This window comes from Staurois parvus, unplaced genomic scaffold, assembly GCF_062004578.1.
Source record: "Staurois parvus isolate SC_StPar_1 unplaced genomic scaffold, SC_StPar_1.0 ptg000085l, whole genome shotgun sequence".
NCBI classification, from domain to species: domain Eukaryota; kingdom Metazoa; phylum Chordata; class Amphibia; order Anura; family Ranidae; genus Staurois; species Staurois parvus.
Window position 1 is genome coordinate 529070 of NW_028317881.1, and position 576716 is coordinate 1105785.

General features: G+C 41.5%; 1 protein-coding gene across 2 annotated transcripts; it reads right to left on the reverse strand.

Moving 5' to 3' along the window:
- Positions 1-3268: 3268 nt before the first annotated feature.
- JADE2 (jade family PHD finger 2) lies at positions 3269-482509 on the reverse strand. 2 transcript variants are annotated; one of them, XM_089669945.1, is made up of 13 exons: positions 481755-482509; positions 367171-367228; positions 353508-353593; positions 338851-338939; positions 305892-306049; positions 204038-204207; positions 180749-180960; positions 148772-148939; positions 147636-147752; positions 74304-74792; positions 44565-44682; positions 11960-12088; positions 3269-11467 (listed from the first exon to the last, which is right to left on the reverse strand). In XM_089669945.1, exons 3-13 carry the CDS (start codon positions 353578-353580, stop codon positions 10602-10604), a joined length of 2589 nt encoding a protein of 862 aa, XP_089526071.1. In that variant the 5' UTR covers positions 353581-353593; positions 367171-367228; positions 481755-482509; the 3' UTR covers positions 3269-10601. The 2 variants fall into 2 exon arrangements, with proteins under 2 accessions (XP_089526071.1, XP_089526072.1); XM_089669946.1 differs by lacking the exon at positions 338851-338939.
- Positions 482510-576716: the final 94207 nt, after the last annotated feature.

Sequence of the window (576716 nt, forward strand, 5' to 3'; positions counted from 1 at the left end):
TCATATTATAAGTGGCTGTACTATACTCAAGCTAGTAGGGTGTGTCCTATTTTGTATTATCCAATTTTTTATGGAACCAGGCCTCCCAAACATATATTAATACTTCAAGGCAGTACAAATGACTCTGACAAGTCTGCACTCCTTTCAAGCATCTCCATGGGTAGAACTGGAAGCTCAATATTGTTCCCAACCAAAGTTCAATACTTGCCCAGGCTCCCATCCAATACATCCCTTTCTTTCCCACACCTCTAACCTCTGTGATCGCACAAAATATAAAAAAATATGTTTTCTCTGCATTTACCAATGCATCCTCTGCTGCAGAACCCTTGTTTCTTTCTGTGGATTCCCTGAAATGTTCCACTGGAGGACCTCCCAAAATTAAATTTTTGGATATTTTTTTTTTTTAAGATAATGGAACTATCCTCAGTTGTCTCAAAGCACAAATTACATTTTTCAGATACCTAAAAATTAGACATTGGTTCCCATTGTTGATATATAACAAAACTTTGGATATCCAGATGACCGTATTTGAATACATTTGCTTTTGCCCCCTCTATTCCCTAAACTATTTTCTATTGATTACTAGCAGTTCAATTCCTTATCTAATCCCTGAGATCAGTGTTTTTCCCATGTGGAATAGGGATTTGAATACCTCTAGTCCTAAAGAATGGTTACAAATTTGGCCCATAGTGACTACCATTTCCATCAATATTACCTCCTTGGAATCTGCTTTTAAGTTCTTACCTGTTGATTTATGGCACATCTTCATCCTGTGCAATTAGATACGTTGTAAATGCTTCTGAGGCTGTATTAACAGTGGGGATGTTATGCGTATATGGTGGATCTGTCCATTGCTTAGGTAGATTTTGGGCAAAAATACAAATACATGGCTTGTTTGTATCCATGTCCTCAAAGACCTTTGGTTTGTGCACCTCTAATTCCAATATCCCTCGCTCACCAAATATCATCATAAACTGATAACTTTGCAAATACAATAAATTAGTTTCGTGCTCCACTGATGAACATATATACAGTATATATAATCTCCAAATTTATAAGTGTTTTCAAAGATTTATAAATATCTCTTCCAAAATTTTAAGCAAAGTGTCCATAGTACATCTGTGATCATACACTCCTTTCAGTGATGTGGACAAACCAACTTATACTTGATTCATCTTTAATGTGTTGTCATGACAACTATGTGTGCACCTTCACCAGTTGTGCTCTCACCTGGTAAATATGACCAAACCATTAAGTGAGGTCATAAATAGCTTGTGTCCCTTAAGTAGACTGTGGCTGGATGGGATTGTTTTCCTAAAGGGTTTGGATCCTCACTTCCTCCATTGGTCCGTGTGCCATAAGAAATAATCATAACGTACTTATCCTCTTTTTTAAAACATTTATTAATACATTATATTGCACTCACATGTACATGCTGTAAAAATTGCTGTTATAATATTCAAATACTCGCTAGCAATTCTATGTTGGCTACTTGCTGTTAGCTGTCTATCTCCTTCCGCATGAGCGTCATGACATCATAGCCCCTCCCCTACGTGGAATATTCCCCCTGATGAAGCCACGTGACCCGGTGGCATAACGCATAGGGGAGGGGCTCTGACGTCACGATGCTCATGCGGAAGGAGATAGACAGCTAACAGCAAGTACACAACATAGGATTGCTAGCGAGTATTTGAATATTATAACAGTGATTTTTACAGCATGTACATGTGAGTGTAATATAGTGTATTAATAAATGTTTTAAATAGAGGATAAGGCAGTACATTATGATTATTTCTTATGGCACACGGACCAATGGAGGAAGACCTCTAAGGAAGTGAGAGGATTCAAACCCTTTAGGAAAACAATCCCATCCAGCCACAGTCCACTTAAGGGACACAAGCTATTTATGACCTCTTTACGGTTTGCTCATATTTACCAGGTGAGAGCACAACTGGTGAAGGTGCCTGCATGGTTGTCACGACAACACATTAAAAATGAATCAAGTATAGGTTGGTTTGTCCACATCACTGAAAGGAGTGTATGATCATGGATGTACTATGGACACTTTGCCTAAACGTTTGGAAGAGATATTTATAAATCTTTGAAAACACTTATAAGTTTGGAGATTATATATACTGTATTATGTTCATCAGTGGAGCGTCACACTAATTTATTGTATTTGCATATTGATTTGTATGGGTATGTGTATGGTGTAGGCGATCTACTGTTTCCACTTAATATTTTTGGCATTCATTTTGGCACTAATAATCATATAGGTAACATAGCAGCTCGAAATACTACATTTATTATAAACTGATCACTTACTGTACATTTTGTTGGCAGCTAAGCAAACCATAGTAGCTCATGCCTAGAATACTACCTGGATTCAATATGATCACACTTCAATTTTGGTGAACAGTTTAACGGCTCATTTACACTTGTTGCTTGGGGGGGTAAAAAAAAGAACATGGTTGAGCCTTGTTTTTGCCACCTTCCAACTGCTCTCCCTTAAGCTGGGAAGACTGGGTCCATGGGTGTGTACACATGCTGTGATTTTGACACTTAGCAGCAGGATTAAACCCCTAGTCACCTTCAGCAGGCACTATAGCCACTGAATATTGTACTTTTAGGTCAAGGGGCTGCTGTGCTGCAACAGCGTGCAATGTAAATGGTCACGGTGCAGTACTGCGGTATCTTAGGGGTTTAAAACAGGCGGTGAGGAGGCCCTCTTCATAGCTTGATATCAGGCTTGAGAAGGGGGTTAAAAGCTTGGAAACATGTGGCCTGTGCTCCCTGTATCCCAAGCTGACAGATCAGGGTGTGCTGGGCATCCTGTATGCATTTCCTCTGTAGCTCCTTAGCTCCAGTCCAGGGATGCCCTGCACATTGCATCGCCGGCTGCTCACAACTACTGGCTTTTGTTGAGACTGCACTCCTGTGCTGTGTGTGGATCCTGGCTGTATCTGTTGCTGTGACACCCTGTTAGCTGGTGACTGCCCCTCCACCAGTCTGGATGTTTCAGTTTTTACATCTAAGTGGATGCTTTCTTTATTCTTAATAAGGTAAACAAAATTGCTGACATTGCTCTGGGATTTTTTTTTCTACTTGATCCTGTTTTAAGGACTAGAAGATACTACACTGGCTGTCATTCTTGGTCCGATATTTACCTCTTAGAGTCAGACTATGGGGCAGGATTAAATGGGCTGAGTTGCCACAGCTGGCACAGAACTTTAGAAAGTTTGGACTTTTAACAGAAACCACACTAGCATACACATAAAACATTGCTTTATTAACTGTTTTTGCAATCACATTGAAAGAACGCAAAAGATTTTTTTTTTTGTCATGAGCAGTGGGTTGTGGTCCCATGTGTCTTAAAGCAAATGCTGAACTCTAAAGAAGAGTAAAACAATGGCAGACAAAACTAGTCCAAGCAACACAAATTGCATGCATATACAGTAACACTGAACAATTCCCATATATAATATTGCTGTAAGGAACGCCTAACATGGAAAATGTACAAAAAGGAGAAATAGGTCTTTGCATTAATGAAAAATACAATTTTTTCCGTCTACAAAGGAATTTCTAATACAAGAAAATAAATATTGCAACATAAGCCAAAAATAATTTATAATTGCTCTTTTCAATATATTTCAATATTTCTCTTTATATTAACAAATGGCACATCAATTTTATTTTTTCTTAAAAAACAAAGACAGGAGTGTTCCCCCTGTGACATTCATATAGTTTTCTGCATCTGATGTGATTTCATACTGTTTCATTTGCTGAATGGAGAGACAAAGAATAATCTACTTTAAAGAACAACCAGCAATACTTGGGTAGTTACAGAAGCAAGGAATGTTGTAAAAATATTTCCCTTTAATGCATAACCAATATAAACTGTTCTGGAATATTACATTTTACTCATGAAAAAATGTAAAACTTTTCCATAAAACATTCAACACTTTTCTTTTCACCTGGTTAAAGTACATGCATATTGTGTTTGCACGTATTTTCTTTATGTTCATAACTAAAAAATTGAATTTGTAAAAATATCTCATCTCTATGAATGTGGAATATTTCCTGCCAGAAAGGGGCACTCTAGGCTGATGTTCACATGTTTTTAAGGCTAACCTTACCTACTTTACTAATCAAAGACAGTGCTTTATAGTGCAAAATCTGACACCAGTATCACAGGGCACCCTGTATTAAAAAAAATACTTGGGAAAAAAAAATGTAATCATCATGTAGATGACCTACATGAAGATCATGTAGATGGGCAAATGCTGCATGCTTTCAGGTGTGATCAGCTTACATTTGAGGTTTGTTTAAGATGCTTGCGTTTTGAGCTCCTTTTAAGCTCCTGAGCAGTTTTGATCTGCTTCTGTATTCTCATTGATTTGTATAGGAAGAAAAGCAGTTCTGATTCAAACAAATGCCAGGGTACACTAACCCTAACATCAATTGAATTTTATAAGTTGATGTTAGGGTTGGTGCAACTGTGTATTTGTTTGAATAAGAACTGCTTAGGTTAGTCTCATTAAAACATTCATTTAAACAGAACTTGTCAAAAAGCATTCTTGATTATCAAGATTCCCCCTCAGGTTTTTTTTTTTCTCTTTCATCCTCTTGCCCTCACTACCCATTGGGTTAAAACCCAATGGGTAGGAACCCAGTTCCTTTTGTAAACTAAAGGAAAATATAAAATAAGGTTCTGGAACGTAGTAGTTGTTTGTATGTATGATAATTGGGATGCAACTAGTGCAAAGGGGATTCATGATTTATACTTATGGTAACATGTACCTATGCTTTGTTAACTCTTTATGGCCATTACGATGTGTCATTATTGGATTCATGATCTGCATCTTGCAATGGGTTTTTTATATTGATTAATCCACCCCATATTCATTGTACTGATGTTTCTCCAAATAAAAAAAAATAAAAAACCCCCAAACATTCTTGTTTCCCTTTACAGTGGGCCTATGCTCAAATGTTAACAGAAAACTGTTAAGAGGTGAGGTCATATACATGTCAGTTTATGTCCCAACACTGAATGAAGCCTTGACCAGCATTTTCTCAATGCAAAATAACCTGCTCTATTGCTCCATTATCTAACAAAGCAAGGCTGTTGACAGAATTAGGAACCAACCACTTTAAAAAAATCTCCATGAAAAAATAACCAGATTACATCACTGGACCAGGAGTAGGTAAATGTACATAAATACTTTATGGAGATTACGCTCACCCTTGTCCCTGTTTCGCATCCTTGTCAATCTCCCCCTTTGTTGTAAACATTTCAGGTCATTGTGGCAAGGGTGGCTGATGTCTTCATTGGCACCACACACTACTTCCATTTACAGGAATTACCACATTTTTTTGTTCTCTTTTATTATATGCTTTGTTTTTTCTGGTGCCTTTTCATGGATACGTGAACCAGGGTTAACACCATGGACATTACCGACAGATTTTATCTTATAGAGAATCATTCAGAGACTACTTCACATGTGTTAATGTACTTCCTAGATGTTATTTACAAATTAATTTTATGCTTACAATGATGTTTATCATCATATTTTTATAGATGGACTATAGGTTGCATCATCTTGAAGACAGCTATCTTGCTTCCCAGTCTTTAAGAAGCAATGAATATGTGGAACATATCGACTTTAGAGGATGTATGCTAAAATAGTCCATACATGTTGTGATATGCATTTTAACAATCACTTTTGTATTCAAGCCCTTTATTTATAAGCAATTTTAACATTTGTTGTTTAATAAAATATAATTTTTATTAGAAGTATTTGTATTTTCCTGGTAGCACACTTAAAGTCCTATATTGTGTTGTTCAATATATGCCTGTTCTTTTAGGATGGTGTTCAGAGGGAAAAGTGATGCAATGGCTTATAGGATTCTACTAATTATAGAGTATATGGTACCCTTTTAAAATGTTTATGTAAAACTTGAAGTATAACTAAAGTCTTAACTTTTTAAGTTTTGGCTAGAGTGGAGAGGGATTAGAACACCCATCAGGTTTTTATTGCTATCTTTGCTGTTAGGGAGATTCACCCTCTCTATTTGTCATGTTCACCATTTTTATCGAAAGTGAAAGTAAAAGAAAATCCCACATTTTGAGTTGTCCACAGAATAGGAATAGTAAGGATCCAATTGAGATTCTAGTTCTGGTAAACCTGGTGACAACCAGGGATTCCCTCACTTTAGATGGATTTCCCCTCACTTTCTGTTTGGGCTTATCACCATTCCCTATTGTTTCAGTGTGTTTTTGGTTTTAGAATTTGACATGTTTATAATGATCTGTGTGTGCAGGAAGATAAGTGAATTATAACATTTGTGTAGGAAGCAGCATTCTTTCACATAAAAAGTATTTTAGAGCACTGCTTCCCTCCAAAGTGTTGTGCTGTGTTAGACACTCATACAAACAGCAACTTGTAAATACATGATACTTTTCATTTGCATTCAAGAACAATTTGTTCTTTTTTGTCTAACCACATAGTTGTAACATTTCAGTTTTGGTTAGATACCGATGAATTGAAAAGCCTATGAATGATTCAGCTGCCATGCATCCACCCAGAGCGAAAATATGAGCGTTTAGTGGACTTGAACTTCCAGAATGATTTTTGTAAATTTTCCTAACTTTATGAACAGTGCCATAACAAGTTTTCCCTCCAAAAACTCTTTTTTAAAATTTTTACTTAAAAATTACAGTCAGAAAATAATTGTTATGTCAATAATCGTTACGTTGGAAGCTACTATATACATAGAGGACACAGCCTTTGTAATAAATTAATATTTAACAGCTGGGCACAAAGGAAACTGGTTGTTCTTTAAAGAAAATTGTCAATTTGTTTTCTGTACTGATCAGGCAAATAACACTAAAAGCAGGTCATGAAGCAATGGTTTGTGGGTAATTTTGTATCCATAGTTTAACTGAAGCACACAGAAGCGATAACAGTAAATGCAGCATATTACTTATTGGTATGAAACCAATACTAGTAATTGTATCTAAATTCTACCAAGCATGTAAAGTTGAACTAGTCCTAACCTGTATTTAACATTGTTTAACACAAAAACCCTTCATTGGCTCCACTATAGTAAAAGTAGGAGCTCTGTAATCCAAACTGATTGGATTCTGCTAATTATTTTTAACAGCCACCTGAACTGTCTGGTTTAGTTTGCTTACCGGCAACATAGCCAACTACGAAACGTGTTGTAACCGTGCAAGATTATTTCATAACGTGCACAACACTCGACCTTATTTATCAAAGTGTTTGAAGAATCCTTTGTTTCAGTCTCACATTCTGCACATGAAAACAGAAGAAAGTCTCATTCTTTGCTATGGGCATGAAGTTTTTTCTTCAGACACTTTACTAAATAACAAAGGGTATATTTATAGTATAATCCTTGATGTGTTTATTTTTGTGTAGTTGTATGAAACAAACTACAGGAGTGAAACATTATACAAAAGTATAACAGTGACCCTTTAAGCTGCTGGTACGGCTGTTCCTGAAAGGCATTTGACAAGATAATCTTTACTGATGATGTAATGTGAGTTGTAAATTAAAACAGTAGGGGGCGCAGTAAACGCAGACATTAAGCTGTGTATACAGACATTTTTGGATTTTTACTGTTGAATGTTGTGAGCTCTTATGATCGAAGTTTCAAACAACTGCAGTTTATGTTTATTTTAACCCCCAATAGTTTGCTTAAGGTACGTATCTGAACTATCTGAGTGACTTTTAGTCATGCACAAGCATTCTTTGGCATCTGCTGAATGGTTTTTGTCTGATGTACAGTAGTCTTGGAGTATATTTGCTTTGCTGGAAAAGCTACAGGTTTGTAGGCCGCAGAAATGCCCCATGTTTGTGTTTTTGCTTTTTTTTTTTTTGCTTTTTTTTTTTTTTTCAATTATATGACCTGTGGTTTTCCCTGAGCTCACCCTGGGGTCACACAAACTGCAAAATATCAAATACATATTTAAAGAATGCTGAAAGTTAAAATGAGATGTTCTGACGCATGCACGATTTCACTGACAGAAGCACAAAGCATTTTTTAAGGCTTAAAGGGACTTGTATCACTGTGTGTTGGCTAATGTGCTGATCGTCTCAAATGTCAACAGTGCTTAGTTTCTGTCATGTCCCTGTAAAACAAAGGAATTCGTTTTTTTGCGCCATTATCGGCAACAGTAGGTTTTTGCTGCATCAAAGCATCATGGGCCTTCTGACAACTGAGTTCACCTATACATGTTAGCGAAGGCAAAATGACTCCATCCTCATAGGGAAGGATTTTAAACCATGTCACACACGGTAAATTAAACAATATTATTATAACGCTATAAATGAGTGATCATTTTTACATTTTCATCGAATTTTCAGAACACAAATTGGCTACACAAAAACCTTGACTTGAAATTTACAGATCTCTCAAAAAATTGAAGTGCAAACGAGGTAAAGACCTGAGACATGTACATCTATACAATTTGAAGCCAACATAGGTACAACAAAAAACAATGGTTGAAGCTGGTAGTTGGTACTAGCCCTGTGAAATGAGTTCGGACACTTCACCTGTAATGACATGACCCTGAATGGACATCATTAGAAAGGGTTCTCAAAATTGGAAGCGCTGTATTAGCTCTCAGCTTCATTGTTTGGTAAAAAGATGTTGTTGTATGTTAGCAAAAAAGGGGTCCATTATCTCTTAAATAAATACAGCACACTGATAGTATTTATTGAGTAATGTGAACAGTGTGGAACATAAGTTTAGCTACCCATATATAGGATTATTGGCCAAACGACTTAATTTTCAACCTAATTTCATGAAAAACATATACGGTCATTGCACAACCTGTTCTGTTGCCTAGAACTAAGAGATTGCTCCATATATGTATGACCAAAAGCTTTGAAGATTAGGCCACCTGTGTCTCAGGTCTGGCTCAGTAACTCAATCACTATGTGTATGGCCAGTCTCCTAGACTGATAGAAGGGCTTAGCTTTACCCGGAGTAGGAACTCCTATGTTCCTTGAAGTAACTAGGAAGCGCTGTTGACAGTCATTATTGTGGAAAAGATTAAGATGCCACAGGTTATGTACAGTGCAATTCAAAGTCAGTATCCACCCTTACTAGGAAAGTTTCCGACAAAAATTGTCATTGGAAATTTTGGAGGAACCTATTCTGTCCCACTGAAGTCAGCACATGGATTAGTTACCAGATCTTTGCATAATTTCCTTAGAGTACCAGTGCATTGCCATAAGCAGGTCATTGTAACAAGTGATCTGCACAAAATGTTTAACTGTCTTTTTTCCTGTTCTCTTGACATTAGATGCCATGCTATCTATGTGTGGTTGTCGTAAGGATCCTCTTTAAACATAAGACTGTGGATAATCCACAAAAGTGCATTTATATACATGTTTTCCATTTGGAACCCCTGCGCTAAATAGATGATCCTGATATTTTTGTCATCATCTCTGTTGACAAAACAGGATGAAAGCATTCTCTTCTGGAACCAAACATGTTATGTCAGGAAATCTGAAATTATGTCACTTTAGTTGAGATACATCTTTCATGATGCCAAGTCGGCCATATTTTTTAGGTGTGTTGGTACTTGAGCAATATAGATCATCAACAACGGAAGTGTTAGAGGCAGCCCATTCTCACAATATGGCATTTACAGTTGTAAATATCTTCATAGTGCTGTTACAAAGGAATGAAACACGCATGAGAACTTAACTGTAACTCAATCACGAGTGCTGATGGAACAGGATATCCCTTATATTGATGAATGGGTGGTTTAAAATGTCTTGTTACAAAACAATTACCTACGTTGTCCCCTCTTGGCTCAACCACAGGGGTGAAGCCTAGTTTATCCACCTGAGCAAGTAAATCCAACTAGCTTTTAATGGGCTTAGCTATAATTGTTTTCCAATAGATGTTTGCACATTCCATTAACAGACGTAGCAGATGTATTGATAAGAAGAGCCTTGCTTGGCTCATAGTGCCACACACTTCTGCTATGTACACGTCTGCTTTTGGCCAACAAAAAAGTCCCGGACGGAAGAGAATGAGTTGGAGAAGAACACCGATTAAACTTTTAAACAGCTCGAGTTGCCTTTCCCTACTTTTAAGTGCTTTCTTCAAATAAGCAATTATTTTGTGCTTTTTAATCCTTTTGCTTATTTTACTATGTGTTGTTTATTTTTAATGAAGGGAGGACATTTCAGTGTGTGTTTTCATCACGGTCTTTACATAAAATAATGCCCATTTAACTTTATCCCATCATCCTTTAACAGCTTTCTTTGGGGTAACAAGCACAAGTCCTTGATTTATGTGCTTGCATTAAATGGCATATGCATTGTGATCTACCATGAAAAATTTACAGTAGAACAACCTGTGTCTGTGAGGCGTAATGTGTAAATCGCAGAGAAAGACAACTGTGCTGAACCTGCATATGTGTTACATATATGTGACTATATGTAAGACATATTACAAATACATGTTACAGACTCTTCTGTAAAGAGCAGGTATGTTGGAAATGGCAGTCATCTCTTGATTTAGGCATCACTGAGCTGTCCAGTTTATTTGCAGCTAGAAAATTAAGATGCCAAAATGCTCATTCGAACAATATCATCATTTGATGGGTCAAACTGGCTAAGTTGCATCCTTGCTTTACTTGACTCCTCCTCTGAATCTGTCATTTCAGCATCTGAATAGTAGCCATCAGTTTCATTGTCTAAATGGGGGTTTTCTTTGGGCATTTCCTTGACTCGAAGTCCATTTGCCCTTTCTGGATCTACACACTTTGTCTCCAGATTTGCTTTTCCACCCTTTGGTAACTTAAACCTCACCCCAGTTTTTGCACAACCCAATGACTCAGGCACTTTGACAAGAGAATCAGACTGGGTTTGTGTGTATCTTACTGTCATTTCACTGTTATTTACTTGACTCTGATCTGAGTAGCCATGCACGCCATCAGCCTTCAACACAGAGCCCTTTCTCAATGTCTTTTTCTCAACAGGGCCTTTGTGGTCTGCTTGTACCTTGGCAGCTCCTTTGCCAGTTTTGTTTGATTTGGAGTTGTAGCCAGGAGGTATTTCACTCTCAGCTGATAAATAATTTGCATTATTCCATTGGGCAGAGTCATCCTGTGGATTCCTATAAACAGTTTCAGGACTGTTTCTTGGTAGTTTTTTCCTACCATTCATTCTTGTTTTGCTTTTAACCTTCTTTACAGTCTCCATCTGTTTGAAAGGGGATTTGAGTGAGTTATCCATCATGATGCTTAACAATGTCTCTTCATCCTGTAACAGTTCTTCTGACAGAAGACCAGAAGTGTCATTCTCTTTGTGACCATTGTTTAAGGCCCACTCGCTCATTGTCATGTTCTCAGTGGTGATCTGAACTGACTGAGCAAGCCAGCTGTTAAAAAACGTGCCATCTATAGGGAGTGTTGATGACAAACCTAGAAAGACATACAAACCACACATAAAAACATATTTCAAAATATTAAAATTCAGTTTCACACAACAATGCAAAATTCAGTGATAAAATAAACTGTCAAGCGGGATATACTTGGCTGCTGACCTTCTTCTAAAATGCTAGTTGACGGACAGTTATGCCGACTCACTAGTTTCTATATTCTTTAAAGCACCTATCTCAAATAAATACATAGAACAAGAAACTAGTAAGAAAAAGTCAAAACTTATTATATGCACACATGTTCCAGGTAAGTGGCTCAAGCACCAGTGTCAACAAGACAGCATGGACAGCTCAGCAATAGCACAGCCCCATTTTTCTGTTATGGCAGGTCTCCTTTAAAGGGAATGTAACTCTGCCTATTCAGAATAGCTAGAGAAAGAGGGGATGCCATTAAACTATGCATAAGCACATAAACAACTATAGCATTCCCTTCGTTTTATTAATATTTTTTGAAATTTCTCAAAACTATATTTACCCAGTTGTCCTAAAACAGAACCACTTCCTCTTCTCGTTCTTTCCTTTTTCTCTGGACTTCCTCTGAGACCATCTCTGCTTTTTCGTTTGGGATCAGCTTTTTTCCCTTTTATTTTCTTCTTTGCTTTTTCTGGTAAAAAAAGACAGTTGGTTTAGAAAAATAAAAATGACAATGTGAAATTGCCAATTGTCACTGAAATACCACGAAGCATAGACAGGTTAAACAGTGAGGCTCCATGCACACTAGCGTTTTTAATAAGCTCAAAAAATGCTAGAAAAGATGCTGGATGAAAAAAGCTGACATTTTTGTGCCTGCTCGTAGTAGTGTTTTAGTAGTGTTTAAAAGCGTTTGAGTTTTATTAGCATTTTTACAGTACATGAAGAAAGAAAATGCTTATAAAAAGCTGTTGGGAGCATTTTTATAGTGTTTAGGAGCGTTCAGTGTTTTTTTTTGCCGGGCAAAATCAAGCACATACAGGAAAAATAAAAACACTCAACTTTAAGAGAGCTAATTTTCCAAGGCTAAGAGCTGCTCTCCAAGACTTAGACTGGGAAGGAATATTGACACCAATGAGAACAATACAAAATTGGAGTTCTTCAAAAAGACTGTATGTGAAATTCCCATGAGCAACAAGTTTTAAAGGCTAAAAATCAACCCTATATGGCTTACGGCCAAACGTAAAAAAGATATAGATAATAAGAAAAGAGATTTTATTAAATATAACAATGAAGGAACACTATCATCGTTTAAACATTACAAAGAATATAACAAAATATGCAAAAAGGAAATAAAGGCCGCAAAAATTGAAAATGAACGAGATTGCAAAAGATAGCAGGACAAACCCCCAAACATTCTTCAAATATATTAATAGTAAAAAGGTCAGGTCCAAGCATGTAGGCCCTTTAGAAAATAATCTAGAGTGGTTGACTGGGGACAAAGAGAAGGCAAATTTACTAAATACCTTCTTCAGCTCTGTGTATACAAAGGAGCATGGGGGAACTCTTGTCCATAATGGGCATGGTATTGAAACTCCAGATGATCCATATTGGCTCACAACTGATATGATCCAGAAATATTTAGACAGAATAAAGGTGAATAAAGCACCTGGACTGATTGGCATACACCCACGGGTCCATAAAGAAATGGGCTCTGTCATTTCAAAGACATGGTTTCTAATTTTTAGGGACTCTATAATGACTGGCACAGTACCACTGGATTGGCAAAAGGCCAATGTGGTGGCAATATTTAAAAATGGGTCAAAATCTTTACCAAGTAATTATAGTCCTGTTAGTTTAACTTTCATAGTTGGGAAGATACTGGAGAGTTTAACAAAAGACCACATAGATGAGTTCTTGCTGGAAAAAAAATATTTTAAGCAACAGACAGCATGGATTCATGAAAGACAAAAGTTTTCAAACAAATCTGATTTCTTTTTATGAGGGGGTGGTGGTGGATGTGGTATACTTGGATTTTGCAAAAGCATTTGACACAGTTCCCCACACAAGGCTAATGTGTAAGGTAAAGTCTACAGGCTTGGAAAAATCCATATGTAAATGGATACAAAACTGGCTAAAAGATCGTATTCTGAGAGTAGTGGTTAGTGATTCATACTCTGAATGGTCCAGGGTGGATAGTGGTGTACCCCAAGGTTCAGTATTGGGACCCTTACTTTTTAACGTATTTATAAACGATTTAGAGTCTGGGATTAAAAATACCATTTCAGTCTTTGCAGATGACACCAAGCTGTGCAGTGGAATAACATCCTTACAGGATGTCTCCAATTTATAAGCCAACCTCAATGCACTGTTTAATTGGGCAACTATGTGGTAAATGAGGTTTAATGTTGATACATGTAAGGTTATGCACTTGGGGGCTACGAATATGCATGCATCATACATACTAGGGGGGGTACAACTGGGGGAAACAATGGTGGAGAACGATCTGGGAGTTCTCGTAGATCACAAGCTTAATAATGGCATGTAATGCTAAGCTGAGGTTTCTAAAGAAAGCTAAATCCTCTCTTGTATTAAAAGAGGTACAGAATCCAGAGCGAGAGATATCATTTTACCCCTGTACAAATCATTAGTAAGACCTCATCTGGAATATGCAGTTAAATTTAAATTTGTGCAAAATGAATGTCTCAAAATGCTTTTGTTGCAAAAGCACCCGATACTGATGCTTTTTTTGTATTCTGTTATTTTTGTATGTGCCACTTCCTCAGAACAGGTGTGCAGACTGTATCTGAATCTTATGTCAAAACACGTTATATGCTGTTTGACCATAACTGTGACAATAAAATTCACTAAAAGGAGGCACCTGCATTTGCATTTGCACAACTGCTATTTACTTTATCTAGGACTTCTAGTTTCTGAAAGGTATTAGTGCAATTCCATGGATCAGCTGTGTATATGGCTGACCATATACAACCCAATTTTTTCCCAGTCTGACTGTCACATTTGACTGGCTATCTGGGGGCAGTCTGGCTATCTGGGGGCACATCAAGGAAAGTATACCAAGCACTTATGGAGTCACAAGGCCATAGGCATTTTCTAGCTGGTTGGAAGATCTCAGTGCTACCTGGCTGATCCATTTATTTTATAAATAAGAAGAGAGGAGGAAGGTGTTGACCCTGCTGTTATCAGGGAAGTCAAACCAAATAGGCTGGTGTCTCAAGTGCTATTATTCTTCGGGGGGGTATTGAAAAGAAAAAACATTCATCTTTCGTCTGGTTGTCCCCTTGCACTAAGTGTGACCATCCAAATAAAGAAAGATCTGCATGGAGACAGACTCTACATGCTTGATAGGTTACTCACCATTTCAACAGTACACGTTTAGTGGAATGGTATTACTTACATCAGTGCAAAGAAATGGAACGATATAGGTCCCATCAGATGCATGATATGTTGGGCATATGACGCGTCGTCACGGTGGTCACATGATCGGGAAAGGTCCCGATCGAAAGAGCAGACCGGGACCTTTCCGTGAGTAGCGGACATGTGTGCTGGGAGTGCGCAGGGTGCGCGCTTTCAGCATGTTTTTCCTTACCTGAACGCAAATGTGCGGCCGCAACAAGCTCAAATGGCAAACCATAAACAACATTCCTTTATGGGTATCACTGGAGGCATATTTGCACTGCCTGATTTTGATAGTTAACCTGCCCTGGCTACCTCCCAAGAGTCAGGGTAAGGTTACTTGCCCTGTTACCAAGCACACAATGATGTTACGGGACTGTCTAAAGTTAATCAGCATTTCATCCTTCCAGACCCTTTGTGATACTCAAACTTGAAGCAGGTGATGTATGCTAAGTATTTAAACTAGCTCCAGACTTAGGGTGTGCTACACATGCCCAAAAAAGGTCATCATTTTGACACGTAGGGGGATTGGTCTTTATCCATTACCAAAAGAAAAAGTACACAAATGAAATCAGACTGGGACCTTGAGTGTTATCTGACAGGAATACACTGGAAACAGCTACAAACATTACAAAGAAAAACATTTAATTGCAGTTTCCTGTAGTTGCAACATAAAAGGCTGTACCCTCTTATATTTTATATATTTTATATATTTATGCAAATATGTTTTAGCCCTGAAGAAAAGTAAACAGAAAACTGCCATCTTCTAATCTAGTAAAACACAAATTCTACTTAAACATATTTCACAGAAAATATTAATTGTGTTTTGCTTTTGTATCAGTTGCCAGTGCTGATAATTACCTTTAAGCAAAGATAACAAAAAAAAAAAAAATCAGTCTTCAAAGATGTTCAAGAAAAAGTGATGTGATAAAGCCACCAAATATGTACAGTATGTATGTATTTTACAGGACGGGTCTTGGACAGCACGTATATTTTCCCACTATATGTGTTGTTGTCCCCTTAAGGGGGATGGTTAGAAGGCAATGTTGAGTACTCAGGGGTTCTCACCCATGAAGGATAAGGGGTTTGGGGGTAGTCCAGCTAGAGAGGAGCAGACTGATTTTCAGTACTCTCTGGACTGCCAGGTCTATATTGGGGACACAGAATTTTGGAGGTTCTACAAATTTTAAGGGGGAAAATCTCCAGTTTCCACGGAGCATAACAGGTAGAAGAAGATAGGACAAAAACAGTTGAGGCTGGAATTCAGACTGAAAGCGATTTTTCTAAAACAACCTCATTGCTCCAGAGGTACAGGGGCTGGAGTTGCAGACAAATGCAACTTTTTGCACCTGATAGACCAAAGCATTTTTACATCTTAGGTGCTTGATTTTCTTTTGGGTCTACTAACTTGGCACTAACCTTCAAAAAAACTTTATTAAACTAAAAACATGTTTTACTGTAGTGTACCACAATGCACACCAAAGCGGAAGCTGGTGTAAAATAAGCCCAATCATTTGTGTCAGTGCCAGTAACAGTAACCCCCAGCATTAGTATCAGTGGCCACAATCAAAACACCCAGCATTGGTGTCAGTGGATGCATTAGAACCTGCAATACCCCCAGAATTGGTATCAGTGACATCAATATTAAGCCCCAGCACTGGTGTCAGTGGGCACAATAACAACCTCCTGAATTGGCATCAATAAACTCAATAATAACCCCCCAGCATTAGCCCTACTTGTGGGAGGTTTTGGCACGTTTTGATCTAGGCTCTGTTTTAAGTGGATTCAGCCTCATCTGCCAGACTTTGGGTTAATGGGGAGCTGTAGGATGTGTTTTCACTTCATTGGGGAACTCAGCAGGGGTGTTCACTGTCACCTCTCCTGTTTGCTCTGACCTTAGAGCCATTGGCTACTCCTGTCCGTACATCCACAATTATTATTTGGTTTGTGAGAGGCCCACGGGCAGATGTTATATCATTATGCTTGGATGATTTATTTAGGAGATATCCAAGGATCATTACAAAATGTTATGACTCTTACTGACGATTCTGGAGCCATGTCTGGGTTTTCCATCAACTGGAACAAAGCAGTCCTTATGCCGCTTGATTCGCTCACTGCTCCTTTACCTAAATGCGATAACTCAGTACAGATTGTATCCTTCTTCCGTTATCTAAGTATACAGATTACTCAAGACTCTACTCAATATATAAAGCTGAATTTGCTGCCTTTGTAATGCAAGTTCCATTCTAAATGCACGGCTCGGACAAAACTTCCCTTGTCAGTTGTGGGGAGTGTAAGTCTCATTAAAATGGTGTGGGCCCCTCAACTCTTATATATCTTCCATAACTTTCCCATCTAGATTCCACACAAATGGTTCTATTGAATAGGCTCCCAGTTTAGAGCTTTAATTTGGCGTAACAAAACAGCCAGAATTAGCTTTTCCACCATGCCATTTGGAAAAGGAAGGCCTCACTGTCCCTCAGTCCAAGTTCTATTATGTTGCATTTCAAATTCAACATTTAGGGTGCTGGGGCCATAGGGAACCAGTGGATCCTATTCATAGCTTATTGGTACTGTGGGGATCTCATAATCCTGCCCTCTCCTTTTTGGAAGCGGGGATTACACATCTAGATCCTTTACTTTCAACAATAACTTTACTAAGGACCCTGTGGTCCTATGTTAGAACTACTCTAGGCATGCATGGGTTTTGCTCCTATACCCCAATATGGTATAGCTCTAATTACAAACAGCTGCTTAAACTAGAAGGATTCCAGGCCTGGGATAGAGTGGGCATCTGATATATGACACAGCTGTATACTGGCTCAGTGCTTAAATCCTTTTCAGATTTGCAAGGGAATTTTCTCTTTCCAGAAGTCAGTTCTATAAAAGGCACGCCCTCCAGGCACAGGCTTGCATCTTCAGGCTTTGCCTAATTAACCACCTTTTAATGCTAGGGGTATTGATGGAAAGAGACAAGCAGGGTATAATTTCCAAGGTGTATTACATTTTTTCTCTATTCTACCCATGATGCTTCTAGGCTAGGAAAAAGATCTAGGTCTTACAGACGGTGATGTATGGGAACCGTGCCTAACCTCCTACTTTGGTGTCTTTATCAGCTTCTGAAAAACTCTATTAGTTATATATACTGGACAGAGTATACAGGACACCTGCCCAACTACATAGATGGGGGAGTAGAGCTACCCATCTGTGCCAGAACATTTTTTTGTGTATTAGGTGCTCTGGAGGAATCACTCACACTACAAACTCATACAGCGATTTTACGTTTATTATATCTTGCCCGTAAATTGATAGATCGATACTGGATATCTCCCCAAGTACCAACTAAAAAAGGGAGTAGAGCAGGTGAACAATATATGCTTATACGTGAAAAGCTCACATACCAACACAGAAATGTCCCTAAATTTTTTTATTCATTATGGCAACCTTGCTTAGATATACCAGACCTTGCACCGCATCAGTTGGTATAAGACAGGCTTCTGCAGGGTTAAGCCCTGGTAGGGGTCTAAATAGCTTCCCTGTTTATTTTGCCAGATAATAAGTTCTTTCACGCGGAGTTCCACTCACCCTCTCAAAAAAATAAAAGTCAGCAGCTACAAAAAGTGCAGCTGCTGACTTTTAAAAAACAGCCACTTACCTGTCCCTCGTTGTGTCCCCCGCAGCTTGTTTCAATGGCCGTCCTGTATTCCAGGAGGCTGGCATCTACAGTGTGGGCACCCGGCTGTGATAGCTTACGGCTACCCACTGCGCATGCACGAGTAGCGCTGCGCTTCATGAATGTAGTCTTCTGGGACCTGTCACATCTCCCAAGAGTTGGTTCTGGCCAGCAGAGTGGATTGCTTTAAAAAAGGCCTGGATTCTTTCTTGTTGGATATATAGAATATAACTGGTTACTAACATTTATAGATAAAGTTGATCCAGGGAATATCCGATTGCCTCTCAGGTCATCAGGAAATAATTTTTCCCCCTGCCTGAGAAAATTGGTTCATGCTTTGCTGGGTTTTTTGCCTTCCTCTGGATCAACTGTGGGTATAGGATTATAACTTGTTTTTTTTATTTTTGGTTGAACTGGATAGACTTTTGTCTTTTTTCAGCCAGAATAACTATGTAAATGTTCCCTCTACTTTTGTTCTGGTGGCAGCCCAATATGGTATTTTAGATTTTCCCTTACTTTAACTATCAGCGAATAAGGTCACCAGGTCAAATAGAGAGAGTATTTCTCCCTAATACAGACAGCAATAAGGCCCTGACAGATGTTCCAATTCCTCAACACTCTATCCAAAACTACAGAAAATGTTTTGGCTTTAGATGTATTTTAGGATTTATCTATGAGGATAGTTTAACCTTAAATAGTACCCAGTTACAAGGTTGCTCTCTCACAACTGAAAACAGTGACAAGTGATAACAACATGGGCAGCACAATGGCTAAGTGGTTAGCACTTCCGCCTAGCAGCACTAGAGTCCTCGGTTCGAATCGCAACCATGGCACTACCTGCCTGGAGTCTGCATGTTCGCCCTGTGCCTGCATAGGTTTCCTCTGGGTACACTGGTTTACTCCCACACTCCAAAGACATGCAGGTAGGTTAATTGGATCCTGTCTAATTTGGTCCTAGTATGTGTATGTATGAATGTGAATTAGAGACCTTAGATTGTAAGTTCCTTGAGCGTAAACTGATGCATAGATTTCACTATATAAGTACCTGTAATAAATTAATTAACATTAATTAATAAGATATGCTGTCATAAGATAAAAAACAGGGAATTTCATGGTTTGGCCTGTTTCTTTGTCTAGTTCTAATAGAACACTGTGGGGTTGATGTACAAAAGGAATAGCGCATGTTCTACATCTTAGCTGTGTATTTGTTGTGTAGCACTGCTTATACTGTTCTGGATATTATTTCTGCAGTTGCACAAAATATGGAAATAAATAATTATGTATGATGACACAACAAACAACCAAGAAGTGCTGGTTACATATCAACTGTCTAGCTAGAATTCTACATGATAAAAATCATTAAGTCAGACCCAAATCTTTTCCAAATCTACGGTTTATGGTCCCAGCGTGAAAAGCTGATACATCCAATGCTTCCCTTGATATACTCAATTTGAGTACTAATAACTGCTGGCAATATGTGGCAGATAATAGAAAGAACATGCCATACATGCATTCTAGAGCCAAATAGTTGACTTGTTTTGGCCCAAGTTTTTATTTCTGGGCAAGTAACTGGCTTTGATTCAATTTTCTGTGAATATGTTTTCTTATTGCCAGTGAAACCAGAAACCATATTTAAGTTAACGGGGATTCATGTGAATAGTGCTTCAGGCTTCCTGGGGAAAAGATGTCATCTTTACAGTGTGCTGAAGTACAACAATTATTGGAAGATGTATAAATTAGATTGGAATTATAAACACTGAAAATGCCGTGACTTTGAAGAATAAAGTATAAAGTAAAATATACAGAACATAAAAGAGAGCCTTGTGCAAATTAATAGTGGTGACTTTTAGAGATGAGCGAATTATTCAAAAATTTGATTCGGCTGATTCGCCGAATTTGCGGAATAAATTCGATTCGATGCGAATTTATTTGCTGCGAATTTAACTTATTAAAAGGGTTTCTAGGCTTCAGAGAGCCTTTATATTAGTGCAGAACACTGTACCTTTAATTTAAATGCCCTTGGAGTCTGCTGGGGAAGAGAAATAATACTGTCAGTCAGTATGACATGCAGATGAGTGCCGTCGATCTTCGATGAGATGAGAATCACCGCACACTTCACTTATTTGGGCAGTCACGGGGCCAAAACCAGAGTGTGGAGCCACAGTGTGGCGGTGGAGGCAGCAGCAATGGGAGGCCATACAGCACCCTATGACAAAATGGAACCCACCAGCAGTGTGAGGAGACCTGAAAGTGGCACATGGCAGAGTGTGGCGATGGAGACAGCAGCAATGGGAGGCCGTACAGGGACCCATGACACACTCTGGACCTGGCAGCAGCATGAGGAGGCGGTACAGGGGCCCATGGCAGAGTGGCGAAGCGTAAGCAGCCTAAATTGAAGGCCATACAGAGGCCTATGTTAAAAAGTCCCCCCAGCAGCAGTGTGGGGAGATGACTATCAAGAGTCCAATGGCAGAGTGGCGGAGCAGAAGCAGCTTCAATTGAAGGCCATACACAGGCCTAGGTTAAAAAGTCCCCCCAGCAGCAGCGTGGGGAGACGACTATCAAGAGTCCAATGGCAGAGTGGCGGAGCGGAAGCAGCTTCAATTGAAGGCCAATAGTGGTTGTGAAGCAGAAAGTCAGTTTATTTAGCACAATCGGTCAATTGCAGCTTGCCGTTGGCTGGAAACTGTACGTTTGTGTCACTGGAATGCACTAATCACCCAAAAAATATTACCGCCACCCGGCGTGTAAATGGATCTAACTCTTTGAACGTACAATAGTGGTTGTGAAGCAGAAAGTCAGTTTATTTTGCACAATCGGCAAACTGCAGCACCAACTGTGCACGACAGCCACCAAAAAAAAAAAGGGTGTATGTCACTTTAAATTTTCGATTCTTTGATAGCTGTGGCCCTAAGTAACGATTCTGTGTCCCTGAGTAACGATTCTGTGTCCCTGAGTAACGATTCTGTGTCCATGAGTAACAATTCTGTGTCCCTGAGTAACATTCTGTGTCCCTGAGTAACAATTCTGTGTCCCTGAGTAACGATTCTGTGTCCCTGAGTAACGATTCTGTGGCCCTAAAGTCTCTGTGGCCCTAATGCAGGCCATAGATGGGTCGAAAATCGGCCGATTTTTCGGCCGAAAATAAAATCGGCCGATTTTCGGATTGTTAGTGGGCTATTTGGTCGGCCGTTTTTCGGTATTTTGGCCGTTTTTTTTTCCTGTAAAGTTGGAAAAAAATCGGCCGATTTTGCCGATCGGCCGATTTTAGCGGCAATAGTGGGCAAATCGATTTTGCCCATAAAAAATCTGCGCATGAGCAGTGACCTGCAAGAGGAAGACAAAAAGAAGAAAAAGAAGAAGAGGAAGAGGATGAAGAAGAGGATGAAGAAGAAGAAGAGGAAGAAGAGGATGAAAAAGAAGAGGATGAGGAAGAGGAAGAAGAAGAAGAAGAAGAAGAAGAAGAGGATGAGGATGAAGAAGAAGAATAAGAAGAAGAGGATGAGGATGAAGAAGAAGAAGAAGAAGAAGAAGAAGAGGAGGATGGGGATGAAGAAGAAGAGGATGAGGATGAGGAAGAAGAAGAGGATGAGGATGAAGAAGAAGAAGAAGAGGATGATGATGAAGAAGAGGATGAGGATGAAGAAGAGGATGATGGTGAGGAAGAAGAAGAAGAAGAGGATGATGGTGAGGAAGAAGAAGAAGAAGAGGATGAAGAAGAAGAAGAAGAGGAGGAGGATGAGGATGAAGAAGAAGAAGAAGAGGATGAGGATGAAGAAGAAGAGGATGAGGATGATGAAGAAGAAGAGGATGAGGATGATGAAGAAGAAGAAGAAGAGGATGAGGATGAAGAAGAAGATGAGGATGAAGAAGAAGAAGAGGATGAGGATGAAGAAGAAGAGGATGAGGAAGAAGAAGAGGATGATGAAGAAGAAGAGGATGTTGAAACATTGTATCTATTTGTTTCCGAATAAAAACATCTGTATCCTAAATGGAAACAAATAGATACAATGTTTCAACCGCTGTAAATGTGAAGGAACTGTCAGAGAACTGTCAGAAATAGCGGAGCTCTCTGCAGGGACACTTTTTGCCGGCTGTAGAAGGGATGAAAATCGGCCGATCGGGGAAAATTCGATTCGTGCATCCGAAATTTGCTAATTTTCGGATTCGGCGCGAATCGAATTTTTCCTAATATTCGAAACGAATTCCACTTCGTCATGTTCGATTCGCTCATCTCTAGTGACTTTGTTAATTTTGAGCAAAAAGTGCAGTTGTAGTTTTTTTTTTTTTTTAGATAATTTATAAAATAATACAAATTAATTATACTAATGCATCTGACATTATCAAAAAATTACTCACCACAAGTTAATGTCACTTTCACTGCTTTATATCTGGGGTGCTTGTAGATCGCACTTAGCAATAGCATGCAAAGCTAAGCTGCAGCTAACAAAACTAGCAAAATACTGTCATGCTTTAAAAAGGGAATACATTCAAAAATACAATAATAAATATACCCCTTTATAAAACATTGGTTTGACTTCATCTTGAATATGCAGTTCAGGTTTGGTCACCAATCCTCGTGTAAGATGATGAATTAGAAAGAGTTCAGTGAAGGGCAACAAAAGAAATAAGGGGAATAAACGACCTCAGCTACTAGGACCAAATACTGTACATATATTACAGTTATTCACTTTAAGTGCCTGAGAAGAGGCACTAAAAGAGGAACTATACTCACCTCCGATCCCATGATGCGCTTGAACTCCTACCTGGCCTCCGACGGCTTCCAAGGTCTCGAATGCTGACTGCTGTCATTGGTCGGATGGGGATGATGTCACTCCCATCAACTGTATAAACTATGTAAATTACGTAACTATGCAAGTCTTTTTGAAGAAGATACAAATGTGTGCAATAGGAATGATATTCCTAGAGGTGTCTGTAATACAGAACATGACTGGCATTACTAGATTGGTCAAAGCAGTGGAAACTTCAGTTCAGTGTTTCTAAATGTAAAATAGTGCACTTAAAGAAAAAAAAAATGAATCTCTAACAGAGCACAATATAGGGGATACAGCGTTGGCCAGAACTGCAGAGGAAAACAGATGTGGAGGTTCTTATTTCAGATGATTGCAAATTAATGTGGCAAGGCAATGAGAAAAGTGAATAGAATTCTAGAATAGAAGGGTTCACCAGCAGGAGGAAGGAGGTCCTAATTCCCCTATATAGATCTTTAATTAAACCCCATTTAGAATCCAGTCCAGTTCTCGAGACCTCACTTACAAAAAACAATATTGATTAGATAGAGTGAGTCCAGATGGGCAACAAAAATGGTGAAAGGTCTGGGGAATAAAACTTATTAGCAAAGAGTCTAAAAAGATGCTTGGAAGAGACTTACAGAAGAGGTAATCAGTCAATAGTAAGTAAATTCAAATATGCTTGGGACATACACAGATATATACTCAGACAAAGTTAAAAAAAAAAAAAAAAAGTAAATAAAAAAAAGGGGCAGACCCAATGGACCACCTAACCTTTGTTCTGCTATCACTTTTGTATGCTTTGTTTCTCTTCTATAAATATGCCCTTTACTAACTTTTTTAATCCTTTCCCAGCCCCAACAGGAAAATCCTATGCTCTGCAGTATGTTGTACAGAAAAATCAATAGGCGCTGTTGAGCGCAGGGTTCCCTCTACAGTGGTCTAACATGTCCCCTGCTGAGAGTGGTAGGTCTGACTCAGCCTGGGGTTGTCAGACTACTACTGTCACAAAGAGCACCGCGGTCTCTCTCTACAGCACATTGCTGGGCAAAGGAAATGAAACTTATCACTTGCTATTTTCAACCTCTCTGATATTGTTTGTAAAATTTTCTAAATCACTACAACTGGGATTTAAAAGCTACTTACTTCTAAAAGTACAAAGTTTAAAAAAATAATAAATTAAATGGTTAATTAACAAAACAGGAAAGAGCAGACAAACCATCAACTATTCACAACTTTTAAAAAAAACATAGCAGTAAAGTTTCTGTATAAACAGCCAATGATTTTTGCCTTGGGAGAACCATATAACTGAAACGTTTTACATTTTGGCAGGGCTGTGATATTTTTTAAGGTCTTTGCTTGGAATAAGTATTTTTAGTTCTTTATGGGATCTGATTGGACAGTTAAAAAATTACCATAACCACGTACCTCTATAAAGCTTATGACAAGGTTCAGTCAGTGTATATTCCATTTAAAGCAGGGCTTGACAAATCCCAGGTGCTAGGTCGCCATGGCAACTAGAAATTGCATCCTGACGCCTGGGCTTTTGTCAGCCATCCGCTGATAGGCACCGGGACGGTGCTTCACTGATCCAGGGATTTGAAATCTTCCGAGGCATAATCCCCTATCCATACCTCTCAGCGTATGGACAAGAGGCTGCTTTACAGATCCTGGGAAATCCCTGTGGCTAAATCCCCTAGGCTCTTCTCCCTCTCCAGCTAATCACAGCTCAGGGATAACACAGATCAGTGTGAACAGCTGCCTCCTCCCCTACATCCAAATCAGTGTTGTGTGCGACATGTTTTGGCCCCGCCCTCTCTCTCTCCCATAGATGGTGATGGCAACTGTGAGGATGTGTTCCAGGGCTCCGGCAGCTCTTAACAGTCCAGTGGTGAAGGTTCACCTGGTGGTCCTGGCTTCCATAGTGGATAGCTATGACTGGAGGAATGAGGGGGCGGCCCGGGTGATCAGGACTCTGCTGTGTGTGTGTGGGGGGGCCATTGTCTGATCACGTGTCTGGAAGAGGGCCACATTGAGCATGTGTGGGGCCCGGTGTTGTGATAATCATATGGAGGGGCCCCTGTAATGTGCTAATCATATGTGGGGCCCCTGCAATGATCATATGTACTGTGTGATATGGAGAGGGGGGCTCTATTGTATGATATAGGAGGGCTGTACTGTGTGATATGGAGGGGCTGTATTGTATGATATGTTGGGGTTGTGCTGTGTAATATGGGAGGGGAGGGGCTGTGCTGTGTGATATGGAGGGGCTGCACTGTGTGATATGGGGTACTGTGCTGTATGATATGGGGGCTGTACTGCAGGGCTCAACAAATTCCAGGTCGCCATGGTGACTAGAAATTGCAACCTGGCGCCTGGGCTTTTGTCAGCTGTCTGCTGTCAGGCACTGGGACAGCGCTGCACTGATCCAGCGATTTGAAATCTTTGCGGCTTACTCTCCTATCTGTACCTCAACGTATGGACAAGAGGCATTCTAAAACTGGCTCCTAACTTTTTTAGCTGTCTCTGAGATTCAAAGCAAATTTGTCAAGCCCTGATTTAAAGAGGGAGCTGACATTAGCAAAAATTTTCAAACAGGGAGGAAAAGGGAGGACAATGGGGATATACATTTCGTAGACAAAAAAATTGCAAACATAGGTAACAATGACAACAATGACAATGAGTCTATACACGAAAGGGGAGTGGGAGGGTATGGTGGTTTTGACAAAAAAAAAACAGATTTAGGGAATAGAAGGTGAGAGAAGCTATTAACTTAGATGTATACAAAGTTTTAACAAATAGATAGGCACGCTCCCCAGTGTAGCATAGGGGAGTCATAACATAGGAGTGTAGAATAATACAAAATGGTCAGCGGGAGAAAATAATTAAAAAAAGGAGGGGAAAAAAGGAGAAAAAAAAGGAGAAAAAAAAAGGAGAAAAAAAAAGGGTGGGGGGGGGGGGGGGGGGGATGGGAATGTCAGAGGGAGAGTGGGTAGATGACTCCACAATTAGCAGCAATAGGTGAAGGAGTATGTGTGATTGATAGGGAATGATACCAGAGTAGCATGGAATAGTCGTTATCGGTAGAGAAGTGAGTCATCAAAGTTTGGCGGGAGGAAGTGCTCTACACAGGGGTTCCAAACATTCCTGAATTTAGGGATGGTGTCTAGAATTGTAACTTCTATTTTGGCGTGAATCATAGCCTGGGTATCTTTATTTTTAACTACTGCAATGCCTAATGAGGGAGATTTCCAAGATTTAGCTATGACCTGCTTGGCAGCCATGGTAACTTGTAGGATAAGTTTGAATTGTGAGTTTGAGATATCAGGGGGGGCGTAGGTTGAGCAGCGCAGTGGCCGGGTTCGGTTGGAGTGTTTTTGCGCTAAGCTTAGATAGTATACTAAAGACGTCCACCCAGAAGACTTGGGCGATTGGGCAATCCCACCATATGTGGAAATGTGTACCCAGGTCTACACAGCCTCTAAAGCAAGTGGAAGGGTACTTAGGGGTATACTTCGCAATTCTTGCTGGGACCAGGTACCAACGAGTCACGACTTTGTAATTGGTTTCTAGGGCTACAATATTTTGCGATGATGATTTAGTATTGGACCAGATATGATCCCAATCAGAAGGGTCTAGTTGCCGGCCAAGGTCCGTTTCCCATTTGCCTATGTATGAGGGAGGTGACGTAGTGGTCGAGGTTGTAAGGAGGGAATACAAATATGATATGAGGCCTCGTCTGTGGGGGTCTTTGTGACAAGCCCGTTCAAAAGGGGTCATGGTGTTCATTTGGCTGGATGTTGTGGTATATGGTGCGTAAAAATGTTTCAATTGTAAGTATCAAAAAATTTCGGAAGCCGGGATTTCATAGGTTTCACGTAGTGAAGTAAAGGGTTTAAATTTGTTCCTAAGCATAAAGTGATGGGCCCGGAGAAGGTTAGCTGAGGTCCAGTGTTTGAATACGTGTGGTGAAGACCAAGCCGGGGGAAAGGCTGTGTTTCAGAGGTATGAGAGCAGGGGATTATGTGGCGATTGTAGATGATATCGGGATTTTAGTTTATCCCAAAGCACCAAAAAGTGAGAAGTGATGGGGTTTGTAACCAAACGGCGGTCAATAGGTCTTAGCCATAGAAGGTTAGCAGAAGATAAGGGGTCGCACTCTATAGATTCGAGAATAACCCATTGTGGGATTTCATGAGTAGCATGGCATTTTGGTAGCTGTGCTATGTGTGCCGCTTGGTAGTATGTGGTAATATCTGGGAGACCTAGTCCACCATTGAGTTTGGGGTGATATAAGGTGGAGCGAGGTACACGGGGGTGGACTTTGCCCCAGATGTAGGAAAAAAATGCAGTGCTGTAAGGTACGAAGATAATGGGCGGGTACTGAGATTGGGAGAACTCTGAAGAGGTATACAATTTTGGGGAGGATCGACATCTTAATGACTGCTATTCTGCCTAGCCATGCTAGTGGTAGAGCGGACCATTTGGTCATAAGAGCAGTTAGATGGGCTAACATAGGGGAGTAGTTGGCAGAGTAGTGGGGTCAATTTTATACCCAGGAAGGGAACAGAACATTGTGACCAGGAGAACGGAAGTATCAGTTTCAAATGGGCCAGATCTGTAGGGGTGAGGGAGATATTGAGTGCTAATGGTTTCTGGGGGTTAATTTGAAAGTCGGAGAGTGAGCCAAACCTATCGAGGAGCTGGAGGAGAGTAGGAGAAGAGGTCAAAGGTGAAGTGAGAAAGAGTAAACCGCCGTCCGCGAATATACACAATTTATTGAGGGTGCCTCCTATCTCGAGTCCATGGACATCCGGGTTGGTCCTAATCAGAAGGGCCAGCGGTTCAATGGCCAAGGCAAAGAGTAGAGGGGTCAAGGGGCAGCCCTGTCTGGTGCCACGTGAAATTGGGAATTGAGCAGACCGATGTTCAAGATACCTAATTCTGGGCGAGGGTTCGCGGTAAAGAGAGAAGATCCAGGCTAAACAGTGAGGGCCAAAGCCCCATCGGCGCAGAATATTGTGTAAGTATGGCCATGAGACTGTGTCAAATGCCTTCCGGATGTCTAAGGAAAGGAAACAGGTGGGAATATTGCGGGATTTGCTAGGAGAGTTGCGCATCGGATGTAGTCTGCGGCTTGTCGGGTTGGAATGAAGCCCACTTAGTCATTATGAATAAAGGATCCTATACACAAGTTAAGGCGCGTGGATAGGATTTTAGCTAGTAATTTGATATCTATGTTGAGGAGGAAGACTGGCCTATAATTGGACCATTTTGTGTCGTCCGAGTTTGGTTTTGGGATCATGGAGATGTTGGCTTGCACCGTTTCTGGGTTAAAGGTTTGGCCAGAATGCATATCTTTACAACACATCCAGGTGTCTACTGCTCTGTTTAGGATTTGTGTATGTCAGGGTAGAACAAACATTTAGGCCTCATGTACACAGGACACTTCTGAACTATGAAAACTGATTGCTGGAAAATGTAGGTTAAAAAAAGTCTGTTTAGCCGCGTTTGTATAACGTGTTTATGCGCGTTTGCAAACGTTTTTTAAAGATAAGCACAGGAGAACCTCCCATATGCCCAGAATGCACTGAAAAGTGGTAAATTATTAACTATTTCAGACTGTTTCAGAGAAATACACAGAGTAGAAGCAGACACAGCAGTATGTGTTGAGATTAGCTTAGGTGTGAGTTGCTCATTAACATTTCTTTTGTTTCCAAGGGTGGGAAAGGTGTCTGGTGGAGTTAGTCATTAAGGCCACCTGGCAAGGGGTCTACATGAGGAATTTGAGGTGTGAATGGTCATTAATATATCTTTTGTTTCCAAAGGTGGAAGAGGTCTGAGGTGTGAATTGGTCATTACAATGTGTGACAAGCTTGTTGGGAACATCCTGTGTGTAGTGTTTTGTCCATTTGAGCACCTTGAAAATGCTTTGCATGCATTTTTCATGATGAGAAGAGGCTCTGGACAGCAGTGGAAACCGGAAGAGTTAAAAAAAAATTCAAACGCAAAAGCTTATAAACGCGATTTGCTGCGTTTACAGCGTTTTGCGTTTCAAACGCTGATACAATCGACTGCTGAACGAACGTTTTCTGCATTAAAAAAAAACGACTGTAAACTCAAATGCCTGTAAACGAGGATGTGTACATGGACACATAGGAAAATATTAGGGTGAGTTCAGGGGTTGCTGAAAAAAACGCTGAACAACTGCAGTGTACATGAGCCCTTAGAATGTTAAACGTATCAAATCAGACTGTGTGTGGGTATACAGCTTGCTTGCATAAACTTGGGCACATGCACTGGCATAAAACCCTGGACACACAAAAGCCACATACAGGGATTTATGCCTGTATATATGTGCATGACTTGATTGAAGCACAGCATATACTTTCATGCAGCTAACATACAGCCATTCATTACTATGGGTGGCTGAACGCTTCAGCTGTCTCTCTCTGGTTAAAAATATGCCTGCAATTTATGTCGGATGCCTGAAAACATCCATGCGCATGAGCTTAACCAACTTAAATCTGAATGTAGGGGAACATGAAAGTCCTCTCTTGCAGTGGGCTACCCCCCACACTGCAAGGGTTAAATTCTCATTCACATCTAGGACAGAGAAAAGCAGTTTTACTTACCTAATGCTCTTGAAGGCTCCTCAGCTATGCAAGACACAGCCACCTCTCGCTTATCTCTAGCAGTCGAGTGCCCTCTGATTTCATCCGATGCATATTCATGCACTGGATGTAAGGATGCCAAGGATCAATCCACTGCTGGAGCAGAGGGAATTGCAATCTTGCAGAGAAGTGGAGGATTAGATAAAACTGCTTTCAGTTTTATTCTGCTCGGTGCACTTGGGACATGCTTACTGTACAACTGTATTCTACTAAACTAATCTAATCTATTGAAAGGACAGTAGTCAACAAATATTTGATGTTAGCTGTCTGAAAACTATTTAGTTTATCTTTGAAGACTATTTTTGTCATGGGTAGTCCTACTGATAGCTATGTTACTCTGCTTACATAACTTTCAGTATCTTCTGAACACACATACCCAACACTATATAAATCTAAGGATAACTTCAGGGGTAGGTACAAAAAAAAAAGTTCTGTGTATCATGTGGTCATCTGGTGTTTGACTCCTGTCTAGTTGCTGTTATGATTCTAATTCTGGTTTGTCTTGATCTGTCTGGCTGCTTTCTGTCCTGTTGATTGTGACCGTTTGCCTACCAACACTGCATTTGATAGGATCAACTTTATTGCATTTGGCCCTAAAGTAGAACTATAGGCAAAACTTGTTTTCATTTTGGATAGGATAAGGTCAAGGTAATACTCCCTGTTACACAGCCTAAACAGGAAGTGAGAGGAAATCCCTGCAAATTAAGGGAATCCCTTGGAAGATATCCCTACTATTCCCGTTCTGGGGACAACCCAAAATTTGTGATTTTCTTTTACTTTTAACAATAATGGTAATAAAACAAATAGAGAGGGTGAATCTCCCTAACTGGGTCACAGACAACAATAAAAACCTGACAGGTGTACAAATTCATCTCTACCCTATCCCCCCCCCCCCCCCGAAAAAAAAGGTTTTGCCTTTAGTTATACTTTAACCTCTGCATGAGTCATGGATGGATGTGGATCCTTTAGGTTGACTGTTGTGGGCTCTGCTCAGGAAGTGCACAGTCATCACCATGGACCCCTGCAATTTATTTGTAGTTGGGTAACAGCCCTATATTTGGTCCCAATGGAAACTGCTACTGAAAGGCACTTTTAAAGTACCAAACTATGGGCCAGAAATAATTTTTTCATTGTGTGTGTTTGAATACACAGGTTTACATATATTGAACAGTTTTCGTGTGTGCAATAAACACCTCATACTATACTACTATATCACTAATACACTACTTATCCATAAAGGTTCCAAGATCAATGCGAAAAAAAATGTTTTCTCAGCAAACACAAGTGAAGCAAACAGTTGTATCAGTTGAAAGTAATACACTGAACTGCTTCCAAACCAGACAGTCTGCTGAGGAAACCAAAAATGTGACAATTTCAGAATGTGCTCCAAACCCACAAGCATTAAGTCTGAACAGACATTGAAACAGTCAGATGAGCCCCTGGAAAAACTAGGTTCACATTTGGACTTACTCTACTTACTCCTTATTTTGCCATCCTCTGTGGGAAAAGAGAACTTTGTAGAGTTGGCCATGCAACTTACTTTTTTTCACCTCTGCCTCCTATGTTACCTGAAAAAAAGTAGAACTCTACGCTCTAAATGTGGCCAAACAATGGACAGGAATCTGTCTCTAGAAATCATTTTATAAGAAAACCAGCAGTATAATCTTTTTAAAAACTAAATAGAAGAAGCAGCACAGAAACTCTCCAGACTGCCAATAACTTTTGCCAGCATGCCAGATGTAGCTTTCAGGGAAATAAAAAATAAAACCTTGGCGTATGATATCCATAATTACCATTCAAACACAGGGAGGAGATGCAGGAATGCAGAAATGAGAGCAAGAAAATAACATGCAATTACATTTTTTTATATTTCTGAACAATCATGGCATTTTTTTTTAATCCCAACTAAGTTCTTAAAATGACAGATGATATGAATAGGTCTGTGATCATTCTCCTATCTAGCTAGCTTGGCCTGTGATAAATTACTCATGGGAAATCATAAATGAGCAGAGACTGTGCAGACTAGTGCTCCTTGCTTGAATGCCACAGGGAAAAGACTGTTAACAGCACAATTTATATCACTACCTGCTCTGTCCCCTGACCAAGAAGACATGCATGTGATATGCTTGGAAAAGTCAACAATAAATTACTTCCACTGCTAATCTATTCAGTATTAGTGAATTTTTTTTTCACTCTTTCACATAAAAGGCTTTTCACCAACAGCATTTGACTCAGTAAATATGTAGTGTTAAAGAAAGTGAAGAAATGTAAACAGGTCAAGAGAGTTCAAAGACAGAAGTGCAATATACTGCATGTTATGATCAGAGAGAAAGTGTGTCATGTCATGGGACTCTGCACTGAGACTGAGGCTCTGCAGTCACTATTACAGCAGTTGTTCCAGTCCAGACCTTATTCCAGGTCACAATCCTGCACATTTCCATTTGTCTCTGTTGGTCAGATGACCATGTTGACCACGCTAATAATTATCAGACGACGTTTTCCTGGAAACTGTATATACCTTTGATAATGTACCTCGCGACATGGCAAAAGAATTGGCAACTTCAGTTACAGAGGCACAAGCTAAGTGGGCACCAACAATTTGACCTCTTTGAAACTCAGTAAGCTCTGACACGACTCCGTATTACTAGCAGCGCACATAGTGAACAATGAAAGCGAGGCCTCCCACCTGATCGCTAGTTGTCTCAACACACAGTAGAAGCAAAAGAATGTTATGGCATTTCCGCTTTCAACGCGAAGCATGTAATCACTTTCACACCAGCAAATCATGTATTATTTCCATTTTGTGTCTAACCCCTGTACACCTGAACATAACTCTTGTTTTCAGCCAAAAAAGGGCCTGATATTTAAAAAAGATATTTCAAAGAAGCAAGCTGGCTACTGCAGGAATATCCATGCCATTCATTATGACTAAGGGACAACCCCTGACACTCATTATCAGTACAGGACAAACCCTACCATTCAGTAAAGGTAGAAGACAACCCCTGCCATTTAGAATGAGTAGAGAATAACTCCTGCCACTCGGGATCAGTAGAAGACAGCCAATGCTATTCATTATGAGTACAGAACAACCTCTGCCATTTAGCGTCAGTAGAAGATAGCCACTGCCATTCAGCATAAGTGTAAGCCAACTCCTGCCATTCAGAATGAATAGAAAACAACCACTGCCATTCAGCATGAGTAGAACACACCCCTTTCCATTAGGCATGAGTAGAAGACAACAGCTGCCATTCAGCATGAGTAGAAGACAACCCTTGCCACTCGGCATGGGAAGAGGACAACCCTTGCCATTCTGCATGAGTAGAGGACAACCTCATACGCTCAGCATGAGTAGAAGACAATCCCTGCCATTCAGCATGAGTAAAGGACAACCCCTTCCACTCAGCATGAGTAGAAGACAACTCTTGCCATTCGGCACAAGTAGAAGACAACCCATGCCATTCAGCATGAGTAGAAGACAACACATGCTATCCAGCATGACTAAAGGACAACCTCAGGAATTCAATATAAGTAAAGGATAACCCCAGCCATTTAATATGGGTAAAGCATAACTCCAGTCATGTGTAGTCAAGAACCGGTTCTTTCTCTGAAGATGTGCTCGGCACGTAACGCGTAAGGAGGAGCCTACGCACGCCTTGACGTCACGCTGTTGGAGCATGGTGGAGCTCCGGCGGCCACTACATCTGACAGGACGGTTAGTCCTGTCTGTTCTTTATGTGCTAGCTTTTGCCATTTTAATGGATGCATCCTGCCTTATCTGATTGAATAAATACTTTTTAACTATACTTCACTATGGGCATTTTTTCTTGATCCCTTGTGGGGAGCATCTTTTTTCTTAGATATCGTTGATGTGCAGTGGAGGAGCAGTGTTTTCTTTGGTGGAGCCGTCATTATTTTCTGCCATCTAGTGGATTTCTTCTGCCTAGCTCTGTATCATTGTGTGGACCTTCATTGATCAACAGAATACATCTACCCTCTCCATGCTGATGACTACTTTTTGAACTCTATCCTTACTACACTGCACTATTTATGTGCACTTCTGGTTAGTGTGCATTGTTACCCTAGGTCACCACAATTGGGACTTTTTTATGATCACTTTTTATTATGTCACATTTAAATTTCTAGCGCTGCACTTTTAATTTTATTTTCATGTGAGGACTTTTTGGTTATCCTGTGTGCTTCAGCTGCTTGTCTATTGAAAGCGCTCACTTTTTTGCTCTCTGTTTTATGCTTTTTACATACCGGCACAGGGTCAACGCTTGTGCACACAGTTGTGCGTGCATGGGAGGGGCAAGTTTGTTTTTTTTTAAGTTATTTTGATTTTTTAAATTATTTTTACACTGTACCTTTCATTTATTTTGTTGATCACTTTTAATGCTATCACAGGGAATGCAAATATCCCCTATAACTTCAATGGGCATTGTCATATATTCTTTTTTGAGAAATCTGGGGTCTATCAGGCTCTAGATATCTCCTCTGCCCTTACATTATCTAATCAAACCAAAATCGGTGTGATCAGATGCTTTCTCAATTTACAAATGGCGCTGTTTATATCCTGCGAAACTGAAGTGATGAAATGCTCGTAGCTTCCGAATTCTTAGACTATAGAGATGATTGGCACCACTCTGGTCTCCAATCAGCTCCATGGTCAGCTGGCAGAAACATCGGGTGCATTCTCAGGTTCCCCTGATGGCACGGAACTGCCCGAGAAGGCCGGGGAATGCAGCGAGGGAGGGGGGGCATCATATCCCGCTGTTTGTAAAAGTAACCCTGCAGCTAATTAGCCACTAGGATTTCTTTTACATGAAAGTCGATCGCTGGCTGAAAAGAACGATACCAGGATGATGCCTGCAGTTGTAGGCATCATCCTGGTATAACCATTCAAAGTCCAGTGATGTACCAGTACATCGCTGGTCCTTGTTGGGTGTATATGCTATGTTCTTTTTTTTTTGTATGCAGCCTGTGGACTGAATGAAAAAAAGAGAAGAAATCTCTGCCAGAAAGTGTGTGGTATTGCCCACCATTAGAATATACCGCCCTGCATCCACCCACTTCTAATGGTGGGCACATATTAGGTCACACTTTGCCACATGCGCCAGTTCCAAGATTGTACAAATGTCTAAATAGTGGCACGCTGGAATAAAAATTGTCCACGTATAAGTGGTACCCCATATGGAAAAAGGATGACACAAAGTCCCAAACTATCTTGCCACTGCTCCCCATGTAGTCTGGGCATCCGGGGGGCTCCACGTGACTATCTCTTCCCTCGGAAATCCGAAACTTATAAGTATACCCTGTTGTCCTCTCACAGGTCTTCTACATCTTGACCCCATATCTGGCACGCTTCCTGGGGAGAAATTGTTTGAATGCAAGGCGGCCAGAAAAATTAATCAGGGACTCATCAACGCAGATTTTTTTGCTGGGGAGTATAGACATCTGCAAATTTTTGGTTAAGGTGATTTGCAAGGGGCTGAATTTTGTGGAGCCGGTCAAATTCAGGGTCACCCCGAGGATGACAGAGTGTATTGTCATTGAAATGCATAAAACACATTGTACTCTCATATCTATGCCTGGCCATGGCAGCAGAGAACATGGGCATATGATAAATTGGGTCTGCGGACCAATACAACCGCAATTCATTTCTTTTAGTAATGCCCATGTTGAGGGTTAGGCCCAAAAAAATGTAAATTAGGAAACCGTAATGAGTTTCCATGCGACTGGACTGGCAAGGTTTGAATTTGGGTTGGTGGCGATAAATTGTTGTGCATATAAATTGCTTTGATCCGCAATCAACGCATACAGATATTCCGTGAAAAACAGCTCCAAAAATCAAGGAGGTATGTGAAAGACCAAGATGTATTAGACCACTGGTACTCGCCAGTTCACAAAAAGGTAGAGCGGCACTAGTACTGGCACTCTGCTGCATATGAGAGTCATCAAAATTTACCCGCAAGTGCTAAAAGAGATCAGGCCTGATTCTGCGAACACTGCAGTTGTGTGTGCAATGTATCAAGTGACAGTGACCTACTGACACTGCACTTGCTGGGGGAGAAGGGGGGGTAAGCGTAGGGGCTAAACGCAGGTGTTGGCAAGTGCCGGGGCTGATCCCGCTAATGCTGCGTTTTTGGGGATGCTATACTAATGTGAACGCTGGTATAGTGCTGATCTGATCAAAGATATTGATCCGTTCAGACACTATACTAGCAATGGAGGTTTATTGTGCATGAGCGTGCTCCTGGCAATCAAGGGGTTAAATGTGATGACTGGTGTACTGATAGGCAATCTGACGCTATCTGGGTGTGAAAACCCAAGGAGCGCAAATCATATATATATATATATATATATATATATATATATATATATATATATATATATGTGTGTGATTTTGCGCACCCATGCCGCCCTGTAGCAGTATTTCTGCTATAAGCAGAACTTTAACTGACAATTGCGCGGTCATGCAACACTGCACGCAAATTAAATTTACATCCTTTTTTCCCACAAATTGAGTTTTCTTTCGGTGGTATTTGATCGCCTGTGCGTTTTTTATTTTTTGCGCTATAAAAAAAAAAAGGCTGACAATTTTGAGAAAAAAAAACAATATTTTGGACTTTTTGCGATGAGTCATTTTAACCGTTTATCTTGTAAGTGCAAATTTTCCATTGTCTACTAATAAATTGTTAATACTGCACTTAGAGGCGCCTTCCTCTCTCTTTCTTATTTCTAAAACATAGCATGTGCATACCAAGAATTACACCCCAAATACATGCTTGTCCTGAGTATTGCGATACAACGTGTGACACTTTTCCAGAGCCTTGCCACATATAGAAGCCCAGCATCCAAGTAGCACCTTCAGGCATTCTAGGGGCATAAATTACTGTATAAATTTAAGTTCCTGACTGCCTATCACATTTTTGAAGGCCCTGGATCACCAGGACAGTGGAAACACCCAAAAATGACCCAATTTTGGAAAGCAAACACGTCAATGTATATTCTATGAGGCATAATGTGTCTTTTGAACATTTCATTTTTTTGCCACAAGTTTTTGAAAAACCTGGAAAGAAAATGAAAATGACAACACAAAGTTGTCAATCTATATTTCTAACTAACAGCATGGAGATACCAAGAATTACACCTCAAAATACATTCTGCTACTCCTCCTGATAATGGGGATACCACAGATTATGTACCCAACATTGCAACCTGTATAACACAAAAATCAACAAACACTGCCTTGCCGGATACTCAGAAGTATTACCAGCCTATTTAGGTAGATTGATAGATAGGTGCCGCCATAAGAGCAGCAAACTCTGGATTAGGGTTGAACAAGCCCAAAGTAACATACAGTTATGCAGGGCCCCTTGGTGCTATAGTGCACTGCCCTCTCACCCCCTTATAGGCACAGCGCTAAATATCTGTTCCAGGCATCCTGGGTAACCTGTGTTTCTCACCAGGCCTTCAGGAGAGTGCATTCCAATCATTACTGGCTGAAGGTCAATTTCATGCCTCTCACTTTCTAGGAACAGCTGCTTGGCCTACCATAAAGGACATTGATGAACTCTGTGGGTCCCTTTCGTTTGGACTTTTGGAAGGAGGTGCAACTGAACCACTTCCTCCATTCTCTGGTCCCTCCCAGTCAGTTTGACTGAACCATTACGACTCTGGAGGACTACTGCTCACGGCAGGGACCTCTCCCTCATGCTTTTTTAAAAATGTACACTTTACTAGTCACACCACCAGATGATCATCGACTACCCTTCCTTGAGAAATGGGAGTCAGATTTGGGCAAGATATTTATGAAGACTCAATATAATCAAATTCACCTTACAATCCTTAAATGCTCCAGGATACAGGAAACTAACTATAAGATCCTCTCTCGGTGGTACTACACCCCCAACTCTTCTATATAACTTCTTTCCACATACATCTGACCAATGCTGGCAAAGCCAGGAGAAATGGGGTATGTTACTTCACATTTTTTGGTCATGTCCTAAACTCTTTAGTTTCTCGAAAGAGGTCCCGAGGATTGCACAGAAATTCACGGATTATAAGGTACCTAGCTTTCTTCCTCCTTCATGCTTCTAATATACCAGCTAAAATATATAAGAAATCATTACTCCGCCACCTCCTAAATGCCGCCAAGTCATGTATACCCCTTACTTGGAAGAGCACATAGCCACTGTCCATTGGACTCTGGCTCAGTAAAGAAGACATGGTTGATAAACAATCCAGACAGCAGGCAGAGACATAGTCGATAAACAGGCCAGGGTCAGTTAAGGTGGAAAGGAGTGAAATGGTTGGTCAAGGCAGCAGGCCAATGATCTGAACAGATACTGAAAATGGGGAAATGGCAGGCTGTTAGAAATATGGGCTAATATTCCAGTCACGTGTGATAAGAAGTTATGTGGATTTGTGGTACAGTTGCAAGAAAAAATATGTGAACCCGTTGGGATTACGTGGAGTTTTGCATGAATTGGGCATAAAATGTGCTCTGAACGTCATCTAAGTCACAACAATAGAAGAACACAGTCTGCTGAACATAATACTACACAAACATTAGATGTTGCCATGGTTTAATTGCACATAACATGTAAACATTCAAAGTGCAGGGAGGAAAAAGTATGTGAACCTTTGGACTTAATAACTGGTTGACCCTCCTTTGGCAGCAATAACCTCAACCAAACGTTTCCTGTAGTTGCAGATCAGACCTGCACAACGATCTGGAGTAATTTTGGACCACTCCTCTTCACAAAACTGTTTCAGTGTAGCAATATTCTTGGGATGTCTGGTGTGAATCGCTCTCTTAAGGTCATGCCACTACATTTCAATCGGGTTGAGGCCAGGACTCTGACTGGGCCACTCCAGAAGGCGTATTCTGTGCTGTTGCAGCCATTGTTTTGTTGAATTACTTGTATGCTTTGGGTCATTATCCTGTTGCATCACCCATCCTCTGCGGAGCTTCAGTTGGCGTACGTTTTCCTGCAAAATGTCTTGATCAACTCTGGAATTCATTTTCCCATCAATGACAAAAATCCATCCAGGCCCTGAGGCAGCAAAGCAGCCTCAAACCATGACGCTCCCTCCGCCATGTTTTACAGTGGGGATGAGGTTTTGATGTTGGTGTGCTGTGCCTTTTTTTCTCCACACATAGTGTTGTGTGTTCTTCCCAAACAACTCAATCTTGGTTTCATCTGTCCACAGTATATTTTGCCAGTAGTGCTGTGGAACATCCAGATGCTCTTTTGCAAACTTCAAACGTGCTGCAATATTCTTTTTGGACAGCAATGGCTTCCTCCGTGGTGTCCTCCCATGTACTCCATTCTTGTTTAATGTTTTCCTTATTGTAGATGTGTCAACAAAAATGTTAGCATGTGCCAGAGATTTCTGTAGGTCTTTAGCTGACACTCTGGGATTCTTCTTTACCTCATGCAGCATTCTGCACTGTGCTCTTGCAGTCATTTTTACAGGACGACCACGCCTAGGGAGAGTAGCAACAGTGCTAAACTTTCTCCATTTGTAGACAGTCTGTCTTACCGTGGACACATGAACATCAAGGCTTTTGGAGATACTTTTGTAACCCTTTCCAGCTTCATGCAAGTCAACAATTCTTGATCGTAGGTCTTCTGAGAGCTCTTTTCTGCGAGGCATGGTTCACATCAGACAGTGCTTCTTGAAACCAGTAAACCCAAAACAGGTGTGTGTTTTTTAAGGGCAGGACAGCTGTCAGCAACACATTCAATTTCATCACACTGATTGGAGTCAAGGTTGGCGCACTCCTGGCTCCAATTAGCTCAGGGAGAAATCATTAAGCTAGGGCCTCACATACTTTTTCCTCCCTGCACTGTGAATGTTTACATGTTATGTGCAATTAAACCATGGCAACATCTAATGTTTGTGTAGTATTATGTTCAGCAGACTGTGTTCTTCTATCGTTGTGACTTAGATGACGTTCAGAGCACATTTTATGCCCAATTCATGCAAAACTCCACGTAATCCCAAGGGGTTCACATACTTTTTCTTGCAACTGTAAGTAACCTACGCATAAATATTATAAATGGCCAAATGAATAAAATTATTAATGGTCGAATGAATAAAATAAATTCCAAATTTTTTATACCAGATACAGGACCTTCTTGTTGCTAAACAGGGTTGTAGCATCTGATCGTTGAAATCCAGCCCCCTCATGTAGAGATTATAATCTTGGAAGCACGCAGGCATTTGGATGGGACTATGTTTTATGGTAATTTCCTCCAAAGTGCCATTATGGATATGGACAGGATGTACACATCTCTCTTATCCTTCCCTTTCACGGCCAACACTTCGTCGTTCCTCAGACTTACTGATTCTCCCCTTTGTAGCCTTGTGGTCACTAAACTTTATGCGAAGCCCTTGTATAGAAGTATGTATCTAGGTAGATGTGATAACCTTTTTTGAATAGCAGAACGCATACAAATATCCAGTGGCTCTTTCACAAAGCTTGTAGAGCTATACTCCATTTGACTTGGAACCGATTGCTTGGTTCCCAGCCAGCTAGTGAAGTGGTAAGAAATTTGTCCATACAGATGTTTTGGTCAGGGAAATAAACTTCAGCAAATATCTAAGAAAAAAAAATCAAGTAGTGGTCGAATTTTCTATAATTTGTCATAGCCAGGATGACCTCGGGGAGGGCACTGGATATTGTCATTGAATTGAAGGACTCACATGATCATCTCATAGCGTGACCTGGGCATTACAGCAGAATAAATAGGTATGTGGTGGATGGGGTAAGTGCACCAGTAGGCATGTCCTTAATTTTTTTGTAAGCTGCATGTTAAAGGTGTGATCCAAAAATAACTTGAACTCCTCCACTGTGAGACGTCTCCATTAAAAAGGAATTACATAGGGTGAACTGGGGTTGTTTGCAATGTATTATAAAACATAAGGAATGCTGCGCTACATTCAAATCAAACAAAATGTGAATGTGGGATCCCAAAATATTAAATAAAAAAATGTGACAATGTTATCAAAACAGGTCTATACGTGCTCACTGATAATAACATAAATCAAATAAATAGCTCAAAAACATGTGGAAACACAAAAAAACAATATCTATATATATGTGCATAAACCAAAAAAAACACACATATATAATATAATCACACGTGCCTATTGTGAAGTGAAAAATAACCATAATAATGGTACACACAAACTTATATCTCAAAGTCCAAAATATAAATATTGTTGGTGAACCAAACAGTAAACGGTGCTTCCAAATTGTACTGTTAGTGACCACAGGTGAAAACTCGTGCAGGTTTCTGGGTGTATACAGATCTGCGAATCCAACCACCATCTGAATTAGCCTCTCACCTTATCCCTTCGACCCTTGCGGATCAAAGAGCAGTAGTGGATCCCTCTCACAGATCCTCCAGGCATCAAAACACTCCAAAGACAGTTTTCTCAAGAGTATAATATTCCCACTATGGCTCTTCTCCAGGAAGACACATGACACTGTGACGCAACGCGTCGGCTTAACGCGGTGACGTATTTCCGGCGTGGTGGCCATCTTGGTACACCTGTGCATGCAGCTGTACACCCAACAGATATATCCTCATCTGAAAGCATGAGGTTTGTTCTTGGACTGGCTGCTACGTAAGTTTCAATGTAAATATGCTACATGTTCCTATGGTATAATTAAATATACTACACTATGGGAGGATTCCTTTGTCTCATTTTGAGAGATTGATATTACAACTTTTCCTGGAGAAGAGCCATAGTGGGAATATTATACTCTGAGAAAACTGTCTTTGGAGTGTTTTGATGCCTGGAGGATCTGTGAGAGGGATCCACTACTGCTCTTTGATCCGCAAGGGTCGAAGGGATAAGGTGAGAGGCTAATTCAGATGGTGGTTGGATTCGCAGATCTGTATACACCCAGAAACCTGCACGAGTTTTCACCTGTGGTCACTAACAGTACAATTTGGAAGCACCGTTTACTGTTTGGTTCACCAACAATATTTATATTTTGGACTTTGAGATATAAGTTTGTGTGTACCATTATTATGGTTATTTTTCACTTGACAATAGGCACGTGTGATTATATTATATATGTGTGTTTTTTTGGTTTATGCACATATATATAGATATTGTTTTTTTGTGTTTCCACATGTTTTTGAGCTATTTATTTGATTTATGTTATTATCAGTGAGCACGTATAGACCTGTTTTGATAACATTGTCACATTTTTTTATTTAATATTTTGGGATCCCACATTCACATTTTGTTTGATTTGAATGTAGCGCAGCATTCCTTATGTTTTATATTTACTTAATCACTGGTATATGATTTAATGCTAGCAGCTCTCTTTGGGATTTACACACATATTTAATTGATTTATTTAATTTTTTAAATATACACTTGGAGCGCAGGAGGGTCACACCATCACGTTTGCAATGTATTGTTAGGCAAAAAATATTGGTCAGGTGCACAATAAACTGTCGGAGAAAAGAATTAATCAAAAAAAAAAAGTTTTCAGTGTTGGCCTGCATACCTGGCTGTGTGGGAAAAGGGGGAATATTTGTTGATCGATAATTGGAGCCATACTGGGTTTGCAATAGCATCTGGGAGATATATTTCGGCCCTGATTCTTGGGGTCTGGTGTGATATTCCAGGGCTGGTACTGGGCCTTTCATCCTGGGGTCTAGTGCCATTGGTGTTTGCCGATTGACCATTGGGGTGAATGGCACTGCTGGTGGCTGCCTAGTTTTCGGAGCACCTTATTCTTTTAGGAGGAGCCCTTTCTTTCTCTGATTCTATTGCTGATCCACTACTTTTGCCGAATCGGAATCAGATGGTGAGCGCTCCGCACTGCTCTCATCTGTCATACTGAGGATTTGAAATGCTTCCTCACTAGTGCAATTTTTGTTTTACATGGCTAGCTCTTTTGACACTGGGACAGGAAGACTGCTGATGGTGGCTGTGCGATGGATACTCTGCAGATGGGTGGCCCTGTGACGGGTACCCTGCTGACGGGCGGCTGTAGGACAGGTATTCTGCTGATGGGCGACTGTGTGGCAAGTACACTGCTGATGGCGGCACTGATGGGTGATGTGTGACAGGTGCACTGCTGATGGGCACTGATGGGTGACGGGTGTACTGCTGATGGACACTGATGGGCGACAGGTACGCTAACGGGCACCAGTAACACTGCTGATGGGTGACAGGTGCACTGATGGGTGACAGTAACACTGCTGATGGGTAACAGGTACACTGATAGGCAAATTGACAGGGGTTGTGCAGTCACTGTACTGTATTCAGATCGGTAGCTCACTGTTAGCTGACTCTCCTCACACATGAAAAAGGAGGCAAAAACACACATTAAAAAATGCATGAGTCTCACATTCAAGTGGATGGGCTGCCCTATGCTGTTGCACGTCAAGCGTGCAAAAAAGGATGAAAAAAATGTGATACGGCACAAGTGTGAAAGCAGCCCTCAGAACAGTCAAGGTTTCTGTTATTATGTAATCTCTCAGCTTGTATTAATCACAAATGTCTGAAGGTTACAGAAGCACACAAAAAACTGCTAGAACAGATATTCCAGTTTATAACCAGTTACACCACAACCCTGCCCATTTTCCATTGAAGTTACCTCCTGCTAATACCTGGTGAGGTCCAAAAAGAAACACACCCATTTAAAAGTCATTGAAAAATATACTTAACTTCTGGGAACAGGAAAGCTAAATGTAAACTTTATAATTTCATAGATTCTTTCATAAAGAGGAATTTAAAAGCTATATCAAATTGTCAAGTATAAATTATACCCGAATAGACTGACATTCTCTCAAGTTTAACTGTTATGACAGCATGTTATATTTACTTATATTTTGTTTTTTGGATAAAATTTGTATAGTTTTAAGGTTTGTCTATGTGCCATATTAGCTGTAAAAAACATTTTTAACCAAGGTATAATATGTCAAAATCAGAAATATCCACCTTTCAGTCCCTGGTCCTCTGAGGCTTTGTATTTTGACAGAATGAGATTTTTAAGGGACTTTAAAATGTAAAAAAAAAAACAAAGCAAGTTGAAAGTAGCAGAGACATATCACTCGTTCAGAGGACATCCCTGGGGTACTAGGACCAGAGAAACAGGATATGTAAAAAAATCTGTAAAAAGTTCTTGATGCTGGTGGCTCGTCATCATGTCCCCTGATTTCTCTGGTGCCCATAGGATTTCGATGACAGTCAAATCAGGGAACTGCCTTTATAAGGAAAGTTATACCGACAGCAAAGCATCTTTAAATAAAAATATCAACATCAGCTCAAGAACTAAATATATATTACTCTAAAATATACTTTTGAACCTGTTTTCCTAATAGATGTGTTTTAAATCTTCACCCCACAGTTACAATTTTTTCACTTTTTTTTAAGAGCATCAGAAAATATTTTCTCAGCTCTGGAAATGAAGTATATAAGTGGATGATTGCAGTGAATGGAGCAAATATAAAGCTGTTTTCTTAAAATGAATACATAAAAATGACGTGGTGATTTATGGCTCAGCCACATTACTGCAGGCAAACAGTAGAGCCTTTCAATGAGTTTATACATCTCTGAAAGTAAAATAAACACAATATTACAAACTTAATGTTTTTGGCTTCAGTTTCTTACCGTGGTGAAGATCTTTTTCGACAAGCTTCATCTGCAGCTGGAAAATTTGCTCTTCAAGTTTGCATATGGAGTGTTTCATTCTTTCCCTCCTGGTAATCATGTAACATAGATTTCTCACCTGTGAACAAACCAGGCTTGTTATATGTGACATTCAAAAGTGATCATTTAAAATAACAGCATGATCCTTACAGACACTAAGGGGTCTATTTATCTTTAAAAAAAATAGCAATTTGCCTAGTGAAAGTGCATTTCTATTAATTCTTTACAAAAACAAATGTTATTGGGCTATTGCATGTGCTATGTGAATGTTTTCAATTGATTTAAAAAAGAAAGTAGTGCATTTGGCTACTAGGTGGCACTAAGTATCATAGTGTAGGTAAATCCAATGATACTTTGCACCATCTGGTGGCCATTTACAAGGAAAAATGGAAACTACAGACTGACCAGTAGATACCACTAAGTATTGCAGGACATTCAGAGTTCTTTTTTTCATTTTAACTGTTTTCCGACAGCCCTATAGCAAAACTACAGATACAGGGCTGCAGGACTGGGCAAAATCACGTATACATATGTGATTTTGTATTTCCGGGTAGGGGGTGCGCGCGCTGCCCTACCCATGCTGCCATTGGCGGCTACAGCTGTCGATCACCGGGTCCTGGCTGGTGATTCCCCAACGACACCCGGTGATTGCCGAGGAACACTGACATAGGAGAGTATTTACACATATTGGGATTTTTTTAGTTAAAGACATGTAGCAGAATACATTTTGGCCTAAATTTATGATGAAATTAGATTTTTTTATTTTTTTTACTGGATATGTTTTAAAGCAAAAAGTCAAAAATATTGTTTTTTTTTCAAAATTGTTGGTCTTTTTTTGTTTCTAGTGCAAAAAAAAAAACAGCAGAGGCGATCAAATACCGCCAAAAGAAAGCTCCATTTGTGGAAAAAAGGGCATAAACTTCATTTGGGTGTAGCGTTGCATAACTGCGCAATTGTCAGTTAAAGCAACTCAGCGCCATATCACAAAAAATGGCCTGGTCAGGTAGGGGGGTATATCCTCTGGAGGGCAAGTGGTTAACTCAATGAAAAATGTTCAACCAGCACAGGAAATAGCCAGAAACCATTCAGTTTGTGTTCTTTTCGCACAGAATGAAAATGGTTAAAACACACCCCTAAGCTTCAAGCATATTAGTAACGGAGGATCTATGGTGTAATAGTTAATTACTATTTTATAAAACAAAGATCAAAATATGTCTTTAACGGTATAATATAGGTATTAAATGATCCATAGGCAGTTTTAGGTGGAATTTATTATTTACATGTTTTGATCCTAAACATATTCTGCAAGGCTGCAGTTTCTTTTCTGAGAGTATAACAACACAGATATTTCAGCTGTGTTCAGGATCTGCCAAATCAAAGCTGAACTCAAACAACTTATCTTTATTGCAAACTTTTAGTCTAATTTGGCTAGATGTAAGTATTCATATCTGATATCTATGGGGACACTGGGGATGCTGAAACTCCCTGTAGAAGTCTGTGTTACTACAATATTCCTGTTCTTCTGGGTGTTACTCAGGTAGAAAGGAGAAGTTGGAGAAGTCCCAATCTATCTCCTACACAGATTGTCTTGTAACAATTGAAAAAATACAAGGTGTTCTCCGAACTGGTGTGATAGCACTGTATACTACAGTGATTTTTAACATCCCTAATGGCCTTGATATTAGATATGGATACTTACGTTGAATCAAAATGGAACAAAAATTGAATATATATTTCATTAGTTTTCATGGATAGTTGTCAAGATAAAAACATTTTCAGCAAGCACACAAAATACCAGTTGATCTTGCCAGAAATGCAGTCACTGTGTGACTTCCTGTGAGCTGAACTGAAAATAAAAACAAACAATATTATCTTCCTTCTGTAAAACTACAAATCTCTCCATTCACCAAGTAATGTAGATGATCAAAGACAGGCATGTTTGAAGCCCAGCTTGAGTGACAACCATGGCCTTCTTACTTAGACACAGGAATAGAAAGTGTGTTATTCAGAGCAGAGTTGGACACAAGTACCTTCAATAATCACCTTTCAGTGAGGCTCCATTCACATCTGAGAGTAGCGGGTTTTCAGTGCATATTTTACCGCAATTTTTGCGTGTTTTCATATAGCGTTTTTGAGCTTTGGCATTATTTTATTAGCCAATAGAGAAAAATATCATCTGTTGCATCATTTGTTGCTAGGTTTTTCTGCTTCAGCTTTTCCATCAGTTTTTATTTCTTCTTCTTATTATTATTAATAATTTAATATTTTATTATTATTAAATAATTATTTTATTAATTTATTATTTATTATTTTTGTTGATGATGATGATAATAAATGAATAAATAAATGTTAAATACACAAGTAAATAAAAGTAATCATAAATAAATGCTATGCAATAATAAAAAAAATAATAATTAACCCCTAACCTTAACCTCCTATCCCTTAAAAAATATATTTCATTATTATTATTACTATTATTAATAATAATAAAATTAACCACTTGACCTCCTGAGGATTTACCCTCCTTCCTGACCAGGCCATTTTTTGCATTATGGCACTGCATTACTTTAACTGACAATTGTGTGGTCCTGCAACGCTGCAACCATGAATGGAGCTTTCTTTTGGTGGTATTTAATCGCCTGTGCGTGTTTTATCTTTTCCTCAAAAACAAAAAAACAAAAAAAAAGCAACAATTTTGAGAAAAAAAACAATATTTTTTACTTTTTGCTATTAAACATGTCCAGTAAAAAAAAATTAATCAGTTCCCAACCGCGCAATAGCCGAAGGACGGCTACAGCGCGGTTGTATGGTTCTGGGCCGATGTCCATGGACGTATCATGAACACAGAGATGGACGCTGTCACGGATCACAAGATCGCCGCCACCAACATGCGACAATCCCACAACCGCTGCCACCAATATGTCACGATCGCGGTGTCAGACCCCAGACCTTCTCATCAAACTCGTGACGAAAGGACTGGCCAATCTAAAACCGCTATGTGACGTGCGTAACAATACCACGCCCAGCTGTACCCTGCACAAAGATTTTCCAGCTAATGGACTACAATCTATGTACCTGCAACCTGAGCGATTGTTACTGGGTCGGGTTAATTACGCAACTAACCCTCCACACTGCCACCACCTCCTTTTTGTACAGAGAAAGAGGAAACTCGCGTTATCAGTTATAACGCTATAATGATTGAAATAATCGTCTGTAAAAAATGGTCCGCAGGCCGGTTATACAGAGGTTTAAACAAACAGTAGCGTCTCTTCAAAGGCAGGGATTCGTAAATTGCAATTAAGAACTATAGAAACAGTTCAACACTTTCAGAAAGAGAGATTTATTACTAAAAGGGTCAAACAGGTGCAATAAAATATTTACAGATGTAACTAAGATATATATATAAATATACAGAGAACCATAAAGAAATAAATCCTCCTGCGCTCTTATGTAAACAGATAAGACTAAATATCGATACTAAAAAGCAGCTCACATCCAATCCTATACGATAAGGTCTAAATCACATATATATAATATAATATTGATGCAGCGCTAATATAGCAAAAAACATGTATAATAATACATGTGAGTGCATTTATGGCTTATTTTATCTTTATGCCATTAAACAGTATTACACTATGGAGATTTGCTCTCTTTCTGTTATATGAGCATATGATTTATGGGAGTGCTAAGCTGCCTACAAACCAGTCCAGTGGAATGGTGAATAGTCATCACCTGTTGGTGGCTACTCTGAGGATCTAGAGGAACTTTTTTGCTTCGTGGCCCTGCAGGGTCATGAAGTGGAGTTGAGAGGCCATTCTAGCCATTCTGTTGGGGATCACATCGAGGGTGTTTTTGACATCCACAATGTGTATGAATGGGATGATCACCACACTTATTTATGGACTTATTAGTCACTTTATGTGTAATGTGTGTTTCACATAGTGTGCTGTTCTGATCCCTATTTAGGGATTCACAGCATCTTTTTATTACCGTGTCCCATCAGGAATTTGGGGGTCACGTTTTAATATATCTACTATTGGATTGGGGTCACTCTTGTTGTGTTATCACTTTTATGTTTGGCTTCTAGATTATATTTTGAATATCTTATCTGTGTGTATTATTAAGTCCTGTGTTTAGCAGATCCAAGTCAGAGCAGGAGGGTGCTTTGATCTCCCTATGTTACGATGGAAAAATAGGAGAATTCTTCAACTCAACTTCTCTTAGGCTTGACAGCCTGCTTTAAAGTTTCCCAGCAGGGGGTGGTTCTGAGTAACTGACCAATACTCTGTTTAGGGAGGGATCGGCAGGCGGAACCCAAAATTGGAACCAACATCTTTCATAATTCATATTCTGGTCTATAACTTCCCAGCTGCACACGTGACAATTTACCCACGGGTATATTATTATGCAGACAAGTCTGGGGATTGTCTAGATATGAATTATGAAATTATATGCTGCATGGTTCACGAGTTCTATGTTTCGGCTCCCCTGATGGTCCGAGATAATTCAAATGACCCATCAAACTGTTCGCCTGGTCCTAGCCAATATGACTGGATGTCTGGATTTTAGGTAAGTCTCTCATATTCCAAGATATGAGACATAGTGGAAAAACGGAGTTTAACAGATTTTTATCTGATTCTGTCACCTCCACTAGGTTAGGTTCATCAGGTCAGCATTTCTTTCAACTTCTGGGAAGGCTGGTTATCTGTTTTACGAGGTGTGAAACTACACAGGCACGTTGGTCAGTGAGGCTCCAATTCTCTTGGGAACGCTGGCCTTATCCTGGCCTAGGTGAGAAAGGCTACACTTTTGCAGATCGCTCGGCACGGAACTAGAGATGCCTTGCCCTGCCAGTTACCCATACACAGTACACACACACTGGCCACAGGTATCCTCTCAGTGAGAGGGAGGGGTGGAAAGATGAGGGTAGAAAATGGAAATGCCTAACAAAATGGTTGAACCGCATCCAATGTTTGCAACAGACGCAGTCATTCATTTTGCTCCAAACCCCTCAATCTTGTATCTCTCTCTCCCAAATCAGATTCCTCCGATATCCCCCCCTCCCTCTTTGTTGAGTGACATGTGGCCTGGATGATGACAGAGACCACAGGCAGCAAACTCATTGGGAGGGCGTCATGGCTATAAACCCCACTAGCTGGTGCCCCTATGTCTGCGAGACTCTTGCTGGAGAAGGGATCGTAAAACCATAAACCAAGCCCTCACTGAGCTTCAAAGATATTCCAGGTAGTCGTAAAAGCAGACTTACATTTAAAAACTCACTTTTCCATATAATTTTATATCTTCAAATAGGACATAATTACATAAACATGGAGCACATATTCGGATGGCTCACTTTAATACAAGTCACCTGATATATTACACCCCCTAGCTGGCATATACAGGAGAGCAGAAAATTATATCTACTTAACCATCCAAGCAGGTATGTCATATTTCATATCTAACCGTTCAGCAGATGTGTCTGCATATTACTCTACTACTGGCCAGGCTGCTAAATGCACCGAGAATAAGTTATGAACCATGACATCAACTGGGAGAGTTTTTGGTTCTAGCTTGGGTCTCCGCCCCAACACCCTTCCCCAAATGAGGCGATTGGATCTCTGCTTTAAGGAGACACCCTGCTGAGTTCCTAGAAAAAGCTAAGCTGAGTTGAGAAAAGTTGAAGATTCTCCCTTTTAACATTGGAACTAACTTTGGGAGATAAGGCATCCTTTTGGCTCTGAAACCTGATCTGCTTAAAACCAAGGCTGAGGGCAAGTACTTTATCCCTCTAAACTTCTTTCTGTTATCTCTTTGCTGTGCTATTTGTATATATATATATACATATATATATATATATATATATATATATATATATATATATAGGCTACATCTTTTTCTGTAATTATTTTTATTGCACCCTTTTGACCCTTTAGTAATAAATCTTACTTTCTGAAAGTGCTGAACTGTTTCTAAAGCTCTTTAATGCAAACTAAGAATCCCTGCCTCTGAAAAGCGCTACTGTGTGTGTTTTAAACTTTGGTATATCTATGCCTGCGGTGACAGTGGTATACCAACGCTTATGCTCTCAGGCTGCAGGTACATCGATTGTGGTCCATTAGCTGGAAAATCTTTGTGCAGGGTACAGCTGGGCATGGCATTGTTATGCACGTGACAGCGCAGTTTTAGATTGGCTAGTCCTTCGGTCACGAGTTTGGTGATAAGGGCTGGGGTCTGAAGCCACGATCATCACACCGAGAACCGGCAATTGTCAGCGAAGGGATCGGCGCTGATGATCAGTGCCCATCAGTGCTGCCCACCTGTGCCCATCAGTGCCACCCACCTGTGCCCTGCACTGCCACCCACCTGTGCCCAGCATTGACACCCACCTCTGTCCTGCAGTGCCACCCACCTGTGCCCTGCAGTGCCACTTACCTGTGCCCAGCGGTGCCACCCATCAGTGCTGCCCAGCAGTGCCGCCTAACAGTGCAACATTATCAGTGCCGTCAATCAATGCTGCCTCATCAGTGCTGCCTATCAGTGCAGCCATATCAATGCACATCAGTAAAGGAGAAAAATGTCCTGTTTGCTTAATTTTATAATAGAAACAAAGAAAAACGTTTTTTTTTCCCTAATTTTTTGCTCTTTTCTTGTTTATAGCACAAAAAGTAAAACACTCAGTGGTGATTAAAAACCACCTAAAGAAAGCTCCATTTGTGTGGAAAAAAGATACAAATTTCATATGGGTACAATGTGGAATGACCGCACAATTGTCATTCAAAATGCGACAGCGCTGAAAGCTGAAAATTGGCCTGGGCAGGAATGGGGTAGAAGTGCCCAGTAAAGAAGTGGTTAAAAATCACATTTTGTCATAAATTTAGGCCAAAATGTATTCTGCTGCATGTCTCTGCTAAAAAAAAAAAAAAACAATTTGTGTAAACTAAATGGTTATCGTGAAAGTTTTAGTGTTTACAAATGGCGGTATAGATACTGGATTTTTTTTACTAGTAATGGCAGCGATCAGTGACTTATTGCGGGACTGCGGTGGGCATTCTGACACTGGGAGGAACTGACTTGGTGTCACTGACATCTCCAGTGGCACCAATACAGTGATCAGTGCTAAACAAAAGCACTCACATTGTACTAATAGCACTGGGCAGGAAGCCATCCAGAGCAGTGTGCACGAGCTGACAGGGAGAACTGTATTTTTACATACAGTTCTTCTCCCCGTCGGAGATGCTTGCCAATCACCGGGCGCCAGCGAGTAATCACCAGACCGGGACCCGGTGACTGACAGCTGCGGCCGCGAATGGTGGCAGGGGTAGGGCACGTGCGCCCCCTACCCACAGATGCAAAATCACACACATATATACACGCATGATTTTGCGCACCCGTGCCGCCTTGTAGCAGTATATCTGCTATAGGGTGGTCGGGTAGCGGTTAATTACAAAAATGCACAAATAAATAAAAGTAATCATAAATAAATACTTGTAATAATAAATTAATAATGATTAACCCATAACCTTAACTCCCTGAAACCTAAAAAAAGTTAAAAAAACAACAACCACCCAACAACCAAACAAACCAACAACCATACAAACAACAACCAACCAAATAAACTAACAACTAACTAACCAAACAAACAAGCCAACAAGAAAAAAACAACCAAATAAGAACAACAGCCCTAACCCTTTTTTTAAGGTTAGGGGTTAATTATTATTTATTTTACATTTATTTATTCATATATAATTACTATTTTTTTTAACATATTTTCATTTGAGCAAAAAAATCATGCAAAACGCGTGTTAAAAAATGCACAAAACCATGCCAATTGTACGTTTCTATTCTTTTCTATGAGAATAAAAATGCACCAAAAACATGCAAATCTGAGCTACAAAAGTAGCTCCAAAACAATTTTGAGCTTCAGGTGACTTGGAGTGGAGATGTGAACCATCTCTATAGAGTAATATTGATTTTTTCCCCCTGAGCGTTTTGGAGCTTTGCGCTACAAAATGCTCAGGTGTGAATGGGGACTGACAGAACTGCTCTGACCCTCCCTTCTGCTTCAATGCATGTCTGCGTAAGCATACTTGTGCAGAGGGGTGGCTATGACACATCTATGAAAGCACAAAGCACTTGAGTGTGGGAGCAGGAAGCAGAATTTTCACTGGGAGAAAACTTGTTTTTTGTGGTGGCTTCACCACCTTGTGATGACCTGCTACAAGAATGCAGACAGTGAAATCTGAAAAGTCTTCTATACAGGGAAGACTGCAATGGTGAAAAGGCTGAATTTTTTAATACTTCCTTTAAGCTGCGTGTATATATCGTATATTGCTTAACTAGTTGCCGACCGCAGATAGCCGAATGATGGCTGCACTGCGGCCGGCCAGTTCTGGGTGGACGTCATATGACGTCCTCCCAGAACGCGCTCTCCTGCGCGCCCCAGGGGGCGCGCACCCGGCGATCTCTGTGATCGCTGTGTCCTACAGACACAGCTGATCACGTGATGTGGTAAAAGGCCAATCACAGCGGCCTTTTACCACGTGATCAGCCGTGTCCAATGACACGCTGATCACCGGGAAATTCAATTGCCAGTTCTCGGCTGCACTTTCCTCACACTGTCAGATCGTGAGGAAAGTACTGCCGAGAACCGGCAGTTGTCCGAGCAGGGATCGGCACCGATCATCAGGGCACTGATGATCGGTGCCCAGCAGTTCCGCCCACCTGTGCCCAGCAGTGCGCCCACTAGCTCCGCCCACCTGTGCCCAGCAGGGCACCCACCTGTGCCCATCAGATCACCCACCTGTGCCCAGCAGTGCACCCACCTGTGCCACTCTGCAGTGTCACACACCTGTGCCCAGAAGTGCCACCTACCTGTGCCCAGCAGTGCCACCCACCTGTGCCCACCAGTGCCACCCACCAGTGCTGCCCACCAGTGCCACCCACCAGTGCAGCCCAGCAGTGCCACCAGTCAGTGCCCAGCGGTTGTGCCAGTCAGTGCCGCCAGTCAGTGTCCAGTAGTGATGCCAGTCAGTGCCGTCTATCAGTACCCATCATCAGTGTCACCTATCAGTGCCGCCTATCAGTGCTGCATATTAGTGCCGTCTATCCGTGACACCTCATTAGTGCTGTGTATCAGTGCCGCCTATCCGTGCCACCTCATTAGTACTGCCTATCAGTGCCCTTTAGTGCTGCCTATCAGTGCCCATCAGTGCCGCCTATCAGTGCCCATCAGTGCTGCCTCATCAACGCACATCAGTGAAGGAGAAAAATTACCTGTTTGAAAAATGTTATAATAGAAACAAAGAAACTTTTTATTTTTTCCAATTTTTTTGTTTATAGCACAAAAAGTAAAGCGCCCAGTGGCGATTAAATACCACCACTATTTGTGAGAAAAAAATGATCAAAATTTCATATGGGTACAAAGTTGCATGACCGCGCAATTGTCAATCAAAGTGCGGCAGCGCTGAAAGCTGAAAATTGGCCTGGTAAATAAGGGGGTATAAGTGCCCGGTAGGCAAGTGGTTAACAAGCAGGGCTCTCTGATTCTTCTTGTATAGAATTGTACTGTCTGCCCTCATTTTGTAAAGTGCTGCGCAAGCTGTTGGTGCTATATAAATCCTGTATAAGAATAATAATAATATTAAAGCCGTTCCTCACATGCTTCACGTATCATGCTCCTCACATGCTTCTGGAAGGTGTGTAACTTCCTGTCATATGATTCTGTACTAAGCAACCTTTTTTTAAGTTACCGTTGTCTGTGGAGGTAACTGAAGTAGGCTTATAAAATTGAGTGTTTGAGCCAATAGGCACACCAACATTCCTCACATTCAGATTCACAGTCATTTCAAAGGTAAGCATATCTTGAGTCAACGCTCCCTCAACAAAGAATGAAGGCTGTGAAAAAAAGACACCTAAATTCTATAAACTACTCATTTTTTAAATGACTCATATTATTAGAAATGCTTTTCAAGCTATTAACCAAGGCCTGGTTTACTATTTATCATCATCCTTTGTCCAGTCATTGCTCCCATATCCATAAGGCCTACTTTTTACGACAAACATGAGTGGTGGTTCAACTTCACAAATCAGGTGTCCTTCTGGTTTAAGACAATGTTTTAAGGGGAAGGGAATAGACCATGATGGGAAATTACATTAAAATGAATAGGTTACATTTAATTACTATTTACAATGGAGGCTGGATCAGAGGCACGGATGATGGTTAAACTTTCAGCCTACTTTAACCACTTTACTTCCAGAGGATTTACCCCCCCATTCCTGACCAGGCCATGTTTTGAGATACGGCACTGCGTTACTTTAACTGACAACTGCGCGGTCATGCAATGTTGCACCCAAATTAAATGTATGCCCTTTTTTTCCCACAAATTGAGCTTTCTTTTGGTGGTATTTGATCGCCTGTGCGGTTTAAATTTTTTGCGCTATATAATAAAAAAAAAAAGATAATTTAGAGAAAAAAAAAATATTTTTTACTTTTTGCTATTAAACATGTCCAGTAAAATCTTTTTTAAAAAATCAAATGACGTCATAAATTTAGGCCAACATGTGTTCTGTTACAGATCTTTGCTTAAAAAAAAACCCAATACGTGTAAATTAATTGGTTTACGTGAAAGTTATAGCATCTACAAATGGCGGTAAATATACTGGAATTTTTTTTATACTAGTAATGGTGGCGATCAGCGACTTATAGTGGGACTACGGCGGTCATTCTGACACTGGGGGGGGAACTGACTAACTCTCACAGATATCCCCAGTGACACTAATATAGTGACCAGTGCTAATAAAAAGCACCGACACTGTACTAATGACACTGGGCAGGAAGGGGTTAACACCTGGGGCGATCAAAGGGGTAACTGTGTGCCTTTTACTAAGTGCTGTGCTTTACTATGTAAGCATGTTGCTTTGTATGGTTCTGCTATGCAGAGCTATATAAAGCAGTGTGCTGGAGCTGACAGGGGAGAGATCTGTATTGTTTACATACACACCTCTACCCCATCAGTGATACTGGGCAATCACTGGGTGTCGGTGGGGAATCACGGGCAGGGACCCGGTGATCGACAGCTGAAGCCGCCAATGGCGGCGCAGGTAGGGCGTGTGCGCCCCCTACCCAGAAATACAAAATCATGTATATATAGTGGGGCAAAAAAGTATTTAGTCAGCCACGAATTGTGCAAGTTCTCCCACTTAAAAAGATGAGAGAGGCCTGTAATTGGCATCATAGGTAGACCTCAACTATGAGAGACAAAATGAGAAAAAGAAATCCAGACAATCACATTGGCTGATTTGGAAAGAATTTATTTGCAAATTATGGTGGAAAATAAGTATTTGGTCACCTACAAACAAGCAAGATTTCTGGCTCTCACAGACCTGTACCTTCTTCTTTAAGAGGCTCCTCTGTCCTGCACTCATTACCTGTATCAATGGCACCTGTTTGAACTTGTTATCAGTATAAAAGACACCTGTCCACAACCTCAAACAGTCACACTCCAAACTCCACTATGGTGAAGACCAAAGAGCTGTCGAAGGACACCAGAAACAAAATTGTAGACCTGCACCAGGCTGGGAAGACTGAATCTGCAATAGGCAAGCAACTTGGTGTGAACAAATCAACTGTGGGAGCAATAATTAGAAAATGGAAGACATACAAGACCACTGATAATCTCCCTCGATCTGGGGCTTCACGCAAGAGCTCACCCCGTGGGGTCAAAATGATCACAAGAACAGCGAGCAAAAATCCCAGGACCACATGGGGGGACCTAGTGAATGACCTGTAGAGAGCTGGGATCAACGTAACAAAGGCTACCATCAGTAACACACTACGCCACCAGGGACTCAGATCCTGCAGTGCCAGACGTGTCCCCCTGCTTAAGCCAGTACATGTCCGGGCCCGTCTGAAGTTTGTTAGAGAGCATTTGGATGATCCAGAAGAGGATTGGGAGAATGTCATATGGTCAGATGAAACCAAAATAGAACTGTTTGGTAGAAACACAACTCGTCGTGTTTGGAGGAGAGAGAATGCTGAGTTGCATCCAAAGAACACCATACCTACTGTGAAGCATGGGGGTGGCAACATCATGCTTTGGGGCTGTTTCTCCGCAAAGGCACCAGGACGACTGATCCATGTACAGGACCGAATGAATGGGGCCATGTATCGTGAGATTTTGAGCGCAAATCTCCTTCCATCAGCAAGGGCATTGAAGATGAAACGTGGCTGGGTCTTCCAACATGACAATGATCCCAAACATACCGCCCGGGCAACGAAGGAGTGGCTTTGTAAGAAGCATTTCAAGGTTCTGGAGTGGCCTAGCCAGTCTCCAGATCTCAACCCCATAGAAAACCTTTGGATGGAGCTGAAAGTCCGTGTTGCCCAGCGACAGCCCCAAAACATCACTGCTCTAGAGGAGATCTGCATGGAGGAATGGGCCAACATACCAGCAACAGTGTGTGCCAACCTTGTGAAGATTTACAGGAAACGTTTGACCTCTGTCATTGCCAACAAAGGATATATAACAAAGTATTGATGAACTTTTGATATTGACCAAATACTTATTTTCCACCATAATTTGCAAATAAATTCTTTCCAAATCAGCCAATGTGATTGTCTGGATTTCTTTTTCTCATTTTGTCCCTCATAGTTGAGATCTACCTATTGTGCCAATTACAGGCCTCTCTCATCTTTTTAAGTGGGAGAACTTGCACAATTGGTGGCTGACTAAATACTTTTTTGCCCCACTGTGTATATATATATATATATATATATATATATATATATATATATATATATATATGTGTGATTTTGTTCAGCCCTGCCACCCTGTAGCAGTATTTCTGCTATAGGGCGGTTGGTAAGCGGTTAATATAGTCACTACGACCCTGTCTTCCTTTATATAGATTTAGCTAATGGGGGAAGCCAGATGTACAGATGAATGCCAAGGTAAAATTGGAAGGTTGTGTCCCCTGAGTAAAACTAAATGGAAAAATATTTTTCTACATAAAACACGATTATGTACTATGACCCTGTTAAATTGTTTTGTAACCATACGTGTGTATTTGAATGGAATTGCAGATAATATAGTTTTGTAATATTAACCTCTATGCTATGTATATCACTGTAGTATGCATACGATCATAGCAACTTTACTTACAGATATTCATGTGTTGTTCATGGCTTATGCTCTGTGTTGTATATCACAGAGCATAAATATTATATAAAATGAAATGGGGGGAAAAAAATAAAAAATACCGTGTAAGAGTTTTTTCAATACTGGTAATACATGTTTGTTAATGCCCCTTCTGTGTTATCAAAGCCTTAAAAACAGGGCCATGACTGTATTTACCATAAGGTACATATTGATACACTCTCATGGCTTCAACTACCACCTCTATGCCGACGACACGCAAATCTATCTCTCGACCCCTCGCCTCACCCCTTCAGTCTCCGCCCGAATCACTAGCCTACTGAACGTCATATAAAATTGGATGTCGCTCCACTTCCTCAAAATGAACCTCTCCAAAACCGAACTCCTAGTCTTCCCCCCAGCCCGCGCACCCCCCCCCCCCCACGACTTCTCCATCACGTCCAACAATGCCACCATCAGGCCCACCCTGCAAGCCAGAGTACTAGGTGTCATTCTTGACTCCAATCTATCCTTCCGGCCCCAAGTCCAATCGCTAACAAAATAATGCAGACTCCACCCTCCGCAGCATCTCCAAAATACGCACGTTCCTAACTCAAGAAACTACTAAGCAACTCATCCACTCCCTCATCATATCATGACTCGATTACTGCAACTCCCTCCTCACTGGCCTGACTCACCACAGGCTATCCCCGCTTCAGTTGATCCTGAATACGGCAGCCAGACTCATTCACCTTACCAACCGCTCAGTTTCCGCCACCCCCCTCTGCCAATCCCTCCACTGGCTTCCGATTGCCCAACGGATCAAATTCAAAATGCTAACACTGACGTACAAAGCTGTCCATAACTCTGCCCCAAACTATATCACTGACCTAATATCCAAATACCACCCAAAATGCACTCTCCGCTCCTCACAAGATCTCCTTCTCTCTAGTTCCCTGGTCTCCTCCTCCCATGCCCGCCTCCAGGACTTCTCCAGGGCATCACCCATCCTCTGGAACGCCCTACCCCAATCCATCAGACTATCACCTACTCCTCTCCTTTAGGTGCACCCTGAAAACCCACCTTTTCAGGGAAGCCTACCCTGCCCTCTGCTAATTTCCGATCTCCTCCACTCTTCCTACCACTACATCCCCCACAGCTTTTCCTCCTGTACCACTATCCCCTCCCTCCTGGATTGTAAGCTCCAAGGAGCAGGGCCCTCGTGTATCGCATTGTATTGTTATCGTACTGTCTCATGTATTGTCTCCCATTGTAATGTACAGCGCTGAGCGAACTGTTGGCACTATATAGATACTGTGTAATAATAATAATAATACTGGCCAGTGCCATGGGCAGCAGGTTTAGAGGGACAGCACCAGAGATCAAAATTTGATTGTCATCTTCAAACGATTGTGGCTAAATTCAGCAAAAGTACTGAAATGTTGACCGGAGCCAAGAGACCTTTAGGCTTCAGGAAACATTATATCATCTTATCCTGTCGCTTTTTGGTGGTATATACAGTTAAAAGTCTGACATATAGAGCAGAGTGCATACTGACTTTAAAACCCTGGTTCTCAGCCTGTGGCCTGTTATTTGATATGCAGCCGTCGGACCTCAGCAGTCTGTAGTGGGAACATTGATTAGGTTTCATATTGGTTCTGTAGCACATCTCCAATCACAAATGTAGCATGACCACAGTTTCTGACCCTCATTTCTTCTATGTGGTCTGCAGTCTGACAGTCCCATCAAGCCTTACATACAGTGGATATAAAAAGTCTACACACCCCTGTTAAAATGTCAGGTTTCTGTGATGTAAAAAAATGAGAAAGATAAATAATTTCAGAACTTTTTCCACCTTTAATTTGACCTATAAACTGTACAACTCAATTGAAAAACCAAGCTGAAATCTTTTATGAGGGTGGGGGGGAAGTAAACAAAAATAATGTGGTTGCATAAGTGTGCACACCCTCTTATAACTGGGGATGTAGCCGTGTTCAGAATTAAGCAATCACATTCAAAATCATGTTAAAGAGTCAGTACACACCTGCCATTATTTAAAGTGCCTCTGATTAACCCCAGATAAAGTTCAGCTGTTCTAGTAGGTCTTTCCTGACATTTTATTAGTCACATCCTACAACAAAAGCCATGTTCCTCAGGGAGCTTCCAAAGCATCAAAGGGATCTCAATATTAAAAGGTCAGTCAGGAGAAGGGCACAAAATAATTTCCAATGCAAGTCAACATGAAGTGGAGAAAATATGGTGCAACAGTGGCATTACCAAGAACTGGACATCCCTCCAAAACTGATGAAAAGACGAGAAGAAAACTGGTCTTGGAGGCTGCCAAGAGGCCTACAGCAACATTAAATGAGTTGCAGGAAAATCTGGCAAGTACTGGCTGTGTGGTACATGTGACAATCTCCCGTATTTTTCATGTCTGGGCTATGGGGTAGAGTGGCAAGATGGAAGCCTTGTCTTATGAAGAAAAACACCCAAGCCCGGCTAAATTTTGCAAAAACACATCTGAAGTCTCCCAAAAGCATGTGGGAAAATGAAACCAAGATTGAACTTTTTGGCCATAATTTCAAAAGGTACTACAACACAGTATTAGTTTAATGGTGTGCACATTTATGCAACCATATTATTTTAGTTTTTTTAAATTTGTACTTCCCTCCACCTAACAGATTTCAGTTTGTTGTTCAACTGAGTTGTACAGTTTATACGTTACATTAAAGGTGGAAAAAGTTCTGAAATCATTTATCTTTGTCTCATTTTTTTACATCACAGTAACCTGACATTTTAACAGGGATGTGTAGACTTTTTATATCCACTGTATATTGAACATTATGTGCAGCCCTTTGGGGATGTCAGGAGCCACATTTGAGACCCCTTTTAGCTCATAGGTTGACAACCACTGCCCTAAAATCACTAATTAGTAGCAGTAAAATAATTAAAACACAAGGGACATTGCTTGTAAAAATGCTATCATCATTCATGCATTTCCAGGGCAACATTGTATCTAAATACAATTGGTTGGTTGAACTAGATATACTTGTGTCTTTTTTTCAACCAGACTAACTGTAATACTGCTCTTCTTGGAACAACAGCAAAATTAGCATTATGTACATCACATTTTGAAAGAGAAAACCTCTGTGTGATAGTGACAAGCTGTAGAAAGTTATTGTGCATATAAAACAGTTGAACCCATGCAGAATATACTGTACATTAAAGCATTAGTTTATCCTCTTGTAGTATGAAATACCCCAAACATGAAAACATTTCAGATTAAATAGGATCATCCCCAAAACATTCTGAGCAAATGTGCTGTTCCCTACATCTTAGACTGCGCTGATTTATCACTTTACAATGAGGATGGCACTGTCTTAATCCATATGAAAACCAATATTGTCCCCCAACACCCATTCAGTTCACAGTAATAGAGTATGTTTGCTTTCCTGACGCCAGTAAATTCAGTGTCTGAAAGCCACACAGTAGATGCTAAATGTGGCGAATAAATACTGCCCTGAATCTGATTTGAATCTAAGCTACTGGGAGGAAATCTTAAATAACACATATTGACATTACACTAAATAAGTAGTTTGGAGTGCCCTTCTTTCTTCAGCTCATTTTCCCATCAGATAATAAACCTTATATCTGCAACATTAGCTGACAGTCAAACCACTTAGCTGCAGTATTATTATTTTTTTTTTTTTTTCGAATTTTATGAAGCTAAGAGTACTCAGGCTGAAAATCCGCGGACTGTACTTTAATAGCAAAAAAGAAAGCATGGTCCTGTATAATGTAATGTATATATCCTAATGTGTATTATTAACATAATATAGATCATTGAATGGTACATTGTGTGGAAAGCAGTGAAAATAAAATACATTCACTTAGTTTTTCCTTGACAGATGTATGCAGATACCAAGAATAAAATAGTACTAGTGCAAAAATACTAGGAGCATCTTGAATTTCTGACAGAAAAAGATCTATTATAGCAGACCTTTTCGAAATGGAATATCGGTGCCATATTTGGGCAGCACAGTGGCTAAATGGTTGGCACTTCCGCCTGGCAGTACTAGGGTTGTTGGTTCGAATCCCAACCACGGCACCACTTGCCTGTAGTTTGCATGTTCTCCCTGTGCCTGCGTGGCTTTCCTCTGGGTACTCCGGTTTCCTCCCACACTCCAAAGACATGCTGGTAGGTTAATTGGCTCCTGTCTAAATTGGCCCTAGTATGTATGAATGTGAGTTAGGGACCTTAGATTGTACACCCATTGAGGGTTAGGGACTGATAAGAATGTATAATATATATGTAAAGCGCTGCGTAAATTGACAGTGCTATATAAGTACCCAAAATAAATAAAAAAAATATTTAATTGGGCAGAATATCCAGTCTTCTGCCATTCCATTATACAAACAGAAATTAGATTAACCACTTACCCTCCAGAAGATTTACCCCCCTTCCTGACCAGTCCATTTTTTGCGATATGGCGCTGTGTTACTTTAACTGACAATTGCACAGTCATGCAATGTTGTACCCAAATTAATTATGTCTTTTTTTACCGGCAAATAGAGCTTTATTTTGGTGGTATTTTATCACCTCTGCGGTTTTTACTTTTTGTGCTATAAACAAAAAAAGACTGACAATTTTGAAAAAAAGAAAAAAAACTATATTTTTTATTTTCTTCTATAAAACACATCCAATTAAGAAAATGTAAAAATCAAATTTCTTCATAAATTTAGAACAAAATGTATTCTGCTACATATTTTTGGTAAAAAAATCCCAAAAACTGTATATTGATTAGTTTGCACAAAAGTTATAGGGTCTACAAACTATGATACATATACTGGAATTTTTTTAATTTTTTTTTTTATACTAGTAATAGTGGCTATAAACGACTTGTAGCGGGACTGTGATATTGCGGCAGACATTTTTACACTGACACTTTGTTGGAACCAGTGACACTAATACAGTGATCAGTGCTAAAAATATATACTGACGTACTAATGACACTGGCTTGAAAGGGGATAACATCTAGGGTGATCAAAGGGTTAAGTGTGTGCCTAGCTTTGTACTTGGTGTACACTAGGTGGTGCTTTTACTAGGGGAAGTGATGGATCGTGTTCTAGGCTCTACAGAGGGAAAAGATTCATGACTTTCCCCTGCCACAACAGTGCTATGGCTATGTAAACATAGCTATAGCTCTGTTCTTCCTCCCTGACTGGCGATCTGCAAGTGCCGGCGAGTAAAGGGCTTTCAGATCGTTATGTGCTATGACAGTTTATAGCTGAAGATTTTCTCTGGCAGCGCACTCGCCCCCGTGTGGTGGAAGTACAAAATTAACTTTATTAACGTGATTTTGCACAGGAATTCCGCCCTGTAGCAGTAAAATTGCTATAGGGAGGAGGGAAAGTGGTTAAACTAGGCCAAAGGTAATATCCTAAAACAAAAATGACACTGTTCTTGCTTTTTGCAATGCAAAGGTTTACATCAATGGGACTGGGTATATGAATGAGCAAAAAAAACTGTTGGGTTTGCTGCTTATTTACAGTGGGTATAGAAAAGAATCACCCCTTTTAAATAATCACATTTTGTTGCTTTGCAGTCTGAAATGAAGTCAGACACAGTTTTTGTTTTATCCAGCTGTATTTAGTGCAACTTGTAACATCCAAGTGAAAGATATAAAACCAACATCTCAGAAAAAATAAAAACATTTCAAAAACAGAATCACTGAGTTGGAAAAAGGATCACCCCTTGTGCCAGTATTTTGTTGAACCACTTTTTGCTTTAATTACAGCCTTTAGTCTGTTGGGATATGTCTCTACTAACTTTGCACATCTAGACTTTGCAATATTTGTCCACTCTTTTTTGCAGAACTGCTCAAGTTCAGTTATATTTGATGGTGACCGTTTGTGGACTGCAGCCTTCAAGTCGTTCCACAGATTTTCAATGGGATTTAAGTTCGAGCTCTGACTAGACCATTCATATTTTACTGTAGGAATGGTTTTATTTGGATCGTGAGGTGTATTGAATTTCTGCCAGGCATATCGTTTAGTCTAAGCCAATGAAGAGGGAGACACTCTGGAGAACCAAGGCTCTCGTGCACACCGTTGGATCGTGATGGGGTCAGGTACTGCTCAGACTGGGGGGTTGCTGCACACAGGTTTTTTACCTTCATGCATTCACACCTTTACAACCACTTAGGAGGGAAAGTTAATAGCGCATGTGGCAGCGCTGCCAGAAGGTCTGAATGCTCCAATTTGGAGATAGCACAAAAATTAAAAAAAAAAATTAAATTATGTGCATTAGTAAACTAGGCTTTGTGTCGGTGCCTATACAGTTTATTAACTACCAAAGTCTACGGTTTTTCTGTTGTTTACTATAGCTTCACTGCAAGCACTATAGAGAATGAACCATCAAATACACACTAAATATTCAACTGGCTAGATCACATATGCTAGAGGCAGGAAATTGTAAGTCTGCCTTTACTATCCAACGTCACTACTGCTGTCACCTATACTACTCTAAAAGAGGTATAGAAGATGAATCAGCAATAAAATGTGAAAAACACATTGAATAGCAAAATAGAGAAAGTAACACGTTTCAGATCTAAGCACAGCTTTAGGCAAGTCTAACAGATGCTGTAGTAATATAAACATAATTTCAGAATGGTTTTGTTTAAACAAATAACGAGAGACACGGCACTTACGGGGAAAATATGCAGGCTGTGCAGAGTGTGCATGATCCTGCAATGTGGGGGGATTCTGCTGTGTTGAAAAATGAGTATGTACAATCCAAAAACAAAACTAAGCACAATCAATTTAGCTGTTTCTCAAAATAGTTAATTGCAAGGCATGCCATGAATATAAACTTTCACAGTTGCTTGTGCTTTTGACCGAACTGTCAAGCAATCAAATAGCTGGTGTCATAACTGATCACATGTGCAGTATCACAGCTGCAGATCAAACAGAGACTACGATAGCAGCTTCCTTTCCTAGGAGGGTGTAGTTCTAGTTTAAATTATAGTCTCACTATCACCTGCTTACAGAACATCAGAAGCAGTTTACAAGAGTATTTTATTGTTGTGCAACAGCATTGAATAAAGATTGGGGAATATACTTTAACATTTATAGCCACATATGTAACTCACGTGTGCATAATACACACGATGAGAAATTGGACAAAAATGTTTTTGGGGGAGCGATCGCCCGATAATCTGATTATTAATACACAGTGTTTGAGAGCCGTTCACAACAGTTCATGCTAAATTGTCTGAAGGGGTAAGTACAAAAAATGTTCTCATAAGATAGCAGAACAAACATTTTTGAGTAATAAGTACAGTATTTGTACGGAAAAAAAATCAAGTGACCAAGACCGTACATGATTGGAAAAGAAAGAATACATTACATAATTTCCAAACTTGTATCCTGTCTTACGAGAATTTTCGTAGCTTTCGTAACCTATTCGTTTTTGATATGAGATTACCATGCAAAAAAAAAAAAAAAAAATGGATGATCATTCGTCCGATATTCTCATCATGTGTACTAGGCTTAAGTCAGGTTCATCCAGTTGCCATGGAATGTGTCAAATCAAATGCTGACTCCCCAAATACATGATGGTAAAAGTGAAAGTCTGTGAAATCGCCCTGTTCTAATTACATATTCCAATCCTATAATCATTTGAGTTATTTGGCTACAGGTCAGGACTCAGCAGTCTTCCAACAGCTAAAGGAAATTCACATTCTTTAGAAGACAGTGATGTATTTTGGACCCAGAGAACAACTAGATCAGAAGAAGGCAGCCTTTGACACCACCTGTGACCCATTTTAACATATCTACCTTTGCAATTTGACAATTCCTGGTTTCTACAATGTATCAGAGCAATTAACACTTGTCAAAGCACCAATGAACTGGATAAATAAAAGCATGACTGAAGGCAAAACTTATTTTAGTTTTAAATAGAGTGGTGAGGTTTTAGAACACCTGTCAGGTTTTTACTACTGTCTGTGTCCCCTTTATGGAGATTCACCCTTTGTATTTTTCCTGGTGATTATCATCGCAAGTGTAAGAAAATCCCGAATTCTGAGTGGTCACCAGAGCAGGAATAGAGGGAGAAACGTCCAACGGGGACACCAGTTCTGGTGACCTTTTTGACTACAAGGGATGTTCCTCACTTTGGTGGAATTTCCTATGTTGTGTTGTGGATAATTGAGAGAAAGTGAAGGAAAATCTTCTCAAAGGCAATTCAAATCTTAAAGGTGTTAGAAAGCTCTACTTTAATTAGAACAGGCCATTTCACTGGCAGTCCTGTGTACCGTAAAATACCGGATTGTCTCAATATTTTGTTAACTTGTATTGGTGCGAAAAGTCCAAAATAGAAAGTCCTTCCAGCTCTTGCATAAACTCAAAAATGGATTTAATAATATTACATAAAATTAGAAATAAAATATTGGAACACAGAATGTTAGATAATGTCCAAAAAATATAGTTATGTTCTTGTGTGTGTGTGTGGTGCTCCTTAGCCCAGCTTGTAAATGTCCCACTAAAAAGTCTTTGTTCTGCTCTATAAAAGGAGCAATTGAACCCCCACATTCTCCTAAAATTGGGCTGGTTTTCCTCTCTGGTTCTTATAGTCCTACAATGATATCTGGTGACAGATGTATTGAACAAACCTTCAGTCTTACTCCCCTCCCCTCGGAGAGATTCTAAAATTTAATCCTTGGGACCTCTAGTCAGAACTTCACTGACATTCCATCAGTCAGGGGGGATGGGATGTGTTACAAATATATACTATATATACACAAACACACACAATCTCCCAAAAGTAATCTTAATATAAAGTTATAGCATATATAAATATCCTACTCAAGAAATATTACAGTATAAAATTTGTATGCTTAACATGTATGAAATAGATTCTTACAATTCTCTTATTAGTGAAACTTTAGCTCCAACCCACAGAGATGGGGGGAGGAAAGCTAGCTAACCAATTCATGACTAATTACTACCACATGTTGCTTCAATGTAGAGAAAAAAGACCAAGATTTATATTCATATATATATGTATTCACATAGACTATAAAAGTCTGTTTATCTTACTTTTCCCAATCTAGAACAAATATAAATATAACAATTCAATTATTCTATTAAGATCCAACACATTCATCCGTATGTTAATAACTGTTAATAAGCATATTAGATATTAGGTTATGGAAGGTTTCTAACATTCTAACATACCAGCTTCTTCAGTGTGTCGCAGAAGACTACGGGGAGGGGGGGACAACTTCCAATCGTCTAGGCAATTGCAGCAGAATTGGGAGCAGGGAGTTTCATGGCACCTTCCACCTCCCATCAATGCAACATATGTATTAATACATTAACACATTGAGACGCATGGCCAGAAATGTTGCAATATGTTCTTGACACTCATTAGAACCAAAAAAGCTTCTTGGAAAAGCAGTGAAATGTCTTCAGTATTACAGAACAAGTGCACCCTAGATAGGACTTTAGAACTGCAGTATACTGTAAAGCCATTGCATCCAACATAGTGATAGTCTGAATTCTGTGTTAAAGTAGAGTTCAGGTGAAACTAGAAAAATAAAAGTCAGCAGCTACAAAAATTGTAGCTGCTGACTTTTAAAAAACAGCCACTCACCTGTCCCTTGATCCCGCGGTATCCTCCCCGCAGTCCGTTTCACTGGCCGTCCTGTGTACCGGCGTCTTCAGTGTGGGAACTGGGCTGTGATAGTTTGCGGCTATCCGGGTGCCCACTGCACATGAGTGAGTAGCGCTGTGCTTTCTGAATGGTCCCTGTCACATGTCCCAGAAGACTACAGGGAGGGGGGACAACTTCCACTTCCGACCGCCTAGGCAATTGCAGCAGAAGTGGGAACGGGTACTTGTCAATTTTGCAGCTGTTCCTACCATGCTGAGCACATTGATGTACTTGCTGATTGGTATTGGTAAAGTTGTCCATATTGTTTATAGCTGCCTTAGTTGTGTTTGAGGCTACATTTTTTGGATTCAAAGATTGCAAAATCTCTTTAAAAAAAAGTTACTTAAAAATTAAATGGAATGAGTGTTTAACTGACAAGCTAGAAAGCTCTCTAATGTTCACATAATTCAACATGAAACAACTGGAAATCTCAAAAAGTAAGCTCTCTCATGTATTAGTAAAGCTATTTTCAGCAATGGTGTTTTTACTAAGGCCTGGAGTTATCCTTCAAAGCACATACTCCTCTTTTAGATTTATCTGATGTTGTAAAGCCAGACAATTAGAAAATAAACTTTGTAGGTAGCATTCATTGCCTCTCTTCCTCTTTTCTATCTTTTTAACAAATTTAAAATATACAGTGTGCAGACTTTTAGCTTAAGCAGTGTTTATAGTTTGCTCATTGCCATTAGATTATTTTACATATATCTGCAGGTGACCAGTGAAAGAAACAGTGCAAGGCAAAGTAAGTTAGTAATGAGAAAACGTTTTGCTGCAATAAGCTTATGCACCTAAGCCACTGGCTAGTCATTTGCCTTCTGCATTCCATTTCACAGTTCAGGGGCTCTTTAAGACAAGAAAACATGACAGCTATTTTTACAAGCAACATTGATCTTTAATTCGATGATCACAGGGGCCTATTTGTAAAAAAAAGCATCAAGATAATTTCAGAAAGTCTTGCTTTGCTATTTATCTGACATTCCCATCAGGTTTTCTTGTATATTTATTAGGCTGTATCCTACAGACATGTGAACTAGAAAAATGGCAAACTTAGCTTTGGAAAGTTGCAAGCAAAAGTAACAATTGAGTACTGTCTGTGATACTTTTTTTATTTGCACTAACATACAATTTTGAGGACAAGCTTTTGGGGTATGTCCCCTTCTTCAAAGTCCAAGCAGTACTGTAGAAATCACAAAGTTTAGCAGAATGTTAGAAGAGATGAAGAGAAAAAAAAAAGAGAAGAGGCTAGAGATAAGATACAGCCAAAGCGAGGGGGGAGGGGGGGGATACTATACTCACACAGAGGGAGTCAAGCTTCAGCTAATAGTCAAAAAACTGTTGGATAATGAGTGAGGAATCCTATGTCCAAATTAAGGCCGTTATCTCTTGTGTCAAATAGAATTATCATTCTTAGTTCAAAAGTTTCTCTTTCCTGGATGGATTTGAAATTTCCTTTAAGAACTAAAATATTGAAGCAAAAGTAACAAATTCAAGCAAAACTTGGGAACTCTAACTAGGTTTAGAAACCAAACTGGTACATTCAAAATGGGCAACTAAGATCAGAGAATAATAGCTCCAATAACTAGGGGTTCTTTTTATACGTTTAAAATAGTTGGTTTGTGTGCTTTTTTTTTTTCTTTACAGAAAAATATTTATTTTACATAAAAAATGTGCACAGAGCCAACCAAGATGCAAGATGGATGATCAGACATACTTTCTTAACTGCTTGCCGCCTGCCCGCAATGTACTGTGGACAGGCAGCAGCTACAGGCAAGGCAACGTATGAGTACATTGCTCTGGCTTTGCTAACATGGGAGGAACTGCGCAAATTGTTTTTAAGGAGTTTTTTGTTTTTTTTTAACTACTTGCCGACTGCCTGCCTGCATTGTGCAGGTGAGCAGCGGCTCTGGGCAAAGCGACGTAACCTTATGTCGTTTTCTATTTCGGATTGTGAACACGCCTGCGCCCCCCACTGCCCCCCCTGTCGGTCTAGAAAGAGAAGAGAGAACACCGCACTGTGAGTAAAAGCACTACATTTTACACACACATTTGATTAGCACATTTAACCCTTTGATTGCCCCTATTAACCCTTTAATCACCCCGCCAGTTCCATTAGTACAGTGTCAGTATATAGAATTTTTAACTGATCACTATATTACTGCCAATAGTGACATCAGATAACGTTAAGGTCTCTAAGCTGCCCTCCCAGCCAAGGTCAGCTAGCGTTAGATTGACCGCGCACTATCAATATGTTGATCATGAACAGAACTATACTAGTGCCTCCATAGTATAGTGTTCCCAAAAACAGAGTGTTAGCAGGATCAGCCCTGTTGACTGCCAGCACTAGCGTTTAGCCCCTCCACTGTTTTTCACTGAAGATTTGTATCAATTGATTGTGGGCCAAAGCAAAACAATACATCACTGCTCACCAAAATTCAGCTTTTGCTAGACAATTCACATGGAATTCTATCACGGTTTCTGAATTTAAACTTTTTCGGCCTAACCTTTAACATGGGAATTACAAAAAAAATGAATTGCGGTCATATTGGTCCACAATGCAAGTATACAATCCAAACGCACACGTTCCTGCATAAAAAATGGCTGTGTATATAATTGGGTGCTGCAGCGACCGTCGGCTGGAACCGAACAGAATCAGAAAAGGAGAATGTCACCAGCACACCAAGAATCACCAATATGGGTCCAAAACATCAGGCATGTCACATGCCTGATGAAGGGGTCTTGCGAGACTCCGAAACGTTGCCTTGCTGTAACTATGTGATCGTTCATTAAAACTTTTGGACCCATATTGGTGATCCTCGGTGTACTGTTGACATTCTCCCTTGCATATTGGTCCACAGACCCCATTCATCATATGCCTATATTCTCTGTTGTTACATATATGCCCAACATGGACCAACAACATACTGGTACATTGCTGGAATTTGAGTAGTTATTTCGGGATGATTCCAGCAGCTATAGGCATCACCCTGGTATCGTTTTTATCAGCTGGTGGTCAGCTTTCATGCCCGAGCAATCCTAGAGGCTAATTAGCTGCTGGATCATTTTAACAAGCAGCGGGCCGGCCTCCCATCTCCCACCCCCACCACGGCTTTCTTGGGCTCTCCCGTCCCACAGGGGAATTCAAGAATGCAGCCAGAAGTCCCGCCGGCTGACCTTAGAGCTGATTAGAGACCAGAATGGCTCAGATCATCTCTATGTCTAAGAAACTGGAAGCTACCAACATTTCACCGTTTCCGTTTTGCTGGACATTATAAACGCCATATTTAAATAGGGAAAACATCTGATCACACCGATCTTGGTGTAATCAGATGCTTTAAAGGCAGAGGCAAGATCTAGAGTCTAATAGACCCCAGATTTCTCAGAAAAGAGTACCTGTCACTGCCTATTGCTATCACAGGGGAATTTTACATTCCCTGTGATAACAATAAAAGTGATAAAAAAAAAGAAAGAGACAGTGTAAAATAATAAATAAATAAATAAATAAAAAAATCACCCCTGCCCCACCCTCCCCTTCCCATGTGCAAAGGTGAACTCAAGTGTCACTCCAGTGAAGTATCACAGCGAACGTCATATCAAGGGCAGTAATTCTAGCACTAGACCTCCTGTGTAAACATAAAGTGGTGACCTGTAAAGGCTTTTAACCACTTGCCTACTGGGCACTTATACCCCCCTTTGTGACCAGGCTAATTTTCAGCTTTCAATGCTATCGCACTTTGAATGACAATTGCGCAGTCATGCAACTTGTTATTTTGAAATTGTTATTTTTTTCACACAAATAGAGCTTTCTTTTGGTGGTATTTAATCACCACTGGGTTTTTTATTTTTTGCACTGTAAACAAAAAAGAGCACAAAATTAAAAAAAAAAAGAAATGTTTTTGATTTGTTTCTATTATAAAATTTTGCAAACAGGTAATTATTCTCCTTCACTGATGTGCATTGTTGAGGCTGCACGGATAGGCTGCACTGATGAGGCGGCACTGGTGGGCATTGATGAGGAGGCACTGATATGCAGCAATGATGGTCACTGATAGGAGGCACTGACGGGTGGTGTTGAATGACAGCACTGACTGATGGCACTGATCATCAGTGCCGATCTGCTCTGTGACAGCTGCTGGTTATCGACAGTACTTTCCTCACGCTGTGACAGCGTGAGGAAAGTGCTGCCGATAACAGGCAACTGTATTTACATTGGACACAGCTGATCACGTGGTAAAAGCTCACTATGATTGGTCTTTTACTTCATCACATGATCAGCTAAGTCACAACTTTGTGTAAAAAAAAGAACAAAAACAAATGTGTCATTTATCAAAAATTTGTGGCAAAAAATAAAGTCTTCCATGGACTCAACATGCCTCCCAGCAAACTCCTTCGGGTGTCTACTTTCCAAAAAGGAGTCTTTGTACTGCCCTTGGGGGGTCTCTGTACTGCCCTGGCATTTTAACACCTCAGAAAGTAAAAGCTGCATAAATCCCAGTAGATATACTATTTGTAGACCGTATAAATCAATCCAAATAACATGTATTGGGATTTTGTTTTACCAAAGGCATGTAGCAGAATACATTTTTGCCTAAATTTATGACTAACTGAGTTTATTGGATATTTTTTGTAACCGAAAGTAGAAAATATCTTTTCTTTTCAAAATTTTTTATTCATATCACAAAAAAACAAAACAAACAGTGGTGATCAAATACCACCAAAAGAAAGCTCTAGTTGTGTGAAAAAAGGATATAAATTTCGTTTGGGTACAGTGTTGCATGACCGCGCAATTACCAGTCGAAACAGCACAGAGCTGAATAGAAAATAATGGCCTGGTCAGGAAGGGGGATAAAATTTCCGGAGGGCAAGTGGTTAAAGAAGTAGTAAACTCACAATCCAGACTTTTCCCCATAATAATCCATGTGCTATTACTCATCACTACCCTTTATTATATCCTCGCGTATGCCGTTTTGCTTATCTAGCTCGATTTTTACTACAGTGATGTCATCAGCGCATGTGCCATTTGTCTGTCATCCACGGCATGCTCTGTGTCATCAGTGAAGACATCCTCCAGCCGTGCCTTTGTCATTGGCACTCAGACACTATATTGCAATTGCGAGAGTGCTGACCTTTGGTTATTTACCAAAATATCCCATGTGACTTGCCACTTCACAGGGGACGTTGACATACTGTAGGCCCAGATCATCCTCGGAGCAAGCAAGGCTAACTCCTACTAGAGAGAGGACGGAAGTATTATCAAGTTGGAAGTAAAAGAGAATAGATAATATGGAGCAGGCTTCTGCTGGAAAAGCAACAAATAAAACAAGGCAAAAAACCTTATTATAAACTTTTCTTGGGAAAATTATGAGTATTTGACCAATTGACCTTATGTCTGCTTATGGTGGCTGAGTTTACTAACGCTTTAAAATACACTAAATGACTCTAATAACTTAATGAGGTTCTAAAGGTTTTTTCTGCCTTAAAGTGGAACTGCACTGCATCTCAGCACCACAAACCAAAAACTCTATTTGACTCTATTTGCAAACTAACCATCCGTCCATGTCCCCAAGATTTATTTTGCTGAGAAATCAATTTGAAAAACACCCCCCTAGCATTTCTGGCCATGGCCTTCTTGAGTAAGGACAGATGATTCATGTAGCATTTACTTTCTGAAATCCATCTGCCCTTAGCTAAGATATGCATGCAGGAGAGTGTGCTTAGCGGAAAAAGCCCCTCCTTAAGAATCCTGGGATGTATAACATCATTTGCCAAGGCCTGGAAACCAGGATGTAATTAAAAAAAAATATTTAAAACATGTAATTATGATATACTTTCCTATCTATTTACTAATGCTAGCAGCATAATGATTAAAAATAGTGAATGTTGATTTACAAAGTGAAGTTCCGCTTTAATGCATTCTCTGCATTAAGATGAAAAACCTTTCAAATGTTGCTCCCCCCCAGCCCCTCTAAATACTTACCTGAGCCCAATCTCAAACCTGTGCTGTGCCCGAGAACAGCAGCAATCTCCTCTCTCTCTGCTCACTTGACACTGAGGCAGCAGCGGAAGCCATTGGCTCCCACTGCTGTCAATCAAACCCAGTGAGGAGGCAGTGGGGTGGGGCGGGCTATGTGTGTTTAGAGACACGCACAGCTCGGCTCAGGAGTGAGCCCAGCGTCTGCCCCCATACTTGCTATGGGGGCAGACACTGAATAAGAGGAGGGGACAGTGCCGATGGGGGAACCCCAAGAGAAGAGGTTTGGGGCCACTCTGTGTAATATCATTGCACAGAGCAAGAATAACATGTTTGTTATTTTAATTTAGAAAGTTAGCTTTAGTAACAGTTAAAAAATCCAGTGCATCAAATATACCTACCGCTTTCCTAGGAATTATTCTCCCTTCTAATGCTAGTAGTGTGACCAGTGCTGAGGTCTCAGGACAGGGGCTTAAGGAAGTGATGTTCAGTCAGAGCCACTAACTGACCAGCTTAGCCTGAACATCCTCCACTTCGGCAGAGATCATGTGACCAATGCATTAGTCCCTTTGTCAGCATGAAATGGGAGAAGAATTTCAAGGATTCCAGAAGAATAGTATTTCTGACTAAAAGGAAAAAAAAAAATTAAACATTTATTCGTTGACAAAGAATCAAGAAAGCGTCTTATGATACACAGAATTGCAATATGTGGGTTTTTGGTTACCAGAGATGTTTTTCTTTGTTTCCTTGTGTCCCTTCTTTGGAGATAGGGATAGATCACAGAGATTTGCTAACATCTTGAAAAAAGTACATAGTACTGCTTGAATCATCTGCAAAAGCCAGCACATAAGCACACCTAATGTGTAGTGTTACAGACTTACCCTTTCCAAATCCTGCCTTAAGTGTGTGAAGAGCTTTAGCCTTCGGTATAATATATCTTGCTCTTGCTGAGCCAAATCATCCACTTCATCCGTTTTGGGAGTTAGAAGAGGCTTATTAAAGTTTGACTTCCTCTTCAGTTTCCAGTACTGATAAATAAAGTCAATCGCATTCTTGTTCACATTAAGATTTTCTGCCACCTCATCTGGCTTAACAAGTTCATAGAAATCCTCCTCCAGCTGCTGTAGCTTTTGTTTCCTCAAAGTTACCTTTTCTAGGTCCTGCTTGGTTTGGTCAGTATCTGTTTGGGAGACAGATGACGAAGGTCTTTGGCTGCACTGATCCTCTGGTTTGGTGGCTCCACTGCTGTGCTCAAGACAGAAGGATTTAAATTTTACCTCATCGTTTTCCGCCAACGTAGTGTGCATTTCCAGGTTGTGATCAAAGGCGCAAGTAACATGGAAAGCGGTGACACACGATGGCATAGAACACTGCAAATAAAACACAATTATATCAGAAAGACAAAAAGCAATATAAAGGTGGGCTAATATTCTAACTAATAAAAATGACAGAATAAAAACAACTAGACTGGACAGTATGTCATAAAGCTTCTACACACAGGAATATTAACATAAATTCATGCTGCATCAGTATTCATGTTAGACAGTATCAGTATTATGTGGCTTATTTTCATCTATTTTATAAACATTTAAGTACAGAATGATCCTCAAAATGAAACGTTGCATGTTGTCCACATGTCTGATGAGCACTTAGTCTTACGTCTACTTGTAGCCTAATAGTCACCATGGCTTTCTAAGCCATCTAGATGGAAGAAATAAATTACTAAAAAAAATAAATCAGTAGAACTCATTAGTAGTATTTCTTGTATGTTTAAAATCTCTATTTCTGTAGTAGGGTACCAGACGTGATCTATTCTAATTAAAGAGAAACTAAGCCAAACCTTTAGTGTGTTTTGGATGGAGTGAGTACACATTTTTACTGCTGTCTTTATCCCCACTGGGGAAGATTTTCCCCCAATCCATGTCCCAGTGATGGTGGTTACTGAGGCAGGAAGTAAGAGAAAACCTCTGCACTGGGGGTACATACAACAAGAAAAACATTTTTAGTAGTATGGGGAAATTGTTAAAACCTCATTCAGCTTTTTTATTGCTATCTGAATCCTAATGGATAGATTCCCCATTCACAGTTTAAAGTGGTTCCAAAGGGTAATGGTTCTACAAGTATATTTTAAATGCATTATTTGCATTAGCGTACAAAAAAATTTCATAATTATCTCCCACCAGCCCCCTCTAAATACTTACCTGAGCCTGATATAGATTCAGTGCTGTGCCCTCACTGGATATGGAGGCAGAAGCGGAAGCCACTGGCTCCTTCTGTCATCAATCAAATCCAGTGCGGAGGGTGTGGGGGCGGGGCTGAGCTTTACTGTGCATGTCACCTGCACGTCTGCCCCAAAACAAGCAGCTTGCTAAGGGAGGAAAACGCAGAAGAGGAGGTTCGGTGCCGCTCTGTGTACTACCACTGCACAGTGCAGGCAAGTAGAACATGTTTGTTATTTTAAGAAAAAAAAAATTAGCCTTTAGTAACACTTTAAGAAAATTGTATTGCTTTACAGAAGCTCAAAAGAGAAACTGTGCTTCAGATGACAAAAGTATAGAAGGAAACTGGTTAAGAATGCATTGCTTGCGGTTATGTTTATCCCCAGAAAGTGCATGTTTCTGTTTGAATTTTCACATTTTATTTATCTGGACAATAGAGTTCCTTTAAGGGCCCATTCTTTCAGGCTCGTTAGTCTCATGACAAAAGTAATATGATAACCATCTTATAGTCACATTTATTCAGCAGCATTTTCACCTGCATCATGGTATAAATTACCAGCTTAAAGTGAACATAAACAGCCCAATAACTGCAAATATCAAAATCAAATCAATTTCAAATCAATGATTGTTTTCAACTGCAGTCATGAGAAACTTCAGAGGAGAAGCATGGTAATTTTTTCATGAATAAATTAAATTTCAATTGTATAAGTGGTTTTGTTCAGGGAAAATTGTACTTATTGTAATGCGTATGTTCTAGTCACAAAAGAAAGCTGTTTGATGCTGTTGGAATTCTATTTAAAGAAGAACTACATTGCATTTGAGCAGCATAATCCAAAAACACTACCTAATTAATTTTTAATATGCAAAGCAAACTCTCCCATCCATCCATGTCTCCATGCTTTATTTTGCTGAAAAATCACTTTGCAAAACAGCTCTCTAGCATTTCTGGTCACGACCATCTTCAGTAAGGACAGATAAAATTTCTTCCTCGAATGTGCAATCCATCTGCCTTAGCTGAGAAAGCCCCACCTCCCCTCCTGAAGACTCCTGGGATGTATGACATCATTTGCCTAGGCATGGCGACCAGGAAGTCACTGAAAAAATGTAAAAAAAAGTTGAAAACAAATAAATACAATATACTTTCCTATCTATTTACTAATGGTAGCAGCATAAGGATTAAAAAAAATAAATAAAGCATAAGGATTAAAAAAATGAATAAATTAGTTGACTCAACGATGACAAGTTTGAATGTTCTGATGAGCGATTTTTCAGATTTTTTTTCAGAAGTTTCTTCTAATTAAAAAATAAGGTCTTTAACCTGTTGTTAACAATTTGTTTACACTAATAAGCCCTAATAAACTCCTTTTTCCCAATAACAGTTATTTTCTGTTGACTTTTTCATTTTTGTTTGTTAGTGTTACTAAACCCAGGACCCTGCATTCACTATATCTGGCCTCCTACAGTACACAGAACATGGAAATGCAATTATTTTAGTAAATATACCTTTTTTCATTATTTTCTCATTCTCATTGTGCCTTTTTCTATGGATAGAATAAAAAAACTTTTTGCAAGACAATATCACCAAATGAAGCCTTGTTTGCTCTAAAAATATTATATAAACAATATATATTATTTCAGTCTTGGGATACATAGTAACATAATTAACGACGCTAAAGAGGCTTTAGGATAAAATAGGAAAAAAAAAAAAAAAAAAGAGTACATCACATCTGCATAGGCGACCACTTTGAGGGCCAGGGCATGTATATTTCTGTTTCTCATAACTGAGTTTAATAAGGCTTCTAGTATTAGAAGAAACAATATGGCAGAGAGGTGGCAGCCTTGTCTTCTGTCATTTTTAAGCTCAAAGGATTCTGGAAGGCAGCCCTAAGTGCAAACTTTTGCAGTTGAAGATGCTTATCAGGTGGAGATTCACATTATGAGCTTAGGATTCAAGGTGAATAGTTTTTGTGTATCTATGGACATAAGCAACATCCTTGTACGATACCAGGCTGGTCTGAATAACCCAAACAGGCAGAAGTGGTTTTAGAGTATTTGAAATTTTATGTCCACAATTACCAGGGAGGCCAGCTTTACAGCTTAGGTACGATGCAGGGTCTTTCCCCATAGGTATAACATATATATGGCCATTAATGTTTCTAGGTGTGCATGGGTATCATACCATAACTTAAAGTGTTACTAAACCCACAACAGTAAAATCAGTCTGTATATGCAGTAAAGCATGCTTGTTATGCTCACTGTGGAACCTAAGGGGTTAATCCTTTGCATTGTGTAAAAAGGCCGTTTGATCCTGATTGCTCTGTTCTTCCCCTTGTTTAAGTGACCTCCTCTCCTGATCAGACAGACTGAACTATAGGCATTTTGCACATGCTCAGTTTGTTGTGTATTGCTAGAGAGGCTTTTTTTTTTTTTTTTTGGGAAAGTGCATGTGATCAGCACGCGGCCAATCAGCACTGTCCAGACAGAGGTCAGGGGTTTTGCATCCTCCTAGAGAAGAAAACTCCTCCTACAACTTTAGCTACTGCTTGGCTGAACACTGATAGAAGCCACAAGACTGCTCTAACTTCTGATGAGAAAAGGTATTTAACAGTTTATAATTACTACAATAATTGCATTTCCATGTTCTGTGTACTGTGGGAGACCAGATATAGTGAATTCAGGGTCCTGGGTTTAGTAACACCTTAACAAATGTGTTAGCAATATGTTAGAAAACGTTTCTTATCATTTTAAAGAGTAACTGTCATGGGTAGGGGAGACCCACAGCTCCCAAAGAATCCTACTGAAATCAGCATCTAACACAGAGCAGACACCCTCTAACAGGTGACCTGCTGCACAATACACTGGGATCAATCTATGGATCAGTTACTGGCTAAATCTCAGACCCGCTCTCACTCTGTGCCTCTGACACTCCAAGACATTGATGCTGCCCTCAGCCACTCATACCACCACGGGACACTGTAGCGCCAGCTATCTCTCTCCTCCTGAAACATCTTATGAGAGGATTGGATTGCTCAAATGGTGGATGTACTACACACTCCCACAATTACAAGAGCAGTGGCTACAGCTGTGGAAAGAAGTTGAGGATCAGTCGCAACATCTGACACAGGCTGAGCTGTGGGTCTCACCATTGGAAGATGAATTATATCAGGCCAATACAGCCTAACAGCAGCAATTAAAGGTACAACAAGAACTGTCAGATAAAGTGGGGGACCTTGAAAATAGTTCTAGAAGTAATAATCTTTGCATAATTGGCCTCTCAGAATCCTTTAAAATGAGTTCACCGAGTTGTATTCTATCTGCTTACCTGCAGAACTGGGACTTCCCCCCTCATGCACAATTGAAAGGGCTCATTGCTTGGGCATACAAACACAGCAGGGATTTGCCCAAGCCAGTGATTGTCAAATATTTCAACTATGCGGAAAGATTGGCTACACTGCAACACTATCACGAGCAGCATATACTCACAGATTACTCCGTAGAAGTGCAATGTAGACACAAAGGGGTTGATTTATTAAAACTGGTGAGTGCAAAATTTAGTGCAGCTCTGCACAGAAACCAATCAGCTTCCAGGTTTTATTGTCAAAGCTTAATTGAACAGGCTGAAGTTAGAAGCTGATTGGCTACCATGTTCAGCTGCACCAGATGTACCACTCTTCAGCTTTAGTAAATCTCCCCCATAGTCTTCTCAGAAATTAGTTCAACCTTGTTCCAAAGGTGTATTAAATTTACCCTCACTTATCTAGCTGTTTTTTATGTTTAATCACCAAATGGCGAGCAACTGAGTTTCAAATTCCACTCGTTGCCGAAAAATTCTTACAGTCTCTTAACTCCAACAGCCATGTGCATGGGCGCAAGAACCTTCAAAGCAGACCAGATACTCCTAAAAACATGGTGCAACAGAAAATCCACTGACGGGGCAAGTTCCTTTATCAAACATTTGATAGCGCATATGCCACCACACCGTTCAATAGTATACTGTGCCTTCAGAGGTTATTACCTTTGCCCTGTAATATGCATGGCCCTTACCTTTAGTGTCATCCTACTCGTATCTTCACTATGGGAAGGTTTTCAACCTATAGTTTCCTTTCTTTTGGAGATTTTTAGTTAGAAGGATTCACTACCTAGCTGCCTTCTGAATAGTGAACAAAAGTGCAGGGTACTGCCATAGTTTTACAAAGACATTTTATCCGGAAAAAGACATTTTTATTATTACAGTTACATGTTTTCTGTTTGTTGTTAGGTTTGCTGGTTTTGTTACTGGGATACTCCGTTTAGGTTTCAAGGGCTGTTTTAACATAGGAACACATGCCTTACTCTTATATCCATTGTCACAGGTTATACTGACACATCTATGCCCTACTCTATTGTGTTTTGTCATCTCATATAAAATCCTCCAACCCCCACATTTTTTATAAGAGTGACGTTGAATGTCAAGAGACTGAGCTCCTCAAAGAAAAGAAATGAAAATTCTTAGGCGTTTGTAACATTTAAAATCAGATATTACATATTGCAGGAATCTCATCTCTTTGGAGATGACTTCAGATGTGTGAAAAATCTTTGGTTGGAGAAGTGGTGGGTTCCCCTCCTATGAGCTTCAATCTGTTGAGTACGACTCTGTGGGGTACCATACATTTGCGTATTGCATCTCAAGCTCTGAGAATCACCAATATCTTTGCCCAAAATTCACCTGGCTAATCCTTTTTTCTAGGAAACCTCTGACTAGCTACTCTGGTCTCCATAAATACCCGATTTGGAGGGGGGTGATTTCATTACTGTTATAAACAATAGTGATGACAGAACTTCTCGTAGGAATAGGTGGCAAGGCTTTCGCTAGAGGTAGCATTATTTGTTACATGGCCTCCTATAAGGACGACCCAATAATTATAAGGTAGCTAGCAAAAAATCTTTGTCTAGCCCAGAGTGCCCTTCTTCAGACCAACTCCTCAGCACACAAAACGGCATGGCCTGCGGCCAAACTCCAATTTGATATTTGGGCAGACCAACAGGAGCACATTAAAAATTCCTATCCTGACCTACAGGACCATAAATATGGCAACAAGACCAGAAAGCTTTAGGCTATACTGATGCGAAGATCCTATCTAAAATCATTGTTTCCGGCTTAGCAGGTATATTACCATACCTTATACACCCACTACCGATGGATTTTGGCAAAGGCAGAAGAGCATCTTCCAACATCTGAAAGGTAATAAGTGTTCTTGAACATGCTAAGTCTCACCCTGTAGAGGATCTGGCTATTATTATACTAGATGCTATAAAAGTCTTCGACAATGTCAGTTTTCAATTGCTTTTCCTAGTACTCCACAGATTGGTCTTTTCTGGACATTTTACACACGTTTTAGAAATATGTACTAATCGCTTACAGCTAAACTTGTTGCTGTGGCTCATATTTCAGAAACTATTAATCTATATAAAAAGGAACTAAATGTGATTGCCCACTCTCCCTCCTATTTAACCACACACTGGAACCTTTATCTAGATTTCTGAATTACCTTGTCCCACTTCATGGGATTAAGATAGGATGCGAGGAACTTTGTACAGCATTATTTGCAGAAAATATGTAAGTATTCACACTTGACCCTCTCCCTTGATATGCAAGCACTTCAGCAGATATTCAACACCTTTTGCTAATGTTCAAGAGTTTGCATAATTTTTAGCTAAGGTGAGGTACTCCCTCTGACTACTTCTTCACATTTCCTCATAGCAAAACAGCACATCACAGACCTGGGAATTAAAAATCGGTAAATACCCTTTATATTTATATTGATTGAACTATACTGCATTGATCACAAAAATAGAGGGAGAATTGGAGGCATACCCCTATCACTATTTGGGAGATGTCATCTACTCCAAATGGCTAGTTTTACCTGCCTCTTATATCCCCTTCAGACTATGCCAATTTTAATTAAACACAAAGATATACAACATACAAAATCTTCAAAATGCTTTGCTATTCTTTCTGTGGCTTTGGGGGGGTGAGCTTACCAAACATCAAAATATACAACATTGCTTGCCTTTTTTGTAATGGCCTGGACTGGATACTGCAAGCCTCATGTTATACCTACGGTGCCCTAGAATCAGACATGGTGTACCCCTTTGACTTATCAGCTATATCACCCCACCTGAATTAAGTTGTTACCTAGGAGTTTATAAAGCAGTCTATTAATCCATGATCCCCCTTATAGAGTGGAGGGAAATGTGGAAAAAGTTGAGTCTATCAACTTTTATGTACAGACATCGCCCTAGTCACGATAATCTCATGATTCCACAAAACATTGAATATGAGGCCTTCTTTATCTGCTGATCCAAAGGCTTTAAAGAATATTTTCTCTCTGTTTTCTTTGTTAGACCAAAATCTTTCAAGGTTAGCTCTACCAAATATGAATTACAGAGTCACCACCTATTTTGCTACTTCCAAGTTGTGGACTACAGTAGGTTGTGCTATTTGGAAAGGGATAAAACCTTCCAACTCTCTCTGATAGACCTTATGCTACAAAATTGTGTTTTTTCAATTTCTGATATTTATCAGACCAGTCAGGTTTGAGGTTCCTCTAACTACTCTTAATAGACCTCTCTTTGCCTGATGACAGCTTGGAGACTGATCTTAAAAAAATGGATCTCCCCAGCTGTCTCAACCACTGCAGATGTTAAAAAGAAATTCAAAATGTATACAGAAAAGTTAGAGGAGGAGATAGAAAATTCTGTTCCAACTAAACATTTCTTTGCCAGATGGCAAACCTTTATGTAAATGTCTCTATAAAATTAAAAAAATAAGCTCCCTCATGACTACCTTTACATACACAGAATGGTGAGCTAAAGCTAGCCTCAGCAATACCCTAGGCAAACTGTGTCTGACCTCCCCCCTGCCATGACTTCGGAGAGGGGAACTTCTCTCTGCTGCAAAAAATGTGGACAACTGCTAGAATGCAGTCTCAGTTTCTCTCTTTTTTTTATTCTTATAGGTTACTTGTTTTTATTTTAAGTTGACACTGGTCTTCTACCTCCATTCTACCTTTATTCAGTCAAGACACCTTTAAAGTTCAAGGCACCACATTCTAAAATGTAAAAAACTAATTTAATAGTTTCACATATTGCAGCAGCATTCACATACACAGGGAACACTCAACATTAGAGGTGATTTATTCTTGCAAAGCAAATATACTTATACATTCCTATGAAATCTATTAGCTATTGCTGCCATTTTACTCATTTTAGAGTTGCTGAAAAAACTCTTTGGAAATTTCTTAAACAGTTTTGTAATATTGCATGACATTTAGTAGGGAAACCTAGTGCCTTCAAATTTGGAAAATCTGCTGATCTATCTCACTGTTGTAGATTTTGTTTTCACCTACAAAAACAAAGAAAAAAGAAAAGAAATATATGTTGTTAAAGTATAACTAAAGGCAGAGGGATTACAACACGTGTCCGTTTTTATTGGTGCCTGTGCTCCCGTTAGGGAGATTCACCTTCTCTATTTGTCCTGTTTACCATTAGCATTGAAAATGAAAGTAAAAAGAAAATCAAAAATTTTGGGTTGCCTCCACAAAAGTAATAGAAAAGAAATCTTCAATGGGAATCCCCAAGAAATTACCTTCTTTTGCAGGGATTTCCTGTCATTTCCTGTTTGGCTATGGGACAGAAAGTTAAGGAAAATCTCCACAGACACAGATGACGAGAAAAATTTGACGGGTTATGACCTTTCCTTGCTTAATCCAAAATAAAAAAATGCCTATAGTTGTACTTTAACAGGATTGCAGACTTAACAGTTATTCTATGCACACATTCAGCCTAATCATAATGCAAAAACAACGCATTTCTAGTTTTGTTTGAGTGTTGTTAAGCACTCAGGCAGTCATTGTAGCAGATATAGTGTACCCTGACTCTGGTAATAATTCATAAATATCTGCATTTAATACAAAGGAAGAATGTACATGTAAAAATATGAAATTCACATACAAATTTGGTTAGGTTAGAATTACATCAGCTAGGAATGGCAAATGAAAGGAAATCGTTTAATCTACCACACCCTTTAAAAAACACATGGAAAATAATCAGAAAAAGTTCAGCCTGCCCAAAGTGATCAAAGAGAATTCAGCATAAAGGCTGATTTATCTAAGATCCGACTATTCAATGGATGAATTATTGTAAATATGTGGCTACCTTGCTACCTTATTATACACAATTTATAGCAAGAAAGTTTTTTTTAATCACTAAAAGCAACTGGACTTTATTATCTTTGCAAGACCTATACTTTCCTACATGGTTCTATCTTACATCTTAGAACACACTCATATCACAAGCTGGTGGAGGACAACTACAATGTGCAAACAGATAACAACCATATTTCAGATACGATCTCAACTGAATCAGCTTTACCCAAGAAACAGTATTTCAGTTATTAAATGCAGCTCACATCTGTAAATGAAGTGCAGTCTTCTGTTTTCATAATTCTAATTAAATCGCCCAGAAAAGCAGATTTTGCTGCACTTCATATAATGACTGTGCAATTCAAACATCATATTGTTTCCAGGGACATTATGATGGATTTGACAGGACAGTTTAAAACACGATAGGTCAGCCAAAGGTTACACAAAGTACAGATGTACAAAATATCAGATTGCTTGCATACTGTGCCATGTTGTCCTCTGCACACACTAATTGGGTGGGTTACAGTACTTGGCTGCATAGTAAAGTAGCAATGTATTAACAGCTGAAAGCAATAATGTGCGACACAGATTCTCGTTCCAAATTCATAGAATGAAAAATAAAAGTTTTCTTGCTTTACCTCTAGAAGCAGCGAACAACATAAAGGGGGTTTGAAGTGTAAAAAAAAAAAATTGCATTGCCCTGTTAGCAGTTGCTGTGGTATTATATATACATTCAGCAGCATTAATCTTTTCCCTAGTCAATGAGTCTAGCAGTTGTAAAATCAATCATGGCCTAACCCCCTGACCCTCAGGTTCTTAGACTGGCAGCCCTGGTACAAGCTCAGGATCACTCAGTATTTTTGGCAGCTGACAAGCAGTTCTACTATCCCCAGGAAATAAACAGGAAGCTGAACAATCTTTAACTCAGAGTTCCGAACAAGCCCTGACCAGCATCTCGTAAAAGCATATTTAAAGCAATATTGTTATACTCAACGGAACTCTGAGAAGGCATATGTGGAATCTGTTGTGGCGGTGCCAAACACAGCACAGGGAACCACACTGACTAGTTTGCCTGCCACCCAAAGCTAATACCCACCCTTCTTGGGCAGTCCACACAAAAGATTAATTTCCATCCATCACCTTGCACAGAGAGGAACAACCATTCACATTACTCCAACCATGGATACGGTTTCTTTGCACAAATTTACAAGCTTGTCCCAACAACATGCCTATGTTTGGGGGCTTTTGAGCTCTACTCACAGCAACAAGGTAAAATTACAGAAATTCACTCAAGCTAAACTCCTGGATGGATGCATTCAAATCAAGTTCAACTTTTAATAAACACTTGTAGCCCCTTTTACATAAAACAGCTAGTCCCTGATCCTGTAAAAAAGTGGCCAACTATTTGTCACAAGTTAGGGAGACAGTTAAATGTTTGACAAACGTTGAGCTAGGTGAGGACCCCACCAGGTACCTACTGCTTCTGACTTCTCGAGAAAATGGTATAAAAATTCCCTGCTGGTGCACTCGCTTAATGCTAATCGGGCTTGCATTCACCACTCTGGAAACGGAAGACTCCCCCCTTCTCTCTCCAGGTGGTTGAGTAGAATTGAGGAAATTCATTCAATGGAAAGTATCGTGGGTGCACTTTGCAGCCAGGAAGAAAGGTTCCATTGGTCTCTCTTTACCTGCTCTAGTGATTATGAGTCCATGATGCATTAAAGGGACTAAGGTAACCTACCCCTCCTTGGCTCCTCCCTCCACTTTCTTTTCCTTCTCTAACACTCTTCTGCTTCTTTTACTCTTTAATTTTTCCCTTTGTAATCTTTTTTTTTTTTGGTTGAGTATCTTAACTACTTGCCCTCCAGAGGATTTACCCCCCTTCCTGACCAGGCCATTTTTTTAGTTACGGCGCTGCGTTAATTAAACTAACAATTGAGCGGTAATGCAATGCTGTACCCAGATGGAATTTACGTTCTTTTTTCCCAAGAATTTAGCTTTTTTCCGGTGGTATTTGATCACCTCTGCGGTTTTTATTTTTTGCACCTTTCAAAAAAAAAAAGATTGGTAATTTTGAGAAAAAAAACCAATATTTTTGACTTTTTTCTATTAAACAAGTCCAGTAAAAAAATAAAAAAAATCAAATTTCATCATAACTTTAGGCTAAAATGTATTCTGCTACATGTCTTTGCTAAAAAAGATCCCAATACGTGTAAATTAATTGGTTTACGTGAAAGTTATAGCGTTTACAAATGGCGGTATATATACTGGGATTTTTAATTTTTATTAGTAATGGCGGCGATCAGCGACTTATAGCGGGACTGCAGTGGGCATTATGACACTGGGAGGAACTGACTTGGTGTCACTGACATCCCCAGTGACACCAATACAGTGATCAGTGCTAAACAAAAGCACTGACACTGTACTAATGGCACTGGGCAGGAAGGGGTTAACATGAGGGGTGATCAAAGAGTTAACTGTGTGCTGTTTTATATAGTGCTGTGTCCATGTGCTTCACTGTAAGCACACTGCTTTGGACGGCTGTGCTATGCACAGCCGTCCAAAGCAGTGTGCACGAGCTGACAGGGAGGAGAACTGTTTTGTTTACAAACAGTTCTCCTCCCCATCAGAGATGCTCGGCAATCACCATGCGCAGGCGAGTAATCACCGGCCGGGACCTGGTGATTGACAGTCGCGGCCGAGAAATGCAAAATCTCACACACACACACACATATATATCCCAACCACGGCACCACCTGCCTGGAGTTTGCATGTTCTCCCTGTGACTGCGTGGGTTTCCTCCGGGTACTCCGGTTTCCTCCTACACTCCAAAGACATGCTGGTAGTTTAATTGGCTCCTGTCTAAATTGGCCCTAGTATGTATATGTATGAATGTGAGAGTTGGGGACTTTAGATTGTACGCCCCTTGAGGGTTAGGGACTGATGTGAATGTACAATAAATATGTAAAAGCGCTGCGTAAATTGACGGCGCTATATAAGTACCTGAAATAAATAAATATATACGCACATGATTTTGCGCACCCATGCCGCCTTGTAGCAGTAGACCTGCTATAGGGCGGTCGGGAAATGGTTAATGAACATACAGATGGGATGTCTATTTAAAATGTTTTATTGTGAAGCTTGACTACGTTTAAGTTGGTGCCTGTTTTGTAGGCATTCCTATTTGTATGTACATGAAAAGTTTCAATAAATAAAGAATGTTTAAAACAAAACAAACAAGAAAAAAACAGATAGTCCCTGTGTTGCTGTTCTTTCTCTCAGTGGATGATAACGGAGTGTCATTATATCTAAAGGGCTCAATATCAGATTCAGTTACAGCACTGGTGGTGCTATAAAGAAATTCGGTTATAATGACTCCTGGCACAGGGGAAATTGAAGATCTGCAGCAGCAGAGATCACTTATTGTTTCTATTTCTTGGACTTTTCAGGGTTATTAGAAACATCTTGTTAATGGTCAGTCTACACACAACTACTACTGAATTTACAAGTTGATGTGTTATCTCCTGGGCACTCCTTGCTTACGTTTTTGGCTCTGCAACTCCATTACACGCAGTCACCATCCTGTAACTGCAGCAAGAGGGTTCTGTAATTTCTTACTGTATTCCTAAAGGAGAAGTACAGCCATAGCTCTTTTGGCTGTACTTCTCCTGTGGATCACAGGAGTACAGTTCATTCTGCACTCCTGTGACCCATTTTCAACTGACAGCGGGCTGAAGCCCAATGTCTGCTGACGTCATTCAGCCGGTCCAGGCTGGGGAAAGATCCCAAGTTTAAAGTTGAGATCCAGCTCAGAGTCCAGAGCGGCACCTGGCTCAGCCTGTCAGCGATCAATTGAGAATCTGAGCCAGCCACTATCTTCCCCTCCACAGCCCAGTGAACCCAGTGAGCATGGGAGGAGGGGGGGGGGGGGTGTTGGACAGAGCAGACAGCGGTGACTGATAGTTATCACTGTCTGCTCAGAGCAGCTGTGAGAACTCACCGATCTGCGGTCATGTGATCACTGAGTTCTCACACTTAGAGCTGGCGGGGGACAGATGCAGCATCAGATCAATGCTGCATCCACCTAGGTAAGTATGGGGGGGGGGGGGGAGGGAAGAAACACTTACTTCTCTTTTAACAGTATGAAACAAGTGAGATAAAATCAACATTGGGGGTAGAGAAAATAAAAACTACTTTTGGTAGAAAAAGTAAAATTTTAAGCAATAACATCTTCAAGTAGCATAATTTATAAAAATATGTCTCTATACCAAAGACATATACTCCTTCGAATGTTTGAGTTCTGTGTCAGCTCACCAACTGTATAGTCACCCAATATGTGACAGAAACCCACATGTCTGAACTGAAGCCCAAGGAACAATGGACACTTTTGGAAAGGTACAGGAGTGCCACATAGGGACAGTTGTTCAAGAAGGAGAATATCCTTCTTTTTCACTTCTAATCTGCACCCCCCCTATATATCACACTCTCAAAAAGATTCTTGTAAATTTAATCCTAACCACATTAATAACATTCAGGATAGAATGCAGAAAAATAAAGCATTTCAAAATGTTTTTAATTTTCCTCTGGTCAATTTCCCTTCACTTCCTATTCTAATGACCAGCAACAAGAAAAATTCTTCTCACTAAAAAGAGAACGTCAGCTTTCTTTTTCCCTCTAGTAGATTGTGCAATTGCATAGCAACTTAAAGCAAACCAGAAAAAGTCCAAAGGATTCCTCGAGCAAGTCAATGAGCTAAATGTAAATCCAAGCAACTCAAAAGCACCTAACAGCATACAGCCAAGGACCATTTTAACACATGGGCCCCAGATGAATGGGGGGCTCCTGCAGTCCACCCCCCCCCCCTGCACCTTCTGGTGATCTTATGGCACTTCGCAGGAGTTAAGGGTGAACCCCTGAGTTGGAGCATCAAACTACTGTCGCTTGCTTGTGTGGTTGAGATGTGTACTGCTCTGATCCCAGCCAGCCCTCCTCTCCTAGTAATCCCATGTGATCAGAGCAGTACACATTCTGCCCACACAAGCAGCAGCAAAACAATACTCCACCTCGGGGTTCTTCCTGAACCAAAGCAAAGTGCCGGAGTTCTGGAAACTATGGGGGAGTGAGGGGTGAGGAAGGTTGAGGGGAAGAAGTAATTCTGATTGTACATTTGGCCCAGTGACAGACTGCCAGAACAGGTAAGAACTGTGACAGCAGCTTCCCTGCACTGCTCTGCTTAAGGAGACAATCTCTGTATTATATAATACTGCAACTATACTCTACCCTCCTGCCCCCTGTACTGTACCCTCTGGCCTCATACTGTGCACTCTCCCCCCCCCCAGTACTGTACCCTCCTGACCCCCCACCCCTGTACTGTGCCCTCCTGCCCCTCCCCCCATGTACTGTGCCCTCCTGCCCCTCCCCCCATGTACTGTGCCCTCCTGCCCTCATTGCTTTGCTGACCCCTGTATTCTGCCCTTCTAATGCCCTGTCCTGTGCGCTACTGACTTTTTATATTGTTTGGATACTTGTACTGATTAGTCTTTGATTTATGGCATGTTTTCTTATCGTTTAAAATAAATTTTATTGAAAGTACTAATAAATATGTGTTTAATTCGATCAACTATTTATACTCTAATTCTTGAGAGTAGGTGCGTAAATTGGGGTAAGCTGGCAGGGGGCCCAATTCATTACTTTACCTAGGGGCTCATGATGCTATTAAGATATCCCTGATACAACCTTTACATTTTTCAGACTAATGCGTAGTGTCATGGCATGGGATGCAATCGATAGAACCTGGTGATACCAGTAATATACTGGTGGAGTGAATAGTGACATGTGGAAAGGAATGGAAATTCAAACTGATCTTCCATGAATAACAAACCGCATGTGTTCTGTTTCTGATGGCTAAGTAGCACCAACATGAAATAGCAATGATGCACTCTTCGAGGATATTCCTCTACTTATGGGCCCTCTGCAGTCTATCTCTCCATTGCAGCTATACACTTATAAATCTCACATATTAGACCCAAGCAACACAATTACAAATAGTGCTTTTTAGTTTTACAGTAAATGTAAACCCTAACTGGATGGTATTTAGTTTGCTAATGCACCCTGTATCATAATCAATTACCTAAATTACTTGTTTTCTCCTTTTTTAAAACCTTTGTTGCATCTCAGTGCTGAAGATCCCCTCCAATCATTTTCAGTCACTTCTTGACAATATGTATGTACTCCAGAAATGACTGCCTGCTGACAAAACATCTGGGCTCTCATAGAGAACCACTGTATCTTAACTACTTAATACCGGTTTTCCCAGCAGATTGCACTGCAAGGCAACTAGCAGGTCCTGTTCCTGGTAAAACCTTAAAGCCACTGGAGGCATTAACTGCTTTCAGAACTCCCTATAGCAGAACTACTGCTACAGGGCGGCAGGGCTCTGCAAAATCATGTGTATATATATGTGATTTTGTATTTCCGGGTAGGGGGCGTGCGTGTGCCCCCCTACCAGCACCGCCAATGGAGGCTACAGCTGTCGATCACCAGGTCCCGGCCGGAGATTCGCAATCGCCGAGGAACACTGACGGGGAGAGGATCGTATGTAAACAATACAGATCTCTCCCCTGTCAACTACAACATGCTGCTTTGTATTGCTCTGCATAGCAGAGCAATGCAAAGCAGTGTGCTTACACAATAAAACACAGCACACAGTAAAAACACACACAGCACACAGTTAACCCTTTGATTGCCCCAAATGTTAACCCCTTCCTGCCCAGTGTCATTAGTACAGTGTCAGTGCTTTTTATTAGCACTGATCACTGTATTAGTGTCACTGGGGATGTTAGTGACAGTTAGTCAGCTCCCCCCAGTGTTAGAATGCCCGCCGCAGTCCAGCTATAAGTCGCTGATCATTATATCCAGGATATATACCGCCAATTGTGGACGCTATAACTTTCACATAAACCAAATAATTTACATGTATTGGGATTTTTTTTTGCAAAGACATGTAGCAGAATACATTTTGGCCTGAAATTTTTAAATTTTTTACCAGATATGTTTTTTAGCAAAAAGTAAAAAATATTGTTTTTTTTTTCAAAATTGTCAGAGTTTTATGTTTATAGTGCAAAAAAAGAAAACTGCAGAGGTGATCAAATACCACCGAAAGAAAGCTCCATTTGTGGGAAAAAAAAGAACATAAATTTCTTTTGGGTGCAACATTGCATGACTGCGCAATTGTAAGTTAAAGTAACGCAACGCTGTATTACACAAAATGGCCTGGTCAGGAAGGGGGGTAAATCCTGTGGAGAGCAAGTGGTTAAGTATTCCTTGTGCCAGGAACGTTATGGTTGTTTTTTTTTTTTCTTTAAACAGAAAGAAACCTAAAAGCTTTGGGGGGGGGGGGGAAGAACCTTTTGTGTCACCACAGTATTTGGATGAGTCACCAGCAGAATATACATTTTAACTGGATTTTTAAAATATTAAACTGGAGATAAACACAAAAATATACATAAAAATATTACCCAAACACTTAAACAAAATAGTATCAGACATGAATGCATAATTTAAAAGGTTGAATTTTGTGCTTCTTAAGTGGTATTTTGGGAAATGTACAAGAACAGCATGAACTGCTAAAAGTACATTAGGGATCGACGTCAACACTGAAGAAACCATCTGGTGCAGTTGTTGTTAACAATGAACATTTACCTGTACTATACCAAAAGGAAACATTAAATAAATAAAATATCTTTAAAAAGGCAAATGAAAAATCCTCAGCTACAAAATGTAATGTTTACTTACACTTTAAAGACCGAGTCTACATGGGGTATCATCATTTATAATTTTACATTCAATGGTATGATTTCACCCAAGAAGCCACTTTTTTAATAGCTTAAAGGTAAACTAAGATGAAATTTATTTTTTAATGGTTCATTCATAACTAGCATACAGTCTGTGAAGACTGACCAATTTTTGTATGGATTTCCCCCATGCCCTTCAGTATTAGCCACAGGCCAAAATCTACAGTGGAATTCAGAGGGAATGTAGGATCAGTGAATTTGAGGGGACAAATGAGGAAACAGAAATCATACACTCCACCAAACAGCCTATCAAAGTGTACCACTTAGCATTATTTTGAACCATCTACATCACGGGTGTCAAACTGGCAGCCCTCCAGCTGTTGCAAAACTACAAATCCCATCATACCTCTACCTTTGGGAGTCATGCTTGTAACTGTCAATCTTGCAATGCCTTGTGGTTTGGTAACAGTTGGAGGGCCACCAGTTTGACACCCCTGATTTACATGTACTGTACTTGCCTTCAAAGTAGGTAATTTTTTCCTTAGGCAAGCACTTGCATATGCCCAAATTGTATAGAGGGAATTCCTTTTTCTCAATGTCTGTAAAATGCTAAAAGATCAATAGTCCTCAGAGACTCTGCCATTTTAAAGATGAAAGACAGTGGTGAGGCTCTGTCTTGAAGGACAGGGATTTCCAACAAAGCGGGTAGGTACTTGAGCACACCACAGAAGGTCTGCACTTTACCAGTAATGTTACTGTGTAAACGTAGTGGGAGCTTAGCAGGAAACAGAACAGCAATGGTGAAAAGTAACAGTCAACATGACAGATTCATCTTAGCGTTTCTAGTTACCACTTTTCTTCATTAAAGCAATTTGTACTGCACACTTTGAATGCAAGGGTATTTTCATTATCAACAAGAAAGCTACTGTAACTATGCATTTGTAAGCGTCACAGTCCAGCTGCTACATGTACCATGCCATCTTCTAAAACAGGATGTTTCTGATTAAGAACCATCCATCATTTTTTCCCCAGCCTGGTAACACACTGACATGGAGTGGTTTAGAGTTCTCTGTTCTATCATCCACTTTATAAATTAGACATTCAGTTTGAAAAATGAACATATACTTTGCAAATTAAACAAAATTTTTTTGTTTACTAAATCCACTGCTCTGTCTAATGAGAAGGCAAGTGATACAGTAAAAAATAAAGCAGGTAATAGTGCAGTTATCTTCCTAGACAGGCTGTGTGGCATAGGTGTATGAATGTAAAGTTTAACCAAAACAGAATTAGAAATTCTTTGGTCATGTACAGTATTATCTTGCAAAAAAATTTTTCAGCTGTTATTGTGAGGAGGTCTGCTTCAAATTCTTCAACATCACACATAGAAAAATATATTATAATATATAATGGCAGAAAAATCTACAAATCTATCTATAAATACAAGCATGAAAATTATAAGTTAGGCCTCATTGAAAACTTTTAGCAAAAAAATACATTTTGTGATACAAAACTACGTTTAAGGTTAACAACTTCCTACACCATAATTAAAATACATATGTATGTCATCAAAAACTCTGGGTTTAAAGTAACTGCTACAGTACTTATTAGAGATACAGGGCACTATACTATAATGGATGTTCAACAAAATTGCAATGTCACACAGAACAGGTACAAACAAATCACTAGATGTGGGGGAGATATTGTATTTTGACAGAGGGGGGACTTTCTTACTGTCAGAACACACTGATCAGCGCTGCAGGCTACAACTGTTCATATCTGTTTATAAAGAAAACTCCTAAAATCCGAATAATTTAGGAAATAAGCCCCTCTGTTGGGGATACTTGTGGACAGGATTTTTAAACACAACCTAATACAAATAATAATGCAGTCACATAAATAGATGCATTTATTAACCACTTGCCCTCCTGAGGATTTACCCCCCTTCCTGAACAGGCCATTTTTTGCGTTATGGCGCTGCGTTACTTTAATTGACAATTGTGCGGTCATGTAATATTGCACCCAAATGAAATGTAGGTCCTTTTTTCCCACTAATTGACCGTTTTTTTGGTGGTATTTGATTGCCTGTGCATAAAAAAAAAAAAAGACCAACAATTTTGAGAAAAAACAGTATTTTTACTTTTTGTTATTAAACATGTCCAGTAAAAAAAAAATTTTAATTAAATTTCACCATAAATTTAGGCCAAAATGTATTCTGCTACATGTCTATGCTGAAAAAAAAATCACAGTACATGTAAATGAATTTGTTTACGTGAAAGGTGTAGCGTTTACAAGTAGAAAAAATCCAGTATATATACCGCCATTTGTAAGTAGAAAAAATCCAGTATATATACCGCCATTTGTAAACTAGCAATGGCGGCGACTTACAGTGGGACTGCAGCGGGCATTCTGACACTGGGGGGAACGAACTTGATGTCACTGACAACCCCAGTGACACCAATACAGTGATCAGTGCTAAAAAAAAAGCACTGACACTGTACTAATGGCACTGGGCAGGAAGGGGTTAACATGAGGGGCGATCAAAGGGTTAACTGTGTGCTGGGAGTGTTGTGTGTTGGTGCTTCACTGTATTGAGTTAACCAATTCAAGTCTGGACACTTTCACCCCCTTCCTGTCCAGGCCAATTTTCAGCGTTGTCACACTTTGAATGACAATTGTGTGGTCATGCAACACTGTACCCATATGAATTTTATTTGCATTTTTTTTTTTTGAGACAGATAAAACTTTATTTTGGTGGTATTTATTCACCACTGGGATTTATATATTTTTTGCAATACAAATGAAAAAGTCCAAAAATTTTGAAAAAAAGTTTTTCTTATAAAATTTTGCAAATAAATAATCTTTCTTCTTAACCGTTTCAATACCGTGCAATTTTACACCTTCCTGCCCAGGCCATTTTTCAGAATTCAGCGCTCTCACACTTTGAATGACAATTGTGCGGTCATACAACACTGTACCCAAACTAAAATTTTATCATTTTCTTCACACAACTAGAGCTTTCTTTTGGTGGTATTTAATCACCACTGGGGTTTTTATTTTTTGCTAAATTAAAAAAAGACCAAAAATTTTGAAAAAAAAACACATTTTTCTTTGTTTCTGTTATAAAAGTTTACAAATAAATAATTGTTCTTCATAAATTTAGGCCAAGATGTATTCTGCTACATGTCTTTGGTGAAAATAACCCAAATTGGGATGTATTTTTTAGTTTTTAGGAAAGTTATAGAGTTCACAAACTATGGTATAGATCTGAATATTGATCAATCCTGAAGTACTGACGGCCAATCTAATTTCTTGAGGTCCAAGAATGTCAGAATAGTACAGATATCCCCAAATGACCCCTTTTTGCAGAGTAGACAGTCCGACGTACTTCATAAGAGGCATGGCGAGTTTTTTGAAGTTGTATTTTTTTGTCATAATTTTTCGGAAAATGAAAAAAATTATTTTCACTATTTTTTTTTTTACATACTGTCACCAGTGCAGTACAGCGTCATCATATAACTGGCATGGCGGTGAACAGGGACACTGACTGGTGACAGTATGAAAAAAAAATATATATATATATATTTTTTTTATTATATTTAATTTTTTATTACATTTTTTTTTAATTTTTTTTAAGATTTTTTTTTCATATTTTACTATGACCAAAATAGTACAATGTTACCATAGTAACATTGTACTACTTTGGGGAAGTGATCAGTATTTTTTTTTTTTTTACACAATTTGCTTATAGCAAATAATTACTTTGCTATAAGCAAGCATTTACCTGAATGAAATCGATTCATTCAGCTTTTTTTTTTTTTTGTGCTTAGCTGTGATTTGGTCACAGCTAATCACATGACATGTGCATGTGATTAGCTGTGACCATTCACAGCTAGGCACTAGTATACAATGGATGGCATCATGAATGAAGCCATCCATTGTATACAACTGTCATGTGACCTGCTGTGATTGGTCACAGCAGGTCACATGGTACCAGCAATGGGAGCCGGTACTCGGATCTGTCATTGGCCGTGTCCGAGGTGCACGGCCGATGACAGATCGCACTGCTGCGCCGCTCTGCACTAGCGCAAACGGCGCATGTGCGGGAGCATGCCAAATGGCGTGCACCCGGAATGCAGATACACATCTGAAGCCGCCAAACGGCCATTGGCCGGGCGGCTAATGGTTAAATCTTGGCCAAAATGTATTCAACTATCTTTTTAGTGAAAAAAAAAAAAAAAAAAGTATTTTCCGGCGTATAAGACGACTGGGCGTATAAGACGACCCCCTACTTTTCCTGTTAAAATATAGGGTTTGGGCTATACTCGCCATATAAGACTACCCCTCTTCCAACGCACACCAAATAAAAATTAAAAAACATCAGATTTGATTTCAATATGGTATGGTATTCCAATGATGGGGCACGATTCCTCGCTCTGACACCAATGATGGGGCACGATTCCTCCGACTGACACCAATGATGGGGCACTATTCCTCCCCCTGATACCAATGATGGGGCACTATTCCTCCCCGATACCAATGATGGGGCACTATTCCTCCCACTGACACCAACGATGGGGCACTATTCCTCTCCCCACTGACGGGGTACTATTCCTCCCACTGACACCAATGTTGGGACACTATTCCTCCCACTGAAACCAATGATGGGGCACTATTCCTCCCACTGAAACCAATGATGGGGCACTATGGTGCCCCATCATTAGTGTCAGTGTGTGAGGAATAGTGTCCCATCATTAGTGTCAGTGGGAGGAATAGTGCCCCATCATTGGTATCAGGGGGAGGAATAGTGCCCCATCATTGGTGTCAGTGGGAGGAATAGCGCCCCATCATTGGTGTCAGTGGGAAGAATCGTGCCCCATCATTGGTGTCAGTGGGAGGAATAGCACCCCATCATTGGTGTCAGTGGGAGGAATAGCGCCCCATCATTGGTGTCAGTGGGAGGAATAGCGCCCCATCATTGGTGTCAGTGGGAGGAATAACGCCCCACCATTGGTGTCAGTGGGAGGAATAGTGCCCCATCATTGGTTTCAGTGGGAGGAATAGTGCTCCATCATTGGTTTCAGTGGGAGGAATAGTGTCCCAACATTGGTGTCAGTGGGAGGAATAGTACCCCGTCAGTGGGGAGAGGAATAGTGCCCCATCGTTGGTGTCAGTGGGAGGAATAGTGCCCCATTGTTGGTGTCAGTGGGAGGAATAGTGCCCCATCGTTGATGTCAGTGGGAGGAATAGTGCCCCATCATTGGTGTCAGTGGGAGGAATAGTGCCCCATCATTGGTGTCAGTGGGAGGAATAATGCCCCATCATTAGTATCAGTGACACCAATGATGGGGCACTATTCCTCCCACTGACACCAATGACACTTGCTGACTCTTGTTTCAGTATGGTACTGCTGCAGCCAGCATATGTGGTTGCAGCAGCACCTCTGCACTGCACACTTACCGGCTTCTCCCTCACTCCATTTTCGTGGGTCCACTCAGCTCCGCCTTCTCGCCCGTGATTGGCCGCCTGTGTGCCTTTCCTGAGCTACAGCTCTGGCGGCCAATCACCGGTGAGGAGGCGGAGCCGAGTGGCAGGAGTGAGGGAGTGGCCGGAGTGACTGAAGGAGCAGCGCTTCCTGGACTGGATCGTTGTGGGAGCCAGGTAAGAGACAGCAACCCTCTGCCCACCCCTGTACTTAGTGTCCCTTCCGTCGGAAGGGGGGAACGGCGGCGGCACCGCGCCACCCCCCTAAAAAGTGCCGCCCTGACGTATACCGGCGTATAAGACGACCCCCAACTTTTGAGAAGATTTTCAAGGGTCAAAAAGTCGTCTTATACGCCAGAAAATACGGTAACCCAAAGTTCATAACCATAAATTATAATCTTTCACATTTTTTATTCTATTTTTTTATATTATTATTATTTTTTTTTTAACATACTGTCACTCTACCAGTACAGTGTCATCATAGTGACACTGTACTACTTGTAGGGGGTGAAGATTTTTTTTTTTTTTACACTGATTGCTTTTACAACCATAAAGGCTGTAAAAGCAATCATTTCTCTTTCTCTCTGGCTGCATTCTTGCAGCCATTGAGAAATACTGTGAGAACTGTGATTGGTCACAGCTTGTTACATGGTACAAGGCTGTTGTGAATAGCCCTGTACCATGTGACCTCTGTGGTCATTCACATATTTCACATGTAGTAAGCAATGATGTCAGAAGTGACATCTTGCTTACTACTATTCATGTGATCACTGATTGGCCATGATCGGGACCTCACACAGAGGTCCCATACAGCGATCGGTGTTCTGATGAGTCCTCCTGACACCGGATCGTGGTGCCGCGTGCTCCCAGCGAGCGTGCACAGGCTAAAATGATGGGTGTAGCAATCGTGCACACAGAGATGGACGCGGTCATCCATTTTGCTCCAAACCCTCCATCTTGTATCTCTCTCTCCCTCTTCTCCCCTCCCTCTCTGTTAAGTGACACGTGGTCCCTGGATGCTGAGTTCAAAAAGGCATCAAAGCAGGGGAGCTCCTGGCTATAAACCCCAATTAGCCTTGCAGTCGTAAACCAGACATCACATTCAACATCCATTTTTCCTATGATTTCTTATCTTGGAATATGCAAGACTTACATAAAAACCAGGCACATATTCAGACCGGTCACTTTAATACAAGTCGTCTGATATATTACACCCCCTATCTGACATCAACAGGAGAGCAGAAACTGATATCACCTTAACCACCCCAGCAGTAATGTCATATTTCATATCTAGACATTCAGCAGATGATTCTGTGTGTAATCTACCCGTGAATAGAATGTTACATGTACCTAGGAAAAGTTATTCACCATAGTATAATTTGAGAGGGATTTGGTCATAGCCTGAGCTCCCTGCCTACAACACCCCTCCCCAATTGAGGCGATTGGTTCTCTGCTTTAAGGAGACACCCTGCTGAGTTCCTAGAAAAAGGCTGTTATGCTTGGAGTTAAGCAAAGTTGAGTTGAGTTGAAGTTGAAGAAGCTCCCTTTTAACATCAGAACTTTGGGAGATGAGGCCCTTTTGTTCGGACACTTGAAAGCTGCTTAAACCAAGACTGATGGCAGTACTTTATCCCTCTAAACTTCTTTCTGTTATCTCTTTGCTGTGTTATTGCTCTCTGTATATTTATATATATATATATATATATATATATATATATTGGCTACAACTTTTTCTGTAAATATTTTTATTGCACCCTTTTGACCTTTTAGTAATAAATCTTACTCTCTGAAAGTGTTGAATTGTTTCTAAAGCTCTTTAATGCAAACTAAGAACCCCTGTCTCTGAAGAGCGCTACTGTGTGTTTAACCCTCTGTATACCCTGCCTGCGGTGACAGTGGTATACAGACGATTATTCAACCATCATAGTGTTATTGCTAATATTGCAGAGTTTCCTCTTTCTCTGTACAAAAAGGAGGTGGTGGCAGTGTGAAGGGTTAATTGCATAATTACCCTGACCCAGTAACAATCGCTTCCAGGCTGCAAGTACACAGATTGTGGTCCATTAGCTGTAAAATCTTTGTGCAGGATGCAGCTGGGCGTGGCATTGTTACACACGTGACAGCACGGTTTTAGATTGGCTAGTCCTTGGTTACGAGTTTGGTGAGAAGGGCTGGTGTCTGATGCCGCGATTGTCACAACGGGTGCCGTTTATGAACGGCAACCCGCCCCTGCACTGCTCCCGTCCAGCCGTTTATATACATGGGCTGGACGGGAAGAGGTTAATAAAAAACAAATATTTGTCATTTTTAAATTGCGCCTTTTTGCAAAATGGTGAATATTCGAACAAACACAAAAATGTAAATAACCAAATCTCTCTAAAAATCTGGAGGTTTTCATATTTCACTTACAGCTTTCAGAGTTTGTAAAAGACCCCGTAAAATGTATTTTCTGAAAGCACATAACCAGTAGAATACAAAAAAGTGCTACAAGGCCCTACAATATTTGTGCAAATGTTTATCAAACTGATATTTTCGCTAAAAATACACTAAAATCCCAATTAGCAGACACCAATACAGCAAATTTTACAAGATTCCTGCTAGATTCCTATTAACCACTTGAGCTCCTGAGGATTTACCCCCCTTAATGACCAGGCCTCTTTTTGCTACTCGGCGCTGCACTAATTCAACTGATAATTGCGCGGTCATGCAATGCTGCACCCAAACGAAATTTACGTCCTTTTTTTCACACAAATAGAGCTTTCTTTCGGTGTAATTTGATCACCTGTGCGCTTTTTATTTTTCACGCTATAAACAAAAAAAGGCCAAAAATTTTGAAGAAAAACAATATTTTTTACTTTCAGCTATAAAAAAATATATAGTAAACTCAAAGTTGGTTATAAATTTAGGCCAAAATGTATTCTGCTACATGTTTTTGGTAAAAAAAAATCCCAATAAGTGTATATTGATTGCTTTGTGTGGAAGTTATAGCGTCTACAAACTATGGTATAAATACTGCAACTTACGCCATTTTTCTGCTATACAGCGCTGCGCTAGTTTAACGGACAATTGCGCGGTCATGCAATACGGTACATAAATTAAATTTACATCCTTTTTTTCCCCACAAATTGAGCTTTCTTTCGGTGGTATTTGATCGCCTGTGCGGTTTTTATTTTTTGCGCTATAAAAAAAGGCTAACAATTTTGAGGAAAAAAAAAACAATATTTTGGACTTTTTGCTATAAAACATGTCCAGTAAAAAAAAAAAAGCAAAAATCAAATTTAGTCATAAATTTCTGCCAAAACGCATTCTGCGACATGTCTTTGCTAACAAAAAATCCCAATACGTGTAAATTAATTGGTTTACGTGAAAGTTATAGCGTTTACAAATGGCGGGAAAGATACTGGAATTTTTAATTTTTATTTATACTAATAATGGCGCCGATCAGCGACATATGGCGGCAATTAGCGACATATGGTGACGACCAGCGACTTATGGCAGGACTGCGGCGGACATTTTGACACTGGGGGGGGGAACTGACTTGGGGTCACTGACATCCCCAGTGACACCAATACAGTGATCAGTGAAAAAAAACCACTGAAACTGTACTAATGTCACTGGGGAGGAAGGGGTTAACATTTTTAGAATTTGCTGTGTAAGGGGAGTGTTTTACTAGGGGGCGGGGGTGTGTACTGGACGGGGGGGAGGGAGGGGGGAGCTGATCGAGGGAGAGAAACTCTGCAGCTTCTCACAAGCTGTCAGAGAACTGACACAGAACAGGGCTGTGTGTAAACAATGCAGCCCTGCTCTGTGTCAGCGATCACCGTCAATCGCGGGAAAACGGCCCGTAAAAACCGTCCGTGACCCGGCGGCTGACACCGCGGGACAGGTAGGGCGGGCGCGTGCCCCCTACCTGTTTTGAAGGCAGCCGTTTTAAAACGTGCTTTTGCCTACGAGTGCCGCCCTGCCGCCGTTTATATGCGGTGGCTGGGCGGCAAGTGGTTAAATATAAAAGCTTAACCTGTATTGATTTAATAAATAACAAATATCAACTTTAAATTGCGACTTTTTGCAAAATGATGAAAATTGAGCGTACACAAAAATTTCTCTAAACATCTAGAGCAGTGGTTCTCAACCTTTCTAATGCCGCGACCCCTTAATACAGTTCCTCATGTTGTGGTGACCCCCAACCATAAAATTATTTTTCGTTGCTACTTCATAACTGTAATTTTGCAGTGGGAGGACTAGCGCCCCATCACTGATGTCAGTGGGATGAATAGTGTCCCATCGTTGGTATCAGTGGGAGGAATAGTGCCCCAACGTTGGTGTCTGTGGGAGGAATAGTGTCCCATCATTGGTGTCATTGGGAGGAATAGTGCCCCATCATTGGTGTCAGTGGGAGGAATAGTGTCCCATCATTGGTATCAGTGGAAGGAATAGTGCCCCATCATTGGTATCAGTGGGAGGAATAGTGCCCCATCATTGGTGTCAGTGGGAGGAATAGTGCCCCATCATTGGTGTCAGTGGGAGGAATAGTGCCCCATCATTGGTATCAGTGGGAGGAATAGTGCCCCATCATTGGCATTAGTGGGAGGAATAGTGTCCCATCATTGGTATCAGTGGGAGGAATAGTGCTCCATCATTGGTGTCAGTGGGGGGAATAGTGCCCCATCATTGGTGTCAGTGGGAGGAATAGTGCCCCATCATTGGTGTCAGTGGGAGGAATAGTGTACAATCATTGGCATCAGTGGGAGGAATAGTGCCCAATCATTGGCGTCAGTGGGAGGAATAGTGCGCCTACCCCTCCAAATGTCACACTACTACCAGCCGTAACCTCCGCAACCTTAACCCTGCCCCCCTCCACTCTGCAGCTGATCAACTCCACGACCGCATCCTCCCCCTGTCCTGCCCCGACTTGGCTTTGACCGCCTACAACAATGCGCTCTCAACAGCCCTTGACTCACTAGCGCCTTTAACCACACGCAACATCAGACCCCGACCGCTCCAGCCCTGGCAAACTGATCACACCAAAACCCTCAAACGACAAAGTCGTGCCCTGGAACGACTATGGCGCAAAACCAAATCCCAACAAGCCTTCACCCGCTATAAATCTGCCTTCCGCACCTACACCTCCTCCCTCCATGCTGCCAAACAGGCCTACTTCTTGACCCTCATCAAGGCCCTCTCCTCCAATCCTCGCCGACTCTTCTCTGCCTTCAACTCTCTACTCTCTACTCTCTCCACCTCCACCCAGCACCTCACTCACTGCCCTTGAGATTGCCAATCACTTCAAAAACAAGATTGACACAATTCGCAAGGACATTGCCGCAACTCACACGCCCTCTCAACCCGTCCCCTCTCACACAGCTACCCCCTTATCCCCCCTCCCCCTCGACATAACCCGCAGGGACTTCGTCGCTGCTCAAACTCTCTCCAACCCCCTTCACCCTCACTCAGCTACCCCCTCATCACCCCTCTCCCACGGCCCCACCACTGCTCTGACCTCCTCTTCCACCCCACCCTACATTCCTCATACTGAAGCTCCCCCCACACTCCGCACCTTTGACCTTACTACCATCGAGGAAGTCTCCAAGATCCTCTCTGATGCCCACCTCACCACCTGCCCCCTCGACCCTATCCCCTCACAACTCCTACGACCTTCCTCCTCCTCCATCCTACGCTCCCTCACCCACATCTTCAATCTCTCCCTCTCCTCAGGCACTTTCCCCTCCCCTCTGAAACATGCACACATCACCCCCATACTTAAAAAGCCCTCCCTGGACCCCAATGACCCGAACAACCTCAGACCTCCCTGCTCCCATTTACATCTAAACTCCTCGAGCGCCTAGTCTACACCCGCCTATGCTCTCACCTCAACGACAACAACCTCCTCGATCCCCTACAGTCCGGCTTCCGTCCCCTACACTCCACCGAAACTGCCTTACTCAAACTCTCCAACGACCTGCTAACCGCCAAAGCTAATGGCCACTATTCAGTGCTCCTACTCCTTGACCTCTCTGCGGCCTTCGACACAGTCGACCACCCCCTCCTCCTCAAAAAACTACACTCCCTCGGCCTCAGAGATTCTGCTCTCTCCTGGCTCTCATCTTACCTGTCACAACGCTCATTCAGCGTTACCTATAATGCTACCACCTCCCCCTCACTCCCCCTCTCTGTTGGGGTCCCTCAAGGCTCTGTCCTCGGGCCCCTTCTCTTCTCCATCTATACCTCCTCCCTTGGCCAACTCATACACTCTCACGGCTTCAACTACCACCTCTATGCCGACGACACACAAATCTATCTCTCAACCCCCCACCTCACCCCCTTGGTCTCAGCCCGAATCACACACCTACTGAGCGACATATCAGACTGGATGTCGCTCCACTTCCTTAAATTGAACCTCTCCAAAACCGAGTTTCTTGTCTTCCCCCCAGCCCGGACCCCACCCCCCATTGACTTCTCCATCACATCCAACAATGCTACCATCAAACCCGCCCTGCAGGCCAGAGTACTGGGTGTCATTCTGGACTCCAACCTATCCTTCCAGCCCCAAGTCCAATCTTTAACAAACTCGTGCAGACTCCACCTCCGCAACATCGCCAAAATCCGCACGTTCCTAACCCCAGAAACCACTAAACAGCTCATCCACTCCCTCATCATATCACGACTCGACTACTGCAGCTCCCTCCTCACTGGCCTGCCTCGCCGCTGGCTATCCCCGCTTCAGTCGATCCTGAATACGGCTGCCAGACTCATTCACCTTTCCAACCGCTCTGTCTCCGCCACCCCCCTCTGCCAATCCCTCCACTGGCTTCCGATTGCGCAACGGATCAAATTCAAAATCCTAACGCTGACGTACAAAGCTGTCCACCATACTGTCCCGAACTACATCACTGACCTAATATCCAAGTACCGCCCAGCATGCACACTCCGCTCCTCACAAGACCTCCTTCTCTCTAGTTCCCTGGTCTCCTCCTCCCATGCCCGCCTCCAGGACTTCTCCAGGGTGTCACCCATCCTCTGGAACTCCCTGCCCCAACCCATCAGATTATCACCTACTCTCCTCTCCTTTAGGCGCACCCTGAAAACCCATCTCTTCAGGGAAGCCTACCCCACCCCCTGCTAACTTGCCGACTTCCTCCACTCTTCCTACCACTCCATCCCCCACAGCTATCTCCTCCTGTGCCACCACCCCCTCCCTTCTAGATTATAAGCTCGAAAGAGCAGGGCCCTCGATCCCCTCATGTTTTGCATTGTATTGGTATTGTTCTGTCACATGTTCTGTCCCCCTTTGTAATGTACAGCGCTGAGGGAACTATTGGCGCTTTATAAATACTGTATAATAATAATAATAATAATAGTGCCCCATTGTGGGTGTCAGTGGGAGGAATAGTGCCCCACTGTGGGTGTCAGTGGGAGGAATAGTGCCCCATTGTGGGTGTCAGTGGGAGGAATAGTGCCCCATTGTGGGTGTCAGTGGGAGGAATAGTGCCCCATTGTGGGTGTCAGTGGGAGGAATAGTGCCCCATTGTGGGTGTCAGTGGGAGGAATAGTGCCCCATTGTGGGTGTCATTGGGAGGAATAGTGCCCCATTGTGGGTGTCATTGGGAGGAATAGTGCCCCATTGTGGGTGTCATTGGGAGGAATAGTGCCTCATCATTGGTGTCAGTGGGAGGAATAGTGCCCCATCATTGGTGTCAGTGTGAGGAATAGTGCCCCATCATTGGTGTCAGTGGGAGGAATAGTGCCCCATCATTGGTATCAGTGGGAGGAATAGTGCCCCATCATTGGTATCAGTGGGAGGAATAGTGCCCCATCATTGGTGTCAGTGGGAGGAATAGTGCCCCATCATTGATGTCAGTGTGGTGGAGGGGGGAATAGTGCCCCATCATTGGGGTCAGGGGGGGGAATAGTGACCCATCATTGGTGTCAGTGGGGGGGGGAGAAATAGTGTCCCATCGTTGGTGTCAGTGGGGGGAGGAATAGTGCCCCATCGTTGGTGTCAGTGGGGGGAGGAATAGTGCCCCATCGTTGGTGTCAGTAGGGGGAGGAATAGTGCCCCATCGTTGGTATTAGTGACACAAATGATGGGGCACTATCCCTCCCACTGACACCAATGATACTTACCTTGCTGACCCCTGCTCCAGCCTGGGCTCGCTCGCTCTCTCCCTCTCCCATCTACAGCCTGCATACCTGGCTGCAGCAGGAAAATTTGCACTTACCTGTCAGCTGTCTTCCTTCTCTGGCCTCTCTCTTCACTCGCTCCTGCAGCTCCCTCGATCTTCTTTGATCTACGCGCGCTGCCGCTCGGCTCCTCCTCCCCAAGCTCCACCTCCTCACCGGTGATTGGCCGCCTGTGTGCCTCTCCTGAGCTACAGTTCCGGTGGCCAATCAGCGGCGAGGAGGCGGAGCTGTTGAGCGATCCCTGAGGTGTGGCCAGGTGACAGGGGCAGCATATCATCCCGCCCACACATCGCCTGAGACAGGAGCGGTGTCTCGGTTCCTAAGACCATCGGAAATATGTGTTTTCCGATGGTCTTAGGAGACCCCTGTGAAATGGTCGTTCGACCCCGAGGTTGAGTACCGCTGATCTAGAGGTTTTCATATTTCACTTACAGCTTTCAAAATTTGTAAAACTTCCCTTTCTCTGCAGCCTGAGCTGCACTGTAGATGAATGGATAGAAATCTGTATGAATTCCTATTAATTCAAAAAAGGAAACATAGTACTCAGTGTTTCATTCACAAAATGACATGTAGTAAACATAGTTTACTATGTGTCAGTGATGAAAGAATACAGAAGGAAACTATACTGTCTCCATGCTGACAGCGATCTGTCAGTGGCTGAGTCGCTGGGAGGGGGAGGAAGAAGAGATGGCTAGCAGCTGAAGGAAGGGGGCGCCCGGCCATCAGGGAGGTGAGGGGCACTGAAGGTGTCAGGGGAGTGCGAAGGGAAGATCTATTATGACAAGTAGATCCCTCTGTGGCTGCCCTGCAGCACCCAAGGGAGTGGGAGGGCAGAGGACGAAAACCAACAGCTGCCGGGTAGCCACAAGGGGATTGGTTTAGCGAGGGGTGGGAAAATCAGCTCTGAGGGGATCAGAGTAAAGGGGGAGAAGGGAAAGGAAGTCAGTGTGAGGAGCATTTTAGTGATTAGGAAAGCCAAGTGGAGAGGTAGGTGACACAGTGCAGTAATGCAGTGGCAGGGGTGGAGGTTGGGTCACATTTAAGGTAAGTAGCTCTGATTATTGGCTTATTGGCCACTGATCACCGCTATCAGTTTGTTCATCAGCGTCTGCTGAACAATTCTGCTATAAGTTCATGTTCAAAACTAGAGCAGAAACAGAACACACGCCACTATGCATACATGATACCACCGTGGCCATCTTGGATTCTATAACATGAGTTGTTTATATGATATGAAGTGTCTGATTGTCATATTTTCTTGATACACAAGTGCTGGTTGACCACTCTTAACTGGGGGGTCCTATGATTTTGGTAAGCCTTCTTTTGTTTGTAGACAAAGGTGCTCTGTGGTTAATCGTTAAGAAGTTTGGTGGCATTTGGTATCCACATCTGTCATTTCCCTCATAATCGAAGAACAACTGAATTCACAGTTTTTGGCTTCATAATTGGATTCCTTTGTTTTATTTTTTCAATTTGTGGTGACACAAGAGTTTGATTCATTTGCATTGCACTATTGTATTGTACATATATTTTTTTTTATATGTTTATTATGCTATGTATTATGGTATTGTGCTAGCTGCTATGTTTTTTTGACATTCAACAGAGTCCTAGCACGGTTTTTCTCATTCTCATAAGTTCATGATCACTGAAGTGACCATGAGCTTATAGCAGAGGAGTACAGAACTGGCAAGCTAGAAGCAGTGCTGTAGGTCCATACACTATACGGAAATCAATGGGGATCCATAGCTAATGATAATACTACCCTATTAACTACAAATGCCAGAGGTGGTTGCTACAAAGTGGCATTGTAAATCAATAGCCAGCAAATAAACACTTAGTATACATAATGTCACTTTCCTTGTGAGATGCCAGAGCATTTAAGCTGTAATTCATGTGGGGTACCTCACCCAGAATATGGAACTTGGACTTTGGCAAGCTCCTTCTTCAGAATAAGGCAAGATGGACCTATGACTTGGATACTTTGACCCATACAGAGTTAAAAAAAACTATTTAAAATAGCAAGTATTTCAATTGTAAGTTTTTAATTTTTAAGACTTGCTGTGCTGTATTCCCTAACAGGGGAAGGTGTTTGGCCTGTCCTAGACCTCTCCTACTGTATGCCTGTATGCCTCCTTATGTGTGAAAAAAAAGGATTTATTTTTCTTAGTATAAAAGGGATAATGTTTATGAATGGACTTTTGTTAGAAAGAATGCCAGGGGACTACTGGGTTATTTGAATCCTAGGACAGAGTAAAGAAAAGATAAAAGGAAGTAGATATGTGTCCTTTCCACCCACCATAATCAAGTCCATGGGCTAGTGGATGAAAACATCAGTATCTTACTAGCTTCCAGATAGTAACATTGAATACTGAACGGTATTGTCTATACTCCAAAGTATAACCAATCTGTCTTCCCAGGGTGACCAAACCTTAGTATGTCAGACACAAATGCTACACTGTGCAAAGCATGAGCATGCCCTCAGTCTAATAATGATAGTAATAACTGCGACACAGAACCTACAGCTCTACTTCAGTGTTGGCTCATGTCTGTGGGTATTTATGTGCAGGTAGTATTAAGTACACATTGAGTGAGAAATCCATCTGTGTAAGTTAGTTGTATTACTAAAATTGTATTGCTAATTGCAACTGTCAGATGCCATATGGTTGACAAAGACGAATGACGGTGCATTACCTGAAGAGTGTTGCAAATGTTGGTCATTATCAGCACAGCACTATGGGGATATCTGGAAATGGTACAGGAATACTTTGGAAACAGTATACTGAAAACCAAGTTGCTAAGTTACAATAACAAAAAAAACCCAGCATTATATACAAAGTGTTTAAAGGCTAACATGGTACACAGCTGACTGTTATTTATGACTTCTAAAGACTGATTTGTTTGCACCTGTTCTTTGGAACACTGCAATTTTGTAATACATCTATGTTAATAGTATAGTATAACTCAGTATCACTGTGAACACAGCCTGGAGTTTTGATAATGCTGACAATTTTAATGATGTTTAGAAGGGTAGTCTTAAATGTTTTTGCATTGATAAAGCATGTCCTTTTTATGCTGTAAGTTTTCATTGATCCCTAGTGTCTCACAGTTTTTCCATTTGTTTTGCATTTATGCATACATTTCTGATTAAAGTAGTATTAAACATTTCCCTGTTAAAAAAAAGGTTTACTCTTTGCAAGCTGTTAAAGATTCCTCATTATATTAGTGAGCCCACATGTCAAGCCAAACGCTTTACATGGTTTGCTTTCACTACCGTCCGCTTCAGGTCACACAGCGTTGCTTCCCCGAAATTCTGGGTGGGGAAACAAACATCCAGGTGCCCTTCATGTGCACAGAAAACCAAGGACAGCAAAGGATCTAGTGGTAAATCATTCAAGTAAAGAAGGGAGGAACAGGGGAGTAACTTGCGGCCAGGGCTATATTTTTGTATGGACACAAGAAGAATCCTTTGTATTGAGAGCAAGGGTTGTAAGGTGACTCTATGGAACCCTGTAAGGAGACAGAGCCACCTGGAAACAGCAAGTAAGGAAGGAGCAAAGAATTAAAGGCAACCTAACACAGAAAAAAAGTTTGAGGTCACAGGTTGCAGAAAAAGTTATATAGTTTAATAATACTTTAAAGTGTTACTAAACCCATGACCCTCAACTCTCAAATCAAATCAGCTCTCAGAACTCAGTGAGTAGAGCTCTGAGAGTTGATTGGAGGGAAGAGACACCCCCACCCCCTCACCCCCCTTCACACAGCTGACAGGAACAGAGCTGAGGCTGTCAATCTGCTGGAGCTCCCTCTCCTGTCACTATTTTTCTCTTGGTGTCAAGTAAACGTGTCAGAAGCAACTCATGCTGATAGCAGAGGAACACAGCAGCACACAGAAATGACACTTAGTGCTCTGAATTGAGACAAGTACTCACTACTGTATATAGGGATATGCTTTGTTCACATTTCATATCTGAGGTTTACAACCACTTTAATTATCTTCAGGCATCAAGGAGCCTGCTACTATTTTTTAGATTCTGGCAGATAGCCCCCAATGACATGCATCAGATCCATTCCCCAACCATTGTGAGCTCCTGCAGCCTCTTGGGAAAAACAATGTAGATATCCTAGGAGGCTGCAGGAGCACATACACATCATAGTCACCTTGGTGAAAATGGCGTCGGGGAAAAAAAGTAAAAAAAAAAAAAAGGATTTTTTTACTTGTGGTGTGGTAGTGCAGGAAGGTAAAGTAGGGCAGTTAAGGCAGCATTTGATATTAAAGTGTATCTGTAGCCATAATTTTTTTAGTTTTAGATACATTAAGATGGGATTAAAACATATGTTGATTTATTTTTTGCTGTTTACTGTGTCCCATTGGGGACATTTCCCTTCACCTCCTGGCCCGGGGAGATACAACAAGAAGAGATTTCCACTAAGTGAGGGGAACCTTCCTCTTAGAGAGATGTCAATAAAACAGCTGTTTGAGTTAGAGAATTAACCCTCACCTTTTTTTCAGTGACAGATGTAAAATGATATATATATCACAATTTTTTGTTAACAGTGGCCCCCAAGAAAATGCATAGCTTATGAAGGGCAAAGCAACAGGTAACTTAAAGCAGAACTAAACTGCATCGGAGCACCACAAACCAAGAGATATTTCATTAATGTTTTATATTCAAAGTAAACTCACCCATCCATCCATGTTGCCATGCTTTATTGTGCTCAGAAATCACATCACACCCAACTAGCATTTCTGCCTTAAGTAAGGACAGATGATTCATGTAGCAATTACTTCATGAAACCCATCTGCCCTTAGCTCAGGCATGCAGGCAGGAGGGGTGTGCTTAGCTGAGTAAACCCCTCCTCCCCTCCTGAATGTATGAAATCATTTGCCTAGGCATAGAAACTAGGAAGTAACTAAAGAAATGTAAAAAGAAAACTGTTTAAAACAAGTATATATGATATACATTTCTATCTATTTACTAATGATAGCAGTATAAGGATTCCATATAGTCAATTGATTGAAAAGATTGAAATTGATTGAAAGATTAAAGTTCCACCTTAACTGATACCATACCCAATTGCACATACTTGCCTTCAGTTTGATTCTCAGCCACTGACTATTAAGCAGACATGCTACCTTGTTAACTGGAAGGATTCACTTTCAGCATTACCCAGAGCCATCAGCTGCTGCTGACAGTAATCCTTCTGGGTTGTCTCCACTCTAGCGATATATTTACAGCTTCATTAATGTATTCTGACAAACTGATCCAATGTGCTAGGCTATTGCTGATCTTCAATGACTAACATACTAGATTTGGTTTTGCTTCCATAGGAAACGTACAGGTGCACTTTAAACTGACCGCAAAGTGATCTCAGAGAAAACCATTTTTTGCATTTTATCTGCTTATGAGTCCCTAACCTTACATTAACCCTTATACTGCTTAATCAACAATAGTGAAGACAGACTCAGAGATCCCAATTGAACATCTGCAGTTTCCTGAAATTGATAACTGTGATTTGATGGACTTTTATTACAATTGTCTCAACAAGCGCCAAGTCCTTTTCTTGACTTCCCGCAAGAATATGAATACAGTGTCAAAAGCTAGAGACTGCAGATGTTACCATTTATATTTAACCCATGGGACGAAGTCTAGTCATTTGGGAGTTTACATAATTTTATTTGAATAGATGAATGTTGGATTCACTTTTTTATGGTTTGATACTTCTCAGTTACTGTAAGTGGAGTTGAATATCAAGGGAGATATACAGGTGCTAACTAATGGGGACTGTTCCTGCTTTCATATTGTTTTAATTTCTGCTCATTTAAATATGATTTTGAGCAATTTTTTTCTGTATGTACAGTACTTACAGGACTTGGAATGCAAAAGCTAACTGTAAGGATACACACACACACACGTTATGCTTATTCTGGGCCCATCTAAAGGATACTAGCCAAGCCTTGTTACAATGAAGATAGGAAAATCCAAAAGTACTGCAATCAAAAGCTTGTCTTGTACTTATCAGAAAAGAGTGGCTGTAACTGTGGATGTGTATTCAAACTGACCATAGGCGATGCTTAAAACATTTACGGGTTATTAGCTGAGAGTTAACTGTTAATTATGGCCCTAGAGTAGAGCGGTTACTCATTCATGGCGATACCTCGCATGTGTGGTGCAATCACCATTTACATATGCGCGCTGGATGTAGGAGCATTTGCGTGCGTGCACGGGGTGCATTTAAATATTTATTTTATTTAAATGTATTTTTTTACATTTTCACAACAGTTTTTCCATATAACTTTATTGCTATCATAGGAAGTACTGCTGACAAATGGCTGACATGTTTTGAGGGGCAATCCCCTCTTGAAGAGGGGATCGCCCCTCGAAATGCATCAGTCCATTTGTGGGTCTTCTCATGCTTTGGGAGCTGACCTGGTGACGTGATTGCTTTGGATACCGATATGCCAATGTCAACAAAGTCGTTTGTGAGTATATATCTCCTTTTAACTCAATAAAGTTAACTCTCAGGTAATGCACTAGGCTGGTTCCTTGTTTTTGCAGTAAGTTCTTTGGGTTTTCCCTGACCCTTAGAGGGCAGCAAGGAGTGTGCTGATATTTTCAAGGACCTGAGATATTTCAATTATTTCACCACTCTTGAGTGCAGGAGGCGGTTCTCTTGTTCTTTGGTATAAAATCAAGCACCTAGGCATGCAGACTGCTTCTAAAAATATTTGTGAAAGAATTGGTCGCTCTCAGCTCAGTGAATTCAAAAGTGATACAGTGATAGGTTGCCACCTATGCAATACGTCCATCCATGAAATTTCCTTGCTACTAAATATTCCACGGTCAACTGTTAGTGGAATTAAAACAAAGTGGAAGCAACTGGGAACAACAGCAACTCAGTCACAAAGTGGTAGGCCACATAAAATGAGAGAGGAGTCAGCACATGCTGGAGCGCAAAGTGTGCAAAAGTCCCCAACTGTCTTCAGAGTCAATAGCTAAAGACCTCCAAACTTTGTGTGGTCTTCTGATTATCACAATAACAGTGCATAGAAAGCTTCATGGAGTGGGTTTCCATGGCCGAGCAGCTGCATCCAAACCTTACATCACCAACTGCAATGCAAAACATTGGACACAATGGTGTAAAGCACGCCGCCACTGGTCTCTAGAGCATTGGAGATGTATTCTCTGGACTGACGAATCACATTTCTCTGTCTGGCAATCCGATGGACGTGTCTGGGTTTGGTGGTTGTCAGGAGAACAGTACTTGTCTGACTGCATTGTGCCAAGTGTAATGGTTGGTGGACGGGGGATTATGGTGTGGTGTTGTTTTTCAGGGGTTGGGTTTGGTCCCTTAGTTCCAGTGAAGGGAACTCTTAAGGCATCAGCATACTAGGACATTGTGGACAATTTCATACTCCCAACTTTGTGGGAACAGTTTGGGGGTGGCCCCTTCCTGTTCCAACACGACTGCGCACCAGTGCACAAAGAATGATCCATAAAGACGTGGATGAGCGTGTTTGGGGTGGAGGAACTTGACTGGCGGAGACTGCGAGCCAGGCCTTCTCGTCCGACATTAGTGCCTGACCTCACAAATGCGCTTTTGGAAGAATGGTCAAACATTCCCATAGACACACTCCTAAACCTTGTGGACAGCCTTCCCAGAAGAGTTGAAGCTGTTACAGCTGTGAAGGGTGGGCTAACTCAATATTGAACCCTATGGACTAAGACTGGGATGCAATCAAAGTTCATGTGCGTGTAAAGGCAGGCGTCCCAATACTTTTGGCAATATAGTGTAGATGCCATCCCTGGATAAATAATGAACAACAATGGCACTGTCCTCTTGAAAAGAAAAGCAGCCCAAGGCTTTGTCCGAGAAAGTGCTGTGATCTCTGGAAGAGGTAATAAATACCGGTAAGTGTTACAATTACGCACAACCATTAAAATATATCTGATGCTAGGTCTGTTTTACATTTAGTGGTATGCTCTCTCATTATCATAAGTGGATTTTTAGCAGGGAATGTCTGGAGCAGTGTCTCATATTTCAGGTATGAATAAAAAAGCCACACAATGAAGAGATGGGTTGATAGCTCAATGTATCTGGATGCTACAGGAATCAGATACTTGTGTGTTCTAAAACAAACAGCGGAACCTCATTATCTATGAAAAGAAAGGGGGCAAAAAATGGACAGCTATTGTTACTGAGCACCTGTGAAGGAAAATGACATTCAATAGCCTCTATGACGCAGGTAGAGACAGCCAAAAGAATAAATGGTACATATGTATTTGTAGCTGAAATTGTTGGTTGCTGACTTTTCCCACTGTCTTCTATTGTTGCAGTGCAAAATGTTTTATTCTAATAACAGCACTGAGCAGTTCTCTGAGGAATTCGTGTTAAAGACTCCCAGATGTCGTGAAGGCCTACTCTATTGACTAAATAGAGGCAGTAGAGTGTCTGTTTGGAGAAATCAACCTATGTGTTTCACTTTTAACAATTATCAATCCAGAAAAACTTGCGGCTCCAATGCAGCCTGTGTTTTAGTACTTAGTGACGTGTATGAACATCATGTGGACACATAGGAGATTTGCACAGCTGCAGCCGATTCTAACTTAAGAAAATCCTGTTCAGTGCTGGCAGGAGTGCTATTCCATTGGGGCTGCTTCACAGGATATCATTAAAATTCTGTCTGCAATTCTGCCTGGCCCCATGGACAATTTAAAGTCAGAATCTGCTCACATATCCCAAAGCAGCTGATGTACTAAAACAGAAGTCACTGAGTTCACTATAATGACAATAAGCTATATAAGTATGTCTTAGAGACAGTAATTTATTTTTTGTTGAGGATATGAAGTGCAGGAAAATTTAAGGGTATTAAAGTACAATATTCTTGGACTTGATCTATAAAAGTATATTGTCACATTCCAGCCCCAGGATTTTTTTTTTAACAGTTTGCTTAAGGGCCAGCTCACGCCAGAAATGCACAGGAACACAGTCTGTGTTCCTGTGCGATTCCTTCACACTCCCCTGCGGCGTGATTTTGCAGCCCCTTAATTTGAATAGGCTGCAAATCTCCCTGGAACGTATAAAAAGTAGGGCATGCACTAGGTTTCAAAAGAGCAATGCACTAAAATCACATGGTACTGTGGTAGCATGCGATCTGGCATCCGCAAACACACTGCATATGGGGTGTCATTAACATGTATTGGCATGTGCAACAGATCGCAAATACTGTGTATTGTGAACACGGTGCAGGAAATGCGCACGGAAGACGTATTTCCCGAACTGCGTTCTGGTGTGAACTGGCCCTACAGGAACTTGCACTGCTACTGCTGACCTGTCCTTTAGCTGGCTGTCATACTGATTCAACAGGTTCCGCACTGCAATCACTGACCAGCAGCTGAAATGACTACATTTTCAGACAGTCGGGTAAACCACTTTCAAAAAGAGTCCAGCAATGTCAGCCTACGTGTTTCTCTCACAGCAGAGAAAACTGTATACTCACGCACAGGTAATTTTTCCTTTCCTGGCACTGAAGCATGGCAGCATAAACATGGGTAAGTTCCACTTCCCCTTATCCCATTGGACCAACTACCCTATAAGTTTAAGCCCCACCTAAGTGGCAGCAATCTAGTCATAATACAAGGTGTGAACAAGGGTGAGAACTCACAGGAGAAGAAAAGTACTAATACGTAAGTATACAATTTTCCAGTATTCCTAGTACAATAATCGTAGAGTACTTGTTGAATGTACTAATGAAAACAAGGGAGAGTGATGCAGAAAACATTTATCAGGCAATAACGGAACTGAAGACTGGAGAATCGTTCACTTGATAGAACTACTCTCAGTGACACGAAGTCCACTGTTAATCGGACAAGAAGGTGCGGTATGTTGCCAACTTGATGCCCTTTCTATGACTACTGGTGAAACATCTTTGCAAGCTGTGCATGGAAAAGACACCATTTTAGGAGAGTTCTCTGAAAATCCCACTGGAAGATTGACCCCTAGTCTTCTCAATCCATATCATCCTTACAGAAATATGAGACGGGATATAGGTCAGGAAGATAATGTGGATGGGGGAAAAGTGGATAGGGGGGAAGGGTGTGTATGTGTGTGTGTGTGTGGGGGGGGGGTATTATGGAATGGGTTTATGTGAATTATTTTTGTAAATATGTTGTTCTTTTTCTATTGGAAAATCAAATAAAAGTTAAAAAAAAAAAAGACAAAAAACACTGTTATGCCGAAGCCCTCAGAATTGTTAATGACCAAAGCTATTACACTAATTTATCACAAGATCCTACATTACTGTTTCAAAGTGAGCTTAGATAACTTCTAGACCTGGCATGCAATGATTATCTGCACACAAAAGATGAATGTAATTTTAAAGAATAACTAACCCTAGTATTGCACACCTCTATCACTTACCCAAAATATGCTAAACTCAAATATCACTCCCAGGACATCCTATTATTTCCGGTATCATCACTTTTACATGTAAGCTTTCACAGTACATTGATATTCGTTTACAGAAATATGTTTACAATGTGCCTTCATTTCTAAAACATTCAACAGTTGTAATAAAAATAATTATGAATAGAAAGTGGAGTGAATCATACCAATGGGTTACGTTAGATGTTACAGCTTGTATTCCAACATTCCCCATGATAAAGGGTTACGTGCAGTTAGATATTACCTGGACCAAGATATATATATCAGCCAAACAACTGCAATTTCTGTTAGATGCTATTGCATTCATGCTAACTAAAAATCTCATCACATTTGATGACAAATTTTACTTGTAAATTAAAGGTACAGCTATGGGGAAGAGGTTTGCACCTAGATATGTAAACCTAGTTATGGGGGTGGTTAAAGAAAAAAAGTGTGTTTACACACTTGCAAACCTCATCACCCACAAGAGGTATATAGATGATATTATATACACTTGGCAAGAAGAATCAATGCTGATAGAGTATGCTGCGTACCTTAATTCAATTAAAATACAGGTCTCCAAATTACATCACATATAAACTCCAAAGAGGTAGAATTATTGGATTTAATTTTAACAGGTAATGCTGGTGAGTGTTTCACCACCAAAACCTATTTTAAAATGGTTGATACAGTTGCCTCCATTTTACCAGTTCCATGACCATGACCATGGCTTTATACTATTCCATTTAGCCAATTTAAGGGAATCAGATGGAAATATACAATTGATGAAGTATTTATAAAACAAATCATTGTATCAAAGATTTATAGATAAAACGTACCCCAGAAATATCAGGAGTATTTGATTGTTCAAAAAAAGATAAACTGATTATATATATATATATATATATATATATATATATATATATATATACATATACATACACAGGAAATGTTTGACCTCTGTCATTGCCAACAAAGGATATATAACAAAGTATTGAGATGAACTTTTGATATTGACCAAATACTTATTTTTCACCATAATTTGCAAATAAATTCTTTCCAAATCAGCCAATGTGATTGTCTGGATTTGTTTTCTCATTTTGTCTCTCATAGTTGAGGTCTACCTATGATGCCAATTACAGGCCTCTCTCATCTTTTTAAGTGGGAGAATTTGCACAATTGGTGGCTGACTAAATACTTTTTTGCCCCACTGTATATAGACAATCAAAAAAGAAAAAAACAACAGATACATTAGGATACACTACTAACTACAGCAAACAACACAAATAAATTGTGTTATAAGAGTTAAAACATTAGCAAATATAATAGCCCCTTGTAAATTAATTAATAAAACCAATATCAAGGGCACCGCTTTATTGCCAACCAAAAAGAGGGGAAGTTATAGATGTAGTTACAGTAGATGTTTACGCTGTTCATCATTTAGGCACTGCAAAGCTTCGTTTACATCAACAGTTAATAATAACAGATGGGAGACCATATCATACATGTACTGCAGCACTCAATATGTTGTTGGCTTAGTCTTAATAAACGCAGGTTTAATATACATAAATATTTCCAAAAACATAGCTTATCTAGATTAGGGCTGAAACAAGTAGCCTCCCTGGCGGTATTCCCGAGTGTAGCTCGGGGTAAAGTTTCAGTACCACAAGCGGTAACCCCAAGCTACACTCGGGCTTACCATGCGGCGCTGCTCCGGGATCTGTTCTTCTCTTAACTTGTCCTGCGCTCCCGCGATGTCCCTCCTGCAGTGTCCCCTGTAATGTCCTGCGGCGGATGCCGGCATCTCTGGGTTCCGTCCCCTGCGGCGTCGAGACGTACGGGGACGGAACGGCAGGAAATTTGAAAATGACAAAAAGTGACATTCACTAAATTCACCAAAATAACATAGTAAAACATTACTGTATCAAACCATTTCACATACATTTTGTCCCTAGTGCTTTGGCCTATGCCCTGCCTACATTTTTACTGTTCTTTCTGCCTGGAAACTGAGAAACGTCCATGGCGTCCAAAAAGCGTCCCTTTAGGTCAAAATTGGTTTTAGACCAGCTAGAGAACAGTGATAGTAAATTTGAACTACTTGCAGAATTGAGTGATGATTCGTGGGGAAATTCGTCATCAGACACTGAAAACAATTTTGCGACTAAGCTCAGTGATGTGCGAACTTGGCGCTATATTTCAAATTTCAGTGTTTTTGGTTTGATTATATTATTGAATTAAAATTATTATATTATTATTTTTATGATTATTTATTAAATTATAATTTATGATTTCGTGTTTCAAATTTTAACATACCCGGGATGTTTACTAGACTTTTGTTCGGACAGATTTCAATGAGTTATTCCTAAGAATTACAGAAGAAGAATAAAAAAATTATATTTCCATGCAAAAAAATGTACCGCTTTGAGCACAGAAATATGGACATAATCAGACTGCTAGGGAGGTTAATAAATGAAATCGATAATGAAAATAGTTGTCAACTATTTTCATAATCTATTAGTTGGTCAGCCGATTAGTTGGTCCGCATACAGAATGCATGATATGTATGTCTACATATCAGAAAGTAGAGTAAAGCATATATACACCATTCATACATGTCAGTATACACAGTGCAGCACACATACAACTCACTACACTAGTGAATGTGTGAGGAGAACTTGTGAATGTGTGAGGAGCAATGCATCATGGGACATGTAGTAGTGGGCAGGAGAAGGAAGTGAGCAGTTCTAAAGGCATAAGTTTTTTTACATTGCTACAGGAGCACTCTATACTATACTTTGCAGCTTGCTATAGGTGCACTTGGAAGGCAGGAGGAGTCAGAAGTGTCGATGAGGGACCCCAGAAGAGAAGAATCAGGGCTGCTCTGTGCAAAACCATTGCACAGAGCAAGTAAGTATGACATGTGTGTTTAAAAAAAATATGAGGCAGGTAGAGCTTTCTTTTGGTGGTACCATTGGATTTTTTATTTTTTGCTAAACAAATGAAAAAAAGGCAGAACATTTTGAGAAAAAAACCCCACTTTTTCTTTGTTCTGTTATACATTTTTCTTATTCACTGACGTGCGTGGACAGGCTGCACTGATGGGCACTGATGAGGCTGCACTGGTGGGCCTGCACTGATTATCAGAGCACTGATGATCAGTGCCCTGAATAACTCTGTGTACCTGCCCCTGTCACACTTGCTGGTTACTGACTCTCCTCTGCTCACACTGTGACAGCTCGTGAGGAAAGTACTGCCGATTAGCAGCAAGTGTGCTTACACTGTGATCAGCTGTGATTGGACACAACTGATCACATGGCAAAGGGCCGCTGTTATTTGCCCTTTACTGTGATATGTGGTCAGCTGTGTCCAAAGGACACAGCGATCACAGAATGCACCAGGAGTGTGCAACAAGGGGAGCGGTTCCGGGAGGATGTCCATGGACACCCTCCCAGAACAAAAGAGCCGTGCTGTAGCCGTCTTTTGGCTATAGCACGTGAAGGAAGTAGTTAATATTAACTATAAGCAGTTATTCTTCTCATAGAAATTAGATTATGTTTTCTAAAATTTAGATTTTTAGAGTAAAATTTAAACTAAAACATAGTACATTAATAACGTAAAATAATATATATGCTAGATATAAATATTTCTTCCAATAATACTTTTATAGAAAAGAATAGGTTTTATATAAATTACAATGCTAGATATAATAACAATTCATGACTGTAATCTTGTGATTGTATGTGTGTGGTGAACAAGACTTCCTGAAGTTCAACCCAAGCATCAGAATGGAGAAGAAATGGGATATACGTGACTTGAACGTGGCATGGTTGCTGGTGCCAGACGGGCTGCTCTGAGTATTTCAAAAACTGCTGATCTACTGGGATTTTCATGCACAACCATCTCTAGGGTTTACAGAGAATGGTCTGAAAAAGAGAAAATATCCAGGGAGCGACAAAAACGCCTTGTTGATATCATAGGTCAGGTGAGAATGGGCAAACTAGTTCAACATGATAGAAAGGCAACAGTAACTCAAATAACCACTTGTTACAACCAAGGTATGCAGAATGCCATCTCTGAATGCACAACACGTCGAACCTTCAAGCAGATGGGCTACAGCAGCAGAAGACCACACCAGGTGCCACTCCTGCCAGTTAAGAACAGGAAATGGAGGCTACAATTCACACAGGCTCACCAAAATTAGGCAATAGAAGACTGTAAAAACATTGCCTGTCTGAGTCTCGGTTTCAGCTGAAACATTCAGATGGTAGGGTCAGACAAAACAAAAGCATGGATCCATCTTGCCTTGTATCAAGGATTCAGGTTGCTGGTGGTAGTGGTGTAATGGTGTGGGGGATATTTTCTTGGCACACTTTGGGCCCCCTAGTACCAATTGAGCATTGTTTAAACACCACGGTCTACCTGAGTGTTGTTGCTGACCATGTCGATCCCTTTATGTCTACAGTGTACCCATCTTCTGATGGCTACTTCCAGCAAGATAATGCACCATGTCACAAAGCCGAAATCACCTCAAACTGGTATCTAGAACACAACAATGAGTTCACTGTACACCAATGGCCTCCACTGTCACCAGATCTCAGTCCAATAGAGAACTTTTGGGATGTGGTGGAACAGGAGAGTCACATCATGGATGTGCAACTGACAAATTTGCAGTAGCTGAGTAATACTATCATGTTAATATGGACCAAAATCTCTGAGGAACGTTTCAAACACTTGTTGAATCTATGTCACAAAGAATTAAGGCAGTTCTGAAAGCAAAAGGGGGTCCAACCTGGAACTAGGAACTTGTAATTGCACTGTTATTTTTGATGCCGCTTTGTATTTCAAACACTCAAATTAAATTGTTTACAGCTGGTTTGACAGACCCCGATTCGAGTGCACTCCTTTTTCTGAGTCCTGCGCTTGTCACAACCTTCGGTCCAACTGGCACTTGCTATTATATCCCAACAAGAGAAGAAATGTGCTCATAGCAGCTCAGGAGCCAACAGTTTTATATGTTTAACCACTTGAGCTCCAGAGGATTTACTCCCCTTAATGACCAGGCCTCTTTTTGCTACTCGGCGCTACACTAATTCAACTGATAATTGCGCGGTCATCCAATGCTGCACCCAAACAAAATTTACGTCCTTTTTTTCACACAAATAGAGCTTTCTTTTGGTGTAATTTGATCACCTGTGCACTTTTTATTTTTCACGCTATAAACAAAAAAAGGCCAAAAATTTTGAAGAAAAACAATATTTTTTATTTTCAGCTATAACAAATATATAGTAAACTCAAAGTTGGTTATAAATTTAGGCCAAAATGTATTCTGCTCCATGTTTTTGGTAAAAAAAAATCCCAATAAGTGTATATTGATTGCTTTTTGTGGAAGTTATAGCGTCTACAAACTATGGTATGAATACTGCAATTTACGCCATTTTTTTGCTATACAGCGCTGCGCTAGTTTAACGGACAATTGCGCGGTCATTCAATATGGTACATAAATGAAATATATAATCCTTTTTTCCCCACAATTGGGCTTTCTTTCGGTGGTATTTGATTGCCTGTGCGGCTTTTATTTTTTGCGCTATAAAAAAAAAGGCTGACAATTTTGAGGAAAAAAAAACAATATTTTGGACTTTTTGCTATAAAACATGTCCAGTAAAAAAAAAATGCAAAAATCAAATTTAGTCATAAATTTCTGCCAAAATGCATTCTGCGGCATGTCTTTGCTAAAAAAAACCCCCAATACGTGTAAATTAATTGGTTTACGTGAAAGTTATAGCGTTTACAAATGGCGGGAAAGATACTGGGATTTTTAGGTTTTTTTCTATACTAATAATGGCGGCGATCAGCGAATTATGGCGGCAATCAGGGACTTATGGCAGCAACCAGAGACTTATGGCGGGACTGCGGCGGACATTTTGACATTGGGGGGTACTGACTTGGGGTCACTGACATCCCCAAAAACACTAATACAGTGATCAGTGCAAAAAAAAAAAAAACTGACACTGTACTAATTGCAATGGGGAGGAAGGGGTTAACTTTATTTTGCAGGGAAGGGTTATAGGAGTGAGGGGAGTGTTTTACTAGGGGGCGGGGGTGTGTACTGGGCGGGACAAGGCTGATCGAGAAAGAGAAACTGTTCTTTCTCGATCAGCTCATCCTCGAGCTGAGAAGGAAGTGACAGACAGCACAGCTACTGCAGCTGTGCTTTCTGTCACCGTTCGCCGCCGATCGCTAAGGAGCGGCTGTGACCCGGCGACTGACATCTGCGGCGGTGATCTGCAGGACAAATAGGGAGGCGGAGCGCCTCTTGCGTGCCCCCTATTTGTTTACAAAACACACGTCTTAAAACGTGGTTTTGCCTGTGAGTGCCGCCCTGCCGCCGTATATGTACAGTGGCTGGGCGGCATGCGGTTAACAGACTTCCCTTAGTGCTACCCATAGTGATTTGACACTGCCCTGAAGCTGAAGAGAGAGCAGCCACTTACAACTTATGCAACATGAGTCCACAGAACACAGCACACTACACACAATGCCTATATGACAGGTAGATTGGAGACTCAGAGAGTGGAGAAAGATTACTTGTGTATCGGACAAGGGGACTGTGACTGTTTTCTTTGCTCTCTAAATAATACAGCTACTTTTAGAAGTGATCCCCTTTTCACTATACCCACTGAGTTTGAGGAACTAAGATTAGACTGGACAGTGCCACCTATGTTTTCACCTTCAATATTTTCATTTTGTCTGGTTGCTGCTCAGATCACTTTCTGAGAAAGGGCTAGTTGGCTCCTCTTTCAGTTGATTCTTCAAGATTGAAATCAACTTGGGCTCGTTCACACATGACTTTATTTCTAACTCTTGCCAAACGCCCCTATAGCATTTGATAAGCGTTAGACAGGCATTTGTGAAGCGTTTTTAATGCTCCGCAAACGCTCCCAAAACACCCTATGTGTGGTTTTGAGGTGGTTGATAGGCGTTTGCCAAGCGTTAAAACCACACCACAAACGCCTATCATGAAGTTTAAATGGTATTAACGCTCTGCAAACGCCTTGCAACCGCGTCGCAACCACACACGTCGGCCAGGCGTTTTCGGAGCGGCACCATAGACTTGAATGGGAGGCTTCAACTCCTCCTGACTCAACCAGCGGCGTCCTTTTTTCCGCGACGTGACGATAACGCTTCCGTGTGAACAGCACTGTGTGCTGACATGTGCAGAATTTTCAGAGGCGTTTGAGAAGCAGTAAAAACTCTTCCCAAACGCCTGTCTGACACCTGCTGACAGAGCTAGTGTGAACGTAGCCTAAGTGGCTAGAATAATGCTGTGCAGATAGTGCTTATCCTGTAACTCATTTTAGGAGACCCATCAGTGGAAGGTGTTTCTTTGAGAATATCCTTGGAGATGCTGACAGGCTGAACATGTTGAAGACAGAAATACCAAGGAACTTGTAAATTTGCTTTTGGATGTTTGACAGTGCCACCTGTCAAACTCCGCAAGCTGGGTTACAACTGCCACATTGTGGCCACAAAATATGTAGAGCCCCATCTGGATGCTATAGAAGAATTTAGCTGGGTGGTACAATCATGGCTCAAAGGCATGGAAAAGGGGGGGGGGGTGCAGAGGTAAACAAAGAAGGGATTGCAGTTTGAGGTGCATACGTTTGCAAAGAGGGGGTACGGGAGGTTGGGGTGCAAAGATGAGCAGAGGAGGCATGTAGGGTTAAGCACACAGAAAGGGATTTGGTGTGCAGAGGTTAGCAAGGGGATTTAGAATGCAAAGGTATACTGAGAGGAGGTGGATAAAGATTAGCAGAGAGGCAGGGAAGTCACAGTAAATACCCCTCGTTATACCTCCGGTAAGTGTAAGGGTCCGGTCACACCATTCAGATGTGACGGAGCGCACGCGAATTCTCATGCATTGCGTGTAGGGCAGTACATTCAAAAGCGCAGGAAAAAAGTCCCTGACCCTTTTTCAAAATCGTGATGCACCAAACTGCAGGTTGCTGTGGAAATGTGCACATCAGCAGATGCGTAAGGGTGCCATTAACAATCAATGGCACTGCCGCACATCCTCTAATGCAAGCACATTTGTGTGTGTGTAGGAAATCACAGAGTTTAGCACACATTCTATTCCTGGCATGCACAAATGTGAACATAGGCTAAATATCTCAATTATCTCAATCGGTGGTCAGTTTAAATCTTCTCATTACATAGGGGCTCAGTGTATAATCCTTTCATTATGCTAGTGGTCACGGTAAACCCCCCTTATATAGGTGGTCAGTGTAACCCTCCCCCCCTTACATTGATGGCCAGAGTAGAGATCCCCCCTTATATTGGCTGTCGGTACAAACTGTCCACTAAAATTCCTGGTCAATGTCAAATCCTCTCTTACATTGGTGGTCTGTGTAAAGTTCCCATTACATTGGTGATGAGTGTAAATTCCTCATCACGTTGTTGGACACTGTAAATGCTTCTATTACATTGATGGTCAGTGTAAATCCCCCTTACTTTAGTGGGCAGTGTAGAAATCCCACTTGGTTGTTTATGTAGAATCCCCAATTACATTGTGGTCAGCATAAATTCCCCATCTACATTGGTGGTTAGTATAGGGTCTCCCATTAGATTTTTGGTCAGTGTAAATTCCCCCTTACTGTGGTGGTAAGTATAGAGTTACCCTTACATTGGTGGTCAGTGTAGAAATTCCCCATTACATGGTGCGCATTGTAAATTCCCCCTTACATTGCTGGTTGGTTTAAATGCACCTATTACATTGGTGGTCAATGTAAATCCCCCTTACATTGGTGGTCAGTGTAAATGCTCCTATTACAATGATTATCAGTATAATGACTCACTTACATTGGTGACCCCTTTATATTGGTGGTTAGTGTAACCCCCCCCTTATAGAGGTGGTCAGTGTAAATTACCCATTACATTGGTGGTCAGTATAGAAATCCCCTGCTAAATTGGTGGTCAGTGTAAAATCCCCCACTACATAAAGTACAAGTCTAGATGACTCAGAATTTGCCACAGTGTAATGCCTCTTAACTAGCTGTATTACCCAGGATTTTTACCGCCATCAAAAACCTACAACCATCAGCAATTATAACAGGCGTTGGAGTGCACAGAAAAAAGGTCAGTGGTCAGATAATCTTTTCTAAATATTTTATGCTGAATGTGTTTGCAGTGCAGTTAATTTTGATCACTGTAGCCTCTGGAAGAACTGTTGGATTGCACAGATTTTACAGACTTATGCAGGCCATAGATGGGTCGAAAATTGGCCGATTTTTCGGCCGAAAATAAAATCGGCCGATTTTCGGATCGTTAGTGGGCTATTTGTTCGGCCATTTTTCGGGATTTTGGCCTTTTTTTTTTTTGGTAAAGTTGGAAAAAATTTTCACGGCAATAATGGGCTAATCGGCTGATTTTTTACCGATAAAAAATCTGCGCATGAGCAGTGACCTGCAAGAGGAAGACAAAAAGAAGAAAAAGAAGAAGAGGATGAAGAAGAAGAAGAGGAAGAAGAAGAGGATGAAGAAGAAGAAGAGGATGAGGAAGAAGAAGAAGAAGAGGATGAAGAAGAAGAAGAGGATGAGGATGAATAATAAGAAGAAGAGGATGAAGAAGAAGAGGATGAGGATGAAGAAGAAGAGGATGAGGATGAAGAAGAAGATGAGGATGAAGAAGAGGATGAGGAGGAAGAAGAAGAGGATGAGGATGAAGAAGAAGAAGAAGAGGATGAGGATGAAGAAGAAGAGGATGAGGGTGAAGAAGAAGAGGGTGAAGAAGAAGAAGAAGAGGATGAAGAAGAGGATGAGGATGAATAATAATAAGAGGATGAGGATGAAGAAGATGAGGATGAAGAAGAAGAGGATGAGGATGAAAAGGATGAAGAAGAAGAAGAAGAGGATAAGGAAGAAGAAGAAGAAGAGGATGAGGATGATGAAGAAGAAGAGGATGAAGAAGGAGAGGACGAGGATGAAGAAGAGGATGAGGATGATGAAGAAGAGGACGAAGAAGAAGAGGATGAGGATGATGAAGAAGAAGAGGATGAGGATGAAGGTGAAGAAGAGGATGCGGAGGAAGAAGAAGAGGATGAGGATGATGAAGAAGAGGATGAGGATGATGAAGAAGAAGAGGATGCGGATGAAGAATAAGAAGAGTATGAATAATAAAAAGAGGACGAGGATGAAGAAGAAGAGGATGAGGATGAAGAAGAGGATGAGGAAGAAGAAGAAGAAGAAGAAGAGGATGATGATGAAGAAGAAGAGGATGAGGATGAGAAGAAGAAGAGGATGAAGAAGAAGAGGATGAAAAAGAAGAAGAAGACGAGGATGAAGAAGAGGATGAGGAAGAAGAAGAAGAAGAAGAGGATGAGGATGATGAAGAAGAAGAAGAGGATGAGGATGAAGAAGAAGAAAAAGAAGAGGATGAGGATGAAAAAGAAGAAGAAGTAGGATGAAAATAAGAGGAATTCCAGTCCAGCAAAAAGTGTCTCTGCAGAGAGCTCTGCTATTTCTGACAGTTCTCTGACAGTTCCTTGACATTTACAGCGGTTGCAACATTGTATCTATTTGTTTCCGAATAAAAACATCTGTATCCTAAATGGAAACAAATAGATACAATGTTGCAACCGCTGTAAATGTCAAGGAACTGTCAGAGAACTGTCAGAAATAGCAGAGCTCTCTGCAGGGACACTTTTTGCTGGCTGTAGACGGGATGAAAATCGGCCGATTTTTTTTACCATTGGTGGTAACGTCGGCCACTTGAATGACCGATTGTTCGTTTTTTTAAAAGAAAAATCGGCCGATTTTCGACCCATCTATGGCCTGCATAAGGCTAGCCATACATGTGAAAATTTCTCTTGTTCTGCCCCAAGTGAGAGAAATCACTCGATTTCCCTAGCCACACTAAATAGTGTGAAAGGAGGACTCTCCTTTGGCAGCTATGGTATTTAGACAACTACAGCATCCACATCTGTTGGAACAACAGTGGCTGCATCTGACTGGATGATACATCTTATAGGATGCAATCACTTTTTGGACGACAGTTTTTCACCTGGCTCCCTCAATTTCGAAGCCAACTTTTGTGAAGTTGGGTGGTGTCGACAGGGCCACATATGGATCAAATTGTGTCAGTTTTGGCAGGAGCTGTGTATATGTATATCTAGGTTGCTAAATAAATACATTATTAATTTTTAGTATTGAAGAGTAACTTCTTGGTTATGCTTCTGTCTGTATGATAAAGAAATAGTTCAGTAGGCAAATTATATGCCTTTTGTAGAAACACACCTATTTTAAATGAATTTCCCACCCCTAAATAAGTACTTTGCCTACAAGGGCTTGCTGGACACACAACAAAAAAAGGTGTCCTTGGAAATTTTGTTGAAATGTTGGCAGCTATGAAAGCACCAATTAAAAAAGAAGGCTTTTAATGTAAAATATATCTCACTGCATATTTATTTATGTGCTTTAAACTGTCAAGCTTATGTATTTTTTTTCCTCTCCCTCAGCTGGTTGTGAGAAATTGGGAATACAGTAATGCGGGGGTAATCCCTGACACAGTTTTACATCATAGATTATGCAACTTCATGAATGTCTTTGAGTGCACTGCAAATTTAGAGACCAACAAGACTTTTATTAGTTTCTGCAGCCTAGCAACTGTCCTATAAAAAAGCAGGGGTTATTTAAATATGGGTGTCTTGAAACTCCAGAAGCAGTAGTTTAAATGATCAGGGAAAAAATTATATGCATAGGCACTTCAGATTTCCTTAGTTTATTGAAAGAGATTTGTTAATAACATTGTTAAAGCCCAAGTGTACTCTCATATCATCCTGAAAGGGAAAGTGGAATACAGTATGTTGTGATGTAAAAACTGCTAATTAATTCTTCCTGGTACCCCTGTCTTGAAGTAATGAAGATTTGTAGATTCATCTCAATTTCCTAAGAGTGCCTCTTCATTATCTTAGAGCAAAAGTCCTCAAAAATACATGAAGGGCTACACAGCTAAAGGCTCACTGGAAAGAAAGTGAAATCATAAAGGGAACATTTATTATCATATTGGGATGAGTACCAGACCCAAGCAGATATGAAAGATAAATCCAGAATTTTTTGCTTCTAAAGATAGTGAGTGTAGCTGTTGCTTGGTGGAGGGTAGACAATAAGAATAGGGCTTTAGCTAGTTACATAATAGGTAACTAGCGCCAAAGCATAACAAAAAATATATTCATCCCAATAAATTTGTATTTATTTGCCCCTATATTGAATTAACTAAAATAAATGTATAGCAAGAAAATTAAACCTAAAAAAACAACCAAAAGGATCATTTTTATATATATATATATATATATACACATACACACATGCACGCATGCATACACACACGCATACACGCACACTATATCGCCAAAAGTATGGGGATGCCTGCCTTTAAACACACATGAATTTAGTGGCATCCCAGTCTTAGTCCGTAGGGTTTAATATTGTGTTGGCCCACCCTTTGCAGTTAAAACAGCTTCAATTCTTCTGGGAAGGCTGTCCATAAGGTTTAGGAGTGTGTCTAGGGGGATGTTTGACCATTCTTCTAGAAGCGCATTTGTGAGGTCGGGTACTGATGTTGGACGAGAAGGCCTGGCTCGCAGTCTCCGCTCTAATTCTATCGGGTTGAGGTCAGGACTCTGCAGGCTAGTCATCTTCCTCCACCCCAGACTCGCTAATCCATGTCTTTATGGACATTGCTTTGTGCACTGCTGCACAGTCATGTTGGAAAGCGAAGGGGCCATTCCCAAACTGTTCCCACAAAGTTGGGAGCATGAAATTGTTCAAAATGTCTAGGTTTGCTGACGCCTTAAGAGTTCTCTTCACTGGAACTAAGGGGTCAAGACCAAGCCCTGAAAAACAACCCCATACCATAATCCCCCCTCCACCAAACTTTACACTTGGTACAATGCAGTCAGGCAAGTACTGTTCTGGCAACCTCCAAACCCAGACATGTCCATCGGATTGCCAGACAGAGAAGCGTTATTGGTCACTCCAGAGAACACGTCTTTACTGCTCCAGAGCCCAGTGGCGGCTTGCTTTACACCACTGCATCCAACACTTTGCATTGCACTTGGTGATGTAATGCTTGGATGCAACTGCTTGGCCATGTAAACCCATTCCATAAAGCTCGCTATGCAGGGCTGTTGTGCTAATCTGAAGGCCACACGAAGTTTAATAATAAGATAATAATAATAAGATATAAGACTTGTAAGAAAGAATGTAGCAACCGAATGCATGTGCTCCTGCACTGAACTGTGGACTCCCCGCTATTGGTATCCCCACATAGATTAGAGAAATGCAGGCCTTGCTGCCCTCGACGGACCAGGGAAATCCACATATAAGACTTGTAACTTTGGAGGTCTTTAGCTATTAACTGCAGACAGTTGGTGACTCCTGCACACCGTGTGCTGCAGCATGCACTGACCCCACTCTGTCATGTTTTGTGGCCTACCACTTTGTGGCTGAGTGGCCATTGTTCCCAGTTGCTTCCACTTTGTTATAATACCACTAACAGTTAACCGCGGAATATTTAGTAGCAGGGAAATTTCACGGATGGACTTAGTGCACAGGTGGCAACCTATTACAGTACCACGCTTGAATTCACTGAGCTCCTGAGAGTGACCCATTCATTCACAAATGTTTGTAAAAGCAGTCTGCATGCCTAGGTATTTGATTTTACATACTTGTGGCCATGGAGGTGATTGGAACACCTGAATCCAATGATTTGGAAGGTCCCAATACTTTTTGCAATATAGAGTACAGTGGATATAAAAAGTCTACACACCCCTGTTAAAATGCCAGGTTTCTGTGATGTAAAAAAATTAGACAAAGATAAATCATTTCAGAACTTTTTCCACCTTTAATGTGACCTATAAACTGTACAACTCAGTTGAACAACAAACTGAAATCTTTTAAGTGGGGGGATGTAAAAATAAAAAGCTAAAATAATATGGTTGCATAAGTGTGCACATCCTTAAACTAATACTTTGTTAAATCACCTTTTTATTTTATTACAGCACTCAGTCTTTTTGGGTATGAGTCTATCAGCATAGCACATCTTGACTTGGCAAGATTTGCCCACTCTTCCTTGCAAAAACACTCCAAATCCTTCAGATTGCAAGGGCATCTCCTGTGCACAGCCCTCTTCAGATCACCCCACAGATTTTTGATCGGATTCAAGTCTGGGCTAAGGTTGGGCCATTCCAGAACTTCTTCTAGTGAAGTAATTCCTTTGTTGATTTGGATATATGCTTTGGGTCGTTGCCATGCTGAAAGATGAAGTTTCTCTTCTTGTTCAGCTTTCAAGCAGAAGCCTGAAGGTTTTGTGCCAATTTTGACTGGTATTTGGAACTGTTCATAGTCCCCTCTACCTTGACTAAGGCCCCAGTTCCAGCTTTGCGCCAAACATATCTTTTGAAATTATGGCCAAAAAGTTCAACCTTGGTTTCATCCGACCAGAACACATTTTCCCACATGCTTTTGGAAGACTTCAGATGTGTTTTTGCAAAATTTAGTCAGGCTTGGATGTTTTTCTTTGCAAGAAAAGGCTTCCGTATTGCCACTGTACCCCATAGCCCAGACATGAAGAATACGGGAGATTGTTGTCACATGTACCACACAGCCAGTACTTGCCAGATATTCCTGCAACTCGTTTAATGTTGCTGTAGGCCTCTTGGCAGCCTCCAAGGCCAGTTTTCTTCTCGTGTTTTCATAATTTTTGGAGGGACGTCCAGTTCCTGGTAATGTCGCTCTTGCGCCATATTTTCTCCACTTGATGATGACTGTCTTCACTGTGTTCCATGGTATATCGAATGCCTTGGAAATTATTTTGTACCCTTCTGCTGACTGGTACCTTTTAACAATGAGATCCCTCCGATGCTTTGGAAGCTCTCTGCGGACCAAGGCTTTTGCTGTAGGATGCGACTAAGGAAATGCCAGGAAAGACCTAGTAGAACAGCTGAACATTATTTGGGGTTAATCAGAGGCACTTTAAATGATGACAGGTGTGTAGTGACTCCTATTTAACATGATTTTGAATGTGACTGGTCAATTCTGAACACAGCTACATCCTCCCAGTTATAAGAGGGTGTGCACACTTATGCAATCACATTATTTAATTTTTTTATGTTTACTTCCCCCCTTAAAGATTTCAGCTTGTTTTTCAATTGGGTTGTACAATTTATAGGTACCATTAAAGGTGGAAAAAGTTCTGAAATGATTTATCTTTGTCTCATTTTTTTACATCACAGAAACCTGACATTTTAACAGGGGTGTGTAGACTTTTTATATCCACTGTATATTGTGTTAATATACTGGAATACAATAAAGTTATAGAGTTAATGGAAAAGAGGGAGAAAATTGTATATAAAGATGAGAAGGAGGCTGCCTACTATCTCCTGAAGAAGTCTATCTCAGATGAAACAGATTCAGTGTCATGATGGTTGTTGGGCATTGCTTTTATGGTCCTTCTAGTGATTATATTAACTTGAAATAAACAGATATTTGCATTAGAAAAAGCCTATCTGTATTTTTTCTTTTATCTCCCTGCTTTACCACTTGAAGTACACCTGAACCAAGTTGCAGGTGTGATCTACAAGCCAGGAGGATGCCAAGATGCAGGGAACATCCAACAATGTGGTTAGTCTGGCAGAGACCAGCTGGAATAACAGAGTCTTGGTGGCAGAGCAGGTGAGTGGAATTGGGAAGCTGTTGGGACCCTTTTGAAGAAGTCGAAAGTGATGAAACGTCTCAAGAGACGTGACGTCGGATGTGGACATAAACCGGAAGTCGCGGAGTGGCCATCTTGAGAGAGGTTCTGTATACCAAACGCTGTTACTGAATGGATGCAATACTACTACAATGAGGATATATATATGCGTTTTTAAGGAGTTCTACCTGTAAGCACATTTTTAATAAATATACCCATTTATAATACATACAGTGAAGGAAATAAGTATTTGATCCCCTGCTCATTTTGAATGTTTGCCCACTCCCAAAGAAATTATCAGTCTAAAAATCTAATGGTAGGTGTATTGTAACACTGAGAGACAGAATAGCAACAAAAAATTCAAAAGAAATGCATGTCTAACAAATTATGCACTGATTTGCATGTTCATGAGGGAAATAAGTATTTGATTCCCTATCATTCAGCAGGATTTCTGGTTACCAAGTGTCTTTCATACAGGTAACAAGCTGAGATTAGAAGCAGTCTCTTAAAAGGAGTGCTACTAATCTCATTTTGTTACCTGTATAAAAGACACCTGTCCACAGGAGCAATCAAACAATCAGATTCCAAACTCTCCACCATGGCAAAGACCAAAGAGCTGTCCAAGGATGTCAGGTTCAAGATTGTAGACCTACACAAGGCTGGACTGGGCTACCAAACTATTGCCAAGCAGCTTGGTGAGAAGGTAACAACAGTTGGTGCAATCATTCGCAAATGGAAGAAACACAAAACAACTGTCAGTCTCCCTAGGTCTGGTGCACCATGCAAGAGTGGAGTGTTAATGATCATGAGAACAGTGGGGAATCATCCCAGAACTACACGTGAGAATCTTGTCAATGATCTCCAAGCAGCTGGGACCACAGTCACCAAGAAAACAATTGGTAACACACTACTCTGACAAGGATTGAAATCCTTCAGTGCCCGCAAGGTCCCTATGCTCAAGAAAGCACATGTCCAAGCCCGTCTGAAGTTTGCCACTGAACATTGGAATGATGCAGAGGAGGAATGGTTGAAAGTGTTGTGGTCAGATGAGACCAAAATTGAGTTCTTTGGCATTAATTCAATTCGCTGTGTTTGGAGGAGGAGGAATGCTGCCTATGACCCCAAGAACACCATCCCAAATGTCAAACATGGTGGTGGAAACATTCTGCTTTGGGGGTGTTTTTCTGCTAAGGGGACAGGACAACTGCACCGCATAAAAGGGATGATGGACAGGGCAATGTACCGTCAAATCTTGGGTGAGAACCTTCTTCCGTCAGCCAGGGCATTGAAAATGGGTCGTGGATGGGTGTTCCAGCATGACAAGGACCCAAAACACATGGCCAAGGCAACAAAGGAGTGGTTCAAGAAGAAGCACATTAAGGTACTAGAGTGGCCTAGCCAGTCTCCAGACCTTAATCTGATTGAAAATCTGTGGCAGGAGCTGAAAGTTCGAGTTGCCAAATGTCAGCCACCAAACCTTAAAGACTTGGAAAGGATCTGCGAAGAGGAGTGGGCCAAAATCCCTCCTGAGATGTGTGCAAACCTGGTGGCCAACTACAGGAAACGTCTGACCTCTGTCATTGCCAACAAGGGATTTGCCACCAAGTACTAAGTCATGTTTTGTGAAGGGGATCAAATACTTATTTCCCTCATGAACATGCAAATCAGTGCATAATTTGTTAGACATGCATTTCTTTTGATTTTTTTGTTGCTATTCTGTCTCTCAGTGTTATAATACACCTACCATTCAATTTTTAGACTGATCATTTCTTTGTGAGTGGGTAAACATTCAAAATCAGCAGGGGATCAAATACTTATTTCCTTCACTGTACTACATTATATGGTCTTTCTTTTTGACCTATGATATGATGTCTTAATGAGACTGGAAGCTGGATCGGTGTTGAACGAGAGGAGCCATTTCTCATCTATGCTAGTGGATATTTAAGTCCAGTAAGGTGCATGTTTTGGAAGGTGGCGGTGAGTGGATTTTGTTGCACTAGTGGTGTTGAAGGGGAGCACATATTATTATATGTTTAAGGATACAACACTATTATACATTAACTCCGGCGGTACTCTTTACGAAGATAAGGATGTATCCGAAGGATCAGTTTTTGAGTGGATTTTTACTATGGAATGAGATTTGAAGTCATGTACAAGTATATTTAGGGTACGAGTATTTTATTCAGCCACATAGAAGTGGACACTGAGCAAATTAATATAAATTTTGAACACAATACACACTGAGATTTGGACTTTGAGTTTTATTTGATGTTTATGCAATAGGGATAATTCACTATATGTAGCTTTTGTTTTTTTTTGAGGCATACACGGATATTGAAAGAGTGATTCCATGGAGATGGATCAATTAGGAGTATGAATTCTGAATAATATTTCACAGATGCCAAGAAGGTTTTATTTGACTTTGGACTTTCGGGGGAGAAAGTGTGACTTTTTGTGCGTCTAGAGTGTTTATAATGATATTTTTGTGGGTGTACTAATTTTTGCTATTCAGCGTTCTAGAAAGCGACATATTTTTGGAATCAGATCTTACATTTTGCTTTGGATATAAAGTTGTTGCTCTATTATACCTGTGTCTTCAGCAGAGTCCATTCCATTAAAAAAAAAAAACAACAACTTTTCAGCTTGTGAGAAACAAATATATTTCGCATTATCCACAATGTTTATCTTTTAATGAACGTTTAGATAAAAGAAAGTCTATGCTTATCTATTTATATTTTATTCTGGGATTTATTCTGAGCTAAGTTACCACCATAAATTCAAGGTGTGTGTTGACTGCATACCATTTAAAAAAAAAAAAAAACAGATTATGTGATGTCTGTTCATTATTCATGTAACCTGCACATTGTGCTGTACCACTGTGCACAATCCTAAGCCTGCTTCCCAAAAGCATCTTGGAACTGAAGGGCACTCCAGACAACAGTAACAATGTATATTTATGAATGCTGCCATATATTCCTGAGAGAATAAATTATTCCTGCTAATTTGGTTATTCTTAATGAGTTCCCTACTGGATGAGAAAGCCACTTTTCAGACTCCATTCTCTTAGAACACATTATTCAGTTACTGCTCAGAACACCATAAATCGGTTCTTAAGGTTTCACATTGTCTCATAATTGTTCAAAATGTCCCAAGGTAAAGATGTGTTAAAATCACAGTCAAACTTATCAATATAAACCAATCAGTCACCCAAAGGTTCATTGACATTAAAAGGCTATATATATATTTAAAAAAAAAAAGATGCGAAAATTATGAGATATTAGTTATCCAAGTTAAGAAAAAGCAGGCTACGTTTGACCTCTCCTGGAAATCTCCAGCCGGGAACCGGTGATTGACATCCCTAGCCGCCAATGGTGGCACGGGTAGGGTGGCGCGCTCCGCCTAACTGGAAATACAAATCTCCTGTATCACAGAGGTAATAAGCATGCACTTAAAGTGTCACTAAACCCACAACAGTAAAATCAGTCTGTATATGCAGTAAATCATGCTATACTCACTGTGGAACTTAAGGGCTTAATCCTCTGCATTGTGTAAAAAAGATGTATGATCCAGTCTTCCCTGATCCTCCCCTTCTTTCACATTCCCCATTTTATCTCCTGATATAACAGAGCCTCGGGGACACTCTGCACATGCTCAGTTTGGTGTGTACTGCTAGAGTTTTTTCTTTTTCTTGGGAGGGTACATGTGATCAGTACAGGGCCAATAAGCACTGTCCAGACAGAGGGTCAGGGGTTATACAATCTCATAGGGCAGTGAGAGAGGAATGAAAACTCCTCCTACAAACTTTAACCAGTGCTCCGCTGGACACTGACAGAAGTCACAAGACTGCTCTAACTGCTCATGAGAAAAGGTATTTAGCGGTTTATATTTACTAAAATAATTGCATTTTGCATGTTCTGTGTACTGTGGGAGACCAGATATAATGAATGCAGGGCCCTGGGTTTAGTAACACTTTAAAGGATAAGTTCACCTTTCATAACATGTTATGAATAGACTGACACCTCCCCCCCCCCCCGGCTTGCTGTCAAAGTAAAAAAATAAAAAAAACGCAGCCATGAGTGGCCATGTCACTCATTCACACTCCTCTGTGAATGAGAAACTACAAGTCCTGAAAGCCTTCACGGCTGTTGGCTTTTAGTTCTCAATGAATGGCACTGTTGGAAGATCAATGATTCTTCCTGTCAGTATATCGGCTTGCTCATACATCCTGTAAAAACACACAATTTGCTGGACCCAAAGCAGCATGGCTTTGCTGAGGGCAGATTACGTCAGACTAATCTAATTGGATTTTTTGACTATATTACCTATGTTTTGGACCAGGGTGGTGCTGTGGACATAGTATATATTGATTTCAGCAAGGCATTTGATACTGTTCCACATAATGATCTAATACAAAATCTGCACAACCTAGGAGTTAGCTCTTGGGTGGTAGTAGATATGCAGCTGGTTAAAGGACAGATACCAGAGTATGGTTGTAAATGGGGTTCTCTCGGAAAAGAGACCAGTCACTAGTTGTGTACCACAAGGCTCTGCACTAGGTCCTGTTCTATTTAATCTATATGTAAGTGATATTACTAAAGGTTTGTTGGGTAAGGTATGTCTTTTTGCTGATGATACAAAGGTTTGCAATAGGGCCAATATCCCTGAATGGGTTTGTAATATGGAACCTGATTTGGCATTGCTGGAAGATTCGTCTAAAAAGTGGAAATTGCAGTTTGATGTTTCTAAATGTAAAATAATGCACATAGGGATAAAGAATCCCTTGAGAGAGTACAACATTGGGGGTACAGGGCTGGCCAGCACTACAAAGGAAAAACTGGGGGTACTTATTTCATGACCTTTAACAGGAAAAAAGTTCAAAAGTAATCTCAGAAAGTATTATTTTACTGAAAGAGTAGTTGATTCTTGAAATAAACTTCCACCAGAGGTAGTGAGCCAGTCAACAATAAATAGCTTCAAACATGCTTGGGACAAGCACAGATTTATACTAAGACAAAACAAGCTAACGGAAAACAAAACAAAACAAAAAAAAATAATGGGTGGACATGATGGACCACTCAGTCTTTTTCTGCCGCCACTTTTCTATGTTAGGTCTGCAGGAGACCTTTATGGCACCAGCAATTCGCAGTGAACAGTAAGTGTGGCCAAATTGTGTTATTAATATTATACAGGATTTATATAGCGCCAACGGTTTGCTCAGCGCTTTACATTATAGTGGGAGACAATACAGTAACAATACAGTTCAATACAAGAGGGATTTGAGGGCCCTACTCCTTGGAGCTTAAAATCTAGGAGGGAGGGGTGAATGGTACAATAGGTAATAACTGTGGGGGATGGAGTGGTTGGAAGAGTAGAGGATTACAGTATTAGCAGAGGGTGGGATAGGCTTCCCTGAAGAGAAAGGTTTTCAGTGATCACCTAAAAGTAAGTAGAGTAGGCGATAGACTGATAGATTGGGGAATGGAGTTCCAGAGGATGGGTGATACCCTGGAGAAGTCCTGGAGACGAGCATGGGAGGAGGAGATAAGGGAGCTAGAGAGAAGGAGGTCTTGCGAGGAGCGAAGAGTACGGTTTGGGTGATATTTAGGGACAAGATCGGTTATGTAAATTGGGGCAGTGTTGTGGACGGCTTTATATGTCATTGTTAGTGTTTTGAATTTTATCCGTTGTGCAACTGGGAGCCAGTGGAGGGATTGGCAGAGAGGGGTGGCAGATACAGAACGGTTAGTAAGGTGGATGAGTCTGGCAGGCAGCGTTCATGATAGACTGGAGTGGGGATAGCCTGCGAACAGGTAGGCCAATAAGGAGGGAGTTACAGTAGTCGAGGCGTGATATGACAAGGGAGAGAATAAGTTGCTTAATGGTTTCCGGGGTTAGGAATGGTCGTATCTTGGAGATGTTGCGGAGGTGAAGTCTACATGATTTTGTCAGCGATTGGATCTGGGGCTGGAAGGACAGATGGGAGTCTAGGATTACATCTAGTACCCTGGCATGAGGGGATGGACTGATGATTGTGTTATCGATATTTATGGTGAAGTCAGTGGAGATGGCACGGGCAGGGGGGAATACGAAGAGCTCAGTTTTGGAAAGGTTGAGTTTGAGGGAACGGAGTGACATCCAAGCCGATATGTCACTTAGTAGGCTAGCGATGCGAGTGGAGACTGAAGGGGTGAGGTGAGGGTTAGACAGATAGATTTGCGTGTCATCAGCATAGAGATAGTAACAGAAGCTGTGGGAGTTTATCAAGTGACCAAGGGAGGAGGTGTAGATGGAGAAGAGAAGGGGTCCAAGGACAGAACCTTGAGGGACATCTACAGAGAGAGGGAGTGAAAAGGAGGTGGCAGCGTTATAGGTAACATTGAAGGAGCGCTGCGATAGATAGGAGGAGAACCAGGAGAGAGTGGAGTCTCTGAGGCCAAGAGTGTCGTTTTTTGAGGAGGAGGGAGTGGTCAACCGTGTCAAAAGCCACGGAGAGGTCGAGTAGTAGGAGTATTGAATAGTGGCCGTTGGTTTTAGCAGTTAGTAGATCATAAGAGTTTTAGTAGGGCAGTTTCAGTGGAGTGTAGAGGGCGAAAGCCAGACTGTAAAGGGTCAAGAAGGTTGTTGTCGGTGAGGTGGGAGCTCAGACGATTGTAGACTAAGCATTCTAGGAGTTTAGAGGTAAATGGCAGCAGGGAGATGGGTCTTAGGTTGTTCATGTTGCTGGGGTCCAGGGAGGGTTTTTTAAGTATGGGAGTGATATGCGCGTGCTTTAGAGGGGAGGGGAAGGCACCTGTAGAGAGGGAAAGATTGAAGATGTGAGTGAGGGAGCATAGGATGGAAGAGGAGGGTGACCGAAGGAGTTGTGAGGGTCCAGGGGGCAGGTGGTGAGGCAGGCTTCTGAGAAGACCTTAGTGACCTCTTCGGTGGTAGTAAGGTCAAAGGAGGAAAGTGTTGAGGGAGGTTTGGTATGAGGAATGCTAAGTGGGGTGGGTGTCTATGTAGTGGCGATGTCCCTACGAAGTGCGTCAATCCTGTTTTTGAAGTGGTTTGGAATCTCGTGGGCAGTGAGTGAGGCGCTAGGTGGCGGTGCAGGTGGAGAAAGTAGAGGGTTAAGAGTAGCGAAGAGCCGACGTGGACTGGAAGAGAAGGTATTAATGAGAGTGACAAAGTAGGCTTGTTTAGCAGCGTGAAGGGAAGAAGTGTATGTTAAAAAGGCAGATTTAAAATGGGTGAACGCTTGGTGGGATTTGGTTTTACGCCATAATCGCTCCAGCGCCGACTGTGTCGTTTGAGGTGGTCAGTCTGCCAAGGTTGTAGCGGTCGGGGCCTGATGCTTCGTGTTAGGGGAGCAAGTGAGTCTAGAGCGGATGAAAGCGAGTTGTTTTAGACAGCAGTGGCCAGGTCAGAGCAGGACAGGGGATTGTTAACAGTAAGAGAGGCTTAAAAGGGGCATGGTTAAATAAAACAAAAGCCCTCTTGTACTCATAAAATATGCTTAGATTAATAAAACAAATTTCACTTTAAAAATATGAACTTAGCCTACCTCAAAAGTGGACAGTGTCAGTCAGTAGAGAAGTGGACAGTGTCAGTAGGGCAGTAGACGGTGTGTGAACAGTGTCAGTAGGGCAGTAGATGGCGTGTGGACAGTGTCAGTAGGGCAATGGGCAGTGTTTGGACAGAGTCAGTAGGGCAGTGGACAGTAGGGCATCGGACGGTATCAGTAGAGCAGTGAACAGTGTCAGTAAGGCAGTGGATGGTAACAGTAGAGCAGTGTATGGCGTCAATAGAACAGTGGAAGGTTTCAATGGGGTAGAGGTTATTGTCTGCATGGCAGAGGTTGGTGTCAGAAGGGTAGTGGACGGTACCAGCTGAGCAGAGCTTGGTGTCAGTAGGGTATCGGATGATATCGGTAGAGCAGTGGACAGTGTCACTAGGGCAGTGGATGGTATCATTAGAGCAGTTCATGGTGTCAATATAACAGTGGAAGGTGCCAGTACGGCAGAGGTTGGTGTCAGAGTGGAAGCTGGTGTCTGTAGGGCAGTGGACAGTATCAGTATGACAGAGGCTGGTGTCTGTAGGGCAGTGGACAGTGTCAGTAGTTTTTTATTTGTAATATTTTATTTCTGTATTATTTTCTTACAATTTTTTTAAAAACCCTGTTGGGGGGCTTTGGTGAAATATCAGGGGTCTACACAAACCCCAGATGTCTCACTTTTGGGAATTAAGATTTCCCAGTCCCTTTCTCTACAGCCTCAGCTGCACTGAATCACACTGCATCTCATCAAAGTTGTGCATGTTAGTTTGGAACCTCACTGCGATCCATTGATGGCAAATGCACTATGTTTGCAATCTGCATTTGGGGTGTTGTTAAGATTGCACGGACACCCACTGCAGATCGCAAGGGCAATGTGAATTGAATACGATGCGAGAAAACTGCATGCATCGTGGGTTTCCTGCACCACATTCTGTGAACTGAGGTTTAATGAACAAAGTGAGTGCTCGGTACACCCCAGCACACTTCTGTAACCCCCCAGAAAACCTCTGTATCCCCCCAGCACACCTCTGTAACCCCCCAGCAAACTTATGTGTCCCCCATAGCACATCTGTACCCCCAAAACTTCTGTTTCCCAGAGTACAATTCTACACCCCTCTGCACATTTCTGTACCCCCAGCAATGCTCAGTACTCCATCACATTTCTGTCCACCTAGTATACTTTTGTATTCCCCCGGACCCTTGCACACCCTTCACGCCTTTTTACCCCTCGGCACACTTCTCTACCTCCTAGTATGCCTCAGTACTTGCTAAGCACACTTCTATACCTCCCCGGCACACTTCTGTACCATTCCCTCATCAAATCTTGTCCCATCGCCACCCACGTCTGCCGCTTCCTATTGTATGTTGCTGCAGGTCCTCTGGTGCTGGCAGGCAAGGAGGGAAAACACACTGTGTGTAGCCTGATGAGGGCAGATCCCACATAGAAGGTCATCTGCTCAGGAAAGATGCCCTGTCCCTTCCTCGAATCTGAGTCTGTGAGGCAATACCTACAACCCGAAGGTCCTGAGCAACACAGCTGGGAGTGTACTATCAGTATGTCAACATCCCCCATAGTACTGCCTCTCCTGCTGGCTGGTGCAAGGCAGCAGAAGGAAAAGGAACATGGGGAGGAGGGGAGATGGGGGCAGCATTTGTTTGAACCGATGGGCTGTATTTTCTTCCTGCAGCCGCTGAAAGCAGATGGTAGGGAGAGGAGGAGAAGATGGCTTTTAGCAGCTGCAGGAGGATTCAACACTGCCGATCGGTTCTAGCAAATGCTGCCCTGCTGCCCCTCCTGTCCAGGTGTGACAGGCAGGCCACACGGCCCCCAGGAACACGGGGATGGTGGCGCCCCTCTTAATGTGGCACATGCCCCCCTCCCCAGTTTTGGCTCTAGCTGAAAGTATCTAGTAATTTTTCAAATGTCTCTGGTTAGTAACAATATAAAATTATTGATGTAAACAAATTAATGTAATGTGTTTTCTTTGCACAATATGCATTTAGACCTGTTTTTGTCACATTTAACCTCCAAGACTACATTGATGTGTATAGCTTTTCCAACTGAAGCTCAAAGACAGATGCAGTCAACCTCCAGCAAACTTGCAACACAGTGCACAGTAGGTGCATGGAACGCATAGTATGTAGCTAGTCATTCACACTCATGCTAAACTGGCATTAGGTTTATCAGCAACAAAAAATTAACAGATGCTGTGATTTTCAGTCAAGGAAATTGAACCGTAAAACCATTCATCTAAGTTTACGCTGAGAGTATGTTTAGGAAGTGTCAATCTGCCTGTGGTTTGGTTAATTGATAATTATGCTTTCAGGTAACAGCTAATTAAAGGCTAACTCCACCCAGCTGGGAATATCCCTGCATACCATTTTACAACAGCAGATTGATGATAAGGCGGACAGAAGTGTGCAAGCACTTCACAGCAGCAAATATTGAGAAATATAAATGTGTGTCAATTAACAAGAATTTTGACCCTCTACACCTCACCAAAATATCTTGGGCATACTTTATCAACCTGTCTTTATCAAAACATTTGCAGTTCCATTACAACTAATGAGTCTTAGAACTATAAAAGAAATTAACATTTGGAGAAAGAAGTCCAACTGTTTACAGCCAAACAATGAAGACAGTTCTTATTAGACACTTTAATGAACTACATTTTTGTTGCTGAGTGGCAAAGGTTGACCATCTGAGTCAGACTTCAGATGATAGCTAAATTTCTAGCCAAGTCATTGCTGGTGCTGGATTTGACTGTTAAAGGTACACATTTCCAATTATCAAATATATAACCACATCTACACATTAATATATTGTTCTGTGGTTTGAGCATGAATGCAAGGCAAAATACAAACATGTGTTATCCCTTAGGAGTGTGATTCATGTCATACAAACTGACAGATGTGAATCAGAATGGGATATATTCACCTTCATGTGTTCACATACAGCTGCTGTCAAGTTAAGGGGCTTGTTCAAGGATGTTATAATTCAGTTTGCAGACTGTTGAGTAGATTTTTTGATACTTTCAATTCTGTTGATTTAAATTAGATCTAGAAGCACATCTGCAAACTGAATAAGCCTGAAAAAGACCAAGCAGCCGCCAGTGACTCATGTATGAATTAATCATGTGCTGCCATATCACAAACCCCTTTGTCAGACTCCTGGAAAAAATGTTTATTCATTGTATTGTTACTATCATTTTGCATTGAGATATGAAAATAGACCTATCACTGAGAAAAAAGTTTGTTATGGCACAATATATGAGCTGAGGAAAAACTAAAATCTACCTGTTAAAACGTTTTTGTTAAAACATTTTCTTTTCTTTATCCAGTTAGTCCCATGTAAGCAAAACAAACCAGTTTTATGAATGACCTAAAACAAAGCTCTTGCTCAAAACTTAACAAAAGACCATATCACAGGGATTCTATACCTATTTCAATACTATGACTGAACCTACAACCCTGTATATATATATATATATATATATATATATATATAAAATATATTTTATATGATTTGTGACAAACCAATACAACTTATTTTTTTTCAATATTTAAGTATCCATCTTTGATGATTATGAGAACTACATTCAAAAAGGAATGATTAATATTTAAAAATTGTGATCAAGATGTCTGAATCACCAAATCCAGGTTCTCATATATTTTACATTATATACAGCATACTTGATCTCAAGGATATGGAAACTGGTTTTCTCAGCTTTTCTACACATAACAAAAGGATACTTAACATTTTGACCCTTTTGTTCAATGTCTGCCTTTTTTGGAGACTGGTTAAAGTGGAACTTCACTCTTTCAATCAACATTTCCAGACCTAGGCAAATGATGTCATACATCCCAAGAGTCTTGAGGGGAGGAGAGGTTTTCTCAGCTAAGCACACCCTCCTGCCTGCATGCCTATGCGAACGACAGATGGATTCTAGGAAGTAAATGCTACATAAATTATCTACCCTTACTCAAGATGGCCATGGCCAGAATTGCTAGGGGGTGTTTTTCTCAGAAAAATAAAGCATGGAGACATGGATGGATGGGCAAGTTTGCTTTGAATTGTAAAAATGAATTAAACAGAATTTTTGGTTTGTGGTGCTCAGAGGCCGTGTAGTTCCACTTAAAGGCCAATTTTTATCATATTAAATTAAATTGATCATTCATTGTTTAAAAATTAAAAACACATTTTCTGTCTATTAAAAAACATGAATTCTGATATTAAATTCCAGTTTTCCTCCATCAACACATCATATGATCAAAAAAAGCAATGCCTGGCTTTTCTTAGAACCCAAAGGAATGGTTCAGAAGAACAAAGAATTTAAGTAGCACTAAGACATGTACCTGTTGCAGAAAATTATACAACATAACACAAGATAAGGGGGCATCTGCTTTTCTAAAGGAAAAACATTTCTAAAGTTCAAAAAAGTCTTCTGCACTTTGAAGAGAATGCATGAGGAAATGTGCAATATGTAAAACAATTCACCTAGACAGCAGCATCAATCTTTTCAAGCTATTGCTTATACAAAACAACAAATATGCATATTTTGGCTTCACATTTTAGTAGAGATTTCAATTTGTTCGACACATGAAGCTTAAAATGTAGAGCACAGCCATCCATAGTACACAACCACAAATATTCTCTTAGAGACCTACCTTCAATAATATGTATTAGGCTGGTTTGCTATGAGCAACTGTGCATCATCATTACTATGTTGGAAAAAGCCCCTCCAAGGGGTCCCATACCAAATCCAATACCACCTGTACCTTTGGATATTTCTGTTATTTCAGTGAGAAGACATCTCCAGCACTGCAATATATACACCAGTCTGTCCTCACTCTATCCACAAACACAATTTTTTTAACATTAAAAATTAAAGTGAAAACAGAAAGTGTGATCAGTACACATGAAATACAGTACATGGGGTGAACTGCTATTAGTTCCCATATTTCCTTCTTTCCCAGGCTCAATAGTAGCAAAATAAGATGCCATGACACGGTTTTTTCACTGGCTCCTTCTAATCTGTAATGTTTTCCCAAAATAAGATTGGTCGCGTTCCTTTTCAGTGAAATTACTGATAGGAAGTCAGGCATGTGTAAATATTTTCAATACACTCCAATTAAAAGTTGAACTGTACCCACTTTGCTGAATTAAGTTATCCATTGCCAGTCGGAGTCCATCTGCCAGCACTACTATCCTTTCCTCATTGTTTCCTGGGTACCACTCTGAGAACTGGGTGTCTGCTTTTGATGTAACTCATGCATGTAGGAGTTGCATTGTTCTTAAGAATCAGCTGCATCCCTGGGATTGTACAGATGCTGGGGATGAGCCAGAGTGTAAACTGCTCTGCACATATGCAACAAGAACTGCACACTGCTAAAAACTGCTAGGAGAGGGGGGTAAAAAGGTTTTTTTTTCAAATTATTTATTTAACAAAAAGGCAGTTTCAGTAACAGAGAGACTTCAATAGATAGTAGAATTTTATGCTTCAAGTGAGAAATAATTATGATGGTGAGGAAAAAAAAATATAGGGATGTGTTGATGTGTCCTACTGGTGAGCATCACCAAGCACTCTCAATCAGCAGACTGTACATCAAAGAGGGCTTTGTAAGCTTCAGAGTAGACAAACATGTTCTACAATGTCCAGGTTTTTGAATACCTCTCATGTTTATGCTGTGTGGTAAGCACCAGATCTTCCATTTGATGTAGTTCTTCTACCCTGCAGAGCCAGAGGCCTATGGTCGGTGGCTGCGGGCATTTCCAAGTAAGGGAAATGCATGATGAGGAGATGGTGAATTATAGATTGCTTATAAATTTTAGCTGGGATCTTTGAGACATGAAGGAGAAAGGCGGCTGGCTCTTCCGAGACCACATGGTCTGTGAATCTTTGGACAATCTTCTGAACCTCTTTCCAAGAATGGTCAAGCTTGGGATAGGACCACAAGATGTGCAACAGTGCCCCCCATTCCTCCTGGCATTGAAAGCAACAATCAGTAGAATTTGGAAAGAATTTATGTAGAAGAGATGGTGTATGATACCGTGTCACAATTAGTTGGTCTCCTGGACTCCTGTATAGATCGTGGAATTTAGAGCAAACAGGATAATATTGTTCTGTTGTTCCAAAGTAAAAGTACGGTGCAGGTCTGCTTCCAATTTCGCAATACAAGGCAGTCGGTAGTTCTCTGGTGGTGCTGCCAATACAGCATACACTTTCACAAGCACGTGGACTAGAGCCCCTTGGTCGAAGCAATATTTTTGAAAGTAGTGGATGGAAGTTAAAGTTATGTGGAGACGGCAAGGAGTTTAAAAAGTGGTGTAACTGTAAGGCCTTTCAAAAGTCTAGAAATTAACCCTTAGGGCTCATTAATGAATGCAGGGATGGCCAACTGTCCCCCATCAAAAGGGTTTTTTTTTTTAAACATAAGAAACATGTTTTATCCCCTAGCAATTAAAGAAAAAGAGACAAAGTGTTGATGGACTTTTATTTGCCTCAGAACCACTTCACTCCCCATAAAAATCTATAGAAATGCAAAGTTCACTGAAATTCCAATACAACTGCACCTGCTATGAATTCTGTATGATTTCAGAAGCATCTCAAATGATGTCAAAGAATGTTGCATTTGTCAATCGAAGTTCATTGGCTTAGGCCTGGTCTTAAATTAATATGTTTCATAGGCTTTTCATAGTCATTCATGGGCTGGATACCGTAGTGCTTGCCCTTCCAGGAAGCATACCCACATAGACTGAAAGAATTCCAGTAACACCCTGATTGGCTTCGAGTTTTGGCTTTCTTTCACCTAGTCCCACTGTCCTACTGTGTAGGGGATTATAGGATGATGATATGAAGATAAATTCATATACACACACCAGTGAAATAAAAAAAAATCATGTTATGTATTGGTTTTAATGTATATTTAACTGCATTATTATTTTTTATGTGTTTAACATACAGAATCAACCTTTAAATCCCAACACTAGCTAAGTCTGTTAGGGAAGGGTTAGAACCTATGTTGTTTCCTAAATGGAAAAATAGTGGAATAAAAGACTTGTCTAGAGATAACAACAGAAGCATTTCAGTAGTAAAGGGAAACCTCTGTGAGATTTAATTGCTGTGTCCTGACTTGGAAAACTTCTCCACATATCTGACTTCTGATTACAGAAGCTCAGAAGGTGAACAAATGGCAAATATCTCTAATTGGAACAGAGATAGTAATGAAAACCATTTTTAGTAGTGAGCACAAAGGTTAGAACCTATGTGAGTTTTTTTTTCTTATGCAATCTCTGCCTTCCTGTCCAGTTGAACCATGCTTCCATAATTTCTTGTACTGCTGTCACATGCATAAAAAAATATGGAGAAAGTCTCCTCAATGGAATCAAGCTTTAATGACTTCAGTAGGCTGAAGAGATGTTATAATTACATTTCTAAATATTAACAATGATTCTCTAACATCCATTAAACTTTAAGGAGGTAAAGGCTCGGTTTTGCACAGAACAGCCCCATTCCTTCTCTTCTCTGGTCTCTCCCGCTTCTGGCCCCTCCCCCTTGCACTTGTGTCTGCTCGCTTTCGAGCCACCTCTGTGCGGCTATGAGACACACAGAGCATGGCTCAGACCCGCTTTTCCCCACTGTGATTGTCTCAGCCAATGAGGAAAGAGAGACCCGAGAGAGCCGCTGCTCTTGTGCACATCATTGGATTGAGATGGGACTCAAGTAAGTATTAGGGGGGCTGTGGGGGGGATCAGCACACTGAAGATTTTTATTGTCATGCATAGAATTAAAAAGGTAAAAAACCTTCAGCCTTTGGAACCACTTTAAATTACATTTCATTAGACCCCCTCAGATAAGATCCATAAAATATTCAGAAGGTAACCAAAACTGGCAGAAGCTTTAGAAATCAAAATATTTAATTGATAAGTGGAATATAGGTCTCCTTAACCCCCTGCACTTTAGAAACAACCTGTACTAAGTCTGGTCTGGAGTTAGGGCTTATTCCCTCTTCTTTGGTCATGAGGCTACAAAACAATCTCATAAAACATATTATAGTATCTACCAGACCAGAAATTGCACAGCTTTCTGAAAAGTTCATACACAAGACTTTTACACAATTATTGAAAGTCTTTCAAAATTTCTGTTCCCAGTACCATAGAACCTAGCAGGTAAGAGGATGCAGCCTTCAAGGACAATTTTATTTTGTCTAAAGAAAAATGGTTAGACCTATTTTTCTGTCGTGTACTTGTGATTAAAATCAGAGCAACAACCTACATCTGTTCCTTTTTATCTGTCAAAAAAGACAAGTCACCTGTCACCCACCTTTCCATTTTCCTTAAGTATTTATTTATAAACTTACTCCTAGACAAAGCTGACTTCTTTTTGTGTTCACAAAATGTTTATGTAATTCCTAATGACAAGGCTGGTGAAACTACCAGCCAGGTTTAAATGGTGGCATACAGCCATATAATGAGTATGTGTTATGTTACATTAATCTTCCCATTGTCATACTCTGTGTAAAATATGTCAAACAGATATATAGCAATGCCTGAATTGTATTGACTTTACCAATAATTACAAGTTATATCAATCACTATAAACTGTGTGTAACAGATGAGCGTATGTTAACAGTAACAAGGAAATGGATGACATACCTGGATACAAGTTCCAGTGCAATCTTTGCACAGGCTACATGACAAAGCCCATCTGCTTGGAGGGATGTGTGAAATCTTCGTAATAGGCTCCATCTTTTCTGGACATCCAATGCTTACCTGAATAAGGGCAAATAAATGTTTGTCACTTGAAATGGTCTTATTAATACACATTGCCCTACACATTGATTTAGTCATGTCAGCATTAACAAATCACATTGTTATTTACAGCAAAAAAAAACACATTTCTTCCAGAAAAAAAATCTCCTAAATGTAAGCAGTTTCACAAGTCTGGAGTACATGGACTTTGGCTACCTATAAACATAGTCGAAGTTGCTTGTCAATAGGCACTGCTTTTATTTAGATAGACTCAATGAGCTAACAGGACCAGCAAAGCAAAAATGTCAGCATTGCCTCTTCACCTATTGAATGCCTCAGTCTATATAAAATGCCTAGTGATTCAATATAAGCTGGCAGAGCAGGAGTTGGGGGTGTTCCTCCACTGATAGATTCCTGGATTGCCCTCCTGGTCTAAAGGGCTTAGTTCCAAAAGGGGTGGGCTTTAGTGTCGATTTGGACCAGACTTACAATTGTGTACAGAACAAGCCTAGAATTCGGGGATGTTACATATACATGAACAATTTTTTCTCTGTTCACTGAATAGGTTGAAGAGTAAATGTAAGGAAATAATTCAAGTAGAAGCACAGCCAGAGCTTTGCTGGCTGTATTTCTCCTGTAGATCACAGGAGTGCAATTCATTCTGCACTCCTGTGACCCATTTTCAGTTGAAGGTGTGCTAAAGCCTGCTGATGTTACTCAGTCGGTCCAGGCTAAGGAAAGATTCTGACTTTGAAGTCAAGATCCACCCCAGAGTCTGTAGTGGCACCTGGCTCAGCATCTCAGCGATCCGCTGTGAGCCTGAGCCAGCCGCACCCTCCGCCTCCACAGGCCAGGTCATGTGATCATTGAGTTTTCACCCTTAGAGCCAGCGTGGGACAGAAGCAGCATAGGACCAATGCTGCATCCACCTAGGTAGGTATGATGTTAAAAACAAAAAAAAACCAAAAACATACTTTTAATGCATGCACACATTTAAAACAACTATCATTCCAGTAAACACATACTATATTTTGTCTTACTTCAGGTATCCATAAGGCACAGCTGACATGGACCCACTTAGTCCCACTTCTTGTAGGTTTCAAAGCTCCTCCTCTCTTTGGGCATAGTAAACATTTAGCTTGAGCGCCCAGGGCACAAGATCGGCACAGCCAATTTCCTGTGGGAACTTTTAAGATTCCATAACAAGCCTGAAGAAAAAAATAAAAAAATAAACACCACCATTTTAACTGGAGCTATGATATAAACCAAAATGAATGTAACCACTGACAACAATAGTACACCAAGCTAAACATGTTTAATAATACCATTGTTGTTTTGTAATAATTACATTTCTTAATTCTTAATAATTAAAATTCTTCAGCAATATTGATGACATTTTAATCACTAGGGTAACTTTTATATATATTTATGGTATTGTACATTCCCTTCTGCTATTTTTAAATAGGTCACTTTAGGTTAATAAACCTAAAATGTATGGGTAATCTTAACAACATTCTTTATGTTATGCCATGAAATCTTTCATTTAGAAACATAAATATCTAATACATATGGAATTTTCAGTTTTTCACTTAAATGGATACTTAACTGTAAAAAGCGAATATTTATCATGAATTATTATAAGGCATACTCCAGTTATATTTTAAAAAAATACTAACTTATGTGAAATTCATATGTGAAATGTCAGTTGGCCTTGACATCTATTTTTATGGTATAAATTGTAAAAATGCTACATAAATTGGTAAAATACTGCAAGAATAACTGCATTGATCATATGAGGTAATCACTTTTGTGAACTAACAAAACTTGTATTTCTTCATCAGTTTTTTCCTGGATATGTATGTACCATCGCTGCTATAAGAAACATAGTTTAAGTGATCAGGAGGTACAGTACATTTACAGTCTCTGGGACTAAAAAGGAGTTGCCATGTTACATTAATCTGTGGTTTTTGACCATACTTATAAAGTAGTTGTGTATTACCCTGTCACTCTTCACAGCAATGGATATATGATGTATAATCAAAACTCCAACTGAAGAGTTGGCCACATATACTAAATCCTCGGGGGGCATTGCTAGGTATTAGAATTGTGACAGCTCCCGAGGGCATCTGGAAGAGGGGGAGCAGGCATAGAGTGCATTTCATCTTATGGTGGGTGTGGTCAAATTGTGATAACAGTAGGAAGGACTTAAAGGGGCATGGTTAAATAAAACCTGAGCCTACTCACTGCATATACAGCATAAAGTTGCCACAATCCTTGTGCTAAAAAATGCCTTAACCATTTCCAGTCCGGACGCTTTTACCCCCTTCCTGTCCAGGCCAATTTTCAGCTTTCAGTGCTATCACACTTTGAATGACAATTGCGCGGTCATGAAACACTGTACCCATATGAATTTTTTAGCATTTTTTGAAACAGATAAAGCTTTATTTTGGTGGTATTTATTCATCACTGGGATTTTTATTTTTTTTTGTATGTAAATGAAAAAGTCCAAAAATTTAGAAAAAAAGTGTTTTTCTTATAACATTTTTCAAATAAATAGTATTTCATCATAAATCTTGGCCAAAATTTATTCCATTATCTTTTTAGTAAAACAAAAAAAAAACAAAAACCCAAATTAGTTTATAACCAAAAATTATAATTTTTAAACATTTTTTTTTACATTTTTTAAAATTTTATATTATTTATGTTTTTTTTTTTTAACATACTGTCACCCTACAGTGACAGTATGTTAAAACTGTGTAAAAAACTTTTTTTTTTACACTGATTGCTTTTACACCCATAAAGGCTGTAAAAGCAATAATTTCTCCTCTCTAGCTTTCTTGCAGCCATTGAGAACTACTGTGTGAGTTGTGATTGGTCACAGCTTGTCACATGGTACAAGGCTGTTGTGAATAGCCTTGTACCATGTGACCTCTGTGATTATTCACAGATTTCACACGTAGTAAGCAATGATGTCAGAAGTGACATCTTGCTTACAACTCTGCATGTGATCACTGATTGGCCAATCAGTGATCACATGATTGGGACCTCGCACAGAGGTCCCGTCCGACGATTAGTATTCCACTGTGTCCGGAGGACACAGCGGGCACCGGATCATGGTGCTGCGCGCTCACAGGGAGCATGCACAAGCAGGGTGCAGGGAGGCCATTTATAAAGGGCCACTCGACTCTGCAATGCCACTGTCCGGCCGTTTATATACAACGGCCAGACGGGAAGTGGTTAATTACTGTGCCTCAAGCAAAATCCTTACAGACTTGCATAAACATCAGCATACTCAAGATTATGGAAACTATGGAGGTCAAGAGCTTGTAAAGGCACAAATTGTACTAGTCAGGAGTAAGTAACAAGCAGTGCAGGAATCAAGCATACGTAACACACAAAGTGCAGGGGACAGTAGGTAACGCACAGAGTGCAGGCATCACAAGTACTGTATGTAATGGGAAGAGTAGGGGTTAAGAATGCAGAATGCACACAATGCAGGAATCAGGAGTGTTAACCACAGGCAGTATAGGGATCCGGAGTATGTAACACACAAAATTCTGTGGTCAGAAGTGTGTATCATAGAGTGTAGTGATCGGGAGTATATAACACACATAACAAAGTGAATTGCATAGCGTGTAGGGGTCATATCCACCTCAGAACGCATCTCACCCCCCCCCTTCCAGTGCACATCATTCCCCTCTACCCCCACAGTAAACTTCTCTCCTCCCCAAGCCCAAGTCCACTCACCAAGCCTCAGACACTGCAGCCCTTACTTTAAAGGTGAAAGGAACTGTTCACTTTCCAGTACCTCTTATGGACTAACCATAATTTATCCCTTCTTGATGAATTAAAAAAACTCTGATTACAGCAAAATAAAATCTGATTTGTTAAATGGTTAGTGTATTTGCAGTCACTCAAGAGACTGTATTTACTAAATATTGGATGCCACAAGGTTCTAATTACCGTAGTTTTCGTTCCATAAGACGCACCTGACTATAAGACGCACCCTAGGTTTTAGAGGCAGAAAACAGGAAAAAAAAAATTCTGAACTAATGGACTGCAAACATAGTAGAGGAGATGACCAGAGACTGCGGACACAGTACAGGGGATGACCAGAGACTGCGGACAGTACAGGAGATGACCAGAGACTGCGGACAGTACAGGGATGACCAGAGACTGCGGACACAGTACAGGAGATGACCAGAGACTGCAGACAGCACAGGGATGACCAGAGACTGCGGACAGCACAGGGATGACCAGAGACTGCGGACAATACAGGAGATGACTGCTGACCTTTGGGGAGGGAGGGGGAGCGGGTACCTGAATTTGACAGGTACCCGCTCTTACTTCCGCAGAGTTTTTTTTTTATCTTACCTGTTCCTCTACCCAGCCGTGCGCTGTCTTCCCGGCTTCTGTAGTGTGGGCGCTCGGCGGACAGCCGGATGCCCAGTGCGCATGTGCGAGAAGCGCTGCGCTTTGTGATTGGTCCGGCGGCTTCTGGGATCTGTCGTGTCCCAGGTACCGCCTTACCATTCACAAAGAGCACTGCTTCTTGCGCATGCGCACTGTGGACCCGGCTGTCACGCACACTACAGAAGCCGGGAAGACAGCGCGCCGCTGGATAGAGGGACAGGTAAGGTCCCACTGCAGAGCTGAGCGGGCCGGTCCGGTATTCTGACACGGCGTCGGTGGAAATACCGGACCGGCCACTCTATATTCGCTCCATAAGACGCACTGACATTTTCCCCCCTTTTTTGGGGGAAAAAAAGTGCGTCTTATGGAGCGAAAAATACGGTACCATTCTGCTGATGATGTCACAGCGGCTAAGAGGCCTTTTGCATACCCTGCACACTTTCATTTGCCATCCCTTGACAGAAGCAATAAGGAGGTCTCACAGCTATCAAGTGGCCATAACCACAAGCAGCAGCTGTTAAACTTCCCTACACTAAAGCCACAAGCCTTCAACATTTACAGCATCCTATAATTAAGTTCCCAACTATTTAGGCCCCCTAAACTAAAGTCCCTAACCGTTAAAATCCCCTAAACCTGCTCAAACTAAAGTTCTCAAAACAAAACCTTTGGCAATTAAAAACCCCAGCCCCTAAAGCCTCTTAAAACTATAGCTCCCAACCCTTACACCCGACCTAAAACTATAGCTCATAACCATCCTTTAAAGAGTAACTCCACTTTCTTTGAGAAAAAAAAAAAAAACATTCCCCTCTGGGTGATCGATGTACATGACAAGGATTTTAACACACTTTGTTGCAGATTCCTACCTTTTATAATTTTGAAGAAAGAGCTGTTTGTCTGTGTTCATGTGGAAAGTGAATCTAATAGCAATGGTTTCATAGCTATCAATCAGCTGCTGCACTTGCAGGGCTCTAATGAGGAAATTGCAGGCTCTGCATCCCTTTAGACATGATTTCCTACTGGGAGTATCTCACCAAAAATGACATTTTTGTTGCAGGAGATGCAAAAATTAGACTTGTGTCTCAGTGCAGACTTTTGGGAAAATCAGTAAGCCAATTACTGAAGCAGGAATTTTCAGGGGGCATTCTGTACACCATCTGTGTACAGACCACCTTCGGGTAGTCATATTGCAGTGCATTTTACCGAAAATTACAGCACTGCAGATAGAAAAAGCAACGTAATTTTTAATAACATTCAATTACAATATGACTTGAGTCGTAATTGTATACACTACATGATTTATTTTTGTTTGCAATTTTTTTTTCCCCAGGAGAGTGGAGTTACCCTTTAACTAAAGACACCTATATTAAATCTAATACACAAAGTTCCCAACCCTTAAATCAACCTTTCCTAACTTAAAAGCACATACTTTTTTACTAGAGTAACTAAAGTTGCTGGAGTTAAAGTGTCGCTTAAGGCAAAGCTCTTTTTTTCATTTTGGATAGAGTAAGGGAGGGTTATAAATCCTGACAGGCAGTGTTTTTTTTTTTGCCATCTATATCCCATTAGGGAGAATTCCCATCACCTCCTGTCCCATTGCCAAAACAGGAAGTCAGAGGAAATCCCTCCAAAGTGAGGGAATACCAGGTGGTACCAAGGTCACAAGAACTAGTATTCCCATTGGAAAAGTTTCCCTCCACTCCGATGTCAACCCAAAATTTGGGATTTTCTTTTACTTTCACTTTTTATTAAAATGGTAAACAAGACAAACAGAGAGAGTGAATCTCCCTAATGGGAATAAAGACAGCAATACAGCCCGACAAAAGTTCTAATCCCTCTCCACTCTATCCAAAACATAAAAAAAAGGATTTGCCTTTAGTGACACTTTAATACGTTCTAAAAATACAAAGCATGTACAGAAAAAAAAAAAAAAAGAGGATTTTGCCTTTCATCATCCTATGGGGTCTTCTCTATCCATTGTTACAAGTGGTTAAGAAAAAATACAAAGGCAAGTGTAGAGAGGACAGTAAGGGAAAAAAAAAGAGAAGTAGAAAAGAAGAAGAAAGCAAATACAATCATGTGTGTGTGATTATATGTTTATTTTAGTAGGTGTCATACTATCCTGTTTTACTTATATTCAAAGGTTATCCAAAATAGATCTAAACTACATTTCCAGTGACTCAATCACACCTATCATTACTACATTTTGTGAATAATCGCTGGATGGAAAAAAACAGCTCCCGAAATCGTATGCTGCAGAAGTAGTATATAGAAGCAATTAATTACAAATGACTGCACAATGCTCCAGTTGTATATGATTGATCGCTACTACATGTTACTTGTGTAGGTTACTCATTAAGAAACCATTTGTTCCATCTGTTAAATGGGGGTTATTATTAACAATTAAAATGAAACTATAATCATTTTTAGTTCATTTTATGCTACCTTTTTGGGTATATACTGTTTAAATTGATGTATTTTACTGTATACTTTTATATGCATATAATTTCTGTTTTGTAAATAAATAATTAAAGCAGATGTTTACAAATAGCTAATTTTACATAGATACATTGGTCCAGCTTTGGGCAATGTAAGTAGGTATGTGGAATCACCGTGGAAGCTGAAAATCATTGTAGAAGGCATTGCTACTAAAGTGATTGCTGCTGGCTTCTGGGTCCTGTGCCAGGCAGCTGCCCTGCTGCATTGTGAACACAGGAGGTTGCCCGCTCGGCAAGGCTACATATCAGAGAACACTGTCTTTTCCTTACTGAATGCAAAGTGTCCCCTGACTGGAAGATGTGGTCAGTATACATTCTCTTTAATCCATAGTTATTTGAGTAGCATGATTGATCTACTAAAATCACCAGTGTTGCTTATGCGTAAGAAGGATGCTATCAGGAAGAGGAAGAGATGTGTCAATTCCTCACTGCTGAAAAGGGATTCTGACCCATGTGAAAGGGGTCTAACAGCTTGCTGCCTTTTATACATGTGTACACATGGACAATGAATAAAAAGTAAAAACACTAGGAAACACACCTAAAAAAAGGAAGGGGCTATCTACTATGTCTCACATTAACAGATTAATTTGCATGAAAAAAGTTGATAAAGGGTCTATTTATAAAACATTTGTTGGATACACCATTTCCTGGAAGCTGATGGTAATAGATGAATTCCTATGATCATCTGTTCCAGTGGCCAAAAATAGATGTTTCAGAAAACTATACTGCATTTAGGCCACTGGATGGAGCTGACAATCATAGGAATTCATCTATTACAGAAAATATGGGGAAAATGTGTCCAGCCTACATCAATGTGCGTGCCATTCCTTCTATGAATGTTTTATAAACAGACCCTTTGTCGTGCCTGCATATTTGTAGCTTTAAACAAAATCTGCAAGATTACTTGATAAAGTACAGCAGAAAAAGCTTTGACGGTGTGCAGCAATGCACTCAATCAGAATATCAAACTAGAGAGCAAACCTAGGCAACAAATGAAACTAATAAGTAAACTATGAATTCTATTAAGTAACACTGTAGCTATACTAAAATCAGAACCCTCACTAAATCTACCTTCACACAATTCCCTTTCGCTAGAATTAAGAAAAGCTTTAGAGAATCACAATGGGTTACTTCTTGGAGTCTGTGCAGTGTAACTTCCCCTCCTGCTCTGCCTCCTGCTCTGACAATCACAGTCAAACCTTCAATGCATGTTAAATGTGATCATGTTATTTCACTTATTTTTTTTTAAATAAATTTTTTTTTTGCATGTCAGAGAGCAATGAAGCAGCATGCATTCTTTTACACATCATTTTACCACTTAAGGATGATTAGTGCAATATAGTATAAAAAGCTCCCTGTAGGCAGGTCAAAGTTTAATTTTTGGTTCTCACTGGAGGTAATCTTTTTTGATACTCATTTGGTTTCTAGGTTACTGTACTGCCTTCTGGACTTTGTACATGTATGTCTGTAAAAGCCATACATTTTCCCTTGCTTAAAAGTAATAAATAGGATGTCCAGGCTTAAATTTCATAATCTGCTATACATCTCAAACAACATTTCAAGCAGTAATACTAGAAAACTATTAATACAATAAATGACATTAACTGAAACCAGCAAGTTTTAAAATAAATTATTTACCAGTGCATTTTGTGTTGCCATTCATATTTAATGGCGAAGGCCATTTTCACCTCATTTTTTATTTTCGCACATGATTTATTTGGTTTATTTATGCAATCATATTAGACTGCTGCTTTCACCACAACAGCAGCACCTGCCACCGCTTTTAAAACATTAATCACTTTAATGGGTAAGGCATTACAGATCCTAATAAATTTGGAGGTTTTTAATTTGTGATATTGCACCTTAAATACATATGTACAACTACAACCCAATGAAAGACCAGTGTCTCACCACTGATCTGATGAGTAAATTATGGGTGATTAGATGATTTTATTGCAGTCCCAACACTAGGAAAATCACACTCCAGAAGATGGTCAGAGAATGGCACATATATGACTTTAACATCCCAGTCAATGTTCACACCTCTGCCACCTCCCAACTACTCAACCTAACCCTTCCTCTTTTAACCTAACACAATGGTCACAATCCACCACCCACTCCAATGGCAACACCCTTGACCTTGTATTCACCCACCTATGCACTCCCTGTAACCTCTCTAACACCCCTTTTCCTCTCTCTGATCACAACTTTATCAGCTTCACACTCTCCCTGCCCCCTACCTCCCATGCCTCCAACCAGCAAACCGTTACCTGTAGAAACCTCCACCACCTCAGCCCTGACCTTCTTCACTCTACTACTGAGTGCCTCTATGATAACATTGCACCCCTGTCCTGCCCAGACCTGGCCACAAATGCCTACAACAACTATCAATCATCCTCCCTGGATGCTCTTGCTCCTCTCTCTACACGTAGAACCAAGCCTCGCCTGTCACAACCCTGGCAAACAGATGACACCAGAAGTCTCAAGAGACGCAGCAGCACTCTTAAGCGAGCATGGCGTAAAACTAAATCCCTGAAAGACTTTACCCTCTACAAATCCGCTCTTCTCAAATACAACTCCAGCCTCCACGCTGCTAATCAAACCTACTACAACACTCTCATCAAAACCCTCTCATCCAATCCTCGTCAACTCTTCTCTATCCTTAATTCCTTACTCCACCCCCCACTGCCTCCACCCACCAACTTACTTACTGCACAGGAGATTGCCAGTCATTTCAAGAAGATCAACACAATTCATGATGAGATCCCCAGTGTCAAGCTTCCTCCTCTAACCAACATACCAGGCCCAACACCACACTCAACACTCTCCTCCTTCGACCCTGTTACCACTGAGGAAGTTACCGAACTCATTTCCAAGGCCCACTTTACCACCTGTCCCCTGGATCCTGTCCCGTCACGACAGTTGCAGCCTCCTTCCTGCTCTATCCTAAACTCTCTAACCCACATCTTCAACCTCTCACTCTCCATGGGCACCTTTCCCTCCCCGCTCAAACATGCACTGGTTACCCCTATTCTCAAAAAACCTTCACTGGACCCCACCGGTTTGAATAACTTAAGACCCATCTCCCTGCTCCCATTTGCCTCCAAGCTTCTCGAGCGCCTTGTTCACAACCGTATAAACTGCTACCTCACCGACAACAATCTTCTTGATCCCCTGCAGTCTGGCTTCCGCCCACAACATTCCACAGAAACTGCTCTACTAAAACTCACTAACGACCTACTAACTCCTAAAACCAATGGCCATTACTCCATACTCATACTCCTTGACCTTTCCGCTGCCTTTGACACAGTCGACCACCTGCTCCTCCTCAGTAAACTCCACTCCATTGGCCTCCGTGACTCTGCTCTCTCCTGGTTCTCCTCTTACCTTTCTCAGCTCACTTTCAGTGTCACATACAACTCCTCCTCCTCCGCTTCTCTTCCTCTTTCTGTTGGGGTACCCCAAGGTTCCATCCTTGGGCCTCTTCTTTTCTCTCTCTACACCTTCTCCCTGGGCCAACTGATCACCTCCCACGGCTCACAATATCACCTCTATGCTGATGACACCCAGATCTATCTCTCCACTCCCCAGTTCACCCCCTCAATCTCTTCACATATCACAAATCTACTAAGTGACATATCAGCATGGATGTCACACCACTACCTTAAACTCAATCTTTCCAAAACCGAGCTTGTATTATTTCCTCCTCCCCGATCCCCCACTCATAACTTTACCATTAAGATCAACAGCACAATCATTGGTCCTTCCCCTCATGCCAAGGTGCTAGGCGTAATCCTAGACTCTGACCTCTTCTTTGGGCCTCACATCCAATCACTGGCTAAATCCTGCCGCCTCAACCTCCGGAACATCTCCAAAATCTGCCCCTTTCTGACCAATGACACCACAAAACAACTTATCCATGCCCTGGTTTTATCCCACCTTGACTACTGCAACTCCCTCCTCACTGGTCTACCGTTACACAAGCTATCCCCTCTTCAGTCTAATATGAATGCTGCTGCTAGACTCATACACCTTACCAACCGATCAGCGACTGCTGCCCCTCTCTGCCAATCCCTTCACTGGCTTCCACTAACCGAACGTATAAAATTCAAAATACTAACCACAGCTTACAAAGCCATCCACAACACTGCCCCTAGCTACATCGCCAACCTCATCCGCAGATACCGCCCAAATCGCCCACTCCGCTCCTCCCAAGATATCTTCCTCTCTAGCTCCCTCATCACCTCCTCCCACGCTAGCCTCCAGGACTACTCCAGAGCCTCCCCCATCTTCTGGAACTCCCTACCACACTCTGTCTGGTCAGCCCCCACCCTGTCTGCCTTTAGGCGATCTTTGAAAACTCAATTATTCAGGGAAGCCTACCCCACCTCCACCTAAGAACTGTACTTGAATCACCTCCACCAGATCATCCCCTGCAGTTATCACCTTTTGTATCACCGCCCCTTTCTTTAGATTGTAAGCTCTGTGAGCAGGGCCCTCATATTCTTTCTGTACTGAAATGTATTTTAATTGTACTGTCTCCCTTATATTGTAAAGCGCTGCGCAAACTGTTGGCGCTATATAAATCCTGTATAATAATAATATTATATCACAAGGTGGTGAATTTCCTATCCTCCCTCACAATTCTGCTACAAGATTATGTAATGAAGGGGTTCATTTCCTTTTCTAAATATGAAAGGGAAAGCTTGGTATATGCTTGCAGAAATTTTCCAACAAGTTGTAAAGTCTCAGTGTTTATAGCACTTGTAATGCTATCCTCTATTGATGTTCCACTTCACTAGCATCACAAAGTATTCTTAACTCATTGGCACCGACAATATGCAAACATGCAGCCTCTCAGCAGCTGGGTCATGACACCGAGAGGACACATATTTGCGCACCCAATGTACACAAACGTGCCAAGAGTGCGCACTGCATGTTTCCGGCACATTTATTAGCGCCTCACGGAAAGGTCCTGATCGCTACTTGTGATTGAGAGCTTTCCAATCATTTGACCACTGTAACAGCCAATCACATTGGTCACATGACCCTAAACCCCACCCGCCTCCCAGCGTCACAAACCTCTTAAAGGGCACGGAAGCGCTGGCGCCAAGGGGGTAAATAAAACATTTATAAGTTAAAATATTTGTTTTGCGTAGCGTAAAGAATAGTTAGAACCTCCATCATTTCTTTTTTGCTGTGTCCAATTGGGGAGGTTTCCCTTCACTTCATGTCCCCAAGATACAACCAGAAATAAAGGGAAATCTCCCTAAAGTGGGAGAAATCCCATCTTAAGTAGGAGTTTACTTGAAGATGTCCACTCTACTACTCTAGTGACAACTGATGCAAGAAAAGAAGGCCAGGTAGTGGTGGTCATACAAATCTTAGAAACAGATTGTAAGCTCGAAAGAGCAGGGCCCTCGAACCTCTCTTTTACTGTTTTGTTACTGTATTGTCTCATGTACTGCCTCCCACTTTATTGTACAGCGCTGAGCAAACATTTTGCCGCTATATAAATACTGTATAATAATAATAATCTCTCACTGACTTAGTAGAGTGAGCTTTAACAGGAAAACATGGAGCTTTGTCCTTAAAGTGTTACTAAACCCAGGACCCTGAATTCACTATATATGGTCTCTCACAGTACACACAACATGGAAGTACAATTATTTTAGTAAATATAAACTGCTAAATACCTTTTCTCATCAGCAGTTAGAGCAGTCCTGTGACTTCTATCAGTGTCCAGCAGAGCACATGGTAAAGCTTGTTGGAGGAGTTTTCATTTTGCGCTAGGAGGATGCAGAACCCCTGACCTCTGTCTGGACAGTGCTGATTGGCCCTGTGCTGATTACATGCACTCTCCCAATAAAAGAAAACAACTCCCTAGCAATACACACCAAACTGAGTATGTGCAGAGTGACTTCACTCAATATGTCTTATCAGGAGAAAAGAGGTGGACACTGGAAAAAGGTGAGGATCAGAGAAGTCAGGATTAAGCAGCCTTTTTACACAATGCAGAGGATTAAACCCTTAAGTTCCACCGTGAGTATAACAAGCATGCTTTACTGCATGTACAGACTGATTTTACTTTTGAGGGTTTAGTAACACTTTAAGTCCATAAGCCTAAACAATGATCTGTCTGAACCATTAAAAAAATGGTTACAGGGACCTTCAGGAATGAAAAAAAGAGAGCCGGTCTTTCTAAAAGAATCAGTGGTCGAGAGGCAAATTTATACAGCATGAAATCCACCCAGGCAGTGCCCAGAATTTTTTTTCTGATGTACTGTAGCCAGACAGAAGGATGGAGATATCCTGGTTCAGGTGAAAAACTTAAACCACCTTATAAAGAAAAAGGCTCAAAGGCTCCAATACTAACTTACCAAAAAATGTTCTTTACAAGATAACTTGGGTGATTGGAGAGGAGTGCCCGATGTCCAAAAAAAGTCTCACTATATTCATTTTATAGTTGTTGATTGAAGATAAAAGTATGCAAGTAGAGTCAACATGTTTCATGGGGAATTGCTTCCCCCTTCTTCGGGGCTATATTTTGTGGAGACTGGTTTGACTCTGAGAGGGTTAAATATATTTGATAAGCAGCTCTACAGTATGCCTGCCTTGTGGAGCAGAGACAGCAGCACCAGTCTAGCGCGGTCTTCCACTCAAACTTCTTTACGGGATAAGGCCACCAATTCAGACACACAGCTTGCAGAGTTGCACCACATTTAGATCTCACGGAAATGTAGGAGGTTGTACAGGAGAAGCCACAGAAGGGACAATCTGTACAAAAGTTTGGTCAAAGAATAAGAGGCTAGCGGCCTTTGGAAAAAGGACTGCAAGGGCTGACATTTGTCCCTTGATGATATTCAAGGCCAGATGCTTATCCAGACTTAACTGCAAAAAGTCAGGATTCATTCAACTATTAGGATGAAACTTTCTTAGCTTGGGCCAAGTGATGTAAGCCTAATATGTGCGATGGAAGACCTTATGGGAGGCAGATTTCCTAGCTTTTAATAGCATGAGATTTACTGAATCAGAATGACCCCCGTCCCTTAGGACCTGGGGTTAAACAGCCATGGGATAATAGATGAGAGGTAGGGGATCTGGCCAGTTTAGAACAGTCCAAAGGGTTTCCACCACAAGTTGTCTATTGCAATCCTGTGAAGTAGATGGAAAAGAAATTTCAGAAGGAAAAGTGTAAATCATCTGTACAGAGCCCACTAAGCTATAAGAGCATTCAGGATCTTTGCAACTGAAGATGAACCTGTCTAGTTTGTTGGCGATCCTGGAGGTTCACATCCAGCATCCCCCACGTGACACATCCTGAAACACCTCTGGGTGTAGGGGCCAAACCCCTGGGTCCAGATGCTGTTGACTCAAGTAGCCTACCTGCCAATTGTTCCTGTGAATGAAGGCAGACATATTTGAAGTCCTATAACAGATAATCAGCACCCTGAACTGATGAAATAGATAATGGAATTTACCGAAATCCTATCAGCAACATAACACAAACATTTTGAGAGAGCAATGGGTCTATACTAGATCGTCAGATCAGAGTGCAGGCTTTCTGTCATTACTGGATTTATACAGTGCCACCCTTCAGCTGCACACTCACCTATTCAACAAGGGGTAAGTAAAACTAAAGTACATTATGGTATGATGTGTTTATATTTGAAGTCCAGCCTGGGTGGCAACCATGGCTCCCTCCATAGATAGAGTATGTTATCCACAGGATAGCCAGGTGAAAAAGGAAAGCTTGAAAAAAGAACCCTAAACCAGACACCTCATCTAAGAGCTGATAGCTGAAATATATTTAATTCTTTATTTTTGAGTTTAGATATCCTATAAATACTCTGAGCAACCAATCACCATTTACCTGGCACTGGTGTGAATTCAGTTAAGTTCTCATTAGTTTCCACAGGTTACTTTACTTTGAACTTAGCTGTTTGCTTTGTTTACTGGGTAACAATGACAGCTGGTTTCTTCTTTGTGATTTTTTTTTTACATCCCACATCAGCACAAATAAAAAAAATATAGTATAATATATACACTATATTGCCAAAAGTATAGGGACGCCTGCCTTCATAAACACATAAACTTTAATGGCATCCCAGTTTTAGTCCATAGGGTTCAATATTGAGTTGGCCCACCCTTTGCAGCTATAACAGTTTCAACTCTTCTGAGAAGGCTGTCCACAAGGTTTAGAAGTGTGTCTATGGGAATGTTTGACCATTCCTCCAGAAACACATTTGTGAGGTCAGGCACTGATGACGGACAAGAAGGCCTGGCTAGCAGTCTCTGCTCTAATTCATCCCAAAGGTGTTCTATCGGGTTGAGGTCAGGGCTCTGTGCAGGCCAGTCAGGTTCCTCCACCCCAAACTCGCTCATCCATGTCTTTATGGACCTTGCTTTGTGCACTGGTGCGCAGTCATGTTGGAACAGGAAGGGGCCATCCTCATACTGTTCCCACAAAGTTGGGAGCATGACATTACTCAAAATGTCTTGGCATACTGATACCTTAAGAGTTCCCTTCACTGGAACCAAGGGCCCAAGCCCAACCCCTGAAAAACAACCCCACACCATAATCCCCCCTCCACTAAACTTTACACATAGCACAATGCAGTCAGGCAAGTACCGTTCTCCTGGCAACCGTCAAACCCAGACACGTCCATCGGATTGCCAGACAGAGAAACATGATTGGTTACTCCAGAGAACACGTCTCTACTGCTTTAGAGTCCAGGGGCGGCGTGCTTTACACCACTGCATCTGATGCTTTGCATTGCACTTGGTGATGTAAAGCTTGAATGCAGCTGCTTGGCCATGGAAACCCATTCCATGAAGCTCTCTATGCACTGTTGTGCTAATCTGAAGGCAACACGACGTTTGAAGGTCTTTAGCTATTGACTCTGCAGACAGTTGGCGACTTCTGCGCACTGTGCGCTTCAGCATACGCTGACCCCGCTTTGTCATTTTACGTGGCCTACCACATCGTGGCTGAGTTGCTGTTGCTTTCACTTCATTATAATATCACTAACAGTTGACCGTGTAATATTTAGTATCAAGGAAATTTCACGGAGGGACTTATTGCACAGGTGGCAGCCTATCACGGTACCACGCTTGAATTCACTGAGCTCCTGAGAGGGACCCATTCTTTCAAAAATATTTGTAGAAGCAGTCTGCATGCCTTGGTGCTTGATTTTATACACCTGTGGCCGCGAAGGTGACACATGAAACTAATGGTTTCGAGGGGGGGTGTCCCAATACTTTTGGCAATATAGTGTGTGTATATATATATATATATATATATATATATATATATATATTTATTTTTTACATTCTACTGCCTAGAGTTTCAAATAACAGACAAAGATTTTTACGTGTATTTTCTAACATAATGCTTTAGAAATAAAAACTGCTGCATCGATAAAAATGGTGCTTTGTGAATAAGTGATACTTGACATATCTGTGCCATTTTGTTATCCACAGAATATCAGCTAAGGTCTTTTAGGTCTACATTAATGCTTATTTCACGCATTTTGAAACATATTACTGAATTATTTTCTATCATTCCAGTAGGAAGCCACTTTATATGTACACTAAAATGGTTGGAAAGAGATATTCAACAGTTCTCACAAGCTGACACATTAAACTTTATAATGTGACCTTGTGCTCCAGATTTGTTCTTATTTAAAACAAGCACCATCTAAACAAAATGTTCATTGATGCTTCTCTTTACATGCTTTACACTTGCATTTACATTTATACTGCTGACACAGGTATTATTTATATGGTTTAAAGCACATTACTGTACACACTAGAACTGGTTTGGACAGCTTGTCCAGTAGTGTAGAGCATCTTCAAGAAATAGCCATTAGTTGCTGGTTTCATTAAAACAGGAAAAAATATTACAGCAATTTTAACCAATTATTTAAATTAGTATCTAGTCCAAAATTATTGGTTTGGGAAGTTTTATTTTTATGGTCTGTGCTGGAGTAAACAGGAATTGTAAAGCATATAAATAATTTCAGAATAATTATGAACATAAATTAATTTTGAGTTCTGCATTTTCATCTATTCATCAATGACTTTTGCATCTTTTAATGCATTATACATAATATTCAGTTGAAGTATGTATTGATTATACTGAAGTGTTTCAAAGTTTACTTGACAGAACCATGTAGTAAACTAAAATAGAGAGAAAATAATTACAAATTCTACATTAACAAGTGTGATAGTTCTAGAGGGACCACATTGTTAGCATGTCTGAGACTGGTGGGTTGTACAAAAAAAGCCCAAAAGAACAAAAGAGAACTACTGAGAGAAACACATAGACCACTCATAGGAAAGTCAACTAATCAGCAGATGAGAGCAGACATGCCAGTACACAGGTCTGACCAGAAGCTGGCAATAATATGAAGATTACAGGATTCGGGATAAATGGTGAGAACTATAATTCCAGCCAGATCAAATCTGGGATCACAACACAAGTACATGTATTTAAAAAAATTAAAAATTGTTAAAAAGTGTCTGTTTGGAGAAAGGTTTAATTTCACTTCCTAACTCTGTGTTTATAATTAATCCCAAACAACTACTGAAAAAAATTACCTGGTGTAAGGTGCGCACAAGCTGCAAAATTCAGTAGCAATGAACTACACTCAATGGTATGTCATAAGTTCATCTTGGACAGTTTGTCCAAATGCAACATGTCTGGAGAAATGGCTAACCTGTCAGTGATTTGAGAATGCCAAATGGCAGCTTACAAAGCGGTGATCCAGTATCCACTGGATGGGAGACATTGTCACAAACATTTGTATTTGAGGGCAGCCTCACAATATAAATCAACAAAATTAACAACAACCCCATTTATCAACAAACTTGAGATTGTAACTAAAAGTGGAATTTTTCACTAAGGTCATGCCCAACCAAAATATACAGCCATCACTAGACAAGCGATGAATATAATTGAACAAGGGGGTCGATTAACCGTTTCAATACCGTGCAATTTTACACCTTCCTACCCAGGCCATTTTTCAAGTTTCAGCGCTCTCACACTTTGAATGACAATTGCGCGGTCATACAACACTGTACCCAAACTAAAATTTTAGCATTTTCTTCACACAACTAGAGCTTTCATTTGGTGGTGTTTAAACACCGCTGGGGTTTTTATTTTTTGCTAAATTAACAAAAAAAGACCAAAAATTTTGAAAAAAAAACACATTTTTCTTTGTTTCTGTTATAAAAGTTTACAAATAAATAATTGTTCTTCATAAATTTAGGCCGAGATGTATTCTGCTACATGTCTTTGGTGAAAATAACCCAAATTAGGATTTATTTTTTAGTTTGTAGGAAAGTTATAGAGTTCACAAACTATGGTATAGATCTGAATATTGATCAATCCTGAAGTACTGACAGCCAATCTAATTTCTTGAGGTCCAAGAATGTCAGAATAGTACAGATATCCCCAAATGACCCCTTTTTGCAGAGTAGACAGTCCGACGTACTTCCTAAGAGGCATGGCGAGTTTTTTGAAGTTGTATTTTTTTGTCATAATTTTTCGGAAAATGAAAAAATGAAAAAAATTATTTTCACAATTTTTTTTTACATACTGTCACCAGTGCAGTACAGCGTCATCATATAACTGGCATGGCGGTGAACAGGGACACTGACTGGTGACAGTATGAAAAAAAAATACATATATATATTTTTTTTAATTTTTTTTAATTTTTTTTATTATATTTAATTTTTTATTACATTTTTTTTTTATTTTTTTAAAGATTTTTTTTCATATTTTACTATGACCAAAATAGTACAATGTTACCATAGTAACATTGTACTACTTTGGGGAAGTGATCAGTATTTTTTTTTTTTTTACACAATTTGCTTATAGCAAAGAATTACTTTGCTATAAGCAAGCATTTACCTAAATGAAATCGATTCATTCAGCTTTTTTTTTTTTTTTTTTTGTGCTTAACTGTGATTTGGCCACAGCTAATCACATGACATGTGCATGTGATTAGCTGTGACCATTCACAGCTAGGCACTAGTATACAATGGATGGCATCATGAATGAAGCCATCCATTGTATACAACTGTCATGTGACGTGCTGTGATTGGTCACAGCAGGTCACATGGTACCAGCAACGGGAGCCGGTACTCGGATCTGTCATCGGCCGTGTCCGGGTGCACGGCCGGTGACAGATCGCACTGCTGCGCCGCTCTGCACTAGCGCAAACGGCGCATGTGCGGGAGCACGCCAAATGGCGTGCACCCGGAATGCAGAGACACATCTGAAGCCGCCAAACGGCCATTGGCCGGGCGGCTAATGGTTAAGTAAAAGCAAACAGACGTGTTCCCTTTGCAAGGGAACTCTGCAAAGGCATTTTCCCCCAGAGCTTTATTTTCCTTATGGGTTGGGTTATTAGTTATTTTTTCCAAAGTGAAATTTCACCACATTCACTAAGTTTTGGGGAACATTTACTTACAAAGTCTATTTGTTCTTAGTTAATCAACCCTGATGCCTTGGCTCACTAGGATAACTCACCTGTCGCTAACTAATACTAACAGCAGAACCATAATTATGAGTGAAAACTAGGCACTGATCAGACAATAAGAATATATATATCAAACTTGTTTAAAAGAAGATTCTAGAAGATCCAGTAATGAATACAGCAGGTCACACACCATGAGATTTCAATTCATCATTTGATCCAATTTTACCAACTATGTCATATGAGGCACATACTAATGCATTTAACTAAAAACAAGTTTATTGCATCCACTATGAAAATGAACAGTAGGCAACCTTGTGTTCATACATTAATGGTCCATATGGTAACAATCGCTTTAAGGTCACCACAGAGAACAAACTGAATGGGCTGTAATCGCACCACACAACTGCATGTGAATCGCACAGCTCTATGTTCTTACATACGGTGGGACCACAGAGAACAAATGTAGCTATCCTCTAACAAGAAGTCAGGTGAATACAGAAAAAAACTAAGAATGAAGCTGAGAGCAATAAAAGGTTCTTATTTGCTTTACTCCTCATGCACAATTGACGTTTCCTCACACTACTGATAACAGACACGTTAAAAACACTAGTTTTTCAGAGTTTTTCAATAGCGTTTATCCGCTTTTTTTGCGTTTTTCCACGTTAGCGGCTTTTTTTTTTTTTTAAGAGTTTTCAGCTGAAACATCTCACTTTGCTATTTGTTGCCTCCCACTTTGACAGACTGCAAAGGACAATGGGAAACGACTCAGCAGGAATCCATGTCACTTCCTGTTTTCCACACAGTGCTGTAATCTGAGACAATAGGACTGCAAAGGACAATGGGAAATGAATCTGTGGAAGAATGCAGTATGTCAACAAAGCCTAACAAAGCCAATAGAGCTGCAAATTGGTATGATGTGGTTACATGTAGGACATGTAGACGCAAGAGCATCCAAAACACAAACTGGAAAAGCAGTAATAATTTTCCTTTTCCATAAAATCTAATATTTAAAAAAAAATGTCACTTTAAAAATGCTAAAATGGCAGTTTTCACGTTACCGCGTTTTCCAGCGCTTCAGCATTTTTACAGCTGAAAAACCCACTAGTTTTGTTTTTCTTTCCAGCCAAAAAATGTTGATTACAGCCTATGTGTGCATGGACACTAAGAATGCATACTTGAACAGATTTTTTTAAAACTGGAGTTTAGTGTCACTTTAAGACAAATATACCTTCTTTCTTTTTTTTTAAAAAAAGCAATATCACTATGCGGAACTGCAGCAGTATTATAAACTTATGACATCATGCCACCATGTGCTATTAACAAAACTAACTAGATTTACACAATGAAATATGATCTTGCAATGGGTCTAACCACATGCACATATGTTGTGAATATAAACATATTCCAGCTTGCCGCAGATAAATTTTTTAACCTTTGCATGCAGATAACTGTTCTTCTCATGCAGCTGAAATGATTAGTTTAAGTTATTAGGCAACCTTTTTACTGGCCGGAGTCTTCCTTCAAATATAGAGACACATAGGCTATGCCACCTGCCATGCTAATGGAGAAGGTTCTCCAACATAGAGCAGTGTTTGCAACTGACAAAGACGTGCTTAATAAAGAAAATGATTATGTGATGTATTTGCATTGGTGTTTGCTCATCTAAACTGCATGTAGATTTGTTCTGTGCAACTGGAGCAAAATTGAATGTTCCAAGGCTATATTCTCTATACAGATCAAATATAAAAATCATGAAAATACAGTGCGTTTCAAAAAGAATGACCCAATTTCAATAGTTATATTTAATAATAAAAATGTGTTACAGTTACATAACAAATTACAAACTATTAAGTAAGTCCTCAAGTTTCACTCACCATGTTATAAATGCTTTATGTGCCCTCCACCTGCTGCATGGATAACATTAAGACGATAGTTGAATTTGTCTCCAACATGTCTGGGAGTGTCTTCTTCCACAGTTACTGGAGCCGTGTGTCTGTTTTTGAGCTCATCCAAGTCAGCGGATAATGGTGGAATATAAACACATTGTTTTACATATCCCCACAAGAAAAAGTCAAAGGGTGCAATGTCTGGAGATCCTGGGGGCCAAGAGTGTAGTGCCAAGTCTTGGGGTCCCACGCAACCCATCCAACATTGAGGCAAGGTTTCATTATTTAGAAACTGACGAACTTGGTTGTGACAATGTGACGGTGCTCTGTCTTGCTGAAAAATTAAATCTTCACAGTCTTCATTCAGTTGTGGGAAAAGCCAGCCCATCAGCATTTCAAAATAGGAATGTCCCGTTACAGCGTTTCCCTCAAAAAAGAAAGGGCCATAAATCTTTGTAAACTAAACCACACAAAACACATAATTTTTTGGGGAATCTCATGCTGTACAAGTTCATGTGGCTTCTCAAGTCCCCATATATGAACCTTATGACGCAAAACTTTACCGCTTAGATGAAATGTTATTTCATTACTAAAAATCAGCCGCGGTAAGAATCTAAGAGCATATGACAGAAATCTTAACATTTTCTTCTGTCAATTACACAAAGAGCTTGCACCAGTTGAAACTGGTATGGTGTCAGAAGCAAGATCAGCTTAACACATGACAAATTGTTGTATGAGGGATCACATGTTCTCAGCTAGCAAGTCGCTATATAGTGTTAACTAGCATAGGAAATAAGTACAGTATGCTCCCCCATTTGCACAGAACAAATTTACATGCAGTTTCGATGGACAAACAGCTATGCGATGTACACTCCTAAGTGTTAGGGGCTGTGATGCCATACAAAACGTTAGAAATGCAAAAGTACTAGAAGCAAGTTGATGCAGCTTAGAAGGAGATTAAATGTAAGTCAGAAGGAGGTCAAATGCAAGCCAAATGCATCTGTCATTGAAGTCTGAATGATCGCAGAAGTGTCTTAAACTGATCTTAAATATATGTACAGTGCAGCTGAAAGAAAGCTGCAATTGCCTAAAGCCTGCCAAAACATGCCTTTAATCAAGGTATTATTTAATCAAGGTATTAGAAGTTTTATGCAACTAGTCCCATTCATTCCTAGAGGTAAGCTGTACTCATGGCTGCCTCCAGAGGTCCAGTAGAGAAAGAAGAGGGTGGTTTAGCTGGAAAGGTTGTAAGGTAAGCATTTGTGCAAGTGATCGGCGGGGGGGGGGGGGGGGGGGGTTAAAAAAAACAATTGTTTGGTTTGTTGTCCTTTAAAAGGCGCACTGTAAGTGAAAGTAAATTCACAGATTTTCAGATTTACAAAGACGGAATAGCAGCACTACATCTATTTCACATCTGATTTTACACTTGTTAAACTTATACATCCATGCAAGTTTTAGAAAATATTGAGTCCAACGTAGCTGAGAAGCAAGCAAAGCAGATGGTAATTTGCTCAGCAGAAAAAAAAGATCATTAGCAGAACAAAAATGAATGTGGATAAATAAAAATGTATGAATATTCACAGACATATCTTTCATTACACCAAAGTCCTAAACTGAACATTTTATTTAAATACATTATTAATAAAAAATTAATAGATTTAGCCACTGTTCCTAAGCCCTCAAGCTACTGTACAATGGGTTTGCCAGTAGCTGCAGACAGGGCTGTTTCTGAAAGTATACAGGAGTGATGCTTAACCAGTTGCCGCCCGGCCTATAGCCAGATGGCGGCTGGGCGAACAGCTCGTCCCTCCGGGTGGACACCATATGGCGTCCTTTCCAGAGCGCACATTGTGCATGCCCGCTGGGCCACACTGCGGCGTGATCTATCACCGGCCGTGTACCTCAGTCAATGGCAGCTCTGTGTACCGGCCCCGTTGCCAGTACCATGTGACCTGCTGTCACCAATCACAGCAAGTCACATGACAGTTGTATACAATGGATGGCTTCCTTTCATGCCATCCATTGTATACAAGTGTGTCTAGCTGTGAATGGTCACAGCGATCACATGCACAAGCTGGGCCAATCATATTATATTGTAAAGCGCTGAGCAAACGGTTATATATAAATCCTGTATAATAATAATAATCATAGCCCAGCTGTGTCATGTGATTAGCCATGGCCAAATCACAGCTAATCACAAAAAAAAAACCCTGAATCAATTGATTTCATTCAGGTAAATGCTTGCTTATAGCAAAGTAATTCTTTGTTATAAGCAAATTGTGTAAAGAAAAAAAAAATTCTGATCACTTCCCCAAAGTAGTACAATGTTACTATGGTAACATTATACTACTTTGGTCATAGTGAAATATGAAAAAAAAAATATTAAAGAGAAAAAAAGTAATTAAAAATAATAATAATAAAAAAAAAATTAATTTTTTTTTCGTACTGTCACTAGTCAGTGTCCCTGATCACCGCCATGCCAGTTATATGATGATGCTGTACTGCACTGGCGACAGTAAAAACGACAAAAAAAATTACAACTTCAAAAAACTCGCCATGCCTGTTATGAAATACGTCACACTGTCTACTTTGCAAAAAGAGGTCATTTGGGGGATATCTGTACTGTTCTGACATTCTTGGACCTCAACAAAGTAGATTGGCTTTCAGTACTTCAGGATTGATCAATTTTCATATATATATCATAGCTTGTGAATTCTATAACTTTCCTACAGACTAAATAATAAATACTAATTTGGGTTATTTTCCCCAAAGAAATGTAGCAGAATACATCTTGGCCTAAATTTATGAAGAACAATTATTTATTTGCAAACTTTTATAACAGAAACAAAGAAAAACGTGTTTTTTTTTCAAAATTTTCTGTCTTTTTTTGTTAATTTAGAAAAAAAAAAACCCCAGTGGTGATTAAATACCACCAAAAGAAAGCTCTAGTTGTGTGAAGAAAATGATAAAATTTTAGTTTGGGTAAAGTGTTGCATGACCGTGCAATTGTCATTCAAAGTGTGACTATGCTGAAACGTGAAAATTGGCCTGGGCAGGAAGGAGGTACAAGTGCCCTGTATGGAAGTGGTTAGAGCGGAACTTTCTCCATAAAATGTGATAAAAGAAATATTTTTTTAGAAAGGGACATACATTTCACATTAATACTTATGCTACCAAAATTAGTGTGTGCTGTAAATGAATAATTATTAATTAATTTAGCAAATGTTGCTGTTACTTCTTGCTGGAGGCTCCAATTTTGCTGAAGCCCAGAGGCCCTGGGAAGCAGTAAATCTTTACGCAGTCAACAGATTGGCCTCAACATTTTTGGCATAGTATCGAACATTAGAGAGCAATTGAGCATTTGCAGAGCAGGGTGAGACAGTGTATTACTATATTTTAAACTGTATAGGCACTTATTTTGAATGTTTCACATAGTTGCACCTGCAAAAGGTACCAGTCTGAAGTGATCTAGCAGGACTTAATTTTTTAACTAATGTTGCACTTTAAAAAGCACAACTATACACAAATTTAAACATAAATCTATGTTAATCCTCTTGCTTGATTGGACAAATAACTCTGGACAATTTTTATCAAAACAGAAACCAAAAGGAACAGCAAGCGCTTAAGAGATGAGAGCAGCTGGCACTAAAGGTGAACAAGCCTAATAGATAAATATAATGGAAATTGTGCAGCGCTTACAATAAAGTGTATCATAAAAAGAACCTTTGTTTACATAAATAAATATACAACAAAAACGTGAGTGAATACTTACATAAAATAATCCACCACATTAAAAATAAAAAAAAAATAATAATCACCGCTTAACCATTAGCCGCCCGGCCTAAAGCCGTTTGGCAGCCGCAAAAATGGTTTAGCTTTCCAGGGTGTACGCCATTTGGCATCATCCCGCACATGCGCAGTTCGCGCGGTGGCAGAGCCGCGCAGCGGCGCGATCTGTCACTGGCCGTGTACCTCGGACACGGCCGATGACAGATCTGAGCACCGGCCCCCGTTGCCGGTACCATGTGACCTGCTGTGACCAATCACAGCAGGTCACATGACAGTTGTATACAATGGATGGCTTCATTCATGCCATCCATTGTATACTAGTGCCTAGCTGTGAATGGTCACAGCAGGTCACATGCACATGTCATGTGATTAGCTGTGGCCAAATCACAGCTAAGCACAAAAAACAAAAAAACAAAAAAAAAAACCTGAATGAATCGATGTCATTCAGGTAAATGCTTGCTTATAGCAAAGTAATTCTTTGCTATAAGCAAATTGTGTAAAAAAAAAAAAAAAATACTGATCACTTCCCCAAAGTAGTACAATGTTACTATGGTAACATTGTACTACTTTGGTCATAGTAAAATATGAAAAAAAAATCTTAAAAAAAAAATGTAATAAAAAATTTAAAATAATAAAAAAAATAAAAAAAATATATATATATTTTTTTCATACTGTCACCAGTCAGTGTCCCTGTTCATAGCCATGCCAGTTATATGATGACGCTGTACTGCACTGGTGACAGTATGGAAAAAAAAATTGTGAAAATAATTTTTTGAATTTTTTAATTTTCCGAAAAATGACAAAAAAAATACAACTTCAAAAAACTCGCCATTCCTCTTATGAAGTACGTCGGACTGTCTACTCTGCAAAAAGGGGTCATTTGGGGATATCTGTACTATTCTGACATTCTTGGACTTCAAGAAATTAGATTGGCTGTCAGTACTTCAGGATTGATCAATTTTCAGATCTATACCATAGTTTGTAAACTCTATAACTTTCCTACAAACTAAATAATACATCCTAATTTGGGTTATTTTCACCAAAGACATGTAGCAGAATACATCTTGGCCTAAATTTATGAAGAACAATTATTTATTTGTAAACGTTTATAACAGAAACAAAGAAAAACGTGTTTTGTTTTCAAAATTTTTGGTCTTTTTTTGTTCATTTAGCAAAAAATAAAAACCCCAGTGGTGATTAAATACCACCAAAAGAAAGCTCTAGTTGTGTGAAGAAAATGATAAAATTTTAGTTTGGGTACAATGTTGTATGACCGCGCAATTGTCATTCAAAGTGTGAGAGCTCTGAAACGTGAAAAATGGCCTGGGCAGGAAGGTGTAAAATTGCCCGGTATTGAAATGGTTAAGGTGAACTAAAAGTGGCTGTGCAGTTGTATATAACAGTTCATATACAGTCCAAATAAATGAGGAGAAAACCAATCAGAAGACTCCACTGTAAGTGCTCCACAAGCGTAAGAGATCTTCAGTGCAGATCCTCTAACAAAATGCACTCGCTAAATTGTATAAAGCCTAGAAAGACACTCCAGCTACCACGGGCCTCCGCAGATCGCTCTTCAGCGTAGATGGAATCACTGCCTGAAGTGAGTTCTGTTACAAAATTGCTTACCACGTGGAGCCCAAAATAAGGTATATAGTGTATTTTATTACCATATCAGTAAAAACTATTAAAAACAAGACCATAAAACCAAGTGGAATACACTGAATAAAGATGCGGCCGGACCTACAAAGATGGCCACCGATCTGAGTCCCGAACTCTGTGGTGTGACTTCAGCACGTAAGGCCCCTTCCGATGCATTTCATGTGCACACACGTCTTCAGGGAAAGCTGACGTCATGCTTGCCCTCTTTAAGTGGATAGCGTGAACTGATGCGCAACATTTTGTTGTGGACTAATAAGCCAGCACCATTTTATTGTGGTCAGAAAGAGAGGCCATTATACTCTGGGCCAAAAGGTGCCTTTTTTTCTTGGGTCAAGAAGGGAAACACCAGGAAAACACACTCACTCTATTTAATGGTAAAGCCCCACATAGCCAATAAAGGAGTAATTGAGCATTTGCAGAGCAGGGTGAGACAGTGTATTACTAGATTTTAAACCATCCTCTCCACCCCCACGTTGTCTCAGCATTTGGCAGCAGAGAGGAGAATAGAACTCCTCTGCCAAATCCTGCACCTCTCAGTGCAGCTGCAGCACCCTTTCATCTCTGCCTCCCCTGGTCTCAGCATTCAGCAGACTCTGGTAACTGACTGCACTCCTCCTCTGGTCCTCCTCCAGACCCTACACTTTCTACTTTCCAGCTTTGCACCCAATGGGGGTGCACGGTGATGTTAGGGAGGGTGTGGGATTCTTGACATCTGATGTAATGAGGGGTGGGGTGCTCTGGACATCTAGTCTAACAGATACAAACGGCTCTTTGAGGGCAACCATAATGCTGATACGACCCATGATTAAAATGGAGTTTGACACCCCTGTAGTAAATATACAACATATCTACTATTACATGTAAAGGAATAGGCTCTTTCTGTAGAATTTGACATAAAAGAGCTGATCCTATTATGCTTAGTGCCATCGAATTTACACAACATGCATCTATTACAGGTGTGAAAACCTTTAAATCCAGCAAATAGTCTCACCACTTGGGGGGAATTAACCACACTAGGGGCTATCCTGCCCCTCATAGTGGGTGCTCTATGAAACACAACTTCAGGTCTCTAAGGTAACATATTTGCCAGAACAGGCTCACCTCTCAGGATCCCCCAATGCTTCCTAATAATGTTCCTGACTTGTGTATGGAAAAATTGGTGATGGAGGGACACGCCATTTCAGATCGCACCCTATCCCTCTGAACAGTTAACAGAATCTCTCTATCTATGTTAACTACCTGTTTTATAACATTATCCAGAAACATCATGTCATATCCTTTTTCCAAAAATATGTCCCTCATTGCCCATTATAGCATAATAGTCATCTAAATTGTTACAATTTTGTCTCATCCTCATAAACTGGCCCTTCGGCATGTTCTTAAGCCAAAGAGGATGGTGGCAGCTGTCAGCTGGAATAACAGGATTTTTTTTGTTACGAACTGTAAAATCCCATTTTATGAGTTCATTGACAGACACAGCTTCCTGCAAATCTTGACCATGGGGTTATATGGCCACCTACAGGAGTAGGACACTAGGCAGAAAAAAACTCAGCACCACCTATGGGCAGTCCTAGCTGGTATAAACCCCCTATCTGCTACAGGCAATCCAGTTCATCACAAGCAGTGTCAGAAGTATAAAATCAAACAGAGGGGTGGGTGCTGTGTCTGTCAATGAACTCATAGAAGGGGATTTTACAGTGAGTAAAAAAAAAAAATCCTGTTTTCTCTCTTGTTCATTCAAAGACACAGCTTCCTGCAAATCCTGAACAGAGGGATATCCCAAAGCAATGCCTCAATGAGGGTGGGCAAACCAAAAAGTAACTGGAACAAACAGGCAAACGAGCCAACCACCCAAACAACCCCTAAAGGGGCAAACAAGAAGCCACACGCATCAGACTGCAAATGCTTGCAGCCCAAACAAGCAGCCAAAAAATGCATGGAATATGTTTGCAAACGTGCACACAGACCATCACAGAGTCACCATACAAATCTGAGACACAGGTGCCAGACACCAAACGCAGGATGCATTAACATCATTAGCGGAGTGCGCTGTCACGACAAAGGGTGAAGCCTACCCCTTAAGAGCGCACGCCTGAACAGGTGTCTGCCAGATCAAACGGGAGTTTGTGGCACAGGAGGCAGGCACAAAAGAAGAATGTGACCTCCAGTAAGAGGTAACAGTGGACAGGCACACAAACTGCCTGCACCGCAGCCAAGCATTGCAACACAACCCCTTCAGAATGCAATGGCCGTGGGCACAAGGAAGAAAGGACAATGTCCGCAGTTAGGTGAAGCCTGGCACCATCTTTGGTAGATGGAGGGGGCACCAACCAAAAACCATCCTATCCAAGTGTAGGAAAAGCTAGGGGGGCATACAAGAGAAGACCACCAGCGCAGACACCTGCTTCACAGAAACACCAAGTTCAAGATCCACAAAGGTAACAGGGAAAGCACAGGGCATGCCAGATGACAAACCCCTACAAAAAATGCAAAGCAGAAAGTACGCAACCCAGGGACCCTGAAGCAAGACAGCAAGTGCAGAAAACTGGACTTTTAATGATACTTAAGGCAAGAATTCAGTCAATGCGGCGTCAAGAAGGGCCAGAACCCAAGCCCCGAGCAGGGGTATGAAAGGACACTCAGAGCCTTGCACTAAATCATATAATCCTTTCAGGCATGATGATATATCTTCCAAAATACATACACGCGAGACACCAATGATATGGGGAAAACAAAAGGTGGCCTGGAAAAAAACAAGCCCCCAAGGCTAAAGACGGTAACACAGAGTGGGAGCCTAATACCTGAGACTGGCGCTTCTCCTAACGAGGCAATCTCCAGGGGGTGACTGTGACCAGCTGCTCCAATACTGTGTCCCACATACCAGTCTGGAATCACCAGATTGGCTGTAATCCCATCAGTCTCTATCCTGCGCTATGGAGCAGCCATAGAGGAGGAAGGATTGAAATGAAACGCCACTGGCCCCACAACACCACCAGTGCAGCCTTTGCATCTGCATGGGGTTCCACAACCAAGCCACAACCACAGCATCTGCCTGGCAAGGCAGGACTCCAGAAGAGCTACTGTATGTCCGGGGTTCCCAGCAAAAGCAGACCTGATGAAACACTCCTGGGTGCAGGAATAATGCCCCTGGAGCCAGCGACTGAAGACTGAGGTAATCGGCCTGCCAATTCTCGATGCCAGGATTGTGCATGGCAGTGAAAGCCAGAACATTCCGCACAGCTGACTGCAAGAAGTGTCACAGTTCTCGTGCCACCCTGGTGAATGACACCTGGGGAGTCAAAGACAACCCGAAGGATAGTAGTACCAATAGATAACGTGTATCCACAACCACAAGTGTAGGAACCGCTGATGTCCCTTGCACATGGAAAATGAGCAGGCATTCATTCATGATGTCTATGGATGCTAGAAAAAAAAAACCCTGAAGAAGGAAAGCCACAACCTAAATCGTTTTGATTCCAGCCTGAACCTTCGGACCCGCACAAGGTAACGCAGGGACTACAGGGCCAGGATCAGAGGAGTCCTGTCCTATTCCAGAACCATGAACAGAGTTGAGTAAAAACATCAGAAGCGGTCGTTTGTCTCACTCCCTGACGAAGCAGGGCCTTTACTGTACCACACCACACGGGGACCGAAGGCTTAGCAGCAGGAGCCGAAAGTTGGAGAGAAGGAATAGCTCTAGTGGATAAGAAGCTATTCCCGTTCGTGGTCGGACACAACCAGTTTACAGTCCTACTCGTTCCATAGTGGCTCATCAACCCCAAGATGGAGACTACAGTTATTTAAGAAGATGAGAAAACCCAATGCCCATTTTTCCTCATGCTATGTCGCAGAGTAGGAGCCACCAAAGGCGGGCGAGACACCACAAACTGCATCTGCATCAAAAAGGCAGTTATGCAAACCAAGGCAAGAATAGGAGGAGGACATCCCACCATGGACCAGACCAGGAGCCCACTGCCCTGCACCGTGACTGAGGGAACCCCCATTCACCTGGCATATCAGGGGAGCTGTCTCCTGGATCAGCATGTGCTATGCAGGGTCTCTGCAGCACCCTGGGATTGGGGCGGTGGCTACCGGTATATGTTTTAAATCCAGGTACTACCCCTAGCCCTGTTTACAGCAGCTGCCCAGCCACATGCAGACCACCGGCCCCCACAGGAATTCTGCCGGCATGCAGTGCCACAGGGGCGCTGGGGGGTGTTCTCCCCTATACCACAACTCAGTCCCGCCATCGGATGGACGGACGTCAAATGCCCTAAGGCAAAATGGGGCATCCGTGCCCCACAGGGCCCACCACCCACTGGGGGGAGTGCCCCCCACACTGGCCTGCAGGTAGTGTGACTGCCCACAACTAAAATGGTGGTGTGGCTGCCCAGTCCTAGTGGCCTCAAAAGCTGCGGCCTAAAGTAGCAGGGAGGCCCGGCCGCGTGGTGTACACACCTGCACTATGGCCCCAAACACAAGTCCCCAAGCACTGCGGGGAGCCAGGGCATTCCCCCAACCCTCCCACCATCAATCAATCCAAGCTCACTATCTCTCCCATGCTAACCAAAGCAGGGGTCAATACCCACCCCACATGGCTTCCACAGCCTCTATCCACAAACAGCCCGGAAAGGTGGGGAAAGGGGAGGCTATGCAGCATTGACCCAACAGCCCCCTATCTGTCTGGGGAACAGATATGTCCCCCCTGGACACTGGGAGCATGGAAGCGTGGGTTAAGGGGAACAGGGTACCAAACCACACGCCAATTCACCTCAGGGGTATAGGGGGAAGATACAGACATTAGCGGGGAGGAGGAGAGCCCCGAAGGGACCAACCACCCTGGGGAGTACCCGCGTCCCACGTGCACCCGTGGAAGGGGCATCTACTTACCGATCCACGAAGGTTGCGGGTCACACTCCCGAGACAGAGCCACCGAAGTAGGGGGGCTGTTGGCCATTGGTAGCACTGTGACGCAGAATCTGACGCCCAGTCATATGTGTCCCCGTGAGACATTTTGCCTCGCTGGCCTGCCCCGGTCCAGGATGGGCCATGTCGTGGCCGACCAAGCACTTAGCTAAAGTCTGCACGCGCTCGTTGGCCAGGCTGGGGTGACTACAAGGATCAAGATTATCAAGCCTGCCCATAGGCGGTGCTGAGTTTTTTTTCTGCCTAGTGTCCGACTCCTGTAGGTGGTGGTACAACCCTATGGTCAAGATTTGCAGGAAGCTGTGTCCATCAATGAATGAAAGAAAAAGACCTATTTTGATCAGTGGACTTAAGAAAAGACTTGGTGAAAATCTTAGTACCATCATTTACTAATTTTAAATCAAGAAAATTAACTTTACTGCGGCTATAGGTATGTGCTAAGCTAATATTCAAGGTCCCAAAGAAATTATTAAGGGATTCCTCGCTCCCCTGCCATAGGAGCAGGACATCGTCTATATAATGCTGGTAGAGGGTCCATTTTGGCCAATCTCTAGAGTAGATGGTGTCTTCCACCCACCTAGCCTTATAAACATTTGCAGGTCTGGGAGCAGATTTAACTCCCATGGCTACACCCTTGGTTTGTAGATAGAACATCTTATCAAACCAAAAATAATTATGGGTCATAGTGAAATCAAATAATTCTAAAATAAATAATTTTTGAACACTAGGGATATATTCAGCCTCACTCAAATAGTAATCAACAGCCTCCATACCATGCTCATGTCCTATGGGGCAGCACAGTGGCTACATGGTTAGTACTTCTGCTTGGCAGTACTAGGGTCGTTGGTTTGAATCCCAACCACCTAACCACTTGCTTGGAGTTTGCATGTTCTCCCTGTGCCTGCGTGGGTTTCCTTCGGGTACTCTGGTTTCCTCCCACACTCCACAGACATGCTGGTATGTTAATTGGATCCTGTCTAAATTAGCTCTAGTATGTGTATGTATAAGTGTAAGCTAGAGACTTGAGGTTTAGGGACTGATGTGAATGTACAATATATATATACTGTATGTAAAGCGCTGCGTAAATTGACCGCACAATATAAGTACCTGTAATAATTAATAAAATAAATACTACTATATAGGGAGGCTACATCTGCTGTCACCAAAAGGGAATGATTAGCCAATCTAAACTTTGATCCTGCCTTTCAGCAGACATTTTCCATTCCATAACATACAATGAGGAAAGAATAGGGACAGATAAAGGAAGCTAATTATATCTAAGTGTTGTAATCCGATGCTTCATCATAGATACAGTATTCATAGACATAATGTAATTGCTATGCATGAACACAATACTTCACCTGGTGCACACAGACGTTGCACTTATCACAAAAAACCATCTCATTCCCATCCTCCCCTTCTGGTGACCGGCAAACATCACAGACAACATCTTCATCATATTCAATCCCCAGTCCTTCCTCCTTTTCAATGGCAAGGTTCATGTTTTCATGGCAGAGTATTTCTAACTCTTCCAAAACCTTTTCAAAGGTGAGTTCTTCCAGAAGTGGCATGTCTGTGAATACAGAAGCAATAGTCAATATTTAGCAATTTACTAAACCTGACTAGAAATCAGATGTCTTAGAACACCATATTTTCCTCACACCGCTCATATTTTTCTGAGAACAGCAGACAGCATTGGATGCCATGAGAAAATGACCATTTGCAACTTTAAAGCAAAGCATTTACAAAATCAGTTTCTACCAAGCAATAGTATATATGCTTACAATGTATGTATCTACCTTGTCATTTATTAAATTGGTATACAGCATGCTGACTGTGGTACAATACTGACTATGGCAAAATGGGGGAAATAGGCACTTTCTGTGGGGCATGATTGTTTCCCTGTCCCTCTGCTGTTTTCACTGCAGAGCCTCCTTTATTTAAGGGATACCTCTGAGCAGGCATGTGAGATTTAAGAATAAGCATACTATTGACAAAGCTGGACTTCACTATTGGAAAAGAATATATGAGCAGCCATGGTCACGGTTGCCAGTTCCTCCACTCTTCATGAATGGTAGTGCCTACAGCTCAAAACAGCTAAACTCCCAATTATTATTAAGAAAATGCTCTTTCAAGGGTGCCACATCCATCATTATAAAGTGCTAAAGTAAAAAAAAAATGTGCAGGAGGCAGGACTTCTGAGGACCATGATGGATACTTCTTTGTGAGAAAGAGTTATATTTTGAGTAAATTTGGGGGGCTTGCCCTGTGGTGCACCAGCGGTTGGAGTGGTGTCCTCTCCTTTACCCGTTATGCATTTACCTCATCCCACACCTCAGGGGAGAACTGATACCCTTTGCATATTTAATTTCAGGTGAGGGGGTTGTTGGGGTACCGTATAGCGAGAGAGATATGCACTATATGTCTTTTTCAAATTGTTGTTGTTATATTGATTACATTTGTAAATAATTATTTTAGAGCAAAATTACCTTCTAAGTTCTTGATGAAGTGGAATGTTCAGAATTTGGGAAACGAGTTGAGCTGATAACATCTGTCACAACCACTATAGCAGTGTATCAGTGTTGATTATTAGGGGGTTTGGGGGTCTTTGTCTTCACCCTTTCCTCTTTCTTTATGTATATATTATCACTCCAGTCTGGTGGGTGATAGAAATATATGTATTTTAGGGTCTTAATTTGCTCTTATTTTGTATGTGGGATTGTTTTAAACTAATTGTTTTTATGATGGAAGTATGTTGTAGAATTTGTGGTGCCCCAAAATCCTGCCTCTTGCCCATTGTTTTGACTTTAGCTCTGCTAAACTCCAATCTAACAACATACTAATTAGTGGTGCACCGAAATTAAAATTCTGGTGCCGAAACCGAACATTCAGGATACACTTGGCCGAAAAACCGAAACCAAAATGGACAGTTTTTAAAAAATTTTTGGACAAAAATACACTTTAATATTAAAAAATAAGCACAATATATACCCCGATTTGTTTTGTAAAATCTGAAATATGATGTTACGCAGAGTAAATAGATACCCAACCTGTCATGATTTAAAATTGTGCACGCACGCTAGTGGAATGGGGTCGGACTACGGTACTTAAAAATCTCCATGGGTAATGCTTTAAAATTTTCTACAGGGTACCAGTTTAAAGTTACAGAGGTGGTCTAGTGCTGGAATTATTGCTCTTGCTCTGACGTTCGTGGCAATACCTCACATGTGTGGTTTGCACACTGTTTACATATGTGGGTGTGGCCTATGAGCGAGCGTGGGGCACTGTAAACCTTATTTATTTTACACTGTCCATTTAATTTTTTCTTTTTAATCACTTTTAATCCTATCACAAGAAATGCATACATCCCTTGTGATAGAAATAAGCAGTGACAGGTCCTCTTTATGGAGAAATATGGGGTCAATAAGACTCCACATCTCTCCTCTACAATGTAAAGCATTAGATCAACAAAAGCATTGAGCCAGTGCTTTAAAAAAAATTGCCTTGGTTACAAGGCGCTGGAACAAGAAGTGACGTTGTGAAATCGCTCCGGTCCTCCAAGGGCATAGAGATGAGTGGAGGCCATCTTTTCTTCACTTATCTCTATGCCCAGCACCGGAATCGTTCAATGGTTTCTCAGGTAAGACTGAGAACCACTGAGCAGCGGCAGCAAGGGGCGGGGTTACTTTCCGCACCAGTATCGATGCTTACTTTCATATCGGCGCTTATTTTCATATCGGCCAAATGCTGATAGGGGTGTTTTCGGCTGAAATGTTCCGGCCACTGAAATTTCCATGCATCCCTAATACTAATATATAGAATTTATACTGCCTATAAGCTGACTGAGTAAAACATTTTTCATGCAATGCTCTTGACATGAAATAAATTATCTGACCATAGCTTTGTGCACACCATTGTTTGTTGTACTGCCTCATTAAAGTGTTGCTAAACCCAGGACCCTGCATTTACTATATCTGGTCTCCCACAGTACACACAACATAGAAATGCAATTATTTTAGTAAATATAAACTGCTAAATATCTTTTCTCATCAGCAGTATATAGCAGTCTTGTGACTTCTATTGGTGTCCAGTTGAGCACTGGTTAAAGCTTGTAGGAGGAGTGTTCATTCTCCGCTGACTGTCCTATGAGGCTGCATAACTCCTAAACATCTGTCTGTATAGTGTTGACCACATGCTCCCTCTCAAAGAAAAAACACTCTCTAGCCATACATAGTAAACTGAGCATATGTAGAGTGCCTCCTAGGGCTCTGTACTTATAAGGAGATGAACTGAGGACAATAGAAGAAGTGGAGGATCAGAGAAGACAGATTAACCCCTTAGGTCCTACAATGAGTATAACAAGTATGCTCAGCTGCATATACAAACTTATGGCAATTCACTGCAAAAATCTCTGAACAGCAGGGAAACCAGAGTAAACTGTGTGTCCTTTACTGGAATTACATTGCACCTGCATGCAACACATTATTCCACTGGTAAATTAAAGCATCACCTTTCTGCCAATATATTTCAGCAGGGAGACAGGGAACATGTGATCACTGTGTCTGTTAAAGACAGCAATAGGATGAACTGTCTTATATAGCAATACCTTCACTGAAGGCTCCCAAAATGGACTACAGGTGAAACTCGAAAAATTAGAATATTGTGCAAACGGTCATTTATTTCAGTAATGCAACTTAAAAGGTGAAACTAATATATGAGATAGAAACATTACATGTAAAGCAAGATAGTTCAAGCCGTGATTTGTCATAATTGTGATGATGATGGCGTATAGCTCATGAAAACCCCAAATCCACAATCTCAGAAAAATAGAATATTGTGAAAAGGTGCAATATTCTAGGCTCAAAGTGTCCCACTCTAATCAGCAGCTAATTAAGCCATAACACCTGCAAAGGGTTCCTGAGCCTTTAAATGGTCTCTCAGTCTGGTTCAGTAGGAATCACAATCTTGGGAAAGACTGCTGACCTGACAGTTGTGCAGAAAATCATCACTGACACCCTCCACAAGGAGAGAAAGCCTCAAAAGGTAATTGCAAAAGAAGTTGGATGTTCCCAAAGTGCTGTATCAAAGCACATTAATAGAATAGAAGAAAAAGGTGCACAAGCAGCAGGGACGACTGCAGCCTGGAGAGGATTGGCACGAAAGGCCATTCAAAAGTGTTGGGGACTTTCACAAGGAGTGGACTGAGGCTGGAGTCAGTGCATCAAGAGCCACCACACACAGACGGATCCTGGACATGGACTTCAAATGTCGTATTCCTCTTGTCAAGCCGCTCCTGAACAACAAACAATGTCAGAAGCATCTTACCTGGGCTAAAGAAATACAGACCTGGTCTGTTGCTCAGTGGTCCAAAGTCCTCTTTTCTGATGAGAGCAACTTTTGCATCTCATTTGGAAACCAAGGACCCAGAGTATGGAGGAAGAATGGAGAGGCACACACTGCAAGATGCTTGAAGTCCAGTGGGAAGTTTTGGAGCACTTCATGCTTCCTTCCGCAGACGAGCTTTATGGGGATGCTGACTTCATTTTCCAGCAGGACTTGGCACCTGCCCACACTGCCAAAAGCACCAAAACCTGGTTCAATGACCATGGGATTACTGTGCTTGATTGGCCAGCAAACTCGCCTGACCTGAACCCCATAGACAATCTATGGAGCATTGCCAAGAGAAAGATGAGAGACATGAGACCGAACAATGCAGAAGAGTACATATGCATGCTTATACTTTTCAGAGGTCCGATATTGTTCTATGTACAATCCTTGTTTTATTGATTGCATGTAATATTCTAATTTTCTGAGATTGTGGATTTGGGGTTTTCATGAGATGTCAGCCATAATCATCACAATTATGACAAATCATGGCTTGAACTATCTGGCTTTACATGTAATGAGTCTATCTCATATATTAGTTTCACCTTTTAAGTTGCATTACTGAAATATATGAACTTTTGCACGATATTCTAATTTTTTGAGTTTCACTTGTACTTGCTCAGTGCTTGTTCCAGCAGTTAGTTGAGGGCGATATAGTGACAGATGTTCACTGGTTAACAGTCCTGTACGGTGTGTAATGGCTAGATGAGGTCATAACTACAGAAGAAGTAGCATCATGACAATAGCAGATTTGTCACTTCTTGGTAAAGGGTCAAAACGTTATGTAACATTATTTCCAAACACAAAAAGGCAGCACAGCTTCAGATATATAATAATGTTTTTTCTTGTCTGCAGGTCTAATATCTACAGTTCTGACAGCCGAATCTTTTCACTGGCTGTGGGCAGCACAGATGCTTCTTTGCTATGATCAATCAATCAATATTCCACCACCCTCCCCATCATAGCAATAAAGGGGAAAGGAAGAAAACTTCAGTTTCATATCAGATCCTCTTCTACTGTGCACATGCAACTGCAGCTTCCCTAGAGGATGTTTGACACAGGTGGACAAGCAGGAGTCTGCCCTCTGTGGCTGGCACAGGCTGACAAGCAGGAATTTACCCTCTGTGAGTGGCACAGGCTGACAAGCAGGTGTCTGCCCTCTGTGGTTGGCACAGGCTGACAAGGTGTCTGCCCTCTGTGAGTGGAACAGGTTGACAAGCAGGCGTCTGCCCTCTGTGGGTAGCACAGGCTGACAAGCAGGCGTCTGCCCTCTGTGGGTGGCACAGGTTGACAAGCAGCTGTCTGCCCTCTGTGCGTGGCACAGGTTGACAAGCAGGTGTCTGCCCTCCGAGAGTGGCACAGGCTGACAAGCAAGCAGGCAACTGCCCTCTGTGGGTGGCAGAGGTTGACAAGCAGGCGTCTGCCCTATGTGGGTGGCACAGGTTGACAAGCATGCCACTGCCCTATGTGGGTGGCACAGGTTGACAAGCATGCCACTGCCCTATGTGGGTGGCACAGGCTGACAAGCAGGCCACTGCCCTCCAAGGGTGGCACAGGTTGATAATCAGGCGTCTGCCCTCTGTGGGTGGCACAGGTTGACAAACAGGTGTTTGCTTTCTGTGGGTGGCAGAGGCTGATAAGCAGGTGTCTGCCCTCTGTGGGTGGCACAGGCTGATAAGCAGGCATCTGCCCTCTGTGGGTAGCACAGGTTGACAAGCAGGTGTGTGCTTTCTGTGGGTGGCACAGGTTGACAAGCAGGCCACTGCCCCTAGTGGGAGCTGTGGGCAAATATGCAGAATATGGTTGCAAGAACCATTCCTGGCTTGTGAAGCCTAATTTTCCTTTGCTGCAATAAAGAGTGCCAGGTGTCATAATGACACACGTATACTTAAAGCAAACTAGTTAATAAACTCAAAACTCTTACCCTACTTCCATTACTCATTACTAGTAATGCCTATAGGCTGTTTTTAGATTATGCACCCACAACTTAAAATGATACATTTCACATAATTATTTGATTTGGTAAAAAAACACATTTAAAAATATATAAAAGAAAAAAACATGAGATGAGGCTTCTTGCAAAATCAAATGTTTATTTAATCTGCACTTTAATAAAAATTGATTGAATTTTGTTGGTTGCTATAAGCAACACTCACATCTTCTTTCTCCTTATTTTCATTAATCAGCCCCACTTTATCATTACAGAAGTTGGAGAGATTCCCAGCATCAACATGTCCCCCATGGTATTTGTCAGCAGCTATATTTACATTCCACATTTTCTCCATGTAAATCATAGGTCTACAGAGAGAATCACAGATTGTTGGAACTCCTCATGCAGTCTTACAACAGACCGCATATGGGACAGAGTCACAAAATATTGCTGCCAGAGAGGGAGAAGAAAAAGCCTTTCAGCTCAACTAATGCGGATAATTAGGTATGACAGATTAAATGTTCAAGGAGGCAACTCCTGCAAGGGATGCTTTCACAAGCGGAATAATGGGCTTGTCAATAGGGATATTTTACTTTTTTTTTTTAGTTTTAGGACAAAGCGTTCACAAAAACATAACATTTTTACTCTGTGATATCTACAGTTTTCACTACAATAAATATTAAATAAGAACAACACAAATTATATATTAAAGTAATTGTAGAGTCATTTTTTTCTCTTTAATAGCAAATATTATATACTTACCTTACCTGATCAATGCAAAGCCCTGCAGGCCTGATCCCGCTCCCTCGATGCAGGATTTGACTGACAGCAGAGGAAGCCAATGGCTCCCGCTGCCTCAGCAAAACCTGTGAGACCATGGAGACCAGCTACAGACAAGCACACAACACTGGATCGAGTACGTTTAAGGGGAGGTGTGGAGGTGATAGTGTTACCTAATTTTTTTTTTACCTTACTGCAGAGAATGCATTAAGGTAAAAAATGTTTAGGTTTTAGAAACACTTTAAGAATAGAGGAAAGATGAGTGCACAGGCTACAGCATAGCTTACAATAATATTGGCTATGGTAGTCCTGTCCTGTCTGATTTCAATGCTGCAAAAGGGGCAGCTTTGTCAAAATTGAGAGAGGCATGGAGGAGCTCAGCTATGATTAGAGAAACTGAATTTATTCTCTTGAGAAGAGGAGATTAAGGGGGGATATGATCAACATATATAAATACATCAGTGGTTCATATAGTGAACTCGGTGTACTCACCCTGAGGTCATCACAGAGGACTCCTGCTCTAGAAGAATATTCAATCTGCCATCCTACTCTACAATCAGTTTAGATCTAGGAGTGCAGACTAAGCGTCTGTTCATAGATGCGCCTTTAAGTGACACTAAAGCTGTTTTTTTTAAATAACAAACATGACATACTTACCTGCTCTGTGCAGTGGTTTTGCACAGAGCAGCAAAGAGCCTTTTCTTTTCAGGTCCCTGCCGGTGCTCCTGGCTCCTCCCCCTCGAGCAGTGCCTCCAGGGAAAGCCATCTGCCCTGGAGGCACCACTATGTGCTTGTTCCCGAGCTGCTGTTCTATCCATCCATAAGACACATACAGCCATAGCTCGGCCTCTCAAACTACTCTCTCCTTATTGGCTCACTAGCTGTGATTGACAGCAGTGGGAGCCAATGGGCTTCAGTTGCTGTCTCAGTCAATGAGGAGAAAGTGTCACCAGACAGCAGAGGCTGCCCAGAACATCGCTGGATCAAAGGGTGCTCATGTAAGGATTGGGGGGGGGGGGGGGGGGCGTTGAACATAAAGTTTTTAACCTTCATGCATGAATACATGAAGGTAAAAAACCTTGAGCCTTTATAACAACTCTATGTTGCACAGAATCGCTTGACATTGGAAATCACATTGTTTTCTATGGTGCCTGTCTGTTCACAGGCAACTCAGCATGGCACAATTCTAAAAAAGATTTCTGTACTACTCTGGTGTGATTCCAGCACAATTTTGGCCCCATAGAATATGCAAACCACTTAAAAGTAGCATCAAAGTAGCATCCAAGTTGCACTACATAATCACAGTGGAAGTCAGATCAAAATTGCATAGCAGCAGTGTGAACCTAGCCTAAGTGTAGATAAACAAATACAGGATACAATACTCCATACACCAACATATATGCACACGCTGTACAAATAAAACAAACTGGAGAACAGGGCAAAAATATGCATCATGTTATTATATATTTATTGCTGACAGATTATTTTTCCCAAATATCTTCCAGTTTTGGTCTCATTACTTTAAATGATTTTGTTCCAGTCGTGAGGCTTCTCTAGGTGCTGTTTTGCAATCTTGTACTGTTGGTGCACTCATGAAAGTCTTTTGTTGCAGTGTTTGTCCCCATTGGAGAGATATACCTACAAAAAGTGAGAGTAAAATCTCCTCAATTGGGAGACCGCAACACAGACTGCAGTAAAAAACTGACAGTTGTTGTGTATCTTCCCGACTCTCCAAAATGTCAATAAAGTAATGCCAGTTTTAACCACTTCCTGTATAGCCACTGTACATATACGGCTGGGTGGGATAAGCAGCAGTCTGGGAGGACATACACTTCAGGGGTGCACAGAGGCACAATCTATGATTGCTGTGTCCACTGGACACAACAGATCACAGATCGAAGTACAGGGCTGCTGTGATTGGCCCTGGTACCATGTGATCACTGTGACCAATCACATTACACACAAACAACAGCTGTCATTCATGTTGCCATTGTTTACTACTGTGATCTCTGTGATTGCGCATTTAACAGGCAATGAGAAGCCACCGTGTCACCTCTTCATCCACTGTTTTTTGTTTATTTTTTTTATAATCAAACTTTATTAAAGTTTTAAGGTGATATAAAAGGGCAGAAAGAAAACATCTAAAACGTGCACAAAGTACATACAATGTACAGCAGTGTACACAAATACAATATGTTAGAAACAAAATAAACAAGGTCCAGATGTAAAATGATTATCAGGAGGTAGGCGGGACCACACCCACACCAAAGCCTGAAGGCCAAATCAAGCGTATGTGGATTGAGGAAGTCAGATAAGAATACAACAAAATACAACAATTAGTGTCAACACATTTGGACAGACCATATAAAGCATGTGCATTGTAAAATATACTATTGTTCAAATAAATAAACAAAAAGAGCATTATAAAAGGAAAAAAAAAAGCAAAAGAAAGGAACTACCTATCAAATACCCGAGTAGGGAGATACAGGGGTTAAGCAATGATACTGATCCATTTGGATATAAGTCAAAGAGCTGCTATACATTATGAGGGGAAATAGTCATATGAGATCTTGGCAGAGTATTACATCCAACCCATCCCTAAATTTCTCTTGTTGGTTTTTAACCGTATGCACCCTTTTTCCAGTCTGAAAATGTGAGGCAGGTGGTTTGTTTCCAGAATCTAGGAAATAATTATTTTGCCGCATTCAGCAGATGGGGTATAACACTCTTTTTATAGGACTTCATAGAGGAGGGGAACCCATGGAAAAGGAATTGAAAGGAGGAGCTATTGGTTTAAGAGTCGTTTTCTTAATCCGAGGGGTGATGGCATCCCAGAAAGTTCTAATCTTGGGACAGGACCACCAGAGGTGTAGAAGAATAGGTTTTGCACCACCTGGTGAAAAATATGTAAGATGATTCCTGGATATTGGAACTAATGAAGGAGGTATGTGTCAATTTAATGATCCTCTGAATCTGGGGGGGTTGGGGGGGGGTATTTGGGTAAATTCCAATTCAAGTTCCTTCTCTCATTCCCTTATACAGTACGGAACAGACACAGAATGGATGCTTAAAATGAATTTGTACATTTGAGACAGCAAGTGCCTTGAATCCAGAAGTTGTTTACATGGGGATTAAAACAGCGCACACATATTTTGGGGTCATGCCTTAGGCTCCAGCTTAGTTAGGAAGTCTGTCAGTTGGTGGTACATCCAGTCCATGAGTGGAAATGCCCCATAGGAAGACAGTCTGACGTAAAGGGGTAATGGGTTACCCTAGAGGGCAAATTTCACCCAGGAAGTATGTCTGCCTGCACCCCAGGAACAAAAGAACCAAAGATCCTCTCCAAGTAGGAACCAGAGATACCCTCCTAAAGGTGCTAATTGGGACGTCTTGGGAGCATACTGACCATTCAGTCTATCCCAAACTGTCAATGTGGCCTGAGTAAGGGGGGACATCCAATCTGAGAGTCCTCCAATAACAGTCCGAATCCATGGAGAGCCTGCCAAATTCCTGCCCGCTATCTATTTCTCTAATGACTCGTAAATCCATAAATTAGTTGAGGTATCATGACACCAGTATAGGATGCGTACGAGAGCCATGGCCTTATAATAAAGAGCTATGTATGGGACTTGTAGGATATCATATGCCAGTCTGGGATGCTTGTCATGCCAAAAAAGGGTAAAAAATTCTCTACACAAACGTTTAAAGAAATATATGGGAAATGGGAAATATGTACTGCATGTAAGATGTACATGATCCTTGGAAGGATCATCATTTTGAGGACATTTGCTCTCCCAAACCAAGTCAAAGGATGGACCCTCCAAAGCTGCAAGTCCTGCAACACTCCAGTCAACAAAGTACTGTAATTAAGGTCATAAAGGAATTTCGGGTCAGGAGAGATGAGTGCCAATGTGGGGGGGACATGGATTGGTAGAAGCTCAGACTTATTATACCGGTAATTTATTCTGAAATTCGACAATAGGTTAAACCTGTGTAGTTCTGTCATAAGGACTGGGAAAGAAATGTGGAGTTTTGAAAGGTAAAAGAGGAGATCATTAGCGTAAGCCGATAATTTATGTTCTGTGGAACCAATACAGATCCCGTTACATCTGCATGACTCCGGACTATCCTCAAGAAGGGGTCTAAGACTAGGGCAAACAGTAAGGGAGATGATGGGAAACCTTGACTAGTCCCTTTGTGGCTATCAAAGTGGTCAGATAACATGCCATTAACCTTTACACAGGCCTTAGGGTCTCGACACAGGTCTAAAATACAGCCCAGCATCCGTTCCACAAGGCCCAATACTCAAAATAATTCCGCCATATAGGCCCAATTCATCCTATCGAGGCATTCTCAGTGGTCACTGTTCGCATCACACAAGGCATGCGAGTAGGACTGTGTTGGGCCCAGTGGAGAATATGTAAACCGCAAATAGTATTGTCCCTGGCCTCACAGCCCACCATGAAACCAGTCTGATCTGCTTGGACTAAAGCAGCAACATAGTCCTGAAGGCAAAACGCCAAAATCTTGGCCAACAATTTAGTCTCAGAATTCAGTAAGGAAATGGCCCCATAATTGGAACATTACTGAGGGTCATTGCCTGACTTTGGTAGAACCGTTTTGTGACCTAGGAGAGCCTTTTGAGGCAGTGGGTTATTGGTGGTAATGGAAAGTAACAACAAAGCGGGGCAGCAAGGATGGCATAGAATTTCTTATAGCATTGGTTAGTAAAGCCATCCAGCCCCGGGCTCTTGGCCAATGGGAGGTCAGCAACTGCGGTCCTTAATTCATCAGTGGTGATTAGAAGTTCCAGTTCCTCATCTTTAGCACCTATTTTAATCCCTGGTACCCACATAAGCACCCCTATTTACTTGAATGGATTGCGATTGGTGGGCTTACAGGGGGTAAAGTTCCTGCCAAAGCTGCAAAGCATAGCATTGGAGCTGCAGCATGTGTAAACCTCAGGCCACAACCTCTGCAGATAAAGGGGGTAGCTGTCGAGGGGTGGAAAAAACGCTGCTAAACTACATGATTTTACCACACCCCAACTTCATGTGTAAATGAGCCCTAATGATCCCAGCAGTCACAGTTCTTTAATCACCACACCAGCCACAGTGTTGCCAGGCCAGTGTACCTATAATCAGTGTTTCTAATTGCCACCACACCAGATCAGTGCAGCAAGTTAGTTTTCCTGATCCCTGCCATACCAGTCCCAGTGACATCAGACAAGTGTATTACAACAACAATGTTCCTTATCACTCCCAGACCAGTCCTAGATCACCCGTGTAATCCAGCAGAGGTGTCCTTAATTGTTGCCACACTAGTCCCAGTTTCACCAGGCCAGCGTACGCCAGTAGCTGTGTTCCTGATTGCTGCCACACTAGTCCCAGTGTCACCAGACCAGTGTAAGCCAGCAATGATGTTTCTGATCACTGCTACACAAGTCCCACTGTCACCAGACCATTACAGTCAGCAACAGTGTTCCTAATAACTGGCACACCACTGCAGTGTTACCTCTACATGTCACCTGTACTAACCCTGGCTTTTTTCTTGACCACATTTCTGCTTGCGGCCTGGACCAATCCTTTGCTTGTTTGCTGACCACGTCTCTGATTGCCACTCGGACTGACCCATCTGCATGTTTTATGACTATGTTCCTGCGAGACACCAGTCCCAGCCAACCCCTGCACACAGCTGCACTCCTGGATCCACAGGAACTCTTCCTTTCTTCAGCCTCTTGTACTTCCTGGCCAATGAACATGGCATTCTGTAGGGAAGCCACATACCAGTGAGCTACGCTTGTTTGGCGTATAGGAACTGGGACTGCTGTAGATGACACTACAGTTCGCTATATTCCCTGACCACTCGTACAGAGGCGACCATTACAGTACATTGGTTTGACACAATTGGTTGATTTATGTAATAAACAAGATACAATGTCTGTTACATAATCAGTCCAGACACCAAAAAGCCTCACACATGTGCTATCGCCATAGTCAGAGGAGTAGTAGAATGGGTATTGTACTGTATGTTGTAATTCTTAGTATGCCCATGCTGTGAGTGAGAAATTAAATTGACAAGTTTGAGTGAAAAAAAATTAATTTTCTTTCCACATTTTCCAAAAAGCTGCTGGCAAAAAATTAAGTCTTCAAAAGACTCATACTGCCTCCTAGAAAATATCCTAGGGTGTTTGCTTTCCAAAATGTGGACATTTTGTGGGTGTTTCCAACGTCCTGGTTATCCAGGGCCTCCAAAAATATGATAGTTAGCCAGGCAATAAAATGTGATTTAGGTAATTAGATGTGTAATTTATGCCCCTGGAATGCCTGAAAGTGCACTATATTTCGGTCCTCTCTGTGGCTGAACTGTGAAAAAGTATCATGCATGTGGTAGTACCATACTCAGGAGGAATAGCAGAATGTGTTTTGGGGTGTAATTCGAAGTTTGCCTATGATGTGTGTTAGAAATACAGTATCTTATTACTTGACATTTTTTTGTATGCCCCAAAAAGTGAAGTCTCACTATGCCTTTCAGAAAATACATTGGAGTGTTTGCTTTCCAAAATCGTGTCATTTTATAGGTGTTTCCACTGTGCTGGAGCTCCAGGGCCTTTGGTGCTAGTCAGGAAATTAGATGTGTAATTTATGCCACTGGAACACGTGAAGGTGCTCCTTGCATTTTGGGCCCCTCTATGCATCTAAGCTGTGAAAAGGTTTCACACATTTTTTAACCCCATACTTGGGAGGCATACCAGAATGTGTTTTGGGGTGTAATTGTAAGTATGCCTATGCTGTGCATGAGAAATAACTGGCTAAAAATGACAACTTAGTAGAAACAAAAAATCTAATTTCTTCATTTTCCAAAAAATCGTGACAAAAAAATTACAACTTTGAAAAACTCAAAAATGCCTCATACTAAATACCTTGGACGGTCTACTTTCCAAAAAGTGGTAATTTGGGGGGTCTTTGTACTGTCCTGCCATTTTAGGGTCTCAAGTAATGAGACAGTCAGTACATTAGGACTGATTATTTTTAAGATATATATACCATAAATTTGTAGCTTCCATAACTTTCACACAGAGTAAATAGTATACACCGATTTGGGTTATTTTTACCAAAGAAATGAAGCAGAATGCATATGGACCTAAATTTATGAAGAAAGATTATTTATTTGCAAAATGTTATAACAGACACTGGGAAAAATGTTTTTTTTCCCACCAAAAGTATGTCTCCGTGCAACATAAATAACCGCAACATCCAGCATTTTACTCTCCAGAGCCTCTGATTTCAGAAAATATAAATGTTTTGGGGGAAATTTTCTAGCAAAAAATGCAGATTTTTACATACTTGTGAAAATCAACCCCAATAAAAACAAAGTACTTCGGCATCCAAAAATGATTAAGGATTATAACATAGCAGAAAGATGTATGCTATGATTATGTCGCATGTCAGAATATTCTCATGGATGTTGTAGAGATTCATGCACCTTTCTATTTTTACATCAATGCATTTTGTTTACTGCAATCTACAGTGATTCTACAATGTTCTCTACAGTTTTTATTTTAAAATCTATAAAATGGATTAGGCAAAAAAAACAAAACAAAAAAACAATGAACTGACAGCTAAAATAGTCCAAATATATTAAATAACAGAAAAAGACTCAAATGTATATACAATTCTGAATCGATGTCAAAATTGTAGTATTTCATCAATTTATCCCACGAGACAGTAGTGTGTCTGTAGCTATAAAAATCCTCTGTACGGCTGTCAAGTAATCCTTCATACAGCATGTTATCAAGAGCACTGGAAGAAAAAGTGTCATATTTCAGTGCCCTACGATATGAAGTATATCAAGGTTTCACAGGCCACAAAAAGTATGCAAGCTGCTAGTAATTCCATATATAGTGGCAAAAATAATTATTTGATCCCCTGCAGATCTTGTAAGTTTGCCCACTGACAAAGAAATTAAGGGTCTATCATTTTTATCATCGGTGTATTTTAAATGATAGAGACATCAATATCAACCAAAAATCCAGAAAAAACACATGATACAAATATTATAAACGAAGTTACAGTTCAGTAAGTAAAATAATTAATTGATCCTCTACCAACCAACAATAATTCTGGCTCCCAGACTGGTTATGTGCTCATGTAGTACACAGATTTGCTAATTTAAGAAGGTGCTCCTAACAACTTGTTATGTGTATAAAAGACACCTGTCCACAGAATCACTTTTGTCCATTCAAGCCTCACCATCATGGGCAAGAGCAAAGAGCTGTCAAAGGACATCAGGGACAAGACTGTAGACCTGCACAAGGCTGGAATGGGCTACAACACCATCGGGCAATAAGCTTGGTGAGAAGGAGACAACTGTTGGAGTGATTATTCACAAACTGAAGAAATACAAAATAACCAATCCTCCTCGGTCTGGATCCTGCTCCATGCAGGATTTTGCATCATGGAGTAAGGATGATCATGAGAAAAGTGAGGGATCAGCCCTGAAGTACACAGGAGGAGCTTGTGAATGGTCTCAAGGCAGTTGGGATCACAGTCACCAAACAAACCATTGGTAACACAATACACCACAATGGACTGAAATCCTGCAGCGCCCGCAAAGTCCCCCTCATCAAGAAGACACATGTACAGGTCCGTCTGAAGTTTACCAGTGAACATCTAAATTATTCAAAGAAGGATTGTGAGAAAGTGCTGTTGTCAAATGAGACCAAAATTAAGCTCTTTGGCATTAACTCGACTCGTCATGTTTTGGAGGAAGAAAAGTGCTAACCCTAAGAACACCATTCCTGCAGTCAAGCACTAAGGTGGAAACATTATGCTTTGGGGCTGTTTCTATGCTAAAGGTACAGGCCGACTTTGCAGGGGCCAATGAACGGGGCCATGTATTGTAAAATCTTGGATGAGCTTTCTTCCCTCAGCCAGAACACTGAAGATGGGTTGTGGATGGGTCTTCCAGCATGACTGCTAAGCGCCGGTTTCCAGCGTTCTTTATTTCTTAGCAGCCAGCGTCCTTAACAACTAGCGAATAGCTAGTTGTTAATGAGCAAAGCTGCAAGCCGGCTAGCACATCCGTAACAACGGAGGACTCATGAGCGGTCAGAGGGGTTCCCAGCTGACAGCTGAATGTAAACAAAATAACTGCTGGCAATTGAAACTTGAGGAAAAAAAACTGCGTAAGGGTTCTCCTTCCTCAATCCATAGCAAGACTTTAAGTCTGGTATGGATTTTAAGGGAACCCCATGACAAAATTTTAAAAGAGGCATGCCCCCCCAAAACAAAATCTTTACCAGACCCTGATCGGGGCTACACACTTGTTGATGGGAACAAGGGCTTCTTCCCCACAACCTCCTTGGGTGGTGGTCTGCGGGGGAAGGGGCTTATTGGCCCCCAAATCCGACCGCCATGTGATTGAGTATGGGGTACAATATGGGGTTCCCCTCAAAATCCATACCAGACCTGAGGATCTGGTATGGATTCTGGGGGGGTCCCACGCTATTTAAAAAAATAAAAATGTTTGGTGTGGGGTTCCCTTTAAAACCCATACCAGTCCCGAAGGGCCTGGTATGGATTAGGAGGGGGGACCCACACGTTTTTTTTTTCTTTTTTAATGCAGCTGACTGCAGCCCTCCTTTGGTAATCCTCCAGACCCTGGACTTTATGATTCCCAGTTCTACCCCCCAGCTCCTTCTCAGCAGCAGCACAAGGTAACGGGATGCCCTGTGATGTAAGGAAGGGTGGGGGACTCGATTTCAGATGGTGGGGGGCTCTTGACGTCAGATGTAAGGAGGTGGAGTGCTGTGGACATCTGTTAATAATTATTATGAGGATAATAAAATTCTATGCCAGTTGAAAAGAAAAACCACACACAGCTGGTATCATTCACAAGAACCTTTATCGGAGACTGCTCAGAAAGAACACCATGGCACAACCATGTTCTGTCTGAGAAGTTTCCAATAAATTTCTTGTGGTGATACCAGCAATGTGCAACTCTCCTTTTCAGACTTACATTATCTGCTATAGGTGTGGGCTCCATGTCAGTCTGCACCTGTCCTTCACAGCTTAAGTCTTAAGTTAATACTAAAATCATTAATAATAAAATGCAGAGGCAGTTATTTAATATGATAAAGAGTGGACACATTTATATAGTCTTATAGATACAACCGGCCCTTTGAGGGCAACCAGAATACTGATGCAGCCCACGATGAAATTGAATTTGACATCCCTGCTCTAGGGTGTCTGCTTTCAGAAAATATATAATATTTTGGGGGTTTTATGCAATCTTCAGGCCTAAAATGATTTATTAAACCTCTTTTATTTTTATATATATATATATATATATATATATATAAATAAAACAAAAAACTACCTCTGGCAGTGAAATGATTCATGCACAACAGTATTTTGCTAGTTTTGCTAGCTGCGGCTTGTCACTGCATCACTGATTCTTCCAGGGAAACCCCTCCTAATATGTATTTTGCATGTTTATTTTTGGCAGCCAATGCTTTGAACCTCATCTACCATGTAGCTGCCCATCCCCCTATTTTGTCAAGGTCATCCTGTAATGATGCTATATCCCTGCTTAATTTGGTATCATCAGAGAACACTGAAACTGAGCTCTTAATTCCAACCTTTATATCATTAATAAACAAAATTCTTTTAGCTAAAGCTCAGGTCCTCTTTTACTTCAATGAGGAGATTGTTTTACCATCCTTTTGTCTGTCTCTATCACATACTAAGGCACCTGAGTCCTCATGCACACTGGACGTTTTTACAGTTGCTGTTTTTGGCTTTCGACAGGTTTTTTTTTTATAATCAGTAAACTCCCCAGCATGTTATCCTATGTGTCTATGCACACATAGACTGTAATCAATTATTTTTGGCAGGGACATTTTTTTGGCTGGAAAAAAACCCCAGAACTAGTGGGTTTCTAGAGGAGTTTTTTAGCTGTAAAAACGCTCTAACGCTGTGGCAAAATGTGGTAAATCATGGCAAACCAGTGTTTTTGAACTTTTTTTGACTAAAAAAACCTTTAAAAAAATGCTAAAAACCGCAAACGCGGAAAAACACAGCTAATTCAAAATCTCTGAGAAAACTCATGTTTTTAACGTGACTTTACACAGCTAATGTTACAAGCGTTATTACAACGCCCAGTGTGCATGGAGCCTAATACATGCTATCAGGGTTTATCTGACCGTCACAGCATCCTTTTGGAAGAACTCTGCTTGCCACCCTTCTGTGGATTTGCCAGATCAATTTGCAGGTGTATTCTCTCAAGGTAGAAGATCCCTTATTCCCTATCACTGTTCACTCAACCAGAGCAAAGGAGCACATCCTGGGCATTTCAGAACCAGGAATCTGTTTTTGATCTATGCAAGACAGGTACCTTGTCTTTTTTATCGGATCACCAAGAATTTGATGTTAAAGCATCAGTTGATGTTGGTTTTGGACTCAAGGTCTTACAATCACCAGTGTGCTTTTCTTTACACCAGGATTCTTAAGGGTTGCCTATGGAATATAATTTCCACCCCTCTTTTTGGGACTGCTTTTAAATGTCCCAGTTAGAAGGGTGCCCGTCCAATAAGTGCTGAGAGAAAAAAAAAAAAAGACATTTTTGTATGCAACATAAAATAATTTTCTTAGGTAGTTCATCAGGAGATACAGATCTCTCTCATCATGTTGGTTGTTTTCCCATGTTGGCCTATTTTCACAGTTATGATGTTTGCTCTGATGGGTTACCCTTCTGGTACTGCTGTTTCTTCACTGCTTTCTACTTATGAGGTTTTTTTAGTACATGCAAGCATATAGCCTCTAGATGGGCCTGTGCTTTTTGGTTTTGCCCAGTGTTCAACATTCCAGAGGTAGAAGCTAAACCAACCAGCAGAAGACATCCCCAAATGAACTGCTGGAGAAAAGGATTTTACATTAAGTGTAAAAATCCATTTTACTCTCTTTTATATACAGAGGTCTGAAAAAATTCATAGCTTGCTGCAGTTTATTACTGTTGGTGTCATTGCATTTATAAAACCAATCATAAGAAAATTTGATTGTGAGTTAAACAAACCTAATGTGTATACAACATCAGTCCAACAACCCACTCTTCATATTGATATATAAGCATGCTTCTAAATGCTATATCATTTTGCCAGGAAAACCTGAAGACGTTTCCCTCAGCTCTCCCCACTGTCAGCTATGCAAAGGACTGTCATCAGATTTGCTCAGATTAGAACTTTTCTTGCAAATGAAAAGAAAGAGACCTATTCTGTATAGAATCGATAAAGTGGGGGGGAAGGGTGCTGGACTTTGCAGAATTCTCATTTTTTTAGGTCATACATACTACCGCGCAGCATTTTAGCGCTGCTTTTGCAAACCTCTTAGTGAAGAGCAGAAAAAAAGTCTGCTATGCAAAATTATTTAAAGTGTTATTCCAGGCAAAAATGAAAAGAAAAATACATTTTTCGCAAAGTTCACATACTATATGCTCATTCATAATTACCTGGTGATTCTTATGAGTTCCATTGGGTAACAATCATAAAAAAACAAAATTAAAACCTAATGTTGCCAAACATGAAATAAACTGGCCTTTAAAAAGTACTAAGTAGAAGGGACATCTTCGGCATTCCACATTTACAAGGAATGCAAGGGAGCAATCAGGGCGGCTAAAATAGAATATGAGAAACATATTGCTACAGCAAGTAAAACAAATCTCAATTTTCTTTTTCAAATATATCAATAGTAAAAAGGTTATGAAAGAACAGACAAACCCCAATGGATGAACACAGGAAGCTGGTCACAACTGACAGGGAAAAGGCAGACATATTAAATTATTTTTTTTTTTCTCTTTAGTTTTGACAGATGAAAAAGACAGGTTTGAAAGTCTTAACAGTAATATGATGTTTCACCAAAGATACCTCTGTGGATGACTGAAAACAAAGACTAGATACATTTAATGCAAAAAAGTCACCAGGTCCAGATGGCTTACGCTTGTGAGCCTTTAGAGAACTTAGCTCAGTTATAGCCAAGCCGCTATTTCTCATTTTTAAAGACATCTTACTGACTGGAATGATCCTACCTGATTGGCGCATGGCAAATGTGGTAGCAATTTACAAAAAAAAAAAAAAAAAGAGGACCGAGATGCATACCAGGAAACTACAGACCAGTCAGCCTAACATACAGTTGCAAGAAAAAGTATGTGAACCCCTTGGGATTACGTGGAGTTTTGCATGAATTGGGGGCCTAAAATGTGCTCTGAACGTCATCTAAGTCACAACAATAGAAGAACACAGTCTGCTGAACATAATACTACACAAACATTAGATGGTGCCATGGTTTAATTGCACATAACAAGTAAACATTCACAGTGCAGGGAGGAAAAAGTATGTGAGGCCCTAGCTTAATGACTTCTCCCTGAGCTAATTGGAGCCAGGAGTGAGCCAACCTTGACTCCAATCAGTGTGATGATATTGGATGTGTTGCTGACAGCTGTCCTGCCCTTAAAAAAACACATACCTGTTTTGGGTTTACTGGTTTCAAGAAGCACTGTCTGATGTGAACCATGCCTCGCAGAAAAGAGCTCTCAGAAGAATCAAGAATTGTTGACTTGCATGAAGCTGGAAAGGGATACAAAAGTATCTCCAAAAGCCTTGATGTTCATGTGTCCACGGTAAGACAGACTGTCTACAAATGGCGAAAGTTTAGCACTGTTGCTACTCTCCCTAGGCTTGGTCGTCCTGTAAAAATGACTGTAAGAGCACAGCGCAGAATGCTGCATGAGGTAAACAAGAATCCCAGAGTGTCAGCTAAAGACCTACAGAAATCTCTGGCACATGCTAACATTTTTGTTGACACATCTACAATAAGGAAAACATTAAACAAGAATGGAGTACATGTGAGGACACCATGGAGGAAGCCATTGCTGTCCAAAAAGAATATTGCAGCACGTTTGAAGTTTGCAAAAGAGCACCTGGATGTTCCACAGCACTACTGGCAAAATACACTGTGGACAGATGAAACCAAGATTGAGTTGTTTGGGAAGAACACACAACACTATGTGTGGAGAAAAAAAGGCACAGCACACCAACATCAAAACCTCATCCCCACTGTAAAACATGGCGGAGGGAGCATCATGGTTTGGGGCTGCTTTGCTGCCTCAGGGCCTGGACGGATTGTTGTCATTGATGGGAAAATGAATTCCAGAGTTTATCAAGACATTTTGCAGGAAAACGTACGACCATCTGTCCGCCAACTGAAGCCTCGTAGAGGATGGGTGATGCAACAGGACAATGACCCAAAGCATACAAGTAAATCAACAAAACAATGGCTGCAACAGCACAGAATACGCCTGCTGGAGTGGCCCAGTCAGAGTCCTGACCTCAACCCGATTGAAATGCTGTGGCATGACCTTAAGAGAGCGATTCACACCAGACATCCCAAGAATATTGCTACACTGAAACAGTTTTGTGAAGAGGAGTGGTCCAAAATTACTCCAGATCGTTGTGTAGGTCTGATCTGCAACTACACGAAACATTTGGTTGAGGTTATTGCTGCCAAAGGAGGGTCAACCAGTTATTAAGTCCAAAGGTTCACAAACTTTTTCCTCCCTGCACGGTGAATGTTTACATGTTATGTGCAATTAAGCCATGGCAACATCTAATGTTTGTGTAGTATTATGCTCAGCAGACTGTGTTCTTCTATTGTTGTGACTTAGATGACGTTCAGAGCACATTTTATGCCCAATTCATGCAAAACTCCATGTAATCCCAAGGGGTTCACATACTTTTTCTTGCAACTGTACATAGTATGTAAGGTATTTGAGGGAAGGGAAGTTTGCCTGTGATAAAGGTAACATAAGTGACAACCAGCATAAATTTATGAAACACTGTTTCTGTCAAACCAACCTGTTATTATATATAGGGAAGGAACTGAGAAATTGGATGGTGTAAGTCCAGTGAACGTAGGTCATTTAAATTTTGCAAAAGCATTTATAAAATAAGTTCTGTTGGAGTTGATAACATTTTATGTACATGGATGGGAAAGTGGTTACGTGAACAGGTCCATGACTCCCTGATTTTCTGAATGAACTAAAGTTGTGAGTGGTGTGCCCCAGGGTTCTGTCTTGAAGCCAATGCTCTTCAATTTGTTTATTCATGATATAGAGGTTGGAATCAGGAGCTCACTTTCAAATTTTGCTGATGATACAAAATTATACAGAGAAATAACTTCGGAACAAAATATGGCATCATTACAGGAAGACATTGACATACTAGGGGGTTGGGCAGCTACATGGCAGATGAGGTTCAATGTTGAGATATGTAGAGTTATGCACTTGGGTGCCAAACATACACATGAAAACTACTCATTAGGAAGGACTCCTCTTGGGGCAGCAGTTATGGAAAAGCAGGTGCTTGTAGATCACAGACTTAGCGATAGAATGCAATGCCAAATTGCAGCCGGTAAAGCTAGTAAAATATAGTCATGCATTCAAAAGGGCATACATTCAAATCGATAATTCTTCCCCTTTAAAAAACACTGGTTCCGCCTCACCTGGAATATGCAGTTCTGTTTTGATCACCAATCCTCAGGAACGTTATTGTTGAATTAGAAAGAGTTTAGTGATGGTAAACAAAATGAATAAGAGGGGTGGAGGACCTATGAGGATATGATTACAGTGTACAAATATACCAAAGGAGACTTCAGTAACTGTATTACGGTTTACTCTAAGGGCCCATAAGATGGAGTGATGTTTTTGTTTAACCTTATAAACTATGTAACATTACTTTCAGTGCTGGGCTGACATTGTTATTCAAATGGATGATCCCCTAAGCATTGTCAGTGCCGGAAAGCTGTGCCGCATCATTATGTGTGCAAAATAATTTGGCATTGCGTATGCACTGTAATTGATTGACATTGGTTGCCCTGGAAACTGAAGTTCCATGCAGGCATACATCCAGGAATATCCAGTGAATATAAGCTGATCTAGGAAATATCTGCGGTTTACCTAGATGGACTTGTGTCCAGACTAACTATGTAACTTCTTGCAGTAGTATTATAGTGAAAACTTTGGTTTGTTTGTGTTGTGCAAAAGTTCATCTAGGTGCACCTTACTTTTAAAGATAGTTATAAATTGGGGTGGTCTCCATTTCTGTGTACATCACTTCCAGCAGTGTTGCAACAGGTGAGCAGTATAACACCCAACCACTGCACAGCTTTGGATACTGAGGATTTGCAGTCACATGACCAAGGCTAAGAGGCTAAACAAAATTGAGAGTATTTTTTACATTTGCACGATTAGAAACTGTTAAACAATACTTCAAATCACATTGGCCTTTTGGGGAAGGTGAGAATTTATAACTACTTTAACTAATGTTACAGGTATAATTTATTTATATTATTTTAAATAAAAATTACTTTTCTTTTAAATACAGTGATAATCACATACTTTTATATTTTTTTAAATAGGCATGTTGAATGTGGGCTCAGTATCAGTATTGTTTAAGGATTACAGTACACAGCACATAAATAGTGCAGTCTTGATCTATACATACCCATCTTTTTGAACTCTTTGTTAACAAGTTCCAACCAGCATGTATCCACTTCATCCAGGTCATATCTGCAGGTTGCTTGCTGTGTGGTCTGTAAGCCCCCTGGACACTCTGAATCAGGAGAAGAGTTGTTTGTTGGCTGTGAATAATAATCCTCTAGCTCTTCAAACAACCTAAGGAAAAAGAAAGCAGTTTTAAATGTTACAAGCTCCAGAAGATTACATTAAGGCAATACAACACCCTCTAAGATCTACTGACTTATGGCAGCAAGAAAATCCCATTAGTACTATTGTGTTAATGTGCATATTAATACACGTGTTGCAGCAACCCATGCTATATGTGTTTGCTTGGTTCTTTCTGAATAGCATCCCAACTTACCAACAGATGTCTGTTGCAGCACAGTGCAATACTTGCCAGCGCACTGATGTGTAAAATTAATTGGGTGTCTTAGTGCAACGCATGTTAATATGTGGAAACACGCGTGCACATGTGCAATAAAAGCATTGCTATAGTGTGCATGGGCCCTTAAACTGTTTTGACAAATTAAAATGGTTACTAAATTTACTGTGTAGAATGCATACAATGTAAAACTAGTTGCATCAATGAGCAGTGCAAAACACAATAAAACACATTAATAAATCAAACTTAGTACAGGTTGTAAGAAATTTAGTTCTGTCCAGCTGTAATTAGCACTGTATTTTTAAAACGTCTCCATCGCTACTTATATTTTTCAGTCTGCCACTTCTCCAGGATAGGCCTCATGTATGATAAAGACAAAGTACATTTGCTATGGAAACTTCATATAGAAACTTACAGTGCTGTGAAAAAGTATTTGCCCCCTTCCTGATTTTTTTTTTTGTCACGCTTAAAGAAGTACAGCCTAAGCTTGTTTGGCTGTACCTCTCCTGTGGATCACAGGACTGCACTCCTGTGACCCGTTTTCAGCCGACAGAGGCGACAGATGCAGCATCTGGCTGATGCTGCATCCACTTAGGCAAGTATGACCCAACATACTTCTCTTTTAAATGATTCAGATCATCAAACAAATTTTAATATCACACAAAGATAAACCGAGTAAATACGAGCTAAGGGAAAAAAGCTGTCTAAACCTGCCTGCCTGTGAAAAAGGACTGTAGTTGCCCCCTAAACATAATAACTGGTTATGCCATCCTAGTAAGCAAAAACTGCAAACTGTTTGCAATAACTGGCAATGAGTCTTTCACATCACTGTGAAAGAATTTTGTTCCACTCTTCTTTGCAGAATTGTTTTAATTCAGCCACATTAGAGGGTTTTGGAGCATGAACGGCCTGTTTAAGGTCATGCTACAGCATTTCAATTGGATTTAAGTTCAGACTTTGACTAAGCCACTCCAAAACCTTAATTTGGGGTTTTTTTTGTAGCCATTCAGAGGTGGACTTGCTGGTGTGTTTTGGATCATAGCCCTGCTGCATTCTCCTTCGGCATTTTGTGGTAGAGTGCAGAATTCATGGTTCCATCAATTATGGCAAGTCTTCCAGGTCCTGAAGCAATGCAGCCCCAGACCATCACACTACCACCACCATGTTTGACTGCTGGTATGATGTTCTTTTTATGAAATACTTTGTTAGTTTTATGCCAGATGTAACGGGAGGCACACTTTCCAAAATGTTCAACTTTTGTCTCATCAATCCACAGATTATTTGCCCTAAATTCTTGGGGATAATCAAGATATTGTTTGGCAAATGTGAAACATGTCTTTGGGTTCTTTTTGGTTAGCAGTGGCTTTTACCTTGGAACTCTCCCATTTTTGCCCAGTCTCTTTTTTATTGTTGAATCATGAACACTGACCTTAACTGAGGCAAATGTGGCCTGCAGTTCTTTAGATGTAGTTCTGGGTTCCTTTATGACCTCCTAGATGGGTTGTTGTTATGCTTTTGGAGTCATTTTAGTAGGCTGGCCATTCCTGGGAAGGTTCACCACTTTTCCAAGTTTGCTCTCATCTGACCCCGGGCTCTTTTGTTTGATTGCTCCAGAGCCGCTGCTCTGCATGTCCCTTCACTCCTCATTGGCTGTCATTGACAATGCCAATGGCTCCCACTGCTGTCTCAGCCTGTGAGAAGGAAAAGTCCCCAGAGAACCAGCTCTTGTCCACATTGCTGGATCGCGAAGGGGCTCAGGTGAGTATTTGGGGGCTGATGCACACAGGTTTTTTACCTTCATACATAGAATGCACTTTGGTAGAAAAAAAAAAACTTGAGCCTTTACGACCATTTTAACACCCTTGTAGAATAAAGGAAGGTAGTTGTACATTTTTATATTTTGGAGCTGTTTATCAAATGTTTAGCAAACAATACAGTTAGATTTATTTTAGTACACACAAACACAACATAATCAGTACAATTTGTGTACCTTACGTACGCATATGTGTGTGTAAGTGCATTGCAGGGGGACACTTACATTCTTAAAAAAAATTTATATGTTCTTTTCTTTAAACACATTTCTTTTTCATTTAACTTTATTACTATCAAAGTGAAAGGACTAAAAGTACAAAATGTAAATAAACTCATAACTGCCAATTCGACATTGAGGTTGTTTACAAAGGGTTTATGCTATCTGAAAAACAGTGCAACAGAGCTAAAATCAGAATGCACATTATTCTGAACTATCTGAATCCATTGTAGACACAATCAAGGGAGCACATCACAGAGTTCCTGGGAGTACACTTCCTGAAGCCTGTGCTTTGTAACTTTCTCTATTTAACTGATTTCTGCATTAGCAATTATATCCATACATCCATCTAAAAAAAAACAGTGGGTAAGTTTGGGAATAACGCCAATGAATATCAAGCAGTGGCTCTCAGAGCAAAGACAAAAAGAAGTTAGAAATCACAGGACCCCATAATAAAGCTTTTAATGGATTTCCATCAGCATACTGTATCTTCATGGTACAGAACCCAGCACTCAAAGTTCGCAGTTGTAAACCAAAAGGTAAGGCAAAAAAGCAATGGTCAGTAGGTGGAAAATACTCCAGTGTCAGTGGTCAGCAGAATGAACAAATTCCCAGTGGTCAGCGGTCAGTATAAAAGAAAAAAAAGCTGTCAAACAGTGGGAGGAAAGAAAAACAGACCCTACATTGGTGTTCATTAGGTGGAAAAATACCCTGGTGTTGTTTAAAGGGAACAAAAAATGCCTCTTCAGTGGTTAGTAAGGAATTAGAAACAAATATTCTGACGAATGTGGTCAGTAGGATAAAAAAAATGCTTCAGCAGTCATCAAAAGGAGGAAAAAATGCCACAGCTACAGTGGTCAGTAAAAGGGGAAAACATTCTCCTGCGTCAGTGGTCAGTAAAAAGAAAATATGCCTCATGTCAGTGATTAACAAAAGAAAAAAATGCACCAGCATTGGTGGTCAGCAGAAGGAAAAAAATGCCCAGTAGGTCGAGGGGCACTATATGGGTGCTTAGGGACTTTGTGGGTAGGTAGGGGGTTGTAGGCTCTATAGGGGGATTCTGCAGGAGCTAAGGAGGCACTAGGCTGTAGTGCTCTGTGGTTGGAGGCGAGCCCTGAGTCAGGATTAGGGGACTATGGAGGGCTGGGGTTTCAGAGGGCTCTGGAGCTTTGTGGGTAGAATGACTCACTGGGGCATCCTTAGGGGCTCTACAGAGGGCTAGAGTGGTACTGTGCAGGGCTGAGGGGTTCTTTATGGAGGCACATTGAAGGGCTGAGAGGGTTTGCAGGAAGGAACTGTGAGAAGGGGGGTTACTATGGCTAGTAGGGGAAATCGTGAGAGAAAGGAGGACTGGAATACACTGAGGTGGCATGGGAGAGCTATACTGTTGGGGGTTTCCACCATGCCCTGGATCCTAGAATACACAAAAGGGATCTAATTTCAGCCTACCACTTCTCATCTCTGGGGCCATAGTGTGCTGCTATCTGCTATAGCTGTAGTTCTGCCACTGATGGTAATTAAAGCATTGCATAGTTGAAAAATGAACTTCTGAGCAGGTAGCCAGTGTTCCCTGAATTATCTAAATACTTATTTTTAAATTTTGACAACAGTGTACGTTCAATGATGCCCTTTTACAATTCCTCAAACCCTCAAAATTACAAAAAAAAAACCCCCAAAAAACTCGTTGACACAATACCACACAAGTACACGTACAGAATTGAATGTAGTCAAGATATTTAGAAGCACCATAGAATAATGACAAAGATACAGCAGGGTCATATCTAAATGGCTGAGAAAACAGTGCCAAACTGTTACTTATTAAATATTAATCATTATACTAACGAGAGGGATAAAGTCAGTAAAGAAAAGTCATCTATTGTTAATAAATGTCTGTATGAAAAGTCATTAATTCTTAATGGATGTCTGTTTATGATTCATCCAGTCATAGAAAGTAGGCTTCTCCAGAGAACTATCATTTCTATAATATCCATCATGATAAAACACAACTAGTCTTGTTTTAATAAAAACAAAACACGTATTGTAACTTATGGCAACCTAGAATAAGTTTGCTGTAAAATACATAAGCTACTGGAAATATATACTGTGTGTATGTATCACACATACATACTGTATACAGTATAATGTGCTTAGCATAAATGAGTACACCCCTTTTGATCAATATCTCAATGAACAAAAGAACAATTTCCAAAATGTTTACAAAACTGAAGGACCTCTTTTAGAGCCTGGATGCTGTATGGAAAGTGATGCTCAACTTGTGTCTTCAGATTTCTCCATAGATGTTCGATTGGGTTCAGATCAGGAGACATACTTGGCCGCTGAATCACTTTCACCCTCTTCTTCTTCAGAAATGCAACAGTGGCCTTAGATGTGTGTTTTGGACCATTGTCATGTTGGAAAAGTGCATGACGACTAAGGGCATGGAGTGATGGTAGCATCTTCTCTTTCAATATAGAGCAATACATCTGTGAATTCATGATACCATCAATGAAATGCAACTCCAACACCAGCAGCACTCGTGCAGCCCCACAGAAGGACACTGCCACTACCATGTTCAATTGAAGGCACCATGCATTTTTCTTTGTACTCCTCAACTTTGCGACACCATACATATTTGAAGCCATCAGTTCCAAAAACATTTATCTTGGTCTCATCACTCCAGAGTCCCTGTAGTCTTCTTCTTTTTCAGCATGGGCCCTGGCAAACTCTAGGTGGGCTTTTTTGTGCATGGGCTTTAGGAGAGGCTTCCTTTGTGGACGACACCCATGCATGCCATTCCAGTGTATGCTGTATTGTGTCACGGAGAACAATCACCCCAGTTTGGCTTTCTACTTATTTAGCTAACTGCAGTCAACTTGCATGGCGATTTTCATAAACCCTTCTCATCAGAAAATGCTGTTGAGGTGTTAACTTCCATGGACAGCCTGGACATCTCTGTGAGATGGTTGCAGATTTATCTTTTTTAAATTTTTGTATCACTTTTGCTACAGTATTCTGACTGATAAGTAAAGCTTTGCTATCTTCTTGTAGCCTTCACCTTTCTTGTGCAAAGAAATGATGTTCTTTTTTAGGCCTTGTGAAATTTCTCTTCCATGTGGTGGCATTGCTGACAGCATGAACTGGGAAGGGGTTTTCTTTGTTAAGTAATGCCCTTTTAAAATCAACTGTCTGCTGGACACCTGTTTTATGAATAATTAGACTCACCTGTAGTTTAATTCTTGTTAATTAGGATTTTGTCGTCTAAAATTTAGCATTGCTCCTAAGACTTTCATTGGAGGGTATTCATTTTTGCAACATGGTCTTGAATTCATTTGTTAGGAAAAATACTATGTGTGCATAAATTAACAAATCTTGTTTGCAATCAATGGTCCACATTTGTGGGAGTATTTTGTAGTATAATGCCCATAAATAAATGTTGATTCTGAAAGAAAAGTAAAGGTTTTCTGACAAATCTGTTGGGGTGTACTCATTTATGCTGAGCACTTTATATAATATATATAACACACATATAGTATATACATACACACACACACAGTAACAGCCAAATGGTTGGTCACTGTATGGAAAAGCAGTTGGGGATTTTTCTTACTGTGAAAGAGTCACTGACCTTGTATGCAATTGGTTGGAAGGCACGTGTCCCCCCACAAAAGGCAGTCGCACTGTCCGGTCAGGGCTCCTCCTACACTTGGAAAGTCCTGCTGCAGGAGGCAGCAGTGTGTGTACAAATATGTTAGCAGTGTGTTCAGTCTGTGTTCTTGCAAAGTGGGAATATATTGTAAAGATCTAGGTCTTGTTCATGCAGAGTGTACTAAAGCAAATGTATGCCCATGGAAGGCCGTGTTTACCTGCATAGGTATGCACAGATGTTCCTGCAGTTCCATGCAGGTAGTTTCACTGATACAAATGGGGGCGGAGCGGCTGCACGGACCCAGCCGCTGCCCACAGTTTGACATCTGTGTAGGTGTGGGAGCATGTCCCTGAAATCACACTGTGAATCAGACTCGAGTGCTAAGTGAAGGGATACAACTATTAGGGTAGTCCTCCCAGGGTGAGAAAAAGGGAATACCACTTCCCAGACTACAGACTGGCAAAATAGTGTCTGGGACTTCTTGGTCCAAAGAGACCATCTTGATGTCTTGCCCAGATTACAGACGCTCTAACCCAGATAGAGGCTGAAAAGAACTGAAAGACGGCATGTAAAGGGGGACAATGCTAAATTAGGATTATCCAACAGTTCTACAAACCCCAAAGGGAGGGGAAAGAGGAAAAGTCCATTACAAATATGGAAGACGTTCAAGGGTCACAAGGAGAGGACTTTCTTAGCAAGGACTTGAGTTGATGAACTCCACTCAAAGGTGATCAAAGGTTACTAGTGCTAGATAGCTGGCAATTCATATATAGTAAAAGTCTTCAGTTGCTAGAACTGCACAATCTAGAAAACCTTTCAGCGTAGATTCCTAAGCTTTCCACAATACAAAGAAAAGGCACTAAAGTGGACATAAAGGACAGTGCTATGAAAAAGGTCCAGAGCTGTTGGAAGGACACAGAGGGGTCAGCTCCTTGCTAGGAAAGGGAGCCAAGGGGACTAACCTAGTTGACCTTGTAGATCAACAGGTCCCTCAGAAAAGGGATAGAGCTGAAGGGATCCAAGCACATCAAATAATCCAACCACCCACAAGGGAAAATAACTCTCCTGTGAGGAGTTGTGCAAGTTCAAGTGGAATACCTTTCCAAAGGTTAGGCTCCTACTATAGTACTATAAGCAGTCGAATGCGGGGAGTCCAAACACACCTGGAAAGATACACATGGTGGTGCAGTCATACCAGAAAGGTGAAGAGGGTACCCAAAGGCCAAACAGCACAGGATGTCCCATTAATTCAAATTGAGATATAAATAAGGAATGTAATTGCCGATCAGTAAAATCTCTCTAATCTAATCTCTCTCTAACAGTGAGAACACCATTAACTTGCTGAGTTTTATGCTTGGTAAGGTGAACCACTGGAGTCTCTACAGTGGGCAGCGACTACTTTAGAAATAAATTATCATTCAAAGGGAAATTCTCCATCAAACTCTCAGGAGAGGCTCAGGATCCTACAGCTTGTTTCCAGTTCTCATAGGGGAAAGAATAACAGGTGTAGCAAGAATGTTTTTGCAGTTGTAGAAGCTCCAAAACACCCAGCAGGGTTCCTCTAAATGCAGGGTAGTAGGTACTGCATCAATCCGTTTAGAAACAATCCCTTGCAGATCTGAGTCATCTGCAGTTTACTCAAAAACAGGCTCTGCAGATGTCTCTGAGGACTCTGGTCCAGAAGGGTCAGGGATATCAAAAGACTGCTCCACTAATGGGGTGCAAACCAACAAAAAGTCCAAAGTGACATAATAATAATAGGGGTCCCAGGATCTAGGTTACAGGTGCCAGTTCCTTCCAGAAATACTGAGAAACTACCCCTATAACCAGTAGATAGTATGGTCTGAGGTCACCCATTGCAGTGGGACTTTGGGACTGTATATCTTTAAGAAGACATATTGCACCATGAAGCCAAAAACATTTAGGTCCAAACTGAAGCAAGGCCTCATGTACTCAAGCAACTGGTGCTGACGATGACAACAAGCAGTAAACAGATGGTGCTTAATCCAGAGTGAATGGAGGGAGAAAGGGCACAAAATGTGTGTGCAACACTCATCCTAACTGATGACATACAGTAAGAACTTCAGTCCCTCAGGCCTAGCCCTTACAGCAGTGAAACCAGTCGTGGTGAAAACGCTTTAAAAAGTGTGCAACTGCAAAGTAGTGGTAGCTTCTGTTGCTTCAGCCCATTTGTCCTTTACTAACAAAGTGAGTCTTCAGAGACTGGATAACATTATTGGATGTGTACCCCAGATAGCACGCTGTGGCTAACTAACACAGTACACTAGGGTCTAGAAAGTGCCACCATGGAGAGCTCAGTACCCAAAGGTCACATTCTGGGCTAGTGCCACAAACTTCCCATTTACCAGGGTCCAGGTGCAGCCTCTAAAGCTGTTGTTGAGGATGCACCTATCTGGATAGCCGCTGTGTACATATTAGCTCAAGCAGCAATTTTGAAGTCTTGATTGAACTCACTGAAGAAACATCCACAGTGTACTGAGCCATCATGACTAAAGTAAATCGCAAACAATGAAAGGAATAAATAAGAATAAAACCGTAAGCAAATTTATAGCTCCATTTTTAGCAGAGCTGACTAGAAGGCATCCAAGCTCCTCAAAAAAGACATTCTCCTTGAAGAAACATGACAGTTGAAAGCAGGATTATACGGGAGCTCATTTCAACATTTTTTGTTTGCCAGTGTCCCAACCTATTGTAAGCAGCAGTAAAACTCAAATATTTAAGAATTTCTCTCTCTCTAAATGGATGATAAAGGATATTGGCAATATTTCCTTATCGCAGAATTCAGATTTAAATCAGATTTCATGGATAATGTAGAAAACAAGTGAGGACCCAGGAGACATTTTAGGACAACTAAATGGAGCCATGGTAAAAAAAAAATCCGAGCTACAGGACCCCACCTGCTGAAGGAGGTACTGAGCATGTGTTTCTATTTTTTTGTCTACTGCATGTATAAAAAATGTAGTTACCTCCAGCAGAAAATTGGCAGATAGTAAGAATCTACAAATGGGAATCACAATGGCTTTGCTGCATGGATCTCGGATATACCACTTTATATAAGACATTACATAACTCTTACCAGCATGTCATTAGCCAGCTGGAACTTGGCAGTACATACACTCAGCCAGCAGTCAATAGGGAAGTCGTTAGCCTCCCCCTGTGGCATGACATTGAAGACTGATTCTTAGCTGGGCCCTAGAAACCTAGACTTGACCTCAGATCGTCAGTAACTGCTCTGTTTTGCGGGCACATTTTCAGCAGGCCTCAAGCACTTACCAAGAAATGCCAGCAGAGCAATTTAAAAGTACAATGCAATACTGTTCACATCAAAAGCTCTCAGCCTGACACTATTTGTTTCAAATCAAGCCAGATAATGAAAGTGAAGTCCCTCACCCCCACCTTTACAGCTTTAGGATACTTTGCCTTCACTTGTCAACTTTCTAGTGCCTGTTCCAATATCTCACCTCTGTATATCACTGCATTTTTAGAAAGCATAGCAGGGAATTCAGCCAAAACAGGGCAGCTACATTATAAATCAAGTTAAACAATGCAGATAATTGCATTCTAATTTACATTCAAAGATTATAACAATTCCAGTGATTATGAACTCTGTCTGAACCAAGCTAAATCACGCTTTCCTAATTTCCTCACAAAATTCACATCAAATCTGGAGACCTAAAAGAGAATTCCTGTTTTCTATAAATGTTCATTTTATTCACTCCTTCATCCCAGCTCTTCCAATCAGGATTGTGGTCCTGATGACCCAAGAGAATTTAAAGAAATCAACATAACAAAATAAAATGCATGAGTTACTGACGAGAGCTGGGGGACTAGCTTTGTATTCATAAATCCCAACCTTTAAACTTAACTTTATTAAAAAAAAAACAAAAAAAAACCCTGAAGCTTTATTCACATCACTTAGGGCTCTTTCACACGAACGCTCCGATCGGGTCCACCTGCCCGTTTTTCAGGTGAACCCATTCGGAAACCTCCATTCTCTTCTTTGGAGCAGTAGGTGTAATGGACATGTGTCCGTTTACACCTGCCGACATCTGATACGATCCAACTCACAAAAAAGGGATGGATTGGGATCCAACTCCCCTTCCGTCCGATCGGGCCAGATGAAAACAGACAGGCGGTCCATTTCATCCGACCGCCCATTGAGGAGAGCAAGCATCTCTGTGTCGGCTCTACAGCAGCGGAGTGGACACAGAGCTGTCATCCGCTTGCTCAGCAGGGATCAGCAGAAAGGTCCCCCGCTGAGCAAGCAGATCTGCTAAATGGTTCCGCCCCGTGTGAAAGGACCCTTACTTGTAATGAGGTATGTCCCACTTTGTACAGGCAACCATTGCAATGCCAGACATTTAGAGATAAGGTAGAGGACTGGACATCCCTCCTTTCTATTGAAAAGTGGGCTTCTCTTGCCTTTGGTAACTCACCCATCTTGCCTGTTTTCGGTCTTATTGCTGGCTTTTATTATGAGGATAATGAGTAGGAATATTGGTGAACATGAAGTGAACAGAGCCTTTCACCAGAATGTCACAGATTTCCACATTAACAATTACTCTAGCATTTAACTGCCCAAAATGTATGTGTAAATGGGTCCAAATAAATGTAAGGCTGGTCATATATGTTTGAAATTGCAATTTTATAATTATTAGCAAATATCTGGAAACACAGAACAAAGGACCATAAAGGCGGTGTTTTAATGGCAATTTATTGCAGCTCTATGGGTGAAACATTTTATAATTTGTGAGAAAATGAATCAGTCCTTTAAAAGGTATCCAAACTCAGGCTTCTGTTGCTTTAAAGTGGTTCCAAAGTTAAAATGTTTTTACCTTAATGCATTTCCTGCATTAAGTTAAAAAAAGTTTTGGCACTTGCTGTGCCTGTCAACATAAAACACCCAACTCTTGTATCGATCCAGCACTGTGCCTGGTTGCAGCTTTTCTCCCTGGTCTTTCCCTTCTCACAGGATGTTCGTGCAACAGCTTGAGCCATTGGCTCCTGCTGCTCTTGATCAAATCCTGTGAACAGAGAATGGGGGACAGGGCTAAGCCAGGCTGTGTGCCTATAGACAGTGGCTTATTATGGAGGCAGTCATAAAAGAGGAGGAGTCAAGATAGCCAGCGGGGGACCCCAGCAGATGAGGTTTGGGGCCGATCTGCGCAATACCATTGCAGGTGAGTATAATATGTTATTTTAATTTTAAAAAATGCCTTTACAAATGCTTTAATTTCACCTGGTAATCCTGCAAATAATACACTTTCTGTCACCGCCTCCACTATATTTCTGAAGGGATCCATGGTTGTCACCCTAGGCTGCTCTCTTGATATGGACTACCAACATGTCCATATCTCTTCATCTCCACTACACTGGGGGGCAGAGAAATTAGTAGCTTACTGAAGATAGTTCGAAATAAAAATATTTGCTGTAGCTCACAGGAAGTGACAAGGACACATTTCTGGCAAAACCAACAGGTATTTTCTGCATTTGCTGAAAATATTCCTATATTGAAAAAAAAACTAAAGCAGCCACTTTTTCTATGAACTGTAAACTGCCTATAAACAGCAAAATCATGCATTTTTGTTATTGGGTTTAGTTATCCTTTAAAAGTGCATGTAAAAAGTGAACGTCACTGAGTGTACCTACTAAATGTGATAATTTTGCTAATAGATCCTATTATTATGATGATTAAATCTATTATTATTATGAATATCTTTATGAGTCCATCTACAACATTTGTTTTTCCATGGTTGTCGTTTGTTTTTGCTACTCTTACTATATCTGCTGCTACTCCTTGCATTGCTGTATTTTCATATACTGTTCGTATGAAGGAATATGTAGCACATCTGGATAGTGTACATAGTTTACATGTAACACAAAATCACATTCTCTTAACTCCCCGGGGTAGCCAGTGTTTACTGAATAACATTTTATGAGTCAATGTACAGCATAGAAAAAGGAGCAGGCTTCATTTTTACTGTGAACGTTTGTCGTCCATATGGAGTTTAGTTAAAACTTTTTAAATAAATATTTATTATACACAAACAAATAAAAACTGCCATTATAAGATATTTTCCATCAAAATGATTATGTAGACAGAGCTAAAATCATTAATACTGATTTATTTACTTGAAGAGCTTTCCAGGCTCTGTATTTTATGCCTTTTGCGTATTTCTACGAGGCTGCTGGCAGTTCCCTCCCACGTGTTTTGGCTCTTGATATTAAATGCCCTCACTACAGTTAAATCTGCCAACATCAATCTCTTCACACAGGTCCCATCCACGCTATGCAGTTTTATTCATTTTTTTTCACTCTTTGTTTACTAAAAGAATTGCTCACAACTATCATGTGCCTCAAATGCCATAAACAGGGAGCCACCAAGATGGCTGCTGCACATATGTCTTACACATAGCTGAAAGTAGAGTGATTTTGAAAGCAGGGTGAATAATATGTCAAGATCTGACAGCTGTGGCAATAATTCAGTTTGAGGGCTATCAAAAAAAAGGCAGAAATCAGTAAAAGGCCCATAATTCCTAGGTATGAAAGCTAGTGGCTAAATAATCTGGTCAGAGTGCTATTTGGCTGCATTTATCTGACAGGGGGTTGACAACTGTGCACATGAGGCTGCATAACAGAGGGCATGAAATATGAGGATGTGTGTGCACAGAAATTCCTCTGTGCTTTTCATTACCTAAAACTGAGCACTTGAATGCTGCATACTTTTCTAAATCATTTATTTTAAGCAGAGGGATGTTATTTGTGGTCCAGCCATCCTTTGCAAAATCTCCCATTTAAATCACGAACCCTGACAACTTGGAATGCAAAAATAAATAACTAAATAAAAGAAGCCAAAGACTGCCGTACCCTTACGTGCATATTCCACCACAAAATGTCCTATTCATCTCTATTCACTGTGTCAAGAAATAAAAAATATTTAAAATAAACTTTTTTCTTACTTTTGATTAGAATAGGAAAGTGGTTGAAGGGACGATTTGCTGTTGTATAAGGAATATTTAGTAAAAGTCTATCTTTTATTCTGAATTCTTCATGCCATGTAGCAGCGTACTTTCTGCCATATGACATTGGTCAGGAACCTCTTGTTCCTGCAGCCTCATAGCTGAATATCTGCCATGTGAGAACATCTACTGGAGGGCTCACTTGTATCTATATGCTTATTCAGAGCAGCTCTTGTTCAGTTTTGACTTTGCCAATTCCACAGGTGGTGAGGAATTTTGTTGACCACTCCTGATCGGTCGAACAATTATGTGCATGTGTCATGGAACCGATCACAATAAAGAATTATTTAACTATCATTTGTAATAGATTGTTCCAGACAGATCATATTTTTAATTGATATCTTCAGTTAATCATGTGAGCTGCATTGCACAAATTGTAAATGATTATAATTTGCTTGTTTGTTTCGATAATACCTAGATTGATCAAAAATTATTACAAGGTCTCTTTATTCTATTAATTTTTTTGCCTAATTTTCACCCATTTTTTTTCCATGATCTGAATTTCTAAGTTAACTGTATTTATCATTTTTCACTGGGCTTCATCGATTTTCGGAAAAAAAAATTTACTGGTCAAAGACTTTAATCAAACAAGAATTGCTAATGTAAAAATTGCATAAAAAAAGATTTGCTGACAACTGTTCTCTAAGTGAAAATTAAGGATGTGTGGGTGGGTACTGTCAAAAAAGGGCAGAAGTGGGGAGAAAAATGAGTGGCACTTTCATGTTTGAGAGGTCAACTTTAATACACTTATCAACATCTGATGGGAAGTGGTTGGCTACCAAACAGGCATTATACTGTCTGACCCAGATGTCCCATCTACTGGGTGCAATGTACTAATTGTACCTCCAGATCAGAAGGATAAATGTATAGAAATTGCAAATACTTCCATTCACTAAATGCTCAAGCAGTGTGTTGCTGAACTAATGCATATTCTAAGTGTCAGTTCTGGCTTTCCTGGAGGCTGCCAAGATGCATCCATTTTGAGGATGTTTGGCCTAGCAGTTAAGTTTCATTGTGGGCAAGTGTGGTAAGTTGGTACTATGACTTTCACTCTCTTATGATTTTCACTCTCTAACTCACTAATGTAAAAAAAAATTGGTCAGTCCTATATTTTATTTCTTTTTACCGTCACTCCCTGATCATCACAACACAGGACATATTATTATTATTATTATACAGGATTTATATAGCGCCAGCGGTTTTCTCAGCGCTTTACATTATAGTGGGAGACAATACAGTAACAATACAAGAGGGATTTGAGGGCCCTGCTCCTTGGAGCTTACAATCTAGGAGGGAGGGGTGAATGGTGCAGTAGGTAATAACTGTGGGGGATGGAGTGGTTGGAAGAATAGAGGAGTCCAGTATTAGCAGAGGGTGGGATAGGCTTCCCTGAAGAGATAGGTTTTCAGTGATCGCCTAAAAGTAAGTAGAGTAGGCAATAGTCTGATAGATTGGGGTAGGGAGTTCCAGAGGATGGGTGACACCCTGGAGACGTCTTGGAGACGAGCATAGGAGGAGGTGATAAGGGAGCTAGAGAGTAGGAGGTCTTGCGAGGAGCGGAGTGTACGGTTTGGTTGATATTTAGAGATAAGATCGATTATGAAAATTTGGGCAGTGTTGTGGATGGATTTATAGGTCATTGTTAGTGCTTTGAATTTTATCTGTTGGGCAACTGGGAGCCAGTAGAGGGAATGGCAGAGAGGGGTGGCAGATACAGAACGGTTAGCGAGGTGGATGAGTCTGGTAGCGGCATTCATGACAGACTGGAGGGGGGATAGCCTGCGATGAGGTAGGCCAATGAGGAGGGAGTTACAATAGTCGAGGCGTGATATGACAAGGGAGTGAATAAGTTGCTTAGTGATTTCCAGGGTTAGGAACAGTCGTATCTTGGAGATGTTGCGGAGGTGAAGTCTACATGATTTTGTAAGCGATTGGATCTGGGGCTGGAAGGACAGATGGGAGTCTAGGATTACACCTAGTACCCTGGCATGAGGGGATGGACTGATGATTGTGTTATCGATATTTATGGTGAAGTCAGTGGATGTGGCACGGGCAGGGGGGAATACTAGGAGCTCAGTTTTGGACAGGTTGAGTTCGAGGAAGTGGAGTGACATCCAAGCCGATATGTCACTTAGTAGGCTTGCGATGCGAGTGGAGACTGAAGGGGTGAGGTCAGGGGTAGACAGATAGATTTGCGTGTCATCAGCATAGAGGTGGTAATTGAAACCGTGGGAGTTTATCAAGTGACCAAGGGAGGAGGTGTAGATGGAGAAGAGAAGGAGTCCAAGGACCGAACCTTGAGAGACCCCTACAGAGAGAGGGCGTGAAGAGGAGGTGGCAGCATTACAGGTAACCTGAAGGAGCGCTGCAATAGATAGGAGGAGAACCAGGAGAGAGCAGAGTCTCTGAGGCCAAGAGAGTGTAGTTTTTTTGAGGAGGAGGGGATGGTCAACCGTGTCAAACGCCGCGTGGAGGTCGAGTAGTAGAAGTATTGAATAGTGGCCGTTGGTTTTAGCAGTTAGTAGATCATTAGAGAGTTTTAGTAGGGCAGTTTCAGTGGAGTGTAGAGGTCGAAAGCTAGACTGTAAAGGGTCGAGAAGGTTGTTGTCGGTGAGGTGGGAGCTCAGACGATTGTAGACTAAGCGTTCTAGGAGTTTAGAGGTAAATGGCAGCAGGGAGATGGGTCTTAGGTTGTTCAGGTTGGTGGGGTCTAGGGAGGGTTTTTTAAGTATGGGAGTGATGGGCGCGTGCTTTAGAAGGAAGGAGAAGGCACCTGTAGAGAGGGAAAGATTGAAGATGTGAGTGAGGGAGGATAGGATGGAAGAGGAGGTGACCAAAGGAGTTGTGAGGGGACAGAGTCAAGGGGGCAGGTGGTGAGGTGGGCTTCTGAGAAGACCTTAAGGACCTCTTCGGTGGTAGCGAGGTCAAAGGAGGAAAGTGTTGAGGGAGGTATGGTATGAGGAATGCTAAGTGGGGTGGGTGTCTGTGTAGTGGCGAAGTCCCTACGAATTGTGTCAATCTTGTTTTTGAAGTGGTTTGCAATCTCGTGGGTAGTGAGTGAGGCGCTGGGTGGTGGTGGAGGTGGAGAAAGTAGAGTGTTAAAAGTAGAGAAGAGCCGATAAGGACTGGAAGAGAAGGTATTAATGAGAGTGACAAAGTAGGCTTGTTTAGCAGCGTGAAGGGAGGAAGCGTATGTTAAGAAGGCAGATTTAGAATGGGTGAACACTTGGTGGGATTTGGTTTTACGCCATAATCGCTCCAGCACGCGACTGTGTCGTTTGAGATTTCGGGTGTGGTCAGTCTGCCAAGGTTGTAGCGGTCAGGGCCTAATGCTTCGTGTTGTTAGGGGAGGAAACAAGTCTAAAGCGGATGAAAGCGAGCTGTTGTAGACAGCAGTGGCCAGGTCAGGGGATTGATGCTGTCATAGAGTTGGTCAGTTGCAGAGTGGAAGGGAGCCGGGTTTAGGTTTCGGAGATTTCTGCTGGTAATTGCTTGTTGTTTGGTGACATAGGTGTTAGAGGATGAGGAGACTGTGAAGGTGATGATATTGTGATCACAGAGGGGAAAGGGGGTGTTTGTGAGGTTATAGGGAGTACAGTGGTGAGAGAAGACAAGGTCTAAGGTATTCCCGTTGGAGTGAGTGGAGGACTGTATACACTGTCCTAGTTCAAAAGAAGAGGTTATGTGGAAGAGTTGGGATGTAGCCGGGTTATTGACGTTAATAGGGATGTTGAAGTCTCCGAGGATGATAGTGCGTAGCTCAGAGGAAAAAAAGTAGGGTAGCCAGGCAGCGAAGTCATCAAGAAAGCATGAAACGGGTCCAGGAGGCCTTAGATCACTGCAATCCTCAGAGAGATCGGAGAGAACAGCAGGATGCAGTGGGTCTCGAAAGAAGAATACCCAAGACATACCCAAACCAATGTCAAAGAGGTCAGCAATTCCTTATATTGGCTCCTTTTTAAAAATGTATTAGTAAGATAGCTCACTACTTAACCTGACCATTATTGAAAGATAACCAACCCTTAGCCAAACTCTTTAAATATCTGTGTGGCACTTATGATACTACAAGGGAAGCAGCCAATACTCAGATACTTCTACATAGTCCCCCCCAAAAAGCTGCCTTGACAAACATTTACTTTATGTTTGGGTTCGCTCTCCCAAATCAATAGCATGTACATATGGAGAAAACAGACTAGGGTTGTTACTTCTGCATATTTTCTTTTTTTCTGCATTTTTATAACACAAGTATTTTTATACTACATTTCCAACACAGTTTTCTCTTCATAGAAAGTTGAACAGTGGTTTACCCCTAGCTGGTGACAAAGAATGGCAAGGGGTTAATGACAACAATAATTTAAAGCATATCTAAAACCTAAAACAAATATGTAAAATATTGCAGCGTACAGTCATTAGATGTGATGGCTGCTTTTTTTTAAGCTAAGAACATTTTCAATGTCCTGTGAACTGAAAAGGAGGAACAAATATTATTTTTACAGTGTAAACTACTAGTCCCATCAATTCATTTAAGATGATACAAAGAAAAAATGTCCAACCTGTGTGGCAAACATGGTTACCTCATTAGATACAGTGGTGAAATATGTGTAGCCACAAAGAGACAGGCAGTGTGTTATTCGCAGGCATACCAAGTTAAAATAATGGGATAAAAAGCCTGGGGAAAAATGCAGTTACCACATCTAACCACTGTGAGCTGTAATGTATAACATGCTTGTCATTGGTTTTAGATATACTTTAAGAGAATTCCAGGTACTTAGTGAGTTTAATAGCCACAAGAACAGCCATTCTCTGTTGTATGTTTTTAACTGCACTATTCATTTTGGCAGGTATATTGTGTATTGTTGTTCACATTAAGCTCATGAACATTGGCAGTTTGGCCTTTACAGCTTTTACGAATGGGCTTTTTTTTGGGAGCAAGGGAGTCAAAGCACACAGCATACAGCTTGCTGTTGGCAGTCTGTTAAAATCAATGATCACTGAGGGGGTCTGTTTGCATAGACGATGCCTGGAATTATCCAGCAAGGATCGTTTGAATTTCTGTTTTTATGAATGGCAATGTGAGTCACTTTTCATATGGTGTGTGTGTTTTTTTTCTCTTCACTGAATTACTTTATTGTTTTCTAGAATACTGTTTATGGCATCTCACCTTGCCCCTGAAGAAGATTCAAATTATAAATTCAATGAATTGACACGCTTTGGAGTTTTTCTCTTTGGTGATATATAGCCTAATCATCGCTATCAACATCAAAATTGTGTTTTGTGTATTGTGTCTATGTTTTTTCATTGATGTCCTATGTTCAATAAATTTGTATTTTTTATATAAGATCTTTCTGTAGTTTTGTAGTTTTTGTGCTTAAAAAAGTCCCTTTTTCTTTTCTGTATGCTTTTTATGGCTCAATGACAGGCTAAAATGTAAGGGTAATAATAGCAAAGACAGGTGATTTGTTATCTTAAAGAACCACAAAACATTTCAGAAATTTAGGTATTTGGTGTTACTAAATAATAATTAGTAAATCCTAATTAAAAAAAGTCCCTCTGCAATGGAATGTCATAATGAGCTAGTAGGCATCGCATACTAACACATTTTGGAAGACTAACCTTTAAAACAAAGCCCTCCAGTGGCATGCTGTCACCGTTGTCAGGGCTTCCATCTTCACCTGGTCCTCTTTCTGGGTTTGTGGGCTCTAGCCGTTTGAATGGCCGAGCTGCAATGATATCACTCCTGTGCATGGGTGTAGGAGCCACGATCTCAGCACAGCACACTCAATGGACAGCAAATTCGAGAGGCAAATTCATAACGTCACCAGCTGCTAGCCACTAGAATGTCTCCTAAACGGTGCACGTTTAAGAGATATTCATTTTTCTATGGGTAAGCTTTAATATAAGCTTACCTGTAGGTAAAAATGGCAAAACAGACTCTACTACCACTTTAATTGATCTCCACACCTTGTCTTGACAGTCTTGCAAGTCACATTCCCTGTCCATGGTGCTGATGAAAGTATGCAAACCTGTCGCAGTTTATTTAAAACTTAGCAATGCATCAATGCTTTAGTTTTTTGTGTGAAAGAACAAACGTAAGGAAGGTTGCCTAGCATCATTTGAGTTGCAATACATTTCTGTAATTAAGGTCCAAAATACAGGACCACTGCAATAAACTGTCGAGTTAAAGGACACACGAGTTACTTTGTACCAGTGGGGCATTTGAGGACTGGCATTCCAACTTGTCAACCACAGACCCTTTTTTGTGTTCATCTGTTAACCCTCATGACGACATGTAAATAAAGAGAGGACACCGGGCGCAAATTCAATCTTCTTGCTGCATTCTCAGCAAGGTGAAGTATATGGAGAAACCAGCCATCAGAGTGACACACCGTTATAATGACCTCACAAGCTGAACAGTGCTGAGAAGTCCAGTATAGAGAAATAGCGCTAGAATTACCAGTAAACATTTACAGACTTCACACTTTAACCAAAGTGTTGCAGAGAAAAAAAAATTTGCTTATCTCTGTGGTAGCTAAGCTAAGACAGAATTTAAGAACTTAAAGGAACTACCACTGAACTTCCAGGAAGTTTTAAGAAAATGGCATACACCAATTGCATACACCCAATAGCATAATTGCTCATTTTGGTGCGCTTAGCTTTCGGTGCTAAACTCCAGTCAAGCAGCTACATTTGTGAAAAAAAATACATACCAAAAATTAAAACTGTGTTACCAATCCAAATAATTTGTAATTCTGTGCAGCAAGTTTTGTGATCTAGCCACCCCTAACAGGTAGCAAAGCCAAGTCCCTTAAGCCTCCCTCTGTAACAACAGTCAAGAACACTAGTCAAACCACACCCACATCGTGGTGATTTGACAATAATGAAGAAGTAGCACACCGATGATGCTATACCTCTAGTCACTCTGCTTTCTTCTCCTGTCAGTGCGTGTGAATGCAGCAGAGTGTAAATGTCTCCTAGTGCTGATTCCACTCTGATTTATGTTGTACAGTGTATTACAGGAGGCTTTTTTATACCTGATCTGTCAGAGTTTAGCATAAAGAGAAAAATGTAACCATCAATATTTCTTCTAAGGCAAACTAAATAATGACAAACTTAAAGCAGAGCGTAATGGTAACGTATACTGAGCCCTCACAAAGCTGTGTGAAAGGGAAAGGATGCCATGTTGTTCATACTTCAGACATGACACTTTCTAACACAATTTGGTGAACAGCAGCAGTGGTTCCCCTCTCTTCATCCTCCCAGGAAGCCTCTGGTGCAATACACAACTTTTAACTGATGCCAGAGCTTTTTTCTCAGACCAGGAAAGATACAGGTCCTCTCATTCCTATTAAGTAAGAAGAAGAGAAGTGCCTCTAAGTGCAGTATTGACAGTATTTATTAGTAAACAATGTAAAGCCACTCACATTGTGTGAAATAAAGAAGGCTCAAGTAGGTAAATTGTATAGCCATGTCAATGCTGCAATGGCCGCATCTGCACTGAAGGAGACTGTAGATGTGACAGAATTGCCGGCCGGCCGGCACGCGAAGTCTCTAAAGATGGTGTCTGGAACACACCGTGGAGCACAACGCGTTTAAGCGCATGCGCTAAACACTAGCAAGCTGAGTCTCCTTCAGTTCGGACGCGGCCATATTGCAGCATGGACACGGCTATACAATTTACCTACTTGAGCCTTCTTTATTTCACACAATGTGAGTGGCTTTACATTGCTTACTAATAAATATTGTCAATACTGCACTTAGAGGCGCTTCTCTTCTTCTTACTTTACACAGAGCCTGCTGCAGCTACACAGAAGCTAGCCCTAGTGCTATATGGACTTTATTATGACATTGGACTTTATGCATTTATTTTGTGCCCCTTGTCTATAGGAGTTGGGGATCCTTTTTGAGCTGTTTTTCCTCTGTTCTTAGTGGTTTGTGTCTTTTACAACCTCTCATGCCTATTAGCCTAATCCACCATTACAGTCTGGAAACCCTAATAAAACTGTCACCCTCACAAGCTTAAGCAATCCGGAGAACTAACAGTCATCAGCTGATCATCAGCCAATACTCTAAAACTTCAGCATGTTACATAACGTCTGAAATTATGACAGTATAAAGTCATATTCACCTTCATCAGTTATTGGGTAGCATTTTAAACCCAAACACCCCTATACTAGGAGGTATCAGAGTGGAGTAGGTCTCTACACCCCTCCTATGAGAAATAGATCTCCAAGATCTGTCATATCTATATCCATTTTGAAGCGAATTTCATGCTGGGCAATAATCTGCATGGTAGCGGGCTGCAAATGGTAGGAAGTAAAAAATATGAATACTTATAAGAAAATATATTTGGGACTTGGTCATAAATGTGGTGACCTCCCAGCACCCCCCCTTAAACTGGATAATTGGTCAGTTGGTCTCTGTCAACAGCCCCTCTGATATCAGATGAAAAAAGAGATTGCAAGCATATTTGATAGCTCTCGCTTTAACATCAACCAAGGAATGAAAGAAAAGTCTTAAAGAGAAACAGTCCTTAGACTTGTGATGAAATCTTCCATGTAACACATGGGAAAAAAGGAGTGATGAGTCGTCCCAAAGGGAAAGAGAATAAATCCTCCACCAACACCATATACAGCCTCTTACCAGAGGGTAAGACCACAGGTCATGCAGTCATATACAGCATTTAAGGAAGCCAAATATCTTCTCCACCTGAAGGCACCTCCACGACTCACTCCAGAAAGATAGTACCTCAAAATAATGATTTAAACTGCATAGGCATGGAAATATGGAACCATACAGACTCTCCACCAAAAGACTACTCTTCAGTTAATAGTAAGCGTGCCCCTGAGGATGTGCATGCGCACGAAATGATTGGACGGAGCCTCCTTACATGCTGACGTCACGCCACCGCGGCCAGGGCGGCGGCCATTTTGGTATGCTTTTATGCACTTAACTCTTTGCTGTATCCACGTGGATTGCTTTTAACTATTTACAATAAAGACTAAACTTTATTGCCATACCTTCGGCTCTTGTGGTGAGTTTCACCTCCTAAGAGAATCCTTTGCTGGTTTTGCATAGCCATGACCCTGGAGAAGTCTGGTCCCTATTTATAGCTTCCTGAGACCCCCCATAAGGATCAGCATTAACGCTACTTTGTATAAACAAATTAGCGTTCTGGTGAGTGCACATTCATATAAGGTGGTGGATTCCTATGTTGGATCATGAGCACTCTTGAGCATCCCAGCTGGTATTGCTGCACCTTGTAGTTCCACGAACACCGGGCACTGCTGTGACCTGTAGTGCCACAGACTATGTATAACCAGCATTACTGCTAAATAACCAAACACATATCACTTGGCACTTCTGTGACCTGCAGTGCTACGGACTATCTACTATTTATATTCAGAATTTTAGAGTTTTTTATGATTCTATGTGATCTGAGACATTTTATTTGATTTATTTCACTGGAATATTGTATGAACACATCTATTCACATAAGCACTTTATGATTGCATTTGTCACTTTTGCTTTAGCGCTGCACTTACATTTGAATTGATTACTGTGGGTTTGTTACCTTGCCTTTTGTGCTAGCGGCTACCATATTATCTGCGCTCGCCTCATACCTTGTGTTATAGCTACAGTTTTGTGCCTGCTGACTTTTTTTTCACAGGAGACTGGAGCTCCTCTTTAAGTGGCCTTTCACTTAATCCTTAATGTAATGCCCTCCCTATAACATTAAATGTCTAGGTGCATGCTACATATACATCTATTTATGACATATACGTAAAGCTGATACTTAGGAGCTTCACTCTATAATGGCTAAGTTAAAAATAACTGACATGAGCACAGTGAACATGGGGCAGCTTGGACACTCTAATTATGAAATCTTGCCTCTAGTGCTCTCTTGGTAAATAAACCATCACCGTATGCCCTGTCTGGGTGGACATAGCTTTTAAGCTCACAACAAAATCCTATTTGATTGTATTAAGATTTCCAAAGCACATAATCAGTGTTGTTCTGTTGATATAAGTATTACTTTATGAGTAACATGCTTGCACCACTAATATTCTCAAATGATAAATCCTCAGCTCTCTCAAATCTGTTGTATAATGTTTTCGGGGATTACTGAAGTGTTTAGTTATTCTGCTTCTTGGAAGATGAAAGACGAAGAAATTCAAATTAAAAACAGATGCTAAGTGAGGACACAGTATGATTAATGCCTAAACTATTTAAAGGATACTTGTCATTATAATGTATAAATTCAATGCTCTATTACCAACAGCGAGCAACAGATAGTTTTCAGTCTGTTTTTAAAGTAAATGCATTAGCCAGCAAAACATTTTGAAAGCAAAAATATATAAATCTGCCTCTTGTTTATGTACAGAGCTGATACAACTAGTAATTACATGTAATCAGACACTATATATTTATTATAAACTGAATTTGGAAGACAAAAGCAATGTTCTTTGATGAATAATACACAAGCTGCCATTTGTGGAAAATGGCATCTTTAAGGAAAAAAAAAATCGTAAGGCAAAAGCAACTTGTAAGTTAGTAAGTAGGGGGAAGCACCCTAGCCACACGTCTAGGACTCCAAATCATTTATCAAAAAGAAAGTATTGTGTATTTTTGTTTTTACATGTCTTTTGAGCTATTACCATTTGTTAAAAAAAGATGTTTTCTTTGGACTTTCATACATTAGATCCATCTTTTTTTTGTAGGCCTTGTGCGCACAGGCAGAAAAAAATGACGCTTTTAAAGGCATTTTTCATTTTTTCCTCCAAACGCAGCCTAATTTCATTAATGTGGCGATGCACATTGTGGAGTTTAGATTTTTGTTCTAGAGCAACGTCCAAAAACAAAAAAAAAAGCCCAAAACCTGTGTTTGGAGAGGAGCTTACTGGCATAATTTATGTACATATGCACATTAATGTATTCCAATGGCTATAATAATTTAATACCCTGGTCAGTAGAATGAGTTCAAACTCATGACCATAAACACGTCCCAAAACAAGCATTTATTAAACTCTTGACTTTTCTGACAGCTCCTGGCATATTGAAATGGGAGTATTTCAATATGCACATAGACCTGAAGCCTTACTGTAAATGTAGAGAATGGGAGGTTAGCCACTAGAAGCAGTGTTCTTTAGCTGCTGCAATGGCTTTGTATAACCTGAGAAAGCTTGCTGAGATAAGACATCAGCCAAATAGGGTGAGCTGTGAGAAGTAGTAGTATAGAGCAACTAATATGCAACACTGCAAAGCATGCAGCAGACCCTGTATATGTAATACAAAATTATGACTGCTTGATACATACTTTACACAGAACAATTTACAGTTTAAATCAGACAAGCAAATAGCTGAATTTGGTAAAGAACAACCAGGTAATTAAATTATTTTGTACATTAGCCTAAAGCCAGCCATACAGGGATCAAAATACGGCTGGTTCAGCAGTGACAGTCTCCCCGCTGTCAGAACACAATAACACAGAGAAAAAGATTCACCCATCCACATTGAATTTGTGTGTGGAGGAATCGTATCATTTATTTGTGTTGAATTTGCTAGATGAACAAAAAAAAAATTATAAAATGTATTGGCAGCCTAAGCATGGCCTGTCAGGAGTAAAACATTTCAGGAATGTCTGCTGCTAGACTACAAGTTAGAGCTCTAATTAATTCCAGTTATAAATGTTTCTTATAGGACAGCCAGCTGCAACAGGTGATGCTTTGATAAGCTTCTAGTTGGCAAGACCTCTAATACAGCATTTCTGGTTTATGAAACAAGCAAAGAATTATTTTTATCTCAGCACAAAAGAGCAAAAGATTAATGTGCTGTGCAGGTATCAAAGTGTGTGAGCTAACTCCTAATGTGACTCTTTGCTTCTGATGAACACTGAGAGCTTTAATTCTCCTCAAGTAATAAAGCAAAGCCGACTGCTTCCAATAATTCCTTTACCCATCAAAGCTGAAAACAGCAAGCTCTTCTATACTTCTCTAACTTAATAAATCACACTCAGTAGTCAATAGAGAGATTCAATATAGTTTTTTTTATTTTAGCGGCTTATGTACTATATTCAGAAAATCACAGTTAGATGTATTACTTAAAAAACACTCACTGCAAGAATTAGAAAGTATGCCAAGTGTGATCAGATTTGCTAGACGCATACATAAAAGTAAGGTAGGTACAATGCTCTAGCAAAGTTACAATATAGCAAAAGACAGAAAACTGTTTTGCACTGAGTTTCGACTATTTGCTACTACTATTGCTTAACCGCTTGCCGCCCTGCCACTGTGTATATACGTGTGCAGGGCGGCAGTGGAGCGCAAAACCACGTTTAAAAACGGGTTCCGCGCTCCCGACATTTTCGCCGGCAGGGGGCGCGCACGCGCGCTCCCGCCGACCCGCGGGTGATCTAAATCGATGCAAGAGGGATCAATCATTAGATTTCAGCCAGTGATTTCTGGCTGAAATCACATGATCGGTCCCTGTCCTATCCTGTCCTGTGTTGACAAATACACAGGGCAGGATATGATGTCATTCTTCTCTGCCTGGACACATTCCGTTCCAGACAGAGAAGAAGACATCCAAAAAGTGAGTACACAAGCACTACACTACAGTTAGAACACTCTAGGACACATTTAACCCCCTGATCGCCCCCCCCCCAGTTAACCCTTCACTGCCCTGTCACCAGTGTCACTGATCAGTGAAGCGATTTTTACTGATCAGTGTCGCTGGCGACTTCCGATAGAGTTAGCGCCCCTCCCAGATAGCGCCAGATTGCCCGCCAGTACACCAGTAATCCCGTTTAACCCCTTGATCACCCCCCCTCCAGTTAACCCCTTCACTGCCCTGTCACCAGTGTCACTGATCAGTGAACCAATTTTTACTGATCACTGTATCAGTGTCGCTGGCGACTTCCGATAGAGTTAGCGCCCCTCCCAGAGAGCGCCAGTTTGCCCGCCAGTACACCAGTAATCCCGTTTAACCCCTTGATTGCCCCCCCCAGTTAACCCCTGCACTGCCCTGTCACCAGTGTCACTGATCAGTGAACCAATTTTTACTGATCACTGCATCAGTGTCGCTGGCGACTTCCGATAGTGTTAGCGCCCCTCCCAGATAGCGCCAGTTTGCCCGTTAGTACACCAGTAATCCCATTTAACCCCTTAATCTCCCCCCCCAGTTAACCCATTCACTGCCCTGTCACCAGTGTCACTGATCAGTGAACCGATTTTTACTGATCACTGTATCAGTGTCGCTGGCGACTTCCGATAGTGTTAGCGCCCCTCCCTGATAGCGCCAGATTGCCCGCCAGTACACCAGTAATCCCGCTTAACCCCTTGATCACCCCCCCCCAGTTAACCCCTTCACTACCCTGTCACCAGTGTCACTGATCAGTGAACCAATTTTTACCGATCACTGTATCAGTGTCGCTGGCGACTTCCGATAGTGTTAGCGCCCCTCCCAGATAGCGCCAGATTGCCCGCTAGTACACCAGTAATCCCATTTAACCCCTTAATCTCCCCCCCCAGTTAACCCCTTTACTGCCCTGTCACCAGTGTCACTGATCAGTGAACCGATTTTTACTGATCACTGTATCAGTGTCACTGGCGACTTCCGATAGTGTTAGCGCCCCTCCCAGATAGCTCCAGATTGCCCGCTAATACACCAATAATCCTGTCTAACCCCTTGATCGCCCCCCCCCCCCCCGAGTTGACCCCTTCACTGCCCTGTCACCAGTGTCATTGATCAGTGAACAGATTTTTACTGATCACTGTATCAGTGTCGCTGGCGACTTCCGATAGTGTTAGCGCCCCTCCCAGATAGCGCCAGTTTGCCCGCTAGTGCACCAGAAATCCCATTTAACCCCTTGATTGCCCCCCCCCCAGTTAACCCCTTCACTGCCCTGTCACCAGTGTCATTGATTACAGTGAACAGATTTTCACTGATCACTGTATTAGTGTCACTGGTGACTTCCGATAGTGTTAGCGCCCCTCCTAGATAGCGCCAGTTTGCCCGCTAATGCACGGGATTTTTTTTACCAAAAACATGTAGCAGAATACATTTTGGCTTAAATTTATCACTAACTTTGAGTTTACGATATATTTTTTATGGCTGAAAGTAGAAAATATTGTTTTTTTTCAAAATTTTTGTGTTTTTTTTGTTTATAGCGCAAAAAATAAAAAGCGCACAGGTGATCAAATACCACCAAAAGATAGCTCTATTTGTGTGAAAAAAAGGACGTAATTTTCGTTTGGGTGCAGCATTGCATGACCGCACAATTATCATTTGAGTTAGTGCAGCGCTGTATAGCAAAAAAAGGCATAAATTACAGTATCTATACCATAGTTTGTAGACGCTATAACTTTCACACAAAGCAATCAATATACACTTATTGGGATTTTTTTTACCAAAAACATGTAGCAGAATACATTTTGGCTTAAATTTATGACTAACTTTGAGTTTACGATATATTTTTTATAGCTGAAAGTAGAAAATATTGTTTTTTTTCAAAATTTTCGTGGTTTTTCTGTTTATAGCGCAAAAAATAAAAAGCGCACAGGTGATCAAATACCACCAAAAGAAAGCTCTATTTGTGTGAAAAAAAGGACATAAATTTCGTTTGGGTACAGCATTGCACGACCGCGCAATTATCATTTGAATTAGTGCAGCGCTGTATAGCAAAAAAAGGCATACATTACAGTATCTATACCATAGCGTGTAGACGCTATAACTTTCACACAAAGCAATCAATATACACTTATTGGGATTTTTTTTACCAAAAACATGTAGAGGAATACATTTTGGCTTAAATTTATGACTAACTTTGAGTTTACGATATATTTTTTATAGCTGAAAGTAGAAAATATTGTTTTTTTTCAAAATTTTTGTGGTTTTTTTGTTTATAGCGCAAAAAATAAAAAGCGCACAAGTGATAAAATACCACCAAAAGAAAGCTCTATTTGTGTGAAAAAAAGGACGTAAATTTCGTTTGGGTACAGCATTGCATGACCGCGCAATTATCATTTGAATTAGTGCAGCGCCAAACAAAAGGCCTGGTCATTAAGGGGGGGTAAATCCTCTGGGGCTCAAGTGGTTAAAACAGAATGTATAGTGGTTTTGCATATAATGTCTTTATTTATTAGGGTCAGGGCTAAAATAACAAAATAAAAAGTATATATTTTAATCAGAGAATTTATAATATTGGATATTATATCTAATATAATAAGTGGAGCTTTAGGCTTCTTTTCATGCTTTCCAGGCTGTCCATTTGCTTCTTTGATATAAAGCCTGTTGTTTACTAAATTCAATAGCTCAAACTTTTTACACAACTAAGTGAATGATTCAGTTTCGAAGCAGGCAGTCTCTAATGTGGTGTCTGATTAGCTAATCCATAGCGTTCTGAGATTCATTGGTCATTTATTTGAAAAATAAATACAATTTTATATATATATATATATATATATATATACACACACACATATATATATATATATATATATATATACACACACACACATATATATATATATATATACACATACATACACAGTCAGGTCCATAAATATTGGGACATCAACACAATTCTAACATTTTTGGCTCTATACACCACCACAATGGATTTGAAATGAAACGAACAAGATGTGCTTTAACTGCAGACTGCCAGCTTTAATTTGAGGGTATTTACATCCAAATCAGGTGAACGGTGTAGGAATTACAACAGTTTGCATATTTGCCTCCCACTTGTTAAGGGACCAAAAGTAATGGGACAGAATAATCATAAATCAAACTTTAACTTTTTAATACTTGGTTGCAAATCCTTTGCAGTCAATTACAGCCTGAAGTAATTCACCAGACGCTGGGTTTCATCCCTGGTGATGCTCTGCCAGGCCTCTACTGCAACTGTCTTCAGTTCCTGCTTGTTCTTGGGGCATTTTCCCTTCAGTTTTGTCTTCAGCAAGTGAAATGCATGCTCAATCAGATTCAGGTCAGGTGATTGACTTGGCCATTGCATAACATTCCACTTCTTTCTCTTAAAAAACTCTTTGGTTGCTTTTGCAGTATGCTTTGGGTCATTGTCCATCTGCACTGTGAAGCGGCGTCCAATGAGTTCTGAAGCATTTGGCTGAATATGAGCAGATAATATTGCCCGAAACACTTCAGAATTCATCCTGCTGCTTTTGTCAGCAGTCACATCATCAATAAATACAAGAGAACCAGTTCCATTGGCAGCCATACATGCCCACACCATGACACTACCACCACCATGCTTCACTGATGAGGTGGTATGCTTAGGATCATGAGCAGTTCCTTTCCTTCTCCATACTCTTCTCTTCCCATCACTCTGGTACAAGTTGATCTTGGTCTCATCTGTCCATAGGATGTTGTTCCAGAACTGTGAAGGCTTTTTTAGATGTCGTTTGGCAAACTCTAATCTAGCCTTCCTGTTTTTGAGGCTCACCAATGGTTTACATCTTGTGGTGAACCCTTTGTATTCACTCTGGTGAAGTCTTCTCTTGATTGTTGACTTTGACACACATACACCTACCACCTTGAGAGTGTTCTTGATCTGGCCAACTGTTGTGAAGGGTGTTTTCTTCACCAGGGAAAGAATTCTTCTGGGTCTTTTGGTGTTGCTGAGCTCACCGGTGTGTTCCTTCTTTTTAAGAATGTTCCAAACAGTTGTTTTGGCCACGCCTAATGTTTTTGCTATCTCTCTGATGGGTTTGTTTTGTTTTTTCAGCCTAATGATGGCTTGCTTCACTGATAGTGACAGCTCTTTGGATCTCATCTTGAGAGTTGACAGCAACTGTCAGGGATCTCGGGTTTCTCCACGGCGCACGGGTCTGCGCATGCGCGGAAGGCCAATACAAACGAACATACGGGCGCTAGGACATAGGCGCCTGCGGCAACAATCGAGGCCGCACGGGCGCACGCCTGGCACCAATGACAGCGCAGGGCGCACTATTTAAATCGACTCTTGCATGCTCAAGTTGCCGTATGGGCTTGTTCTTGCTTGTCTCTGTTATCCTGTGTTCCTGTGAGAGTATCCTGTTGCCGACCCAGCCTGACCCTGATTGCTGTTGACCGTCTCCTGCCCTGACAACTGGCTCGTCTGACTATTCTTCTGCCTGTTCCTGATTATCTGACCTCCTGCTGCTGAACCTGGCCTGTGACCTGACCATTCTCTGCCTGCTGCTCTGTACTGTTCCGCCTCCACTGTTACTGACCCGGCCTGTCTGACTTCGCTACTGCTTCGTGGTGTGTTCTGTCCATCCATCCAGCACCAATCCATCCGTTGCTGTCTGGGCCTGCTCTGCCTCTTTACATCAGGCTCTCATCCTGCTACGTACCACTGGCGGTTCCTTCTACTGCAGCTGGGTGTACCCAGGGGCAGCGACCGGGTCTCAGTCTGCTCCAAGTCTATCCCCACCATCAGGGGTTCTGGTGAACAAGTAGATTGGGGCTTAGACTCCGCGCTCTGGGGAAATCTGGTCTGTGGAGCTCTAGAGTTAATGTCAGTAGGTACCTGACAGCAACAGATTCCAAATGCAAATATCACACTTGAAATGAACTCTGGACCTTTTATCTGCTCATTGTAATTGGGTTAATGAGGAAATAACACACACCTGGCCATGGAACAGCTGAGAAGCCAATTGTCCCATTACTTTTGGTCCCTTAACAAGTGGGAGGCACATATGCAAACTGTTGTAATTCCTACACCGTTCACCTGATTTGGATGTAAATACCCTCAAATTAAAGCTGACAGTCTGCAGTTAAAGCACATCCTGATTGTTTCATTTCAAATCCATTGTGGTGGTGTATAGAGCCAAAAATGTTAGAATTGTGTCAATGCCCCAATATTTATGGATCTGACTGTATATACACACACACACACACATATATATATATATATATATATATATATATATAGTGAAGGAAATATGTATTTGATCCCCTGCTGATTTTGAATGTTTGCTCACTCACAAAGAAATGACTGTGGTCAGGTGAGACCAAAATCGAGCTCTTTGGCATCAACTCAAATCGCCGTGTTTGGGGGAGGAGGAATGCTGCCAACTGTCAAACATGGTGGTGGAAACATTCTGCTTTGGACAACTGCACCGCATCAAAGGGACGATGGACAGGGCAATGTACCGTCAAATCTTGGGTGAGAACCTTCTTCCCTCAGCCAGGGCATTAAAAATGGGTCGTAGATGGGCGTTCCAGCATGACAATGACCCAAAACACATGGCCAAGGCAACAAAGGAGTGGCTCAAGAAGAAGCACATTAAGGACCTGGAGTGGCCTAGCCAGTCTCCAGACCTTAATCCGATTGAAAATCTGTGGAGGGAGCTGAAAATTCGAGTTGCCAAACATCAGCCACCAAACCTTAATGACTTGGAGAGGATCTGCCAAGAGGAGTGGGCCAAAATCCCTCCTGAGCTGTGTGCAAACCTGGTGGCCAACAAGGGATTTGCCACCAAGTACTAAGTCATGTTTTGTGAAGGGGATCAAATACTTATTTCCCTCATGAAAATGCAAATCAGTGCATAATTTGTTAGACATGCATTTGTTTTGAATTTTTTGTTGCTACTCTGCCTCTCAGTGTTACAATACACCAGTGTTTCTCAACTCCAGTCCTCATGGACCCCCAACAGGTCATGTTTTCAGGATTTCCATTATTTTGCACAGGTGATTTGATCACTGCCTTAGTAATTACCACAGCTGTTTCATCTGAGGGAAATCCTGAAAACATGACCTGTTGGGGGTCCATGAGGACTGGAGTTGAGAAACACTGCAATACACCTACTATTTGATTTTTAGACTGATCATTTCTTTGTGAGCGGGCAAACATTCAAAGTGTGTGTGTGTGTGCGTGTTTCAAGAACCCCTTCTCAATTGGATATTCAATTGGATACTGCTGACCACAGAGTTTATGAGAGGTGTGACAATCTTCTCAGGGTGAGGCCAGTCATCACATAACATAGGCTCTAAAAGCAATTGAAAAGGACAGGTCTTAGGAAGTTTAGGCAGTTTCAGGGAGCCCATGCTAAAGACCTTGGGGTGGTCGGTCCCAGGCTACTCTAAGGCAAGACAGCTAAAAACCTCATCAATAAGGACCAAAATGGTATAATTTAGTTTAGGAGATATGAGACCAATTCTGCATAATCAGAGGACTCCTTCCTCCTCCTCGTTCCCCCTTTTCAGGCAGTGCAGTGGCCACAAGGGAAAAGCCCAATTCCTCCTGCTGATGCACCAGAGCTCTGAACCTGTATAGAGCCCTGCAGCTAACTCATGGAAATGTGTGTTATGCCAGGGTGATCGCCCAAGCAGGATCCATTGCCCAAAAGTGACAGGCCAGGCCCGCATCTTCCTTCAGTGAGGTACAGGTACGCCCCCCCCAAGGCGTAGCCGTAAATTGATCCAAAAAAGCTGCACAGGAAAGCCACCCTGACTATGGAGTAGATGCAGCTTGAAAGAAGAATCTTGCAGAACAAAATTTCAACAAAAACTGAAAAGCATGTTCACTTAGAATAAAGTGTGTCCCTCACCTAAGGAGACTAGCATAAAACTAATGCTTGCTGGGTGTTAGAAGGGTTATAGAGGGCATGCTACTGCAGCCCTTTTTTACCAGTGTCCATTCACCTGAATTTTGTTGTCTATAACCCATGGTTAGGACTAAGGATCATGTGTCCTGCACTGTCTGATAAGAAATAATATTAGCTTAACCACTTGAAGATGAAGTTGTTTATATTGGGTTATTATATCTAAAGCATCTGTGTTTTGCCTTCAATAATTGTTATGCATTGCGTTGTGAAACAAGTTGCCAACTTAAAAGTTTCTACTGCCAATTTTATGATTAAAATTACTGATGGTTAACATCTTTAGCAGCATATTGCTAATCTATGGCAAATGTGTGGAAAGTAAAACCAACATCTACAGTAGAAACAGCAGATAAATGGAATAAAACCCTACCAAAACTTGAGATGGTATTATTCTACATTGTATTGTATTCAGGGTTAGTAGAGAATGCAATAGATTCCCCTGGTAGAGATAAACATTTTCCATCATGTTCCAGTTAAATATATAGTATTACTTCCATAAAGATTAAGTAATTACATTATATTCAAGGATCTCTGCACCAAAACAGATTTCTCTCCAGCAAAACTAGAGTTTCACTTTATACGCTGCAACAATAAGAACAAAAATGTACAGGATACCCTTAACTGCTTCTGTTCTCTAGATATTGTATGTTTGTGTTTGCAAGATACACACCTGCAATCCACCTAATTCCTGCTAGTTTAATGTGTGGCAGGTCTGCCTGCTACAACAAACAATCCTAGTGGTATAAAAGGAGGGAAACTGCTGGAAGAAGCAGTGGTCAAACCATATGAGCAGGTAATATCAACGGTTCAAAGAAAGTGGCAGTTCAGCAACTACATTTCATTGTAGCCATTGTAGCTCTTTAATTACCCACTCTGGTCAAGAGTGTTAAGTTAACCCCCTCATGCCAGGGCCTCCCGGCCCATTAAGGGGTTTCTGACGCTGGGAGGTGGGGAGGGGTTTAGGGTCATGTGAACGCTGATTGACTGTCTCGGCAGTCACATGATCGGAAAAGTCCCGATCGCAAGGAGAGATCTGGACCTTTCCATGGGACGCCGACACATGTGCTGGGAGGACGCAGAGTGCGCACTCTCAGCATATATTTGTTTACAAATGGTACGCAAATATGCGGCCACTCAGCATCAAGGCCCAGCCGCCCAGAGGTCGGATATTTGCGTACGCTCTGCGTGAAGAGTTTAATGAATTAAAGGCCTACCAGTCAACATTATTTGTTTGTCATTTTGGCAAATATAACCTGGTGTCTGATTTCCTAAAATAATGATTCCAGTTTACAAAAGGCATTGCACTGCATTCTAGGCAATGATGTATGTTAGCAACGCATGTTAAACTATGTATATAAAGCCTGCTTTTTCCGTCTGTCATATTTTTACATTGGTGAACAAGTAGGTGCTACGCCCAGAGATAATCCCCACGGAGGTGGACTGTCAGTGCTCTGACTCTGTGTGTCTTCCCAGCACAGATGAACTGAATGAAGAGGATTGGTATAGCCGGCACTCGTCTTCCCAAATAATAAACTTTATTGACAGAGTTTGAATGTACATATAAAATGACTTACGCGTTTCGGAAATAAGCCTTAGTCATAGCCCATGGCTTATTGCCAAAACATGTAAGCCTTTTTATATGACCATTCTACTCGCTCAATAAAGTTTATTATTCGGGAAGACGAGTGCTGGCTATACCAAACCTCATCTTTCATATTTTTACATTGCATTTGCATGAAGGAACGGCTGGTAGTGAGGCAGCTGACTATTGCTATACATTGACATCACTATAAACATGCACGTGTATAACATGCATTTACATTATCTTCTATACTTCTATATACAGTACTTCTGTGGGAACCAGGATGTGCATTGACACATGCAACAGTGATCTGAACATGCAACAAAAAATGCATTATGGCTGCTAACACATGTCTATCCATTATAATGTGTATGTTATATAAACATGGGTGTAATCCAGCCCTAACGCCTCAGGTGTAGACTTTCCACTGCACTGAATGATAGGAAATAAGGCTACATCCACAGGCTTTTTAGGCTCCATGCACGCTGGGCTTAAAAAAATGCCAATTCCCTTGGCAGAAATAAAAGGCTCATATAGTGTTTTTGCACAATATTTGGGGGTGTTTAGCATTTCTTCTGCCAGAAAACACCAATCACAAACCAAAGGGGTTTTTTCTGACTCTAAACACTGAGCTATAATATGCCCCTAATCGTCCTAATGTACATGAACAGATAGGGTAACACTGAGCTGCTTCTACAGGCAAAACACAAAACTCCTGTAAAAGCGGAGATTTTGAAGCCAATGTGCATGGAGGATTAAGATGCACTGCTTGATCAAGGGACCATAAAGAAATTAGATCAAAACTTAATTGAATGACCTTTCTGGCATTAAATGTTTCCACATAGCAACACCTGTTTATATTTTAAATCTACTTTTTAAATGGAGTTATATGAATAGCAATTTCCTCCTTTCTACACACATATATTCAATTCTCTGTTTTAAGTAGCATCAATTCCTTACCAATTTGCAACTTTCAATGGTGCTAGCTTCTGCTTTCTCAGTGCTGTTTTCCAGAACTTTTGGTCTTTACAGGAAGCAGTCCTGAGCCAGTCTATTAAGCAGGGTATACACAAACTGAAAATTTGTGAGAATTTCACGCCTTGTGCACTGCTGTCTGTTCAGCAGAGGTCAGTCAAATATTAATAGATAAAGAAGTAGCATACTCCAAAAGTGATTAACTCAGTTGCTGAAAGTGCATAAAAACTGAGGGTTTAAAATCACTAACATCTTAACCATACAAAGAAGAATACACTTTTGTACAGGATTTAGCTTTTCATGCCTGTTGGCAGCACAGTAGCTTGGTAGTTAGCGCCTCTGCCTTGCAGCACTGGGGTCCTCAGTTTAGGTCCCAGCCAGGACATTATCTGCATGAAGTTGGCATGTTCTCCCTGTGCTAGTGTGGGTTTCCTCTATGTACTTCAATTTCCTCCCACACTCCATGATTGGTGGGTTAATTGGCTGCTGTCTAAATGGGCCCTAGTTTGTATGTGTACAGGTGAAACTCAAAAAATTAGAATATTGTGCAAAAGTTCATTTACTTCAGTAATGCAACTTAAAAGGTAAAATTAATACATGAGATAGACTCATTACATGCAAAGCAAGATAGTTCAAGACGTGATTTGTCATAATTGTGATAATTATGGCTTACAGCTCATGAAAACCCCAAATCCACAATCTCAGAAAATTAGAATATTGTGAAAAGGTGCAATATTCTAGGCTCAAAGTGCCCCAATCTAATCAGCTAATTAAGCCATAACACCTGCAAAGGGTTCCTGAGCCTTTAAATGGTCTCTCAGTCTGGTTCAGTAGGAATCACAATCATGGGAAAGACTGCTGACCTGACAGTTGTGCAGAAAACCATCATTGACACCCTCCATAAGGAGGGAAAGCCTCAAAAGGTAATTGCAAAATAAGTTAGATGTTCCCAAAGTGCTGTATCAAAGCACATTAATAGAAAGTTATGTGGAAGGGAAAAGTGTGGAAGAAAAAGGTGCACAAGCAGCAGGGATGACCGCAGCCTGGAGAGGATTGTCAAGAAAAGGCCATTCAAAAGTGTTGGGGACTTTCACAAGAAGTGGACTGAGGCTGGAGTCAGTGCATCAAGAGCCACCACACACAGACGGATCCTGGACATGGGCTTCAAATGTCGTATTCCTCTTGTCAAGCCGCTCCTGAACAACATACGTCAGAAGCGTCTTACCTGGGCTAAAGAAAAACAGACCTGGTCTGTTGCTCAGTGGTCCAAAGTCCTCTTTTCTGATGAGAGCAACTTTTGCATCTCATTTGGGAACCAAGGACCCAGAGTATGGAGGAAGAATGGAGAGGCACACACTGCAAGATGCTTGAAGTCCAGTGTGAAGTTTCCACGAACTGTGTTGATTTGGGGAGCCATGTCATCTGCTGGTGTTGGTCCACTGTGCTTCACTAAGTCCAGGGTCAACACAGCCGTCTACCAGGAGATTTTGGAGCACTTCATGCTTCCTTCCGCAGACGAGCTTTATGGGGATGCTGACTTCATTTTCCAGCAGGACTTGGCACCTGCCCACACTGCCAAAAAAGAACCAAAACCTGGTTCAATCACCGTGGGATTACTGTGCTTGATTGGCCAGCAAACTCGCTTGACCTGAACCCCATAGAGAATCTATGCGGCATTGCCAAGAGAAAGATATGAGACCAAACAATGCAGAAGAGCTGAAGGCCGCTATTGAAGCATCCTGGTCTTCCATAACATCTCAGCAGTGCCAAAGGCTGATAGCTTCCATGCCACGCCGCATTGAGGCAGTAATTGCTGCAAAAGGGGCCCAAACCAAGTACTGAGTACATATGCATGCTTATACTTTTCAGAGGTCCGATATTGATCTATGTACAATCCTTGTTTTATTGATTGCATGTAATATTCTAATTTTCTGAGATTGTGGATTTGGGGTTTTCATGAGCTGTAAACCATAATCATCACAATTATGACAAATCGCAGCTTGAACTACCTTGCTTTGCATGTAATGAGTCTATCTCATATATTAGTTTCACCTTTTACAGTAAGTTGCATTACTGAAATAAATTAACTTTTGCTCGATATTCTAATTTTTCGAGTTTCACCTGTATGTATATGCATGTGTGTGTATGTATGTATGTATATGTTCACATGTGTATGTGAGACAGGGATCTTAGAAAAGCTTTTTGAGAGCATGGACTGATGTTAATGTACAGTATGTAAAGTGCTGCATAAATTGATGACACCATGAAAATGCCTGTAATAAGAATAAATAACCTCCATTTGCCTATGTTTTTGTCCATAGTGAAGGGTGGGCAGTTTAAGCCTGGCACAGAATAGTCAGTTCTATTGTGCTTTCTGGTTTCTACTTTAGGGTTTCCATCACTAGGAAGTGAATTGCATAGCTATATAACAAGCAATTCTGCTGTAACCATGAAACCATGCAAATGTAGTTCTAAGCAGTGGTGTATTTAGCTCTTGTGCTGCCCTAGGCAACATTAAATTGGGTGCCCACCACCCCAATGACACATGCCGCCACTAAAATTGGGAGCCCCCCACCACTGCCAGCAACAAGGCCCATCTCAGCCCCCGCCACTCTCCACCAACTCCACAACCCCCCTGGGACCCCGCTGCCACTCTCTGCCATCATGTCCCATCCGCAGAGAGATATAGTTAGTCAAGCACTAACCTTAATCTCTCCAGAAAGCAGCCTGCAATCCCCAGAGCCAAGCCCAGTGTCTTCCTTCCTTGTGCGGGAAACTTAAACCCTCCAGCAGCGGGCAGCCTCCTTGAATTCCATGGCGGAGCCTCACCAGGTCTCCATCCCTGTCACGTGTGTCTCTTCTTCTGGGGGGTATCACCCCCCCTGAAAATTGCTGCCCTAGACAAATGCCTTGTTTTCCTTGTGGTAAATACGCCACTGGTTCTACGGGTGCAGATAGCATGGTACAGGGGGTCCATAGTGTGTAATAAATGTTTGATTACAGAACAGCTTTAGTTGGTTAGAAACATATATTGCAATCCAGTCATTTTAGTATTTTGCATTATTTGAAAACAACATGGTGTAAGCTTCAATTTAGGATTCAAAAATCTGAATAACTGGAATGTCTATAACTATAAAATGCTAAGAGCAAATAAATAATTTTCAAATAGGCAAGTAAGCTTTAGTCATAAGAACTGTTTACAAACTGATTATTTACCACACACACACACCTGCATGTTCTGTATAATGGCTCTGAATAACTGGATCACCTATTTGTTTTATCTGTAGTCTGGCACACAAGGCAGTTAACAGAGATTGAAACTACTGAATCACTTGTTTAAAACAAGATGACATATGTCACTATTCCAGTAATTGGGAGTAAACAGATGACTAGCAAGCCATAAATCCAAAGCATGAACTACATACAGGAACAGCACAATGATTTCTCTGTGGTTGTAGGCAATGAAAAGCTATGATTGGCTTGTGTATTTAGAAATGTATCTCAAGTTTTAGAATATAAAGGTTGTTTTGTGAAGGGACCGATCATTATATAGTATCTCAAGGCTTTCTTACTGAAAACAGATTTTAAAAAAGAGTTTTGCATTTTATGGTAAAAAAAAAAATTTATTTATATGGCAGCCTGAAAGTATTCCCAAGTACACTGCTTTATCTTGGTTGCCTTCTGAAGTTCTTCTTAAAGATTTCCATTTTTCTTGAAAATTAATTTTAACTGTGTAGCCACATCAAGAAGCATAGTACTCCCACACTCATAACTCGTAAAGTGGAACTTCACTCTCTCATTCAGCATTGACTATTCTGAATCCTTATGCTGCTAGCACTAGTAAATAGATAGGAAAGTATATCATATTTATGTGTTTTAAACATTTTTTTTACATTTCTTTAGTTACTTCCTAGTTTCCATGCCTAGGCAAATGATGTCATACATCCCAGGAGCCTTCAGGAGGGGAGGAGTGGCTTTCTCAGCTAAGCACACCCTCTTTGCATTGGAGTAGATATAGAATATCTCTACACTTCGATTTCACATCATTGCGGTTTCAAGCAGTTGAATTCTTCTTGGACTATTATTATCCTGGTATGGGTCCACAAACCAAATTAATCTTAGAACTGCTGCAGTTTGTTTTGAATAATAACTTCTTTCAGTTCTCAAGTAAATATTACCAACAGATACGTGGTACCTGCATAAGGATCTAGTTAGATTACAACAAAATGGCCGCGAGTAAGACTATATATAAGGTAGGATCGGTGTGGCTTCCAATCATATTCCCCTGAGGAAGCCACATAACTCTGTGGCGTAACATGTATGGGAGGGGCTTGGTGACATCACGATGCTCGTAGCCATCGGATGATATTGGGAATACGGAATGGTATTGTGAGAACGCTGTAATTGGTTGACAATAACATTTGAATGTTTATATGCTGGTTTTATTTGCAGCGATGTAGCACCCGCAAGATTTGAGTGGGTAAGTTTTAAGTTAATTTAATAAAATAGTATGTTTTAAGGATAAAGCACTATTTTTATGCTGAGCGTAGGAGTGTGGAGAAGGATTTATAAGGAGGAGGCAATTGACCATTGAAAGAGGATTCCAACTCAAAAAGTTTCATCAAGTCCACATTAAAAGGACACAGTTGCTATTTGACTAAACATTTTTATGAGAGGTCATAGTCTCCAGGATAGGGCACATTTGGGGTGTTGGTGGTGGTGCACAAGTGTCATGATATGTAGACATGGAAGGATGTTGAATATATCTAAAGTGATTGAACTGAGTTATTGAAGACATACTGTACACAGATGAAATAAGGACTCATTGATGTTTTGGGAACTTGAGACTTGAGGCACTGTTATAGTTTATAGAAAAAGGTGAATGCCCTTGCATGGCCTAGTCGGAACCCAGACCTAAACCCCATTGAAAATCTGTGGAATGACTTGAAGACTGCAGTCCACAAATGGTCACATTCAAATTTAACTGAACTCGAGCACTTCTGCAAAAAAGAGTGGGCAAATACTGCAATGTCTGGATGTGCAAAGTTAGTAGAGACATATCCCAACAGACTAAAGGCTGTAATTAAAGCAAAAGGTGGTTCAACAAAATACTGACACAAGGGGGAGATCCTTTTTTCCAACTCCGTGATTCTGCTTTTTATTTTTCTGACATGTTGGTATAAGTTGCACTGAGTAAATACAGCTTGAGAGCACAAAAGCGGTCTTCATTTCAGGCTGCAAAACAACAAAATGTGATTATTTTAAAGGGGGGATGCTTTTCTATATTCACTGTACCTCTGGGGATTTCCATTTAGTTTGACAGTTCAAAAAGATGGTAAATCTTTGACCGTCAAGGTCCCTGAGGACCTCCCCTCTTTTTACAAGAACTTGGACATTCCATGTCCCAAGCCTTCAGGTTGGGAGCCTCTACTGACAACTCTACAGGAACATGTGCCCACAATCCTCAAATTCAGAAAGAGAATGATTCTCATTCTGTTAGGACAAGCTTGCCTTGATCATTTCCTTGAATGTCTGGTGCATGAGCCTCTTAGACCCTGCGTCACCGAGTGGTTTATGCTGATACATTAACTTTGAATCTACTTAATGGTGTCCTCTTGTCCCCGTTGTGGTTTTGGGGCTGCCGATCTGTTGCACGTGTTTTGGGCCTCTCTGGCCCTTGCTTCGTACTGGCAGGACCTTTTTACTTTTTTTGACAAAACTTTGGGGTGCCATGTACCCCAAAGGTTGGCCTATTGGGTATTTTGAATGATTTTGTCCCTCACACTGTCTAGAATATTGATACGCATGCTCCTGTTTTATGCTAGAAAACTTGTTTTGTTAAACTGGAAAAGTGACACTCTGCCCTCTATATAACGATTTTATCAAATGGTTAATCTTATTCTGCCTCAATATAAGCTGATCAATAAAGGTCGGGCCTGCCCTAAAAAGTTCACAAAAATCTGGCAACTTTGGTTGGATATATCGGACTCTTTCTGGGGAGATACTCTCTTATGACAGTCACTGTCGCAGGGTTCTATGGCTTGAGTAGTGGAGATTATGAGCTAGCAATCTCTTCTGTCGTGTACGGGGAATTGATGGTGCAGGTGTTGGTGTGTGATTGTGTCTGTTGTGTATGGATAACTGTGTGTTGGATTACTTTCAATTGTTGGTCTGTCATGCTATGTTTTTATTTGTAATTGTCATTGTTTTCTGTAAGAGGTAATAACTTGTTAACTGCTTCCAACCCCTCTCCATGTAACCCTATACCTATGTTTTAGTTTGGGGTTCCTTTTGTCATTTGTTTCTGTTATTGTACATGTTTTATAACAGCAAAATAAATAAACACCTTTAAAAAAAACTATACTTCTTTCTATGTTTTGTAGTTTCACTTTTGAAAGGAAGAATTATATATATGGACACACACTATATTGCCAAAAGTATTAGGACACCCCTCCAAATGATTGGATTCAGGTGTTCCAATCACCTCCATGGCCACAGATATATACAATCAAGCACCTAGGCACGCAGACTGCTTCTACAAACATTTGTGAAATAATGAGTTGCTCCCAGGAGCTCAGTGAATTCAAGTGTGGTACCGTGATAGGTTGCCATCTGTGCAAGTCCATCTGAGAAATTTCCTTACTACTGAATATTCCACGGTCAACTGTTAGTGGTATTATAACAAAGTGAAAGCAAATGGGAACAGCAGCAACTCCACGTAAAATGACAGAGCGGGGTCAGCGCATGCTGCAGTACACAGTAGTTGCCAACTGTCTGCAGAGTCAGTAGCTTAAGACCTCCAAACTTCATGTGACCTTCAGATTAGCACAACAGTGTGTATAGAGCTTCATGGAATGAGTTTTTAGGTCTGAACAGCTGCATCCAAGCCTTACACCAAGTGCAATGCAAAGCGGCGAATACAGTGGTGTAAAGCACGCCACCACTGGACTCTAGAGCAATGGAGATGTGCTCTCTTGAGTGACAAATCACATTCTCTGTCTGGCTACCTGATGGACATGTCTGGGTTTGCCAGCTGCCAGGAGACAGAACACCCGATAGAACACCTTTGGGATGAATTAGAGTGGAGACCACAAGATACTCCTCTGCACCCAACTGACTAGTCACTAGTTGGGAGTTGTGACTGGATAGTGATAGAGGTTTCTGGCCTGTACAGGGAAGGGATGTGCTGTGTGACCGACGCCCTCTGGCGTTGGGAGGAGTAAGGGCATCAGAAAAGGAGCTATCTGCTTGGGCGGTGGGAGTGATGTCCTATAGGGTAACCTACTGGCAGTGTTGTATTGGGTAAAGCAATGTTCTGCACACGATGCAAAGCAGTAAATATAAAAAAAACTAATAAATGAATACATTTCAGCAAACATAATACCAGATCATTAGATCTCCTATAGGTTTTTTTATTATTATATGGTGATTAGAAATGTCACTGGACACGTTCCTTTGCATTGATTCTAAGCAGCCTCAGCTGGCCTCTTGTTCCCTCATACACTACAGATCAGAGCCCTATTACTGGGATGGGTGTTGGAGTGTAAGTGGTGTGTCACCGTTGCCCAGAGCAGCCAATCACCTGTGGCCCCAGTCCGGCCAGAGTAGCTGTATGTGGGTTGTGCAGACAATTATCTCCCCTCCTGTAGATGGAGCTCTCCCCTCCAGGTCGCACATGACACAGAAGACACCCCTCTGCCCCCCAACCTGTCCTGCGGGTCTGTCATTGTCTCTTCTCTCCTCTAAGAACTGCTCAGTATGGCTGGGCCCAAGCTCTCTGCTCCTTCCCTACAGCCGTCCTGCTCTCGGATGTAGGCGAGTCTCTGATCAGCACCCTCTGACGTGAGAGATGTGAGGGCATCAGAATAGGAGTTGCTTGTGCCTGGTTTTGGCAGTGGATGGGCTGGATGCCAGAACGTGGTTTCTGGTCACCATGACTACCTGGTGCCTGAGATTTATCGAGCCCTGTATATATATTTTTTTTTCTCTAACCAGACCTGTTATGTGTTAGTATGCGAACATGCCTTTATATATTCTCAGTTTGAGATTATCATCTCCTTGTATTGATGAATAACTTAAGTGCCTTACAATGATTTTTTAAACATGTGTCCAAAAATTGCAAAAATTGCCCTGGCAGCAAAAGGGTTTAAATGTTCCATCATGTCAATAAAGGCATTAGCTTTTGTACCAGTGAGTTATTCAGCCAGTTTAAGAATGATGTAACTATCCTGACATGCAGGAATTAAAGATTATTTTCCAAGAATAGTTCCACTCTCCATTTGTCATAGTACTGAGAGAATTGAGCATTGATTTGTAGGCGTTTATAACATGATTTGATGGAATGGTTCATACAAGCAGTCCGTAGTAACCTGGAATTCCCAGTCTGTCTTGCTTTTAAAGGATTGCTGTCAGTTTATTAAAAGTTTGTTAAGTCCAGTCTTTAAATTAAGCTAAAATGTGGACAAGCGTTACTCTAACACCATAGTTGTGAAAATAAAAGATAGCAGTAAAGGACGGCAGCAATACAGCAGGACTTCTTTTTAAAAATTCCCAAACATTTAAAATCTAGGTATGCGGCACCTTCATGCTGACCCAAAGGGATTGATTTTTTTTTTAAAAAAGGACACTTTAGTATATTTCATCAAAGAGCAAAAAGTAGTTTATTGAATAATTTACCCAAAAAACAGTATTTAATGTAACTTTGACTCCCACACAAAAACAAACACACTTACACCACATGATAACTAAAAAACACCAAAATAATTACAAAAAAACAAACTCATATGTTTATACCCTGTAATTACAAAAGCAAATTTCAACATTTTAACACTAAAAAATAAGATTATTTTCTAGTGAGATTGGTTGTAAACCACAGACATGAAAAATGAACAAAGCATATTCCTCTATAGTGTGTACCCTTCCCAGCCAGTGTTTGTTAGCACCAGATTGCCTGCTATGCTATCACAGTCCCACTATAAGTCGCTGATCACCGACATTACCAGTATAGAGTATATAGCTGTGTAAATCCCAATATATGGCTCCATGCACACTAGCGTTTTTATTTTAAGCTTGAAAAAGACTTAGAAAATGCTGGATAAAAAAGCTCTGATAATAATGTTTTATTGTAGTATTTTAGTAGTGTTCAGAAGCGTTTAGGAGCTTTAGCATTTTATTAGTGTTTTTACAGTACATGTAAAGGAAAAAAGAAAAAAAAGCGAGAGAAAAGGCGGAGCATTTAGCAGCGATTATTGTTTTTTTTTGGAAAAACGCTCCAAAAACTCTACAAAACCATTTTTGTTCTGCTCCTAGATGCTGAAGCTCAGAAAATGCCAATAACCTAAAATAGTGTGTCTGGACATATAGGGTAACACCCTGCTTCTAAAAGCAGAAAAAAATGTATAGCTTCTAGGAGCTTAAAAAAATGTTAGTGAGCATGGAGCCTATATATTCCATAGTATATAGACACTATAACTTTCACACAAACCAATTAAAGTGTTATTAAAGTTAAATGTTTTTAAATTAAAATAACAAACATGTTATACTCACCTGCTCTGTGTAGTGGTATTGCACAGACCTGTCCCGATCCAAATCATCTCTGATTCCCCAAAAAAATAAATGTTGGCAACAAGGTGAAATTAAAAAATTCTTTATTGTATTCAGCACCTTACTTTTGTCTTGTCTAATATCTCTGGTCTCCCACCCTAGATCCTGGATCCTCCTCTTCTTCGTTTGTCTACATAGCAAGCCACTTTCAATGGGGGCACACAGTATGTGCCTACTCACAAGCTATGTACTATGGAGCTGCGCTCTACAGACTTATTATTTATTTCAAGTACTTATATAGCGCTGTCAATTTACATATATATTGTACATTCACATCAATCCTAAAGGGGTGTACAATCTAAGGTCCCCAACTTATATTCATACATACACATACTAGGACCAATTTAGACAGGATCCAATTAACCTACCAGCATGTCTTTGAAGTGTGGGAGGAAACCAGAGTACCCAAATGAATCCCATGCAGGCACAGGGAGAACATGCAAACTCCAGGCAGGTGGTGCCGTGGCTGGGATTTGAACCAAAGACCCTAGTGCTGTAAGGAAGAAGTGCTAACCATTTAGCTACTGTGCTGTCATACACTTAAACAACAGAACTTAGCTCTGCCCCCCACTTCCCACTCACTGCATTTGATTGACAGCAGCCGAAACCAATGGCTCCTGCTGCTGCTCGAGTGTTGTGTGAAGAGGAAGGGAGAGGAAAATAGATGCAGCCATGCACAGCACTGGATCTATCTTCCCCTTCACACAGGGAAGGGGGAGGGCAGAGAAACAGAAAACTTTCTTTCACCTTAATGTAAGGAATACATTAAGGTTAAAAATAGTTTTTAGCTTTAGTATCACTTTAATATATACTTATTTTTTTTTTACCAAAGACATGTAGAAGAATACATTTTGGCCTAATTGATGAAGAAATCAGATTTTTTTTAGTAGAAAATAGTTTTTGTTTTTTTTCACAATGTTTGATGTTTTTTCGTTTATATCAAAAATTAAATCAAATACCACCAAATGAAACTCTATTTGTGTAACCACTCATCACATTCTATAGACAGGATCTCTTCACATCTCCACCCTTCAATTGACCAATGTAAGTACTCCTTTAGCAACACACAGATGGTAAACTGTAGCTGATGCATTTTGAGGGACAAACCCTCTAACTCAAAGGTGATGCACAAGGCCAGTATGCTCTCAATCTCTCTCGTTCTAATTTTTGTATAATTTTCAAAATTTCCAGGACCTAAAAAGTGCTGTAAACTATGGACAAGTTTGAGTGAACTGGATTAGTGTTGCACACAACTAATGTGATTTAGCCGTTGAGTGAGCCATTCTTAAAAGACTAACAGCAATTTTAATAAAGGACAATACAATGCAAAAAAATGCTCCTGTGTGAATAACTATGTGGTAGGAAACGCTCTGGCCAAAAATAGTGTTACTGGTATTTTGCCGATAGGAAAAACAGTGCCGATAATGGCTGCAAAAACACGTGATTTTACCCACAATTTTGCCACATTTGTGTTTTTCACCGGACATGTGACTTAAAAAAAAAAAAAAAAAGCATTAAAACTCAACACGTGTGTATTTCAATGGGTTTTCAATGCATTTCAGGCCTGGTTCACACTAAAGCAGTTTGTGTTTTGTCCGTTTTGCAGTGCTTTTTGCATGCACATTTTTGAAGCCTTTTTTAATGCGTTTTGCGGTTAAATTTTTTTTTGGGCAGATTAAAAACGCAAAACGAATAAAAAAATGTTGCATCAAAATGTTTTGCTGCATTTTCAATGCATTTCAGGCCTGGTTCACACCAATGCAGTTTGCAGTGTGTTTTGCATTTTTGCAGACGAGTTTTTGATGCATTTTTTAAATGTTTTTTTTTTCCTTGGCCAACTTGTTGCTAGATAGATTAAAAACACAGAACACATGAAAAACGCAACATGTGCGTTTTTTATGTGCTCTCAATGCATTTCAGGCCTAGTTCACACCAATGCAGTTTGTGTTTTGTCCATTTTGCAGTGCGTTTTTAATTTTTTACATGTGCATTTTTAACGCACTTTGTGTTTATTTTTTTTATTTTGGCCCAACTTGTTGCTGGGCAGATTAAAAACACAAAACGCTGCAAAAACAATGCAAACGCGGCAAAAACACACTACATGTATTTTCTACAGCGTCTGTATTGAGGTCTATTGAACAAAAAATGTAACATTTTGTGTTTTAAAAAACGGAGCAGCATTGTGTTTTCCAAAAATGCAGCAGCTCAGAATGTGTCCCATGGGAAACCATGTTGAACTGACTACAGTGCGTTTCTGCAAAAAGCCCTAAAAATGCATTGGTGTGAACCAGGCCTCAATAGGGAGGTGTGTTTTTGGTGTGCTTTTTTTTTTACGCAAAATATGCACCAAAACTGCGGCAAGCAGGATTTTTACCACCACAAGGGAAACGCAATGGACCAGTGTAAATACATACATTGAATTCAAAGGGATGCATTTTTCGTGAGCTTTTCTTGAGCTTTTTTTTTTTTAACGCAAAAGAGCTGCAAAAACTGCTCAGTGTGAAAGCGGCGTATTGAAAGATGCTGAAAATAAATTCATATTCATTTAAATTCATGATATTAATTAAAAAGTAGAATACAATACAATTCTATATAAAAAAATATATATTTTTTTAAAAAAAACTTTCCATCTTCATTTCGGTGCACCACTACAATGTGGTCCAATAAACCCAAGGAAGGCAGTTAACCATGAAAAGTTCACAGAGCTCAAACTACTTACAGTATTGCCTTGCAAGATTTATAGTACAATCATGTATTGAAAAGAGTGCCCCCTTACATGGATTGTCCCCATCAGAGTGCCTCCCTATATCAACTGTTTGCATCAGACTGGTTCATGGATCAATGTATGTACTCTGAGACCTGGAGGAGCACAGCTAAAATTTTGGGGTGCACAGCCCACCCCAGCACCCCCCCTACATCCAGCCCTGATTGAAAATGCTATGTGTGTGATCAGATATGATTCAATCATCACACAACAAGAGATCATAATCTGAAACCTTCTGGGTCAGCTCTGTGTTTGAAGGCAGTTGGTGTATGCAGTACAATTCCTGCAGACTGACAGAAATGTCCAAATAGATTGAACTACCAGTGAAGATCATGCAGTGTAAAAAGAGGCATTACCCATCAAAAGCTTACAAAACATCTCTGTGCTACCTCCAAAACATCTATAGCAAAATCACAGGCACATATTTTAGTTTCCATTAGCAATAGGAAATGGATAGTTTCAGAATGTTATAATAGGTGGTTTCAGCCAAACCGATCTGATGTAAATAATGTGGCTAAAATTGACACCATGAAATGTCAACTCAGAGCAATTACATAAAAATATATAAATTAAATCTGTGCTTATTTGCTTGAGAACAAACTGAACAGACTAAAACTGGAAAGACTTGATAACTTAATGATATGCTTCCTCTCCAGTGGCTCTTTTTTTTTTAAAAAACTAGCTTTCTTTAGGTACAAATGGACACTAAATCACAATATGTCTACAAAAGCTGACTAAATATATGACCAAGAACAGTAATTTTCATAGCTGATCTAAAAACACTTATTCAAAGACATACTAGTACAATTAATTCCATCTGCTCTCCCATCAAGTTACATTTGTGGCATATATTCAATCACAGTATTGAATGCGCGGTTGTTTAGATTATATTTATTTATTAACTTTAAGGCTAAAGCTAAAATGTAAGAAAAATGTTTTGTTTTTGTTTCCTTAAGTATTGCGTACACGTATTTCATATTTGTTGTTTCCACTCAGAAAGTCTTGGTTCTTTTTCAAATGTTTACCAAGCTAACCTGAACAGTTTGTCTAAAAAAAAAATAAAAAAGACTGTTTTGTGTAGACCTGAAAAGATACTCAAAGTAGGAACACAGCATAAGGCATCAAAGGAGTGACTTGCACCCTCCCTGCTTTGTTCATAGAGTTTTATGAAGATTCACAAAGAAATAGACAGTCAGAAAGTGAATAGTTACTGGTGCACTCTCAGAATGCTCGGCAAAGATAGTGTCATAAATCAACTTAAAACATATATTTCAGCTCAAAAACGTGTAGTATAAAAACAAATTAAAATAAAAATGACACAAAACCAATACTGTTTCTTCAGTATACAAATAGACATGAAAAAAATTCCTGGCATCTCACAATATTTAGCAATAATTTAAAAAATGTACTATTTATCATGAAAAAGAAGTCCCTGAGCTTTAGGCAAGCAATTCTGCCTAAGCTAAGAAGTACCCATTTGGGAAAACTGCCATCTGTGTACTGCAAGGAAGTGGAAGCTTTTCTTCAGTTTCCTGTTCCCCAGTTATCACGCAAAATAACATTGTAGTAAGACACACGGTGAGAGACAGTAGCAGGAGTCAGATATGTCAAACACAATTTGTATACACAGCCAAGAACATGGAAACCACTGTACATATCCTGGGTTGGCATCTAAATCCAGGAAGTAAATCCCAACCCTGGATGATGCCAGAAAAGAGCTGGCAGCTGGCCATGTCAGGAAAAAGGAAAGGGAGGTTATTGAAAGCTCTTTGAAATGCAATAAATACCTGAACATGTAAAACTTACACATTACTTTTGCTGTATGAACACAATATAAATCTATCTGGTTCTAGGTACTGCCGAGAACCAGCAGTTGTCAGAGCAGGGATCGGCACCGATCATCAGAGCACTGATGATCAGTGCACTGATGATCGGTGCCCAGCAGTGCCACCCACCAGCTCTGCCCACCTGTGCCCCGGAAGTGCCACCCACCTGTGCCCAGCAGTGCCACCCATCTATGCCAAGCAGTGCCCACCAGTGCCACCCACCAGTGTTTATCTGTGCCACTCACCTGTGCCACCCACCAGTGCCCAGAAGTGCCACCCACCTGTGCCCAGCAGTGCCACCCACCTGTGCCACCCACCAGTGACCAGCAGTGCAGCCAGTCAGTGCCCAGCAGCTGTGCCAGTCAGTGCCCAGCATTTGCACCAGTCAGTGCCCAGCAGTCACGCCAGTCAGTGCCGCTTATCAGTGCTGACTATCAGTACCCATCATCAGTGCCACCTATCAGTACCGCCTATCAGTGCCACCTCAGAGCTTCCTATCAGTACCGCCTATCAGTGCCCTTCAGTGCTGCCTATCAGTGCCCATCAGTGCTGCCTATCAGTGCTGCCTATCAGTGCCTATCACTGCTGCCTCATCAACGCACATCAGTGAAGGAGAAAAATTACCTGTTTGCAAAAAATTTGAAAAAAAAAAAAAGTTTCTTTGTTTCTATTATAAAATTTTGCACTTTTTTTGTTTATAGCGCAAAAAGTAAAAACACCCAGCGACGAGTAAATACCATTCAAAGTGTGACAGCGCTGAAAGCTGAAAATTGGCCTGGTAAGGAAGGGGGTATAAGTGCCTGGTAGGCAAGTGGTTAAAACATCTTTAAAAAAGGTATCAATACCAACAATTTAATTCAGTTTTGAGTTGGTAAAAATTAAAATTGGATTCTTGTCTTACCTGAAAAATCCTTTTCTTGGGGTACAATACAGTACACAGGATGGTATTCAGAAAGGTAGAGTTATGCTGCCACCTTCAGAAGATTTGGACACAGGCAACCGAAGTTGTAAGACAACCCAGTAAAACCCCTTCCGCTCCCAAAGTACCAAGTTTTGTTAGCAAGCAATAGCAGGAGTGGACAAATCACACATTAAAGCACAGGACAGTATTTACAGACATAGAAACATAATCTCAAGGCACCCTTTAAAATTCTGCACAATTTCAAGGCACCCCAATCTAAAATGTAAAAAACTATTTTACAAACATCCACTACACCCAACATTAGAGGCGATTTATTCTTACAAGCAAATACACCTTTGCACACTGGTCCTGTCTAGTATTCCAGTGTGTCTCTCTCATTTTCTCATCCTCACTCTGCTAATGTGACCTCAGTGCTGACAGAGAGGGGTAGGGGAGGGCCAAACAAGGATGATGAGCATGCATCCGACGTCCTCCTTATCAACTGAGGATGTCATTGGTTGTTAGGATGCTGGCAGCTAGGTCATAAAAGTGCACAATGAAAACCTGTGCCTTTGTGTACAAAAAGGCAGGATTGCTCTACCTGCTGGCTTGGATACAATTTTTGCCAAGGCATCCCTGAAGAAGCCTGAAGGCACCCTGGTAGAGAAAGGCTGCCTTAAATAATATAACTAATGGGTGGACAACAAAGCAAACAAAACAACAAATTAACAACAACAGTTAAAGCAGAACTTCACCCTAAAATTCCACTTTATGCCCTCCCCCCCCCTCTCCTTACTTCTTTTTTGGCACTTTTTGGGGGGACGAGGCGATCTACTGCAAGTTCTTAGCAATCTCACGCCCCTGCCAGGCCCTCAACCTTCTGGGACATGTTACAGGACCCAGAAAACTGTGGGACCATTCACAAAGCAACTCGTGGCACATGCATGCGCAGTGGGCAGCCAGCTGTGAAGCCACAAGGAATCACAGCCCGGAGCCCACAGTAAACATGACAGCGCTGGGGACCCAAATACCGGTGAAGAAGCACTTTGAGTGAGCACAACGCTGGAACCTTGAACAGGTGAACATCGTTTTATTAAAAGTCAGCAGCTACAGTATTTGTAGTTGCTGACTTTTAATTTAAAAAAAAAAGGCTGAGCTGCTTTAACAACAGGTTAACAGAAGGGCATTGGTAGAGCTCACAGAGCTGCCTGAAGGACTTTACACCCCAAGCTGGCAGAGAACGCCTTAGCAGAAAACCAGGTAGCAGCTTTGCATATCTGAGAAACATATCTGACAGGGAAAGGTGGTACCTTGCTCTAAAGCCAAGTGGCTCGATTGATGGATAGTAGAATCCATCCAACTTGGAGAAGGTGGAAAGAAAGGCAGGTTGCCCCCTGCAAGGACCCTCAGGAATATCAAAGCGAGTCAATTTGTAAAAAGCTGAGAGATAGACTCAGAAATCACTTACTATACCCAGACAGAGGAGTAAGAACTCTTTGGAATGGTGAGGAGCAGAAAATAAAGAAGGCAAAACAATGTCTTGGTTGACATTAAAGGAGAACCAGCATTGGAGAGAAAGGAGGCTTTTGGTCTCAAATCAACTTTGTCCCTATGCACTATAGGGAAAGATTTTTTACAGGATAAGGCTAATAAGGAAACAAGTCAGACAGAAGTGATAACAATAAGAAAAGCAACCTTGTGTGTGACAGTAAACATTGGAATATTCCTGACAGGCTTAAAAAGTGGTTTCTGAAGAGCTGGCAGAACCAGGTTCAGAACCCAAAAGGTCACAAGGTATTGTACAGTGGGAACAATTAGAACAAGCACCTGTGCAAATGCTTTTTCTATGGAATAAGTAGCAAGCAATCTTTGAAAGAGAACCACCAGGGTTGACACTCGAGGCCAAATGTTGATCGAACTAGAGAAAAGCCAGGATTCATTTCATGGAGTACCTCCTAGAATGAAAATGTCTTGCTTCACTTAATGAGAAATATGCCTTTAAAATGTGATGTAGACCTTGCAAGAGGTTGATTTCCTAGCCTTAAACAGTGCAGGAATAAGTGAAACAGATAGCCCCCTATCCTTCAGAACCTGCAGAACAGCCAGGCAGTTAAAGCCAGTGACTGTAAAGCATGGTCATAAACTGACCCTTAGGACAGAAGATTCAGCCAATCTGAGAGAGTTCCATAGAGAATACACCAGAAGAATGAAGAGTCACTTGAACAATGTCCCCACGGGCTAGTTCAGTGCAATAAGACTCACTGGAATGCCCTCTATCTCAATCTTGCAGTCTGGACAAGGAAAGAGTCACAGAGGAGGAAAGACATTGATCAGGTTGAACTGATTCCCCATCATTGGTATCAATGGCAGAAATAGTGCCCCATCATTGGTATCAATGGGAGAAATAGTGCCCCAGCATTGGTATTAATGGGAGAAATAGTGCCTCATCATTGGTATCAATGGGAGGAATAGTGCCTCATCATTTGTATCAATAGTAAAAATAGTGCCCCATTGTTAGTATCAATGGGAGGAATAGTGACCCATCATTAGTATCACTGGGAGAAATAGTGCCCCATTGTTAGTGTCAATGGGAGGGATAGTGCCACATCATTAGTATCAATGGGAGGAATAGTGCCCTATTGTTGGTTTCAATAGGAGGAATAGTGCTCAATCATTGGTGTCAATAGGAAGAATAGAGCCTCATTTTCGATGTCAGTGGGAAAACCTATGCCATGCTGATGCCTGCAATGGGAGGAATAATGCCTTGTGGGCCAGATAAAAGCAAGAAAAGGGTCGCATCTGGCCCCCCGGACCGCAGTTTGGAGAACACTGCTCTAGAGAGTGCACGAGTGGCCGATGTGGGAGGATGTATGGGTACGTCCACCCATATTGGCTCTGCTCCCGTCTGGCAATGTATATACAGTGGCCGGAAAGGAGGTGGTTAAAGTAAAACACAAAGCTTGTGAAATGTAAAATTCATGTCAAAAGAAAAATACTGCAATATTACTTAAAAATACATTATAGTGTTCCTTTACGTCAGTCCAATGTGATACAGTGACATCTGCATCCAGTACATAGATTCAGGAGCCCTTAGATGACAATGGGCATGGTGACAAATGCTTATGAGTACTGTCTGAGTTATCTCCTCATAACAGTAATGTAATGTTTTCTAATATACAGTAGCAAATTACTGGAAAAAAACATATAGCTAGAAATAATTGTAGGATCACTGCCAAGATAACCATGGCATGTGCCAGAAAATATGAGTAAGCAATTACTGACAAATACCTATCTTCCATATGTCACTAGCTGAATTGAAAACTGTTATTTGTGTTAAGCTTACGTTGCTGATTTTGTAATGGTTGCCAAAAGCACATAGTTTTCATTTCAATTAATGCATCCGTGAGTTTTCTTTAAGTAGGATTTATTAGGCTTATTTGTGTGTCTATGTAAAAGAGACCATATGGCAGCATTTCACATTCTGTACAATCTATGATGTGCCTATTATTGTTACTGCAGAAGAATCCATCTACTTAGCTACATAGCGATGGAAGACTTCTACTAGTCAGGTGCATGGCTATTTGTACATGACACTTGCCTCTAATGAACAAATTGTATTTTACCCTTTCTGACAAATAATAAAAGTATATGTATGCATATACAGCAAGCTTACATGTTTTGTCAGAAAGGATAGAACACATAATTACCATCAATAAAAATTCACAGACCAACTATATTCAATGTAGCCGATGACAGCCCTGAGCACTGTCACATGACTGGGGAAGTGATCTCACTGCTCCCTTTTTCGTTCTACACCATTTAACACCTTGAATGTCAGTGCCAGTTTCAGCAAAGGCAGGAGCTGCGAGGGAGTGCTGGCAATGTGAGTGTAACTGTGGCGGGAGCCTTTAAAAAGACACTGTAATTTTGCCCTGCAAACCATTCACTGCACATATACAGCCAGGTGGAACAAGTGCTGTTCTGGGAGTATGTACTGGTATGTCCTCCCGTTATGGAAGCTCATGCGTGGCCTTGGGCACAGATCACAGATCAGGGTCAGGGCCACTGCGATTGGCCCTGTACTGTGTGAATGCTGTGACCAATTAATGCTGCAGCCAGTGAAGGGGGCAATGGTTAAAATTTAAATTTCTTTTACTTTCTGCATTTTCCAAAAACTTGTGGCAAAAAATAAGTATTCAAAAGACTCACCATGCCTCTTAAAAAATACCGTGGGGTGTTTACTTTAAAAAATGTTGTTATTTTGTGCACAGCTTGTCAAATTTGCTTTGAAACCTAGCTAAAAAAGTTAGGAGACTTTTTTAGCGTAGTGTGGGTTGTCAGCGCCCAGGGAATGGCAACTCCTAGGTGACAAGCTTTACGTGATGCTATTTGCCACTCGACAATCACAGCAAAACCGCACCATGTTCCAGGCACCATTGAAAATAATGGCACCTGAACCTGCATTTTGCAACTGCGGCGATTCTTCCGCAATGCCAAAATGCCCAGGTATGAATGGAGCCACCATGGTTCATACATATGTGATTCTGGATGCATTTTCAAACTCACAGATTTGCATAACACACTAGATATTATGTGTCCCTAGGAGGCGTTTTTACATTTAAATTAATGGGAGACATTTTTGCACTGAAGTCAGAGGCGGTTTTACATTGAAGTCAATCAGAGGCGACTTTGCATTTAAGTCTATGGCACGCGGATTTGCATTTAAGTCTATGGTATGCAACTTTGCATTGAAGTCTATAGTACGCAACTTTGCATTGAAGTCTATGGGATGCAACTTTGCACTGAAGTCTATGGGACATACGTTTGCACTGAGGTCTATGGGACACAACTTTGCATTGAAGTCTATGGTACACAACTTTTCATTGAAGTCTATGGTACACAACTTTGCATTGAAGTCTATGGAACGCAACTTGGCATTGAAGCCTATGGGAGGCAGTGTGTGAACTCTATGGGACATACGTTTGCACTGAGGTCTATGGGACACAACTTTGCATTGAAGTCTATGGTACACAACTTTTCATTGAAGTCTATGGTACACAACTTTGCATTGAAGTCTATGGAACGCAACTTGGCATTGAAGCCTATGGGAGGCAGTGTGTGAACTCAGGTGCCAGGATGCAATTTCTGGTCGCCATGGTGACCTGGCACCTTGGATTTGTTGAGCCCTGATTTTGTGGGGGTACCTAACATCCTGATGCTCCAAGGCATCCAAAAATGTGAAAGCTAGTAAGGAAAATAGATGCGTAATGTATGCTTCTAGACAGCCTTAAAAGAGAAGTTTTATTTTTTTGGGGTTTTTTCAAGTCATACTTATCTAGATTGATGCAGCACCCTCACTGTCCCCCATCAACTCTAGGGGTGAGAACTGATCAGACACAATCGTTCAGTTCACGCTGCTGCTTTAAGCAGAGAGCGGTGACTGTCAGTCACTGCTGTCTGCTCTGCTGGGGGCAGGAGCGGCTGCTTAGGCTCTCAGCATCTCACTGGGAGACTGAGCCAGGTGATGGTCCAGGCATATGGTTGCGGTCTTTCCCCAGGTTGGAACGGCTGAGTGACATCAGCTGACAGGGAACTTCAGCCTGCTATCGGCTAAAACTGGGTCAGAACAACCTGCACTCCTGTGATCCACAGGAGCTTGTTTGGCTGTACTTCGCCTTTAAGTTGCTCCTTGGATTTTGGACATCTCTCTGTGCTTAGGCTGAGAAAAAGTCTCACAAGTGTTATCGTCATACTCAGGAGAAGTAGTAGAATGTGTTTTGTTGTGTAGTTATAAATATGCCCATGCTGTGTGTTAGAAATATCTTATTAATTGACAATGTTGGGTAAAAAATAAATTTTCATTTTCTTTTCACATTTTCCAAACTCTTGTGGAAAAAAAATATGATTCATTATGCCTCCTAAAAAACACATTAAAGTTTCCAATTTTTCCATTTTGCTTTTCATAATGGACTCTGGTGGTGAACTGGCATGATGAGTTATTTTGAAGTTTTCCCATTTTCCCAGCCTAACTGCATAGAGGGGCCAAAAATCCAACAAGCACCTTTAGGACTTCAAGGAGCATAAATTACATATCAGGTTGGTTTTGCTACTGTGCTTTCAGGTTGTAACTGGAGCTCCTGTTGTGACTGCACCACTATTTTACATGCCTAAATATCTGATGTACATCAACTTGTACTCCCCTGAGTGGGTTATGTCACAACACTAGCAGGTTCTTTTGTTTTTGTACTAATTCTATAAACCCCAATGAAGAAAATTTACAAAAACGACAAAATATCTCTATATACAGGTGAAACTCGAAAAATTAGAATATCGTGCAAAAGTTCATTTATTTCAGTAATGCAACTTAAAAGGTGAAATATATGACATAGACTCATTACATGCAAAGCAAGATAGTTCAAGCTGTGATTTGTCATAATTGTGATGATTATGGCTTACAGCTCATGAAAACCCCAAATCCACAATCTCAGAAAATTAGAATATTGTAAAAAGGTGCAATATTCTAGGCTCAAAGTGTCCCATTTTAATCAGCTAACTAAGCCATAACACCTGCAAAGGGTTCCTGAGCCTTTAAATGGTCTCTCAGTCTGGTTCAGTAGGAACCACAATCATGGGAAAGACTGCTGACCTGACAGTTGTGCAGAAAACCATCATTAACACCCTCCATAAGGAGGGAAAGCCTCAAAAGGTAATTACAAAAGAAGTTGGATGTTCCCAAAGTGCTGTATCAAAGCACATTAATAGAAAGTTATGTGGAAGGGAAAAGTGTGGAAGAAAAAGGTGCACAAGCAGCAGGGATGACCACAGCCTGGAGAGGATTGTCAGGAAAAGGCCATTCAAAAGTGTTGGGGACTTTCAAAAGGAGTGGACTGAGGCTGGAGTCAGTGCATCAAGAGCCACCACACACAGACGGATCCTGGACATGGGCTTCAAATGTCATATTCCTCTTGTCAAGCCGCTCCTGAACAACAAACAACGTCAGAAGCGTCTTACCTGGGCTAAAGAAAAACAAACCTGGTCTGTTGCTCAGTGGTCCAAAGTCCTCTTTTCGGATGAGAGCAACTTTTGCATCTCAATTGGAAACCAAGAACCCAGAGTATGGAGGAAGAATGGAGAGGCACACACTGCAAGATGCTTAAAGTCCAGTGTGGAGTTTTCACAGTCTGTGTTGATTTGGGGAGCCATGTCATCTGCTGGTGTTGGTCCACTTTGCTTCATTAAGCCCAGGCTCAACACAGCCATCTACCAGGAGATTTTGGAGCACTTCAGCTTCCTTCCGCAGATGAACTTCATGGGAATGCTGACTTCATTTTCAAGCAGGACTTGGCACCTGCCCACACTGCCAAAAGCACCAAAACCTGGTTCAACGACCGTGGGATTACTGTGCTTGATTGGCTAGCAAACTCACCTGACATGAACCCCATAGAGAATCTATGGGGCATTGCCAAGAGAAAGATGAGAGACATGAGACCGAACAATGCAGAAGACTGAAGGCCGCTATTGAAGAATCCTGGTCTTCCATAACACCTCAGCAGTGCCACAGGCTGATAGCTTCCATGCCATGCCGCATTGAGGCAGTAATTGCTGCAAAAAGGGCCCAAACCAAGTACTGAGTACATATGCATGCTTATACTTTTCAGAGGTTCGACATTGTTCTATGTACAATAATTGTTTTATTGATTGCATGTAATATTCTAATTTTCTGAGATTGTGGATTTGGCGTTTTCATGAGCTGTAAGGCATAATCATCACAAATATGACAAATCATGGCTTGAACTATCTTACTTTGCATGTAATGAGTCTATCTCATATATCAGTTTCACCTTTTAAGTTGCATTACTGAAATAAATGAACTTTTGCATGATATTCAAATTTTTAGAGTTTCACCTGTATATTTATGTGTTCCCATTCACACAGCTTACCTAAAACAAAAGCTTTGAAAAACACATCTAAGGCAGGCCATAGATTTAGCAAATTTTTTTTTTCCACCACGGCTGGAAGGAAATAAAATTGATTGATAGCCCCATCAATAGAGTCAGTGTTGACGGGGGAATCCTTCCCACTTCATTATTGTGTTCTGCCAGTTGGTAGCCTTCTATAGGCAGCAGAACAGGATTTGTGTTGCTGGCTATAGTCGGCGTCACTATCTGTTGGGGAAAACCAGACAGGCTGGTTGTACACAAGTTGACCACTAGATCGACTTGTATACAACCAGTGTGCCTATACATGAATTGAAATTTGGCCGGTTCCTGCTGAACCAACCAAATTTTGATTCATATATGGCCAGCATCAACTTTTAGATCTTTCTTCGGAGAAGGTGTCATGGCTGACTGCGAACATTTCTTAACATGTTTAGTGTAATCTGTCCCAATAGAAAAGCTGAGGACATGCTACATTAAGTTCTCATAAACATACAATGTAGGAGGCCAGCATCTAAATATTAAACACTTTTTTAAATCTGATAAGAGTAGATCTGCTTGCGCAGACAGGCAAACACAGCTCCCTAGTCCCCTTATCAACAAAAATAACTAATTAGGCTTTTCCTAGCCTAAGTTTCCTGAAAAGAGCATCTAAACTGTTAACCTGAAATTTTTAAATCGTCTATTTAAGTTGACAGTTTGACATGTTGGGTATCTATTTACTCGGTGCAAACTCACCTTTTATATTTTACCAAAAATGTGGGTAATATATTGTATTTGTTTGCCCTAAAATTCACATTAGTGTGATTTTTTATTTAATTTTGCATTTCTTAGACCTTTGCGGTAATATCGTTTGACATAAAAAAAATGGAACTACCACTATTTTATTGTCTAGAGTGTCTGCAATCAGAGAATATATAATGCTTGGGGGTTTTGTGTAATCTTCAGGCCTATAATTATTTTTTAAATGTGTGCAAAAAATGCAAAAACAGCTCTGGCAGTAAAGGGTTAAAGTAGATATCATCCCAGCATGATTGAAAAAGTTGAAATGCACTTTAAAGTATTTGTAAAGCATGAAAAAATGTCCTGGTCGTCAGAGGTGTCTAGAGCTATTTGTGACAGCTGGGATTGAGAACCACCATCTGTGCAAAGTGTCTGTTGGTGGCTCTTAAAGGTAGGATGTTTAATAATGTGTCCCCAGCAAAGGCATCTTGCTGAAGAATGCTAGTATATGAATTCCAGTAATTATTTCAATAAGCAATTGTTCTTTCCTTTTTATCCCACCAGTATGCATTATGATGAATTGTAAAAGCGCTCTCTAAACTAAAGGGCAAACTTTGATTTTGGACTTTACTATTCAGCTATGTTACATAAAATGCACATTTTGTGTGCATCCTAAGATGATAAATGGCAGAGTGGTGGCACAGGGAACTCAGAAGCCGCAAAGAGGAGAAACAAAAATGTGTGGGCACAATCAATAAAGTACCCACTCACTTCCTGTGTGCTAACCCTCCCAATCAAAATCAAAACGCTTTGTATGGAGTTTTGTTCCCAGTCAAAAACAATTGAGTACTGTCCGTGATACTTTTTTTATTTGCACTAACATACAATTTTGAGGACAAGCTTTCGGGAGTGTCCCCTTCTTCAAGGTCCAAGCAGTACTCAGTACTGCTTGGACTTTGAAGAAGGGGACACTCGCCGAAAGCTTGTCCTCAAAATTGTATGTTAGTGGAAATGAAAAAAGTATCACGGACAGTACTCAATTGTTTCTGTCGCAAGTGCACTAATACGGCTACAATCACCTTAAGCAAAATGTTCCCAGTCAAGAAAGAAAAATCTCCTTTCAGGCAGTTACTTCACTTCCAGTCTGTAAAATACTGTACTTTCTTTTTTTTTTCTATCCAGGTAAGAGCACCAATCAGTATTTCCTTTGCAGTATACCTAGGAAAAACCTCAATTATTTTATCTGGATGACATAACTACAGTACCGCCGAACTGGGTTAGTGAGATTTAATAAGAAAGCAAATTGCACGTATCAAATCTACAAAATTGTTCAGTATTTATACATAGATCACGAGCAGCAGACCAAATAACTGCATATTGATGTGGTTCCACTCCATCCAGGTGTGCTAATAGTGAAGATCACTGAAAAAAGTCCCAAAACACCTTACCTCTTCTCTCCCCCCCCACAGAACACCTAATGGGAAACATAATGACTACAGCCTGCCAGAATTGCAAGCCTTGACCGCAATTCCAGCGTTGCACCAGGATTCTGCCATGCTTGAAAAATGTAAATTACTCTTACAGAAAGAGCTCACCACACCCACTAAGTAACGTATCTTTTCTTAACTAAAAAAAAAAATATTGGTACCGGCTGTATCTGTAGGACTGAATATCCAGAGTACCCCACCCACCTTACTTTAGAGCCCCCTCCCCCCATCAGAAGTGTCCCACCCTCCCTTACATCACAGTGCACTTCCCTTACCTTGTGCTGGGGTGGAGCTGGGACGCAGAAAGTGCAGGGTCTAGAGGACGACCTGGGGAGGGTTGGAGTCATCTGCCGAAGTCTGCAGAATGCTGAGACCAGCGGAGGAGGAGACGGGGTGCTGTGGCTGCACAGAGAGGTGCAAGAGCTGTATGAGGAGTTCGGTCTTCCTTTTTGCTGCCAACAGCTAAGATGGGGGAGGGGGGGCAGCGGGTGAGATGAGCCTCTCTGTCTGCGGCTGCACGGAGAAGCACAGGATCTGGCAAAGGAATTCTGTCCTGATGCCGAATGTTGACAGAAGGTGTAGATGGAGATGAGGGGGGTGCCACAACTGCAGGAGTGGTGCAAGGGCCACATGAAATGGCCTAGCGGGCTGGATTTGACCTGTGTGCCTTGTGTTTGACACGTGATCTACAGCATTATTAAAGGATAATGCAATATCTCTTGTAGATTCTTAGGCCCCATGTACACGGGACACTTCTGAACAATGGACTGCTGGAAAACGTAGGTAAAAAAAGTCTGTTTAGCCGCATTTGCATAACGCATTTATGCGCGTTTGCGTTTAGAAGCGTTTTTTAAAGATAAGCACAGGAGAACCTCCCAAATGCCCAGAATGCACTGAAAAGTGGTAAATTATTAAGTATTTCAGACTGTTTCAGAGAAATACACAGAGTAGAAGCAGACACAGCAGTATGTGTTTACATTAGCTAGGTGTGAGTTGCTCATTAACATTTCTTTTGTTTCCAAGGGTGGGACAGGTGTCTGGTGGAGTGAGTCATTAGACGACCTGGCAGGGGGTCTTCATGAGGAATTTGAGGTGTAAATAGTCATTAATATATCTTTTGTTTCCAAGGGTGGGAGAGGTCTGAGGTGTGAATTGCTCATTACAATGTGTGACAAGCTTGGTAGGAACATCCTGTTTGCAGTGTTTTGTCCATCTGAGCACCTTGAAAATGCTTTGCATGCATTTTTCATGATGAAAAAAGGCTCTGGACAGCATCGGACACAGCATCTAATTGGACACAGCTGATCACATGATCAAGCCGACATCTTCGGCTCTTTCCATGGATCGTTGATCCGCTGTGTCCGAGGAACACTGTGCAAAGCCGATCGCCGTGCTGCACGCTCCGGGAGCCGCGCATGTGCGGTGAGAATGGGAGGACGTCCTATGACGTCCTCCCAGAACGAGAGAACCGCCTTGAGTCCGTCATTGGACTATATGGCGGGCGGGAGGCGGTTAAAGTGGCAACCAATACTCCTATTAGGATCTGTGTACAACATTTTCAAACTGGAGCTGAATGGTACTTTAAAAGATTCAGAAAAACTTGCTGAAAGAGCTGCAGATGCTTTGTAAAACCTTGCTGTTCGCACTGATCCTATACAAGCTGTAGCCCCTGTGAAACAGGCCTAAGAAGTTTTTCTTTCAAGAAATCGTGTACATTTTGCAAAGTTAAACTGTTACTTTATCATTTGCACAGAGATTTGTATTGTCTCTAGGTTTCAGGTTCATTACTGATAGTTTACATTATCTCATTTTTATAATACTGTTTCCAAAGTCCCCTGACCTTATAAAGGGGGAAGATAACAAAAAAAGTCATATGGGTCATAACACAGGCTCATGAAGGAGTGATTTGTACTTTACGCAAAAAGATAAAAAGCCATGGACATATCAGACACCCACAAACACTGTTCATAATTCTCACGTTATTGGTCAATAAACAATGAGTAATCACACCATGAAATTGGTTTCCCTGGGAAATGATGTGTAAAGCAGACACATTATTTACTAAAAGCTGTAGATTGCTGCAATTATAGATTTTTCTACTGTGAGCACATTGACCTATAGCTTGAAATTCCATTTTGTATTTAACAGTATATTAATAACTAACTCAAAGAAGTCTCTATGGACAGAGAAGGAAAACAACAGTAACCATGTAAACAATACCAAAAACATATACATAAACTGAAATATGCACATTTCGGATTTAAAAAAAATCTATTCCAATGACAGCTGATGAAAAAAATGAATACAAAAATATTCCCAATTTCAATAGTATACTGTAGCATTTAAACTTTGCAACAAACCAGGAAGAGATGCTTCTGAAATCTTAAAATGTGTGGACAATTACATCTACCCAGAGTTAACACAGATGACTTTGTCTTGTTAAATAGTCCAATAACATCTGAAGAAATTTCAGGAACTATCCCGAGTAGCTCTTCTACTCTTATTATAGGAATTTTCTGACTACTCTGCTCCCTCACTTGCTTTCCTTCTATAAATCTTTCCTAAAAAGGTGCAATTCCTCATACTTAATTCCTTTATTTTTAAATCTTCTGTATCCCTAAACCTTGGAAAAACCCCACTCTAGCCTCCAATTACAGACCAATAGCACTTCTTCACTCAGATTACAGAATATTTACATAATATTTCATGTATTAACCAGCAGGTTGTTCAAATGTCTCCCTAGGCTAATTACTAAGGATCAAGTGGGCTTTATATAATCTTACCAAGCTGAAAACAATACTAGGAGAACAATAGTCCTCATTGATCTTAACAAAATACTGATAACGTTGTGTTGCTCCTAAGGAAGCCCACACATGAATCTGTTATTGTTTTGTTCATACAGTGGGTTGAACCAAAAAAAAAAAAACAATGACCCAAATTTCCCACCCACACATTTGATGTAGAAGAGGTAATCCATCCACTGAGCTATTGTATTCCAACAATGGGGAGACTTCCCTGCCACCAGAATGCACTGATAAGTGCTGCCAATAATAGCCTGTGGCACTGATCGAGGGGGAAGACCCAAGACCGGATGTACAGAAGTGAATCAGTAGATTGACTTCTGTACAACCACAGTGTCCATACATGGATCAAAATTTGACCGATACCTGCTGAACTGGCCAAATTTCAATCTATGTACAACAGGCTTGAGTCTGGACAATCAAAAACCATTTGGCGGACTTAGCTAGCCTTATAGGATGGCAATCCCTTGAAAGTACAGACTGCAAAGCCCTCTACTAGAAGCAATGCAAGCTCTATATTTTCAACTCACGGTTCAAGTTAAATTTCCTCTAGTGTCTAGAACACACACACTGTCCCTATACGGAAAAATAGGCAGTATCTCAATGACTGTCAACCATTATTGACTATATATAATATTTAAAAAGAGAACTCAGTATGTTCATATGGAGATATAAATTACATAGAATACTGTAAAGCAGTTCTTCAGGTCCCGTTTAGTAAAGCACTGAGAAAACGACTCATAGCGCAACAACATATCTTTACACCAGTTAAAAACAAAGATTACCAGCCTGCAATAGATCTCTACACCACTGTAATACCTCCCATTTCAGAATCCAGTGCATGCAGAGCCCTCCCACAAGTATACCTATAGCAGCGTTTTTCTACCAGGGTGCCTTGAAGTTCCTTCAGGGGTGATTTTGCAAAATGCCTAAAAATTGCTCCAAAATTGTATACAGGCCAGCAGGTGGATCAAGCCTGCCTTTTAGTTACACAAAGCCACAGGTTTTCATTGTGCGCCACTACAACCCTCTAGCTGACAGCCTCCTAACAACCAATGATGCCATCAGTTGATATGGAGGATGTTGTTCGCCTACATGGCATCCTTGTTTGACCCTACTCTGCCCCTATCAGTAATGGGGTCACATTAGCTGAGTGATAGGGAGAAACTGAGGGAGAGGAGAAACATTGCTATACTATTCAGTATCCCTGTGCAAAAGTGTATTTGCTGTAGAAGAATAAATCCCCTCTATCTTTGGGTGTTCTACATGTGTGGGTGTTTCTGCATTAAGTAAAACTATTAACTGTCTCCCGCTCACCATATAAGGAAATGACAGGCGCAAGGTGGTTCTCTCGTTCTGGGAGGATGTCATATGACGTCCTCCCACTGCACGTGCGTGCCCCTGGGACCCAGTGGATCACCGATCAACGGAAAGAGACAAAGACGTTGGCTCTGTCATGGGATCAGCTGTGTCCAATTACAGCTGATCGCATGTAAATAAGGAAATGACAGTTATCAGCATTTCTCTTCTCACGAGCTGGAGAGGAGAGCTGGTAATTGGCATTCCTCAGAGGGGACATCTACACTGCTCATCAGGGCACTGATGATCAGTGTAGCCCCAGCAGTGCCACCTGTCAGTGCCCATCAATGCCAACTGCCTGTGCCCATATCAGTGCCACATCAATGCCACATATCGGTGCCTACCAGTGCACATCAATGCCACATATCAGTGCCCATCTGAGCTGCCTTTCAGTGCCACCTATCGGTGCCAGTCAGTGCCACCTATCAAAGCCAGTCAGTGCCACCTATCAGTGCTGCCAGTCAGTGCCGCCTATCAGTGCCAGTCAGTGCCACCTAACAGTGCCACCTAACAGTGCCAGTCAGAACCGCCTATCAGTGCCATATATGAGTGCTGCCTTTTAGTGCCCATCAGTGATGCCCGCCAATGCCCATCAGTGCCACCTACGAGTGCCTCATCAGTGCAGCCTATCAGTGCCCATCACTGCAGCGTCATTACGAACATCAGTGAAGGAGAAAAATCACTTATTTACAAAATTTTATAACAGAAACTAAGAAAAAGCGGGTTTTTATTTTCAAAATTTTCGGTTGTTTTTGGTTTGTTTAGCACAAAATAAAAAACCCAGATGTGATTAAATACCACCAAAAGAAAGCTCTATCTGTCTCAAAAAAAATAAAAATGTCATATTAGTACAGTGTTGCATGACCGCGCAATTGTCATTTAAAGTGCAACAGTGCTGAAAGCTGAAAATTGGCCTGGGCAGGAAGGGGGTATAAGTGCCCTGTAGGCAAGTGGTTAAAATAGATTTTTACATTTTAGAATGAGGTGCCTTGAGACTGTCCAGAATTTTAAAGGGAGCCTTAGAATTTATTATAATTTTAAAGGGTGCCTTGACTGAAAAAAGGTTGAGAAACACTGCGTTATAGTATGCTCTTGTGAACAAGGACGATGCAACAGATGAAATTCTGTGTGGTCTGCTACAAACCCAATTTACTCTTTATTAACACATTTTGGTAACTTAACCTAATAAAATCTTTCAGAGTGGGGACACATTTACTGAGACTGTTAACCAACAGGTGTTGATCCTATTCTCATCATAATGGTAGTAGCAGGAGAAACAGGTCCTACTAGGATTAAAAAGCTATTATATACAGTATCATTCAGAATCTATATGGTGCTACATACTCCATACAGAACAACAAAAATCTTTGTGCAGTGCATTCATATTTCCTGTTACTAGCATGATTTAAAAAAAATACAACTAAAGTAATACATTTATTCATAGATGATTGCACACAAAGTATATCTGCGACCAGAAATAACAAATTTTATTTGGCAGCTCCAAGTTCTGCATCTCATATTTTTCCAGTGACTCTGGACCTCAGGAAAGCAGGGTACTCTAATTAGGAAACAACTTCCAAGGTTGCTGGTGCTGACTCTTCCATTTCCACCTTCCCTGTCTCTCTACTAATTTGATAATTTGATATTAGTTATTGGGCAATAGCAACGCAAGGAATATGGGTTAGAGCCAGCAATCACGGAAGCTGCCTACGGTTTCCTAATCAGGTCACCCTGCTTCTCTAGGACCTGCAAGGAACCAGAAATCATATACAGTCATGTGCAGGTCCACTTATGTTATGTCTAAAAACAAGATTTTGGTCACAGAGGCACATTAAGTATTTTTTTTTTGCCTCAATAAAAGCACATAGATACTGTATGTAAATGAGTCATTCTATCCATATCTGTGGTTGAACATCCCAATTGGTGGTAGTTCTGTGCTTAGTAAAAAGAAAAAAACCTTTACTTGTTGTCATGCAATGATAACCATGCATGAGGATGATGACATTTTAACTAGGACTTCCAACTCAATGTACACAAGATTCAAGTGTACTCCAAAAATAATCCATACATATCTATATCTATATTTTCATTTCAAACTTTCTTACTATTTTTTTCTGTCTCCTTGTAACATTCTCTGTGAGCTCCACAATCTCTGTTTTTCCCTCACACACCATTTGTTTGGAAAATGTCCATAGTCCCTTCTCCATCTCAGGAGAATACAAGAGGGTAGGGTGACTATGTACCTACTTACAGTGGGACCATGGAGAAGTACCCACTAATAGGAAGTCGAATCACAGCAGCAAAAAAGTGTCCGACAGCAGCCTACAGTGTCTGCTTCTCCCTAACATTCACAACCATTTGACTCCCTCTCCAGGTGTGGACTGTCATTGTACTATTGTTGGTTGCTTGGACCACCCACACCCTAATAACCAATCGCATGCTTGTCCCAGCATTCACAGGAGGATGGCACTTCCCCAGTCTACACTTTCTACAGCCACTCTTCCGGGCTCTTTCAGGCTCCCAGCCTGCTCTAAGTGTGTGTGGAAAGGATGGACCCTGTTGGAGACTCTGAAGGGGACCCTCATGTAATGTGATGGGGATTCTTATGTACAGTTGTGTCCAAAATTATTCAACCCCCACTGAAATTGAGTGTTTTGGCCAGTTTGACATTGCTTTTGATCATTCAGTCATCTTGCTTACATTTACATTAAAGAGGCACTTGTAGGTCAGACAAATATAACATAACAGTTATAATGAAATAACCACAAATGTCTTTTCTGTGCTCACAGCATTATCAGTTTTATTCAACCCCCAAGTGACATTCAATCTTAGTACTTAGTACAGCATCCTTTTACAGTTATAACAGCTTTTAAACGTGAAGCATAGCTTGACACAAGTGTCTTGCAGCGATCTACGGGTATCTTCGCCCATTCTTCATGGGCAAAGGCCTCCAGTTCAGTCACATTCTTAGGCTTGCGCACTGCAACTGCTTTCTTTAAGTCCCACCAGAGGTTCTCAATCGGATTTAAGTCTGGTGACTGCGATGGCCACTCCAAAATGTTCCAGCCTTTCCTCTGCAACCATGCTCTAGTGGACTTGGAGGTATGCTTGGGATCATTGTCCTGTTGAAAGGTCCAACGTCTCCCAAGCCTCAGGTGTGTGACGGACTGCATCACGTTTCCATCCAATATCTCCTGGTACTGAAGAGAATTCATGGTACCTTGCACACGCTGAAGCTTCCCTGTACCTGCAGAAGCAAAACAGCCCCAAAGCATGATTGACCCTCCACCATGCTTCACAGTAGGCAAGGTGTTCTTTTCATCATAGGCCTTGTTCTTCCTCCTCCAAACATAGCGTTGATCCATGGGCCCAAACAGTTCTAATTTTGTTTCATCAGTCCACAGAACACTATCCCACAACTTTTGTGGTTTGTCCACATGGCTTTTGGCATACTGCAGTCGACTCTTCTTATTCTTTGGAGACAGCAAGGGGGTACGCCTGGGAGTTCTGGCACGGAGGCCTTCATTACGCAGTGTGCGTCTTATTGTCTGGGCTGAAACTTCTGTACCCACATCTGACAAATCTTTTCTCAGTTCCTCAGCAGTCACACGGGGACTTCTCTCCACTCTACGCTTCAGGTAGCGCACAGCAGTCGAAGTCAGCATCTTCTTTCTGCCACGACCAGGTAGCGTTTCAACAGTGCCCTTTGCCTTGAATTTGCGAATGATGCTTCCTAAGGTGTCTCTTGGTATGTTTAACATCTTTGCAATCTTCTTATAGCCATTGCCCTTCCTGTGAAGAGAAATCACCTCTTCTCTTGTCTTCCTGGACCATTCTCTTGCCTTCACCATGTTTGTAACCACACCAGTAAATGTCTAGAAGGAGCTGAGTATCACAGTCATTTTAAAGCTGCCTAATTGGTGCTTATTATGCTTGATTGCTGCTCGGTGACATCCACAGGTGTTTTCAATACCTGATGGAAAGCACCTGTATGAACCTCTGTTCTTCAGAGTGGTAGTCTTTAAGGGGTTGAATAATTGTGGCAATGAAGAAACCACATAAGAACCATTTACTACTGTATTACATAAACAATTGATGTCATTTTAGTTGCATTTGGGTAGTTACAACGTCCTTGTAGGATTTGATTCTGAATACAATTCCAAATGTACACTATAGTCCCTAAACCCCTTTACAGCATTGGGGGTTGAATAATTTTGGACACAACTGTAAGAATGTGCACTCTCATGTAAGGTGGATGGATGGACTCTAATTTAAGGAAGCTCTGATGGGGACCATGATGTAAGGGGAGGCCTAGATCTTTGATGGGATCAAGGTTTCTTTGTTTTACTAAAATTATTTCTTTGTTTTGAATCATATCCTGCTGATTACAAAATAGCTCCAAGTAAAACTCTTTATTCATTTATAAAACCAATTTTCTTTCGGCACGCAAATATAAAAATTTATGATGCGGCTCTTGAACAGCAAAGTTTAGAGACCCACAATTTATAATATTAAAAATATACCTAGTGCAAACAATTTAACTCTCCACATAGGAAGGCTGGCAAGGACTAAACAACTGCACATCTGCAGCTTGCCCAAGCCTTGGCTACACTAGTTCTATATGTGAGATGGCATAGCTGAGATTTGATGAGAAGGATTCCAGCAGTGCAGTGTTAGAATTTTTTTTAAACATTTAAAGAACAACCTTATATTTTGTGATTTTTCTGCTTCTCCAGATTATCTCCACTTCACAAAATTGTAGACAAGTTTCTATGTAATAAGATGATTTCAAGTTCTAATTGAATGACAAAGTTTTTGTTTTACTGTCAGAAAAACAAAGTTGACAAAGCTGAATTATCAGATTTCAAACACACTTGTTATGTAAAATATAAGCACTTAAAAAGGCACAGCGCAGTCAGAGGTTTTCTTCTCTACATGTAATTAGAGGAGGGCATCTAATGCATTCAGCACAAATATTCTTGGTGCCAAGTTTCAGTACAGATTTGTTTGTTGCATTTTATTATCCAAACACTTTTTTATACCAACTTGAGTATCATCATGATAATTTTCATTGTAATCATGTTAGGTTTAATGTAAGCTATACTTTTGCTACAAAACACAAAGCTATGGGGCTAGGAAACTAAATGTTTAAAGTAGTAAATATACCTCCACATTCTTTAGGTTAACACATTAAGAGCAAAATATAAACATTCTCCATTAAACTATTTGATAAAACTCTTGGTTTAAAATGTTCAATGCTGCTGGCTGCTACTATTAGTGCTGCTTTCCTGAACTTCTGGTCTTTACAGGAAAACGTTAAGGGTGGGCAGTGTTTTCTCCAGTGAGTCCATTACCTTAGGGGAGAGGAGGAGGAGGGAAGAGCAAGGGAGTGCCTTGCTGTCCTAGTTCTAGTGATGCACACACTATTGGCAGTCACAACTCTAGTCCCTGCATACAAAGGTGGCTCCATAAGTTGTTGATCATAATTATGGCACCAGCTTAAATGGGAACACAGACAAGGATCAAAAGATACATTAGCCGCTGAAAGTGCTTCAAAAACGGAGGGTTTAATATCATTAACAAATGAAACTATAAGGATAGAGGTTTGATTTAGGAGCGAGGCTGATCTGTATCTGGCCTGTGCCAGGTCAGTGATCAAAGGCGGTCTACAATGATATCAGCTTGAACTATCCTTCAGGGTCTAAAGAAAAAGATTAAAAAATAAATAAAACGCATACATTGATTCCTGCATATCTTTACAAATAGTTAATAGTTTTCATGTTAGCAGTTAATACAACAATTTTCATGTTAGCAGTCCCATAAAAGTTAAGTGTGCCTTTAACGTAAGTACCACTCTCTCCTATTGCTTGTGAGAGTTAGAGGCCTTGCCTCTATTAGCGTTTAGGAAACTAAAGGTAGAAATGACACAGGATTTGTGTTACGTTTTAATGTGAAGTTCCAAACTATTGTTTCTGAGAGGAGAAAATTGTGTTTTAAGTGTTTGTAAAGGCTCAAGGTTTTTTAACTTCATGCATTCTATGCATCAAAGTAAAAAACCTTCTGTGTGCAGCAGCCCCCCCCCCCCAGCCCTCCTTATCACTTACCTAAGCACCATCTCGATCCAGCAATTGTCTCTTGGGACTCTCTCTCTTCACTGGAGACAGCAGTGGGAGATATTGGCTCCCGCTACTGTCAATCATAGCCAGTGAGCCAATGAGGAAAGAGCAGTGGATGGGGCCAAGCTGCATCTGTGTTTGAATGGACACACAGAGCAGCGGCTTGAGAGCAAGCTTGATCAGGTACCTCATAGCAAGCTACTTGCTTTGGGGTTACTTGGCAGGAGGGAGGGGCCAGGAGCGCAGACGGGGTAGCCAAGAAGAGGAGGACTGGGGCTGCTTTGTGCAAAACCACTGCAAAGAGCAGGTAAGTATAACATGTTTGTTATTTTAAAGAAATAAAAAATCTGCCTTTACAATCACTTTAAGCTTTCTCCAGGTTTTATAATCCCATATCGGGCCTGGAGTTTGAAGGTTCCAAAGTGTCTTGGGTGGGACCAAACCTCCAATCCTGGGTCCAGATTTTGTTGGACGCCTGCAACCTTTGTGAGTACACAGGTGTGCACGGTCATTATAAACCAAGTCTGAGAATAGCTCAGGGCTGCCATGTGCAGACAGAACCCTGTTAGGAGAGCTGTGTGTTCCTGCCGGAGACTCTGCCCCTTGTTGAGGGAGATTATTTGCCCAAGGACTGGGAAAGTCGGGACAGCTATGAGAGTCTGGGAGACTAAGAGAGAATCTGGGAAACTGAAGCAGTGAGTCCAGGTGACTGCAGGGAGTCTGGAAGTCTCTGGAGGAGTGAGCAAGCTCAGGGGGCTGGAGAACCCTATTTAGAGGCCAGGAGTGGGCCCGTAGCGCAAGCTGCTGCAACTGAAGCTGAGTGAGCCTAAAGAGCCAGTGGTCTGAAGAGTCAAGAGATAAGAGCAGTGGAGCTGCGGACAAGAGAATCAGGTGGATCGGTATTTTCAGTGATTGTGTTTTTGCTGAAGCTGGAAAACCACCTGTGTGAGAATCTTTGTTGTAATTTTGCTTTTGTGTAATAAAAGTGAGCTGCCACGCCCTAAAAATGAAGTTTGGATTGACATGTCTCACTAAAAACACCACACCAGAACATCTAACAATCCCCCATATCACACCGTACAGTCAAAAAGATTAATACAAGTGGTTGTCTCTTTAAATCTGTGGTTTATAGAATGGTTAGTGCAGGGTTATTTCTTTCAATTCTTACAAATAGAAATGTCTATGTTAAACTGGTGAGTAGTTACTAGTTGAGTGTGCCTTTACAGTTACTAGGTATATTTTCATTTACACTTTAAGAGAAAACATTTTCTTTTTTGTGGTGAGATGAGTCACTATGCTACAGTTAGCAGTGGGACTTTTTCCACCTACAGAGTACACTCTCCAAGCCACCTGGCCTTTCTTCCCCAGATAACACACGCACACCATTAACAATGGTTCAGTACCAGCATCTCCTCTGCACGCCAGGTCTATCAAAGTCCACACTGCACATTTAATCTCTCAAGCTGTCAGTTGACATTGTTCCCAGGCTGCATTGATGAAAGCTTGATATTAATTATAATTTTGAAGTGTAAATTTTGTCTTCTGTTTATTGACTGTTCTATTTTCTGCTCGTTAATTCCCTCTACAGTCATACGTTATGTTCCTTTTAACTTGGTTAGATTTTATTTTCTTTTAACAGGCAGGAATAAGGAAGAGAAAGCAAGCAACTGATTGAAATCCACATTTAAAGATTAGCTGCATGAAGGGAAAATATATATTTTGATATGTGTAACTGAAAGACAAGATGATACTACCCATTCTTATTTAACCTGTACACATTTTCCTGTATGCATAGAAAAAGAAATCTCCGCTGCAATCAACAATTATTTAGTCTCAGCCAAACACAACTCAGATACTACTGGAAGGTAAAATGAATACGTTTAGGGGAGGGTTATGGCAGGTAAAAAAAAAGAGAGAGATTTCTTTGTTAAACATTGAAGAATGCAGTGCAATTAGAAAACAAGGTAACTTTATATGCAAATGTAATGGCAGAAAAAATTCTCATTCACACCATACGTGCATGACAACTGATGGAAACTGAGGCATAGATTTCACTTGCAGAGACATAAGTTTACATCAGTTTTCATGTGAGCTCTAATGAGTTTTATACACATTGCAGATTCCTGCGCAGAAAACATCTGCACATGATACCAGTGTTGTGGAGTGAATGGGGCACATAGAGAACAATTGATTTTGCTGTGCCCTTGCAGAACACGTGCAGAAAAACTGACATCTCTACACCATGGTGTGAACGAGCCCTACAGTGCAGGTTCACAGCCATTTCCTGACAAAAAAGTCTGGACCAGTCCGTCAGTGCCCGAGACACAAGGGAAGAGGCAAACACTTGCAGCAGAAGAAGCCTGCCATCAAGAAGAGTAAGCTCGATAAAAACTTGTTATCTGGAGGATCTGTGAAAGAAGAGGTGTGCTCAATGGTGATGACTGTCACCTTGTTAAGGTGAGAGACAATCGGATGCACAAAAGGTGGAATAATCCATCTCTTAGAAGAATCCTTGGGAAAAGGACAGAATAGTGAAAAATGCATGGGAAACGAAAAAGAGCCATCGGGCTTCTTCTATTCCTTAGACAACATTTTAGCAAAATAAAGATGAATTGGAAAGGCCTTTGGAAATAAGTTCTGTGGAGATCTCAACTGAATCACATTACTTATCTAAAGAGCATATGGGCTCATCCAGCTTAAGTATTTAAAAAAATATATGAACAAGGCTCACCAGGACCTCCTTCTGGTAAGAAAAAAGGCCTCCAACAGTATCCATCAATCAAGCAGGAGTAGAATCAGGCTCAGACTCATGCATTATAGGTCATACTTTGGCAAGTTAGGTCAGCCTGCAAGTTCAGAATTAGAATGTGAAGCAAGAACATTGTGAAGCAAGAGAATGTGGAGGGGGGGGAGAGAATGAGAAGGAGGGGGGAGAGAATGAGGATGAGGGGGGAGAGAATGAGGGGGAGAGGGGGAGAAAATGAGGGGGAGAGGGGGAGAAAATGAGGGGGAGGGGGGAGAATGAGGGGGAGGGGGGTGCTTCTTGCTACCACTAAGGCTTGACTGGACTAACAACTTATACAATCTGATGTTGCAATTGTAAATCAGAGAGATGAGCCACAGATGCACCTAAAGGTTCCAAGGAGGGCACAGATATCGACACACAAGAAGGCAAGTGAAAAGAGGACCTGCGGGTATCAAAAAGTAATTTGTTTAAAAAGTGCAAGCAGATAACAAGGTCTACTGTGGGGAATTGTCAGCACCTGCATTGCGACTATCTCAGAGTCAGACATGTTGCATAGGGAATGGAACAGTCATGCACGAAAAGTTGCAGGTAAGATCCCTTCAGGTGTGAAAGCTACAGCCCAGTACCAAACAGAACACAGAACTCTTGTTACTTGTTGAAGCAGTCACCACTGAGCAGAAGGGGTAGAACCACTCTATTTTCCTTTGCATAAAATGCTTACAGCAAAGTTGAAGGAAGGTGACTGCTCACAATAGCAAGGAGAGTCCCAGGACCACTGCACCATGCAGCAAAATAGGTTAAGCCCACTTCCTAAGACAAACGTCCAACCAGCAGCAAGGAACCAGAGAAAAGCCAGAACAGGAGAGAGGGCAGATGTTTTGACAGTAATAGCAGCAGAAAATGAAGCAAATACGGCTCAGGAACCACATCAGGTAAAAATATAGGCCCTAAAAGTGGTAAAGACATGGTTACCACCAGTATGCTTTTATATTATTGCTATTGCCAACAGTCCATTTGTGGTCTGTGCGGGCAGCCAATGAGTGTTGGCACTGGAGAAATGAGCAAATGAGGGTACAGTGCAGGCACATTGTCTTCTAGCCAAGCTGTTGTCACAGTGGTAGTGGTAGACCCTCTGCATTGCCAAACAAACGCAGGCCCTGAACAGGGCTGAGATGCAGAATCTAAGAAGCCATCCAGTATTTACCAGTGCATCTCACAAGTGAAGTTGGACTTTGTTAATGACAGCTTCCAGGTTGTGGTCCTCAGGTTCACCCAGGCCAGCAACATCTGACATTTAAAAGAGGAGGTAGGGAATCCACATACAAGAGCATGGTCTAGACAAGCAAGCCATATCAGACAGCAGGCACAATTCGAGTAATCAACTGGTATCAGAAACAGGAACACATGGAAACAGATTCTCAGAGAAGTCTTTGCTCAGGCAATTTCCAATTACAATAAGCAAGTTTTATTAGCTTTCCTGGACATGACATCAGAGGAAGTGCAAAGCTGTACTTCTCAATATGAATCAGCAGAGGCAGCGCAGGAATGCCTAAACAAACAGAGTAAAATCTAGGCACATGCTTCCAGGGGAGTCACAATTCCTTACACAGAGTAAAAGGAAGCAAGCATTGGACCCAGGTGAGAAACAGATGGATCCTGCTATGACTCCCCTATAGCATGGACAACAGCATAAGTTCTTTTCAAAGACAGGGAATAGTTTACAGCTGCAGACATGCAAATATGGCAACAGTTACTTACAATTTCAATGCATTCAATTGATTTTAAAACAAACAAACATTAGTTGTACATCCCTCCTTCCCCCCCCCCCCACTGTCTACATTTTCTGGGAGCTGCAAAAGAGCCCAAGGCCCATCAGTAAAGACATGAGGTTGAAACTGGAGAGTGCAAAATCTGGTGCAGCTCTGCACAGAAACCAATCAGCTTCCAGGTTTTATTGTCAAAGCATAAAGTGATTCTAAAGGTTGTAATTAAAAAACAAACAAACAAACAAAACAAGCATGTTATACTTACTAGTGCAATGGTTTTGCACAAAGCAGGCCCGATGCTATTCTTATTTGGTTCCCCTGCAGCCAGTCCTAGCTCTTCACCCCTGCAATCCCCCAATACAAAGTCTCTTGCTATGGAGGCATTCAAGCAGGTTCGCTCTGAGCCGTGCTCCTGTGAATGAACATTGTCCATTCATACACAGAGCATGGCTTGGCCCCGTCCCACACTCTCTCCTCATTGGCTCACTGGCTGTGATTGAGCCAATGGCTCCTGCTGCTGTGTGAGTCAATGAGGAGAGAGTCCCAGGAGAGACGCAGCTCTCATGCAGATCTCTGGATTGAGATCGGACTCAGGTAAGTATAAGGGGGGCTGAGAGCGCAGCTGCACCAAGGTTTTTTACATTAATGCATTAAGTTAAAAAAAAAAAACCTTCTGCCTTAAGAACCACTTTCATTGAACAAGCAAAAGTTAGAAGCTGATTGGCTACCATGCAGAGCAGCACCAGATTTTGCACTCTCCAGTTTAAGTAAATCAATCAAGATGTTTATTTAGATGCTGGTATCACTTTTGCACATTGTCTTCTAGTATTCTTAATGGAGGCCATGTAATTTAAAAAAATGTTCAAATGTTTTTAAAGCTTGCTCATCGCTAGTTCAAGATTGGGTTTTTCCATCTATTATAACAAAGGGTTGGGAAAGAAAAATGTATTCCCTTTAAAAAGACATGTTATAGTCTCTGAAAGAATGATTCAAATAACTACAAACATCTTATAATGAAAAATCGATGTATGTTACATGCTTTTTTTATGACATTAAAAGTAAGATCTTTAGAAACTACCTAGTAGTTCAAGATTAGCAATTAGAAGGTTGCTAATGTTTTTTAGAGCTGACAAACAAGGCATATACCACTGCTTTTAATCCTGAAAACCCACATACTTCTTTGGTTGTCCTTTATAAGTAGCAATAGAAAACTTAAAAAGGCATAAAACTAGTAACTGTATTGGATCTCATTGCAGCTGTGCAATAAGCATAAATTACTTTGAATTAATAATACCATGTGACCTGGTAGAAAGTTATTGGAAACAAATACTTTTTCCTACTTTAGCATGCTCAATTTGAAATACATCAGTGTTTTAAATAATGGTGCACCGAAACAAGTGGAAAAAAATACAATTAAATGATTAAAAAAAACAAAACCACACAATATATACCCCATTTTTTTTGTAAAATATGAAAGATGACGTTACAGCGAGTAATAGATACCCAACATGTCGTGCTTTAAAATTGTGCACGTTCATGGAATGGCGTCAAACTATGGTACTTAAAAATCTCTATGAGTGATGCTTTACAAAATTCTACAGGTTACCAGTGTAAAGTTACAGAGGAGGTCTAGTGCTAGAAATATTGCTCTTGACATTCATGGCAATACCTCACATGTGTGGTTTGAACACCGTTCACATATGTAGGTATGGCCTACATATGCGTTCAATACTACATGCAAGCACGGGGGAAGGGGGTACTTTAAACTTTTTTTTATTATTATTTCTTTTTTACACGGTCCCTTTTAAAAAAAGATTTGTAATCACTTTCATTCCTATCACAAGTAATGTATCCCCTGTAATAGAAATAAGCAGTGACAGGTCCTCTTTATGGAGTAATATAGGGTCAATAAGACCCCACATCTCCCCTCTACCATGTAAAACATTAAATCAAAAGAAGCATTGATCTAGCGCTTTAAAAAAAAAAAAAAAAGGCCTTGTTTACAAGGTGCCGAAACTGGAAGTGATATCGCTGCAGTCCTCCAAGGGCATAGAGATGAGTGGAGGCCATCTTTCCTTCACTTATGCCCAGTGTCGGGATCATTTGGAGGTTTCTCAGGTAAGACTGAGAACTACTGAGCGCCGGCAAGTGGCAGCAGCGGTGGGCAGGCGGGTGGGAAGTGACAAGGGGGGCAGGGTTATTTTCGGCACCTGTATCGGTGCTTATTTTCATATCTGCCAACAGCCAAGAGGAGTGTTTTTGGCCAAATCGTTTCAGCCACTAAAATTTCGTTGCACCTCTAGTTTTAAGCTCTTTTGAGATGTATTTCTTTTTATGAGTGCTTCCTGGGTACTCCAAGAGTAAATCAGATAAAGAGATGGATTTAACTTTTTTTAGTTTATCCTTATAAGAATGATTAGTAAAAATGTGTCATTTGATTGTGAATTTTAAAAAGACAGTGACAAGTGGCCACCGTGGGTAGACATGGGTAGTTTGCTTGCAAATTCAACAAACAATAGCCAGTGGATTTAATTATTATTATTATACAGGATTTATACAGTATAGCGCCACTAATTTGCACTGCATTTTACAATATATCTTTACATATTTTACTTCTTTACATCAGTGTCAAAGTGTAAACGGCAGAAATGTAAAGTCAGTTTATGGTGTTTACAGCTGAACGTCGCGAAAATATTCTTTGCAACATAAGAAAACGTTACTACTAATGATTTGTGTCCCATATGTTGTTGCGTTCACTATGACTGTTAAGCTTCATTACTTCAGTACACTACTGTAAGCACCAAACGTTGGCGCTGAAACTTACAGTTTTGGTCGATGTATAGCTCTGATAGTGGGTCACTTGATCTCCACCTTGTCCATTCAAAAACGCCTTGTATTCTTTTCACTGAATACAAGGCATTCTGTAATTGAAGAGGAAACTGACATTCATTTGTCTCAGGTATAAACTATTCTTTGGAAAAATTGTTTCCCAAAGTTTCAGAATGTGAGGTCTGCACAACAAGCCCTGTCCTAACTCTTTCAGTTTGCCTTCACAAAGATGGCTAACAGCAAAATGTCATCTTGGAATACCTACAAAGCACTTATTCAGTTAATTCCAAATCCTATGTAAGGAGATATAACATACCAGGCACACATTTGCTTCTGTCTAAAACCTAAAGTGGTAGTAGCTCAAAGAAGCTTGGAGCTTCAACTAACATGCTTCAAGTGATGCAATGCTCAGGTATAAACAGGCACCATGAGATACAATAGGGATCCATATGTCAAGTGTTGAAGTGCTTCAAATTGCTCAGGTGTGAACTAAACCTAAAGTCATGCAAGAGCCTTCAGTGCTAAACACTCAAAACTTTCTGACACTGAAAGAGAAATCCACATGCAGGTGCTTGAACTATGCAAGAAAAATTGAAAAAGACTCTTGGCTGGCTACAAAAAGCGTTTACAAGCTGTGATACTTGCCAAAGGGGGCAGTACAAGATATTAACTCTGCAGGGTGCCCAAACTTTTGCAGGTGCCATTTTTTTGTTTTCTGTTATTTTGAAAGATGGAAATAAAATCTAACTTTAGTTGACATATTATAAGAATGTCTAATCTGTAATTTGATGCCTTTTGGAGATTTTTCCATCTTTCCTTGGCTTCTTTATGCACATTAATACAAATTTTTAGCTGGGGTGCCCAAACTTTCGATCCCCACTGTATATATATATATATATATATATATACACATACACAGTTTTGTTCAAAATAATAGCGGTGTGTTGAAAAAAGTGAATAAAGCTCAAAATCCTTCTAATAGCTTTTATTTTCATACACACAAATGCATTGGGAACACTACACATTCTATTCCAAATCAAAACATGAAGAAAAATATATCAAATTTGTGTTGTTCCTCTAAAAAAATTTAAGAAAAGTGAATATTAGACTGTTCAAAAATATGGCAGTGTTTGTATTCTTCTTTACAAACTCAAACATTCACTATATAAACTGAAAAATGTTTGAAGATTTTGCTTTCCTTTGAATCACTTAATTAATATTTAGTTGTATAACCACTGTTTCTGAGAACTGCTGTATGTCTGTGTTGCATGGAGTCAACCAACTTCTGGCACCTGTGAACAGGTATTTCAGCCCAGGATGATTGGACTACATTCCACAGTTCTTCTCTATTTATTGGTTTTGCCTCAGAAACTGCATTTTTGATGTCACCCCACAAGTTTTCTATTGGATTAAGATCCGGGGATTGGGCTGGCCACTCCATAACGTCAATCGTGTTGGTCTGGAACCAAGAAGTTGCACGTTTACTGGTGTGTTTGGGGTCGTTGTCTTGTTGGAACACCCATTTCAAGGGCATTTCCTTTTATCATTTAGCTGAGCAGCCTATTATTTTCTGCACTTCTTTATGTTTTCCCCTCTCCAATCAACTTTTTAATCAAGGTACGCTGTTCTGAACAATGTCTGGAACGACCCATTTCCCTCAGAATTTCAGAGAGAAATGCACTGTAACCAGCATGTACAACATTTGCTGCCTTCCTTCCTTAAATAAGGGAAATAATTGCCACCTGTTTTTCAAAGAATGAATGACCTCACTAATAGAACTCCACACTGCTATTATTTTGAACATGCCCCTTTCAATTAGTGATTCAATTACACAGAATCAGCAGCATTCATGTCATGACTGTTGGGTCTGTTGGATTTCTATTACTCTACTACACCTGCTAGTAAATTATTTGCCATGTAGAAATATTATTTCTACCAAAAACAGTGATTGATCAGGTTAGTGATGTCTGACTGCTATTATTTTGAACACAACTGTATATATATATATATATATATATATATATATATATATATATATATATATATATACACACACACACACACACATATATACACACACACACATACATGCACATGTATATGAATTAGAAAATTGGATATGAAGAAATTGTTAAACCCATATATATGCATACTCCTGTAAACTCATAGTATTGTATATACAGTATATCACAGAAGTGAGTACACCCCTCACAGTTTTGTAAATATTTTATTATATCTTTTCACATGACAACACTGAAGAAATGACACTTTGCTACACTGTAAAGTAGTGAGTGTACAGCTTGTATGACTGTAAATTTGCTGTCCCCTCAAAATACCTCAATACACAGCCATTAATGTCTAAATCACTGGCAACAAAAGTGAGTACACCCCTAAGTGAAAATGTCCAAATTGGGCCCAAAGTGTCAATATTTTGTGTGGCCACCATTATTTTCCAGCACTACCTTAAACCTCTAGGGCATGGAGTTCACCAGAGCTTCACAGGTTAAAACTGGAGTCATCTTCCACTCCTCCATGACGACATCATTGAGCTGGTGGATGTTAGAGACCTTGCGCTCCTCCATTTTCTGTTTGAGGATGCCCCACAGATGCTCAATAGGGTTTAGGTCTGGAGACATGCTTTACCCTCAGCTTCTTTAGCAAGACAGTGGTTGTCATGGAGGTGTGTTTGGGGTCGTTATCATGTTGGAATACTGCCCTGTGGCCCAGTCTCCGAAGTAAGGGGATCATGCTCTGTTTCAGTATGTCATAGTACATTTTGGAATTCATGGTTCCCTCAATGAACTGTAGCTCTCCAGTGACGGCAGCACTCATGCAGCCCCAGACCATGACACTCCCACTACCATGCTTGACTGTAGGCAAGACACACTTGTCTTTGTACTCCTCACCTGGTTGCTGCTACACACGCTTGACACCATCTGAACCAAATAAGTTTATCTTGGTCTCATCAGACCACAGGACATGTAATCCAGTAATCCAAGTCTTTAGTCTGCTTGTCCTCAGCAAACTGTTTGCGGGCTTTCTTGTGCATCATCTTTAGAACAAGCTTCCTTCTGGGACGACAGCCATGCAGACCAATTTAAAGCAGTGTGCGGCGTATAGTCTGAGCCCTCCACCCATTCATCCTCTGCAGCAATGCTGGCAGCACTCATACGTCTATTTCCCAAAGACAACACCTGGATATGACGCTGAGCATGTGCACTCAACTTCTTTGGTCTGTTCTGAGTGGAACCTGTCCTGTTAAACCGCTGTATGGTCTTGGCTACCGTGCTGCAGCTCAGTTTCAGGGTCAGGGTCTTGGAAATCTTCTTACAGCCTAGGCCATCTTTTTGTAGAGCAACAATTCTTTTTTTCAGACCCACAGAGAGTTCTTTGCCACGAGGTGCCAGTGACCAGTATGAGAGAGTGTGAGCTATAACACCAAATTTAACACACCTGCTACCCATTCACATTTGAGACCTTGTAACACTAATGAGTCACATGAAACCAGGGAGGGAAAATGGCTAATTGGGCCCAATTTAGATATTTTCACTTAGGGGTGTACACACTTTTGTTGCCAGCAGTTTAGACATTAATGGCTGTGTGTTGAGTTATTTTGAGGGGACAGCAAATTTACACTGTTCTACAAGCTGTACACTCACTACTTTACATTGTAGCAAAGTTTCACTTCTTCAGTGTTGTCACATGAAAATATATAATAAAATATTTACAAAATTTGTGTGGGGTATACTCACTTCTGTGAGATACTGTATGTATATACACACACATTGCCTATAGAACAGTGGATTTCCCTGTATATGCGCTATATCGATCACCTGATACTCATCTGGCACAGAGACCCGGATGAGATAACAAGGTTTGTAGACCACCTAAATCAAAGTAACTGGGACCTCACCTTCACGCACTAGACATATCCAGCCGCCATTGATTACCATGACATTGCGTTTACCAGCAATCCAAATGGCACAATCACCACCACTAACGTCTTACAAACAGTGTACAGCAAAAGCTACTTTGAATTCTACAGCTGCTATTATAAACCCTGGCTAAAATCATCCCATTCAGTCAGTTCAAACTACTTAGGGCAAATTGTACAACGGATGAGGCTTTCACTGCATAAATCACATATTTTTAAATCAAGGTTTAAAACTGAAAAATACCCAAACCTTCTGATTGAAGAAACATTCGATATGTCATAAGCATCCCACACATGAGCGCCTCAGACCAACCACTTCATCCAGAGCCACTAAACCTTTGGCACAGTGCAATTTTATACCAGCCATACCTTGATCAGGCATATCCTTTCCACACATTGGCATATTCTCAAAATGGATCGACTCTGCCAACCCAGTTTACCCCCACAACCTAAAGTAACATTCTGAAGAGCCAACACAATAAAAAAACCACTAGGCTTCCACCACATATCCAGCAAGATACCACCACAGAGAACAAAGGTTGTTTCAGATGCAACAACCCTGGATGCCTCTCCTGCACCATAATAGCGGATGGCAGCAAAACCTTCCACTCCAACAACAACTAAACTACTTGGCCCATCACATCTCACCTCAACTGCACTTTCCAATTTTTAATATACTTACTTACCTGCCCCTGCAACATGCAATATGTCAGAAGAACTATTCAAACTTTCCCACATCGATTCAATAAACAGAGGTTCAACATCAAGAATGCTTTCCCGGAACACAGTGTTCACCAGCACCATTTCATTCAGCAGGACAAGAACCCAGACTTGATAACAGCCGTGACCACAGAACAGATTCCCCAGTCCACTAGCTACAACAGTTTCACGAGACTCTGCCAAAGAGAAATATTTTGGATCTACCAGCTAAACACCAGCTTTTGAATGAGACCATAGAATCATGCTGAGCTGTCTATCTACCTGTCTTTCACAATTTACAACTTCTGTGTTCATGATAACATCTCTAATAACAGAGTATAAGCCCAACACACCCTGTGCCATTCAGTGTTATAGGCCCTTGGACACAACATACCCAAATCAAAAGATCAGTCACCTGTGCCAACTCATAAAACAAAACACATGGGAGCTGCTGCTATAAAATGTCTAATGCACTTACCTCAATATCTGAAAAAAAAAGAGAAAAACTTTGGAAGCAGCGTTATCCTTAACGCAAATTTTACCAGGGTAAGCAACGTGAAACAAAATATGTAAACACAAGTACACACTACAATAAAAACATCCAAATTGTGCTGAATGGTGCTCAGTGCCCCTCCAAGCAGGTGTTATAAATGTATTCAATAAAGTGCTCTGTAACAAAGTGCTCTGTGATGGACTCCCTCCAAGCAGACATGTGGTGCCCCAGAGAAAACACACCACACTCACCAGATTGTTTTGATCCCTTCTATTAAGAGAGTCAACAAGTGCTAATGGAAAAAAAAAAACACAGGAAATGCCAGGATTCAATTTGGCCATCATGTTTTCCAGGCGGCTGATAAGACGTGAGCCGGAAGTCCCTCCCTACATGTTTGGTCATCAATCTGTGATGTCCTCAGGAGCAAAGCTCCTCATTTTTGTTTCACATTATTTACACTGGTTAAGTTTGTATTAAGTATAGTGCTGTTTGCAAAGGCTGTTTTTTGTTTTCCACAAAATACTCAAATATTCAAGGTACCATATCTAGCAAACAAACCTATGAGTCTGGATTGGGAGACTTTCAAGCATGTAACATATTGCCACATAAAACACACTCTCCCCCTCTCAGGGGGCTCCTACACATATTTCCCTTAGTGTGGTGAGGTGGATGAGATGATGGACCATTTCTTGCTTTAGTGCCCCTTCAATATAAAAGTCTATAAGCTGGTGGGTGGGGCTCTAGGTGTCCCTTTCCTGCTTGAGTTAAGCGGAGTGGGCATATGGGGCTTTTGAGACACTTTTTCTTTGTTAGATTTGTAGTCCATTACTACACATGGAATGCACAGTGTCAGGTTTTCACTTGGAAAAAAAGTCCTGCCTGTCAAGGAGGTGCTGCACAACATTCTGGATGGGGTTGGGAAGATTTGGAGTGTTCAGAAGAACAGGTGGCAGCAGAGGTCCTGGACAAAGGCATGGAGGAATATTAGGTCCCTGTAGCTCCTGTCTGTCAGTCTCTGGGTGTACAGCTTTTCTTTCTGTCCTTTCACGTTTCCTAGATTTTTATGAGATCAAATTTAAAAAAAAAAAACTGCATGCATGGTTTCAATGTTTACTCGTTTCTTAACCTGAGGGTGTGTTTAGGTGGCGGTTAGAAGTTAGGGTTTTGTTGATCACCATGCAAGTTCACTGCAGATACCTAAAGAAGTAGAAAGATTGTTTCCCATGACACAATACGGTATATACTGCAGAGGAATGGCATGCATGGGTGTTGTTCATGAAGGAAGCCTCTCCTAAAGGCCATGCACAAAAAAGCCCGCCTAGAATTTGCCAGGGCCCATGCTGAAAAAGAAGACTATTGGGACTCTGTACTCTGGAGTGATGAGACCAAGATAAATGTTTTTGGAACTGATGGCTTCAAAACTGTATGGCGTCACAGAAAAATGCATGGTGCCTACAGTGAAACAGGGTGGTGGCAGTGTCCTTCTGTGGGACTGCATGAGTGTTGTTGGTGTCAGGGAGCTGTATTTCATTGATGTATCATGAATTCACAGATGTACTGCTCTATATTGAAAGAGAAGATGCTACTATCTCTCCATACCCTTAGCTGTCGTGCACTTTTCCAACATGACAATGATCCAAAACACATATCTAAGACCACTGTTGCATTTCTGAAAAAGAACAGTGATTCAGTGGTCAAGTATATCTCCTGGTCTGAACCCAATCGAATACCTATGGATAACTCTGAAGAGAAAAGTTGAGCATCGCTCTCCATCCAGCATCCAGGCTCTAACAGAGGTTGTTCTTGAAGAATGAAAAAAGACAGATGCTGCAATATGTCGCCAACTTGTTCATTCCAAGCTTAGAAGACTTGGTGCTGTACTTACAAATCCTGGAGGTCATACAAAATGCTAGATGGAGTAGTTTTTGTTGTGGGGTGTATTCATTTTTGCATCAACTAATTTTAGTAAAACTGAAGATTTTGTAATCCAAGTTATATTATTAACCTTACTTTCATTTAATGAGCTAAACAAATGTTCTATAAAACTCAGTTTTGTCAAAACTTCTGAAATTGTTCTGGTCTTCATTGAGATATTGATTAAAATCTTACTTTTCAAAATAGGTGTACTTGTTTATGCTGTGTGTGTTTTACACATATTTCCTTAAATATGTTCCTTCCACTCCCAATACACAAAGGTCCTTCTATATTTGCAAGAAGTCAATATGTAAACTCTACAGCATAAATGGCTGATTCTCAAGTAACAATTATGACTCCAGTCTCTAAACCCAAAAGTTGGGCAACCCAATTCCACTCCCTCCCCCCAAGACAGAAAGTGTATTATTGGACAGGTCGCCAGACAAAAAAAGGAAGAAAAGCCAAAAAAAAAAAAAAAATAATTCAGCCACCACCTGCAAGGACTGCTAAACTATGATATATTAAATTTACTTTTTTTGGTTTAATGCCACTTTATGATTTCCATTGCTAAGCTCTCATAAAATTGCTACTTTCCTGGCGGTTATGATAACCATCAACCACAGCTTTTTCCTGCCTTGTCTGATCTTGGCTGACGTACAAAGCTGTCCACCATACTGCCCCGAACTACATCACTGACCTAATATCCAAGTACCGCCCAGCACGCACACTCCGCTCCTCACAAGACCTCCTTCTCTCTAGTTCCCTGGTCTCCTCCTCCCATGCCCGCCTCCAGGACTTCTCCAGGGTGTCACCCATCCTCTGGAACTCCCTGCCCCAACCCATCAGATTATCACCTACTCTCCTCTCCTTTAGGCGCACCCTGAAAACCCATCTCTTCAGGGAAGCCTACCCCACCCCCTGCTAACTTGCCTCCCTCCTCCACTCTTCCTACCACTCCATCCCCCACAGCTATCTCCTCCTGTGCCACCACCCCCTCCCTCCTAGATTGTAAGCTCGAAAGAGCAGGGCCCTTGATCCCCTCATGTTTTGCATTGTATTGGTATTGTTCTGTCACATGTTCTGTCTCCCTTTGTAATGTACAGCGCTGAGCGAACTATTGGCGCTTTATAAATACTGTATAATAATAATAATAATAATTTAACAGGTCAGTGATTCAGAAAGTACTGAATAATTAATAATTATTCTATATCAGCCAGTCAACCAGCATTTTCAGAAGGAGGTCAGCAATAACTGCTTTTGTATTTATCTCAAACGGTTACTTTAAGTAAATCCATACATGATTTTGTACTTTTCCAAATAAACCTCAGTGTCCTCTGTATATAAAATGCATGTGAGAAAGTATTTTTGCCAGTTATATTAAATAATGGTTGGAAATAAAAGGCAGAGGCTGCTTATAAATTCACTATGAATCACGTTATGTGCTTCTTTATGAGGCTGTGCAGACCTGTCCTGCAGATTCCTTTGTCATCACACTGCAGATATCTATCTGAGTTCTTGCCAGCTGCAGTGGATCAGTGTACTGGGATTTGCATTGCACACTGTGTCAGCAGATGTCTTTTCTACTTGCCCTTCATGGAAAGAAGGGAAAACACAACAATCTTTTAGCAGATATCTGTAAATGACAGCATATCTGTTTCCATCATTTTAAAGGCTCAGCAAACATTATGAGATAAGACAATTAATTCCATATGCCTGTGAGCTAACATCTAGCCATGAGGGAGAAATCAAGATGTAATTTTTTTGTGTGTGTATTTTTTTAGTCTTTCGAAGCAAAGCTTAAAAATCTTTACTGCTCATAAAGGCAATAACAAAAAACAAATGGATTAAGTCAAATGCAGTTCCTACAAAACCGTACCGTTAAAGAGTATGCATAAATGAAAATCTGTATTTTATAATGTATTTTTAAATAACTGAGTATATACAGTTGTGTCCAAAATTATTCAACCCCCACTGAAATTGAGTGTTTTGGCCAGTTTGACATTGCTTTTGATCATTCAGTCATCTTGCTTACATTTACATTAAAGAGGCACTTGTAGGTCAGACAAATATAACATAACAGTTATAATGAAATAACCACAAATGTCTTTTCTGTGCTCACAGCATTATCAGTTTTATTCAACCCCCAAGTGACATTCAATCTTAGTACTTAGTACAGCATCCTTTTACAGTTATAACAGCTTTTAAACGTGAAGCATAGCTTGACACAAGTGTCTTGCAGCGATCTACGGGTATCTTCGCCCATTCTTCATGGGCAAAGGCCTCCAGTTCAGTCACATTCTTAGGCTTGCGCACTGCAACTGCTTTCTTTAAGTCCCACCAGAGGTTCTCAATCGGATTTAAGTCTGGTGACTGCGATGGCCACTCCAAAATGTTCCAGCCTTTCCTCTGCAACCATGCTCTAGTGGACTTGGAGGTATGCTTGGGATCATTGTCCTGTTGAAAGGTCCAACGTCTCCCAAGCCTCAGGTGTGTGACGGACTGCATCACGTTTCCATCCAATATCTCCTGGTACTGAAGAGAATTCATGGTACCTTGCACACGCTGAAGCTTCCCTGTACCTGCAGAAGCAAAACAGCCCCAAAGCATGATTGACCCTCCACCATGCTTCACAGTAGGCAAGGTGTTCTTTTCATCATAGGCCTTGTTCTTCCTCCTCCAAACATAGCGTTGATCCATGGGCCCAAACAGTTCTAATTTTGTTTCATCAGTCCACAGAACACTATCCCACAACTTTTGTGGTTTGTCCACATGGCTTTTGGCATACTGCAGTCGACTCTTCTTATTCTTTGGAGACAGCAAGGGGGTACGCCTGGGAGTTCTGGCACGGAGGCCTTCATTACGCAGTGTGCGTCTTATTGTCTGGGCTGAAACTTCTGTACCCACATCTGACAAATCTTTTCTCAGTTCCTCAGCAGTCACACGGGGACTTCTCTCCACTCTACGCTTCAGGTAGCGCACAGCAGTCGAAGTCAGCATCTTCTTTCTGCCACGACCAGGTAGCGTTTCAACAGTGCCCTTTGCCTTGAATTTGCGAATGATGCTTCCTAAGGTGTCTCTTGGTATGTTTAACATCTTTGCAATCTTCTTATAGCCATTGCCCTTCCTGTGAAGAGAAATCACCTCTTCTCTTGTCTTCCTGGACCATTCTCTTGCCTTCACCATGTTTGTAACCACACCAGTAAATGTCTAGAAGGAGCTGAGTATCACAGTCATTTTAAAGCTGCCTAATTGGTGCTTATTATGCTTGATTGCTGCTCGGTGACATCCACAGGTGTTTTCAATACCTGATGGAAAGCACCTGTATGAACCTCTGTTCTTCAGAGTGGTAGTCTTTAAGGGGTTGAATAATTGTGGCAATGAAGAAACCACATAAGAACCATTTACTACTGTATTACATAAACAATTGATGTCATTTTAGTTGCATTTGGGTAGTTACAACGTCCTTGTAGGATTTGATTCTGAATACAATTCCAAATGTACACTATAGTCCCTAAACCCCTTTACAGCATTGGGGGTTGAATAATTTTGGACACAACTGTAGCAGAGTGGGAAAGGAATTTTAAAGAAACATTTGGAAGCATTTACTATGAGCAAGCAGAACAATAGGAATTAAGTTTATCTATTTTAATTATTCAGTTTTATTTCCATGAAAGTTATTATTTTGTAGCTGAAATCTTTTAGGCTGGGTTTACACAGTTTCTCTGTGATTATGTGCATGTTCTCTGAGTTGATGCCCCTAACACTCAAGGGCACAACAAAGCACCTTGCCAACAGACGTTGATGTTATCATTCCATTAATGTTATAATATTGTAGTTTAAATCTTTTAGGCTGGGTTTACACAGTTGCTCTGCAGCTACATGCGTGTTTTGTGAGTTGGTGTCACTAATACTCAAAGACACTCCAAAACACCTCGCCAATAGACATGTATTGTAGCTCAGCATAACCTGCAGTAATGCACTACCATACATTATGGTACATGCACTATTTTTTGAGTGTTAAATTCATGATTAATGGTTTAATGCAACTCCTCAAATATTTGAATAGACATATGATGACAGTAGAAATGAATTATTTTAACATGCATTATTTAAGGCCTCATTCACACGGGGTGCGGTAACCAGTGTTTGTGCACACTGGATCAACACCAGTCACAAGGGCAGACAGCAATTAACTGGTTTGCCCTGTTCACATCACAACAAGCATGATGCATTTTTTCCTCAGAGCACTGGATGTCACAGCATGTCAGTGTACTGCTGTGCAGATACATGAGTGAAGTAACACTGTGTAAATTTCAGATAAAATTAAAAAAAAAAAAAAGTTAAATGCACTGAAAATCACACCACCCCACCCCTTTAAAAACTGCCTCCAACACAGAAACAAGCCAATAATTATGTACAGTCTCTTATTGCATGTCAATGGTCTTTACCAGCCGCTATAACACTAAAGTAGTCGCTATGGCGGCAGACTTTAATACTTTCTTCAGGAGCAGAACTGAGCTCTAAGTTAAGTGGGGCACTGTTACTGATAAACCCAATTCAACAAATTCTTTTTTATTACCACAATTCAGGCTCAGCCACCAAGCTGCATTCGTCACTCTATAGTCAATGAAAGCAGAAAGTAAGTCTTACATGTTTTTTTATATAAAGGAAATACTGTGAAAATAAGAAAATTACTACTACTAATTTTATCCTTAAAGGGGATACATAGTGTTTTTCTCCAAAGTTTTTTTTTTTCATTATTATTATTTAGGTATTACGGTCACGATTAAAACTATATTTAAAAATATTTTTCTTTAATATTAGTGTGAATAAAAAATGTTGCATTAAAATATTTAGAATTCTCCTTTTGAGCCAGCAAATGGGAATTTGGGTTCTCTTTCTTTATTTTTTATGCAGACCATCTGATATTTACAGAACTCAATAGCTTAAGCTAAAATGTCATAGTTGACAAATCCCTTACTGGACATTGCAATCAGACATTTCAGACAGGAAAACTGAGCAGACAGCTTCTACTGTGCTGTGTCCTTAGCTATCCTACACTTATCTGGGAATTCAAAGATTTTATTTCAGTAAAGAAAAAATCTGATATAGATTAAAGACCAAAAGCATTGTAACTTTAACCTAAAACTGGCTACATACTAAAAAGTGGATCGACAATGTATTAGAGCACCACAAAACAAAATCGCTGTTTAATTAATTTTTAGTATTCACAGCAAATTCCCCTATCCATCCATGTCTCCATGCTTTTTTTTTTGCTCAAAAATCAATTTGGAAAAAAAAAAAAACCCTACCATTTCTGTCCGTGGCCATCTTGAGTAAGGGCAGATGATTCATGTAACATTTATTTCCCAGAATCCATTTGCCCTTAGCTCAGGCATGCAGGCTGGAGGGTGTGCTTAACTAAGAAAACCCCTCCTCCCCTCCTGAAGACTCCCGGGATGTATGACATCAATTGCCTAGACACAGAAACCAGGAAGTAACTAAAGAAATGGATAAAGGAGTTTAAAACATGTAAATATAATATACCATCTTATCTATTTACTAATGCTAGCAGCATAAGCATTACAAATAGTGTTGATTGAGAGAGTGAAGTTCCACTATAATGGTAGGTGTTTTTGCAAGTACAATCAGATTACCTTCAGGTATCTGTGTCTGTGGCGAAGCCCCTAAAGTTCAATTCACTCTAAGTGACCATCTATTTTTAGCCAGTAGAGAGTGCCTGCTTATCAAGGAGAAAATAGTGAATGGACATAGTTTTGCCACTGGAATAGGTGTCCAAGTCACAATAATTGTATAGTAAAGTTTGAAAGTGACATGTTGTCAGGAATCTAGGAGTGACCAGAAAGGTGTGGACTGACACAGGGAAACGCAGGCCTCAGGTACAGTATAATACAGTTTATTATTAGCCACCCAGATATATATATATATATATATATATATATATATATATATATATATATAAACGCACAGTGAACAAACTAACCTTCCACTAATCTTAGTAGGTGCAGGAACACAGGCGTAGTCAGGGCTGGAGAGGCTGAACGGTCAGGCCGGCCGTAGGGTTCTGTAATGACCGTTTGGTGGTACCTCTAGCGGTCCCCAGGACAGGATTCCCCAGGGCGCGGAGTCTAAGTCCCAGTCTGCTATTCACCAGGGCCCCTGATGGTGGGGATGGACTTGGAGCAGACAGGAACCAGGTCGCGGCCCCTGAGTACACTTGCTAGTGGTAGAGGGATCCGCCAGAGGTATGTGCAGGTAGAAAGCCTGATGTGAAGAGGCAGAAGGTGTGAGCAGGGACGGCTGGATCCGTGCAGGATGGATGGATGGCAGAGTAGTTAGCGTGGTCAGACGGGCCAGGTCAGCAACGTGCGGGCAGCAAGGTACCAAAGGAGCAGGCAGAGAATAGTCAGGGTCACAAGCTGGGTCCAGTAACTCACGGGCAGCGCGGTACAGGGGATCAGGCAGAAGGATGGTCAGGCAAGCCAGGGCTTCAACAGGAGACGGTCAGCAGAGGTCAGGATCAAGCAGGGTCAGCAACGAAGCAGGAACACAGGATATACTGGGCTGTCACTGGGGGTGTTGTCGGGAATGCAGGAAAAGAGCTTTGAGCAGAGGAATGATGAGAAACAGGACTGGTTTGTTGCAAGCTGATTGAGGCTGGGTGTAACAAGTCTGACCATGTCTGCAGTAAGGGTTGGACAACGCTCAGCTTACACAAGGCCTGTCTGGTCAAAGATTGCACTGCGTTTATACACTTCTTTAGCACATGTGGTGAACATGCTGAATAATGCTCCAAGAAGCAATCCGGATCATCCTCCAACAACCATACCAGTGATATTATTTGACTCACCCTGAATGGAGGAAGGAATTCATCCCTGCTTTCAGGGGTACTAGATGAAGCCAACTCAATACAAGCCTGAATCAATGGTTGCACCTCAGAGAGCTCTAGGTCCTGACCTACTAGGGAATGAGCGACCCGTATGCACTCTAGCAGCTGATCCCTGGTATACTCCCGCAGAGTCTGATAGGCATATTCTCTGTCATCAAAGACTAGCATAGACAAATACACAACCTCCTCAGGATGCATCCTTCACAACAAGTCAAGATGGCTTCCCTGTGCAGCCACTTCTGGTCAGGAAAGGCCTTGGTGTGATGTCAGGAATCTAGGAGTGACCAGAAAGGTGTGGACTGACACAGGGAAACGCAGGCCTCAGGTACAGTATAATACAGTTTATTATTAGCCACCCAGATATATATATATATATATATATATATATATATATAAACGCACAGTGAACAAACTAACCTTCCACTAATCTTAGTAGGTGCAGGAACACAGGCGTAGTCAGGGCTGGAGAGGTGGAATGGTCAGGCCGGCCGTAGGGTTCTGTAATGACCGTTTGGTGGTACCTCTAGCGGTCCCCTGAGTACACCTGCTAGTGGTAGAGGGATCCGCCAGAGTTATGTGCAGGTAGAAAGCCTGATGTGAAGAGGCAGAAGGTGTGAGCAGGGACGGCTGGATCCGTGCAGGATGGATGGATGGCAGAGTAGTTAGCGTGGTCAGACGGGCCAGGTCAGCAACGTGCGGGCAGCAAGGTACCAAAGGAGCAGGCAGAGAATAGTCAGGGTCACAAGCTGGGTTCAGTAACTCACGGGCAGCGTGGTACAGGGGATCAGGCAGAAGGATGGTCAGGCAAGCCAAGGGTTCAACAGGAGACGGTCAGCAGAGGTCAGGATCAAGCAGGGTCAGCAACGAAGCAGGAACACAGGATACCAGGTACAGAGGCTCATGGGAAAACATACACCAAGGCCCAGATCACAGGCCTGGTCATGCCTTAAATACACCTTCTGCAATCAGCCCCAGGTTTGGCTGATTGCAGAAGCGAGTTTCTCGCTGCTGAGAGCACCCGCTGGTCAGCTCTGGTACTGCAGCCCACATAGCAGGTGAGTCCCACCACCAGTGCTGAGTCCATTCCTGACACATGTCCAATAAGAAACAATTTTTTATCCTCAGAAAACCCAACCCCTATATTATCCGGAAGAAGGCAAAACATGAGAAAGAGTGTTCCTGTTTATTTTAACAGTGGGATAAATATTTCCTGACTACCAAAGCCAAATAAAACCCTGGATCAACATTCTACTCTGTATATTTTTAATCGTGTAAGTATCCTCTTGTATGTATTGTAGGTATTTTATGTAGGTATCTATCCTATCTAGATTTTTTTTTAAAGTTACTAAATCTGCTAGAACTAGTTCCTATGCCATACTAATCCAATTTTCATCGATCCTATGGTAAATAAAGCTATGCAGAGGTCAAAGAGGTTGTAAAGGCTCAAGGTTTTTTACCTTCGTGCATTTTATGCACAAAGGTACAAAACCTTCTGTATGCAGCAGCCCCCCCAACACTTACTTGAGCCCTTTTCATGATTCAGCGATGTGCACGAGAGCCTGGGGACTCTCCCTACTCATTGGCTGAGGCAGCAGCAGGAGCCATTGACCAGGAAGCCAATATGGAGAGGGGGCAGGGCCGAGCCGGAGCTGTCTGTGAATGGAAACGCAGAGCTGTGGCTCAGGAGCAAGTCTACATGGGTGTCCCCATAGCAAGTGGCTTGCTCTGTTAACACAGCAGGAGGGAGAGGCCAGGAATACCATGAGGGGACCTGATAAAAGAAGGATCGGGGCTGCTCTGTGCAAAACTACTGCACAGAGGTGAGTAGAACGTGTTATTTTTTATTTATTTTTATTTATTTTCTAATATCACTTTAAACTTCTTTCCCTATGGGTCAAGGAGCGCCCTGATATATTTTGTATTGACTTTAAAGTTAATCTGCGATCAGATTAAAACAAGCCCTCTAAGACCTTGGTAGCTGCAGACACTGTAGACCAGTTAATTCTCAAAAATTAGCAGGCATACTGAAAAAGCACTGAAGTCATTCAAGTCAGGAAAGAGTGGAGTGGCGCTCTCAGTGACGCCACCCACTCTGCTCCCCCTCCCTGAGCACCTGCTCTGTGCTTACAGTAGAGATTGGAAGGTTGTCAAATCACTGTCAACAGGGGCAGCAGGGTAAGCTGAGCTACTTCAACAATTTTAGTGCTTTTGCTGTGAATTTTTAAGAACATTTTGTACAAATATCCTGTAATTTACTCCCCTCCCCAGCACCTCCCATAGCGTTAGTCTTATCTGTCTATATCTTAAAAAATCAATACTGTGAGTCCTACAGGAAGCTGCACAACCGAAGCTAAAAACTGCTTTGTTTCTTCTGTGCATGTGCTAGCCCCTCTACTCTGAGATTTAGTAAATTTATTAAGGATATTGGTGTAAATCAATGTAGTGCTTAACCCCAGAGGGGCCGCTGTGAATGACTCAGGGTCTCCCACAATAGTAGAGGCTGCCATCCACAAGCACAGTTCCATGAGCATTGACAATACAGACTCAGTCTAGGAGATTTTCTTTTTTCACAGAATTCATTGCTGTGTAACTTGAAACTGTAGAGGGTTTCAGGGGTTTAGAATACTCTATGACGATTAACAGGAGGAGGACTACTGTATTTTTCGCTCCATAAGACGCAATTTTTTCCCCCAAAAAAAGGGGGGAAAATGTCAGTGCGTCTTATGGAGCGAATATAAAGCGGCCGGTCCGGTATTTCTGCCGCCATCATGTCAGAATACCGGGCCGGCCGCTCAGCTGTTCTCTCCTGTAGGGCCTTACCTGCTCCTCGCTCCATCGCTGCACAGTCTTCCCGCGCTGGCTTCTGTGACAGCCAGGTGCCCACTGCGCATGTGCTGCGCTTTGTGAATGATCTGGTGTCTTCTGGGACACATGACAGGTCCCAGAAGGCTCCGGGCCATTCACAAAGCGCAGCGCTTCTCGCGCATGCGCAGTGAGCACCCGGCTGTCACAGAAGCCGGCCCGGGAAGAAGAGGGAAGGACAACTCCGTGGAAGTAGGAGCGGGTACCTGTCAAATTCAGGTACCCGCTCCCCCTCCCTCCCCAAAGGTAGCAGTCTCTGGTCATTCCCTGCACTGTCTGCAGTCTCTGGTCATTCCCTGCACTGTCTTCAGTATCTGGTCATTCCCTGCACTGTCTGCAGTCTCTGGTTATTCCCTGCACTGTCTGCAGTCTCTGGTCATTCCCTGCACTGTGTCCGCAGTCTTTGGTCATCTCCTGCACTGTGTCCGCAGTCTTTGGTCATCTCCTGCACTGTGTCCGCAGTCTCTGGTCATTCCCTGCACTGTGTCCGCAGTCTCTGGTCATTCCCTGCACTGTGTCCGCAGTCTCTGGTCATCTCCTGTACTGTGTCCGCAGTCTCTGGTCATCTCCTGTACTGTGTCCGCAGTCTCTGGTCATCTCCTGTATTGTGTCCGTAGTCTCTGGTCATTCCCTGCACTGTGTCCGCAGTCTCTGGTCATCTCCTGTACTGTGTCCGCAGTCTCTGGTCATCTCCTGTACTGTGTCCGCAGTCTCTGGTCATCTCCTGTATTGTGTCCGCAGTCTCTGGTCATCTCCTGTATTGTGTCCGCAGTCTCTGGTCATCCCCTGTACTGTGTATGCAGTCCATTGGTTCAGAATATTTTTTTTTTCTTGTTTTTCGCCTATAAAACCTAGGTGCATCTTATGGTCAGGTGCGTCTTATGGAGCGAAAAATACGGTAATTCCCAAAAGCAGGTCTTGTTCACAATGTCCTAGGAGCTGTCTGCCACCCAGTTTCCACATGTATAGCCTCAGTGAGGAAGATAAATGTTCCTTCTCCAGATCAGAACGTCAGAGCAGTGAACTCCAGCAAAAATCCTTTAGCAAACCCCTGAAGACCCTCAGCCCAGCTCTTGCTGAAGCCCAGACTGCAATTCTTGATTTTCTTTAGTTGCCTTCAAGAGGGCAGTAGCCCCCAGAGAATAGGAACCCTCCTAGCAGAGAAAGAACACACTGGAAAGGCCCCCCAAACTTTAATCACCTCCCCAGCCACCTTCTGGAACACGATAAAACCAATAGATTACTGCCTCACCAACTAGTGAAGTAAAATAAAAAAGAAAGAAAGCTAAATTTGGCCTAGCAGCTTTTGAAGTGAAGGTAATTAGATGTCAACATACTCCAAACTCTTCTAAGTTCAACAAACCCTTTTCTGTTGCCTACTATCCTACTATTACAATAGTAATGGTTGTACACATTGGGGTTGATCTACAAAAGGCAAATAGGCTGCTCACTTTCCACGGGAATTTTCCTTGGCTTGGTGAATGAGGTAAGGCTCTGCTGACTTCCTTCATCCAATCATGTGCAAGCAAAAACACTGTTTTTGCTATTTTTCTTGAATTATGGGTATTATTTTCAAGACAAATTTTCATTATAATCACCTGCTGATTTAATGGAAGATTTAAAAGCAGACATCATGAGCAGAGAATAATTAATCAGACTCTACAGTGAGGTGACAGGCTTGTTGCGCCACTCAAAGTCGAGCAATATGAGGTAACCCTGCCGATGCACTGAGTGGGAGCAGGCATCCTGACACTATCCAGGGGTGTAGGATCGCAAGGTGATAGCAGTCTACGTGGATTAAATGGAGAGTATCTGTGTTGGCCTAAGCCATTGCTCCAGACACACCCTTCGATACATTTTATCCTGCCCACTGGGGCTTGGTCACAGAGGCAGGGCCGGAGCGAGGGCTGAGCAGCATCCACATCTCCTTGCATTCCTAATCAGACTCTATAGTTATCAATGGCAGGAGCCAACCCCTCTAACTCTCACTTCTCACTCAAATTCTTCCCCCCCAAGACATATTTCCACTTTTGCTGTAAAATTTGAGAAAAACGCACTATATGTTTGTTATGTGTTCTAATTCACACAGCATGCTTAAAACAATATTCTAAAATATTTCTTACCTTTTAGATGTTTCTCATGTGGAGGTATCATGGCTGACTGCAAGGTTTTTGAACAATGTTAGAGTGAGCCTGTCCCAAGTCTGCCCTCATTAACACACAATGCAAAAAGTCCAGCTTCTGCACTTTTAACCCTTTGTTAAGACAGATAGTGTTCAAATTTCATAAACAAACCCCCTCATAAACAAAGAGAATTACCCAGGACTTTTTCTTGCTCGATGGTACATAATAGAGCATGTAAAAAAGGTTAATTGCAATTTTTAAATATTGTTTAAGTTCTGCTATGTGAATGGGGACAGGTAACAAATTAGGTGTTATCCCAAATAGGCTGCAAAAGTGTAAATACACTTTAAGCAAGCAGGTGGGTAGCTCTTACAGGTTAAAACTTTTAACAGCCTTCAAGTAGACTGGAATTCAGAAGAGTGACAGGAAAACCTGGGACAAGTGTGAACAATTAGGGAAGCCACAATAATTAAGATGTTTCTAATGCTTAGAATGGCCTATTTGTGGAAAAGATGATTATATTGCAATACCACACGTGTATGAACATCTGAATATGGAAAGACCAATACCTGGCACAAAACATACTTCATTATCATATATCTAAGACTCTGCATGCAACAGTTACTCAGTAACAGTGATTATCTGTTAATAATGACTTGTTTAGGGCAATAGCTCTTGCCGCAACATTTTATACTAAGGAAAGGAACATTCTACAATTTGAGTTTCATGGAAAATATGAGAAATGTGACGTTTACTATACAATAAAGTTAATCTCCTGCTTAAGTAATGATATTGGTTGAAATTGGTCAAGTTTTCACTTGGTTATTTTCACTTCAAAGATAATTCCAGTACAGGTAAACTAATAAAATTATATGTATTTTGCTAAAGCATTGCATATCATAAGCAATAACATTTTTTTTAGTACAATATTTGTTTACAACTTTCTCCTCCTTTGTTGCATCTCAGTGCTGCTGATCTTCTGCTGACTCTGATGGTAAAAAAAAACAAACATTGGACCGTACCTGTGTAATGTGCATTGACAAGGCTTTTAGTTTCTTTAAGCCTGTGTGACAAAGTGACAATACAGGAGAACAACTGGGAGACTGGGACAGAACAATGTTATAACAAGAAGTCCTGCACTAGGACGTTCAGGGACGGATCTTCTGTTATTTTAATGAAAGTTGCATATTTACAAAATATTAAAAATACTTTTTGAAACTGCTAGTTAATGTGTTGAAGATAATATGAAATTAAGATTCATTCTATGTGCCACTTTTTTCGATTTTTCAGCCTTGTATGGCCCAATTCAAGTAACTGTAAAACCAGATAATATGGCTACCTAACAGAGAAGTGGGCATATAAACTGCCAACACAGAATGACTGCAGAAATTGTTATCTGTATGAACAAAGAGAACTTCAGGCTCATTCACATGGCCAATTTAGGGCATATATGCTGCTGTGAATCAGCGGTTCTTTACAATAAGTATGCACACAGTGTGCGCGATCAGCAGCCTGTACAAATCAATGACAATGACCTCCGAGTGACTAGGGACAGATAAGCATCTCTGGACTCAGTTTGTAGTGTAATAACATAATTTAAGATCACGGAGAACAGATTTTGGGATAGAGCACAGCCATGGCCCTTTACAATAATCATCCCACCAAGTATAACCGAGTGGAAACTGCACGTTAGTGTGCCCAACTATGCAAATCATTTCCATCACAATGGCTGGTTTCAATGGTTTCAAAAATAGAGCATGTACCTTTTGCCTGCTGTGAGCTACGGACAGGTAGCAGGTACACCGCTCCCTGGGGTGAGCACACTTTTAGGCACAGATACCAGTCCAGTGACATAGTAATAAAACAATGGTACATTTATTGGTGCTATTTACAAGTCTATTTACGGGTGCTGCACAGTGTTCTACAAAAAAAAAAATAAACAGTGCAAAATCTTCAAAACAAAACTCAAGCTGTGTCCTAGCACTAACTACACACAGTGAAAAATCCTAACTATAAGCCTGGGTTCACACTGATGCACTGCAGAATTTGCAGCGTTTATTGTGCGAATTCCACACTGCATCAGAATTGCAACCCGTTCATGCAAACCGCTACGGGTGTGTATGTTACGTTAACACCACCCACCTCCAGGGTTCTTGAAAAAATGGGAAAAAGAGATTGGAACAGAATTGAGTGTACAGCAATGGAATAAAGTTTTCAAATTAACACATGAGGTGACAAGCATGAGCACAGTAGAGATGCACTATAAATGTCATTCTAGATGGTATAATACACCAAACATAGCTCACAGACAACAAGTAGATATATCACCTTTGTGTTGGAGGGGGTGCGGAGAAAGGGGTACAATGGCACATATACGGTGGGGTTGTCCAAAAATACAGGATTACTGGGGAGAAATAATTCATTATATTCAGAAGATATGTGGGATGATTGTTCAGAGAGACCCCTGGAGTTGTTTATTCTATACCTTTGAGCCCTCATTGAAATTATATAAAAACAGGGTACTGTATCATTTAATTAGTGTGGCTAAGAGTCTGATCCCCAAGTTTTGGAAGGTCCCTGAACAACCAAAAATTAAAGGATGGATAAATAAAATCGAAAATATCTACAGGATGGAGGAATTATGTCATATAGAGGAGGATAAAATGGAAATATTCAGGAAAATGTGGTGTAGTTGGGTGAAATTTAAAACATCTTAAAGTTATATGGAACTGGTGGGTAAGGGAGAGGAAAATTAGAAACCAGGAGAGAGTTTTAATTTTGATTTTGAGGGAGAGTAAAGTTGGAGAAATAGAGATAAGTAGAGAAACAAAAGAGGGCATAGATTAGGAAGAGGATGTGGATGGAGGGAAAAAGGGAGGGGGGAGAGGTTTGGGGTAAGGGGGATGTGGAATGGGTATATGAGAATAATTTCTGTAAATTTGTTGGGTTTTTTTGTATTGAAAAATCAATTAAAAGTTAAATAAAAAAAGTTAACAACACTCTGAAATCGGTCCGCAAAACGTGGTGCGCTGTGCAAAATCGGATCACAAAGGTGTGAATACCCATGCGATCCGATTCTACTGCGGAGCAAAAAAAAGGTCCTGACCAAAATGTACGGCTCCAAACGCACCACACACAATTCACATGTGATTTGCACAGGAATGCGGTGCGGTTCCTGTGCTAATCACATGCGATATACCGCACCGCATATGTGTTGACCCGGCCTCAGCCTGTCCAAGCCTAACACTTGTCAGTCTCCACATACACGGTTTGCTTTTCACCAACCTTGCAGCTCTCACAGATGCAGCCTGTCTGTACTCCTGACTCTGAGTTTCAGGTGATCCTAAATTGTCAAAATGGAGAGGTGCAAACTTGAACTGGACAGGGAATCAGAGGTCTTAATGTATATGCGAGAAGCCTGGGAGATGTGTAACCCAGAACAAGACGACTTTTCCAGGCTCCTCTGAGACTCTGACACACTGCCTACTCTGCGTTTTCAGGATGCACAGCATCCCATTCAATAGCACAAGTGTGAACCTAGCTTTGAAGATCTTGAAATATATGCACATGGTTCTGAGCTTGAGTATTCAAAAACAAGAGTAGCATCAAAATAAATAGCTGACATAACAATCATATGCATTCTTCATACCCTATTAATGACAGTGCTTTACAAAGTATTGATTTTGTCTCTTTGCAATTGTAATCTACCTGTAAGAATGCTAATCCGCTTGTAATTAAAGTACAAGTTCACCTTTTGGAAAATGTAACATGTTCCCAATGCTGAATGAAGGTCTGCTGCTTCACATATATAAATATATGTTAACCCAAAAATTTATTTCATCAAAGGAAAAAAAAAATATATGTGAAAGATAGCAAATATTCAAAAGTCACACTCCAAATTTTGTGCCAAAAATATGTTCTTGTAGTGCTAGAAATATATCTTTGTGCGAAACCTCTTAGTGCTCCACCACCATATGCCAATATATTGCAATCACCAACCCACCATTGCCCCTTATTTAAAGAAGGTCAATTGTGCTTTATGTCACCAGGGTTTATGATCGCATTCGATTTCTTCTCTATATTCTCCCATTAAATCCACAGTTTCAGATCCACATAGATCAGAAAAGAAAACTCATATAGTGTAGTAGGTTTATTAAAAATGTGTTCCCATATAAACATCAAGAGTGCACTCACATTTGTTGGTGCCCAGTCCTTGGCACTAATACACTCAGCTGTATGGTGCTAACCGCTGCTCCTCTCTCTGGAGTGTACTCCAATAGCCGGAAACGGAAGTGACGTCAATATACCTGGATGTAGCTGAACGTGACACCCTGCCTCTACATGTTTCGCCAATCTGGTGTTCCCTGTACTATCTGTCAGATTTGAAAACAGCGCAGCCGTGCGGGGGTCCACCCACATGGCCACGTCATTCATTCACAGAGTTGTGTGAATTAATGTACTGCAAGTCCTTACAGCCTTAGTGGCTATCAGCTTGTATTTTTCAATAAGCGAATAGTTAATTGAATCTTCCTGTTAGTATATCTGCTTGCCTGTACATCCCTTACAGGCAAGCAGATTTACAGACACATCTGCAGGATACCTGAATGGCACCAGCGATCTGCTGATCACTGGTGCAATGCTTTACAGGCTCCTGCAGACAAAAATCATAAATGCACATTTTTTTTACCTGCAAAAAATGTGAATTTGATATTTTTATGCAAAAGTTGAAGGTATGTTTAAATGAAACCTAATGGACCAAGATGCAGTTAACTAAGTAGATAAGTTTACTTACCTGACTTGTGGCTGAGGTACTGCATCTATATTTGCAGGCACCTGCACCCCTTTCTCCCAATCTTGCCTCCATGGATCAGCCAGTATGTAAAAGTCATCTGGGCCAAACTGATAGGAGTCTGGTACTTTCATAGCCGTTATCAAATCAGTGCGAAAAACCTGAAATAAAGAAACAAGGTCATGCTCCTTTGTTCAAGTCAGCTAAGTTACCATTTACAACTTCAACAGTGTCCTAGCAATAAGGTTATTTTGCCTTTTATAATGCATTTGTATAAACTACAGCACAATTACAGAATAATAAATCATTCTACGTTTCTGCTTCAAGATGACTGTAAACACCAAAGCAGTTGCAAAAGATAATCAGAAAAGGGCCAAAAATCCATTAGCCTAGGTTCTGAGATGCAGCAACAGCACAGAAGTTGGACCTGCACTTTTTTTTACAAAACACGTTAGTGAGTTGCCCAGCATTGTGCGGTTATGCTATGTGTAACCTCTGTTGGAAAGGTACATTGAGGTGCCATTCAGAAAGAATAGAACCACATCGTACCATAGCAAGTAGCATGTAATGCGGTGTGGTGCTGTGTACTGTGGTAATGCACATAGAAATTGAACATCTTATAACGCAATAATGTGTACAGGGCCTTAGAATGTTTCAGGATTGCAAATCGAAACACATAGTTAAATCAAACTCTATTCAGGTGGCCCTATTAGTATAGTAGCACTCAGGGGCGGACTGACCATTTGGAAACTCTGGCACTGCCCGAGGGCCCGGGGTCAGTAGGGAGCCCAATGAGATGCCCCTGGTACCTTTTTCATAGGCTTTTTTGAGTTTGGGCCAGGACACAGGGGCACCATGATCCCCTATTGCCCGGAGGCCCCATGAGTTGTCAGTCCGCCCCTGGTAGCACTGTATATAGCACTATGCTTCTTCAATGAAATAAAGAAAAAGTCCACAAAACTTGACTATACAGTTTGAAAAGGGAGCTGACAAGGACATCTTCGAAATCCCAGGGGGATTAGGGGGCTTTGCTGAAACAATGTCACTTTGCCCTACATGTGCAAATTGACCGTGTTTCTAAATAAACCAAAAAGCAGTTTTTTTGTTTGTTTCTTTTTGTTTATTAACTAAAGTTTTTCCTCTTTTCTCTTATGTTATCCCAAACTAGCACAAAATTACTCATCTTTCTCTTGCTCTTTTTTATTATTATTTTATTTGTTTCTGCAAAAAACACATATTAGAAGTTTAAACAATTAATTTCATTTGTAACTAGCTTTGTCATGCCCAGTACCAAAAACATAATTTTGACATTATGATAAACATAAAAAAACCACAGTATAAATTAGCACTTTAGTGTCATATTTGCAGTTCTAAAATTTTACAGGTTAAAGTGAAAAAAAGCCTATTTTTACTTTTGCATATATAGAAAATTAAATAACTCTTGGAAGACAAATCCACCAAAAGAAACCTTTAATTGTCCCAAAAGACATCATAAGTAAAGGTAATAGGCCTATAGCTAAATTATGAAAATTGCTGTGAAGTTTAAATGGTTGATGTAAAAAGGAAACCAAATTCCAGGAGACAAGACTTAAGATAAAAGTATTTTTCATCTTTATACAATGAAACAAAATTAAAACTGAACCACAATTGGATCCTTTTGTCTGGTTTAAAGCCTAAGATTACCTAAGAAAAAGAAAGCCCAATGGACTGTACTTACCTTCAGTGTGATGTGTGCCTTGTGTTTCTGTTATCTAGTTGAGTAAAAATCTTCCACCTCAAAGGCCCCCACACCCGCCCTGTAATCTTCCAATGCAGCAGGGGTTAAACTGATTGTAAACCCTCACCTTGTAAAGCAACTCATTCAGTTTAAAACACAAATGAAAGGCAAAACATTTGTGTATAGATACAGTATAAAAAACATTATAAACACCTGTTTCCCTTTTAATAAGTGATCACATACCCTCTGTTTTCAGCTGAATTAGAGCTGGGGGAAGGAAAACAGCAGCACACTGATTTTCCCAGTGAAAGGCTGTGCAGGGGGGATGTAAGGACAAGTTTAATCATTGCGAGTTCCCAGCACAGCTAGAGAGCTGACCACAGTTTGTTATCCTGCTTAGTGCAGTCAGATTTTAATAGGAAAGCCCACCAGGGATTTCACACAAATGAAATAATACAAACAGAACAGGATACTTTTTCATTCAGGTACATGGTATAGCTGGCACATAACAGGAATACGAAATTTTGGGTTTACATATTCCTTAATAGAACTAAGGAGCTGTCATAGCCATAATCAAGAGTGCCCATCTATGCCCGCCCTTTCCACCCAGTTCTTACAATCACAGAAGCCATACTATAGCTTTTATGAATGGAACATGATCTATGGAAGGAAGACGGGCAGATGATTGAAAGGTCTGCCCCCAAGAGGTATCAGAGGAAGAAGACAGAAGCACAAGGATGACATCACAGTGAAGTTAAGTAATTTCCTCTGTGCTTATTTTGTTTTTGGTTTTTATTAAAGGTAAACTTAGGCTTTACTACATTTCTGAAAAATGGTTCTGAAACTCACTACAACTCCAAAACGTTCTGCATTAATCAGTGGCTATAACACAGTACAACACTCTACTACACACTCTGCAGGAAATTTAACACACAACCCAGTAGGTATCAGCACTGTGACTGCATTGAGCCACCAATACTGCCTCATACCTAGACAAAAATGTACACTTGGTTTTAAAAGGCATGGCTCTGTTTAAAATAAAGACTATAAATATAACTGCAATTTTGACCCTTTCTTGGTAGCTTACATATTGCTAAAAATCATTTCACTTATTTAGCTTATTCAGCAGTTCCAAAGAAACAGAGGTCGCTGGCTATTGTATCATTATTAAAAGTTGAGCTAAACAGCCTGCGATGTGCTGTTGCTTGTTGACTCATCCTCAAAACCTTCTAGATGTCCTTCTTCATCCCTGCAGGAAATTAGGTGTGATGAACATGCATATCTAAGATAATGCTGAAGATGCTTTATTTGCTATTACTCGATATATGAAGCTTTCACATGCCAAATCTGGGACACAATTATTAGTCATTATTATACCAGGGAATCTTTCACAGTTGATTCTGAGTTTGAGGCAAGGGTCCAATAGAGGAGCACAAGCATGATGTGCCAAAATTGAGGACATGGTTGCAGGAAATTGCAGGGTTTAACCTTTTCACTACCAAAACCGTTTTGCTTTTTTTCAAACATTTAAACAAATCATTTTAGGCCTGAAGATCACTTAAAACCGCCAAAACATTGCCCATACAATGGTGGTAGTTCCATTTTTTTATGCTACAGAATATCATACGGCACACAAATGTGGCATATTACCCATTTTTTTGCACAACAGATGGTGCTGCACCAAGTAAATAGATACCCAGCATGTCAAGCCCTAAAATTGCATGCTTCCGTGAAATGGAGATAACTTTGGTACCCTTAATGTTCCTTAAGTGATGCTTTAAAAGCCCCTAACGGTCATCAATTTAGAGTTAACCAGGAATAATTGTCCTAGAATTACTCAATTCACAGGGGACCAAAAGTTTGCTATATGATAGTAGTATATATACTATTTATTACCGTCTTTCAAAAAAATGTCATAGTTACTCAAACCATAGACATCAGGTGAATGTGATATCTTTGCCTAGATGGGCAATCTATGAGTGACTGATGCATCCAAGAAATGCTCATTTTGTGTGCTTCGAGAATGTATATCTAGATCCAGAAAATGCTGTCATCTACTGTTCAAGGCCAGTTTTAGGTAGATTCAGAGATGTAGGAGATTGCTAGAGAAGCTTTACAGATTCTCTCAAAACAATTTCAGAAATAAGCAAAATATATAAAAGGTTCTCCAATCACTCTTCACCCAAAAATTATTTACTTACTTTTGAAAGTGTTGTCTCTTTATTAGTATGCAGGTAATGAGATAAAAACATGAATGACAATGCAATCAAACTAATCTTTTGGTACCAAGGTAGTTAAAAAGTGAATTATTTTTGCAATAAGATTACACTGCAATTAGATAAAAAAAAGATGTTCTTTCTAAATAAACCCTAATTATTTATCTATATCACTCCTCTATGGTTTCTCTGACTGTGAGCCATGGCCAGAGCTCAACATCTGACTGTTCAGTATTGTGAGTCACTATGCATCTTTGACAATCTTTGTCTTTCTTAAGCTCCATAAAAACTATCTTAATGAAACTTTAAAGTCCAAGTGACTGCTAATGACAAGGCTCTTTCTTTCTCACTCACATGTGAAGTAAATGTGCAGTAAGGCAATCTCACCAGAGCTCAAGCTACAGAAGAAACAATTACATGCATAGCACTACTTCATTACACCTGCTGATAAATGGTACAGCTGGTGGAATTCACTTATTTGCCAACTGCCATCTATTAGGGCTGGAAATAAGGGATCCATATGTTTGCACACAACTTGCAAAGAATAATTCCTTGAACAGTTCTTCTGGTACTGATGCCAAGAGCATTCATGAAAAAGGTCAAGCAGGCAGTGGCGGGGTGAAACACAAGCTTGGGCAGCAGCTTGAGAACTTAATGTTATCATCATGCCAACATTAATTTTCTGCAGCAGTCAGTTCAGCCATGTAAAGTGACCTAATGATTAAGTGGAAACACAGAGAGAGCTAAAAACTCAGCAGTGAACATGTCCAGTATGAAAGTAATCAGTGGCATAATTTTGGACAGATTTAGCATGCAAATAAAACTTGCTAAATATATATATATATATATATATATATATATATATACACACACACACACTGAAAAGATTTAATCAAACATTACTGCAAATTCCTACCTAACTGCATTAAGAAAGTACTACTCAGGCCTCAATCCTGGAGGCTGGCTCCAAAACTTTCAGCTTTGTGCATTTCTGGATGAACTTAAAAAACTATGGGGGTTCCAGAGAGACCTTACGACCTTAGAAGATCTGTCTTGCTTAGAAAGGTCTGTCTCATCTCCCTCCTATACCTATTATTGTTGCAATATGCCAGTCCTAACCCTGCCCCTTATAGAAAATACTGGGGAAGGGAACTGGGTAAATGAATCAGCTCATCTAAAGACAGTGGGGGTGATTTGCCTAAGACAAATTTGACTGTCCTGACTTGCAGTCATGTGCAAGCAAAAATTATATTTTATTTTTATTTACCTCCATGGATATTTTTTGCAAAGTAAAATTTCACCACATTCATTAATCTTTGGTGAAAATTCTCTAGCAATGTGAACAGTCTATTTGGCTGTAAATAAACCTCATTCACTCTTCTCATAAGGCATGCATAGCTATCACAGCTCAAGAACAAAGTCATAAGGTGCAAACATACTCCTATAGGTGCCTTCATGATATCCTAAGTATATTCCCTACTGCATCCTATCATTACACTTTTCTGGTGGTAAAGGCACATTAGAAAATTCTGTGCCTAATTCATAAAAGCCAATTCCATTGCCAGGTAGTTCTTATTTCAGCAACTTTCACAATGTGACACTATGGAGTTTATTTACTAAAGCTGGAGAGTGCAAAATCAGGCTCACTTCTGCATAGAAACCAATCAGCTTCTAACCTCAGCTTGTTCAATTAAGCTTTGGCAATAAAACCTGGAAGCTGATTGGTTTCTATGCAGAAGTGAGTCTGATTTTGCACTCCCCAGCTTCAGTAAATAATCCCCTATGGCTGCCACAAAATAAAAAAGAATTGCAGCCAGTTCAAAGACAAGGAAACTGGAGGTAATTAAAAAGTGTTATTAAATCCCAATGGTAAAAACTAAGAATATATAGCATTGAAGCTTACATTTAAGCTTCTTTCACAATCCATGCAGATTGGAGTCCTTCAACTTCAGCCCTCAATCATGTATTGTTTTTCCATATCTGCAGTTCTGTTTTTGCGGTGGATCCATTGCTAGTGCTGTCCCATGCACTTGCGGCTGGAGCTAAAAAGCACATACAATACGATCACCTGCTGTCATTGTCAGTTTTGATGGGACCTGCACATTGGTGATTGTGCATGCCAGTGGTGACTGAAGGAAAGGAGAGAGAAGGTGCACACTCACTGATTCAGAAGTAAGAGGCAGGAGCTGCGTCAGGTAGACGGAGAAGTGGTTCGTTAGAAAGATAAATAAATCCTTTAGAAATGGAGAAGACAGCAAGGTGCAAAATGACCCTAGCTGTGTATTCAGTGAGAATGTTGTTCATTGACATTGATTGTATGTCAGTACAGAAGTGGGTGGGAGCAATCACCTGGAGGGTGAGGGCAGGTTCAGGGTGTTAATGAGGTCAGCTGGTGAACTACTTTCTTTGTCTTAATGGTTTTCCCAACCTAAGGGCCATCCAGTTATACAACTAGAGGCTGAGGTAATACCTGGTCTAGGACATACGAAAAGCTTTCTCTTTTCTGCAAAGGTAGTACATTAATGGTATATTGGGGTATATATAAGGGGTAAAAAAAAGGGTGGACTTTAAGGCTAAGTTGGTGACAAGCCAGAAGGCTTAGAGTGGGCCACACTGTAGTAAAGAGCAAGGCATGTTTGCATCCAACTGGTCTGTCCACTGCCATCTGCAGCCATTCACAAGGGAGGTGGACGTGATGAAGGACTAGCCTCTCAGCATCACTATCAGGCTCCACTCAAAGTAAATCTAAAAAGAGGCAGAACAGATAGAGAAGTAGTGCTACAATATCAGGTTTTGTCTATCCCACAGCTCAACTCCTTGGCTGCTGCGCTGTCAGTGTGCACCCAAAACACTTCTTTAGGAAGGGCCGAAACCAGCTCTATAAAAAGAAAAACCTACGCCTGCTTCTGCAGCAGCAAGACTGTTTATATCCCAATATTCCTGCACTGTAATACTTCCAGAGGTGGCAGTAAAAGGATTAAAGTAAAGGAGGCTCAAGGGCTTGACCAACCTTGCCTTTTATTTCAATATTTCTGGATCTACTGATCATTTTGGCATGTGGTTTTCACTGAAGGTAATTTTACACATACACATTTTTTCATCATATTTTATTTTGAATTGCCTAGGTTTGTGAGAAACTCTAGTCAGCAGGTAGTTATTTTAAAAGTGGAAAGAATTAGAGCTTGTGAATAACATCATGGTTAAATCAAAATGAAGTATAGAGACAAATCTAACCTAGGAATTCAGCAGTCTTGGTAGGGATACAATGCATATAAGACATCAAATGTATTTATAACCAGCGATGTTCTTAGATATGACCTTTTTCAGTTTTTATCTTTACTTGGGATTTGTGGATTCCATTTCTAAGCACATTTATTATATACTGTGTGGGCTGGTAAACTGCAGTTTACCTTAGGCAAGACACTATGAACAGGGTACATATACATACATACACACATTGCTGCTTCTTAAGGTCATATCACTTTTTCCTACTCCATTCACATCATTCTACAGAGTGTATTCTACTCAGTCCTCAATGTGCACATGATCAGGGTGGATAAAAATCAATGATTTATTTAAAAAAATTTTTTAAAAAAATCGGATTTTTTCGAATTAAATCAGATTTTTTTTTAATAAAATGCTTTTTGAGGAAAATATATCATCATCCAAAGGTTATTCCATCATAAAATAAAGATTAGTTTTTTAATTATGTAGAATAAGGCTGTATATGTTTAATTTTTTTGGTAAATAAATTCCATTAATCCATTCACAATGCCATACTCTTCCAGAGGTTTTTGTAAGATTATTGGGCAGTTTCTCTGCCTACAAGATATTATCACAGATGCTTGGTTTACTTTTGCAGTTCTCAAAACTAAATTTGACTCAGCGGAGATCACATGCCTCTTCTTCAGAGCAAAAATGTTATAACATGAACAGAGTTAAGAAAAAGACCTTAATCCTAACTTCTACAAACCTATGAATACAGAATCAACCCCTTCAGTGCTAAATTTCAAGAAGTTCAGTGAATAGAAACAATATTTTTCTGATTGTTTGGAGTGGAATAGATCTACACAAGAAAAAAAAGTGAAACGAAGTATGAGGGGAAAGGGGCTGACAGTCTAAGTTTCTTAAAATATATATATTTTATTTAGCCAAATTAGTTAACAAACATGGATGTTTGTTTAAGTAAATAACATATGCTGTAATGTTATTGTTTCAGTTGAATAAATCTATTTAAATTGTTATTATTAAGGTAATGATTATTTTTCTCCTTCCTAAGTACAACAGAAAAGTTGTCCAAATATGAATGATTAACCTATTAAACTGGGGATAAAAAAAACTGATATGAAAAGTTGTTATTCTAAAAATCTTCATCTACTTGCATATTAAAGTTATACCAGCAAGAATTAGTCTTTATGTAGAAAACTATGATTTAAATCAAGCCTTACTGACTCGTGATTTAAATCGTGATTTAAATCAGTTTGATTTAAATCAAATCCACCCTGCACATGATACAAGGACATTGTAGGTTGCCTACAAAAAGCTTAATTAGTGAAACAGAGAAGTTTGTTTGGAGGAAGGGATGGGAATCTCTGCTTGTGGGCCGGGGTATAAGTGCTTGCAGCATGTCTGAAAGGTTGCTGGCAGAGTACTGTTCAGCACTGCACTGTGTATGTAGGGCAGTATTGGAGTGCTGCACTCTGTGCTGTGTGTTGAATACTTCTAACCATTGCATTTTGCACACTGGGTATGCAAAAGTCAGGCGTGTACAAAATACAGTATACAGAAACATAAAATATATATATTCCTAAGTACCCTACTCTGCATGCTGAGGTGTAATTTACATACATACTCCAGATCTGTATGCTAACTGTATAATAAATGACAGATTATCAGGTTAAAGTTTGCCAATGGAGTCCTGGATAGAGGTAAAACCCATCAGGTGTCCTAATCATTTCCAATCTATCCAAAACCAGAAGGAAAGTGTTTGCTTTGACATATGCAGGTAAAAAATGTAAATATGCAAATATCTAACATACACTATACTTTCAGTTTAAATAGATAAATGCACCTCCAGATGCCTACTATCATGTTGTGTAGGCAGATTCAACAACTTTTTCTAAAGCACATTATTGTGTATGTATAACTAAAACTTTTTTTTTTATTTTGAACGAATATGGAAGCTCAAGTGATCAATGGTTGATATTTTCATATAAAGCTGATAGTATTCACATGTATCCTAAAACATAAGGTGGATTCCCTTGATGTCAAAGCAGTATGAAACTGACCTGGGTAAGGGTGTGACTTTCTATGCTTTCCATGCATCAGTGGTCTACTTCTTAAAAAAGCAACTATATTGGTAGGTCTGGTCTAAAGCTGGCCATACACGTGTAGATTTTCAGACAAGAATATTCGTACGAAAAGTCGTACAAAAATTCTTTGAACATTTGGTGAATGGACGAATGTCGTTTGAAAACAGTCTTTTGCTTTTAACATTCGAGTTTAAAATGAATGTAATTTCTGAACGATAACCACATATACTGGCTGAAAATGTGTGTGAGTGAGAAAAGTTTTCCTTCCTGCCCCTTCGAATTTCCCCTTCACTGCGGTCGAAAACAAGCATCGATTTTACCCCACTAACGATTAGAAAATCAAATGAATATTCTTGAAACTAAAAATATATACGTGTATGGCCAGCTTAACCATTAGGCTCAGTGTGCATTTGCCTATAGGTAACAAAGGGCTGGCTTTTCCTACATAACTGGCTACAAATGTCTTTTCCTTGATAGAAGGAAATACGTTTATTTAATAGCAGCTTGTTTACAAACTGTCACAATATTTTAAACCAGAATATTCTAAAACACAATATTCTAAGAAAATAGATACATTTTAGACTCTGGATCAACCCTGTGCCTACTCTGGATTAAAGTCAATCCGTGGGTGAAATGCAGCAAGCTTTCCCTACATATTGTTCACGGGCACACGTAATGGGCAGGTTGTGATCTAAGACTCACCAACAGGTGGAGCTGGTCCAGGTTCCAGTTGAACCCATTGACTGCAGATATCATTTTTTTTTTTTTGTAAAAATGCTGCATTTATTTATTTCAGGTACTTATATAGCACTGTCAATTTACGCAGTGCTTTACATATATATATATATTGTACATTCACATCAGTCCCTAATCCTCAAGGGGCGTACAATCTAAGGTCTCTAACCTACATTCATTCATACATACATACACATTCTAGGGCCAATTTAGACAGGATCCAATTAACCTAACAGCATGTCTTTGGAATGTGGGAGGAAACCAGAGAACCCGAAGGAAGCCCATGCAGGCACAGGGAGAACATGCAAACCCCAGGCAGGTGGTGGCGTGGTTGTGATTTGAACCAAACACCGTAGTACTGCCGGGTGGACAATTTAGCCATTGTGCTGCCCTGTTTCATATGCTTATTATTTCACAAGCTGCATAAGAGCCACAATTGACAAAGTTAAAACACATTACGCAACGACTGGATTTTACTGCATGGGAACATGTCAACGTTGCTATATTAAGATAAATTCATCTCATTCATAAGGAATGTCCCATGTTTGAATAACACAGCATCAAAAGAATGATTAGCTTTAGGCAATATATTTTATGCTATAGTTAGATTATTCTTGATTAGTTACATTCAGAAGAAAACGTTTTATTGTGCACAGTATCTGCTTGTCTGTGAACTGATGGAAGTCCAAGTGTTCTTGTAACCCTTCCTAGTCCCCCTGATCTCCAACAACCATGCTTCTAATCTAGGGTCAGGCAGAGAAAACACCTTAAACTCTCTGGCTCCAATGCCAGACTAAATATACCCTGTTATTTAGAAGGTTCACATATATTTCTCATCAATTACCTAGACTGTGCAGTACACATTTGTTTACTACTGAGCGAAGAAAAAAAACATCTTACAAAAGTATGATGCTTTCTACTTTAATGCATGGATAAATCCTTAAATCAATATTCTGATATGTACTTTTCTAAATGTTAGTATTCACTGATTTTGTTAGATCCAATTTGTTTGAAGATGTATCCCACTTTTTTACAATTTACAGTAAAAAATTCCTTCTGCAGCTAGAAAATAAAAGCTTTTTTTGCCCTTATAGTAAAGGGTACATTCAAGTCTTTAACATGGACTTTAAAGTGACATTTTCTTTTCAATAAGGGCAAATTATATCTTCTTTTAGAACGAAGGATGGATATAGTCAAGTAAGAAAAAAGTTAAAGAAACTGCAGCAACAAATGATGGACAGGCTATCTACAGATACAGATTTATGAGATCTTTTGCTCCTACAAGACCCACAGTCACTTCATCAAAAGCATCATTAGTATAGCTACAAGTATGCCCACATGATGTGCTGCTGTTGGGTCAGAACAGTGGCCTTGCAACTCCACGGTCATGTAAGCTGCTTGCTACACCTTTTACTTAATCTTTTCCACTTTTCAGCGGATAACTTTAAAAGTCTCTTCATGTTTTGCATCCTGTAATGCACATGCTGTAATGCATGGCTGCTCAACCTATTGAAGAATGAGGGCCACTTAAGCGATTTGGTAACCAGTTGGTAAATGCTTAAAAATTTAGAATTTTTTATTTAGAATAGCATAATGAACATTGTCATCCTGCAGCCGCCGAATTCCGGCTGTAGGGATAGGAGGAGAAGTTGGCTGTCAGCGGTTGCAGGAGGAGAAAATGGAGAGGATCGGTTCCTGTATAAGCCACCCCTCCTGTCCAAGTGTAAAATAGAATGCAACAGGGAGGTCGATCAGGCCCCCCTGGAGCATGGGGCCACCAATGCAACCCGACTCTACACCAGTGGTTGGAGAGGTTTGGTAAAACCACAAACCGCAAATGTTAACAAGCCCTATAAGCCTGCTTTTACACTGAAGTGCAGGAAGCCTGCAGGTGCCCTACTCTGCACCCGCAAATTAGTGTGAAAGCAGCCTAATAGTTGTTAACCTTTTATAGGTTCTAATATGGCCATTGCAAAAGCACAGTGTATGTGTTGTTTAATTCACTGACCTTTTTTCCCTCTTCTAACTTCCGTTTGCATTGCTCTCCAAGCTGCTAGAAAGGACCCAGGCAAAGAGCACTTGGTATCACTCCACCTGGGACAGAAGCTGACTCTACAGAGGAAGCATTGGCTTATGTGGATCCTGCTTTATCCGTGGCTGCCTGCTTCGTGTGCTGCCAGCGCCAGCTCGATGCACTCTGTGATCTAGGCTTGTCGACCTGCCATCCCAGAGCATCAATCAACAGATTGCAGACCCTGGGCATGTGCTTCCCTAGTTTGAGGTTGAGTGCCACATCAGAAGGCTCCACAGGCCACAGGTTGACCTCCCCTGCTGTAATGCATGTGCATTTGTGCACTAAGGTGCAATGCATGAAGATAGAACACTCATTTTGACAATGAACAAAAATAACACACCTAAAAGACTTAAAGCTGAACTCCGGGCAGAAACTTTTTTCTTTGTAATTGCTAGTGATTCCATACCTTCAGCTAGTATGTTGCTAGTATATTCTGAGACAATAGATGTGCATTATTTAACCACTTCAAGTCCGGACACTTTCACCCCATTCCAGTCCAGGCCAATTTTCAGCTTTCAGTGCTCTCACAATTTGAATGCCAATTACTCAAAAATGTAACACTACCCAAATTAAATTTGTATAATTTTTTTGAGTCAGATAGAGCTTTCTTTTGGTGGTATTTGACCACCACTGTTTTTTTTTTATTTTTTCCTATATACCAAAAAGACCGGCTTAAGTTCATTTCAATTAGTCCTTCCTCACAACTGAGGTCACCCATGTTCCTCACTAAATAATTTGCCATTATCAACCTTCACTCTTTCCAGTTCAGAAACAGCCATTTCATGAGCTGACAGTCACAACTGGAATGCATATTCAGGATGAATGTGCACTAATGCTTTTTATATATTAGAGCTATCTCTCCTTCTCTAAACTGACTATCTTAAGAAGAGGTATACCTGATAATAGGAGTCCCAGAATTTAGGTTTGAGGTGCTGCTGCCTTCTGGGGAAATTGCCCCTAAAAACAGTAAGTATGGATAGAGGTAACCCGTAACAGTGGGACTGCCTTCTGTGAATCTCTGCATAAACATGCTGCACCATGTAGTGGAAAACAACTAGGTCTAAAGTAAGGCAAAGCCTTATGTACTCACAAACCCTAGCAGCTTATGCAGGTGGATGTAGCAGCAGCAGGATGGTGTTTCCTCTAGGCAGTAGAAAGAGTGTACAGCGCATGCACACTCCACCTCCCTGATAACATCAGTCTTCTGGCCCCTCAGCCTTACATATTATTAGGTGAAACCAGTGGAATGTAGGGAATATAAAAGAAGCACACAACTGCACAACACGAAGGTAGCTCCTGGTTCTCACGCCCAACTGACCCTACTCACTAAAAAGTCTTTAGAGACCATGGCTCTGGACCTGCACAGAGCTCTGCAGCACAAAAGTCTGGATACTGGCATAATACAGAGCCCAATGCCTAAAGGTAACATGGTATTCTAGACCCACAATCTTCCAGTCCAGTGGGGTTCAGATACATCCTCAAAATTCTATTGCGGATACTGATAGCTGCTGTGTAGAGACCAGCTCAAACAGTGTTTTTGAAGTGTTGACTGAAATCACTGAAGAAAAAAAAAACCAGACACCTACTGTGTACCAAATATCTTGATTGAATAAAAAAAAAAAGAAAAATAGAAATAAAATAACTAGAAATATTATAGTTATATATTTTTCAGCAGGGTGCCTCCTAACCTCCTAAGATGCTGTTAAAAACCAAGACTGTTATAGGAGGGTTAATAATTAAAAATGTTAGGTTGTTATTCATCTTTACTATGCACGTGCACTACTGTTAGTGAAGTGTATTCAGTCCTTTGGGTGGTTCCCGAAAACACACAGCGTCTTTTTGACCTTTCTCTTGGGGCGGGTAAAAAATTTCCGGTACGGGACAGTGTGCCTGGTGTTGGTGAAGGATTTCTCCCTCTGGTGTTTTCTCTCGGCACTTATATTGGATCTCTGCTGGATCATTGATGTTGGACTTATCTTTTCGCTTGAAATTTCTGGATGAGACTCTCTGATTTAGAGACAAGCATATTTGTATATTTTTTTAGCGCTGCATTCTGTTATTTTACAATTTAAAAAAAATACCAAGAAAATTGTATGACAGAAGACATGGTGAAAATTGCACATAAGAGAAAAGAGAAGCCAAAATAAATTTTTATTAAAAGCAAGATTTTTAGATACAAATTTCATTAATAGTTCTTTACAACAATCTTAACAGAAAAGTGGATATATGGTTTTACTGTGGATAGGAAGTAAGAAACAAATGTACAGTGTATGGCCAACTTTGGACTTTACAGCAGGGATGCCCAACCTTTTGACTTTCCTGGGCCACATAGGCAGAAGAGAAATTGTCTTGGGCCGCATATAAAATACATTAATAATAAGGATAGCTGATGAGCAGAAAAAGTCAGGCAGATCACAATGATCAATTATATAGATATTTTTTTGTAATAGTTTTTATCATAAAAGGAAAAGAGGGCAACATAAAACTAGTGCAATATTTGACACTTTTTTTTTCATAAACTTTTGTTTCAGTTTTTGATAAGCTATTGTATCAATGTCTGGTTCGATGGATACAGTAGCAATTCTCCATCAATTTTGAAGGTGCCCATGAGATATTTTGATTCTAATTTTACCCTTTTTTACATTTTTACAAAAAATTCCAAAAAAAAAAAAAAATAATATTTTTAAGAAGTTTGCATTTTTGTGTTGGGCAGCATTCATAGCTGTTGTGGGCCATGGGTTGGAGACCCCTGCTCTAGAGGTTCCAATCCTATTACTTACTAATAAAAGGTGAGTATAAAATTACTTCGTTCAGATCATGGGGTATGTTCCAGTTACCTTGAACATCCACTGTTGCTCAGTTTGAAGTACTATTTCATCCTTATTCCTTTTTCTAAGGCTAAGGACTAGCATTTTTATCGTGGATTACCCAAAAACAAACAATTTGGGTTTTCCCCATGTTCTGCCCTTATGTGTGAGGAGCTCAAATTTTTTCTTGCTTTATCAAAAAATCAATTACACTGTTCAACAAATTTTTATTTTTTGCCAGTTTTGGAAACAAAAGGATCCATTTCTTAATGAATTTCACATTCTGAGTTCAAATATAACAATGAAATTTGTCAATTGGCTCTAGTTTTTCTGTAAACGGAAAGTTTTCTACTATAGGCGTAATGACTACATAATGCACAATAATTATATAGATAGATGTCTTTCCACAAATATAAAGCAAGTGATATTGACTACATAACAAAGCCTAAATGGCATAATATATTGCATAGGATTACCAAGAAAAATTATAGCCATAAGCCAAGTTGAATCATTTTAATACTTAGGATTCTCACTAGTTTTGTCTTCAGTTTGTGTCGGTTTTGCATCTCTTGGCTTTTCTCTTGTATTCGAGGAAAGGGCTATCTCTTACAACTGCACGTGACTACACGCTTCAGGTTCTTCCTCACTTGACTCAACCACGAAGGATTCTGGTGCTTTAGGAATTGGTGGCCCCTCTCCATGAGGAACTGGACGTATTGCCGATGGAATATTTGGATAGTGCACAGATAACTTTTTCTTCTTATTTAGCCCTTTTACAATTGGAGGCACCATACAAAAGTAACAATTACTAACATGATCTGTTGGCTCTCTCCAAATCATTGGCACAGCGAAAGGCATAGATGCCTTTTTTCCATCCAACCATTGCTCCAGTGCCGTCCCACAAGAATTGCAGCATATATGTGTTGCCCAGCTCTTGTCCTGGTCTCCTATCTTGCAGCCAAAATACAAGTTGTAGGCTTTCTTAATCATTCCTGTTATCCTCCTTTTTTGTGAGATAAAAGTTATTTCACCGCAGATATAGCAGAAATTATCTGCTTTATTCACACAAGTTCGAGGCATTACTGAGTAGCCTATATAAGCATAAAACGAAATGTAAAGACGCTGTCGAACTACAATCAGCTACAGATACTGCAGCTTTTATGCAGTGAAGTGATGCAATTAAAGGCTAATATTGCATCATCTCAGTATACATGCAATTTTCTATTGGTCACCAGTATCAATTGCGCAATATGCAGCTGAAGTTGCATCATAATTTTGAATGGCTTACGTCATTAGATGGGTGAATATATCATGGAAACTAGAGCCAATCAACATTTTTTAGGGTCATTTTCGTTTTCAGCACCCCAAAATTATGTAAGATTAGCTAATTTATGCCCAAAACTTTTTACCTGTTGAACAGTGTACATGCTCCAAAATTTGTCAGATAAATTTCCTAATCATTTTTTCAAAATATAATTTCTAGCAGGGGCATTTGACTGTGTAAATTATACCTCTAGAAATAAAGAATTGGTCCCAGGAAAGAGCCTTGCGGTACCCCTCCCCAGACCAGTCTGAATACACGCTATAAATCACCACTCTTTGGAAGTGCCCCTGTAACCAGTTTTCTATCCATGTACAAACCCTCTGGTCCACGCCTACAGACCTCAGTTTGTAAATTAAGCGTTTATGGGGGAATGTATTGAATGCTTTTGCAAAATCTAAGTAAAACACATCCACAGGCCTTCCTTTATCTAGATGGCAGCTCACTTCCTCATAGAACGTTAGCAGGCTCATTTGACCTTTTCGTAAAGCCACACTGATTACGAATAATTATATTGTTTTCATCAGCAAAATCTCTTGGATATAGTCCCTTATCATCTCCTCCAATAGTTTACATAATATCGTTGTTAGACGAGTTAGAGTGGCCTGTAGTTTCCCAAAATGTATCTCCGACCTTTTTTAAATATTGGTACGATATTGGCTGTTCGCCAATCCACTGGTACCATTCCTGTTAGTATGCTGTCTATAAAAAGTAGGAATAGTGGCCTGGATATAACCTGACTGAGTTCTTTGAGGACTCTCAGGTATAAGCCATCCAGTCCTAGCGATTTGCTTTTGGCTTTTTCAGACACTGGCTTCTGTAAACCACAAGGGTACATTCTATGATGCGTTACTAATGACGCAGTCTTGTTACAATACCCCTCCTTTTTCTTAGTGAAAACGGAGGAAAAGAATGCATTTAGTACAGTTGCCTTCTCCTTGTCATTTATAACCAACTTCCCTTCAACATTCTTAATGGTGTTCTGTCCTCGCTGTTTTACTATTACTTTTTTTAGGTGCTCTTTAACCACTTGCTCTCCAGAGGATTTACCCAAACCCCCCACCCCCGTCCTGACATGGGCCTTTTTTGCATTACAGCGTTATGTTACTTTAAGTGACAATTGCGCGGGTCATGCAATGCTGCATCCAAATGAAATTTATGTCTTTTTTTCCCCATGAATTGATCTTTATTTTGGTGGTATTTGATTGCCTGTGCGTTTTTTATTTTTTGTGCTATGAAAAAAAATCCTGACAATTTTGAGGAAAAAAAAAACAATATTTTTGACTTTTTGCTATTAAACATGTCCAGTAAAAAAAAATGTAAAATCTAATTTCGTCATAAATTTAGGCCAAAATGTATTCTGCTACATGTCTTTGCTAAAAAAAAATCCCAATACGTGTAAATTAATTGGTTTACACGAAAGTTATAGTGTTTGCAAATGGCGGTATATATACTGGGGTTTTTTTTACTAGTAATGGCAGCAATCAGCAACTTATAGCGGGACTGCGGTGGGCATTCTGATACTAGAGGAACTGACTTGGTGTTACTGACATCCCCAATGACACCAATACAGTGATCAGTGCTAAAAAAAAAACACCGACACTGTACTAATGGCACTGGGCAGGAAGGGGTTAACATGAGAGACTATCAAAGGGTTAACTGATTGCTGTTTTATTATGTGCTGTGTCTGTGTGCTTTACTCTAAGCACACTGCTTTGCATGGCTGTGCTGTGCACAGCCATGCAAAACAGTGTGCACAAGCTGACAGGGAGGAGAAATTTTTTGTTTTACAGCATACCCCACTAGTAATTCCCTGCTTATTTCTTCCTTTTGAAGCTCCAGCAATAGGGATTCCACCTCCCCCTTGCCCCATTTGCAATACCGTCACTCATGTTCAAAAGCAAATCATTCTTGATATACAGGCAAACCCCACCTACTCTTCTACTCCCCCTATCACTCTGATACAAAGAATACCCCTGGATATTTTCCAGCCAGTCATGTGAGATGTCAAACCATGTTTCTGATATTCCCACAAAGTCAAAATCCTCCTTGTGCATCAGCAGCTCCAGTTCTTCAATTTTGTTAGCTATACTTCTAGCATTTGTGTACATGCCACTCATTTTTATACGGCTGCATATTATTTCTTCATTAGTTGTTCTGTGGCTGTGATTATGTTTTGCCAACCCACTTTCCCCTTGTTTAGGTATAATGGTTATACTCCCACTAATGCTTCCATTAGCACCCTCTGACATTTGCTCACTGCTAGCTATTGCTTCCTCCCTCCCCCCCACCACCTAGTTTAAAAGCTCCTCCAGCTTTTTGGCCATCCTCTCCCCCCAACAGAACTGCACCCTCCCCCATTTAGGTGCAGTCAGTCCCTACTATTAAGCCGGTAACTGACTGAGAAGTCAGCCCAGGTCTCCAGAAACCCAAAACCCCCTTTCCTACTGGATACAGGATCTTAGTGTTGGACCATGGGACATCCAAAAGCAGTCCAACTGAGGGGTGATAACACAGCAAACAGCCCCAACATGCCCACATAACAAATAAATCAAAACAAGGGCTTGATAAAGAGCAGCTTGACACACTTTATGTCCAAACCTGTCATAAGATGAAGCCTAAACATCCAATTTGTAAAACAAACATATGATTATAAAACCAGGTGGCAGTCTAGTAATTCTGTGAAATAAAATTCCTGATGCTGAAAGGCTGGGGAAGTACCAACATATCGGGTTATGCGTGATTTGTCTAATTCACTTGGAAATAGTGGAACAAGGGGCTCTCAGGAATGACAAAACGTGAAGCCAAATGTCTTAAACTTGTAGCTGAGCAATAGAAACACAAAGAGCATTCCACATCCAGACAGTATAGAAATATTTCCCTGGTATGTTTCTGAGCAGGACATACAGATAGAAGAACAATGTCCTAGTTAAGGTGGAAGGAGGAACCTTCTTTGAATAGAAAAAAAGGTCTTAAGCCTCAAGGCAACCTTAGAGGAAGGGCTCTTTCAGGATAACATTGCTAACTCGTAGAATTGACAGCAATGAGAAAGGCAACCTTTTGAGTGAGGGTAGACGGGAATATCACTGAAGCTTTTGAAGGACTGAGAGAACCAAGTTGAGATTCCATGGTGTCATTGGGAAGTGCACAGGGAAAGCAATGTGAGTGACACCCCACACAAAGGCATTTACTAAGGAGTAGGAGGCAAGCAGTTTTGGAAAAGAATAGCTAGGGTTGATATTTGACTTTTGAAGATGCTCAAGGCCAAATGCTGATCCAGGCTGGATTAGAGAAAATATAGGATCTGTCATATGGAGTATTTCGTGGGATGGAATGTCCTAATCTCACACTACAAAAAAGTAGGCATTCCAGATGCAATAGTAGGTTTTATAGGAAGTCCGTTTCCCAAGTTTCAAGAGCACAGGGATGAATGAAGAAGACTGTGGACAGAGCAGTATCCAAAATCAAGCTCAGATACTACAAGTGATGAGTCAGATCAAGTGCAAATTTCTGGAGAAATATGATCCATTCCAATCTCTCCAGGGTCTACACTGCTGGTCAGACTCTGGCTGGCAGAGTCTGTACTGACTGTTCCATTAGTAGAAGATCATCCAAATATTCCATGATGGAGATACCATGACAAAAAAAAAAAAAACACACACACATGTAGAGTTGATGCAGTGGGAAAATGGGGATGTGCAAGCAGGTATCCATACAGTTCACAGAAGCCAAAAGATCCCCCGCTTGCAGTTGAAGGGGAGCAATGAAAAGACCAACCAAGCAGAAACCATGCAGAATTTTTTAACTTGATGTTTGCACTGCAGAAAATATTCACACCCAGTACTGTCCCCATGCCTCCCTTTTTCTGGTGAAAAGGTTTGAGTAGAAACCCTAAAATCACCTTCTTCTAGAACAAGAGCTATAACCTCTTGAGAGGGAAGCTGCTGGAGACATGCATATACAGTGGGTATAGAAAACAATCACCACCTTTAAAATAATGACATTTTGTTGCTTTGCAGCCAGAAATTAAGAAAGACAGTTTTTGTTTGATCCAGCTGTATTTACTCAGTGCAGCTTATAACATTCAAGTGTAAGATATAACACCAACATGTATAAAAAAATAAAATAAATAAAAATTCAAAAACAGAATCAAATAGTTAGAAAAAAGAATCACCCCCCCCCCCTCCTAAACTTAACTTGTAACCTCAGACGTAGCTACTCATCATCTCAATGGCACACAAAGCCATTTGACTTTCATCTGTGATCAGCTGTTGTCATTTTGATTAGCTCAGCATGCAAAGAGCTTTCCTGGAGCATTTCAGTCCCTGGTAGAGAAACTGAAGCAAACAATCAACTATGGGTTGCAAGGCACTGTCAAAAGAGTCCGGGATAAAGTTGTGGACAGCCACAAGTCAGGAAATGGATACAAAAACATTTCAAATGCTTTATCAATGCCAAGAAGCACAGTGAAGTCTATTATTAAGAAGTGGAAGGCATTTGTATTTGGTACAACACAGACCCTCCCTAAATCAGGATGTCGCTCCAAACTACATGAGAGAGCCAGGAGGAAAGTGGTCAGAGAGGCTACCAAGAACAACTCTGAAGCAGTTGGAGAAATTTATGACAAAGAGTGGTCATTGTGTGCATGTGACAATATCACAAATTATCCACAAGTGCAGCTTGTATGGGAGGGTTGCAAGAGAAAAGCTACTCCTCAAGAAAAGGCCACATGCAGTCACAACTGATCTTTGCCAAAATGCACCTTGAAGATTCTGAGGCCACATGGAGAAAGGTGTTATGGTAAGAGGAGACTAAAATTTAATTATTTGGCCTCAACACTAAGCCATATGTCTGGTAGAAATCCAATACAGCTCACCATCTAAATAACACCATTCCTACAGTAAAGCATGGCTGTGGTAATATCCTGTTATAGGGGGTGTATCTCTGCAGCAGGGACAGGAGCACTTGTCAGGATAGAAGGAAATATGGATGTGGCAAAATACCGTCAAAATTATTCAGGAAAATCTGCTGCCCTCTGCCAGAAAGTTGTCAAAGGGAAGGTTTACCTTAATTAAAGCAAAAGGTAGTTCAAAAAAATACTGACACAAGGGGGGGATCCTTTTTCCAACTCTGTGATTCTGTTTTTAATTTTGTTTTTTCTGACATGTTGGTGTTATGTCTTTCACTTGGATGTTATAGGTTGCACTGTGTATATACAGCTGGATAAAACAAAAACTGTGTCTGTCTTCATTTCAGGCTGCAAAGCAACAAAATGTCATTATTTTAAAGGGGGGGGGGGGTGATTCTTTTCTATAACCTCTGTACATCTACCTGCCTTTGCAGAGAAGTTGTCAAATTTGTCAGTATAAAGCAAGGTGGAGGCAGAGACCAAAATCCCAGTTTGTAGCCCTTGGATACTACATGTTCTCTCCCCAAGCATTTGGGATGTACTATGACCAGATGGTCACAAAAGCGGATAGTGAGAGGAGAGTGTTGTTTTCAGACTTGGCAGGTTTGAGGGTCTAGTTCTTATGGAAGAACTGTGTTCTGGACTTTGACTTGGACCCAGAGGCCTGAGAAGAAAAAAAAAAGTAATTTCTTTTTTTTTGTCTCAGGTGCCAAAGACTTCGCTTTGTTTTCTTGGAGAAAGGTATACTATTACCCCCATTATTTCCTTGATAAAGGTGTCCAAGAAGTCACCAGTCAGAGGGCATCCTCAAAAGACACTTCTTGCACGTAAGTTCATATATCCTGGATATTTGGCAAAGAGTATAAGTATAATCCACCAACATATTAGCACAAGGTTGTGGACATAAGCTCTCGTTGTTGTAGGACAGATGGGTCAGTCAGAAAAGATTGACTACAACCAATGTTAAACTCACTGGCTTATAATTGCCAGTTTCCATCTTACTGTCCTTCTTGTGGATAGGTACAATATTAGCTGTCCGGCAGTAATGGGGACTTCTCCTGTTAGAAGAGATTAATTTAAAAAGATCAGTTAATGGTCCACTTTTCTATGTTTCTATGAAGCTGCTGTCCTGGGAAATGCAATGAACTGGATTGTATATAGTGCTTGAAATGCTAGTAAATATTTGGGTTTTAATTCCCCCCAGGTCTGGTTGTGAAGTTTATATTTTTGCAGTCCAATTCACACACCACATGCTAGGTTCTGGACTAGTTTGAGGTTTCTGTGTTTATCCAGTACCCCACAGTAGGGAAAGGAACTCCACTCCCTTGGGCAATTTATGCTGCCAGTGTTCTGCATCTTTTGGAGTAAACCATTTAATGTTTACAGAATTGGTTCAGCACCTTTTGCTACTGAAGGACGGTTATTTTGCAAAACATGCTGACCAGTTTCACAAGGATGAAACGTGATATACTATGTTGGATTGATATTTGAAGTATAGGGGAGAGGGGATGTTTTTCCATCACCTAGTACTTGGTGCAACTAGGTTTGTTTTAATGGTTTTAAAATGACATACAATACAGAGGTGACTATTTTTTTTTAGAAAAAAAAAAATGTGTGAATTATATATATAGTGTATTGATGCATTATAGAATTTTTCTGTTGAGATGTGTTTACTCAGTGATGTGCCTCATACAGTGCCTTGAAAAAGAATTCATACTCATTGAAATGTTCCACATTTTGTTATGTTACAACCAAAAACGTAAATGTATTTTATTGGCATTTTATGTGACCAACACAAAGTGACACATAATTGTGAAGTAGAAGGAAAATGATAAATGGTTTTCACATTTTTTTTTTACAAATAAATATCTACAAAGTGTGGAGTGCATTTGTATTCAGACCCCTTTACTCTGATACCCCTAATTAAAATCTAGTGAAACCAATTGCATTCAGTAGTCACCTAATTAGTAAATAAAGTCCACCTGTGTGTAATTTAATATCAGTATAAATACAGCTGTTCTGTGAAGCCCTCAGAGGTTTGTTTGAGAACATTAGTGAATAAAGAGCATCATGAAGGCCAAGGAACACACCAGACAGGCCAGGAATAAAGCTGTGGAGAAGTTTAAAGCAGGGTTAGGTTTAAAAAAAATCCCAAGCTTTGAACATCTGATGGAGCACTGTTCAAGCCATCATCCGAAAATGGAAAGAGTATGGCACAACAGAAAACCTACCAAGACATGGCCGTCCACCTAAATTGACAGGCCGGGCAAAAAGAGCATTAATCAGAGAAGCAGCCAAGAGGCCCATGTTAACTCCGGAGGAGCTGCAGAATGTGGTAGAATCTGTCCACAAGACAACTATTAATCAGCCACTCCACAAATCTGGCCTTTATGGAAGAGTGGAAATAAGAAAGCCATTGTTTAAAGAAAGCCATAAGAATTCCTGTTTGCAGTTTGCGAAAAGCTTTGGGGGGGGGGGGGACACAGCAAACATGTGGAAGAAGGTACTCTAGTCAGATGAGACCAAAATTGAACTTTTTCTGCTAAAAGCAAAACACTATGTGTGTTGAAAAACTAACACTACAAATCACCCGGAAAAAAACATCCTCACCGTGAAACATGGTGGTGGCAGCATCATGTTGTGAGGGTGCTTTTCTTCAAAAGGGACAGGGAAGCTGATCAGAGTTGATGGGAAGATGGATGGAGACAAATACACAGCAATCTTAGAAGAAAACCTGTTAAGAGACTGCAAAAGACTTGAGACTGGGGCGGAGGTTCACCTTCCAGCAGGACAATAACCCTAAACATACAGCCAGTGCTACAATGGAATGGTTTAGATCAAAGCATATTCATGTGTTGGAATAGCCCAGTCAAAGTCTAGACCTAAATCCAATTGAGAATCTGTGGCAAGACTTGAAAATTGCTGCTCACAGATGCTCTCCATCCAGTCTGACAGAGCTAGAGCTATTTTACAAAGAAGAATGGGCAAAAATGTCACTCTCTAGATGTGCAAAGCTGGTAGAGACATACCCAAAAAGACTTGCAGCTGTAACTGCAACGAAAGGTGGTTCTACAAAGTATTGACTCAGGGGGGCTGAATATAAGTGCATGCCACACTTTTCCGATATCTATTTGTAAAAAATTTTGAAAACCATTTATCATTTTCCTTCCACTTCACAATTATGTGCCACTTTGTGTTGGTCTATCACATAAAATCCCAAAAAATACATTTACATTTTTGGTTGTAACATGACAAAATGTGGAAAATTTCAAAGGGTATGAATAGTTTTTCAAGGCAGTGTATATAGTCCCATGGGCAAAATAATATTGTGTATTGTAAAGTGTGCGACCAATGTTATGATGTAACACTTGGTCATTCACCTGAGACTGAGAGGAAGAGTTTTGAAAAAAAAAAAAAAAAAAGAAAAGTTTACATTGTAGGGAATATAATTCAAATACAGCAGCGGACTTTAACAATAATGGTCAGAAGCATACAGGGTGCCCCTGTCTTATCTGTCTCTGATGATGGACTGTATTGCATATAAAGACCAGGCTTTCAATAGGGATGAACCACGGCTTGGACCTGTGTAGCACCCTGTGGCTGACTACACGTGTTGCACTAAATGCCAAGGTAAGCGATCATGTAGGATCCAGTGTTCAGAGCAAAATTATAAGTCATTCCCACATTGTGGGGTCTGGGTATTTCTCCCAAGTTTTACAGAGGTTGCACAGATCTGGATGCAGTGCTTGTATTTGTGACATTAGAAGACAGTGAGGAGTTCACTGAAGAATCCAAAGATAAAACAGAAAAAAATAAAAATAACTAGTTAGAATACTTCATGAAGGAGAAGAGGTTCATCACCTTAGGACAGTAGCACAAAACTGAGGAATAACAGAGTGGGAGAGAGTTATAGGGGAAGCACTCAGGGGGGCATGTCCTCAAAAGCTTTGTCAGTGTTCAATCACCTGAAAGTACAACCTATAACCCATGGTCTATGAATACTTTGCCTGTGTACTGTATATTTGAGATATAATATTTTATATATATATATATATATATATATATAATTTTTTTTTTTTTTTGAGATATAATATTTCATGATTGTTCAGTGCAGTGCCCACCCCTCAGTCAAACTGACAGGTGGGCAACACAGCAAACACCAACAGGCCCACATAACAAAAAGAACAAGGCATCTTGGAAGAGATGCTATGGCCCCTACACAGCCCTGATCTCCACATCACTAGGATTGTCTGGGATTGTGTGAAATGAGCAGTGGCAATAGTGAGTGCTCTCCGTAATAGCAGCTGATACACTCAGATAACACATAAAACCTCTGGAATATAATAAATAATAATAAAGTGCAGCGCTAAGTAAGTATTAGAAAAGTCACAATCTGATTCAATATGCAGTCGATGCTATGAATAGTGCCAGTAAATGTATCTTTCTTTATGATGCTCCAAGCAAAAGATAAAATTATGCGCTTACTAGAAGCGCATAGATCATGCGCATTGATATATCCAAAAACCAGGAGCGTCAGGGTAAACAGGTATGCATCTGGGGCATCCATCTCCTAATGGGCAGCTCAGCAGTAACTGGGTGATTTATGTTCCAGAGGCCTCCTTTATGGATCAGCAGGGTCAGCAACCTGATTACAGGATTTCCCCCTCTCTGGATGGTGAAGAACTTCTCATGGTCTGCATCCTTAAAGACTCTGTTGAGCTTCCCCTCCTCCTGGATCTCCTTGAATTTATTCACCACGAAGGAGCGAAAGATCTGCTCTATGATGGCGACCAACATAGAGCAGATCTTCCACTCCTTCGTGCATACCTGCTTACCCTGACGCTCCTGGTTTTTGGATATCTCAATGCGCATGATATATGCGCTTCTGGTAAGCACATAATTTTATCTTTTGCTTGGAGCACCATAAAGAAGGATACGCTTCCCGGGACTATTCATAGCATCGACTGCATATTGAAACAGATTGTGACTTTTCTTATACTTACTTAGCGCTGCACTTTATTATTATTGATTGTGTGAAGTGACAGAACCAAAATAGCCAAACTAAATCCACAGAACTGTGGTTAGTTCTTCTAGATGAGTGGAACAATCTTCGTCCTGATATCTATCTCCTGATAGCTGATGAATTAGAATTAGTGACCTACACCAGCTGAAATATGAGTTTTGTGTGGATAAAGCCTATAATAAAAAAATGTTTTTTTCTTAAAACATAGGTTAAAAAAGGCTTGGAAGCTATTATACATATATATTGTTATTCCAATATGAGATTTAATGCTGAAGCTATAGTTTAAATACAAGACTTACGAGAAATAAAATACTAAACTCAATTCCTCATGGTCCTTACAGCACATTTTAGAGAGGCACATGTGATAAAAAAAAATGTTTAAAAATTCCAATCTGAATATTGTATATAAAAGAGAACACTATCTGCAGACAGGAAATCCTGCATCAGCTAATCCACTTAGGGTCTAATCGACATGCTTTTCACTACCGAATTGCCTAAGATTGGGCCAGAAAAAACTACTCAATTATCCTACTGAAACTCTTCTGAATTATTTATGAATGCTGAATAAATGTTAAATTGGACACTGATGAACAAGAGGCTGGGGAGAATGGAGTAAATTTGGGCAAAAAAGGGAAATCAACATTTCTTTTTTACTACAACTGTTTACTATTTCTTGGGTTCTGCAGAAATGTACACATTGTCTATAAAAACCCGGCTGCTTAGCAACGCAGCTTTTTACGGTCTTGCATGGGTGATGTTAATTGCTATAACAAACAATGTGAGCAACTGTTTAGGAAGCTCAAACACAAATGTAATAAGCAGTACTGGTGTTCATGATAATGAAATGATTGCAACTGCTCAAAAAAGCAGGACAGGGGCTTTTAAAGAGCCGTTTGTTGAAACAAGGTAAAGAAAAATAGTCACAATTTACCCTGAAAAACGAAAGCCAATAAATAAGTAATAACTGCAATCAATTACACAAAAGGTTGGTAAAATAAAAAATGAAATGTATGCCATATCAGTTAGAATACTGTGATATCTGCCATTATTTTTAGTAATGACTAGGCATCACTGACTTCTGCAATGTCAATTGTTCAAGACTTTTGTAGCTTTGGTGCATTCAGTGAATGTGCAGTCAAATAACTGGCCCTTCGTCCTGTAGAAACAAGGTTTATTTTGTACAGCATTCTCAGTGTTTTTGTACTGGAATGGGCAGTGTTTAGCACACAAATTACTAAAAAATTGAACCTCAAGACACCAAAAGGTAGAAAAAACGTTTTTGTGGCTTGGAAACCTGAAAAGTATTCAAGTACTTTGTTAAGGCAAAATGAAGGAAGCATATCCCCAAACTCTTCACAGATTGGTAAAGGGATTTACAGCAATCTTTTATACCAGTGCTTCTTTCATATTCACACACCTCACTAAAAAAAAAAGAAACAAAAACCTTTTTTTTTTACAAAAACTATCAATGGACACTGCATAGCTGTAAAATCTTTTCTTTTTTTTGTGTAGCACTAATCCTAGTTTCCGTCATACTCTCTTCTATAATATGGATGGCTTAGCCAAAAAGGCTACCAGTCTTTGATCTTCTGCTTATTTCTTTGGAAGTCTCTTCTCCCATGTTTTTATTAGGCACTTCAGACCTAGGGACTCCAAGGGGAAATGTGAAAATCACATGATATAGATCCTCCATGCCATTATTTGTAAATATAGTAAACACCCCCTCGGTATAGAGTTTAGGGAGTGTCAGTTCCTTGCCACAGTCAACCATAAGAAAGTTTTGCTAAGTTAAGCTCACAAATGATCGCCTCCAAGTTTGCCACACCGAATCTCTAGCAGTGTCAAACCATGGAAGGGAAGAACGAAAAGATTGGGTAAGAGCAAACAATATAACTAGGCATGGATCAAAACAGGTGGCGTTCAACTAAAACTGGAGGACAGCAGAGGTTGAAGAAGACCATTCAAGCAAAGCCATGTCACAAGCAAAAGGGTAAGGCAAACAAATAGAAAAAAAACTCAGGAAGAATGTCCAGCTAGGGGTCAGGTATGTGACAACTGAAACCTGGAACCAAGCGAAGAAAAAAATCTGGTTTCCAGAAGACACAGGTATAAGAGTTGTGGTGCTGGTAATTGGCATAATGCACCACAAAGGTGAAAGAAGCCTCATATATCCTTTGGAACTAAACACATCAGGTACAGGTAAGGAGATGGCAGAAAGAGAAGAGAGAGAGAGAGAGAGAGAGAGAGAGAGAGAGAGAGAGACAGAAGCATGTTACAGGGACAGAGGAAGCCGTCACAGCTGGGATACGTGCTAGGCCAAACACTTAGAGGGTCTTCTGGGCATGCTTGGGCAGAATTGAAAGTGTACAGATACTCAAAGCTATGTTAACAGTCTTGGCGGTAAATATAAATAAAAAGTAATAGAAGAGCTAATATAGGTGTCCTTTTATCATGCAGCAGTAAATGACCGCTGCTCAGTTCTCTGGCATTCTCAGAGGAGACAGTGCTCCTCTGAATGCCTGCTCATGAAGCGGTGTAGATCACTTCTCCTAATGAGTGAAGCGACCTACAAACACTTTGAACTGTAGAAAACAGCTGCTGTTACTGTAATCTCACGAGATTACAGTAAGAGATCAGTCAAAAACACAGTTTATGAAGCAGTGGCAAATTACCACTGCTTCATTTGCGATCTCCCCGATTCTCTGCTTCTGGGCTGGAGAATCTGGAGGGAGAATTTTCACACAGATCGCCAGTGAAGGGCTGATATCGCTCCTTCATACACTGACTGTCAGTGACAGATTCTCTGTGTGCACAGATGATCAGCAGAGAACATGTTCTCCGCTGATCATCTGTTTCCTAAACACTAATGATCTGAGATCAGCAACGATCCTCAGGATTGCCACTGATCTCAGTTTCATAAAAGGATGCCATATTTGCATTTTCTGGAGAACATTTCTCAAGGTTTCCATACCTAACAGATACTTGTTCCTGTGATCTCTGCTGAATGACAGGATCAGAATTCAGATTACCTGATATTTCCCTTCAGAGGATGACCAAAGCCATTTATCTTTTTTTTTTTTTTTCCAAGAAATGTTAATGATTTCAGCTATTCAATTACTCAATTACTCTTTTATAGTCATCCAGGCAAGCCATTGCATATTGGATGAGGTGAGAGTTTCCCTCTAAAGGTAAGAATCCTAGACTATGCACAGCTCTGAGGTTGGTTCACAAAAAAAAAAAAAAACATGCTCATTAGGGAAAAATAACATACGCAAACTGAATCCCTTTCTGAAATTCATTTTCAACTGTTTAGTAGAATGGATCCACGAATATAAAGCAAAACCTCACCTTCTGTGACAGTGCTTTCTTAATTTGTATAAAAAATTTACAATTCTTATTAATTTCATTAAATTAGCTTAACTGCTTTATAATCCTGACCAACATCCTTTGTGAGTAATCCCTACTATGATTTCACATCGCCTGTAATTACTTCCAAAGTATTTACAATATTTCCTGGCACAACCTATTCCACATTACGTTTACATCACAGAGGGGTCTGTTACTGTTGATTTAGAAGCACAAAAGTTTAAAGCGGTATTAAACCCAAAAGAAAACATTATATTGCAGCTTACCAATTCTTACATGTGAAGCGTGCATTAGTTTTCTTCTTTAGGATTTCTTCCCTTTATTTTCCCCTGGTGATCTAGCCAGCAAGTCTGTTATATTTCAACAGAACAAGCTATCCAGTAATTGTATTGTGATGAGACAAACTATTTACCACTAACAGGGGTACTTATAATGATCAGCTTTCATTTATTCATGTAACATTTTTACTCACAAATGATTCATTTTTCTTTCAAGCAACAGGTTGAACAAAACAAAATGACTTGATTTCCCAATCCCCACAATACCTTTGTATTCTGACAGCATAGAGACATTCACACCATCATCGGAATACACTGATCAATGTCTTAAAGACTAATCAATCAAAAGACAGAGTTCTTTGGTAATAGTAGCAGTGGACATTTTTACTTTCACAAATTTTTTATGTTGAGTTGAAAAAGATGAACCATACAGAAAAGAAAATTGCAGTGCAAACATTGAGCAATATATGGTGAATTTGAATTTCCACTGACTTTGGAAGATACAAAAAAGGCTCTGCTAGTACTTACAATGCCATTACTGTACGTATAATGCACAGGAAGAACAGCAAGGAATTACATAAATCCAACCATATGAGTGTACATCTCTGTTTAATTTAAGGTACAAAAGGGAGAGGTGATTATGATTGGAGAGGTCCTAGCCCTTAGGAAGGAAAAGGAGCTCTTTTGTAGATCACCCAAGAAAAGGATGTAGAAATTAAAGTTATAAAGAAAGGAGGTAGGAGAGAGAAGAAAGATCAGTTAGTTTCCATTGGAGTTAACCTGTCACCCAGGGCGGGAAGCCGACCTAAGCAATAAAAGAGATATTCACCTCCCGAACCCAGGGTTCCCAGATACTCTCAAACTCCTGGAGAATACTAACCGGCCTTCAATGGAGCATTATCCAAGAAAGTTTCTATCTTGTTGCTTTAAGGAAGACTGTAGGGTGTTTCCAAGATCAGGCAATAGTTATATTAGCTCCCAAGAGGATAAAAAAAGATTAGCCTCTGCGTGTTCTTAGGTGCTTTAACAATGGGCATGTTAAGCAATGTGATCTGTGAGGATTGTGGGAAAGCAGTACATTTACATATTAAATGAAAAATGTTATTCTAATAGCCACATATCATGGGGCAAGTCCACCAAGTGTGGAGCACAGTGCCTAGGAGTTCACATCCACTGGAACATAGGGGGAGGAAGATGGATAAAAATTTAACTAGGCATGTGGGAACCAAGTATATCTATCCATCTAGTCACAAGTTTTAAGTTCGCTTTGATCAAGGTGACGTTCATAATACCTTTGAAGGAGTGAAAACATCCCCCATTCCTTGGACAGTTCCTTTTCTCATTACAACATATAGGGGAGTTTATCAGGATTATCGGCAAGTGACTTATAAATGATGGAGATTCCTCCTCTCTGTTCTGAGATTTGCACACACCATTGTTCATAGGCTGAGATCCGAGGTGGCTCAGATTTGTCCTTCCATAAGGAATTTAGAAAGTGAGAGATTTGCATAAAACAAAACCTCTCTGGGGCATCTCTAAATTGCTCAAAACCCAAGGCTAGTGGTCCAGTTGATTTGAAAAAGTGACCTATTCTGTACAGTCCTTTGTTTAACAACCATTGGAAGGCTGTGATATCCATTCCTGGAGGAAAAAGAGGGTTATGGAATAGACGCAAGGGGGCAGAGGTAGGAAATAAGTGAAGTATTGTCCCTGAGATCATCCCAGAGTGCCAAAGAATGGGAAAGGGGAAGAGCCATGATTGGGGGACAACTTTTAGAAGGGCTCCAGAAGAGGAAGTCTACAGTGTGGTGAGGGACTGACTGTCTTTACATATAAACCCACAACGGACAGCTGAGCCAATTTTGCTGAGCGGTAGTACCAAAGTAGGTTAGAGAGACCCAAACTCCCTTGGGTACGGGACCTATAAAGAACTCTCTTAGCTAACCAGTGGCCTTTTGATCCCCATATGTATTGAATAATCTTGGCCTGAAAGCCTAATAAATGGGTCCTGAAGATTGGTATAGGGAGAAAGCGAAAAAAGGTAAAGGGGTCGGGGTAGTAGCGTAATTTTTATTGTGTTGATCCTGCCCAACCAGGAGAGATCATGTTGTGACCACTGTTGGAGGTCGGCCTCAAGTGTTTTAAACATTGGAGGGAAATTAGCCTTACATAACTGATTGATGCTAGGGGTGAGCTGAACAACCAGTTATGAAATAGCCATTTCGTTCCACGTAAAAGAAAAATGATTTTTTTTAGAGATTCAGCTAGCAAGGGGGTAGTAGATATATTTAACGGCGATAACATCAGCATATTTATATGAAGGCCAGAAATCTGTCCAAACTCATCAAGCAAACAGATAATATTGGGAGTCGAGACTAGTGGTGAAAATACGAAGATGATGAGATCGTCTGAGAATAATGCACATTTATGGGTCTGGGGACCACACCTGAGCCAAAGAATATCATAATGAGTTCCAATTGCTAATGCAAGGGTTTCTATTGCTATTCCAAGGATCAGGGGGTACAGTGGACAACCTTGTCTAGTGCTCTTTCCAATGACTATTGGGTTAGAGTAGTAAATCACTGCATCACAAGGAATACAATTGCATGGTCTGTCCATACTGTGTCTCTGATTAAGGACTTGAGGATTAAGGGAATCTTGGAAACTGAGATGAAAATGTGATCAATCCTAACACAGGTCTTACGAGGGCACAAGAAGTGTGTATAGTCTTTACTACCCCTTCAGAATGGGGTGCTATAGTCTGGAACATGAAGGTGAAAAACTGAGCCTGGTCCTATTAGGGGCTTAGTAGGTATAAGGGTAAAGAGTCTTTCATGAAGAGTTCCTTTCAATAGTAAGTAGTGTCCCTTGGGGTCTTTAATTTCTAGTATTAGTGAGAAGGAAACCCGTTTGGAGATGAAGATTGCTACTCCTCTTGTTTTGTCTTGAGCATTAGCTAAGCGGAATACAGGATATTTTTGGTGTATAAACGAAGGACTGTACTGTCTAGGGAATTGTGTCTCCTGTACCAGGAGCACATCTACCTTTTGAGAGTGGTAGTACTGAAAAAAGTTACAATGTTTAACAGGGGAATTCAGTCCCTGGGTTTTATGAGAGACAATTCGTAGAGGTAAGTTAGTTTGATCGCACTTAGCCATGGAACAGAGGGGGGGGAGAGAACTCCACTAAAATACAGTCACTTACCGAGATACCCCTTAGGAACTGAAAGGGATACATCTGCTTCATGAACCTTAGGAGTAGGATCCGCAAAGTGAAGAAGGATGACGCCTGACCTGCAATCAAAGAAAAGAAAGAGAAAGAAAAGAACACAGAGAAAAAGTAAAGAGAACATAACCCTGAACAAAACCCAAGAGCAGGGGAGGACCTTCTATTCCCTGCTCAATAGCCCAACCATAGCACCGAATCCTGCATGGGAACACAGAAACCTGCTTAGAAGAGAATGATGAGTAATATCTTCAAAGCGGGTGAAGGAGCAGGACTACGGTTCTGGCTTAACCATCGTAATACAATTGCCAGAGGCAATGAAATATAGTAACCTATAGAAACAAATAACATTCCTGAGTTTCCTTAGATGGATTCATGGTGAAGACCTAAGAGCCAGAAGAAAAAAAATAGGGGAAAATAAATATTATAAATATAAAAGGAAAAAGGAAAGGGGAAGGATGATGGGCAGGGGAAATGGGCAGAATAATTGTTGAGAGAAATATAGGAGGGGAAAAACAAGCCCCTGCCAGCTGTACCAGATTCACCTGGCCATGAATCCCTCGAGAAGGTATTAAATACCTAATTGTGATATACTCCTTAAGACTGTGTTAAGAGAGCCAAATAATGAAAACTCAATACATAATAATTACCAAATATCTCTGATGAGATCAAAGTTAAAGCATTCAGTACACAGCCCAAGGCTGAACACAACACCCTTAAAGGGGAAAAAAACATTTGAAACAGGTTAAAAAGCTTCCTAATATGCAGAGCATTATACAAACATATAAAAAAAGGGGATAATTGAGAACCCAGAAGGGATGGCCAGGATCAAGGGGGGCGAGAGTCCCTGGACATTTTAGATTTAGATTTTTGCCAAACTGGGGTAAGAGGGCTAGAAGATGTGGCCCCAGAGGATCTACAAGAGGGGGATGACAGTGGAGCTCAAGTAACGATGCCCAGACTAAGGAGCAACTACTCCCATTCTATGAAGGTGGAAAATGTAAAGTGCTTATTCTGATGCACAAACTGGAGACGAAATGGGAAAGCCCACCAGTATTTGATCGCTTTCTGTGAAAGTGCTGTCAGTAAGTGGACATTTTCTGCCTCTCAGCAGTGGACCTTTTTCTGTAAACTGAAAACAGTATTTCAAGAATTGCATAACAACTGTGAAACATGGTGGTTGAAATGTTATGGTTTAGGGTTGCTTTGCTGCTTTAGGGCCTGGGCAGTTTCCAGTCATCAAATCAACTATACGTTCTACATCATATCAAAGTGTGCTTGATATTAATATCAGCCCATCTGTCCAAAAGCTGAAGTGGAACCAGAAATTAGTCATTCAACATGATAATGCAAAACACACTAGCAAATCTAATAAGAAACGGCTCAAAAATAAATAAATGAACAGTTCAAAATACAGGGTTATGGACTGCCCTAGTCAAAGCCCTAATAGGATTCCCATTGATATTTTTAGGGGGACTTTCAAACAGGCAGTTCAGTCAAACATTTTGCAACTGAAGGTATTTTGCAAGTAGTTAAAAATTTTGACTTCAAAAACTGATGAGCAGTTATGTAAAGTGCCTCCAGTTTGTGATGACAAAGGTATACTTCCTTTTTTCCACAGTACACCATTTACATCTATTGACAATTTTGCTGAATAGGTGATTGAAAAGACAATATTTTCCTTGTGTTGTTATTCAAACATATCACCTTTATTTTGATGATTGCCTGTTCAAATATGAAAGTCAAGAATTTCCATGGAATGTACTTACTTTTGCACATGACTATACGTGCAGACATTGTTATTACATCTCTCAATACCACAGTGTAGTGTTTGGCCACCCTTGCAGTATAAAGTTTGCTTGTCATCATACCATAAACCACAATATAAGACACGGGGGGGAAAAAGGTGCTTATTCGCCTGCAGTACTCCTGCTTCTGCTGCCCAGTATCTGCTTTTACAAGAGAGCTAGGTAACAAACCCACACAAAACCATCACAGTTTATGAAGGCTACCATCAGAAGTTTATTAGAATTCATATAGCCACTGTCTAGGTAGAAATATAGCAATGTTTAGTAAGCAATTTCCACCAGATTTTGAGACTGAAATCTGTAGGGACTTTAGGGATACAAAATCTTAAGCCTGGTACACACATTAAAGCCGGCCATAGATGGTTCAAATCACTGCTGGTTTTGCGGGTTGCAGGAAATAAAATTGCTCAATTCCCCCTTTAACACAATGAGTGTTCATCGGTGAATCCCTTCCGCAGAGCCATTGCATTCTCCCAGTGTGAGAATCCGTCCCCGGTGGAGAACACAATGATTACTGCTAGTGGCTATGTGATGGGAGTCACTTTGGGTGGGGGGCCCATGGAACCCAGCTCACTTTAGAGAGGTAGGGAGACCCCTGTCACAGCTCCCCATATCCCTATTATGTGTAAGTCACCCTGTGCCTGTTAGGGGTACTGGCTGATCTGTCCTAATATTGGTTGTGGGGGGTTGTTGCTTGTTTAATACCATGTGGTTGCATCCCATTGTTCTATTGTGTGTCTTGCTTGGGAGCAAACTATTATGGGATGCATGTGTTTATGTGTATGAGCTTAGTGGGGTGTGTCTCCAGCAGCCCTCCCTCCTGATGAGACTGTCTGCTGGTGTGAGGTTTGAATACCTGTGTGTCTCATGTTACTAAGTGTAGATTGCCCAGCCCTCTGTCATTATGCAGGGAGGGGGGATTGTCCCGAGTGTATAAAAAGCCAGTTCGAGTTTCAAATAAAGAGTTCCATGTTCAGACAGATTGGTGTTGTCTAGTCTTGTTTGGTCGGCTGTGGTGTCTATTGTCGGTGTTCAGACGGGGAAACGGTATTATAACGGACGTACCCAAGCGCAGACTGGGTCGGTTCCGTTACAGTCTAATAACTGCTAGCAGTAATCACATGTAAAACCCGACAGGCTGGTTGTACCCAAGTTGATCGATCAATAAACTTGGGTACACTCAGCATGCCCATACATGGTTCGAATCTCCGCCAGTCCCTGCTGAACCGACTGAGATTCCAACTATCTATCAGCTTTAATCTACAAATTTAATGCCACTCTGCAAAAATGCGAGGCAGCCTAATCTTCCATCGTACTCTTACTCAAGTGTCCCTACATAGTGTGGTCTACACATTGTAGAATAAAAACGCATCAGCAAAATATACATATAATTGTGGATGCTTGCTTTCTAGGCCACAGGAAACTGTGGTGAAAGACAGCAATCCAAGATAAGCTGAAAAAGGCTTGGTATTCTCTATTGTAAGCATTAAATTATCAATAATTGCTGCATTTGTCTCAGCCTCTTCCTAGATATCATTTATTTTACTGTGACTAAATTATGGTGGAGTGGTTTTGATGGACCAAATTTTCTTCCTTCTCAGGTTAAAATAGTTGATAGCTTGTAAAATATAAAAGAAAATAATCATTTCTAGCAAATGTCACTTTATAAATATGCTAACTCGGTTACTATGGAAAACACATGGCTATGAAAACACCAAGCAGCTAATGTATAATCACAGGAATTCTGGCCAGTTTTGGTTTGCAGGGAAGCACTTTTTGCAGTGAACAATGGCAGTGGATTGGACAGTGTTAACACAGAGCAGATGTCATTCTCATTAAAACCATTGCGTCACTGTACCTTGGTCAGACAGCAGAAATTTATTGTGGTCTGATTTATTTCAACTTCAAACTAGAAAAAATAAGAAAAACAACTTTTTCAAAACTGACTTTTGTTTGATGGTGTGATGGCACCATTGGGCTCATTAAATAGCTATTTTAGGAAAGAAATAAAAAAAACAATTGCTATGTTCTCCAAGATGCATTGCAATTGTGATTGAATGTCCAGTTAGCATTGAAAATTTAATGCAGTGTAGACCTTTAGGTGCTATAACCATATTGTATGCGGTTTGGATTAAGTTTCGCTAAAATATGGAGGGCCAGCTCACCAAAACCTGCGTGGCTAATGGGTTTGTTCACCTTTACCAAAAAGCTGACTATGCAGATAAGGGGCATCTGTCGATAAAAATAAACTGTACAGCTTTAACTAAAGTTGAAAAATGCCCTTGCTATAGTTGTAGGCCGTTTAAGTACCTTGTGAAGCCTGACTGAAAACTCCAAGGATGTTGCTGGGGCGTTGCGAAGTGAAACCCAGCTATTCCTTTTCACCTTCACCATCACAGGAGTGAGCTCTCAAGCTCTGAGCTTAGAACCACTGCACCGGGGAGAGCAAGCAAATGTAGGAGAGCTTGAATCAGAGAGTTTGCTCTTGTGATGGTGAAGGTGAACAACAACGGCTAGACCTCTTTTATTAATGTTCTGGAAGTTTGAAGGTCAGGCTTTACGAAGTACATAAATGGTCTATAACTATAGCAAGGCTTTATTTAGTTTTGGTCAAAGCTGCACAGCTTGTTTTCATCTGCAGACATCCCTTATCTGAACAGGCAGTTTTTTGGTAAAGGAGAACTAACCATTTAAGCAAATGCAATATCTCTGTCAGGTACAGACAGGACAAACCATAACGGAGAGTTTGCTAAAATACCCTTTAGTAAAATGCAAACTTAAGAGTTCCTTGAGGGACAGTTCATGCCACATGCAAAGCAGGAAAGGCAAGTTCCGTGCGTGTTTCCTGCACCGCAGGGGAGCGCGTTGCCCTCGTGAATGCATGCAGGTGTCAATGAATTGTTAATGGCATGCAGCAGTTTGTGGGCACTAAATAGTACCACAGTACCAATCAATTTGGTGCCAGTGTGTTCTGAAAAAGTAGTGCTTGCCTACCCTTTTCTGCATTCCAGTCAATTGAATAGACTGCAAAACCAGACTGCACGGGAACATGCACATTCCGATGTGAACCAGCCCTCAAAGCATGAATTGTGCAGTTTGTTTGCGATGCAGGCACAATGCACAGATAAACAAAATGTTTTTTCCACCATCACACTGTAACCCACATCAGGAAAAATTCCTAAAAATTGTATTGTTCAAGTGTTGCCCCAAGTGGGCCCTTTAAATCAATGCAATAGGCACCCACAACACACACAGCAATGCATGTGAAAATGCAAGGCTATGAACATTATCAAAAATGTGCATTGCTTTTTACATGGCATTACAAATGATCAATAATGGTTTGTCGTGGGACTTTTTATTTCAAGACTGCAAACTCTCCATCTAATAGATGCATATTCCATTACATTTTTAATTTAGGAATGAGGCCTGTAGTATCACCCCCTATGGATGTTGGAAGCTTGGAAAAACTTTTAGTCATGTCGAATTTTTCACAGCAATACATTGCAAGGGTTCTTAAATGCTATGTGCCATCGCAATGTGTTTAAATATCAATGTCTATAAAGGTTATGTGTAGATACATATCCATGGTGCAGTCATTGCCTACTTGTTCAGCGATGTTATTGCCCAAGCCCAGGACATGTAGTTCCAGGCACCAGGCAGGTAGTTTTTTTTCCAACCTTTAGCCCTGCTGGGGGCAAGCAGCAGGTCTCACCTGTCAGGTGGGAGCATTTGGGCAGCAGTGCTGCTGCCGATTGCTTCCACACAGTGCCAGCCTCCCCCCCCCCATGTGAATCTCCCCCCGCGTGAGGTCTCCTGGGCTCAGCTTGCCTATTTTCAGGCCCAGGACAATTTCACCACCATCCGCTCCCCTCCCCTTCTTGTCCTGACCCGGAAGTGCTGGAAACAGGCAGGGAGGGGAGGAGGAGATAAACAGCGCAATGTTAAATTACACGTTTAAGTCGCCATAAAGCCCCTATTTTCAGGCCCGGGGCAATTTCACCACCATCCGTTCCCCTCTCCTTGTCCTGACCCGGAAGTGCTGGAAACAGGCAGGGAGGGTAGGAGGAGATAAACAGCGCAATGTTAAAATTATTACACATTTAAGTCGCCATAAAGTCCCTTTTGTTTTTCAAAGCCCCAGACATTCCTAAAATCAGCTCAGATATAAATACAGTTTTGGTTAAAAAAAAAAAAAATTTAACCACTTGCCTACTGAGCACTTATACCCCCTTCCTATACAAGCCAATTTTCAGCTTTCAGTGCTGTCACAATATGAATTACAATTGCACGGTCATTCATCTTTGTACCCATATGAAATTTTTATCATTTTTTTCACACAAATAGAGCTTTCTTTTGATGGTATTTAATCGCCACTTGGAGTTTTATATTTTGCGCTATAAACAAAAAAACGAGCAAAAAAAAAGAAACGTTTTTCTTTGTTTCTATCATAAAATTTTGCAAACAGGTAATTTTTCTCCTTCACTGATGTGCATTGATGAGGCTGCACTGATAGGCGGCACGGATAGGCATCACTGATGAGCTGGCACTGATGATGCTGCACTGATATGCAGCAATGATGGACACTGATAGGCGGCACTGAGGGGTGGCACTGCTAGGCACTGATGGGCACAGCTGGGTAGCACTGCTGGGCAGTGATCATCAGCGCTTTGATAATCAGTGCCGATCTGTTTTCTGACAATTACCGGTTATCTGCATTACTTTCCTCACACTGTGACAGCGCGAGGAAAGTGCAGCCAATAACCGACAACTGCATTTACCCGGTGATCTGCTATGTCATTGGACACAGTTGATCACGTGGTAAAAGGCCGCTGTGATTGGCCTCTTACCACATCACGTGATCAGCAAACACGGAGATCGCCGGGTTGCGCGCCTTTGGGTTTGCATGCCGCTGGGGGCATGCGGGAGAGCACTTTCTGGGTGGACATCATATGACGCCCTCCCAGAACTGGACAACCACACTGTAGCCATCATTCGGTTAATCTGGACAAGTAGACTGTCATAAGGGACAAGTAGATTGGAACCCCAATTTAGTTCCTGGACAAGTAATGTTTTTCAAAAATTTCCACAACGCTGCTTCTTTTTTTCTTTTTATTAAGTTGATTGTATTTGCGTCTGAACTGCTTAAAGTGGAACTTAAGTCAGAAAATTAAGTTCTGCTAGATCACTTTAGACTGGCCCCTTTTGTAGCTATAGATATGTGAAACATTAAAAATAAGCACCTATTCTGTGTAAATCCAGTAATACACTCTCACCCTGCTCTGCACATGCTCAGTTGCTCTCTATTTTTAAGCACCGCTGAATTTGTAGAGGCCGATCTGCTGACAGCCTTAAAGCGGAATTAAAACCTCCTATCTTTTACAGCCAAGGAAGCTGCATCAGTGACAGTTAGCAATCCTGGCATTCCAGGAATGTAACGTTTTTTTCAGTGTTAAAATGATGGGTTTAGTTCTGCTTTAAGATTTACTGCTGTTCAGGGGCTCTGGGCTTCAGCACAATGGCAGCCTCCAGCAAAAAAAACCAGGAGCAACGCGGGACGCAATTTACAGCACACATTGATTTTGGTAGCATACCTGTAATTACACTGTTCAACAAATTTTTATTTTTTGCCAGTTTTGGAAACAAATTTCCATTCCATTTCTTAATGAATTTCACATTCTGAGTTCAAATATAACAATGAAATTTGTCAATTGGCTCTAGTTTTTCTGTAAACGGAAAGTTTTCTACTATAGGCGTAATGACTACATAATGCACAATAATTATATAGATAGATGTCTTTCCACAAATATAAAGCAAGTGATATTGACTACATAACAAAGCCTAAATGGCATAATATATTGCATAGGATTACCAAGAAAAATTATAGCCATAAGCTAAGTTGAATCATTTTAATACTTAGGATTCTCACTAGTTTTGTCTTCAGTTTGTGTCGGTTTTGCTTCTCTTCGCTTTTCTCTTGTATTCGAGGAAAGGGCTATCTCTTACAACTGCACGTGACTACACGCTTCAGGTTCTTCCTCACTTGACTCAACCACGAAGGATTCTGGTGCTTTAGAATTGGTAGCCCCTCTCCATGAGGAACTGGACGTATTGCCGATGGAATATTTGGATAGTGCACAGATAACTTTTTCTTCTTATTTAGCCCTTTTACAATTGGAGGCACCATACAAAAGTAACAATTACTAACATGATCTGTTGGCTCTCTCCAAATCATTGGCACAGCGAAAGGCATAGATGCCTTTTTCCATTCAACCATTGCTCCAGTGCCGTCCCACAAGAATTGCAGCATATATGTGGTGCCCAGCTCTTGTCCTGGTCTCCTATCTTGCAGCCAAAATACAAGTTGTAGGCTTTCTTAATCATTCCTGTTATCTTCCTTTTTTGTGAGATAAAAGTTATTTCACCGCAGATATAGCAGAAATTATCTGCTTTATTCACACAAGTTCGAGGCATTACTGAGTAGCCTATATAAGCATAAAACGAAATGTAAAGACGCTGTCGAACTACAATCAGCTACAGATACTGCAGCTTTTATGCAGTGAAGTGATGCAATTAAAGGCTAATATTGCATCATCTCAGTATACATGCAATTTTCTATTGGTCACCAGTATCAATTGCGCAATATGCAGCTGAAGTTGCATCATAATTTTGAATGGCTTACGTCATTAGATGGGTGAATATATCATGGAAACTAGAGCCAATCAACATTTTTTAGGGTCATTTTCGTTTTCAGCACCCCAAAATTATGTAAGATTAGCTAATTTTATGCCCAAAACTTTTTACCTGTTGAAAAGTGTTATTATTGTGGAATGTATGTTCCTTGCTAAAGAACATTATTTTTTATCAAGTTGTAATGGGTAAAGTTCCGCTTTAAGGAGATGTGTCAAGATGCTCTGACAAGCATGTACTATGGTTTCACTCCAGCTCAGATTAAAAACAAAATCCAGTGTACATGAGCCCTTTAAACTGTCTGTTACAGGCAACACAGTTTTTTCTGAATCAGAGTTTTCACTTTTCTAGCATGCGGTATAAAATAGCAATTTCCATTTACAGGTGCTTAGAAAAGTAAACCTGAATATGTTATTTCTGTTTATAAAGAGAAATTGCAGTGAAACATATTAAAGCTTTGGTAAGCAGGATACTTTGGTCCTTTGTGACTGGAAGAAATTTAGTGAGAACTGTCAAAAAAAGAGGGAGGGTTTTTTCTTTTGTTTTTATATTTTTCACTACTGTACTGAAAAATGCTTAGGCTTCTTGCATTGGTCTATTACATTCTCCTGAACAAATTAGAAAGCAGACAGAATTTTTGTAGCAAAAAATCATTAACTAAATACCGTTCTGTCAGCTGACCCCGTCTCTTGGCAGTGATGAAAAACGCGCTCCCAAGTTCTACACAAGGAATTAGCTGCGATTAACAAATCACGTGCATGTCCACATGTATATTCGTGCAACATGGGAATCCGTTTTAGGATAGATTCTATATGTAGTGTCGCATGCATCATGGCAACCCCAAGAACATGTAATATATTTCAGCTTGCCAGTGATTTATTCTTTAACCACCTTCCCCCCGCTATATAAGGAAATGACAGGAGCGCGGCGGTTCTCTCATTCTGGAAGGACGTCATATGACGTCCTCCCACTCTAACCGTGGGGGCACGCAGAGCGGAGAATGGTGGTGAGCTGTGTCCCTGGGACACAGCGGATCACCGATCAGCAGAAAGAGCTGATGACTTCGGCTCGGTCATGTGATCAGCTGTGTTCAATCACAGCTGATCACATGTAAATAAGGAAATGTCGGTTATCCGCATTCCTCTCCTCACGAGCTGTCACGCTGACAGCTCGTGAGGAGAGGAGAGGCAGTAATCGGCATTCCCCAGAGGGGACATCTAGTGCCCTGATGATCAGTGTAGCCCCATCAGTGCCACCTGTCAGGGTCCATCAATGCCACCTGTCAGTGCCCATCAATGCCACATATCAGTGCCTACCAGTGCACATCAATGCCACATCAGTGCCCATCTGAGCTGCCTTTCAGTGCCACCTATCAGTGCCAGTCAATGCCACCTATCAGTGCCACCTATCAGTGCCAGTCATTGCCGCCTAACAGTGCCAGTCAGTGCTGCCTAACAGTGTCAGTCAGTGCCACATATCAGTGCCGTATATGAGTACTGCTGTTCAGTGCCCATCAATGATGTCTATCAATGCCCACCAGTGATGAATGTCAATGCCCATCAGTGCCACCTACCAGTGCCTCATCAGTGCCGCTTATCAGTGCAGCCTATCAGTGCCCATCAGTGCAGCCTCATTAGCGCACATCAGTGAAGGAGAAAAATTACTCATTTACAAAATTTTATAACAGAAACTAAGAAAAAAACTTTTTTTTTTTGCAAAATTTTCTGTTGTTTTTGGTTTGTTTAGCAAAAAATAACAAAGCCAGTGGTGATTAAATACCACCAAAAGAAAGCTCTGTCTCAAAAATGATAAAAATTTCATAAGGGTACAGTGTTGCATGACCGCGCAATTGTCATTCAAAGTGCGACAGTGCTGAAAGCTGAAAATTGGCGAGGGCAGGAAGGGGGTGAAAGTGCCAGGTAGACAAGTGGTTAAAGTAGTATCATCACAACGTATTATCAACCATTTTGTTAACCCCCCCCCCATGGAACTGGGTGTATGTAGCCCTTGGTCCCATTCAGGTCTATGCCATGGTTGTGTTGTGGTGTGTTGTAGCTCCACCCCAGGCTGAAACCTAATTCATGGACATTCCTTTGGGTGAGTTACAGCGCACAACACTGTAGCCAATGCCACGGAGTTTGTGTGTGTAGAGATTCCTGACGGAGGGGCTGCTGAGCGACAGGGGAGATAAGCACTTCTGCCTTGCTTTCATCTCTGATGTAGGAAAAACAAAACCACTTTTTTTTTCTTTTACGTTGTAGTGATACTTCTTCCTAAGGGCTTCTTTTCCCTTATTTTCACTCATTGGCCCTACATGTAACCATTGCAGTGCTGAGTCGAAGGAAGAGTTTCTCAATGTGTAACACGCTTCCTGTCCGAGGGTGACAACGCACACTTACTGTACTGTATCCACGCAGGAGCGGTGCTGTGAACTTATGACAGGAAAATGTGCTAGGACTGCAGATCATTCATCCTTTCCTCTTCAACATAGTTAGAAAGTGTTTTTGTCAGGGTATGCATGGACCTTGCATTTTAAGCTTGAAGGTCACACATTTGTTTTGGATAGAGCCTACTTGTCTTTCACCACCATTGTTTTGACAGCACCCTAAGGTTTCTTCAAAAATCATCTTCTCACAAACCCTTTCATTTTTCTTTGTTTGAATATAGAAGGCAGATAACAGGAACAGCAGATCAGAGAACAGACATTTATACCTTAGGTTTTAGCAGATATTAGGATGGTAAAACTGCGTCACATGCTAAGTTGCATACCATGAAGCCTCACCACATTTAAAAACATATGTATATGGAAGCTGCTAGGTTTGTTCATGAAAATAGGTTAGGTTCTGTTCAAGAAATATTCCTTAAATCTGAGATTTTATACTGCAGTGGAGCCTGTACCAACTAATAGGCCAAGGCTCCTAAACTGTTCATCTATTCCCACATAGGGTTTAGATTATTTAAACAACCCCCAAACACTTATACATGGAAATTGGAGGCTTTATCAAACAATCAGCAATCAGTTATTTGGCACCTCTCCTATTGCTATGGTTGTACTCATTGGCTCCCAGAAGGGGGAGGGTGGAAGGTCACCAGACAAAGCGAAACATGCAGATAAATTACCAGTAACAACTCACAGCTAACAGATAAAACTTACGGCTTCTTTTGCTGGTGGTTTAACATCTAATTCAGGGTATCAATTTCTCATTACTAGCCACCTCAACTTCAGAACTAAAACCTGGACAAGCGGAGCTCTACAGAGATCTTCCATTTGGCCTTCCATCATTTACTGACCACCTACTAATTCAAAGCCACTTTATCATCCCATTAAATAGTCCTATCAACCTTGGAGATCAATACTGACCACACTGAGAAACTCTGCCTTCGGGAGAGTGCACACAATGAAAATATCGGACAAATGATCTTTCTTTTTTTTTTTTGTGCAAACTAGTCTCCGTATGAAGAAGTTACTCAACTAATGAAAATTTTCGGATGACAATAGAATTTCATAAGTGATGTAATGTAATGTTTTTGTATTGTATTTTTGGAAGAAAACTGTACTAATTAAATGAAAATCGTATGATGTGGTATCGTACGAGAAAAATTGTCATGTTTGTCCCTTGGGATAATTTCAGATGAACTGTTGTGATCAGCTCTTGAAAACGGTGTACGGACAATCAGATTATCATACAACCACTTCAAAAGCTGTATTTTTCATACAATTTTATGATCATGTGTACGAGACTTAACGCTCAGCACTGCCACTGGTTACAAGCAAACAGCAAGTGGGGATACATGATGAGGCAGGGGCTTGCTTACAAAACACCAATATACTTTAACCAGTGCAAAAACGATAATCTAAGTTTACTCTTTGTTCCCCTACATAGCCTAACATATAAATATAGGTATGTTGTCGGGTACATACAAAAGCCCATATAAAAGTTAGTCCAAACAAGGCTTTCTCTGAATGGACAACATGAGATCTTGACATTCATCTGTCCCTATCTCTTGTCTATTCAGAGAAAGTCTTGTATCCTGGGAAAAGGTTACTAGATGTTTTCTGAATGGAGGAGTTGAAGCGCGAGTGACCCACTATCACTACTGTATGAGTAGCGAAATTCGCAGCAGCTAAGCTGGAAAACCAAAGCCGACAGTGGTATGCGTCATAATGGAACTAAGATTTTTAGCATCCCCAGTAACATTCTGGGCATAGTATCTGAAAAATTAGAGATAGCTAACCCAGCAAACATCAAAAAACATTTTTTCTTGGAATTCCATTTTAAGCTGATACATTAACATAAAGTATCTAAAAAAACTTTAAAAAGAAAACTAAATACTTTTTTATGTTGTTTCCCAGCAGTCACTGTAAAAAATAAAGGTAAAGAGGAAGCAAGTGTAACAAATGTTATACAGTCCAGTGCATCTTTCTCTCTTAAGGTGGTCAGAACAGGAGCTGAACAAATACATGTCATCACAAAAAAAGTTAATGGGTACCACCAAATTGGTGACACTCTCCCATAGTCCTGAATCAGGGAAAGGCATCAGGTTCAATTTAATGCCTGCCTCATATTCTGCACATCTCTATTGTTCTGTTTAGATGCTGAATAAGGGAAGAGGAAGCCCCCTGTACACAGAGCTGAGAACTCTCTCCTTGCCTCCAAGTAGTCTCAAACTACCAGGGCTGTCACATAGGAGGAAGTGGAGTCCTACACTCCGCCCTACGTTCCCCTAGATTCAGAATTGTTGCTGTTACTTAAATGCCAGTCTGCAGTTTAAGTGTGTATATTATGTTTGAAGGATACTCTTGCCTGGAGTGAACCTTTAAAGCCTAAAGCCTAGTACACAAGATGAGAAAATCGGCCAAAAATAAAATTTTCGAAGTGTTCATCCGACAATCTGATCATTAGTACACAGCTTTCAAGAGCTGATCACGACAGTGCATGCAAAATTATCTGAAGGGATAAGCACAAAAATATTTCTCGTACGAAACAGAACGAACAGTTTTCGTTTAATCAGCACAGTATTCATCCGAAAAAAATCAAGCGACCAAGACCACGCATGCTTAGAAGCAAAAGAATACATTACAATACAATATAATACATTAAATCACTTCCGAAGTTGTATTCTGTATGAGAATTTTCATAACTTTAGTAACCTCTTCATTTTCAATATGCGACTAGCATGCAAAAAAAAAATGGACGATCATTCGTCCGATATTCTCATTGTGTGTACGAGGCATAAGTTTAATCAAAACATTTAAAAAAAAAAATCAGTACAAGGTACTGTACTTACAATCAATACAAAGTGTCCCTTCTGCTGCTGGCTGTGGTTTTTGTTGAAATCCTCTGTCCTCTGATCCTCCCTACCCCTGCAGCCATAATCTTTCAGTGCTGCAGGGGTCAATACAAGCTGAGGGACCTGCATATACACTTGTCAAGGGTTCTGTCAATGGCCCTTTCCGCCCATCTCCTCCATTCATAGAAGCTAGTTTCCATGAAGGAATAGTATTTTAAGCATTGAGGTTGGCTGACACTCTGCTATTGGATTCCCAGGTTAATAACAGCAGAAAGTAGGTGATTTAACCTACCAGGCATCTACCTAAAACTGTAAAATCAAGAAGGGGTCATTCCCTTTAAAAAGGCCGTTTTATTTCTACTTTTATTTAGAACTATCTATAGTCTACATAAAACACAATATAAAAATTGGCCAGGTTTATAATATATTTCTTAAAAAAAAAAAGCAAGTCAGTACAAAGCCCGACATTTTCTTCAACAAACATTACTACAAACTGCCCACACACACAGTGGCTTTAATCCTCCTACATGATTCATTTACTGTAGGGAAAAGAAAAACAAAAACATGCTTGGAGACTTTCAGCACCAACTATAGGATATTACATAAAATGAGACACTGTAGTGACAATGTGCTGGACTCTTTAGAGAAAAATAACTTGTTATTTGATTGCCAGCAGGAATAAATAATCCTCAATGACTATTTAAATTGTGTTATTTGTTAGAAATAAATGGGGCTGCATTAGTCATCAAACTGCAGCTGTGTTAACAGGCTATCTAGGAATAGGCAGCATGAATATTTAATGATAAATATGTAGTGGAATCTTTAAAATGTGAGCAAAAGACAACAAACCTCTGATGGCTTTTTCTCCTTCTGCCTGGCACAGGTGGTTTTTGTGGTTGGTATTTTGGAACACCTTGACCATGATGTTGTGTGACCTGCAGTAAATACATAATAGATTTGTGAGGTACGCGAACAAACACATAAAAGCAAACCTTAAAGTATATGTAAACCCCAACACTGAATTTGTCTTATTTGCTTCCTATTGGTCTGAATGTGTATGGTCAGCCCACAAAAGGACTTAGGAGCTGAGTACCCTTCTGGCAGATCACTGATCAACATTACTTGAAAGGTCTTTGAAGGGATAAAAAACATGGGTGAATGGTATATGTTTTTATATGTTTTTGTTTTTTTTACTTGACATTTACGTTAAAGTGATTGTAAACCCTCAACTTGTAAAACAACCCAGCCATTCAGTTTATGAAAGCTAAAACATTTACCTTACTTCCCTTTTGTGTAAGTGATCACATTCCCTCTGTTCTCTGCTGCATAGAGAGCTGGGGGTTCTCCAACAGCAGCACACTGATCTTCCCAGTGAAAGGCCTGTACGGGGGGGTTGTCAGGGCGAGCAAGGACAGCACACTGAGTATCCAGCACAGCTAGAGAACTGACCACACTGTGCTCTCATGCCTACTGTAATCTAGTCACTTTTCAATAGGAAAGCAGAATAACTGGCAGGAACACCAGGGACTTCAGAAAAAGGGAGCAATGTAAAAAAAAAAAAAAAAAGAAACAGGATACGTTTTCATACAAGTACATGGTACAGCAAGCACATATCAGGAAAATTAAAAGTTGGGTTTACATATTCTTTAAGCGTAACATACTTACTTAATCCAACTTTGTTAGCAAAAACCAAGAACTTGGATGAACCTGAACATTAAGTCAGATTTTAAAGTGGTTGGAAAGTCATTTTTTTTCCACAAAATAAAAAAAAGACGTTTACACTTACCTGCTCTGTGCAATGGTACTGCATACAGTAGCCTCTTGCCTTCTCTTCTGGGATCCCCCACTGGCGCTGTCCGCTCCTCCCTTTCTTCGTATGACCCCATAGCAAGTCGCCAGTGAGCTCTCGAGCCAGGCTGTGTGCTTCTATAGACAAACACAGTGTGGCTCAGCCCCAACACCCACTCCTTCCTCTCAAGATTTGACAGCAGAAGGAGCCAATGGCTCCCGCTGTTCTCACTCTGTCCTGTGATAAGCACTGCTGCAGATGGACACAGTACTAGATTGAGAGAGAGCTCAGGTTGTGGTGAGGGGAGAGGTAGTGGGACTTTTTTAATCTTAATTCAGCAAATGCAGTAAGATAATAACCGATTTTACTTTATATGTAAACACCCCAAGTGTCCAAGACTCCTGGCTACAAGTCATAGCAATGGGCCACTAGTGAGATTTATATATGAATGACCGGTTGAAAACTTGGAGAGGATCTCAGCCAATGATCCCAGGACGATTGTGCATACAAAAGTTGGTATCACAAAGACGGAGAAGAGAAGAGGGGGGCAGCTGTCTGCCACAAGGCATCCCAGCAAGGATACTAGGGCCTATTGCGAACAGGAGGGGGGCTAATTATCCACCAAACATTCCAAGTTTAATAGGAATGTGCCAATTTTAATAAAACCCTAGAGTCCTGAGTGACCCTTTGCTATCCGGCACTGCTGGATCCTGTTAAGTGCCAATAGGACCCATATAATCAAACTTTGTGAGCAGTGACATGGGCCCCGAAGCTTCATAGCTTTCTTCACCGCTCATAAATCCACTCATCACACCTCTAGAAGGCATAAGCAGTGGCTCAGCTTTCCTCATGATGCAGCAGGACCTTTCTAGACTAGCCTCACCGTAAAGCCTTGAAAGAATCAGGTGCGAGGGAAGCTGATACCTCCGTTCTGACAGGTTCAGAGGAAGGTCCTGCTGAGGAAGCTCCTGTCTTCACTTTAATACTGCCAGTGAAAGGCAAGCGAGTCATGGCTGGGGGCAAAATTTACCAACTGTTCCTGAAATTGGCCATGATCTGTGCATTGTGTGTCCCAGCTAACATATTCTCTGTTCCTGGTAATATGCTTTACTGTTAATGTTCCTGTCAAAAGTGTCAAAACAGTCTAATATGTTACAGCTAAGCGTTGATGGAAAAAAGTGCCAAAGTTCTTTTATCATTCAGTAAATTAGGCACCTCTTTATTAGGGTTATAAAAAAATTCCATAAAATATTTCATAAATAATTACGCAGAGTTTAGAAAAGTGTTACTAAACCCACAACAGTAAAATCAGTCTGTATATGCAGTAAAGCACGCTTGTTATACTCACTTTGGAACCTAAGGGGTTAATCATCCACATTGTGTAAAAAGGCCGTTTGATACTGCCTTCTGTGATACTCCCCTGCATTTACCATCCCCAACCCATCTGCCATAGTACAGAGCAGCAGTAGGAAGCTTGCACGTGCTCTGTTTGGTGTGTATTGCTAGAAGATAAAAAGTTTTTTTGTTTTCTTTGGGAGAGTGCATGTGATCGGCACAGTCTGGACAGAGGACCAGGGGACATGCAGCCTCATAGGACAGTCAGAGAAGAATGAAAACTCCTCCTACAAAATAAAGTGCTTAGGTGGACACTGATAGAAGTCACAAAACAGCTATATACTACTGATGGGAAATGGTATTTAGCAGTTTATATTTATTAAAATAATCGCATGTCCATGTTCTGTGTACTGTGGGAGACCGGATATATTGAATGCAGGGTCATGGGTTTAGTAACACTTTGACATTTAGGAACACACCAACAAGTACACATTACGCACAGTACTAAAGCATAGAATAAACATTAATAAACATATAGTTGACCACAAAATCATCTTTATTTTGCATCAGTCACAATTCATTCATAATGTGTTCATTCTTTAATTCCCGCTATACTAAACACACTCTATTACCTTCCGCTACTGCCTCTCCTCCAAAACCCCATTCTCAGTATTTTCATTTTCCTAACATAGCACTTTTATGCTCCATGCATTACTGTCCCATTTCCTATACAGCACAACCCATCATACCCTATACACTTTATCTTCATGGTGCAGTATAGTGTGAACCAAGACTTAGACTGGGGTGCCTGGAGACAGAAAATACTTTTCAAGGGTGCCCTGACTGGAAATAGGTTGAGAAACACTGCTCTAAAACATGGCAAATCTACTCTTTTTGAGTTCAGATCTTCTCTACAGTACTTCTCCCCCCTCCCCCAGCTCCCTATCCCACTGGAAGAGGTAGGAATAGACCTGCAGGGGAGGACATCTAAATGTATCGAAGAGGGTAGGAAGAGGGGCTGAGGAATTTCATAATAAAGCTGAAAGTGATTCTAAAGGTTCAGTTTTTATTCTTTAAAAACAACAAGCATGTTACACACACCTGTTCTGTGCAATGGTTTTACACAGAGCAGCCCCGATCTCCTTCTTCTGGGGTTCCTGTAAGCGCTCCTGGCCCCTGTCGCTTGCTATAGGGGCATTTGTGCATTCTCAATCCCGAACCATCTCTGGGTATCCATAAGACACACAGAGCATGACTCAGCCAGTCCCACACCCACCCTCCTCAGTGGCTTCCACTGGTGTGTCTGAACCAATGAGGAGAGCCTCTGCTCTTATGCACATTTCGGGATCGAGATCAGGCTCATGTACTGCAAGTATTAGGAGGGGTTGGGGGGAGCAGAAGGTTATATACAGTACAGTGTTTATGCATATAATACATTAAGGTAAAAAAAAAAAAAAAAATTCTGCCTTTAGAACTACTTTAACTTGTACTATAATGTTTCAAGCGCAAACTTTTATTTACCTATATGTATCCACTCTAACACTAGTTTCTATTTAGTGGTTTACCTGCCTGTCGATTTCATTTCCAATATATCCGCTAACTTATTCTTGGCTTTCCACACGCAGATCCTCTTTATCCCCACGCTTATGTTGTATTTATTTACTTCATATATTTATTTTATCCAGCTGGAATATAAGGCTTGACTGCTAAGAATCATAGGCTCATTAATGACCAATCAATAAAGCAATACCTTGCCCACCTAAAAAGGCATGAAAGCTGATCATGTTGGAAATAGGGCAAGGCCACAGCTTTTTTGAACTGTGGAAATGTAAGAACTTTTCAAATGTACCAAATAACAATGCCAGTCACAGTTATACAGTAAGCACCCATAAAACAAACCCACATAGTCTAAGAGGCCTGTCCTTACCATCATATACACATGCATACAAACACACAAACACACACACACACACACACTCTCTCTCTCTCTCTCTCTATTGCCAAAAGTATTGCGAAGCCTGCCTTTACACGTACATGAACTTTTTTTAAATTTTTTTTTTAAGTTTTTTATTGCCATATGCAAACATATACATATCCAAATATGCATACATATCAAAATACATTAACAATCCATCCAACAATAGGAGTATTACATTCTTCCAAGATGTATGACATTTCTATCATACAGTTGTGTTCAAAATAATAGCAGTCAGACATCACTAACCTGATCAATCACTGTTTTTGGTAGAAATTATATTTCTACATGGCAAATAATTTACTAGCAGCTGTAGTAGAGAAATAGAAATCTAACAGACCCAACAGTCATGACATGCATGCTGCGGATTCTTTTTAATTGAATCACTAATTGAAAGGGGCATGTTCAAAATAATAGCAGTGTGGACTTCTATTAGTGAGGTCATTCATTCTTTGAAAAACAGGTGGCAATTATTGCCCTTATTTAAGGAAGGAAGGCAGCAAATGTTGTACATGCTGGTTACAGTGGATTTCTCTCTGAAATTCTGATTAAAATGGGTCGTTTCAGACATTGTTCAGAAGAACAGCGTACCTTGATTAAAAAGTTGATTGGAGAGGGGAAAACCTATAAAGAAGTGCAGAAAATGATAGGCTGCTCAGCTAAAATGATCGCAAATGCTTTAAAATGGCAACCAAAACCTGAAAGACGTGGAAGAAAGTGAAAAACTACAATTCAAATGGATAGAAGAATAGCCAAAATGGCAAAGACTCAGCCAGCAATCAGCTCCAGGAAGATCAAAGAAGGTTTAAAGTAATCTGTGAGTACTGTTACAATTAAAAGATGCCTATGTGAAGCCAAGCTATCTGCAAGAAGCCCCCGCAAAGTCCCACTGTTGAAAAAAAACACATGTGCTGAAGAGGTTACAATTTGCCAAAGAGCACATTCACTGGCCTAAAGAGAAATGGCGCAACATTTTGTGGACTGATGAAAGTAAGATTGTTCTTTTTGGGTCTAGTGGCCAGAGACAGTTTGTCAGACGACCCCCAAACACTGAATTCAAGCCACAGTACATTGTGAAGACAGTGAAGCATGGTTGCGCAAGCATCATGATATGGGGATGTTTCTCATACTACGGTGTTTGGCCTATTTATTGCATACCAGGGATCATGGATCAGTTTGAATACATCAGAATACTTGAAGAGGTCTTGCTGCCTTATGCTGAAGAGGAAATGCCCTTGAAACGGGTGTTCCAACAAGACAACGACCCCAAACACACCAGTAAACGTGCAACATCTTGGTTCCAGACCAACAAGATTGACGTTATGGAGTGGCCAGCCCAATCCCTGGATCTTAATCCAATAGAAAACTTGTGGGGTGACATCAAAAATGCAGTTTCTGAGGCAAAACCAAGAAATAGAGAAGAACTGTGGAATGTAGTCTAATCATCCTGGGGTGGAATACCTGTTCACAGGTGCCAGACGTTGGTTGACTCCGTGCAACACAGATGTACAGCAGTTCTAAGAAACAGTGCTTATACAACTAAATATTAATTAAGTGATTCAAAGGAAAACAAAATCTTCAAACATGTTTCAGTTTATATACTGAATGTTACGAGTTTGTAAAGAAGAATACAAATACTGCTATTTTTTTAACAGTCTAATATTAACTTTTCTTCAATTTTTTTTAGAGGAACACAAATTTGATATATTTTTCTTCATGTTTTGATTTGGAATAGAATATGTAGTGTTCCCAATGCATTTGTGTGTATGGAAATAAAAGCTATTAGAAGGAGTTTGAGCTTTATTCACTTTTTTCAACACACTGCTATTATTTTGAACACAACTGTATATCCAACCACTATATGGAAGTACCAATATACACATATCAAAGATAAGGATGTGGTGATTAGAATCATAGTCCCATACAAGCTTTTATGACATCAGTAAAACAGGCAAACAACCAAAAGAAAAAAAAAAGAAAAAAAAAACAGAAAAATTAGCCGGGATAGCACTTTCCCACCCCAAAGAAAAGAAGAAATACACAATATGTCTGGGGCTTATCACATCTCTCAGCTCCAAATGCTGTCCAAGCGCCTCCCTTCCCAAACAAACCTTTCAAGAGTCATCCGGTAACGTTTCTCTGGAATCCACCCACCGGGACCATATCATTCTGAATTTTCCAACACACCCCCTTGCTTCATACGTCATCTCATACATTTGAAGATCCACATTAACCAATTTTTTCCATGCCCTCAAATCCAAAGTATCAGAACGTATCCAGTGCAACACTATCAGCTTTCGTACATAAAAGAATAAAATTCTCAGAAAAAGCTTGGTAGCGTTATTCTTCTGTTCATCCTCCAGTACTCCTAAGAGACACACCATGGGGCTACATACATTAGGCAAGTCAAATGTATCAGAGATATACGCTGTAACTGCAGAGCACAGGGGCCTAACTTTAGAACATTCCCAAGTCATGTGTAAAAAGGATCCCGTATTAACCTGACACTTATGGCAAATGGCAGTATCTGGTCGTCCCATAAAATGAAGATGCTGGGCTGTATAATACATTTGATGTAGATAACGTAATTGAATAATTTTGTCCCTGAAAGAGATAACTGTAGTCACATAGGTGGCCAGAACATCATTCCAGTTCTCCTCAGTTAACTCTGGGACAATAGCAAACCATTGTTCGCGTGTGCAATGACACTGCCTACTGTCTATTAAAGTCAATTCTGTATACTATGCTGATACCAATTTACTGTGTTGCGTTTTCATGAGAAGATTTTCCAGCCTGGTGTTGGTCAGAGTAACTTCCCCAGGGCCATATTTAGCCACTGCCGTATGCCGAAACACTTCTGATAAGAGTCCAATAATCCTGATGTGAGCACTAGGCTCCCAATACAAGAGTTTCACCCAGGAAATAAACGTGGGGCCAAAGCCAAACTTAGCAAGGAGTGAAAAAAGAAACGTCCACACATACATGAACTTTAATGGCATCCCAGTCTTAGTCCGTAGAGTTTAATATTGAGTTGGCCTGCCCTTTGCAACTACAACAGCTTCAACTCTTCTGGGAAAGCTGTCCACAAGGTTTAGGAGTGTGTCTATGGGAATGTTTGACCATTCTTCCAGAAGCGCATTTGTGAGGTCAGGCACTCATGTCAGATGAGAAGGTCTGGCTCGCAGTCTCCACTCTAATTCATCCCAAAGGTGTCCTATCAGGTTGAGGTCAGGACTCAACAGGCCAGTCAAGTTCCTCCACCCCACACTCGCTCATCCATTTCATTATGGACCTTGCTTTGTGCACTTGGGGGAGGGGCTCTGACGTCACGACGTTGCATCGGAGAGGCTCGGCGATTCCAGCAGAGGCAGACAGAGAGACAGAGAGCATTACCAGCTTTTGCATATCTGTACCAGATAAGTGCCATATACTGCTATATCACCGCTTCTGGCAACAATAAACTACTCTCATATAAAAGGATAAGGCACCATGGTTTTTCTTTTCTCCACTTGATTTATATATCCAACACTGAGGAAAGGTGGATAAGAGGAGGAGGTGTCCCCAGGAGGGGAAATAGGAGATTTTCACATATGTTCCGAAGGTCCATCCATGAGTGGCTATGTGTATGGAGTGAGAGGAGATAAAAAGAGGATCTGAGCAGATCTTTACTTCCATTTGGAATACCATAGGAGCATCATCCCACCAGTCCTGGAAGGACAAAAAGTTTATTTGCCTAAATTTATTTGGGCAAATATCAAGGTGAGCGCATATTGAGACCACACGGCACCTGGAAAGAGGGATTAAGGAGTTCACCTGCACATTGCACAAATTTATATAAAAAAGACTTTTTAATTTATTCATGCACTATATGTATTATATTTGCACAATCTATTGTATTGATATTATTGATTAAGCACAAATGGTATAATTAAGCACTATATTGGTTTAATTTTTAACATATGGATCTATATGTCACATTTATCACATATTATTAATTATCATTATTCAGTTTATTTATATATTTATTTAGATGAGTGACACATAATATGTGATTAAGTACTTATAGTAGGAGCGCGGCATTATAAGTATATATAAATTGATTATTAGACATCTTGCTTACTACTTTGCATGTGATCACTGATTGGCCAATCAGTGATCACATCATCGGGACCTCGTACAGAGGTCCCGTCCGACGATCGGTGTTTCACTGTGTCCGGAGGACACAGCGGGCACCGGATCGCGGTGCTGCGCGCTCCCAGGGAGCGCGCACAAGCAGGGTGCGGGGAGGCCGTTTATAGACGGCCACCCGACCCTGCAGTGCCACCGTCCGGCCGTTTATATACAACGGCCGGTCGGGAAGTGGTTAACTATTGACTCTGCAGACAGTTGGCGACTTCTGCGCACTGTGCGCTTCAGCATGCGCTGTCCCCGTTCTGTTATTTTACGTGGCCTACCACTTTGTGGCTGAGTTGCTGTTGTTCCCAGTTGCTTCCACTTTGTTATAATACCAATAACAGTTGACCGTGGAATATTTAGTAGCAAGGAAATTTCACAGAAGGACTTATTGCACAGGTGGCAACCTATCACGATACCACGCTTGAATTAGCTGAGCTCCTGAGAGCGACCCATTCTTTCACAAATGTTTGTCGAAGCAGTCTGCATGCCTAAGTGCTTGATTTTATACACCTGAAAAACTACTACATCTAGTATTTTGTATGACCTCCATGATTTGTAAGGACAGCACCAGTTGGTGACATATTGCAACATCTTTTTCCATTCTTCAAGAACGACCTCTTTTAGAGCCTGGATGTTGGATGGAGAGTGATGCTCAACTTGTCTCTTCAGAATTCCCCATAGGTGTTCTATTGGGTTCAGATCAGGAAACATACTTGGCCACTGAATCACTTTCACACTGTTCTTTTTCAGAATTGCAACAGTAGTCTTAAATGTGTGTTTTGGATCATTGTCATGTTGGAAAAGTGCACGACGACCAAGGGCATGAATTGATGGTAGCACTCCTCACCTTTGCGACGCCATACAGTTTTGAAGCCGGTTTAACATTTATCTTGGACTCATCACTGCAGAGTACAGAGTCCCAGTAGTCTTCTTTTTTAGCATGGGCCTTGGAAAATTATAGGCAGGCTTTTCTGTATATGGGCTTTAGGAGAGGCTTCCTTTGTGAACGACACCCATGCATTCCATTCCTCTGCAGTGTATGCCATATTGTGTCACGGGAAACAAACGCTCCAGTTTGGCTTTCTATGTCTTTAGCTAACTGCAGTGAATTTGCATGGCGATTTTCTCCAACCCTTCTCATCAGAAAACGCTCCTGTCGGGGTGTTAACTTCTGTGGATGGCCTGGATGTCTCTGTAAGATGATTGCAGTTCCATCTTTTTTAAATGTTTGTATCACTTTTGCTACAGTATTCTGACTGCTAAGCAAAGCTTTGCTGATCTTCTTGTAACCTTTTCCTTTCTCAGGCCTTGTGAAGTGTCTCTTCCATGTGGTGCCATTGCTGACAGTATGAAATGGGAAGGGGTTCTCTTTGTTAAGTAACGGCCTTTTATAAGCAACTGTCTGCTGGACACCTATTTAATGAAAAATTAGACTCACCTGCAGTTGAATTCTTGTTATTCAGGATTTTGTTGTCTAAAATGTAGCTTTTCTCCTAAGACTTTTATTGGGGTGTATTCATTTTTGCAACCCGGTATTGAATGAATTCAGAAGAAAAAACGTGTGTGCAAATTAACTAATCTTGTTTGCAATCAATGGGCCATATTTGTGGGAGTATTTTTTAGTATAGTATCTAGTATCCCAAAGAAAATGTTGATTCTGAAAGGAAAGTAAAGGTTTTCTGACAAATCTGTTGCTGTGTACTCATTTATGCAGAGCACTGTATATGTGTATACATATATACACACACACATATATACACTCACCGGCCACTTTATTTGTTACCCCTTGCTAGTGCCAAGAAAATATCCCCCACGCCATTACATCACCAGCCTGAGCCGTTGATACACAGGCAGGATGGATCCACGCTTTCAAGTTGTCTACGCCAAATTCTGATCCTACCATCTGGATGTTGCAGCAATCAGTCTGCCCATTCTCCTCTGACATCAACAAGACATTTTCGTCCACACAACTAAAGCCACAAATAAAGTGGCCGGTAAGTTGACCTTTCCCTCATTTTGAAAATAAAGGAGAAGTACAGCCAAAGCTTGTTTGCCTCTACTTCTCCTGGAAGGAGTGCAGTTCATTCTGCTCTCCTGTGACCCGTTTTCAGCCAATAGCAAGATAAAGCCTGCTGTCGACTGAGGTCAAAGAGCCAGTCCAGGCAGGGGAAAGGTCGCAACCATATGGTTGGGATCCACCCAAGAGCTGTGACTGGCACCTGGCTGAGCCTCTCGGAAAGCCCCTGTGAGCCTGAGCCAGCCGCTACCTCCACAATCCAGAACCCCAAGGAGCACTGGGAGGGGGGTGCAGAGCAGACAGTGACGACTGACAGCCACCAGCTCTCTGCTCAAAGCGAGAACTGAGTGCTCAGCGGTGTATAATCACTCACTTCTCAGCCTTAGACCCAGCGGGGGATCGATATTGCATCCACCTAGGTAAGTATTTTTTTTTTAAAAAAGGAAAAAAACAAATTTTTCTTTTAACAGTAAGTAAAGGGAAATATCCCAATAGGATAGATTTAAACCAAAAAAAAAAAAGGTTTTTAAAGTGTTACTAAACCCAGGACACTGCATTCACTATATCTGGTCTCCCACAGGACATAGAACATGGAAATGCAATTATTTTAGTAACTATAAACTGCTAAATACATTTTCTCATCAGCAGTTAGAGCAGTCTTGCGACTTGTATCAGTGTCCAGTCGAGCACATGTTAAAGCTTGTAGGAGGAGTTTACATTCTGCTGTAGGAGGATGCAGGACCCCTGACTTCTGTCTGGACAGTACTGATTGGCCCTGTGCTTATCACATGCACTCTCCCAAGAAAGAAAAAAAAAACCTCTCTAGCAATACACACCAAACTGAGCGTGTGCAGAGTGACTCCACACAATGTGTCTGATCAGGAGATAAGAGTGGGACAATGGAAGAAGGGGAGGACCAGAGAAGTCAGGATCAAACACCCTTTTTACACAATGCATTTACAGACATCTACTACATATACAGACTGATTTCACAGTTGTTGGTTTAATAACACTTTAACAACTTTCTACTTGACCCGCAGTTTTTCTTTCTTAAAAAAGTACAATTAATTTTCGATTTTCCAACAACTATCACTCAGATGGAATAAAACAATCTATGAATGGAGGGTTCTGATCTACCAGTCATCTCCCTGTCCTCTATCTAAAGATCCTGTCTCATTAATGGAAGCTGTAGTACAAGCTTCTATGAATGAAGTAGCTGGACGGAAAGAGCAGGAATAGTCTGTCACAATCCCTTAGTTCTATTAACCACCCCTGCTGCACTGGAGGATTACAGCAGTGAGGGTGAGGGTAAGGGTGAGGGTGAGGGTAAGGGTAAGGGTGGGAGGGCTGGCTATCGGCAGAAGAAGATTTTGGTAAAAGGAGGACACAGCAGCACAAGAGACACATCTCACTGAATGTAAGTAAAATCCCTTGTGCTGTTTTTTTTTTTTTAATTATTTTATTGTATTAGGTCAATTTTAATAAAATTTAATACATATCTGTTATATCAGTCCCATTCCTTTCCCCCTTCACATTTACTGTCTTTCTTAACCGCTTGCCGCCCTGCCACTGTATATATACGCGTGCAGGGCGGCAGTGGAGCGCAAAACCACGTTTTAAAACGGGCTCCGCGCTCCCGACACTTTCGCGGGTAGGGGGCGCGCACGCGCGCGCTCCCGCCGACCCACGGGTGACACCATTCGATCCAGGAGGGATCAATCATTAGATTTCAGCCAGTGATTTCTGGCTGAAATCAGATGATCGGTCCCTGTCCTATCCTGTCCTGTGTTGACATTTACACAGGGCAGGATATGATGTCATTCTTCTCTGCCTGGACACATTCCGTTCCAGACAGAGAAGAAGAAACAGTAAAAGTGAGTAAAACAGCACACTGACAGTTAGAACACACTAGAGGACACATTAACCCCCTGATCGCCCCCCCCAGTTAACCCCTTCACTGCCCTGTCACCAGTGTCACTGATCAGTGAACCGGTTTTCACTGATCACTGTATCAGTCTCGCTGGCGACTTCCGATAGAGTTAGCGCCCCTCCCAGATAGCGCCAGTTTGCCCGCCAGTACACCAGTAATCCTGTTTAATCCCTTGATCGCCCCCCCCCCCCAGTTAACCCCTTCACTGCCCTGTCACCAGTGTCACTGATCAGTGAACCGATTTTCACTGATCACTGTATCAGTGTCGCTGGCGACTTCCGATAGTGTTAGCGCCCCTCCCAGATAGCGCCAGATTTCCCACCAGTAACCCCGTTTAACCCCTTGATCGCCCCCCCAGTTAACCCCTTCACTGCCCTGTCACCAGTGTCACTGATCAGTGAACCAATTTTTACTGATCACTGTATCAGTGTCGCTGGCGACTCCCGATAGTGTTAGCGCCCCTCCCATATAGCGCCAGTTTGCCCGCTAATGCACAGGATTTTTTTTACCAAAAACATGTAGCAGAATACATTTTGGTTTAAATTTATGACTAACTTTGAGTTTACGATATATTTTTTATAGCTGAAAGTAGAAAATATTGTTTTTTTAAAACATTTTCATGGTTTTTTTGTTTATAGCGCAAAAAATAAAAAGCGCACAGGTGATCAAATACCACCAAAAGAAAGCTCTATTTGTGTGAAAAAAAGGACGTAAATTTTGTTACGTAAAACGTATGCATCCGGAGAGCATTTTTGTAGTGTGAACTGGCCCTAAAAGAAAAGAACATTGGAGATCCAGATGTGAAAGCTCCTGACTGTACCATATTGTATTCTTAAAATGCAGTTCTGTAACTTGGACCATTTATAATGTTTACTTCTATGAAAAAACAAGGAGGATATGTGTGACCTTGTTGCTTAGAATAAAATGTTGCTAAACTCAGCAGGATAACCAGTGCTAGGATCTTGCAGGTAGATTTTCCCTTCAAAACTCCCAAATCATTGAAGTGTGATTCAAACATGTCTATAAAGGTTCTCTGCTTAGGTCATGGTATAGCTAGTAGAAGTTAGTCACATTAAACTGGACTTGTGCTGTAGTGATGTAGGTGTTTTGCTGCTATTCCTAGCAGCTTCTTCTTCAAAATTACGAAACAAGTCCAATAGAATGTGATTAACTACTACGAGCTGTTATCAAAATATGTACTAAAAATGAGTTAGGGATTTTGAGTGGATTCATGCTTCAAATTCAGTTCTTAGTTGTTCAGTACTACTGCAGAAAAATAATAAGTCTTACTGTCAGTGGTGTCTGAGTCATCGCTGCTTACTGAACATTTCCTCCGCTTTTCCTCCATCTGCAAAGGAAAAAAAGCAACAAATAATTTTTATAGAGCTAAAACTTTACTAACAGCATAAAATGAAGCAGTAGGACACAACATTACAAAACACCTTATGCCTAATCAATATTGAGCCTAAAATTATCTGGTTGTCTGGCTGCTGTGGTTTAAAATAATTGGCAGTCAGTGTGAACATTGCAATGTCCCAAACCCAAAAACATTCTCAAAATTAAAGCCACCCATAAGCTTTAGGAGGCATTTGGTTATGCAGGTAGAGTATGACCATCAGAGAAAAAATCTTCACAGTGTTGAATAAATTTGTAGGACTGTAAATCTCACAATTATACCAGAATGGTAAGGGAGGATACAAGAGCAGGAGAGAAAGATGCTAGACCCCATCAATGTGTGGAACAGGTTTTCTAATCATTGCTACTTCCACATAAGCAGGCAGGCACCGAGTTACATGAGATCATCATAGAAGTTGGACAAAAAGTGGCCTGAATCAGGCAATCCTTGTCTCTTCTATATGGGTACCTAAAAGCTGTTGTAAACCCTTATGTATATCCAGTGAAGTGACTAGGTGATACACAGAGATTAAACAAATCTTCCTACATACGTTGTACCTGTTTAACTACAGCTGTCTTTTCCCTACATGCATTCAAAGTGCAGAATGTACACAGGGTCTCTCAGCTCTGAAGTGCCGGGGCAGGGAGCTGAGGTTACAGCAATGAGTAGAGCTCTGAGGGCTGATTAGAGGGAAGGGACACACTTCATTCACACAGCTCACAGGAACAGAGCTGAGGCTGTCAATCACAGGATGTCCCCTCCCCTGTCACTATTTTTCTCTTGTCAAAAACTCATCAGAAGTGACACATGCAGATAGAGGAACGAGGCAGCAGACAGAAATGACACTTAGTGCTCTGGATTGAGACAAGTATTGAAATTGAGTACATAGAGGGATATGCTTTGCTGATATTTGATGTCTGGCGACCATCAGCGATTTAAAGCGTGACTGCGGCGGGCATTCTAACACTGGGTGGGAACTGACTAACTGCCACTGACATCCTAATGACCCTAATACAGTGATCAGTGCTAATAAAAAGCACTGACACTGTACTAATGACACTGGGCAGGAAGGGGTAAACATCTGGGGCGATCAAAGGGTTAACTGTGCGCTGTTTTACATAATGTGCTGTATGTGTTTTACTAGGGAAACATGCTGCTGTGCAGAGCAATATACAGCAGCATGTTCTTGCTGACAGGAGAGAGACCTGTGTTGTTTACACACAGGTCTATTCCCTGTCAGTGTTACTCAGCGATCACCAGGTGCCGGCGAATCTCTAACCAGGACCCAGTGATTAACAACTGTTGCAGCCAATAGCAGCGCGGGTAGAGAGGCGCACACCCCCTATCCAGAAATGCAAATCACGTATATATACACGTGATTTTGCGCAGCCCTGACACCCTGTAGCAGTTCTACTATAGGGCGGCAGGCAAGCAATTAAAGCGGACGTTCACCCATGAAAAACACTTCCTCTCCTCTGCCTCGTCCCCACACTCTTACACAATTAGAATATTTTTTAACTAGTTAACACTTTTTTTTATACTTTTATAGTTCCTGAGTCCCCGCCTAGTTGAGGAACATGTTTGTCCAGCCACCTGCTCCCTCCTAGGATGTCTACGTTACCTCCCAGGAGGCAGTGTTTCAGTGCAAGATTCCATGCATGCTGACACACCACAGGTCTCTCACAATCTATGGCACATGACAGAGACCCGCAGTGTATCTATGCATACACAAGGGATTAGTTTCAAGGTGGTGACACAGGAGCTGAGATGGAGAACTTTGACAGCAAGGGAGATAATGCTAGATTTCATGGATTAGTATGGTTTTATTTTTTATTCAGGGACAGTTATTAGGGTTTTGACATTTTTATTTTAGCTTGGTAGGATGAAGTTCCTTGAGCTGCTATTTTTTCTCTGTTGTGGAAAAAAAACTGCCCACATTTGGGCTTTAAAGCAACCCTGTAACCACATTCTCACTTTGCCTCAATTTCTCCTTTTACACAGGGACATATTTTTTCCATTTAGAAAATGCTCTCTTTCATGTGAAGCACAATCCCGCTTCCTTAGTCCTCGCCTAGCTAGTCACAAAACCAACATCAGCCTGCAGCCTCCTAAGTTTTCCTTTCACCCATCCCAGAGGTCTACAGTACTTAAGTGTTTAGGTGTTGTAAGTCTCACTTGATCCAGAGCTGTGCCATTGTTTGCAGCTTGTGATTAAGCCCGCAGGTGTGCCGCAATAGGAAGTGGCTTCCAATGATGGCAAGCTGAGAAGAGGAGAACCCAGGAGCACTATCAGGGGACCCAAGAAGAGGATGTTGGGGGCCACTCTGTGCAGGTGAGAGCAGAAGAGTATAGATTTTATTATTATCTTTTTAAGTCCAAACTCTCAGAAGGGCCCAGTTTTAACTACGTCACATAAAGTCAGAGGGTCATCCAAAGCAAAATTCCAATACACAGTAAAATAGAGTAATACGAGAAACCTGTAGTTAAACTGTAAGAAAAAATAATCTACATATTATCCACCTCTCACTTGGAATGCTAGTCTGATAGGGCCTACCTGACTAAGCTGTGGTATGAGGAAAAATAGTTTCTGGGTTACTTCACTGCAAAAGACTCCTGGAGGTATTTTGCTATCAAAGCCATGACTGACCAGGTTGTAAACTCAATGTATGCTAAACTGACCTCTCATATGACCTAAGGACTCCAGTTTTAATTCAACCCCAGTGTACTGCCATGTGTGTCAGAATGAACCCTGTCTATAAAAGAGGGAGAGAAGGTTTGAATAAAGTTCTTAAGTTCTTATCAGGGTGCCCTAGGTTGGCTAGTGATGTGTAACAGTTCAAAATGTATGAGATTGTCCACAGAGTTTTCCAAAGATCCATAATAATCCTGAAACAAGTCTTTAATCACACCCTATATAAGCAGCCACACCCAATGTCCCTACCTTGAAATGTCAGAGAGGATCTAGAATCTCCCCCAATTTATTTTAGTATACACATCACTGTATAATTTCATTAACTAGTTGCCGACCGCAGATAGCCAAATGCACTGCAGCCGGCCAGTTCTGGGAGGCTGTCATATGACGTCCTCCCAGAACACGCTCTCCTGTGTGCCCTCAGGGTGCGCACCGTGCGATCTCCATGATCGCTGTGTCCTACGGATGTGGTAAAAGGCCAATCACAGTGACCTTTTACCACGTGATCAGCCGTGTCCAATGGCACGCTGATCACTGGGAAATGCATTTGCCGGTTCTTGGCTGCACTTTCCTCTCGCTGTCAGAGCGTGAGGAAAGTACTGCAGAGAACCGGCAGTTGTCAGAGCAGGGATCGGCATCGATCATCAGGGCACTGATAATCAGTGCCCTAATGATCGGTGCCCAGGAGTGCCACCCACCAGTTCTGCCCACCTGTGCCCAGCAGTGCCACCCACCTGTGCCCAGCAGTGCCACCCACCTGTGCCCACCAGTGCCACCCACCAGTGCCGATCAGTGCAGCCCAGCAGTGCCACCAGTCAGTGCCACCTATCAGTACCCATCATCAGTGCAAAATTTTATAATAGAAACAAAGAAACGTTTTTTTCAAATTTTTTGCTCTTTTTTTGTTTATAGCGCAAAAAGTAAAACACCCAGCGACAAGTACATACCACCAAAAGAAAGCTCTATTTGTGAGAAAAAAATAAAAATTCCATATGGTTTTGTCATTCAAAGTGCGACAGCGCTGAAAGCTTAAATTTGGCCCGGTAAGGAAGGGGGTATAAGTGCCCGGTAGGCAAGTGGGTAAGCAAATATTTTCTGTAAAATATCCATTGCAAAAATATATTTCCTAGAAATCCCGAAAGTAGCAGCACTTCCTATTGCAGTCTTACATCTCCAAGTCATTGTCTCTCAATTAAGAGCTGCATAGTTGGCAGCTAAAACATAACCTGTCCACGGTACAATGTAGATACCATATACAGTTGCAAGAAAAAGTATGTGAACCCCTTGGGATTACGTGGAGTTTTGCATGAATTGGGCATAAAATGTGCTCTGAACGTCATCTAAGTCACAACAATAGAAGAACACAGTCTGCTGAACATAATACTACACAAACATTAGATGTTGCCATGGTTTAATTGCACATAACATGTAAACATTCACAGTGCAGGGAGGAAAAAGTATGTGAACCTTTGAACTTAATAACTGGTTGACCCTCCTTTGGCAGCAATAACCTCAACCAAACATTTCCTGTAGTTGCAGATCAGACCTGCACAACGATCTGGAGTAATTTTGGAGCACTCCACTTCACAAAACTGTTTCAGTGTAGCAATATTCTTGGGATGTCTGGTGTGAATCGCTCTCTTAAGGTCATGCCACAGCATTTCAATCGGGTTGAGGTCAGGACTTTGACTGGGCCACTCCAGAAGGTGTATTCTGTGCTGTTGCAGCCATTGTTTTGTTGAATTACTTGTATGCTTTGGGTCATTGTCCTGTTGCATCACCCATCCTCTGCGGAGCTTCAGTTGGCGGACAGATGGTCGTACGTTTTCCTGCAAAATGTCTTGATAAACTCTGGAATTCATTTTCCCATCAATGACAACAATCCGTCCAGGCCCTGAGGCAACAAAGCAGCCCCAAACCATGATGCTCCCTCTGCCATGTTTTACAGTGAGGATTAGGTTTTGATGTTGGTGTGCTGTGCCTTTTTTTCTCCACACATATTGTGTGTTCTTCCCAAACAACTCAATCTTGGTTTCATCTGTCCACAGTATATTTTGCCAGTAGTGCTGTGGAACATCCAGGTGCTCTTTTGCAAACTTCAAACGTGCTGCAATATTCTTTTTGGACAGCAATGGCTTCCTCCGTGGTGTCCTCCCATGTACTCCATTCTTGTTTAATGTTTTCCTTATTGTAGATGTGTCAACAAAAATGTTAGCATGTGCCAGAGATTTCTGTAGGTCTTTAGCTGACACTCTTGGATTCTTCTTTACCTCATGCAGCATTCTGCGCTGTGCTCTTGCAGTCATTTTTACAGGACGACCATGCCTAGGGAGAGTAGCAACAGTGCTAAACTTTCTCCATTTGTAGACAGTCTGTCTTACCATGGACACATGAACATTAAGACTTTTGGAGATACTTTTGTAACCCTTTCCAGCTGCATGCAAGTCAACAATTCTTGATCGTAGGTCTTCTGAGAGCTCTTTTCTGCGAGGCATGGTTCACATCAGACAGTGCTTCTTGAAACCATTAAACCCAAAGCAGGTGTGTGTTTTTTAAGGGCAGGACAGCTGTCAGCAACACATCCAATATCATCACACTGATTGGAGTCAAGGTTGGCTCACTCCTGGCTCCAATTAGCTCTGGGAGAAGTCATTAAGCTAGGGCCTCACATACTTTTTCCTCAATGCACTGTGAATGTTTACATGTTATGTGCAATGAAACCATGGCAGCATCTAATGTTTGTGTAGTATTATGTTCAGCAGACTGTGTTCTTCTATTTTTGTGATTTAGATGACGTTCAGAGCACATTTTATGCACAATTCATGCAAAACTCCACGTAATTCCAAGGGGTTCACATACTTTTTCTTGCAACTGTAATATAGTACAGGAACACCTCCCACTTATCTTATGGAGAGGAGTAGAGGGGAACTCTCTTCATAATACAGAACACCGCCTCCCTTGCCTATTTTATTGACATGAAAATGGGGGAGGGGGTTCTGTAGTTCAGAAAGGGAAAAAGCAGGCAGGGCTAACAACATTGCTTGGGATTTCAATGCAGCAGAGGCAGCATTGCCAGCTCCCTATAGGAAGTTAGGAGGTCACATAACTTCAGGAAGGATTGACAGGTGTACGTGCAGCATGCTTAAAGGGGCAAAATATGGGGTAATGTGAATGTATTGAAGAAATTTACTTTTTTTTTTTTTTTTTAAACTTTGACCAGATGTACACTTTAAGCCACCAGCACAAACAAAGCCATAAATGTTGTCAGAAGATGGCCTATAATTCCCGATTATCGGTGCAGAGGTGATTACTGGTCACACCACATACACTCTCACAGTACCAGTAAGTAGGTGTATGGAAGACACAAAAAATATACGAGGGTTCTTCATAAAGTTTACTTACTTATTTAAACTCTATTTTATATATATATATATGCAAAAACTTTTTTGAAGACCCTAGTATATCATTTGTTAGTTGTATTCTAATATTTAGTTGCCTGGTTACCACTACAAGCTGGTCATTACAGATATGCTACGGTCTACAATCGGACTAGAAATACACACACACACACACACTTGCCAAAATTATTGGAACGCCTGCCTTTACACGTACATGAACTTTAATGGAACCCCAGTCTTAGTTGTAGGGTTCAGTATTGATTTGGCCCACCCTTTGCAGCTATAACAGCTTCAACTCTTCTGGGAAGGCTGTCCACAAGGTTTAGGAGTGTGTCTATGGGAATGTTTGACCATTCTTCCAGATGCGCATTTGTGAGATCAGGCACTGATGTCGTATGAGAAGGTCTGGCTCGCAGTCTTTGCTCTAATTCATCCCAAAGGTGCTCTATCAGGTTGAGGTCAGTTCCTCCACCCCAAACTTGCTCATCCATATCTTTATGGACCTTGCTTTGTGCGCAGTCATGCTGGAACAGGAAGGGGCCATCCCCAAACTGTTCCCATAAAGATAGGAGCATGAAATTGTCCAAAATGTCTTGGTATACCGACGCCTTAAGAATTTCCTTCACTGGAACTACGGGGCCAAGGCCAGCGCCTGAAAAACAATCCTACACCATAATCCCCCCCACCACCAAACATTACACGTGGCACAATGCAGTCAGGCAAATACCGTTCTGGAAACTGCAAAACCCAGACATGTCCATTGGATTGCCAGACAGAGAAGCGTGATCCGTCACTCCAGATATCACCTCTCCACTGCTCTAGAGTCCAGTGGTGGCGTGCTTTACACCACTGCATCTGACGCTTTGCATTGCACTTGGTGATGTAAGGCTTGGATGCAGCTGCTTGGCTATGGAAACCCATTCCATGAAGCTCCCTACACACTTGTGATAATCTGAAGGCCACACAAAGTTTGGAGGTCTTTAGCTATTGACTCAGCAGACAGATGCTGACTTCTGTGCACTATGCGCTGACCCCAGTCTGTCATTTACTTGGACTACCACTTTGTGGCTGAGTTGCTGTTGTTCCCAGTTTCTCCCACTTTGTTATAATCCCACTAACAGTTGAACGTGGAATATTTATTAGCAAGGAAATTTCACGGAGGGACTTATTGCACAGTCGGCAACATATCACTGACCCATGCTTGAATTCCCTGAGCTCCTGAGAGCAACCCATTATTTCACAAATGTTTGTAGAAGCAATCTACATGCCTAAGTGCTTGATTTTATACACCTGTAGCTATGGAGGTGATTGGAACACCTGAATCCAATGATTTGGAGGGGTGTCCCAATACTTTTGGAAATATAGTGTATGAATATATATATATATATATTTGTATGGGGGGGTTTATATAAAAATTAATTTATTCACTGATATCTGTGAATTAACTACAATCAACTACAAGTCCTGTCTGCCATGGCAGCACATAGACTAGTTCCAAACAGAATATAAGTGACACTTCCTCCAGCTCAGTAACTTGAACCTGTACCTTAGTATTGACAAGGAGCTGGGGAAAGAGTCTGCAGGAGACTCTGCATTGCACCCAAGATCCAGTAATCACAGGCTCACTTGCAAAAAATAATAAATGTATCCAGATTTGCAGCAAAAAACAAAAAAACATGCACTTAATATTTTATTTTGCAAGCTGCAAGTTATTTAGCTGATTAGGCAATTAGCCAAGCTGAAATAGGTCTGGTAGTTTGTAAACTCCCAGCCTGCTTAGAGGTTTTGCTCCATCCTCGAACCAGATTTTATGCATGTATGACTGGAGAGCGCTGGATTACCTGTGTGGTGAAATACTGCCCATGCTTGATAAGACAGCCTGTGTGGCAAGGAATTGATTTGCAGAGAATAGGCTCCTTTCACACGGGCCAAAATCCGATTTGGTCAGCAGGGGATCTGTCCGCTGATCCCCCGCTGAGCAGAGCAGGGCAAGCGAATGACAGGTCTGTGTCCGCTCAGTTTATGCAGAGTGGACACAGACACAGCCCATGGTGGCAAGGTGTAAACAACTGCCCTCCAACCTGATCCCCCCTAGACGAAGGAGGACGGATCCCATTACGTTTTTTTTGTAGCGGATCGGATCAAATTATAGGTAGGCGGGTGGAAACAGACACCAAGAGTTTCTGCCCGCATTTCTGCAAATGTGCAAAGCATTTGTGGTGCCATTATTTCTTAACAACAACCCAAACCTAGGAGCAGTCGCATGTTTTGGCGCACAGTTTCAATGTGACAAAATGCACAAAAAAGAACTTGGCTCATGTCCAACATTTGCTTCTTTAGCATGTTTTTGGAGTGGAGGGAGGCTCATTCAAATTAACTATGCCACTCCAAAAATGTGCTTAAGAAAACAAGCAAAAAAGCCCCAAACATGGGATGCGGTAGCAGTTAAGTATGAATGAGGCCCCAAGGTTTTATTTTCTTTACCTGTATTGTTCTGACGGGACCACAATATGGTCTAGGGCCTTTGCCATAATGCTGTCATTTATTATACATGTTTATTTTGCACCAGACTAGTAGAGAAGGAGTTGAAAACTGTGCCTTTTGGCTACAGCACTGCCCAACAAAATTATAAAGGGCACAAATTTTGGTGGGCATATGCACCTGTGTGCAGTAAGCATTGCTGGTACATTTATTTCTAGATGAGCATAGCAAGTTCACATCCTTGTAGTTAATGGACAATATCAACCTGGCTCACAGTCTACCCTGCAGCAACCTTGAGGACAGACATGAATAAAGGATCTACTTGTCAGGCATACTTGTGTTTAGAAGATGTACTTTCTTGATGCGGTATTTATGGTATGCATTGTGCTAGAGCTTGTAGCATGTGTTTACTGTACATATGTACAGTATGTTCTGAAACAGAATATTCTTTTACATATATTTGTTTTATACTCGTGGGGCTTACACGCGTGAGCCATCAGAAGAGATCCATGGTGGATTGCTCTTCAGAGGGTGTTTTGGGCTCATTCACTTCAATTTGGTTGCCTACTAAACAGGCCGGGGATAACCTATGCAGTGCCATAATGCAAAAAAAAGGTGGCATGTGTATACCCCCGTACTGCAGCCTTTGCAGCTTAGGGGCGCTAATTGTAAAATTAGGGCTTGGAGAATAATTTTCTTTTCTATATGTCATCTGGGATTAACAATAATATAGATGATTTTTAGTTTCTTGTTTTCAACCTTTTTTAATAAGGCCTCTTTTGAATTTATGAGGTTTGTGAAAAGTCTCTTCCAAGTAGCAGATATAATTCCAAAAAACTTGTGTTTGAATGTCTTGTATATAAATATCCTTGTATGTGCTGGATTGCAGTTTGATCGGCCTGTTAGAATGTTAGATTGGTGGACAATGGGTTCACTGGTATCTATCAGCTACCTATATAGTCATATATATATAGGTTGCGAAGAGCTGGCTCCTAGTTGGGTGAGATTTGTCCAGGCCTGAGTAAGGCCCCATGCACACTATGGGGTTTATTTACTAAAGCTGGAGAGTGCAAAATCAGGCTCATTTCTGCATAGAAACAAATCAGCTTCTAACCCCAGCTTGTTCAATTAAGCTTTGTCAATTTACACCTGGAAGCTGTTTGGTTTCTACGCAGACGTGACCCTGATTTTGCACTCTCCAGATTTAGTAAATAAACCCTTATGTGCCTTAACAATCACTTCCAAATGCCAGAACCACTTGCAGAAAAAAGTAGCATAAAAAAATGAGCCTAATGCCACATATAGGGTTATAATCGGGCAGCACAATGGCTAAATGGTTGGCACTTCCGCCTGCCAGTACTAGGGTTGTTGGTTCGAATCCCAACCATGGTACCACCTGCCTGGAGTTTGCATGTTCTCCCTGTGCGGGTTTCCTCCGGGTACTCCGGTTTCCTCCCACACGCCAAAGACATGCTGGTAGGTAAATTGGCTCCTGTCTAAATTGGCCCTAGTATGTGTATGTATGAATGTGAGTTAGGGACCCTAGATTGTACGCCCCTTAAGGGTTAGGGACTGATGTGAATGTACTATATATATGTAAAGCACTGTGTAAATTGATGGCGCTATATAACTACCTGAAATAAATAAATGCATTCGTATTTTCTTTTTTTTCTTTCTGCTTGTAAACGCCCAAGTGTGCATGGACACATATGCTAACATAGAGGAGCATTTTAAGACAAACAATATGCCATACATCTCTAGCAGCGGCATTTTTTTTCTGCTAATCCAGAGAAAAATACTAAGTAAATACATAAAATTAAAAATACAGAACTTTACAAATATACAACTAAATATATATTTATTGGTAAGTGACACAGAGACAGAATTCTTATTTTTTACTTTAAGTATCTCGTTCTATCAGTAACAAATATTTGAAACAGCCAGATATATCAATCAGGTCATGATACTATAGATATTAGATGAGAATCTGTGACTGCAGGACAAGACAAAATTATTGAAAAGTAACTGCAATTCTGCAGAAATTGTTTTTACTTTTATAATTCTAGCTGCCACAGTAGAGTAACAACACAAAATCAGAGGTTGCAGCACCTTTATTTAAACGTTTGACCGGGGCTTTATAAATTGCTTTGCATATTAACATCACAAACAAGTCAAGGCGTAATCTATTACAGGCGTGTCAAAAACAATTTGATCGTGGGCCGCATCAGCATTATGGTTGCCTTCATTAAGCCAGTTGTATCTGTAAGACTTGATGTCCAGAGCACCCCACCCCCTCAGATGTCAAAGGCCCCCACCAACCTAAGTCAAGAATCCCCACCCCCCCTTACATCACAGTTCTGTAATGCGAGCTGGGAAGATGATAGTGCAGGGTCTGGAGGAGGACCAGAGGAGGGCTGGCGTCTGCTGTCAGTGTCAGCTGAATGCGGAGACTAGGGGAGACGGAGATGAGGGGTTGCAGCCATTGCACAGGGAGGTGCAAAATCCATAGGAAGAGTTCTGTCCTCTCTGCTGCTGACTGCTGTGACAAGGGGGTGGCGGAGATGAGGTGTTGCCACAGCTACAGGAGAGGTGCGAGGGCCATATGAAATGGCCTGGAGGAACAGATTTGCCCCACAGGCCTTGTGTCTGACACATGTGCCCTATTATCTTATCCAAGGTAGCTCTGAATATACTGTCCCCATTGAAGTAAAACCAAGTGAGAACTTTAGTAAATGTTGATCGGCTGACCAGTATGTGAGCCAAAGAGCCAAGGCAAGACACCAGACTCCAGGAATACAGTGCTTCATCACGTAAGTATTTGTAAGCCTGCACCATCTGCTCCATCATAGTGGTGCATCAATCATGTCCTGGTACAAAAGTCTGGATCAGACACAGGAGAGCATCCTTCATGGAAATGACATGTTCAGACATAAAAATTGGCAGATGTGGGAAAATGGAGGAAGTGTAACCCACAAAAAGTGCTCTATAAAAGGGATAAAGGACAGAAAAACATTTATGAAGAGAAAAGGAAATGTCAGGTTGCTTCTATGCTCTACAAAAAAAAAACTCAATAGAGGATGATAAAAACAAACTATCTTAGCAGAAAGCTTAAGTATGTAATAGTCCAGAACAGCCACCTTGTTGGAAAAAGGGTCAGATGGGTCCTATAACTTCAAAGTCTCGATTACTACTTGTATGAGAAATGAACGCATCTTTATTGTTGGAACAAGAAAGCCACCAACTGCTCCTCCATGCTAGAGTAAGGAGAGAGATTCTACCTCTGAGACGTGTGTTGCAGAAACAGCTTCTCGCAGCTCAGAAGAGACCAGACCACCTGAAACTGCCTACGCAAATCAAGATAGGAAACTCTCCATTGCAGAGAAGCAGATCTCAGTAGAAAATGCAGACGGATATGAAGGTTCCAAGGTAAGTTTTGTTATGGTTGGCCTAACACGTGCTGCTTCTTACTACTGCTTAGTAAGACCACTCATCATAGTGAAATCGGGATGCGGCTGCAGCATTGGGAACATGTTACATGTTCCACCCCAAAAACGGGTGGAAAATGTAACACGTTCCCAAAGGTGAACTTATCCTTTAATGTGACACATTTTGTAGGCTTGTTCTTTAAAATTTCTTAAGCATATACAAAAGTAAAAGTGGCTATCGGTATCATGGACATGGATTCCTGCTGAACGGAGTGAGAATATTAAATATATATTAGGCCACTTGCAGAACTTTACACACCCTGTTACAGACTTTTTAGCCAGTGTGGATTGCGTCTCCATACTACCAGTTTGCAATGTGCTAGCGATCAGCCAACACCTTTTTTTTAACTTGATACAGTTTTCTTTTGAATAAAGGATGCTGAAGAGTGAACTTTCTCCCATACTGTGTATATTCCAAGCTTATTAGGGTTTGTGCTGTGATACAATTACTTTCAGTGAAGCTCTACTAGCAGGGACCATAGCTCATCACAAGCCAAAATTGTCTTTTCAGTCAATCTTCGCGAGAAAAAAAAATCAAAGAATCCGTTAGCAATGTAAAGTGTTTCACATGTCTAGCACCTATTCTTCATAGATCAGACACTATAATTAGGCATTATATGCACAAAACGTGTTAAGGGTGCCTTGCAGAGCTCTGATTTCTTGCTGCATGTATTCATCGTTTTTGAGAATACATTATGGAGGTTCAGAACTCATCCAATGGTGCTGTGTGATTTCCTTTCCTGGTCAATACTGGATGACCACCTTCATCTATTTCCCTTCTGTGTGGCTCCACATTTCTGTGTTAAGCAACAGAAATCATCAGCCAAACAGCCTTCTCCATGTATTCCTTTGTAGAATCCACTAGAGGGCAAGGATACAGCATTTCTGTATCCTAGCCCAGTGCATTCTCCAAAGCAATGTATAATATACACTTTTGGCATTTTTAATATTAATGAACTATAACATTCACTGATCCTATAACCTTAAAAGAAAACTATTCTTTTTTCAGTATAGAATTTGAAAAACTTTCCATGTGTAGTTTGTAAATAAATAAATACACAAATACACACAAAAGGGCAGTTATACAATATATGTAAATTATAAATTAAGCTCTCGTTTTCACAACTGTGCTTATGCACTGATGCAAAAATATTATTATATAGGGGATAACCATTAGAAGGAGAAGGTACTAAAACTATACCTTTAAAAATGTTATTACGGTACAGAGGATATGTTATCTTGTATTAAAAAAAAAAACACACACACACAACACCTTAAAGCCCAAGCTCCTTGCCCCTACCCTGCATTTAGAGGACTCCCCACTGAACAAAAAATAAAAATATTAAAAAAACTTTTTTATTATTATTATACAGGATTTATATAGCACCAACAGTTTAAGCAGTGCTTTACAAAATGAAGGTAGACATTACAGTTACAATACAATTAGGTAGAAGAGGAAACAGAGGGACCTGCTCGTTACAGCTTACAATCTAGGAGATATGTACCTTTCGTCTAAGTATCTTTGGCCCCGTGACATGACAGACCCTCTTCTTTCTCTGGCAGGGGGTAGATTCCAAATGTTGCAGTGAGTGGCATCACTTTACTACATTAATTTCCTGTGATAACCCAGAAGTGGAATGGTACTGGATCCCTAACCAGAGGAGTCTGTGGGGCAAAATACTGGAGAGCAGTGAATATCGCAGCCAGACACTCACAATTTTATTTTTTGGCCCAGCATAGACTGCTGCAGAATGGCATTCCCAAAAGCAAAGAATATGGTACACAGACTGAAACAACCCAACATACATAAAACACAGACTAGGAAGGACAGGCACAGACTGATACTAATAAAGATATACTTACCTATAAATACCTCAAAGTAAAAAAAAAAAAAAAAAATGTGGGCTACTTTCAATCATATAAACACCAAAAAGGGTGGAATTCAGGTAATTTATTAGAAAAAAAAAAAAGCTTACAATGATTATGGATTTATGCTTAGTGTTGTAGTGAATAAGTGGCTATTTTGTCAATTGTCCAAACTTTTTATACAGCATGTGTGACTTTCTACAATATGTTTATACAAACAGAATTTGCAAAAAAGTGTCATAGGCACGTCATAAACTGGATGAATTATGTAAATAATTAATAAATACATCCAAGAAAAAAAAATACATAATATTGCAGCTTGCAAGTCTGTAGATGTGTTGCCATTAGTTTTCAATTGTAGGCTAAGAATATTTTCACAGTACAGAAAATGCCTGCTGGTGTTGCTAGAAATGATGTAATTTCCTGTCAGCTGGACTAAAGGCAAAAAGCAATGTAATTTTTTCTAAACTGCTAGTCGTCCTGTTCTCCATATAATAAAAATAAACAAAGGCAGACTTTTTTAACTTACAATGGGTGACAACTGTGGCTCCTTTCATAGACAGAAGGGGATGAAAGTGTGGGAATTTGCAAGATTATAAGCGAAAAATAAAGCAAAACTTCACTTCCTCAGTCAACATTGGCTATCTTTAAATCCTTATGCTGCTTGCGTTAGTAAATAGATTTAAAAAAAAAAAAACTATATATAGATATATATATATATATAGATATATATATACTGTATTTTCCGGCGTATAAGACGACTGGGCGTATAAGAGGACCCCCTACTTTTCCTGTTTAAAATGTAGTGTTTGGGCTATACTCGCCGTATAAGACTACCCCTCTTCCAGTGCACACCAGTGGGAAGAATCGTGCCCCATCATTGGTGTCAGTGGGAGGAATAGTGCCCGATCATTGGTATTAGTGGGAGGAATAGTGCCCCATCATTGGTGTCAGTGGGAGGAATAGTGCCCCATCATTGGTGTCAGTGGGAGGAATAGTGCCCCATCATTGGTGTCAGTGGGAGGAATAGTGCCCCATCATTGGTGTCAGTGGGAGGAATAGTGCCCCATCATTGGTGTCAGTGGGAGGAATAGTGCCCCATCATTGGTGTCAGTGGGAGGAATAGTGCCCCATCATTGGTATCAGTGGGAGGAATAGTGCCCCATCATTGGTATCAGTGGGAGGAATAGTGTCCCATCATTGGTGTCAGTGGGAGGAATAGTGCCCCATCATTGGTGTCAGTGGGGGGAATAGTGCCCCATCATTGGTGTCAGTGGGGGGAATAGTGCCCAATCGTTGGTGTCAGTGGGGGGGGGGGAGGAATAGTACCCCATCGTTGGTGTCAGTGGGGGGGAGGAAAAGTGCCCCATCGTTGGTGTCAGTGGGAGGAATAATGCCCCATCATTGGTATCAGTGACACCAACGATGGGGCACTATTCCTCCCACTGACACTTGCTGACCCTGTTCCAGTACGGTGCTGCTGCAGCCAGCATATGTGGTTGCAGCAGCACCTAAGCACAGCACACTTACCTGCATCTCCACTCGATTTTCGCGGGGCCGCTCAGCTCCGCCTCCTCGCCGGTGATTGGCCACCTGTGTGCCTTTCCTGAGCTACAGTTCTGGCGGCCAATCACCGGTGAGGAGGCGGAGCCGAGCAGCCGCGCGAACATCCAGTGGCCAAACCGAAGGAAGGAGCAGCCGCGCTTCCTGGACTGGATCGTCGTGGGACCGGAGCCAGGTAAGAGACAGCAGCCCCTGCCCACCCCTGTACTTAAGTTTCCCTTCTGTTGGAAGGGGGGGCGGCGGCGGCCTCGCGCCGCCCCCCTAAAAAGTGTCAGCATGCCGTTACCGGCGTATAAGACGACCCCCGACTTTTGAGAAGATTTTCAAGGGGTAAAAAGTCGTCTTATACGCCGGAAAATACGGTATATATATACATACACTTTTCCTAACACATTTGTTCAGTTACTTCCTGATTACCATGGCTAGGCAAATGATGTCATACATCCCAGGAGTCTTCAGAAGGGAAAGGAGGGGGTTTTCTCATGGATGGAGACATGGATTAATTGGCGAGTTTGCTTTGAATATTAAAATATTGCTTTTGGTTTGTGGTGCTCAGATACAATGTGGTTCTGCTTTAAGGAAAAAAGTGAAAAAAGAAAACTAATGCAGTCTCCTCATGTAAGGACTGGTAAATTGCGTTAACTTAAGCAAGTCAAAAAGGAATGTCAACTGAACAATTGAGCTCCCCTGGCTCAGTGAAGTTATAGGAAATCTCCTGGTTGAAGAGCTGTTAAGACCCGATGCTAGAAATCGAATGTTCTCCCACTATACCAGAAAAAAAAAAAATATTTTTCTGACTAGAATTCTACTCTAGAACTTTTTTAAAAATCTTTAAACACATTAGTATACTAACTTTTATTAAACCAATCACCTTTACATACTGTATATCTACAACAGTAACAGATTCCCTTGAATGTCTAAAACAGTGGTTCTTAACCTGGGTTCGATCGAACCCCAGGGGTTCGGTGAGACAGTCTCGGGGGTTCGGCGGAGGTGAAGACTTACACCCAACTCATATGATTCGTGCAGTAAATATTCATTATTATGTTTTTGTGTGAAAATCATATTTTAATGGTTTTGTTCTTTGTTCTTAACGGTTTTGTTCATTTTGTGCACCTATGTATAAATATATACCTAAATATATACCTATGTTTTGAATTTTAAAAATCATATTTTATTTTTCCAATTAAGAAGGGTTCGGTGAATGCGCATATGAAACTAGTGGGGTTCAGTACCTCCAACAAGATTAAGAACCACTGGTCTAAAAGCATACAACAGAGACGGAGAATGGAAGTTCAATAATATTAAGACAACATGGATAATGACACTAATTTATCTAGTGACAACAACAAACCAATTCAGTTCAGGGAGAAAAACCCTATAGCTTTGGAATATAAACACCCTAGAGTCAATTTAATAGCATGTCATGCCAGAATATCCTACTATTCAATAGCTGGACGTAAATGACAGCCAGTTAACAGTGTATTGACATTCCTTTAAACTCCGACTTAGACGTACTCAACACAGCCTGAAGGGAAGAACGGACATGAATGAAACATTGAGATTGAGCAGACACAGCTAGAGAGCAGAGAAGGAAAAACTCCCAGAAAGATGAGATTAAGATATTTTCTATAGAGGAAGGATGTAATGAAAGTGTGAGAAATACTAATAGACTTGTAGTTTTTCTTTCGTTTCCATGACCTGTAAGGGAAGGGAATGAAGAACACTGACATTTCCTTGGCATAAACAAGCAACAGTCATGAGGATATCCAGTCATAAGGATAGGAGGGGATAAAAAAAAAAAATAGGGTTTTATAAAACATAGGATGGACAGGCTAAGTAGGCCAACTACTGTCAAGTCAGTGTTAAAGGGAATATGTCTTGCCAAGACTGATGTGCTGCTGCTATGGGCTGTCAGCCAGAGGTTATTTTCTTTGGCTCTTGCCAGTGGATGACTCTCTCTTCATAAGAGTGATGACTGTATCATACAGTGGCCACACTTCATATGGAAAAAGTAAAGGCAGAACAAAGGGTCAGGCCGAAGTGGTGTTTTATACCGATTTCTCTATAAATTTAACCAAGGACTGGAAAAAAAAAAAAGCGTAACACTAGTTACTGAAGAACTAGAACTCCAAGCATGACCTATTAATAAAAAAAAGCAACACTTTTAGCAGACTTATCCTCATTAGGTGACAGACCTATCAATAACTTATTTCATGTAAAAAAAACAAAACAAAAAAAAAACATGAAATTCATATGTGACACCAAAATAATAAATATACAAAAACATAAAACAATACACTCCAAATTCATATGAAAAAACAAGGTGTGATGTAAAAATCATCAAAGTTCAAAATCTGACATATAAATATTTTAAAGTGATTCATAAAGGTGTAAAAACAGAAAAAAAAAACATTGTTATAATTTACCTGCTCTGTAAAATAGTTTTGCACAGTACAACCCCAATCCTCCTCTTCTGGGGTCACCCGCTGACACTCCTGGCTCCTCCTCCCTGATGAGTGCCCCACAGCAAGCTGCTTGCTATGGTGGCACTCAAGGATGCTTGCTTTTGAGTCAGCTCTGTGTGTCCATAGACACACAGAGCATGGCTCGGCCCTGTCCTCTGCATCTCCTCACAATGGCTCCTGCTGCTGCCTCTCTGTCCAAGGAGGAAAGAGAGAGCTGGGAGCGCTGCTGCTCTCATGCACAATGCTGGATCAACATGTGGCTCAAATAAGTATAATGCAGGATTGAGGGGGGCTGTTTGCATTAAGGTAAGAAAAAAACCTCATACCTTTAGAATCACTTTAAAGTGTTCAATGCATTAAAAAAAGTGCCCAGTGCTTCAATAAAGTGTAGAATCTTCGCTTGCAGAAATCAATCTTGTTTCAAAGTGCAATGACCAGATAGGTCTTACCTCACTCAAAGCACAATATTCCATAGGATCAGTATAAATAGTAGGTGCAGCGCTAAAACTTGAATACCATGAAATCAATAAAGTGCAAAATGAATCAAAAGTGCCAATGTGGTTATGGAAGCATGAACCAAAAAACCATAAAAATGAAGTATAAATAAATCACGGTTTCAAATGATAATCAACATGACTGTTAGTGTATATAAAGTGACCATGCAATGATGACACTAATATGTCCACTAATAAGTGAAAAGGTGGTTGTCATGACACTACATACTGTCACTGAAAGGTGACTAATAGGGCTTAATAAAGTGACAATTGTGATGAATATAAATGTCCAAAAAGAAGTGATAAAGTTGGAGATCCAATGTTATGATCTCAGAAGTTGGTGATCCACACTTTACATCCAATTGTATGGTGATGTGCCAGGTAATAATAGAATTACGCACTCACCAGATGCGCAATTAAATCACGCATTTGAGATAGATACTCTCTGTGGTCAGCAGGAGGTCCCTTTAAGGATATTCACAGCCTGGTCTGGAGTCCCCCTCTCTGGGTCACCCGCAGTACCTCTGCCTTCCTCCTTATAAAGCTCTGTGGGTTGGTAAGCTCACAAAGAGCCCAAAGAAAGGATGCCAATAGCGTGATACTGCTTCAAAACGCATTTATTCCTTCCATTAAGTGAATAACAATACAGAGAAAGACACTGACCATGTGGGAATTCAAAATGGCCACAGGACCTACTCGAGGCTCCGGCGGCGTGCTGTCACGACGTTACAGCTCCTCTCTGATGCGTTTCCTGCCAATGCACATAATCATAGGGGGTGTGCCTGTATCGTTTGACGTTTGCCTACTGAATTTATAGCGTATTCCGCGTATGTACATTTCGCGCGTGCCATTTTGTTGTGGACCAGACATGCGCGGACGCCATTTTCCAAAGGATAATGTACCCAGATGCCACGCAGATCACCAGGGAAGTACAAAAGAACAAAACCGTTCTAATATTGGAATATAGCAGCGCAAAATAGATTATAAGAGGGGACGGTGAAGGTTACATTACGTTATACTAGAAACCTTAAAATCCAGAAACCTTCCCACAAGATATTATCAATGCGCATGCGCATTACTCCTTACCCCATTATATATTTGTATATACAACATCTGATATATGCTGATGAAATACAGTATATATACATATGTTAAGACTTCTTAATGAAGATCCTTAATATCACATCCAAGTGGATGTGTACTGATAAATGGGAAAAAGCAAAATCTAATAACCGTTTCAAATATATTTAACTGGTGAACATAGTGGCATCTAATAAATGCAATACAATAAAATACGATAATATTGCCATAAAATGTATCAATAATAGGTAAATAACACTTCAGATTTGTGTACATGGAACATAAAATGAAAATGGAAAACCTCTGACTGATCAGATAAATATCATATATTCTGAAACAATAAAACTCTGACATAAATAGTAATCATATATAATCCCTAAAACATGTAAAAAGTCCTGCTAAAATAGGTATCTATGCAAATATAATTTATTAAAATGATACCATAAAATGATGAAATATTAAAAACATATAAATCTAAAATAGAATAGAATAGCTTATAAACAGAATAGAATAGCTTAAAAATTTGCAATGATGTAGTGGTAAAAGCCATAAAATGAGAGTACTAAAATCAGTCTAAAGTATAATGTGATATCTAAAAATAGGAAAAAAGGTGTCCATAATCAGCTGTTATCTATGAAACAGTTACTATCTATATCGATATTGAGTCCCCCGAGGTTAAGGGTTCCCATTTCAAAAATCCATTTGGATTCTAATTGAGACACAGCTCTTTTCTTATTGGTCCCCCTCCAATGTGTCTGTATAACATCAATGCCCACGAAACTTAAAGAAGATGGGTCTCTATTATGACATAGCCTATAATGTTTTGAGAGAGAGTGTTCTCTATAGCCGCGTTTGATATTATAAACGTGCTCACGTAAACGATCTCTCAATCTTCTCGTGGTGCGCGCAATGTACTGCTTCCTACATGGGTACTGTAATAGGTAAACGACATGCTGACTATTACATGAGATTAAATTTTCAATGTTATATGATCTTCCTGTTACTGAAGACATAAAAGTATCCACTTTCTTTTTCCTGCTGTTATTACACAGACATATCACACATTTGTTGCATGGAAAGAACCCCTTCATTTCAGTAAAAAAACGTGGTCAATGGAGGGTTTACTACATTTGGGGCCATCTTATTCCTTAAAGGCATAGTTTTTCTGAAGGTGATTTCAGGCTTATCTGGTAAGATCTTAGCTAAAACAGGATCCGCTTTTAGAATCTTCCAATTGTTATTAATAATTTTAGTAACAGCTTTATGCTGAATAGAAAATGTAGTGATGAAGGGGCATGCTTTAGGTTGTTTCTGCTTTGCTGAGTCTTTCAGCATTTCCTCTCTGTTAGTGTTAGCCACGATTTCTAGAGTATAGTCCAATAAGCCCCTCTATACGTATTTCACCAAAATGAAGTCCCCAGGAAGGATGTCATTTTGCCGAAATGAGTAGGTTAGGCCTTACGGGATATGCCATTATCAACGTTAACATTGGCGCTCGCTGGCAGCCAGAGAGTGTGGCTGGAGCCAGAATGGCTTAAAGATACATCTGTTTGATACCTTAGTGTCGAGGGAGACACTTAATCTAAGTGTGATGTATTTCTTTTAACAAATGATTTTATGCTATGGAGCCTTTGTTCTTTGCTTTGCACTGGCATAGAAGAGGAGATCATTGGTCTGGAGGAGAACTGATCCTGTGGAATTTTGGATGAGATTTACTAAAACTGGAGAGTGCAAAATCTGGTTCAGCGTTGCATAGAAACCAATCAGCTTCCAGGTTTTATTGTCAGAGCTTAAATGAACAAGCTGAAGTTAGATGGTGACTGGCTACCATGCACAGCTGCTGCTCCAGTTATAGTAAATCAAGCCCATTTTTTTTTTAGCAAGATAACACCAATCTGGTCATTGCCTCTAGTGAGTTATTAGAGTGGATGGTGGAGAATTCACAAGTGTTTGGACTCTGAAACAAGACTGATTTCTGCAAGTGAAGATTCTGCACTTTATTGAAGCACTAGACACTTCTTAAATGCCCTAGACTTTTTAAATATTTATACAGTGCTCGGCATAAAGGAGTACACCCCTTTGAAAATTAAGATTTTAATCAATATCTATATGAACACAAGAACAATTTCCAAAAATTTTTCAAAACTGAATTTTATATAACATTTGTTTAGCTCTTTACATAAAAGTAAGGTTATTAATGTAACTCAGATTACAAAATTTTCAGTATTACTCAAGTTAGTTGATGCAAAAATGAATACACCCCACAACAAAAACTACTACATTTAGCATTTTGTGACATCCATGATTTGTAAGGACAGCACCAAGTCTTCTAAGCATGGAACAAAATCATTAGCAACATACTGCAACATCTATCTTTTTCCATTCTTCAAGAATGACCTCTTTTAGAGCCTGGATGCTGGACGGAGAGCGATGCTCAACTTGTCTCTTTAGAATTCCCCATAGGTGTTCTATTGGGTTCAGATCAGGAGACATACTGAATTACTTTCACCTGTTCTTCAGAAATGCATCAGTTTCCTTAGAAATGTGTTTTGGATCGTTGTCATGTTGGAAAAGTGTATGACGACCAAGGGAATGGAGTGATGGTAGCATCTTCTCTTTCAATATAGAGAAGTACATCTGTGAATTCATGATACCATCAATGAAATGCAGTTCCCTGACACCAGCAGCACTTATGCAACCCCACAGATTGACACTGCCACCACGTTTCACTGTAGGCACCATGCATTTTTCTTTGTACTGCTTACTTTGCGACACCATACAGTTTTGAAGCCATCAGTCAAAACATTTATCTTGGTCTCAACACTGCAGGAGTAAAGAGTCCCAGTAGTCTTCTTTTTCAGCATGGGCCCTGGTAAATTCTAGGCGGGCTTTTTTATGCATGGGGTTTAAGAGAGGCTTCCTTTGTGGATGTCACCCATGCATGCCATTCCTCTGCAGTGTATGCCATATCACGGGAAACGATCACCCCAGTTTAGCTTTCTACTTCTTTAGCTAACTGCAGTGAACTTGCATGACAATTATCTTCAACCCTACTCTTAAGACACTCTTGCCGAGGTGTTAACTTCCATGGACGGCCTGGAAGTCTCTGTGAGAGGGTTGCAGTTCCATCTGCTAAATTTTTGTATCACTTTTGCTAAAGTATTCTGACTGATAAGTAAAGCTACTTGTAGCCTTCAGCTTCAATAAATTATTTTCTCTTTCTCATGCCTGTGACATTTCTCTACCATGTGGTGCCATTTTTGACAGCATGAAATGGGAAGCTGTTTAGTTGAATTCTTGTTAATTAGGATTTTGTTTTCTAAGCTTTGCTCCTAAGACTTTCATTAGGGTGTATTCATTTTTGCAACATGGTCTTGAATTAATTGGTTAGGAAAAATACTTTTTGTGTGTGCAAATTAACAAATCAGGTTTGCAATCAATGGCCCGCATTTGTGGGAGTATTTTGTAGTATAGTGCCACATAGAAAATGTTGATTCTGAAAGAAAGTAAAGATTTTCTGACAAATCTCTTGGGGTGTACTCATTTATGCTGAGCACTGTGTATAAGATTTGAACTTTGATAATTTTTTTCATCACATTGTTTTTATATGAATAAGGAGTGTATTATTTTAGATGTTTTTTTTGGGATAATATTTAAGTGTCACATAGTAAGTTTGTGCACTTCTTTTGCGCATGGATGAAATAAGTTATTGATAGTGCTGTCGTATATTTATATTAATCACAGAAGTATTTTTGATACTTTAAAGATAGCAGCTACACTTTTCATTAGGAGATTTTATGTGGTACAGATATATCCTCTCTTTGAAATTATCATTTGGGTACTCTTACCGGTATCCCCTTCAGTTTTTTTTTTTTTTTGCATTCCTTCCCTAAGTACAACTGCAATTTGCTTTTCACTGCCCCGTCTGGAACAGTACAACATATTTTTATATCTAATACACCCTGTACATGCGCAGATCACAGCCAGGCTCTTCCATTAAGTGAGAGATCATTGACAACTGGCTTTTCTTTAACATGACTTGAAAAACAAATGTGCATGTACTGGGTACAAAGTGAGGTGTAAAAGATTGAAGGTTAGTTGTATGCCACTGGGCAGCCTACACAGCAAAGATCACCTGATATTGTTGCATTTTAGGTAAGTATATAACACAAAAGGGGGGAGAAGAGGTTCTAAGAATGATTATTTTAAGAGGAAAGTAAAAGCGGTTAAACATGTTTTCTTTGTTTTTAGTCAGGAAAATAAAAAATATTGCAAATTAATATTTTGCAGTGCTTGATTATGCCAGTAGTTAGACATTTATGCTCCTTTTTCATATGTTTTATTCTCTCTCCTTACCACCTGTTTTAAAAGGTCTGTTAACAGAGATTAATAGCTGAAGCTAAAATTCACACATAAGTGAATGAAGAGGAGGAATAAATTATGCCTTATAGGACCTCTGCGTCAAAGGTTTCAGTTAGACAACGAGGGCATCAAGAGAGGGCAATATTGTTGTGCTGTTTATTTAGACACAGAGTGCTCTGGAGATCCTTTGTCATGTGCTGAAGGTAATTTAAAAGTAAAACAAAGTGTAGTAGCAGTTGCAGTTTTGATGCAGTTTGCCATGTTCCAGTATGGTTCTGTGCAGTAAAATATGCAGCATGTTCTACTTTTTTTCTGCACCGGAACCTGACTGGAACTGACTGCACTGGTGTGAACCAGGAATACATGGAAAACACTGTGCATGCATTTTTGATGCAGAAAAAAAGCTGACTGAACTGCATCTAGTGTGAACTAACCGTAAGAGAATTTTTGCAGCTGCTTTTCTTCTTCCAAGAGAAAAGCATTTAGAAGGGCCCCAGCGTGCATGAAGCCTAAAAGCGATTTCTCTGTGATGAAGAAGAGTTTTAATTAATTTGGGACACTAGCAAAAAACTGTAGGAATCAGGGATGTAGGTGGGGTTATAAGGAAGGTGCCCAGAGGGAGTGTCCTCAAAAGATTTTGTTTGGGTGAGGCCAGTGGCATATGATGTTGTACACTCGCTGTTGATCCCTGATGTGGTGTGTTTTGCCTGTGTTACTCTTAACTTATAATTATATCTGATAATATCGACTTTTAATAAATCAAGTGGTTTTAGCATACTACTTTATGGTCCTTTTTTTCTTTAGCTTTGGATAATCAGTGAAGAGCCATGGAGGTGGTAGAGTCAGTGGTTTACGGAGTGGTGGCCCCCAATTGGATGATTTCTGCGCAGCTGATCTCTTATCATTTGGAGATTAGGTAAGGGGCTGACACACTTATCTGTGTGGTTTGGGATTCTTACAGGTGGACTTACATAATTTTCAAGGTTTCACATTTGGACTTTTATATATCTCTCTTTGAAGTTTACTTTTTTGTTAAGCATAAGTGAATTATAGGGACTGTTATTTCACCATTTGATGTGCATTGTTTATTATGGTTTAATATGAGTTAACTTTATTTTTTCACACACATTTTTGTTTTGGTTTTGCACACCTTTTAGATTAATTAATTTTGTAATTCCCTTGTGTGCAGAATATAGGTTGAGGAATTACCTCTTTTTGCACAATTTTTTCAATGTTTAGATCCTCAAAATGTGTACAATCACCTGAAGGTACTTGCTTATAACCCAGGGTCTATTAATACTCAGCCTGTGTCCTGTTCTGTACAATTAAAATAATGAATTTTAGCATGAATGGATTACATATAATACCTGTATATCAAGTAATTAAGTTCCCCTCAAGAGGCTTTCCCAGCCACATTTCCTGCATAGGAGACCAGACACCTTTGCTGGCTGTACCAGCACTGTGTAGTGTTTTTATCAACTAGGCTGACAAAACCATGCTAAAGTGAAGTTCCACCTGGAAAAAAGAAAGAAAAAAGTCAGCAGCTACAAAAACTGTAGCTGCTGACTTTTAAAATACAGCCAGGTGCCCACTGCACATGCACGTAAAGCGCTGAGCTTTGTGAATGGCTCCGTAGTCTAATGGGACCTGTCACGTATCCCAGAAGACTACAGGGAGGGAGGACAACATCCGCTTCTGATAGCCTAGCCAATCCTTAATGGGGAGCGGGAGATAAAGGCTTAAAGCGGAACTTCCCCTTTTGGGTGGAGCTCCACTTTAACATGATTTGATATGCGGAAGCAAATTATTTTGTTCAGAGGTTCTTTCCACCTCTCTCTCTGACCCAGCTCAGGCATTGTAAGCTCCACCCACCCTGACCTCATGTAAATTTTTGGCACCGGCTGGTAAATCTGTGCATTGCATGGGTATATACAGTTGTGCTCAAACGTTTGCACACCGTGGCAAAAATCATGACATTTTGGTACTGATATTGAAAATATGACCAATCATGCCCAAAAACTCTTATTTAAAGCGGAGTTCCACTCACTCTGTAAAAAAAATAAAGGTCAGCAGCTACGAAAACTGTAGCTGCTGACTTTTAAAAAACAGCCACTCACCTGTCCCACGATCCCGCGTTGCCCCCGCTGCACCCGTTTCACCGGCCATCCTGTATTCCAAGTGCCGGCATCTTCAGTGTGGGCACCCGGCTGTGACAGCTTACTCTTCACAGCTGGGTGCGAGTAGCGCTGCGCTTCCTGAATGGCCCTATCTTCTGGAACCTGTCACGTGTCCCACAAGACTTTGGGGAGGGAGGGTAGTTGGACAACTTCCGCTTCCGATCACCTAGACGATCGCAGCGGAAGTGGGAGCGGGTACCTGTTAAATTAAGGTACTCGCTCCCCAAAGGTGCCAATCCTTAATGGGGAGCAGGGGACCAATCTTTAAAGCAGAACTTCCCATTTTGGGTGGAACTCCACTTTAAGGATAGCAATCATAGGAAGCCATTTATTATCACGTAGTTGTTTGGATGCTTTTAAAATTATAATGCTAACAAAAATCACCCAATTGGCCTGGGCTTATAAATTAAAAAGGAGCCAAACAACTCTGTGATAATAAGTGGCTTCACATGATCACTATCACTACATGATCACTATCACTACATGTGATCACTACATGATCACTAAATAAAAGACAGTTTTTTGGCATGATCAGTCATATTTTCAATATCAATACCAAAATTCAGAATTTCTGCCAGGGTGTGCAAACTTTTATGCACAACTGTAGGCAGTAACAAAGGAGAATCCACAGCGGTGACTGCATTCCCTATAAATCATGGGACCTGAAGTTTATTCTGCAGCCCCAAGATATGGGGGAAATTACATTAGGCCCCACTACCAATCAGTCTTGGCTGCAAGGACTGGGGACAACAGAGACACCATGGGAAATCATGATATACTAATAAGCTTGATATACTATTTATTCATCTATTTAACATATTGGCAATTTGATTTTACATTTATCATAGCAGTATATTGTGAATATACAAGTTTATCCTCAGGCTAAGCATTACATGATATTCTTTTTCTTCACACTAAATATTATGGGGTTGATTTACTAAAACAAGAGAGTGCAAAATCTCATACAGCTGTGCACAGAAACCAATCAGCTTCCAGTTTTTTTTTTGTTTTTTTTTGTCAAAGCTAATTTGAACAAGCTGAAGTCAGAAGCTGATTGGTGGTTCCCATGCACAGCTGCACCTGATTTAGCATTGTCCAGTTTTAGTAAATCAACTCCTATGTGTTTCAGCTTTCCAGCATCCACTTTTAAAGAGAAAATATAACTTTTTGATAAACTGAACCTGTCATAATTTTACTGAAAAATCAAAGATGACATCATCTGCTTAGCTGACACACAAGGTTCTCAACCTGGAATTTTCACAACACCATCCGCATACAAAAACAGGCATCAATTATTAAAGGCTTGCTGTAAAATATTCAACAATTTGTTTTCTCTAAAGCTGCCCCAGTTTTACTTTCTATTCTATGTCTAGGTGATGTGGTGCTCAATGGAAGGAGACAACAGAGAATTATGTATCCTGAAAGAGGACAGGTCTGTCCAATTCTTCCTGTGATCAAAACAATGTTAGTTTACTATAACTTTAATAAAGAAGTTAGTGTGTTGGGACCAGAACTATAAATCTCACACTGTAATCCAGAATAGGATATATTTCTTTTATATTTTTTTTTTTAAATATATTGGATGTAAAGATCTTAAAATGAACTTGTGGTCCGAGGGGTGAGGACTAACTAACTGGTTGCAGGACAAGCCAGTCGTAACTTCCCTCTTTGTTAGCTTCTCCAACACTGCCTAGTGCTGCCTTTCTCAGCCAGGGTTCCAAGAATCCTGGGGTTCCTCAAGAGGTTGCTAGAGGTTCCCTATGGAGATTGTAGTGGCAGATTAACTTGCCTGCACTAACCACCAATGTAGGGGTCACTACAGTTTTTATGGTCTATGTTTCTTTCTGTCCATTTTTACGATTTGATAATTATTACCACGGATAATTTTGTTTTATAGAACAGAGCAGAAGGTTGTAAGTGGACCTTATTCTTTATGCTTTAAAAAAAATAATTCTTTACAAATTACTGATCACGAAAATGTACAGTAAAATGTACAGAGCTGTAGATATAATAATTTTAAGGGGGTTCTCGGAGACCTGAAACTTTTTTTAAGGGTTCCCCCATAACAAGAAGTTTGAGAAAACCTGGCCTTAGTCCATCTCTGCTGTTCTCCACTTCCTACTAGCAGAAAATATGCATTTAGTTATGTAAATAGTGATAATCAGAAAGCTGTATATTTCTTTAGGGGTGCCTCAAGTGCTGCTGTAGGGAAGAATACAAAAATAAAATACATCATTTTTTTAGACTGATGGGAAGAAATACACTACCTTACAGCTTGTGCACCAAAAAAGGGATACAAATGAACAATAGTGTAATTTGCTGAGCTGTCCAGTGCTGATCCTGGTTTCTCACAAGATCAGCACTGAATGTTTTTATTACTTTTTTTAAAACACAAGCTAACCACACAGAGCATACAGAATTGTATTCTTAAGAAACAAGGCTGCAAATATGTAAGGCCTCTTATCTTAATAACAGCCTGTTTGCCTTTGGAATAGGTCAGGTACTTCTAAATGAGGATAATTCAACATTGCTGGTCTGAAAAGTGCCACAAATAGCGCTCAGTGTCAGAAGGCCACATTCCAGGCAGACCCCAATATCATCCAGTCTAGCGGGGTCCAGGTACAGTCGCCAAAGTGATTTCTCAGGATATGCTTATCTGGATAACTGCGTAGGCGACCTGTTCAAGCAGCATGTAGATTTAACCCTTTCCTGTCAGCGCCTCCTGACCCATTTCAGTCATGTGACCAATGTATTTGGCTATCACATGATCAGAAAGCTCCTGATCACAAGGCTAAGAGGCTGCATATATAGGTTAAGGAAGAGTATAGCCAAAGCTTTTTTGGCTGTACTTCTATAGACTACAGGAGTGTCGTCCAGGCTCTGAAAAGATCCCGACCATATGGTCAGGATCCACCCAGCCAGAAGCCTGGATTGGCACCTGGCTCAGCCTCTTAGTGAGGCTATGAATGCTGGAGAGGCAGAGCAGAGAGCCGGTAACTAACAGCTCTCTGCTCAAAGTAGAGGGGAAAACTGAGCGATCAGCGGTATTTGATCGTTCAGTTGTCAGTGCAGAGCTGGTGGAGGACAGATCAACCTAGTTAAGTATAACAGGTTTTTTTTTGTAAAGACCATACTTCTATTTTAAGTCTTGATTTAATTATAAAAAAGGGCTACTAAAACACTAAGTGCTCTTTCACACATGGGTCATGTTTTTACCACTTCCTGACTACCTATCAACGCCACCCAAATTGGTTGAACACTGCAGTGTTAGCGCTGCATTGCGGCGTGGCGACAATAAGAGCTTGTTTAGACTTACAGTTGGGGGGTGGGCATTAAAAACCGCCCTTCCCCTCAAATAAGGGTGGTCACTTGCTGCAGTTGGATGGCGTTTACAGTGCTTTTAGGGAGCCATTCCAAAGTGATAGTTTCTTATTTCAGCTTTATAAGATAAAAACACACATCTCACAGGGTGCCTAAGATACTTTTGTGAGTGTCCAAATCCTTCTGTACAAATGGAAGGAGCACTAGACCAAAGGAGTCCAAACTAATTTATTAGTTTGTACCAAAAAAAAAAAAAAAAACAGCCAACGCATTTTGTGGGTCACAGAAACTCCCCCTTAATCAGCTTCAGTTAAAATAACCTTGAATGGACTAAAAATAGAGCTTTCCTGTATGCATCTACTGTATGTAGGGAAGCTAATTGCTGGGTCAGGATAGTTAATGGCCAGCAGTGTCTGTGTGAGCAAATAAGATACAGGTAAAGACAAATCTTTCTGAAGGCAACATTATAACCCAACTAACTCTAACTCCTGTCTCTCAATGAACAAAAGAAAATGGGCTGCCAATGCACCAAATCATTAAAAAAGTCAAATCTGCCACAATTATTTTGGCTCAATGCATCACAATGCACTATGGTGCATTGCCATGCACTGAAGCTTGCAGCAACACAGATGCGTTGGCACCATAACACATGTAATGCATGCTACCGCGCACTCTTGCAAAGCATAGATGTAAATCAGCCCTTAATGTAAACAATCATATGCTTGGTTATGTACGAAAAACGGTTTTAACTATAGTGTGCAATGGGGTAGTCATTAATTTTCTTATCTCACTGCTGATTGAAAACAATAGTCTCTCTTCAGTAATGATTGTCACGAAGTTCTTGGCTGTGGTTTTTATCTGTAGCAAGCAGGAGGTAGTTTTTAATGCAAAATAATAATGTGATTTGGTCATTTCTTGTGTTACAAATGCACAAGGCAAACATTTGCTTTATTGCCAAACACTTTTCTCTCTTTGTGGAATTAAACAGCATTAACTTACTGTAGCACTGATAATGCCACTTGAAATTAAACCCGCTGTGTAAAATGTCACTGGTTAATGCATCAGGCCTCTTTTGGCCAGTCCTGTAACTGTCAATAGCTCAGAATTTGTTCAGAAGGATGCTAACTGCAAATTCTTAGTCACTGTAGCAATGCCTGTGATATACCACTAGGTTTTTTATATTGACATTATAAAGCTATGCAAAGGGTAAAATCCCTTTGCACCTGGGGGGACCTGCTACAGATTACTGATAGCACATGTTGTCTGTCACAATGTTTGAACTGCAAAGCCTAGTACACAGATGACCCCAAGATAGAATCAGTAAATCTGTATGTACGGATTTCAATTTGCCACTGTCTGATGGCATGTCAACTAGATAAATTGTATGGGTTCTTTAGCTCAAGAAGGATACATTTGCATATAGATTTATTATGATGATAGTGCCATGCCTAGGTGTTACATTATATGCATGTATATAACATTACAATAATAGCCTATACTGTTTATTCACCAAAATAACACTATGGCTTACCATTAAAAAGGTGCGAATACAGCATCAGATCAGACAAGACAGCGTGACAACCAGGCAACTAAAGCTGGCTATACACTGGTCAAAATTCGGCTGGTTCAATAGAGACTGGAAAAAGCAAGTGTGGTCATCCCTGTTTTACAGAAGTCAACGGCTGCCGTCAAAAGGACTTACTGGAAAACATAGATGCAACCTCTGGTCGGGGTAGTCTGACAGCTGCAGGTTCCATTGTACAAATACATGTCAATTTCCTGGAAGAGGGGATTCATCCATCATGTTTACCTCCTGCCTGAACCTGCCTATGGCCAGCTTAAGACTACCGATTTGTTACCACAGCCTACATATTTCCACAGTCCAAATTAACAAGCTGTAAGTGAGTGTTAAAACAAGAGATCGCTGATCTTAGTAGCTGCAGGCACAGAGGAGTAATTAGCCCTCAGAGTTCACAGCAGAGGCACTGAAGTCCTTTAAGGGTAGATTCACAACAGGTGTGGTAGGACTGCATTAGTATGCTATTCCAGCGCAGTCCCTCTGAAAAGAGCCTGGGCTCCTACCTGGTTGGTTCACAATACTTTTTTTTTTTAGCGCAGTGTGAGGCACCATGCAGTGGCCAATACAATATAATAAAATGTCACTGTGTGACATTTCAATAAAATGTATTTAAATAAAAAAAATTGTGAACAGTGCAATGAGCTGTCATCCCTCCACATGCCAGCCGCTGCGCTACAGCTCACCTCACCCTGGTTCACCCCTCTGAGCAGTGATTCTGCAGCCTATTAGTCTTGAGGGGGAAGTAGGGGAAGCTGAGCTGCCTCAGAGAAGGCCTTGAAGAGGATTAATTGCTTGTTACCAACGTGTAACTACTTGAATGTTCATTACCTGGCCACAGGTTCACTTTAAGTGCCCACTCAGACAGATGAAATGGGCAATATAGCCATATAGGATTGTAAAAAGCCATGAAGGTTTATGTATCCTTCAGGTTCATTTCTCATCGTTTATTTCCATAGAACATCTTAACTTAAGAGTACATACCAAAACAATGCCTTTGCGTGTATGTGCAAAAGTATATGTATGTATGCAATTACACACGCATACACTTTAAATCGAACAAGAAACAAAATCTGGCAAGTAGTTTAGTTTTCATCCCACAGGAATTTTAATAAGAGGAATTCTCTGCAATTACTCAGACGTGTGAGCCTCCTTCTCTCACTGTCTCTGCCCCAGAGCTAAACTCATTCCTAGAAGGAGGAATTGATTAACTGTACAAGTCAAACAGTGTGCTTATCCCAGCCTTTTCTTTGAAAGTTCATTGGCAGTGTGTGCTTGTACACAATGTGGCACGGACTCAGGACTAGGCACAGCATAGAAATATATGCCACAAATGCATAAAGGAAACAGAAATATATAGTCACCTGGCTTGCTTATACAGAAACCCTGCCAGGAAGATAAAAAGTAATTTTCACTGATGCTATATGAAATTAAGAATAGAGAAGGTGTCCCCCAGTATCTGTCTATAAGGGCTTTATTTAATAAAGCTGGAGAGTGCAAAATCGGAAGCTGATTTCTGTGCAGAATTGAGCCCATCTAACCTCAGCCTGTTCAATTAACCTCTTAACGCTGACCACACGCAAATGTGCGGCCTCCCTGCGTCTGGGCCTTGACGCTGAGCGGCCACACGTTTGCTTGCAATTAAGGAAAACATGTGCTGAGAGCACGCGTCCTACGCGCTCCCAGCACACATGTCCGGTACTCACAGAAAGGTCCCGATCTGCTCTTTCGATCGGGACCTTCCTGATCATGTGACGGGGTGTCACTGTGGTCACATGACCCTAAACCCCACCCCGCCTCCCGGCTTCTGAAACCCTTAAAGGGCCGGGAGGCGCCGGCGCCAAGGAGTTAAGCTATGGCAATAAAACCTGAAAGGTTACTATGTAGAAGTGAGCCTGATTTTGCATGCTCCAGTTTTAGTAAATAAACCCCTAAGAGTCCAGGATGTATGCTGCAAGACTTGCCACTTGCCACAATAGTTAGACAGCGTGCTACTAAACCCACAACAGTAAAATCAGTCTGTATAAGCAGTAGAGCATGCTTATTATACGCACTGTGGAACCTAAGGGGTCAATCCTCCGCATTGTGTAAAAACGCTGTTTGATCCTGACTTCTCTGATCCTCACTTCCTTCTTTCTTTCCTTGGGCCTCTATGTGTACTGTGCCGAGGTGCAGTGCATTTGCATGCGTTTTTGTGCATTTGCAATGTGGAAAAATGCAGTATGCTGTACTTTTCTGCACTGCACTGGAATGTTATGAACTATGTCCATAAGATAGTCTGGATTTTAGACTGTCTATGCATTTGGAGTGCAGTTCAAAATGCATCCAACTGCGTTAGATGTGAAAGGGCCTTTAACCAGTTCCCGCCCGGCCTATGGCCGAATGGCGGCCGGCAAAAACCCTCGTCCCTCCGGGTGGACGCCATATGGCGTCCTTTCAGGCATGCGCAGTTTGCATGCCAGCAGAGCCACACAGCAGCGCGATCTGTCACCGGCCATGTATCTCGGACACGGACGAGGACAGATCTGTGTACCCGGCCCCGTTGCCAGTACCATGTGACCTGCTGTGACCAATCATAGCAGGTCACAGCGATCACATGCACAAGCTGGGCCAATCACAGCCCAGCTGTGTCATGTGATTAACTGTGGCCAAATCACAGTTAACAAAAAAAAAATCCTAAATGAATTGATTTAATTTAGGTAAATGCTTACTTATAGCAAAGTAATTATTTGCTATAAGCAAATTGTGTAAAAAAGAAAAAAAAAAATATACTGTAGATCACTTCCCCAAAGTAGTACAATGTTACTATGGTAACATTATACTACTTTGGTCATAGTGAAATATGAAAAAAAAAAAAAAATCTTAAAAGAGAAACAAAAAATGTAATAAAAAATAAATAATAAAAAAAAATTATCAATTTTTTTTTCGTACTGTCACCCTGATCACTGCCATGCCAGTTATGACACTGTACTGCACTGGTGACAGTATGTAAAAAAAAATTGTGAAAATCATTTTATTTCTTCATTTGCGAAAAATTATGACAAAAAAATTACAACTTAAAAAAACTCGCCATGCCTGTTATAAAATACGTCGGACTGCTTACTTTGCAAAAAAGGGTCATTTGGGGGATATCTGTACTGTTCTGACATTCTTGTACCTCAAGAAATTAGATTGGCTGTCAGAACTTCAGGATTGATCAATATTCAGATCTATACCATAGTTTGTGAACTCTATAACTTTCCTACAGACTAAATAATAAATACTAATTTGGGTTATTTTCACCAAAGACATGTAGTAGAATACATTTTGGCCTAAATTTATGAAGAACAATTATTTATTTGCAAACTTTTATAACAGCAACAAAGAAAACGTGTTTTTTTTTTCAATATTTTTGGTCTTTGTTTGTTAATTTAGCAAAAAATAAAAACCCCAGCAGTGATTAAATACCACTAAAAGAAAGCTCTAGTTGTGTGAAGAAAAGGATACATTTTTAGTTTGGGTACAGTGTTGTATGACCGCACAATTGTCATTCAAATTGTGAGAGCGCTGAAACCTGAAAATTGGCCTGGGCAGGAAGGGGGTAAAAGTGCCCTGTATAGAAGTGGTTAAAGGGCAGGGGGGCAGGGGTAGCAGGAAGTGGTTAAAGAGGAACAGGCTGCCTCAAGGCATACCTGCAACACGTTGTAGTGAGACTGCTCCATCTGTTTGGGATCCAACATTTTATGCTGTTAAAATTGGAAAACCACAATATTAAAAACTCTAGGTAGCACCTTCGTTTACTCACAACCAGCTGTGTAAGCAGGAGAGGTTTAATGGCCAAAAGGTGACTATGTCACTGTAGGAGGCCAGGTGTTAAAAGTGTTACTAAACCCACAACAGTAACATCAGTCTGTATATACAGTAAAGTACTTGTTATAATCACTGTGGAACCTAAGAGGTTAAACCTCTGCATTGTGTAAAAAGGCTGTTTGATCCTGTCTTCTCTGATCTCTTCTACTGTCACCAGTCCATCTGCTGATAGTACAGAGCTGTGGGAGTCACTCATGTGCATATGCTCCGTTTAGTATGTATTGCTAGAGAGTTTTTTTTTTCTTTGGGAGGGTGCATGTGATCAGCACTGGGCCAACCAGCGCAGACAGAGGGTCAGGGGTTATGCAGCCTCATAGAACAGACAGCGCAGAATGAAAACTCCTCCTACAAGCTTTAACCAGTACTCAGCTGAACACTGAAGTCACAAGACTGCTATAAACTGCTGATAAGAAAGGGTATTTACCAGTTTACATGTACTAAAATTATTGACTTTCGAAGTTCTGTGTACTGTGGGAGACCAGATATAGTGAATGCAGGGTCCTGGGTTTTGCCAATAGAAAAAAAAAATGCTGATAATGATATGCATCTTCCCATAGACCTCAATGCAAAAATACCCCCTAGTGACTTTAATGCAAATTTGCGTCCCATAGACTTTAATGCAAAGTCACATCCCATAGACTACAATGCAAAGTCACATCCCATAGACCTCAATGCAAAAACGCATCTTAGTGATTTCAATACAAAATAGCGTCTCAAACTTCAGTGCAAAATCGCATCCTATTGACTTCAATACAAAAACACCAGCCACATTTGTTTAACTAAAAAACTTTTGTTCAAAAACGGTCCATATTGGTTTACATTTTCGGCCAACTACATCCTGAAATTTCGATTTCAACAACAGAATTTTGATTTAGATGCACCGCTAGTGTTAACTGCATATCTTTTGAAAAAAGGAGCAACTGAAGGAAAAAGCTACCTCAAGCTCATTAACTGCTTCCATGCCACCCTATAGCAGAAATATTGCTACAGGGTGGCACGGGTGTGCGAAATAATGCCTACTCACGGGTGCTGTGATTTGATCGGACGTTCATGGCAATACCTCACAGATAGCATCATATTGCTCGTCAGTACACCAGTAATCGCAATTAACCCCTTGATTGCAAGGAACACGCTCACATACACAATAAACCTCCATTGCTAGTATAGTGTCTGAACAGATCAATATCTTTGATCAGATCAGCACTATTCCAGCGTTCACATTAGTATAGTGTCCCCAAAAATGCAACGTTAGCGGGATCAGCCCCGGCACCTGCGTTTTGCCCCTATGCTTACCCCCCTGCCCCTTCTCCCCAGCAAGTGCAGTGTCAGTAGATCGTAAATAAAAAAAAATGCAGCGCAGTACTATAAACTCAAATACGGTGCTACTAATATCCAACGTGTATAAACGAATAGTGAACCCAAAATTGTGCTTAGTGACAATAATGTGTGCTGCATCAAATATATATCAACACATACATATGAATACCCATAAAACTGCATATAATAGTGCAAAATGAATAGTGTACAAAAATATGAAATGAACTGTTCTAAATAGTGAACTGTCCCTTTAACTCTTCACATGTGCTTGTGCGGTATATCTCCTGTGCATCTTATACCAAATATTCCATCAATAAGTGTCCCACAATTATAATTTTCAAAATAATGGTGAACTGTCCCTTTAAATCCACTGTACTCCAGGTGAGTCTGTGTAATCACGCTACTGTGTACGGTGCTCCTGTGTCACCCCTTAGTGCTCATCCACCTCTGACACACTATTGCACTCACCTTCAAGTTTGACCCGAAATACCAGGTCAAACTACGCTTCTACCTTTAACCCAGGAGGGTATAATGATACCAAGATCTTCACCACCGTCAGCACTTAAAATCTCCAGAATGCTCCACAGACATATGAAAAAAATGCTCCATATAGTGAAGTATTGCCAAATGAAACGGACTTTATTAAAATAATCCAATACACTCACATTTAAAAAAGTGTCCATCTGAGACACCGCATTGTAAAAACTCACTATACTGTGTAACTGTAGGATAAAGTGCAGGATTCCCTAATCCAAAATGGCGGCACCTGCACTTCCAATTTGCAGCTTGATGTCATCGACACACTCTACGCCTTACGTCATGTCATGTGACTTCATCAGGAATCCTGCACTTTATCCTAGAGTTACACAGTATAGTGAGTGTTCACAGAATCTGATCTTTTGTTAGCACTTACTGGTAAATTTTTTTGTAATGGTTCAAACAGTCCCTGACAGCCAGGTGCTCTTTTTCCCATGCACTAAGTACCTATACATTTAGTGGCCAAAATGTTAATGGACAGGTACTCTAGTGAAGAGGCCTACAGAATTCTGAGCATGTCAGGTGAGAGCGAAGGGAAAGACTCCCTGACACAAATCAGACTCAGGATATGAACCTGTAGACAGCAACTGACAGATAGCTCAGATGATGGAGAAGAGGTCCCTGCTAAGATCAGGCATACCCGACCCCGTTCCCAGGTTGCTGAGATGTTACAAATGCATAATGACATTAGTTAGTGTGGGCAGCGCTGTTGGATAAGATTTTTAATTCGCAGTTAAAAAAAGAGCATATATATATATAGGCCTGGGGTGGCCAGTAAGTGGATGGCCCCTATGCGTCGGCATATATATTTTATAATATTTTTTGGCACATTTCATGTGTGCCAACTATTAGAAGTGGGTGGATGCAGGGCGGTATATTCTAATGGTGGGCATACCACACACTTTTTGTGGCAGAGATTTCTTCTCTTTTTTTCATTTAGCCCACAGGCTGCATGAAAAAAAAAAAAAGGACATACCATATACACCCAACAAGGACCAGCAATGTACTGGTACATCACTGGACTTTGAGTGGTTATACCAGGATGATGCCTACAATTGCTTTCCAAAAAGGGGTCATTTGGGGAGGTTTGGTGCTATCCTGGTATTTCAGGGCCTCCGAAACTGTGATAGGTAAGTGAAATGAGGAAGTTACGCACCTTCAGGCTTTCAAAGTGGTCATTGGGTTTCAGGCTCCCACAGTCTCACACATGTTGTATCCCTATACTCGGTAGAAGTAGCAGTATGTATTTTGAGGTGTAATTCCACATATACCCATGGCTTGTGTGAGCAATATATCATTTACACAACTTTGGGTAAAAAAAAAAAAAAAAAAAAGGAATGTTGTCATTTTTCAAAAACTTGTGGAAAAAAATAAATATTCCATGGATTCAATATGCCTCTCAGCAGATAGTTTAGGATGTCTACTTTTCGAAAAGGGGTCATTTGGGGGGGGGGGGGTTTGTACTGTCCTGGTATTTTAGCACCTCAAGAAATGTGATAGGCAGTCAGAAAGTAAAAGCTGTGTATACTCCATTATCTATACCATAGTTTGTAGACGCTGTAATTTTCACACAAAGCAATCAATATACACTTATTGAGATTTTTTTTACAAAAAAATTGAGCAGAATACATTTTGGCCTAAATTTATGACTAATTTTGAGTTTACTATAAATTTTTTATAGCCGAAAGTCAAAAAAAAAAAAAATCGGGGTTTTTTCAACATTTTTGGTCTTTTTTTGTTTATAGCACAAAAAATAAAAAGCGCACAGGTGATCAAATACCACCAAAAGAAAGCTCTATTTGTGTAAAAAAAAAAAAAAAGATATAAATTTAGTTTGCGTACAGAATTGCATGACCGCGCAATTACGAGTTGAAATAGTGCAGTGCCGAATAGCAAAAAAAGGGCCTGGTCCGGAAGGGGGTAAATTCTCAGGAGTGCAAGTGGTTAAAAAAGGGCAGGAACAGAGCGAGGAGTGCATTAAACTGCAGCTGAATGCACAGCAACAATTTCCCAGCATATTAACGTCCTCCTTTGTGACCAATGGAATAGGGATACAATGGAAACTGTAAAAGATACCAAAGTGTAGTAGTCCCCGATGTTTAGCTCGGACATAAACCAAGAGACACTGGGAATACTACTGGGGGCAACATAGCTTTGTACTTGGCAAGTGCTCTGCGCCTGAATATCACAGTAACCAAAAGACTGGAGAGTGACATTGGCAGAGCCCAGTGTCCAAGGGTCATGTTCCAGGAGAGCCCCACAATCCTGTAGGGCCAGCAAAAAAGCGGCATTAATTAGCCAATCAGAATAGGCTGCATAGTGAGCATAGTCCTGTAGTGTGCAGATTAACATTTGATTTTAGAAAAGAATATATGAAGAAAACAAAAAAAAAAAGTTAAAATAAAAACTGAGGAAAAACATCCATCTCCCTAGGATACTGTCAAAAAAACTGAAGCATGCTGGGAGTTAAAGGGGTTATACTTGGCTGGCTTCTGGTTTTTTAGTTTACCATATCTAATTGCTCCTGAAGGTGCCAGTATAAACCAACTACATCAGGAAAACCATTGATCCTGCATCTCTTTATGAATAAAGAAACCATTGTTTTTACCTCCAGGTCAGCACACAGGAAGTGGCAAGGACATCACACTTCAGACAAGATCAACTGTTTTTTTTTCCCTGTGTTTGCCGAGGATGTTCAGAGCTTGAAAAATGAAAACACTCATGAAGCTACCACATCTAAGGACTGGCAAGCTGCAATATATTACAGTTTTATTCTTATGTTTGGTTATATTATACCTCCTGACAAAATGGGCAAGCCCACCAAGTGAAGGCAAAGTGCCTTTTTTCCCCCGTCTCACCTTATCATGTGACACATTACATGGGCTGGAGGGAAGAAGCAATTCCCTTTCACTTTGCCGAGAGGAGCTCTGAATGTAGGTAAGCACCTCAGATCCCTCTCCTCCTGAAAGAACCTCAGAAACCTACCTCCTCAGACCTTCCCACAGGACTTCAAATCTCCCCACATCCCCAGCACCCCCCCAGTTTTTGTAATGGGCACATAGCATACTTCTCCCCATAGCATAACTGCATCCCCATACATCTGGCCTTTGCATCTGCACAGGTCTCCATTGACTGCCACTGTACCCCATGCACTTCTGTGGGAGACAACACCTGCACACTTCTCCACTGACGGCAACTATAATCTGGGTACTTCTCCACTGACTGCTTTACACTTGAGTACTTCTCCACTGACCAATTTAGGACCATCAACACACCAAGTTCTGATAGACAGGACACTTTAATGGGACCACCAGAGAGCAGCAACATTTCAACACCACTTAGGGATTCTTCTTCAGGCAGCAGAAGTATTTTTGGAGTTCTCTACTTACTATTACAAATCTAACCACATACCACGTACATATACGGTACACCAATAGAAAATTAAAGAAGTACAGCCAAAGTTCGTTCATTCTGCACTATCGTGACCCAATTTCAGCCTACAGCGGGATGTCACTGAGCCAGGCCAGGCTGAGGAAGGATCTCGGCAATATTGTTGGGATCCACCTAGGAGCCTGGAACGACACCTGGCTCAGCTTCAAAGCTGATCTGAGCCAAGAGCCTGAGCCAGCTGCTCCTGCCCCCTTCACAGCCCAACGCTTCATCTTAGAACTGGTGGAGGACGAATGCTGTATCCACCTAGTTAAGCATGATTTATAAAAAAAAAATTAAAAAAAAAAAAAAGAAATACTTCTCTTTTAACCCCTTCGTGCCCTGGCCAATTTTCAGCTTTCACGCTGTCGCACTTTGAGTGACAATTGCACGGTCAAGCAACACTGTAACCATATGAAATTTTTATAGTTTTTTTCACACAAATAGAGCTTTCTTTTGGTGGTATGTACTCGCTGCTGGGCGTTTTATTTTTTCGCTATAAACAAAAAAATTAGCAAAAATTTTGAAAAAAGAAAAAGGTTTGTCTTTGTTTCTATTATAAAATTTTGCAAACGGAATTTTTCTTCTTCACTGATGTGCGTTGATGAGGCTGCACTGATAGGCAGCACTGACTGATAGGCAGTCCTTCTTGATGTGCTAGTATGCGATGTATACTAGCACATTATGACATTACCTTGCAGGAGATTTTTGTTATTTTTTTCAAGCTGCAGATTACTATCGCTTTAAGGAAATCTGTATGTTTCAGTATTTTTTTTCTTAATGAACAGGAACACATTTGCTTGTTCTTCATTAAAATGGTAAATGGCGGCCATTGTAGAAGTGCACGGATGCAGTGAGGGCCAGTCAAGGGTAGATTTTTTTCTTCTGTAGGTTCCTGAAAATAAAATCCTCACAGCAGCATGATTTTTCTCATATTTGTTTAGGAAAAATACTTGGTTTAAAGAAATCAGGATATAGTTAATAAAACATGTTTACATGCCTCTGAACAAACTTTAGTAACCTTTACACAGTGCATGAGAATGACGTACTGTCTGTTGTATTAAAGGACCACTCACACCTCTGTACATCATGTGCTTATATTACAGCATTAAACAAGAAGCACATGTTACACACACATTCAATGACACTATGTGTATAGAACTTGCATTCTTGGCCATAGAAAAGCTCTAGCAGCCAGAACCTCTGTGGGAGGGACTGTATACAACAGTTTTTCTAACCTGTGGCCCAGCCAGGACCAATTGACAAAGTGACAACAGAGAACTATATCACAGTTAAACATATGATTGGTTAGGTTTTTTGCAATGCTGATATGTAGTGTAAACCAAAACACATTGCATTTCAAACGCAAAAACAGTTCTAGGCATGAATGCTGAATACAATCATTTAAAAATGACAGTGCTCACACCAAGTCTTTCAGCATCTTTTTGGGTCAGATTCTTCATATCAGGGGTAGGCAACCTTTGAGAGGTGGAGATCTACCTGGACAATATGAAAGAGATCAAAGATTGCCGGGGTTTGGCACCATTTCAAGGAAAAAAAAAAATTAACTAGCAAGGCCTAACTAAATATTAATGAAAATGTAGAAACAAAATAATAAAACAAATATCACTGTAAAAATACAAACATCGACTACCTTAAAAATGGACAGTGTTGGTCAGTAGGGTAGTGAATGGTGTCAGTCAGTATAGAAGTGGACAGTGTCAGTCAGCAGAGCAGTAGATGGTGTAAGTAGGGCAGAGGTTGGTGTCAGTAGTTTTTATTTTTACAATTTTATTTTTTATTATTTTTCACTTTTTTTTTTTTAAGGAATAACACTTGAGCTGAAAGGAGAACACTTGGGGGAGGGACTGGGCAGCAGAAAAAATTAGGAACAAGGACAAATGGGGCAGCGGGGGAGGAGTTTACTAGAACCGATTCCCTGGATTCTCCTTCTTCAGCAGATGTACGCTGGTGGGAGGGCAAGGAGGAGATGCTAGCTTTCAGCTGCTCCAGGAGGACAATAAAGGGGATTGTCAGAAGGTAGGTATTTTAAAAACCTGAATTCCCAGCAAGTGGCTGGGGATTAGGATTTTTCTGCCCCCGACCCTGGTGCTCTAAGGAAAGAAAAATACCAATCCCCAGCAGGGAATTCAGATCCTTAAAATAGCTGTCCATGGGAGGGAAGAGGACACTACTGGTGGGTGGAAGGGGGGGCCAGTGGTCCATGCTATAGCAGTGTCCTCTAAACATCACCTTCTGCCCCCCTTTCCCCCACAACAGTGTCCCAAGCAGTATTCTACCTCTGTACAGAAGAGTGTGGAAGGCAGCACAGCTCCGGATGGAGGGCAGGAGGAGGAGGAGCTTGCCAACTAAACGTTTCATATTAGCCACTTCACAAACATGCTATAACCGAATGACAGCTACAGCATGGTTGTCCAGTTCTGAGAGGGGGGGAAGCAGAGGAAATTGCTGGGGAAAGCGGGGGGAGGTCCTACAGACACAGCTGATCACATGGTGAGGTGAAAGACCAATCACAGCAGCCTCTTACCATGTAATCAGCTGTGTCCAGTGACACAGCAGATCAACAAGTAAATAAAGTTGCCAGTTATCGGCACCCACCAACCAGTGCCAAGCAGTGCCACACATCAGTGCTGCCCAGCAATGCATTAATGGGCACTTTTAGCTGGTCAAGTCATTGATTTGCTTACTTTCAGCCATGTTCAGTACACTTGCCATTTATGCAACTGGACAAAGCAATATGATAGGTATTAAGGATCCCTCTAGATTAACCCCTTGATGCCGACTGTGCCCAAATTAGCTCCCTCACAGAACAGGGCTTTTTTCCAAGGGTCCGCTAATTTGTGTACCTGTCTTTGTGCGGCGTGGTACAATCAACCTGAATGGACAAAGTAGTTGTGATGATATGTACGATTTTGCTAACACATGTCAAAGTTGCAAAATTGTGCTTAGGCGTTAAGATTTCTTTTCCCCTTAGGCACAAAGGGGTTAATGTTTCTCAAACAGTGATCCCTGGACCACCAATGCTCAAGCAGCATGCATCAGATAGTTCTTAATTAACTTCCTTCACTGCATGACAGTATGTGCTGAACATTCAAACGCTGCTCTAGATGTTGTGTTCTGCTTTCCACAATTGGCAATGAATACATGGGATTAAAATCCATGAGGGAGCAGCATGTATGTGGAGCAGCAATGAATGTAATTTTTCATTTTTACCATAAAAGTACAATAATCTAAGCCCTGACTGATGTTCAAGTATATTTATACCCAAAACCTTCTCTAGTTTTGGATAGAGTGGGGAAGGATTATAACTCCTGTCAGGTTTTACTGCAGTTGGAGTCTTTGTTGTCAGGTTACCTTCACTTCCTGCCTGGTGAAAAGCTTGTCTTCAGGACTCTCTCTCCTTTTTGGCTCAGACACAGCAGCGGGATCCATGGAGGAGGGAGTGGGGATGGGGCTGAACCATGCTCTGTGTGTCTTATGGTCACACAGAGCAGGGCTCAGGAGCGAGCATGCATGGACTGCCCCCATATCAAGTGGCTTGCTATGTGGACACTCAGCAAAGGGGTGGGGCCAGAAGAGCTAGTGGGGAACCCGAGAAGAGGAAAATCAGGGCTGCTCTGTGCAAAACTATTTTGCAAACTGAATATGCAGTTCAGTTTTGGGCACCAATTCACAAAAAGGATATTGGGGAACTGGAGAAAGTGCAGAGAAGAGCAACCAAACTGACAACAGGCATATATAAAATATGTAAACATATTTAGGCAAAGGACACATGCCAGCCATACAATAAATAAGAAATAAAGCCTGACTCCACATAAATGTTTTTATTTCTGAAATGGTAACCCAGCTTCAATTGAAGTTGTCCCCTGCAGTGCTTCTTTTCTGCCACAAGATGTCCTCAGCCTTCTGGGTTGAAAGACACCCAGTGTCATTGAACCAGAAAGGCTGAATACCATAATAATGTGAATACAGGGTATCATAGCCCCGCCCCCTGAGGGGGTGTCACCACAACACCCTTCATTCACAAAGTATTAATGAGGGAGCCACTCTGCATTAGAGAGTATAGCCCACTGCTTAGAGAAGACTGAAGAGGTAGAGATTTCAGTACATCCCAAGAAGGGCCTGTAGACTTCTAGAAAAGAAAAATATTTTACAATAAATAATACAACATAATACAATATACAAAGTACATTTCCTCAAGTTTTATTCCTTTAAAAGACCCTGGAATTGGATTGGCACTCAATTCCTAATTCCTGTTGTGGGCTGAATACACAGTATTTTTGAGGACAAAGTGGTGTCAGCCTGCCTACACTCTCCTCTTCTCTACAACATAGAAACTAAGAGGTGTCTTTATAAAAATTCACAGAGCTATTTGTCCTGTTAAACTACACGTATATTCATTACTCAAACTGAATATAGAATACAAATTCATACTGTGAATTAGGAAATTACTGCTTTATGGCCACCAGATGGAGCTAATAAACTTACAGAAAATACTTGTTTACTATGATGGGCAACTCCATCTAGTGGCCATAATGTGGTACTTTCTTAAAGTACTCTATTTTTAATAAATGAATAACGTTCAATTGTGCCCCCATTTGCACAAAACATATGTGCGGGACAATTAGCTCTGCAAGTTTATTTTAAAAATACATAGTCTCTGAGAGAACACAGGATGTGTACTGGAGATACAGGACTGCGTTGAATTTCTGATATGATCAACAGGTACTTTTTCGCACTTATCTAACAGGTAAAACAAAATGCTTTCAATGGTATATTTAAAATACAGACAGAAAGAAAATAAGTTAATTGTAAGTGTTTACACACTTTACATACATATACAGCCCCAGAGGATCCCCAATTTGTTTGTGCCCCAACAACACTAAGAGCAATATTTGAATGTACAAATATGCTTGTAAAATGCAATTCTATTTTTCCGATTGTTATTCAGAATCAGTTATTTTCACAAGCAGTCATGCATGTGTATTGTTGCCAACTTCATTTATCTCTAAACTTCAAGTCTTTCAGCAGAAAAAGAAAATAAAATCTGTAAAAGATCATATCTGGCCAAACTAGGTCATAAGTGTTTATCTAGAGAAGGTCCCTATTGAATAATATTGTACAACACAATCAATGGATAAAAAAATCAATCCAATATCTGCGATTCATCTTGGAATGAACAAGGCTGTAATCTAACACCATAATTCAATGAGAAGCGTTGACTACATGTCCATTTTAGACTACAGGGTGAATTTTTAAGAAGACGTGTCAACAAGGGTGTAACCGGCTGACTAGGAAATACTTAATACTTGTGATTTATTTCTGCAGGCTAAACAGTACTACTACAATAAAAGTACTTAAACCTCTGAAAGCAGCAATTTCTCTGGAAAGTCTGGGCACTCGTTCCTCTTTGATTAACATCCTAGTTTCCAAGAAGGAAAAGCAAGAAAAAAAATCTACATGAATGCAACTAAGTAAACAGTCAGACTCAGTACGTGTTTAAAAAGACACTGCTTGCCATCTGATCGGTGTGTCCTTTTGGCTTACACTTATATTAACAAGTCAATAGGAAACTTTCTGAGCATGCCATATTTAACAGTATCTGTCCAATCTGAGATGGTTCTGCAAAGATTCACAAAAGTTTTGATTATCAAAGCAGATGTTGAAAAATGTGAGCAACTGATACATCGCTGGAATTTGTAAGAAATAATATCCTAAAAAAAATAATTCACTGAACTATGCATATGTAAAGAGTTTAATAAAACAAAAATCAAAATAGAACCCCACACCACTGCACAGAAGTCCATATACAACTTTATTTCCCCCTCCAAATCAGGGGGCAGTCCAAAAAGTATCCAACACATTTCAGGGGTCCAAGAGCACCCCCTTCATCAGGGCTTGATTGACAACAATGTGAATAAATTAGAAGTGTACTGGACCTTTAATATTATTTTTTTCCAGTGTGATTGCAAGCACAGGCCTCGTCAACATCTGGTTTGGCAGCTGACCCAGCTGTTGACAAGGCCAGATGAAGGAGGCGCTCATGGACCCCCCTGATTTTTATTGGAATAAAGTTGTACCTGGACCTCTTAGTAGTGTTTTATTGCTTAAAATTACATTTTTGTTACATATACACTTCAAGCAAAAGAGACAGTAGAGATCCTCTGGGGTGTAGAAGCTGCCTACCTGGAAACCAGATGATATACATCATCAATACTTTAAGACAGCAATACCAGTGAGATAACCCTACAGGTCCAGTGCTATTTTTCCACTTTCCTCAACTATGTAAACAGTTTATCCACTTTACACAAAAAAGGAATATGCTTAGATGCTTTGTCCCACCATCAGCCAGAGAGATTACCTTCTTCTGTTTGTTCAAGTTTCTTAGGGATCGTCAGCTAGAATTTTGCATTTCAGTTACTCTGCTGAAAAGAGATCCACATTGAAAATGAAGTCCAGACCACAGAATAAGAGCATACAGCCTTTAGAAAAGTAAGGACACCCCATGGAAAATGTTGGCTCTCTTGACATACTGTATTTGAAAATGCAAACAATAGACCTTTACTCAAACAGTGTCTACAGATAAAAGTGATATACTTGAATAAGAACATAAGAAAATGCCTTTTTAAATATTTGGAAAAAGTACAACAATGGGATCCAAAGCTGGTATTTCCCATCACTGAGAGTCATTTTGTATAACTGCACATTAGCTTCTGGCATTGACTCTGGCCTGCGAATGATTTGCATGTTCTGTGAATGAATGAGCTACAAGTCCCGAAAGTCTTTGCACTGTGGAGCGCCATGGTAGTTCATTGATTCTTCCTGTCAGTATATCTGCTTGCCCGTACATCATGTACAGGCAAGCAGATATACTGACAGCTCTGCAGGAGACCTGCATGGCATTGGTGATCTGCTGATCGCTGTTGCAATGCATTAGAGCACGGGTGTCAAACTGGCTGCCCTCCACCTGTTGCCAAACTACAAGTCCCATGAGGCATTGCAAGATTGACAGTTACAAGCATGACTCTCAAAGGCAGAGGCATGATGGGACTTGTAGTTTCGCAACAGCTGGAGGGCCGCTAGTTTGACACCCCTGCTTTAGAGGCTTCACACAAAAAATAATAATTGCACATTTTTTTACCTGCAAAAAAATGTGAATTTATTATTTTTTGTAAAAAGGTGAACTTATCCTTTAGGCACATCCACGTGCAAAATTACTTCAGTTGCAAAAGGTTTGTGGGTTTCCTTGAACTGCCAGTTTCAAAATTCCCTTACAAGATTTCATCAAGAATCAAAAGCAGGTTTTTGATTAGGTTAGTCCATATACCCCTATTTCTGGGCCATTCCATGGTGTGTTTGCTAGTTGGTGTGCCTCAGATCATTATCGTGTTAAGACTCAATTCCATCTCAACTTTCATTTTTTGGACAGATGGCCTCACATTCTCATCAAGCATAGTTTGATGAATGTGAGCTGCCCAGCTTCTAAAGCAGTTCACAGTTGTTATGAGGTTCCTCTGGTGAGATATTGTCTTTTACTTTTACCACCAAACAACTCTCATTGATTAGTCGGTCTTCAGCACATTGTTCTGGTCTTTGTTCAATGTCTGTCTTTGTATGTTCAATGGCAAACTGTAGGATTTTTGTTTTGTCATGTAGGTAGAACTGGTGACATCTCTTTTAGGCACTCTAACCACAACTACTAAACAAGTTACCCCACAATTACATTTTTAGATTCTTGAAGGCTACTTTTTAGCATCAAATGGCCAGCTCTTTAGTTGAATTTGTTGGGATGGCTGGTCCTGGACAAATTAGCAGTTATTTGAAATCTACACCACTTATACATTTGTTTTTATAGTAGAATGATGGACTTCAAATAATTTGGTCATTTTTTAAATCTTTTTCCAGACTCACAGGCATCCACATCTTTCTGAGGGTCTTGGAGAGCTCTATTGATCTTGGCACATTCATACTATACATCAATAACAAAGAGAACACTAGATATCTGAGGTTTCTATCAAACAGGTTCCACTGCATAATTCCTAAGGCTGTTTTAATCACTGGCACCTAATCAGGAATACCAGATTCTAATATAATGGCTTTGAAATGGTGATAAATGTAGGGCAGTAATTATTTTTTCCATATGAAAAATCAGCATTTTTGTTAATTTAGAGCATAAAATGGAATATGTTGTATCATTTTTAGATGTTTTTTCCAAAGCGATTCTCCAGTCTCCCACCACAAAAATAATGGTAAGCAAATATAAATACTGTAGCTGCTGACTTTTAATATAAGCACACTTATCTGTGATGCAGTGTTGTCCTTGCCTCAGCTGATTCTTCAGTCGGCTTCAGGTCCAGGAGCTGGCATCTTAACTAAGGGAAACCAGCATTGAAGCAGGTTTCCCACTGCACATACGCAAGCCTTTTGTGAATGGTCCAGCAGTCTTCTGGGAACTGTAATGTTTCCCAGAAGGCTGTGGCAGAAGAAGAGCTGAAGTGGGAGTGGGTACCTGTCAAATCCAGGTACCTGCTCCCATCCCATAAAGTGCCAAATGTTAAAGAGGAGGGGGGATGCAAATAAGCAGAACTTCCCCTTTTGGGTGAAGTTCCACTTTAAGGCCTCGTTTACACCATACGTGCAAAAAAGAATGATGGAAACTGATACGCAGATTTTATTTGCAGAGACATCAGTTTACATGCGCACTGCAATGAGTTTTATACTCGTTGCAGATTTCTGCACAGAAAAAAAATCTGCAGGTAATACTAGTGTTATGGAGTGAACAGGTGACTTAGAGAACAAGTGATTTTCCTGTGCACTTGTGGAACTCATGCAGAAAAGCTAACGTATGCACCATGGTGTGAAGCCCTAAAACAGAACTAAACTTGATTTCACGGTTTCCGAAAACAGTTACATTTATGGCATGCTGTGAATAACTGTCACAGTTGGTTTTTCAAACTGTCAAAACTATCAAACAGCTGGTGTCATAACTGATCACTGTCACGGATCCACGATCGCCACCACCAACATGCGACAATCGCACAACCGCGACTAACAGTAATACGTCACGCCCACGGCGTCAGACCCCAGACCTTCTCACCAAACTCGTGACCGAAGGACCGGCTGATCTAAAACCGTGGTATGACGCGCGTAACAAGGCCACACCCAGCTTCACCTTGCACAGCGATTGTCCAGCTAATGGGCTACAATCGGTGCCTGCAGCCTGAATGCGCTTGTTACTGGGTCGGGTTAATTACGCAACTAACCCTTCACACTGCCACCACCGTCTTGAAATGTACAGAGAAGACGGACTCTGTCAGAAATACACTATAATGATTGAAAAGTCACCTGTCCAATATGGTCAATTGGGCAGGGAGTAAAACAAACACAGTAGCGTTTCTTCAGAAGGCAGGAATTCGTGAATTACAGGTAAGCGCTTAGAAACAGTTTAACACTTCCAGAAAGAAAGATTTATTACTAAAAGAGTCAAACAGGTGCAATAAAATATTTACAAAGAGATGTCACAAATATATATATATATGTATATAAAGACACAGCAGCAAGATAATAGGAAGGAGATTACAGGGTTGAGTTACTTGCCTTGCCTTGGTTTTGCAGATTCAAGCTGCAGAGCAGGGTGATTCTTTGATCTCCTTTTGTTACAATGTTCGCTGGGAGATCTGTGTGTGTGTGACTTAAACTCGCTTGTCTCTTCTTAAAAGTCCCTCTCAAAGGGAGGGGGGGGCTCTTACTACACGTTTTGGGAGTGGTCAGTGGGAAACTCAGTTAAAACTAACAGCTTCATAATCCATGACATGAAACACACAGTTGACCTGAGGAATGTTCAATTCTCTTTTAAGTCCGGGAGAGAATCTATTATCTGTTTTATGATGTGGGGGCTTACACAGTTTTGGGGTCAGTGCTTCCCAATTCTCTGAGAAATGCTGCCTTATCAGACGTAGGTGAGAAAGGTTACATGTTTACCCAGACAACTGGCACCAAACCTGGTTGACCCGCACCATCTGTCAGGAGATAACATTTACCTCTCAGGAAGGGAGGGAGGTAGGGAATGGGGGCTGAGAAATATAAAATATCTTGAATAAAAAGAGAAAAAAGGGTTGAAGGAGAACTCCGCTCCAACTCTGATGAGCAAGTTTGCTACAATCACATGTGCAGCGTCATGGCAACTGCAGATCAAACACAGGCTAAGATTCCTTATCTGTAAAGTGTAGGAGGGTTTAGTTCCACTTGAAAGTAGATCAGCTTTATCTGAAGGCACTTTTTGAATCAATACCTAATGGTTGCTTGTTCATATATGGTAAAACAAACAGCAGTTCCATGTGCTTACTTTGTCACGATTGTAGTTCAGTAGAGAAATCTCCCAGGCCCAATCGGGTCCCATGACTCCTTTGTCATCCAGTCTATTTAACTACTTGCCTACTGGGCACTTATACCCCCTTCCTTCCCAGGCCAATTTTCATCTTTCAGTGCTGTCGCACTTTGAATGACAATTGCGCGGTCATGCAACACTGCACCCATATGAAATTTTTATCATTTTTTGAGACAGAGCTTTCTTTTGCTGGTATTTAATCACCTCTGGGTTTTTTATTTTTTGCTAAACAAACCAAAAACTGAAAATTTTGAAGAAAAAAAAAAGATTTTTTTCTTAGTTTTTGTTTTAAAATTTTGTAAATAAGTGATTTTTCTCCTTCACTGATATGCGCTAATGAGGCTGCAGTGATGGGCACTGATAGGTGGCACTGATGGGCATTGACAGGTATCACTGATGGGCACTGAAAGGCAGCACTCGTATATAGCACTGATAGGTGGCACTGACTGGTAGCACTGACGGGCACTGATAGGCAGCTCAGGTGGGCACTGATATGTGGCATTGATGTGCACTGGTAGGCACTGATATGTGGCACTGATGGGCACTGACAGCTGGCATTGATGGACACTGACAGGTGGCACTGCTGGGGCTACATTGATCATCAGTGCCCTGATGATCAGTGTACATATCCCCTCCGAGGAATGCTGATTACCGGCTCTCCTCTCGAGCTGTCAGCGTGACAGCTCGTGAGGAGAGAAATGCCAATAACCGGCATTTCCCTATTTACATGAGATCAGCTGTGATGATTGGACACAGCTGATCACATGACCGAGCCAAAGTCTTTGGCTCTTTCCATTGATTGCTGAGCCGCTGTGTCCGAGGGACACAGCGCACCACCAACTGCCGCACTGCGCGCTCCCGGAGCTACGCATGCGCAGCTAGAATGGGAAAACGCCCTATGACGTCCTCCCAAAACGAGAAAACCACCTTGCGCCCGCATTTCCCTATATGGCAGGCGGGAGGTGGTTAAAAAGATGGAGCTGAAGAGGAACGCTTGCTGCAGAAGCTCTATTTTAGAGTACATTTCAACACACATCATTCGCATCTGTGCTTGTGGTGTGCTGCACTGTGTTTTGGGGTGAAATTGGGAATGATCTGCAATGCACAAATAACGAATCGCATTAACTTTAGTAGGAACAAGCCCTAAGATACAAACACCCATGCAGATAAGAAAGCTTAAAATGACTCCTTAAGTTCAGCTCAGTCTATTATTATTATTACTATACAGGATTTATATAGAGCCAATAGTTTGCTCAGCGCTTTACAATATAAAGGGAGACAATACAGCAACAGTTAAATACAATAGGGGTTAGGAGTTTCAATGACTGCCATATGTAGGTGGACTGGGATGGATGAAACGTATATTTTATGAATAATGAATAATGTGTCCCAGCATCCAACATATTTGGTCATATACTTGTATATTTTAGCTACTGCTAAAGTTTTAACCAATGGGCTTAAAGCTCATACACACAGCCATATGAAAATATGGCAGCTTTATGCAGGACAATGCTGGCAGAAGCTGGCAGTAAGATCCTGCATAAAAAATGCTCTATATGCATTATCACAAAAAGTTAAAATATACTTGACCCTTCTAGGTCACAAGTTTATTTGCTATAATTCTCCTTGACCTCCTGGTGCAGGCCGCACGCAAATGTGCTGCCTCCCGGCGTCTGGGCCTCAAAACCATATGTGCTGAGAGCGCGCGCCCTGCACGCTCCCAGCACACGTCCGGTACTCACAGAAAGGTCCCGATCTCCACTTTCGATCGGGACCTTTCCCGATCATGTGACCACCGTGCTGGTGAATCACGGCAGTCACATGACCCTAAAACTCCGCCCCACCTCCTGGCTTCTGAAACCCTAAAGGTTCGGATGTAATACCTCTACCAAAATCTGTATGTGTTATGCATTTCTGAGCAAAGTTTACATGCACACAGTGTGACAGCACATATTGCCTATTGGCTACTACCACTACCCAGCTAGTGGCTAGATCACAGGCATTTAGCTATAGATTTTTTTTTTTTGTCAGCAATTAGAGGGCGGGGTGCCTGAAGATCATTCTTATGGTTACCTTAGCAGTTTCACAATCCTGTAAAATAACAAATGAGAGAAAACTTACAACTCTTTTCTTCTAATGTGTATTCATTGAAGCATAGACCAACTTGCTTGCAGAAACATGTTATATGGCTTTGATAGCAGGTTCCATGTATAGACACATAAAGACATGTAGACCAATTTTCTCATGTGGGAACAACAGGGTTGACTGAATTACCATAGTATCTTTAAAATAAAGACACAATGGTACAACATTCCCTAAAGGTTTCCAAAGGCAGCACCTGGATGTTAAGGAAAAAATTCAATCTCAAGAGGATCTTTGGCTCACTGGCAATCATATACACTTTATTGTATACTTTGGACATATATACAGTATTCAGGGGTGTGGAAATTTTTGAAAAAACTGCTCGTCCAGGGACTAAAATGGAGCCCCAATCTACTTGTAAATTTTAACCAAAACCGTATTTCAATCTGAGGTGCTTTTAGGAGTGTCTGGGGCTTTTATAAACAAAACGGCTTTATGGGGACTTAAACGTTTAATATTTTTAACATTGCACTGTTTTTTTCCTCCTCTGCTACCTGCCTGTCTCCAGCACTGCACCCGGGGACTAGCAGGGAGGAGAGAGACCTTGCAGTGTGATGAGCACTGATTGGGTGCTTGTCAGGAAAGGGGAGTATCAGGCTTATACTTTATCCGGTTCACTGCCAGAGCTGTTTTTGCATTTTTTGCACACATTTAGAAAATCATTTAAGGCCTGAAGATTACACAAAACCTCGAAACATGATATATTTTCTGAAATCAGAGACCCTAGAAAATAAAATAGCGGTAGTTTCAAAGTTTTATGTCACACAATATTATCACAGAGATCTAGGAAACACAAATTTTCAGTAAAAAATACACTTAAGTTAATGTAAGGCATAGAAAAGAAACAATAAATGACCAGATTTGTTTGTAAAATATAAAAGATGAGGTTGCATCGAGTAAACAGATATCCAACATGTCAAACCTTAAATTTGCGTTCACTCCTGAAATGGCAACAAACTTCAGTACCCTATATTTTCTATAGGCGATGCTTTTAAAGCCCCTTATAGGTCATCAGTTTAGGGTTATGGAGAAGGTCTGCTAGAATTATTGTTCTCATTCTGGCGTGTGCGGCGATATGTAATATGTGTATCATAATCGTCGTTTTCCGCAGCGCATTTTACATTTGTACGTGCGTACATATGTGGGGTTGGGGGGGCCTTGAAAAATTTGGGGGGGGGGGGGGTATATGCTTGGGTGTAACAAATTTTTTACCAATAAAAAATTTTTTTTTTTACTTAACTTTTTTTTTCATCACATAGGGGACAAAAAGTCCCCAATGTGATGATTTTTTGGTAACAGGTTCTCTTTTTTGAGACATCCAGGGTCTAAAAGACATCACACTGCATTACATTCTTTCCCAGCTTCGATTGCCGGGAAATCTGTCAACAGGGAACCGGAAGTGATGTCACATCACTTCCGGGTCAGGACAAGAAGGGGAGGGGGAGCGGCTGTGTCTGCTCTCCTCCCTGCCCCATAGCCGCAAGCACCCACTGAACTAGTCCCGGGCCCGCAGATAGGCAGGCAGAGGCCGGGAGACATAGCGGGTAGGGGGGCAGAGTCTGGCAACATAGTGGGCTGTGTGGAAGCAATTGGGCGGCAGTGCTGCCACCCGAATGCTTCCACCTGATAGTTGAGCCCTGGTGCTTATCCGCAGCAGGGCTAAAAGGAAAAAAAAAAAAAAACTACCTGCCCGGCACTAAATGTCCCGGGCGTCAGGTGATATGCATTGAACAACCCTGAGTATTTGGACCCAAATGCATCCCTGGTCTTGCTCCTGTCTCACGGAAACAACAGGCCATTACAATCTGAAAAATAAGCTTTTCCTCATAGGAAATTCTGCAAGAAGTGTTTTCTACAGCCAAGAGCACCACATGGACAACCCGACTGTACAGTCACCTTGAACACTGCAAGTATCATCAATACAATGTCTTTAGCAACGGTGATCAAAATGAATATAAAATTCAAGAACCAATTACTTCAATTCAGGAACCCTCAATAAAAGGGTTAAGAGGGTCAGTGAAACACATACTTGTTAGAGCAATAGAATAGACCCAACAAACGATAGCTTCAATTACTGAGGTATAGTTCTTTGTAATAACAGGTCTAGACCAAAGTTTTAATTTCAGTTTAGGATAGATGCTGGCAGACTAAATGATAGCTTCTTAAGCAGACCTGTACAACGATGATGAAATTACTGTACTGCTTATTTTCAAACAAACAATGTCACATAAGAAATGAAGGAGATTTGCTAAAAAAAACAACTGATTTACAAAGAAACACAAGCATTGGCTTATTTAAAGTGGAATTCCAGCTTAACCCTAACTACTCTTAGAACTGTCCACTCTCCCCTCCTAACAACTATTCTGACCAACCCATGTAAGAAAGATCTGCATATTTACTTATTTTCAGGCCGCTCCAGTCCAGTCACATGATTCAGCTCTTGTGTGTTAGCAGGCACAGCTTTAGGGGAGAGGAGGGAGTGGCAACAAAAGACAAGCTATTGAAGTCCATGAGTGATGTCACTGCTCCATGCTTTAATAGCCATTGTCAGAGTGCTCTCTCAGCACAGTGAATTCAAGAGTGGTACTGTGATAGGTTGCATCTGTGCAATAAATCAATCCGTAAAATTTCCTTGCTACTAAATATTCCACAGTCAACTGTTAAAAGGTATTATAACAAAGTGGAAGCAACTCTGGGAACAACAGCAACTCAGCCACAATATGTAAAATGACAGGGCGGGGTCAGTGCATGCTGAAGTGCAAAGAGCGCAGAAGTCGCCAACTGTCTGCAGAGTCAATCGCTAAAGACCTACAAACTTTGTGTGGCCTTCAGATTAGCACAACAGGTTATAGAGTGTTTCATAGAATGAGTTTCCATGGCCAAGCAAGCATCCAAGCCTTACTTCACCAAGTGCAATGCAAAGCGTCGGATGCAGTGCTGTAAAGCACGCTACCACTGGACTCAAGAGCAGTGGAGACGTGTTCTCTGGAGTGACGAATCACGCTTCTCTGTCTGGCGATCTGATGGATGTGTCTGGGTTTGGAGGGAGGATTATGGTGTGGGGTTGTTTTTCAGGGGTTGGGCTTAGCCTCTTCGTTCCAGTGAAGGGAACTCTTAACGCATGTGCTCTGAAGGAATGCCATACCTGTGCTGTTCCTTCAGAGCACTGTGCCGTGGCCAATGACTCCCGTGTGCATCATGGTTTAGCCAAAGTTTGCGAACCCAGAACAACGACCAGGTGAAGATATAAGCCTTTTACAGTTGTGACAGTGCGCCGCTGGAGGGGTTCATTGTAAGGTAAGTTTTAGATAATGTGATGGTATGCGATTCATACTGATCATCAATTTCAACTGACAAAATAAGGTTTATTTTAACAGTAAAACATCAAATAAATAAGGTAAATAAGATGTTGAAATCCAGAGCTTTACTTACTGCCGATGGAAAGGGGAGATTTCTGTAGATGGGAATGAAAGGGGGAATGCATAGCCCAACAGAATGCAATAGACAGAAAAAGAAGATAGGTATATCTAAAATATGGTGGATAATTTCAAATGACTGGGGGTGTGCAAGACAATGGTTATTTTGTATGAAAATAAAGCCTAACTCCAGCCCAGTTTTGGACAGAGTGAGGAGTCAACATGTATGCCAGATTTTTGACTGAAGAATAATTTGTTCACGAAACGCGTTAGTTTTTGTCCTGATGTTTCTACAAAAATTTAAGCCATGACGGACATACTACAATTTTTCATATATTATGGACACATGGGGTTTTAATAATTTTATCTGTGTTTATAGAATACATTGATACAGTATTTTGTGTAAGTAATGTATTTGTATACTCTGTGGATTTTTTGTAATAAACTTGGCATACTAGCCTTTTATTGAAAGATACACAATTCCAATAAAGGGGGTTTTGTACGATTGTTTTATGCCAGATTTTTATATTTGTTTCCAACAGAAAGGAGATATTCCCTTCACTCGCTACACCTGTTACCCCTATTCAAAAAAACTAAGGGGGTGAGGACATTACCAGGATAAAAAGGCTTAGACAGCAATAAAACACTGTCAGAAATTCCAACCCTACCCCTATAAAATGTATTTTTTTCTCCATCACTTCCTGTAATGACAATTAGTAAATCAGCAGTCTCCTCAATAGGGACAAGGAGAGCAATAAAAACCTGCTGGATGCAAAACCTAACAAAACGTTTTGGATGGAGTTGGGCTATAAAGTGGTTGTAAACTCTGATTTTTTTTACCTACAGGTAAGCTTATAATAAAGCTTACCAGTAGGTTAAATGAATATCTCCTAAACATGCACCGTTTAGCAGATATTTGCTTTTTTGGCAGTTGGTAATGTCACCGGCGTATGCGCTCTGAAGGAACAGCATATCTGTGCTGTTCCTTCAGAGTTCTGTGCCGTGTTCAAGTGACATCGTCACAGCTCAGCCATTCAAATGGCCGCAGTCCATGCACCCCTAAAGAAGACAGGGGGAAGATGGAAGCCTCTGCAGCGGTGGCAGTTTACTGCTGCAGGGCTTCGTATCAAGGTAAGCCTTTCATAATGTGCTAGTAAGCCATTATGCCTTTACCTTGCAGGGAGAAAGTTTTTTTTTTTCCCCAAAGTTTGCTACTGCTTTAATGTGAAAGTTTTTTCTTTCCTATCTCCGAAAGCATCCGCAAAAAGCCAGCCAATTAGTTTTGCAGAAGCTATATGCATTATTAGGTCTAATTTAGTTTTTTTTTTTTTAATTATTTAAGATGTCACTCTGAGAAATTGTCAACAGCAAATAAACAGTTATATTAGATCATGTTCAATCCTGATTGCTTCACAACAGCCTCAGCAAACATTTAGATCATATAATTCACTTTCACATGGCACCAACATTTTCCAAGAATAGCATCATTGTTATAGAAAAAAAAAATAATCTTCAAAAGGAAAACATTCAGGCTGTTTACACGACTCCATTTCAGGCCAGCAAAGTTTCCTGACAATTACAGATATCAGCTATTTCCATCCCTTTTACCAGGAAGGTCTGTAACACAATCCTAGCATTTATGATTTCATGTCCTTTCAAACCTTCTCCGAGACTTGTAGAGTGTGTATTGCTGTAGGGGAGTCTATAGTGCCAGTAAGTAAAGTCAATGGCAGTAGACGCTACTTAATCAATCACAGCTTTGCTCTGTTAGAACAGCTTTGTAAACAACCGGACAAAAAAAAAAAAAAAAAAAAGTAGTGTCGTGACAGCTTCTCAATTTCTATATACTAGCCACCCGGTATGGGTGTGCAATACAAAGTGGCAGATAGAACAGAGAGAGAAAAGGAAATCAGCTTTGTACATTAGTCATATGTGGTTGATTTGCCAAGGTCAACTTTTATGTAATCCCAATGATACAATCATGGAAAGCAGAAACTGACTTTGGATTATGGTGTAAGGATAAGTTCAGTATCCTAAAAGGTATATTTAGGTGTGAATAAATCATAGAGTGTGCTAAATATAAGTAAATACAAAAATTATTAGTTTAAAATAATGATGTCCGTGATAAAAAAAATATTATATAAAAGTCCATCCACCATCACAAAGTAATTAAACAGTTCTGAAATCTTGTATAAGTTAAACACCGTGCAAAAAAAATCCACCACCGAATGAAATGGGTACACTCACCAGAGCTCCATGCTGACCAGATTATAAATCAGCAAAGATAGTGTTTGCTCTGGGAGCGATGATCAACAGAAGTAATCCAAACTGGGAGCAATATACTGCAAGCAGCCAATCAGCACAATATGGAATAGCCTTAACAGCAGGTAGTCATCATGTCTCCATACCATAGATCATGTTCGGGAAATCAAAAAAGGAAATCACGGTGCAGTACATTGAAAACCAAAACGTTTTATTAAAACGTCAAAAATGCACTCACAAACAGGGTGTCTAGACGACACCAGCAATGACAGCCTCAAGAAAGCAGGGACGAGCCTCGCTCATCGCGATATCACAGCCGACAGTCTACGAGGAGGGTCCTGACGTCACATCCAAGAGAAGCCCCGCCCTACTAGTGTCGTCATCCGACGTCCTCACGGGGCGGAATCATTCCGTATTACAAAAAAAATTTGTAAAACATTAGTAAACCGAGGCATTATTTCCAATGAATTTTCATTCGTAAACCGAAAATTACATTAACCGAAGCATTCGTAAACAGAGGTACACCTGTATGTGAAAAGATCCAATTGACTTCAAAGAGAGAAACTGCCAGAGAGCCTTTGAATATTTTAAAAAGGTCCAATACAGTGGTGCTACCAATGGATACTTGGCCAAGCCGCAGGGGCCACAAGGGGCCCAGCAGAGTTTCTTTGATCACCTACTGATTTTCCCAAGCAACAATAACATATTAATGCATAAATAACTGAATTGGCAGCAAGAGTGTAAAATAGTCATCCAGAGGTAGAACACAGATCTTCATGTAAGCCCTAAAATGCACAGTTTTGGCAAACACACACAAACCTTTGCGACTGTACTGAAAGTTAATATGTGATCACATCCTCATGCCTCCTGTACTTTACTATTTGTCGGATAAAGTTGCCCAGCACACTGAAGGACCAACTGTGTGGTTAAAAAGTGCTGGAGAGACAGCAAGGAATTTTGAAGTTGCTTTTTTGATGCTGCCTGTGTTCCTATGTTTGGAGGGTTATAATAGGGCAGCACAGTGGCTAAATGGTTAGCACTTCTGCCTGGCAGTACTAGAGTCGTTGGTTTGAATCTAACCATGGCGCCACCTGCCTGGAGTTTGCCTGTTCTCCTTGTGCCTGCGTGGGTTTCCTCCTACACTCCAAAGACATGCTGATAGGTTAATTGGATCCTGTCTAAAAATGGCCTTAGTATGTGTATGTATGAATGCAAGTTAAGGACTTTGGATTGTACACCCCTTGAGGGTTAGCGACTGATGTGAATTACATTATACATGTAAAGCGCTGCGTAAATTGAGGGCGCTATATAAGTACCTGAAATAAATAATAATCTTATCAAACATTATGTACGAGGCACCTATTGCTGCCAGCATTGGAAGCTGAACTAGGGCTGCATAAACATACTCTTCATCCAGGTAAATATATGTTTCAACACTGGGGGGGGGTCTATGTATAAAGAATTTGCTATGTGAATATATCAATCATTCACACAGGCTCTATGAATCTTCACAATTTTCCTAACATGTTTATTTCCTAGGATCATCAGCACCATCTCATGGGAATAATGCAGTATTTTCCTGATTGTTTTATTTCAGGAAAGAAAAACTGCATTAGTGCCACAAGATGGCGATGATAGACCTATAAAATATTAGGAAAATTAGTGAAGATTCAGAGAGCCTGTGTGAAGGATCGATATATTCATACAGGTTTGGGTTTTTTTTGTTTTTAATATAAATTTCTAGTAAAATTAGGCTAAGTGTGACTGCTGAGAGAAAATCTCTAACACACACCAACAAAGGATGCTTAGAAGACACCGAAAATGCCTCAGGAAGCACTCCTTTTTATCAATCATTCATTTAGTGATTTAGTCCAAAATAATAAGCATTTTCTTCTCTTAAGAGCAAGTTATGAACTTAGGTCCATACAACAATGTTAAAATGGTTGTAAAGGCTCAAAGTTTTTTACCTTCATAAAAAACCTTCTCTGAGCAGCAGCTCCAGCGATGTGCACTGGAGTCTCGGCAATCCTGGGGCTTCCTCTCATTGGCTGAAACAAAAGTGGGAGCCACTGACTTCCGCTGCAGTCAGTCAATCACAGCTAGTGAGCCAATGAGAAGAAAGGGGGGGTGTCAAGCCGCGGATCCGTGTGCAAATGGACATATGGAGCAGCGGGTGCCCCCATAGCAAGCTGCTTGATGTGGGGGCACCCAACAGGAGGGAGGGGTCAGGAGCACCAGTGGCCGACCCAAGAAGAGGAGGATCTGGACTGCTCTGTGCAAAACCACTGTAGAGAGCAGGAAAGTATGATGAGTTTGCTATTTAAAAAAAATAAAACTAGGCCTGTAATATCACTTTAGTGTAAAGAGGGGGTTAAAGCTGCTGTTTAAAAGGGAGCTACAGGAAGCGGAAGCAACTTTATTTTACCATAAGGAGGAGTCCCAATTGGGGAATTTCAGTTAAAGTAGTATTAAACCCCAAACCAAAAATGTAATATATTACAGCTTACCAATCATTAGATGTGGTGGCTTCATCAGTTTTCTGATAATTTTTTTTTTCAGCTTGTTTCCCTTTGTTTTCACCTGGTGATCTGGCCAGTGTTAAAGTGTCACTAAACCCACAACAGTAAAATCAGCCTGTATATGCAGTAAAGCATGCTTGTTATACCCACTGCGGAACTCAAGGGGTTAATCCTCTGCATTGTGTAAAAAGGATGTTTGATCATATCTTTTCTGATCCTCCCCTTCTTCCATGTTCCCCATTTCATTTCCTGATCAAACACAGCCTCGGGGACACTCTGCACATGCTCAGTTTGGTGTGAATTGCTAATTGTTTTTTTTTCCTTTTTCTTTGGACAGGTGCATGTGATCAGCACAGGGCCGATCAGCACTATGCAGACAGAATGTCAGCCGTTATGCAATCTCATAGAGCAGTGAGAGGAGACTGAAACTCCTTCTACAAGCTTTAAACAGTGCTCTGCTGGACACTGATAGAAGTCACAAGACTGTTCTAACTGCTGATGAGAAAAGGTATTTAGTAGTTTATATTTGCTAAAATAATTGCATTTCCATGTTCTGTGTACTGTGGGAGACCAGATATAGTGAATGCAGGGTCATGGGTTCAGTAACACTTTAAGAGTGCCCCCACTCTGGATGAAGGAGCACACGGGGCACCTTTCGACAGCAGCATTGTCAGTCTTGGGTAAGGGAGCGTGAGCTGTGCTAGCAGAATAAAATCCACGAATTAACTGAAGCCAAAACACCAGCCAATACTATATACGTTACAGCACTAGTTTATTTTTCCTTTTGGGATAAACATTTTACATAAATAAAAGCTGATCATTGTAAATGCTCGTCAGTGGTAAATAGTTTGTGTAATTTCTGTAACGGATTCATTCTGCTGGAGAGCTTGTTTTGAAAAACAGACTTAGGGCTCATTTACACTTGCTTCAACTTTTTTAAACACACATTAAAAGCGCCTACAACATGCTTTTTTATGTTTGTGCTGCTTCCGCAATGCTTCGATGATACTTTGGTGATGCTTTTTTGGGGTTTTATTGAAGCACAAATGTCTTGTGCAAGTGTTTTGGTTTTTTACTTGTTTTAAAGGGGCCCAGTAGAACCCCAGCTCAGTAGCACGATTACTCAGCAGATCCCCAGCTCATTAGTACCCCTATTCAGCAGATCCCCAGCTCATTAGTACCCCTATTCAGCAGATCCCCAACTCATTAGTACCCCTATTCAGCAGATCCCAGCTCATTGGTACCCTTGTTTAGCAAATCCCCAGCTTATTAGTACCCTCATTCAGCAGATCCCCTGCTCAGTAGTAACCCCCAGCTCTGCTGATCTTCTGGTTTTCTGATCCTCCCTCTCTCTCTGGTCCCCGCTCACCTCCCGCTATATTGTTCCCATGCTGCACACCACCTGTGACATTGCTAGTTTCTCCTACTCCGGCAATCCAGCTCTGCTGATTCTCTGCCTCTCAACTCTCTCTCTGGTTCCCGATCACCTTCTGCTATAGCGTTCCCATATTGCACATCACATGTGCCATCTGCTAGTTGCTCTGCTGTGGCCTGGACCCTGCTGCTCCTCGCTGTACACCAGATGTGGCATCTGCACCAGACACTGACAGAATATATACACATGAACCAGAAGTGACTGAAGATAACATATTTCTGGTTCACTTGTAGGTTTTCCACTGCATCCTAGGATCTCATACCTGCAATCCATCCAAAATAAAGTGAAGGTAAAGCGGAATAACAGCTGCTCAAATGCTGCAGCAGCAGTAAGGGAGCTTTGTCATAGACTTCTATTGAGGCTTTGGAGACGCTTTGAAGCACCAAGAAAGCGACATGGGATATCATTTTTAGAAGCAAAGCAAATGCGAAGTACAAACAGGACTATAAGCTTACCATTTTATTTAGTAACAGGTGCTTTGATCGGCATTCAGACTGCCTTAAAAAAGCAATGCCACATTTTGAAGCAAGAGTAAATGAGCCCTTACTGGCTTGATCACCAGGTGATAATAGAAGAAAGAAACCCTAAAAAAAAGAAAACTAATGCTGCCATCACATCTAAGAATTGATGAACTGCAATATAATAACTGTTTGACTTTGGGTTTATTACCACTTTAAATAGGAAATCCACTTTAAACATGACCTTATCTCTTAAATTACAGAAACACAATACAGAGTATTTACATTTAGGGTGAAAAATGATATCAACATGAGAGAAAAAAGCAAATAGGGATTTTCCCATATACCTCCATGGTAATGGCATCCCGAACAGAGGAAAAAATGATCAAGCATAGCCATCACATTGCTGAAAGATTAATTGCACTACCCAGTGGCCGAAGTACAGAATCACATTGACCAGTGTTACTATGCGTATCAGAGAGGCCAGATAAAGCAGGATAGTCAAAAGCAGTTTGATTTATATTCTTACTATTCACACTTAATCCACTTTTAAAGCTTAGAAAACTACTAAGTCTCAAACACACAGCACGTCTGTTTAGCCTCTCTGAATGCCAGAACACCTGACAGGAGAAAAGCTAATTACAAAACACAGCAAAAGCCGCATATTACACACATGTTTAGGTACATCAAGTGTTTGAACGTTAACAGATTCCATTGGCCAGGATAATAATTTACTCTGGCACTGGAATTCATGAACAATCAAATGCTACACGTGTCTTACATTTGGGTGCATTTACACTCGTTTAGGTACGTCCAGTGATTTTTCTGCTGTTCAGCTCCTCTCCCGGACGCTATTTTGGTGAAGTTTTTTTTTCAGCCTGTAAATGCCCCTCTTCTAATACTAATAGTCAATGCTTTTGTGAGCATGGATGCACAGAGGTGCTTCTATAAACTAAAACACCTGTAAGAGTAGTGGTTTTTAAGCCCTGCGTGCACGAGTGCTTATATCATCTTGAGTAAAGTACCTTCCCAGTTGAAAATAGTGGTCTTAAGTTAGCCTAGTGAAAATTTACAAAAAAAAAAAAAAAAAAAGGAAGAGGAAGAAGCGGTCTTGCTTGATTTTTTTTTCAACAATGTCAAAAATGTGTTAAATAAGTAGCAAAGCAGATTTATAGATGGCAGGAACATTTGGAATTCATAATTTTCTTAACAAAAGAATCTGTACACATATTAAAGTAAAACAAGCTGTCCTTGAGCATGTCTTTTAAAACAGAATAAAACTCTTAAAAAAAGGTTTGATTTGATTTTAATTAATTTAGAGTAGAGGACTCTGGTGTTCTTTGGAAGTAAAATCCAGAGTTTTGGGACTTAGCAGGAGATAGCTGTCTCCCATCAAGTGTAGGTGAGTAGGGGGACTGTAACGTAGATGTGGGATTCAAGTGATTGGACTGAGATGTGATCAGTAGCAATATGTAATTGTAAATTTAGTTTCATTCCTTGTTATTAAAGAAATATTCAGTCATAGGTATTCAGAGACATGTGCTCACCCCTTAGCATCTGAAAAGACAGAGCAGCTTCCAGGCTGGGAGTGACACCTGGGTGCCAATAAGATTTGTCTATATATATATATATATATATATATAAAATCAGACTTTGCCACCTTCCTGGAGTTTAAAAGAGGAACGCAGACGTTTCGGCTGCAGGAGACCGGGGGGTGGGGGGGCTCGGATCTGTCTGGTGAGCTTTAAAGTATATACACAGATCAAAGGAATAGATTTCATCTCTCATAAAAGCTAAAATATTAGTTGCAGAGAGATGAAAATAAGTCCTTCTGATTGGGCACTCTGTGGGCTACATCTGCATGTAAAACCCGTATTTGTGGCCTATGTAGAATGCCAGAAAAATGCAGGAAATGGTTATGTGGCGCCGGATTGCGACAGCTGAACAGTGATTGGTACTATTGCGATCGGACTGATGCACTGGTGTCGGAAATTCAATTCCTGACTTGGTGATTTAAACTGTTCCTGGTCCAATCGACTTTGGGCATTTCAGGACCCAGAACATCCTGTGGGCTGGTACAGGAACACCCCCCAGGGTTGATTGGCCAAGGACTAATGTCAAGCCCACATCCATGTTCCCATAAATTGAGGACTTGAGGTATGGACATTGTGCTTCGTACGGAGCCCATTCTATTTGACTGACGGATTGCGGACTTTCTCTGACTTGCTCCAGTCGCAGGATAAATCTTGGTAAAAGTTTTATTTCTGTTTTATTTCCCTTTTATTTTATAGTCAATAGCCAATTGTGTGTCTTCTTGTATTTCTTGTATTTTCTGTAACTTTTTATACTTTGTACATATTATACGCACTGCCCACTTTGGGATATTAAATCATAAAATTGTAAGTGACTTCTGGGTACTTAAGCGGGCTCATATCTCCAAAGAGATTAGATTGTATTGTATTTTAGCGCCTTTATATGCTCGGTCAAGTTCATTGCCAATCTGTATGCAATTGCCCTGCGTGTTGGCAGATTGCGTGCAGATTGTAAGGATGACAGGTCTGCCAGACGGAGATCTGTGTGTGTGTGGTGTCCCAGCAGACCGTTCTGCGGATAAACTGTTGGGTGGTGGTAAGCTACCATTTCTGCTGTGTCTGGTGTGGGAGGGGGTGTGGACAGTGGAAGAGTGATTAACACCGGGGTTCTAGCTTGGAGGAACCCTAGAAGGGTGTGTGATTGCTAGGCTGCGCCTCAACTCTAATTAGTGCACCAGATTGTGTGTAAGATTTGTGTCTGCCCCGGTGTGGTCGGCCAGCTGGATTTGAATGGATTCTCGCTCCAGTGGTGGCCAAGAGGTAGTGTGGGCTGTAAAAGTATATTACGGCTGGTCTTCTATACTTATATATATTCAGATTAAGTCCCCCTTTGTCCCTCTTTACCCCAGGTCACGGCCGCATGTGCGCGCCTTGGTTAGCTAGTCGCTGTGGGCGTGTGCATGTGGGGTGGATCCATGACAGGGACACACACAAACGACCATAATTTGAGGAACGGAGGTTACGAGAGGGGGGGGACCAATTTGATAAACATTCAGACAGATAATGGGGTATCAAGCCATGAAGAGCATTATATGTGAGTATAAGGATCTTAAAGTCTATGCAAAATCTGAAAAGGTAGCCAGTGCAAGGACTCCAGGATATGGGAAATATGATCACTTGTACCAGACCTAGTCAGGATTCTGGCTGCAGAATTTTGTACATATTGAAGTACATATATAATGGATTTAGGTACACCAGCAAATAGAGCATTGCGGTAGTCAAGTCAGGAGAATACAACTGTATGGATCAGCTTTTTTATCTACACTGATTTATCATACAATCATAGAACACAGCCGAGCAATGTTTCTCAAGTGGAAAAAAAAAAAAAATATGTTCTGACAACATTTTGTACATGTGGATCAAAGGTTAAACTAGCATCAAATATCACTCCTACATTTTTCAATTTATACTGAAGCTCAAATACAGTGCCACCGATAGATAGACTACCAGGACTGGCCTTACATAATTGATGAGAGGTGCTAATAAGCATGACTTTAATCTGGTCACAGTTTAACCACTTCCAGTCCGGACACTTTTACCCCCTTCCTGTCCAGGCCAATTTTCAGCTTTCAGTGCTATCACACTTTGAATGACAATTGCTCGATCATGCAACACTGTACCCATATGAATTATTTAGCACTTTTTTGAGACAACTTTATTTTAGTGGTATTTATTCACCACTGGCATTTTATTTTTTTTTTTGCTACATAAATGAAAAAGTCCAAAAAGTTTGAAAAAAAAAAAAAGTGTTTTTCTTATAAAATTTAGCAATTAAATCTTTCTTCATAAATTATCTTTATAGTAAAAAATAAAAAAAAGTTCGAAAAATTATAATTTTTGGTTATAAACTAACTTTTTTTTCATTAACTACATGCCGCCCAGCCACTGTACATATACGGCAGCAGGGCGGCACTCACAGGCAAAACCACGTTTTAAGACGTGTGTTTTGTAAACAAATAGGTGGCGGGCGCGAGGCGTGCCGCCGCCCTATCTGTCCCACGGATCACCGCCGCAGATGTCAGTCACCGGGTCACAGCTGCTCGTTAGCGGCTATGTTCCGGCGATCGGCGGAAAACAGTGACAGACAGCACAGCTACAGTAGCTGTGCTGTCTGTCACTTCCCTGTCAGCTCGAGGATGAGCTGATCGAGAAAGAAGAGTTTCTCTTTCTCGATCAGCCTTGTCCCGTGCAGCACACACCCCCGCCCCCTAGTAAAACACTCCCCTCACTCCTATAACCCTTCCCTGCAAAATAAAGTTAACCCCTTCCTCCCCATTGCCATTAGTACAGTGTCAGTTTTTTTTTTTTTGCACTGATCACTGTATTAGTGTTTTTGGGGATGTCAGTGACCCCAAGTCAGTACCCCCCAATGTCAGAATGTCCGCCGCAGTCCCGCCATAAGTTGCTGGTCGCTGCCATAAGTCCCTGATCGCCGCCATTATTAGTATAAAAAAAAACTAAAAATCCCAGTATCTTTCCCGCCATTTGTAAACGCTATAACTTTCACGTAAACCAATTAATTTACACGTATTGGGGTTTTTTTTTTAGCAAAGACATGTCGCAGAATGCATTTTGGCAGAAATTTATGACTAAATTTGATTTTTGCATTTTTTTTTACTGGACTTGTTTTATAGCAAAAAGTCCAAAATATTGTTTTTTTTCCCTCAAAATTGTCAGCCTTTTTTTTTATAGCACAAAAAATAAAAACCGCACAGGCGATCAAATACCACCAAAAGAAAGCTCAATTTGTGGGGGGAAAAAAGGATGTAAATTTCATTTATGTACCATATTGCATGACCGCGCAATTGTCCGTTAAACTAGCGCAGCGCTGTATAGCAGAAAAATGGCGTAAGTTGCAGTATTTATACCATAGTTTGTAAACGCTATAACTTCCACACAAAGCAATCAATATACACTCATTGGGATTTTTTTTTACCAAAAACATGTAGCAGAATACATTTTGGCCTAAATTTATAACTAACTTTGAGTTTACTATATATTTTTTATAGCTGAAAGTAAAAAATATTGTTTTTCTTCAAAATTTTTGGCCTTTTTATGTTTATAGCGTGAAAAATAAAAAGCGCACAGATGATCAAATACCACCGAAAGAAAGCTCTATTTGTGTGAAAAAAAGGACATAAATTTCGTTTGGGTGCAGCATTGCATGACCGCGCAATTATCAGTTGAATTAGTGCAGCGCCGAGTAGCAAAAAGAGGCCTGGTCATTAAGGGGGGGTAAATCCTCTGGAGCTCAAGTGGTTAATTTATTTTATATTATTTTTTATGTTCTTTTTTTTTTTTTTACATACCGTCACCCTAGCAAGTACATAGTGACACTGTACTACTTGTGGAGGGGCGATTAAGATTTTTTTTTTTATGTTTACACTGATTGCTTTTACACCCATAAAGGCTGCAAAAGCAATCATTTCTCGTTCTCTCTGGCTGCATTAATACTGTGTGAGCTGTGATTGGTCACAGCTTGTCACATGGTACAAGGCTGTTGTGAATAGCCTTGTACCATGTGATCTCTGTGATCATATTTCACATGTAGTAAGCAATGACGTCAGGAAGTGACATTTTGCTTACGATTCTTCATGTGATTGCTGATTGGCCAATCAGCGATCACATGATCGGGACCTCACACAGAGGTCCCGTACAACGATCACTGTTCCACTGTGTCCGGAGGACACAGCTGGCACCGGATCGCACGGCCAGCCGCCCCTGCACTGCTCCCATCTGGCCGTTTATATACATGGGCCGGACGTGAAGTGGTTAATTGAAGGAAATTGTGGGCCATCCAAATTTTTATATCACAAAAAGGAAGGATTTTTTTCCCCCTGCAGGGGCAAATTGGATCATGCTTTGCTGTTTTTTTTGCCTTCCTCTGGATCAACTGTGCATGTAGGATTATAACGTTTGTTTTTTTAATTACTGAACTTGATGGACTTTTGTCTTTTTTCAGCCAGACTATGTAACAAATACAGTTAGATAGGAGAGAAGCAGCCAAAGTAGAATCCAGTTTAGTGTGGATGTATAGCTGAGTGTCGTCAGCATAGAAGTGATAATTCAGCCCATGTGATCTAAGCAGTTGGCCAAGTGGAAATACTAAAAAAGTAAGGGACCCAAGATTGAGCCCTGAGGAATACCATACTCAACTAGACCAACATCACAATGGAATTTGTCAAAAGAAACAAAGTGACAGCAATCGGTAAGATATGACCTAATCAATTTCAGAGCCAATTCTGAGATTTCAAATACGGTTTCAAATGTAGGCTTCTAGAAATACTTGCACATACCATCAGTTATCTCCTAGAACACCCAAACCGAACATCAGGGAGCTCTACTAAGCAAATAATAAATCTAGGAAAGCAAGCCAAACTCAGGCTAACCCTCCCCCATCTCTTCCTCCCCCCCCCCCCCCCCCAGAGAGGCCACCCATCAATAGTGAGATGAAGTAGAAAAGAGGGGTGTGCCCAATTTAGATTTTAGCTCCTGAAATAGGTGTTCTGATTTTGGGGGGACACTATAAAAAAGTCTGTGCTGGTACCTATGAAAGCCAGCATTTAGTGGTCTCTGTTCACGGCACTTTATTTAAATGTTAAATTGACCTTTTGCATAAAGTGGACAATGCAGTTTAAGGGCCCCAGTAGGTTAAAGCATTATTAAACCCCCCAAAAACATAGAATACATTGCAGCTTGCCAATCCTTTAGGGTCCATGCAAACTAGCTTAAAAATTGCTTCTTCTACAGGTATTTTGTCTGTACAAGCAGCTCAGTGTTATCATGTGTGTCCATGCACATTAGGATGTTTAGAAGCATATTTTAAGCTCCATGTTTAACCACTTGAGCTCCTGAGGATTTACCCCCCTTAATGACCAGGCCTTTTTTGCCGTTTGGCACTGCACTAATTCAAATGATAATTGCGTGGTCATGCAATGCTGTACCCAAACGAAATTTATGTCCTTTTTTTCACACAAATAGAGCTTTCTTTTGGTGGTATTTTATCACCTGTGTGCTTTTTATTTTTTGCGCTATAAACAAAAAAAATTTGAAAAAAAATATTTTCTACTTTCAGTTATAAAAAATATATCGTAAACTCAAAGTTAGTCATAAATTTAAGCCAAAATGTATTCTGCTACATGTTTTTGGTAAAAAAAATCCCGTGCATTAGCGGGCAAACTGGCGCTATATGGGAGGGGCGCTAACACTATCGGAAGTCACCAGTGACACTAATACAGTGATCAGTAAAAATCTGTTCACTGTAATTAATGACACTGGTGACAGGGCAGTGAAGGGGTTAACTGGGGGGGCGATCAAGGGGTTAAATGGGATTACTGGTGTACTGGCGGGCAAACTGGCGCTATCTGGGAGGGGCGCTAACACTATTGGAAGTCGCTAGCGACACTGATACAGTGATCAGTAAAAATCGGTTCACTGATCAGTGACACTGGTGACAGGGCAGTGAAGGGGTTAATGGGGGGGGGGGATTAAGGGGTTAAACGGGATTACTGGTGTACTAACGGGCAAACTGGCGCTATCTGGGAGGGGCGCTAACACTATCGAAAGTCGCCAGCGACACTGATACAGTGATCAGTAAAAATCGATTCACTGATCAGTGACACTGGTGACTGGGCAGTGAACGGGTTAACTGGGGGGGGCGATCAGGGGGTTAAATCTGTCCTAGGTGTGTTCTAACTGTGGGTATGTGCTGCTTTACTCACTGTTAGTATGTCTTCTTCTCTGTCTGGAACGGAATGTGTCCAGGCAGAGAACAATGACATCATATCCTGTCCTGTGTAAATGTCAACACAGGACAGGATAGGACAGGGACCGATCATCTGATTTCAGCCAGACATCACTGGCTGAAATTGAATGATTGATCCCTCCGGGATCAAATGGTGTCACCCGCGGGTCGGCGGGAGCGCGCGCGCGCCCCCCTGCCGGCGAAAACGTCGGGAGCGCGGAACCAGTTTTAAAACGTGGTTTTGCGCCCCAGTGCCGCCCTGCACACGTATATATACAGTGGCAGGGCGGCAATAGGTTAAAGGCAGAAAAATAAACCCTTCTGGTTTGCATTTTTTGATTGGAGTTTTCTGGCAGAAAAACCACTAAAACACTCCTAAACGCGACTAAAGGTGTACAAAAAAGCTCTATATGAGTTTTTTTTGTCTTCCAAAGAAACTGGTATTTTTTTCCAATGTGCATGGAATCTAAATGCGGTGGCTGTATTTGTTTTTTTCCCCTTTATTTTCACCTGCTAGAGAAAGGGTAGTGTTAAATGCACTGCATAGCACTGAATGCAAATTAGATTTAGGTGGACTTGACTAACAGATTACTGTATAGCTGAACTCCTGAGTCATTCAGATCAGAAAAGCACCAACACTTGCAGGTAGTTTCAAAGCTTTCAAACCTTTCCTGCCCCCCTGCATATTCTTATTGACCTATAGTGGTCTCACTGGAAAAAGGGAGTGTTAAGGAGACAAAAATGAGACAGAAACGGTCATGAAATTCCAAAAAGATTTTCTATTTAGAACAGTCTGGTATCATACTGTCGTGCACACGTGACTCCATTTTTTTTAAATCAGTTATTTCTACCTCTGTGCACTAAACCATGATCTGCACCAAAGTGCATTAAAGAGGAGCTGAACTTTACAAGTAGTGGCTAAAATGAAAAGCAGAGGGAAACGAACTAGCCACCAGTATTGCCTGTGGTCTTACTGCAGCCATCCCCATTATTGACTTACTAATCCTTGTTCTGCATCAGGTGGCCATCATGGTAGAGGCAGAAATGTTTGCATTCTCTTGTCAAACCTCTAGCAAAAAAAGTGGTGAGCATTGTAGTGGCATCACCAAGTTTCACTCCAATTATCTTGAGACTACTAGCAGTCAGAGACATAACTTCAACATAAGTTGATTAAAGTGGAACTTAATATTTGTGATCAGACATGTGCCGGTGTGACATCATCCCAGCCTACCTAATCAAGTGGCTGAAGATCAGAACCCAGAAGAAGACCAGCTGAAGATGCTAGCAGATGGCAAGGGTGCATGTGGACACTGCATCGCTAGAGCGGAGGCTAGTATAGTTCTGCTTTAAATAAATGACTTATGTTTAGCAGGGAAGGCCACACACTGATCCAAACTGAACAGGTCTCTGCTGGACCAGCCGAACTTTAGTCAGCGTGTAAAGCGATCTTTAGATTCACACTGCAGATGCACAACTATGAGCCTGTAGGCAAAGGAGTGCTTATGTGCCCTAACATACCAGAAAGTTCAGTTATTTTTCAGGAGGAATTCAATAAAGAAAAAAGGTACACTTTTCAGGGTGCTGCTTAAGTACATTTCTAGATGTTTTCAAATAATACAAAATTTTCACTCTTTGAGTTCAGCATCAGAAATGTGTAGCCAGTAACGGTTTTAACACTTAGTTTCAACTCCGTAAACAGTGGTCGCTATCTATTGGGTTTTCCTTGTCTATTGAGAAAATGGAAAGCTGGTCTTTCCCTGCTGTAACGGCCTTCTGGGCTGAGGTGTTTCATATGCTGTACATGATTGCTGTGGTAACCTTCATGCCTGACTCTACTATATCCTTGCTAAATAAGCATCCACTGAATTTACATACGTCACAATTTAAACTCTAATTATATGCCACCACTGACTCAAAGCAAACTATCGGTAAGGCGTGGAAAACACCCAAGCTTTGTTTTCTTGAGAAGAAACATAGAATAACACAATTCATGATCCACAGTAAAATTGAGGCCACACTGCTGGACCCTATTCCTAAACATCTGAAAATATGGCAGCCATGAGTGTACAGTTACTTGCCATGGGACTTTGATCAATCATTGCTGGAACTCTGATGGCTCTACCCACCGATGACCTGCAAATGGCCATTTCTTGATAACTGTATCTAACGGATCCCCTGGTCTTCCTCCCCTCTGCTTACTCTTACTGTGTAAGTTTGATAAGCTGCTCCTTACTCCTGCCACTGCGGAGCTTTGATTGTGATAGTCCCCAGGAGTCTGGGTTCTTCATTTGCATAGTTCTGCTCATTATTTAACTTTCTGCTCCAACATATATTTACTTTTATGTTCTCATCAACCTTGCACTTAATGTGTATGGTTTACTATGTTTGATTTGCATAGCAGCATATGTGAAACACATTGGTATTGTGATGTACCTGGTTCTGCATTTCTAATAAAAAAACATTGAACAAGAGAAATTGGAAAACTGGAGAAAAAAAAAACTGCCTCTAGGTGAACACTTCGGGCTAGCATACTGTGACAGCTGTCAGTTTCAACTTTATTTGACATGCACAAATTGACACTTTCATGTTACCATACAGCAGTATGGCGCCTTGTGATAAAATGCAGCATGTCTGCATTTTATCGCAGCTTACTGCACCGCCCCTTGGACTGCATTGCAGTGTGAATGTGGCACATAGAAAACAAGTGTTTTCTATATGCACTACGGTGAGTGGGGAATGTGGGAAAAATGCCAGTCACCAGTCTATGTGTGACCGTGTCCATCAAGATAGCTGTTGAGAATGGAAACATGAATGTTTGTACATTTGGGCACAGTGGATACTTCAAACATTGCTGAAGAAAAGCAAGACAAAACAAGACATGGGTACTTTATTATATAAAAGTTGATTTTTGTTCCCACTGTCATCCCACAAAATATCAAATCTGGCAGAAAGGTCAAGTAATTTATATAACAACTTCATATATAGGATATATAGAATTTACCCTGCTCATTGGCGTTCCATTGACCTCTTACATCATTGCACCAGACAGCTTTCCAGGATATTAACTTCACCCTGTATGTTATGTGTCTGCCAAAAGACATCTCAAGGAGCTTGCTCATACCTTTGTTTCTTTCCAAGAGCTCTTCTAGATTCACATGGGAGTCCTAAATCTGGATGTCTGCTTCAAGAAAATCTGGACTTCCTGCTGAAGCAAAAAGCTGGAGAATGCATCCCTGCTTCCCAAAATTAAAACGACACACCTCCCTATAAAAAGGTACTGACAGGCAGAAAGGCACTTTGAATTGCGAGATACAAGAAATTGCCATAGCTTTCAAGTTCAGCTACAAGTCAAGATTTGCATACAGCACATATCCAATTGTCAGGTCTCCATGGAGCAATGAATGTATAAAGAAGCGGAAGAAATGCATGGGTCAGTCCACTCAAAAAGTTAGGATAGGTTACATTAAACCCTGGCTTCTTATAGATTTTTGATATTCCAGCTGCCAAATTTCCCATATGTTATGCCTATAATTTGGCCTTGTTTTGTCTGTCTTTACTTGTATTCATCTTTGCATGCTACAGGGCCTTCCGTTCAATTTTCCAAAACATAAAATAAAAAATACATCCAACAGAAAGAGTGAACATATCTTAATGGCCACCTTACGTACTCTACTTGAGGAACTCAAGCACAGACAGCTCATCAGTACAGTGCCCAAGTACTTTATACAAAGTTTTAAATTGGTAGAAAGCTATTATTCCTGTCAAATATTTAAAGTATCAGCTTTGGGTGGACCACTCTTTTAAAGGTCTGTTGAGAGCCGGGTTTTTCAGAGATGCCAGAAGAGATATGTTTTTTTTCATTCAACTGGTGCACAGGAAAAACTGTTGCCAGCTACAGGGTCATATCAACAAATCCCAGGAGAACAGATGGAAGGAGGCAACATTTGAGGTTATGGAGCTTGAGTTGTCATAGTGTGCAGGCAGTTGTGCAGCAGAGTCTCTTGATTTCCTCGTCCTGACATGACTGCTAGCTGCCCCATGCCATCTGTGAAATTGCTCCAGCCCATGATGAGGTGGTGCCAATATGCCCTGTCTAGTTATCCCCAAGGAGTTGCGATACCTTCTGTTCGGTGTTTCGCTAGCCACTCAAATGAAAAGCTCTAAAAAGCACAAAAAATATAATTGTTTCCTCATAGATATTCTTGCTAGGCCTGTATTCTGCTAAAAAATTAAGAAAAAAAAAAAAAAACTATATATTTATTAAGATACTTTCAGCAAAAAAAGTTAGCATTGATGCCACTTGTGTGTGCCCTCTTTAATGCATCATTATCATGCCAAGAACTAAGTGTTTAGGTGTAAACTAGGACAATGAGGGTATAAATTAAACAGCTGATGCTACCTAAAGTTCACTAGAGAACTAAAAGGCCCTAAAACTCTGGCAACAGTGCCCAGGGCAGAAAAGGCCTGTCAGATCAGCAATTTATTTGTAGTGATCCTTTTTGTTTCCTTTGTTTTTTTTTTTAAAGTGTTTTATTGCCAAGGAATAATTTTCTGTAGGATAGGTAACTTTAATTTTACAGCAATTTGTAGTTCAGTCACTCAGCAATTACGTTTCAGCAGTGTTTTATGCCAGCGACCATCCTTCATTCACTTCTATGACTTAGATACAAGTGTAGCACTAGTTTAACTAGTAGCAATCACAAATCAGCAGTGACTATAGTGATTAAATAAATAGTTAGCTGTTAATCGGCATTAGCAGTTTATAGAACAGATTAAACACTGCTATAAAATTACACAGGCAATTTATTTGCAGGACTCTTCTTTTCTATTTAAGAAAAGAGTGTAAATGGGGCTGTTTGTGATTACCCACAGGAGATTCAGGGTTCGTTCACACCATGGTGGAGAGATGTCAGTTTTTCTGCACGTATTCTGCAAGGGCACAAAAAAATCTATTATTCACTATGTGACCTGTTTACACCACAACACTAATGAAATCTGCACATCAGTTTCTACCAGTTTTTCTGCATGTATGGTGTGAATGAGGTCTCAGGGGATCCATGCAAGTGGATGCAGGCAGGAAGCCCCATTGAAAGCAATAGAAGCCTGACAGCGCATGCGGCTGTTCGCATGTAATGATGCAGACTGTGCCCAGGGCTGATCATTTGCAAGTAATGAGTCTTTGGACAATATCAGCACCTAAGAGATGTTTGAACCTTCTCTGATCTATGGGGCACTCCACATGTCTGCTGTTCACCTCTATGGTGAACACAGGCATATGTAGCAAATACAGGCATACCTCGGTAAATTTAATTTGTTCTGCGGGACTTTTTGTATTGCGAAAAAAAGTTTGAGGTCAGAAAAGTTTTAAAAAAAGTCTTTTATCTGTTCAAAACTCTTTATAAAGTGCACTTTAAAGGCATAAATACTGTGCAGGGACATGATTAAAAATTAATTTGTAAATGTACTGAAAACCAATTAATCCGGTCTGGAGGTAAGAAAAAAGTTAAAAAAAAAAAAAAAAAAAGTTTTATCTGTTCAAAACTCTTTATAAAGTGCACTTTAAAGGCATAGTACTGTACAGGGACATGATTAAAAAAAAATTGTAAATGCAGTGAAAACCAATTAATCCGTTTGTATTGCAAAAAATAATTTGTAAACCGAGTTATTATTTTCAATGGATTTTCATTTGCAACCCGAAAATTACGTTAACCAAGGCATTCGTAAACCAAGATTTGCCTGTATCAGCATTTCACTTCAGTAGACACAAACTGCAGAGAAGTTTGTTTTGCCAAAATGTTTTGTACATGACATATGTCATAAACATATTTTTTGCATGCATCAACGTGTGTCAGAATCCATCCACATCCTGAGACACATCAATTCTCCCATGTGTATGAACCTATAGTGATTGTTTTCCATAATACCAGGTTGAAACATCTAAACAAAGAAAAACAGAAGAACAAAACACTGTCTACTCAAAACGTAATTTCTTCACTACTAATTAGCACTGACAGGTTTCCTGCTGTACTAAGTTCCAGGTTCCAACACTGATGTCAAATAACATTTTCATATACCCACATCACTTCACCTAAATGAATGGACCAGAAAATCCTTTGCAGCCAGTGAACGTTAAGAACTAAAGTTCAGAGGCACTAGGCTAGACACAGTACCTTGAAAAATTATTCATACCCTTTGAGAATTTTCCACATTTTGTCATGTTACAACCAAACACGTAAATGTATTTTATTGGGGTTTTATGTGATACACCAACACAAAGTGGCACATAATTGTAAAGTGGAAGGAAAATGATAAAAATGGTTTTTCAACTTTTTTTTACAAATTAATATCTGAAAAAAGTGTGGCAAGATTTGTATTCAGCTCCCGTGTCAATACTTTGTAGAACCACCTTTCGCTGCAATTTTTTTTGGGGGGGATGTCTCTACCAACTTTGTAAATCTACGTAGAGAGTGAAATGTGTGCTCATTCTTCTTTGCAAAATAGCTCAAGCTCCTTCAGATTGTATTGGGAGCGTCTGTGAACAGCAATTTTCAAGTCTTTCCACAGATTTAGGTCTGGACTTTGACTAGGCCATTCTAACACATGAATATGTTTTGACCTAAACCATTCCATTGTAGCTCTGGCAGTATGTTTAGGGTCGTTGTTCTGCTGGAAGGTGAACCTCCACTTCAGTCTCAAATCTTTTGCAGACTCTCACAGGTTTTCTTCTCAGATTGCCCTGTATTTGGCTCCATCCATCTTCCCATCAACTAATAGCAGCTTCCCTGTCCCTGCTGAAGAAAAGCATTCCCACAACATGATGCTGCCACCACCATGTTTCACGGTAGGGATAGTGTGTTCAGGGTGATGTGCAGTGTTAAGTGTTCCGGCACACAAAGCGTTTTGCTTTTAGGCCAAAAAAAGTAAAATTTTGGTCTCATCTGACCAGAGCACCTTCTTCCATATGTTTGCTGTGTCCCACACATGGCCCTCTAAAAAACTGCAAATGGTACTTCTTATGGCTTTCTTCTTGCCACTCTTCCATAAAGGCCAGATTTGTGGAGTGCACGATCAATAGTTGTCCTGCGGACATTCTCCCACCTGAGCTGTGGATCTCTGCAGCTCCACCAGAGTTACCATGGGCCTCTTACTGCCTCTCTGATTAATGCTCTCCTTGCCGGCTTGTCAGCTTAGGCGGACGGCCATGGCTTGGTAGGTTGTGGCATACTCTTTCCATTTTCAGATGATGGATTGAATAGTGCTCAGTGAAATATTCACAGCTTGGGATATTTATCTATAACTTAACCCTGCTTTACTTCTTCACAACTTTATCCCTGACCTGTCTGTTGTGTTCCTTGGCCTTCATGATGCAGTTTGTTCACTAATGTTCTCTAAATACAAATGCACTCCACACTTTTCAGATATTTGTAAAAAAAAATGTGAAAAACATTTATCATTTTCCTTCCACTTCACAATTATGCGCCACTTTGTGTTAGTCCATCAATAAAAATCCCAATAAAATACATTTACGCTTTTGGTTGTAACATGACAAAATGTGGAAAATTTCAAGTGGTATAAATACTTTTTCGAGGCACTGTAAATATGTTTTGAGGGTCTCCAGATTTTAAAGCTGAACTCTAGGTATGATTTTTGTTGAATAATTACATTGTCCCAGCTTGGACCAATTTAGGTATGCTTTTCTCACACCTGATGGATCACTTTGGAATCTGCAAATCACTGTAGTAGTCTGAGATACTACCATGATAGCAGTGATCTTCTGAGTCCTGCATCAAGCAGCTTTCTGCATAGCAACCACAGGGTATCACTCACTTGGTCTCTAAGCGCCTCTGTCCCAGAGATGGTAGGCTGGTTTTGTTCAGGCCGGGAGAGATGCGGCATGGAGATCCACCTGTAGGTGGTGTGTGACTGAGCTGTACAGAACCTGGACACCCAGGGATAGCTGATCACAAAGAGGAAAAGATTCATCCAGATCCATCTGTTGCTATTCTCCACCTTCCTCATGCACAGCTTTGGCCGTCAGCACAATTATCTGAGGATATCATTAACACAGAAGTATATCCTTCGATCTAGGGCTGAAACAACTAATCAACATAATTGATTATAACCGATTATTTTCATTATCGATTAGTTGGTCAGCCGTTAGTTGGCACGCATAGAGAATGCATTACTTGTTTACATGTCAGTATACACAGTGCAGCACACATACAGCTCAGTACACTGTCCATACATGTCACTATACACAGTGCAGCACACATACAGCTCAGTACAGAGCTCTGTGCAGGGAAGATCAGCATCTGAACCCAGAAACATTATAGACTGGAGATAATATAAGGCATTACAATTAAAGTTTTCTATTCTGCTCCTTTGAATATTCCCATCACTGTGGTCAAAAACGAACTTCAATTTGACCCCGCTAATGATTAGAAAATCAAACCAACATGCTTGGAACAAAAATTTTAAAACAAAAAATGTGTTAAGTGGTAGAAAATGTGCATAAGTGATAGCAGCACAGGGATTGCCTATGCCAAGAGTCTGTCATAATATTATATCACAGTCCTGTCTGAAAATTAACAAAACTGTGTTTTAGGACTTTAATTTCTTTTTTTCTTTACATAAAAATTTTGATCTTCGAGTCTGATGGTATGTACCAGTTTCAACCTCCTAATAGTATACATTCACTGGCCACTTTATTAGGTACACCTTGCTAGTGCCAAGAAAATGTCCCCCACACCATTACACCACCACCATCAGCCTGAACCGTTGCTACAAGGCAGGATGGAGTTATGCTTTCATGTTGTTTACGCCAAATTCTGACCCTACCATCTGAATGTCGCAGCAACCAGTCTTCCCATTCTCCTCTAACATCAACAAGGCATTTTCATCCACACAACTGCAACTCACTGGATATTATCTCTTTTTTAGGACCATTCCCTGTAAACCCTAGAGATAGTTGTGCGTGAAGATCCCAGTAGATCAGCAGTTTTTTAAATACTCAGACCAGGCTGTCTGGCACCAACAACCATAGCACATTCAAAGTCACTTAAAACCCCTTTCTTCCCCATTCTGATACTCAGTTTGAACTTCAGCAAGTCATCTTCACGTCTACATGCCTAAATGCATTGAATTGCTGCCATGTGATTTGTAATACAAACTGCTATTCAGCCAAACAATTCAACAGGTGAACCTAATAAAGTGGCCTGTGAGTGTACATCTCTTCTGTCTACTACTCTCAGAGTGAATTAGATATTTTATTCCCCAACCATACCATATAGTTGATTATTTATAGTTAGGACCATATATATATATATATATATATACACATACATACATATACATACATACATACATACACACACACACTTGGACACAGGCACAATTTTAGCTTTTTATAGGTATTTACCAAAACATATTCTAACTAGAGTTATATAATGGATATGAGCTGACAGTGCCCACTCAGGTTTAATTTGAGGGTATGCTAGGAATTACAGCTCTTAAGAGTAGCCATCTCCCCTTTTTCATGGGACCAAAGGTAACTGGATAATTGAATCAAAAGCGGTTTCATGGCCAGGTGTGGGCTACTCCTTTGTTATTTCTTCATCAATTAAGTAGATAAAAGGTCTGGAGTTGATTCAAAGTGTGGTATTTGCATTTGGAATCTATTGCTGTGAACCTACATCATGCGTTCAAAGGAGCTATCCATGCAAGTGAAACAGACCATTGTAAGGCTTCAAAAATGAAACAAATCCACCAGAGAGTTAACAGCAACATTAGGGTTGGCCAAATCAATAGTCTGGTACATTCTGAGGAAAGAAGAGCGCACTGGTGAGCTCAGCAACATAAAAAAAAGGCATGGAAGTCCACGGAAGACAACAGTGGGGGATGATCGCAGGATCCCCTCTATGGTAAAGAAAAACCCATTCACAACATCCAGACAAGTGAAGCATACTCTCCAGGAGGTGGGCGTATCATTGTCAAAGTCTACAATCAAGAGAAGACTTCACGAGAACAAGTACAGAAGGTTCACCATAAGGTGCAAACCATTCATAAAACTGAAGAATAGAAAAGCCAGATTAGACTTTGCCAAAAAAAATCTAAAAAAGCCAGACCAGTTCTGGAAAAGCACTAAGATTAATCTGTACAAGAATGATAGGAAGAAAAAAGTGAAGAAGGCTTGAAACTGCTCATGATCCAAAGCACATGTCATCTGTAAAATATGGTGGAGGCAGTGTGGTGACATGGGCATGCATGGATTCCAGTGGCACTGGGTGCTTTGTATTTATCCAATCAACAGGCTAAGGTGGAGACTCGGGATGCGCTGATACTGAGTATTTTCACAAGTACTCATACCCATGAAAATGCTTCCAATACCTGATTTACGGGAAACCTCCCTGCACAGCTCCCATGCTGTCACAGAAGGAAAAGCAGCTTTACAGGTCTGGGGAATTTGAAATCCCCGTGGATTTCTCTCCTCTCTGCAGGGATGACAGTACGGGCTAGACAGCTTTTAATTGGACAGCACCCAATAATTATTCAATAAAAATCATATCTAAGTTCATGATATAAAGAATATCTGTGATGTTCATAGAAACTAGTCATTATCTCCATTTATGTTCTAATATGTGTATGTATATATATATATATATATATATATATATATATATATATATATAGAAAGGAAACTGAATAGTGGCTATTTTTAGACATGTTATATCATAAGGCCCTGAGGATGTATAGGCGTACCGGCACAAAAGAAGCAACAGGGGAAGTTACGCTAGAAGTCCCGGAGGTGAAATGTTTCCCAAACGAGATTATCTGTATTAAATACAGAAGCCTAGCAATACTGCAAGACTAGGAGAAAGAGGAAGTGGTCAGAACTCAGCTAGGGAGGATCCATCCCATACACTACAAAAAAAGCAAAATAACACCAATTTACTCCTACTTACTTTTTCAAATATAAATATAGAAGATTAATTCAAGAACACAGCACCCACTCATAAACACATAGACTTGTGGAAACACCTACGTAACACATCTAATCATTCCTATGCCAGCAACCATCACATGAGTTATGAACAGTAAAAAAAAAAAAAAAAAAAAAAAAAAAAAATGGATGTTAAAACACACATACATTGGACTACAGAGTTTTGCACACCACGTGATGCAGGGGAACCAGAAGATTACCAAACAATTTCTACTGTGACACTGAATTCCAAACAAAATATAGAAAAGGCTATTTACAGCAGTTGTAGAATTTTTAAGGCTCCATGCACAGCAGCGTTTTTTTAAGTTCCTAGAAACTATTATAAGGGATGCAACGAACTTTCGGTGGCCAAAACGTTTTGGCCACAAACAACTGTATCAGCCTTTGGCCAATATGAAAATAAGCACCGATACATGTGCCAAAAATAACTCCGCCCCTCACACCCCTGCTCCGTGGTTCTCAGACTTACCGGAGAAACCATCGAACGATCCTGGTGCAGGACACAGAGATAAGTGAAGGAAAGATGGCCTCTACTCATCTCTATGCCCTTGGAGGACTGGAGCAATGTCACTTCCGGGGGTTTTTTAAACAAGGCCATTTTTTTTAAAGCATAAGATCAATGCTTTTTTTGGTCTAATGCTTTTACAGTGTAGAGGAGAGATGTGGGGTCTTATTGACCCCATATCTCTCCATAAAGAGGACCTGTTGCTGCTTATTTCTATGACAAGGAACACATGTATTCCTTGTGATAGGAATAAAAGCGATTAAAAAAAAAAAATTAAAAGGGGCAGTGTAAAAAAATAAAGTAAATACATTTTTAAAAAAGTTTAAAGTGCCCCCGTCCCCCCATGCTGGCGCATAGTGGTGAACACAAACGTAGGCCATGTTCACATATGTAAACGGCGTGCAAACCACACATGTGAGGTATCGCCACGAACCTCAGAGCAAGAGCAATAATCTTAGCACTATACTTCCTCTCTAACTTTAAATTGGTACCCTGTAGAAATTTTTAAAACGTCACCCATGGAGATTTTTAAGTATTGTAGTTTGACGCCATTCCATGAGCGTGCGCAATTTTAAAGTGTGACATGTTGGGTATCCATTTACTCAGCGTAACATCATCTTTCATATTTTACAAAAAAATTGGCAGTATATATATATATATATATATATATATATTGTGGGGTTTTTTTATTATTGAAGTGTATTTTTTTCCGAAAAAAACTGTGTTTGAAAAATATATAACATTTTTTTAAAACTGTCCATTTTGGTTTCGGTTTTCAGCCAAGTGCACCCTGAATTTTCGGTTTTGGTACAAGAATTTTCATTTTGGTGCACCACTAATATCAGCATATTCTTTTCTACTCCTAGAAGCTTAATACTGTAGTGTCCATGCACATTATTTTAGGCTATTAGTAATTTCTGAGCTTCAGGAGTAGAAAAATAATTGCTTTTGTAGAGTTTTTGGAGTGTTTTTCCCAGCAGAAAAAAAAAACACTAAACGCTCCTAAAAACTGCTAAACACTACTAAAACGCTCCTAATAGCTTTTTTTTTTCTCAATATGTACTGTAAAAACGCTAATTAAAACACTAAAGAGCCTGTGAACGCTACTGAAAAATGCTATTAATAGTGTTTTTCCAATGTTTTTTGAGCTTAAAAAAAAAAAAAAAAAAAGCTAGTGTGCATGAAGCCGTAAGCTTCAACTTTACTCACGCTTTTTCTGTTCTGTGTGCTTCTGCCGTTAATGCTTGGTAAAACCCTGTGTTGGCCTATGTGCCTTTTCATAGAAGGGCATTACAGTAGGCACACTTCCTAACTTCAGAGGCCCAGAATTCCACAAGTCCCCATGTCTTAGATACCCCCCAAGGATATCAATTACAGCTGCTGTGTCCTATGTGATGTACACAACTTCCACATAGCCAGAATCATCTGGATTAGGAAGGGTTAGCTTCAAAGTCTGCCTACTCCCTGTGCACACTGAATCATGGGACCCAGGAAATCCTATGCAGCAGTTGGTATGTTGATCCACCTAGCACCTCTGCTAGGGATGCACCGTTGCCAATACCGAGTAATTTCACTACTCGTGAAAATGCTCCCGATACCAGAAACCGATACTTTGCGGTGCAATTTACGTCAATACAAATTGTGCCGCAAAGATTATCATGCGATTTGAACAGGAATGCAATTTCTGTCCAAATCGCATGCGGTTTCCCCACTGCTCCTGTGTGAACCCAGGCTTGTCATAGCCCGAGTTCACACAGGAGCGGTGCGGGAAACCTACATGCAGGGATCCCATTCTGAATGGAGAGTGGAGAATGTATACTATGGCGGCAGATGCTCCATATTCTCAGAGGTAGGAGAGGAGAGATCCAAACAATTTCTCTCCTCTCCTTGCAGGGATGACAGTTCAGGCTAGAGGGCTTTTGACTGTTTTGCCTGATCAATCAGATGCGGTCTAGCCCGTACTGCCATTGCTACAAGGAGAGGAGAAAAAGCTGCATGGATTTCAAATCCCCAGACCCATGAAGCAGCTTTCTCTCTTCTCCTACTGCTGAGAATATGGAGCATCTGCCACTGGGTATACAACCCCACACACCAACTCTCCTCTGCAGGAAACCTCCCTGCACCGCTCCTATGTGAACTCAGGCTATGACAGCCTGGGTTCACACAGGAGTAGTAGGAAAACCGCATGCGATTTGGACAGGAATCACATTCCTGTTCAAAAAGCGTGGTATTCTTTGCAGTCTATACAATTTGCATCTATACATTTAGTATGGACACAAATCACAGCGCAACGTATCAGTACTCTGTATTGGCAAAAAAAAAAAAAGGGTATCGGTGCATCCCTAGTCTCTCCAATGTAATCTGGACTGTAGATACATGTAATGGCACCTTTTGATTAAAATAAGAGAGGATCATTTTCAAAACCCCTTCTCCTTGCTGTGCACACTTGGGAATGAGACATCCTCTGAAGCTTACTGCAGTACCAGATTTTACCATAGGCCAGCTAGATTGTGGTCTATGGCTGCAAGAGGTGTTGCCTTGCTGCCCCGACATTCCAACAACCTATAAAAAACTGAAAAACTGACAGCTTTCCTAAAACACTATTGGTGGGGCACCGCCCATGCTGCTAATAATGCCCAAAAGTACAGGTGCCCAGCAACCCAGATCATAGTAAGCTCCCACCACCTACACACGAAGAATCAACAGTGCACTTTGTGCCTCTGGGAAGTGGGCAGAGCATGTGCCTCAGGTAGCTTCTAGCTTCACAGCCCAGGGTATATCGTGTTTCTGTACAAACTGGATGTGCACCTGCTAAGCATTTACTGTGGACATTTCATTTAAGTCACGTTTAGCGGTGTTTTCCTGCGTTTGCGTTTTTTAGCAGGTTTTTTGACCAAAAAAAAATCCAAAAGTGTCAGTTTGTGGCGTTTTGCCACGTTTTTCAGTGTTACAGCGTTTTTACAGCTAAAAAACTCCTCTAGAAACCCACTAGTTCTGGGTTTTTCCAGCCAAAAAACGTTGACTACACTCTATATGTGCATGGACACATAGGATAACATGCTGGGGAGTTTACTAGCTTTAGGAAAAAAACATCAAAAGTCAAAAACTGCAGCTGTAAAAACGTCCAGTGTGCATGAGGACTAAAGTGTAACTAAAGAAAACCCTTTTATTTTAGTTTTGGATAGAGTGGAGAGAGGTTTTTAACGCTGTCTGTATCCCCATTAGCCCAGGTGCACACTGGATCTAACTGCAGATGTTAGTGCAACTTGCATCTGTGCGACTTCATGTACAGATGTCAATGCACCAGAAATTGGCAAAAGTAGTGCAGGAACTACTGATCAAATCAGTGCAACAAAGTCAGAGTTGCACTGATTAAAATGGTTCCATTGCCAAATCATCATTTGACACTGTCAAATCACACGACAAGTCGCATCAGTGTGAACCAGGGCTTAGGGAAATTAACAATCTCTATTTGTCCTACTGACCGTTATTACTGAAAAGAGAACGAAAACCCCAAATTTTGGGTTGTCACTGAAACAGGAAAAGATGGGAACAACTTTAAATTGGGATTCTAGTTCTGGCGACAACCAGGGATTCTCTTGCTTTGAAGCCATTTCTTCTCACGTTCTGTTTGGACTATGGGACAGGATGTAAAAGGTAATACTACTCAATGGCAAAAAAAAAAAAAACGAAAAAAAAAAACACATGACATGGATTAATACCCTCCCTTACTGTAGAAAAAAAATTAAAAGCTTTGCCTTTAGTTCTATTGCAATGTAAATATCAACACGTATTATAATTAGGGATTGTTAACCCCTGATCTCAACCCAATTGAGCATGCATTTCACTTGCTGAAGGCAAAACTAACGGCAGAAAGACTCACAAAGAACTGAAGACAGCTGCAGTTAGAGCCTGGCAAAGCATCAGAAAGGAGGAAACCCAGTATTTGGGTAATGTCCATGGGCTCCAGACTTCAGGTAGTCATTGCCAGTAAAGGATTCTCAACAAATTATTAAAAATGAACATTTTATTTATGATTATTTTTATTTGTCCGATTACTTTTGGTCCCTTGAAAAAGGGGGGATGGCTACTCTTAAGAGCTGTAATTCCTAAACCCTTCCTCCAATTTGGATGTACATACCCTCAAATTAAACCTGAGAGTGTGCACTTTCACCATATCCATTATATAACTATAGCTTGAATATGGTTTGTTAAATACCTGAAAAAAACTAAAATTGTGCCTGTGTCCAAATATATATGGACCTAACTGTATAAGCACGTGCAAACATAAAAAGTACATGGTGGGGCGCATAAAAACGATGCGGATTATGATACATATTGCCGCGCATGCCAGAATGAGAGCAATAATTCTAGCACACGTCATCCTCCATAACACTATACTGATGACCTATAAGGGGCTTTAAAAGTGTCGCCTATGAGTACTGAAGTTTGTCGCTATTTCACGAGCGCACGCAAACTTAAGGTTTGACATGTTGGATATCTATTTACTCGGTGCAACCTCATCTTTTATATTTTACAAAAAAAGGGGGAAAAGGGGGGGAAAAAAAGGGAAAAAAATAAAAGATAAAAAATCGGGCAGCAGTGCTGCTGTCCAAATGCTTCCACTTGAGAGGTGAGCCCGCTGCTGGCCCGCAGTAGGGCTAAGGGTAGAAAGAAACTACCTGCCTGGCACCCAGAACTACATGTCCTGGGCATCAGGCAATAGGAATCGAACATCCCTGATTCCTGATTCTGGTAACTATTGAGTGCAGCTGCCTAAATCTCTGTCACTAAGCACAGATTTTTGATTATATTTTTTGATATAAATTATCAGTGTAGTGGTAATCTTGAATGACAGCTGTCATGTTTCACATGACTGTCATATGCCTTTAAGTGTTTTCTATATTTTGTCTCTGCTCCTCCTTTTCCTTTGGTTTAGTTAATGCTGTATAGATAGCCCACCCTTTTTCCCAGAAATGCATTGCAGCTCTAGCCTCGTGTCATGAAGCAGGACACATTATGATCTTTTGACCTATCAGATGTTCATTGTTGTAAGATTCTCTCAGTTTATGGAAGAAACTTCACAAGATCTACAAGATATCATCTCGATTGAGTCACTGACTGTGGTATCCAACTGAGATTGGGGCTATTGCCATCTCATCACAACTGTAAGTTACAGAGATCACACTTTTAATGCTTAGATTAGAGAGACAGAACAATGGCCCTAGAATTATTTAGCTCACTCGGATGTTTGCAATGATACTTCACAATGTGTGTTGTAATTGCTTTTTACATATGCAGGACCCATGTGCGTGGTTGCATTTGTGTGTATGGACGAGGTGGGGGTGGGTTTCAATTATTTTTGTTACCATTTTTATTTTATTTTAATTTTTCCTTTAACTTTTTTTCTTTTATGTAACTATTTTGCTATCACAAGGGGGCTAACAAGCCCCCAATGTGATAGCTTTGGGCAGTGACATTCAGAGCGTAACCTCACAATGTGTGGTGCAATTGCGTGGTTGCATTTGTGTGTATGCACAAGGTGGGCCATGGGTGGGTTACAATTTTATTTTTGTTGCTATTTTTATATTATTAATTTTTTTTTTATTTGTTTTTTTACACTTTTTTTTCCATGTAACTGTTTTGCTAACACAAGGGGGCCAACAAGCCCCATATGTGATAAGCTTTGGGCCGTGACATGTACTCTTTATGTCTCCCCTGCCCTACAAAGCAACTGATCAAGCACAGATTAGAGGGTGGGGATCCTTCTTGGTACCATAAAAGTGAACACTTTTACAAGACAGCCTATTGCGACTGTAAAGAATGGTACCAAGATCATGGCTGCAGCTGCACCAAGCTAACCATCTACTGACAGAAAGTTTTTATACACACAGTGGCCAGCAAGTGGTCCAAGTGCAATTGCCCAATAGCCCTTGAATTGAATACAGTGATAAACACCAGCATTTTCACCACATTCCCTAAGCTGAAATTCAAAATTTTGCAAAGTGACAAGCCTATTTGCTTTAACCACTTGCCCTCCTGAGGATTTACCCCCCTTAATGACCAGGCCTCTTTTTGCTACTCGGTGCTGCACTAATTCAACTGATAATTGCGTGGTCACGCAATCCTGCACCCAAACGAAATTCACGTCCTTTTTTTCACACAAACAGAGCTTTCTTTCAGTGGTATTTGATCACCTGTGCGCTTTTTATTTTTCACGCAATAAACAAAAAAAGACCCAAAATTTTGAAGTAAAACAATATTTTTTTACTTTCAGCTATAAAAAATATATAGTAAACTCAAACTTAGTTATAAATTTAGGCCAAAATGTATTCTGCTACATGTTTTTGGTAAAAAAAAATCCCAATAAGTGTATATTGATTGCTTTGTGTGAAAGTTATAGCGTCTACAAACTATGGTATAGATACTGCAATTTATGCCATTTTTTTTGCTATACAGCACTGCGCTAGTTTAAAGGACAATTGCGCGGTCATGCAATACGGTACATAAATGAAATTTACATCCTTTTTTTCCCACAAATTGAGCTTTCTTTTGGTGGTATTTGATCGGCTGTGCATTTTTTATTTTTTGCGCTATAAAAAAAAAATGCCTGACAATTTTGAGAAAAAAAAAACAATATTTTGGACTTTTTGCTATAAAACATCCAAATTTAAAAATCAAATTTAGCCATAAATTTCTGCCAAAATGCATTCTGCGACATCTATTTGCTAAAAAAAAACCCCAATACATGTAAATTAAATTGGTTTACGTGAAAGTTATAGAGTTTACAAATGGCGGGAAAGATACTGGGATTTTTATTTTTTTTTATACTAATAATGGCGGTGATCAGCGACTTATGGCGGGACTGCGGCGGACATTCTGACACTGGGGGGGAACTGACTTGGGGTCACTGACATCCCCAGTGACACCAATACAGTGATCAGTGCAAAAAAGAAAAAAACACACTGACACTGTACTAATGGCACTGGGGAGGAAGGGGTTAACTTTATTATTCAGTGAAAGGGTTAACTGTGTGAGGGGAGTGTTTTACTAGGGGGCAAGGTGTGTACTGCACAGGGAAACGCTGATCGGGAGAGATAAACTCTTCTCTCCCGATCAGCCTGTCAGGAGCTGTCAGGGAACTGACAGAGAGCAGGGCTACTGCAGCCCTGCTCTCTGTCAGTGATTGCCGCTAATCGTCGGGACACAGCCGGTAACGACCGGCTGTGACCCGGCGACTGACATCCGTGGCCGTGATTGGCGGGACAGGTAGGGCGGTGGCGTGCCTCACGCGAGTCCCCTACCTGGTTTTAAAACGTGGTTTTGCCCAGCCATGACGCCCTGCCGCCGTATTTCTACAGTAGCTGGGCGGCATGTGGTTAAGTAAAGCAACCCTCGTGTGTCTACTGAGCCACTTTGTTGCCTCATTAGCCGGAAAATGTTCAGTGCTGGTGAGGAACGTAGGGAAGGCACAATAAAGCCCCATTTTAATTAATAAAACTATGACAGCTGAATGACTAAAAACTTGTTGCATGTGGATTGCCTACAAACCATATTAAGATTCTAGTAAATCACTGTGTCCTACTAATTCCAGGAACTGTCTGAGTACATACTGATCACGTAATAGCAAACACTCGGATTTTATCATTCAACAAAAATCAAGAGATGCTGGATTTTGCACTCCTTCACTTGCAGTGCACAATGTTGCTATGTAAACCTTGAACTGTTTCATTGTGCACAGAGCTATGATGGTGATAGTACTAGTGGAAGTGGGTGGCAGTATATTGTTGTTGGATTTCTTCCAAAACATAAGCCATTCTAAGAAAAGACATATAAAAGTAACCAGAGAGACTATGATTCTGTAAAAACAATGTGTGTTGTGTTTTCTTGGAAAGACCTTTCATGAATCTATGAATTTCAAACAGCACAAATGATTTTGAAAATGCCTAAGCAGAGGCTACATTCATTGACAATGTCAAAGCGATTAGCAGATCCAAACATACAAGTATCAGAATTTATACACTATTCTCAACTTTTCCTGCAAGGACCCTTTCATACCATACATGATGAAAATAGTATCATTAGCAGTAACCAACATGGATACTCTTGCCATACCAACCTTTTACGATTCTAGGAGATAAGCTGTAATTTGGATAGAGGAAGGTCTGTGGATGTCTAGTAGTCTATCTAGATTGAGCGGAGACATTTGCTACAGTACCCCATAAACAATATACAAATTGAGGTCCTTTGGTATTGATGACATGTTATATACATGGGTGGAAAATTGGTTACAGGAGGTTGATAAATAATGGCATATTTTCTGAACGGTCTAGAGTTGTAAGTGAGGTTCCACAGGGTTGGTTCTGGGACTAATTCTGTTTAATGTGTTCATAAATAAGTACTACTACTACTACTACGAATAAGAATAACAACAATAAAAAAATTTGTTTGCTGATGATACAAAACTGAGCAGGGCAATAACTACACCACAGGATATAACAAATTTACAAGAATACCTAGTTAAATTGAAGGGGTGGTCAGCTAAATAGCAAATGAGATTTAATACTGAGAAATGTAAAGCACTTGGGAGCTAAAAACAGAAATGCAAGTTACTTCTTAGGGGGGAATCGAAAATGATGTGGGGGTCCTGCTGGATCACAGACTCAGCAATAGCATGCAATACCAGGCTGCAGCAAGCAAGGCCAGCAGACTACTAGCATGCATTAAAAAGGGTATTTTACTCAAAAGATAAAACTAATTCTACCGCTTTATAAAACTCTGGTTTGGCAACTTCTTGAGTATGTGGCCCAGTTCTGGGCCCAGTTCTGGTCACCAGTCCTCAGGAGGGATGTGCTTGAACTGGAGAGTCCAGGGACTAGTCCAGAGACTAGCAACAGAACTAATAAGGGGACTCCCAGGAGAAGAAGGGATACGAGAGCGATATATCAATCTTTGAATGCTGACTCTAGCATTGGGAGGAAACATTTTGATCCTAGGTCTCTAGACACTTGGTCACACAATTAAGCTGAATGAGAAGTGGTTCAATCTTAAACTGTGTAACGGCTGTTTGAGTGGTAAGGATGTGGCACTCCCTTCCACAGTTGGTGGTGTCAGTGGGGAGTGTAGATAAGTTAAAAAAATAAACTTTTCGGTTTGTTTCTTAGTGAACACAATGGTAGTGACATGAACATACACACTGAACTGGATGGACCAGTGTCTTTATTCAACCTTACCAACTATGTAATGCCAGTGCATTATGGTAATGAGGTAAAACGTGTTATCAGAAGGTAACACATCAAGAACAGTGCAATGTGTTGGGATGCCATGCATTTTGAGGGCACCCCAAAGCACCTACAGACATTACTGGAAAAGCTGAGGTTTTAATCTCATCCACACTGGTACTGTGAAACCTGTGTTTATATTCATTAGAGGACATTTCTAAATGCATATAAAAAGCATGTAGTGATTTTTCAATTGAGCCATTTGCACTGTGTATTTACCTGCATTTAGATGTGGTCAGTTTAGTTGTACTTAGAGAAAATTCTGTGTTCCCAACTAGAAGTTCTAACGATGGTAAATCTGCTTTAGTTTAAGCTCACACTAGAATGCGGTGTGGGAAACCTGTGATCTGTGAGCGTTTCCCGCACCACGTAGTTGTAATCTACAGCAGGTGTCAATATTAAGTTATCGACACCCAAAACGCAGGATGCAAACGCTTGTACATGGGCACCTTCTAAAGAGCATGCATCCCCCTTCTGGTGTTTTAGTGCACCCGGGAGGGACAAGTGCAGTGTTCAATCCCATCCAGGCGCAGCCTGCCACTGGGGGCTGGATGGTGCACCTGTCCTTCCCGGGTGCACTAAAACAAGTGGAGGGACACACTGCACCTAGATGTCCCCGTGTGCAAGGGGACTTATGCATTTGTTTATCATAATTACAGTTTAAAATGCTCAGCTAATGTAAGAAACCCATACACGAGAAGATTATCTGCCCCTAGGTAGAATGGATAACCATGACATTCTTAACAAGTAACTGACTAGATACTGTTTAGATAGGATTTGAATAAAATGAGGGCATGTGTAAAACATCAGAGGGGAGAGAAGGTCTCCGATGTCCCCATCTGTGGGTAAAAGCGACCATTGAAGAATATTTAAATATTTCATATTCCTGATAAGTGCCTGCGGTACCATGTGCTGGTGTTAAAAAGTATCCTGTAAAAAAATTGACACTAGGCATGACAGCACAGCATGGTCAGTTTTCGTGCTGTTCTGGGAGCTAATCCAATGATCAGGCTTGTGCTGACACATTCCCTTCTGCACAGCCATTAACTGGGAAGGTTAGCGTTCTGCTGTTTCTCCTCCCCAAGCTCTCTTCTGAGGTCATTATGCAGCGGAGAATAAAGTGTATGTGATCACTTATATTTAAAAAATAAAAAAAAAAAAAGGGGGAGGTGGGGGTACTTATATTTTTTTTTTTATAGTTATACACAAATGTTTTGCCTTTCATTTCTATTGTAAGCACTTGCCCTCCGGAAGATTTACCCCCTCCCCTTCCTAATCAGGCCATTTTTTGCGATACGGTGCTGCATTACTTTAACACTTGCAGAGCTTTTTTTCCTTAGTACTTTTGCAATTTTATTTTTTGCATTTTAAACAAAAAAAGACTATTTTGAAAAAAAAAAAACAATATTTTTGTATTTTCTACTATAAAATCATATCCAATAAAAGAATTTTAAAAATCAAATTTCTTCATAAATTTAGGCCAAAATGTATTCTGCTACATATTTTTGGTAAAAAAAAAATCCCAATAAGTGTATATTAATTAGTAAAATAGTCTACAAACTATGGAACATATACTGGAATTTTTTATACTAGTAACAGCGGCAATCAGCAACTTATAGCAGGACTGCAATATGGCGGCAGACATTTTTACACTAACTGACACTTTGTGGGAACCAATGACACTAATACTGTGATCAGTGCTAAAAATATGCACTGATCACTGTACTAATGACACTGGTTGGGAAGGGGTTACCATCCAGGATGATCAAAAGGTTAACTGTGTGCCTAGCTATGTGCTTTGTGTACACTAGGTTAGCTTTGCAGGGACACACAATCTTCCACTTCCCTCCCTGTCAGAACAAAGCTCTGCCTTGTTTACATAGGCAAAGCTCTGTTCTTTCTCCTGCCCAATGATCGGCGGGTGCCAGAGAGCATCCGTTTACCGGGACTTTCAGATCGGCTTCTGCTGTTAGTGTTCACAGCAGAAGCGAGCTGCTGGAGACACATGTATGATCCCTGTGGCGGAAGTGCAAAAGTGTGTGTGTGTGTGTTTGCACAGGAGGGTCGCCCTGTAGCAGTAAAACTGCTATAGGGTGGTCTTCAAGTGGTTAAACAGAATTGGTTGTTTTAGAAGGTGAAAAATTCAACCATTAGGAAGTGAAATAAAGACGCTGCTCCTAACGAGAATGCTAATCGCCCAACTGTCTCTGGCTTCAATATTTTGAGACACTGACTTGGAAGAATGTTCAGGATCATTACATTCAGAGTAAAGTTGCCAGTTTACATACTTCCTCAAAATGGGTTTTCTTTAAAGAGAAGATCTGCATATCAGAACAATACGCAGTTGTAGCCGGTTTTTGCACACAGGACTATGTACAGACACCCGAAGAAATTTCAAGTCAGATGTGAAAGGGAATTTCCAAATAAACTACGTGAACAGCCATAGATTTTACCAGTAACTGAGTTGCCCTGAGGTTATCTGCTGTAGTTATCCACATTTCATGGAGATTCCCATTTTAAATCAAACCAGAATCACAGTTACTAAATAATGGCCATCCTGTTTTTATGGGCTTCCTAGAGGCTGCCACTGCTGACTGCCAAATCTGAACATACTTTCTGCCAGGTTGTTTTGATGATCCTTGGGCTTCAGTACTTTCTGATTTACTGATACACAACAAGTACACAAATAAGTATTGCTGGCCTCACTTAAGTTCCATTCACATCTATGCAGGTACAAAAGTGTTTGCATGTTTTTGAGCATTATGTTTAGGACAGCCAATTCATTTGAATTGCTGTTCTACACGTGAAAAAAAAAAAAAAAAAAAAAAAATGATGATACAAGTCTGAAAAGGAAAGATGTACACAGCTGAAATCATCCACAATTGACTGCTAGACAGAACATGGTTGTGCCATGGTATTCTGTTTGAGCAGTCTCCAATAAAGTTTCTTGTGGATGATACCAGTGGTGTGTGTCTCTTTCAACTGACTTAGAATTGTATTATTCTCATATTTATAATCCCCCACCATCCCTTACATCACAGTGCACCCCTTATCTTGTGCTGCTGCCGGGAAGAAGCTGGGGCGGAGCAGCAGGAGAGATGCAGGGCCACATGAAATGGCCTGGAGGGCCGGATTCAGCCTGCGGGACTTGTATTTAACATGTGTGCTCTAGAGGATCCACTTCAAAGGCCAGAGGATCCCTGGAATTGGAGACAACCCTGTTCAGTTCAGTTTGTTGCTGAACCTGAAAGCAAGGAGGTCTACATCCACCTCGAGTTGCAGAGACCACTCTCTGGACCCAGACAACTGAGGTAGTCCACCTGCCAATTTTCTGTGCACATTTTGACTAGGTGAGAATCAGGTTCACTTCTCTTTGAACTGCAAGACTTCTGGTTCCTCCCCTGTTGGTTGATGTAAGCCACTGCTGTGACAAGGTCTCCTGGATTGTAAGCTCGAAAGAGCAGGGCCCTCTAACCCCTAGTGTATTGTATTGTTACTGTATTGTCTCATGTTCTGTCAAAATGGTAGTAAAGTCACAATTAGAAAAAGCAGAGTTTTTATAACAGAAGAGACCCTAGAGGTCTCTTCTGTCACAAATGACCCCCCGCCTGTTAGTGGGTAATGTGATTTGAGCAGCGCATGCGTAGCCTACATGTGACTATTGTGCGCAGCAGTAACGTCACCCAGGCCTGCCTCCAAGCGGCTGACTCTCTCACTAAATCAACCCCCATAGGAGATGTAGAGGGGGCACGCTTGTGGTCCCTGTTGGCTAAGAACTATTTAGGCTCTATGCACTCTGGCTTAAAAAAAATGCTGCTCCTGGAGGAGTTTAGTGTTTTGCTTGTAGATGCAGCTAATTTCATCGTATGTGTCCATTAGTGGTGCACCGAAATGAAAATTCTGGTGCCGAAACAGAAAATATTCAAAATGCACTTGGCCAAAAACCAAAATGCACAGTTTTTAAAAATGAATACATATTTTTGGGGAAAAAAAATACACTTTGATTAAAAAAACAAAAAAAAAAACCCAATATATACCCCAATTTTTTTGTAAAATTTGAAAGAGGATGTTATGGCAAGTAAATAGATACCCAACATGTCATGCTTTAAAATTGCACATGCGCGTGGAATGGCGTCAAACTGTGGTACTTAAAAATCTCCATGGGTGATGCTTTAAAAATGTCTAGAGGTTAGCAGTGTAAAGTTACAGAGGAGGTCTAGTGCTAGAATTATTGCTCTAGCTCCGACGCTCGTGGCAATACCTTACGTGTGTGGTCTGAACATCGTTTACATATGTGGGTGTGGCCTATGTATGCATTCACCACTATGTGCGAGGGGGGACAGGTGCACTTTTAACTTTTTTTTTATTATTTGTTTAATGTTTTGTTTTTTTTGCACTGTCCCTTTAAAAAAAAAAAATGTAATCACTTTTATTCCTATCACAAAGACCCGACATCTCTCCTCTACCATGTAAAGCATTGGATCAAAAAAACGCATTTATCTAGTCTTTTTTTTAAAAAAAAAAAATGGCCTTGTTTACAAGGCGCCGGAACCGAAAGTGACATTGCTCCGGTTCTCCAAGGGCATAGAGATGAGTGGAGGACATCTTTCCTTCACTAATCTCTATGCCCAGCGTTGGGATCGTTCGATGCTTTTTTCGGCCGATGGCGGCAGGCGAGTGGCGGGGTTTTTTGGCCACTGAAATTTTGGCGCACCCCTAGTGTCCATGCACATTAGGTAGTATAGAGGAATTTTTTAAGCTCAGTGTTTAGAGGCAGAAAAAAAAGTTTTCTCTTTTTGAGAGTGTTTTTCTGGCAGGAAAAAGAAACGCTAAACACTCCTAAGCGCTGGTACAAATACACTCAAAATCAGCATTTTCTCTGCCAAGAGCACGTGTTTTTTTTAAGCCAGTGTGTGTGGAGCCTTAAAGTGCAAGAGCCCTTACTTTCCACAGCTGTCTTCCATCCTGTGGCTTTCCCCCCAGCCCTGGGCATGTACATTAGTACTGTTCGAATAGGGAAAAAACATGAATTGGCTATTTTCTCCCCATTCATACACAATAGAGCAAGTCACGAAAATACCACACTATGGCCACTAGATGGCGCTGACAGCCATCATAAACAAGTCATATGCTATAATCATCAACTCCATCTAATGGCCAAATGTTGTATTTTGTTGTTTTATTCACTCTACTATGAATGAATGAAAGAATTACATTCCACCTGCAGGGAAAACAGCCTAATGATGTTCGATGTTTCCATAATGTGCACAGAACAAACATTTCATGAGATGAATAAGCTCTGCAAATTTTTTATGTATATAATCCTAGGTCCGATTATAGTAAAATTCCAATAAACAATTCAGCTATGAGCGGATTGCCCAATTTATTAATTTTTTTATTTTCCTGGAACTCTAGGTTTAAAATCCAGCAAAGTCCTTGATTTAACTACTTTCAACCATGATGTCTCACGATATTGTAGAAATGTAAAATAGATGAAAAATTAGATTCAGAGAAAAGACATTTCTTGCAATGACAGCAGCAGGAAATCAGACCTGGGAGCTCAAATACAGGGATCAAGCTACAAGTGGCCCTGACACATAAGAGAAGCCATTTAGTAATATCAGTCAATGGCATTTACCCAAACCGAAAGCTGAACTCCATTCAAATATGAGAAAAAATTAAACCGATTATAAATTCATAAATCAGTCATTTTTCCACCCCTGCCTATATAATTACTTTCATTACACTTTCCTAAACTGCACACATTTAACCAGGCAAAGTCCACGTATATATACTTCATGATTCGCTTTAAATACCAGTTTAAGGTTAACAGACTCAGATTTACATTTCTATATTTTCATAACATTTGTAGAATACAAGTCACTGTATAGCGGTATCACAGTAGTACACATAGCGGACAATGCAGAATTTTCCACTACATCCCATATCCAGCAAGACCACTACGTATCAATCACTATTGTTTCTTATTAAAAGTCAAGAAATATCGGAGATTGTCCACCTATAAATCCCTTCACTTACTCCCCTACTAAAAAGGTAGCTGTACAGACTATTAAGAACTGTGTTTACTCTTTGATCAATTATTCTTTTTCACCCAAATTCCCCAAATCTGAAAGCAGATGCTAAAACAGAATTAAACCCCCTTTACAGTAAAAGAATCTGCCATCTTAGCCTCTGTTTGATCCACATTTGTCATGGTGCTGCACATATGATCAGCTATAAGGCTAGGTTGCCAATAGCCACTTTGGATGGTGCAACTTGGATGCGACTTTATGTGTCCAAAGTTGCATGTTAGGGTTGTGGTTAAATTTTAGGGTTAGCGTTCTAATGCCTTAACCCTAGCCCTAACATTTAACCTTAACCTTGGACCTTAACTCTAACATATAACCCTGACCCTAGCCCTTAACTAGTGGTACCCCAAAATGAAAATTCTTGGACTGAAACCGAAAATTCAGAATGCATTTGGCAGAAAACCGAAACCAAAATGGACCTTTTTTTAAAAACATATATACAGTGATACCTCGGTTCACAAACAACTCGGTTCGCGAACAGAAGAGTTTGCAAAAATTTGCTTCAGTTCGAAAACTCTGCTTCGGTTGATGAACACGAGACGCAGCCATCTTCCCTCCTCTGACACGTGGTCCTGACTTCCTGTACGCAAGGTCGTGATCACAGACAGACACTGAAAGTGTACTGTGAAGACACTTACAGTACTGAGAAGCTTTTTGGTGTTCTTTTTAGCACATATTGTACAGTACTGTACATGCCTGTGAACACTTGCTGTAAAGCTTTTTTGTGTGCTTTTTAGCACATACTGTACCGCACATCCAGTATGGCTCCAAAGAAGATTCAGAGCAAGCATGGTGGTAAGAAGTGCGGAGTAGTAATGAAGAACAAGAATGTGCAGAGCAAGTGTGTTGTTGAAAAGAAAATGCAGAGCGGTAATGAAGGTGACCAGAACGCGCAGAGCGATAATGAAGATGACCAAAACGTGCAGAGCGATAATGAAGGTGGTCAGAACACGCAGAGCAATAATGAAGGTGGCCAGAACACGCAGAGCAATAATGAAGGTGGCCAGAACACGCAGAGCGATAATGAAGGTGGCCAGAACACGCAGAGCGATAATGAAGGTGGCCAGAACACGCAGAGCGGTAATGAAGGTGGCCAGAACGCGCAGAGCGGTAATGAAGGTGGCCAGAACGCGCAGAGCGGTAATGAAGGTGACCAGAACGTGCAGAGCGGTAATGAAGGTGACCAGAACGCGCAGAGCGGTAATGAAGGTGACCAGAACGTGCAGAGCGGTAATGAAGGTGACCAGAACGTGCAGAGCGGTAATGAAGGTGACCAGAACGTGCAGAGCGGTAATGAAGGTGACCAGAACGTGCAGAGCGGTAATGAAGGTGACCAGAACGTGCAGAGCGGTAATGAAGGTGACCAGAATGTGCAGAGCAAACATGGTGGTAAAAAGAAAGTGCAGAGTGGTAATGAAGGTGACCAGAAGCACCACCCCAACAGAACTGTAATGATCAGAGTGTTGAATCTGATAAACGATAACGTGGTCTCTCATTTCCGGAGGGTTATGCAGCGCAGGAAAAGACAAGTAATTGCACAGATTTTTCACCAAAACTGAGCCTGCAGCTAAGAGACAAAGAAGAGAGGAAACCCCTGAAAGAGATCTCCCCAATGTCCTTATGGAGTGGTACTCTCCCTCCGAACAATAACCCACCCGCCTTCCTGTCCTCTGTGCCAGAAGACATCTCAGGCAAGGTTAGGGTTCTCTCTCTTCATACTGTACTGTACTTTGTCTCATATTTTTGTGGTTCAAAAACTACTTAAAAAAAAGTTCAGAACGGATTAATCTTGTTTACATTGAACCTTATGGGTAAATTTGATCGGTTGGCGACCAAATTTGGTTCACGACCACGTTCGTAGGGGTCAGAATGAATTAACCTGATGTACATTAAACCCTATGGGAAAATAAGCCTCGGTTCGCAACCAATTCGGTTTGCGACCACAGTCGTGGAACTGTATTTTTTTTATATCATTGTATTATATGCAACTTTTTAATTAATATCATAAATTTAAATGAATATTTTTATTTTTTTTTTTTAAACAGCAGTTTTTGCATCACTTTTGCGTTAAAAAAAGGCACAAGAAAAGCAAGAAAAATGCATCCCTTTAAATTTAATGTATGTCGCACTGGTCTGTTGCGCTTCCCTTGTAGTGTTAGAAATCCTGCTTACCACATTTTTGGTGCATATTTGGCGAGTTTAAAAAAAAACACGCACCTCACCACTGAGGCCTGCATTATACCAATGCGTTTTTTAGGGCTTTTTACAGAAACGCACTACAGTCCATTTAACGTGTTTCCTATTGGACACATTCACATCTATGATTTTTTGAGCTGCTGTGTTTTGGAAAGGGTCAGAGAATTGCATTTTGGTTCAATAGACTTCAACTGAGACGTTGCAGAATACGCATGCAGAGCATTTTTTATACGTTTTCATGTGTTTGATGCGTTTTGTGTTGTTAATCTGCCCAGCAATAAGTTGACTAAAAACGTTTTAAAAAAACGCATAAAAAAAAAATAAAAACGCACATGCAATAACACAAAATGCACTACAAAACAGACAAAACGAAAACTTCATTGGTGTGAATGAAGCCTGAAATGCATCAAAAATGCACACGGTGCTTTTTTTAATGTGTTGCACATTTTTAATCTGCAGCTACAAGTTGGCCCAAAAAAATGCACAAAATGCAAAACACATAAAAAAAATGCATCAGAAACGTACATGCAAAAACGCAAAACACACTGCAAAAAGCACTACAAAATGGACAAAACCAAACTGCATTGGTGTAAACAAGGCCTGAAATGCATTGAGAACCCATCAAGAACACACACGTACCGGGTTGTTTAGTCACACAACCTGAAATACACACCCTAAATGTGGTAAATGCGCACCAAAATTGCGATATAGTCTCGGCATAATCGCAGGTAAAATCACAAGGTTTTGGCGGCCACTATCAGCACCTTTTTTCCTATCGGCAAAATGCTGATAACACTATTTGCAGCCAATACATTGGTACATCCCTACCCTTGACACTAACCCTAATATGGGACTTTGGACACAAAGGTCCCTGCACTACTTTGATGCGACTTTGATGCTACTTGAGTGCCAACAGTGTAGAGTCGCACTACATGAACAAAACTGTCATACTTTCCTATTACCAAAAAAAAAAGTTGAACCCATCCAAAGTTGCATTATAGTCGTATCCATTCAAAGTCACATCAAAGTTGCAGCAAAGTGGCATCAAAGTCAATACTTTCCTATTGACAAAAAAAAAAAAGCAACACTTGTGTTTTTGGTGTCATTGAAGTCTACTGCACAAGAAACGCAATCTGCGGAAGGAAAAATAGTCTCTGACGCTTTTGAAAAAAAAAGGGTTAAGCTCAAAATGAACAGACGTGAACTAGAAGGGAAAATCACTGAAATCCGCATAAGTGTGAACCTGGAGTAACACCAGCCAGTTGATGACTTGACAGTTGGGTTGGGCGCTAACTTAAAGCGAAACTTTACCTATAACAGATTGGTAACAATTAATGTGCTTTAACAAAAGAACATACACTCCACATTAATAATTATGCTACCAGAATTCCAGAGCAGTCATCTCCTTATAGGAACCCCCCCCCCCTTTGGTCTCAAACTATATGTCACTTCCTGTAATTAAAATATGTACGGTACATTTACAGCCTTGGTTGTGTGTCTTGGCTTAGCTAGAGAGGAAGGCTGACAAAAGTTTTACAGTGCTGAAGTTCACAGGCTGTCCATGGGGGAGAAAGGAGAGAATATCTGGGAGATAAAAATTTTACTTTTTTTTTTAATCTCCCTGGCAGCAGAGTTTGTCCTGTCACTTCTCCTGCTTTTCTTTTTATCCCTCCCTAAAACCTGTGTTCCCTCCACACATCTGTGTCATTCCTGCTTTCTTCCCACTTCAACAACAGTAAATCTTCAATCTGTCAACTGATTGGCTCCAATTTTAGACAGTGCCGAGAATAGAGTAAATGAACATGAGCAGAGCAAGGTGAGACAATGTATTACTGAATTTTAAACAATACAGACACTTATTTTTAATGTTTTACGTAACTATACCTGCAAAAGGGGCCAAGATGAAGTGATCTATGAGTACTAACGCTTGGTTCACATCTGTGTGGGTGGTGTCACTGCGGGACCCGCACAAATACCTGCAGACGCACCATCCACACTGAGGAATGCAGGACCCGCAGGCGGGCAAGCCACCTGCACTGGGAATCATAATCATACTGGGAACCTGGGTTCCCATGCGGGCTGCAACTTCCCAAGTAGTGCAGGGACTTCTTCCCTGCGTGTCCCGGAATACGGGAGTCCATTCAAATGAATGGGCTCTCGTGTCCGCGCAAATCATGCCCCGCACATTTGTGAACCAGGGGTTAAAGCGAAACTAAACTCATCGATATGACGGTTTCATAAAACAGTTACATTCTCAGCATGCCAACAATGGTAACTGACACATTTGCTTGTGCTCTCAATTAAACTGTCAGACTATCGAATGGCTGGTGTCATAACTGATCGCATGTGCAGCACCATGGCAGTTGCAGATCAAAAAAGGCTAAGATGGCACCTTCCTTGGCTGAAAAGGAAAGGTTTAGTTCTGCTTTCATTTTCTTACTCAAGTTCTAAATTAAGCCCAATAACAATTGTTACAGTTATTCATACAACGGGTTTAGTTACGCTTTAACAAGCTGCAGTGACAGAACTCATCCTTGAAGTGGTTGTAAACCCTTACATGTACTCAGTGAAGTCATCGGCCTCAGGTGATACACAGAGATGAAACAAATTCTCCTGTATGTGTTGTACCTGTTTATCTGCAGTCTTCTCTTGTCTACATCTGTTCAAAGTGCTGAATTTATAAAGCTAGTCTGAACTGTCAGAAAAAAGTGGGCAGTGAGTTGAAATGACATAATGCAGAGCTTAGTGAGGAGAGCTGATTGGAGGGAAGGAAAGGGAACAAACACACACACACCTCCTGGTGTCAGGAAAACTCGTCAGAAGTGATTCATGCTGATAGCAGTGGAATGGGGCAGCAGACAGAAATGACACTTAGTGCTCTGGGCAGAGACAAGTACACACTATAGAGGGATATGCTATAGTGTGGAATCCTGGAGGGATTTGAAACATTTTGGGTCACCTATGTGTAGTTACCCGCATCATTCCCAGGTGCCTCTATTGGTTTGGGGGAACACACCTTGCTCCACATACTGAGTGCACAAGTTTTTTTAACAATTTGTAACTGTAATTATTATACAGTATTTATAAAGCGCCAATAGTTCGCTCAGTGCTGTACATTACTTTGTTAATAAACATTACTGTTTTATTTTAACATTTGGTGCAGCGTCTACGTGACTATAATGCCCATATTATACATTCAAATTATCCTGAATTCTGTGAATGAATGACAAGGCTGTGTGGGCGGAGCCCCTCATGGCCGCGCTGTTTTAAAAAACTGACAGTACGAGGAACTTCTCCCTGTACTGCTGTAACAGCAAGAGGACAGTGGGCAGCGGCTGCAGCAGTGGGAAAATGTTACATGTTCCACCCTAAAAATGTGTACAACATGTTCCCAAAAGTGAACATATCCTTTAAGCAGCTACCATTATACTCAATGCACTTGAAATTAAAAATCGTTCCACTAAATGCACAGGTTAAAAAATTAGTTTTTCCTGAACCTGAGACACCAGGGAAAGAAATGAGGGATGCAGCTGTAATCAGAATAGGAAGGCACAAATCAATGTCAGAAGTTGCACCCTCCTACAGAAGTGATTTTGTTCCCTTTGCTGAAACTGCCCATTTCCTGTCCTGACATGAAATTAAAGGAAATTCTCCTCAGTAGAGAAAAAAATCAGCAGTAAATACCTGGCAAAGGCTCTAACCCTTCTCTATTCCATCTGAAACAACATTTCTGCAAATAAATCCTAAGGAAGACACACTCTATTCATAGATGTTTTTCATTTTAAAACACAAATAGTGAATAAGGAGTATAAACACGTCAGGCCCCTTTCAGACAGGGTGGACCCACCAGCAGATCAGTTTGCTCAGCGGTAGATTTCTCCGCTGATCCCCGCTGAGCAGGCGAATGACAGGTCTGTGTCCGCTCTGCTGCTGCAGAGCAGACACAGCCTGCTTTTTCCTATGGAGCGGTCAGATAGAAACGGACCGCCTTACCAATTCCACACGACTGTCATTCGATTCGCCAGACAGATAGGGAATAGATCCCTATCCATCTTGTTTTTGGCGTACAGGATCGGATGCCAGTGGGTGCCAGCGGACACTTGTCCACTGGCACCTGTCGGTCCATAGGTCTATGGATGGTCTGATCAGGTCTGCCTGAAAAACTGACAGGTGGACCAGATCAGACAGTCGGTGTGAAAGGGGCCTTAGGGTTTATTTAAACTCTGCATTTTATGTTGTACATACAGGTACCCCTACAATAAGACTTGCCTGTAGGTACAGTGAATATTTCCTAAAAGTACACCATTTAGGAGATATTTACAGGTGTAGCAGATTGTGCTGTCACCAGCGCATCCGCACTGTATTCTCAATGGACAGCATGCTTGAGTATGCCATCTACTGAGCGACCGTAACTCCCATGTGCGGGAGTGACATTATCGTGGCTTGGCCACTCCAATGCAAAGAGCCCGCAAACCTGGAAGACCGGGTGAAAATGGAATCCCTGTCAGCAGTGACAGCACGCTGCTAGAGGTTTTTTTTATGCAAGTCTATCATAATGTGCTAGTATGTGTTCCATTCTAGCACAATATGACATAAGCCTTAAGGGAGAGCAGCTTTTTTTTTTTTTGTTATACTTCTGCTTTAATAAAGGCAACTAGGCTGGTCCCTTTGCAAAGGGAATTTCCCCTTAGCTTAGAAAACTAGGTGAAGCTCTGCTGACTTCATTTAATAATGTGCAAGAAAACACTTTTTTTTTTAATTTTCCTTGTATGCTATCAGATATTTGCATAGTGAATTTTTACTACAATTACTGAACAAAGTGAAAATTCCCTTTCAAAGTAACAGCCTATTTGCGTTCAGTAAATCAGACCCACTGAGAGGGTGTCAGCAATACAGGAGCTCTAGCAGAGTTCTGTGGAATAGTGGCACATGCTGTTGGGCAGGAACTTTCCTTCCATATTTTATCCTGACTACAGGTTTACTTTTCAAAGCGGAAATAAAAGAGATGACTTGTTACTTTGGGCAATTCAGACACATTTCTGCAGTGTTTACACAAAGGCCTCTTTTCTATTTCCCGTTGTATAGCCATTGCTGAAGAAAGCCAGGTAATCTACAGAGGTCAGTTTGTGGGTACTTCTCCCATAATTTCATAACTATACCAAATCACAGGCTACACTGTAGTTCCATTCAGGCACTCAATATAATAGGACTACAAATGAAATCAGAAGTCAATAGCATGGCCCTAAAAGAGATTCTTTCAGAGTATAAAAATCCCATCTTGGCACTGAATGCACCAATTACTTTTCAGTGAATGAAAGGGAGTTAAAGTGTTACTAAACCCACAACTGTAAAATCAGTCTATATATGCAGTAAAGCATGCTTGTTGTACTCACTGTGGAACCTAAGGAGTTAATACTCTGCATTGTGTAAAAAGGCTGTTTGATCCTGACTTCTCTGCCCCTCCTCTTGTTCAAATATCCGCTCTGAAAAGACAGACTGAACCTGTAGCTCTTCTGCACATGCTCAGTTTAGTGTGTATTACTAGAGAGGTTTTTTTTTTTTGGAGAGTGCATGTGATCAGCACTAGGTCAATCAGCACTGTCCAGACAGAGGTCAGGGGTTCTGCATCCTCCTAGAGCAGAAAGAAAACTCCTCCTACAAGCTTTAACCAGTGCTCAGCTGAAGTCACAAGACTGCTCATACTGTTGATGAGAAAAGGTATTTAGCAGTTTATAGTTACTAAAATACTTGCATTTCCATGTTCTGTGCACTGTGGGAGACCAGATATAGTGAATGCAGGGTCCTGTGTTTAGTAACACTTTAACTCGCACTCTTGCATAACATAAGCAATAAAGTTTTTAGCCGCTAAATACAAAACTGCAAACATTTCAAACCACACACTCATTTCTAATTTGCAGTTTACTTATAGAGGAGCTTCAGGCTCCCTCCAAAAAAGGTTAAAAGTCAGCTGCTACAAATACTGTAGCTGTTGACTTTTAATATAAGGACAGTTACCTGTCCAGGGGTCCAGCGCCATCCTCACCCGGGCTAGTTTTCCCACTAGCCTCTGGATTCCCAGCACCGGCATAGCAAGCAATGGAAACCGGAAGTAAAGCCTTGCGGCTTCACAGCCGGTTTCCTACTGCGCATGTGCAAGTCACACTGCGCATTGTGAATGGTCCCGTAGTCTTCTGGGACCTGTGAAGTCTCCCAGAAGACTGCAGGGAGAAGGAGGGGGCCAAACTTCCAGCTCAGTTCGCCGTGGAATTGGGAGTGGGTCAAAACCAGGTACCCACTCCCCCAAAAAGTGCCAAATGTGGCAGTGGAAGTGGGGAGGGTACAAACAAGTATAGCTTACCCTTTTGGATGGAGCTCCGCTTTAACCACTTCCCGTCCAGCCCATATATATATATATATATATATATATATAAACAGCCAGACGGGAACAGTGCAGGGGCGGGTTGACATCCATGAACAGCGCCCACCATTTTAGCCTGTGCGCGCTCCCAGATCACTGTATGGGACCTCTGTGTGAGGTCCTGATCATGTGGTCACTGATTGGCCATAGTAATTATTATTATACAGTATTTATAAAGCGCCAATAGTTCGCTCAGCGCTGTACATTACAAAGGGGGACACACATGTGACAGAACAATACCAATACAATGCAAAACATGAGGGGATTGAGGGCCCTGCTCTTTCGAGCTTACAATCTAGTAATAAGCAAGATGTCACTTCTGACATCATTGCTTACTACTAGTGAAATCTGTGAATGATCACAGAGATCACATGGTACAAGGCTATTCACAACAGCCTTGTACCATGTGACAAGCTGTGACCAATCACAGCTCTCACAGTATTTCTCAATGACTGCAAGAATGCAGCCAAAAAGAAAGAGCAATGATTGCTTTTACAGCCTTTATGGATGTAAAAAAAAAAATCTTCATCACTCCCCACAAGTAGTACAGTATGTTATATAAACAAAATACATAAATAATATAAAAAAAATTTTTAAAAAAATTCAAAAAATGTTTTTGAAAAATTATAATTTTTGGTTATAAACTAATTTGGGATATTTGTTTTTACTAAAAAGATAGCTGAATACATTTTGGCCAAGATTTATGAAGAAAGATAATTTATTTTATTGATTTTTATTTTTGGATTTTTCATTTATATAGCAAAAAATTAAAAATCCCAGTGGTGAATAAATACCACCAAAATAATGTTTTTCCTATCTCAAAAAAAGTGCTAAAAAATTCATATGGGTACAGTGTTGCATGACCGCGCAATTGTCATTCAAACTGTGACAGCGCTGAAAGCTGAAAATTGGCCTGGACAGGAAGGGGGTAAAAGTGGCCAGACTGGAAGTGGCTAAAGTGGTTCTAAAGTTAAGACATTTTTGTCTTACTGTATTCAGGTAAAAAATGCCCCACTACTTGTTCCCCCCTACCCCCAAAACCTCTCTCAATTCCCCGTATGCAGAAGCGCTGCTCTCTTTTCCTGTTCTCACAGGACACACAGGCAGCAGAGGGAGCCACTGGCTCCTGCTGCTGTCAGTCAAATCCTAGAGGATGGAGCGGGAGAGATGGCCATGTCGTGCTGTGTGTGTCAATGGACACACACAGTCCGGTGTGGGAGCACACCTTCACGAGTGCCCCCATAGCACACGGCTTGCACCCAGAAAAGGAGAAGAGGGGACATAGACCAGTGGGGGACCACTAAAGAAGAAGTAGAGAGACCTTTCTGTGCAATAATGTTGCACAGAGCAGGTAGGCAAAAACCTATTTTTTTATATTAGCGCTGCGTAAATTGATGGCGCTATATAGGTACCTGAAATAAATAAATAAATATTAGGTGGGGAAAATAGCCTTTAGAACCACTTTAAAGTGCATCTAAACGATTTTTTGTTTTATTTTGGATAGCGTGGCAAGGGGGTTAAAAACAATCGCAGTTCTATTGCTGTTTGAGTAGCTGCTAGCCTCATTTACACTTGTGGTTTCGTGAGTGGGGTGGATAAGGGGCAGTAAAAATACATGTTCCCTGTTAGTTCCTCATGCCTGTGATTGACAGTGAATGGCAGTGGGCAGATTCCACAGCCACTTCTGGAATGTAATCCACCCACGAAGGCTGGCCATACATTAAACAATTTTCTGTACAATTTCCTTCAGATTTACCTTCAACTATGTAATGCAAGGGCCTGCCTAATTGGATACAATTGAAAGTGTTGTTTAGGTTTGACCTCATACTGTATTATATGCTTTTGGTATATCTAAAGGAAAATTGTACAAGACAATTGTATGATGTATGGCCAGCCATACATCTGCTCTCAATCCCAGGCAACTCCACAAAACAAATTCATGTCTGCTGCACCTTCTGTGTGGGCAGAGCCTGATGGGGAACTCAGACTAGTTCCCCATCTGGACGGTCATCCCTGTGATTGACAGCGCATAGCAGTCATGCCCACTGTCATGTGCTGTCAAGCAAAAGTAAGGCAGACCTGATGAGGAACTGGTCTCACAATTCACCATCAGATTTCACCTACCCCTAGTATAAAAGTTCTTGGCTACGCGCCTGTCAGTATGACAGATGCAGTGATCTGGGAGGGAGGGCAATGAAAAAGGGTCCAGCATGGAAACTGCAACCTCATTGCGGTTATTGACAGATGTATGCACCGGTCTGTGACAGGTATGTGAATTGGGCACAAGCACCGACACTTTGAGTGCTGCGACCTGAAGGAATTCTAAAGGGTGACTCCAATAATGTCCCCAAAGGCACATATATGGCAAAGAAAACTTGAGTTTCAACTATTCACTACTCGTTCATTAGATATACTATAGGAACATGGCTGAGACAATAGTCAGGGGTGGAACAATTTTACACACAACTATGAACATTTAGGCTCCATTCACAGTTAGGTGTTTCAAATCGCGGGGGGAATCGTCACAATTCTGCCCGCGATTTGAAAACGAGCTATAAAAATATGAAAGCATGCATTCGGGTGTTCAGGTACCATTAATTTGAATGGCACCTGAAAACGCAGGGCATTTTTGCCGAGATCAAGCAAACAAAATTGTGGGACGCGCGACACCCAAAAAAGGTTTCTGTTTTTTGATGTCGTGCGTCTCATGATTTTGTTGGCACAATCGCGGCACATCTGTCGCGTGCAAAAGCGCGAATAGCACTTTAAAATGAATAGCACCTGAACATGCGAATTTGGGTTTTAACATTTTAATAGCACGTTTTCAAATCACAGGCAGAATCGCAGCGATTCCACCCACAATTTGAAATGCCCAAGAGCTGATTCACACATGTGCGGTGTGGATTAAAGCTCAGGTTTCACAACCAATTTATACAGAAGTTGTTCATAGGTTCATATCAGGTTTACATCAGGTTCAGGACAGGATTAGCTCAGGATCCTATCCTGTTAACACATATACGGTTTAGAAACGGTTCCCATAGAAGTCAATAGCCTGTAATCCGCACCTGAACTAGTGAAGCCACTGCTCAGAAATTGGACATCACTCTTTTTCAAATCGCACAAATTCCGCACCGCCAGTGCACCGGAGGTATGTGAACAGGCACCATAGGAAGTAATGTTATTTCACATGTCATGCAGATTGGATGCGGTTCAAACCACATCCTATCCTCATATATGTGAACTGGCATTAAGTGTGAGTGGAGCCTTAAGAAAACGGGAATGTAAGAAAGTGTAAAACAATCATCATTATTTATTATGTAAATAAACCAATTGCTCTACTTTCCTAAACATTAGAATTCCATTTTAATCAACATGCCCCAACAGGTTTACTGCTGCATAAAAAGCACTACTCCTCAATTATGCAGGATTATTAAGTATCACTGTGCAAAAAGCAAATGCAGTAGCCCATAGCAACCAAGCAGAAACAGTTTTTATTCTTCTGTCTGAAGGTTACTGCACATCATCATCAGGCATAGGAGTTGATTTACTAAAATTGGAGAGTGCAAAATCTGGTGCAGCTCTGCAAGGAAATCAATCAGCTTCCAGGTTTTATTGTCAAAGCTGTTGTAAATGTCCTCCTCTTTTTTAGATCCCCTGCTAGCGCTCCTGCCCCCCCCACTGAGTGCCCCCCATAGTAAGCCGCTTTGCTATGGGGGCACTTGTGCTTGTTTGCTCCAGGGCTGGTTGTGTGTCCACACACAGAGCACGGCTTTGCCCCACCCCCTCACTGACAACAGCAAGAGCCAATGGCTTCCGCTGCTATGTCTGAGCCAGTGTGGAGGGAGTGACCCGAGAGAGCCACTGCTCTCATGCACATCGCTGGTTCGAGAACAGGTTTAGGTAACTATAAGGTGGGCAGCTGAATACTGAAGATTTTTTACCTTATTGCAGAGAATGCATTAAGGTAAAAAAAACTTGCTGAGATGCTGAGATGTGCAACTGCACATCTCAGCATTTACCTGCATACAGGGATGGATGAGAGAATTTGGGTGCAAGCTGTTGAGTGCACATGCGGGTTACTAGCGTACAGCTGCAGCCTGACATTGGTTTGTATACACGGCTGTACACTCTTTACTCCTGAGCGCAGAGATACACTTGTTTTTCACAGTATACAGCTCTCTGCTCCCGTGTAAACCAATTGTATTCTTTACCCATTAACCCATTGCCACTTTCATCAGGAGCTGCAAGGAAAACGCAAGCTAAGCATTTATAGATCAATACGCAAAACCAGTAAAAACTATTTGGAACTGCAGTCTGCCTCTCAGGTGGCTCCAGCGCCAACATTATGGAGCATGCACAGATGTGCCAATGGGCTCTGCCCAGACTTTGGGTCGTAGCAGAGTCCATGGGCACAGCTGCACACTCGCAGGTGAATTCCTTCGCATGAGCAAAGACAGGGCAGGTTTGCAGCCTCCCTGATGGTCATTTTTGCTCATGTACGAGAAACTCCACACATGCGTAGATAGTCGGGGAAGCAGACATATGTGCAGATGTGCTGCAGGACTCTCTCAGGACTGGAAGCCCAGTGGCACATCTGTGGCTGACCTGGGGGTGAATTAAAAAATGTATTTCTTGCCTAGGTGAGAGACATGGAAGTGTTTATTTTGCAGCACAACACATGAATTAGTTAAATAAATTGATTACTTAAAAAAAATGTCAAATTGTAAAAGAGGGAGGGAGAAGGAAGCAGCATGACATTACCTTTAGGGTGAAGGTTACTAAACCCAGGACCCTGCATTCATTATATCTGGCCTCCCACAGTACACAGAACATGGAAGTGCAATTATTTTAGTAAATATAAACTGCTAAATACCTTTTCTCTTCAGCAGTTACAGCAGCCTTGTGACTTCTATCAGTGTCCAGCCAAGCACTGATTAAAGCTTGGAGGATGAGTTTTCATTCTGCTCTAGGAGGATGCAGAACCCCTGACCTCTGTCTGGCCCTGTGCTGATCACATGCATTCTCCTAAGAAAAAACCTCTCTAGCCATACACACGAAACTGAGCATGTGCAGAGTGTCTCCAGATGAGATTGTAAACTCTAACGAGCAGGGCCCTCTGTTTCCTTTTGTACCAAATTGTATTGTAACTGTAATCTCTACCTTCATTTTAGAAAGCACTGCACAAACTGTTGGCGCTATATAAATCCTGTATTATTATAATAATAATGTCATATCAGGAGATAAGAGGGTGACACTGGAAGAAGGGATGGCTCAGAAGTCAGGATCACACAGCGGTTTTAAACAATGCAGTGGATTAACCCCTCAGGTTCCACAGTGAGTATAACAAGCATGTTTTACTGAATATACAGACGGATTTTACGGTTGTGGGTTTAACAACACGTAAAAATAATAATCATCTTTTTAGTATGCGGAGCATGCTGGAGTTCAGTTTTCATTAAGGCTGAAGCCATTGATTACCAGCAAAGCAATATTAAAACCAATTCTAAAAATAAATGTAACCAAAAAACAATAAAATGATCAAAAAACAAACCGTTTTCCCAAGACCCTGAATTCTTGAATATAAAATCATTTGAAAATCGTAACCAAAGTTCAGAATGAAGTAGTTTAAAACACTGCCTACTTATAACCAATTGTGAAATGACTGCTATACAAGTGCAATATGTGTCTGTTGACAGCCAAATCCAATTTCTCACAATAACTATGTCATTTAACATGACTTCATGCCATTGTTCTTCCTTATAGAGTGCTTGACAACTGTATACAAGAATCTGGAGTGATAAACACTTCCCTTCACACACCTTCCCACTTCTAGCCAATGGCTGCCTCGTGTGTCCTCCACCAATCACAGCACAGATCCTCCACTGCTCCAGCTACAGTTGGCTTCGTGTTGCACTGTGTGAGGGCCAAGAAAGTGCAATCATCTGCTACCCAAGAGGGGAAATGCCAGGATTTGCAAGCGTGCAAATTGGGGATTGTTGTCAAACAAAGAGCAACCCTAAAAGGGCCCTGAGACCATGTGTATGGATGTAGGTGCTGGAGAAATCAGATAACAGAAAACCCAGGGGATGTCAGCTTGCAGCTATGGACCACCTGCCCCACAGCTGTTTCAGATCCTCTTATAGAACATCAATACTACAGACTTCACAATGGTAAATCATTCAAAACGGACAATGGCTACTCCTCCAAGCAGGTTTTATAGTGCAAAGGCAGGACTTACTTCATCCCAAAACAAGTTTAATTATAGGGGTAGGAGAAATCATACTACTGATGACAATTCAAAACTACTCATGCCAGCTCAGGACTACTGATGGCACAACCAGCACTACTGATGCCAGATCAAGACTATTGATAGCACATCAGGATTACTGATGCCAGTTCAAAACTACTGATGCCAGATCAGGACTACTGATACCAGAGCAGGACTAATGATGCCACATCGGGACTATTGATGGCATAAGAGGACTACTGGTGGCAGGGGTTATTGACGCCAGTTCAAAACTACTGAAGGCACGCCAGGACTTCTGAGTACAGGTCAGGGCTACTGATGCCAAATCAGAACTATTGATGGCACAAGAGGACTACTGATGGTATAGGAGGACTACTGATATCAGATTAGGACTACTGATGCCAGATTAGGACTACTGATGGCACAAGAGGACTACTGATGGCACACCAGGACTACCGATTCCAGATTATGACTATTGATGGCACAGGGGGACTACCGATGCCAGATTAGGACTACTGATGGAGCAGGGGGACTACCGATGCCAGATTAGCACTACTGATGGAACAGGGGGACTACCAATGCCAGATTAGTACTACTGATGGCACAGGGGTACTACCGATGCCAGATTAGGACTACTGATAGCACAGGGGTACTACAGATGCCAGATTAGGACTACTGATAGCACAGGGGTACTACAGATGCCAGATTAGGACTACTGATAGCACAGGGGTACTACCGATGCCAGATTAGGACTACTGATGGCACACCAGGACTACTGATGCCAGATTAGGACTGCTGATAGAACAGGGGGACTACTGATGCCAGATTAGGACTGCTGATAGAACAGGGGGACTACTGATGCCAGATTAGGACTGCTGATAGAACAGGGGGACTACTGATGCCAGATTAGCACTACTGATGGCACAGGGGGACTACTGATGTCAGATGGGGACTACTGATGGCACAGGGGAACTACTGATGACAGATTATAACTGCTAATGGCACACCAGGACTACCGATGCCAGATTAGGACTACTGATGGCACAGGGGTACTAACGATGCCAGATTAGGACTACTGATGCCAGATTAGGACTGCTGATGGCACAGCAGGACTACTGATGCCAGATTAGGACTGCTGATGGCACACCAGTTCAAAACTACTAATACCAGCTCAAAGACATGTATATGGTATTTTTTTTATTTGGGATAATACAAACAGAAAAAATGGTTAGAACTGACTAAAACTGGAGCATACAGAATCTGGAGTGCCTGTACAGGGCAACCAGTCAGCATCTAGCTTTCATTTTCAAACCTTAGACTGGTTACAATCCACGGCTGCTCCACGTTCTGTGTGCTCCAGTTTTAGTCAATCCCTCCCACCATCAAATAATTCTTCATCAAATCATACAGAACGCAGCATTTGGCAAAGCAAGCCCCCATTGCCAGTCTACAGGCTGTGTACATGTGGCCTGTAGTGCAGGAGCCGGAGCAGAGAATGTGATCGCATGTTGTTCCTGGTGAGCGGGGAGCAGAAATGTTTCTACAGAGATCCGCTGATCTTGGTGTAGAAAACGCCCCCAGAGGTGTCCGATGGGAACCGTGAGTTTCAGAAGGTAAACAACAGCCACGCCCCCTACAGTCCTCTCCTTCAACGTGCAGCACGGAGGCAGCAGTACATTTCCATTGCACTCAGTGACATGACGGCACATCTCGCCCCATCCACAGTGCGATCTTAGGCATAGCATCACGTTACCCCCCCCCCCCATCTGACAGATCCACCCCGATCGCCCGCTCTAGAGCCTGTTCGATCACAAGGGGTTTTAATCCCCACATCAGAAAGGCTGCACATGCCTGGGAGAACATCAACAACATGGACCCATGCTTCCCCCCCCCCCCCCCAGCTCCCTCCACCACCCCTCCTGCAGCGTGCCAAGCGAGGGGCACTGCCAGGCGCCCGGGGAGGTGAGCGATCGGGCTGGCCCAGTGCCGCAGTCATTAGTAAAAGGCAGATTTTCGGGCCAGGTCCGATGGCAGGTTGATGGAAAAGTTGTTGTTTCTGGCTCTTCCCCTCCCCGTGACTCTTCTAACATGACTGGCCAACATGCGCAATGCCCGCCGCCTTCCCCCCACCACCACCATCTCCCTCCATGGCACAGCCGGGGCTGCCTTTACCTTGCCGCCTGTCGGGTGTCCTCGGAGTGGAATGAGCTCAGGTTAGGCGAGGAGGAGGAGGGGAGGATCCCACGACAAGCACACCAGCACCAGCCTCGTCCACAAAGTCCAGCAGCGGCTCATCGCACACCAACTAAGTGCTCCTTCGGTGTCCTCCCCACACACATACACACACCATCCGGAGGGCAATGGCTGCAGATCGCTCACTCCATAGTCCTGGCTGTGCTGATGGGGGGAAGGGGGTGGGTGCTGGGAGGCTTACTTCGCACTCAATCCTATGTCAGTCTCATGCTGGAGGGCTGTGGGGTGGTTGGTTCTCCTCTGATCTCCAGGTAGGGAGGGGGGTGTAACCCATGGAAGTCCCTTCACATGGAGGGGGTCCTTGTCTCCTGCTGGCCCTGGGACCGGATCAGGTAGATTTCGCAATGTCCCCCCCACCTTCCTCCAGACTTTTGTAGCGGTGCCCTATGGGGCCAGCCCTCCCCATCCTCGGCGATCGTCCATCTTCTGTCACTTTGTGCGATCATCAATACTTGTGTACCTTTTACTTTGGCTCCCCCTTCCTCTATCTTGTCCTTCTAGAACTATTCCTCCCCCTCCCCTCCGATTTTTTTTTCTTTCACATACACAGCCGCCAACAAGCTGCAGTTTAGGGGCTCACAATGATTAGTGACGTACTTCGGATCTGGATTTCTCCTGCGTCAAAAAAAAAGAGGTTTGTGAACAGAAGAGATGGATTTGGGTTGGCGAGGGGGAGGGGCCGCTCCATCTACGCCCCTTGCAAGTGCAAAGGAAGTCAGCCTGGACTCGGCTCTAGATCACGATACGGTGGGCTGGGGGCTGACAGCGAGCTCATCCTACCACTGCCCACATGGCAGCTTAGTGCCCATCGAGATCGCCCACCGATCACTGACATTAGCATGGCACGCGTGCTTTAAAGAGCCATCGTGTCCACAAACCCAGAGCTGTCAGATGGAATCCCCCTACAGGGTGCTAAATGGCGACTTCTGATTGGCTCATCCGCAGTAGAGCACATCATTACTTGGGGTCAGACTTCAGAACTCCTTTATAGTGACCCATCTGTACCATCTCATTGTAACCCAACAAATGTAATAGGAGAACAAATATAGACAAGCCCTTTCATTTGTATTTAAAGGAGAAGTTCAGGCTACATTTATTTTTTTTACAGATACTTACATAGTGCCATCCATTTATTCAGTGCCTTAATTGTATATATTACATTCAAATTAGTCCCTGCCCTCAAGGAGTTTAGAATCTACGGGTCCATACTCACATTCATACATACACATGCCAATTTAGGCCTGGTTCACACCTATTTGTGTTTTAGAGCTTTTTACAGAAACGCACTACAGTCCATTAAACCTGGTCTATGGGACATGTTCACATCTATGTGATTTTGGAAATGGGCAGGGACTTTTTTTAAATGCAAAACGGTGCATTTTTGGTTCAACGGAGCTGCTGCATAAAACTCATGTAGTGCATTTGATGCGTTTTTTATTTGCCCAACAACAAATTGGCCTTAAAAAAAAACGCAAAGAAGGCACCACAGAAACGGATATGCAAACTGCACAAGTGTGTAAAAGGCCTTAGACAGGCGCCAATTAACCATTAGCATGTCTAAACAAAAAACATAAATCCTCATCTGCATGCTACAGCTGTCCCACATCAGCTCTATGCCCAAGAACTGAGCGATCACACAACCGTTGATCGCTTGCTTCTCGCTCTTCTCAGAGCAGTGACTGTCAGTCACTACTTCCAGCTCTGAAGCACTGGGCTGGAGAGGGACGGGCACAGCTGTTGGCCATGCACTGAGAGGTGGAGCTAGTTGTCAATCAGGCAGCTGGGTGGATCCTGACAATATGGTCGAGATTCATCTGGAGCCTGGACCAGCTATGTGACATAAGCCAGTAGCAGGCTTTAGCCCACTGTAGGCTGATTCTGAGTTACAGGTGTACTGCTGTTACAGAAGACCTAAACAGCTTTTAATGTGAAAGGCCTTATATTACATAGTTGGTGGTAGAGTAAAAGAAGATTATAAAATCAGATTGCTTATTGGTCAGTTTAAAGCTCACCATATACATTACAATCTGACTGTACAATTTCCTTTAGGACCATACAATCTGTTTATGCAAACACATTTAGATTTACCAAAGCTAGGTAATACGTGGTCAAATCTAAACTAGTCTATTAGTATAAAATGGACTTGCACTACATAGCGGACAGTAGCCCTTAAGGAGATTGTACATTCAGATTGCAGTGTATGGTCAGCTTTAGATTTACCAAAATGATGTAATATAAAGACCTACCCAAGATATCTAATAAGTTGTACCCAATCAGACAAGCCCTTACATAGGTTGTTAGTGGATCTAAAAGAGATTGTACAATGCGTGGTCAGCTTTTGATACTAAATTGTGACCATACACTATACAATCTCCTTTAGATCTAGCACAGGTAGTCTGACAGCCAGCACCTGCGGCTGTCTGAATAACTGAATAGTGACTGCATCTAAATTGGGTGCATGGGCTGATGGGCCAACAATTCCCCACCCAACTACTTTGACAAAAGTCAAACATTTGAATTTTGTTAAGTCAGCTGGTGCCAACAAAGGCTCCCATGACTCGAATTTCATCATCAGGAATCGGCCAAAATTAGAGCTGTGTATGGCAGCCTAAATCTCACCATACACTTTACAATCAACTATAGATCAACCAACACAAGGACTTCCCAAAACCATTAGATTGTTTTGTATCCATGCAGTTGTTGGTAGACCTAAACAAGATTGTATAGGCAGATAGCAATGAGTGTGTAGATCCTAAAATGAGATTGTACAATCAGATTGTATAGTGCAGTGGTCTCCAAACTGCGGCCCTGGGCCGAATGTGGCCCTTTGCTTGCCTTGATCCAGCCCTTGAGACACTGTTCCTTCCACTGACATTAACAATGGGACATAATTCCTCCTGTCAACCAACGATGCGGTACTATTCCCCCCACTGACACCAACCACAGGGCACTATTCCTTCAATTGATACCAAAGATGGGGTACTATTCCTCCCGCTGACACCAACCACAGGGCACTATTCCTCCAACTGATACCAAAGATGGGGTACTATTCCTCCCAAGGACAACAACCATGGGGCACTATTCCACCCACTGACACCAACCATGGGGCACTATTCCTCCCACGGACACCAACCATGGGGCACTATTCCTCCCACGGACACCAACCATGGGGCACTATTCCTCCCACTGACACCAACCATGGGGCACTATTCTACCCACTGATACCAATGATGGGGCACTATTCTACCCACTGACAACAACCATGGGGCACTATTCTACCCACTGACACCAACCATGGGGCACTATTCCTCCCACGGACAACAACAATAGGGCACTATTTCTGTAATACAAAAAACAGGGCATTGTTCACTCCCACCAACGCCAGGACATTTTCTACTCCCAGTGGCCACAATCCGGCCCCTCCAAAGTGTGAAGAACAGTAAACTGGTCCTTTGTTTAGAAAGTTGGAGACCTCTGGTATAGTGTATAATGCTGATATAAAAGCCTCCATTGTCCTATGCAATGCACAGATGGTTGGTCTGATTTATACAGAAACTGGCTAAGGCGGTCTTCACACTGCTCTTGTGCAATTTGGCCACAGCACAGGTGTATCTGTGCTTTTTGCCACAGTCCCATTGACTTTCTATTAGGTCATGCGTTTTCTGAAAGGGCACCAAAGATGCAGCATGCAGGACTTTTGGTGCGTTTTCAGAAAATACACCAAAACACATACAACCTAATAGTCAATAGGAAGTGTGGATAAAACCACGGATATACATGTGCTGCGGCCAAACCGCAGCATAGCGGAGTGAAGGCAACCTAGGGCTCTGTGCAGGTCTGCATTCATTTCAAAGGGCTGCCTTAACTGCGCATGAAAAAAGCCCCCAACACTTAAGGCTCCATGCACACTAGCGCTTGTTTTAAGCTCCTAGAAGCGGAGTACTTGAATTTTTCTGTCTGAGAAGTGAAATAGTGTGATCCTGGGCCCATGCACGTTACTTTAGGCTAGTAACCTTTTTTGAGCTTCAGTGTCTAGCAGAAAAAAATTGTTTTTGTAGAGTTTTTGAAGCATTTTTCCAGCAGAAAAAAAACGCTAAACACTACTAAAACGCTCCTAACAGTTTTTTCTCTAGCTTTTTTCTACTTGTACTATGAAAATGCTAATAAAAACACAAACACTCCTAAAAAACGCTATTGCCAGCGTTTTTTTTAGCTTAAAAAACCCACTAGTGTGCATGGAGCCTAAAATTGAATTGCAGGTTGCAAAGTGTGGAGGTGGCGATATTAACGGCAACCCCCATGCATCTGCTAAAGCGCAGCACGTTCCTCACCTGTAGATGTGTGACTCTACTTATGCACTGCGGTTGCCAGTAGCAACAAACACAAGTCAATATAGTTGCCCTGGGCAACGGCTCTGCTCACACCCCGTGTACTCTCCATGACCGAGCACTGTGCTTTATGGAGCTCTGCCTGTGTAGAAGGACGGCTTCCTGCTAATTGCGCATCACTAGTGCCCTGCATCGCCTCTCCAGCTTATCATGACAGAACACTGCAGGCACACATCACTTTGCAGTCACCCACAGCAACCGGGATTACGCTTTACTAGAAGCTGATTGACCGCGGTGACTTTATTTTTATTAGAACATTCCAGTAGGTGCCATAGCCACCGAACGGGAGGTAGTATATGTAGAAATGAACATGCCCTGTGCGGGCTCCCCCTCCCTCCCCAGCAGAACACAGCGGCTCTCAGCTCCACGCCCAGTGAGGGATTCGGTCGCCTCCAGCCCTGTAAAATGACATAACGTGCAGGTGTTTCCTCCCTCCCGGGCCGCGCAGAGTTAAGCTGTGAGGAGATGGCGGGGGTCACAGTGAGCTCGGCTCATCACGCAGTAAGAATTAGAAGACGGCGGGGCTCGCACTGGGAGGGTCTCGTGCACACACTGTGGGCGGGGCCATGTTTACATGTATTTGCGGCTCCAGATTATTCCTCCACATCGATGCTTTTTAGCTGCGTATTACGAGGCGGCGAGCTGTGTGTCGGCCGCGCTCCACACACACATACATACCACACCCCCCCATTTCCCGCCTCATTGCCTGGCCAAACGGCCCGCCTCCGATAGCAAAGACGTTTGGATGCAGCTGCCTCCCAAGCAGATAGCAGCCAACCACGCCCCCTCAGCCTGACAGCTCGCTGGCGTCTGCCATTCTTTCAATGGGGCTGCTGAACATGGCGCCCGCGTGACGTCGCGGTCCCCGCCCAGCCAAGCTTTCAAGAGCTGTGCTCTGTTTTGAACGAAGCAAAGCGGGAAATGGTGCGTTATGTGACGGGTGTTGTCAGTGTGTGATACTGACTGACCGGAAGAGTGGCGGGGACTGCTAGAATTGCTGATACCTGCTGTTTCTGAAGCACAATGTTATTTGAAGGAACGTTGCAAGTTGCTACTTCTTGTTTTCAAACCTGGAATGTAAATGTTTTTAACCACCTGATGTCCGGAAGGTTGTACTTCCCTTCATTACCAGGGCATTTTGTTTGCTTTTCAGCACTGTGCTACTTTAATTGGCAACTGCACAGTCTTGCAAGACTGTACGCAAATGAAATTCTTTTTTTCCACACAAATAGTGCTTTCTTTTGGTGGTATTTGATCACCACTGGGTCTTTTATTTTTTATTTATATAAATGAAAAAAGACTGAACATTTTGGAAAAATGCTCTACTCTGATATAAAACATGTCCAATAAAATACAGCGCTGAGCAAACCTTTTGATGCTATATAAATACTGTATAATATTTCTTTAGAAATTTAAGCCACAATGTATTCTGCAACATGTCTTTGGTAGCAGGGCTGTCTTTAAAGCAGAGCTCTACTCAAAAGGGGAAGCTTTAAGGATTGGTCCCCTGCTCCCCATTAAGGATCAGCAGCTTTGGGGAACTGGCACCTGAAATTGACAGATACCTGCTCCCATTTCTGCTGAGATCAGAAGTGGAAGTTGTCCTCCCTCCCTGTAGTTTTCTGGGACGTGACAGGTCCCAGAAGACTACGAGACCATTCACAAAGCACAGCGCTACTCACGCATGTGCCTTGGGCACCCAGCTGTGAAGCCCCAAGCTGTCACAGTTGGGTGCCCACACTGAAGATGCTGGCGCCAGGAACATAGGGCGGCCAGTGAACCTGGCTGAAGGAGACACCATGGGATCGAGGGACAGGTGAGTGTCCATATTTTAAAAGTCAGCAGCTACAGTTTTTGTAGCTGCTGACCTTTATTTATTTTTTTTTAAATTATTTTCACTGGAACTCCACTTTAATATTGCTTGGACCATGGGCAAACATTTTCTTGCCTCCCCCCATGTTAGGTAGTTCCTAATGGCTCATTCTAAGAAGTAGCGGCCACAAGGCTCTTTCACCAGATCCAGTGAAACAGCAGCAGTGAGGGAGGTAAAAACACAGCTCACTCACGGGATTTTAGCATCCCTCAATTGCATGTGTAAAAGAGGCCTAACTGCTGCCTTGCTGGAATGTGGAGGTGTATATTTCTGCAAGTTTAGTTCCACCTTAAAGTGGAACTTTACTCAGAAAATTAAGTCTTACTAGGTCACTTCATGCTGGCCCCTTTTGCAGGTATAGCTATGTAAAACTTTAAAAATAGGTGCCTATACTGTTTAAAATATAGTAATACACTGTGTCACCCTGCTCTTTATATGTCCAGTTGCTCTTTATTCTCGGCACTATGCCAAAAAACAGCCACGAGTGGCAGATCTGCTGAGAGAATAATATATTTACTGCTACTCAGGGATCCTGGGCTTCAGCAAAATGGCAGCCTCCAGCAAGACTAAACCAGAGCAATGCTGGAGGCATTTTACAGCACTCACCAATTTTGGGAGCATATTTATTAATGTGGAATGTATGTTCCTTGCTAAAGTACATTATTTTTTTTTATCAAGTCATGGGTAAAGTTTCACTCGTAGCACTACCCCCTTAGGAGTTGGAAAGGATTTGGGTCTCCCTATAGTCCTACACAGCCAGGCAATACACAGTTCCTTCACTCAGACTTGCACTAGGAGACAGTAACCAGTCCTTGAGCTTTGTTTTGAAGTTTTATTAGGGGGTTTAGAACTTGTCCTAGCCCCTTGCCAAGCCTCCTGTTGGGGGTTGGCCAGGATCCTCTAAAAGTACAAAACAGCCACTCCTTAGATCCGCTCACTGCTTCTAGACCTTTCTCCAAAGTTCTAGAGCAGGGGGAAATTCCTGAGGGGCTGGTCTACAGAGCATCTCAGCCTTAACCACAATTTGACCTCCCTCTGACTGTTTCACCAGGCTGCTACTCAGCCCCTGTCTAATAATTAGGATCTACAGTGCCTTGAAAAAGTATTAATACACCTTGAAATTTTTCACATTTTGTCATGTAAATGTACAAAAATGTAAATGTACTTTATTGGAATTTTATGTGATAGACCAACATAAAGTGGCACATAATTGTTAAGTGGAAGGAAAATGATAAATGGTTTTCAAAATTTTTTAGAAATAAATATCTGAAAAGTGTGGTGTGCATTTGTATTCAGCCCCCTTAACTCTGATATCCCTAACTAAAATCTAGTGGAACCAATTGTCTTCAGAAGTCACCGAATTAGTAAATCCACCTGTGTGTAATTTAATCTTAGTATAAATACAGCTGTTCTGTGAAGCCTGTTTCTTACTAGTTTTGCATTTGGCTAGGGTCAGTGTCACTACTGGTAGCATATGGCGATTCCTAGACCCTACAGAGGTTTCACAGGTAGTCCATCTCCTCCAGGATGGCACATCAATACCAAAATGTCATTGCCAGAAGGTTTGTTGCGTCTCCCAGCACAGTCTCAAGAGCATGGAGGAGATTTCAGGAGACAAGCAGTTACTCTAGGAGAGCTGGACAGGGCTGTAGAAGGTCCTTAACCCATCAGCAGAACCGGTATATGCTCCTTTGTGCAAGGAGGAATAGGATGAGCACTGCCAGAGCCCTAGAAAATGACCTCCAGAAGGCCACTGGTGTGAATTTCTCTGATCAATCAGAAACAGACTTCATGAGGGTGGCCTGAGGGCCCGACATCCTCTAGTGGGTCCTGTGCTCGCTGCCTGGCACCAAAGAGCAGGATTGCATTTGCCATTGAACACCAGAATTGTAGGTTCACCACTGGCACCCTGTGCTTTTCACAGAAGAGAGCAAGTTCACCCTGAGCACGTGACAGACGTGAAAGGGTCTGGAGAAGTCATGGAGAACATTATGCTGCCTGTAACATCATTCATCATGACTGTTTTGGTGGTGGTTCAGTGATGGTCTGGGGAGGCATATCCATGGAGGGACGCACAGACCTCTACAGGATAGACAATGGCATCCTGACTGCCATTAGGTATCAGGATGAAATCCTTGGACCCATTGTCAGACCCTATGCTGGTGCAGTGGGTCCTGGCTTCCTCCTGGTCCACAACAATGCCTGGCCTTATGGCGAGAGTATGCAGGCAATTCCTGGAGGATGAAGGAATTGATGCCATTGAATGGCCTCCATGCTCGCCTGACCTAAATCCAATAGAACACCTCTGGGATATCATGTTTCGATCCATCCAACGCTGCCGGGTTGCACCTTAGACTGTCCAGGAGCTCAGTGATGCCCTGGTCCTGATCTTGGAGGAAATACCCAAGGACACCATCTGTCATGTCATTAGGAGCATGCCCTGACGTCAGGCATGCATACAAGCACGTGGGGGACATGCAAACTGAGTACCAGTTTGAGTTACTGCAATGAAATTTCAGCAATATGGACTAGCCTGCTGCATAATTTTTTCACTTTGATGTTTGGGCTGTCTTTGAATTCAGTCCTCTGCAGGTTGATAATTTTCATTTCCATCAAACAATGGAGCATCCTTACATTCCTAACACATTACCCACTCCATGTCAGTATAGATATCCAGCATGATATTTTTCCCCATTGAGATCTGATGTGTTTTCAAAGTTTTCCTTTAATTTTTTTGAGTAGTGTATACTGTTCCCTCTGCACATGTGTATTATTATTATTATACAGTATTTATAAAGCGCCAATGGTTCGCTCAGCGCTGTACATTACAAAGGGGGACAGAACATGTGAGAGAACAATACCAATACAATGCAAAACATGAGGGGATCGAGGGCCCTGCTCTTTCGAGCTTACAGTCTAGGAGGGAGGGGATAGTGGTACAGGAGGAGATAGCTGTGGGGGATGGAGTGGTAGGAAGAGTGGAGGAGGTCGGCAGGTTAGCAGGGGGTGAGGTAGGCTTCCCTGAAGAGATGAGTTTTCAGGGTGCGCCTAAAGGAGAGGAGAGTAGGTGATAATCTGATGGGTTGGGGCAGGGAGTTCCAGAGGATGGGTGACACCCTGGAGAAGTCCTGGAGGCGGGCATGGGAGGAGGAGACCAGGGAACTAGAGAGAAGGAGGTCTTGTGAGGAGCGGAGTGTGCGTGCTGGGTGGTACTTAGATATTAGGTCAGTGATGTAGTACGGGGCAGTATGGTGGACAGCTTTGTACGTCAGTGTTAGGATTTTGAATTTGATCTGTTGCGCAATCGGAAGCCAGTGGAGGGATTGGCAGAGGGGGGTGGCGGAGATGGAGCGGTTGGAAAGGTAAATGAGTCTGGCAGCCGTATTCAGGATCGACTGAAGCGGGGATAGCCAGCGGTGAGGCAGGCCAGTGAGGAGGGAGTTGCAGTAGTCGAGTCGTGATATGATGAGGGAGTGGATGAGCTGTTTAGTGGTTTCTGGGGTTAGGAACGTGCGTATTTTGGCGATGTTGCGGAGGTGGAGTCTGCATGAGTTTGTTAAAGATTGGACTTGGGGCTGGAAGGATAGGTTGGAGTCCAGAATGACACCAAGTACTCTGGCCTGCGGGGCGGGTTTGATGGTGGCGTTGTTGGATGTGACGGAGAAGTCAATGGGGGGTGGTGTCCAGGCTGGGGGGAAGACAAGAAACTCGGTTTTGGAGAGGTTCAGTTTAAGGAAGTGGAGTGACATCCAGTCTGATATGTTGCTCAGTAGGTGTGTGATTCGGGCGGAGACCGAGGGGGTGAGGTGGGGGTTGAGAGATAGATTTGTGTGTCGTCGGCATAGAGGTGGTAGTTGAAGCCGTGAGAGTGCATGAGTTGGCCAAGGGAGGAGGTGTAGATGGAGAAGAGAAGGGGCCCGAGGACAGAGCCTTGAGGGACCCCAACAGAGAGGGGGAGGTGGTAGCATTATAGGTAACGCTGAAAGAGCGTTGTGACAGGTAGGATGAGAGCCAGGAGAGAGCAGAATCTCTGAGGCCGAGGGAGTGTAGTTTTTTGAGGAGGAGGGGGTGGTCGACTGTGTCGAAGGCCGCAGAGTGGTCAAGGAGTAGGAGCACTGAATAATGGCCATTAGCTTTGGCGGTTAGCAGGTCGTTGGAGAGTTTGAGTAAGGCAGTTTTCGTGGAGTGTAGGGGACGAAAGCCGGACTGTAGGGGATCGAGGAGGTTGTTGTCGAGGTGAGAGCTTAGGCGGGTGTAGACTAGGCGCTCGAGGAGTTTAGATGTAAATGGGAGCAGGGAGATGGGTCTGAGGTTGTTCGGGTCATTGGGGTCCAGGGAGGGCTTTTTAAGTATGGGGGTGATGTGTGCATGTTTCAGAGGGGAGGGGAAAGTGCTGGAGGAGAGGGAGAGATTAAAGATGTGGGTGAGGGAGCGTAGGATGGAGGGGGAGGGAGGTCGTAGGATTTGTGAGGGGATAGGGTCGAGGGGGCAGGTGGTGAGGCGGGCATCAGAGAGGACCTTGGAGACTTCCTCGATGGTAGTAAGGTCAAAGGTGCGGAGTGTTGGGGGGGCTTCAGTATGAGGAATGTGGAGTGGAAGTGGGGGTCAGAGCAGTGGTGGGGCCGTGGGAGAGGGGTGATGAGGGGGTAGTTGAGTGAAGGGGAACGAGGTTGGAGGGAGTTTGAGCAGTGACGAAGTCCCTGCGGGTTATGTCGAGGGAGAGGGGGGATGAGGGGGTAGCTGTGTGAGAGGGGACGGGTTGAGAGGGCGTGTGAGTTGCGGCGATGTCCTTGCGAATTGTGTCAATCTTGTTTTTGAAGTGATTGGCAATCTCAAGGGCAGTGAGTGAGGTGGGGGTGGCGAGAGTAGAGAGTTGAAGGTGGAGAAGAGTCGGCGAGGATTGGAGGAGAAGGCCTTGATGAGGTTCAGGAAGTAGACTTGTTTGGCTGCGTGGAGCGAGGAGGTGTAGGTGTGGAAGGCAGATTTGTAGCGGGCGAAGGCTATATCTCATGCTCTATCGGACCCTTTCATAATTACTAATGATACCAGGCAGGGGTGTCCTCTTTCCCCTATCATTTTTCCCTTTTCCAGATAGTCGCTTCAGATCTATCACATATCGAAAAATTGCGAACTTTCATGTTAGGAAGTGTGGCGGCATTCAAAATGCTGGTATTGTCAAAAATCTTATACCATTTCTGAACTATTCCGATTGTAGTTCCTCATAGCTTTTTCCTAAAGATAGAGGCAGCTCTTAAAAAGTTTATATGGAAGGGAAGAGATCTCGCATTCCATTTGCAACACTCACAAAGCATAAGTCAAATGGAGGCATAGGCCTACCTGTGATTTCAAATTACTACTATGTTGCCCTCCTAGATCAGCTTAACCGCCTCCCACCCGCCATATAAGGTAATGACAGGAGGACGGTGATTCTCGTTCTGGGAGGACGTCATATGACCTCCTCACACTCCAACTGCGCGTGCATGAACTCGGGGGCGCGTGGTGCTGTGATCGGCGGTGCGCTGTGTCGCTGGGACACAGCGGATCCCCAATCACTAAAGAGCTGATGACATTGGCTCTGTCATGTGATCAGCTGTGTCCAATTACAGCTGATCACATGTAAATAGGAAACGCCAGTTATCTGCAGTCCTCTCTTCCCGCTGACAGCTCATGAGGAGAGCCGGTAATCGGCATTACTCAGAGCGGATATCTACACTGATCATCAGTGCCCTGATGATCAGTGTAGCCCCATCAGTGTCACCTGTCAGTGCCTATCAATGCCACCTACCAGTGCCCATCAATGCCACATATCAGTGCCTATTGGTGCACATCAATGCCACATATAAGTGCCCTTCAGTGCCGCCTATCAGTGCTGCTTATCAGTGCCGCATGACAGTTCCAATCAGTGCCATATACGAGTGCTGGCTTTCAGTGCCCATCAGTGATGCCTGTCAATGCCCACAAGTGATGCCTGTCCACGCCCATCAGTGCCACCTTCCAGTGCCTCCTCATCAGTGGCCCCTATCAGTGCCCATCACTTCAGCCTCATTAGTGCACATCAGTGAAGGAAAAAAATTACTTATTTACAAAATTTTATAACACAAACTAATAAACAAAATTATTTATCAAAATTTCCAGTCTTTCTTAGTTTGTTTAGCAAAATATAAAAACCCCAGTGATGATTAAATACCACAAAAAAAAAGCTCTGTCTAAAAAAAATGATAAAAATTTTGTTTGGGTACAGTGTTGCATGACTGCGCAATTGTCATTCAAAATGCGACAGCGCTGAAAGCTGCAAAATTGGCCTGGGCAGGAAGGGGGTAAAATTGCCCAGTAGGCAAGTGGTTAAAGCCTGCATAATTCCTTCCCATAAACTATGGGTTCAAATTGAGCAGGCTATTATTATTATTATACATTATTTATATAGCGCTAAAAGGTTTGCTCAGCGCTGTACATTATAGTGGGGGACAGTACATGAGACAATACAGTAACAAGACAAAACACGAGGGGTTCGAGGGCCCTACTCTTTCGAGCTTACAATCTAGGAGGGAGGGGATAGTGGTACAGGAGGAAGTGGCTGTGGGGTATGGAGTAGTAGGAGGAGTGTAGATCAGCAATTAGGTGAGGGTGGGGTAGGCTTCCCTGAAGAGATGGGTTTTCAGGGTGCGCCTGAAGGTGAGGAGGGAAGGTGACAGTCTAATGGATTGGGGTAGAGAGTTCCAGAGGATGGGGGACGTCCTGCAGTCGGGCGTGGGAGGTGGAGACCAGGGAGCTAGAAAGTAGAAGGTCTTGTGAGGAGCGAAGATAACGGGTAGGGTGGTATTTGGGTATCAGGTCGGTGAGCTGGTTTGGGGTAGCGTTATGAATGGTTTTGTATGTCAGTGTTAGTAGTTTGAATTTAATGCGTTGGGCAATCGGAAGCCAGTGGAGGGATTGGCAGAGGGGGGTGGCGGATACAGAGCGGTTAGTAAGGTGGATGAGTCTGGCCGCTGAGTTCAGGATAGACTGAAGCGGGGATAGTCTGTGATGAGGTAGGCCGGTGAGTAGGGAGTTGCAGTAATCGAGTCATGAGATAATAAGGGAGTGAACGAGTTGTTTAGTAGTGTCTGGGCTATAGTACCTAATCGAGATCTTAAATCTCTCTTAACAGCAAAATCTATTTCACCTCAAAAAATAAAAACCTATCTCCCTTCTATTGCTGTTACTCTGGAAGCTTGGATCCTGTTACTATCTAAGTCTAATTCATCTTCAACTAAATTCCACCTAGATCGACCACTTACAACTTATGAACATTTTATACCTACCATAAATGTTAAGCCCTTAAGTGACGCAGGATTTCACACAATTAATGAGGTAATTCCCTCACAATTGGGGAAATACCGTATTTTTCGCTCTATAAGATGCACTTTTTTTCCCCAAAAAAATGGAGGGAAATGTCTGCATCTTATGGAGCGGCCGGCCCAGTATTCCCCCCCGTCGCTACCGTTGTGTTAGAATACCGGGCCGGGCGCTCGGCTGTTCTGTGCAGCAGACCTCCAGCGGTCCTACCTGTTCCTCCCCGTCGCCAGTATCTTTAGTGTGGGCATCCGGCTGTGACAGCCCTCGGCTTCACGGTCGGGTGCCCAAAGCACATGCGCGAGAAGCGCTGCGCTTTGTGAATGGCCCTGTAGTCTTCTGGGACCTGTGTCCCAGAAGACTACGGGGAGGGAGGGGGAAGGACAACTGTCAAATTCGGGTACGCGCTCCCGCTGCCTCCACTCCCCAAAGGTTCGCAGTCTCTGGTCATCTGTACTGTGTCCGCAGTCTCTAGTGATCTCCTGTACTATGTCCACAGTCTCTGATCATCTCCTGCACTATGTCTGCAGTCTCTGGTCATCTCCTGTACTATGTCTGCAGTCCATTGGTTCAGAATATTTTTTTTCTTGTTTTCCCCCTCTAAAACCTAAGTACATCTTATGGTCAGGTGCATCTTATGGAGCGAAAAATACGGTACTAACCTTATATCCAGATTAGTAATTACCATCTTCCTAACCCGAAGAAGTATGTAGATGTAGACCCTGTGCTGTGGCATTCAATAGCTAATCCTACAGGTTTAAAAAAAAGGAATATTGTGGATTTATAAGTATTTAGAATATAAAGATGACTTCATTAAAACAACTTATGTGATGAAGTGGGAGAAGGACCTCCAACGATAGTTTTCAAATGAAGAATGGCAGTTTGCCATGAACCATAACATAGGTGTCATGAAATGTATTAATCATTTGGATAATTCACTTAAGATTTAATACCGTATTTATTTATTTATTTCAAGTACTTACAGTTGTGTTCAAAATAATAGCAGTGTGTTGAAAAAAGTGAATAAAGCTCAAAATCCTTCTAATAGCATTTATTTCCATACACACAAATGCATTGGGAACACTACACATTCTATTCCAAATCAAAACATGAAGAAAAATATATCAAATTTGTGTTGTTCCTCTAAAAAAATTTAAGAAAAGTGAATATTAGACTGTTCAAAAAAATAGCAGTGTTTGTATTCTTCTTTACAAACTCAAACATTCACTATATAAACTGAAAAATGTTTGAAGATTTTTCTTTCCTTTAAATCACTTAATATTTAGTTGTATAAGCACTGTTTCTGAGAACTGCTGTACATCTGTGTTGCATGGAGTCAACCTGGCAGTCAGCCAATCATCCAGTTCTGGCACCTGTGAACAGGTATTCCAGCCCAGGATGATTGGACTACATTCCACAGTTCTTCTCTATTTCTTAGTTTTGCCTCAGAAACTGCATTTTTGATGTCACCCCACAAGTTTTCTATTGGATTAAGATCCGGGGATTGGACTGGCCACTCCATAACGTCAATCTTGTTGGTCTGGAACCAAGATGTTGCACGTTTACTGGTGTGTTTGGGGTCGTTGTCTTGTTGGAACACCCGTTTCAAGGGCATTTCCTCTTCAGCATAAGGCAGCATGACCTCTTCAAGTATTCTGATGTATTCAAACTGATCCATGATCCCTGGTATGCGATAAATAGGCCCAACACCGTAGTATGAGAAACATCCCCATATCATGATGCTTGCACAACCATGCTTCACTGTCTTCACAGTGTACTGTGGCTTGAATTCAGTGTTTGGGGGTCGTCTGACAAACTGTCTCCGGCCACTAGACCCAAAAAGAACTATCTTACTTTCATCAGTCCACAAAATGTTGCGCCATTTCTCTTTAGGCCAGTCAATGTGCTCTTTGGCAAATTGTAACCTCTTCAGCACATCTTTTTTTCAACAGTGGGACTTTGCGGGGGCTTCTTGCAGATAGCTTGGCTTCACATAAGCGTCTTCTAATTGTAACAGTACTCACAGATAACTTTAGACCTTCTTTGATCTTCCTGGAGCTGATTGTTGGCTGAGTCCTTGCCATTTTGGCTATTCTATCCATTCGAATGGTAGTTTTTTGCTTTCTTCCACGTCTTTCAGGTTTTGGTTGCCATTTTAAAGCATTTGCGATCATTTTAGCTGAGCAGCCTATCATTTTCTGCACTTCTTTATATGTTTCCCCCTCTCCAATCAACTTTTTAATCAAGGTACGCTGTTCTTCTGAACAATGTCTGGAACAACCCATTTTCCTGAGAATTTCAGAGAGAAATGCACTGTAACCAGCATGTACAACTTTGCTGCCTTCCTTCCTTAAATAAGGGCAATAATTGCCACCTGTTTTTCAAAGAATGAATGACCTCACTAATAGAACTCCACACTGCTATTATTTTGAACATGCCCCTTTCAATTAGTGATTCAATTACACAGAATCAGCTGTATGCATGTCATGACTGTTGGGTCTGTTGGATTTCTATTACTCTACTACACCTGCTAGTAAATTATTTGCCATGTAGAAATATCATTTCTACCAAAAACAGTGATTAATCAGGTTAGTGATGTCTGACTGCTATTATTTTGAACACAACTGTATATAGCGCCATCAATTTACACAGCGCTTTACATATATATTGTACATTCACATCAGTCCCTAACCCTCAAGGGGCGTACAATCTAAGGTCCCTAACTCACATTCATACATACACATACTAGGGCCAATTTTGACAGGATCCAATTCACCTACCAGCATGTCTTTGGAGTGTGGGAGGAAACCAGCGTACCCCAAAGAAACCCACGCAGGCACAGGGAGAACATGCAAACTCCAGGCAGGTGGTGCCGTGGTTGGGATTCGAACCAATGACCCTAGTACTGCCAGGCGGAAGTGCTACCGTAGTTACATTACCCCATACAAAATGTCCAAAATGTACTCAGATGCTTCACCCCTGTGTTGGGGACAATGTGGGAGTGTGGGAAACCTATTACATGTCTTATGGGAATGTAAATTCATCCATAGTTTCTGGAAGTCCATCTTCGCCTTAATCTCAAAAGTAACGGGGGTACTTACATATCCCACTCCTCATTTGGTGTCACTAAACCTTACTATAAATGCCTTCCCTGTCCAATAAAGAACTATAACATCCCACATTTTAATTGCAGCTAGACTTATCATAGCTAATGCTTGGAAATCCACTAAAACATTTAATATCGGAGATGTTATTAATAGAATTAATACCCATTATATATATGAAAGGTCTTTTGTCATTTCATCACATACCATGAAAAGCTAGCAGGACAAACCCCCAAAAATTCTTCAGATATTAATAATGAAAAAAGGTCAGGTCCAAGCATGTATGCCCGTTACAAAATAATCTAGAATGGGTGACTGGGAACAAAGAGAAGACAAATTTATTAAATACCTTCTTCAGCTCTGTGTACACAAAGGAGCATGGGGAAGCTCTTGTCCATAATGGGCATGGTATTGACCCAACCCTAGATGATCCACAAAACTGATATGATCCAGACATATTTAGACACAATAAAGGTGAATAAAGCACCTGGACCGGATGGCATAAACCCACAGGTCCTTAACCGCTTGCCGACTGCCCTATAGCATAAATGCTGCTACAGGGCAGCAGTGGTACGCAAAATCACGTATACGTGATTTTGCTTTACCAGGTAGGGGGCGCACACCCTACCTGCACCGCCATTCGTGGCTGTCAATCACCAGGCCCTGGCCGGTAATTACTTGCTGGCACTCAGTGATTTCCCAGGATCTACGACGGGGAAGATGACTGTTTTGTCTACTAACAGTCCTCCTCCCTGTGAGCTCAGGCACACTGCTGTAGATGGCTGTGACAGCAGTGTGATTACAATGAATCACAAACATCCCGCCCCTAGTAAAACGCTCCCAGCACACAGTTAACCCTTTGATCGCCCCTCATATTAACCCCTTCCTGCCCAGTGCCATTAGTACAGTGTAAGTGCTTTTTTATAGCACTGATCACTGTATTGGTGTCACTGGGGATGTCAGTGACACCAAGTCAGTTCCCCCTCAGTGTAAGAATGTCCGCCGCAGTCCCTCTATAAGTTGCTGATCACCGCCCATTACTAGTAAAAATGAAAAAAAAAAAATCCCAGAATACTGTATATACCGCCGTTTGTGAACACTATAACTTTCACGCAAAACAATTAATTTACACGTATTGGGGTTTTTTTTTAGCAAACACATGTAGCAGAATACATTTTGGTGTAAATTTATGGCGAAATTTGATTTTTAAAAGTTTTCTACTGGACATGTTTAATAGCAAAAAGTCAAAAATATAGTTTTTTTCCCAAAATTGTCAGCAAAAAAATAAAAAATGCACAGGCGATTACCACCAAAAGAAAGCTCAATTTGTGGGAAAAAAAGGACGTAAGTTTTATTTGGGTGCAGCGTTGCATGAGCGCGCAATTGACAGTTAAAGTAACAGCGCCATAACGGAAAAAATGGCCTGGTCAGGAAGGGGGGTAAATCCTCTGGAGGCAAGTGGTTAAAAAATTGAGCTCTGTCATTTCAAAGCCATTGGTTCCAATTTTTAGGGACTCATTAATGATTGGCATAGTACCACTGGATTGGCGTAAGGCCAATGTGGTGCCTATATTTAAAAAGGGATCAAAATCTTTACCAAGTAATTATAGACCAGTTGGTTTAACTTCTGTAGTTGAGAACATATTGGAGCGTTTAATAAAAGACCCCATAGATGAGTTCTTGCTGGAAAAAAATATTTTAAGCAACAGACAGTATGGATTCATGAAAGACAGAAGTTGTCAAACAAATCTGATTTCTTTTTATGAGGAGGTGAGCAAATTTTTGGCCAGAGGGGTGGAGGTGGACATGGTTTACTTGGATTTTACAAAAGCATTTGACACAGTTCCCCAAACACAGCTAATGTGTAAGGTAAAGTCTACAGGCTTGGAAAAATCAGCATGTAAAGGGATAGAAAACTGGCTAAAAGATCGTATTCAGAGAGTAGTTAATGATTCATACCCTGAATAGTCTAGGGTTTATAGTGGTATACCCCAAGGTTCAGCGTTGGGACCCTTTTTTTTACAGTGGTACCTAGGTTTACGAATGCCTCGGTTAACGTAATTTTCGGTTTACAAATGAAAATCCATTGAAAATAATGCCTTGGTTTACAAGTCTTTTAATAATTTTTTTCGCAATACGAAGTGTATGACGGTGCGGATTTTTAAATGCAATTGCCTGCTTTTTTTTCTTCACTATAGCTCACAAGGAAACATTGTTTCTTTTAACTTGGGGAAATAAACTAAAGAAAACTTTCTCTCTTTTAGCTGGGGGGAAAGTGACAGATGAATTTCTGAGCTATAGTGAAGAAAAAAAAAGCGGTAATTACATTTAAAAACCAGCACCATAATTAATTACAAAAATGGAGTGGGGTCCCTCCTCCCATCCATACCAAGCCCTTCGGGTCTGGTATGGATTTTGAGGGGCCTCCCATGCCAAAATAATTTAAAAAATGGAGTGGGGTTCCCCTTCCATCCATACCAGACCCTTATCCGAGCCTGACACGCACTGCCAGCACAGCACAGAGGGGAATAGCCAGCACAATCCAGGGGAATCCTCCAGCTCTGGTACCTCCTCACCCTCCATTCGCAGCCCAGTCAAGTCCAGACCCCGCATGGATGAAGATGAAGACCATATTACCCATATGGGCATGGAGGTAGGCACATCTCAACCTAATTCCTCCCCCACTATGGGCAGGCCTGTCCCCATAGCTAATTTCCCCACTATAGGACAGCCGGTGTCAGATTCCACATTAAAGGACATGCTATTATCCCTACGGGCGTCCCTGCAAACTGACATGCTCTCCTGTATCCACAACTTTAAAGGGGAACTCCGGGAAGTAGGTGACAGAGTGGAGCAGATTGAAGACAAACTGGGATAATATGCCACCTCTTTCAACTCCCTTGTAGATGCCCATAGCACTCACTCGGAAGACATCCAGTGGCTTAAACTGAAAATAGCTGATTTAGAGGATAGATCCCGAAAAAATAACATAAAGATCCATGGGATCCCTAAAACTGTGCAGCAGGCCCAACTGGCTCATTATGGACAAGATTTATTTATGTCTATTGCTCCTGACCTGACGCCGACAGACCTCATTATTGACAGGAACCATAGGACACTGAAGCCAAGCCACCTGTCTCAATCCATCCCAAGGGATGTACTACTAAGGGTGCAGTTCTTCCAGGTCAAAGAAAAGGTTATGCGGGCCTTCTGCTCTTCCGAAAATATCCCAAAAAAATTTCCCACATTGCAGCTTCTTCCTGACCTGTCACAATACACCCTCCAGAGGCGCAGAAACCTGATGACAGTTACTAAAGCTCTTTGAAACCATAAAATCATTTACCATTGGCGCTATCCGTGCTCTTTAATCATTACCAAAAATGGGAAATCCTCTACTATTTCATCTCTGGAAAGCGGCCTCCAACTGCATAGAAGATGGGATATTATTCATGAGAAACATGCTCCTTCCATAGGGCTTCCTGGGCCCCATCAGATCACTTCTGACTGGCAAGTTGTATCACGCATGAAGTCTCACTCTCTCCGAGGTCAACGTAAGTCCTATACAATCCTCAGTGGTCACCTACCCCAATACTCCCCAGCTGGGACTTAGATGTCTACACTTTCCTTCACCCCCAAATAGTTTGGCAGTTTGTTGCACACAGTTCTTCAAACATTTTTTACCTCCCTTACCCCATTATGTTTTTTCTCAAGTATCAACTCCTCCATTCCTCATGCCTTGCAGTTGGTGATACTCATTTGAAAATTGTCATTGACGCTTTCAAATTTTTATTGACTACTACCTTACCCTACCTTGTGGTGGTCCTTCCTAGCAGTCAAGCCTGAGCAATGCCTACAAATCTTCACTCATCCGCTTTCTTCTTTTTTTTTTTTTAATGCGACTTAAAATGGTATCCCTCAATGTTAGAGGCCTGAATCACCCCGCGAAAAGATTCTCGATGTGGAAGGAAGCCTCTAAACTCCAAGCTGATATACTCTGCATACAAGAGACTCACTTTCATGCCCTACATACCCCTAGTTGTACCCATAAAGCATTCTCTCACATTTTTAGGGCTTCAACCCCCTGAAAAAAAAGAGGTGCGTTGATGGTAATAAAGAACTCTCTTTCCTTCGCCTGCAAGGACTCGATCCTGGATCCACAGGGCAGACATATCCTACTATGTGACATAAATAACCAACCCTACACTCTGGTGAATTTATATGCCCGCAATAAGCATCAACTTAGATTCCTCCGAAAACCGAAGGTGGACAAGATTAAGTATGGCCACTTGCTCCTCTATGGAGACTTTAATTTAAAAGTGGATCCTTCCATGGACTCATCCAAGTCCTCAAAGAAATTAACCCCTGCTCTCCGCTCACTATTACATTCTGAAGATCGGTTCGACATCTGGCGCTGCCAACATGCCTCTGAGAAGGACTTCACATTTTTCTCTTCTAGACATGCCACATATTCCCACATTGATATGTTTTTGATGGATAAATGGTTGCTTCAACAGGTCTCCTCTTCCTCTATCTCTGACATCACCTGGTCGGACCATGCAGCTATCTCTCTGCACATAGAGGAGAGAGACCCCTGTTACCCAATATGCCTTTGGCGTTGCAATTCTAAAATTATCAATGTTCCTGCCAAAGTGTCATTGCTCTCTCAGCATCTCTGGGACTATTTGGAAACAAATTCTGCCTCTTCTACTGACAACTTCTTAATTTGGAATGCCCATAAGGCTTATATGAGGGGTGTGATACTTCAGCTTTGCGCTAGAGCCAAGAAGCAGTATAACCTTTGCTTGAACTCAATCCTTGATAGTATTCATCAGCAAGTGGACAATAAGGCTCACTTTGATCCGACTCGTGCGTCTGCCCCACACAACCTTAGACTTGAATTGAGAGGGCTTCTGTTTGAACAGTATGACAAGATATCGAGAACCTTTAAAATTATACACTACTCCAATGGCAATCGAGCTGGTAGACTCTTAACTAACAGACTTAAGTCGCATAGGGTTACTTCTAAAATATCCCATCTCCTGCACCCTCTCACCAATCATAAAATCACCAACCCCCAGGAAATCGCCAACGCCTTCACAGATTAATACAGTAATCTATATAATCTTAAACATTATCCACTCACCCCCCCAACCCAATGCTTAGGTTATTGGTGACTTCTTGACTCCAGCTCCCCTCCTTATCTGAGGGGCATCTCTCTACACTGAATGCCCCCTTCACTGAGCTTAAAATAGTCAAAGTTATAGATTACCTCCCTATCGAGAAGGCACCAGGGCCTGATGGGTTCACTAATGACTATAAAAAACCTTTTAAAGCTCAGTTGGCCCCATATCTTAGCCTGGTTTTCCATGATGCAATATCCCAGGCTTCCTTTCCCTTGGAGATGCTGAGAGGCTACGTGGTAACCATTCCTAAAACGGGTAAAGACCCGACCTCTCCCACAAACGTTAGACCCATTTCTTTGCTCAATACAGATGTTAAAATTTACGCTACAATGCTGGCAGGACGCTTGTTCAATATCCTTCCGGATCTGGTTAAGCCAGATCAAACTGGTTTTACAAAAGGCAGGCAAGCCTCTGATGCGACTAGACACTTAATCTCCTACATTTTGCAGAGGTCCATCGAATGCCTTCTCTACTTCTCTCACTGGAAGCGGAGAAGGATCCACTGGGGGTACATGACGGCAGTGCTGTCCAAGTTTGGCTTCCAGGGGCCCATATTATCTGCTATTCTAGCGATCTACGCGAGCCCATCTGCACAGGTATACACGTCTAATCTCCTTTCTGGACCATTTCATATCACGAATGGCACATGCCAGGGGTGCCCACTGTTCCCCTCAATCTTTAATCTTTTGATAGAACACTTAGCAGAGGCCATTCAATCACACTCCCACATCGCACGTTGGCCAATCCACACATTCCATTAGTCTCTTTGCAGATGATATTATCCTCCTACTCACTAACCCTCGGACTTCTTTGCCCCAGGCCCACCACATCTTTTGTGGTATTGAGGATGTCCCTCGTTCTGCTCGCATATTCACCACACATCTCCTTATCGCTGCCAGGCTCTTGATAGCCCGGCACTCGAAAGCCCAGAATGCTCCTAATGCCTCTGAAGCTTTAGCACTTGTTAAACTCCATTACTCTTGTGAACGTGCCTTAGCAATTTGGACGGGCCGAATCTCGACCTTTGACTCTGACTAGGAGCCCTGGACCTTCTGGTCGGACAGTTGCCCCTAGCATTCTTAAGCTTTTGATCTCCAAGCTGCCCCACCTCAGTCCCTTCCTTATGTGACCATCTGTACTAATTTCTTGGTGACTTAATAATAGGTACTCCAACTGCATTCCCGTTGTCTTCATGTATGTTTGTGTTTATTATGATTTTTTGTTTTCCCTGTTATACATGATAACTGCTTTTATTGCAAGCCTGTATGTGGCGGAATATCATGTATGTTTTCTTGTGAAAAATCAATAAAAATTTATTGCAAAAAAAATATGTTGATACAATTGAGGACTTGTTACCTTGCTTAAGTGCGTAGCTCTAGCTCAGCAATGGGCAAACTACGGCCCGGCGGACCTTTTAATCTGGCCCGCGGAGCGTGATAAAAAAAAAAAACAGCCAGGGCAGGCAAACATTGGCTGTCAGGATGTGTGTAGGCGGGGCAGCGTGACGAACGTGAGGGGAGCTAGGCTCCTCTCACAGTCCGCCCTGAAGACCGGAACGGCGCGGGAACACGGCGAGAGGAACGCGCGGAGCAAAGGTAAGTAAATTGACACAGGGGGGACTTGGCTTACTACTTGGGGGGGAATAGTACTATGGGGGATGAAATACTATATGAGGGATGAATTAATATGGGGGATGAATTAATATGGGGAATGAATTACTATAGGGGGGATGAATTACTATAGGGGGGATGAATTACTATATGGGGGATGAATTACTATGGGGGATGAATTACTATGGGGGATGAATTACTATATGGGGGATTAATTACTATGCTTACTATGGGGGAATATTACTATACTTACTATGGATGGCATGGTAGTGGCTGGGCCGGCCAGCAGCTAGTGGGGGGCATAAAAGTTTTGTAAAATAACTCTTTTTATGCTTTTCTACCTTAAATTAATCTAAACATTTAATGTTACAAAATTTAATTTATATTAATTCTCACATACACATCATTCATCTACTCTTGGTCCGGCCCCCGGGTCCAATATATGAACCCATTGCGGCCCTCAAGTCAAAAAGTTTGCCCACCCCTGCTCTAGCTCCTGTATTGCCTTATTCCTTTGTATTTTTCCTGTTTCGTATTTTTTTTCTTCTTCTCTCTTTTATGCCTAGGCAGTCTGAGTTATATTTCATGATAAGCAGGTCTGAATAGATATGATTTTTGATTTGATATGATTTTTGATCAATAAATGTACAGTACCTCTGGCTATGCTTATGTACACTGCTAATTGGGAATATATACTATTATTGATCTATTGAATATTCACAGATGTTTTATATGCTTCTAACTGCCTTCAAACGTGAATAAAAAATAATTGAAAGAAAATATCCAAGGGAGTCGAGGGCACTAGAGGTTCCTACATCATTCGCCTAGGCCAGGGGTGGGCAAACTTTTTGACTTGAGGGCCACAATGGGTTCATATATTGGACCCGGGGGCCGGACCAAGAGTAGATGAATGATGTGTATGTGTCATCCATAGTAAGTATAGTAATATTCCCCCATAGTAAGCATAGTAATTCATCCCCCATATAGTAATTAATCCCCCATATAGTAATTCATCCCCCATAGTAATTTATCCCCCATATAGTAATTCATCCCCCATATAGTAATTCATCCCCCATAGTAATTCATCCCCCATAGTAATTCATCCCTCATATAGTAATTCATCCCCCATAGTAATTCATCCCCCATATAGTAATTCATCCCCCATAGTAATTCATCCCCCATATAGTAATTAATCCCCCATATTAATTCATCCCTCATATAGTATTTCATCCCCCATAGTAATTCATCCCCCATATAGTAATTCATCCCCCATAGTAATTCATCCCCCATATAGTAATTCATCCCCCATAGTAATTCATCCCCCATATAGTAATTCATCCCCCATAGTAATTCATCCCCCCTATAGTAATTCATCCCCCCTATAGTAATTCATCCCCCATATAGTAATTCATCCCCCATAGTAATTCATCCCCCATATAGTAATTCATCCCTCATATAGTAATTCATCCCCCATATAGTAATTAATCCCCCATATAGTAATTCATCCCCCATAGTAATTCATCCCCCATAGTAATTCATCCCCCATATAGTAATTCATCCCCCATATAGTAATTCATCACCCTTAGTAATTCATCCCCCATAGTAATTCATCCCCCATATAGTAATTCATCCCCCATAGTAATTCATCCCCCATAGTAATTCATCCCCCATATAGTAATTCATCCCCCATAGTAATTCATCCCCCATATAGTAATTAATCCCCCATATTAATTCATCCCTCATATAGTATTTCATCCCCCATATAGTAATTCATCCCCCATAGTAATTCATCCCCCATATAGTAATTCATCCCCCATAGTAATTCATCCCCCATATAGTAATTAATCCCCCATATTAATTCATCCCCCATATAGTAATTCATCCCCCATAGTAATTCATCCTCCATAGTAATTTATCCCCCATATAGTAATTCATCCCCCATATAGTAATTCATCCCCCATAGTAATTCATCCCCCATATAGTAATTCATCCCCCCTATAGTAATTCATCCCCCATATAGTAATTCATCCCCCCTATAGTAATTCATTGCCCATATTAATTCATCCCCCATATTAAGTCCCCAAGTCCCCCATATAGTAATTCATCCCCCCTATAGTAATTCATCCCCCATATTAAGTCCCCAAGTCCCCCCTGTGTCAATTCACTTACCTTTGCTCCGCGCGTTCCTCTCGCTGTGTTCCCTCGCCGTTCAGGTGTAGCATGAAAATCTGTCTCCTATGAGGATCTGTCCCCCTCGACGTATCTGCGCATGTGCCAGTTTCAGGCATTAGCAGCCGATCGGCGATCTCCGGCACATGCGCAGATACGTCGAGGTGGACAGATCCTCATAGGAGACAGATTTTCATGCTACACCGGTCTTCAGGGCGGACTGTGAGAGGAGCCTAGTGGGAGCCTAGCTCTGCGGGCCGGATTAAAAGGTCCGCCGGGCCGTATACGGCCCGCGGGCCGTAGTTTGCCCATTGCTGGCCTAGGCGAATGACATAGGATGAAGACAGAAACTATAAAAAAAGTTATTTAAACATAGAAACTTTTATTTTTTTCTATTTCAATTTTATTAAAGGAGGGGGAGTTTTTTTAAACAGAGCCAACTTGTCAAAGAGACTAAAGGTCCACTTTAAAGCCTTACAATTACTCAAAAGGAGATTGTACAATCAGATTGTAACGTGTGGTAAGCTGATAATAGTAGCACCAGCATAGTACATGGTGTTCCCCCATAGATCTTCTTTGTAGAGCAGAGAACACCACCCTGCTAATAACCCCTAATAAGCGTCCGCACTTTGCCCTTTTCCTCCCCAGTTTGTTACCTGGGCTCATCGGAGGGATGTGTTGTCGTCAAATCAGTGGAGTATCCCCAGGCCCCGCAATAGTGAGTAGTGCATGTTCCCTATGAGAAGATGGCTGGGATACAGGTGCATCCATTCATGAGGGGCCCCAACCTCTGGGCCTGTGTTCCCATTCATACACAGATTCCTTTAGAAGGGAACACTAAGAAGCCCAGTGGCCACAGTGCAGACTGGGAAAGAGTGGTGATGCAGGCCTTTCCCCTCAGAAGAACAGAGCAGGGGAGGTTGTGTGCACCAAATATTACCAAGCCAGCTGTCACTTACCGTCTGTTCCCCCAGCTGCTGCCTTTCCTCTGAGGTGTGACATGGACCGGCCATCAAAACCTAGTGCCTGCACAGCCCCCACCACTTAGTCAGCTGGGAGCCCATGCTTCTGAGTCTGTGGATGTCAGCAGTCGAGGAGCGGGGTGCAGACGTCACTGGCAGCTCCTTTATTGACAGATTCTGAACTTTGCTGCTTCACTGCAATGTGACAGGAATGGACAGAGCCAGATCACAGGAACTTGAAGTGTAGTAAGCAGTCAGTGCTTAGCTACCACTAGACGTTGGGTTGCAGGATTAGGAGGGGCAGCTGCATTGGGCCCCACAACAATGACTGGGCTCTGGGCAGCTGCCCCTTTTGCTCTGCGTTAAAGACGGCCCTGTTTGGTAGTAAAAAAAACCCATGAGTGTATATTAATCTATATGCGTAAAAGTTATAGCGTCTAAAAACCATGGTATACATACTGGAATTTATGAAATTTTTAAGCAGTTCTGCCTATAACATTTCTTAAAGCGCTAAAATGCCAGGACAGTATAACCACCCCCCAAATTACCTCCTTTTGGAAAGTAGACACCAAGGTATTTGCTGAGAGGCATGTTGAGTCCATGGAAAATTTTATTTTTTGCCACAAATGTTTGGAAAATTATTTTTTTTTCCTTTTTTAAGGATTGTTGTCAATTTAATTAGATATTTTTTACACATGCCATGGGTACATGTAGAATTGCACCCCAAAGCACATTCTGCTACTTCTCTTCAGTATGGGGATACCACATGTGAAAGACTGTTTGGCAGCCTAGCCACGTACAGGGGTCCGAAATCCAATGACCACCTTCAGACTTTCAAGGGGCTGTAATTACGCATTGGATTTCCTGACTACCTATCACATTTTTGGAGGCCTTAAAATTCCAGGACAGTATAAACATCCCCCAAATGTAATTTTTTTTATCACAAGGTTTTAAAAAGAAAAAGAAAATAATACATTTTTGTTTTCTTTCTTCAATTGCCAAAAACTTCTAGCAGCAATGTGATCTGCAAAATACGTACCATGCCTCTTAGCAAACACTTTGGAGTGTCTACTTTCCAAAAAGGGGTAATTTGGGTGGTGTTTATACTGTCCTGGCATTTTAGATACTTCGAAAATGTGATAGGTAGTCAGGAAATCCAATGTGTGCGTGATTAACACCCCTTGAAAGCATGAAGGTGGTCATTGGATTCTGGGCCCCCATATGTACGTGGCTAGACTACCAAAAAGTCCCACACATGTGGTATTCCTATACTTGAAGAAGTAACAGAATGTGTTTTGGGGTGTAAAAAAAACTTGTGCCAGAAATTAAAACATGCCTCTCAGCAAATATCTTGGGGTGTCCACTTCCAAAAAAGGTGTTTGTTGGGGGGTGTCTGAACTGTCCTGGCATTTTAGGGCCTCTAAAAACATTAAGTGTATGGTCAGCAAGTTTCTGCTATACATTCTGGGCATACATACAATGTTGTTCTTTTATTCAGCCTGTAAGCTGAACAGATTCCTCCATTCATATCGATCAATGTGGACGAAGGAATCTCTATCAGAAAAAGTGTGTGCACATTAGAAGCTTCAACCACACATCCACCCACTCTTCTAATTTTGGGCATACATGCAATGTTCTTTTTTTTGTGAAACTTCTAAAGAAATGTGAGAATGATTGTAAAAGGTGCCTGAAAGAGCTAACCTCAGCAATGAACTTTTGATTAGAAAGCTATACCAAACCAAGCTGATGAAAGGCCAGGATATGCAGGATTACATAAGGCACACTTTGGAAATGGTTGAACGCCTGAGAGGTATAGGAGAAGAAATAAAAATTTTCATGTCGCAGCATTATTACTTAGTGGTTACCAGAAAGTTATGAATCGCTTGTCACAGCACTTGATGCATGTCCAGATGATGAACTGACATTGGAATATGTTAAGGGCAAGCTTATGGATGTATGGAAGTATAAAACAGAAAACATTAATTGTGATGGCTGTGCATATACTGGGTACATGACAGGCTGTGTGTGTAGCAGCCATGTTGTTCAAAATTCAGCTATTACATTTTTTTTGTCATTTTCTTTTCTGTTTTAAAATCTGCGACCCCAGCAGCTCTCATTCCCCCCCCCCCCCCCTTTCTAGAACATAGCTACAGTTTTACAGGTGCCTTGAGTAAAGAAGGGTCTGGGTCTTCAAAGAACCTGTTATCTCCACTTAGCCCAAAGATCTGGCAGGGTCTGCTAGCAATCAACTCCTATAGCTTATCACTTTCCTGAGGGTATTGGAGGTGACCTATCATAAACTATAACCAAAATGCTTCTGTGGTTTTTAGGGCAAAATAAATCCATTAGGAATACATAACGTGCCATAAAATGAGGCGACCTTCGGAGATCCCTGCCCAATTCACAATTTAACAAAATCCGAACACAATTCATAAAATCAGACAGGGCCAAAACACACTAATATTAAGTATATATTTGAATGGGGAAGATCATACCAAACAAATCAAGGTCATACATGACTAAGCCAGATCATATAGAAGGGGCGATAGCATTCTCCTACCACTTGGGTGACAGGCCCATCTGATAAACTCTGTGTTTAGTATCCCTGGACATCAAATTTATTGCTAAACAATAATCTACCAGTTTTCAGAATGCCACCTGTACATATTGGAAGATATTAATATCCGTATAAAACTGTGTGTAAGAGAGGGCCATGATACAGTCACAAACACAGTGAGTTCCCATGGTCCCTCCTCAGATGCCTAATTGGTCAGATGGCCTCTGTCGACACCTTTTTGATACCAGAGAAAAGGGGAATGCCAACACATTTTGACTGCTCTCGTTTAGCATCAAAGCAAGGAACAACAGTCATATGAGAGCCAATGTTCCATCTTGCTTGATTGATTGGATTCTGCTAAAACCAGGACTTGCAAGTATTCTTCATTTTTCACTCCTTTGTTTTTCTGTTGCCTCTTTGTTTCTTTGTTATATATTTTATTTGCACCATTTTACCTTTTCATTATTAAACTATATTTTGAAAAGTGCTAAAATTGTCTCTAAAAGCACTAATGCAAACTCAAAAAATCCCTTTCTCTGGAAGAGTGTCACTGTAGTAAAACCCTCTGGACATACCTGTCTGTGGTGACAGTGTGTGTACAGATGTTTATTTTTCATAATTGTTATTGTTAATATTGTGAACATTTCCAACTTTTTGGTAAAAGTCAGTGGTGACAGTTTAAAGAGTTAATTGCTTAGTTAACTATTAACTAAACCTAGTGACAAATGTTCTCAGTCTGTTGGCACCTAGATTGTGGTCACGCAAGCTGGAAAATCTTTATTCAGTGTGAGAGTGGTATTGTTGCGTAAGAGACATCACGGTGTGAGGTTGACCAGTCTTTTGTCACAGGTTGGTGAAAAGGGCAGTGGTCTTATACGCGCGTTCATCACATTAATAGTGACAGTGCTTCTGTCACAAAGCCTGCTTTAAAGATAAAAAAATAGGAATAAAAACAGTAATATGCAACAAGAAACATATGAATGCTTTGTGTGCAATACACAAGACCATTTAAAAGCAAATTGCAGAATCTGGAAAGCTAGAATGCAAAAACAAACTAAACAACAAAAGGCCAAAAGTGTGAAAGAAGAAACTGATTTTTCTTTAGAAAATAAATATGTTTTTCAATCCAAAAGTTGCACCTCATATTTGCAGGCATGGTGTGTTGATTCAGGAGGTACAAATCACATGAGAAATGAGAGAAATTTCTTTATTCGCCTTTACTCCCTTTTGTACCACTAGCCCCTCCCTCCTAGATTGTATGCTCTGAGGAGCAGGGCCCTCCTATCCCTCTTGTATTGAACTGTATTGTTGCTGTATTGTCTCCCATTATATTGTAAAGCGCTGAGCAAACTGTTGGCGCTATATACAGTGGGGATCGAAAGTTTGGGCACCCCAGCTAAAAATTTGTATTAATGTGCATAAAGAAGCCAAGGAAAGATGGAAAAATCTCCAAAAGGCATCAAATTACAGATTAGACATTCTTATAATATGTCAACAAAAGTTAGATTTTATTTCCATCATTTACACTTTCAAAATAACAGAAAACAAAAAAATGGCGTCTGCAAAAGTTTGGGCACCCTGCAGAATTTATAGCATGCACTGCCCCCTTTGCAAAGCTGAGACCTGCCAGTGTCATGGATTGTTCTCAATCATCATCTGGGAAGACCAGGTTATGTCAATCTCAAAGGTTTTAAATGCCCAGACTCATCTGACCTTGCCCCAACAATCAGCACCATGGGTTCTTCTAAGCAGTTGTCTAGAAAACTGAAACTGAAAATAGTTGACGCTCACAAAGCTGGAGAAGGCTATAAGAAGATAGCAAAGCGTTTTCAGATGTCAATATCCTCTGTTCGGAATGTAATTAAGAAATGGCAGTCATCAGGAACAGTGGAAGTTAAAGCAAGATCTGGAAGACCAAGAAAAATATCAGACAGAACAGCTCGCAGGATTGTGAGAAAAACAATTCAAAACCCACGTTTGACTGCACGATCCCTCCAGAAAGATCTGGCAGTCACTGGAGTTGTGGTACACTATTCCACTATAAAGAGATACTTGTACAAATATGGTCTTCATGGAAGAGTCATCAGAAGAAAACCTCTTCTACGTCCTCACCACAAAAATCATCGTTTGAACTTTGCAAATGAACATATAGACAAGCCTGATGCATTTTGTAAACAAGTTCTGTGGACCGATGAGGTTAAAATTGAACTTTTTGGCCGGAATGAGCAAAGGTACGTTTGGAGAAGAAGGGGCACAGAATTTAATGAAAAGAACCTCTGTCCAACTGTTAAGCATGGGGTTGGATCAATCATGCTTTGGGGTTGTGTTGCAGCCAGTGGCACAGGGAACATCTCACGAGTAGAAGGAAAAATGGATTCAATAAAATTTCAGCAAATTTTGGATGGTAACTTGATGCCATCTGTGAAAAAGCTGAAGTTAAAGAGAGGATGGCTTCTACAAATGGATAATGATCCTAAACACACCTCGAAATCCACGGGGGATTACATCAAGAGGCGTAAACTGAAGGTTTTGCCATGGCCTTCACAATCTCCTGACCTCAACATAATTGAAAATCTATGGATAGACCTTAAAAGAGCAGTGCATGACAGACAGCCCAGAAATCTCAAAGAACTGGAAGACTTTTGTAAGGAAGAATGGGCAAAGATACCTCAAACAAGAATTGAAAGACTCTTGGCTGGCTACAAAAAGCGTTTACAAACTGTGATACTTGCCAAAGGGGGCAGTACAAGATATTAACTCTGCAGGGTGCCCAAACTTTTGCAGACGCCATTTTTTTGTTTTCTGTTATTTTGAAAGTGTAAATGATGGAAATAAAATCTAACTTTTGTTGACATATTATAAGAATGTCTAATCTGTAATTTGATGCCTTTTGGAGATTTTTCCATCTTTCCTTGGCTTCTTTATGCACATTAATACAAATTTTTAGCTGGGGTGCCCAAACTTTCGATCCCCACTGTAAATCTTGTATAATAATAATAATATTCACTTTGACCAGAGTAAAACAGATAAAAATCACCACAGCTAATGGGAAAATAATAGAATTAGAAGGAATAGGAGATGGTTCTCTTTACTGTCCTATTTCCCAGAGTGTCACCAAAAAGATATCTTTGAAAAATGTCCTGTATGTCCCTGCTCTTGAAACTAATCTTTTACCAGTGAAGAAACTGTCAGTGACCTTCCAACGTGACAATTGTACCATCACAAAAGGGGATATCTTACTTTCAAAGGCTAAAATTACAGATGAACTACAGTGGATATAAAAAATCTACACATCCCTGTTAAAATGTTAGGTTTCTGTGCTGTAAAAAAATGAGACAAAGATAAACCATTTCAGAACTTTTTCCATCTTTGTACGCACCCTCTTATAACTGGGGATGTAGCTGTGTTCAGAATTAAGCAATCACATTCAAAATCATGTTAAATAGGAGTTAGTACATACCTGCCATTATTTAAAATGCCTCTGATTAACCCCAAATAAAGTTCAGCTGTTCTATTAGGTCTTTCCTGAAATTTTCTTAATCGCATCCTACAGCAAAAGCCATGGTCCACAGGGAGCTTCCAAAGCATCAGAGGGATCTCCTTGTTAAAAGGTATCAGTCAGGAGGAGGGTACAAAAGAATTTCCAAGGCATTAGATATACCATGGAACATAGTGAAGACAGTCATCATCAAGTGGAGAAAATATGGCTCAACAGTGACATTATTAAGAACTGGATGTTCCTCCAAAATTGATGAAAAGACGAGAAGAAAACTGGTCTGGGAGGCTGCCAAGAGCGACATTAAAGGAGCTGCAGGAATATCTGGCAAGTACTGGCTGTGCGGTACAAGTGACAACAATCTCCCATATTCTTCATATGTCTAGGCTATGGAGTAGAGAAGCAAGACGGAAGCCTTTTATTACGAAGAAAAACATCCAAGCCTGGCTACATTTTGTAAACACACATCTGAAGTTTCCCAAATGCATATGGGAAAATGTGTTATGGTCTGATGAAACCAAGTTTGAACTTTTTGGCCATAATTCCAAAAGATATGTTGGCGCAAAAACAACACTGCACATCACCAAAAGAACACTATACCCACAGTGAAGCATGGTTGTGAGGGAATTATGAACAGTTCCAAATACCAGTCAATATTGGCACAAATCCTTCAGACTTCTGCTAGAAACCTGACATTTTAACAGGTGTGTAGACTTTTTATATCTACTGTATATCTGCTGAACTGAACTGAGTTGGTTAATACTGCCAATGAAGAAAAATATTCAAACTGCACCCACACATGGCACAGACAACTTGGGTACAGGAGTCCTGACATAATAAAGAAATTAACAGAGAATGACTATGCAAGTGGAATAAAAATTAGTCCATGTGATCAAGCAATGAAATGCACCCGCTGTGTAAAAGGAAAAATGACAAGAAAAGCCTATGTGCACAAAAGAAAAACATGCAAAATGGGATGCTTGCGCAAAGGAAGGGGTACTTGTGGGGTACAGTGAATCTCAAAAGGGATACAGAATTCTTCAAGACACAAGGAAATCATCAATAGAAGTGTGATTGTCGGTGTGTTAAAAATTTCATGAACTAACACAAATGCTTCACACTGCAGGAAATTTCACATCTGTGTCACATGAAGATAAGCAACAAAGTGACACAGAAATAGAAATGATTGCAGACAATCCAAATTTCCTATGTTGCTCGCGTACCATTAAAACTAGACCCAGATTCATAGGATGGGATGCAAAGACTTCCAACACATAATTGCAGATGCTTTGACAAAACAAGAAACAGATTTATAGAACCGAGAACCAAAATGGAAGTAATTGTTGAGTGGGGATATTGGAATACAGTGTACATGTATTTTATGCAACAACTACATCAGTATTCAGTAGAGATATACAGGTGAAACTCAAAAAAATTAGAATATCATGTAAAAGTTCATTTATTTCATTAATGCAACTTAAAAGGTGAAACTAATATATGAGATAGACTTAGTACATGCAAAGCAAGATAGTTCAAGCCGTGATTTGTCATAATTGTGATGATTATGGCTTACAGCTCATGAAAACCCCAAATCCACAATCTCAGAAAATTAGAATATTGTGAAAAGGTGCAATATTCTAGGCTCAAAGTGTCCCACTCTAATCAGCTAATTAAGCCATAACACCTGCAAAGTGTTCCTGAGCCTTTAAATGGTCTCCCAGTCTTGTTCAGTAGAAATCACAATCATGGGAAAGACTGCTGACCTGACAGTTGTGCAGAAAACCATCCTTGACACCCTCCATAAGGAGGGAAAGCCTCAAAAGGTAATTGCAAAAGAAGTTGGACTTTTTTTATTAAAAAAAAAAAAAAAAACAACAACAAAAAGTAATTTTCTTACAAAAATATAAAATTATTATGTACAAATAAATATATACAAAAATACCATACAGCTGGCCTAAACTAAACAAAGATCAACTAGAATAGTATGATAATTCATCACAAAAACATAATCAAAGCAGAAAAGGCCTATATACCTATACCAGGCAATATCCTTCAAAGAAAAACAATTTACAATTTCTTATAAGGACAAAGGAAACACAATTTTAAAAGCTTCATGGCCCATCAATTAGAGGATAAGGCCTTTACAGCTCATATGTCCCATATCAAGGCTTTGGTCCGTATGGAAACCATTAATCATGTGGATAGATATGCCAGGAAAGAAACTAGCACAGAGGCCCTTTCGGCCCACCAGGCAGGGATAATGCCATTGTGGCTCATATCTCTCATAACAAGGCTTTTTGGCCTGCATGAGAATCCAGACATGTTCCAAGGAGAAAACAATATCAAAGGCCCATTCGGCCTATCAGGCAAAACAAAAGCCTTTACGGCTCTTATCCCATACCAAGGCATTGGCCTGTACAAGAATTATCCACCATGTGGATCAACATCCAGGAAAGAAAATATCACAGAGGCCCTTTCGACATACCAGGCAGGGATGATGCCATTATGGCTCATATCTCTCATAACAAGGCTTTGGGCTATATGAGAATCCAAACATGTTCCAGAGAGGAAACATTGACAAAGGCCCATCCAGCCCTTTCGGCCTGAAAAACAAGGAAGAGGCCTTTATGCCCCATCCACCCATACACATATTCAGGCCTATATGGCCATAACATATCCATATCCATATACATAAAACATACAAAATACATAAAATGCAGAAACAAAGGCTAAGAAACACAGGTCTTCAGATGTACGTAGCCTCTCTTCAAAAATTCTTTATCAAAATCTAAGGGAGTGGAACACAAAGAGAAAGAAAAAAGAACAGCATTCTCACCCAGAGATCAACAGGCAACAGACCTGATATTCCTCCACGCATCTATCCAGGCCCTTTGCTGCAGCCTGTCTTTCTCAAGACCCCAAATTTTCCCAACCTCACCAAGAATGTCATACACCACCACCGAGACAGGAAGGATTTTCTGCCAAAGAGATACCTGACACCGTGCATTCCAGGTGTAGTAACGGACCACTAGACAAACTAGAAAAAGAGTGTCAAAATCAAAATCCACATGTCTTTCAAATGCCCCATATACCTACTCTGCATAAGACATGCAGTGCAGGAAGGGGATGTCTAGAGCCCTCCCAACCTCTTTATATACCTCTATATTGAAAGGGCACTGAAGCAAGAAGTGGTCCATAGTCTCCACTTCACCCCCACACTCCATCCTCGGACAACCACGATCGTGGAACGCGAGCCAAGCCTAGTCCCTAAATTTTAAGGGAATCCTTTCCATATTTACCAATATTAAACCCTCCCGCAGACTACGACCTGGGCAATCCCTCAAGAACAACGGTGCAGGAAAAGCGGTGGCCACGACCCTCTCCCTGAGAAATTTCCCAGGAAGCGACCTGACCTCCTCTGCCGTCACACACCATCGCCTAAGTATTTTCAAGCTTGGGGCAACATAAGCCGGGAGCTTACCGTGCTTAACTCTCAGGCTTCTCACTGGCCCGCCACTCTCCCAACAGCTCAGAAAGGGTTTAAACCAAAACTCAAACAAACCTACCCATGCAGGTGGCTTCTCTTTCAGCATGTTACCAAAATTATGTTTTACAAACATAACAGAGAAGAAAACAATCGGGTTGACCATCCCTAGGCCACTCTCCCGTCTGGACCTGTTGGTCACATTCCACTTCACGAGGTTCAGTCTGTTCCCCCATAACAGCTGGAAGAAACAACTGTAGACCCTCGTATAGAGAGACTCTGGCAAGAGACAAACGTAACTGATGTATAAGAAGACTGGAATCAAGTAGGTTTTGATCAGATCGACCCTTTCCCTTAAGGAGAGCCGCCACCCCTTACAGCATCTCACTTTAACCTCGGCATCCGATTCCCAATTCGATTTACCATAATCATCAGAGCCAAATGTGATGCCTAATACTTTGATCTTTGGCTGGGGCTCTGGGAAGGCATCTGGAAGTGAGAAGTTCTCACCTTCCCTACCCATCCAGAAAACTTCACTTTTCTCACGATTGATCTTGGAGCCCAATGCCTCCGCATACTGCTCCATCTCCGAGACCACCTCCTGCGCCTTATCAGTCCCAGAGATGAATACAGACACATCATCGGCATAGGTCACAACCCTCAAAGGCGGCTCACCAGTAGCGCCCACCGGCACCCCGCCTTGTCACTTGTGATGGTTAATCTTGGAACCCGACGCCTCCGCATATTGCCCCATCTCTGAGACCACCACCTCCGCCTCTTCTGCCCTGGAGGTAAACACAGAAACATCATCAGCATAGGCTACAACCCTCAAAAGGTGACTCGCCAGTTGTGCCCACCGGCACCCTGCCCAACGCCCCGCCATCTAGACTCCTGACGAAGGGGTCGATGGCAAAGGCATAGAGCAAGGGACTCATCGGACAACCATTGATCAACATGAAGCTCTCCGCCCCTCTGTACAATGTTTTTAACCAACCAATAAACCTCCCTTCAAGGCCATACCGGTCAAGGAGATTCCAGAGGTACTTATGGTCTACCTGATCAAAAGCCTTGGCCTGATCCAGCGCCAGCAAATACTTCCTACTGCCATCAGCCCTGCATCGCTCTGAACCTCCCGGACAGCTAACACCGCTGTGAATGTACTTCTGCCCTGAACCGAGCAGTGCTGACACTGCGAAAGTAACCCATCTGCCACTGACGAAAAGCGCCAGAAAAGGATCTTGGCCAGAATCTTCCTATCGACATTGAGAAGGCTGATGGGGCGCCAATTCTCAATCATCGAAGGGTCCTTACCTTTTGCCAACATGATCACAGCCGATTTCCTCATGGAGGGAGGGAGTGAACCCTCATCCAGACAGCTATTAAAAACCTCTGCAAGGTGAGGTGCCAAGCTGGACTTAAAAATCTTAAAGAATTCTGCTGTCAAACTGTCTGGCCCAGGCGTCTTCTTAATGGCCAGACTATCTATGGCTTTGACAACCTCTTCAACTGTGATCTCGCCTGTCAAACTTGTGGGCGGAATGTTGTTTTCCAGAGGGAACCTGTACTATCTCTCAGACCAGTGACTGCTTTAATCGCTACACCTTGCTTGCAGTTCTGGTAAGGGTCAGGCGAATGGTGCTTCCCATAATCCCTCTCCAGAACCAAGGAGGTATATCGATCATACTGATATTTTCTGAGGAGACGCTTAACCTCTGAGATTTCCCCAGAATCTCCACCCTCAGAGACAAGGTGATCGAGCTTCCTCCGTAACCGTTGGTAGGCAATGTACTTATCAAACTGTTTTTTCTTACCTAGGACCTTGAAAAACCTGCCAGTCTACACTTTAGTAAGCTCCCACCACTCCGACTTACTGCTGCAGAAATCCAGGATGGCCTCCTGAGCTTGAAAAAAATCCTTAAAGGATCGTCTCACCTCCTCATCATCCAGCAGAGTCGAATTCAGTCTCCAGACACCCCTCCCCTTCAGTGGTGCACCTGAAACATTTAAAGACACAGTCAACAAAAGGTGGTCGGAAAACTCCACCGCCTGACACACGGGAGCCGAGAAGGCGGAGTCCCCCTTTAAAAAAACCCATCTATTCTACTTTCGCTTCTACCTCGCCTATAGGTAAAACCCGTGCTGTCTGGGCTGCACTTAATTAAGGCATCCTCCAGACCTGCTTCCCTAACTATTGCATTTAGAAAAACGCTGTCACTCCCCAGCCTGTCATTGGAGCCCTTCCTGTCCTTAAGCCTAGTGACAGTATTAAAGTCTCCTCTAAAGACAACCTGCCGGGACATAAAAAGGAAAGGCTTAATCCTTGTAAAGAGGCATTTCCTATTCCACTTGGACTGGGGACCATAGATATTAATGAGCCTTAGCTCTTGCCCCTTCACAAAGACGTCTAAGACCATACATCTTCCAACCTCCACCTCAATGACCCGCCGACACGTTACCATGCTGGTAAAAAGCACCGCAACTCCACTGTAAGGTTCGGCTACAAGAGACCAGAAAGAGGGACCATTCCTCCACTCCCCCTTCGCCAGATGAATATCAGCAAGACTGCTGAGCCTGGTCTCTTGCAAAAATACAAGATCAGCACAAATACTACTGAGCAAAATAAAGCCGTACTCCTAGCACCTACAGACTTTAGGCTGGCAACATTAATGGTTGCCACCTTGATCGGAGCAGGAACTGCCATCAAGGTAATTGAGATGGTCGTTTCTTAACCTTAGTTTTCCTCAGCTTGGCTAAGGACTTAGCCATCTCGCGAGACTCAACTAATTCCTCCTCCTCCATGGGAGAAGGGGTCCTACTGAACTCCCCATTTTCCCCCGGGAGTATCCCAAACTTATTTGTGGTGAACTCTTCCCCCTCCTCAAAGGAGGATATAGAGGAAGCAGGGGATAACACCACCTTACCCTTTCCTTTCCCCACTACCGACCACCTATCCCCTTTACCTCCCACCTGATCCACCATCCCCAACATCAAGAGCTGACAGCTCTCCCTTCCCTACAACCCCCTCAGAAATTACCACAACCCCCGCAGGGTCCTTGCGACGAGATGGGAGGAGCACCGAAGGTGGTACCACAGAGGGCGCCTTGGGCCCCTTCTTGGCCCCCACACCCCAGTTCCTCCGAGGAGGGGGGACAGGCACATTAGGAGTGGGGGTAGACAACACCGAAGGAGGTACCTGGGGAGACACCAAGACAAGGGGAGACTTCACAAGAGGGGCAAGTACAGATACATTCGGGGTCACGGTAGAGGCCACAGGTGCATCTAGGGCACCCGAGGCAGTAGAATCCCCAGGAGGAGGGGAATATGACACTATGACACCCCTTTCCTCAGCCTCAATCCTATCAAGATCCTCCATCAGGCCAGGCAAATTATGGAGGGCCTCTGGACATTTGTATGAATGTCCTAGTTGCAGGCATAAATTGTAACGAATTTGGTTGCACTCACGGGCAGTGTGCCCAATCCCCTGACAGAGCGAACACTTTATGACTTCACATGTGGCCGCAAAATGCCCTTTATTCCCACATTTATGGCAGACCTTGGGTTGCCCACCGTAAAATACTACTAATCGGTCTTTCCCTAGGAAAGCTGATGTGGGTAGGTGTTTGATTTGATTTCCCACCACATGCAGCCTTACTGTGGCTGTCTATCTGCCTGTCCAGATCCCTCTGTCATCCACAACTTTTTTAAGGGGGGCACATCCCCAAATCTACTTAACCACACTGTGATGTCAGCAGGAGGAATGGATTCATTCCTAATCAGTATGGTGACACTTTTAACCAGCGCTTGCTGGGAGACCAGTTTTGGGAGTAGCCCCCCCCCCACCTGGGGTTCATACCTTATCCAGAAGGTGTCTACCCCTCAGCTGGCTGGAACGAAATGTCATACTCCCCTGTCCCTATGGGAGCAATAAAGGCAAAAATATCGGATGCCTTAAATCCCATCTCCAAGACTCTGTCCACCACCTCTCTTCTGATGGGGGGGGGGCCTCCTACCCTTCCACCTCAGCTGTACAACATTCCTCCTTTGTGCTTGGCTCCCTGATCCCCCACTCTGTACTTCAGGCTGAGCCACAGCACTCCGTCCCCCTCTTAAAGCAGCCGAATAGCTAAGGGCTTTACCTGCGGGGGGGGGGGGGGGGAACTCACCCCCCCCTCGCAGGGTCTGATACACATACATTTTTCACAGCATTTCCAGTAACCTTAGCATTTCCAGTACCCATAGCATTTCCAGTAACCTTAGCATTTCCAGTAACCTTAGCATTTTCATTAACCATAGTATTTCCAGTACCCATAGTATTACCAGCAGCCATAGCATTTTTAGCAACTTTAGCATTTCCAGTAACCATAGCATTATCAGCGAACATAGCATTCTCAGTGACCACAGCATTCTCAGTGACCACCACACTTCCAATAGCCACAGCACTATCAACAATTACTGGATCTCTGGCTTTTTTACTTACAGTCCCCGACTGCTGATCTCCCCCTGCTTCTGCCGCAACTTCCTTTGGCAGCAGAGAGCTGGGGATCCGTTCCAGCTTGACAAAGACAGACCTCTCCTTCATTCTCTGCATTGCTGGCTTGGAAACAATGCCCACCTCCTCCACCTCTGACTCCTCCGAGGTAAATGCAAATTTTCTCTCGCCGAGGGGAGACTCCAACTTGGAGATAAACTGCAAACCGTCAGCGCTGCTACCAAAAGCCGCCTCCGCCTCCCACTCCGGCTGCTGCTGTTGCCTCAGCTGCTGAGCAGGGGTGGATCCTCATTCCTCTGTCTCCCCAGTCTGCATGCTCCCTCTGGCTTGCTCCGTGACATGGCCCTCTGTAGTCACCGGCGCGCCAGCCGGCTGATTGGCTGACTCCGACTGCTCCCAGGAGGAAAGCTCCTCCCCAGGCTGTCCTCTCGTGGCGGCCACCGAGCATTCCCGTGCCTGTCTGCAGCACTCCTCGTTGGTGTATTTCTCCTTGAGGGCTCCACTGGCTTGCTTCAGGGATGTAATTAAGGCACTCTGCCGACAGACAGCCATCTCCATGTCATCCAGGTCCGGCCTCATGAGCTGTCTTTTGGTGCTCCAGACACGCTCATAGCTGGATCTCTTTTTCTTTAGCTCCAAATGCATTTTAAGCGGCCTCTCTTCCTCCTTCCTATCCTGGCCACCTGAGTCGTCACACGCCCTCAATAGGCAGCTTATGATTCACCCGGTTTAGGAGTATTTCCCAGGTCCTCTGCTTCCATGGGACTGGTACTCAGTTCCCCAGGGGAGGGCCCCCCGCCTGGATCATGGCCGGGCTCGGCCATGGTTTGCTGGGCCAAAGCCCAACAATTTAGCTCCAGGCCCAAATGAGGCCTCCAAGAGTATCAGAGCACTCACACACCTTGCAGTCAGGCTCAAAGTGTCCCACTGTAATCAGCTAATTAAGCCATAACACCTGCAAAGGTACACCAGTAGGAGGGGCTTCCAGAGCATAGTGACGTCAGATCCGGCGCGGGCGCCATCTTGGTGCACCCGTTTGTATCCACACATGCAAAATACCCGTAATGTGGTGTGAAGGCTTGTTATATGCTACATAAATTGCCAGTAGATGTTGGAAGCTCAAAAAGCAGAGGAGGAGGGAGTACCTCCACTACTATTAAGAAGATCATCTGGAAAGATCACCAGTGTGTTTTATAAGGTTCATTGGTCCTTTGGGGCCTGGGCAGGAAGGTGAGGGGGCACTCCAGCCACGGAGGATTGGCACGCTTTTCAGCACCAGAATGCGTTCCACCTGCATGAGAGTGTTTTGATCTTAGTGGACATTTGTATTATGAGTGAACTGTTCTATCACTGTTTATAGTACATGTGGCATGACTCACTTTATCCGTATCTAGTGAATTTCCCTTTTAAGGGACACACTCACTGCTTGCACGCATATATGATCCCTCAGATGAGGATCAAGAGGGGATAGATAGCATAAATATTGGCATATTCCCATGGTTTTGTTGTTTGTCTGTTGGGATATCCTGCATGTTTACCATTTTTATCTTGTGTACATTGCACTATTAGGTTTAGTCCCTAATAGATGCACATAGCGCTGCACTATTCATTTACCATTTACCTGCAAAGGGTTCCTGAGCCTTTAAATGGTCTCTCTGGTTTCAGGTTCTGGTTCAGTAGGAATCACAATCATGGGAAATACTGCTGACCTGACAGTTGTGCAGAAAACCATCATTGAGGTAATTGCAAAAGAAGTGGGATGTTCCCAAAGTGCTGTATCAAAGCACATTAATAGAAAGTTATGTGGAAGGGAAAAGTGTGAAAGAAAAAGGTGCACAAGCAGCAGGAATGACCGCAGCCTGGAGAGGATTGTCAGGAAAAGGCCATTCAAAAGTGTTTAGGCGACTTTCACAAGGAGTGGACTGAGGCTGGAGTCAGTGCATCAAGAGCCACCACACACAGATGGATCCTGGACATGGGCTTCAAATGTCGCATTCCTCTTGTCAAGCCGCTCCTGAACAAGAAACAATGTCAGAAGCGTCTTACCTGGGCTAAAGAAAAACAGACCTGGTCTGTTGCTCAGTGGTCCAAAGTCCTCTTTTCTGATGAGAGCAACTTTTGCATCTCATTTGGAAACCAAGGACTCAGAGTATGGAGGAAGAATGGAGAGGCACACACTGCAAGATGGCATACCCCAACTGATGACGTACTCCTTGTATGAAACGCCTCTTGGAGGAAGCTTGCACGCCCGGACGTTACGTCACCAGATCACGGAGGTTCCGGCGGCCATTATTTTTACACCAGCTGGTCAGTGCTCATACACACAATAAAAATTTTTTTGGATCGTTAACTTACTACACTATGGGCATTTCCTTTTGTTGCCCTTTGGTGAGCTTTTAATTCCCCAGAGCCCCCTCTCCGCCCACGGTGACCATTTCTTTACCCAGAAGAGGTTGCGTCCATATCCTTAAAGGGGTCTTCCGGACACAGAGCCACCCTTGATGTAATCCACCCACCCTGGGCTGACATCTCCGGTATTGTCCTTAAGAGGAGCTACGGACGGATCTTCATTGATTTATATACTGCGCATATTCTGTGCATATCCGGTGAGTGTACATTTTGACTATATGCCTGCCTATCACATGGAATGTGGAATCACACATTATCTGGAATAACAAAAGTCACCTGGGTCACATCACATTATATTCTTGCCTCACTATTTTATATATTATTTTTATTTTGGATTTTATGTATTTTATATATTTTTTATTTTATTTGATGCATTGTGATCCACGTGGATCGTATCTCTGTATCTTAGAGCTGCACAATTTCTATACACACTGCAAGATGCTTGAAGTCCAGTGTGAAGTTTCCACAGTCTGTGCTGATTTGGGGAGCCATGTCATCTGCTGGTGTTGGTCCACTGTGCTTCATTAAGTCCAGGGTCAACGCAGCCGTCCACCAGGAAATTTTGGAGCACTTCATGCTTCCATCCGCAGACAAGCTTTATGGGGATGCTGACTTCATTTTCCAGCAGGACTTGGCACCTGCCCACACTGCCAAAAGCACCAAAACCTGGTTCAATGACCGTGGAATTACTGTGCTTGATTGGCCAGCAAACTCGCCTGACCTGAACTCCATAGAGAATCTATGGTGCATTGCCAAGAGAAAGATGAGAGACATGAGACCGAACAATGCAGAAGAGCTGAAGGCTGCTATTGAAGCATCCTGGTCTTCCATAACACCTCAGCAGTGCCACGGGCTGATAGCTTACATGCCACGCCGCATTGAGGCAATAATTGCTGCAAAAGGGGCCCAAACCAAGTACTGAGTACATATGCATGCTTATACTTTTCAGAGGTTCGATATTGTTCTATGTACAATCCTTGTTTTATTCATACATGTAATATTCTAATTTTCTCAGATTGTGGATTTGGGGTTTCCATGAGCTGTAAGCCTTAATCATCACAATTATGACAAATCGCAGCTTGAACTATCTTGCTCTGCATGTAATGAGTCTATCTCATATATTAGTTTCACCTTTTAAGTTGCATTACTGAAATAAATAAACTTTTGTACGATATTCTAATTTTTCGAGTTTCACCTGTATTCTTCAACCAGTATATGGTAGTGTTTATAAGTTTGTAGCTGCATCTATTGTAAATTCTATGTGTTCTTTGAATAAAGTTTCCTGTTTGCAGAGAAGGATCAGGTAAACACGTATGGGCTGTGCACTGTCTGTTCTTTAGGGCTATAGACAAAATCTTTAATACACAGCACCCCAAAGCACCCTCCTACTCTCAGAATAAACAAATCAGTGCTGAAGCTGATTGGTGTTCCTGAAAAGCAAACAACAGTTAACAATAACACATAGTAAAAATATAATATTAACTCAATAACACAGCTTTTTTTTTCTTTTTTTTCTTTTTTACTTTTGTAGCACCCTCCTGGATAGATAGATTTAGTTTGTATCTTGATAGGTAAATTTAGTTGTCACATTGTAGACAGTGTGGTTGTAATTGTTGTTAGGTAAAAGCATAACTTGCACACTGTAATCTGTGCTGCTGTGTTCTGTTAGTTAGGTCTGTTCAGTGTGATCAGCTGCAGCCAAGCTGATAGCTCCTTCTGCATCAAGAAAGCTTGAGAAGCTTCTGGATAACAGATGTGGTGCTATGAAAATGGCAGCAGGAATATCAATACAGCCCTGGCCTATCCCAGTGAGAGAGGCTCTGAAGGCATTCTGTGAGCACACTGGACTTTGCGTCTTTACTGTAAAGAATTGTTCCAGCCTGAAGAGGGCATGCTGCCCTCCCAGGAAATGCTGCTGGATTACTGCCGTAGGCCTCCGTTGGGTGTCCTGAGGGCCTGAATACTGAGACCCGGGTTATTCTAAAGCTGATTGAGGGGCCGTATACTGAGGATCTTATCTGGTATCACAGGGGAAGGCAACCAGCTCTTCTTGGGCCTTATGAGTACAGACACCCTTGAAGGATCTTAGAGGCTGTGTTCTACTTAAACCCCTCTGGTGCTAGGAAGACAGCTGCCAATCTAGCTAAAGGGGACACCAGCTGGTGCTCCAAAGAGCCTTGTCCACTTAATCTACTATCTAAAGTGATTTGCTACTACTACTGCTGCCTTAAAACTGAAGTCTACTGTTTGTTTCAAGCACGGACTTAGTCACAGCTTATCCGAAAGATTACCTGAAATCCTCAACAGTACATAGTCTGGCTGAAAAAAAACAACACTCCTAGACTGGTCTTTGTTTTTGGGGAAGACAGTATTCTTGCGGCTCCTACTGGAGTAGCGCTACACTTTTTTAAACTTTTTATGTAACTTAACTTTCCATAAAAATAACCATTTCAGCTTTTGATTTTAGGGTCTCTCAAAATGTGATAGTTTCCTGACTACCTAACATCTTTAGTGCAGAATTGTGTGGACCTCTATACTGTGCTGTACTGTACCCCCCTAGACTAATAGTTCATTATGGTGTGATAGCAACAGAAGCAGTCCTTGATGCAGAGGCCAGGTTGATCAGGACAGGAGGGACAAAAAAGGGTGTCACACCTTATTCTGCTTTGACCACAGTGACGTCTCTTTGGGGTAACCTTTGTGTTGAGGTAGGTTGGAGGATATCTGGAAAATGCCTCTCAAGCAGCCAGCTAACTGTATCTGGATTTGGGGTTAGGGCCACAGTGCCTTCTAGATACAAAAGGGCTGAGAAAGTTGCTTCCTGGAAATTTTAGGAAGGATCCACTAGGATCCAGTAGCTTTGTAAATAACAAACATATTGTGTAGAGCCAATTGAAATAAATATATAGACACTTTTTTGTACCACTGTCTAGAGCTAGTGCAGAGCTGCAGGAGGCTAAATACAGCTTCATCATTTAGTCATTGAAGTCTAAACCTTCCATATTTAGATCGCAACTGTGGACGTAGAGAGGCTTTTCAATTACCCCAGACGTCATGTGAATGTGTATCGTCATGTCTGGGTGAAGGATAGATAGGGTGAATACATCACATTTGTCCTTTCATTTTACTGCTAGTAGTTCTTCATTCTGCAAGCAGGCTTTTTCTCCCTTTCTAAGTGGGGTGTTAACAAGCTTTTGGGAAAGCCCCTGAGATTAGGTCACATGGTGCCACAGCAGCCAATTTCTTGATGGAACAAATGTCTAAAAAATTACACACTTGCATACACGTTGTCCATGTACAAACAGCACTCCAATACGAAACAAGGTATTTTACCACTGCTCCCCACGTACACTGGGCATCTGGAGGGCTCCACTTGACTGTCTTTGCCCTCATAGAGCCTGTGGCCCTCTCACAGAGCATATACATTTTGACCTCATATCTGGCATGCTTGCTGGGGAGATATTGCTTGATTGCAGGCCTTCCAGTAAAATGTACAAGGTACTTGTCTATGCATATTTTTTTGGCGGTGTTTACACATCTGCAATTTTCTGGGACAGGAAATTTATGAGGGACCTAATTTTGTAGAACTGATCATATTCACAGTCACCCTGGAGATGACAGAGGTTATTGTCACTGAAATGCATAAAATCCATTATTACTTCATATTTTTTCCTGGTAATTGCAGCAGAGAACATGGGCATGTGATGAATTGGGTCAGTGACCGTGACCAATATGACCGAAAATCATTCTTTTTTTATAATGCCCATATTAAGGGAGTAGGCTCATAGCAGTTTTAAATTTGGAAGCCATGATAGGTTACCACTCAAATGGCCTGGCAAGGTTTCAATTTGGGTTGGCGGCGATGTACTGCTTACTGTTTGCTGTGCATAAACATTAATTTGGTCCACAATCAAATATAAGAGGTCTACAATGAAAATCAGCAAAAAAAAAGTCAAGGGGCGTTGTTAAGTTGGCTGTTTCCACCTTCCAAATCTGGAGGCAGCCAATTAGGGTTTGCAAGTGACAGAAATAGTTCCAATAGTCCTGCTGGTGTAGAAATCCACTTGAGGGTAGAAGTCCAAAGATAACACACCAAACACAGCTAAACGGACCTTAAGAGTATATATGGTGTCCTAAGAAACAGCTAAGATCACAAAGGTCAAAGACATAAGACCTCGACACATGTAATCTTTGAAACCTGGTATGCTCACTGGCACTATTAACTCCAGCAATATGGCCACCTGAGGACTTCCTGTTAGCAATGATGCACTTCTGGTCCAACAGAGCAGCTCCAGTTTCCCCACCAGCTTGAATTCTGCAGCTTCCTCCACTCTCACCTTTCAAGGATCATGGATCTTGCCACATTATACCTGTTGGTCAGACTGTCAGTGAGAGTGCCCCTCAGATAACCAGTGTAAGTACCATTTATGATTGCTGTGTTTATGTGGATATCATTTACTCACTGTTGAATTTGTTTTTAACCCCTTATTGAGTCGATAAAGTGTCCATTAGATTTGAAATGAGATTGGAATCTGGACACCTCAAAGGATAAGTTCACATTTTGAACATGTTACATGTTCCACCAGTTTTTAGGGTGGATCTTGTAACATGTTTCCATAGTCGCACCCTCCGGTTCCCCCTTCCTCTGACAGATAGTATGGGGAGACACAGATCAGCAGGCCCAGCAGGCACTAGAAGAGCAGGCTGTGGGATCGTGATGATGTCATCACTTACTGACACATTGGATGGATGTTCACACTCATAAAAACACGAGACAGAGTCAGACATTACCTTTCTCCGCAGGTGCAGCTCCACCTCTGCAAATGAATGGGAAGAGAAAGGCTGGAACTTCACAGTGATAAGCAGCTGCCAGCCGGCTTGCAGTAAGGGACCGAGTCTCAGAGGAAAACTGGAAGGAGCGGCGGTAGCTCAGTTGCCACAGTGGCCCCAGACACCCGGCATGTTCCTCTGTCCTTTCTTCCTACCCTCTGCCGCCCCTTTTTTCAGCTGAAGGATCATTCATGATGTGGCGGTGTCCTATACAAAGAGAGAGCCAGCCTGTGCTGCACTCAGGCACCCCTAGGTGGCAGTGCACCCTAGGTGGCCACCTAGTTTGCCTCTTGGAAGTAACGGTCCTGCCTACAAGTGCCGGTAGCCTTAGCAGCTGTCGGCTTGTAGTTTTCAATGAACTATCACGGCGCTTTGGAGTGTCGTGTAAGTTCATTGAAGCTTCCTGTCAGAATATCTGTTTGACCGTACATTCCATACAGCAAGCAGATATTCTGACAGGTCTGCAGGAGACCTGCATGGCATCAGCGGTCTACTGATCGCTGGTGCAATGCTTTACAGGCTCCTTTAGACAAAAATAATAAATGCACTTTTTTTACCTGCAAAAAAATGTGCATTTATTATTTTTGTCCAAAAGGTTAACTTATCCTTTAATTCATCACCATCATAAGAGTGTTTATTGCTTGGGCTTATAGTTGAGCTTCATGTGTGGCAATGGAATTAACCTGCAATTGGCACTCAAAGCCAAGTAATCCACATACGCATCAACACTATAATCTGGGCTGTTTATTAGGACACCAAATATACTCTAAAGGTCCTTGTGCTGTGTTTTGCATTATCTTTTGACTTGAAGCACCTCTAGAAGGCTTCTATGGGCCTGTGCTCAAATTCTTGGTGGCTGCGGTTCCATTACAATACTAGTGCAAGCCACCTCACCAGCTTGTACTGCACTGCCGGCGCTTGCCATTCACCATGAAATACTGCAGTGCTGGTGTCTAAAAGGCTAGGATGTACCACATTGCTGGTCCATGCCAGATCACCAAAAAATAGTGCAGAGCTATTACTTGCGCCCTGCTACATAGTTATGTATTTCTAGCACTTCAGCAGCATGGGATCTTTCTACAGGTTCATATTCTGAGCCTGATTCTGACAGTGAGGCCTTCGCTCTCATCTCATGCTCAGATTCCTGTACGCCTCCTCGCTAGGGTTTCTTTTTTTGGGGGCTTTTTGGCCAGTAACTTTACAGGTACCTAGTGGGGACTATGGAAGAAAGAGCTCCTGGCTAGCATTTAGGGACTGCTTGAGTGCTAGAAATAAAATAAACTGCTAATACTAGCAGTGATCAGGGCTGATCCTTCTAACATTACATTTTGGGGACACTAGCATAGTTCTAATTGTAATCAAGATATTGATCTATGCAGACATTATGCTAGTAATGGCGGTGATCAGCGACTTATAATGGAACTGTGATAGTGTGGTGGGTAATCTAGTGCTAACGAACAATGGCTGGGAGGGACACTAACTGACTCTGACACTATATGATGTTGCTAGTGACACTAATACAGTGAGCAGCGATAATACAGTACACTGTACTCATGACATTGGCTTGGTGACAGGAATGATTAGGAGGACAATCAAGGGTTTAATTGTGTGCCTAACAAAGTATATGTGTGCTGATTTTACTCACAGGCTCTGGCTGGGTCAGTTCTGAACAGTAACTGAGAGCAGAAGAATTCCAGCTAGATCCTGTGTGTTGTGTTTACAGATACACAGATTTCTGTGCTGTGATTGGCCACAGCCAATCAGCAGGTATACAGCCAAAATAATTGGCTGTAGCCTTTTGACAGACTCGTGCTGTGTCCAAATACAGCACAAATCAGCAAGGGGTGTGCACGTACCTCTAAACCTGGAAGTTTACTGCAACGTGTGGGTATGTTGTGGTGCCTGGGGGGGAACCCAGCCGCCAGCAGTAAATGTACCATTGGAGGTCGGCAAGTGGTTAAACTGACAGTGGAAGCCATTGTTTATATCATAAATATGTATATCAGTGTAAGGTCTTATGCACACAAAGCTTGGCTCCTACAATGTAAAAAACAGACACTTTCAGAGGGCACAGGTTCAGCATACAGCCCACTGCCACTTGCGGGAGCTGGCAGTACTTGCATACAGGGACATGTAGCACCCTCCTAGTTAGGCTGCTAGGAAGCTAGGTAAATTGAGTACTTTTTGGCTCCTCTGTAATCAGTGGAACAGTTGTTTATTTCTTTTTTCTAATGTGGGTTTCACAGGCTGCAAGTTTGATTGCTCTCCCCTGTTGTCCAGAATGTTTTGGGACATAGGAGTGGAAAAAGGCAAATGGCCTACAAGAATAATAATGGGGATGCAGCCAATCCCTGGGGGAGGTGTGCCCAGATGGTGGCTGGGAGCACATAAACAGCCTGAGGTGCTCAACAGCAATGTGTTCCTGTCCATGGGATTCCACCTGTTCACCTGCTCCCAATTTGACATCTATGTGGCTGCAGGTCCCTGAACACAGAGAGTGTGCATTCAGGGACCCACACCCGAACCCACATGCATGTTAAATTGGAAGCAGCAGCTGTGTCCATGCAGCCATTGTTTCCCAATTGATATAATAAAGACTGCCTGCATTCAGATGCACAGAAAACCTTACACGGCAAAACAAAGCACTTACACGGGTGTACACTTAAGTACGCCCATGTGAATGAGGCTTTAGGCCCCTTTCACAAGACCCTTCTGTCCTTCAGATGGTCCATTCATCTCTAAGGAGTTCCTCCGATCCAAGCCAGGCCACTAGAAAAAAAAAAAAAAACAGAAGGGGATCCGTTATCCTCCGTGTAGACGGATCGTATCAGAGGATAGTTCGGTGTAAACAGACAGCTGGTTTGCTTACACTCAGTCGCCCATAGAGCAGAGCAGATCCAGTCAGTCTCCATTCTACATTAACTAACAGGAGCAGCCTTTAGGTGTGATTATGTTGTCTGCCGGATATGGCTAAATAAACTTACAGTACATGCCAGTGACATCATCGGATTGTGACCTTTTGTGTTTGTTAAAGGCATATGCTTCAGTTTCCGTAACATTACTGATGTGCACCAATTTCAGCAATAGATTCTTAAAGTCCAAGTCGAGGCAAAAATTTAATTTAAATAGTGCATTGTGCATTAGTTCAAACAACTCGTCCTAAGCCATCCTGCAGTGTAATGGATTAAAGTCACAGATTCCTCTAACAGCCAAGATAATTCCCTAATCTGTGAACCAGGCATTTTTCCATGCTTGTTATCGTCTTGGACACTGGTCTCCTCACTGCCCCTGTGAGTTCTCTTGCCTCTGGAGCCTATGAGAGGGGACCTGGTCCTTGGAAAAGTTTCCTCCACCAACAAGAGATGGTATCAAGTAAACAGAAGATGAAAGAAGTTTTGTCACATGACCAAGTAGGTAAAATGGGCATTTGCAATGTTTTGACCAGGCCATTTTTTGCATTACAGCGCTGCGTTATGTTAACTGAAAATTGCGTGGTCATGCAACGCTGCACCCAAATTAAATGTTCATCCTTTTTTTCCCCACGAATAGAGCTTTCTATCATTGATATTTGATCACCTGAGCGTTTTTTATTTTTTCTGCTATAAAAAAAAAAGACCAACATTTTTGAGAAAAAAAACAATATTTTTTACTTTTTGCTATTAAACATGTCCAGTAAAAAAAAGTAAAAAATAAAATTTGATCATAAATTTATGCCAAAATGTATTCTGCTACATGTCTTTGCTAAAAAAAATCCCAATACGTGGAAATTAAATGGTTTACGTGAAAGTTATAGCATTAACAAATGTCGGTATATACCGTATTTTTCACTCCATAAGACGCACTTTTTTCCCCCCAAAAAAGGGGGGAAAATGTTAGTGCGTCTTATGGAGCGAATATGGAGCGGCCGGTCCGGTATTTCCACCGCCTCCGTGTCAGAATACCGGGCTGGCCGCTCAGCTCTGCAGCACGACCTTATGCAGATGACTGCTGACCTTTGGGGAGGTGGGGAGCGGATACCAGAATTTGACAGGTACCTGCTCTTACTTCCGCGGAGTTGTTCTTTGACCTTACCTGTTCCTCTATCCAGCGGCACGCTGTCTTCCCGGCTTCTGTAGTGTCGGCGCTGGGCTTGACAGCCGGGTGCCAAGTGCGCATGCGCAAGAAGCGGTGCTTTTTGTGAATGGTAAGGCGGTACCTGGGACACATGACAGATCCCAGAAGCCGCCGGACCAATCACAAAGCGCAAGTGCTTCTCGCTCATGCGCACTGGGCACCCGGCTGTCATGCCGAGCACCGACACTACAGAAGCCGGGAAGACAGCGCGCGGCTGGATAGAAGAACAGGTAAGATCAAAGAACAACTCTGTGGAAGTAAGAACGGGTACCTGTCAAATTCAGGTACCCGCTCCCCCCCCTCCCCAAAGGTCAGCAGTCATCTCCTGTACTGTCCGCAGTCTCTGGTCATCCCTGTGCTGTCCGCAGTCTCTGGTCATCCCTGTGCTGTCTGCAGTCTCTGGTCTTCCCTGTGCTGTCCGCAGTCTCTGGTCATCCTTGTGCTGTCCACAGTCTCTGGTCATCCCCTGTACTATGTCTGCAGTTCATTAGTTCAGAATTTTTTTTCCTGTGTTCTGCCTCTAAAACCTAGGTGCGTCTTATGGTCAGGTGCGTCTTATGGAGCAAAAAATACGGTATACTGGGATTTTAAAATTTTTTTTTTTACTAGTAATGGCGGCGTTCAGCTACTTATAGCGGGACTGCGGCGGGCATTCTGACACTGGGGGGAACTGACTTGATGTCACTAACATCCCCAGTGACACCAATACCATGATCACTGCTAATAAAATGGCACTGGGCAGGAAAGGGTTACCAATGTGGGGCGATCAAAGGGTTAGCTGTGTGTGTGCTTTCAACTGTAAGCACAGTGCTTTGTATGGCTCTGCTATGCAGAGTCATACAAAGCAGTGTGCAGGAGCTGATAGGGGAGAGAACCGTATTGTTTACGTACAGTTCTCTCCCCCCGTGGGTAATGCTTGGTGATCATCGGGTGTTGGCAAGTAATCACCGTCCAGGACCCGGTGATTGACAGCTGAGGCCGAGAATAGTGACGTGGGTAGGGCGCGCGCCTCCTACCGATAAATGCAAAATCATGTATATATACGTGATTTTGTGCACCCCTAATGCTCTGTAGCAGTTTATCTGCTATAGGGCAGCGGGAAAGCGGTTAAAGAATTACCCCACTTCACAGATTAAGAAACTGGCAGTAATTAAAACCAGTTGTGAGCTGATTTACAGAGGTAAGAGCCAGTGCTCAGTTAAGGGCATGTAATGTACAGTATATGCTGAGAAGCTGTCATGTATGTGATAGCTTTCTGCACAGGGCTCTATCCCTGGCTCCATTCAACTGTCAACCAGGAGATACTGGAGATGTCTTTACCCAAATATTGCAATACCTATAATTTAGAAATGACTGGAGTTGCTGATTGGGTACCCTTAATGGGAAATTGAGTGTAGTTCCCTATCAAGTCTGCCATACTTTTGGTTGACATCATTTGGCAGTAGGTAAGATTCAAAAGCTACCTTTTGGACTGAATGATGGTAACAGCCCCTCCCCCTCCACTTCTGGGGCTGTTTAGGCATGTGCAGATGTGGCCCTGCTAGTTCCCAGGCTCTCTCTTTTGGACTCAAAATGAGGCTTGGATAGCCTTACAATGCACCTGCACACCGCCTCGAATCTGCAGCCCCTTTAAATTATGCTATGTTTAATAGGAATATGTAACAAATAAGTAGGGGTTATTTCAATTTGGCAGCAAAATTATAAATATACGTTAACCACTTGCCATCCTGAGGATTTACCTCCCTTAATGACCAGGCCTTTTTTGCTATTCGGTGCTGCAATATTTCAACTGATAATTGCGCGGTCATGCATTGCTGTACCCAAACAAAATTTACGCCTTTTTTTCACACAAATAGAGCTTTCTTTCAGTGGTATTTGATCACCACTGTGCTTTTTATTTTTCACGCTATAAATAAAACAAGACTGAAAATTTTGAAGAAAAAGGATATTTTTACTTTTGGCTATAAAAAATATATAGTAAACTCAAACTTAGTCATAAATTTAGGCCAAAATGTATTTTGCTACACGTTTTTGGTAAAAAAAAATCCCAATGAGTGTATATTGATTGCTTTGTGTGAAAGGTATAGCATCTACAAACTATGGTATAGATACTGCAATTTACACCATTTTTTTGCTATAAAGCACTGCACTAGTTTAACTGAGAATTGTGCGGTCATGCAACGTGGTACATAAATTAAATTTATGTCCTTTTTTCACATAAATAGAGCTTTCTTTCAGTGGTATTTGATCACCTGTGCTTTTTATTTTTGGTGCTATAAACAAAAAATGTTTTGAACAAAAAAAAAAGTTATGAAAAAAAATTAGATTTTCTCATTTCTGTCATACAAAATATCCAAAAACTCAAATTTTGTCATAAATTTAGGCCAAAATGTATTCTGCTACATGTTTTTGGTTAAAAAATCCCAATAAGTGTATATGCTCTATGTGAAAGTTATAGCATCTAGAAACTATGATATAGATAATGGAATTTACACAGCTTTTACTTTCTGACTGCCCATCTCATTTCTTGATGTGCTAAAATACCAGGATAGTACAAACACCCCCAAATTACCCCTTTTCAGAAAGTAGACACCCCAAGCTATCTGATGAGAGGAATATTGAGTCCACGGAAGATTTATTTTTTTTCCACAAGTTTTTGGAAAATGACAAAAACATTTTTTTTTTTTTACACAAAGTTGTCATTTAAATTATATATTTCTCACACAAGCCATGTTTATATGTGGAATTACACCCCAAAATACATTCTGCTCCTTCTACTGAGTATGGGGATACCACATGTGTGAGACTTTTTGGGAGCCTAGCTACATACAGGAACCTGAGATCTAATGACCACTTTGAAAGCCTGAAAGTGCGTAACTTCCTCATTTCACGTCCTCACTACCTATCACAGTTTTGGAGGCCCTGAAATGAAAGGATAGCACTAAACCCCCCAAATGACCATTTTTTGGAAAGTAGACATCCCAAGGAATTTAAAAAGAGGCATGGTGGAATTTTTGCAGATCTAATTTTTCTCATAAGGTTTTGCAATATAAAAAAAGAAAAGAAAAAATATGTTTTTGTTTTCTTTTTTCAGTTTTCCAAAAACTTGTGGCAACAAACGAGAGCAGCAAAATACTCACAGTGCTTCTTATCAAATTCCTTGGGGTGTCTACTTTCCAAAAAGGGGTCATTTGGGGGAGTTTGGTGCTATCTTGGCATTTCAAGGCCTCCTACACTGTGATAGGTAGTCCGGAAGTGTAATGAGGAAATAAAGCCCTTTAAAAGCCTGAAGGTGCTTATTGGATTTTGGGGTCCTGTACTTGTCTAGACTGTCAAAAAGTCTCTCACATGTGGTACCCCCATACTCGGGAGAAGTCGCAGAATGTATTTGGGGGAGTAATTCCACATATACGCATAGCATTTGTGAGCAATAAATCCCTTAAGTGATAATTTTGTGTACAAAAATGTTTTATTTTTTTTGTAATTTTCCAAAAACTTGTGGCAAAAAATAAATTCTTCTATTGACTCAACATGCCACTCAGCAAATAATTTGGGGTGGCTACTTTCCAAAAAGGGGTCGTGTTGGGGGGTGGGGGCATTTTATGCCAAGCATTAGAAGTTTATGCCACATATCATTCACTCTTCTAACCACCTGAAGACCAAGCCTTTTCTGACACTTTTTGTTCCCATGAAAAAAAAAATCTGTATTTTTTGCTAGGAAATTACTTTTAACACCCAAACATTATATATTTTTTAAAGCAGGCACCCTAGTGAATACAATGGTGGGTGCTGAAATTTATTATGTCACATAGTACTCACGCAGCAATTTTTCAAACGCTATTTTTTTTAAACAAATACACTTTTTTTACTTTTAATGCATAAAAACACAATATATTGGCCAATTATTTGGTACTATACAAAAGATGATGGTATGCCAAGTAAATAGATACCAAACATGACATGCTTCAAAACTGTGCAAGCTCTGTGTAATGGCGACAAACTGCATACATTTTTAATATCCATAGGCAGCATTTTAAAAGCCTCTACAAGCTACCATTTTAGATTTACAGAGGAGGTCTAGTGCTAGAATTACTGCCCTTGATGTGATATGCCTCACATGCATGTTGCAACCGCTGTTTACATACCGACTCAGGGTCAACGCTCACTCATGCAGGTGTGCGTGCAGGGGGGGGGGGGTTTATTCTTAAGTTATTTTTACACTTTCCCTTTCATTTTTTTTATCACTTTTAATGCTATCACAGGGAATGCAAATATCCCCTATAACTTCAATGGGCCTTGCCATATATTCTCTTTTGGGAAATCTGGGGTCTATCAAACTCTAGATATCTTCTCTGCCCTTACATTATCTAATCAAACCAAGATTGGTGTGATCAGATGCTTTCCCAATTTACAATTGGTGCTGTTTATATCCTGCAAAACTGAAGTGATGAAATTTTCTCAGCTCTATGGTCAGCTGGCAGAAACACCAGCTGCATTCTCAGGTTCCCCTGATGGCACAGGACTGCTATAGAAGGCCATGGAAGGCAGTGGGGGAGGGGGGCATCATCTCCCGCTGCTTGTAAAAGCAATCCTGCAGGGAATTAGCCACTAGGATTGCTTTTACATGAAAGCCGATTGCCGGCTGAAAAAAAACGATACCAGGATCTGCAGCTGCAGGCATCATCCTGGTATAACCATTCAAAGTCCAGTGATGTACCAGTACGCCGCTGGTCCTTGTTGGGTATATATGCTATGTTCTTTTTTTTTTTTGCATGTAGCCTGTGGGCTGAATGAAAAGAAGATAAGAAATATCTGCCTGAACAAGTGTGTGGTATACCCACCATTAGAATATACCTCCCTGCATCCACCCACTTCTAATGGTGGGCACACATTAGGTCACACGGTGCCACATGCACCAATTTTAAGATTGTACAAATGTCTAAATAGTGGCGCGCTTGAACAAAAATTGTCTACATATAAGTGGTACCCCATATGGAAAAAGGATGACACCCAAAAGTCCCAAGTCCCAAACTATCTTGCCACTACTCCCCATGTAGCATGGGCATCCAGGGGGCTCCACGTGACTATCGTTTCCCTCGTAAATCCGAAACTTATATGTATAGCCCGTTGCCCTCTCACAGGTCTTATACATCTTGACCCCATATCTGGCACGCTTGCTGGGGAGAAATTGTTTGAATGCAAGGCTGCCAAAAAAATTAATGAGGGACTCATCAACACAGATTTTTTGATGGGGAATATAGACATCTGCAAATTTTTGGTTAAGGTGATTTACGAGGGGCCAAATTTTGTGGAGCAAATGCAGGGTTACCTCGAGGACGACAGTGTATTGTTGTTGAAATGCATAAAACACATTATACTCTCATATCTATGCCTGGCAATGGCAGCAGAGAACAATATGATGAATCGGGTCTGTGGATGAATATAACTGCAATTCATTTTTTTAGTAATGCCAATGTTGATTGTAAGGCCCAAAAAATATTTAAATTCGGAAACCGCAATAGGTTTCTGTGCGAATGGTCTGGCAAGGTTTGAATTTGGGTTGGCGTCGATAAATTGTTGTGCATATAAATTGCTTTGATCCACAATCAATGAATACAGATCATCCATGAAAAACAGCTCCAAAAAAATCAAGGGGAATAGCTAAATTTGCTATTTCCCCCTGAATTCCAGGTTGGGCAGTGAATGGGGGAAGTAAGGGTGCTGTAGAATTTGTGGGCTGCCAATCCAGATTTGCAAACACATCCAGGATACTAGGCTCTACTGGCCTGTGTGCGAATTCTTGGTGGTTGGGGGACAATACTTGTGCTCGTCAGCGCACCAGCTTATACTGCACTTATGGGACCCACCACGTCACCAAGTCATACTGCAGTGATGGTATGTGGATGTACTAGGCCGCTGGTGCTCGCCAGTTCACCAAAAGGTAGAGCGGCACTAGTACTGGCACTCTGCTGCATATGAGAGTCAGCAAAATTTATCAGTAAGTGCTAGCAGAGATCAGGCCTGATTCTGAGAACACTGCGTTTTTTTGTGTACATTGTATCAAGTGACAGTGACCTACTGACATTGCACTTGCTGGGGGAGAAGGGGGGGGGGGGGTAAGCATAGGGGCTAAATGCAGGTGCTGTCAGGTGCTGGAGCTGATCCTGCTAACACTGTGATTTTGGGGTCACTATACTAATGTGAACGCTGGTATACTGCTGATCTGATCAAAGATATTGATCCGTTCAGACACTATACTAGCAACGGAGGTTTATTGTGTATGAGCGTGTTCCTGGCAATCAAGGGGTTAAATGTAATTACTGGTGTACTGACGGGCAATCTGATGCTATCTGGGAGGGGCGTGAAAACCACGGGAGCGTGGATCACGTATATATAAGTGATTTTGTGCACTCATGCCGCCCTGTAGCAGCATTTCTGCTATAGGTCAGTCAGAAAAGCAGTTAAAGAAGCTGTTTGCGTTACAGCGCTGCGTTACTTTAACTGACAATTGTGCGGTCATGCAACGTTGCACCCAAATTAAATTTATATCCTTTTTTCCCACAAATTGAGCTTACTTTTGGTGGTATTTGATCGCCTGTGAGTTTTTGAGAAAAAAAAACTATATTTTGGACTTTTTACTATTAAACATGTCCAGTAAAAAAATGAAGAAATAAAAATTCATCATAAATTTAGGCCAAAATGTATTCTGTGACATGTCTTTGCTAAAAAAAATCCCAATATGTGTAAATTAAGTGGTTTACTTGAAAGTTATTGCGTTTACAAATGACGGTATAGATACTGGAATTTTTTTTATACTAATAATGGCGGCGATCAGCGACTTATGGCGGCAATCAGTGACTTATAGCGAGACTGCAGGACTGCGGCGGACATTCTGAGACTGTGGGGAACTGAATTGGTGTCACTGACATCTCCAGTAACACCAATACAGTGATCAGTGCTAAAAAAAAAAAAAGGTTAACTTGAGGGGCAATCAAAGGGTTAACTGTGTGATGGTGTTTTACTAGGAGGTGGGGGGTGTGTGCATCACTGTAAGCACAGCGCTCTGGATGGCTCTGCTCAGCCATCCAGAGCAGTGTGCCCAAGCGGACAGGAAAGAGGGCTGTTGGTAAACAATGCAGCCCTCCTCCCTGTCGGTGATCGTGGTAATCACCAGGCGCCGGCAGGTAATCACCAGCCAGGACCCGGTGATTGACACCCGGGGTTGCGATCAGCGGCACAGGTAGGGCGTGTGCCCCCTACCAGGAAATGCATACTGTATATACATGATCCTGTGCACAGGGGCCGCCCTGTAGCAGTAAATGTACTGTGGGAGGTCCTTAAGCGGTTAAGCTACCTATAATGTTAGTGACCCTTGAGTTGATCTCTTGACAGCCACAAGGGGCATTTTTTTTGGTTAAGTAAATATAATGTGGTAGTGGCAGAAATGTTATTTCATCTTCTCTGCCTTACTTTAAACAATGTCTCTTATTCCCTATTTCTTATCTTATGTCCCTGGTGGTCCATACATTGTGTTACCACTAAAAATAAACACAAAAACACTGCTCTAAGGCTCAGTTCACACTCCTGCCATTTTGGATCCGATTTGTGATACCGAAAGCTGTGAGACATTTGAAATGCCATGCTTCCCTATAGGAGCCATTCCAATTGACACTACTGAAGTCGTTTGAAAAAGGTTCCTGCACTACTTTGAGGCAACTTGGATATTACATCTGCCCATAAACTTTAACAGAAGTCGCATCCAAGTTGAATCCTCATCTAAATAGATGTGATTTGTGACAACATTAAAGGTAAAATACCCAGGCAATCCCTGCTCTGTTAGCCCCTCCCACTCATTGGCTGTGCATAGCAGCTTCCACCTGCACAAAGGAATCTTTTATTAACATAGGCAGTCGGTATCTATACAAAATATCATCCAGAGCACCCAGAGAAGTCCTGGATAATAAGAAGCTGATTAGGCTTTATGTACCAGAGATCCTAATTATAAGGATCAAACTAAGTGGGACTGTGCATGGCTGGAGATCTGCAGAATTTTCCATGTGGAATGTGATACTTTATTCGCAAGAGATCGCTCCAAAAAAGTACCGGTAAGTTTTATTTTGTTCTTTTTTTTAATGGTTTTCTGTTTGCATGCACTGTAAACCACATATCCCCATACCTGCATGTGACAGCAATAAAAAAAATCAGGCCATCATACCCCTGATGAAGCCACGTGACCTGGTGGTGTAATGCGTAGGGGAGGGGCTCTGATGTCACAATTTTTAACCGCCTCCCACCCACCATATAGTCCAATGACGGACGCAAGGCGGTTCTCTCGTTCTGGGAGGACATCATATGACGTCCTCCCATTCTCACCGCGCATCACCGATCCACAGAAAGAGCCGACGATGTTGGCTCGGTCATGTGATCAGCTGTGTCCAATCACAGCTGATCACATGTAAACAGGGAAATGCCGGTTATCGGCATTTCTCTCCTCACGAGCTGTCACGTTGACAGCTCGTGAGGAGAGGAGAGCCGGTAATCGGCATTCCTCGGAGGGGACATGTGCACTGATCATCAGGGCACTGATGATCAGTGTGCCCTGATGATCAGTGTAGCTCCAGCAGTGCCACCTGTCAGTGTCCATCAGTGCCAGCTCTCAGTGCTCATCCATGCCACCTGCCAGTGCCCATCAGTGCCACATATCAGTGCACATCAATGCCACATATCAGTGCCCATCTGAGCTGCCTTTCAATGTCACCTATCAGTGCCAGTCAGTGCCACCTATCAATGCCAATCAGTGCCACCTATCAGTGCTGCCAATCAGTGCCGCCTATCAGTGTGTATCAGTGCTGCCTATCAGTGCCAGTCAGTGCCGCCTATCAGTGCCAGTCAGTGCCGCCTATCAGTGCCACATATCAGTGCTGCCTTTCAGTGCCCATCAGTGATGCCTGTCAATGCCCATCAGTGCCACCTACTAGTGCATCCTATCAGTGCCCATCACTGCAGCCTCATTAGCGCACATCAGCGAAGGAGAAAAATCACTTATTTACAAAATTTTATAACAAAAACTAAGAAATTTTTTTTTTTTTTTTTTTTAAATTTCAGTGGTTTTTGGTTTAAGAAAAAATAAAAACCCAGAGGTGATTAAATACCACCAAAATAAAGCTCTGTCACAAAAAAATTATAAAAAGTTCATATGGGTACAGTGTTGCATGACCACGCAATTGTCATTCAAAGTGTGACAGCGCTGAAAGCTGGAAATTGGCCTGGGCAGGAAGGGGGTATAAGTGCCCTGTAGGCTAGTGGTTAAAGGCAACACACAGCAAGTATACTGCAGCTTTCAAAAGCACACTGTGGATTAATTTTACAATGTTTTAAAGTGATTTTAACCACTAGGCTACATAGGCGGCCCCTGTGCGCAGGATCACGTACATAAACGTGATCCTGCATTCAGGGGTAGGGGGCGCGTGCACGCGAGGTGCGCGACTGCCCTACCCACGGCACCGATCACGGCCGCGGGTGTCAATCGCCGGGTCCCAGCTGGTGATTACCCACTGGAGCCTGGCGATCGCCGACAAACACTGATGGGGAGGAAGGCTGCATTGTTTTCAATAGAGCTCTCATCCCTGTCAGCTTTAAGCACATTGTTCCAAGATCGCAGAGAGGTACACACCCCCACCTCCTAGTAAAACCCTCACCTCACACAGTTAACCTTTTGATTGTCTCCAAAAGTTAACCCCTTCCTCCCAAGTGCCATTATTACAGTGTCCGTGTTTTTTTTTTTGCAGTGATCACTGTATTGATGTCACTGAGGATGTCAGTGACCACAAGTCAGTTCCCCCTCAGTGTCAGAATGTCTGCTGCAGTCCTGCCATAAGTCGCTGATCGCCACTATTATTAGTATTAAAAAAAAAATCCAGTATCTATACTGCCATTTGTAAACATTATAACTTTCACGTAAACCAATTAATTTACACATATTGGGAATTTTTTTTAGCAAAGACATGTCGCAGAGGTCATTTTGGCCTAAATTTATGACGAAATTAGATTTTAAAATTTTTTTACTGGACATGCTTTATAGCAAAAAGTCCAAAATATTGTTTTTTTTCTCAAAATTGTCTGACTTTTTTTTATAGCGCAAAAAATAAAAAACGCATAGGCCATCAAATACCACAAAAAAAAGCCCAATTCATGGGGAAAAAAGGATGTAAGTTTAATTTTAGTGCAGCGTTGCATGACCGCACAATTGTCAGTTAAAGTAACGCACTAAAGTAGCGCCGTAACACAAACCGCTTATGTAACCGCTTCCTGACCGCCCTATAGCAGAAATACTGCTACAGGGCAGCACAGGTGCGCAAAATCACATGTATATACGATTCGCGCTCCCGTGGTTTTCACGCCCCTCCCAGATAGCGTCAGATTGCCCGTCAGTACACCAGTAATCACATTTAACCCCTTGATTGCCAGGAAGACACTCATACACAATAAACCTCCATTGCTAGTATATTGTGAGAACAGATCAATATCTTTGATCAGATCAGCACTATACCATCATTCACATTAGTATAGTGTTCCCAAAAACACAGCGTTAGCGTGATCAGCCCCGGCACCTGCCAGCACCTGCGTTTAGCCCTTACGCTTACCCCCCCCCTTCTCCCCCCGCAAGTGCAGTGTCAGTAGGTCACTGTCACTTGATACATTGCACACCAAACCACAGAATCAGGCCTGATCTCTGTTAGCACTTGCTGGAAAATTTTGATGACTCTCATATGCAGCAGAGTGCCAGTGCCAAGCTTTTGGTGAACTGGCGAGCACCAGTGGTCTAGTACATACTGGTTTTTCACATACCTCTTAGATTGTAAGCTCCCAGGATCAGGCCCTCCTAACCCTCTTGTATTGAACTGTATTGTTGCTGTATTGTCTCCCGTTATATTCTAAAGCGCTGAGCAAACTGTTGCCGCTATATAAATCCTGTATAATAATAATAATACCAGCACTGCAGTATGACATGGTGACGTGGTGAGTTCCATAAGTGCAGTACAAGATGGTGCGGTGGCGAGCACAAGTATTGTCCCGCAACCACCATGAATTTGCGCACAGGCCCGTAGAGGCCCTAGTATCCTTCCGGATGCGCTTGCAAATCCCGATTGGCAGCCCACGAATTCTGCAGCAGCCGTACTTCCCCCATTCACTGCCCAACCCAGAATTCAGGTGGAAATAGCAAATTTAACTCATCCCCTTGATTTTTTGGAGCTGTTTTTCATGGAAGATCTGTATGCATTGATTGTGGATCAAAGCATTTTATATGCACAACAATGTATTGCCGCCTACTCAAATTCAAAGCTTGCCAGACCATTCGCATGGAAACTCATTACGGTTTCCGAATTTATATTTTTTTTGGGCCTAACCCTCAAGATGGGCATTACCAAAAAAAATGAATTGCGGTTGTGTTGGTCCACATCATATGCCCATGTACGGTAAATGAAAAATGATTCCAGGAAAATGAAGTCAGCATCCCCATAAATCCTTGTTTTATTGATTGCATGTAATATTCTAATTTTCTGAGATTGTGGATTTGGGGTTTTCATGAGCTGTAAGCCATAATCATCACAATTATGACAAACCATGGATTGAACTATCTTGCTTTGCATATAATGAGTCTATCTCATATATTAGTTTCACCTTTTAAGTTGCATTACTGAAATAAATGAACTTTTGCACAATATTCTAATTTATCGAGTTTCACTTGTAGAATGCTGTAAGGTATAGATCTCAAATAGTGTACTTTTTTTCTTTATATTCCTTATTTAATATTTAAAAAAAAAACAGACAGGTATGTAAGTAGGACTGTACAACAAGTCGGTTGATGGGCAAGGCCAGAGCAGATAGTGCACTTATTTCATACATTACAGAATAGCATCAAGCTGTTATGCTACCTCATCAATGGGAGACATAAAGTAGGATGTAACATTTTCCCGAATATTGGTAGCATTGCTGGAGCCACTATTAGCAGTTCAATGTGCACCTTCCATGTCATGCATGGGTGAATCCTCAAAATGGTATCCATCATGCTGATGTACAAAGTTGAGTAGAATACTTGCTGCTTCAATAGAAGATATAGCATTTTCTAAGTTTAAAGAAATTGGAGCATGAAGCAAATGCCACTTATTAGGTAAAATACCAAAGGCTCACCCTACTACACTTCTTGCCCTGGTTATGCAATAGTTGAAAATCCTATTCTGTACATTCAGATTGCGATTTGAGTATGGCCTTCTAAGGTGTTCACACACCGCAAATGCCTCATCACTGACAAAGGGTAGAGGAGGTTCACTTGTTCACAGTTCTCTGGAAGGTTCAATTTATTTTCATGTAGCATTTGCCTAAATGAAGAATGTGCAAAAATACTGGAGTCTCAGTTGCTTCCATACGACCCAATATCTATGTAGGTAAAGCGATCATTTGCATTAGCCACTGCTAACAGAATAAGAGAAACATTTATTTTGTAATTCAATTTGGAAAATTGCAGCACTCCCAAAAAACTAGGGCTATATTGGTCCTTTTCACCTCTCTTCCACCCATACACCGATGACTACGGAAATGTCCTCATTCCATCACATCGCCCAATCCCATATCCTACTCCGTCCCCAATGCCCTCCATCTTAGCACTCCATCACTCAAGGGGGTTTATTAGCCAACTCCTGTTCCCAACACACCATTCCAACTCCATGAAACTCAATCCCCAAGGCCTTTACCCTGCAGTCATGGGTATGAGGTCAACCTCATACCCATGACCCAACATTTTTTTTTTTTTTATGTTAAGGCCACCCCATGACCCGTTTAGCAGTTTTTACATTTTGGGTCATCTACTGGAGCGTGGATATATATATATATATATATATATATATATATATATATATAAAAGTTTACAATTGTTTTTTATATATTTTAAACATGATTTGCCTTCCTTGCTTGGGGGAAGCTAATGTCAAAGTTTATACCATGATATTAGCAAATAAATATTTTATATGTTTTATAATGGCCTGAATAAAAAAGGTTTATTTTTTGATAATGGGCTTACCATTTTTGTAACTATTTTCATAATAAAAACAAATTCTGGTTGAAGTATGTGCTAATTTCTTTTTGTTTTAGGAGGTATATTGTTTAATATATGGTTTTCTATGGGTGTATTTAACAAAATATATGGTGCAAAAGCTGGTGCTGTTCTGCATTGAAACCAATCAAGTTTTTTGGTCAAAGCTAAATCGAACAATATGAAGTTACAGGATGATTGGCTACCATGCACAGCTGAACAAGAATCAGAATGCTTCAGTTTTAGTACATCTCCCCCTATATTACTATATGCATATAACTATCAAGGGTGCAATAAAATATACTGTTGGTGTGAATGCCACAATGCACATGAAAAATAGTTATGTAATTCATAGCTTACCTCAGTGTAATTATTAATCTTTCAGTATGTGAAATACTCTATTGGAAGGATGCGCTCTGCCACTCTAGATAGCTGGAGAGCAAACCCAACAATTAATCAAAACTCTGTGACCAAGCCCCAGTGGGCAGGGTGAAACGTGCCGGAGGGTGTGACCAGTATGGCAGATGAGGCCATTCCTCTACATTGGACTCCTGGAGTCAGCTGAGCAGCGTCCATCCCTTCACTTGTATTGGTTGACACTGGAATCGCTTGGACTCATGCTCCCCCCTTCGCACTTGCCGGTGGGGTGATCCTTTTCCTTCCATCCATAGCTTGGAGCGGCGCCATAATGTATACTTTTCAATTCGTCAAGCTGTTTAAGAAAGAAAGGGGTTTGCTACATACACAATTACAAAATCAAGTTCTAAACACAATTTTGAGCTGTAAAGGAATAGTGGCAATACACAGGTAGAGATAGTAGGTGGACACACACAAAATGACATGGTCAGCATGCATATGCACATTTGTAAGAAAAAAAACATTTCTAATGTGCCCGTAGACATCGACCATATGTACTCATCTTGTCATGGATATGCAGGTGTAATTTAAGAACTTGTCCTCATGAGCACATGACCCAGAACCGTCCTCTGCCTTCTCTATTTGCAATGACTGGATGGATACAGTACCTACACCGTCTTCTTATCCTCCGCCTCTTTTCACCCTTCCCTTCTTCTTCCTTTAACACTGCCACACCAGCTGTAATGACAGCTGACATTACATAAGGCAGAGAGAAAATGGTTCCTGACCACCGCAGGACATAGAGAAAACAAGGAAGTATAGAAAATAGAAAAAGGAAATCACATTTGCAGGAAAAGGAATTGTGCCACAATATCTATTGTTTTGATTGGCCAAAGGCAAAGTTGCATTGCATGAAAGTCATATCAGGTCACCAGCAAATAACTAGGAAGTTGCATGACAAAGTCACTCAACTTTCCGAATGCTACAGTGTGAACCCAGCCAGAAGGAAAACCATACTAACTAGCAGCTAGCACACAGTTTAGGATATACTATACAACAGAATGGAAATATATAAGTGCAGCGCCTGTAGAAAAACCCCCCAGAAAACCTATTCCCACTTGCTGACCGCCTGCAGAACTCTTACTGCGGACAGGCGGCAGCTACAGGCAAAGCGACGTACCAGTACGTCACCCTGCCTGTACTAACACAACGGAATTTGTATCCCGGTAATCAGGACCCGGTGATCATGTTATCGCTATGCTATCACATAATCACAATGCTAGCAAAGTTGTTATGTTTCAATCTGATTCATAACAGCTCTGTTTCTGTTCCTGTTGCTATGGTAACATTGTACTACTCTGATGAAAGAATATAAAAAAAGAAAAAGAAAATATTAAGACTTTTTTTTGTTAACTACTTGCCAGCTACTTGCCAGGTGAGCAACGGCTCTGGCAAAGCGATGTACCCTATGTCGCTTTCTATTTCCAGGTGTGAGCACACATGCATGCACCCCCCACCCCCTGTGCTGGTCCAGAGAGAGAAGAGAGAACACCACACTGAGTAAAAAGCACTACATGTTACACACACATATTAGATTAGCACATTTAACCCTTTGATCACCCTTATTAACCCTTTGATAATTCTGTCATCCAGCCAGTGCCATTAGTCCAGTGTCAGTATGTAGAATGTTTCACTGATCATTGTATTACTGCCACTAGTGAAGCCATATAGCATCAGGGTCAGTTAGAGCCACACCAAGCCAGGGTCAGTTAGCATTAGATTGTCCACACACTATCGTACTCACGCTATAGGTCGCTGATCACTGCCATCACTAGTATAGTGTTGGTACGAATCAATATATTGATCACAAACAGAACTATACTAGTAAAAAAGGAGGGAGTTAAGCGAGCGCTGCAAACACAACAGCTGCTGGGACACCAAAGGTAACCATAAACTTCCTAGAGATAAATATCAATATAAACAGATGCAGCGCTGATATATAAAAGGATATTATGTGGAATAAATATAGAATTCAGTCAACCATATAAATAATGTAAAATGCAAGATAAAGCAAAATATCTCAAAATAACAGCATAGATGTCATGAATAAACGCAATAAAATACAATAAATATATAAAGTGCGGAATAAATAAAACCACATTAAAGTGGTAATAGTGATAAGCAAGTCCAAAAAATGAACGTGGGGATCATAGCAGATCACAGCCAAACTGCTCAAATTACTTAATCAGGAGTGACAGATGATGTGACTTAGTAATAAGTGAAGGGCGCACTCACCAGAAGCGCGCTAAAGACACACATTTGAGATTACTACTGTCTCATCAGGTTGGTTCAGATCATCTGCTCCAAAGTGCGGCCAGGTTCTTGTTCCCTTCAGGGTCCCTTGATAGGTATCACTGCATCGGGTCACCTCTAAAATAGTCTCTGTGAATGATGGCACTTACAGAGAGCCCAACAAAGGATGCCACATAGCGTGATACTGTTTTTTTCAATGGAATTTTATTTCCAAAATCAAGGTACATAACATAAAGCAAAAACGACTGACCATATAATTTCAGGATAGCCACTAGCGGCGGCGTGACATCAAGATGCTGTAGCCCCTCTCAGACGCGTTTCGTGCGAAGCACTTAGTCATAGGGTGCAGAACTATACTAGTGCCAAATAGTGTCCCCAGAAATGCAGTGTTAACAGGATCAGGCCCGTTTGCTGCCAGCACTAGCATTTAGCCCCTTCACTGATTTCACTGAAGATTTGTATCAATTAATTGTGGGCCAAAGCAATTTATACGCACAACAATACATGGCCACCCACCCAAATTCAGCTCTTGCCATACAATTTGCATGGAAACCTATCACAATCTCTAAATTTAAAACTTTTTTGGGCCTAACCCTCAACATAGGCATTACAAAAAAAAATTAATTGCGGTCATATTGGTTCACAGACCTGATTCATCATATGCGTATGTCCTCTGCTGTTACATATATGCCCAACATGGATCAGCAATGTACTGGTATGTCAGTGGAATTTGAGTGGTTATAGTGGGATGATGCCTGCAGCTACATGCATCATCCTGGTATTGTTTTTTCAGCTGGTGGTCCACTTTCATGTGAAAGCAATCCTAGAGGCTAATTAGACAATGGATTGCTTTTACAAGCAGCGGGAAGAGACTTCCCCCACCCCCTCCCCACCACCACCTTCCACTGCTTTCTCAGGCTCAATTTTAAAGCATGTCATGTTTTAATGGTTGAACTGGATGGACTTTTGTCATTTTTCAGCCAGACTAACTATGTAACTATGTTTGGTATCTATTTACTCAGCATTTCAGAATTTTTAATTTACATTGAAATCCTATTTTGGGCAGTCTTACCTTATTAGAAGTTTTGAGAAACTGGGTGAGAGTATGGTTAGTCCAGTAGAAGACTGTGAGGACTGCCAATGCAGCACCTTTGGCAGAGCTGAACCATAGGCCTTTGTTTAAAGTGTTACTAAACCCACAACAGTAAAATCAGTTGGTATATGCAATAAAGCATGCTCGTTATACTTACTGTGGAACCTAACGGTTTAATCCTCTGCATTGTGTAAAAACGCTGTTTGATACTGACTTCTCTGATCCTCCCCTGGTTCCAGTGTCCCTGTTTTCTCCTGATAAAACAGATTGTGTGTAGTCACTCTGCACATGCTCAGTTTGGTGTGTATTGCTAAAGAGGTTTTTTTTTTCTTGGGAGAGTGCATGTGATCAGCACAGGGCCAATCAGCACTGTCCAGACAGAGGTCAGGGGTCCTGCATCCTCCTATAGGAGAATGAAAACTCCTCCTACAAGCTTTACCAGGTGCTCAGTCAGACACTGATAGAAGTCACAAGACTGCTATATACTGCTGATCAGAAAAAGTATTTAGCTGTTTATATTTACTAAAATAATTGCACTTCCATGTTATATGTACTGTGTACTGTGGGAGACCAGATATACTGAATGCAGGGTCCTGCGTTTAGTAACACTTTAATGCTAATTTAAGGAATTCAAGGATTTCAGCCACCAGAGCAGCCAGAAGGTCAAACACCTTAGAATTTGAAAGGTCTAGGAATACTTTCCATATATGATACATAGTTTTCGTAGAAATCTATCTTACTTTCAAGAATGTATCTGTTATGGATGCAGAAAAGTTATTCTCTCCCCTTTAACCTTCAAGCAGGGGCAGACTGACCATTTGGAAACTCGGGCACTGCCCGAGGGCCCGGGGCCAGTAGGGGGCTCCATGAGATGCCCCTGGTACCTTTTTCATAGGCTTTTTTGAGTTTGGGCAAGGATACAGGAGCCCCATGATCCCCTATTGCCCGGGGGCCCCATGAGTTTTCAGTCCGCCCCTGCCTTCAAGCTATCAAATTCAGCCTGTGAAGATCTGGGTGAAAGTGTGCCCAATGAGAATTGTTGGAATTTTAGGAAGAAGTTAAAAACAAGAGATTTTGGAAGAAATACATGCCCTCTTTTGAATTTTCACTTATGTGCTAACTTATGGATAAAAGAAGCATCCATACTTCATATATGAAAAATCTGCTGAAGATAGTGGTGATTTAGGACCATTCACTGCGGTCACAGAAGCACTATTCAAAATATGTCTGTGGCTGTTTGTTACATGGTAATGTTGAATAAAGATACCAGACCAACCAGTTAAACTTGATTGTGTGTGTATGTGCAAAGTGTGAGACTTCTGGTTCTGTCCTACAATTGATTGTCAGCCACTGATGTCTATTTGGGCTTCTAATGCTGCCTTAGCTCTAACACATTGGAAAATCAAGGAATTAAAAGAAAAAGACCAGCATCTCTGAGTCTAATGACCCCAGCAATGGACCTAAGCACTGGAGACTTATCATAAATGAGGATGATCCAGTCTACAGATCGTATCATCCAGTCATTATTCAGGGGTCTACATGAAAAGATATACTGGAAAGAACAGTACAACATTTTTGATTACTGATGGAAGATAATGTATTTTTTCTGTGATCTCACTGTTAGAGAAAATTGAATTGGAACCTACTCAGATGTCATACCAAGGAAACTACCAGAAATAGGATTGCTTTCAGACTGCCAGAAAAACATATGCATTCCCTGGAATTGAGGAAGGAGGACTGCATTACCCTCTGTGTTTTCTTTAGCAACCAAACTTGGTCAGAGACCGTTAGGTATTCTAGCTTATGAGTTGACACCAGGTGGCTGATGATTTACCAGCCAATTCAATCTGACAATCCTTGTGTAACTCCAGAAGGGACTGTGAACTGAGAAATAAAAAAGATATTGCCCTTGTAATGGAATATTCACATCTTCTAGAGATGAAAGACAACTGTTGCCAACTTAAATGTTAAGGAAGCTGAGGGTGCTTTCCACAGGCCAAATGGGGCACTACAAAACTGAAAGTGCTTGTTTCCTACTTCAAACCAGGGGCGGACTGACAACTCATGGGGCCCCCGGGCAATAGGGGGTCATGGGGCCCCTGTGTCCTTGCCCAAACTTAAAAAAGCCTATGAAAAAGGTACCAGGGGCATCTCATGGGGCCCCCTACTGACCCCAGGCCCTCCGGCAGTGCCGAGTTTCCAAATGGTCAGTCTACCCCTGCTTCAAACCTTAGCTTTTGATGGTAGCATGACATTAAGACATGCAGATACCCATCTACCTGGCTTATTAAGGCCAAGCAGTCTCCTCTTCTCAGTGTTGAAATAATGATTTATATGAGCTCCATCTGAAAACTAGACATATGGCTATGCTGCAAGTTATTACCATAAGCGCCTCAAAATCGACTTCTTTGTGGGCTCATTCTGACACTTTCAAGCTTCACGTTCAGTTAAAAAAAACAATACTTACGAGACTGCACTCTTTTACCTTTCTGTTGCATATCATCTTGATGTCCCCTACTCTGTGTCTTGAACTTTGTTACTTCAGCATCATAAAAAGAGCAAAAAACATCAAGGAATAGACAATAGTGACTACTGTCAACAATTCAGGACAATGGCCTGCTATAAATAGGCAGTGTCTGCCATTACAACACTATAATAAAAAGAGACTGGAGGAGGAGACGCTGCAACATCCACCCAAAAATTGGAAGCATCTCAGACATTGCTTTACAGAACTCAGCACTATTCCAAAGGGCTATTCCAAAGGGCCAGTCGGTGTGCCAAGTTCCAAAGAAACAGCCAATTATCATGTCAGTCTGGAAGGCAGAAGTGCATACTGCTCTTTCCTGTCCTATAGCTAGAGGAAGTGCAGAAGGCAGACACAAAATAGTATGCTGAAGATGTTCTAACAAGCATGGCATTTCACTGATCCTAATCATTATACCACAGCTGAGCAAAATGGCCAGCACTGTATGCCAGTGACACCTAAGGACACTCCATCAGTAATGGGTGAATGTGAGAACAATGCCTATGTGATCTATGGATATACTGTACACACCACATCCCCAAATGTTTGCAAACAGATTAAAACGATCAATGTAAGACTTTTTAGGTATATCCTTTCAAACAATAGTACATCAACACAACAATAACATGGACATAAAATCAATATTTTACTTATAAATTAGAACAAAAAATCCAATGGAATTTAGCTTCAAGGAACTTAGCTTTAATCACCATATAACACTGATAGCTATGGCTGAAACTAACATCATTATAATCGATGAAAACAGTTGTTAACTATTTTTATTATCGATTAGCTGATCAGCCAATTAGTTGGCCTGCATACAGAATGCATTATTTGTTTACATATCAGAAAATACAGTGCAGCACACGTACAGCTCAGAACACCATTCATGCATGTCAGTATACATAGTACAGCACACATACAACTCAGTATATCGTCCATACATGTCAGTAAGTGCCTGAAAACTTGTGAATGTGAATATGTGAGGAACAATGCCTTGTGGGACATGTAGTCCTGGGCTGGAGAAGGAAGTGATTATAAAGGCAGAAGTTTTTTTATCTTGCTATAGGGGCGTTCTGTTCTATACTTTGCGGCTTGCTATGGGGCACTCTAAAGGCGGGAAGAGCCATGAGCACAAGCAAGTGACCCGTGAAGAGGAGGATTAGGGCTGCTCTGTGCAAAACCATTACACAGAACAGGTATGGCATGTTTGTTAATAAAAAAAAAATCCATCATTTACAATCACATTAAAGGCTCTGTGCATGGAAGATGAGCATCTCAACCCAGATAATCTGAAGGCTAGGACTGGAGGTAAATTACAATTACTATAAAGTAAACGTTTACCAGTTATGCATTATATTTAAACTGATTATATCTATGCAAAAAAAGTCTCAGCCCTTAGTATTACTTTAATGTAAAAGATTTATATCCCCCCTCCTTCCTTCATATAGCTTCATGTCTGACCCCCAGTTAAAATACCCTGTATAGCCTACTTCTGATATCTGAGTCTGTTGATAGGTACCAGATTTAAAGTGTTACTAAACCCAGGACCCTGCATTCACCCTGAAGAAGTCACGTAATCGTGAAATAACGCATAGGGCAGAGCCGGTGACAATAGTACCAGGAAGTCAGGCAAAGATTTATGATGGTGAAACTGCCGAAATGCCTGTGTGTTCTTATGGGGTCAGTGTTATATGCTGCTAATCTGTCGTGCAGTGGATATCAATGCCCAGTAATGTGTGGTGCAGTTTTTAAACTTTTTTTTAAAAAGAGGAAATTTTATGGCAGAAAGCACTATGATAGTTATATCTTTATTTTGAGCCATTAAAGTGATATTAGAGATTTGTTTTTTTTTTTACTAAAATAATAAACATGTTATACTTGTCTGCTCTGTACAATGGTTTTGCATAGAGCAGCTCCAATCATCCTCTTTTCAAGTACCCTGCTGGCTCCTCCTCTTAACCAAATGCCCCCATGAAAAGCCACTTCCTATGGGGGCACTCGTGCAAACTCACTCCCGAGCCCCACTGCTTGTGTCCACAGATGAGTCATGACCCTGCCTCCGTTCCCTTGTCACAGAGTTTGATTGGCAGCAGTGGGAGCCAATGGTTCCTGCTGCTATCGATCTGCCCTTTGAGGAGGGATAGAGCCACTGCTCTCATGTACTTTGCTGGATTGTGATGGGGCTCATGTAAGTATAAAGGGGGGGGGGGCTGGGGGGACCCCAGGCACAGAAGGTATTAAACCTTCATGCATAGAATGCATTAAGGTAAAAACTTAAGGCTTTACAACCACTTTAAGTGAAGGAGATAGAGAAGTGTGAATATGGAGCCATTTTGCTTGAAGAGGATTTTAAAGCTTCAAGTTGACCTTTAGAAGAGTGAATATTATTTGGAAGTGTGTGGTCCCATTAGGAAGAGTTCTGAGATGTAACGTCCCTTAAAGGGGAAGGCTATTACTGATCTATAGGTCATATCTGAAGTTGAGAACATGCTGTGGAAGGTGGGAGAGAATGGTTGGTTCAACTATGTGGAATTTTGAATGCATCACTAATACAGCAGAGATTTGGGGAAGGAAAAATAATTTCTTAATATGTTGGACTAAAATGTGCTTACTTGTTCACTTAGTGTAACACTAAGGTTGCCACCTTATTTTCAAGCCAAACCTGGGCACTTTAGTGGCGCACAGCAATTTTTTGTAGTATACACTATAGGATTGTAAAAGACCTTGGACACTTTTGAGTGGTTTAAGGAGAGTAGTAATGTGGTGCACTCAGCACATTGCAGAAAACAGTGGGTGTGGCCAAGTTTTGCTAACTGTGGGGGGGCTTAAAGTAACCCACCCCACCTACAGCACCTCTTACTATCCACTGCACCCCACAGCAGCCCAACCTTCCATTGACAGTCCAAAGTGACCCACCCTACCTACAGCAACCCACACTATCCACAACACACCAAAGTGGTCCATTCTATCTGCAACACCCCAAATCAGTCCATCATACTTAAGGCACCCCAAAGTGGACTACCCTAACCACAGTACCCCAAAGAATCCCACCATATTTATCGCACCCCAAACAATCCAACCCTATTGACAGCACCTGAAAGCAGACCCACACTTAAACCCAAAGTAGTCCGCCCCACCTAGAACAACTTCTCCGTGGCAGTATCTCACCCTACTCCTGCCAGTACACAGCTAATCACCCCACACCAGTCACCCCACAGGAAACAATGCTGTGTCCCCATCATACCTCTGTAATACCCCCCTGTACAGGCCCAGCAGACCCCCATCATACAGGGAGCCCCCACAGTCCAAGTCAGTCCACCTTCCCCATTCCAGGGACATGTCCACTATATATAGAGCTATGTCAGTAAATGTCAAGCTCTGACCTGTGCAGAGAAGCAAATTGGAATGACTCTCGGTCTCTTGGGAGGATTTGAAGAAGAAGTGCCAGGTTCCCCGCTCTCCCCACTCTGCACAGCTGTCCTTGTCCCTATGACAACACTGCTCTTGCCAATCCAGTCAAACACAAGCGGAGGTGGGAAGGTCTCTCATCACTCGGCAGTCATGAGCCTTATCTCCTCGTGAGTGTACAGCCTCATGTCAACATCCACCTAATAAGAAATTATTTTCTGGGTTTTAGGTGAACTGAAATTCAAAACCCAGACTGGTGGCAACCCTAGTTGTAGTCAGATGCACAGGTGGGTGGACAGGGAGCAGTATGGTGGACTGAGGGGTACACAGGGAGATAGCAGAGTTGATGGCGGGCAGTGGGATGGACAGGGGGGCAGTAGGATGGTCAGGGGCTGGTGGGGTGGACAGAGGGCAGCAGGGTGGACAAGGAGGCAGCAGAGTGGACGGGGGGGGCAGTGGGAGAGACAGGGGGGCAGCAGAGTGGATTGGGGGGTAGCAGAGCCAACTGGGAGGCAGCAGGGTGAACAGGGTGCAGCAGGGTGGAAGAGGGGCAAAGTTTACAGAGGGCAGTAGTCAGGTGGACAGTGGGGTGTACAGTGAGGAGACAGTGGTGCACAGAAGGGGACTGTTGTCCCATTCTGTAGTCTGTGGGTTGCTTCCTCTACTGAGGTTGCCACGACTGAGCTTTTCCCATGTGTCACAAGTAGTAAGTGATCAGCTGCACTTGCTGCTCCTTCTGCTGGGCTTCAGTGAAGCCAGACAATACTGTCAGCACAAGAGACACACAGGCAGCGACTCAGTGTCAGGGAGAAGACTGACACTGGTGGTCTGTCTTGAGAAGTGCCTGTTATTTTTGGGCACCTAAAACCCTGAAGTGGAAACTCTAAACATCAGTGAGGAAGGACGGAAGCCGGCAGTAGTAAACAGAGAAGAGCAGGCAGTGTGTGGTCACTGGATTGGGAACAGAAATGAAGGGCAGACACATTGGTGTGTATATATAGTAATATTCAGGGATATAACTCCTCAGGATGTGCAAAGTCATTTATCTTTTAAACTTAAAAGTGTTTATTGTTCTTTAAATGCAAGCAAAGCAGCAACACAGAATTCACTTAACTCCAGAAAATATAGCAGAAAAGTCTGCTTATCTTCAGCACAAATAGCATAAAGAAAAATAAAGAAACTAAGTTCATAGGTGGGATTTACTCCAAGGTTAGAACAGTCCAACTTCGGGTATTTCGCAGCTCACAGCACTCCAACAGGTCTTTCTTATAACTCCTACTCCACACGCCCAATATTCAGAGCTTCCTGTTTTATATGCAGCATCCTGGAGGCTGCTTAACCCCACAGGGACTGGAGTCCCTGTAGTCAGGAGTGGAGGTTCTTTTCCCATTCAAATGTCACTCAGAACCTCCAAAATTCTTGGTTCCTGAATATGTCTCTGCTAATGCAGAGAGAACTGCAAGTTAGTCCTCTCATTTTCATGACTATACCTCATCCATGACAAGTGAAAGCACACACCTTTATTTTCCCGTAAAGGGACCATAACCCAAATATCAGCTAAACATAGCACCCATCCAGGACCCATAACTGGCGTCATGTACTACATATATATATATATATATGTATATATATATATTATTATTATTATTATTATACAGTATTTATAAAGCGCCAATAGTTCGCTCAGCGCTGTACATTACAAAGGGGGACAGAACAATACCAATACAATGCAAAACTTGAGGGGATCGAGGGCCCTGCTCTTTCAAGCTTACAATCTAGGAGGGAGGGGATGGTGGCACAGAAGGAGATAGCTGTGGGGGATGGAGTGGTAGGAAGAGTGGAGGAGGTCGGCAAGTTAGCAGGGGGTGGGGTAGGCTTCCCTGAAGAGATGGGTTTTCAGGGTGCGCCGAGAGGACAGTAGGTGATAATCTGATGGGTTGGGGCAGGGAGTTCCAGAGGATGGGTGACACCCTGGAGAAGTCCTGGAGGAGGGCATGGGAGGAGGAGACCAGGGAACTAGAGGGAAGGAGGTCTTGTGAGGAGCGGAGTGTGCGTGCTGGGCGGTACTTGGATATTAGGTCAGTGATGTAGTTCGGGGCAGTATGGTGGACAGCTTTGTACGTCAGCGTTAGGATTTTGAATTTGATCCGTTGCGCAATCGGAAGCCAGTGGAGGGATTGGCAGAGGGGGGTGGCGGAGACAGAGCGGTTGGAAAGGTGAATGAGTCTGGCAGCCGTATGCAGGATCGACTGAAGCGGGGATAGCCAGCGGCGAGGCAGGCCAGTGAGGAGGGAGTTGCAGTAGTCGAGTCGTGATATGATGAGGGAGTGGATGAGCTGTTTAGCGGTTTCTGGGGTTAGGAACGTGCGGATTTTGGCGATGTTGCGGAGGTGGAGTCTGCACGAGTTTGTTAAAGATTGGACTTGGGGCTGAAAGGATAGGTTGGAGTCCAGAATGACACCAAGTACTCTGGCCTGCAGGGCGGGTTTGATGGTAGCGTTGTTGGATGTGACGGAGAAATCAATGGGGGGTGGTGTCCGGGCTGGGGGGAAGACAAGAAACTCAGTTTTGGAGAGGTTCAATTTAAGGAAGTGGAGCGACATCCAGTCTGATATGTCGCTCAGTAGGTGTGTGATTCGGGCTGAGACCAAGGGGGTGAGGTGGGGGGTTGAGAGATAGATTTGTGTGTTGTCGGCATAGAGGTGGTAGTTGAAACCGTGAGAGTGTATGAGTTGGCCAAGGGAGGAGGTATAGATGGAGAAGAGAAGGGGCCCGAGGACAGAGCCTTGAGGGACCCCAATAGAGAGGGGGAGTGAGGGGGAGGTGGTAGCATTATAGGTAACGCTGAAGGAGCGTTGTGACAGGTAGGATGAGAGCCAGGAGAGAGCAGAATCTCTGAGGCCGAGGGAGTGTAGTTTTTTGAGGAGGAGGGGGTGGTCGACTGTGTCGAAGGCCGCAGAGAGGTCAAGGAGTAGGAGCACTGAGTAGTGGCCATTAGCTTTGGCGGTTAGCAGGTCGTTGGAGAGTTTGAGTAAGGCAGTTTCGGTGGAGTGTAGGGGACGGAAGCCGGACTGTAGGGGATCGAGGAGGTTGTTGTCGTTGAGGTGGGAGCATAGGCGGGTGTAGACTAGGCGCTCGAGGAGTTTAGATGTAAATGGGAGCAGGGAGATGGGTCTGAGGTTGTTTGGGTCATTGGGGTCCAGGGAGGGCTTTTTAAGTATGGGGGTGATGTGTGCATGTTTCAGAGGGGAGGGGAAAGTGCCTGAGGAGAGGGAGAGATTGAAGATGTGGGTGAGGGAGCGTAGGATGGAGGAGGAGGAAGGTCGTAGGAGTTGTGAGGGGATAGGGTCGAGGGGGCAGGTGGTGAGGTGGGCATCAGAGAGGATCTTGGAGACTTCCTCGATGGTAGTAAGGTCAAAGGTGTGGAGTGTGGGGGGAGCTTCAGTATGAGGAATGTAGGGTGGGGTGGAAGAGGAGGTCAGAGCAGTGGTGGGGCCGTGCGAGAGGGGTGATGAGGGGGTAGCTGAGTGAGGGTGAAGGGGGTTGGAGAGAGTTTGAGCAGCGACGAAGTCCCTGCGGGTTATGTCGAGGGGGAGGGGGGATAAGGGGGTAGCTGTGTGAGAGGGGACGGGTTGAGAGGGTGTGTGAGTTGCGGCAATGTCCTTGCGAATTGTGTCAATCTTGTTTTTGAAGTGATTGGCAATCTCAAGGGCAGTGAGTGAGGTGCTGGGTGGAGGTGGGGGTGGAGAGAGTAGAGAGTTGAAGGCAGAGAAGAGTCGGCGAGGATTGGAGGAGAGGGCCTTGATGAGGGTCAAGAAGTAGGCCTGTTTGGCAGCATGGAGGGAGGAGGTGTAGGTGTGGAAGGCAGATTTGTAGCGGGTGAAGGCTTGTTGGGATTTGGTTTTGCGCCATAGTCGCTCCAGGGCACGACTTTGTCGTTTGAGGGTTTTGGTGTGATCAGTCTGCCAGGGCTGGAGCGGTCGGGGTCTGATGTTGCGTGTGGTTAAAGGCGCTAGTGAGTCAAGGGCTGTTGAGAGCGCATTGTTGTAGGCGGTCAAAGCCAAGTCGGGGCAGGACAGGGGGAGGATGCGGTCGTGGAGTTGATCAGCTGCAGAGTGGAGGGAGGCAGGGTTAAGGTTGTGGAGGTTACGGCTGGTAGTAGTGTGACATTTGGAGGGGTAGGCGTTGGAGGACGAGGAGATAGAGAAGGTGATCAGGTTGTGGTCAGAGAGAGGGAAGGGGGTGTTAGTGAGGTTGTGGGGAGCGCAGCGATTGGAGAAGACGAAATCAAGGATATTACCGTCGGAGTGGGTGGTGGATTGTATGCACTGTGCAAGTGTAAAGGAGGAGATTAAGTGGACGAGACAGGCTGTGTCCGGGTTGTCGAGGTTGACAGGGATGTTGAAATCCCCAAGGATGATGGTGGGTAGCTCAGAGGAGAGGAAGAAGGGTAGCCAGGAGAAGTCATCCAGGAAGCGGGGTATGGATCCAGGAGGCCGGTATATCACAGCAATCTTCAGGGGGGTTGGGGAGAATAGTCAGACGCAGTGGGCCTCGAAGGAGGAGAAGGATAGGGAGGGGGGGTTTGGGAGGACTCGGAAGGTGCTCTGCGGTGACAGGAGCAGACCAACCCCACCACCTTTACGACCGTTAGGCCTGGGTGAGTGGGTCCAGGTGAGACCTCCGTAGGAGAGTGCAGCAGGGGAGGTAGAGTCAGTGGGCTGGATCCAGGTTTCCGTGATCGCTAGGAGGTTGAGGGAGCGGGAAACAAAGAGGTCGTGGATGGCGGTAAGCTTGTTGCACACCGAACGGGCGTTCAGGAGTGCACATGAAAACGGGGGGGAGATTTTAGGGAGCAGGGGGACAGATACTAAGTGGGAGGTGGGAGGGTGTTGTGCGGGTGAGGGAGGTGGTGGAGGGCCAGGATTCGGGGAGATGTCCCCCGCGGCTAGGAGGAGGAGAAGGGTGAGAAAGGTGGCATGGGAGCGGGATGTGCAGGAGCGTGTGAAACTACAAGTGGAGGTGTTCGGGTCAGTGGGAGAGTGGAGTAATAGGAGGAGGTGGTGGGTGCCGTAGAGGGGCAAAGGAAGCAGTGAGGACACAATATACAATTGTTTGGGAGGAGCAGAGGGATATAGTGAATGGATTTTGGGAACGGAGGAGAGGAAAATGAGAAGGAGTGGAAGAGGCATTTTGGGGAGGTGAAGAGAGCAATAGTAGGGAGATGATAGCAGTGAGGGGGAGATGCACATATATATACACACACACATATATATATATATATATATATATATATATATACACATATATATATATGCATACACATACATATATATATATACACACATGTATACATATATACATATAAATATATATACACGTATATGCATATATATATATATACTGTATATATATATATATATATATATATATATATATATACTGTATATATATATATGTGTGTGTGTATATATATTTATATGTATATACACACACACATATATACTGTATATATATATACTGTATATATATATATATATATATACACATTATTATTATTATACAGTATTTATATAGCGCCAAGGGGTTTGCTCAGCGCTGTACAATGGCAAGGGGGACAGAACATGAGACAAGACAGAAACAATACACAAGGAATTCGAGGGCCCTGCTCTTTCGAGCTTATAATATAGGAGGGAGGGGAAAGTGGTACAGGAGGAAATGGCTGTGGGGGATGGAGTGATGGGAGGAGAGGAGGAGGTCAGTTGTTAGGTGAGGGTGGGGTAGGCTTCCCTGAAGAGGTGGGTTTTCAGGGTGCGCCTGAAGGTGAGGAGGGTAGGTGACAGTCGGGTGGATTGGGGTAGGGAGTTCCAGAGGATGGGGGAAGTCCTGGAGAAATCCTGCAATCGGGCGTGGGAGGAGGAGACCAGGGAACTAGAGAGTAGGAGGTCCTGTGAGGAGCGAAGGGCACAGGTAGGGTAGTATTTGGGTATCAGGTTGGTTGGGTGGCTGGGGCGGCGTTGTGAATGGCTTTGTAGGTCAGACTTAGCAGTTTGAATTTGATGCGTTGGGCAATCGGGAGCCAGTGAAGGGATTGGCAGAGGGGGGTGGCAGATGTGGAGAGGTTGGTGAGGTGGATGAGCCTAGTTGCTGAGTTCAAGATAGACTGGAGTGGGGATAGCGTTTGTTTGGGTAGGCCAGTGAGAAGGGAGTTGCAGTAGTCCAGGCGTGAGATGATGAGGGAGTGTACGAGTTGTTTAGTAGTGTCTGGGGTGAGGAATGTACGTATCTTGGAGATGTTGCGGAGGTGGAGCCTGCATGATCTTGACAGTAATTGGACGTGAGGTAGGAAGGAAAGGTTTGAGTCCAGGGTGACACCCAGGACTTTGGCATGTGGGGTGGGAGTGATGGTGGCGTTGTTAGTAGTGATGGAGAGGATGGGAAGGGCGCGCGGGGGGGGTGTCAGGCTCCGCCCAACGGGATCTCTAGTGGTCCACGGCACGGGGTTTCCCAGGACGCGGAGTCTAAGTCCCAGTCTGCCTTTTCACCAGGGCCCCTGATGGTGGGGATGGACTTGGTGCAAGACTGAAACCAGGTCGCGTCCCTGGGCACCCCCGGCGGTGGCAGAGGGGTCCCGCTGAGGGTATGTGCCCGGGTAGAGCCTGCTGTGAAGGGGATGACAGATCCCGATCCGAGCGGGACGGATGGGATGACAGATCCCGATCCGAGCGGGATGGATGGGCAGCTATCAGGAGTAGGCGAGGTTAGACTAGCCGGGTCGGTATTGTGCGGGCAGCGTGGTACGGGGGGAGTAAGCGGAGAATGGTTGGGGTCACAAGCCAGGTTCAGCAGGTAGCGGGCAGCGCGGTGCAGGAGGTCAGGCAGAAGGATGGTCAGGGACGAGCCGGGGTCAGAGCAGGAGAAGGTCAGCATAAACAGGACAGGCAGAGTTTGGCAACAAGGAGCGTACTTACAGGAACAGGAACGAGACCTTGCGGCAATTTGGAGATGCACAGGCAGCTTTAAATAGGGCGCCCTGCTCTCCCATTGGTGCGGCCGCGATCGCTACTGCGCATGCGCGGCCGCCGCGATCGCCGAGGATTCTGCGCTCGCCGGCTGGGACGGATCGGCGGTCTGCGCATGCGCGCGCCGCCGAGGACCCGGGATCCCTGACATTGCCCCCCCCCTACGGGCAACCTCCGGATGCCCAACCGACCCCCACTCAACGGCTGGTTCCGAAAAAATTCCCGCACAAGCCTTGGGGCGTGCACATTTTGGGCCGGCTCCCATGAATTTTCCTCCGCCCCATATCCTTTCCATTTAACCAGAAACTGAGTTTGGCCTCCCCTCTTCCTGCAATCTAAGATAGCTTCAACTTCAAATTCCTCCTCCCCATCCACGTCTACTGCCTCCGGTGGCTTAGACCTTCGATCCGGGAAGGGGTCTGGAGTTGCCGGTTTCAACAGGGACACATGGAAGACCGGATGAACCTTCATAGATTCGGGCAGTGCCAGCTCGTATGCCACCTCGTTGACCTTACGTTTGACCCGGAAAGGCCCCAAGAACTTGGGAGCCAATTTCTTTGAAGGGCAGGACATTTTTAAATTTGCGGTGGACAACCAAACCTGGTCCTCTGGCCGCAAACTCAATTCCCCTCTTCTCTTCCTATCAAACGCCCTCTTGTTGTCATCCTGGGCCTTTGCCATTGCTTCCCGCAATACCTTGCTATTGGTTTACAGAAAGGTCAACATATCCTGCGTGGCTGGGACTGCAACCTCTGGGATTAGATCTGGCAGGAATACAGGGTGGAACCCATAGTTTGCGAAAAACGGGGACTGTCTAGTAGCAGAGTGACTTGCATTATTATATGCGAATTCCGCAAGCGGCAGGAGAGTAACCCAGTCATCTTGGAGGAAGGTGGTATAGCACCTGAGGTACTGCTCTAGGGTCTGGTTTGTACGCTCCGTCTGGCCATTGGTCTGAGGGTGATAAGCAGAAGAGAACGATAACTTAATCCCCAGGGTTTCACATAGAGCTTTCCAGAACCTGGACATAAACTGAACCCCTCTGTCAGATACAATGTCCCTGGGAATTCCGTGGAGTCTTACTACTTCCTTAATAAACACACGTGCTGTTTCAAGGGCCGTAGGTGTGTCCTTTAAGGGTACAAAATGGGCCATCTTGGACAGGCGGTCCACAATCACGAAGATTGCTGTGTGGTCCTGAGAAGGTGGAAGTTCCACGATAAAGTCAATGGAAATCATGGTCCATGGCCTGTCGGGAATGGGTAATGGGCGCAAGAGACCCCAAGCTTTATTCCTAGTGGGTTTGTTTCTCTGACACACGGGACAGGTCTTAATGTAGGTTTCGCACTCCCTGGCCATATTAGGCCACCAGAAAGTACGCTGCAGCAGCTCCAAGGTCTTACGTACCCCGAAGTGCCCGGCCAGCGGGTGATCGTGGCAGTATCCTAATACCAATGTACGGGCCTCCTCAGGGACCACAATCTGATCCTCCTTCCAAAAAAGTCCTTCCCTATTTAGTAAGGGAACCCCAGGTGGACCTTGCATTCCTACGGACGCGGTCTGCAGTTGAGAATGGAGCTCCGATTGGAGAACTAAGAAATTTCCTGGGGACAGGATAGTGTCTGGCTTGGGGTTCTCTTCGGGATCCCCAAACATGCAGGAGAGCGCGTCTGGTTTTGTGTTCTTAGACCCTGGCCTATAGGTTATATGGAAAAAGAACCGTGAAAAGAACAGCGCCCACCTGGCTTGACGTGGCCTCAGACGTTTAGCTGTCCTCAGATACTCTAGGTTCTTATGACCCGTAAAAATCAATATTGGGTGTACCGCCCCTTCTAACAAGTATCTCCATTCCTCTAGTGCCACCTTAATCGCCAAGAGCTCCCGATCCCCGATATCATAATTCCTTTCCGCAGGAGTCAGTTTCCTGGAGAAGAAAGCCACTGGGTGCATGAGTTCTTTGATGCCCTTCCTCTGGGACAGGATCGCCCCGACCGCATTCTCGGATGCGTCCACCTCCAAGATATATGGCAAGGACGAATCAGGGTGGCTCAGAATAGGAGCCGCCGTAAACAATTCCTTCAAGGCTTCGAAAGCCCTCTGTGCCTCGGGTGTCCATTGGAAGCGAACCCCCTGCCTGGTCAGCTGGGTGATTGGGGACACTAGGCCCGAAAAGTTCTTAATGAACTTTCTGTAGAAATTCGCGAAGCCGATGAAGCGTTGGACCGCTTTCTTATCGGCGGGGGCTGGCCAATCTAAAATGGCCGAAACCTTTTGAGGATCCATGGCTATTCCCGTGGGAGAGATGGTTAGACCCAGAAACGAAATGCTACTCTGTTCAAAGCAGCACTTGTCTGCCTTGGCATATAAGCTGTGTTGGCGGAGCCGTTCTAACACGCGCCTCACGTGACCTCTATGGTCCTCCAAGGTTGGGGAAAAGACAAGGATATCGTCCAGGTATACAATGACGAAGATATCTAGGTAGTCCCTGAACACATCGTTTATGAAATGTTGGAAGCTGGCAGGGGCGTTGCATAGGCCGAAGGGCATAACCAAGTATTCAAAGTGTCCGAATCTGGTACGGAATGCTGTCTTCCACTCGTCCCCCTCTCTGATACGAACTAAATTATAGGCACCTCTCAAGTCTAGTTTAGTGAAGACAGATGCTGACTTCAGCCTCTGAAACAGCTCGGGGACGAGTGGTAGCGGGTAACGGTTTTTTACTGTGACCTTATTCAAGTCCCGGTAATCTACGCAGGGCCGGAGGGACTTGTCTTTTTTCTCCACAAAGAAAATGCCCGCCCCGGCTGGTGACGTGGAGGGTCTAATAAACCCCTTATGGAGGTTTTCATCTATATACTCCTTTAGTACCCCTAACTCCCGCTCGGATAAGGGGAATATCCGCCCAAATGGGATTTCCGACCCCGGGAGGAGATCAATTGGGCAGTCATAAGCTCGGTGCGGAGGGAGAATGTCCGCCCCCCGCTTGCTAAACACGTCCAGAAAATTATGGTAAACTGACGGAATGACTTGCGCCAGCTCTGCATCTGTCTCTAGACACAACAAAGTCGGTGGAATCGGGGAGATCTTAGGGAGGCAATGCTGCTGGCAGTATGGGGAGAGGAACTGCATAGAACCTGCCTTCCAGTCCACCTGGGGATTATGGGCTCGTAACCACGGGAGCCCCAAAATAATTGGAAATAGTGGGGATGCTATGGCGTCCAACCGAAGGAGTTCTTCATGATGGGTCGATATGGTAGTACGGATAGGTGGGGTCTCGTGGTCCACCACCCCTGACTTAATACGTGAACCATCTGCTAGAAAAATATTCAATCCCACCTCCTTGGTTTGTAGGGGAATTTGTTGCTGAACTGCAAAGTCTAAATCTATGAAGCAACTACACGCCCCAGAATCCACAATAGCCGTGGTCACCACTGTTCTCCCCGGCAGCTGAAGTGACACAGGTACCGCCAGATAACTAGTATTGCCCACACTGTTAGAAATGACTGTAGAGAAAACAGCGGAACACTTACCCCTCTTGGCTGGACAGGCACGTACCACATGGCCTGTTCCCCCACAGTAGAGGCAGAGATGGTTGGCAAGACGCCTCTGGCGTTCCTCAGGCGTAAGTGTCGGTCGGATCCTTCCCGATGGCCCGGTCTCGGGTGAATCCATGGCAACCTGATTCTGGCCTGCCGGCTGTAACTGGGTAGAGGCCTGAGGGGGTGTTCCAGTTGATCCTTGTCCTTGGTTGCATTTTCCCTGCCTGTGCTCCCGTAACCGGCGGTCAATTCGAATAGTCAAAGCTATCAAGGCCTCCAAAGTGCTAGGTATGTCTCAATTATATGGAAAAAACCTTGCGAGCCAAGTAATGAATTCCTTTTGTTGGATCGCAAACTTATTAGCACATAACAACCAATGTGAAAAAACGTGTAAATAAAAATATAATATTGCGCTCACAACCTTCCAATCTATATATAATAAACCTATAAAAATGTATATAATATATTTGAATATCTGAATAAGTGAATATATAGCCAATCAACTCACATAAATGAATATATAGCCAGTCAACTCACATGAATGAAATAGTAAAAAATACTAAAAATATAGTGAAATCATATAATATATTGATAAAATAATAATGTCCCACAGAGAAATATATAGGTGACTTTGTGCTGAAAAAAATCTTCTATAACTTTAAATAGGTGACTGCTTGTGCCTCCTCCCTCAAGTGAAGATGTGCGCTCACCTCATGAATAGCCTGCAATTAGGCTATTAAAGCTTGCGGTTCACCTCCTTGGAACCTACTTGTTTAGGAACTGTTGTAGATGAGATAACAATTATAATGCGACCTGTGTTGTAGACCAGTATCCTCTCACTGGATGCCCCTCTGCTGTCTTCTTATTTCCATGTAACTCTCCTTTCTTCAGAGCTTGTGCATCTCCATGAAGATGGATGCCAGCTCATGGAGATGCACAAGCTCTGAAGAAAGGAGAGTTACATGGAAATAAGAAGACAGCAGAGGGGCATCCAGTGAGAGGATACTGGTCTACAACACAGGTCGCATTATAATTGTTATCTCATCTACAACAGTTCCTAAACAAGTAGGTTCCAAGGAGGTGAACCGCAAGCTTTAATAGCCTAATTGCAGGCTATTCATGAGGTGAGCGCACATCTTCACTTGAGGGAGGAGGCACAAGCAGTCACCTATTTAAAGTTATAGAAGATTTTTTTCAGCACAAAGTCACCTATATATTTCTCTGTGGGACATTATTATTTTATCAATATATTATATGATTTCACTATATTTTTAGTATTTTTTACTATTTCATTCATGTGAGTTGACTGGCTATATATTCATTTATGTGAGTTGATTGGCTATATATTCACTTATTCAGATATTCAAATATATTATATACATTTTTATAGGTTTATTATATATAGATTGGAAGGTTGTGAGCGCAATATTATATTTTTATTTGCTAGGTATGTCTATTCGGGCCAATTCGTCCTTCAGGGGTTCAGCTAACCCTACGCGGAACTGGTGGTGCAGAGCCGCCTCGTTCCATTGGCAGTCACTATGCCAACGCCTGAATTCGGCGGCATAGTCCTCCACTGTCCGGTGACCCTGCCTGAGTGTATATAGGGCCTTCTCGGCCGTTGCGGTGCGCAGCGGGTCGTCATACAAGAGGGCCATAGCCTCAAAAAATACCGTCACTGACTGCAATAGTGGGTCTCGCTTCTCTCGGAGACGGTGGGCCCAGTCTTGGGGTCCCCCCTGTAGTAGGGAAATAATGAACCCTACCCTCACTGATTCGGAGGAAAAGGTCTGAGGCTGGAGGTCAAAGTATAACTGACAGGAGTTACGAAAGGCCCTGAATCTACTTCGGTCTCCGGAAAAACGTTCCGGTGTGGGGACACGGGGTTCTGGTGCGGGTAACAACCCCGGAGTCTTCCTAATGGGTTCCCCAGACCCCCTGGTAGGGGTAGCTAAGGACTGCGTGCGTCTGTCCAATACCGTATAACCTTCCTGTAGGCCCCTAATTCCCAGTGTAAGGGTCTCCATCTGTCGACAGATGTCGTCCAGAGGGGAAGTTCCCCTTCCAGGCTCAGTCATGGCCGCAAGGTACTGTCAGGCTCCGCCCAACGGGATCTCTAGTGGTCCACGGCACGGGGTTTCCCAGGACGCAGAGTCTAAGTCCCAGTCTGCCTTTTCACCAGGGCCCCTGATGGTGGGGATGGACTTGGTGCAAGACTGAAACCAGGTCGCGTCCCTGGGCACCCCCGGCGGTGGCAGAGGGGTCCCGCTGAGGGTATGTGCCCGGGTAGAGCCTGCTGTGAAGGGGATGACAGATCCCGATCCGAGCGGGACGGATGGGATGACAGATCCCGATCCGAGCGGGATGGATGGGCAGCTATCAGGAGTAGGCGAGGTTAGACTAGCCGGGTCGGTATTGTGCGGGCAGCGTGGTACGGGGGGAGTAAGCGGAGAATGGTCGGGGTCACAAGCCAGGTTCAGCATGTAGCGGGCAGCGCGGTGCAGGAGGTCAGGCAGAAGGATGGTCAGGGACGAGCCGGGGTCAGAGCAGGAGAAGGTCAGCATAAACAGGACAGGCAGAGTTTGGCAACAAGGAGCGTTCTTACAGGAACAGGAACGAGACCTTGCGGCAATTTAGAGATGCACAGGCAGCTTTAAATAGGGCGCCCTGCTCTCCCATTGGTGCGGCCGCGATCGCTACTGCGCATGCGCGGCCGCCGCGATCGCCGAGGATTCTGCGCTCGCCGGCTGGGACGGATCGGCGGTCTGCGCATGCGCGCGCCGCCGAGGACCCGGGATCCCTGACAGGGGGGAAGACCAGGAGCTCAGTTTTGGACAGGTTTAATTTGAGGAAATGGAGTGACATCCAGTCTGATATGTCGATCAGGAGGTGGGCGATGCGGGCAGAGAGTGAGGGGGTGAGGTGGGGGGTGGATAGGTCATTTTGTGTGTCGTCGGCATAGAGGTGGTAATTGAAGCCGTGGGAGTGTATTAGTTTGCCAAGGGAGGAGGTGTAGATGGAGAAGAGGAGGGGTCCGAGGACAGAGCCTTGGGGGACTCCAACAGAGAGGGGGAGAGAGGGGGAGGTGGCAGTGTTATAGGTGACGCTGAAGGAGCGTTGGGATAGGTAGGAGGAGAACCAGGAGAGAGCAGCGTCCCTGATGCCAAGGGAGTGCAGTTTAGTAAGGAGAAGAGGGTGGTCGACTGTGTCGAAGGCCGCGGAGAGGTCAAGGAGCAGGAGGACAGAGTAATGACCATTAGCTTTGGCGGTTAGCAGGTCGTTGGTGATTTTAAGTAGGGCGGTTTTGGTGGAGTGTAGGGGATGGAAGCCAGACTGTAGAGGATCAAGGAGGTTGTTATCAGTGAGAAGGGCGCTTAGGCGATTGTAGGCTAGGCGCTCAAGGAGCTTGGAAGTGAATGGTAGCAGGGAGATGGGTCTAAGGTTGTTCAGGTCAGTGGGGTCAAGGGAGGGTTCTTTGAGTATGGGGGTGATGTGCGTGTGGTTTAGAGGGGAGGGGAAAGTGCCAGTGTAGAGGGAGAGATTGAAGATGTGGGTGAGGGAGCAAATGATGGAGGGGGGGGACTGGAGGAGCTGTGAGGGGATAGGGTCCAGGGGGCAGGTGGGGAGGCGGGCTTCAGTGAAGACCTTAGAGACCTCCTCAGGGGTAGCTGGGCTGAAGGAGCGGAGCGTTGGGGAGGTGATAGTGTGCGGGGCATTAGGCATAGTGGGGGGTAGTGCGGCTATGAGGTTGGAGGAGGGGATGGTTGAGGGGTTGATGGAGGGCGGGGGGCTGGGTGAAGAGGTAGAATGTGAGTTGACAATGTCCTTACAGATTGCGTCAATCTTGTTTTGGAAATGATTGGCAATCTCGTGGGCGGTGAGTGAGGTGCTGAGTGGAAGTGGGGGGGGAGAGAGCAGGGATTTGAAAGTGGAGAAGAGCCGGTGAGGACAGGTGGAGAGGGTGTTGATAAGGGTTACGAAAGGGTTACGGCTTGCTTGGCGACGTGGAGGGAGGTGGTGTAGGTGAGGAAGACGGCTATGTAGAGGGAGAACGCGCGAGGGGATCTGGTTTTGCGCCATAAGCGCTCCAGCGTGCGACTGCGTCGTTTGAGACATTTCGTGTGGTCGTTTTGCCAGGTTTGAAGCGGTCGGGGTCTGGTGTGACGCGTGGTTAGGGGTGCCAGGGAGTCGAGGGCAGCCGACAGAGAGTCGTACACAATAGTGGCTAGGTCAGGGCATGACAGAGGGAGGATACTGTCATACAGACGGTCAGCTGCCGGGTGGAGATGGGTCGGGCTCAGATTGCGGAGGTTGCGGGTGATGATTAGACGCTTTGGGGGGGGAGTTAAGGGAGGGGGAGATGGAGAATGTAAGGAGGTGGTGGTCAGAGAGGGGGAAGGGGGTGTTAGTGAAGCCGTGGGGGGTGCAGAGGTGGGAGAAAACGAGGTCCAGGGTGTTTCCATTGGTGTGGGTGGAGGACTGTGTGTGCTGTGTGAGCGCAAAGGAGGAGGTTAGGAGGAGGAGTTGGGAAGTAGCCAGGCTGTTGGCGTTGATGGGGATGTTGAAGTCCCCTAGCATGATGGTCGGTAGCTCGGAGGAGAGGAAGAAGGGAAGCCAGGCGGCAAAGTCGTCTAGGAAGAGGGATGCGGAACCAGGAGGCCGATAGATTACCGCAATCCTCAGGGGGGTGGGAGAGAAGAGCCGGATGCAGTGGGCCTCGAAGGAGGAGATGGATAGGGAGGGGGGGGGTTAGGGAGGACCTGGAAGGTGCTCAGCGGTGGCAGGAGCATACCGACCCCACCGCCTCTGCGGCCGCTCGGTCTGGGTGAGTGGGTCCAGACGAGGCCTCCATAGGAGAGTGCTGCAGGGGAGGTGGAGTCAGTGGCTTGGATCCAGGTTTCAGTGACCGCTTGGAGGTTGAGGGAGTGGGAGACAAAGAGGTCATGGATGGCGGTGAGCTTGTTGCAAACCGAGCGGGCGTTCAGGAGTGCAACCGAGAGAGGAGGGGTGGATGTGGGGAGGAGGGGGACAGATATGAGGTTGAGGGGGTTGCGGCGGCTGGCGGGAGCAGGGGGGTGCCGAGAGGGGGATTGGGGAGGTGGGGGGCCAGGGTTCGGGGAGATGTCTCTGGCGGTTAGGAGAAGGAGAAGGGTGAGGAAGGTGGCATGGGAAAGGGATGCACAGGAGCGTGTGGGTCTGTTGGTGGTAGCGTGTGGGTCAGCGGGGGAGTGGAGTATCAGGAGGAGGTGGTGAGAGCTGTAGAGGGGAGAAGGAAGAAGTGAGGGTGCAATGTACAGCTGGTTTGGGGGAGTAGGGGGGTAGAGGGAGGCAAGTTTGGGAATGGAGGAGAGGAGAACGAGGAGGAGGAGTGCAGGTGGCATGTTAGGGTGAGCGGAGTGCTGGTCGGGTCGGGGAGGATGGAGGTTTCAGTCAGGACGTGAGGATGGGGAGAGTCCGATATGCCATGTCGGAGTTCATCATATTATTATATTATTATTATAGTGCCAACAGTTTGCTCAGTGCTTTACAATATCACATATATATATGTATATATATATATATATATATATATATATATATATACACAAATATATATATGTGTATGTATGTATATATATATATATATATATATATATATATATATGTGTGTGTATATATACACACACATATATATATATATATATACATATACACATACACGCACACACATATATATATATATATACATATATATCTATGTATATATATATATATATGTGTATATATATACATAAATCTATGTATTGTGACAGTATGAACGGCGAGGTGATCAATGGACGCTGGGGCCCTGATTTACTATTGTGCCTAGGCGCATTTCTGTGGGCTAACGTCTACTTTTTAATAGCGACCATCTACTTTTAAGGCATTTACTAAAGAAAGCATCAACAAGTAGACGCGAAAGCAAATTTACTAAGCAGACACAGTCCAGGAATCAGACACAAAAAGCAGATGTGCTAAGAAGCATGTCTAACACCACGAAAAATCACTGCAGAGACATGTTCACATTGAAATTTGCTTTGCCAAATATTAGGACTTCACATTAAACAATATCTGACATTTCCAAAAAATTTTAAAATGTGTAAAAAATTGTTTTTTAAAGCAAGTCGTGACAGTGAAGAACTAGACGCTTTTCCAGCGTCTATGGCAAGATATAAATGCGCATGTGCAGAACACATTTTAGACGTCTGCTGTGGGCGCTTTCTTTTTAGGCACTGTTCAATAGTAAATCTCTGTGTGGAGTCCACTGACAGACGGCACTCGATCGTGTCTACTGTGTTTAACAAACAGCACTATTTGTAGCTAGGCATATCTTTATGTATTATAATTAGATTTCCTTAGTCCTATTGATTCTGATTTTACTTATTTCGAAGGTCTAGATAATATATATTTTGACAGCTGAATCTAAAAATAAATGTCAGCAATAAAAAAAAAAAAACAGCGTGGGGTCCCCCCCAGAATCCATACCAGACCCTTATCCGAGCATGCAGCCCGGCAGGTCAGGAAAGGGGGGGGATGAGCAAGCGCCCCCCCCTTCTGAACCATACCAGGCCACATGCCCTCAACATGGGGGGGGTGCTTTGGGGCAGGGGGGCTCCTCCCCATAGCACCTTGTCCCCATGTTGATGGGGACAAGGGCCTCTTCCCCACAACCCTGGCCGGTGGTTGTGGGGGTGTGCGGGCTTATCAGAATCTGGAGGCCCCCTTTAACAAGGGAACCCCCAGATCCCACCCCCCCCCCACGTGAATGAGTATGGGGTACACGGTACCGCTACTAATTCACAAAAAAAAACAAAGTGTAGTGTAAAAAAACACAGGACACTGTCTTTGACAAGTCCTTTAATAACAGAAAAATCTCAAAGAATGTCCCCCAAAGTAGATCCAACGTCAATCACTGTGTAAGGTGCTGGTGACCCAGAAAAAAAAAAGGTTACGCTTCAGATGATGGCTGCCCAGCCTTCTGCTGCTGTGAGCTTGGGTGACAGCTCTTAAATATGTAAGGGGCGGGGCCACCTGGGGACATCATCCGAGTGACCCCGCCCCATGTCACATGCGTGATGTCCCCGGGTGGCCCCCTCACAGCAGCAGAAGGCTAAGCAGCCATCCTCGGGAATGGAACCTTTTTTTTTATTTTTTATTTTTTCGGGTCGCCGGTGATTGTACGTGATTGACGTTGGATCTACTTCAGGGGACATTGTTTGAGATTTTTCTGTTATTAAAGGACTTGTCCTGTGTTTTTTAACACTACACTCTGGGTTTTTTTGTGAATTAGTAGCGGTACCATGTACCCCATACTCATTCATGTAGGGGGGGCGGGATTTGGGGGTTCCCTTGTTAAAGGGGGCTACCAGATTCTGATATGCCCCCCGCCCACAGACCCCCACAACCACCGGCCAGGGTTGTGGGGAAGAGGCCCTTGTCCCCATCAACATGGGGGCAAGGTGCTTTGGGGGGGGAGCCCCCCTGCCCCAAAGCACCCTCCCATGTTGAGGGCATGTGGCCTGGTATGGTTCAAGAGGGGGGCGCACGCTCGTCCCTCCCCTTTCCTGACAAACCTGATGAGAAATGTATGTGTGGTGGATTTGGGGAGGTGGGAGGTGTTTTATTTTGGCAGGTATGTATTTTGATATTGATATTTTGATCTTCAGCCTGTTCTGTGGATAGATAAGCCTACTATGTGATACATATTAACTGTTTGTTTCCTGCTGTAACCTGTGAAAGCACAGTTCATCAGAAGTATAATCTTTTAGATTGTAAGCTTTTATGAGCAGGACCGTTCTATTTTAGCAACATCAATCCTGCGTTTTTTTTTTCACCAAGAAATTGAATGTACCTACTTGTTGTTGCTGTCCAAATAAATGTGGAATGTGTATTTGATCAATAAACATTTGGACTATGTGTTTTTTGGGGGGATTATTTCATGTTCTAGTTGAATGTACTAGCATCCCTAACACTTATTTTTGCTAGCTATATAATATGCCCAAATCTTCCTTGTTAGAGTGCACATATGCAAGTATGTCCAAATTAACAAACCAAAAGCCCCATATTGCACCACAAGACCATGTTATGTACCACTGAATAGGTCATGTTCAATGTGCAGCTAGCTATTCTTTTTCTACAATCCTCTTAACAGTAATAAATTAGGCCCCCAATGTATGTTGACTTTTGGCCTTTACCGGCAAATATATATTCGCCAATGTCATATACACAGTAGAGCCGCAAACATACATTCACCAATGTTATATACACAGTAGAGCTACAAACATATATTCGCCAATGTCATATACACGATAGAACTGCAAACATATATTTGCGAATGTCATATACAAAGTAGAGCTGCAAACATACATTCATCAATGCCAAATCCACAATAGAACTGCAAACATATATTTTGCGAATGTCATATACACAATGGAGCCGCATGGAAAATTGCTATGGTGCACAAATAATTGCCAAGACGGCTGTTGGAGGAGGAGCTAGAGCAGCTGTCACACCCGAAATACGTCATGACGTTTGCGGAAGGAGGTTTGCACACACTCAGAAGTGGTAGTGGGGAGTGTTAGGGGATGGGAGTGTAGTTAAGAGAGTTTAGTGGTAATTTGCAAGTCTATTTTTTAGCTTTGTGAATTGTTCTTTTGTGGAATTCCAGACCACATCTGGACATGGCGAGATCGCTGTTCTCCACCAAGGAGCTGATCCTCATTTGCCGGGGAAACATTACTAATAATTGTATTTTCAGTTGAAAACATGTCCAATTCCTAGATCCATTGAGGTACATAGCAGAGGTTCAAGGTATTCCATAGAAGAAGTTATTGTTCTTCCTAACTGTACAGGTAGCACAGACACAAGCATACACCCAGGGCCACTGTTAGATATCACGGGGCCCAGTACAGCATACCTGACAGCCCCCACCGCCAGAGAAAATATCCAAATTATGTTTATGGTAAAAATACACTAAAAACATTATTAATGGACACAATCCCAACCATATTGCTGTGAAATCTAAATGATAAAACTGTAATGAGTTCATAAATAAAGCTGTGTGTGTAATTGAGGTCTTGGGGCTCATGGGTGCTGTGGCCTGTAGAATGTGAATCAGTGGTTTGTTTTTGTGGCTGTCGCCGTTTGCAGGCAACCTATGTTACACTATGGAAATGCTGCAGGTCATAATTTGACAAGCATATGGGTGCAGGTGTACAGCCCTGAACACAGACAGTGAGCATTCAGGGCCACTTCCCCACGCCTTCACACCTGTCAGATTAAAACCTGTGTTCATACAGCTGCTGTGTCCCCATAGTGTAACAGGTGGCTCCAGCCACATGAACAACCGCCTCATTCATGCTGTATAGGCCAGAGGACTTGTGTGATGGGGCATTTTTTACTTTTTTTTCCTCAGCTCATTAATTTCAATGGGCTGCCTAACGTGTAGGAACATGCAAAAATACAGCAGGCATATTATTGTAAAAGTGTGTTGCACCTAACCGCACAGTAGTGTG

Excerpts from the sequence above, each read along its gene's own strand:
- JADE2 (XM_089669945.1), bottom strand. The coding sequence starts at position 353,580 with ATGGTCAAGGTGTTCCAAAATACCAACCACAAAAACCACCTGTGCCAG. Across the intron at positions 180,961-204,037 it reads CAAAGAGTTCAAAAAGATGG|ACATGCCACTTCTGGAAGAA; the intron begins GTATGTATAGAT and ends CTGTATTCACAG. Across the intron at positions 147,753-148,771 it reads GTGCCTTATGGATACCTGAA|GTAAGCATTGGATGTCCAGA; the intron begins GTAAGACAAAAT and ends GCCCTTATTCAG.